At 38.4% G+C, this 510,472-nt stretch overlaps 5 protein-coding genes, 1 long non-coding RNA gene and 1 pseudogene across 21 annotated transcripts; 3 read left to right on the top strand and 4 right to left on the bottom strand.

Annotated features, from left to right (window-relative positions):
* Window positions 1-34,764: 34,764 nt before the first annotated feature.
* Window positions 34,765-87,907, bottom strand: MPHOSPH8 (M-phase phosphoprotein 8). Of its 2 annotated transcripts, XM_045978059.1 has the most exons (14): window positions 87,572-87,905; window positions 73,717-73,872; window positions 60,788-61,633; window positions 59,410-59,509; window positions 57,400-57,657; window positions 51,976-52,101; window positions 51,805-51,893; window positions 49,005-49,145; window positions 47,197-47,283; window positions 43,115-43,269; window positions 40,395-40,549; window positions 37,296-37,423; window positions 36,335-36,418; window positions 34,765-35,417 (listed from the first exon to the last, which is right to left on the bottom strand). In XM_045978059.1, the coding sequence occupies exons 1-14, from the start codon at window positions 87,803-87,805 to the stop codon at window positions 35,376-35,378; spliced, it is 2,601 nt and encodes an 866-aa protein (XP_045834015.1). In that variant the 5' UTR covers window positions 87,806-87,905; the 3' UTR covers window positions 34,765-35,375. The 2 variants fall into 2 exon arrangements, with proteins under 2 accessions (XP_045834015.1, XP_045834016.1); XM_045978060.1 differs by lacking the exons at window positions 34,765-35,417; window positions 73,717-73,872 and having other exon boundaries at window positions 36,132-36,418; window positions 87,572-87,907.
* On the top strand, window positions 37,419-47,670 carry LOC123924991. The gene is made up of 3 exons (XR_006814882.1): window positions 37,419-39,678; window positions 43,387-43,389; window positions 47,659-47,670. It is a non-coding gene; the product is annotated as an uncharacterized LOC123924991 (long non-coding RNA).
* A 4,048-nt stretch (window positions 87,908-91,955) lies between the features above and the next one.
* PARP4 (poly(ADP-ribose) polymerase family member 4) lies at window positions 91,956-235,696 on the bottom strand. 3 transcript variants are annotated; one of them, XR_006814881.1, is made up of 35 exons: window positions 235,541-235,696; window positions 230,321-230,453; window positions 221,626-221,827; window positions 221,021-221,087; window positions 219,356-219,431; window positions 211,474-211,587; window positions 208,779-208,925; window positions 208,095-208,232; window positions 206,868-207,041; window positions 196,910-197,070; window positions 192,385-192,522; window positions 188,984-189,079; window positions 179,787-179,970; window positions 179,440-179,596; window positions 177,969-178,093; window positions 164,819-164,950; window positions 163,932-164,018; window positions 160,366-160,530; window positions 159,382-159,428; window positions 159,164-159,242; window positions 154,873-155,010; window positions 139,352-139,547; window positions 138,278-138,345; window positions 137,420-137,607; window positions 134,805-134,904; window positions 132,817-132,987; window positions 132,477-132,557; window positions 130,578-130,658; window positions 128,955-129,050; window positions 128,223-128,345; window positions 114,042-115,067; window positions 111,729-111,828; window positions 97,307-97,439; window positions 92,721-93,113; window positions 91,956-91,988 (listed from the first exon to the last, which is right to left on the bottom strand). XR_006814881.1 is itself a non-coding variant. In XM_045978057.1 (34 exons), the coding sequence occupies exons 2-34, from the start codon at window positions 230,450-230,452 to the stop codon at window positions 92,939-92,941; spliced, it is 5,097 nt and encodes a 1,698-aa protein (XP_045834013.1). In that variant the 5' UTR covers window position 230,453; window positions 235,541-235,696; the 3' UTR covers window positions 92,105-92,938. The 3 variants fall into 3 exon arrangements, 2 of the variants coding, with proteins under 2 accessions (XP_045834013.1, XP_045834014.1); XM_045978057.1 differs by lacking the exon at window positions 91,956-91,988 and having other exon boundaries at window positions 92,105-93,113; XM_045978058.1 differs by lacking the exons at window positions 91,956-91,988; window positions 154,873-155,010 and having other exon boundaries at window positions 92,105-93,113.
* LOC123925319 lies at window positions 146,357-146,423 on the bottom strand (annotated as a pseudogene).
* Window positions 235,697-236,812: 1,116 nt separating the features above from the next.
* Window positions 236,813-324,743, top strand: CENPJ (centromere protein J). Of its 11 annotated transcripts, none has more exons than XM_045978218.1 (18): window positions 248,907-248,928; window positions 251,335-251,416; window positions 254,962-255,471; window positions 256,015-256,138; window positions 267,547-267,846; window positions 270,428-270,539; window positions 271,362-271,464; window positions 271,593-273,222; window positions 276,815-276,947; window positions 281,753-281,918; window positions 288,739-288,981; window positions 293,196-293,280; window positions 316,440-316,504; window positions 316,974-317,093; window positions 320,088-320,228; window positions 320,307-320,391; window positions 320,510-320,630; window positions 323,137-324,743. In XM_045978218.1, exons 3-18 carry the CDS (start codon window positions 255,028-255,030, stop codon window positions 323,327-323,329), a joined length of 4,065 nt encoding a protein of 1,354 aa, XP_045834174.1. In that variant the 5' UTR covers window positions 248,907-248,928; window positions 251,335-251,416; window positions 254,962-255,027; the 3' UTR covers window positions 323,330-324,743. The 11 variants fall into 11 exon arrangements, with proteins under 11 accessions (XP_045834180.1, XP_045834179.1, XP_045834174.1 ...); XM_045978219.1 differs by lacking the exon at window positions 248,907-248,928 and adding an exon at window positions 249,373-249,433; XM_045978225.1 differs by lacking the exon at window positions 248,907-248,928 and adding an exon at window positions 249,607-249,678 and having other exon boundaries at window positions 288,754-288,981.
* On the top strand, window positions 240,586-241,197 carry LOC123925089 (sterol carrier protein 2-like). Of its 2 annotated transcripts, XM_045978227.1 has the most exons (2): window positions 240,586-240,749; window positions 240,880-241,083. In XM_045978227.1, the coding sequence occupies exons 1-2, from the start codon at window positions 240,624-240,626 to the stop codon at window positions 240,931-240,933; spliced, it is 180 nt and encodes a 59-aa protein (XP_045834183.1). In that variant the 5' UTR covers window positions 240,586-240,623; the 3' UTR covers window positions 240,934-241,083. The 2 variants fall into 2 exon arrangements, with proteins under 2 accessions (XP_045834183.1, XP_045834182.1); XM_045978226.1 differs by having other exon boundaries at window positions 240,586-241,197.
* Window positions 324,744-324,889: 146 nt separating the features above from the next.
* Window positions 324,890-483,930, bottom strand: RNF17 (ring finger protein 17). Of its 2 annotated transcripts, XM_045978212.1 has the most exons (36): window positions 483,801-483,930; window positions 481,350-481,444; window positions 468,861-468,952; window positions 465,010-465,121; window positions 464,022-464,102; window positions 461,826-461,926; window positions 449,140-449,311; window positions 447,651-447,727; window positions 447,234-447,308; window positions 440,927-441,234; window positions 437,906-438,064; window positions 435,223-435,412; window positions 433,995-434,163; window positions 431,523-431,713; window positions 430,081-430,222; window positions 408,547-408,700; window positions 405,668-405,783; window positions 404,592-404,712; window positions 401,148-401,268; window positions 391,473-391,700; window positions 390,690-390,840; window positions 390,418-390,536; window positions 378,301-378,391; window positions 377,131-377,246; window positions 374,784-375,073; window positions 373,064-373,227; window positions 359,678-359,797; window positions 358,622-358,702; window positions 354,572-354,697; window positions 353,058-353,114; window positions 348,920-349,036; window positions 335,325-335,493; window positions 332,060-332,195; window positions 329,690-329,879; window positions 325,803-325,902; window positions 324,890-325,329 (listed from the first exon to the last, which is right to left on the bottom strand). In XM_045978212.1, exons 1-35 carry the CDS (start codon window positions 483,928-483,930, stop codon window positions 325,804-325,806), a joined length of 4,860 nt encoding a protein of 1,619 aa, XP_045834168.1. In that variant the 3' UTR covers window positions 324,890-325,329; window position 325,803. The 2 variants fall into 2 exon arrangements, with proteins under 2 accessions (XP_045834168.1, XP_045834169.1); XM_045978213.1 differs by lacking the exons at window positions 464,022-464,102; window positions 465,010-465,121; window positions 468,861-468,952 and having other exon boundaries at window positions 483,801-483,917.
* Window positions 483,931-510,472: the final 26,542 nt, after the last annotated feature.

The following is a 510,472-nucleotide window of genomic DNA, read 5'->3' as shown; positions in this document are numbered from 1 at the left end:
GTTTCCAAGGAATACAGTTCAAGTGGTGATTTAAAAAAAAAAATTAATTTGAGAATGGCTAAGGTCATTGGAATCAGATTAGTTCCTTCTGCTGTCAAATACATATTTTGAAGTTTGATTTTCAGTACTAGGAATAAACTGATTTTTATCTCATTATAATTGTTATTCTAAAACAAAGTCCTTGCTATATTTAAATTTTTGTATGTTAGCCATGTTTAATTTAAAATTATGTTTAAGGAACTATATATTTACATTAAGCCACAAATCTGATGCATCAGCTATTAATCATAACATAGTTATTTCTCACATTTCAGTGTGTTACTGTATCATGCTTTTAGCATTTTCATGAAAACTATTCTGTTTTGAAATGAACAGTATGTAAAAATTAACTTGTTTTTGCATGGTATTTGTTCATGCTGGAAGGCATACTTTGTAAAAAAAAGAAATTCAGTTAATTTAAAATCTTGCATAAAAGCAGTTGTAAAGCAAAATTGAGATGCATTCTTTTGTAACATTTTTCTTTTGTACTGTTTCACATATTTTTTAGACAGCTGTATGGATAGAATTATTTTCTAAAATTTGCAGTATTCATAGGCTTTTGTTTTTTGGTAAATACTTGAAAACATGATTTGGAAGTTGTAACTAATAGTCAAAAAAGATTGTTCTCATCACATTTTCCACATGTATGATGAGTTGGCAGGGAGTGGAATTTAATTAATTGCGGCATAGGGAGTTTTAACATTATAATTTTTAAATGATAGCTGTTGCACCTAAATACACCTTTCCTATCATCTATATTTTTATTCATATAATCCCAGGTAATTGCTAGCATTGTATTCATTGCCTTCAAAACTGAATTAAGACTGGGAAAAACTTGATCCTTTGATGTTAATACCAACCTGTCTTTGGCCAAGGCTGTGAAATTCTGTAACATTGATTCAAGAACATTTGAAAGCCAGTACACAAAGAGATGTCCTAATCTCCTGAAGGTTCTAGTGTCCGGCTCAACTCTGGCTCCAAGAATAGAATTCTACACAGCTTTTTCCCTGCATCAAGAAAATCTTTGTTCCAGTACTTACCAAGTTTACCCTGGGAACAGTCAGCTTCTGAGTGACAGTCAAGTGGAGCATCTGTGAACCCCCAGTTACTCAGTTTTTAGTGTTTTTGTATGAACAACTTTGTGGCTGGTTCAGCCAGTATTTTTTCTTGTGAATTAGTATACAAACTGAGGAAGATATTTGAATGTCATTTGCTTAAAAACAGTAGATATAAAAATAAATAATAGTATTAGCTTTTCTAAATAAGTGTGAACTTGTCATATGCTACCATAATTTTCCATAAAAAGGTAATATGAATCAATCTTAGAATTTCACAATATCATGTTTCTTTTTGTGTCATAATTTACTGAATTGAAAGTCTGTAGGATTTAGATTTCATATGCTATTATTATGTAATTAATGTATATAGAATAAAGAAACACCCATTTTCCTAATTATTTTGTCAAAATTTACCCGTTTTTGTTTGTTTTGAAGATAAATAAATTTTCTTCCTGCCAGATCTAGTTTTTTGTTTTGTTTGTTTTTTTACAGACCTAGTTTTTAAAGAACTTTTGGTTCATCCAAATTTCAGAAAACCCAATTTGTTATTCCTTGAAATTTTGGATTTTTCTTTTTAAAATGAGTACTGAGCACTCAGTGAAAGAAATTAAATATTTATTTAACCCAACATTATCCATAATATTAGAGGAAGAAATAACCTGTTTTCACCAGAATTGCCATTTAATATAAGAAATAGAAATTATCAATAAGGACATTAATGGAATGTTGGATCTTGTTTCTCAAGTACTAATTGAAGTTATATCTTTACATTTTTTTCAAAACATACTTGTTGAATATTTCAGTAACTTGGTATTTAAAAGTAAAGTCTATAATAATTACTAAGTATTAGTGTGAATGATCAATGGTCACTAATTAATATTTGGGGGTTTGGTTGCTAATTACAGCCTAGATTCTGAATTAGAAAAAGATACGTGTGTGATTGAATTAACTGTGTGATTGAAAAAAAAAAGTCCTGTGAATGTGATGTTTATGTTTAAACCTTTTTTAAAAGTTTTGAAATTTAGTGTCAAATGGGACTATCAGAAATAAAAGGGATACATTATTTTGCAAAAAAAGAGGAAATTTTCTGGGGAATATTGTATTTAAATGTTTTGTGTGTGTTGTGTTACAATATCTCATAATATGTTAAAATATGTTCCTGAAATATAAGAAAGTGCTAATGATTTGAAAGTCAAGACTATTTTCAAAAATAAGTTAGTGAACACCCACATATCTGACTCCTAAATTAAGCAGTTGTAAATCTGTTCCTGTGCTTACTTCATGGATAGATGCTTGTAGACATGGACTTATTTGGGACGGGGTGGAGGGAAGAGGTGGAAACTACTTCAAAGTAAGTAGCAAGTCCATCACTTAAGTTGAATAGACCCGTGTGGGTTTATTTCATCCTAAATAAATGATGATTAAATACATCGAGAGTAGTGTCATCCTTTCAAGAGCATTATTGCCTTTCCTGCACCCTTCAGAACTAAATTTCTAAAAATAGGAAACAATTTTTATGTGCTCACTTTACATAATTGTTGCTCACAGTTGTGTAAAATGAAACACACAAAGCTTCCTAGTTGAGTGTGGACTAGTAATTTTTAGAACATCACTCTGGGGAAATAGTGAAGAATTTTCATTATTTTTCTAGTATCTGATCTTAAATTTTTTTAATAGTGTCTGATTGAAGTCTGTTTATGTATTACATATTGTATTTTTATTTGTCAAAGGCACTGTCTTCTACATGTAGAAAAGCCATCTTAAAATTTTGTTTTCTTGATTACTGAAAAACAGTATTAATAGTCAAAGTTTGAATCTTAAAGGTTTGAATCTTAAAATCTTTAACATATTTAAAGGCAGAACCAGAATGCTGTTACCTTGGGAATACTAATTCTTGCCTTTTTCTATAAAACCATGTTTAGATTATAACTAACTTCAGGGATTCCTTTTGGTTGAAACTTATTATTTGATTCTTATTTTTTTTTATTTACCTGATGGGATCAGTGGAAAATACTTTGTTTTATGATGTACATTTTCCCTTTTCAATAAGAGAAGCCTATATTTTCTAGATGGAGTATAGTGCATTTCTTAAAGTAATCTTGCCAGTTTGTAGTTCACATTTTTTAAAAATTGTTTTTCAAATACATTGTTTTATGGTTTGAATCACTGTTACTCTTACCAGTTCTTCCCTCTGCAGTAGATACTAGATTTTGTTGACTGTGTTGATATAAAAATCTTAAGTTAGAATTAATGTTTGTCTTCTGAGTTAAAGAAATGGATTTTTAAAGGTGGTATTCTGCATATGTGTATATGTAAAATTTCAGTTCTGTTTTCTACAATGTAATCACCCAAATTTCATGCAAGGCACTTCTATCTCATAAAGACTAATTAGTATGATTAGGTAGAATTAAGAAGTGTACTTAGTAGGAATACATACTTTTTTAATTTTCAACTTATTTTTTTTTTTTAAGTATCAATTGGGACACCTAGGTGGCTCAGTCAGTTAAGCATCTGCCTTCTGCTCATGTCATGATCCCAGGTTCCTGGGATTGAGCCCCACATTGGGCTCTCTGCTCAGCGGGAGTCTGCTTCTCTCTCTCCCTCTGTTCCCCTTCCCCAGCTCGTGCTCCCTCTCTCTCTCACACTATCTCAAATAAATAAAATCTTTTAAAAATAAGAGTATTGTCAATTAATAAGAAATGGTTTTTATTAATTAAAAGCAAGGGTTCTGCATTGCATCAGTAGTAATGTGTGGACTTGAGTAGTGATGTAATGGACCCAGAGTTTCTTAAATTCTCTGTGTAAGTGTGTTGTTTGCAGCATCGAAGACTTCAGAATTGATACTTATATCTAAAATTTGTTTATAGCTCTGAAATTATTTCAGATATTTAAGGTAGGAAATAGATGGGTGTAAGTATCAAAACGTAAAGGAGTAGCCACACTAGTCCATTATGTTTCATGTTATATCTGTGACTGGATCTCTTAAGACATATTCATCCTTGTTTCATCTTCTTTATGCAGAATGTCATCCTACCAAACATTTGTGAATGTGAATGAGGGTTTATGTATGTTTGGGGGGTTTAGAAGAACTATGTAAATATAATCCTATCACAATTAACTTTGCCAAGTTTGGCCTATGAGTTACTCTCATTTTTATATGCTTATTTAATTTCTGCAAATTATTTATATTATTGTACATTTTGCCAGAATAATGGTAGTTAATTTTTCGTCAGGGTATTTTCAGATTATTAGGTAACATTAAATCAGCATCAAATGTGACACATTGCTTAGATTTACAAATGTTGCGTGGTGTTTTAAGTAATGAGAAAAAGTAAACAATCTCACACATAGTGATTGTCTTAATTTCTGACCTTCTTAAAAGTGTTGGAGGCAGTAGTAACTTGCTCAGTGGTTACTTAGTCTATAATGCTAATTCTTAAAATTGCTTAGAATATATGTTCATGGACTGGTTAGAATATTTTAAACATTAGGAATCAGCAGTTCAACAAAGTTGAACATGAAAATCAGAGTAATTGTCCACAAAATGATACTTTTGCAGTCATACAGAGTTTATGGGGGAGCCATGTCATTCATAATTGCACTATATCCATGTATCTATTGTACCAGTATGTATTGAGGGGTCCTTTTGTATACTGTACCCTTTCCTAAGGCGGAGATACAGGAGTGGAAAAAACAAAATCCCTACTCTTAATTAAAAACCAGCATCCATGTGAATATCCTTTCAGATTGGTAGTTCTCACACTTCAGTGTGCATTAGAGTCACCTGGAGGGTTCATTAAAACAGATTTCTGGGCTCTACCTCACAGTTTCTGATTCAGCAGGTCTCAGGTAGGGCTAAGTAATGTGCATTTCTAACAAGTTCCCTGATGAAGATAATGTTGGGTTTGGGGACTCTTTTGAGAATCTCTGTTCTGAAGAATCACAGTAACTTTTTTGGTTAGTTGGTTTTTTTGGTGGTGGCGTAGGTGATTGGCCTGGTACATGACATGTTATTGAGGATCTCTGGCCAGTCACTGAGACCATTTACAACTCCCCGATGTTTCCAGTTACTGCCAACTGACAAGTACTTTAATTTTAAGTAGGCTATTGAGTGCTAAGTCTTACACATAACTTTTTGAACTAGGATTTTTTGTGTGTCACAAGCCTAGTGAATTCAAGTGAAAAGAGAATACAGAAAAGTACAATTTGAAAATTTTGTAAAGGTTTCTCACTTAACTGATTTTCAATTACCTATACAGTATGAGAAATGGAACCCTGTAACAATGTTTTTGTATAAGTATATTTCAAGATGCCTGGGGTGCCTGGCCAGCTGTAGGACTCATGCTTGATCTTGCTGGGGTCATGAGTTTGAGCCCCATTTTGGGTGTCATGGTTATTTAAAAAAAAAAAAGAAAGAAAGAAAAGAAAAATCTTGAAGTGGTTGTGCCTGACAGATGAAGGTTTTAGAAAACACTCCCGGTCTTTGCTTACCATCTTGGTAAATATGAATATAGTGACACTATTTTGATGAATTAAAATGATGCCTCAACCCTTTTGTGAACTGGTCTTTTAGTTTACTAGATTGAAGGTACAGATTTGATAAATGCATTTTCCAAGACAATATATTTATTAAAATAATTTTCTCTTGGTTTGTAGCTTTAATTCTCATTACTTGTTTTAGAAAGTAATGCCACCAAGGAGTTCAGTAAATGGAAATTGTTAAGCAATTTTATGGTAAAGTTATAGCCTAGCTTATGAGACCTTACAAAGATTTAAGCTGCATATATGTATTATTCAAAGTCCCAATACATTAAATGCAGTACATTAAAACAATTAAATTGGGGCATCTGGGTGGCTCAGTGGGTTAAAGCCTCTGCCTTCGACTCAAGTCATGATCCCAGGGTCCTGGGATCGAGCCCCGCATGGGGCTCTCTGCTCAGCTAGGAGCCTGCTTCTCCCTCTCTCTCTCTGCCTCTCTGCCTACTTGTGATCTCTGTCTCTCAAATAAATAAATAAAAATCTTTTTAAAAAAAAGATTTAAAACAGTTAAATTGATCCATAATGAGAGCATATGGTTGTGATACTGATTACAGTTACTTTCAAAAATTTTGACTATATTAGTGCAAAGAAACAATCACCTGGTTTATAGCCTTTTAAATATTTTAACACGTAGTTTCTAGAACCTTGTGTATGTCTGCTAAAATCTGTGTATAGGAAACAGAGAGACTTGTTTGTTATTTCGATGTCACCTGGGTGCCTCTCTCTCTTGCTTCCCAAAGATTGCCATACTGTAATGTCCTCTCAGTTTTAGCAGGAAATCCACGTTGACCAAGCATTTTGTGGTTTTGTGAACTAGAAATGGGATTGACTCTGAGTGGTTACATACCTGTCCTCAAGGAAATCAACTCGTCTACCTTTTATCTTTCAACTTTGCATTAACCTAGCCCCCTCCTTTTTTTTTTTTTTTTTTTTTAAATTAAGAAGTCAGATTCCTTGCTCCATAGGAACCCAGAGCCCAATTCAAAGAGACTACTAGGTTTCTTCCCCAACATGGCTTATTAACCTATTTTCCTACTGCGAAATTCTCATGTAGTTTATTGAGAGTAAAAGTTTCTTGAATCTGTTTTTTAGAAATTACATGGATAGGTTTCTTACACATTTATTTTTCCTCTTCAGTTATTTATTACTAGTTTTCTTCAATCAATAAATGATTAACTCCTGTGGCAGTACTTGGACACTACAGTGAATTATATTTCTACAAGTCAGTGCTTTATTTTTAGGAACACAAATGCAGAAAAAAGGTAAAATTAGAAAAAGCAAGCTGTTGATCTACACCGAAGTTTTCTCTCTCTTTCCTTCCTTTCTTTTTCTTTCTTTCTTTTTTATTTTTTTTTTAAAGATTTTGCTTATTTATTTGACAGCACAAGTAGGCAGAGTGGCAGTCGGAGAGGGAGAAGCAGGGAGCCCCATGCGGGGCTCAATCCCAGGACCTGAGCCTAAGGCAGCTGCTTAACTGAGTGAGCCACCCAGGTGCCCCTATACTGAAGGTTTCTTTTTTTTTTTTTTTTTAAGATTTTATTTATTTATTTGATAGAAATCACAAGAGAGGCAGGCAGAGAGAGAGGAAGGGAAGCAGGCTCTCCACTGAGCAGAGAGCCCGATGCGGGACTCGATCCCAGGACCCTGAGATCATGACCTGAGCTGAAGGCAGCGGCTTAACCCACTGAGCCACCCAGGCGCCCCTACTGAAGGTTTCTGATTCATGTTATGGTTTCCCTATATAGCAATGTCCCCTTATCTGAGGAGAAAACATTCCAAGACCCCCAGTGGAAAAGCACAGAGTACCAAACCCTGTACATATCTTTTTCCCCTAATTAACAGGCATTTCTGCAGTAAATTTTAATTTATAAATTAGGCACAATAGTAGGAGATTAACAATGTCTAATCAAAAATACAATTATACTATAAATAAAAGTTATGTGAATGTGGCCTCTGTCTCAGAATATTGTACTGTATTCAATGCCTTTGATGTGAGATGATAGAATGCATTTGTGACGAGATAAAGTGAGGTGAATGTCATAGGCATTGTGATGTAGCATTACATCACAGAAGGTCATACTAGTGACCTGACTGTATGTCTGAAGAGTATTGTCTGCTTCCAGACTCTGGGTAACTGAAATGGTGGAAAGCAAACCCACAGATAAGGAAGACCTCTGTATTCCCTGCACACCTGATGCCATATTTAACTGCCCCAATTATTATCCTACTAGGCAGGTATAAAAACTTTAGATTTATACTGGCTCTGTTGATACTATTAGAATAACACATGATGATTAATTAGGGTACATTGACGTTGACCTGGAGCCATTAAATCTTTTAAAATATTAGAGGAGATCAGAAGGTTTTAGAAAACGACATGCTCCAAATTTGGGGGGATAGGAACTATAATATAGAAAACAAGTATTCAGATTGTTAATTTCTCCCTTACTATATAATATGCTTATATTTTTAGGAGGAATTCATTTATGTCCCAGTATTTGTGCCACAGTGTCAGAGCTGAGGTAAACTAAGATATAGTTAGGTTCATATTATGATCTTTTAGACCTCTGAATGGACAAGATATTCCCTAGGTTGACTGAAATTATAGATCTTAAAATTTAAATTATTTTGCAGCTATTTTAACCATATGGAAGACTGTCAGAGCAGTTTCTAGTCATTTTTTTTTTAGATCACATAAGTATGATGTACATGTTAAATAACTTAGCATTTAAAACATTCAGTACTGGTTTTCTACTGTTGCCATATTGACGGTTTCTTGCAGCTTGGGCACTGCAGATAATAGCTGTACGCAGAGTAGAACAACCCTCAGCTCCCATGGCACTAGTGTTCTAGACCTAGAGGAACAAACAGTTGAAATAATTTATGAGATCTTAAAGGGAGAGAAAGTGACAGCTGTTTTAGATAAGAGGACTAGAAAATGTCTGTCTCAGGAGAAAAGGGGACAACATTGTTTAATTTGGTCTGTGCTGATAAAAGACAACATTGTTGTGGGTCAGGTGGGTCCTTTAAATCTACTGTTGGAGCTGTGGTGTTCAATGTGGCCATAAGTGGGCTGTTGAATCTTTAGAATGGGACTAGTGAGACCGTAAGATTTTTAATTTTATTTTAATTACATTCAATTTTTCGGTACAGTGTTTAGCATATTTGGAAAAACTTGGGTATTCAAATCTTTTGCATCTTAAGTAATGAAATATACATACACATAAATATTGGAGAGAATTTGCCAGTTGAATTAGATGTGTAAAGTACAGAATTGGAAAGATTTGATAGAAGAAAAGAATGTAAACTATCTCAATTTTTAATATGGCCATATGTTGAAATGATAAAGTTTGTATATATTGGGTTAAATAAAATGTACTATTTAGCTAATTTCAACTGTTGCTTTTTTTCTCTTTAATGTACTTAGAAATTTAAAATTCCTTACATTGCATTATTTTTCTTCTGGTTAGTGCTGGTCTTGAACAGTAAGTTTGTCAAATTTCTCTTTTCCTTACATGGATATAATCCCAGAATCTCATTACATGGTGTAATTATGCAGTTATTTTTCTCTTTTAATAAATGAACAATTTGAGGTTGAACTTTAGAGTTTATGTATTCACCATTAGGTGTTAGATTGATTTCCTGGTAGTATAATTGCTTGGTATTTTTGCAGGAGTGCAAGAAAGAAATTTGAATACCAGATTTTAGGAAATAAATTGTACACATTAAGTTTACAGTTACTTCTTTCACTTTTGTTATTTTTTCTTTTGTGTTTATTATTTACTTGGTACTCCATAAAATTTTAAGTCCCCAAATTTTATTGTCCTACCGTATTTCTCTTAAAATCTTTGTGTGAATATTTTGTGTTCATTTATTTGTTTACTTGATTCTGTCCAGAGTGTCAGCTCTAGGAGAGTAGGGATCTTATCATTTAGTGATTTGTCTTCATTTTATATTACATCCTCATTAAACATTTGTTTAGTGAATGAATGACACCAACTGAGGGCAACACATGGTTGTTGACATGAGAATATACAACGAATAAAATATGGTCCTTGCCCTCTTGGGATTTAGAGTTCAGTGGTTTTACAGAAGCAAAGTGTTAAGACCAGTTGGTAGTAAGGAAGGGTATAGGAAATGTTCTGAAAACCTAGAAGCAAGTATTCACTTACACTGGGAAGACTGGGAAGAATTCGCTAAGATGATAACTTTTGAGCAGGTCATAAAGGTGAGTAAATACTTGCTAGCTGTAGGGTTTTTGGATGTAGAGGATAGGGAGGGTTGTGGGAAGATGGAATGGTGTCAGAAGGGCTAATAAGTGAACAGAGATCCTGAGCAGTTAGTAAGGAGCTGTCTAGGGGAGGAGGTAAGAGTAGAGAAGGTAAGAACTAATATTTAGATAAAACCAATCTAAGTAGAGTTTTGATCTTTGCCTTTTAGGTGACTGGGTGTTAGGACAAGAAGTAAATGGATCAGAAAATAGACCACTTAGATCATTGGTGCACTCTCTTATTCTCCGTCCCCCACATGATATTTGAAAGGATCTTTAGTGTCCATGATGATTGTTCCGATTCCTGATGGTAATTCAGAAGTAGAGTGAATTTAACAGACTAGTGTGTTGGTGGGAGAGGAGGAGATGAAAAGTGATCTAGGAGTTTTCTAGTTTGAATGATGGGTGATGATGGTGATAACCATTAACTGAAACACAGAAGGTAAGTGTGTTCAGGATCAGGGGTGGGGAGAGGAAGGTTTTGGATTTTTTAAATGTTTCAGTTTTGAGTATCTATGGTGGATTGTTGGGATTTTAAAACTCTACTGGTAAATATGTTCTCAAGGCACTGTCACTTGTTAACTTGTCATGCTTTTCTTTTGTTCTTGTAACTTAGTTTCCACATCATATCTAGTGCATCCTTTTAAAATGTGAATTAGATCATTGTAGGTCTCCTTTTTCAGATGCAATAGCTTTTCATTTTAATTGAAACCCAACTATAAGGGTACCTGGGCGCCTCAGTCGGTTGTACATCAGACTCTTGGTTTCGGCTTAGGTTGTGATTTTAGGCTTGTGGGATAGAGCCTGGCTCGTGCTCTCTCTGTCTCTTTCTCTGTCTCTCAAAAATAAAAACAAACAAAAAACCAACTATATATATATGTATTTTTAAAGTAATCTCTACGCCCAGCATGGGGTTCAAACCCACAACCACAAGATCAAGAGTTGCATACTCTACCAACTAAGCCAGCCAGGTGCCTCTAGGTCACAGGGCTTTTTATGATATGTTCTCAGTCTACCTTTCTAACCTCATCTACTTTCCACCCCTTGTGTACTAAACACTAAAATTGTTCCTCTGTCTCCTCAGATATTTTTGTAGGTTTCTTAAGAGTCTTATAGAATTTTCAGTCCCGTCACTTTGTCAGTATATCATGTTTACTTACTTGCTTGTGCTTGCATTTTATTCATCTCTTATTCGTGTTCCCCATATCATAGCACATTTGACATTCAGTATTTTTTGAACCAGTCTCAGGGAACATCATGGAGTAATGGCATAGATTTAAGTGTAGTTTTCAGAACCAACTAAAGTGTGTGGGTGAGAATCCCAGATTGCTTATTCATTTCCTAAACAGTTATTGAACATTTTTGTCTCAGCTCATTTGTATAATAGTGAAGAAAAGTCCAGTGGGTGGCAAGAGAAATCATGGGAAGAAATGATAAATTCTTAAATGATTTCATCATTGTATTGAGCATCAGAGAAAGAGCCAGTAGAGTGTATGAGTGAATAGTCCAGTTTTTAATAGAATTTAGGAAAATATGTACCCTTACATATGTCCATATAGAAATCTATCTAAAAAGAAGTACTAAGAGCAAGTGACAGGACATGTGAAGGTAGTAATGTGAAATGGATGGATGGAAGTCACACCTTAACTGAGGCTGGAGAGTTGTTGAGGTTGATGGCATGGAAGAAAGCAAATTTTTAACTCCTGGAACAATAAGGGTTCTTAAATTTTTCAATTAAAAAAGTCCCCCCCCCCAAAAAAAAAAAGTTCCCAAGTATATGTTTTGTGTATTGGGTGTCTCAAGTACAGTGGTGTTTTGGTGTTGGTGGAATCCTAAGCATTAAGGAGACCACAGGAATTGGAAGGAAATAGAAAAGCCTTCCTGAAGTGTCAGGGTCACCTGGGTGGCTCAGTCAGTTATGGGTCCAGCTCTTGATCAATTCTTGATTTTGGCTCAGGTCATAATCTCAGGGTTGTAAGACCAAGCCTGTGTCAGCCTCTGTGCTGTGCATGGAACCTGCTTAAGATTCTCTCCCTCCCGCTCTTGAAATAAATTGCCTCTTAAAGTGTCCAAATCCAATTTCTATTTCCAGAAAAAGAAGATCTGTTTTTCTAATTAGGTATAAAATGAAGGCTGTTGATTGTAAGTTTACATATTTGTTTCTCTGTTGCACCTTTTCTAATCATTGGTATATGTTGAAGAGAAGATTTGAAGCAGGAAAAGTAGGACCGATTGGCTGCAAAGAGCAACTCCACGGGAAATACTCAGAAGGGTCTCCTATTATGTGTAGCAACTTCAGCTCATTGTTGCTGTGATTATCCATATACACTTTTTAAAAATGTGATCATCAGATATATGTCTACAGACACTGAAGGTCTGATTATGGTAATTCTCTAGTAATTGAACTTTAAAATGACAGAGTGGTTAAGATTTATTTCCAGAGAACTCATTCAGTAAAACTTGGATGTTATGAAGGGAACGCCTAGTCCTCCTAGGAGATTTGAAAAATAACTTGGGTATTATATGAAAAAGAGCTTGAAAAACTATTCTGTACAAATACTGGGAGAGAAAAGCATATAATACAGAGTTTGAAGAAACTTTATTTCACTTGGTCTTTTATTAACAGTTCCTATTTAAGAGTGGGTAATTATTCCAATACCCTAAAGGGTTTCTTCAGGGCTACCGATTCCCTTCCATTCCTTTATCATTGTCTTTGAGTTAACGTTCATTACTGTTCATTTGGATGGATTATAGGGATTTTTAAAATGACCTGTAAAAGAGGCATTATTTGTTTTTCTGAATTGCCTTTATAATATGATTTGAAATATTTCTAAGAAGATTAACATTTGTTTCAAATAGTAGACATTACTAAGTTCCTGGATTTAGGTTTTTATCTTTCATGTGTTTTATAGTAAATACAAATTAATATAAGTTAGGAAGAAAGGGAATGCCACTTAGTTGGGACATAAACAAAACAATTTTCTGTTTTGCCATTTTTTTTTCCTCCTTGACAGCTATAAAGAGCTGTTGAGAAATTGGGAGATAAATGTCCAAGTGCAGTGTTTGTGAATGTTTTTTAAAATTTCCAGTTTACATTATGGTACAACTTTAGGTAATAATCAACATGTTAACAGTGGTACATGTCATCTAACATCTGCATGGAGGACAAATAAATTGAGTCAACTCAGGTTAGCCAAAGTTCTAATGTAATTTTTTCTTTATAGTTAATATGTACTATATGAAATAGAAGCGTGTGTGTGTATGTTTTTTGGTTTGGATTTTTTTTTAAAGCCCTGAGATCAATTCCTGAGCTGAGATCTAGAGTCATATTTTAACTGACTGAGCCACCCAGGCACCCTTAAGTGTATTTTAATATTTATTTGAACCATAGTTAAATTTTCTACATTTCAGTAGTGTGGAAAGAGAATTGGTTTAAGAACACTAATTGTGGGGCGCCTGGGTGGCTCAGTGGGTTAAGCCTCTGCCTTTGGCTCAGGTCATGATCCCAGGGTTCTGGGATCGAGCCCTGCATGGGGCTCTCTCTGCTCGGCAGGGAGCCTGCTTCCCTTCTCTCTCTCTCTGCCTACTTGTGATCTCTGTCCATCAATCAATAAATAAAATCTTAAAAAAAAAAAAGACCACTAATTGCTGTTTGAACTAATTTGTATAAGTTTTTCATAAAATTTTTCCCCCAGCATTCAGTATCTGTACCATTTCATTAATTTCCCATGCTCATCATCCTACTTCTAGTTCCCCTCCTCATCCCAGGATTCTTCCCCTGGAGGCTCACTTTTTTCTGCTCCAGTCTGAGCTGTTGCTGTATGGAACAGCTGCAGCAAAACGATACCTGGTAGAGTCTCAGTGCTTTTCGGGATTGTATGTGCTTTTGGTTGGATCATTATTAAATGAAAGCAACTGTTCCTTTCCTGTTTGTTCTTTAATAGTTCTTTTCTTTGGGGTAGTGCTTGAAAATACGCATACACAATAGCATGGGTGCTAGTACTACGATGACTTTTTTGTTTTCCAGAATTTTAATCACATCGTTAAAAATAACAGGTATTAGAATGCTGATTTCATGTATGTGCACTGTTGCTGTCATAATTGGATACATGCATGCATTTGGTCAATAAAAATGACTTTTTTTTTTTTAAATGGATAGGGCCTATGAATGAATTGTGAAGAATTATATCATTGTTATATTTGGAAAGAGCATAGGTGAGTATAAAATAGAAGTGGTCATTGATCATGAATCACTGATTCTATAGTAGGTACTGTTGACATGGAATATCAGTTTTATTTAAGTATTTGCTACATTTAAGACTTAGGGCAGCCAATATGGGGTAAATACAAGGTGCTCCTATTGTTGAGCAGTTGCAAACCCTGGTGGCAGAGGTTGAAAGGTAGTACAATAGTTACTATACAGTGGTGAAGAAAAGGCCTAAGGGAAAACAAGAGGATGGTAAACATAGTAGGGGCAGCACCTTTGAATAATTTGAGACTTGCATTACATTTACATGACTTGGGAGGCAGGGAGAAGAAAGGAAAAATTTAAGAAAGCACTTGTGAATATAAAATAAGTCTTAGAATCATCAATAAAAGTGTGTTTTGTAGTGTTTGACTTGGAGCATCATGTGCAATAGGTTATCACATTCCATTATCCACTGGGAAAAAAATAGTATGCTGTGTATTCAGCTCAGTGGCAGTGCTCAGTATATTAGGGTGACTTCACTTACTACATATGAGATCTCTTTGTCCAAAATTAAGTGTTACAGAGGAGAGAGAATTAATGAGTATATCCAAGGAATTGGGAAGGTAGAAGTGCCTGAGTATCATTTTCAAGATGAGTTATAGCTTGTCTTTGAGAGCAGGTATAATCAAAGAAGACCCATTATGAGCAAAGCCTGGGAGCTGATAGATGTGCACAAAGCTGGTAGTAATCCAAAAGGAGAATAGAAAACTAATGAGATCTTATTCCATGGCAAGATATATTGCAAGTTTTTGGCCAGAGAATGATGGTGGTCAGGTTTGTATTCGTAGAGTTAACTACATTTTGGGAAGGGTACATTTGTAGGAACTCAGACTGCAGGCAAGGAAACCAGTTTTTATGTTATTTGGATTGGAAAGGAAGAGTAGTCAAGACCCTAATTAACTATGAAATGGTCAGGGCTTAGTGGTTAATTGGATGTGGGGGGCCATCATGTGGGAAAACAAAGATGACTAGTTGTTAACCAAATGGCAGGTGACTTTGGTGCTACCAACTTTGAAGAATAGAGCAGCAGTCCGGATGGAAGGCTTCAGGTTCTTGTGACATCTACTAAGTGTTTTCAGCATGAAAAATTGTGATGCTTAGGAAAACGTCTTGGCTCAAGAATTTTGTTGTCAACAAAGTCAGCAATAATTAATAAAGAATGAGACCAATAGTTCATCAGTGCAAAACTTAGATAGATTAGGGGCTATGATACCTTCTAACCATCCATTTGGATGGGGTTTAGGTAGGTTTTAAAGGGCTTGGTGAACTACATTGATTCTGAAGGGCTTGAACTGAGTCTTATACTGGAGTACGTTTAATCCATGAATACTGTAGTTGTGTGCATTAGTTATAGAAATAAACTTGTTAAAGGAATGGACATTTACTCAAGATTCATTTCATTCATATTTGGTCAGTGGTCAGCACAAGGAAATACGGAAACCAGAGGTGGACTAACACCTGTTGCCTGACTCTTCAAACTTGTTTGGATTACCTGAGTAAGCCCTATAGTACAGCCATCATTCAAATACTTGTTTGAGATCTAGAAATAATCCTTAGCACACTGTTGTACTTTAGAAAGCATTAACACCCAATAAAAATCAACTAGCCTTCAAATACTATTGATACATAAACTACCCTATATTTTTTAATTACTTGAATAATAATATGCATCTGGTATGCAAACGTGAAAATACAATACACTATGTAGTGAAAGTAAATTTCTCTATGTCGTGTCTACCAGTTGCCCAGCTTCTCTGTCCAGGTGTATTCATTGTTACTAATTTCTTGTGTATCCTTCCAGAAGTTTCTGTGTACTCATAGAATATTTGTATTCTATATTTGTATACATTCTTAATATATATGACACTTTTGCCATTTACTTATTTCCTCACAATATTCTGTTTTGGAGGTTGTTTCAAGTAAATGCACATGTGAGAGGGAGAGAGATCCCTTGTTTTTACATCTTCTGCTTGGTCATTATTAGTTATGTTACGGATCTTTTTTGGCTGGTGATTAATGTATGTTCCCTCCTTCCTCCCAACCCAGCCCCCCACCGCCTTTCCCCTTTGTATGCTCTAAAGTATGTATTTGGGCATGTATTATGAAGCATGTATGTGGATGTATATACAGGATAAAATTTCTACCAGTTCAATTGTTTGGTCACTGGGTATGTATATTTTTAAAGGTTTTTTTTTTTTTTTTGGATGTTCCCTATCCTAACTAAAGACAGTGAGAATTTAACTTTATTCCCTGCAGTCCCCAACCAAATGTATAAAGTCAGTAAAGATCAGAAATTAATAAAAATTGATGGGACTGTTGCAGGTAATAGGTAGAAGTTTTAGAATAGAAGTTATGTGATTGAACTTGGAAGAGCTTTAAAGTCTAAAGTTGGCTAATAAGAATTCTGGGAATTAGAGACCTGCTAAAGTCTTGTGCTTTAAATATTTGATTACATTAAGTAGTTGCCTGTTTAATTAAACTATTAATGTCTTTAAGAGAGTTATCAATAGATTAGATTTTTTTTTTAAGTTTATTTTAGAGGGAGAGTGAGAGAGTGGTGTGAGGTGGGGAAGGGAAGTAAGGGCAGAAGGGGAGAGAGAATCTCAAGCAGATACCTTGCTGAACATGGAACCCAATATTGGGCTTAATCTCACAACCCTGAGATCATGACCTGAGCCCAGACTGAAAGTTGGATGAGCCACCCAGGTGCCCAGTGTGTTAGATTTTTTAAAATGACATGGTGAACATTAACAGTTTGCCTTGTGAGAGATATTACAGTGAATATAATAATGACTTTGTTTTTTTGTGATAGAGAAGGGGAGGACATTAGACTTGAATTCAGAAATTTTTCACTTAAAAAAATTTCTACGGTTCTCCAGTGATGGGAATGGGCATAAAGTTTTGGTGCTCAAATCCTGAACTTGGATTTCATTTCTTAAGTACCAAAAATAGGAAGAACCATAAACTTTTCTAGAAGAATTCCCATCTTTGGTGTTCATACTACAATATCACTTCGAATTTCAGATCTTGTATTATTTCGAAGTACTAGAGGGAGGTAGACACGTCATTCATAAACCAAAAAGGATGGAGGCTGTAAGCTGAATTTTAGATGAGCTCTACCTAGAATTAATAAAAAAAATTCAAAGACACTTGTATACATTCCCAAGGAACTGTGGTTTTCAAAATGAAATGATTTTTTTAATTAAAAAATTATATCTTCAGATAGTAACTTTAAACAGTTATGTATATTGTTTGCTCAAGGGCAGAACTGAAACCTCCTTGGTCAGAGGTCATTTATTCCAGCATTCATCATAATCGTGAAGTATTATCTTCCCAAGGTATGACTGGAGGATAAACATTATTTTGTTTCACCACATACTGTAGTTATTAGACTTCTTAAGAAATATTTATTGAGCACATACTGTAACAGTACTTAGGGCTATTCTGACTGACCTTTCTAATAAAACCTAGGGAATACAGCTGGGCTAGGGAAACAGATGTGTCCATTTTAGTTAGGATGGTCGGGGAGGTGTCTTTGAGGAGATGCTTGAGCTTAATGATATCTGAATAAGAAGGAAGGGACTTGCAGTGTTGGAGGTGTTGAAGGTGAACCCAGTTCAAACTGAGGAGTTTATCATTTAGAGCTTGGAATAGGAAAATGTCTTTTGTGGTGGGCATTAAGCGAACAAGGCAAGGGTGTTTCTTAACCTTTTTTTCCCCCCTAATTGCCACCCCATGGCCCTCATGAAATTTGACTCCCTCATGAAATTTTAACTCAGCTGTTTATGTACTATAAATATATCTGTTATATCTATGCTTTTATACATTAAAAGAAATTTTTGCCTTTCCCTAGTCCTACCTTCAACAACTTTTCTCCCTCTTGGGGGCAGTACTGCCCCATTGAGAAAGCAGGATGTACACCAGTGTATGCCCTAGTAAATAGTTGAGATTTTTTTCTTTTTCTTTTTCTTTTAAAAGATTTTATTTATTGGGGCGCCTGGGTGGCTCAGTGGGTTAAGCCTCTGCCTTCCGCTCAGGTCATGAGCTCAGGGTCCTGGGATCGAGCCCCACATCGGGCTCTCTGCTCTGCAGGGAGCCTGCTTCCCCCTCTCTCTCTGCCTGCCTCTGCCTACTTGTGATCTCTCTCTGTGTCAAATAAATAAATAAAATCTTAATAAAAAAGATTTTATTTATTTATCAGAGAGAGAGCACGTACAAGCAGGCAGAAGCGGAGAGAGAAGCACGCTCCCTGTCGAGCAAGGAGCCAGATTCGGGACTCGATCCCAGGACCCTGGAATCACGGCCTGAGCCCAAGGCAGCAGCTTAACCGACTGAGCCACCCAGGCATCCCGAGATTTTTTTTCTTGATGAGAAATCATCATGAAGGCTTGGGCCAGGTAGTGACATGATCTAGTTTATGTATTAGAAAAGAATTTTAGCAGGCGCCTGGGTGGCTCAGCAGGTTAGCCTCTGCCTTCGGCTCAGGTCATGATCACAGGGTCCTGGGATCGAGTCCTGCATGAGTCTTTCTGCTCAGCAGGGGGCCTGCTTCCCCTCTGTCTCTCTCTGCCTGCCTCTCTGCCTACTTGTGATCTCTCTCTGTCAAATAAATAAATAGATAAAAAGAATTTTAGCTACTCATGGAGACTTGACTGAAAGAACCAGAATAAAAAGCAGGCAAGCCAATTAGACCTGTAAGGAGAGGTGAAAGGTAACCGTGGCTTGGTCTTTAAAGATTATTGATAATATAAAGAGATAAGGAAGAGTAGAGAGAGCAAAAGAGGGGCGAGAGAATAAATGGGTGTAGCATTAATAGTCATAAAGTATGTCTACATGTGATGTTGATGAAAGCTTGGGGACCAGTGTGCCCTCCTAGTTACAAACCCACTGAAATGAAAGAAGGAAATGACCCTTGGGAAATGAGAAACTTGTCTGGTTTTTAACCTTGTTATCATTTGAAATTTATTTTTCATTAGAATATCACACAATTTAGAATGATAACTCCATTTTTTTTTTGAACTCCACATTTATTTCAACTTTGTTTTTTGCTTTTTTTGTCTTTTTTTTTTCTCAATAGGAATGCGCCCCCTATTTTGTGCCTTCCATTCCAGAATTTTTATTGGGAAGTCTCTTTAAAAGCCTGCTTATTCTTTTGTATTCTGCTACAGTAGTGGTGGTTATTAGTATGTGAACATTTTCATTTAAAATTTCTGTTAGAATTCAATGATTCTTACGTAACAGACAATTCTTGGGCCCTCTGACTTATGAGGGGTAGACTGTGAATCCTCCAAGGCCAAAGGACTCACACCACAGGTGCTTACTGCAGTTTGCTGAATCAGTGAGGAGGCTGTTTTTCCAAGTTCATACTGGAAGTTATTAGCAAAATCCAAGTAAGATTTTATGGCACACAGTTTTGTCTCAAAATTGAGTGTAACGAATGCAAAATTACTGGAAATGTTTAACAAAGCCTGGTGGTGACTGAAAATGGGAAATAGCGTAAGTAGCATTAATGGTTTTAAAAAGGGACTGCGGGGGGCGCCCTGAGTGGCTCAGTCAGTTTAAGCATCTGCCTTCAGCTCCGATCATGATCTGAGGGTCCTGGGATCGAGAGCCCTACATCTAGCTCCCTGCTTGGTGGGGAGTCCGCTTCTGCCTCTGCCTCTCCCCACTGCTTGTGCTTGCTTTCTCTCTCCGATTAATTAATTAAAAAATAAAAAGGACGTCAGGGAGGTCTGAGGTTCACACCATTCAGATCCTGCAACTCCTTGCCACGGGAAGGCATGAAGTCCTCTTGGGCTCTGATGAGATACAGTGCAGTCATCTGGAGCTTTTGCTGATTGGGAGTATGTTGCATTTACAAATGATGTGGAGGTGTAAAACATTTGAGAAGTGAGATTTATAACTTTTTTTTTAATGCTTTGTTTTTATGTTTTCTGTTGTTTCTACAATCTAATTTTCCAAATCCAATGGTAGTCAAACAGGAAATTTTTCACATTTTTAAAATGTGACCAAAAATTTTTTAAAGATTTTATTTATTCATTTAGTTAGAGAGTGTGCACGAATGGGGGCATGGGTGGAGGGAGAGGAAGAGACTCTCCAGCAGACTCTGCGCTGATCCTGACACAGGGCTCAATCTAGGACTCTGACATCATGACCTGAGCTGAAACCAAGAGTCAGAGGCTCAACCCACTGAGCCCCACAGTGACCAAAATATTTAACTCAAGACTTTTAGACTTTTCAATCCCTTTTGGCATCTTGTATCCAGGACAAAGTATTTTCATCACTGATTTAGTTTAGCACCTGTTTTCTACCCTATATTTAAATAAATGTAAATAGATAATCAACAGATAATATTGAGGATTATACTTGCATGATGCTTAATTTCTCCCTGATAATAACATTTCATAATATTTACTGCATGTGAACACATGCAGTGGATTCTTTTATATATATGTATATATACATATATATATATATATACACACACAGATTTTTAAAATTAGCATATAATGTATTATTTGTTTCAGGGGTACAGGTCTGTGATTTATCAGTCTTACGCAACACCCAGCAGGCACCACAGCACATACCTCCCCAGTGTCCATCACCCGGCCACCCCATCACTCCCACGCCCCTTCACTCCAGCAACCCTCAGTTTGTTTCCTAAGAGTCTCTTATGGTTTGTCTCCCTCTCTGGTTTCATCTTGTTTCATTTTTCCCTCCGTTCCCCTATGATCCTCTTCCTTGTTTCTTAAATTCCACATATCAGTGAGATCATTTGATAATTATCTTTCTCTGATTCACTTATTTCGCTTTGCGTAATACCCTCTAGTTCCATCCATGTCATTGCAAATGGCAAGATTCCATTTTTTTGATGGCTGAGTAATATTCCATTGTATATCTACACCACATCTTTGTCCGTTCATCTGTCAGTAGACATCTGGGCTCTTTCCATAGTTTGGCTCTTGTAGACATTTGGGGTACAGGTGCCCCTTCAGATCACTACGTTTGTAAGGATCACCTTACTCCATGCAGTGGATTCTGCAAGAAGTGTTTTTATTAAGTTGATTCATTTGTTCTCTTCAAAGTAGGGTAACAGTAGTTGTTATTTTAATGTGCTTCTTAAGTATATGGGGAAAAGTAAACTGTTCATTTCCAATGCTTTTTTCATTATATATGAACATGATTGATACATTAAATAATAATAATAATACTTGAAGTATTGAAGTTTTAAAGAAACTAGTAGTGGAAGCCATACAGGTAAGTTTTTTATAACGATCTTTTATCTTGAACCAAAAATGCAATTTATTGTTACTGTACTCCACCTTGTTTTAAAAATCTTAACCCTGGGGCACCTCAGACTCTTGGTCTTGGGTCATGAGTTCAGGTTCCACATTAGGCATAGAGGTTACGTTAAAAAAAAAAACAACAGCAACATAAAAAACTTAACCCTGATTAGGCAATGATCAAGAATATGTTTTCTTTGGCTTTTGGGGGAGGGGTGCTTGAGAAATCTTAGGTGATCACAAGAGGATAATGCTGCTGCTTTTTTTTTTCTTCCTTCCTTCCTTCCTTCCAAATGTCTTTGTTGGAATTGGGGACAAAATTAAGTTTGAAATTTTTCAGTGGTGTCTTTCAGTCACAAGCCATTGTTGACCTCATCACAATTGGCTTGCAAAATTGGGCCCCCCCGCAGTCCCTTTTTAAAACCATTAATGCTACTTACGCTATTTCCCATTTTCAGTCACCACCAGACTTTGTTAAACATTTCCAGTAATTTTGAATTCGTTACACTCAATTTTGAGACAAAACTGTGTGCCATAAAATCTTACTTGGATTTTGCTAATAACTTCCAGTATGAACTTGGAAAAACAGCCTCCTCACTGATTCAGCAAACTGCAGCAAGCACCTGTGGTGTGAGTCCTTTGGCCTTGGAGGATTCACAGTCTACCCCTCATAAGTCAGAGGGCCCAAGACTTGTCTGTTACGTAAGAATCATTGAATTCTACAAACAGGTCTGGGACCTTGAAATTGAGTTAGGTCTAACTTTTCTTAGAAGTCACTATTGATGTATCATATAAGTCATCAATTTGTACTTCATGAGATTTCATATGAGTGTTTGACCTTTGGAGAAAAAAAGACAGTATGTGTGTGTGTGTGTATTTATATGTACATCATATATATCAGTAAACTTTTCCTGAAAAACCTGGTTGTCATCAATAAAGCTGAAAAACCTAAATCTTTACTTTTTCTTTAGTATTTTCCAGATTTCAGTGTTATTTAATAGTATTTATAAATGATTCTTACCTATTTACTCAAACGAGACCTTATTTTATGTACTTAATTTTGAGTTGATCTTTCTCTGATTCTTGAATCTAATAAAACTTAAAATCCCGGGGTGCCTGGCTGGCTCTGTCTGGAATATGAGATTCTTGAACTCAGGGTCCTGAGTTTCGGCCCCATGGTGGGTGTAGAGCTGACTTAAATAATCTTGGGGGAAAATTAACCTTAACAATCCTGCTTTTTAAAATTTTGGAATAGGGGTGCCTGGGTGGCTCAGTGGGTTAGGGCCTCTGCCTTCGGCTCGGGTCATGATCCCAGGGTCCTGGGATCGAGCCCCGCATCAGGCTCTCTGCTCCATGGAGAGCCTGCTTCCTCCTCTCTCTCTGCCTGCCTCTCTGCCTACTTGTGGTCTCTGTCTGTCAAGTAAATAAATAAAATCTTTAAAAAAAATTTTTTTTGGAATAGCCTGTCACTTAAATTTGTGAGTTTTGTTTGGTTTGACAGCCTCATTTTTCATAAACCACCTATCTGAGGGGCTCCTTTCCAGTCAGTACATCCTGTATCAAAGCAACCTTTGTATTATTTTGGTCACCACAGATTAGTTTTGCCTGTTTTTGAAAAATGTGAATGGAATCATAGAATGTATACTCTTTGCCTCTGGCTTCTTTCATTCAACGTAGTGTTTTCGAGATTCATCTGTGTTGTTGCATGTCAGCAGTTGGTTCTCTCTTGTTGCTGCATAGTGTACCATTAAGTGAATATGCAACATTTTTTTTCCAGTGTCCTACTGATGTATTCTTGGGGTAGATTCCAATTTAGGGTTATTATGATTAAGCTGCTATGAACATTCTTGTATAAGTCATTCACACATTTCATTTTTCTTGGGGGAAAATATCTGGGAGTGAGATTGCTGAGTATAGGGGATATGTATGTTTCTCAGAAACTGCCAATTTTCCAAAATGTGTGTCCTACTTTATACTCCCATGAGCAGTGTACATGATTTCTCTTTTGCTCTGCATCCTTCCCAGCACTCAGTACTGTCAAGTCATTTTGTTTTCGCTGTTGTAATGAGTGTGTAGAGGTGTATCATTGTGGGTTTTAATACACATTTCCATAGTCACTTTTCATACACTTAGTGGCTCTTCGGATACCTTTTTATGTGAAGTATATTTGCCTTTCATACCCTCCTTGCTAGTCCTGCCCCCCCTTACCTGAGGGGGACACTTTGGAGAACCCTAGTGGATGCCTGAGCTGTGGATAGTACCAAACCTTATAAATATGTTTTTTCCTGCATGTACATAAATATGATAAACTTTAATTTATAAATTAGGCACAGGAGGAGATTAGTAGCAATAACTAACTATAGAACAATTATAACAGCATACAGTAATAAAAGTTATGTGAGTGTGGTGTCTCTCAAAATGTCTTACTGTTCTGTTACCTTTCTGGTGATATGCCTATGTGATAAAGTGTGATGAAGTGAGGTAAGCAATGTAGGCATGGTAAAGTAGCATTAGGCTATTATTGACCTGAGAAAGCATCAGAAGAGGATCTTCTGCCTCTGGACCACTGTTGACTGTGGGTAACTGAAACTACAGAAAGTGAAACCGTGGGTAAACGGGGGACAACTATCACTAACTAGGTTGTGTGGTTTCACTGCTAGCCATTGTAAAACTTACTTATCTGTGTATAACCTATTGATGTAAAAAAACATGGGTATCTTGATTTGAATTTTGGAAAGCCAGATGATGTTGGGAATGCAGAATTGAATGTTCATATTACGGACTTTTGCTTTTTGTAAAATATCAGCTAGAAAATAGAAATTATGTAATTGAACTTTTATTGTGATGTCTGGCATGCTAATGTGGGTAGAAGATACATGGGTTTGATTAAAAACATCAAAGCCCAGTTTGCTGTATTTAACTGACAGTTTGTTTTAAAGATTTTATTTATTTGAGAGAGAGAGCACAAGTCGGAGAAGAGTAGAGTGAGAGAGACAGACTCCACACTGAGCACAGAGCCCAATTCAGGGCTTCATCCTACAACCCTGAGATTATAACCCCAGCTGAAACCAAGAGTCAGACACCCAACAGACTGATCCACCCAGGTGCCCCTTATTGCCTATTTTTAATCCAAAAGAGGTGAAAACTTAAAATGTTGAATTTTTTTTATGTTTTTCTAACTTCCAACTAACTGGTCACTTAACTGGAAATGTAATCTGTTACACTGTCTTCAGTTGAAAATGCATTACATCAAAAAGAATGAACTTGGGGCGCCTGGGTGGCTCAGTGGGTTAAAGCCTCTGCCTTCAGCTCAGGTCATGTTCCCAGGGTCCTGGGATCGAGCCCCGCATCGGGCTCTCTGCTCCACAGGGAGCCTGCTTCCTCCTCTCTCTCTCTCTCTCTCTCTCTCTCTCTCTGCCTGCCACTTTGCCTACTTGTGATCTCTGTCAAATAAATAAATAAAATCTTAAAAAAAAAAAAAAAGAATGAACTTGTAGTATTGTCCATTGTTTTAGAGATCTGCTGCTTTCATGGGTGTTTACGCATTTCCTTGGGAGATGATGACTTTTGAATTTTTGGCCTAATTTCTTTGGATATATCATTCACTTAATCAGACACTATTTCCTTATACTCTTTGAAGATGTATTTTAATTTTTTAAAGATTTATTTTAGAGCAAGAGAGTGTGTGTTTTCACAAGCCAGGGGAAGGGCAGAGGGAGAGGGAGAGAATGCTCAAGCAGGCTTCCCTCTGAGAGAGCAGCCCAGTGTAGGGCTCCATCCCAGGACCCGGAGATCATGACCTGAGCTGAAATCAAGAGCTGGATGCCTAACTGACTGAGCCATCCAGACACCCCAAAGATATATTCTTTGTTGCTTAAAGAGAATCTTTAGTTAACATTGAAATAAAATTACTTCACTAAGGAGTGTGTTACATATTTTCACTGTTGTGAATTCCCTGTAATAATAGTGTTCGGTTTATTCATTGCTTTAGCGGTCGGTAGTGTGGTCTTTGCCTTTGTCATGAAATCAAAGGATCATATTAGATTGTGAGCTCTATTCTATATATGGTGTCTCTGATGGTAATGTTTGATAATATGGATATCCTCCCACCTCAAAGTTCAGAACATATGCTCCTCAGAAGGTAAACCCCACTGCAGAGCATGCCAATAGAAGAATGTGGCTCCTTTATGGTTTGATATCATCGTAATCTACTTCAGAAGAAATATAATCTTTTACATTGATTTCCGGCAAAGCCTTTTCAGCATGAGCCATTGCTAAATTCCTGTTTCATAGATATTTACAATTTATTTTAAACAAATTTTTGTAAATTACTGTAAAACTAATTTGAACACCTTTATAGACTATTTTGAGCCTCCTTGCTTGCTCAAGTATCTATATTTTATACATTCCTTTCTTAGAATGTACTTCTATTGTAATTAAATATAATTTATATACTTCTATTGTAATTTATATATTGTAACTTATTATATATTATGTAATACAAATTATGTGTAATGTAAGGATTGTGTACTCGGTGGAAAAGGATACCTTCTCTAACTCAAAGAGGGGAGAATGTTAGGTGCATTGTTAGTAATTGTTAAGAATGGCCTTCCATGGGGGCCTGGGTGGCTCAGTTGGTTGAGGAACAACCTTCGGCTCAGGTCGTGATCCCGGACTTCTGGGATCAAGTCCCACATCGGGCTCCCAGCTCTTAGGGAGTCTGCTTCTCCCTCTGACCTTCTCCTCTCTCATGCTCTCTCTCATGCATTCTCCCTCAAATAAATAAATAAAATCTTTAAAAAAAAAAAGAATGGCCTTCCATATCTTCAATGTTTTGTTTTAAGAAAAGTCATTAGAAAATATATGTTTCTGACAAGTAGGGTACGGTTAGTCATTTTTCACTCTTAACAATTCATATGTTTTGGCATGGGAAGGTAAAATCAAACATGAACTTGCATGCAACATTTATTGAGCCAGTTTTATCGTAAAATTAAAAAATGGACCAATTTCTTTTTTTTTAAATGATTTTATTTATTTGACACAGAGAGACAGAGGGATCACAAGTAGGCAGAGTGGCAGGCAGAGAGAGAGAGAGAGAGAGAGGAGGAAGCAGGCTCCCCGCTAAGCAGAGAGCCTGATGTGGGGCTTGATCCCAGAACCCTGGGAACATGACCTGAGCCAAAGGTAGAGGCTTTAACCCACTGAGCCACCCAGGCGCCCCAAAATGGACCAGTTTCATCCAAAGTGCTATCATAGTCTTGTTACAGTTGTGCTTTAAGATTTAAGAATTTTTTTTTTAAGATTTTATTTATTTATTTGACAGATCACAAGTAGGCAGAGAGGCAGGCAGAGAGTGAGGGGGAAGCAGTCTCCCTGCTGAGCAGAGAGCCGGATGCGGGACTCGATCCCAGGACCCTGAGATCATGACTTGAGCCAAAGGCAGTGGCTTAATCCACTGAGCCGCCCAGGCGCCCCAAGATTTAAGAATTTTTTAAATGTAATTATTGGCTGGTGTCCCCTGCACCCAGTATTTAACAGTATCACTTTATAGAAGCAGCTGTTCTTCATCATCAGCTGTCTTTGTGTATCAACTTGCTAGGACTTCACAGACTTTAAATCCAAATTAGGAGTACCGTGGAATGGGTGTTCATGTGCAGTAGCTCACTGTAGTTGTTAGTGGTGATGACAGTGCAGTGTACCATAACCTCGTCACTTCTTTGTAAGACCACTTCAAACAATGCTAGTGATTTTGAGTGTTCATATATTAAGCCTCCCTTTTAAAGACTAAATATTGGCAACTAAACTTGGATAACTCTAGAGATTACCTAGGTTTCAATATAGGTAATGAATGCTTTGTCAATTGTGGGTTCACATTTTTGAAAAGTTGAGAAGATAGTATTTTGAATAGTTCAGTTGTGCAGTTTGGTTTATGCGTTCTTTTCTTCGTGTCTGCGGTAACTTTACTAAAAATGGTAAAATTCCAGGAGTACAAATATGTACTAAACCAACTTAAGAATGCCTTCATGACTTTACTGACAGATACCTAACAAGGATCCTGCGTAGTAGAATGCTGCTTGCGGGTGGAAATATAGAAAAGATAACTTTTTGTTGATTTTTGGCATGCCTTGTTTGAAAATATTAAAGTTTTATAACTGGGACCATGGGTCCTGTTGGATCACTTGGAATCCCCTTAAATTACATGTAGAATTTTGTGTTCATATTTTTTTACGTACAAATTTGGGGGAGGGGACTGTTCATACTCCATCCAATTTTCAGGTGTATTTGAGATCCAGATGGGTTTTGGAAACAATACTAATTTAGGGTAGTTGTTTCTAGTATTTGGGGGTCAAGTAAGTCTTTTTCTGATGGAATACAGGAAATGTATTTGTGTGCCCTGCCCTGGTACAAGTATAATAAAATGTTCCAGATTAGAGTAGGGATCAGGATCCTATGTAGAATTTTGGATTATAAGATTTCAAGCAGTGGTGTGCTGAGGCATCAGCAATGCAGAAAAGATGACCCGCCTATGGAAATAAAAACTAAGGATTTAGCAAAATAGGCTCTTAATATTTTAAAATTATTAGCAGACTTGGGAGACTCAACTTTTAGGATTTAGTGGTGTTTAAGCCAAAACATAAAATTGAACTGAATTTTAAGTCTGTTGATATTCTCCGAGAAAATGAATGCAAAGGAAAATCTTTCCTGAATGAAAACTGATTACTATTAAGAACTTTAATACTTCTGCCATTTTATTTATTGTGGAAACTGGCTAAATTTGACTTTTTTGTATTCATAGGAGGGTGAAAGAAAACATGGATGAAGCTTCCTGAATTTCAGCTTCTGGGATGAGTCAAGTTCAGAGACGAGGAATTGCTGGTGTGTCCGCATTTCCTCTCAGGTTAGTCAGTGTCTGTTAAAACATTGTTCCTTCCTTCTGTTTCCTTAACCATACGTCCCGATCCTGGCACTGCCGATTTCATGAATATATGTAGTAATGGTCCCCATGCTTTGAATTAGTGGAATGTTAGTGAAGAGTTTATAGTGGAAGCTGAAACCTCTGCTTCTCTGCCCCTATTCAGGGATACCCAGGGTCACTGCCCTTCTCCCTGAGCCAAGTTGGAGGCTATTTTTAGCTCCAGGTTGCCCTCATCTTTCCTTAGTTAGTATTTCTCCTCAGATAAAAATGAACTGAGAGTAAAAATGACCTATCAAACAGGTCTTTACTAAGAAAAGAAATTCCCTCTTGGTTTTTAGTAATCCCAAGCCTAGAAGCCTTTAGTTCCTTGGAAAGTGTATAATCTTAAAAATGGTTTCATGTCATAAATTCAGATCGATACTAGGGATACTAGTCCATGTCTTCCTCGCTGCTTTCTCCCTTTTGTAAAGGTAACAATTTTCCTATTATCTTGTTGTTAGATATAAACTTTTATAGGAACATTTACACGGTGCCCTTCATGACAGAATTCCCAGTGATGGGATATGGTCATCCTTATAGAACCACAAAGTATTATTTTAATACTTTATCTTGTAATGATTTACCATCTCTTCTGTTCTTGCTTCTACAAGTATGGTCCCAGGAACCAGGAGAATCAGCCTTTGGGGCTTTTGGCAGTGTACAATCTCAGAACACAGCTGACCAAATGAATCTGAACGCTCATTTTAACACAATCCCAGGGGATTTGAATAATGCGCATTGTGTTGAGAATCACTGACAAGAGAAATTTCACCTTTTTTCTTTTTTTTAAAGATTTTATTTATTTATTTGACAAAGATCGCAAGTAGGCAGGCAGGCAGAGAGAGAGGAAGGGAAGCAGGCTCCCTGCCGAGCAGAGAACCCGATGCGGGGCTCGATCCCAGGACCCTGGGATCATGACCTGAGCCGAAGGCAGAGGCTTTAACCCACTGAGCCACCCAGACTCCCCGAAATTTCACCCTTTTAAAGTATCTGATGCCAGTGCAGCACAATAACGTGAGAACTCTATTTTGTGTTCTATTATCCAGCTCTAGAAAATTAACTTTGGGTAGTAATTCTCAAAGCTGGTTCCTAGACCATCTAGGAGCTTAAGAATGCACATTCTCAGGTCCAGCTACTGAACAGAAACGTGGGGGTGGGATCCAGCAATGCACTATTTTATTTTTAAAAGGCCTCCAGGTAGGGGTGCCAGGCTGGCCCAGTCAGTAGAGCATGTGACTCTTGGTTTCTGGGTCAGGAGTTTAAGCCCCACATTGGGTTATAGAGGTTACTTGGCAGGGCGGTGGCTGGTGAGCGGCTCAGTCAGCTGAGTGTCCGAATCTTGACCTCAGCTCGGGTCTTGACCTCATGCTCACTGAGTTGGACCCCTGCATTTTTCATCTTAAAAAAGATAAAAAATAAAAGCTGTCCAGGTAAACTATTTCTGTTGGAGAGCCACCAACCTAGGGAATTAACTAAAAAATTAGAATTGCCTTTTGAAATTAGAAAATTACTTTGTAAATATTCTGTAGACCTTTTGTTGAATTTTCAAATTGCTTTATTTGTAAATCCTTTATTAAATAAAATTTGAAAAAATAATCTCAAAGTATGTGGGTAAGGGGAAACAAATTTAATGTGCATAGGCTAACTGCACCACAGATCAAAGCTGTAGCATTCATTATGTGGTTATCAGAGAGATCTTATAAGCTTGTCAAGTGGATCAGTCATTGGAACTTTAGGATTTTTAAGTTAATTTGGTAAGAGATGAATAGTATTTATTTAAAATAATTGCTTTTCATTATAGATTTTCTAGTCAATTGAAAAAGTCATTTCAGGAAGATACTTTTATTAAGTTTATAGCTGTTAATAAAGTGTAGAAGTCTTATTAAAAATAGCGTTTCCTCAGGTTATCCTTTGAAACAATGGTTCTCACATTTTCAAGGGGCAGCAGAACCCCCTCGAGGCTTGTTAGAACAAACACTGCAGATCCACCGTGTCTGATATAGAAGGCGTGAGAGGTCTCATTTCTAACAGCTGGTGTTGCTCTGGCGTGAGGACTGTATTTGTAGAACCACTGCTGTGTTTTGTTTTTTTTTCCTCAGCATTAACGTATTTAACTCTCCAGGCACTTAATCTCTATACGAGCTCACAACAAAATACTAATTACAGAGGTGGATTACTAAGAAAATTTTATAAATCCAGCGTATTAATTCAGTTCTTGAATATTTTTTAGGTCTGTTGCTCAGTGACTGTAGCCCGGCAAATTATTTCCTTTTAACTGAAACTTCTGTGTTTCCAATAGAAGATACCCAATAGATACTAATTTCTGTTTGCTAACGAATTTATCTTTTTTTCAGGTCATTTTGTGGGCGAAGTGCTTTTAAAGACATAGGAGAAACAGGCCAGAAAACAAACTCATTTCATTTGTGAATTTATTACTCCATATAAACAACTTAAGAATGTATGAGTAAACAACTTAAGGATGTATGAGTAACCCTAACATTTGACATTATGCCTCATGGAGTTTTCTTTGGTTAAAATAATCTGGGATAATGTAGACTTCCATTTTCATTCAGGTGGTTTTGTTGTTGTTGTTTATTAAGATGTATACCTACCCCTTCATGTGGTCTTGCTGAAATGTAGTGTGATGTAGTAACGCACAAATACAGAATAACCAACGTATTTCCTTTCAGCTCCCTATAAATGGGAACCATTAGAGGGATTTTTTTTTACCACCCCATGTGGCCTGCAATTTTGGGTCAGTCCCCAAGATAAGGAGCTCTTCATGGAGTTTGGCATTGTCTTGAGAAAGATCACGTTTTACTAAAGCCATATATTATATTTTTTAGCCCAAAGAAAGCAAAGAATGGCGGATATGAGCAAGGCAGAGTGTGTTGTACAGTAATGGAAAACTACTTTCTTCCAAGTTAAACTGATGCCCAGTATTAGGGTTAGGATTCCAGCTGGGATCCTGGGGAGCTCTGGGTGTTGGCAGAGGACTATTTCCCGATTTTAATTTGGACCTTATTTGATCGTTTACTCATTGTAATTACAATTTTCTACCTTACTAGTATTGCTCTTCTGTACTTAGAGGGAGATGTAAGGCGTAGAAATCCCAGATCTGGTCTTAAAGGAGCATTATCTGCAAGTCAGCACTGGATGGAGGAAAGCAGTGTGGGTTCTAATCAGTGGTTCTCTGCATTTACTTACCAACCAACTTGGTAACCAACTTTACTTACTTACCAACTTACTTTACTTACTTACTTACAAACACTTGGACCAATAAAACTTTAAAAACTGAAAACAATTTTAAGGGCTTATATAGTTTTAGGCTATGAAAATTAACTGCATAAAATATTAAGATTTTCCAAATTCTTATTTCATAAATCACTTTTTGATAGTGCTGGTGTGATATCCTCCTTTTCCTTGGTCTTTGCTTATCATCCTCCTTGCTTTAAAGACATTAGACTTGCATGGTAAATGCTTTATCGGGTCTTTTCATTAATATTCTGGATGCTAAGCCTTTTTCCACCACTAGTATTTTCTTACTTTGAAAGCTATCAGTGTAACACTGAGTCAATTCTAAAAACACCTGAGTTTCAAACTGCAGCCTCCTGACATTTCACTGAATAAGACAGGAATGAGTTGGGAAGACAGTATACACAAATGACCTCTTCTCAGAGCTAAACTGAACTCCCTAACTGAACCTGTTCAACATTTGAGTAGTTTGGATACTGGATGTTGCTCTTTGGTACTATTGCAATAAAAAAGCATGTATGGGGCGCCTGGGTGGCTCAGAGAGTTAAGCCTCTGCCTTCAGCTTAGGTCATGTTCTCAGGGTCCTGGGATTGAGCCCTGCATCGGGCTCTTTGCTCAGCAGGGAGCCTGCTTTCCCTCCGTCCCTCTGCCTGACTCTGCGTATTTGTGATCTCTCTCCATCAAATAAATAGAATCTTTAAAAAAAAAATGTATAATGTGCTTTCTACTACAGCCATACTCATTAGAGTGGACCAGATCTGAATGATATAGAACTTAAATTAATTTAATAACCCAGTTATGTTGTCCTTACTGCCATATGCACTGGAAAGGATTTTTTTTTTTTTTTTAATTTATTTGAGAGTGAGCGAGCAAGCGGTGGGTGGGGAGGGTTAGAGGGAGAGGGACAAGCAGACTCCCCCACCGTGAGCAGGGAGTCCTGCGTGGGGCTCAAACCCAGGAGCTTGAGATCACAACCTGAGCCAAAGGCAGATGCTTAACGAACTGAACCATCCAGGTGCTCCTGATTTTTTTTTTTAAGTCAATATAAAATTGAAATAAAAATGTGTACTATTTGGTTTTCTCTGAGTCTGGCTGAACAATGAATGATGCATCCTAGTTTTGACGATCTGCTTAATAAGACTGCCCATGGCCCAGATATAAAGCTCAGTTACATATTCTGTAATTTTTAATTTTCTAAGAAGACTGCTTTGGTTTTTTTTTTTTTTAAAGATTTTATTTATTTGATAGAGATCACAAGTAGATAGAGAGGCAAGTAGAGAGAGAGGGGGAAGCAGGCTCCCTGCTGAGCAGAGAGCCCCATGTGGGGCTCGATCCCAGGACCCTGAGATCATGACCTGAGCCGAAGGCAGAGGCTTAACCCACTGAGCCACCCAGGCGCCCCTGCTTGGTTTTGACCTATAGTATTAAGCAAATCTGTAAATCATCTGGTAAGGTGCTACTTGAGAAATGGAAGAAATCATGACTCACACTTTGTACAAATTTTATTTAAATGTCAAAGTAGCAGCATTATCAGTATATATGATATATACAGTATGATGGAATTAGCTGCCTAGTCAGAGAACCAACAAGAAACCACTCAAGTGTGGGTCTCTAAACGATTCAAGTCTTCTCCATCCTTAAGAAACCAGAACTTTCAGAGTGGACAGGTATGGTTTTCATCTGGCTATAGAGAAGGTATAGTTTAGAACAAAAGGTACTAAATTCTGTGGCTCTATTTTTCTATTCCTAGTAGATATAACTGTTTACATAACTTACTGCCACATGTGGCATAAATAAAACTGGTAGAAGTTGAGACGGACAACTCAAAGGTTGTGTTACCTCAGATAATCTCACACTTTTGTCTTCCTTCCCTGACCCTGCTTCTGTCAAAATTAACTTGCTCAGGGGCACCTGGGTGGCTCAGTGGGTTAAGCCTCTGCCTTTGGCTCAGGTCATGATCTCAGGGTCCTGTGATTGAGCCCCGCTTCGGGCTCTCTGCTCAGCGGGGAGCCTGCTTCTCTGTCTCTCTCTACGCCTGCCTCTCTTCCTACTTGTGATCTCTCTCTGTCAAATAAATAAATAAAATCTTTAAAAAAAAATTAACTTGCTCAGTTATTTTCTTCATGTTACACGTTTTTGATTTTTAAAGATTTTATTTATTTAATAAAGTTAAGGATTTTTATTTATTTATTTGACAGAGAGATCGTGAGAGAGGGAACAGAAGCAGGGTTCCCACAGAGCAGGGAGCCTGATGTGGGGCTCTGTCATGACCTGAGCCCAAGGCAGATGCTTAATGACTGAACCATCCAGGTGCCCCTGCTTTGGTTTTTTTGTTTTTTAATCCTTGCTGACTTCCCAGCTTTCATACTTCTGAACCTAAACTCCTAAGGAAATTATTCATCAGATTTCCTACTTTATTTCTATCCTGGGCTTGCCTCTTGCATTAACTTGCCTCTTGTAAAGCTAATACTATCTGAAGCATGATTCTGAGACATCTTTAAAAACCCATTTCTCCCTGACTGTTCCTGACCCATCCCACTGCTAACTCAAATCTCACAACTTTTTTCCTAGAAAGCTGTGAAGTCAGATACAGTGCTAGTCATACATGACTCAATGTAGATGAAAAAATTCCAATCCCAGCTGTCATTTAGCTAAAAAAATTACATTAGTATCCCCCTGGTTTTGAAGTCCTGAGACTTGAGATTGAAAGAAAATAGACCAACATTTGGTGTTTTATTGAGAACATTGTAGGAAAAGGCAGTATGTAAAGTAAAAATGGCTCTCTGAAATGTCCATTCAATGTATGTGGTCTGCTATATGACATTCTGAAAATTTTTAATTAAAATTATAAGACCAATCATGAACTAAATAATTTTATAATCTCCCAAGTCCAGACTAAGTTTGACTTTTTAGTTAGCCAAATATTTCTTAAGAGACTATGAGGGATCTGTGGGGAATCTCTAGAAGCAGTAACTCTTCACATGAGGCACAGTATGGCAAATAAACCTTGGCTGACCCTCCCAGTGTTTGTAATAAGGGCACAGGATCCAGCTTTTGAAAATTACTTGACAGATGAAAGAACAAGGATAAAAGTCCCCAAGTACTATGTTCTTTACGCCCCATAGTGTCCCGGCTTACATTTTTTTTTTCTTTTTTTTTTTTCCTGTGTCTTAGATTCTGATTTATCATCTTTTCAAAGAATAGAGGAAAACTGCAAATACACAAAGTTGTCACCACCAATTCAGGATCTGTGGCAACTGCATATTACAAACAGCTCAGACTTCCTCCCTCAAATCTGCCTACCAAGTAGGAAAGTCATCCTTTAAGGGGAGCAAACTGATCTTATTTAGTGCTTCAGTGACTTGAATATCACATCCGCACTTAATTGTTTTTAATGCAGAAATTCACCAGGGCTAGTAGAAAATTTCAAGTTAGAAAAAAGACGTTTAATTTTCTTAAATAATCCTCCCATGTACCTTTCCACATTGTGGAAACACTGAATTATGCAGTCTGGAGACAACATCAAAATTTCAGAACACTGGTACAAATATTGACATCTATATTTTATAATATATTAGAACTGCCATGTCCTGTGTTAGCGCCCGTAACAGGTAACAGGCCTGAAACTGCAAGAGGTTTACAGATGAAACTTCAACTCTGGAGGCGTTAGCTGTGCCAGAGTCCTGAAACAGGTCTGGAAACAACTCCATCCCAGCTCTCCGTTGCGTCACTGCAGCTGGACTCTGTACGCACCTATTAGCAGTTTAACCTTTTGAAAGAAAACAGGCGTAAGTATCAGTACAGATACCTCTATCAAGTTCTCTTTCTTCAAAGAGGGAAAACACACTCACAACCAAGATTTGTCTTATTTGGCATTGTTCTCAAATTGGTTATCAATTCAGGGTGTTAGGTTACCACTTTTAATAAAAAATCCAAGTGCTCATAACTTGATTTTTAGATTATTATAATAAATAACTGTACTATTTGTTACATAGACTTTTGGTCCAGCTTCAGTGTTCAGTGAACAGCCTACGGACGGACATACATAAAATGTTACACATTAAATAACAAAGGCAAGAACTACAGCTTCCACTGCTCAATACTGGAGAGATGCATCCTTACCATCAGTCCCTTTTTTTTTTTTTTTTAAGATTTTATTTATTTATTTGACGGAGAGAGATCACAAGTAGGCAGAGAGTCAGGCAGAGAGAGAGGGGAAGCAGGGTCCCAGCTGAGCAGAGAGCCCGATGCGGGGCTCGATCCCATGACCCTGGGACCATGACCCGAGCTAAAGGCAGAGGCCTTAACCCACTGAGCCACCCAGGTGCCCCTCTTTTTTTTTTTTAAGATTTTATTTATTTATTTGGCAGAGAGGCAGGCAGATAGAGAGGAGGAAGCAGGCTCCCTGCTGAGCAGAGAGCCTGATGCGGAATTCGATCCCAGGACCTGAGCCGAAGGCAGAGGCTTAACCCACTGAACCACCCAGGTGCCCCATCAGTCCCTTTCTTGACACACAATTTATGACTAACACATCTGTAGATTCTGGTGCACTGCTATCCCAGAAAGCACTGGTCTCCAGGACAGGCACACCAGCTACACAGCATTCTTGGAATTTTATTCTGCCGATAAAGTAATCTGAAGTAGCAGTATGAGGAGCCGCACTAAATGTAAGGGAAGGGTTTTCACCTTAGCAGAAGGCGCTTCCGTCAACCTTATGAAGAGTTTATTGAGGCCTGCAGCAGGGCTGAACGAGTAAACAAAATGACTGTCCTAGGGAGAGAGACCAACCAGTCAGTGTTCTCTCAAACTTCTACATCGAAGGACATCATTGTATCTTAAAACATTTCAGAATCCAAAGATGTAAAAGAGAACACAAATTTTATACTTTAGATCGATTTGCTGATTACTTTTCTCTTGATTTATTAAAAAAGATACAAATGACAAAAAGCTTGTAAGATTTATCCGCAAAAACAGCAACCAGATAAATCTTTAGGTTTGGATTAGCATGTATAATGTGTATGGATGTACAGCAAGTGTTAAAAATCTTCATAAACAGTTGATTTTGCTTAAGTTAGCCTACGGAAAGAATTCGAAGTATAGAAAAGGAAACATACAGGTTATTCAAGACCATTTTTTGGTTAAAATTATATAGGTGCTAGTATTTTATTATAAACCAAAATTACAGTATAATGGTTACCTAAAGCTACACACATTAAAACTAAGCATAAATACACCCATGTTCTAGGTATTTGAATCACAGAATGGGTATATTTTTAAAATTCTCTAATTTCCTTTAAAATTCTCTAAAATTCTCTAAATTCTCTAAATTTCCTGAGTGTTTGTAATTATAATGGTGGGGAAAGGCAGAATATTTTTAAAAATCAGACAGTATGTTTCTTATACCTTATATTCAGAATGTTCTAAGACAGTATGATAAATATAACTTAAGGCATATATATCAAACATGAGAAATCCAGACTCTTACAAAATTTAGGAAAATTTTACCTTATAATTATGGGTTATTATCTTATTTTCAGTTCGCTTAGTTGTATTAGCATATTTTATTAAAACACACCATTAAAAGTTACCTGTGCTTCTGGATTAGAAGAATGTATATTTTTCAGTAATGAACTACAGAAAATCTTACCAGAAAAACTGGAAGTTGAAATTTATCATTTAAAACTACAGCTTGTACACTACATGGTCCACAGAGCCGAGCAATAACTTCTTTACCCAAAAAGTTGGCATGGAAAATAAACAGCAGGATGCCAGAGCCTGAATAAGGGGGATGTAAACATAGATTTTAGTATCAACCCAACCATGGCCATCTTTCAACTGAAGAAGGCGCACCTGTACAAGTTGGGAGCGGACCCATCAGTAAGCCTGCTGGAACACACCCTGCCTGATGCCCACTCATACCGGACAGTCTGAGTCCCAATTTCAAAACTTGGTGTTACCTAGCATTTTTCAAACCACAGACCCTTTCTATTTTTTGTCCAAGTGATCCCTACTGACAGCTCAGGGAACAAGTTTTTTAAAATATGCTTTCTACATTAATTCTGGTCTTAAAGGGTATTTAAAAGTTGCTACTGAATATGTAAAATGTCCATGGATGTAAACTTCTGTGACGGTTTCTCTGGGTTTGGGTTTGAGTGACTGTCCATTTCCTTCTACACAGTATTTTGCTTTTTCCAAATTTTCTGATTAATACCAAACCTTATTTTGGTGGGGTAGGGTGGGGACTGTGAGATTTGAAGCTTTCACTGAATATCCAAAATATTCTGCATGACTCATTTTTCTGAACAAAGCTATACTTTTACTATAACAGAAAATAGATACATGAACTCTGTGACCTTTCTGATAAGCCGTTTTTTAAGATGAAAAAACACTGATCCAGCCCAATTATAAACAAGAGGAGACTTCATAAAAAAGACCCCCAAGGAACCATTGGCTTTATTTGTTCTGGTCCCAGGGAAAGGAGGACACATTGATTGACCCCTAGCTCGCTCTCTTCCCCTTTCGAAGCTATTTAAGGTTTGTCATACTGATTACTTAAAAAGCTATACCCACCCCACACCCGCCCCCAAAGTGCTGACGTTCAAAAGAAAAGGCCTACACGCAATATAGGGACTGTTTCTTCTCTTTTTCCCCCCAGCTCCACTATGAATGAGCATCTGATCTGGGACAGAGGTTGAATTGAGTATTTGTTACTCTCTCTACAGAGGAGAGTGGTGGTAACTCTTCAAAATGACCTGAATGGGAACTAGTGGTCTACAGTGGAAATCCCATTTGAAAATCCTTCATTCAGGTGCTGTTTACTCTAACCAAAAAGTTAGATCTAAGGAAGTTGTGTTCATTAGCTCTACTCTGACAAATACTTGAATTTCACAGACCTACTATGACATGAGGAACCCTAATTAATTTGCTAGCAATTGTTTCATGCTATCAGTATAAACGTTTTCTCCAGCCAAACTAGGTGTTAAACACAATCACAATCCCCTCAAGGAACCAAGGTCAGTGCTTCTCCAACTTGAGTGTGTTCATAAATCACCTGAGATGTTACCAAGCTGTCAACTGAGAGTCAGGTCTGGGAGGGCCCAAGAGTCTGCATCTCAGAGCAGTCTGAGACCACACTGACTAGCAAGGGTCAGGAAAACCTATCAGGATCTTGTATCAGGATGACAAGGCATCTTTGGTAAGATTTCAGACAGAGAAGATTTCTGTTAGCCACACTGTGTATGTGCAGAAAAAAAAAAATCTAGTAACCTTAAGACAGTCCAGATGCACTGAAGCCCGTAAGTTGTGAATGCTGGGAGACTGGCCCAGATCAGCTCAGCAACCCCTACCCTCTCTTCCCCAACCTTGTGCTCACTACCCAGCAATGCAAACTATCCACTTGGACCGTTGAAACCACAAATGATTCTTCAATGTTAAGTTCACTAAACACAGGTGTTATGTAATAGCTGTCTTTAAATTTTCATTAATGAATACATACATACATACATATATAAAAGATTTATTTGAGAGAGAATGAACCAAGGGCTGGTGGCCAGAGTCAGAGTGAAAAGGAGAAGCAGACTCCCTGCTAAAGCGCAGAGGCAGGACTCGATCCCAGGACCCTGAGATCATGACCTGAGCCAAAGGCAGAGGCTTAATCAACTGGGCCACCCAAGTACCCAATACATATTTTTTTAAATGGATGTTTTTGCTTAACAAAAAAGCCAGAACCCAGTCTCCTACTTTCATGAATGCAGTTTTCTTTCCACTTAAACAGTTTATGCTGTGTCCCCGTCCTAGAGAAGGGCCATGCCTGTGTCATGGTCTTGCCTGCAGAGCAGCTGTGAGGCAGCGGCTAAGGAACCAGAACTAAAGTTTCCACCTCCTCCTCTTCAACTTTCCTATGGGTCAAGACACTGGCTTTTTCTTTTAATAAAACTCAAGTTTAACAAAAGGTAGTACAATTATTAAGATCCAACTTCCATAACTTTTTTTTTCCTGGTGCAAAAAAGGTGTTTTTTGTTTTTGTTTTTGTTTTTTTTAATATTTATTTGACAGAGAGAAATCACAACCAGGCAGAGAGGCAGGCAGAGAGAGAGGAGGAAGCAGGCTCCCTGCTGAGCAGAGAGCCTGATGTGGGGCTCGATCCTAGGACCCTGGGATCATGACCTGAGCCGAAGGCAGAGGCTTTAACCCACTGAGCCACCCAGGTGCCCCGAAAAGGTGGTTTTATTAAAGCATAGGAGACAAGACCCAAGGCAGGAAGAACAGTTCCAACTTCCATGCTTTTTCATTTTTTAAAAAAAATTTAAGATTTATTTGAGGGGGGTGGAAGGACAGAGAGGAAAATCTCAAGCAGACTCCCTGCTGTGCACAGAGCCCAACTAGGCCTCAATCTCATGACTCTCGAGATCATGACCTGACCCAAAATGAGGAGTTGGATGCTGAGCCACGTAGGCACCCCTATGGTTTTTAAACAAGTGCTCACAGAGCTCCGTGGGTCCCTCAATGTCACCTGGCTTGGCAGGTATCAGCTGGGTCACCTTCTTCTGCCAGAGTAGCTCTGCTGTTAATTATTTTACATAATTATTATACATAATGGGATTCTGTGAAGATATGTTCACAGAGTTCTATTTAAAAATCCGCTGACAGTCTATGGCCATACCACCCTGAACACACCCACTCTCATCTGATTAGAAAATCAGCTGATATTTACAGTGTCACTTTTCAAACAAAAACATAGGCTTACCTTCTGGTATGTTCTGTGGGGGTTTGTAATTGAAGTCTGTTGAAAAATCTGGCCCCTCACAGAGACGATGACATGCTATTGGGAAAATTGGTTCTAATAGAGCAAGACGTGCTTCAAAGTAATCCCTTATTGTTTCTTCTGCTACTCTTGAAAGTCTAGGCAAAAAGTATAGTCAGAGTTGTTAATATTAATGTAGAAAATAACCATGAGTCATATTATCAAACTGCTGAATACATGAGGCCTTCCCAAATCAACCTTTAAAATAAATATAACTTCCTACTCATCCTGCTTCCCTGGTGTATTTTTCTTTAGCACTTAGCATGACACACTGTCTTACTGTCTATGTTGTCACAGGGAATTTCGGCTCTAAGAGGGCCAGTCTTTTCCCCGCCGCTCAATCTTCCCAGTCTTCTGAATAGTTCCTGGCATACAGGCAGCACTCAATACTTATTTGTCTAATGAAAATGAAAATTCTACTGACAATAAATTTGAGAGGTGCCCCCCTCACACACACTTTATAGTACTTAGTTTAGAAGACAGTTAAATAAAATGCTAATGCAGATTAGTGCTAATTCAGAAAATATTTTTAAACTATCTTGCTAGGAAGGTAACCAGCTCATTTGGTTTTCCCAAGATATTCAGGTTTTAGGAGTGGAAATTCACTGTGTTGGGTCATGGACACAGAGAAATTACGGGTTGGGTAAAGCTCCCAGCAAAGGCTGGACAGACTCACAACGTACATGCCATTTTGGTTTGTTTTTTGTCTCTTGTCTGAAATTTACCTTACTTTCTGCCTAGAATATAGATCCTGGAATTGGAGTAACTATCATGCAGGCATGAAGATCTAAGTCATACCTCTAAACTCCCAGTTATTTTGAACAATAAACATCTTACTCGTGTTAACTACTGTTTGTGATGTTTCTGTTACGTGTTGTCAAAATAATTTTTTAAAAATTAGTTTCAGAGGCAGAATTTAGTGTTTCATCAGTCGCATATAACACCCAGTGCTCATTCCATCAAGTGCCCTCCTTCATGCCTGTCACCTGATTGTCCCCCCACCCCCAGAGACCCATCTCCCTTCCAGCAACCCTCAGTTTGTTTCCTAGAGTTCAGCCTCTCTGGTAGTTTGCCTCCCTCTCAATATTCATCTTATTTTTTCCTTCCTTTTCCCTAAGTTCATCTGTTTTGTTTCTTAAATTCCACGAGTGAAATCATGTGTCTTTCTCTGACTGACTTATTTTGCTTAGCGTAATACCCTCTAGTTCCATCCACATCGTTGCAAATGGCAAGATTTCATTCTTTTTGATGGCAGAGTAAGCCAGAATAATTCTTAAGGAAAAAGCTGTTACTTGTGTGATTTTCAATTAAAATAAAATGATTTAGAATTCATCTAAAAAAGAATGAACTTGAACGGAAAAACTGTGGTACATCCAGACAATGGAATATTGTTCAGCATTAGAAATAAGCTAAGCCATGAAGACGTGGTGGACCACTATGTTTATACAGTATTATTTACAACAGCCAAATTACGGAAGCAGCCAAGTGTCCACCGATGGATGATAAATGGATAAAGAAGAGGTAGTATGTAAATTATTCAGCCATAAAAAATGAAATCTTGTCATTTGCAACAACATGGATGGATCAAGAGAATATAATATTAAGTGAAATAAGTCAGAGACAAAAACCATATGATTTCACTCATATGTGGAATTTAAGAAACAAATGAACAAAGGAAAAATAAAGAGACAAATCAAAAAACCAGACAACTATGGAGAATAAACTGATGGTTCCCACAGGGTAGGTGGGTGGGAGAATGGGGGATATCAGTGAAGGGGATTAAGAGTGATGAGCACTGAGTAATATAGAGAGTAGCTGAATCACTATATTGTACACCTGAAATATAACACTATGTTAACCAACTGGAATTAAAGCAAACAAAAATTAAAAAAAAAAAAAAAAAAGACATGGGGGAATCTTCAATGTATATTACTAAGTGAAAGATGCCAATCTGAAAAGGGCAAGTACTATGATTCCAGCTGCATGACATTCTAGAAGAAGCAAAACGATGGAGACAGCAAAAAGATCAGTGATTGCCATGGGTCAGGGTGGGCAGGGGCCGGAAGGGATGAACAGGCAGAGCACAGAGGATTTTTAGGGCAGTGCTATTCTGTACAACACTAATGGTGGGGACATGTCATTTTACCTTTGTCAAAACTCCAAAATGCGCAACACCAAGGTGAACCCTAATGTAAACCCATGGACTCTGGATGGCAACTGTCAACGCAGGTTCACTGTTTTAGCAAATGCACCACTCCGGTGGACAGATGTCAGCAGGGGAGGTTGTGCATGTACGGAAGCAGAGCATCTGCAGCAACTCTGTACTTTTAGCTCAACTGCACCGTGAACCTAAAACTGCTTGAAAAACTCATGTCTATTAAAAAAACCTACAGATTTGTTTTAAGAAAGCATGAGTCAAATTATGAGCATAATTAAAATTTTTAAGGAGATACTCCTATCTAGGAGTGTCATTATTAAATTTTAAAGTTTGAGACCTCAATAACTGTCAGAAAAATAATTCATATACCATTTATTAAATTTGTGATATTTTGAGAACAGAAACCTGTCATGACTTCCACTTAACAATCTTCATCTGAGCAATTATACACGTGATGTGTCCACACAGACTGTGACTGAGCCATGGCACACTCACTCACACTTACGTCTCTAAATGATTCTTCAGCAAGTCGTACACCAACACGTTGTTACACTGCTTTGCAAAATGCAGCGCGCTGTTTTGGTGCTTTGACAAAATATTGCAGTCAGCTCCGCATTCGATCACAAGTCGCACAATATCAGAATTTCCTCTTTTACAGGCCTACGACGGGGGAAAAAAGGAACGGTAATTACTTAGCTGTAAGATGAGTTAACTACCAATCTGTTTGCCCCTTTCTCCACACATGAGCTTGGGAATTTCTGTGAAGAGAAGGACGAGAATGTTGGAGAGGGGAAAAAAACTTGGCACAGGGTCTCACCAAGAGTTACAAACTGTTAAGTAAACAAACAGTGGTATGCCCCTTTTACTCAGTGAACAGTACCGAAATCTATGCTACAGTTTCATCCCTGACTCCTGGGGAAATGAGCAACTCTAAAAAAGATACTTCTGTTCCAAGATAGAAAAACACTAGGCCTTCCTAAGCTCTAGCATGCTCCATTCTTCAGATCAAGTCTCCCAGCACCACAAAGTAGTTTGAACATTTCCCTAGAAGACTGCTTTAAAGGAGACTAATTAAGCATAGATACAAATTTGAATTCAGCAAATTTAAGATGGACCTGGACACGGTTCAAAGACCATTTCCAGAGTAAAAAGACCTACATCTATGTTCTCTCCTGTCTGTTATTTACCGGCTAAGGGACGTCAAGTAAGTCCCTAATTCTGAGTCTCACTGTTTCCATTTGTTGAAAAGGGATCGTAGTACTTCCGCCTCACAACACTGAGGCTGAATTTAAATAACATATTGTAAAGGACCAGGGCAAGCCAGTAAGCTTTCCTACAAACACAAGGCCATCTGGTATGCTACCACTCCGGACAGTACTTCTACAGAGGAGGTTTTTAAGCTGCGCAAGTGCTAGGTCAAAGGGCATGCATCTCACGGAATAGCTGACAAGCCCTTCAAAAGGATGTAACTCAGTGGTTCCCACTGGGGTGGTTTTGCCCCCCAGGGGCACTCAGGCAAGGCATGGAGACATTTCTGGTTGTTACAGGGTGGGTACTTACGGCATCTGGTGCAGAAGTTAGGGGTGCTGTTATACGTGCTACAAATGATCTGGCCCCCAATGCCAGGAAGGAGAAGGTTGAGAAGCCCTGCTGAAACCATTATATGTCCCATATCGGTGGGTGAGAATGTGGTTTCTCCACACCTTCACACTCTGGTAACGACCATTTTATATATTATTTCTGAGATGAAAGGCTTTTTAAATTTTGTTTCAAAAATTTCTGAAAATCTCTCCCTGTGTTTATTTCTTCTAATTCTAAAAACCAATTTAATATACTAAATCCTTAAAGCTTAAGAAACCAGTACCAAAAAAACCCCAATACAAACAAAAACCAGACCGAAACCAAAAACAAAAACAAAATTTAAATACAGTTATAGGCAGTCTTATTTAGACAGCAGTTAAATATGCTTTAAGCACTTCTCTAGGAAGAAGGAACAAACAGTCCCTCGGTCCCTTCCCTTCTGGACGCTGCCTTCCTCCTTGTCAGATGAACTAAGTGCCTGGTACATCCAAGATCCACCTCCTCACCCTGTGCAAGCCCACACCCCTCAGAGCCAACAAATGAGGGCACCAACACCCTCTCCAGTGCAACTTCCCAATGAACTTCCAGCCTCTTTCTCTGGCATCTCTGCCTCGGCAGATGCTGCAGGCTTCCTTGAAACGCTCAGGATACTTCTCTCTCCTGATCTTCCTCCTCCTCCTCTGGTCTTCCCTATGTGGCTGCCTTCCATCTCTGGCTTTTCTTTCCCTTCCAACTCTCAGCAGTGACCTCGCTCTCACCACTGTGCTGTCTCCAGTGATGAACCGGAATCCGAACCTCCAGCCAGCCCCTCTCTCTCGAGCTAAAGAACACATGTGAAACATCATCTGAGCATTGCTAGCTCAAATGCAACGCCACTCTCATTGTATACTGCCTGAGTTCCCGAAATTAACAAACAGGATTACCAAGCATCACCTTCAATTACCAAATCCTGTGAGTTCTATCTTCTTAAACCACTGGTCAGTCTACCCAGTTTTATCTCCACGTCACTACCTAGGTACAGACTCTTATTTCACTTAATTTAATTTTATTTATTTTATTAGAGACTTTTTTTAAAAGATTTTATTTGTTTGACAGAGATCACAAATGGGGAGAGAGGCAGGCAGAGAGAGGAGGAAGCAGGCTCCCCGCCGAGCAGAGAGCCTGATGCAGGGCTCGATCCCAGGACCCTGGGATCATGACCTGAGCTGAAGGCTGAGGCTTTAACCCACTGAGCCACCCAGGCATCCCTATTTCACTTAATTTTTTTTTTAAAGATTTTATTTATTTGGGAGAGAGAGAGAATGAGACAGAGAGAGAGCATGAGTGGAGAAAGGTCACCAGGAGAAGCAGACTCCCCACCGAGCAGGGAGCCCGATGTGGGACTCGATCCTGGAACTCCAGGATTGTGATCCCAGCCGAAGGCAGTAGCTTAACCAACTAAGCCACCCAAAAGCCCTATTTCACTTAATTTTAAAAACATCCCTGTAAGTCTGCAAACTGTTTTTTTTTTCCAAACTGTTTTTTTTTTTAAGATTTTATTTATTTTACAAAGAAAGAGTAGGCAGAGAGGCAGGCGGAGAGAGAGAAAGGAGGAAGCAGGTTCCCTGCTGAGCAAAGAGCCTGATGTGCGCCTTGATCCCAGGACCCTGCGATCATGACCTGAGCAGAGGGCAGAGGCTTTAACACAATGAACCACCCAGGTGCCCCACTGCTTGTCTTTTTAACCAATTCGTTCCCCCTACTGAACTAAGTAAGGGACAACCACCTTTATTCTGATTATGTCTTTCTCTAGCTTAAGCTTTTTAGCAGCTCCCAACTACTCTCAGGACCAAGTTATCCTAATTCCTTGTTCCAGATGTAGACCATGTCCATGCTCACTGCCCTATGTGCACACCTTTATGCACCAGACTACTTAAGTATTTACTGTTTAGAATGTACCTGGTGATTTCTCAATAAGACAAAATTTTAATTCATATTTGATGTGCCAATTCTTCTCTAAGCATATGGCAACAGAAGACACAAAGGAAAATTAAAACTCAAAAGTAGGGCTCCTGAACAAAATAAGCATTTCCATAAACCAAAAATGATACGGCAACACAAGCAGTGAGCAAGGTCCACATCTTGGGCATGGAAGCAGGTTGAGGGGATAAGTGAACCGGGCTTGCTCTCTTACTGACTCAGGAAAGACGGCTGAAAAATAGGTACTATAGACAAACACCCACTTGAGTCAATTTCTTGCACAAAACTACATCTACAAACGCAGCAGTAAGACAGAGCCTCCATGCCAGGAACTAATGCACGGCTCGGTGTCAGGACCTGCTTTGTCCTAATGGCATTTTAGGCCAGGAACCTAAACTACCACGGTAGTTAGACTGGGGTTGGCCCCAGGAGAAGCAAAAACAAAACTGCTAAACAGGGAGAGGTCATTAAAGGAATAGTCATGGGGGAGGCTTTAACAACCTTCCACTCAAAATGGTCAGCAAACCACAATTCCAAATACGCATGAAGAAACTGGAGGCTGAGGAGATGAATTCACCAATGTAAAATAATAATGAAAGTACATCATGTTCTTTTCCACTCCCAGCTCTCTGCATATCCTATTCGAGTTCCTGCTTACACAGTTCATCCCTGCCAGCTTATGTATCATTTGTAGGATGCAGCTCAGCCAACCACCCTTTTTTTTTTTTTTAAAGTAATCTTTATGCTGAACATGGGGCTCAAAACTTATGACTCCAAGATCAAGAGTCATATGCTCTATCGACTGAGCCAGCCAGATGTTCTACCCTATCCCACCTTGAATCCACACTGCTCAGCCTGGTATCAACTTTTATGTAATCCCATGGCTCTCTGGGATATCACATGGCTCACATCAACTCTTAATTTTCCTGACCTGTTTCTCCTACACATTTGTGTCCTGTTCCCCATCATATTCCCAGCCCCCAGCGGAGTGCCTGGCAATCAGGGTACCAATAGGAACACCTGTCAAGACCGAAGTGAAATATTTACCTTCATTAGAGCAGTCTCACCATTGCTCTGCTGGACATTAACATAAGCTCCTGCTTCCAAAAGAATAGCCACTGTAGTTAAAAAGTTCTAGTAAAAAAAAAAAAAGGCAAATTTAATTCCCAGAATTCTTTAAAAGATAGTTTTTGATGACTTGAAATTTTTAGCCATCCAGAAAAATACTCAGATTCTATCCCAAGCAGGTCAGTGAACATGGGGGTCTTCACTGTGCCCCACCATTCAGGCCCCATGCATAGCCATACACAATCTGACAGCAACTTCAACCTGAAGTTTAACTACAGGTTTCAACATAAGAAACTCTGTATATCAATCCTTTAAAAAGATAATATGTGGAAACATTTTAATTACGTTCTTAATCAAAAGGAACACTTAATTTCAACTGGGAAAGATTTTTAAGATTTTTTTTAAAGGGTATTGTTCATGTTATTTTCTCTTTTTTTAAAGATTTTATTTGACAAAGAGAGAGATCACAAGTAGACAGAGAGGCAGGCAGAGAGAGAAGGGGAAGCAGGCTCCCCACTGAGCAGAGAGCCAGATGCAGAGCTTGATCCCAGGACCCTGAGATCATGACCTGAGCTGAAGGCAGAGGCTTAACCCACTGAGCCACCCAGGTGCCCCAGTTTTAAGAGTTTAAAAAAAATTTTTTATTTGACAGAGAGAGACACAGCCAGAGAGGGAACACAAGCATGGGGAGAGGGAGAAGCAGGTCTCCCGCCGAGCAGGGAGCCCGACACGGCTTGATTCCAGGACCCCGGGACCATGACTTGAGCCAAAGGCAGACACTTAACGATGAGCCACCCAGGTGCCCCAAATTGGAAAAGATTTTTAAAAGATTTAAGATTGAAACCAGAGACAAACCATAAATGACTCTTAATCTCACAAAACAAACAGGGGGTTGCTGGGGGGAGGTGGGATTGGGAGAGGGGGAGCGGGCTATGGACATTGGGGAGGGGAGGCGAACCATAAGAGACTATGGACTCTGAAAAACAACCTGAGGGTTTTGAAGGGTCAGGGGTGGGAGGTTGGGGCAACCTGAGGGTTTTGAAGGGTCAGGGGTGGGAGATTGGGGGAACAGGTGGTGGGTAATGGGGAGGGCACGTTTTGCATGGAGCACTGGGTGTTGTGCAAAAAGAATGAATACTGTTATGCTGAAAAAATAAATAAAATGGAAAAAAAAAAAAAAAAGATTGAAACCAGCATTAGTATATTAATCAGAGGCCCTTTTTCTTTTCTTTTTTTTTTTTAAGTACTTCTATGCCCAGTATGAATTCATAACCCTGAGATCAAGAGTCACATGCTCTACAGATTAAGCCAACCAGGTGCCCCTATGGTCCTTTTTCAATACGAATCACTTCCCACTAGATAAATCACATTTTGAAAATGCAATTATAAAGTACTACTATTGACAAAAAAAAAATCTATTCATGGTAAGTCCTAGATGAATTGAAATATGAGATTCTAAAGTTACATGACCAATGAGTTATATATCCCTACAGAAACAGACTCTGTTTTGGTCCACAGGCAGGAATTCCTACAGATTAAGAAACTGATGTCTTTTGGGACGCCTGGGTGGCTCAGTTGGTTAAGCGGCTGCCTTCGGCTCAGGTCATGATCCCAGCGTCCTGGGATCGAGTCTCACATCGGGCTCCGTGCTTGGCAGGGAGCCTGCTTCTCTCTCTGTCTCTGCCTGCCACTCTGCCTGTGCTCACTCTCGCTCTCTCTCTGATAAATAAATAAAAAAATCTTTAAAAAAAAAAAAGAAAGAAACTGATGTCTTTTGAGTTCCCAACCTTCTCAGCGGCATGAATGAGGGCAGTGGTCCCATTCTTCTGTCTGCCATTCACCTTAGCCCCCTTCTTGATGAGGAGCCTCAGCAGGTCGTCTTGCCCTCCCGCTGCAGCAAGCATCACCAGAGTCATCCCGCTTGAATCCTTCATTGGTTTTGTTGAGGAAAAAAACATGTCAGTGTCCATCAGAAAAATTTTAGAGCTAAGTCTTTTCATCTATGATGTTTCAATGTGAAATCACTTAAATACACGGATTTAAGCAGCTACTTAAGGTTTTTATGAAAATATCCTTACAATAATCAGAAATATCACAATTTCAGATGTAAATATAAAATTTTATAACTTCCATGTTTGTTTGTTTTTTCAAGATTTTATTTATTTATTTGAGAGAGAAAGAGAATGAGAGAGACCGAGCATGAGAAGGGGAAGGTCAGAGTTCTCCCCTGCTCAGCAGGAAGCCTGATGTGGGACTCCATCCAGGACTCCAGGATCATGACCTGAGCTGAAGGCAGTCGATCAATCAACTGAGCCACCCAGATGCCCTACAACTTCCATGTTTCAAAGGCCTATCATATCAACACTTGGCACGACATATGATGAACAGTATTTGTATCTTGATGCTATAAAAATGGCAAAGTATTTATTTATCACACATTTCAGACACAAAAATCTCCTTGTGTTCTAGGTAAAACAGGTGAAACTTACACATTCTTGATACTCACTTAGTTGGCCGAAAGACCTAAGGCTCAAAATGACTACTAGAAGTAACCTAAGTCCACTCTGTTGATGACGGGCTAAATGAATGCTGTCACCACAAACGGTGACCTATATGAATATAACTGTTGGGAAGTGACGGTTTGGCTACTCGAAGGATAAAGAAGAAAATTCAGAAGGAGGAAACTGATACGACTGGATTCTAAGATGCTATGACAACATAGAGAAATTAAAGTACTTTAAAGAGATAAAACTACATAAAGTTGACAAAAAATAAAAAGGTAATAGCTAAAATATTTTCAATCATTAACTGAAACAAACATTTATTAAATACCATTTGCTAAAACAAAGTTCTAATAGTTACTTTGTAGTTAATTGGCTATAATCTGAAAGCTCAACAAATTCACTTATATGAGCAATCTGAAGGAATACAAAAGTCTTCTGAAGTAAGAAAGTGCACTTCCTCTTATTTGTAAAGTATCCTATTACTACAAAACATGTTAAAGGGGAAAAAAACCTTCTTCTAATTTATTCATAAAGACCAAGCTACGTTAGTATTAAAGTAGGGGAAAAAAATCTGATAAAACTCAGCATCCATCCATCCCTGATTAAAAACTTAAGCAGGTAAACAAAGGAAGTCTAGAAAGAGAAAGACTACTGTCCACAAGAAACCCACGACAGTACAATAGAATGAGAAGCTTCACACACAGCCTAAGGGGAAATCCCCACTCAGATCAGAGGCAGAACATGATCACTTCCACTACTACTATTCTTCAAAATGTTACCAAGTTCACAACACCAGAAAAAGAAATATTACTGGGAAAAAAGGAAACAAAATAGTTACTTTTTAATAGATGATCATATTCTCTGCACAGAGAATCCCAGGCAAGTGACTTAAAAATTATTACAGTAAGAGAATTTCACAGTGATGGGAGACCACATGTGTGCACATGTGTGTACACGTGCACACACACACACACACACATCAATAGCTTCACCAAACATACAGAATAACCAGTTAGAAGACAAAATGTGGAAGGAAAAAGATCCTAATGATCACACTGAGATAATTTAAAAATTATCAAATATGTAGGAATACAACCAAAATAAATGTGCAAGAACCTTACAAAGGAAAAAAATTTTATAAAACTTTAAGAATAAATGAAGAGCTGAATGAATGTAGAGTTACCATGTCCTTATTTGGAGGACTAAAAATGTAAAAATGTCAATTCTCAGCCAAATTAATCTATAGAGTTCATGCAATTTTACCCAAAATCTCAGTAATTTTTTTGAACTGTAACTCCTAAGGAGTAAGCTTAAAAAAAAATCCACTACTAATGCAAAAATACTAAATAAGTATAAAAAACCTTTTGTAAACAAGACACCCAAAAGCCATAAAGGAAAGGATCGACAGATACGACTATCTAAAAATAAAAATCCTCTAAACAATAAAACACTCAAAAAAGAAAAACTAAAAACTAGGAAGAAAGGGTTAATGTGCTTTCATTAAAAGAAGAAACAACCCGGGGCACCTGGGTGGCTCAGTGGATTAAGCCACTGCCTTCGGCTCAGGTCCTGATCTCAGGGTCCTGGGATCGAGCCCCACGTCAGGCTCTCTGCTCCGCAGGGAGCCTGCTTCCTCCTCTCTCTCTGCCTGCCTCTCTGCCTAGTTGTGATTTCTCTCTGTTAAATAAATAAAATATTAAAAAAAAAAAAAAAAAAAAGAAGAAACAACCCTCCCCTATAAATCAAAATGAAAAACCTGCAGCAACAGAACCATGGGCAATTGCTGTGAAGAGGAGACTACGACCAAAGCACCAACAGAGACAAGGACACAGGAGTCATTTTATGCCTCTCAGAGCAGCAGAGGTTCAACAACACAAAAACCAGACAGGCCACAGCTAAACCAAATGGTAGCTCTTGGGGCTGGAATTACAAGGTCTATAATTTTCTACATTATACATTCCTACTGTGTTTTCAGTTTATAAAATGAACATTACTTTTTAAATTTTTAAAAAATGAAAAATAAAATAGAATTATATTAAAAGAGCTACTTTCTATCTTTATTTCATGAGATTTTACTAATTACCTCTTGGTCCAGGTTATAGTCTTCATTTGAATTAAGAGCAACTTTTACAGCAATATAATCCCCATTTTTCACAGCGTCCCTCAATAAATCTACAATGAAAGAATTAAGAAAAATTAGGCTTCACATATCTAGATACATGAAAAGGACCTCCAAAATTCCTTAACTACTCACTACTTGGAATTGCATTTGCTGTGGTAAAGTTCTCATCTTCCCCATCAAGATGCTTTTGAAAATCTTCTAGTTTCATCCATTCTAACTGCAAGTCCATGCCCAAACTCAAAATATGTTGTCTGCCATCTGGAACACAAAAGAGCCTTATAAATACACATTTTATTTTCCTGTAACAATACTGCTTTATTAACTTTTGGTGTCTTAACCAAAGTTTCATATACACTTGTAATATATTTCATTATGTAATTGAGTCTTTAATTAAATTTCTGCTTTTCTTGGTCAAGTAATACCAACTACCCACATTCAGATGTCACGGTACTTCAAAAGCATAAATACAAGATTAAGTAGCTCAAACAAAGAGAGATAAATCACAGGGATTCAGTAAGAGGAATCTCTTAACATTTTTATCTTTGGCCATTCTTCTTGGATATGCATTGCTTAACAATCATTTATGCAAGGAAAGCCATTCTAAATGTGTAAACCAGGGGCACCTGGGTGGCTCAATCATTCAGCATCTGCCTTTGGCTCAGATCATGATCCCAGGGTCCAGTGATTGAACCCCACATTGGGCTCCCTGCTTTGTGGGAAGCCTGCTTCTCCCTCTCTCAATCCCCCTGCTTGTATTCCCTCTCTATCTCTTTCTCTGTGTCAAATAAATTTTTAAAAATCTTTAAATGCGTAAATTAGACCTGTATGTAAGTAAGTCACTGATCTTTCAGACTCAGCTCCAGCTTCTCCTCTTGGAAGTCCTCTGTGCTTCCTCCTACCCACAAAGCAAGTACTAGTTTCCTCCCTCATCTGTCTGACCCAGGAGCTTTCCTAACATTAGGAAAGGACATGTTCATTCACTACTGGCAGTGCAACAAATAAGATTTGAGCATAACTTATTGGGGGAGTATTCAAAACAACTGTCTTATTTTATTTTTAAATATTTTATTTATGTATTTATTTGTGGGGGGCAGAGACGGGCAGTCTCCACACCCAGCACAGAGCCTGATGTAGAGCTTGATTCCGTGATTCTGAAATCATGACCTGACCTGAAACAAGAGTTGAGTGCCCAACTAACTGAACCACCCATCCAGACGCCCTTCAAAGTGCTATTTTTTTTTTAAAGATTTTATTTATTTATTTGACAGACAGAGATCACAAGTAGGCAGAGAGGCAGGCAGAGAGAGAGAGAGGAAGGGAAGCAGGCACCCTGTTGAGCAGAGAGCCCGATGTGGGGCTTGATCCCAGGACCCTGAGATCATGATCTGAGCTGAAGGCAGAGGCTTTAACCCACTGAGCCACCCAGGCACCCCTGTTTTTTTTAACCTTTTTAAATGGGAACTTTGATGAATACAACTGCTCTGCAACCAACTTTTTTTTTTAAAGATTTTTATTTATTTGACAGAGATCACAAGTAGGCAGAGAGGCAGGCAGAGAGAGAGGAGGAAGCAGGCTCCCCGCTGAGCAGAGAGCCCAAAGAGGGGGTGGATCCCAGGACCCTGAGATCATGACCTGAGCCAAAGGCAGAGGCCCCAAGCCACTGAGCCACCCAGGCGTCCCGCTTTGCAAACAACGTTATCACTCTTTTCTTTTATGGTACTTTTTTGTCTTGTTTCATAAATCCTTCCCTATCTTAAAGATACGATCCTTTGTCTTCCAAATATCTAATATCTAGCTGTCCTCTTTATATTTAAGGCCTTAATCCATCAGAATTTGGTTTTTGTGTATAGTTTCTTCCACGGATAACCAAGTATCCTCACACCATCTTTAAAGAGCTTATCTTTCCTCAGGGATCTGTTGCCACTTACCATCTATCCAGTTTCCACATCTGCAAGGGTCCTAGTCTGAAGACTACTCAATTAACTAATTTAACCCTCCCTGTGCCAAGTAAATATTGTATCTATACAATACAGCAGGTCTGGATTACTACTGGGATAACTGGTTTTGGCTTTTGGTTAGTCTTCCACATAAATTTTAGAATCGGTATTTATAAATTCCATATGTTGGGAAGCTGACTGGAACCAGAGTGACATTACAGACCAACTTAAAATATCAAATTTATATTGTTTATTAATAAAATGGTTTTAATTTTAATAACTTTCAAAAAGTTTTTATAATTTTCTCCATATAGGTCTTACGGATCTTCATACACAATATTCTTCGCAATCTTTTAAGTGTATTGCTATTGAAAATTAATTTTCTCATCCCCCTACCTTTTTTAATTGAAGTATCGTTGATACACAATGTTACACTAGTTTCAGGTGTACAACATAGTGATTCAACAACTCTATACCTTGTGCTATGTTCACCAGAAGTGGAGCTATCATCTGTCACCATACAATACTATTACATTATCACTGACTATATTCCCTTTCCTGTGTCTGTGTAGGCTCCATCATCATGTTGAATTTTGTCAACACTATAACTTCTTCAGGGACTTCTTAGATTAATATTCTCTCTATTATGGATGAATGCAGGTTGGATTCTTATGCGGAAATGGCTCAAAAACAGTGTTTCAGATCTTTGCATTTGTGACTAAATAGAATACTGTGTTTTATATTTGAAAAAAAAATATCCTTTTATCCTGGTAACTTATTCATTCCATAACTAGAAGCCTGTACCCACTCCCCTTCACCCATTTTTCCCTTTCTTCTTTTCCCTATCCTCTGGTAACCATCAGTTTGTTCCCTATATTTATGGATCTGTTTCTGCTTTTTGTTTATTCATGTTTTATTTTTTAGTTTCCACATATAAGTGGTATCAGATGAGGGGCTATTTGTCTTTCTTTGACTTATTTCACTTCGTATAATACCCTGTAGGTCCATCCATGCTGTTGCAAATCTCATTTTTTTTTAATGGTCGAGTAATATTCCACTGAGTGTGTAGGTATATGTATGTACACACACCCCACAGCTTCTTTATCCAGTCATCCATTGATGGGACGCTTGGGTTGCTTCCGTATCTTAGTATTATGAATAATGTTGCAATAAACAGAGATGTATATATCTTTTCGAATTCATGTTTTCCTTTTCTTTGGATATACTCAGCAGTGGAATTATGAGTCATATGGTATCTTTTTTGAGGAACTTCCATGCGGTTTTGACAGAGGCTGTACCAATTCACATTCCCCCAACAGTTCACAAAGGTTCCTTTTCCTCTACATCCTCTTGTTATTTTTTGATGAAAATTAACTTTTTATGATTACATTATTTACACAGAAATGTATGCAGAAATGTACACTGTATAGAAATAGAGAACTGTCACTAACTTTTGTATATTGGTTTTATATCCATCCAGTCACCTTTCTAAACATTAAACATTTCTAAATATTTGTGAATTGAGTTTTTCATATATATAACATCTGATAATGAAAATCTTCGCAGGGGGAGGCTTCCTTCCCAATACTTGTATCTTTTTGTTTCTTACTGTCTTACTCTACTGGGTAGACCTTAGAACACTGTTGAAAAACAGGGGTGACAGATGTCTGCCAAAGTTTTAATGTTCTTTATTAATTTGAGAAAGCTTCCTTTTATTCATAGTCTGCTAGGTTTTGTTTTTTAAAAATCAAGAATGTTCTTGGATCAGTTTCTCCCTTACACAGTGAATTCCTAGGGAACACCTAACTTGATCATAAGAGGCTTTTATATACAGCTAGATTCAATTTGCTAATGTTTTGTTTGGGATATTTACTTGGCCTGTCATTTTCCTTACTAATGAAGTTTTCGTCTCATTTTGTTTCTGAAATTATGATGGCCCATAGAATGAGTCAGCATTCTTTATTTTTAGGAAGGCCTTTTTATAAGTTTGGTAAGCTCTTGCATATGAAAACTATCTGTGCCTGGTGTTAAATTTTTAAGGTTACTTTAAATTACTATTTCACATTCTTTAACAGTTATAAAACTATTCAATTTTTGTATTTCTTCTTGGTTCAGTTTTGTTAAACTATATTTTTCCTTTTTTTTTTTTTAACTATATTTTTCCAAGAATTTTCCCATTCTGTTTTCAGATTTATTGGTAAAAAACTGCTCAAGAGAATTGTCTTTTTAATCTGGACCCAATCTATAATCATGTCTCTTTTTTCATTGGAAATATTGTTTAAGCATCCTTTATTCTCCCTAATCAATGTTGCTAGAAGCTTGTCTATTACTCTTACAATGAACCAACCTCTGGCTTTACTGATGCTTTTTACTATTGGAGGTCATCGAGAGGATGTGACTTTGGGTTGACCCACAGGCTGGACCTGAGCAACTGGAGGTTTCTCCTTAGAATGTACATGATACCCACCATTCCCATACTAGGAGCTATTTCAAGGACATAGCCTTGAGAATATAAGGTATTACTGAGACCATCTGGACTAAGTATGTGACTGAACCCAGTTAAAGCCTCTGTATAAACTTCTAAGATTCAGGAGGAGGGGTGTGTGTGTGTGTGCACATGCACAGACTGATCTACTCATCTTGTGGCCAACCAAGGTGAACCTCGTATATAAGTTCCCTTGCTTATTAAACTTGCCATCTGTCAATCTGGAATGGCTAGCTTCTTCCTTTGGTCATTTCCCACACTTCCCATACCCATGCTGGTTTCAGATCTCATCCAGGAAATTCTGAGTTTGCAAACCAATACCTACTATCTGTTCTTTGTTTAATATCCCAACAGGAGTGCTGCTTTTTGGCATTTGCCCTGTGGGTAATCTCTTTCCTCCCTCTTACCTACTCCTCTTAGACAGTGTATCAATTTCCTGCAAGCTCAGTAATGTATCAAAAACACTGTTTTTACACAGTGTTCAGAATCTAGTTGTTCTGCAGTATGGGAGCCACCCAGAGAATCTAGCCTGCCATATATTTGAAATATTTTAAAAATTCTCTTCAATTATTTTTCAAGATTCACAAGTAACAGTTTTATCAGGTTAACCTCTTTTGTTTATTCCATCCTAGTTTTACACACACAACTCTCTTTATTACTCTTCCCTATAGCTATTGTACTCTGTATTCCATATGATTCTACCCTCCTTGGCAGCCAATTCCAACATCCCCAGAATAGCATTTATAATACAGTCTTATTTACCAAGTGTTACTGCAAAGTTAAAAAGGCAGAATACAAGTAAGTCTGTATTTGATAATTTTCTGAAAAAAATCTAGTAAGATATAGAAACAGACTGCTTGGCAAGAGTAGGTAATGTAGAAAGCCGAAATCTTTCCAATTTCTAAATGTGTTGAGCACAGTACAGGAACTCAGAAAATATTTGTTTAATGAATTTAGAAATCATAGAAAGACTTAAGTCTTCAATATAAAAGTATAGTAAAAATGTCAGGAGATTCACTAAAATCTATGCCATTATTTTCTGATCAGAATTACACTGGAAGAGAAGAGTAAGGAGAACGAAATAATATGGTGCATTTACCCTGAAAAAATACTGCAAAATGACCACACACATACCAGAATTTTCATCTGCTTGGCACATACTGTCTAGAACCTCTTGATCACCTTCTGCAGCTATATATGCCCAAGTATCAGTTTCATCTCTTGTATTTCTCCTTTCTTTAAGTAACTGCTTGTTTTCCTTGGTTTTGTGATCTTCTGTGATTTTACAATCTAGTGATATTTCTTCTCTTTTCCGATTATTCTCAGGAAAATCATTTTTTTCTTCTGGAGTTAATTTAAATAAATCAAATGCATTTCTGATTTCCTTAAAGGCTGGTGAAAAAATAAAATTGAGAATAAATATGAGTCACAAATTTCTGTTGTAATCAAAAGAAAATCTGGGTGTTAAACAGTTATTTTTAAAATTTTTACTAATACTTGCCTTGGTTATAAAGCACGATCAAATTTACCATTCAAAGCCATGAAGTTATTTCAACTGGCCTTTCTGCTGGCTGCTCAATATTTAGAAAGGGTTTCTAAAGTGAATATCTGTTAAGTGTTTAGAATTACTCCCAGTTTTGACAAAAGCTTACTAAAGATGGTGAGTCTCAAAATAATCCTAGTCATGCCACCACCGTCCTGCTAAAACAACTGCCTACAACTGTATCTTGAGGTTAACCTTACACAAAAATGATTCCTGGTGGTGAATGGGAGAAACGGGTGCCAGCACACTGACCATGCACGAGTAAAATTATACCTGATGTCTGTGAAAACCCACTCAGCTTTTAGCTAAAGATAAAAGTGGAAAGAATAGGGGTGCTTGGGTGGCTCAGTGGGTTGAAGCCTCTCCCTTCAGCTCTGGTCATGATTCCAGGGTCCTGGGATAGAGCCCTGTGTCGGGCTCTCTGCTCAGCAGGGAGCCTGCTTCCTCCTCTCTCTCTGCCTGCCTCTCTGCCTACTTGTAATCTCTGTCTATCAAATAAATAAATAAATAAAATCTTAAAAAAAAAAAAGTGTAAAGAATATTGGCAAAACACTAGCTGTGAGAATATGACCTCTAAAAAGGGCAGAACAGAACAAAATTAGGAAGAACTCCATTATAAACTCTGGGTACATACCAGATAGGTTTTATTAGCAGGGATGTTGAGAACTGGACTCCCCAGTAAGTACCATTATAAATGGGATGAACAGCAGTTTAAGACTATATGTTGAAGGTAAAAGTGTATCAGAAATAGACAAATAAAGATACTAGGAGGAAGAAAAAAATTATCCAGCTTCAATTTCACAGTATTTTGAATCTCTACTTTTTGAAGAATAATGCATGTTTAAAACTACAGTACTCTGATAGCCTTTAAATTGTAATTACTTTATGCATAATCCATCAAAACAAGTGCTCCTTCCCAATACCTTCCAATACCCTACTAACTTACTACTAAATCACAGCTTAGGCTTATAACCAAAATCTACTTTGACTATTACCCTCAGCTTTTGAGAGAAAAACCAGGGGAAATTATCTATCTCTTAGAATCACCACTTCATTAGAACGTGTGTTCCAAGTACTTTTGGTACATGAACTAAAATATCCATTGGGGTTTTATTCAAATACTACAATGGTGAATGTTTTATAAAGTACTTGATTATATACTGACACGTCATGGATTCTCAATATGTTGTATCTTTCTGATCCGAAATTTATACTCAATATTTTATTTACACAAATGACTCATAGAACTCATACAACACATGTATTAACAGCAGTTTGTCTCATTCAGCATCCACTATAAACAGAGACATTGACTCTTCTGCCACAACTAATTTGTCTCTGTGATTCTAGTGTACTTCATCAAAAAGAGAAAAAACAAAGTAAACAGAAGAGAAAAAATTATAGAAACAATATGAACCGTTATATAATAAACTAAAGTAACTGTTTAAATAAAAGTAGCATAAAGTGCTAAATTTTCCAGCGAAATTTTCTAGTTCTATGACATTGCAGGTTAGAAATGAGAGACTGTCTTCACACTAAATTGAATTCTTTGTATAAAAGATGACAATGGTAAACGACAAAATGTTAGTATTCACACTCACTCTTTAATCCCTTTGGCTCTTTACGGCCTTTTTCTTCCTTGTCCAAATCATGCCTTTTCTGGTTTTTTTCTTTGGCTTCATTTTTTTTAGTCTCTTTCTCCTGAAAGAGACTTATGAAAGACTCAAAACAGGAAGAGAGGAAGAACTGATATTATATATTTGAAAACTGGAAAACACAGGTTCCTCGCATCAGTGGCTGCATTTTGGGTACTATGGCACATAACCTCTAATTATTAAATCTTTTTTCACATCAACTGCTTCCTCAGTCAGGATTATCTCTCCACCACCATGATTTACAAAATATCAAATTTGAAACCCAACACCTCACTTTAAATATTTTTCATTATTAAAAATTCAAGAAAAATTCTCCTGTAGTCCTACTAACAAAACATCACTATTTTTATTTCTCCATTCTCCCTTCTGATCTTTGTAAATTTACATAGATAATTTTGTTGTTTAAAATTCATTTTCCTTTATTTATACTGCATAGATATTTTTATGACTGAGTGTACATTTATAATTCTCTTCAGCGTAATATTTTACAAACTTTTCTATTTTTGCTACATTGACCTCATAATTAGTATTTCAATGGAGAGATAGCAGTCCCAAAGTTGATTCAACAAATTTTCTTAATCATTTCCCTCATGACCAGACAGTTAATTGGACTGGTATTAGGTTTAGTAAAACTACACTGCCATGAATATGTTTGTCTATCTAGCTTTTCCCTGAGTTAAAATGATCTCCTTAAGATAAATCCACAAAGAATAATGAATGAAAAAAAGATATTTTTGTACCTCTTGGTAAATACTGCATATATGAATACTTTCATAATGAGGAAAATACTTACATTTTGAAAAACCATACAAAATAACTTTTATAATAATGGGATAAAATCCTATTAAGCATTTTTTTAAGATTTAAAAGGCTTGTAAGTATTTGTGCATATTATTTAAGTAAAAAACAGTATAGTGAGACAGAAGGGATAAAATATCAAGCAAGGAAAAGCTAAGCTGAGGAAGCCTATTTTCAGCGTTAATACACAATGCCACATACCACCTGAGTACCCCTAAAAAAAATCCTTTTGTTCCCAAATTAGTCCTCAATTTTCTAGTTGTAATCTAAAAGAACCAAGTTTTAAGACTAAGAGATAAGCTTGGAAGGTCCAAAAGCTAGATGATCTTCAGTGTTTATAAGCGCTTTTTCTAGTCACATAGTAAGTAACTCAACCACTGAAAAACTATTCTTATAGTTTTGTTTCACGGTTTCCTCTGTTTTTGTGAAATTTATTGATCACTCAAAAAGAATGGCAGCTTGATCTGAATATTTCTGTATTCTGTAAGATTTTGACTGCCCTTCAGCCAATCCCCAGAGTACTTACCTCTCCATTGAAGTCAGGGGACCAGAGGCCTTTCTCTTCCACACCTGCTCTTGAACTCTTTTGTGTCTGGACAGGTAAAGGCGGCAGCTTATCTAGCTCTGTGGTGCTTCTGCCCTTGTCCTGATTCCTTTGCTTCTTATATATAGTTTTCTTCTCTAGGAAAAGATTACTGTTTTCTACTGTTTTGCTCTCTTTAAGTTCCTCGGTCTTTCTCAGTTTCTTTCTTTTTCTCTTTGCTCTGACATCTGCATCCTCATCAGCACTCACAGAATCATCTGGCTGTTTATCAAAATCGTCTTGAATTGCATCTTGCCCTGCTTTATCTTTTACACTTTTAATCTTCTGCTTCTCTTCTCTGTTGTCAGAATGTAAATCTTCACTGTCATCTTCTTGAAAAGGGGAGTCATTAAGTATACTTGATTCAGAATCCAACTGAGAGTCAACACATTTCTCTTTTTTTGTTTTTCTGTTTTCTCTGGAATCTTCTCTTAATTTATTCTTTAAATCTCTTATTTCACCCTTTTTAACTTTCTTTAATTCCTTTGTTTCTTTTGTATCCTCTTTCTTGGGCTTTTTGGATTCCTTTAATTCTTCTTTGGCTTCTGAAATTCTTTTCTTTGTTCTTAAATCAAAAACAAAACTTTCAGAGGAGCTTTCCAGGTCTGGTTTGGATTTATCTTTGAGTTTCCCAGTCTTTGCTTTTTTCTTTTTCATATCATCTGGGCTTTTCTCTTCTCTGTACCTTAATTTTTTCTTTTTCTTCTTTGGAGAAGTATCTTCTTTTGTCTCACTTTGCTGATCGCTATCAGAATTTGCCTCAAATATGTCATTATTTAAGGACAGTCTCTATAAAATATAAAAAGACTTAACTAGTCATTAACATAGCAATTTAAAGATTTTGAAAAGTAGTACTAATGAAATCTGGTAGAAATGTTTTTATTTTCAAGCAGTTTCTCAACTTCTTAAAATTATTTATCTAAATTGAAGTTGTATATTACTTATGTCTCTGATTTAGCAAATAGGTCTTGGTGATGATAGTGAGTCTCATTTTAAAAAAGCAGATAAACACAGTGCTAAAAAAAATGTTGGTGTCGCTGAAGGTCCCAAACTAAACTAAAACAGAAATGAACAATAAAAGCATTCAAATTTTCCTAAAACACCAAGAAAGTAATTTGTATAGACTTTCTTGGCTGACAAAAAAGTAGTTACCAATCTAAATGCAAGGTTTTTAAAGACTAGATCCTAGATATCTTTAAAGGTGCTGTTGCATTTCACAGTTACATATGGAATGGGCAAGACTGCACACAAATCTTACTTCTCCAATTGATCTGTGTTGGAACCTGAAATACCTCCTATGAAAAATAAATGTTTCACCGCTAAAAAAAAAACCAAAACCAAAACCAAAACCAAAAAAACAAAAACAAAACAAAAAACAAAACCAACCAAACAAAAAACCCCATACCTTAAAAATATTCATGATAGGCACAAAAACACTGCAAAGTATTTTCAGTTCTCATTCCCCAAAGTCTTTTCTTCTAAATGATGTGCAGATGGAAAGGGAGGGAAGATAGGTACACTTTAAAAACATTTTCCTGGGCACCTGGGTGGCTCAGTTGGTTAAGCATCTGCCTTCTGCTCAGGTCATGATCCCAGGATCCTGGGATCAAGACCCACACTGGGCTACTTGCTTAGCGGGAAGCCCGTTTCTCCCTCACCTTCTTGCCTGCTGCTCCCCCTGCTTCTGCTGTCTCTCACGAGCTCTCTCTGTCAAATACATAAAATCTTTAAATTAAAAAAATTTAAAAACCCACATTTTTCCTATAGTGTCTAAGAAATGAACATCATTGAGGTTAACAAGACAGTGATAGTATGGTGGAACTGGCATAACTTTTTGAATCTCCCTGAACTGCTTCATAAAAAGACAGAGCTGGGGCGCCTGGGTGGCTCAGTGGGTTAAAGCCTCTGTCTTCGGCTCAAGTCATGATCCCAGGGTCCTGGGATCGAGCCCCACATTGAGCCCTGCAGAGAACCCACATTGGGCTCTCTGCTCTGCAGGAAGCCTGCTTCCCTTCTTCTCTCTGCCTGCCTCTCTGCCTACTTGTGATCTCTGTCTGTCAAATAAATACATAAAATCTTAAAAAAAAAAAAAAAAAAAAAAGACTGACAGGTCAATCCGAGAGGAGTGGAAGGAAGGGGCAGAAGCTGTACATGTATAGGGTGATTGCAGGTGTCTATGGATATGTGAAGGGCTGGCCCAGGCCAGGTCCTGTGAACTCTCAAAAGTATTGTCAGTGGTCTCTTCCAGGACTTCCATGACAAAACCCCCAAATGAGGAGAAACTGCTGAGATTAGATTCCAAATAAAGTAGGACAGGAAAAACAGAGACAAAGAAAAGAGAAGATTCAGATTTTGGCAGGGGGAAGGTGAGATAGGGTAAAACCAAAGCCAGGAAAAAAATATCTCATTAAGTCTAAAACTAACCCTTCATAAAAATAATAAAGGACACGGCTCAGGAGCCCTTAAGTTAAAAAAAAAAAATCATCTTGTCCTCGTCTTTTGTTTTCCAAAACATCAGAAAAAGTAATCTCATATCAATATAAATAGCAGATAATTAGGGTAAAATATTTTACTGAGTTGTTATATGAAAAAAACAGACCAAGGAAGAGCGTACTCTAAAACAATAAAAGCATGCCAGAAAGACGTGCCTACAAAACAGTAGAGAAAATAAACAAAAATTTTGAGGCATCACACAAAAAAACCAAGTCACTCAGAAGAGAAGGAAATTCAGATTCATCTTTTTTTAAAAAAAGATTTTATCTATTTATCTGACAGACAGAGATCACAAGTAGGCAGAGAGGCAGGCAGAGAGAGAGAGAGAGAGGGAAGCAGGCTCCCTGCTTAGCAGAGAGCCGGTGAGGCTCCACCCCAGGACCCCGGGATCATGACCTGAGTCGAAGGCAGAGGCTTTAACCCACTGAGCCACTGTGGCGCCCCAGATTCATATTTAGAGAACAGTGTTTTACTCCAGATAACAATAGAATAACACATTAAGATATTCAACAAAAGAAACTGTGAGCCAAGGAATTTATATCTTGTCAAACTGGCTTTCAGATCTAAAGACTGCAAACAACTATTATGAAATACAAGAACTCTAGGAATATTTTTGTCATGAGCCCTTCCACCATGAGGTGGTTCTAAAACCTGAGCATGCATCAGAATACTGGAGGGCTTATCAAAACGCAGACATGGGGTGCCTGTGTGCTCAGTCACTTAAGCATACAACTCTTGATTCTGGCTCAGGCTGTGATCTCAGGGTCATAGGATGAGCCCTGTGTTGAGCTCTGTGCTCTCCTTCCCTCTACTCTCTCTTTCAATCTCTAAAATTAAATCTTAAAAAAAAAAAAACCAAAACACAACCCCAACCAAGAAACCCCAAAAACACGGGCAGCCAGTCCCTATCCAACAATGTGCAGCCCAGAGACTGCATTTTTAACACATTCCCAGATGAGGATAACTGATACTTCCAGCCTGGAGTCCACATTTTGAGAACCACTATGCTAAAGAATGAGCTTCAGATAACCAATAATTACTGGTTAGACATCAAAATAAAGACAGGTAAAAACTATTAAGTAGATAATTGCTTTTAGAATTAAGACTGAATGAGGGCTATAAGAGAGTACAGTATGTAACAGTAACTAAATACTCTTGAGTAGAGCAGTTATCAAAATAATGGGGAGAGAATGGTGAGAAAATATTAAACATAGTATTCTTGCTGACTGCCTTATAGTTCTAACCCAAGAGTAAAGGGACAGTCCTTCAAATCAGATATGGAGGTAGAGGGAACACAATAACAACCAAATGAAACTTGTTTATCAAATTGGTAACATAACCATCAGAAAGAAAAAAAATCGATCCAAAGAACTTTTTTTTTAAGAAAGATTTTATTTATTTTATAGAGACAGAGACATTATTTATTTGACAGAGACAGAGAGAATGGAACACAAGCTAGGGGCGGGGGGGGGGGCAGGCTCCCCAACGAGCAGGGAGCCTGAGGAGGGGGCTCAGGGTCTAAATCCCAGGACCCGGGAATCAAGACCAGAGCTGATGGGAAATGCTTAAGGACTGAGCCAGCCAGGCATCCCCAAAGAACTTTTGAATACTAAACATCCTCAGTGAATATGCTTATGTAGGGACAAAAAGAACTGCAAATAAATTTGGGAGTTTTACAACAGAATGGATGTAGTAACATCCATTTGTAGAACTGAGTAAATGAGTAATGTTGGTGGGAACCAGAGTTCTCTCAGTAGGAAAAGGGAAACAGACTATGGCCAGGCAGAATGAGTGGAAGACCCTGAGGTCATGGACTGAAATTACAGATACCAATAGAAATTTATGACTTAAACAAAATGACATGTATTTTTTCCTTTAGCTCTGTCTACTTAAAGGGCCTAGAAATAATTGTACCCCAGTAGTAATAAGTAGGTCCTTGTTTTTAATCCTATTCTCCTCTACAAAGAATCAGGACTCCTTAGAGAAATGATTGATACCAGGGATGGAATAAGAAAGTACATGGTAACACTGGAACAACTTGTCAGAAGCAACAACATGCTCAAAACAGAAAGGGAAATATCAAAAGGACACAGGAGCTGCCTTGAAGGGGCTCCTACTACCCAAATTTGGGACCATTTTAGCATCAACATGAGCAACAACAGCAAGGGAAGACTGATGAATAAAAAGATTCCATGAGTGTGTACTGATACTAAAAAATTTTCAGGGGGCGCCTGGGTGGCTCAGTGGGTTAAGGCCTCTGCCTTTCGCTCAGGTCATGATCCCAGGGTCCTGGGATCGAGTCCCGCATCGGGCTCTCTGCTTGGCAGGGAGCCTGCTTCCTCCTCTCTCTCTCTCTGCCTGCCTCTCTCCCTACTTGTGATCTCTATCTGTAAAATACATAAATAAAATCTTTAAAAAAAAAAAAATTTCAGGGAGGGAGGAGCTGTTCTTTATAAAATACAAACAAAAAATATACTATAACAGCATTAGAAAAATCAGTATTTTTAACCAACAAAGGAATAACTAATTGAGGCAAGAAGCATCAAGGTATTTTAAAATCATGGGGTGAGAGGCTGTGGGGGAACAGGAGATTCTCAGTCTCAAAGACTACTCATTATTACGTTATTATTATGTTATTATTTTAAAAGGAAAAGGGTACCTCTAAAAAGAAAAGGGAAAAAAATGGGCCTCACTTTGTCATACAGTTGTAATTTTTTTTTTTTTTAATTTACTTGACAGACAGAGATCACAAGTAGGCAGAGAGGCAGGCAGAGAGAGAGAGGGGGGAAGAGAAGCAGACCCCCCCCGCTGCGCAGAGAGCCCGATGCGGGGCTCGATCCCAGAACCCTGGGATCATGACCTGAGCCGAAAGCAGAGGCTTTAACCCACTGAGCGACCCAGGTGCCCCTATACAGTTGTAATTTAACACCAGCAATAATTGGGATAATTGACGTATCATATATTTCTTGCCATAATGTAATTACCTATATAACGCATTTGTCAGAATGTTCACACTGAATCTAATCATCAGGAAACAAACCATCTAATTCCAACTTAGAAAAAAACACTATTTGTGACTTAACACTAATTAGCATTCATCTAATACCAATGTGAAGAACTTCCTATGAAACAACTAGTCTGGATTTTATTTTATTTTATTATTTATCAGAGAGAGCACAAGCTGGGGGAGTGGCAGGCAGAGGGAGAAGCAGACTCTCCGCTGCGGAGGGGGCAGGATGTGGAGCTCCACCCCAGGATCCCGGGATCACAACCTCAGCTGAAAGCAGATGCTTAACTGAGCCACGCAGGTACCCCGAACTGGTTTGGATTCTTAAAGAAAGATCCACATCATGAAAGACGAAAAACGGAAAACAGCTTATGGAATTGTTCTAGATGAAAGGAAACCAGAAAGACATGAAACTAAATGCACTGCATGACAGAAAGCAACGAAGGACATCCCAAGACCAATGGGGAAAGCAGATGAATGTAGACGCATCTTAGCTGCACATTAGGTTAACATTACTGAGGTACTGCTACTGATGGGGCACACTGATAAATTTAAAGTTCCCTGACTGTTAACAGTGCAGGAGAATGTCTTTGTTGTCACTAAATACGAAACATACACAAAATACGAATATGCACTGAGGACTTAAAAAAGTCTGCAACCTGCTCTCAAGTACATCAGTTGTCATGCTCTCAGCCAAAAGCTACCCTTTGCTTCAAGCAATTTCTGTGAAAGAGTATTTAATGACTTGTAATATTTCAACTTTCCCTCCATCCTAAAAAGTTTACAACCGACTTCCTTCATCTTAAAAATAATTTTGCCTTATTTCACTTAGCATAATCCTCTCCAGTTCCATCCATGCCAATGCAAATCGTATGAGTAAAATAAGTCAAGCAAAGAAAGACAATTATCATATGGTTTCACTCATACGTGGAACATAAGGAATAGTGCAGAGGACCACAGGGGAAGGAAGGGAAAACTGAAGAAGAAATCAGAGAGAAAGACAAACCATGACAGACTCTGGGAAACAAACTGGGGGTTATGGGGGGGGGAAGAATGGGGGGATGGAGTAGCCAGGTGATGGGTATTAAGGAGAGCACATGTGGTGATGAGCACTGGGTATTACATACAACTAATGAGTCACTAAACACTGTATCAAAACTGAACAAAATTAAAAAAAAAAAAAGAACAGCAGATTTTAAAATAATTTTGATCCAAAATTAAATAAACACATTCACCTATTATTTAAAAAAAAAAAAAAGAAAGAAAAAAGAAAATCATTTTGCCAAAGATTGGTGTTGACCTCATTTCTAAACTACACAGCCTGTTTTTATTGAACTGTCCCTACTGATAAAAGGGAAAAAGGTGCAGGGTGTGGTATGGGGGTGAAGAGGAAGAACAAATTTCATTTTGCTAGGTATATGACTAACATTACTTCAAAAAAATTTCAAACAATTATTTTTTCAAAATACTTACAATCATATTATTACTTGGAACACGGGAATAAACATATCCTGTATTCTTCACAAATCACCAAATCTATACCTCCAGCCCAAATCTTTCTCTTCAACTCAGACCAGTATTTCCAATGAGAAACTGGACATCTTCACTTGGATGACAAATAACTAACTAAAATCTAAAGTGTTCAAAACTGCATCTGTTCCCTAAGTAATAACATCATTTGTCTGGGTCCCCAAATGAGTAACCTTAGTTATCTCTGACTCCACTTTCCCCTAGATCAGATCAGTTACTGAATCCTATGGAATGTACCATCAGTTCTCCCAACTATGCTACCTTAATTCAGTTTTCACCTCTCCCTGCCAGCAGTGTCTCCCCATCTCAGAACCGTGACCACAATATCTCCAGAACTCCTGTTAATAAACGCACAGGGATGAATGACAGAATTAGAAAATCACTATTTTCCACCCTCTAATGAGAGAATGGTCCTAGGCAATGAGCAATGGGCTCCTAAAACCTACACATGCAAAGTTGGGAGTTTTCTAATGAAGGATCAGACTGAAAACACCTAATTTCAAAAATCATATTAACCCCACTGTAAGGGAGTCAACTAAAGGAGTCAACTAAACATCATGTGCTTTTTTTTTTTCTTAATTTATTTATTTTTTTCAGCATAATAGTATTCATTGTTTTTGCACAACACCCCATCATGTGCTTTCTGATGTGCAGGAGGTGAACACCACTTACAACTATCCTTGCAAAAAAACCCAATTAAACCTGAATGTAAATATAATCATGCTTCCACATCTAGCTACCAGTTTACAAAAATATGGGGCTAGAGGAACGTGTTAAACACCACCATGCACTCAGCCAAACCCTACATATGAGAAATTCTACAGAAAATGATGTGATTTCTTCGTCAAATAAACAACATGGAGAAGGAACTGCTTAGAGTAAGATTATTAATGATACATGTTGTGTAGACCTTTTTCAAATCTCAATTTGCTTGAAAAGATTCTAGCAAATAGGGGTACCTGGGTGACTCGTTGGTTAAGCGTCCGACTCTTGATTTCAGCTCAGGTCATGATTTCGGGGTCATGGGCTTGAGCCCCACATCAGGTTCCATGGTTGTCTTGGAGCTTGCTTGGGATTCTCTCTCTCCCTCTAGTCCTCCCCCCAACCTCCTTCTCTCTCTAAAAAAAATAAATAAATAAAAAATAAATAAAATAAATAAAAAAACAATCCTAGCGAACAAAAAGGGAGAGAGGGAGCAGTGGACAGAAAAAGGAAGAATGGTGAAATACTGGTAACAACTGACAATGGTGACAAATGAGTCTCATGACACTGCCCTTTCCAGGTTTTGTGTGTTCAAATTTTCCATAATTGAATTCTTTAAAAATAAGAATCTGGACGGTATCAGACACTGTATTTATTAAAAATGCTATCCCTAAATAAAAGACTCAGAAAGGTATAAATAGTAAAGTGCTGATGAAGCAGAACAATGGTTCCCTTACTTGTAGATTATCTGTCCATTAAAAACAAAGGGCTAGACCATATCACACATATGTACGTTAAATACCACCTCAATTTTTAGTTTAAAATACTTGATGGTCAACAAAAAGATAAAAAGGGAACCATATGTTAAATGATGAAAAGTATTTTAATGAACAAATAACATTTCTACGTCATGTATATTTTCTAATTAATAGCATTAACCACAATTTTGGGGGATTATTTTATTTATTTAAAAACATGTATTTATTTTAGAGAGAGAAAGCAAGCATGAGCAGGAGGGACAGAGGGAAAGGGAGAATCTCAAGCAGACTCCTAGCTGTGCGCAGAGCCTGATGCAGGGCTTGATTTCAAAACCCTGAAATCATGAACTGAGCTGAAACCAAGAATCAGACACTTAATTGACAGCGCCATCCAGGTGCTCTTTTTTGGGTTATTTTAGAAAACCATTTCTAATTTCTGTGATGCTTACTAAGTCCTAAGCAAACAATGCTCTGAGATTTAAGCAGAAAAAATGACAAATCAAATATTCTTACAGATACTACTGTGGTGAAACCCCTACATAAGACAAAAATTTTGGTTACTGGGATAGATCACAATTTTCACAGACAACACATATTTGTTGCTTGCATGAACATGGACGATGAGATGAACAAAGCAATTTTCTCCTATATACTATTTCTATATCTACAGTGAAAAGAATCAAGAAAGCTTATCAATGGCAAAACTATTTTGCTAAAGAGGAAAAAGATCAATGACTAGTTGTATTTTTGCCATATTCCTATCCACTGATCTTACCTGAAAGAGTCACAGCAATATACTGAATACTTAACAAATGAGAGAATTCATGAGAAAGCTGCCCTCATATAGGAAATAGAAGTTTCAGTCTTTAAAATGTAAATTTTGAATTTTTGAATTTCAGATTCAAAATGTACCTAAAATTTTAAATTTTTTAAAAAATATTTTATTTATTTATTACAGAGAGAGAAACAGAGAGAGAGAGAGAGAGATCACCAGCAGGGTGGGGGCAGAGGTCGAAGCAAACTCCCCAATGAGCAGGGAGCCTGACACTCAATTCCAGGACCCTGGGATCATGACCTGAGCTGAAGGCAGACCCTTAATCAACTAAGCCACGCAGGCACTCCTAGAATTTTAAATTATTTATAAAATAGTAAGGAGAGCTTAGAAAAAAATACTTTTTACAAGTGGAGAACTGTATTCTTTTTTTTTTTTTTTAACACTATTTTTAAGTAATCTTTACACCCAATGTAGGGCTCATACTCACAACCCCAAGATCAAGTGTTGCATACTCTACTGACTGAGCCAGATAGACACCCCTCAGGTGGAGAAATATCTTTCTAAAATTAAGACAGGAGGGGCGCCTGGGTGGCTCAGTGGGTTAAAGCCTCTGCCTTCAGCTCAGGTCATGATCCCAGGGTCCTGGGATAGAGCCCCATATTGGGCTCTCTGCTCAGCGGGGAGCCTGCTTACTCCTCTCTCTCTGCCTGCCTCTCTGCCTACTTGTGATCTCTGTCTGTCAAATAAATAAATAAAATCTTAAAAAAAATAAAATAAAATTAAGACAGGATTCATAAATTTAAGAATACACCTTAAACACACCAGTCTATCAGGAATCATTCTCATTCAGACCATTATCAGTAATTCTAAATCAAGAAACAGAGCTGCGAGTAGGGTTTAACCAGAGGCTTGGTAAAGTAAAAGATACAATAAAGCTAGTATTCTGTAAGAAAACAACTTCTTGGGTAAGTTTTAGCAAACTTATCTTATTGCAGGAAATGTAGGAAAATGAGAAATACACTTCAGCAAGAATTCAATCAAAAAGTCTAATTTTTTTGAGTAATGAGAACATATCACTTAATAAAACAAGTTTATTTGTGTTTGTGGCAGTGTTTTTAGGGAAAGAAATAGGGAAGGAAACAAAAGGCACCCATTCCATAAGCGTGAAGTGTAAGTATAGCAAAAAAATTTGAGGAAAAGTCTTTACTTTAATGTGAACTCTTTTTGTAAAAGGTTTCCTTTTAAAAAAATTTAAAAGTAACGCAAATTTTGCTTAGTAATTTAAAAACTGTATTTATTAAAGACCTTGCCACTATAACGAAAATTTAAAAACCAGGTAAGTCCACTACTCTGAATGGATTTCAAGCGATAGCCCAAACTGGTTAAGAATACAGCTGCCTGGCTCTATCATTACTAACTGGTTAACTTGAGCTAAAGTTACTTATCTAAACCTCGGTTTCTCCTCTTAATCCACATAAAGTGGTGACCCAATGTTTGGCACATACACAGTATAAGTGTTCAGTAAATACAAGCTGCCTTGTTACAGCTATTATTATTAACAACCACTATATTCAGTCAAAATTGGTTCCTAATATTGTTTTGGTTGAAACTCCAATTGTATGAAAAGAAGATAAATATTCAGTCCTTAAAATCTAGGCTTCAGTAAAGTTAGAATCTATTTCTTGTGAAAAATTTTCACCATATAGTTCTAAGTCCAAGAAGCTCTGCCAGTATTCTAAAAAAATTACAATAATTTCTTTTTTTTTAAATTACAATAATTTCTAATGAAAAAGAAAACTAAAAGCAAGAAGTTGAGTAAGAGTTGGTTCAATTTGTAAACAGAAGCTATAAAGGAAATTTACATGAAAAAGTACAATGGGAATTGTACAAGAATGGAATTCTTACAAGAATTTATAAATAAGATAAAAATAAATAAATAAGATAAATAAGAATGGGAATATATAAGAATGGGAATTCTTACAAGATTTATAAATAAATCCAATTCAATTATTTGTGGAATAAGAGGACCAAAGATAAAACAATAGACAAATCCACAGAAGGAAACCCTTACTCCAAGTTTTTGCTTCTGTTTTAATAATATCCCACTCTCACCCATCATGAAATCTTTTTCCAAACTGCTGATGATAGAAGTTTTACTTATCTGGGGCACCTGGGTGGCCCAATCAGTTAAGCATCAGACACTTTTTTTTTTTTTTAAAGATTCTTTTATTTTTTATTTGACAGGCAGAGAGGTAGGCAGAGAGAGAAGGGGAAGCAGGCTCCCCGCTGAGCAGACAGCCTGATGCGGGGGCTCAATCCCAGGACCCTGGAATCATTACCTGAGCCGAAGGCAGAGGCTTTAACCCACTGAGCCACCCAGGCACCCCAAGCCTCAGACTCTTGATTTCAGTTCAAGTCACAATGCCAGGGTCGAGAGATGAAGCTGTGTCAATTTATTGTGCACATGGAGCCTGCTTGGGATTATCTGTCTTCCTTTCCTTTTGCCCCTCCCCCACTAGCACTCTCTCTAAGACAAATAAATAAATCTTAAAAAAAAAAAAAGTTTAAATTATCTGAGCTCCTTGACCTCTAAATCCTTCCTTACCATCAGCAAGAGTTTACTAAAAAGCAACATAGCTAAAAACCAAAATGGGAATAGAAAAGAAAAATAAAAATCAGATCTGTGAATAATCTCTAATAGATTAAAATTTATAGCTTTATAAAATGATTTAAGATTTATTTTAATTAGGAGAAAAATCAGACATAATACATTGATAATGCAGATAAAACATACAAATATGTACTATATCTATAGTAACAACATGAATAGTACAAAAAATATTCCTAAGGTACACAAAAACAAGATGCTCATACCATGGATGAACAAAGATTTTTTTTTTTTTTAAAGATTTTATTTATTTATTTGACAGAGAGAGATCACAAGTAGACAGAGAGGCAGGCAGAGAGAGAGAGAGGGAAGCAGGCTCGCCACTGAGCAGAAAGCCCGATGCGGGACTCGATCCCAGGACCCTGAGATCATGACCTGAGCCGAAGGCAGCGGCTTAACCCACTGAGCCACCCAGGCGCCCTGAACAAAGATTTTTGACCTATTTTTAATCTTCCCACTCTCACCTTACTCTTAACTAAAAGAACAATATTAATCGGCATGTACAAACTGTATTTATTTGTCAACTGTGATCATGGGTTGACTACAGAAGGAAGAGTTTGGCAAAATCAATTTAAACATTCTGTGAGAATCAATCGGCTATACAGAATTTATAATACATGGAACACTATATATTTTATTATTATTTGTAATTTTTAAAAAAGACTTTGAGAGAGCAAGAAAGAGAGAGAGCACAAGTAGGGGGTGAGGTGCGGGGAGGGACAAAGGGAGAGGGAGAAAGCTCCCCAGTGAGCAGGGAGCCAATGTGAGGCTGAATCCCAGGACACTGGGATCATGACCTGAGCCAAAGGCAAATACTTAAAAGACTGAGCCACCCAGGCACCCTATTTATAAATTCTTTACTGCACATTCCTTATGTTAGTAAAAATTATAGTAAGTTTATTATTCTGAAAAGAAGAAATATGAAATAAAACATGATACCTGAATATCCTTCTTAACTGGCTTAGCTTTGTTCTCCACAACTTTCTTCCTAAATTCAAGAAGAACTTCTTTACAGTCCTCAAGATGAATCTCAGGCTCCCAGGTATCATCATCTGATGTGTATCCTTTCCATCGAACTTTGTAAAGGATTTTACCCTGTTACAGAATTTAAAACAGCCAAATAAAGAACATTAAATTTGATAATTTAAATGATTAAATACATACATACATACAATCCTGAGAATATATGAATGAACTTGAAATGGAAATTAATATCATTATAAAGTATGTTCATCTCCTGAAGCAAGTGCATTTAAGAAAAAGTGTCACACCAAAAGTAAACAAATGAAACTCTATCAAATTAAAAAACTTCTTTACTACAAAGGAAACCAACAAAATTGAAAAAGCAACCTACTGTGCTGGAAAATATTTCCAAATCACGTATCTGATAATGAATTAATAATATCCAAAACACAGAAAGAACTCATACAATTCAGTAACAACAACAAAAAAATCTGATTAAAAAATGGGCAGATCGGGGTACCTGGGTGGCTCAGCTGGTTAAGCAACTGCCTTTGGCTCAGGTCTTAATCCTAGAGTCCTGGGATCAAGCCCCACATCAGGCTCCCAGCTCCATGGGGAGTCTGTTTTTCCCCTTGACCTTCTCCCCTCTCATGCTCTCTCTCACTGTCTCTCTCTCAAATAAATAAATAAATGGGCAGATCTTATTGGATATTTTTCCAAAGACAAACAAATGGCCAACATATATATGAAAAGATGTTCAGCATCACTCATCAGGGAAAGAAAATCAAAACCACAATGAGATCTTACCTCATACCTGTTATTAATGAAAAGAAATAACAGGTATTAGCAAGGACTAGGAAAAAAGGAAAACACCTGTGCACCACTGGTGAGAATGTAAACTACTGTAGCCACTACACAAAAACAGCAAAAAGCTTCCTCAGAAAATTAAAAACAAAAAAATCTACCAATGATCCAGCAATTCCACTTCTAGGTGTTTACCTGAAAAAAATAAAAACATTCACTCAAAAAGATATATGTACCCACATGTTCTGCATCATCACTTCAATAGCCAAAAAGTAGAAATAGCCCAAGTATCCTCAACAGATGAATGAAGAAAATGCACACACACACACACACACACACACACACACATTATTTGGCCATTAAAAAAAATGGAATCATGACACTGGCAACATGTTGGACCTCAAGAACATTACACTAAGTAAAGAAAGCAAGAGAGAGAAAGACAAATACTGCATGATCTCAATTATGTATGGAAGGAAACAAAATAAAACAAAAACCCAAGCTCACAGAAAAACAGAAAAGACTGGAAGTTGCCAGAGGCAAGGGTTTAGGGCAGAGGAAATGGATGAAGGGGGTCAAAAGTTACACATTTCCAATCATAAAATAAGTCATGGTGATATAATGTACAGCATGGTGACTACAGTTCATAATACTGTACTGCATACTGAGAAGTTGCTAAGAAAGCAGATCTTAAAAGTTTTCATAACAAGAAAAAAATTTTATAACTATGTAAGGTGATGGATATTAACTAGACTTATTGTTACGATTTTGCAATGCATAAAAATATCGAATCATTATGCTATATACCTGAAACTAATACTAATGGTATATGTCAATTATACCTCAATTTTTGAGAAAATAAATACACAATATTACAGATCTACTTTTCATAAATTGAAGATTGAGGTCTTTTCTCTGATTACATAAGCAATGTGTAATTTTGAAAATCAATAAAAAGCAGGAAAAAACAAAAATCACCCACAGGTGATAGAAGGAAGATACCCCAGTATCATAAAAGCCATATACAAAAAACCCAAAGCAAATATCATCCTCAACAGGGAAAAACTGAGATCTTTTCTCCAAAGATTGAGAACACAAGAGGGATGTCCACTCTCACCACTGTTGATCAACACAGTACAGCAGACAACAAAAAGAAATAAAAGGCATCCAAATCGGCAAAGACGAAATCAAGCTTTCACTCTTCTCAGATGACGTGATATTATACATTGAAAATCCAAAAGATTCCACCCCCAAAACTGCTAGAACTCATACAGCAATTCAACAAAGTGGTAGGATATAAAATCAATGCACAGAAGTCAGCTGCATTTCTATATACTAACAATGAGACAGAAGAGAAATCAAAGAATTGATCCCATTTACAACTGCACCAAAAACCATAAGATACCTAGGAATAAACCTAACCAACAAGGTAAAAGATCTGTATTCTGAAAACTTCCATAAGAACACTTATGAAAGAAACTTAGGAAGACAGGGAGAAATGGAAAAACATTCCGTGCTTATCGACTGGAAGAAAAATATTATTAAAATGTCTATGCTACCCAAAGCAATCTGCACATTCAATGCAATCCCTATCAAAATACCATCAACATCTTTCACAGAGCTGGAACAAACAATCCTAAAATTAACTAGAAAAGACCCCAAATCACCAGGGAATGTTGAAAAAAAAAAAACAAACAAACAATGCTAAGGGCATCACAATTCTGGCCATCAAGCTGTATTACAAAGCTGTAATCATCAAAACAGTTTTGTACTGATACAAAAACAGACACATAGAATCAATGGAATAGAATAGAGAACCCAGAAATGGACCCTCAACTCTATGGTCAACTAACCTTTGACAAAGCAGGAAACAATATCCAATTTAAAAAAAAATAAAATTAAAAAACAAAACAAAACAGTCTCTTCAGCAAATGGTGTTGGGAAACTGGACAGCCACATGCAGAAGAATGAAACTGGACCACATCTTCCACCATACACAAACAAAAATCTGAAATGGGTGAAAGATCTAAATGTGAGACAGGAATCCATCAGAATCCTAGAGGAGAACACAGACAGCAACCTCTCTGACCTCAGGTGCAGAAACTTCTTACTAGAGATGTCTCCAGAGGCAAGGGAAACAAAAGCAAAAATGAATTATCGGGACTTATTGGGACTTCATCAAATAAAAAACTTTCCTTTTGTAGAGCAAAGGAAACAATCAACAAAACTAAAAGCCTACAGAATGGGAGAATGTATCTGCAAATGTCTTATCAGATAAGGGGCTATAAAAATCTGTAAATACTTATCAAACTCACACCCAAAAAACAAATAATCCAATCAAGAAATGAGCAGAAGAGGCGAACAAACACTCCTCCAAAGAAGACATACAAATGGCCAACAGACACATGAAAAAATGCTCCACATCACTCAGCATCAGGGAAATACAAATCAAAATCACACTGAGATACCACCTCACACCAGTCAGAATGGCTAAAATTAACAGCTCAGGAAACAACAGATGTTGGCAAGGATGCAGAGAAAGGGGAACCCTCTTACATTTTTGGTGGGAATGCAAACTGGTGCAACTACTCTGGAAAACAGTATGAAACTTCCTCAAAAAGTTAAAAATAGAACTACCATATGACCCAGCAACTGCACTACTAGGCATTTACCCAAAGGATACAAACAGTGATTCAAAGGGGTCACCTGCACCCCAATGTTTATAGCAGCACTGTCCACAATAGCCAAACCATGGAAAGAGCCCAGGTGCCCATCAACAGATGAATGGATCACAAAGATAGATCTCTCTCTCTCTCTCACACACACACACACACACACACACACACCGACTATTAGTCAGTCATCAAAAAGAATGAAATCTTGCCATTTGCAATGATGTAAGGGAACTACAGGGTATTACGCTAAGTGAAATAAGTCAGTCAGAGAAAGACAATTATCATACAATTTTACTCATATATAGAATTTGACAGATGAACATAAGGGCAGGGAGGGAAAAATAAAGTAAGACAAAATCAGAGAGGGAGACAAATCATGAGAGGTTCTTAACAACAGGAAACAAACCAAGGGTTACTGGAGGGGACAGGATGTAGGTAGGCGGATGGGACAACTGGGTAATAGGCATTAAGGCGGGCACTTGATGTAATGAGCACTGGGTGTTCTATGTAACTGCTGAATCACTAAACTCTACCTCTAAAACTAATAATATACTATACGTTAAACTGATTTTAAATAAAATTTTTTAAAAAGTATAAAATTTTAAAAAGCTACCCACAGACATTGATAACAATTTGATCTACTTCCTTCACCTTTACATTTACAAATGTAATGACAAATATGTATTTTACATATATTGTTTAAAACACTGGTATAATACTATTATTTTACCTTGTTGTCTTCACTTAGATATGAAACAATTGTTTTAGTATTTTTCAAAAACATGATTTTTACTGATGATTCTAAATACAATAAAAAATACAATAAAAACTGTCCCTTGGAAACCAAAGATTGTTTTGTTTCTGATTTTTGTTTTCATAACCAAAGCTGTTACATACTTGTGCATCTTTGATCAGATTGCTAGAATAAATTCCCCAAAGAGAGATCAATGAGATCAAATAATAAAGCCACCTAAACACTGTTAAAACACACTGCCAGAAAACACATTTCCAGAAAAGATGCTCTAATTTATATTTCCTCCAGATAAAAGACCTCATCTCTGTGTATCAGAGGCCAGCCAACTATAGCAGGGCCTGCCACCTATTTTGGTTTGGTCATCCTGTGAGCTAAAAATGCTTTTACATTTGTAATTGGTGGAAAACAAATCAAAAGAATTATATTTGCATCAAGCGCTTTATAATGTCATGCATGGATTAAATCTTGGCAGTTATTAGCCCCTTTAATCTTTACAACAACCCGTGGAGTACTAATACTCATTGTATAAAGAAGGAAACTGAAGCTTCTAGATAAAGTAACTAGTAAAAATTATACAACTAAAGCGTAATTCAGCTGAAAGTAAAACCCAAGGGCACTTACCCAGCTTCTGCATATATGCAACACTGTGAGGACAGTGTGTAAAATGTCAAAGGTGGATGCAGGAGCCCCAGGAAGGAGTCCCACCCACATCAGGCTCCCTGCTCAGTGGGGAGTCTGCTTCTCCCTCTGACCTTCCCCCTTCTCATGCTCTCTCCTGCTCTTTCTCTCAAATAAATAAATAAAATCTTTTAAAATATAAAAAGTTAAGAATCTAAGTCCACTCTTCCCATTATTTCTTAGTTTCCAATCCTACTAGGTGCTGATGTTGGTCTTTCTATAAGTGACAGAATGATTGAAAGGCAGTATAGGCATGTTGAAGGGTAAAAGCGGAGGGAGTAGTGACTGGCTTTGGTTTGGAAAGTTACTGACTCAGTGGTTGTATGAATAAAATCAGGTAGGTGTTAAAGTATAAGCTAGAATGGTGCTCTGCAGTTTATGTGGAAAATTATTTCATATATTCTTGCTTCTCAGTCAGATTGGGTATTGAGCAGAAAACATAAACAAGAAATTTGGAGAAGCAAAAATGTGGAATATGTATGATTAAGATTTGATAGCCATAAAACATTAAAAAGAAAAATTCTTATAAATGAAAATGAGCAAAAGATAAATAGGTAATTTAAAAACTGTGTTTATTGTAGACTCATGTTTTTTGGTGTATGTATCTTGAATCTACCATTTTAACCATTTTTAAGGGTAAATTCATAGAGACAGAAATGACATTAAGTACATTCACAGAGACATGCAGTTATCATGACTGTCTATCTGTAGAACTTTTTCATCTTTCCAAATTGACTCTGTCCCTATTAAACAATAATTCCCCTTCCCCTGGACCCCCGTACATCATTCTACTTTCTGTCTCTGTGAATTTACTTATTCCGTGTACTTTATGTTAAGTGGACTCATATAATATATGTTTTTCTGCTTCTGGCTTATTTCATCTATCAGAATGTTTTCAGGGTTCATCCATGTTCTAAAATGTGTTAGAATTTCCTTCCCTTTTAAGACTGAAAAACATCTCATTGTGTATATACACCACATTTGTTTATCCATTCACCTGTTGATAAACACTTAGGTTGTTTCCATTTATTGGCTACTGTGAACAATGCTCTATTGGACATGGTTGAACAAATAACTGTTTGAATTCCTGTTTTCAGTTCTTTTGGGTATATATCAAACAAAGGCATGGAACTGCTGCACCATCAGGTAATTCTGTTGGACTTTTTGAAGAATAGTCAACTGCACAGTATCTTTACCATTTTACATTCCCGCCAGCGTAAGAAGGATCTACTCTCTCCACATTTTCAAAAACGCTTGTTTTCCATGTTTTTGTTTGTTTTATTATAGCCATCTAGTAACTGGTGTGAGGTAGTATCTCATGGTTTTGAGGTGCATTTCCCTAAGAACTAAGGATGTGGAGCATCTTTTCATACGCTTATTGGCCATTTGTGTATCTTTAGAGAAATTTTTAACAAATCCTTTGACCATTTTTAAGTAGGTTGTCTTGTTTTCGAATTATAGGGATTATTAATATATTATGGATATTAAACCCTGTCAGATGTGATTTGCAACATTTTCTTCAGTTCTGCGGGTTACCTTTTCACTATGCTGATACTGTTCTTCGATGCACAAAGTTTTTTACTTCGATGAAGCCCTTTTACCTATTTTGTGTGTGTGTGTGTTTCTGGAATTATATCCAAGGTTGCATTGTCAAATCCAAGGTCCTGAAAGATCTACCCGTTTCCTTCTAAAAATTTTACGGTTCTACCTCTTAAATTTAGGTCTTTCATTCAATTTCAGCTAATCTTTGTATAAGATGTGAGATGGGTCCAGATTTTCTTTTTTGCATGTGGAAATTCAGTCATTTCAGCACAATTTGTTTCACTATTGACTGGACTTGATACCCATTATGAAAAACCAACAGGCCATAGATGTTTGGATTCATTTTTGGATTTTCTATGTCTGTCCTTATGTCAGTACCATATTGCTTTGATTACTGAAACTTTGTAGTAAGTTTGCAAGTCTTTTACCCTATTGGTTAAATTTATTCTTAAGTATTTTGTTCTTTTAGGGGTATCTGGGTGGCTCAGTCAGTGAAGCATCTGCTTTCAGCTTTGGTCATGATCTCAGGGTTGTAGGATTGAGCCCCATGTCAGGCTCCCTCCTTAGTGGCAAGTCTGCTTCTCCCTCTCCCTCTGTGATCTCACTCTCTCTCAAATGAATAAATAAAATCTTTTTTCTTAAAGATTTTATTTATTTATTAGAGAGATAGAAAGCACAAATAGGCAGACCTAGGGAACTTAGGGACTCTATTAATCAACATTCATATTATAGGAGTCTCAGATAAAGAGAAAGAAAAAGGGGCAGAAAATTTATTTAATGAAATAATGTCTGAAAACTTCCCTGGTATGGAAAGGAAACTGATATCTAGATCAAGAAGGCACAAGGAATTCCAATCAAAATCAACAAAACAGATGCACAGCAAGACATATTGTAATTAAATCTGCAAAATACAGTGATAAAGAAAAAAAATCATAAAAGCAGCAAAACTTAAAAGGGAAAGCCCATAAGCCTAACGGGAGATTTTTCAGCAGAAACTTGGCAAGGAAAAGGAAAAGGAAAGGAGTAGCATGATATATTCAGTGTGCTGAATGGGAAAAATCTGCAGCCAAGAATACTCTATCCAACAAGGCTATCAATCAGAATAAACGGAGAGAAAGAGTTTCCCAGACAAACAAAAAATAAAGGCATTTGTGATCCTTAAACTAGCCCTGCAAGAAATATAAAAGAGGGAATCTTGGAGTAGAAAGGAGAGACCAAAAATGACAGTATAAAGGTATGAAATACAAAAGCAGTAAAAATGAATATTTCTGTAAAAAATCAGCTGGGGAAGTCACACACACACACACACACACACATAAAGGATATAAATATGCTAACATATACCTAAAAATGTGGAGAGAAGAATGGGTGCAAACTTAAACAACTACCACCTTAATACAGACTGCCATATGCAGAAGAGGCTATATATAAACCTAATGGCAAGTTAAAAACAGAACTTTCTTATGATCTAGCAATCACACTACAGGGTGCTTACCCAAAGAATACAAGAACGCTAATTCAAAGGGATGCATGCACCCCAATGTTTGCAGACTGCTGTGTCCATCAACTGAAGAATGGATAAAGAAGATGTGGCCTATATATGCAATGACGTATTATTCAGCCATATAGAGAATGAAATCTTGCCATTTGTGATGACACAGATGGAGTCAGAGAGAATAATGCTAAGCAAAATAAATTACAGAAAACAACTATCATCTGACTTCACCCATATGCAGAATTTAACAAAGAAAGCAAACAAGCAAAGGGAAAAAAATAAAAGAGAGAGATTGAGACAAATCAAGAAAGAGACTATTACAGAGAACAAACTGCTGATTACCAGAGGGGAGAATGGTGGGGGGACAGATTAAATAGGTGATAGGCATTAAGGAATGTACTGGTGATGAGCACAGTGAGGTGTATGGAAGTGTTAAATAACTATACTGTATGCCTGAAACAATATCAGACTGTATGCTGGAATTAAAATTAAAACTGGAGGGGAAAAAAGTCCTTTTTGGATTGTGCATTACATGTATATAGAAACACAACCTTTTCTTATGTTATTCTTGTACCCTTGAAGTTTGCTGAATTCATTTATTACATCTGGTCATTTTCTTGTGATTCTTTGGGATTTTCTATATAGAGAATCATGTCATCTGTGAATATAGTTTTACTTCTTCCTTTCTAACTTGAATGTGCTTTACATCTTTTTATCTAATTGCTCTGTCTAGAACTTACAGTACAGTACAGCGTTGAATAGCAGTGGTGAAACTGGGTGCATTACAGGTAATTTTTTAAAGAAAAAGTGTGAATGGCTTAATAATAATTCTGTAAGTGGTTACAGAGCCAAAGTCAGCAGACTTTGGTAAACTGCCATATAGCAAATATTTTTTTTTTTTTTTTTTTTTTTTTTTAAAGATTTTATTTATTTGACGGAGAGAGAGATCACAAGCAGGCAGAGAGGCAGGCAGAGAGAGAGGAGGAAGCAGGCTCCCTGTGGAGCAGAGAGCCCGATGCAGGGCTCGATCCCAGGACCCTGAGATCATGACCTGAGCCGAAGGCAGCGGCCTAATCCACTGAGCCACCCAGGCGCCCCTAGCAAATATTTTTATACTTCGTCAGTGGAGAGGCAAAATTAGGTTTCAAAGTTCATCCTAAAAGTCCTTCCTCTCTCAATGACAGTGATCTTCCCTCTTCCCCCACTTGGGGCCTGAATTCATGACCCTGAGATCAAGACCTGAGCTGAGATCCAGAGTCCAACTGCTTAACTGACTGGGCCACCCAGGCTTTAGTGTTGCTTTAAAAATTGACAGAGGTGCCTGGGTGGCTTAGTCAGTTAAGCATCTGCCTTCAGCTCAGGTCATGATCTCAGAGTCCTGGGATGAAGTCCCATCAGCTCCCTTCTCAGCAGGGAATCAGCTTCTCCCTCTCCCTCCGTACTCTCTCTAGCTCTCTCTCAAGTCAATAAATAAAATCTTTAAAAATAAATAAATTTAAAAATAAAATTGTCAAGGAACACATCATAAAAAATGCCGGTTACAATGATCAGTAATAGGGGTGCCTGGGTGGCGCAGTCATTAACCATCTGCCTTTGGCTCAGGTCATGATCCCAGAGTGCTGGGCTCAAGCCCCCCATCAGGCTCTCTGCTCAGCAGGAAGCCTGCTTATCCCTCTCCCACTCCCTCTGCTTGTGTTCCCTCTCTTGCTGTATCTCTCTCTGTCAAATAATAAATAAAATTTTTAAAAAAATCTAAAAACAGGGGGCCTGGGTGGCTCAGTGGGTTAAAGCCTCTGCCTTCGGTTCAGGTCATGATCCCAGGGTCCTAGGATTGAGTCCTCCATCAGGCTCTCTGCTCAGCGGGGAGCCTGCTTCCCCCTCTCTGCCTACCTCTCTGCCTACTTGTGATCTCTGTCTGTCAAATAAATAAATAAAATCTTAAAAAAAAAAAAACAAAAAAAACAATAATCCATAATATTAGGAGTATGAAATTGAGAACAGCTCATGCATGGAAATTATTCTCAAATTAGTTTCCCATATTTCCAGTTTCAACTTCCTAAGTAATGGCTGATTTGCTTGTTGGCAACTATATTATAGATTTTAAATAACTCAATTATTCAAACAAATATTCAGTGTGAAACAATATATGAATCATGTCAGTTTAAATAAAAAATTCTTTTAAAGCACATGAAATATTTACTAATATTCTCAATGTTTGGAAATTAAGCAATATATTTGCACATAATTTATAGAAATTGGAAAATATTTTTACCTGAATGAAAACACAGTATAAACATAATGTATGAGCTCTAGCTAACCTAAGATTAGAGGTATATGATTTGAGGGTGCCTGGCTGGCTCAGCTGGTGGAACAGTTGGTGGAACAGTAAAACTCCTGATCTCAGGATTTTAAGTTTAAACCCCAAGATGAATGCGGGAATTACTAAAAAAGAAGAAGAAGAAGAAGAGGAGGAGGAGGAAGAAAAGGAAAAAAAACCAGGCTGAAAACAACTATGCATCCACCTCAAGATGTTGGAAAAAGGCACACAAAGATTAAAGAAAGAAAACAAAGAAAAAGCCAAAATTGATTAAAAAAACAAGTATAAACATTAAAAAAGTAACATCACAACCAACTCTTGTTTATTCTGTGAACACAAAATTGATTTGACTTTAGAAAATCAATATAATTTACCACATTAATGGAATAAAAGAGAAAAATTACGTGATCATCTTGATGCAGAAAAAAATTTTAATAAAATTCAACATCTATTCAAAAAAGTATTTAGCAACTAGAATGCCTGGAAGGCTCAACTGGTTAAGTGTCCAACTCTTGATTTCGTCTCAGGTCATGATCACAGGGTGGTGAGATCAAGCCCTGTGTATGTATGGCTCCCCACTCAGCGTGGCATCTGCTTGTGAATCTCTCTTCCTATGCCTCTCCTCCCACCCTCCTACATCCCAGGACTCACTCTCCCTCTCTAAAATAATAAATAAATAAATCTTTTTAAAAAAATCTGACAAAAATATTGTTGAGGGGAAAAAAGCACACGCACAAAAAACAAATATTGTGAGACTCCGTTTGAACGAAAGAAAAAAATCTGGTAAGAAAGTTGAATCAAAAGAGGTTTCCAAGGGAGCTTGGGTGGCTCAGTGGGTTAAAGCCTCTATATCAGCTCAGGTCATGATCTCAGTGTCCCGGGATGGAACCCCACATCGGGCTCTCTGCTCAGCAGGGAGCCTGCTTCCCGACCCCCTGCCTCTCTGCCTACTTGTGATCTCTGACAAATAAATAAATAAAATCTTTAAAAACAAAACAAAACAAAAAACAAAAGAGGTTTCCAGGGCTGGCAGTCTAATATTTCCTGACTTGGATGGAGGTTACACAGGTGTTGGCTTTGTGATAATTTACTAAGTTTTATAATTAAAATATTTATTTGTACCCTTAAAAAAAGTCAAATCAAATTCCCATAAATAGTAAAAGTACTAGCTTTTTATTATGTAAAAATGACTCCAATTCAAAATTGAAGCCAAAACTTCAAGATCTGTCAGATTCATTTAATTGTTCTGAAAACATACAAAAAAAATATATTTAGCAATAAACCGAAAGAAAGAGCATGGCTAATATATAAATTTAGAATTAATGCTATTCTTCCAAGCCAACACTCATCATTATGATTATCTTAGTCAATAAGAGAATACCACAGTCTGGTGGCTTATGAACAACAGAAATACCAAAGACTTTAAGACTACAAGGAGGCCAAACAACCTCTATAAGACCCTTAAGTTTTTCAACTGGCTAGCTCATTTAGCAGTACTTAAAAAGTAACCGATATAGTTCTGTTCTGCTAAGCTAATACCTTTCATCTTATAAATCACTCATTCTCAAGAGCACCTAAAAATACAAGGCCCTGAGAACTAGAATTTTCACCCAACTTCACATCACTGAAGTGATATAAATAACCCTCCTTTATTGCTTTAAACACTTAAGCTTCATAGTTTTATCCGCTTTTGACTAGAACATATGAGACTTTGGGTACAGCGCCTACAATTTTTGGGACGAGGAATATTAAATATTGTATGAATTTAACTACATTGGAATTAAAATAAATTTATAAAAAAAAGTATACCAATAGATGAATCATCTTAATTCTAAACATATTACTCCTCTAACCAAATATTTTTCTAAATATTTTCTATGTGCCAAGCACTGTGTTAACTGCAGAGAATACAAAACAGTCCAAGATTGGCTCCACTCTCATCTCAAGATGTTTTTGTAATATATTTGGGAAAATTACACCAAATAAAGTTCCTATCTTTGCTGAATTGCAACAAATAATAATATTAATAGCCCTAGATTTCAATTATTTATTCCCCATAGACAGACTCTTCAGTATGAGCAACTGTGTAATGCTACAATTCATCTATATGCTCAGGACCTAACACTGCACATAGCACACAGCATGTGATTAAAACAAACAAAAAAAAGTTTGTTAAATAGACAAAAACATTAACACAAGGTAGCACATGACAAACAGAAAACAACAGACAATAAAAAGAATACAGAGGGGCACCTGGGTGGTTCAGTGGGTTAAGCATCTGCCTTCCGCTCAGATCACGATCTCAGGGTCCTGGGATCGAGTCCTCCATCAGGCTCTCTGCTCAGCGGGGAGCCTGCTTCCCTCTCTCTGCCCACCTCTCTGCCTACTTGTGATCTCTCTGTCAAATAAATAAAATCTTTACAAAAAAAATAAATAAAAAATAAACAAAACCCAAAACCCGAAAAAAGAATACAGAGATCTGCCTACCACGTGAGACCTTTGGTTATATCACACTTACCTACTGAAACAAAGTGTTTCCCTACTGTCCATCCTTCCACCCATTCTCCTTCACCCCAGCTTGCAGTCCATGATTCATTCACTCATTTAATAGTTTGATATACACAAACCACTTACTACATACTAGGCACTGGATTGCAAACCAGTGATACAAAAATTCATAAAGATATTCCCTTTATTACAGGAGCCTACAACCTAGCAGGGGAGACAAATATTTAAAGAATAGCGCTGGAAGTGCTGAAACAGAGGTGAACAAAGTGTTAACTAGGGTCTAGTTGAAGAAGCACCTCACTCTGCAGGGATCAGGGTCAAAAAAGGATTTCACTGAGAAACTGACGCTCAGAGAATAAAACCTGAAAGACTGCGAAAAGGAAGAGAGGAGTAAGCGCCAAGACAGTGTGAGGAAGAATTTCAAGTATTACCGTGTGGTTTCAATCCCATAGTAAACAAGAAGGGAAGATAATGGTCAGGTTTTTAAGACCTTTAAAAGCCACCCTCTTGGGCGAGGTTCTGAAGACGAAGAGGAATTCCAAAAGATTTTAAACCAGAAAATTGATCATGGCTTTGAAAAACACTGAAACGATGGCATGGTCGCTGGACTATGAAGAGAAGCACGATGTCAGAGTCACTCCTTTCTAACACGGAGCAGTGGCCCCAGTCAGGTACGTCAACATCGAAGACCATGACAAACCCTTCACCAACTGTCTGCACCCCTGACATTCACATGCCGCAACCGACACTGCTTCCTCTCCCGGCCACACAACCCTTTCAAACTTCTTGGAACGGACCCTCATAGCCACAGCCCAAGAGTCCGCTGAGGAACGTCAATGCACTGCTCCCATGATTCGCAGGCTTGCGGCGCCGCTGGCTGTCACGTTCCTTTCCCCCGCCTACGTCGTGTGTCTGCACAAGCTGGTCTTTTCCAGCTTGTGAATTCTGGGAGGGCTTTGCGTCCTCGCGCGGCAACCCTCCACAGACGTCCAACAGCTCCCCGCTTCACCACGTCAGGCCCTGCAGGCCCAGCCTCGCCTCCCCCGGCGCACACGTACCCCCTCGGTCTTCATGTCCAGGATCTTTTCCACCTCAAACACATCTTCTCCGTCCTCCTCGCTGTCTCCCACTGCCTCCGCTCCTTTCGTGGCGGCGTCCTTCTCTTCGCCCACTGCTCCAACATCTTCTTCGATTTCAGGAGGTTCACCATTGCTGTCGGCACCTGCAACAGGAACTGCACTCACGCTCTCTCCCTCGGCAGCGGCCGCCGCCGCCGCCACCACCTCCGCCATAATAGGAGACCCGCTAACCGCCGAGGGAGAGCGGCTGCGACACACACCCCGACAGTTCCTCGCGCTCCGCGCTTGGCCCTAATCCACTCTGGCAGCGTGACGCTGCGAGGGAAACTCGCCAATGGCGGGCTCACGACTCTAGAGCGACACACACTGAAACCAATCACTTCGAGGCTGGCGCGCTGGAGCCCCGCGAAGCCTACGGGAAGCGGGTGGGCGGGCCGAGGGGCGCCCCGGCGGAAGGGCGGGGCGGACGGGGCCGTGAGAGAGTGGTGGTGGGTTGTTTCTCGCGCTGGCGGTTGGAGGGCTAGGGCTGCTTTTGAGCCCTGGGGTTTGGGGCGGGAACGGCCAGTGGGGAGGGGAGGGGCTTGTCTGGGCGCGGGGGAGGAGGGAGTGAGGTTGACTGGGTTCCCCGGAGAGATTGGGCTTCGGCGCTGAGTGGTGAACGGGCCGCGGAGGCGGACTCGGCGCTTTCCGAGTTGGGACGAGGCGGCGGAAGAACCCCAGAGGCGCGGGAGTTCGACTGGAAGAGAAGCTCAAGCTCCTGAGGGAACCGGACGATGCGCGAGGTCTCTTCCTTCTTCCAGTTGCGCCTCACGGCCAAGGCGGGGGCCTCTGTAGGAATGCGCCCACCTCCTGCCAAGACCTGAGCGGGCCCGAACGGAAGGCCGGGCCGTCCGTGCAAGTGTGATTTTGATTCGTTTAATGCGTGGAGCGACACAATCAAACATAACTCATAGTGCTATTATATCTTAGTATATCGTATTGTTTAAGGTTAGGGGAAAATTTTTTTTAAGTAACAGGCCAAAACCAATTTTTATAAGTTCTTCGGATTTATTTTTCCCCATTGAAAATGTCAGAGGTTGTGATAATTTTGTCCACGATTGACAAAGCTAGTCATCCAAAGTTGCTAGGATAATCCACTTAATGGTAAAATATTTTTCTCGCTTTGAATCGTAAATAAAATATTGTAGGGAACTTTGAATTTTTAAAATTTCTTCTAAAGTTTGATTTATTTAAGTAATCTCTACACCCAGCATGGGGCTCAAACTCACCCTGGAGATCAAGAGTCACAAGCCTTTCTGACTGTGCAAACGAGGCGCGCCAAGGCGCAGTTTCTTTGAATGGTGGACTTAATTTATAAGATTAGCTCTTTTAAATTAACTCTGAGGTTAACTAAAGAATCATCTGTGATCCACCAGATCCATTTGGATGATGGAGGAAAGACATTAGGTTTCAAAGCATACAGCCAAGAAAGAATTTCTGAGACATCTTTGGTGCAAAAAGTCCGTTTTATTAAAGCATGGGGACGGGACCTGTGGACAGAGAGCTGCGCTGGGGTCATTATATACTTTCAAAAAGTTGGAAGGTGCTTGGGGATAGCTAGGTTTCTCACAAATTTAGAAGCAAGGTTTCCAGGACCCTGAGGGGGCTAGCTATTGTTGGGAAACGGTAATTTATTACTCTCTGGTAAAACCCCAGTCATGAGACCCTTCAGATGTATTTTGCAGGAATAGAGATGAAGTTTCCAAAGGAATTTTTATATGTCAAAGTAGACTTAAAGGATACTGGAGGGTCAGGCTAAGATTGCCTTTTGCCCTTAGCAAAGTATCAACATCAAGGCAGTTGAATCCCTAGAGGAATGTCACTCTGCCTGTTTCAGAGACTTGTCAATGGACTGTTAAGTAGTAGGAAATTTAATAATTTTTCTTTTACCTTTGTTTCCCACATCATGGGAGAGGCACATCAGATCTTGAGTGGGCTCATTGATTTATTATTTTTTTAGCTTACTAAATGCGTCCTGTGTACCATGACCGTACTAAGTATTAAAAACACAAAGAGCAATAGAGCATAGGATTAAAATTCAGCTGACTAAATCTGAAGATCTTACTGACTTTATTCAACAGTTGGGGCAGCATCCCATCTAGCAAATAGGAGCTCCAAAGAAATGCAGAAAAGGACAGGTTTTTCATGACAGAAAGGGGATAGGGCAAGGAAGTCATAAACAAAAAAGGATTATTTCAGGCAAATTCACTGTCCTTTGGGGAAGGCTGGAGTCTATTAAGAGGATTACCTCACTAGGACTAACGGGATATTCCAGACTACTAGTTAAGATTATATTCCTAGAAGAGCCTGAAACTGCAGTTAGGTTGGGTATCGAGTCTTGCTTTGCTGATGTGGGTGTTGACATAGATAACTCCGTTTTGGGCCTGTTGTCTCAACAGTCTCTGCCCTCCACAGACTCTTAGTCTATAAAGGAAGACACACAATTCTAATAATTAGATATCTTTTTAAAGTAAGTTTTAAAAAATACTATAATCAAATAACATTAGTTGATGGGGAAAGCTCTTTTTTTTTTTCAGAAGAATTTTGGTTAACAAGCATAGAAGAAAACATAGAGAATCATAATATTTCATGAAAATAATTCAGGCAACAAAACCATTAGATGAAAGATTGATGAGGAACTGGCTGCCAAAGTATCTCTTCAGACTGTTGGTTGGTTGTAGGAGAAACAAAACTTCACATTGGAAAACCCAGTGATCAATGTTAGCATTACTAGAAGTAGAACAACCAAACTATATGCCTCCTATTGATAGAAATATTGATCGTTAACCTATTCAGGGCCTTAGAATTTCCAGTTTACAAGAAATATGGGGAAAGAAAAAAATGGAAACAATTGGACAAATCCAGAATGTAGGACATTGTTTCTTTAATAAGTCAATAGCAAAAGAAGAGGGACGAGAAGACTATTCTAAATTTATAAAAACTTGGCAAAATATTTTAAATGATGGACTGTATGCTCATAATACTATTTTCTCTACTTTTACGTATTTTTTGAAATAAAGTATTTATATATATGTTAACTGTAAAAATTTTTAATTCAAATATATGAGATAGAAATAAAGTTCCTCTTCCTCAAAGGTAACGTTTAGAATATGACATGACAGACTTTTATCTCATACAAGTATAAATACCCATTTATATAATTTTTAAATGAGCTCTATTCCACTCCATGAGCTCTATTCCAGCTCCATTGTTCTGCAACTGTAATATATATATACACATATATATGCATACATAACACATGGATGTGCATGTGTCCATATTTTTGCAAGATGAATTACTAGAAGCAGAATTCCTACGAGTGAAATTTATACTTCAAGGAGGATAGTATTTTAAATTTGGATAAATGCTGCAAAACTTTGTTTTACTAGTATATAGTTCCAGTAACAACATAAGGAAGTCTGTTTACCCTCACACACTCTGCTACTAGGTATTATCAATTGCTGATCCCTTAATCTGATAAAACAAGAAAAGAGTTATTTTCTGTGATTATGTCAAACAAGCAGACAAGTTCAAGGGCAAGATATGATTGATTTAGCCAGTAAAAACATAACAAGCTATTTTAGATTTAGATGGGTTATTATTTATATAAACACCAAGAGGAAGAGTAGTCAAAGATGCCATCTCCTCTTGGTCCTTATCCTACACACCAAGAGGAGCTAGATAATTGCAATGTGAGTTGTGGGACACATGACTGTTGAGGAGCCAATTGTAGATGCAGCTAGGAAGATTTTTAGTCTGCAGCAGTATTTGGAGTTTATATTGCCTCAGAACTGGGAGGTGATGAGAAATAGTTTTATGTCTGCCTCTCAGGGGGATAGGCAGATGGGAAAAAGCCTCATGGTAGCTCCTCCCAAGCGTCCCATCCTTTGAGTATCACAAGATGTTCTGCCAAGACTCAATTATAGCTGTGGTTCAAGTCCAGGGAATTAGGAGGGGTCACACATCAGGATAATGGAAGTTACTCAAGACGTTACTCAAGGCAGGACGGGCAGTAAAAAGGGAAATCCTGAGCCATACATGAAGGAGGGTGGGTACTGGGCATTTGGCAGATCACAGTAATGAGGACAGGCTGGAGGATAGCTAAAAGACTTCATGAATCTCAAAGAAATTTGTTGTGATGAGCATTGTGTTGGCTAATTGAATTTTTTTTAAAGATTTTATTTATTTATTGACAGAGAGAGATCACAAGTAGGCAGAGAGGCAGGCAGAGGGAGAGGGGGGAAGCAGGCCCACCGCTGAGCAGAGAGCCCAATGCAGGGCTCCATCCCAGGACCCTGAGATCATGACCCGAGCTGAAGGCAGAGGCTTAATCCACTGACCCACCCAGGCGCCCCAGCTAATTGAATTTAAATTAAAAAAAAAAAAAAGTAAAAACAAAGAAACCAAGGTTTTTTTTTTTTTAAGATTTTATTTATTTGACAGAGATCACAAGTAGACAGAGGCAGGCAGAGAGAGAGAGGGAAGCAGGCTCCCTGCTGAGCAGAGAGCCCGATGCGGGACTCGATTCCAGGACCCTGAGATCATGACCTGAGCTGAAGGCAGCGGCTTAACCCACTGAGCCACCCAGGCACCCCGAAACCAAGGTTTTTACATAAAGGTAGAGAGGTAATGGTCTGGAAGTGGTAATGTGGAGGAAGGTAGATAGCGACCTTACAGCTTTCATGAAAAATAACTCAAAATGGATCACAAACCAAAATGTAAAGTGCAAAATTTATAAAACTTCTGTAAGATAACATAGGAAGAAACCTAGATGACTTAAGGATTATAGAGGCAACACCAAAAGCAAGGTCCATGAAAGACTTGCTTGGGATACCTAGTTTCTCTAAGTGACAAAAAATGTATCAAGGAATCTATAGACTAGGAACCACACCAGGGAGCATGCATAAACGAGGCAAAAGTCTGGATACTCAGGGCCCTGGAAACAGGCTTGCATGCCATGAACACTGACATCTTCCAGACCTTGTTTCTCCCCAGCTTACTAAGTCCAGCTGGGCCAGTTCTCCACTAGAGTCCCTAAAGGGGAGAAGGAAATGAGCCTCTAGGACCAGCCAGATGTGTCTTTTATCACCTCAAAATATTTAAACCCAAATCTGTAATATGCAATATTTTGTTCACTTGCTAGTTCATTAAAATAATCAATTCTGTTTCTCATTATTTTAAGTGAGTGCTAAACTGAATGAAATAATTAAACTTCATTATGGGTATCTATTGATATCTTACTATTTTATACGTGGAAGCATGAAAAGTGTTTAAAATACAACTTCAGTTGATTGAGCTTGACTGTAATTAAGAACTCTGTGAAGAGGAGGTGTGGGTAGTTTGGATCCCCAGTAGCTGTTTAGTGGCAGAGTCCCAATCTTGACCCAGTTCAAGCCGTTGGCAGATAGATGGATATTGTCCTTCAGTTCTTCTTACCCATTCACTTGCTTTCTTTATTTCTTCAAAAGCCCAGGGAATATTTCTAGATTAGAAATAAATGGTTCCATCAACATCAGAACATAATTATATATGAAATATAATATGATACCAAATCCAGCACATCATATCAGACAAGATAATTCTGTCAAAAATTGAGCTATGTAGGGGTATATGGGTGGCTCAACCATTAAGCTTCTGCCTTTGGCTCAGGTCATGATCCCGGCCTCCTGGGATCAACCCCCACATCAGGGTCCCTGCTCCGCGGGAAGCCTGTTCTCCCTCTCCCACTCCCCTCTGCTTGTGTTCCCTCTCTCACTGTCAAATAAATAAAATCTTTTTTAAAAATTGAGCTATGTAATAAAAGCAATTCTTTCTGACATTTTATGCAAGTTCTATCAGACTGAATCAACACATTTTAAAATATATTATTATACCCATCAAGTTCCAGCTTCCAATTGCTTCACAGACTTCCTTGCTGCCTCCAGGACAACTCAAGCTTTCTCTAGCCTTTATATATTGGGTTTTGTTTTTTTTTTGTCACCCCTTTCCATTCTTCTTGATCTAAATCCATCCATTCTTCAAGCAGAAACTCAATACTATTTTACAAATCAGGTTTCTATTTTTCTTTCCTGTTTACTGTACCAGGAATTCTTAATTTGATTAGTTAACAAAATACTTAACACTTGAAAGACCCGCGGATCCCCTTACCCAAGAATTCAACACTGCCACAGGATGCAAATATCAAGAGGATCTTTATTGTAACGCGGGCGCCTGCGGGTGGTCAGCAGCTCCTGCCAGCTGAGCACACCAGGCTGGAGTGGTGCAGGGTTTTTATAGACAGGTACAAACAAGTTTTGGATGAGACGGAGCTGATTGGCTGACAATTTGAACATTTGAAAAAGGCATACTTGGTGTATACGGATTGGCTTTGGGAGACCCGCGCGCGCAAAGAGAAAGGCGGGAAAGGGAAACAAAGAAGGGAGTTTAGGCCTTAGGATTCAGCAGAAAAGTATCCTATCTACGTGACTATGCGGCCCCCTGCCTACGTGATCAGGTATTAGGCCATATCTTACGAGAAAGCTGTTTGCACGGAGTGCCCTATCTTGCTAAGAAACAGCTGTTATGAGGAGAAAGCTGTTTGCAGGGAGTGCCCTATCTTGCTAAGAAACAGCTGTTATGAGGTTACCAACTAACATTGTATTGAGGGAGCCAAGCGGTTACAGAAAAGCAAAAGAGCAGTTAGTTAGGTACATCCTAAAAGCCAGGCAGTTACAGAAAAGCAAAAGAGCAGTTACATTGAATTCAACCCTGGGGGAAGGGTCTTTGCAGGCAGGGGTACTCTTCACATAACAAAGGAACTAATTAACTGCTCCTTTGCTATGCAAAGAGCACTCTTTCACACTCACCCATGAAACTGCCATGTATTCTGTCACACAAATCAGGAACGACACAGTACTAAACTGTGCATAACATAAAAACTTCAAGTTTGTGTACATAAAATGACATCAAGCATTCAGGACTGTCAATATTCAAAAGTCTATTCAAGATTCAGAAAAATTCCAAGATTTTTCATTAATATTAGTTAACTACTTCCTCATTTATCTTGTCACCTGCTAGTATTTATTAGCAAGCAAGTGGGAACATACTAAAATTAAAAAAAAATTCTATGGGAGGGGACTAAAAATTTGGAAAATTCTCTCCATCTTCCTGATTTTTTTCCCTGTAAACTGGGAAATGGCCATCAGTATAGTGTGGTGGCTAAGAGCTAGGTTCAAATCCTGACTCTGAAATTACACAATGTTGGTTGTGTGATATGGTGCTGAAAGACCCCCCGTCGCCAACTAATTAACTGCTCCTTTGTTGTGTAAAGAGTACCCCTGCCTGCAAAGACCCTTCCCCCAGGGTTGAATTCAATGTAACTGCTTCCCCCAGGGTTGAATTCAATCTAAGTGCTCTTTTGCCTTTCTGTAACTGCCTGGCTTTTAGGATGTAACTAACTAACTGCTCTTTTGCTTTTCTGTAACCGCTTGGCTCCCTCAATACAATGTTAGTTGGTAACTTCATAATAGCTGTTTCTTAGCAAGATAGGGCACTCCCTGCAAACAGCTTTCTCGTAAGATATGGCCTAATACCTGACCACATAGGCAGGGGGCCGCATAGTCACGTAGGCAGGGGGCTGCATAGTCACGTAGATAGGATACTTTTCGGCTGAATCACAAGGCCTAACTTCCCCTCTTTGTTTCCCTTTCCCGCCTTTTTCTTTGCGCGCGCGGGTCTCCCAAAGCCAATCCGTAAACACCAAGTATGCCTTTTTCAAATGTTCAAATTGTCAGCCAATCAGCTCCGTCTCATCCAAAATTTGTTTGTACCTGTCTATAAAAACCCTGCACCACTCCAGCCTGGTGTGCTCAGCTGGCAGGAGCTGCTGACTACCCGCAGGCACCCGCGCTGCAATAAAGAACCTCTTACTGTTTGCATCCTGTGGCAGTGTTGAATTCTTGGGTAAGGGGATCCGCGGGTCTTTCAGTGCATCTTTCATTCAACACTGGAAGTCTCCATTTCCTCAATTATGATAATATGAGATCCTTAGGGTTTGCTGTCGGGATTAGCAAAACACATAGATTTTACAGGCTTAACAGTTCCTGTCACAGAGTAGGTAATCAATAAATGTTAGCTGAATAATATGATGACACAAACATACTAAATAGGGAGCATGTCCAAAGTGGTTAAAAGACCTGTTTCCCAGTAATCATTAGTCCACTTGTAGTTATGAACTACTACAAGCAACGAAACTAGTTTTAAATATTTTCACTAATTCCATTGGTTTTCCTCTAGCTGACCTCTAAACTTTTGACTGACCTTCTCACTAGTGTGAAGGTTTTGTTCATATACCTTGATGCAATGTGCTACTGTAGTAATGTTATGTGCATCACGAAGCAGAAAAAGACAAAGAAAAGTTATAAATTATACATGCAATAAGCAGGAAATAAAAATTACTTAAAAGTTTGACTTTAATAAGTCAAATTTATTACTTACAAACCTTTTTGCTCTCACAATAACTCATACAGTAAGAGCAAGGTGATGGAATATACTTCATTATTTTTGAAAATCTTGGTAAAATACTTTGTGATATTGCAATTAAAAGTAGGTTCAAGTTATTAATATTTGTTTTAATGGCTATCATAGTTGTGATGCCAGACAGGCCAAGAGGGAAGGCTTTATGCCCCTCACCAAGACGGTTCTTGGCTCTTTGAGAGAAAGAATTTAAGAGCAAGCCATGTAGAGAAAGGGACAAGGATTTATTATGTATACAAGTAAGAAAGGAGCTACTTCACAGATAAAGTACTCATCTGGTCTTTATCATGCAAAATATTTACGTAGTTTTAAAGTTAAAAAAGTAAAAAGTAAAACAAAGTACATTAAACCTTGTCTCCTCTTCCTCCCCTATAAATAGTTTTTATTAGTTTTGCTAGTGTTCTCACTTATCTTGCCTTTTTGAAAAAACCATAAGCTAATTATATAGGTATGTATGTATACGTACATATATGTATATTGTGTGTATTTGCACACACATAAGGGGTGACAATTTGCATGAGGTATGGATGGAGTTTTTGTAAGTAAGGAGGGTATTCACATGTGCCTCAAGGCCTCTTATGTGCCAGAGGTCAGCTCAAGGACTAGGAGCCAGGGCCCCAGAACTGCCTCTCTCTACACTGTCACATTATGACATCAAAATTCAAGTGGTCACAGAATTCTAAATTTGAACCTGGTCTTCAAGAAGTTGTATTTGTCCAGGCAGGACTTTAAATGTGTTTATTTAAGTTTGTTAGTTTGATTTGTAACTTTTAAATGCTTAAGACATATAGTATGTGTGTTTCCATCTATATTCTTGTGCCAGGCCCTGCAATTTATTGGGAACAGACCTGGTCCTAACAATCACATTGTGGATTTTCCAAAAGCACACAGAATCAATATGCCATAGTGAAAAGAATACTAAACCGGGAGCCAAAGATCTGAGTTCCGGTGTAAGCTACACTTAAACACTCTGAGCCCTGATTTTTCACTGAACCAAGAGGCATAAATATTGTGTCTGCCCTGCCTGTGACATAAGAACATAGGTAAGATATTCCCTGTGAATAAATTATCTTTGTTCTTACAATTCCATGCTGCTTCTTACAAATTTTAATTAAGAAATGGTCAGAAATGTGAGTTGCTTAATACTATAATTAAAGCTACCTGGAAATGGAAGCATCATCCAATTTCATTAGTGATTTGAAGACTATTCCCTTTTGTTCCAACTTGGTGCGAAGAAACTGTAGTACCAGAAATGTGGCGATCAGGTCCAGGAGACGCTCTCTTCCTTTTATTCCTAAAAGTGGAAAACCCTTTTATATTTGTTGGAAACTCTGCATCTCAAACTGTGCCCATTTATAAAAATTCTATTAAAGAATTTCCATACTATTAAACCATAATACATTAGCAGATCATAAAACTCCATAATTCTCTTCAAGATCCTTACCTACCTTGTTATTTAAATAAAAAATGAGGACGGGGGCACCTGGGTGGCTCAGCGGGTTAAGGCCTCTGCCTTCGGCTCAGGTCATGATCCCAGGGTTCTGGGATCGAGCCCCACATCGGGCTCTCTGCTTAGCAGGGAGTCTGCTTCCCTCTCTGTCTCTGCCTGCCTCTCTGCGTACTTGTGATCTCTGTCTGTCAAATAAATAAATAAATAAAATCTAAAAAAAAAAAAATGAGGACAAATGAAACAAGTGCCATAGCACCCTGATGGTTGTTAGGAAGGAATACATCCACAGCTTCATTTCTTTGCCCTCTTTAATAAACAGATGCATGAAATTTGTGAAAGAAATTCAGTTTCTAGGCTCCCGCTACAAATAGCTTTGAGGAGTAAACCTAAATGTACAACAGATAAACAACTCAAACAGCTGGGTAGCTCAGCATAGCAAATTATTTCTAGCGATTTGTGCCATCAGAATAAATTTCTAGGCCCAGGACGCAGCCGCTACTACCTAGGGTGCCGTGTCAGCAAACCAAGACCCAGATGACTTTTATGTCCCTATAAATACTTTACCTGGTCAGAAACACCATGTATCCAGTCGGCCAATCCTCCAAAACCAAGCCAGCTCTGGGTGCTATACTCACTTCCCTGTTCCTTGACCTTTCTAAATACGGTCAGATATGCAACCCCAGCCACTGAACATAAACCAAGTACTTCTTCCTTGTTTCCTGCTTGCCTCTTTCTATAAGAGCTTGCAGCCCTGTCCCCTTACCTTGCAGTTCTTTGGACTCTTGAGGATCAACTAAATTGTCTTACTATTTTTAACAGTACCTACAGGTAACCAGTGTTATACACCTAAACCAAGATAAGATATTTTACTATATTATAAAATACCAAAATTGAAAATGAATGTTTATATATATATTGAGCCAGAAATTAACACAATTTAATTTTCTTAAATGAAAGTATGTATTTGAAATCACATCATATAAAAAATTAGACTTCAAGTATTGTTATTTTTCCAATCTCACACTTCATGAAACAAAACTTTTAACATCCATCTTTTTTTTTTTTTTAAGATTTTATTTATTTGTCAGAGAGAGCGAGCGAGGGTGAGCACAAGCAGGGAGAGCACCAGGCAGAGAGAGAGAGAAAAGCAAGCTTCCCACTGAGCAGAGAGCCCAGTGCGATCTGGGGCTCGATCCCACGAACCTAATCTGAGCTGAAGGGAGCCACTTAACTGACTGAGCCACCCAGGTGCCCCTTTTAACATCTATCTTAAGTGGATTAAGCCACCCAGAACATGCCACTTTCATTTTGAACTGAAGGCAATCAGGACCCAGAGGACTCATGAAAAGCATTTTACCTCTCCCTTAACTGTTTAAAAGAAATTAGAAAGGTGGCTTGTATTAGGAAGAGAACTATTACCAGAGATAACTTTTTCACCTGAGAAATATATCTGCATGGGAAGACAACATCCATTTACCAAGCATTTCCTCCACTCACCTTCCTGTGAATCGCCCCTGCCCCACCTCCACTTGAAGCCACAGACCTCTCTCCCTTTCCTTAGCTCAGTTGCCCAACTGCCCTTTGAGTCTCATATTTGGGGGGTTCCCTACAGTACAGGTATATATGTGTGTACAGAATTAAAATGGTTTGTTTTTCTATTGTTAATCTGTCTTTAATTATAGGGTGTCTCAGCCAAGAAACTAGAAGGGGGGGAAGGAAAATTACTTTCCTCCCCTGCAATCTTCATCATTGAGTCACAGAGAGTTGTCTGCTAGTTTCCCATGTAAATTATCTTTATTTCCATCTTAGATGTTTGATACATAGCATGGTTAGTATCACTACAACATAGCCATTTAGTGGGGTTTTTTTTTATTATGAAATATTATTAAGCACACAGAAAAGAAAAAATATGATAGCTGGTCATTTTTTAACATTCCCCTCATCTGCTTCAAATCTTTTTTATTGATTGATTGAAATTCCTCTCTTCTTTAGAAGAAACAATATATTGTAAAGTTGAAGCCATCTTGTATATGTCCTCTGATTCCCACCCCATCTCCCCAGCTTTTCCAAGGTAAACACCATCTGGATTTTGCAATTTACATTCCCATGATGTACTTTGCTTTTGTTTTTGTTTTGTAAGACATGTCCCACTCTTTTCCAGAGTTAGTCTCTACATGTCATGTGTTCTCCCTTGCTTAATCAATTAAATGTATTTTTCCTCTTTTCTATATACCTTACATATACATATTTTGTCCCTTTCTCTGTCTACATTTTTTAAAAAGTTTTTAATTCCAATTAGTTAACATACAATGTTGTATTAGTTTCAGGTATACAATATTGTGATTCAACACTTCCATGTAACACCTGGTTCTCCTCACAAGTACACTCCTTAATCCCCATGACCTATTTCCCCTATCCCCCCACCCACTTCCCCTCCGGTAACCAATAGTTTGTTCTCCATAATTAAGAGTCTGTTTCTAGGTTTCTCTCTCTCTCTGTTTTTTTCCCTTTGCCTGTTTGTTTTGTTTCTTAAATTCCACAAATGAGTGAAATCATATGGTATTTGTCTTTCTCTGACTTATTTCACTTAGCATTAATTGTTCCAGCTCCATACATGTCATTGCAAATGGCAAGATTTCATTCTTTTTTAATGGCTGAATAATATTCCATTGTGTTTATATATATCACATCTTCTTTATCTATTCATGTATGTTGCTTTTGAAAGTGATCTTCCATAGGCTCATTAAACAACATTTCAGTGCTTATAATTTTCTTTTTTTTTTTAAAGAGCAGCTTTTTTTTTTTTTAATTTATTTGACAAAGAGAGAGAGAGATCACAGTTAGGCAGAGAGAGAGAGGAGGAAGCAGGCCCCCCGCCGAGCAGAGAGCCCGATGTGGGGCTCGATCCCAGGACCCTGGGATCACGACCTGAGTGAGCCGAAGGCAGAGGCTTAACCCACTGAGCCACCCAGGTGCCCCGAGTGCTTATAATTTTCAATTCATATTCCAAGAAATAATTAATAAACCTGTGTTAAATTTCTTTTATTTACTTTTTAAGGATTTCTCTCAGGTAATTTCTCTAAGTATTTGAAATAAATACTAAGGCTATTTCAAGCTGAGTGCTCTCCTCAATTGATACTTTCTCTTTAAAAATAAAGTAATTTAGAGAACATAAAATATTTGTAAAGACTCAAATACACCTCTTTTTCTGGGAGACAATGGTTTTGGGGAAAAAAAAAAACCCACCAAAACCTTGCCTTGTAATAATACACAATTTTGTTTTATAAATACAAAAGGATCTGTGCATAATATTTATATATATATCTGCACACAAAGCATTCATTTTAGATCACTGAGATAGTCAAAACTACTTAAAAAATGACATCATTTTAGGGGTACCTGGGTGATTCAGTCAGTTAACCATCCAACTCTTGATTTTGGTTCAGGTCATGATCTCAGGGTCGTGAGATCAAACCCTGCATTGGGGTCTACGCTGGGTGTGGAGCCTGCTTAAGATTCTCCCTCCTTCTTTGTCCCTCCTACCACAACCCCACACCGCTGTGCGCTTTCTCTCTCAAAGAAAAAAAAAAGACATCATTTTCTTAATACAGGAAAAAAGAGTTAAATAAAATTTTAAAACGAAACGACGAAACCAATCCCTTATCCCACAAAGAAAATCAAAAGAGACAAAAGAAAATATGGGGACTATTTAATTTAATGGGTTCTTCTTCTTCTTCTTTTAGTATTGGATATAAAATCTTAGAGTAACTGGGGCACCTGGATGCCTCAGTGGGTTAAAGCCTCTGCCTTTGGCTCAGGTCATGATCCCAGGGTCCTGGGATCAAGCCCCACATCGGGCTCTCTGATCAGTGGGGGGTCTGCTTCTCCTTCTCCCTCTGCCTGCCTCTCTGCCTAGTTGTGATCTCTGTCAAATAAATAAAATCTTTAAAAAAAAAAAAATCTTAGGGGCGCCTGGGTGGCTCAGCGGGTTAAAGCCTCTGCATTCGGCTCAGGTCATGATCCCAGGGTCCTGGGATCAAGCCCCGCATCGGGCTCTCTGCTTGGCTGGGAGCCTGCTTCCTCCTCTCTCTCTCTCTCTGCCTGCCTCTCTGCCTACTTGTAATCTCTATCTGTCAAAAAAATAAATCTTTAAAAAAAAAAATCTTAGAGTAACTTTTAAATAATAAGCAACACACAATTCTGTTAAAAACAATATAAAAATAGAATTATAAAATGCCTAAATAGTGTATTAGAGTCACTTAAGAAGTCAGTTGACTGGGTTAGGAACATTGGGGAGGACATGCGCTATGGTGAGTGCTGCGAAGTATGTAAACCTGGCGATTCACAGACCTGTACCCCTCGGGCTAATAATACATTATATGTTAATAAAAAATAAAAAAACTAAAAAAGAAGTAAACTGAGAAGTGGAAGGAAAGATAAAAGGGAAATCGAGAAAAGGATAAAAGAGAAAATTGGGTAGAGAGATATAAAAATAAATCGGGGAGAAAATCAGACATCTTGCAACTTCAAGTAGAGGAAAATGGCAGAAAACGCACATACAGAAAAATAACATGGATAATATGGAGATATACAGAGCAGTATAGAGAAAATCCATGGGAAAGGCATATCCATAAAAAAAGCTCACCTGTTGGCACCTGTGATGCCGTACTCCCTAGCTTTCCTCTTATTTCTCTGGCCATTCCTTAAGTCTTTGCTGGCTCCTGCTCTGTCTAACCACTAAATATTGGCATGCCCAAGAATGGCCCTAAGCCCTCTTCTCTGTTTTGGCTACATTCTTTATTTAGGAGTTGTCATACATGCCCATAGTCCATGGCATTAAATAATGATAGTTCTCCCAAATCTTTCAATTCTGACCTCTTTCTGAGCTCTAGCCTCATAGAACCAACTAGGTATTTCTTTCCAATATCTGCTAGGAATCTCAAACTTTAAAGTCCAAAGCATAACACAGTTAGTATGTTTATAGGCTCAGTCTACCGTTGTTTTCCCTTCTCACGCTTAATGCTGAAAATTCCCCTTCTTCTTCGACTGCCCACATCTAATTCATCACCAAAGCCTGATGTTTCTTAAGAATGAATCTCAAGGGGCGCGTGGGTGGCTCAGTGGATTAAAGCCTCTGCCTTCAGCTTGGGTCATGATCCCAGGGTCCTGGGATTGAGCCCCGCATCAGGCTCTCTGCTTGGCGGGGAGCCTGCTTCCCCCTCTCTCTCTGCCTGCCTCTCTGCCTACTTGTGATCTCTCTCTGTCAAATAAATAAATATCTTTTTTAAAAAAAGAATGAATCTCAAATCTTCCCACGCATATACTTAAATTTTTTAAAAAATTAAATATTGAGTAGATTCAACAGACAACAATGTATCTGTAGGGTATAAATAATATAACAAACACCCAAGTATGAACAACCCACTACGTATTATTTTTGTTTTAAAGCCTATAGTAAAATACACATAAAACTGATCATTTTAACCATTTCAAAGTATACGGTTCAGTGCTAGTAAGTACATTCACATTGTTGTGCTCCTGCCACCGCCATCTGTCTCTGGAACCCTTTTCGTTTTGTTAAACAGAAACTCTGTCCCCATTACATACCAACTCCTACATTCCCCACTCCTCTCAGACCCAGGCAAAAACTATTCTACTTTCTGTCTCTATGAAATTGCCTGTTCTTGGTATCTCATAAAAGTGAAATCAAGCAGTATTTGTCTTTTTGTGACTGACTAGTTTCACTTAGCATCATGTTTTTGAGGCTCACCCATGTTGTGGTATGAATCATACTGAATGAATACTTCCATTTTAAGACTGAATAATACCAATTGTACGTATATATCACATTTTTAAAATATATTTTTTTAAATTTATTTATTTATTTGAGAGAGATAGAGAGATATACACAAGCCAGAGGAGGGGCAAAGGGAAAGGGAGAAGCAGACTCCCCGCTGAGCAGGGAGCTGGACGCAGGACTCAATCCCAGGACCCTGGAATCATGAAACGAGCTGAAGGCAAATGCTTAATCAACTGAGTCACCCAGGTGTCTTATATCATATTTTCTTTCTTTCTTTTTTCTCCTTTTAAAAGAGAGGGTTTTTTTTAAGGTTATTCATTTATTTATTTGACACAGAGAGAGAGAGAGAGAAAGCATAAAAAAGAGGAGCAGTTGGTAGAGGGAGAGGGAGAAGCAGGCTCCTCAGGGAGCAGGGAGCTTGACACGGAGCTTGATCCCAGGACCCCGGGGTCATGACCTGAGCCAAAGGCAGTTGCTTAACCAACTGAACCGCCCAGGTGCCCTATATCTCATTTTCTTTATTCATTCATCCAATAATGAACATTTGAGTTGCCTCCACTTTTTTACTACTTTTTGAATAATCCTGCTATGAACATGTATATACAAATATCTCCGAGTCCCTACTTTTAATTCTTTTGGTATTATACCCAGAAATGGAATTGCTGAGTTATATGGTAATCCTGTTTTTAATTTTTTTTAAAGATTTTATTTATTTATTTGACAGACAGACAGAGATCACAAGTAGGCAGAGAGGCAGGCTCCCCACTGAGCAGAGAGCCCGATGCGGGGCTCGATCCCAAGACCCTGGGATCATGACCTGAGCCAAAGGCAGAGGCTTTAACCCACTGAGCCACCCAGGCGCCCCTATTTTTAATTTTTTGATGAACCACTCTATTAATAGTTCTCCATAGCAGCTACCATTTTACATTGCCACCAACAGTGAACAGGGTTCCAATTTCTCCACATTCTCCCCAATACTTATTTTCTATTTTTTAAAAATATTTTATTTATTTATTTGACAGACAGAGATCACAAGTAGGCAGAGAGGCAGGCAGAGAGAGACAGAGAAGCAGGCTCCCCGCTGAGCAGAGAGCCCAATGTGGGACTCTATCCTAGGACCTGGGATCACGACCCGAGCCGAAGGCAGAGGCTTTAAACCACTGAGCCACCCAGGCGCCCTATTTTCTATTTTTTTTAATAGTAGTCATCCTAATGTGTATGAGGTGGTATCCAACTATCCATTTTAAGAAACAGAGTATGATCATTAGCTTGAAAGTGTCTGTGAGCTGTGTCCCAATTATATTCTTTCCTGCTCCCTTTTATTTATTTTTTGAATAAGCCTATTTATTTCTATTTTCTTATTTGAGTATAGATGATCCACAATGTTACATTAGTTTCAGCTACAAAACTTAGTGATTTGACAAATTTACATATTATGCTATGTACACCACAGATGTAGCTACCATCTGTCCTACTACATCGCTATTATAATATCATTGACTGTATTCCTTATGTTCTGTTTTTTTATTCCCATGACTTACTCTTTCTGTAAGTGAAGAGCTATATCTCCCCCTCCCCTTCATCCATTTTACTCAGCCCCACCCCTCCTTTGGTAACTATCGGTTTGTTTGTATTTGTAGGTCTCATTCTGCTTTTCTTTTATTCATTTTTAGGTTCCATATAAGTGGAATCATATGATATTTGACTAACATAACATAATAAAAAAAATAATAAAATAGACAAATGGATAAGGAGAAAGTAGAACACAACGGAATATTACACAGCCATTAAAAGATGAGATTGGGCCATTTAAGACAATATGAGTGGACCTAGAGAGTATTACGCTCCCTTTTAGAAACTACCACCATGCTGACTTTTGTGTTCATCACTCAGTTCTTCCACAAGTTTTGTACTTTGTTTATTTATTGTTTATATGTGCCTTTATCCTAGTATCCTTATAGTAGATCTTTTTCACATTTTATATTTTATTTATTTTTAATGAAGAAATATTGCTGATGTTGTGTATTTATCTTTTCCTTTATGACTTGTGCTTTTCTTGCATTAAGAAATTCCTCTCTGATAAATCAAATACTTCAAAATGTTAACATCTTTTAGGTACAGAATATATGAGAATTCTTTGTACAGTATTTGCAACTTTTCTGCAAGTATAAAATTACTTCAAAATAAGAAGTAAAGGGGGCGCCTGAGTGGCTCAGTGGGTTAAAGCCTCTGCCTTCAGCTCAGGTCATGATCCCAGGGTCCTGGGATCGAGCCCTGCATCGGGCTCTCTGCTCTGCGGGGGAGCCTGCTTCCTCCTCTCTCTCTGCCTTCCTCTCTGCCTAGTTATGATTTCTCTCTGTCAAATAAATAAAATATTTTTTTAAAAAATTAATTAATTAAAAAAAAGGTAAAAACAAACAAAATCTTTCTCATCCTAAAATCATAAAGATTTTTTCCAGTATTTTCTTCCAAAAGCGTTATTTTTGTCTTTCACACTTAAGTCTTCAATTTTTGAAGTATGGTATGAGGGAAAGGTTCAAACTGTACTTTTTCCCTTATTGTCTGATTGTCCTATCATCACTGACTGAAAAGTCTATCTTTTCACCATCATTTTTTAATCATCACTGATTGAAAACTCTATTTTTTCACCATTTTTAAAAAATTATAACCACCCTAATGGGTATGAAGTAGTACATCACTATTCCTAGTTCCTTGCAGTGTAAGGTTAGGTTATTTAGTGGAGATCTTTCGTTTATTGCTATAAACTTCCTCCTTTGAGTTACTTCTGCCACAGCCCATGTTTTGGTATACTATATTTCCATTTTCATTCACTCAAGTATTTTTTTAATTTCTCTTTTGATTTCTTCTTTGTTCAGTAACATGTTGTTTAACCTCCACATATTTGTAAATTTTCCAGTTTTCTTATATCCTCTAGGAGTATTATAGTTCTACATTTAGGTCTATGTTCCATCTCAAATTAATTTTTAAAAAATATTTTATTTGTTTATTTGACAGAGAGAGAGAGAGAAAGAGGGAGAGAGAGAGAACAAGCGGGGGGAGCAGCAGACAGAGGGAGAAGGAGAAGCAGGCCCCTCGCTGAGCAGGGAGCCTGACTTGGCGCTTGATTCCAGGACCCTGGGATCATGACCTGAGCTGAAGGTAGATGCTTAACTAAATAAGCCACCCAGGTGCCCCTCAAATGAATTTTTGAGTATGGCATGAAGGAAGGGTTGAGGTTCTTTTCCTTCCATTTGAAAATCCAATTTTTCTAAGATCAGTTTTGAAAAGTCTTCCTTTCCCATTAATTTCATTGGTTTCTTTGAAGAAAATCAATGGACTAAATATGCAGGTCTCTATCTGGACTTTCTATTGGGTTCCATTAGTCTACTTATCTATTTTTATGTCAATATCATACTGGCTAGTCTTACATTTGTGCACTTCTACTGTCTTCTTCTACCACAAGATTATCTTGATAATTCTAAGGGTTTTGCATTTTCATATAAATTCTAAAATCAGTTTGTCAGTTTGTATAAAAATGTCCCCTAGAATCGCAGTGAATCTCCTTCTGGGCTCTTCTGTCCCTTTGACCTATTTGTCTATATTGTTATCAATACCACACTCTCTTGATTACTGTAACTTTATAGTAAGTCTTGAAGTTGTGGGCGCCTGTGTGGCTCAGTTGGTTAAGCGACTGCCTTAAGCTCAGGTCATGATCCTGGAGTCCTGGGATTGAGTCCCACATCAGGCTTCCCGGCAGGAAGTCTGCTTCTCCTGCTGACCTCTCTCCTCTCAAGCTCTCTCTCAATCTCAAATAATAAATAAATAAATAAATAAAATCTTTAAAAAAAAAATCTTGAAGTTGCATAGCATCAGTCCTCCAACTTTCTTCTTCCATATTGTTTTGGCTAGTTGAGGTCATTTGCCTCTCCATAAAATTTGGGAATCAATTTGTCCATATCTATAAAATAACTTGCTGGGATTTTGATTGGTATTCCATTGAATCTGTAGCTCAATCTTGACAATACTGAGTTTTCCTATTTATGCACATGGAACATCAATCCATTTATTTAGCTTTTCTTTGATCAGATTTGTTGTTTTCTTCATATGGCTCTTATACATATTTTGTTATATTTACACCTACGTGTTTCATTTTTGAGAGTGCTAATATAAAGAATATTGTGTTTTTAATTTCAAATTCCATTTGTTCCTTGTTAGAATATAGGAAAGCAATTGGCTTTTTTATATTAACCTGTATCCTGTAACCTTGGTATAATTGTTCACTAGTTTCAAGAATTTTTTCTTTTACTTCATCTGCAAATCTTATTAAAACCTTTTTAAAGTTTTTATTTTAATTTCAGTTAAGTTTGAAGGGTTTTTTGTTGATTCTTTTGAATTTTCAACATAGACATTTATATCATCTCTAAACAAAGAAAATTTTAATTTCTTCCTTCCTGGTCTATATATCTTTTACTTCCTTTTCTTGCCTTACTGCATTAGCAAGGACTTCCAGTACAATATTAAAAATGAGTGGAGAGAGGGGCAATCTTTGCCTTGTACCTGATCTTCATGTAAAAGCTTCTAGTTTCTCACCAGTAAGTATAATATTAGCTATAGTTTTTTTTAATAGTCTTTATTAAGTTGAAGAGATTCTCCTCTATTCATTGTTTACTGAGAGTTTTTAGCATGTATGAGTGTTGGATCTTCGCAAATGCTTTTTTCTTAATCTATTGATATGATCATGTGATTTTTCATTCTTAGTTTGTTGATATACTGGATCACATTAATTGATTTCCTAATGTTGAACCAGACTTGTATACCTGTGATAAATCCCACTTGGTCGTGATGTATGGTCTTTTTATACTTTTTTGGATTCAAGTTCCTAATATTTTGTTGAGGATTTTTGCGTCTATGTTATGAGGGATAATGGTTCGTAGTTTTCTTCTCTTGTAATGACTTTGTCTGGTTTTGGTATTAGGGTAATGTTGCCCTTATAGAATGAGTTAGGAATTATTCTCTCTGCTTCTCTACTTCTGAAAGACATTATAGAGCTTTGGTATAATTCCTTCCTTAAATGTTTGGTAGAATTCACCAGTGAACTCACTGGGCCTGATGTTTTATGTTTTGGAAGTTTATTAACTATTGATTCAATTTCTTTAATAGATACAGGTCTATTCTTTTGTGAGTTTTGGCAGATACTGTCTTTCAAGGAATTGGTCCATTTTATCTAGATTATCAAATTTGTGGGCATGTATTCACAACACTGAATCTATAGATCAACTGGGGAGAACCAACATCTTCACATTTTTAGTTTTCTAAACCCATTACCTTAAAAATCTTCTCCATTTATTTTGATCTTTTAAGAATTCTCTCATTTGGGGTACCTGGGTGGCTCAGTTGGTTAAGCATCTGTCCTCGGCTCAGGTCATGATCCTAGGACTCCAGGATTACCACCTGAGCTGAAGGCAGATGCTTAATTGACTGAGCCGTGCAGGCATCCCTCTCCTTTATTTTTAAAGGCTCTTTTCTGCTGAATATAGAGTTCTTAGTTTGTAGGGCTTTTTTCTTTCATCACTTTAAATATATTATTCCATTATCTTTTAGCTTCCATTCTTTCTTCCTTTTTTTTTTTTTTAAAGATTTTATTATTTATTTGAGAGAGAGAGAGGGGGAAAAGCAGGTGGAGCAGGGCAGAGGGAGAGGAAGAAGCAGGCTCCTTGCTGAGCAGAGAGCTGGACATGGGGCTCTATCCCAGGAACCTGAGCTGAAGGTAGCCACTCAACCAACTGAGCCAGCTGGGTACTCCTAGCTTCCATTATTTCTGATGTGGGATAATTTAAAATTCTTATAGATGTTCTCCTGACTCTAATGTGTCCTTGTTTTCCGTTTGTTTTAAGATTTATCTGTGATTTTCAGCAGTTTGATTCTGGTTTACTTAAATGTGGTTCTAATTGTATTTATCCTTCCTGAAGTTCTGCTGAGTGTCTCAGATCTAGACGTTGATGTCTTTCAACAATTTAAGAAAAAATTCAGTTATTATTTATTCAAACATTTTCCTATCTACTCTCATTCCTTCTGGGATCCCAATTATACAAATGTAAATCTTTTGGTATCACTCCACATGTCCTGGTTCTCTTCTTTTTTCATTCTATTTTTTTTCTATGCTTCAGTTTGGATAATTTTTATTACCACTTTATATTATTATAATTTAAGTTACACGATTTCTTTGTTTTGTACATTCTGCTACTAAGCCCATCCAATGACGCTTCCATTGAAGATATTGTAATTTCCAGTTCTAGGGTTTTCATTTGATTTTTACAGTTTCCATCTATTTGCTGAGCTCCTCCCATTTGTTCACCCCTTCTGTTCTTCTTTTCTGATAAATCCTTTACTGTATTTTTAATAGCAGTTTTAAATCCTGTCTGCTAATTTCAACACAAGGGGCATCTGTAGGTCAGCATCTTTAGGCCATTTCCCCTAGATTTTAAGTCATATTTTTTTGCTTCTTTGTATATTATTAAATTTTCATTCTAGATTGTACCTTGAAAATTGTGGAGACTCTGGATTATACTATCTTATTCTAAAACGTGCTGAGTTTTGTTTTGGTATATCCTTTGAAAGCTTTGTTTTAGGTTTTGTTAGAGCCTATTTTGTATTTTTCCTTCATCCTGTGGAAGTCTTTGATCATGATTTATGGTCCTTTTGATATTGTTTGGGTTTTAGTGGAAAACTTGAGATTTTTATAAATTCTAATTTGCTATAATTCAAATGCCAAACTCTGTCTCCCCAACACTTGGCAGCAGCTGAAATCTCTGCTCTACACGTTTCCTTTCTATTTGTTGCTTTTTTCTGGATTCCTTAAAGTCACACCCTCGGTGTATATATGGGTTAGGGAGAACCAAGATGTGAGGGAATTTGTATACAGATTTCAGAGGTCCCTGCTCCATGGCTCACTCCTTTCTAGGATTTGCACCCTTAATTTCCAGCCACTCTGGCAGCCTTGAACTCTGATGCCAATATCATTATCCCATTAAGACTTTCTGTTTCAGTTCAACCTCTCCTGTGCCTCATGAACTGAGAAGTACTTTTGGGCAAAACAACAGCTGGATAAATGTGGAGCTCATTTCATTTTCTTCCACTTTTCAGGGATTTTGTATCCTTTGGTTTCTGCCTGTCTTTTATTGTATTCTAGGCCTTAAAAGAGTGGTTTTAAAATATTTTGTCTGGGGTTAAAAAGTGTTTTTGGTAGGAGAGTTAGTCTGATACAATCCCCTTTATCATTCCAGGAACTAGAATTCTCCTTATGCAGATATTCATCATTTCTTTTTAGTGTAGTGCAGGTCAAACAGACAAAGAACTGCTAACCATGGAATAAGCCTGAGTATGAAAACCCTGACATTTTGTGGGTAGTTAGACCTTGCTGTTCAATGAATACTGACTAGTTGTTTAATAATGTTTATTTTATTTAAAAAATCTCTTAACTTAGAGCCAGCATTTGACCTTTTATTTATTTATTTAATAAATAGATCACAAGTAGAGAGAGATCACAAGTAGGCAGAGAGGCAGGCAGAGAGGGAGGGGGAAGCAGGCTCCCTGCTGAGCAGAGAGCCCGACATGGGGCTCGATCCCAGGACCCTGAGATCATGACCTGAGCTGAAGGCAGAGGCTTAACCCACTGAGCCACCCAGGCGCTCCTAGCATTTCACCTTTAAACCAATTGCTCATCTATCCTCTTCATTATCATGACAAGAAACAGGTCCACAGAGGGTGAACTTGCTCTGGCAGAGACTGACTAAATGCTCATTAAAGCTGTTTTCTTTTAACACAAAGCTAAAGTACATTTCCCAGCCTTCTTGTATCTGGGTGGAGTTCTGTGACTTGATCCTGCCACATTTTCTCTTTCTCCTATCTACCAGGTAGGTGATGCCAGAGCAATTTTCTTCTTTTCTTTTCACTAGAGTAATTTTAAAGACACTTTTGATAATGGTAGAGCCACAATATGGAAGGAGCCTGGGTCCCTAAATGACAACCTGGAGGGGAATTTCCTGCTGACCACTATTTGACTGTGATATGGGCAAGAAAATAATCTTTATGTTAAGCTACTGAAATTTTGTAGTTTTTAAAACAGAAGTTACTGCTACTTATGCTAATTAATTAGGCAAAGCCTAATTAATGGTGAAGATATGACTAGAAACTAGTCCTCTGTTTTCTTTGATGGTTAACAAACATAATTCCAATCATATGTAACATATAATTATCATAATAGTACACTAGTTTACAACAAAATTTAACAATTAAGAGCATGCCATTTAATTAATAGAAAAATGGTGACTTACCCAGAGAGCGAATGCCTTTTTGTTCAAGAAAGCTGTTTAAAATAATTGTATTAAGGTTTAATATAAATCCCAGTTCTGGTGTAAGTTTCCAGAAGCCATCCTATGAAATAAAAAAAACAAATTTAAGCCACAGTACTAAAACTGATTCACATACATAAGAATGTAATATAATAAATAATATGTTTCCAATTATTTCAATTCAGTTTAAGACATTTCTAAAATTTTTATTATCAAAATTTTTAAATTACTATTTTTATTATTCTTAAAATTGAAATTCTTCATGTACTAGTGACACAGTATTGTTGGGAATCTCAAAAATACTATGGATGTTATGTACCAGGTGGCACTTATAAAAATTCTGGAAAGCAGGGCGCCTGGGTGGCTCAGGGGTTAAGCCTCTGCCTTCGACTCAGGTCATGATCCCAGGGTCCTGGGATCGAGTCCCACATCGGGCTCTCTGCTCAGTGGGGAGCCTGCTTACCTTCTCTCTCTGCTGTCTCTCTACCTGTCTCTCTACCTACTTGTGATCTCTCTCTCTCTGTCAAATAAATAAATAAAAATCTTAAAAAAAAAGTATGGAAAGCGGCTCATGTGTAAGAATTTTAAAAAATGGCGTTATGCATTTTTTTCTTCTAGTAATGCTTTGAACTGATGTTTCTCAAACTTTTCTTTTTCATGGTAACAAAACTTTAATTAAAATGCCAAGTGCAAAAGGACAGGATTTGGCTGACATATGTAAATGCAAATAAAAGACTGTAGGGAAAGTGAGACTTCATTGAAGGTGACATGATTGCAGAAAGAAGATGTGCTGAGCAAGCACCTCAGCAGAACAGGCAGTTTGGGGCAGTGCCATAAGCTACAGGCATTTCAGAAAAAATACACTGAAAATGTAATTGTGATGTTTCTCAGACTTTTAAGTAGCATGATTCCTTTTGATCAACATTAAAAATGTGTCTTTATGATGTCTAATGTGAAAACGACATTTTTTAAACTAAATATAAAATTGTTATCGTGAATATGTGCTTTAAAACTATCTTACTTATTCTCACTGTCCTCTGCCCACCTCAGCTAACTTTTAGGGCAGATGTTTCTTACATATTATGAGGTAGTTGTAAACCTGAACATGGGGATCTTGAACTTGAAGTAGATCAACTCCAGGTCTCAGGGGTACTAATCCAGGGAGCAGAAAGGAGGCTGAGGTCATAGGCAGATGCACAGACTCGACAGCAATAATTTGAAAAAAATAACAGCAATGATATATGCTAACTAGTGATGAACTAGTTCTAGGTGCCAGTTGTTGTTTTTTTTAATCTGTTTAGCCACTTGTCTGGAGGCTATTACTATACCTTTTGCAGATGAGAACTACTTTTCAGATGAGAATACTTGAGGCACAGAGAAGTTAAGCAACTTGTTCAAAGTCACACAGCTAATAAGCAGCAGAGGCACAATTTAAGTCCCGATAGTCTGGCTCCAGGGCCCATAAATGGCAGTATCTGCTATACTGTTTCCAACACTGTTTTCATGTACGTTCTTTCAGGTTTAAAAAAAAAAAAAAGCTGGACAGCTCTTATTATCTCATTTAAACCCAAAGCCACTCTAAGAGGCAGACACTATTATTATCCCCAGTATATGGGTGAAGAAACTAAGACTCAGAAAGGTTATTTGACTTGCGTTAAATCACAAAGAAGTAGGACTAAGGCTCAAATTTAGTCTCACACTAAATCAAATTACTTTTCTGCTTCACTAAACTACTTTACATTAAAACATATAATTATACATGTGTGACTGGGTCTTAGTACCAGTGAAGGAACTATATTTATTGAGTGTTTACTAGCTTCACAAATGGAATGATAAGCTCTAACACAGTCTAACATGTTGAGTAATATTCCCAAGACCATATGTGAAAACCATCAGAGTATACTTACAACACTTGTTCTTTACTTCACAAGGGAAGTTTACATAATTGTAATTCATCTATCTGTTCTAGAAACTAGCAAATCAAGGTGTTACCCCATGACCCACTCAGGGATACTAATTTTCAGCTGAGGAATATTAACATTCACGTGCATGACATTCTGGCCTAACAATTAAAAATAGATAAATACCATCATCAAGCACACTATATTATTCAATGACTTCTTTTAAGCAAGATTTTCTCAATGAAGGAAGCAGTGTGTTGATTTACATTCTTCTACTAGTTACTTTCCTCCCTAATGCACTGGTAAGTATTTCAACGAGCAGCTACTTTGAGTAGCTCTGTTCTGAACTATGAAGCTAATTAACCATAGACCTAAGGGTAAATAAGACTAATACCTCAGTTTGTAGACTGAAGAGTTCAGTCCAAGGCACAATATTCATCCAGCTCTGTTCATCTTTTTGTGCCTGGAAGCTTGCACTAAAATCACTTCCTGTTATCTCAGATATTGTCACTTCTTTTTTTTTTTTTTTAGATATTGTCACTTCTTGAAGAAAATAATTTGCCAGAAATTCTGGTGTTCCATTATTTTCTGTTTCAGAAAAACTTCCATTACTTGAAGCAGATAATGAAGTTCGGCCAGAAAGAGCTGTACAGAAAGAAGCCTCCAGTTCAGTGTTAGCAAACAGATCTGCTGGTGGCTTGTAACTGGCGCTGAAAGGAACTGCAGAATTTTGAAAATAAAGAGGAGAACAAGAAAGGGAATGAACTGCAAGCCCTCTGGATGGACCAGCAAAATTAAGTCCACGAGGAGACAAATGAATATTTGGCTGCACAGGAGAGTCCAACTCAGAGAAAATGTTAGAATTGTCGGTCTTATGGCCTTGGTAAGTTTCAGGTAGATTAACTTCACTGGAGTTAAATGAGACACCTTCACGAGCACAAAAAGCAAAGGATTTAAGACGTGGGGGAGGTAGTGTGTAAGGGGTATATGACAGAGGGGTAATGTCACCCAAATGGTCAGCTTGAAGGTCTTGGTCATTCTTAGATGGACCAAACTCTTTGAGACTCCTAGCAAACGTCTTAGGTTGTAAGTGGGGACGATGGAGGACACAAGCACCTTCAAAGGGCTCATCTCCCAAAAGTGCTGAACCAGGGGCAGCAGAAATGCTGCAACTAACCAGGTTTGGGAAAGGGGCATCTCTACATACTGGTTGTTTAAATAAATCCATCTGACTTAAACCCAATAGCTTTTCCACATCTTCACATTCAAAATTGAGTGTTAAAAGTTTTTCTGATAGTTGGGAACTATCTTCAAAATCTTCAGAATCTTCAGAATCTTCCAGATGATATAATCTAAACTTTCTGTTAGTCAAATGTGGTTGTTGCAGTTCTTCATTCCACTCAAAGAATGCTGAAAGAGGCTGTCGAAGAGGGAAAAATATAAAGTAAGGGAAAACACAAAATAAAATGAACAATCAAACATACTTCCTAGAATTGACTTCAGAGTAGACAAGAAATTGCTTATCGTAGAGCATTGAAAAAATTGGAGATATACAAGATAATTTAAATACAATGCCCTTGTTATATAGATACAAATCTGAGTTTGGAGAGAACAGCAGTAATAAACACATCAAAGTTCTTAGTTTCTCTTTGTTTTTAGCATTTGAAACTTCTAATAGCCCTCATTTGATACAAGAGGAAACGCAGGACCATAGAAGTGTCCTGTTCCAAATTTTATAATTAGCAGTATCATAGTGTGTAAATTAGCCCCAAAATAAGCTGATAATTTGAAATAAATTATTCTAGTCTTTTATTCTGCTTTACAGCAATATTAAGGAAATGTGACTACTGATAAAAAATTTCAAAAGCTTGGGGCGCCTGGGTGTCTCAGTGGGTTAAAGCCTCTGCCTTTGGCTCAGGTCATGATCCCAGGGTCCTGGGATCGAGCCCCACATCAGGCTCCATGCTCAGTGGGGAGCCTTCTTCCCCCCCTCTCTCTGCCTGCCTCTCTGCCTACTCGTCATCTCTGTTTGTCAAATAAATAAATAAAAAAAAAATTTCAAAAGCTTTATCTTAAAAAGTTGCAAGTAAATAAATGCAAAATTAAACTAATCTGATTATAAAAAAAAAAGTAAATAAAATCCAGTTTTATATGAATTACAAGTCTTTGAGATATTTTGGAAGTAAGCAGCCTGACAGCACCTGGCTGGCTGAGTGGGTAGAGTATGTGACTCTTGATCACAGAGTTATAAATCTGAGCCCTATGTTGGGAGCATAGACAGCTTAAAAGTAAAATCTTTTAAAAAAATAATTAGGGGCGCCTGGGTGGCTCAGTGGGTTAAAGCCTCTGCCTTTTGGCTCAGGTCATGATCTCAGGGTCCTGGGATCAAGCCCCACATCAGGCTCTCTGCTCAGCGGGGCACCTGCTTCCCTCTCTCTCTCTCTCTTCCTGCCTCTCTGCCTACTTGTGATTTGTCTGTCAAATAAATAAATAAAATCTTTTAAAAAATTAAAAAAATAATTAGCCTATAATTTTACCAATGTAAATCAGGTTTTTATTTTATTATTATTATTATTTTAAAGATTAACTTATTTGACAGAGAGATCACAAGCAGGCAGGGAGGCAGGCAGAGAGAGAGGAGGAAGCAGGCTCCCTGCTGAGCAGAGAGCCCGACGCAGGGCTCGATCCCAGGACCCTGAGATCATGACCTGAGCTGAAGGCAGAGGCTTAACCCACTGAGCCACCCAGGTGCCCCTCTTTTATTATTATTTTTTAAAATCAGCTATTTTAAAAAAAAGAGTAGTTCTTTCCCAACTCAGTCATTTCCAGTATACATTTAAATAATTACACTGCAGAACATATTACAAAACACATATTTGAAAATAATATTTAAAAACAATGTTTTTCTGGGTAAGTTTCTCTTAATTAGATAAGCAAACAGAAAAAGAAAATAATAGTGATATACTAGACCTATTAGTTATTAAAGTATTTTATAAAATTGCAATAATTAGACACATCAATGGAACAGAATAGATGGTCCAGCAATAGATCCTAAAATACATGGGAATTTAGTAGATGACAAAGATGACATTTTAAGTCAATGGGAGGAAAAAGAATTATCCAATAACTGGTGTTGGGGAAAGTGGGTAGCTATCTGGAAAAGAATAAAGTTAGTCCCATACTTCCTATCTTATACCAGGATAGATTCCAATTGGATCAAAAATTAAAGGTAAACAAGAAACCATAAAACTATTTAAAAAAATAAGAAAAAACCTTTAGGAAGCATAGCCTCTGAATAGGAAAGATATTTCTAAGAATGATAATAAAATAAAACAATATAAAACAAAAACGAGAAACCCAAAGATCAAAAAATTTGCCTGAATTAAGAAATCTGCATGACAAAAAGATGATGAATGACATCAAAATACAAATAGCAAACTGGATACAAATCTGTGCAGCTCAAAGTAAAAACAGCTAATTTCCCTAGTATGTATTTTTCCTGAAATAAATAAGAAAATGACTAGGGTGCCTGGGAGGCTCAGTTGGTTAAGCGACTGCCTTTGGCTAAGGTCATGATCCCAGGGTCCTGGGATGGAGCCACACATCAGGCTCCCTGCTCTGCAGAGAAGCCTATTTCTCCCTCTCCTTCTCCCTCTCCCTGCCACTCCCCCTGCTTGTGCTCTCTCTCTCTCTCTCTGTCAAATAAATAAAATCTGTTAAGAAGGGAAAAGAAAAAAATGACTAACATCACAATAATAAAGGTAAAAAAACATTAATAGATAACACATAGAAGATACTTAGAGCTCTCAAGAATATGAAAACATGCTATCTTCATTCACAAAGAAATGAAAATTAAAATATCTGCCCAATTTGCAAAGATCAAACATTTGAATGATAAACTGGGTTAAACACGGACAGAGTAAGACTCTCACATGCTACCGATGGGAGTGTAATTGACATAACCTACAAAGAGGGCAGTTTGGCTAGAGTTAATTAAAATTTTCAGAATAGATTTTCTTAGGTATAATTGATGTGCAATAAATTGCACATTTTAAGTGCATAATTTGAGGGTCACCTAGTTGGCTCAGTCAGTACAGCATGTGATTTCTGATCTCAGGGTTGTGGTGGAGCCCTACACTGGAGGTAGAGTTTAATTTAAAAAATAAGAAGGGGAACCTAGGTGGCTCACTTGGCTAAGCAGCTGCCTTTGGTTCAGCTCATGATCCTGGGGTCTTGGGATCAAGCCCCACATGGGGCTCCTTGCTCAGCAGAGAGCCTGCTTCTCCTTCCTCTGCCTGCTGCTCTGCCTACTTGTCCTCTTTCTGTCAAATAAATAAATAAAATCTTAAAAAAAATAAAGTGTATAATTTGGTGAGTTCTGACATAAGTATACATCATGAAGCCATTATCATAGTGAAGAGAATGAACATAACCATCACTCTCAAGATATTCCTGTGCCCTTTGTAATTCATCTCATTCTTCCCCTCACAGTTCCCAGCCAACCAGTTATTTATTTATTGAAATAAATATTTATTTCAATAAATAAATATTTATTTATTGAAATAAATAACCAGTTATTTATTTCAATAACTATATATTGATTTACAAGTGTTTTGTATCAATCAATATTTATTTATTGAAATAAATAACCAGTTATTTATTTCAATAACTATATATTGATTTACAAGTGTTTTGTATCAATGGAATCAAACAATTTCTATTCTTCTTTGTTTCACTTCTTCTACTCAGCATAACTGGTCTGATACATGAGCTTGCATGTATCCATCATAGGGCTCTATCAAGGTTTGCTTATTCATCTCCTGATGGTTGTTTCCAACTTCTGGCTACTACAAATAAAAGCCACAATGAGGGGGCACCTGGGTGGCTCAGTGGGTTAAAGCCTCTGCCTTCAGCTCAGGTCATGATCTCAGGGTCCTGGGATCAAGCCCCACATTGGGCTCTCTGCTCAGCAGGGAGCCTGCTTCCCCCTCTCTCTCTCTGCCTGCTTCCCTGTCTACTTGTGATCTCTCTCTCTATGTCAAATAAATAAATAAAATTTAAAAAAAAAGCCACAATGAATACTCATGCAGAAATCTTTGAACATACACCTTCATTTCATTTGGCTGAGTCAAATGGTAGGTGTATATTTTTAAAGAAACTGTCAAAAAGTTTCTAAAATGGTTGTGCCATTTTGCACTTCTACCAGCAGTGCATGAGAGTAACCGTTGTTCCACATCCTCACCACATGTAGTACTCTCAGTCCCCTTTACGCCATTCTAGTGGCTGTGTGAAAGTATCTCACTGGGCCTCCAATTTGCATATTCTCATGTGACTGATGATTTTGAGCATCTTTCCTGTATAACTTCTTTGGTGAAGTGTCTTTTCTCAAATCTGCTCATTATTTTATTGGATTTTCTCATTACTGAATTGTAAGATTGTTTTATATATTTTAGATGACTTTGTCAGATATGTTTTATGAATATTTTCTCACAAATGTGGCTGGTGCATTCATTTGTTTAATGGTGTCTTCTAAAGAGCAAAAGTTTTTGGAATTAATGAAGTCCAATTCATCAATTTTTTAAAAAGATTTATTTATTTGACAGAGAGAGAGCGATCACAAGTAGGCAGAGAGGCAGGCAGAGAGGGAGGGGGAAGCAGACTCCCCACTGAGCAGAGAGCACGATGTGGGGCTTGATCCCAAGACTCTGGGATCATGACCTGAGCCAAAGGTGAAGGCCCAACCCACTGAGCCACCCAGGCGACCCCAATTTATCAATTTTTTAAGATTTTATTTATTTATTTGAGAGAGAGAGAGGGAGAGTAAGAACAAGCACCAGCAGAGGGAGTGGGACAGAGAAGCAGACTCCCTCCAACGCAGAGCAGGGAGCCCGATGTGGGGCTCAATCCCAGGACCCTGAGACCATTACCTGAGCCAAAGGCAGCCACCTAATGACTGAGCCACCCAAGCGCCCCTCATCAATTTTTTATGGTTTTTTTAATTTAAAAAACCTCTGTCAACCCAAATTCATTAACATTTTCTCCTATGTTTTCTTCCAGATATTCTAGTTTCAGTTGTTATATTCAAGTCTATATTCCCAATCAATCTTTGCACATGGTGTGAGCTAAGGACAGAGGTTCATTTTTGTTTATTTGTTTGGCAAATGGCCATCCAATTGCTCCAGAACCATTTGTTGAAAAGATCATCCTTTCCACAATGAATTGCCTTGACACCTCTGTAGAAAAACCATTGACCCTGTATATGTGGATATATTTCTAGACTTTCTACTCTATTCCAACTGTTACATGTTTCAGTGGTGTTCTCATGGTGCAGATGTCTATTTTACACAACTATCACACTCTCCTAATTACTGTAGCCTTATATAAAGTCTTAAAATCAGACAGTGTAAGACCTCCAAACTTTTCTTCTTTTTCAAAGTTGTTTTGGCTAACATATACAATTTAGAATCAGTGTGTCAATTTCTAAACAAAAAACTTGCTGGGACTTTGAGTTGGATTGAACTGAATCTACAGATTAATCTGAGGAGAATCAGATTAAACGACTTTAATCCAAGAACATTTATTTAGGTCTTCTTCAATTGCAATTTTCTCAGCAATATTGTGTAATTTTCAGTGTACAGGTCCTGCTTATTTTGTCAAATTTGATTCTACATATTTTGTATTTTCTATGGTATTATAAGTGGTATTGTTTTTTAAATACCAATTTTTAATTGTTGCCAGCATACAGAAATTAAGTTGATTTCTTACATTTTTTAAAAGGATTTATTTATTTGACACAGAGAGAGCGCGCACGCGCGCGAGAGAGATCACAAGTAGGCAGAAAGGCAGGCAGAGAGAGAGGGAGAAGGAGGATCCCCGCTGAGCAAGGAGCCTGATATGGAGCTCAATCCCTGGACTCTGAGATCATGACCTAAGCCAAAGGCAGAGGCCCAACCCACTGAGCCATCCAGGTGCCCCTGGTTTCTTACATTGACCTTGCATCCTATAACCTTGTCAAATGCACTTACTTACTAATTCTACTAGTCCTTCCATAGAATCTTTAAGATTTTCTACAGCACCTGGGTGGCTCAGTGGGTTAAAGCCTCTGCCTTCAGCTCAGGTCATGATCCCAGGGTCCTGGGATCGAGCACCACATGGGGCTCTATGCCCAGCAGGGAGCCTGCTTCCATTCCTCTCTCTCTGCCTGCCTCTCTGCTTACTTGTGATCTTTGTCTGTCAAATAAATAAATAAAAAATCTTAAAAAAGATTTTCTACAGAGACAATTAGGTTGCTTATGAGTAAAGAAAGCTCTACTTCTTCTTTCCCAGTATGTATACTTTATATGTATTTACGTGTGTGTGTGTATATACATATTTTTAATTTTTTTAAATTTTCTTCTTCTTACAATTTTTTTTTTTTTTTTTTGCTTTAGGTACCAGTCTTCCATGCAACATTGAACAGAAGTGGTAAGGACAGACATCCTTTTTTTCTTTTTCAAATATATCTGTTAAATTATATTATAACCATTAACACAAATATGTCTCAATAATTTCATTCTGGTAATAAAAAATAATGGTATAATGATGGTTTAAAGCTGGCTCAATTGCAATTATAGAGGCTTAATTATCAAAAGTGAAAATAGAAGATTATTAAAATAGCTAAAAAAATAACGTCATGGTGTTAAATATTTCTATAACTATTGGTAAGGCTTACATCTAAATTTGATACAGAATTCCTTTTTAAAAATTTTTTATTTAAATTTAATTTAGTTAACATATATGATATTATTAGTTTCAGGGGTAGAATTTAGTGATTCATCATTTGCATATAACTCCCAGTGTTCATTACATCAAGTGCTCTCCTTAATGCCCATCACCCAATTATACTACCCCTCCCCCACCCATCTCCCCTCCAGCAACCCTCAATTTGTTTCCTAGAGTTCAGTATCTCTTACAGCTTGCCTCCCTCTTTATTTTTATCTTACTTTATTTTTCCTTCCCATCCCCTATGTTCATTTGTTTTGTTTCTTAAATTCCACATATGAGTGAAATCATATGGTATTTGTCTTTCTCTGACTGACTTATTTCATTTAGCGTAATACCCTCTAGTCCCATCCATGTCATTGCAAATGGCAAGATTTTATTCTTTTTGATGGCAGAGTAATATTCCTTTGTATGTGTGTGTGTGTGATCTTTGTGATCTATTCATCTGTCAATGGACATCTGGGCTCTTTTCATAGTTTGGTTATTGTGGACATTGCTGCTATAAACATTGGGGTGCAGGTGCCCCCTTCAAATCATTGTTTGTATCCTTTGCATAAATACCTAGTAGTGCAGTTGCTGGGTCATTGAGTAGTTCTATTTTTAACTTTTTGAGGCAGCTTCATACTGTTTTCCAGAGTAGTTGCACCAGTTTGCATTCCCATCAACAATGTAAGAGGGTTCCCCTTTCTCTGCATCCTTGCCAACACCTGTTGTTTCCTGAGCTGTTAATTTTAGCCATTCTGACTGGTATGAGGTGGTATCTCATCGTGGTTTTGATTTGTGTTTCCCTGATGCTAAGTTATGTGGAGCATTTTTTCATGTGTCTGTTTTATGTCTTCTTTGGAGAAATGTCTGTTCATGTCTTCTGCCCACTTCTTGGTTGGATTATTTGCTTTTTGGGTATTGAGTTTGATAAGGTGTTTTTTTTTTTTTTTTCTTATAGATTTTGGACATTAGCCCTTTACCTGATAAGACATTTGCAAATATATCCTCCCATTCTGTAGGCTTTTAGTTTTGTTGATTGTTTCCTTTGCTGTGCAAAAGGAAAGCTCTTTATCTTGATGAAGTCCCAATAATTAATTTTTGCTTTTGTTTCTCTTGCCTCTGGAGACATCTCTAGTAAGAAGTTTCTGCACCTGAGGTCAAAGAGGTTGCTGTCTGTGTTCTCCTCTAGGATTTTGATGGATTTCTCTCATATTTCTCCCTCATTTCACCCATTTCAAATTTTTTTTGTGTGTATGGTGTAAGATGTGGTCCAGTTTCATTCTTCTACATGTGGCTGTCCAGTTTTCCCAACACCATTTGTTGAAAAGACTGTTTTTTTTTCTCTTTTTTTAAATTGGATATTGTTTCCTGCTTTGTCAAAGGTTAGTTGACCATAGATTTGAGGGTACATTTCTGGGCTCTCTATTCTGTTCCATTGATCTATGTGTCTATTTTTGTGCCAGTACCATTCTGTCTTGATGATTATAGCTTTGTAATACAGCTTGAACTCCGGAGTTGTGATGCCTCCAGCTTTGGTTTTCTTTTTCAACATTACTTCAGCTATTTGGGGTCTTTTCTGATTCCATACAAATTTAGGATTGTTTGTTCCAGCTCTGTGAAAAATGCCGTGGTAGTTTTTTTATATTATTATTTGATTTTTTTTAAGTTTTATTCATTTACTTTGTAAGAGAGAGAGAGAGCATGACTGGAGGGGAGAGGAAGAGGAAGAAGCACATCCCTCACTGAGCAGGAGCCTGATGCAGGATTTGATCCCAGGACCCCGGGATCATGACCTGAGTTGAAGGCGGACGCTCAACTGACAGAGCCACCCAGGCATCCCTTTTAATTCAATGTAATTAGCATATAGTGTATTATCAGTTTCAGAGCTAATTTAGTGATTTATCAGTTTCATACAACACCCAGTGCTCACTACATCGAGGGGCCTCCTTAATGCCCATCACTCAGTTACCTCATCCCCCCATCCACCTCCTGTTGGTGGTAGTTTGATAGGGATTGCATTGAATGTGCAGATTGCTTTGGGTAGTATAGACATTTTAACAATATTTGTTCTTCCAATCCATGAACATGGAATGTTTTTTCCATTTCTTTGTGTTTTCCTCAATTTGTCTCATTAGTGTTCTACAGTTTTCAGAGTACAGATCTTCTACCTCTTTTGTTAGGTTTTTTTTTTTTTTTTTAAAGATTTTATTTATTTATTTGACAGAGAGAGATCACAAGTAGACAGAGAGGCAGGCAGAGAGAGAGAGAGGGAAGCAGGCTCACTGCTGAGCAGAGAGCCTGATGCAGGACTCGATCCCAGGACCCTGAGATCATGACCTGAGCCGAAGGCAGCGGCTTAACCCACTGAGCCACCCAGGCGCCCTTGGTTAGGTTTTTTTCCCCCAGGTATCTTATGGTTTTTTTTTTTTTTTTTTTTTTTAAAGTGCATGTGTGAACATGAGCCGGTGGAGAAGGGCAGAGGGAGAGAGAGAATCTTTTTTTTTTTTTTTAATTTTATTTATTTGACAGACAGAGATCACAAGCAGGCAGAGAGAGAGGAGAAAGCAGGCTTCCCGCGAAACAGAGAGCCCGATGTGGGGCTCGATCCCAAGACCCTGGGATCATGACCTGAGCTGAAGGCAGAGGCTTTAAACCACTGAGCCACCCAGGCGCCCTTATCTTATGGTTTTTGATGCAATTGTAAATGGAACCGATTCCTTGATTTCTCTTTCTGATACTTCATTATTGGTGTATAGAAATGCAATAGACTTCTGTGTGTTGATTTTATATCTTGCAACTTTGTTGAATTCCTGTATCAGCTCTAGCAATTTTTTGGTAGAGTCTTTCTGGTTGTTACTCTTTCCCTCAAATAAATAAATAAATAAATAAATAAATAAATAAAATCTTTAAAAAAAATAAATGTTTGGTAGAATTCCCCTGGGAAGCCATCTGACCCTGGACCCTTGTTTGTTGGGAGACTTTTGAGTCCTAATTCCATTTCTTTGCTGGTTTTGGGTCTGTTCAGACTTTCTATTTCTTCCTGTTTCAGATTTGGTAGTTTATATGTTTCTAGGAATTTATTCATTTCTTCCAGATTGCCTTATATGTTGGTATGTAATTGCTTATAATATTCTCTTATAATTGTTTGTATTTCTATGGTGTTGGTTATAACCTGTTTTTTTCATTCTTGGTTTTATTTATTTGGGTTCTTTTTCTTTCTTTTTTTTTTTGTTTTTTTGATAAGTCTGGCTGGGGGTTTGTCAATGTTGTTAACTCTTTCAAAGAACCAGCTCCTAGTTTTGTTGATTTGGGTTTTTTTAAATTTCTACATCATTTATTTCTGCTCTAATCTTTATTATTTCCCTTTTCCTGTTGGATTTAGGCTGTGTTTGCTCTTCCATTCCCAGCTCCTTTAGGTGTAAGTTTAGGTTGTGTATTTGAGATTTTCTTCCTTCTTGAGGAAGACCAATGTCTACTCAAGTCATGTGCCCTATTTTTAAAAATGTTTTTTTTTTAAAGATTTTATTTATTTATTTGACAGAGATCACAAGTAGACAGAGAGGCAGGCAGAGAAAGAGGAGGAAGCTGGCTCTCTGCTCTGCAGAGAGCCAGACATGGGGCTCGATCCCAGGACCTTGAGATCATGACCTGAGCCGAAGTCAGAGGCTTTAACGCACTGAGGCACCCAGGTGCCCCTTAAAAATGTTTTTAAAGATTTATTTATTGGGGCGCCTGGGTGGCTCAGTGGGTTAAAAGCCTCTGTCTTCAGCTCAGGTCATGATATCAGGGTCCTGGAATCAAGCCCCGCATCGGGCTCTCTGCTCAGCAGGGAGCCTGCTTCAGCCTTTCTCTCTCTGCCTGACTCTCTGCCTACTGGTGATCTGCCTACTTGTGATCTCTGTCTGTCAAATAAAAATAAAATAATATCTTTAAAAAAAAGACTTATTTATTCATTTAAGAGAGACAAAGAGAGAGTGAGGAAGAGGCAGAGGGAAAGAATCTTCAAGTGGACTCCCTGCTGAGCATGGAGCCTGACATAGGATTTGATCTCACAACACATGAGATCATGACCTGAGCCAAAACCAAGAGTCAGACGCCCAACTGATTGAGCCTACCCGCTACACTATTTTTGAATTGGGTTGCTTTGTTGTTATTGAGTTTTAGGAGTTGTATATGTTCTGGATATTAATCCCGTATCAGGTATATCTCTGTCAAAAATTTTCTCCCATTCTGTGGGTTATCTTTTTATTCTGTGGATAGTATCTTTTTTTTTTTTTTTAGTGTCTTTTGACGTACAAAATTTTCCTAAATTTTTATGAAGTCTGATTCCTCTATTTTTTTTTCTTTTGTTACTTCTGCCTTTGGTATCACATCCTGACAGATTACTGTTAAACCCAAAGGGTAAAGATTTGTCCTATGTTTCTTTTAGGAGTTATATTGTTTTAGGCCTTATATATAGGTCATAGATTCATTTTGAGTTAATTTCTGTATATGATAATAGGTAAGGATACAACATCATTCTTTTGCATGTGGATCTTCAGTATTTCCAGCACCATTTATGCTTTCCCCAATGAATAATCTTGGTACGTTTGTCAAAAATCACTTGACCATATATGCTAGGGTTTATTTCTGGACTCACTATTCTATTCTATTGGTTTATAAAAGTCTGTCTTTATACAAGTATCACACTGCTTTGATTACTTATCATTGGAGTAAATTTTGAAATCAGTAAGTGTGAGCCCTCCAATTCTTTTTCAAAATTGTTTTGGCTATTTTGGAGTACCTTGAGATTCCATATGAATTCCATGGTGGATTTTTCCATTTCTTTTTTTTTTTTAAGATTTTATTTATTTATTTGACAGAGACACAGCGAGAGAGGGAACACAAGCAGGGGGAATGCGAGAGGGAGAAGCAGGCTCCCTGCTGAGCAGGGAGCCCAATGTGGGGCTCGATCCCAGGATTCTGGGACCACGACCTGGGCTGAAGGCAGACACTTAACGACCAAGCCACCCAGGTGCCCTGATTTTTCTATTTCTGCAATAACATTGCTGAACTTTTGATAGAGATTGCATTGAATCTACAGATTGCTTTGGGTAATACTGACACTTTAATAATAATACTGACACTTGAAGAAGCAGAAGTCCAAGTTCATTGCTTCTTTCTTCTGCCTGCTCAAATCTGCCTTTGAATCCCTCTAGTGAATTTTTCATTTCAGGTATTGTACTTTTTAGCTCCAGAATTTCTTTTTGGTTTCTTTTTAACTCTTCTGTCTCTTCACAGATATTTCCATTTCATCTATTCATCATTTTCTTGACTTTCTCCTCATCTTCCTCTAGTTCTCTGAGCACCTTTTAGATCACTGTTTTAAAGTCTTTGTCTAATATATCTGCCACTTTGTCTTTTTCAGGGACAGTTTCTGGTTGTTTCATTTTGGGGGGGATCATACTTTCCTGTTTTTTTTGTATGCCTTGTGATTCTTTTCCCTTGAACACTAGGTATCTGAATCTAATAAATGTGGTAAATCTGGATATGAGATTCTCTCTCTTCCCCAGTGTTTGTTGTATTTTTGTTAATCTTTTTTCTTTCTTAATTGTTGCAGGCTGTCTCTGGGTGAGGATCAGCCTGAAGTATAAATTTAATGTCCTCTTATATCTTTTCTGAGGCTTTCCTTGGGTATGGGCCATAACTTTTTAATTACCCCCATATATGAGTTGTTTTGGAATGTTCTAGTCTTCAATGGCTGACTCCCAAAAGGGGAAGAGTGAAAAATGAGCAGGGAGAGTAAAGGTGCAGCTCTTTATATCCCCTGGAATTTGCTTCAGCCAAAAGAGGAGGGGCTTGAAACAACAGGGGAGGTGCACCAAAGGCTGCCTACCTCTTTATCTGCCAGCTGGGACACAGTCATTTTCCCAGCCCTGCCACTACCCATCTGTTCTGTGGAGGCTACAATTTCTCTTCTCTCTAGTGTGACCTACGTGACTAGAGAAGTGAACTCAGAAAAAGAGTAAAAACAGGATTTTCAAGTTATTATCCCTCTCTCCTTTCTTTAAAGACAACTGTAAGATAAAACAAACAAAAATTCTGAATGAAGGATTTGAGGAAACATTTATGGTTTTGTTTGGTTGTTGCCGTGTTGTTATTTACCATCTCAGATCATGATTTTTGAACAAAGTAAGCAAAGGATATCTAATGTGTTTTTATATTCTTAATTGACACAGTAACTTCAAAGTGGATCCAAGGAAATAAATGTTGCATATATTAAATTTTCCCAAAATTCCTCTCAAAATTATTCCTTAGATTCTAAATTTCTTAATTTTGGCAATTTTATTCTGCTAACCCAGATACCTAAGGGTTTTATTAGCACTGTTTTGTTCCTTTGGTTTTGAATATGCCTTTCAGTTTCTATGGGAATCACATTTTCCAATTCTATTTCTGGTCACAAAGGCCACAATATAACGTGTTACAAATTTTAAGAATTATTAGTGGTGAATTTAGATGATCAGATAGGACTTTTCTCACTACTTTCATGATGAACCTATTAATTACTTAGAGTAAGTGACTTTAGTTTCTTGTATGACAGTTTATTTGTCTATGAATGAAGTAAAATCACAGTTATTCCCCTTTGGTATTTTACAGCTACATTTATGTATGGTGACTCTCTTAGTCATATAACAGCTTTTTTATAAATGTGCAAATATTTTCCATTTTGAGGGCGACAATAGTTTCTGCAAATTCAAGCAGTAAGTGTGCTATTTGAAGCAAAGGGCTCCCCTCACAATCATACAAATATGAAAACATAATATTAATTTATTTGGTAATTAACATTTACCTGTGCCGCACTGGTATCTGGTTGCTCCTCCTGCCAGCTCATGTATGGTAGAAAATCAACATCTTCTTTGGCAATAATTTCCCAAATAATAGGAATATTAGGAGAAGGTAACTCCTTACCATCCTATATGGAATTAAAATTAGGTAAAAACAAAACAGACATTATCAAATTAAATGATTACTATTCATTCGAAAGCCTGGTGAATCCTTAGTTTGAAATATGTATGGGTGTCAGATTAGATTGTCCTGGGCCACATGGGAGGGAGAAAGAGTCTAAAAAGAAAATTATGCTCAGTTGAGTGGCTTTCCTCTTTATTGAGCTGAGTGTGGATGTAAGTGCCTTCTGTGGTCTTTTCCTCTTTTCCTCTTAAACTTACGAAAAAGAAAAGGCCTCGCAGAGGATGAGGGAAGCTCAAGCCTTTTCTGTTTTTTGAGGGTCTTGCATTAATAAAAGATGAGAAATGCCCAAATGTAGTAAAATTATAGTGTATCTCATAAATACACATATAACTAAGTAATAACTTATAACATCAAAAACATAACATATGTGACTCATTTAGAGAGATAATAATGAGCCCTTCATGAATGTGAGGCTCTGGTTTAATGGTCCTCCCTGCCTCTCCCCTCCCTGCTCTTCATAAGCCATGAATGTGGATATTGTCAGTAACAGAGCAAGAGTAATTTTCTTAATATGTAAACAGAAATGAAATAACCACAAATTAACAATACATACCCTCTTCTCAACTGCAACAAAACTTGTAAACTGCGTTATGAGACAGTTTTCTTTACTGAGTTTAATAATCAGAGATTTTAAGATTTGCTTCTTCATCTAAAAGAGAATCAAATGAAGTCAGGTCTTATTTTATTTTTCACTGTTTAGCTATGTGACCAAAAAAACAGGTATTAAACAAGTATTAAATAACAAACAAATGTATTTTTCTACAAAATAAACCATTTTATAATTAGTATTTCAAATTAAATTGAGTCAATGGCCCTGTCTAAATATCTAGAGTAGATGACTTAACATTCTCTGAAAAATAGGATCAAGTGACTGGTTAAGTCATAGAAAAATAATTCATATTTATATAGTTCTTTATGATTACAAAGAACTCTCACTCTCAAGTGTGGGGGGTTTCTGCATTCTTTTACAGACAGTCTCTTCCTCCCATTTTAAAGATGGGGAATCCAAGGTGTGGAGATGTGGAGTGACTTTTTCTTTTCTTTTTTTTTTTTCTTTTTTATATTTTATTTATTTGACAGAGAGAAATCACAACTAGGCAGAGAGGCAGGCAGAGAGAGAGGAGGAAGCAGGCTCCCTGCAGAGCAGAGAGCCCGATGTGGGGCTCGATCCCTGGACTCTGGGATCATGACCTGAGCCGAAGGCAGAGGCTTTCACCCACTGAGCCACCCAGGCACCCCCTGGAGTGACTTTTTCAAGACTATTTGGTGGAAGGGCTGGTCAGTTGCCCCCACAGATAAAAAGGCCTTAAGGAGGGCACCTGGGTGCCTCAATTGATTAAGAGTCTTGGCTTCAGCCCAGGTCATGGATCCAGGGTCCTGGGTTTGAGTCCCACATCAGGCTCCCTGCTTGGCATGGTGTCTGCTTCTCCCTCTACCCTTCCTCCTGTTCGTGATCTCTCTCTCTCTCTCTCTTCCTAAAATAAGTAAATAAAATCTAAAAAACAAAACAAAACGCAAAAAGGTCTTAAGTAAAACAGAACACAAGGCTGCTAATCCAAGGGTAGCAAGGGAGTACAGTGAAAACACAAGGCCATCTATTACCTGCCATGACTGCATTAACAGCCAGGGGAGGCCCTCTGGTTCCTTCTTTTTGGGAGGGCATTGAGCACCACTTCTCCTAAGCTCATTTAAGTTCACAGCTACCAAGGGACCAGGTCATCAGGTGGGCTGGCTGAGTGGTACCACCTGCTGGGGGCTTCATCAGGTCAGTGAAGAAGGCACAGGGTGGGCTTTGGCTCCGCTGTGTGTCTTTAGGCTGGTCACCTTTAGGCTGCTTCATCACTAAGATGAGAATACCAACGCCTACAGTATATGAGCTCTTAGGTGATATTTATGACAGGAGCTCAGCAAACATTCTCTGAGCCCTCCTCTGGCCTCTTCCTGATGAGGAAAATGACCAGAGAATTCTTAGGAAACCAATGACATCCGTTCTTTCATTAATTCATTCAACAACATTTACTGAGTGCCCTGCACCCCAGGTGCAGAAAATAGAGATACAATGATGAGTGCCCCCATACCACATGTCTCTCCATTCAGCTATCCTCGCTTTACAGTTCCAGGGATAGATCAATTTAAGAAGGATGGAGAAATCCATAGAACAATAAAAAGAGCAAACCTCATGGTTCGTTTCATTTTCGTGGAGAATGCCGTCTTCGTAATCTTGGATCAGAGCTCGTGCTGTCAGCTTGTGGATCATCTGTGTTTAAGCAGCAAAGGGGAAAAAAACATTCAGACAGCTTCTCACTAGAGTCTTTGTTTTTTTTTAAAGATTTTATTTATTTATTTGACAGACAGAGATCACAAGTAGGCAGAGAGGCAGCAGAGACAGAGAGGGGAGCAGGCTCCCTGCTGAGCAGAGAGCCCCATATGGGGCTCTATCCCAAGACGCTGAGACCATGACCCGAGCTGAAGGCAGAGGCTTAACCCACTGAGCCACCCAGGTGCCCCTCTCACTAGAGTCTTAACTTAGAAAACCACTTTTAAAATTGAGGTATAATAGTACATACAATAAAATTCACCCCTTTTAAGGGTACAGTTTGATGAGTTGTAACAAATGTATATAGTTGTGTGACTACCACTGAAAAAAAGATACAGAGTAGTTCCTTCAATTTCAAAAGTGAAGGGCACTCCTCATGGCCCTTGCTGTCCCCTCAAGACCCTGGCACCCACTCATCTGTTTTCTATGCCTACAGTTTTGTCTTTTCTATAAAAGGGCATTTTGCTAATTCAATTTATTTCTAAAATTTTAAACTGTTCTTCTACTGTAGGAAGAAGTCCGCTTAGAGCTATGATGCCTAACTGTGAATGTGACCTCCACTCTGAAGAGCAGGGGTGGCAAAACGTGCCCTGGGAAGTGCAAGGTGAAGGACTGCCCCCTTCCTTTCCAATAACTAAGAAACACAGCTGATTTTAATAGTAATGTCTGCTTACAATGATAATTCCAACTCTCGTAATTTTGTTATCAATAAGACCATAATTCACAAAGTACAACTATAAAAACTTCAATTTTATGGAAAGTGACCTCTTTCCAGGTAAAACCCTTTTAATTATTAATTCCCCCCTTATATTCAATTTTTTAAAACAATAGGGAGATTCCCTTAAGTTCTATATGTATATCACTGGCAAATAGTAAGTTATAATAATTGATTCAGGGCCAAAAAGTAAGCTATATTCTATTTTTTTTAAAGATTTTTTTAAAAAGATTTTATTTATTTATTTGACAGACAGAGATCTCAAGTAGGCAGAGAGGCAGGCAGAGAGAGAGGAGGAAGTAGGCTCCCCGCTGAGCCGAGAGCCCGATGCGGGGCTCAATCCCAGGACCCTGGGATCATGACCTGAGCCGAAGGCAGAGGATCTAACCCACTGAGCCACCCAGGCGCCCCTATTCTATTTTTTAAAAAAGACAAAATATCTGCAATGTCTTGGAAGTAGTTTACCTGGCTAGGCAAATAAATACTCCTATGAATAAAGCTACATATATATAGTATATATAGGTTAGGGATTTTCCAGGTCTGACTCTAATAGATTAAGTACTATGCAAATACTACAAACTCTCTGGTGATAATTCATTTGCTTTTAATCTGAAAGTAGAAAAAACAAACACATTTTCAATATATGTTTACTCTCAGTCCAGTACTGTTACACTTCATATTTCAAAAGAACACAGGTTGATCTGTGGTACTTAATTTTTATCATGTCATGAACAACTTCGAGAACCTCCTTAAAAAGTGTTCCTGTATAAAATACCAAATTTAATTGCAGTTAGTCATATCCACTGATGCCCATATGGATATACCTAGACTCAAGAACCCCAGAAAAAGAACTGCTGCATCAGGAACTGAAGGAAAGTGTCCTTGTTTGTACAGACAACGGTTCCCCATATCATACTGTGCACTGAAGGGTCAGAATAGAAAAACAAGAACAACAAGGGAAGTACATGGAGCATTAGGTATGAAAATATAAATCTATTACAACTTTCAAAGAGTGAGTTCATAGTTAAAGTTTTTAATCTTACAGTTCCAGTTGTCTTCTGAAGTTCACTAGTTGATACTATTGTAGAAAATTCTTTCTCTTGAATCAATGCACATAGAGTTGCCTGAAATGGGGGAGGAGAGTGGAATCCCTTATTAATTTTTCACTCCGTAGAGTCTCAGTTTCACCATGATTTCCTCTTTCCTTTTAATGGAAATTAAAAGGCTCCCCAGTACCCCTAGTTAACTACCCATTAGGTTTCCAGAAGGAGAAAATTTGCCAGCATGTTATGATACAAGGAGGGGGAAGAAGAAAAGAAAAAGAAAATTGTTGGCAACATACGTTGCTCTTCCCATAGTAGAATGAGCTGTGTGCTTCCTTACCTGTGTACAATGAGGAATAAATCCATAGACAAGGAGTCGCTCGTTGTGGAACAAGGACGGCACCTGGGCTGGAGCCTGCAGAGGCTCAGGCGCATCTGTACTTAGCTGCTGCCACTTGATGGAGACAGAGTGACAACTTGGAGAATGTAACCTAGCCATTTGGTCTTCTATCTATTTAGAAGAGATGAATTATTTCTCTTTCAATGTTACATCCAGAAAATAGTTACTTATCACTTAAAATGATTTTACATTCTCTCTTTCGGGATTTGTACTACTTTGGTTTTGTTTTTCTCCTTCCTGATCAGGGTACATTTTCAAAAAGATTTTCAATAGAATTCTTAATAATAGCATTAGCACATAATTTAAGTACGCAAGACATTCCCAAATTATTTCATTAGTTAATTACTAATATACAACTCTGGCAGGGAGTAGTTGCTAGTTATAAAAATTAATCCTACAAAGGACTTGAATAGACATTTCTCCAAAGAAAATATGGCCATTTAACACATGAAAAGATAGTCAATATTACTAGTTATTAGGAAAATGCAACTCCGAACCCCAATGGGATACAATGTCACACCCTAGGATGGTTAAAACAAAATCAAAACCAGGGGCCCTGGGTGGCTCAGTGGGTTAAAGCCTCTGCCTTAGGCTCAGGTCATGATACCAGGGTCCTGGGATTGAGCCCCACAGCAGGGAGCCCCTCAGCAGGGAGCCTGCTTCCCCCCACTCTCTCTGTCTGCCTCTCTGCCTACTTGTGATCTCTATCTGTCAAATAAAATCTTAAAAAAAAAAAAAACCAGAAAACAACAAGTGCTATCAATTATGTAGAAAAATTGGAATCCTAGTACATTATTCATGGGAATGTAAAATGGTGCAGCCACTGTGAGCAATAGTATAACAATTCCTAAAAAACAAAACACAGAATTACCATATGGTCCAGAAATTAACTTCTGTTATATACCTAAAATAACTGAAATCAGACCTGAACACTTGCTTATACGGCAATACTCAAAGCAGCATAATTCACAACCACTAAAAGGTAGAAACAACCCAAATATCTATCAACAAACAAATGGATAAACAAAATGTGGTATGTGAACACAATGAAATATTATTTAGCCTTTAAAGATAAAGAAAATTCTGACACTTGCCACACATGGATAGACCTTGAAAACATTATACCAAATGAAACAAGACAGGCACAAAAGGACACGTATTGTATGATTCTGCTTTCATGAATTATCTAAAGTAGTCAAAATCATAGAGACAGAAAGTAGAATGGTAGTTACCAGGGACTGGGGGAGGGTGGAATGGGGAGTGGTTTAATGAGTAGAGTTTCTGTCTGGGATGATGAAAAGTTCTGGAGATGGATGGTGGTGATGGCTGCACAACATTGTGAATGTGCCTTTAGAAAGGTTTTATTCATTTACTTGAGACAGGGAGAGAGAGTGGGAGAGAGAGCACAAGCAGGAGGCAGGAGCAGAGGGAGAGAGAGAAGCAGACTCCCCACCAAGCAGGGAACCCAATACAGGGCTCGATCCCAGGACCCTGGGATCCTGAGATCCCAGCCAAAGGCAGACATCAAACTGACTGAGCCACCCAGGCACCCCTAGTGTAACTTAATGCCACTGAATGCCACTTATGAATGGTTAAAATGGTGAAGTTTATGTACATTTTGCCAAAATAGCATATTAACTCTAGCAAAACATGTATAATACTTCGCTTTTGACAAAAACACCTCCATGACACTTTGTAAAGAAGATATCAAGCTATTAGCTAGGAGAATGAGCCAATTAAGGAGAATGCGTTCCTGCTAGGTGTCAGACCGACAGTAACTAAGTAATTGCTTTCAGTAACTTTGTCATTTTCCTAAGTCCCCTTTCCACGAATGAAAACACAGAAGTTACTGTCACTAGATTTACAAGATGATAATATTTCCATATGTTTAAGCATAAAACTAGAAATAAGATGTTTGAAAAACGTACCTGTTTTTTCCAACTATGTTTGGATTTTGAGTTAAAATACTCAAATACTCCAGCACCGTACTGGGACAAAGTCCTTAAGATATGGCGATTTGCTGTTGAACTGATCACATTTTACATGTTTTAATTTTCAAGAAATTTTAGACACATTTTGAATTTCATGTAATTAACAATGTTGACATAGCTCGAAACTCAGTAGAAGAGATATTGCATGCAGAAGAATTAGTCTCTGTAGTTGAGGTTAAAGAGATAAAACTCAGGACGGACAGTAGGAACATCTGAAGGTTTGGGTAACTTAAGCTCCCACATATCAGAGAACTTACTTCTTTTCCACAATAGGAAAAAAAAAAAAGAACAGAAATTCTTGACTCCTGGTTTACCAAAGAAGGGAGTAGATGATTCTGAAAAACCTTCAAAAAGTTATCAGAATACTAACAAAAACATCAGCCTCCTTTCAATAAATGTCAGTTACCTAAATTTGATCTCAAAGTCCAAGGACTGGAAGCATTAATAAAGTCTACATCTTAAAATATGAGGTGTATCTAGATAGCAAAAGGGATAAAGAAGTCTCTTTCTAGCAAAGATAAGCTTTGCTACTTCAATGGCAGCGTCCTATTGAATTTCTCTCAATAATAATTCCAAAACTATTAACCTTAGGGAGGTTCCTCCTGAAATAGTAAAGACACAATTACTTTTCAGGAGAAGAGCTTAAAAAAATTATTTCTGAAATATTTCTTAGCCTATTGATTGGATTTGTCTTTAGTCTTCAAAATTGGTGGTGATTACAACACCAATTAGATAATTCCCCTAAGCTGTAGTTTATTTGTATTTTATCGAATTCATAGCTACTGAAGCTTCTTGGAATCTTTTTTTGCTCCTGTTGTGTGGAGCTCAGAGGACAGTTTGTGACAACATGCAGGATGGAGAGTCTCTACTGGAGAGCTCAACATAATGCTAGAGTTTGTGAATACAAATGAGCATGTATAAAATGAGGCAGAAACATTTAGAAAGATCCTAAAACCTGACAGAAAATCAGTAAAAATTCCAGCTCCCTCAGACTGGGTCGTGTCAAAGCACACATCATTTCCCAAAAAGGTTCATGCCCACTTTCCCCATCACAGCAGCCCCTCCTTATTTCCTTCCTGGCACTTAGGAAAATCCATCTCCCCTTTCAGCTTATTGGATTACTTGCTGCTTATCTCCCTATACACAGCACTGTGGTCCAGCACCAAGGAGTGTCTGTCTCATGACTAGCTCTCAGCAAAGGAATCAACAGGGTCCAGTATCTTCTGCAATGAGCTCTGAGACATAACCCTGGCATAGCCTCTGATACCTGGTCAGGGGAGAAAGGGGGTGTTGCTGTGTCCGGGAAGATAGAACAGGGCACTGACTCAAGCAGGGAGGGGGACATGTCCCTGTAGCAGGGTAGGGCCAGCCACCTCATATCCACAAGTTAATCAGATAAAACCTATTTAGGAGCAATTCCTGGGGAGTCCACTGGTGGGGTGGATAAGTTTCCTGGTTGTTCTGCTCCTCAGATTAGAGAAGACTATTTGCTGTGACTGAGGAGGGGCAGAAAGAGAAAAAGAGTCCTCTGGGCAGACAGGTCTGGCTTGGGTACAGCAGGGAGGGCCCTGAAGGGGTGTGGATGGTCCCAGTTCCTGTAGCTCATAGCTGAGGCCTGAGGAGGACTCCATCCTAGGACAGCACAGTGGCTCCAGGAAACACCAACAGCCACCACTCCCACCTCCACCCCTACCCCCACGTTGAGGAGCAGTCCTGCTCCATGCACTGCCTCAGAATAGGGAGGCCTGGTTATCACTTGCCAGGCTGGTGACTATGTGGGGGAAAGTCCAGGGAGATGAGGGTGCAGGCATGCTCTTTACAAACATCAGTCTGGCCCCTTCTGTTTGGTGCTTTCCTTATGTTTACACCATATGCCTTGGTTCAATCCAAAAAAAGCTAACAATAACTGGGGAGGGGGTTCATTCCAACAATCATGAGGCCTAGTCTCCCAAGAGAAAGATCCTATTTCCATCACAGGGTTTGTAAATGCAGATGTGCCCAGCCACCAGAAAGGTGTGAAGGAGCAAAGAGTCTGGGTGGGGGCTTGCCCAAAGCAGTGGCCGTCAGCCCTGGTCAGGAACTGCCAGGGGAGGGTGTGCACCTGGCATTGCCAGGTCTTCAGGCTTCTCAGGATAGGTTGGAAATCTGGATTTTTATACAAAACAAAACAAAACTAACATTGACTTGGTGCTTGCCAGGTGTTCATAAGTACTTTTTTTTCCCCCAAGCAGTGCCAGCGTGTGGGTCTTCCTTACACCACATTTTTCTCACCCCACTGGAGGGCTGGGACGTAACTACTTTTTATATATGAGCTCATTAAATTCTCAGAGCAAACCTATTAAACCTATGACATTTTCACTATCATCTTCATTTTACAGATAAGAAGTTAAACAACTTGCCCAGAGCTCTGCAACTCTATGCTAAACTGCTTCCATATACTGTTAGCAACTTCAAAACCTCTAAAAATCATGTGCAGGCGAACAGAGAAAACCTACCCACAGGCTGCCTTTTCCCCCCAGTGCTCACTGTGTGACTAGATCTCTTGCACTTACCCGATACCACAGGAGAACAGCCTCGTGTGCTGGACATTTTTTTTCACAAGCTGCAATGTCAGACTCTCATTCTGGAGGTGCCCATCCGATATAAGGAGAATGCTCCGTAAGCCTTGAGAAGGGTACAGTAGATTTAAATATCGTAGTGTTTTCCAGAAGTCTGTATTTCCCATGGTAGGTGTAGCAGACTGGAGGAGAGGAAGTGAAAGGTTACTCATTCCACCATTAACTGTAATCATTTACTGAGGCATGTCTCAAAGATGGTTTGGAGATATCATCACTGAAAAGATATTTTTTTAAATTATACATTTGTGGAACAACTATGCTTATATCCTGTTAATTTATTTCGTATCACACAGTAACTACAATATTATTGGTTGACTTCTTTGATTTTGTTTTTATGGTTTTCCTGGGTTTGCTGGCCTGGACTGAGGTGGCAAGCAACTAGTCATTCTCAGCTTGTGTCATTTTAAGAAAAAGAAAAAAAAAAGGAATAGAGGAAAACATTCTAACACTGTTAATGCTGGTTATATTTAGGTGGTAGAACTGTGGGTGATTTTTTTTTCTTTCTACCTTTCTTAATTTCTAATTTTTTAAATGAGTCCATCTCATTAATATTATATTAATATTATAGTAACGCTCATATTATGTATTAATATATAATGTTAATTATATATTAATCACTATACAATATTATATTATTATTACTATAATAATAATAAAAGAGCCCCACTGACATACAAAAACTGAAGGACTAGGGGTGTTCTCTTATTGGTCTTGGAGGGAATAAGTCAAGATAGCACCATTAAAACTTGATAGGAAAAGACCCAAGAGATGAAGGACAGTTCTTTTACTTACCATAATGAACTCTGTTGGCATATTATTGCTTGTGATGGACTTAGGATATGAAAATAATTCCTTGTAACCTGTGTGATAAGATTGGCATTGAGGTTCACTATTAAATACTCACTTTACTGACCACGAAAAATCATGTTTGATAGTTTAACATATAAAAAAAATTCAAAAAAATAAAAAAAATTCACCACAGTATTCCTTCAAATAATTAACTCTACTGCGTTGAAACTATGCACTTTACTGTGTAAAATGTTCTGAGTAAAATCACATGTGTAGACCTCTGTTCTGTACAAGATGGCTCATGCAAAGAAAGATGTGGGGCATCCCAACAGCATAGGCCACCTGGCCGCGCCAGAGGGACACATTCTCCTTCCAGGCCCTCCTGCCCCAGCCTTACTTGATCTCTGGCCCCAGCAATAACAGATGCTAGCTCCTTCATAAAAGGGCTCAGTCTTCTCCTGAATGGCACAGAAGAATCAATAGGACATGGCTATCCCCTCACTCCACTCTGTGTTCCTTCTCTCTTTCCTAAAATACCTTCTTTTTTGGCTGAGATGTCCTCGGGCCCCCACCTGGAGGATGGTGTTACTTTTCCTCTAAAAGGGCTGATCTGATGCTTCCTGAAAGAGAGCTAGATTTTTCTGCTACTATGCTGACTTTAAGTGTTCTATCCATATCCTTGGGACCCTCATACATGTCAAACCAAGGGTCTTGCATTTGGTTCAGCTGGTGGTAACCTAGTAATATTTATACAGTGCTTGCTCTGTAACAGGAATTGTTTTAAATCCTTTACGTGCATCAGCTCAGTCCTTACAACAACATGCTTAAGCAGGAACTATTACTCTTATATTACAGATGAGGAAAAGTTCAAGTAATTTGCCCAAGGTGACATCTAGAGCTAGTAAGTGATAGAGCTGGAATCTGAATCTAGGGACCTAGCTCGAGTGTTCTGGTTCTTGAACTCCATGCTAGGCTACCTCTTACTCCACAGATGAGGTCAGGTACCAATAGCCAACAGCTCGCTCATGTCAATATTCGGGAGGAAGCACACTTTGACGGGGGCCAAAGAGCACTCACCTGTGCCAAACTTGACAATGTTTATCTTTTGCTTCTTACCCATCAAGGACAGTGCATATAAGGCAATTTGCTTGGCTTGCAAGAATGTTGCACCTTCCATAGAATTGGAACAATCAAGACAAATAATCACTTCACTGTTTTCAGCTAGGTCAGGGACTGTGATACTGAGATCTGGTTGAAAAACAAGCATGCAGGCCTAAAAAAAAAGAAAAAAGGTGCTGGGTTGATGTTTATCATAACTTAAACTGGTCTGGCTTGTTTATATTGGTATAGGCATGCCTAAGATACTGCCAGTTCAGTTCCAGACCACCAGAGTAGAACAAATATCATTAAAAAAAAGTGAGTTAAATAATTTTGGATTCCCAAAACAATAAAAGTTACGTTTAGGAGGAGTCAAGATGGCAGAGAAGTAGCAGGCTGAGATGACATCTGGTAGCCAGAGCTCAGCTAGATAGCTTATCAAACTGTTGCGAACACCTACAAATCCAACAGGAGATCGAAGAGAAGAAGAGCAACAATTCTAGAAACAGAAAATCGACCACTTTCTGAAAGGTAGGACCAGTGGAGAAGTGAATCCAAAGCGACGGGAAGATAGACCGCGTGGGGAGGGGCCGGCTCCCGGCTAGCAGCGGAACAATGGAGCACAAAATCAAGACTTTAAAAACTCTGCTCACTGAGGGACATCACTCCAGAGGCTAAACCAGGGTGAAGCCCACACGGGGTCAGCGTGGCCCCAGGTCCCGCAGGGTCACAGAAGGATCGGTGGTGTCGGAGTGTCACAGAGCTCGCAGGTATTAGAGTGGGGATATGGCTACAGAGACAAAGCTGAGGAGTGAGCTCTCAACTCGGGGTTACCTTGAACCATAATCTGTGGCACAGGCCACTGCTCTGTGAGTGAGGTCCCCACAAGATCCAGGGAGGCATCCCTGGGGGAGCTCAGGAATCTGCGGGGTTCGGAGACTCCAAGTGGAGCTGTGTGCCAGAGATAGAGACGCTTGGTCACAGGCTGGGTGAGCTCGGAGCACGCCGGAGGCCAGGGAGACGCGAGTGAGTGAGCGCTTTTCTCCCAGTGCGGCCAGAGGTCAGGGGGACGGGAGGGAGTGAGCACTTTTCTCTGAGGGGGCACTGAGGAGTGGGGCCCCGAGATCTCAGGTCCTCCGGGCCAGAGATTGGGAGGCTGCCATTTTCATTCCCGTCCTCCGGAACTCTACGGAAAGCGTTCAGGAAACAAAAGCTCCTGAAAGCGAACCCGAGCCGATTACTTAGTCTGGCCCCTGGTAAGGGCGGTGCAATTCCGCCTCGGGCAAAGACACTTGAGAATCACTACAACAGGCCCCTCCCCCAGAAGATCAACAAGAAATCCAGCCAAGCCCAAGTTCACTTATAAAGGAGAAGAGCAGAATTCCAGAGGAGGAGAAAGCAAAGAGAAGGCAAAGCATGGAATTCATGGTTTCTCCCATGATTCTTTAGACTTGCAGTTAATTTTTTTTAATTTTATATTTTATTCTTCTGCTAAATTTTAAAAATTTTATATTTTTTCTTCTGTTAAATTTTTTTAACTTTTACCCTTTGCTCTTTTAACGTTTTGTAACTAGTTTATCTTAACAATACCTTTCATTAAAATAATAATAATAATAATCTTTTTTGAACCATCATTATTATAGTCACATTTTATCCTTCATTGTATCTAACTTTACTTTTTGTATATACCGAGGGTTTTTTCTTCTAAAAAATTTGGGGTACAACTTCTAATAAATCAAAATATACCCTAAATCTAGCTTCAGGCTTGTTCTAGTCTCCAGCCTGAGAAAATTCTCTCCACTTTCTTTTTCTTTATTCTCCCAACCAACTTACTTTAGCAACTCCTTTTTAGAAATTAAAAAAATATATATTTTCATCTTTATAGGCATATTCCATCCCTTCATTGTGTTTACCCTTATATGTTTTTCATTCTTTAAAATTTTGGGAGGTAGTTTCTTCTAAGAGACCAAAATACTCCAAAAATTAAGTGGGTGACCCTGTTCTAGTCACCAATATATGTATATATATATTTTTTTCTTTTTATATTTTTTCTTTATTTGTTTTCTTTTTCTATTTTTTTTTCTTTTTCTGAACTTCTTTTTCTCCCCTTTCTCCCCCCACAATTTGGGGTCTCACTTTTTTTTTTTTAAGATTTTATTTATTTATTTGACAGAGATCACAAGTAGGCAGAGAGGCAGGCAGAGAGAGAAAGGAGGGGAAGCAGGTTCCCTGCTGAGCAGAGAGCCCGATGTGGGGTTCGATCCCAGGACCCTGGGATCATGACCTGAGCCAAAGGCAGAGGCTTTAACCCACTGAGCCACCCAGGCAAGGGGTCTCTTTTGATTTGGTTAAAGAACATTTTCCTGGGGTGTTTGCCACCTTTTTAGTATTTTATTTGCTCGTTCATATATTCTTATCTGGATAAAATGACAAGGTGGAAAAACTCACCACGTAAAAAAGAACAAGAGGCAGTACTGAAGACTAGGGACCTAATCAATATGGACATTGGTAATATGTCAGATCTAGAGTTCAGAAGGACCATCCTCAAGGTTCTAGCCAGAACCTTGAAAAAGACATGGAAGATATTAGATTCTCTACTAACCCTCTCCAGAGAGATAAAAGCCCTTTCTGGAGAAATGAAAAAACTAAAATCTAATCAAGTTGAAATCAAAAAAGCTATTAATGAGGTGCAATAAAAAATGGAGGCTCTTACTGCTAGGATAAATGAGGCAGAAGAAAGAATTAGTGATATAGAAGACCAAATGACAGAGAATAAAGAAGCTGAGCAAAAGAAAAACAAACAAATACTGGACGATGAGGGGAGAATTCGAGAGATAAGTGACACCATAAGATGAAACAATGTTAGAATAATTGGGATTCCAGAAAAAGAAGAAAGAGAGAGGGGAGCAGAAGGTATATTGGAGAGAATTATTGTAGAGAATTTCCCTAATATGGCAAAGAGAACAAGCATCAGAATCCAGGAGGTGCAGAGAATCCCCCTCAAAATCAAAATCAATAAGAATAGATCCACACCCCATCACCTAACAGTAAAATTTACAAGTCTTAGCGACAAAGAGAAAATCCTGAAAGCAGCCCAGGAAAAGAAGTCCGTAACATACAATGGTAAAAATATTAGAGCAGCAGTGGACTTATCTACAGAGACCTTGCAGGCCAGAAAGAACTGGCATGATATATTCAGAGCACTAAACAAGAAAAACATGCAGCCAAGAATACTATATCCAGCTAGGCTATCATTGAAAATAGAAGGAGAGATAAAAAGCTTCCAGGACAAACAAAAACTAAAAGAATTTGCAAACACCAAACCAGCTCTACAGGAAACATCGAAAGGGGTCCTCTAAGCAAAGAGAGACCCTAAAAGTAGTAGATCAGAAAGGAACAGAGACAATATACAGTAATAGTCACCTTACAGGCAATACAATGGCAGTAAATTCATATCTCTCAGTAGTTACCCTGAATGTAAATGGGTTAAATGCCCCAATCAAAAGACACAGGATATCAGAATGGATAAAAAAACAAAACCCAGGGCACCTGGGTGGCTCAGTGGGTTAAAGCCTCTGCCTTCTCTCAGGTCATGATTCCAGGGTCCTGGGATCGAGCCCAGCATGGGGCTCTCTGCTCGGCGGGGAGCCTGCTTCCTCCTCTCTCTCTGCCTGCCTCTCTGCCTACTTGTGATCTCTGTCAAATAAATAAATAAAATATTTTAAAAAAACCCATCAATATGCTGCCTACAAGAAACTCATTTTAGATCCGAAGACACCTCCAGATTTAAAGTGAGGGGGTAGAAAACAATTTACCATGCTAATGGACATCAGAAGAAAGCTGGGGTGGCAATCCTTGTATCAGATAAAGTAGATTTTAAGCCAAAGACTATAATAAGAGATGAGGAAGGACACTATATTATACTCAGAGGGTCTGTCCAACAAGAAGATCTAACAATTTTAAATATCTATGGCCCTAACATGGGAGCGGCCAACTATATAAACCAATTAATAACAAAATCAAAGAAACACATCAACAATAATATAAGAATAGTAGGGGACTTTCACACTCCCCTCACTGAAATGGACAGATCATCCAAGCAAAAGATCAACAAGGAAATAAAGGCCTTAAATGATACACTGGACCAGATGGACATCACAGATATATTCAGAACATTCCATCCCAAAGCAACAGAATACACATTCTTCTCTAGTGCACATGGAACATTCTCCAGAATAGATCCCATCCTGGGTCATAAATCAGGTCTCAACCGGTATCAAAAGATTGGGATCATTCCCTGCATATTTTCAGACCACAATGCCAATAGGATCCAACAGTACATTAAAAGGATTATTCACCACGACCAAGTGGGATTTACTCCAGGACTGCAAGGTTGGTTCAGCATCTGCAAATCAATGTTATTCAATACATTAATAAAAGAAAGAAAAAGAACCATATGATACTCTCAATAGATGCTGAAAAAGCATTTGACAAAGTACAGCATCCCTTCCTGATCAAAACTCTTCAAAGTGTAGGGATAGAGGGCACATACTTCAATATTATCAAAGCCATCTATGAAAAACCCACCGCAAATATCATTCTCAATGGAGAGAAACTGAAAGCTTTTCCGTTAAGGTCAGGAACACAGCAGGGATGTCCTTTATCACCACTGCTATTCAACATAGTACTAGAAGCCCTAGCCTCAGCAATCGGACAATAAAAAGAAATTGAAGGCATCCAAATTGGCAAAGAAGAAGTCAAACTATCACTCTTCGCAGATGATATGATACGATATGTGGAAAACCCAAAAGACTCCACTCCAAATCTGCTAGAACTGGTACAGGAATTCAGTAAAGTGTCAGGATATAAAATCAATGTGCAGAAATCAGTTGCATTTCTGTACACCAACAACAAGGCAGAAGAAAGAGAAATTAAGGAGTCAATCTCATTTACAATTGTACCCAAAACTATAAGATACCTAGGAATAAACCTAACCAAAGAGGCAAAGAATCTATACTCAGAAAGCTAAAAAGTACTCATGAAAGAAATTGAGGAAGACACAAAGAAACGGAAAAATGTTCCATGCTCATGGATTGGAAGAACAAATTTTGTGAAAATGTCTATGCTACCTAAAGCAATCTACACATTTAATGCAATCCCTATCAAAATACCATCCATTTTTTCAATGAAATGGAACAAATAATCCTAAAATTTATATGGAACCAGAAAAGGCCTCAAATAGCCAGAGGACTGTTGAAAAAGAAAGCCAAAGTTGGTGGCATCACAATTCCGGACTTCAAGCTCTATGACAAAGCTGTCATCATCAAGACAGTGGTACTGGCACAAAAACAGACACATAGATTAATGGAACAGAATAGAGAGTCCAGAAATAGACCCTCAACTCTGTGGTCAACTAATCTTCGATAAAGCAGGAAAGAATGTCCACTGGAAAAAAGACAGTCTCTTCAACAAATGGTGTTGGGAAAATTGGACAGCCACATGCAGAAATATGAAACTGCACCATTTCCTTACACCACACATGAAAATAGACTCCAAATGGATGAAGGACCTCAACGTGAGAAAGGAATCCATCAAAATCCTTGAGGAGAACATGGGCAGCAACCTCTTCGACCTCAGCCACAGCAACTTCTTCCTAGGAACATCGCCAAAACATGGGAAGCAAGGGCAAAAATGAACTATTGGGACTTCATCAAGATCAAAAGCTTTTGCACAGCAAAGGAAACAGTTAACAAAACCAAAAGACAACTGACAGAATGGGAGAAGATATTTGCAAATGACATATCAGATAAAGGGCTAGTATCCAAAATCTATAAAGAGCTTAGCAAACTCAACACCCAAAGAACAAACAATCCAATCAAGAGATGAGCAGAGGACATGAATGGACATTTCTGCAAAGAAGACATCCAGATGGCCAACAGACACATGAAAAAGTGCTCCACATCACTTGGCATCAGGAAAATACAAATCAAAACCACAATAAGATACCACCTCACACCAGTCAGAATGGCTAAAATTAACAAGTCAGGAAATGACAGATGCTGGTGAGAATGCAGAGAAAGGGGAACACTCCTACACTGTTGGTGGGAATGCAAGCTGGTGCAACCACTCTGGAAAACAGCATGGAGGTTCCTCAAAAAGTTGAAAATAGAGCTACCCTATGACCCAGCAATTGCACTACTGGGTATTTACCCTAAGTATACAAACGCAGTGATCTGAAGGGGCACGTGCAACCAAACGTTTATAGCGGCAATGTCCACAATAGCCAAACTATGGAACAGATGAATGGATAAAGAAGATGCGGTGTATATATACAATGGAATACTATGCAGCCATCAAAAGAAATGAAATCTTGCCATTCACGATGACGTGGGTTGAACTAGAGGGTATTATGCTTAGTGAAATAAGTCAATCGGAGAAATACAACTATCATATGATCTCCCTGATATGAAGAAGTGCAGATGCAATGTGGGGGGGTTGGGGTGTAGGAAAAGAATAAATGAAACGGAGACCTGGGTGGCTCAGTGGGTTAAAGCCTCTGCCTTTTGCTCAGGTCATGATCCCAGGGTCCTGGGATTGAGCCCCGCATCAGACTCTCTGCTCCGTGGGGAGCCTCCTTCCTCCTCTCTCTCTCTCTACCTGCCTCTCTCCCTACTTGTGATCTCTATCTGTCAAATAAATAAATAAAATCTTAAAAAAAAAGAATAAATGAAACAAGATGGGATCGGGAGGGAGACAAACCATAAGAGACTCTTAATCTCACAGAACAAACTGAGGGTTGCTGGGGGGAGAGGAGAGGATGGTGAGGTTATGGACATTGGGGGGTGGTGCTGTGTGCTGTGGTGAGTGCTGTGAAGTGTGTAAACCTGGCGATTCATAGACCTGTACCCCTGGGGAAAAAGAATACATTATATGTTTATAAAAAAATAAATTACTGTAGTTTAGTATATGTGCAATAGTATTATATCTTAAAAAACATTCATAGTTTAATTGAAAAAAAAACTATAGAAATGATCCCTGAAAGTATAGTCTTCATACTTTAATTTAAAAATACCTTATTGCTAAAAAAAAAATGCTAACCACCACCTGAACTTTCAGTAAGTCATAATTTTTTTTTCTGGTGGAGGGTCCTGCCTTGATGTTGGCTGCTGACTGACCAGAGTGGTGGTTGCTAAAGGCTGGGGTGGCTGTGGCAATTTCTTAAAATAACTATGCTGAAGTCTGCCACATCGACTGGCTCTTCCTTTCATGAACAATTTCTCTATAGCATGTGATGCTGTTTGATAGCACTTCACCCACAGTAGAGCTTCTTTCAAAATTGAAGTTGCTCCTCTCAAACCCTGCTGCTGCTTTGCCAAGTAAGTTTATGTAGCAGTCTTTAACAATCCTCTGTTGCCATTTCAATGGTCTTCACTTCACCAGGAGTAGATTCCATCTCAAGAAACCACTTTCTTTGCTCATCCTTAAGAAGCAACTCCTCATCTGTTCAAGTTTTATCATAAAACTGGAGCATTTCAAATATGATAATAATTAAAAAGTTTGAAATATTGAGAGAATTACCAAAACGGGACAGAGAGGCATGAAGTGACAAAATGCTGTTGGAAAAATGGCACCAAAGGACTTGCTCCACCAACTTTCAATTTGTTATAAAAATAGTATCTGTAAAGAATGAGACAGCACAGCATGATAAAACAAGGTATGCCTGTACTACTTTATGTGCCAAGAGACAACAGAATTTCAATCCAAAACCCCACCACACAACCTTTCTAAATGATGGACATGTAATTGGGCTAGATTAACAGAGAATAAAGAGTGACCCACTAAAAACTGGTGAAGCACCCCCCTGGCGAATATGTATGTGTGTTTCATTTAAAGTACACCCAATATATAAAAACCCGTGTTTACAGAAAAGATTAATTAAATCTTCTTTTTCCTGTTACTAAACGATCCATCAATTTACCACACTCTTTTATATGCCACGTTTATCTGTGGCATTTAAAAGGAGATATAGGTTATCTACAACTAAAATTACAGGCATCCCTGCAACGGATAGATAAACATATACACAGAGGTAAGATTTTCAGAGTTTGGCATAAATATATAATTTTTCTTGGAAAAGACCTCCTCGTAAAATTCAATTTTCTAGCCAGGTAATTTTATAAAGACAAAAAGAATAAGACTTATTCAACAATGAAAGGTCTGTAAGGGATCAAATAAAAACTAGAATGTCAGAGTTGGGGTTTCCAATGTGTAGGCTATAAACACCTGAGAGGTCCAAATTTAATACAGGATTAGTATCTGAAAATTCATATGGTATCAACAGTCTGAAGAATAATAGGTCTCTGTTTCTCACATATACACACACACTATTCTAAAAGGAATATAGATGCTATTGTGATGACTAAAATATGCAACCTTATCTTTTTAATCAACTAATACTTAAAGTATAACTACCATCATATAAGTTTCAATTTAAAAAATTTCCTCAGCTTTGAGATACAATTGATCTATTAACATTGTATAAATTTTAGGTGTACAATGTCACGATGTGATATTGGAAGTGATTACCACCATAGGGTTAATAGCACATTCATCACCTCACATAACTTCTAGTTTTGTTTTTATAGTGAGAACATTTAAAATTTACTCTTTGCACATTTCAAGTGCATCATACAGTATTGTTTGCTGTCGTCATCATGCAATACATTAGATCCCCCCAAATTATTGTCTTATGACTGGAAGTCAGTACTCTTTGACCAATAACTATCTGTCTATCACATGTTCTATAGCCATTCATACATTAGTGGACACTTAGGTTTTCTCATGTCTCCATTATTGTGAATAATGTTGCAATTAATACATTGGTGCAGATATCTATTTGAAAGAGTGATTTCATCTGTTTTGAATATATACTCAGAAGTGGGACCTGTTGGATTACATGGTAGTTCTATTTTTAATTTTTGGGGGAACCTCTGTATTCTTTGTCTATAGTGGTTGCACAATCTATAATCCCATCAACAGTGCACAAGTATTCCTTTTTTTCCACAATCGTGTCAATGCTTGTTATCTCTTGTCTTTTTTTTTTTTTTAAAGATTTTGTTTATTTATTTGACAAACAGAGGGAGATTCCAAGTAGGCAGAGAGGCAGGCAGAGAGAGAGGAGGAAGCAGGCTTCCTGCTGAGAGAGAGCCCAACGTGGGACTTGATCCCAGGACCCTGAGATCATGACCTGAGCGGAAGGCAGAGGCTTAACCCACTGAGCCACCCAGGCACCCATCTCTTGTCTTTTTGATAACAGCCATCCCAGTAGGTGTGAGGTGATACCTCACTATGATTCACATTTCCCTAATAGTGAGTGATATTGAGCAACTTTTCATGTACCTGTTGGATACCTGGGTGTCTTCTTTAGAAAAATGTTTAGGGGCGCCTGGGTGGCGCAGTGGGTTAAAGCCTCTGCCTTCAGCTCAGGACATAATCCCAGGGTCCTGGGATTGAGCCTCGCATCAGGCTCTCTGCTCCGCAGGGAGCCTGCTTCCTCCTCTCTCTCTGCCTGCCTCTCTGCCTAGTTGTGATTTCTCTCTGTCAAATAAAATATTAAAAACATGTCTATTCTGTTCCTCTGCCCATTTTTTCTACAGACTTTTGTTGTTGTTATTGAGCTACATGTTGTTTTTTTTTTTTTAAGATTTTATTTGTTTGAGAGAGAGAGACAGAATGAGCTAGGCAAGGAGGATCAGACAGCGAGGCAGGCTCCCTATTAAGCAGGAAGTCCCACATGGGGTTGATCCCAGGACCCTGAGATCATGACCTGACCTGAAGGCAGACACTTAACCAACTCAGTCACCCAGGCACCCCAAGTTACATGAGTTCTTTATATATTTGGCATATTAACCTCTTCTCTGATATATGGTTTGCAGAAGTTTTTTTTTTTTCAATTCCATAGGTTGCTTTTCCATTTTGTTTATGGTTTCCTATGTTATATAGAGGCTTTTAAGTTTGATGTAGTCCCACTTATTAATTTTGGCCTTTTGTTGCTTGTGCTTTTGGTGTCATATCCAAAAAACCACTGCCAAGGTCTATGTCAAGAAGGTTTTCCTCTGTTTTCTTCCATGAGTTTTATGGTTTCAAGTCTTAGACTTAAGTCTTTAACTCATTTTGAGTTAATTTTTATGAGCGGTTCAAGAGAGGGGCCTAATTTCATTTGTTTGCATGTAGGTATCCAGTTTCCCCAGCACCATTTTTAAAGGACCATCCTGCCCCATTGAATATTCTTCGCTCCCTTGTCAAATACTAGTTGACCATATACACATGGGTTAACTTTTGGGCTCCCAATCTGTTCCATGGGTCTGTGTGTCTGCCTTTATGACAGTACCACACTGTTTTCATTACTATAGTTTTGTACTATAGTTTGAAAAGAGGAAGTGTGATGCATCCAGATTTGTTCTTATTTCTCGAGATTGCCTTGGCTATTCAGGTTTTTTTGTGGTTCCATCATAAGATATCTTTCCATTCGTTTGTGTCTTCTTCAATTTCTTTCATCCGTGTCTTACAGTTTTCAATGTGTATATCTTTTACCTCTTTTGGTTGAATTTATTCCTAAGTATTTTATTTTATTTTCTGGTCCTATTATAAATGGGATTGTTTTTGCTTTTCTTTTCTTTTTTTTAAAAGATTTTAAAAATTTAGTAGAGAGAGAGAGAGAGAAGAGTAGAAGCAGGTGAGCAGCAGAGGAGAGAGAGACACAGACTCCCCACTGAGCAGGGAGCCTGATGCAGGGCTTAATGCCAGGCTCCTGGGATCATGACCTGACCTGAAGGCAAGCACTTAACCTAATGAGTGACCCGGGTGCCTGGGATTGTTTTTTTAATTTCTTTTTCAAACAATTTGTTGTTAGCTCATAGAAATGTAATTGATTTTTGTATGTTGATATTGATCATGGTGTGTGATCCTTTTGATGTGCTACTGAAATCAGTTTGCTATTATTATGTTAAGAATTTTTGCACCTATGTGAACCAGGAATATTGGCCTATAGTTTTCTTATAGTATCCTACAACTTGCCTAAATTTGTTTATTAGTTCTAACAGTTTTTTAGTGGAGACTCAGGGTTTTCTTTTCTTTCTTTTTTTTTTTTTAAGATTTTATTTATTTATTTGACAGACAGAGATCACAAGTAGGCAGAGAGAGAGGGGGAGGCAGGCTCCCCGCCGAGCAGAGAGCCCGATGTGGGGCTCAATCCGAGGACCCCGGGATCACAATCCCAGCCGAAGGCAGAGGCCCAATCCACTGAGCCACCCAGGTGCCCCGAGAATTAGGGTTTTCTATAGATGAAATGTTATCCACAAACGGAGATGATTTTACTTCTTCCTTTCCATTTGTATGCCTTTCCTTTCTTTCTCTTGCTTAATTGTTCTAGCTAGGCCTTCCAGTACTACAATGAATAGGAATGGTGAGAGTGGGTACTCTTATTTCTGATTTTAGAGAAAAAGCTCTATTTTTCACCACTGAGCATGACGTTAGCTATGGCTTTGTCATATATGGTCTTTATTATTTTGAGGTACGTTCCCTCTATACTTAGTTTGTTCAGAGTTTTCATCATGAAAGGGTTTTTTTTGTTTGTTTGTTTTTTGTTTTTTCAAGATTTTACCTATTTATTTGACCAAAAGAGACACAACGAGAGAGAAAACACATGCAGGGGGAAGGGGAGTGGAAGAGGAAGAAGCAGGCTTCCTGCTAAGCAGGCAGCCCAATATGGGGCTTGATCCCAGGACCCCAGGATCATAACCCAAGCTGAACGCAGATGCTTAATGACTAAGCCACCCAGGTGCCCCAAAGGTGTTGAAATTTTCAAACACTTTTTCTGCCTCTATTGATAGGATATTTTATTTTATTTTATTTTTTACTAATGTATACTTGACATACAATGTTATGTTAGTTTCCTGTGTACAGCATGGCAATTTGACAAGTTTGTTACGCTGTGCTCATCACAAGTATAGCTACATTCTGTCACCACATGCTATTACAATAGCATTGACTATACTCTCATGCTATACATTTTATTCCCATGGCTTATTCATTCCATAACTAGAAGCTTGTGTTTCTCTAGCGTTCTTTCATTTCAACAACTCCCTTTACCATTTCTCATAAGGCAATACCAGTGGTGATGAATTCCCTTAGTTTTTGTTTGGGAATGTGTCTCTCCTTAATTTCTGAAGGGTAGTTTTGCTAGGTTTATGTTATATTGTGATTTATAAGAAATATTTGATCAACTCATATATATTTGGTCTTTGTCCACTGTTCCTGCCTCACATCTTCCCAAACCCTTGGAATTTCCTAAGTGATGAGAGTGATAAAGGTATCTCTAAAAAGAGACACCTCATGTTAATGAGGCAACTTTTGGACCCCACCTAAGAAGGGGGGCCGGTTGCCAGGAAAATCAACCATGTGACCAGAGATTTAGAACTTTCAGTTCTACCCCCAGACTTCTGGAAGGGGAGTGAGGCTGGAGACTGAATCAATTGACAATGGCCAATGATTTTAATCAATCATGCCTGTGTAATGGAGTCATCATAAAAACCCCAAATCATGGGTTTTTAGAGAGCTTCCACACTGGTGAACACATGGAGATGTGGAAGAATGATGTGCCTGAGGAGGGAATGGAAGCTCTGCACCCTTTCCTCAGACTTTGTCCTATGCATCTCTTCCACCTGGCTATGCCTGAGCTATATGCTTTAGTAATAAGTTGGTAATCTAGTAAGTAAAATGTTTCGCTGAGTTCTATGGGCTGCTCTAGCAAGTTAATCAAAACTGAGGAGAGGCTTGTGGGAATCTGATTTATAGCTAGTTGGTCAGAAGTATGGTAACATCCTGGACTTCCGTGGTGGTGTGTAGGGTAACCCCCCAACTCCCCTTGGAATTGGTCCAGGAACCCATAAGAATAGTATTCTTGGTTGGCAGTTTTTCTTTTCAGCACTTTGAATAGATCATCCCACTCCCTCCTGACCTCATGGTTTCTGCAGAAAAATCTGCAGTTAGCCGTATTGGGGGGGGGGTTCCCTTATATGTGATGAGCCATTCTTCTCCTGCTGCTTTCAAGATTCTCTCCTTGTCCTTGATTTTTAATTTTTTTTAAAGATTTTTTTTATTTATTTGATAGACAGAGATCACAAGTAGGCAGAAAGGCAAGCAGAGAGAGAGGGGGAAGCAGGCTCCCCGCCGAGCAGAGCGCCCTGGGATCACGACCCGAGCCAAAAGCAGAAGCTTTAACCCAATGAGCCACCCCGGCGCCCTAATTTTTTGATGATAATGAGTTTTAGAGTAATCTTTCAACTGATTGTTTGAACTGCCTAGACCTGGATGTACATCTCTCTCTCAAGATTTTGGAAGATTTTAGCTATTATTTCTTTAAATAATCCTTAAATAATCCTTTTCTTTCCTTTCCTGGGATGCCTGTGATACAAATGCTCATCTGCTTAATGGTGCTCCATAATTCATGTAGGCTTTCTTCACTCTTTTTCATTCTTTTTCTTTTTGTTCCTCTAATTTCAAATGATTGGTCTTCAAGTTCATTGATTCTTCTGCATGATCAAGTCAGTTGCTCTGACAGTTGACCAAGTCAAGAAGCTCTGTCTTGAATTTTTCAGTCTGTCATTGTATTCTTTAGCTCCAGACCTTGTTTCATTCTGTTTTATGGTTTGTATTTATTTATTAAGCTTCTCATTTTGTTCACGTGTTGTTCTCCCGATTTCATTTAGTTGTTTATCTGTGTCCTCTTGTATTATATTGAGTTTCCTTAAAATGACTATTTTTTAATTTGTTGTCAGGCAAATCATAGCTCTCCATTTCTTGAGGATCCGTTACAGGAGTTTTATTAGTTTTCTTTGGTGGTGTCATGTTTGCCTAATTCTTCATGATCCACATAAACCTTGCATTGTTTTCTGTGCATCTCAAGGAGTAAAAACCTCTGTTTTTACAGACTAGTTTGGCAGGCTCCCTGGCTGATGGCATTACCTCTGACACTACAGTTATGCAGGACTGGAGTCAATTTCAAGGCTGTTGCTCAGTATATGGTGTGGTCTGCAGTTGACATTCTTGTTACCAGGGAGTCAGGTGTGGATTATGTCTGGTCCCTGGATGGCTGAGATAGCTCAGTACCTTGTTCGGTAGAGTAGCCTGGGACAAGAGGTCACTTTACAGTCCACAGCTCCTCAGTCAGCAGACCTATTACCAGGTGTGTGGATGGGTATAGCTTCCACTAGGTCCCTGGGAAGGCTCCTCCTTAGTTGCTGGATGAACCCCTGGGAGGGCAAGACTGACCCTGGACTACAGTTGAGAGGAGCTGGAACAAAGTCCCGGAACTGTTTCAGGTTTCACGGCCACAACTGAGATCTGCAGACCTGCCTCTGAAGGTGCAGGTGGATGTCTCCCATGAGGTCTCTGGGTAGGTTGACTGGTCCCTGATCAACCACTGGAGGGGCTGAAGCAGAATGTAGGGCCCTTTCTGATCTCCTAAAGTGCAGAAATGAGCATCCACCAGGTCCTATGGGACTACTCGTGGACTGTAGCTAGGAGGGCTAGAACTGAGAATAGGGCACTTTCAGAATCTTCAGGGTTGTAGATTAAAGTGCTTTCTGCTGAGTCCCTGGAAAATGTCTGAAGGCATATTTTGGTTTTGGTGGGTATTAAAGCAAAAACTACAGTCATAGAGAAACATACCACATGAGGGATTTGGTTGAAACCTTAGAAGTTTGTCAAGCCTGATTTCATAAATGTAAGGGCCTACTTAGCCAGAGGGAGCCATTTTGTTGTTTATGCAGTAAACTTAGATTGATTGACCCTGCCCCTCCCAGAGGAACTTACTTAAAAGCAAGTCCAGGAAACCAGTCCCAGGTAGCAAAGCTCAGATACAAGGGCGGGTCAGGCCAGGTGGAGACATCCAATCAGTGGGGTGTGCATACTGTCTCCCTAGCTACCAAGGAGAGTGGGGCCCACCTTTTGGGCGCCAATTCTGACCAAGGTGATAGGCTAGCTCAAATATCTACTACGGTAAATTGAAATTCAATTGGCCACCCGTGTGTGACCTAGCATGACTGTGCAGTTTTCTCTGTGTGTTGCGATCTCATTGGCCACCTGTGTGTGGCCAGGCTCAACCACATGGTCTTTGCTCTATAAAAGTTAGTCTATGAGACTGGGAGGGGTTGCCTCTTTGTAAGAGACGGCCCCAACCAGTCGGTTTGATTCTAGATGCTTGGCGCGAAATAAACCTTTGCTTGACCTTCGCTTTGTATCAGCCTCGCTCCTTTGATCATGGACCCATTATTGGGGGACCTATCAATAAGTATTTTCAGTTGTAAAATCTTGGGGTGGTGAGAGCACATTTTGTAATGCTAGTTTTTCAGGACTATCAGTAACTTCCAAATTTAAATAATCTATTCTGAAATATTTTTTCAATAGTGTCTCCCATTTTTAAGTAAGAAGGACTATACCTCACTTTCTTTTTCTGGATGTTTCTCAACCCACATTCTTGGGAGATATGCATCAGACAAACCAATGTGAAGAGAGAATCCATCAATGTCTAAGGAGCTACCTTCCATGGTGCTAATTACAGCTTTGCAGTCTGTGCGCTACAAAACAAACAACAAAGACAACAAAGTAAATATTTGAATAATAACATATGATAAATTTGCAGTTACCCATCAAGTGGCAAACCCTTGCATAATTTATCTAACTCCATCAAGAATCAACAAGGTAGGGGTGCCTGGGTGGCTCAGTGGGTTAAAGCCTCTGCCTTCGGCTCAGGTCATGATCTCAGGGTCCTAGGATCAAGCCCCGCATCGGGCTCTCTGCTTGGCAGGGAGCCTGCTTCCCCTTCTCTCTCTCTTCCTGCCTCTCTGCCTACTTGTGCTGTCTGTCAAATAAATAAAATCTTAAAAAAAAAAAAGAATCAACAAGGTAGTAATAAATTCCAAAATTATGAAATTTTTAGAAGTCCTGACCATTACTGTAAAAGTTACCCTCCTGAAATTCTTTTTTTTTTTTTTAAAGATTTTATTTATTTATTTGACGGAGAGAGAGATCACAAGCAGGCAGAGAGGCAGGCAGAGAGAGAGGAGGAAGCAGGCTCCCTGTGGAGCAGAGAGCCTGATGCGGGGCTCGATCCCAGGACCCTGAGATCATGACCTGAGCCGAAGGCAGCGGCTTAATCCACTGAGCCACCCAGGCGCCCCACCCTCCTGAAATTCTAAGGTTGATGTACACAGTCAAATTGAGAAGTCTGAGACAGTCCAAATCCTGGATCCAAAGATTACAGACCTATGTATTTAGGTAGAACTATATCTATATAGCATTATAGCATATAGTAGTACACTAGAACTCAGAATAGTAAAAATAGAAAATTCAACAGAAATCTTGTAATTATGCCTTATTTTTAAATTACATTTTCATAAATATAAAATAACTTTTGAAAATGTGGATGATGAGCTTTAAAACAATAAAGGCAATGGAATAGATTGTAAAATGGCCACAAAGTCTTTCCATTCCTGTGTGCTTGTTCCTTGTTCTCTTCCTATCAGAAGGTAACACCTATTTCTCTGCCCTTGAATCCAAAGTTGGACAATGTGACTTGCTTTCATGTGATGCAAGAGGCTTGGAAAACATTGGTGTAATGGGGCTTGCCTTCCTCTGTTGCTACTGAGAACTCTTCCACTAACTATATGAATGAACCTGAGGTAACCTGTTGGATAAAGAGAGACATGGTCATCACCCCAACTGACACCAGGCCGACTGCCAGGTATTAGAATAAGCCCATTCTAGACTATCCTGTCCCAGGCAAGCCAGTGCAGCCCATTAGAACTGCCCAGCCAATTCACAAAACTGTGAGAAATAACAAATGTTATTATTTTAAACCATAAGGTTTTGAGATTGTTACACAGCAGAAGCTATCTGATGCAGAGGGTTTCTTGTTCAGGATAAACTAAATATATATGTTTACCTCCATTCCTAGCAAAATCCTAAAATTCTCTACCATAAAAAGGAACCAATTAAAGGGTTTAAACCCGAAAAGATATTGAGGATAGGAACAAAGACAAGAGCAGCTGAGAAATGTCAAAAAATTTTTTAAAAAATGGAAAGTTGATAGAGGTATGGTAAGTGAATCAGCTAGAGTGGAGATAGCAACTACCTGGGTCTGGTGGGGGACTACAGCAACCTGGTAAGGCTCATACCCTGGTGGTACTGCAGAAAACAGTGGTAACTAGCAAGTAGACTATGCACGAAGTTCTTTTTTTTTTATATATATATTTATTTATTTAATTGACAGACCATAAGTAGGCAGAGAGGCAGGCAGAGAGGAAGGGAAGCAGGCTCCCTGCTGAGCAGGACCCTGGGATCAGGACCCGAGCCGAAAGCAGAGGCTTTAACCCACTGAGGTACCCAGGTGCCCTGCACTAAGTTCTTAATACAGGCCCCCTCCCTGTCCAAAGTAACCAAGCAGCTAGCACCAATAGCTAGTACTCTGTTCTCTCATTAAAGAAAACTGAAGATTCATTTCTTAGAAAAATTCAAGCAAACAGCATCCACATTGGGGAATTTTAGGCATAAAAAAGCAAAGGAATATAGGGCAGCAAACTGGGGAATGAAGTAAAAGTTGGCATCCTAATTTGTGGGCCCCTCAGTCACTCTCCCTAGTCATACTTGATGAGTAAGATAGAGGTGTTCTGAATAACCACAGAAGGGCTAAACCACCACCACGAGACTCACCACCCAACAGCCGACCAGTTGCCAGGGCCGCTAGTGCAGGATCTTTGGTCCACTAGCTCCACCCACCTCAGAGCACCTGACTAGCTTTCTTGTGTCTCAGTTACAGTTGAACACAGAGAGGTCACCCAGGCATTTGAGGAAAAGCCTCTAACCCAGAATATGGAAACCAAAAAAAGAAAAAGCCAGAAAAAGAAAAAGGAAACTTAAAAAAAAAAAATACAACCCAGGGAAGAGAAAGAAATATATATCATGTTTTTTTTTTAAAGATTTTATTCATTTATTTGAGAGAGAGAGAGATCACAAGTAGGCAGAGAAGCAGGCAGAGAGAGAGGGGGAAGCAGACTCCCCGCTGAGCAGAGAGCCCGATGTGGGGCTCGATCCCAGGACCCTGAGATCATGAACTGAGCCGAAGGCAGAGGCTTAACCCACTGAGCCACCCAGGCACCCCTATATATCATGTTTTCAGAGAAACAAGAAAGAGAAGATAATGTACCCATGAAACACAAAAGATGCTATAAAAACAAGTACTTATAGAACAGAAAAGAGTTCTTACAAATTAAAAATGAGAAGTTTTTAAACACAAATTTCAGTAGAATGGAATTTAAAATTGAGAATATCAGCCAGAAAATAGAACAAGGAAACAATACAAAGGTCAAAGGAGAGAAAAAGAAAGAAAACAAGAGGCTCAATCCAGGGGACAGCTGACTTAAAGGCAATGCAAAAGCTGAAGGAAAGAGGAACAATTTATTGTAAAAAAATGTAACAAAATTTCCCAGCACTAAAGTCTATGCATTACATACAATAAATGACTATCACATTCTTATGAAATTTCAGAATACCAGGGATAAAAAGAAGATCTGAAACTCTTATAAAATTTAAAACAAAACAAAACAGACTACATACAAAGAATGGGGGTAAGAAGAGTATTTAACTTCTCAAAAGTTAACACTGGAAGCTATAAGATAATGTTTTCAATATTCTGAGGAAGATGATTTTCAACCCAGGATTAAACATCTCAGCAAATGATCAGCATTCACAATGGATTAATGCTAGCGGCAGACATTGCTGCCCACATGCTGAGGAAATTAACAGAGGCTGTGCTCTGCCAAATGGAGGGGAAAAAAACAAGAAAGAGGATAAAGAGGAAAAGCCCTACCAAGGAGAATCATAAAGAAAGGCCCTGGGACAACAGATGTCCTGTGGTAACCAAGCTGCCTTGGGAGTGGAGAGACAGAAGGGAGGAAGGTCTCGGGGGAAAAACATTATCTGAATTATTAGGAGCATTCAACAGTGACCAATAGTATTCTGAAGAGTTTCAATCTATGTGTGAGTGAGGTTAGTGGAGAGATAAGAGAAGGACATTTTCATGTACCACAACAGGAAATCAAAAAAGAATTTTGAATCAGATGAATCAAGAACAAGCAGTTAAAAAAAAAGGAGCATTTATAATTTCGGAGGGCACCAGAAAGGAGGTAAAATATTTAAAGTGGTTCACTCTCTCTGGACGCTGGTCTGGAAGATGAAGGGCAGAACCAGGCTGCTGCTGCTGCTTCTTTTTTTTTTTTTTTTTTTTTAAGATTTATTTATTTAACAGACAGATTACAAGTAGGCAGAGAGGCAGGCAGACTGAGAGAGGAGGAAGCAGGCTCCCCGCCGAGCAGAGAACTCGATGTGGGGCTCGATCCTAGGACCCTGGGATCATGACCTGAGCCGAAGGCAGAGGCTTTAACCCCTGAGCCACCCAGGCGCCCCAGGCTGCTGCTTCTTGTGAGAAGTCATTGTTAGCATTATTTTCTTCTTAAGATTTTATTTTTTAAGTAATCTCTACACCCAACGTGGGGCTTGAACTGAAAACCCCAAGGTCAAGAGTTGTGTGCTCCACCGACTGAACGAGCCAGGCACCCCTGTTATTTAGCATTATTTTTTTAAATTTTTAAACCACTTGAATGAATTGCCTTTATAAAATAAAACTGATGCTAAAATAAAAGCTCCTAAAAAATAAAACAAAGATTTACTAACCTTTTGTCTCAGTTTATGTGTATCACTAGAAATGGATTCAATCACATATGGCATCTCAATGGACATACTTAAAGAGAAGCTACAAAAAAGAAGAAAAAGTCTATGATCTTAAATATTAAACAAATACTTGTCATTTTACAGAATTTTAAGTAATATTTGAAACCATAAAACTAATATCAATTGAATGTCTAAAGAGGTTTTAAATTTTTGGTACTAACCTTTGTTTTGTTCCTATTTTCTCTATATAAATCTTCTCTACTGTATCCTGTTAAAAGAAAAAAATATATGTATAACTAAGTATCTACTAAGTTTCACAATGAGAACTCTAAGCTGAATGTAATGTTACCAAGACTACAATCTATAGCAGCAACAAGACAACAGTCTCACTTCCCAGTACTGAGACACAGAACATTTGATCATGGAATGATAGTAACTTCTAAAATGCAACTGATATCAGGGATAATTTATTAACCAATTTAACAGAGATTTTCAACTATACATATGTCTATATGTCTGTACACACACACACACATATATACATCATACCTCTATATGCATACACACACACACACACACACACACAAACACAAAATTTATATAAATACACACAAAGTAGAAACAAACTGTTACCAGGTAGTTTTGTTCTACAATCTCTGGCAATGGAATTAAGGATTGTTGAAATTTTCCTCTTTGGTTTATTTGCATTCTTTATGCTTATCTAAATTCCTCATAATGAACATGTAGTACAGACACAAAATTTTTTTAATTGACTGAACAGAATAAAAATATTACACCTATTGAGCATAACTGTGTCTTTATTCTTTTCATTTTACAAACATCACATGTATCTAAATGCATAAATGGCATTAAATTGACTTCATGCCAGAAAGATTAGATTTTTTTCATGTATTATTATTACTATTTCTTTTTTTAGAGAGGGGGAGAGAGAGAGAGAAGCATGGGAGGAGCGAATGAGGGAAAGAGAGAATCTTAAGCAGGCTCCACACCCTGCATGGAGCCCAACTCAGGGCTTGATCTCACAACCCTGAGATCATGGACCTGGGCCCAAATCAAGAGTAAGATGCTTAACCAACTAAGCCACGCAGGTACCCCTGGAAAGATTAGCTTATTTTAGATATTTTTAAATTCCCTATCAATAAATGACCAAAAAAACTTCTTTAAAACTTTCTAAGCATACGAACCTGAATGTTTTCATTCAAAACTTTGTCCTGTTGCCAGGGTGCCACAGCAGCAGGCATGAAGAAGACAGCCCTGTTGCCTTGGATGCTGAGTTCTGTGATGTAGGTAACTTTGATAAGGACCTTAGCCTTAGGGGGTAGATTTCCAACACTAACAGTAAAAACATCCTGAAATAGAAACACATGACTCATCTTTCTCCTCAAAAGGACAACCATTCTAGGCTAGTTAATCCCTCCTATTACATGAGCCACTTAAATTATAATCTACCAGACCCTTCCTCAGAAAATAAGCATAGACCCTACAAGACGAATGGGCATGGGCAGCGCTAAAGGAGAATCCTGGAGCGGGTCAGCAGGGGTGGGGATGGCATGACGTCTACAGGGAGGTAGAAGGAAAGGAGGCCCTTTGGGAGCAGGACCTTGCCCTGACTGGTGAGTGTCACATCTGTCCTCTACACCAGAGGCCCTGCATGCAGGGCTCTGCTGCACAGACCGCCTCCACATAGCCCCTTCTTGAAGAAGCTGTAGCCTCTCTGACCTCCACAGCATCTAGCAGCAATTCTACCAGTGACTGTAAAGCTAGAACAGTTTCACTAACTTGTTCCTCACTTTATTCCTTTGCCCTGCAGTTTGTGTATCATTTTATCTTTTTTTTTTTTTTAAAGATTTTATTTGTTTATTTGACAGACAGAGATCATGAGTAAGCAGAGAGGCAGGAAGAGAGAGAGAGGGGGAAGCTGGCTCTCCAATGAGCAGAGAGCCCGATGCGGGTCTCGATCCCAGGACCCTGAGATCATGACCTGAGCCAAAGGCAGAGGCTTTAACCCACTGAGCCACCCAGGTGCCCCAATTATTTTATCTTTTAGAAAAAGTATTTCACTTCCTTTTAAAGAGGAATTATAAGCACTACATATAGGGATAAGCTCATGACTGGCTAGGGCAGAAAAAAAGAGAGGCTAGATCTATTTTTTCTGATACCTACACAGAGAAACTCTTAACACCCCATGCATATCTTCCTATCCAGTTGGCTGCAATGCCATGAAATTTAGTATGTTTGGGAACATATAATACAAATGATTAATTTAGATTTCAGGCATAAATGATTACTTTTGACATCAAGGACATCCATTTGCAAGAAGATCCAATAAAGAAATGGATTCCAGTGAAGGGATAAACAGTGAAGAGGTAATTATTGAATAGTTCACAGTGCTTGTCCTTATAAGAAGTGCATAATAGCCTGGGTCTTATTTGAGACACTGACACATAATAGTGTGGATTTGCAGTTCCATTTCTGTGTAGGACACAGATGCAAGATGTCACTTCTGTTCAAGCCGGATAATTCACAAAACTGTAACTTGCTTGACCTGCCAGAAAGCTGAGTTGCAAGGCAGCCAAGCGAACTCAATTCCAAAGGGTTAACAAGCCCCTCTGAGGAGAGGTGAGGCATAGGAGCTGTGGGGATTCCCCTATGGGCTCCCAGGGGGCTAGCATCTTGGCGCATATGTGGGGACTCATGTAGGTGAAGAGTGTGGGAAGCACCATTTGGTGCAAGACACTTTGTCCTCCTTTGTGATATAATGCGGTTTGAAACGTTAGGTGTCCCTACATAATTTTCAAACACAAATCATTTTCACCTCAGTCCCTTGGATGTCTAAAGCCACTTTGCTAGTCTTCTGAGAGTTGGGAACATCATATATATAATATATGTAACATATATACATTACATATATTATAAATTATAACAGTAATATACATTATGTTTTATATGCACAAAAATATAATGTTCCCAAGTATAGAATAATATTATTTTATATGTATATATATGAGTATGTGTGTGCATATATATATAAAATGTTCCCAACTATTAGAAGTCTAGCAAGTAGAGAATATATATTTATATATTAAATATATAACACATATGTAACAATATATAATATCTGTAATACATTATATAATTACATTATTAATATAATATATTTTAGAGTGAGGACATTATAGTTGCTGGATCGCAAAATACATTCTGGGGTACCTAAAGGCATTGGTTAGCAATGGTTCTGACCAGACTTTATCCACAGGTAATATCCTTTGTGAAGACTGTTTTCCTGTGGATCTTTTTCTTAGGGAAATATTATCAAGGAGGAAATATGCCAACCAATTCTTTTATGACGATAACCTCACACTGTTAAGTGTCAGCCTATGAAATAAACCTCAGACTTTTAAATATACACTTTGGCCAGGAGTAGCATTATTAACTGTTTAACAAGGACCTCTTCCTTGCTTACTTCCATTTTATCTTATATGTAAAAAGCAATCATTTGTCCTTTAACTCTGTATTAATCTTTCATAACCCCCCCCCAACATTAAGTTTTCACAATGCTATGGCAATGTGGCATTCTCAGAGGTAGTATCTGAGGCACGTGGACCTGTTCTCAAAAACAACTAAATGTCTATGCTGGAGACAATGATTACAAACAGCACACAATCTAGTATCTGCCAAAGGCATATTTAAAGCATCTTATATTTAAGAAAAGAAATCTAGTGGACATGATAGCTGTCCCTTCTTTCAGATTTTCCGTATTTTATCCCTATGAAAGCAATTAATCAGAAAGAAACGAATCTGGACCTACCTCAGGACCCTGTAGAAAACTCTTCCTGGGATATGACTTGGTGAAAACTGGATAAATTGTTAGTTAAGCCTAGTCCTAGGACAAATGTATATGTAGTGCACCCTTGAATGAGGTTGCTGATACCTGTGCAGCCAAAAATCCACTTATAACTTTTGACTCCCTAAAAATTTAACTATTAATAGCCTACTATTGACTGGATGCCTTACTGATAACATAAACAGTCAATTACCAATTACTTTTTATGTTAGATGTTATATACTAAAATCTTACAATGAAGTAAACAGGAGAAAAGAAAATCATAAGAAAGACAAAATACATTTACAGTGCTATATTGTATATTTAACAACAACAAAAAATCCCCTACAAGTGGATCTATGCAGTTCAAAACTGTGTTGCTCAAGGGTCAACTGTATATTATACTCTCTTATCAGAAGATGAAGATTAGGGGCACCTGGGTGGCTCAGTGGGTTAAAGCCTCTGCCTTCGGCTCAGGTCGTGATCCCAGGGTCCTGGGATTGAGCCCCACATTGGGCTCTCTGCTCTGCGGGGAGCCTGCTTCCTCCTCTCTCACTGCCTGCCTCTCTGCCTAGTTGTGATTTCTCTCTGTCAAATAAATAAAATATTAAAAAAAAAAAAGAAGATGAAGATTATGTACCCCCAAATGTTTTCTTTTTGTTGTCACTTCTGGGAAACTCAGTTCCCAAGGTCAGAAGTAGGTCTTCTTATTTGTTTGGCAATACCGACACCATTTCCTCCTACCTTTAGCTAAGTTGGATGGTTCTGACCAGGTAGACCTCTGCTTGCTAATAGTAAGTTAAACTCTAGGTCTAAAATAGCAGAAATTATCCAAGTTTCTACTGTGGACTTCATGTTTCAAGTCGTATTCCAACTCCTCCTCCCTACTGATAAGTGTGCTAGACTAAGGGATAAATCAAGCCATACAGGTGCATCCTGATCCATCAAGTACGCGCCATGGCCCTGAGTGATGGCTTCTCTGTATTCATGGTGGGCGGCTTCCTTCTCTTTAACCTGGAAAAGATTATTTTTATACCAGTCGTGGTATGAATAATGATTTCAGACTTTAACAAGAAAAACTGCAGCAATGTTTATTAAAACCTAGGTAAAACCCAGAAAACTAAGAGCCTAAGGTGAATGGAAACTTACATAAAGTATATTAAAATGTACTCATCTAGTAAGAATTTGAAACAGAAAAGGCCAACTAAAGAGAAATCTCTTTAATTTGTTGGGACCATATTTCAGAGTCAATAGTGAAAAAAAAAAAGTTTGATTGGGACTTTATGTTGAACAAAAATAGTAAGTTAAGTTTACCTTACATTTAACAAAATGCGTTATTATTGCAACTGTAGGCTAATCCTTAGAATAAACAAAGAATGTATCACTTGTTATTTCTTTTGGTACAAGTTTTCTTAAAAAGTTAACAATAGTAGTCATCGCATCAATTTGGCTGTTACAACAGGATGCAAAGGATCAGTTTTTTGCAAAATTATAGAAAGTCTTCACCAATTTTCCATGGTGCCTCTCTTAAACTTTTGATATTGAAATTGTTCTGTTTCAAAGTGCTAGGCAAAGAATTTAAAAGGCATTGACTGATGAACACTGGACAGGTAGGGACAGAAAATGGTTAATCAGGGAGGGATGTTTAAATGGAACCCAACTGTATAAATGCTTGGTTCTTCAAAGACTATTTCTGTTTTATGATAAGGCTGCTATTCAACCTTATAGCTATGGGAATTCAGGTGAGGAAGATCTGGTAAATGGGAAACTGACCTGAAACCAAAGAGCAGTCACAGTGCATTTTCTCCCCTTACCTCTCCTACTATGTGCTTCCCATTGATGAATGCTTCAAAGCCACACACAGCTGCCTTCTCATCCAAAGGAAAAATATATCTTGCCTCAATAGGCACAGAACTTTGATTGGTATATGTCTGAAAAACAATGACCTGAAGAAGAAAAAAAAAACACCATATACTTGATGAAACCATATGGAACAACATTTGTAAGAACAACTATTAATGAACATTATTATGCATATTTTCTTTAAATTCCTTGAATTTTTATCATGTCTCTCAAATTCCCAACCCTTAGGACTTAGAGCATTCTTTGACTGGTATGTAGAGTCCATGTCACATTATAAAGTGTACCAGCTACAGTTTCAGGTAATTCATACACCCTTGGCTGGAATAAAAGTCACTAGTATTACAATATTACAAACATTCCCTTAACAGAAGCAATGCAGCTTTCGTTAAGATGACAACAAGAAAGCCTCTTTATGTGTGGTCTTGAGCCCTCCTTGGTGTCACGTGACCGAACATTATTCCAGAATAGTTCTTTTTTTTTTTTAACATTTTATTTATTTATTTGACAGACAGAGACCACAACTAGGAAGAGAGACAAGCAGAGAGAGAGGAGGAAGCAGGCTCCCTGCGGACCAGAGAGCCCAATGTGGGGCTCGATCCCAGGACCATGGAATCATGACCTGAACTGAAGGCAGAGGCTTTAACCCAATGAGCCACCTAGGCACCCCCAGAATAGTTCTTTTTTTTTTTTTTAAAGATTTTATTTATTTATTTATGTGACAGAGAGAAATCACAAGCAGGCAGAGAGAGAAGGGGAAGCAGGCTCCCTGCCAAGCAGAGAGCCCAATGCAGGACTCCACCCCAGGACCCTGAGATCATGACCTGAGCCGAAGGCAGCAGCTTAACCCACTGAGCCCTCCAGGAGCCGCCCAGAATAGTTCTTATACCTGTTCTGTTTTCAGGTCTTGGCATTTCCCTCCTTTACCTCTCTGTATGTAGCCCTCCACAGCTCTTTCCATCTATCCTCACCTCTTCCTGTCTAGTCGGCTCCTGAATCAACTCTTTTCCACTCCTACCTGTTGTCTCTGTTCTTATCAGATTCATTTTACTAATGGACTGTGTTTATCACATCACTCACTTCCGTAAGAAAAGTCCAGTCTTTAAACAATTGAAAATTACAGGGGGAGGAGTCAAGATGGTGGAGAAGTAGCAGGCTGAGACTACATCAGGTAGCAGGAGATCATCTTGATAGCTTATCTAAACATTGTAAACACCTACAAATCCAACAGGAGAAGAAGAACAGCAATTCTAGAAACAGAAAATCAACCACTTTCTGAAAGGTAGGACTGGTAGAGAAGTGACTCTAAAACGACGAGAAGATAGACCGCGGGGGAGGGACCGGCTCCCGGCAAGCGGCGGAGCTACGGAGTGCAAAATCAGGACTTTTAAAAGTCTGTTCCACTGAGGGACATTGCTCCAGAGGCTAAACCGGGGTGAAGCCCACGCGGGGTCAGCGTGGCCCCAGGTCCCACAGGGTCACAGAAGGATCGGGGGTATCGGAGTGTCGCAGAGCTCGCAGAGCTCGCAGGTGTTAGAACGGAGAAGCAGGCTACAGAGACTGAACTCTCAGCTCGGTGTTACCTTGAACTGGTCGCGGGCTGGGTGAGCTCGGAGCGCGGCTGGAGGCTGGGGATATGGGAGTGATTGGGTGCTGTCCTCTGGGGGTGCAATGAGGAGTAGGGCCCCCGGCTCTCGGCTCCTCCGGGCCAGAGACTAGGAGGCCGCCATTTTCATTCCCGTCCTCCGGAACTCTACGGAAAGCGTTCAGGGAACAGAAGCTCCCAAAAGCAAACCCGAATGGATTACATAGTCCGGCCCCCGGTAAGGGCGGGGCAAAGACACTTGAGAGTCACTACAACAGGCCCCTCCCCCAGAAGATCAACAAAATATCCAGCAAGGATGAAGTTCATCTATCAAGGAAAGCAGGTTCAATACCTAAGACAGCAGCGGAATTCCAGAGGAGGAGAAAGCAAAGCACAAAACTCATGGCTTTCTCCCCATGATTCTTTAGTCTTTTTTTCAATTTTTTTTCTTTCTTTTTACTACTCCTGCTAAATTTTTAAAAACTTTTACCCTTTTCTTTTTTAACATTTTTTGACTATCTAAAATATATATTTTTTCTTTCTTTTTTATATTCTTTCTTGATTTGTTTTATTTTTTAAATTTTTTTCTTTTTTTTTTCTGAACCTCTTTTTATCCCCTTTCTCCCCCCCCCCAACAATTTGGGGTCTCTTCTGATTTGGTTACAGCACATTTTTCTGCGGTCTTTGCCACCCTTTTAGTATTTTATTTGATCCTTCATATCCTCTTATCTGGACAAAATGACAAAGCGGAAAAAATCACCGCAAACAAAAGAACAAGAGGCAATACCGAAGGCTAGGGACCTAATCAACACAGACATTGGTAATATGTCAGATCAAGAGTTCAGAATGACAATTCTGAACGTTCTAGCCAGGCTCGAAAAAGGCATGGAAGATATTAGAGAAACCCTCTCTGGAGATATAAAAGCCCTTTCTGGAGAAATTAAAGAACTAAAATCTAACCAAGTTGAAATCAAAAAAGCTATTAATGAGGTGCAATCAAAAATGGAGGCTCTCACTGCTAGGATCAATGAGGCAGAAGAAAGAATTAGTGATATAGAAGACCAAATGACAGAGAATAAAGAAGCCGAGCAAAAGAGGGACAAACAGCTACTGGACCACGAGGGGAGAATTCGAGAGATAAGTGACACCATAAGATGAAACAACATTAGAATAATTGGGATTCCAGAAGAAGAAGAGAGAGGGGAGCAGAAGGTCTATTGGAGAGAATTATTGGAGAGAATTTCCCTAATATGGCAAAGGGAACAAGCATCAAAATCCAGGAGATGCAGAGAACCCCCCTCAAAGTCAACAAGAATAGGGCCACACCCCGTCACCTAATAGTAAAATTTACAAGTCTTAGTGACAAAGAGAAAATCCTGAAAGCAGCCTGGGAAAAGAAGTCTATAACATACAATGGTAAAAATATTAGATTGGCAGCAGACTTATCCACAGAGACCTGGCAGGCCAGAAAGAGCTGGCATGATATATTCAGAGCACTAAATGAGAAAAACATGCAGCCAAGAATACTCTATCCAGCTAGGCTATCATTGAAAATAGAAGGAGAGATAAAAAGCTTCCAGGACAAACAAAAACTGAAAGAATTTGCAAACACCAAACCAGCTCTACAGGAAATATTGAAAGGGGTCCTCTAAGCAAAGAGAGAGCCTAAAAGTAGTAGCTCAGAAAGGAACAGAGACAATATACAGTAATAGTCACCTTACAAGCTAATAATGGCACTAAATTCATATTTCTTAATAGTTACCCTGAATGTTAATGGGCTAAATGCCCCAATCAAAAGACACAGGGTATCAGAATGGATGAAAAAACAAAACCCATCTATAATTTGCCTACAAGAAACTCATTTTAGATGCGAAGACACCTCCAGATTTAAAGTGAGGGGTGCAAAACAATTTACCATACTAATGGGCATCAGAAGAAAGCTGGGGTGGCAATCCTTATATCAGATCAATTAGATTTTAAGCCAAAGACTATAATAAGAGAGGAGGAAGGACACTATATCATACTCAAAGGGTCTGTCCAAAAAGAAGATCTAACAATTTTAAATATCTATGCCCCTAACATGGGAGCAGCCAACTATATAAACCAATTAATAACAAAATCAAAGAAACACATCAATAATAATACAATAATAGTAGGGGACTTTAACACTCCCGTCACTGAAATGGACAGATCATCCAAGCAAAAGATCAACAAGGAAATAAAGGTCTTAAATGACACACTGGACTAGATGGACATCACAGATATATTCAGAACATTTCATCCCAAAGCAATAGAATACACATTCTTCTCTAGTGCACATGGAACATTCTCCAGAATAGATCACATCCTGGGTCACAAATCAGGTCTCAATCGGTATCAAAAGATTGGGATCATTCCCTGCATATTTTCAGACCACAACGCTCTGAAGCTAGAACTCAATCACAAGAGGAAAGCTGGAAAGAACCCAAATACATGGAGACTAAACAGCATCCTTCTAAAGAATGAATGGGTCAACCAGGAAATTAAAGAAGAATTGAAAAAATTCATGGAAACAAATGATAATGAAAACACAACGGTTCAAAATCTGTGGGACACAGTAAAGGCAGTCCTGAGAGGAAAATATATAGCGGTACAAGACTTTCTCAAGAAAGAAGAAAGGTCTCAAGTACACAACCTAACCCTACACCTAAAGGAGCTGGAGAAAGAACAAGAAAGAAACTCTAAACCCAGCAGGAGAAGAGAAATCATAAAGATCAGAGCAGAAATCAATGAAATAGAAACCAAAAAAACAATAGAAAAAAGCAATGAAACTAGGAGCTGGTTCTTTGAAAGAATCAATATGATTGATAAACCCCTGGCCAGACCTCTCAAAAAGAAAAGAGAAAGGACCCAAATAAATTAAATCATGAATGAAAGAGGAGAGATCACAACTAACACCAAAGAAATACAGACAATTATAAGAACATACTATGAGCAACTCTACGCCAACAAATTGGACAATCTGGAAGAAATGGATGCATTCCTAGAGACATATAAACTACCACAACTGAACCAGGAAGAAATAGAAAACCTGAACAGGCCCATAACCAGTAAGGAGATTGAAACAGTCATCAAAAATCTCCAAACAAACAAAAGCCCAGGGCCAGACGGCTTCCCAGGGGAATTCTACCAAACATTTAAAGAAGAACTAATTCCTATTCTCCTGAAACTGTTCCAAAAAATAGAAATGGAAGGAAAACTTCCAAACTCATTTTATGAGGCCAGCATCACCTTGATCCCAAAACCAGACAAGGATCCCACCAAAAAAGAGAACTACAGACCAATATCCTTGATGAACACAGATGCAAAAATTCTCACCAAAATACTAGCCAATAGGATTCAACAGTACATTAAAAGGATTATTCACCACAATCAAGTGGGATTTATTCCAGGGCTGCAGGGTTGGTTCAACATCCGCAAATCAATCAATGTGATGGAACACATTAATAAAAGCAAGAACAAGAACCATATGATACTCTCAATAGATGCTGAAAAAGCATTTGACAAAGTACAGCATCTCTTCCTGATCAAAACTCTTCAAAGTGTAGGAATAGAGGGCACATACCTCAATATTATCAAAGCCATCTATGAAAAACCCACCGCAAATATCATTCTCAATGGAGAAAAACTGAAAGCTTTTCCTCTAAGGTCAGGAACACGGCAGGGATGTCCATTATCATCACTGCTATTCAAAATAGTACTAGAAGTCCTAGCCTCAGCAATCAGACAACAAAAAGAAATTAAAGGCATCTAAATTGGCAAATAAGTAGTCAAACTATCACTCTTCGCAGATGATATGATACGATATGTGGAAAACCCAAAAGACTCCACTCCAAAACTGCTAGAACTGGTACAGGAATTCAGTAAAGTGTCAGGATATAAAATCAATGCACAGAAATCAGTTGCATTTCTGTACACCAACAACAAGACAGAAGAAAGAGAAATTAAGGAGTCAATCCCATTTACAATTGCACCCAAAACTATAAGATACCTAGGAATAAACCTAACCAAAGAGGCTAAGAATCTATACGCAGAAAACTATAAAGTACTCATGAAAGAAACTGAGGAAGACACAAAGAAATGGAAAAATGTTCCATGCTCCTGGATTGGAAGAATAAATATTGTGAAAATGTCTATGCTACCTAAAGCAATCTACACATTTAATGCAATCCCTATCAAAATACCATCCATTTTTTTCAAAGAAATGGAACAAATAATCCTCAAATTTATATGGAACCAGAAGAGACCTCGAATTGCCAAAGGAGTATTGAAAAAGAAAGCCAAGGTTGGTGGCATCACAATTCCGGACTTCAAGCTCTATGACAAAGCTGTCATCATCAAGACAGCATGGTACTGGCACAAAAACAGACACATAGATCAATGGAACAGAATAGAGAGCCCAGAAATAGACCCTCAACTCTATGGTCAACTAATCTTCGACAAAGCAGGAAAGAATGTCCAATGGAAAAAAGACAGCCTCTTCAATAAATGGTGCTGGGAAAATTGGACAGCCACATGCAGAAAAATGAAATTGGACCACTTCCTTACACCACACATGAAAATAGACTCCAAATGGATGAAGGACCTCAATGTGAGAAAGGAATCCATCAAAATCCTTGAGGAGAACATGGGCAGCAACCTCTTCGACCTCAGCCACAGCAACTTCTTCCTAGGAACATCGCCAAAACATGGGAAGCAAGGGCAAAAATGAACTATTGGGACTTCATCAAGATCAAAAGCTTTTGCACAGCAAAGGAAACAGTTAACTAAACCAAAAGACAACTGACAGAATGGGAGAAGATATTTGCAAATGATATATCAGATAAAGGGCTAGTATCCAAAATTTATAAGGAACTTAGCAAGCTCAACACCCAAAGAACAAACAATCCAATCAAGAAATGGGCAGAGGACATGAACAGACATTTCTGCAAAGAAGACATCCAAATGGCCAACAGACACATGAAAAAGTGCTCCACGTCACTCAGCATCAGGGAAATACAAATCAAAACCACAATGAGATGTCACCTCACACCAGTCAGAATGGCTAAAATTAACAAGTCAGCAAATGACAGATGCTGGCGAGGATGCGGAGAAAGGGGAACCCTCCTCCACTGTTGGTGGGAATGCAAGCTGGTGCAACCATTCTGGAAAACAGTATGGAGGTTCCTCAAAGTGTTGAAAATAGAACTACCCTATGACCCAGCAATTGCACTACTGGGTATTTACCCTAAAGATACAGACGTAGTGATCCGAAGGGGCACGTGTACCCGAATGTTTATAGCAGCAATGTCTACAATAGCCAAACTATGGAAAGAACCTAGATGTCCATCAACAGATGAATGGATAAAGAAGATGTGGTATATATATACAATGGAATACTATGCAGCCATCAAAAGAAATGAAATCTTGCCATTTGCGACAACGTGGATGGAACTAGAGGGTATCATGCTTAGTGAAATAAGTCAATCGGAGAAAGACAACTATTATATGATCTCCCTGATATGAGGACCTGGAGATGCAACAAGGGGGGTTAGGGGGATAGGAGAAGAATAAATGAAACAAGATGGGATTGGGAGGGAGACAAACCATAAATGACTCTTAATCTCACAAAACAAACTGGGGGTTGCTGGGGGGAGGTGGGGTTGGGAGAGGGGGAGGGGGTTATGGACATTGGGGACGGTATGTGCTATCGTGAGTGCTGTGAAGTGTGTAAACCTGGCGATTCACAGACTTGTACCCCTGGGAATAAAAATACATTATATGTTTATTAAAAAAAAAATTGGAAGTGGAGGCGAACCATAAGAGACTATGGACTCTGAAGAACAACCTGAGGGTTTTGAAGGTGCGGGGGTGGGAGTTTGGGGGAACCAGGTGGTGGGTAATAGGGAGGGCACGTATTGCATGGAGCACTGGTGTTGTGCAAAAACAATGAATACTGTTACGCTGAAAAAAATAAATAAATGTATAAAAAAAAACAATTGAAAATTACAAAAAACCCCCACAAAAATGCAGGACATATAATAAACAATAACATTTTAAACATGTGGCACTAATAAGGAAAAAAAATTAGCTATTTGTCATCAATAATCTCTGGGAAGAGCCTGAAATGAAAAACAAAAGCTATAAAGAAAACAAACTTATTCCATAATGCTGTCTACAACTGGATTTATAGTAAGCTGCGTTGCCCTTAGTGTATGTGCTGCACCAGAGGAAAAAATTTTAAGGGGCATATATTTAAACAACTTGACTCTCTTCAAATCAGCAGGTCAGGGGCGCCTGGGTGGCTCAGTTGGTTAATCGACTGCCTTCAGCTCAGGTCATGATCCCAGAGTCCTGGGATTGAGTCCCGCATCGGGCTCCCTGCTCCTTGGAGAGTCTGCTTCTCCATCTGACTTTCTCCCGTCTCATGCTCTCTCTCAAATAAGTAAAAAATTAAAAAAAAAAAAAAAATCAGCAGGTCAGCACCTTTCAGGGGATCAAATCTCTCATAGTTCTGCAAACAAAGGCCTCATTGGCTGGTGCAGCCACCCACTCACCAGACTCACCCTGAAACTGGAGGCTGGCCATGGCCCTGAATTGATCCTGTAGGATCTTAGAGTTTCTTGGGTGTCTGGGTGATATGAGCCATCATAAAAGGTCAGAGAGCAACAGGCAAAGAGCCATGCAGATTGCTGACTAGGAGGATATCACGCATGTTCCCCGTGCATAGAACTCCCTTCATTTCTCTCTTGGATATTCAATTTTACCAAACCCCTCAAGGGCACGTATGCTTGACCTGTAACAGCCAGGTAGGGTCACTGTCTAATTGTCCTTTGGTTTGGGTTCATGTTTTCATTCTGCCCTGTGGATGCCCTGCCTACATCTAGTTAGCAGGTCTGTCTTTGCACAGGAGTTCCCAGGGGTCCGGTCTATGTCAGCTTCACTCTTTCTGTATATCACATGGTATGACTGGGCACTCAGAAAGCAAGACATTTTAGGTAATGATGATAGAAGTATTTTTATTAGAACTTAGAAGAGAAGCTAATATACTGTACTAATTTTGGATGTCTTTATTTTCCACCCTCAGATGAAACCACTATTTTAGTTTAGTTATTAAACTAAAAACACTAAACTCATTCCAAGAAAAGTCTAGTATGTGAGCTATGAATATACAAGTCCTTGTTGCTGGGCCTCTGTTTGGATTCTCAATGACAATCTCCAAGCCAGCTGTCTAATCACAAATTAGTGAAAAATTCACTGCTAAATCATGAGTTATTTTTCCAGAAAAGTTACCAATAGAAAAAGCTTCATCAGGTTTAAAATATCAAATGATGCAAGTTATCTAATCCAAAGTAATATACAGAGGATGTATGCTTCTCTTTGCAACACACTCATTCGTTTTTTATCTATATCTGTGAAAAAACGCCCTACATCATTTACATTCATTGTATTTAATAGCCACATGCTAACCGGCAGATATTATTGTTTCCATTTTACATTTAAGGAAACTGAGGCACAAAGAAGTTAAATGCTTTTTCCGAGGTCGCCGAGCTAGAAAAAAATGAGCAAGAATTCAAAGCTAAGCCTCCAAACTCTAAATTCTCTGCCTTATACAATGCATCCCAGGTTGCACTACTGCACAGTAGTTAAAGAGGCTGGACTTGAGAATCAGAATGATCAGGGTTCAAATCTCTGCTTTATCATGTTGTTCAATGTCCCCATACATCAGCTTCCTCATCTAAACAACGGGCATAATCACAGCATTCACCTCATAGGGTTTTAGGAGAATTAAATATAGCATGTGAAAAACTCAATCCATGGCCTGATTCATAAGAAGTGGTAACCGCTATGGTCACAGTTCCTAGGTGGCTCCAAAGAGATTAGCATGGGTTGAACATTTACTATGAGTCCACATAAGGGTCTTCCCAAAGTCTATGTTGTCTCCCTGAGCTATTCAGTGATGTGGGTATGGATCAGAGTGGGCCCGGAAGTGCAAACAGAGTGGGCCATATGCAAACTGATCAGATATCATGGCATGCCCTGTCCCACCCAGGATACCCCATTTCCCCAGTTCAAGGTGACCACTACAATTAATCTGATTTCCCTCTGAAGAGGGAGGAATATCACAATACTGGACTCAGATGTTCTTATTTTTCTAAGAGGTCTTTATAGTTGGTCATTGCAGTCTTCAGTGTTTAGGAACGAAAGATGAGGTTAAATCTTAGAAAACAGAGAGCCTTTACAGTACACTGGCAGCCTGCCTGCATGTGTGTCCATGAACTCTACTTTCTGTTCTGTGACCACAGCTGCACCAGCTGCATGCTTCTGGCTGAGGCCAAGCACTGCACTTGAGTATTGGCTCTCCCCATCTCCCCCTCACAGAACAGTGCATCTCAAGCAAGTCCCCTCTGTGATACTGTGATTTACAATAAATATTTATTTTGGTCTTTGCACCTGTTTCTGGCACAGAGCTCCCCAAACCCTCAGAATTTCCTAAGTGATAAGAACAATGTAGATTTCTTGGTGTTCATAACAGACCCCTTTCAACCATACCTGAGTTTATGTCAAAGAGGTGACTTTGACAAGTACCTAGGGATGGGGACTGGTTGCCACGGGGATTAAAGGTTGGAACTGCCAGCCCCTCCCTCAGACCTCAGAGGAAGGGAGAGAGGCTGGAGATTGAGTTCAATCACTGATGGCCAATGATTTAATAATCAACCATGCCTGTATTAACCCAAAAAGACAGGCTTCAGAGAGGTCCAGGCTGGTGAACACATGGAGAGTCAGGGCGAGTGGCATGCCTGAATCAGGCAGGGAAGCTCTGTGCCCCTTTCCACACACTTTGCCCTACACATTTCTTCAGGTGGCTTTTCCTCAGGTGTATTCTTCTGTAATAACTATTAATGTTGCAAATAAAATGTTTCCCTGAGTTCTTTGAGCCACTCCAGCAAATCAGTCTAACATGAGGAAGGGGTCTTTGGAACCTCCGATCTACAGTTAGTCAGCCAGAGCCCCTGCCACTGGCTTCTGAAGTGGTAGCAGGAAAGAAGAGGAGACAAAACCCCTGACCTCTAGGATCAGACACTATCTCCAGGTGGACAGTGTCAGAATTAGTTACCACTTCATGGTATGAACACACCCACTACCCATTCCCTCTACTGAATCCTGTTTTTCCCTCTTGTACTGGCTCACACACATGCTATGATTTCTTTCGTCTTAAAAGAAAAAAGAAATCTGATCCCACTTCTCTTCAGCTACTGCCTCATTTTCTCTCCTCTTTCCTCCCATTTTCTCTTGAACTTACTCTAATCAAACTTTTAACCCCACCACTGCATCAAAGTGGTAACCGTCAAGTCACCAGTGATCTCATTGCCAAATCCAATGGTCAGGTCTCTTATTTTATTCTACTTGATCTATCAGATGTCTTCAACAGAGTTATTCCTTCCAGAGACCCTGGCTTCCCGTGTGTGTCTCACTGCTGTAGCCACAGTGGCCTTCTTGATGTCCCTGACCATATCAGGCTTGCTCCACAGGCCTTTGCACATGCTGTTTTCTCCATCTGGAATAAGTGACACCTAGATTTAGTCTCCCTCTCCATCTCCTTCGCTGACCCAGCCTCCTTTGCCTGACCATTACATGTTGGCCTTGTCTTCTCTCTCTGCAAAATTCTCTTGGTGTTTCACAATTAAAGTTTCACACAACTTTAAATAATATCTAAGTGCTGGCAACTCCCCCATTTATGACTCCCATAAGGAGTTAACTCTTCCCTGGACTCTAGACTCAAATGCCTAATTGCCCACTTGGCTTTTGCTTCTGGACATCAGCATCTCACAAGATAGGGCCAAAGATGACCTCCTGATAGTCCTCCCAACCTAGCCCTCCTACCACTTCCCCATTCCAGGATGTGCAAACTTGATTGATTGTTCTAGATGCTCAGGCCAAAAACCTTGGTGTCATCCTTGATTCCTGATTTTCTCTTATGTTCCATATCCATCAGCAAATATTATTGATTTTACCTTCAATCCTTTGCCAGACCCAATCATTTCTTTCCACTCCCACTGCTAACATTTTGGTCCAAGTCACCATCATCCTTGACAGAATTACTTCAATAGTCATGTACATTTGGTGCTATACCATGCTCCCAGATGTCCTTTCAGGACCAAGGCTGCTGAGAGTGTCATCTGCTGAGTCTTTCCCCAGACTGTCCTTAGAAAAAGATGGACCACCTCACTCAAGGTTATGACCTCCCCCCACCCGAGGCAGTCACATCCAGTGACTGGTCCCTCCATAGACACAAAGCCTTGTGCCCTGGCCTCAAGTAAGAACATCTCTGAAGGGCCAGCCCAGCTTCAGAGCTCCTTCTGAGATCATCTCAGGACTCATATGCATCATATGTTAGATGTGTCATAGTTCAATCTCTCCTTTTGCCAGGTCCTGACTCCCTTGTTCTTATAGGTGTTGTTCCTGAGAGCAGTTCCCAACAAGCTTCCTAAAAGCAAATTTCCACCTAGAGTCTGTTTTCCAGACTTGACTTAAGATGTCTCCTAACTGATCCTCTTCAGACTGTTCTTGACATGGTGGCTGGTGTGATCCTGTTAAAACAGGTGAGATCATACCACTTCTCTGCCAAACATCTTCTAGAGGCTTCCATTTCACTCAGAATATAGGACAGTACGTCCCATGTCCTGATGTGAGTTGACCCCCAAACCATCTCTTTGATCTAATATCCTGCCATGCCTCTCCCTTCTATTCTGCTGTAGCCACAGTGGCCTTCTTGATGTCCCTGACCATATCAGGCTTGTTTCACAGGCCTTTGCAGATGCTGTTTTCTCCATCTAGAATAAGTGACACCTAAATTTAGTCTCCACTATTTCCTACGTATCTGTACTCAGATGTCACCTTTCAGTGAGGCCTTTTTGGCCGTCCTATTTAAAAGTTCAAACCCTTCCCCTTCTGTAAAGCTCCTTTCCTGCCTACTTAGATTTTCTTCTTTAGGACCTATCACCATCTAACATATGATACATTTCATTTAGTTATCATGTTTTTTGCCTAGTCCCTCAATAAAATGTATGTTCCATAAGGCAGGTTTTCTTTTGTTCATTGCTAAATGCCTAGAGCATAGAACAGTCCCTGGTATGTAGGAGGTGCTCAATGAATAAACAAATTTTAGAAATGCTATTTTGGGGACACCTGGGTGGCTCCGTGGGTTAAGCCTCTGCTTTTGGCTCAGATCATGATCTCAGGGTCCTGGGATCGAGCCCCGCATCAGGCCCTCTGCTCGGTGGGGAGCCTGCTTCCCCCACTCTCTCTGTCTGCCTGCTTGTGATCTCTCTCTGTCAAATAAATAAATAAAATCTTTAAAAATAAATAAATAAATAAATAAATAAATAAATAAATAAAATCTTAAAAAAAAAAGAAATGCATATTTTATTTAATTCATGCAACTATAATCAGATTGTCATGTATCTGTTCAAAGTATCGTAAAACCACAAAGAACATACCTGGGCTACGAAGTCTATTATTTTCCCCTTGATGTGAACATCCTCAAGGGGAACTGAATTGCCAGAGACATCCTGCAGACCAGACTTGATGTTACTGGAAGGTTTGGTGTCTGTTAACTGATAATCTACACATTAAAAAATTATAATGTTAGCTTTTAAAACCATCCCTGCACTGTTTTTGTTATCTTGTTATTCCTTCTCCTTTCCTTCATACATTATATTTTAGGAAAAATGGACAAGCAGCATTTTATGATTTTCAATAGCCAATGCTGTAAAGTAAGTGAACCCACGTGAGAAAAATGGGGGTAGCCTTCATAATAGACACTCTGCCTTTTTAATCTAGAGACTCTGAGGACTCATCTTGAAACTTTAGAGTTACACAATTACTTGAAAGACATACATTTAAGCATATGCATAAGTTCACACAAGTCTTTAAGAATTTATAAGTGTAGTTTATTCAAGAATCTAGATATCTCCATTCCCTGGCCTGTGATTTTGATTGGTCAGTCACTATTATTTATTGTGCCACAAAAGCATGTCAGACCAATATGAGATCCCTTAGACTTTCAGTCCAACGAACACTAAATCAAACTTCTAATACAGCATATCAAAAAAAAAGTTCCCCCTCTATACCAGGTGGTAGAAAATACACATATAATTAGATATGTAAATATATACTCTCTAGCCAGACATTTCATTTAATGCTCCCAGAGGAAAAAAAGGAGTCATTTTCTTATACATGAAAGTCATACATTTCTGACAAAAAATAATTTGATCACAGTTAAAAATGTTTATGTCTTTTTACAAGGCTATTTATATTTAATATTTATTTAATATTTAATAAATATTATTCATACTATTAAATATTAAACTATTTTAATATTTATCAAATACTATTTAATATTTAATAAATATTAAAATAGTTTGGGCTTACAATTTTCTGAGAATCTATCATCCTCTCATATATTTCTACTTACATATAAGCTGCATATTACAGTTTTGGGAGTATCTTTGCTTAATGCAGATACTGATCTCATTGGCAACACAGAGTAACTAAGGCCCAAAAAGCTTATGCAGTTTGTTTCATATTGCACAGCCTAGTAAGTGGCGAGTTGATACTCGAACCCGAGCTTCCTGATTCTAAAGCTGGGTCCTCTGTCCACTTCACCAATCCCCATTACACTTTTTGTGCTTTGACATCTTAAATTGCTTCAGTAGGTCTTAGCATCGGCTGTCCAGAGGGGCACGAGCTCAACTTAGGCATGTTAACAAAGTAATATGTGATTTTTGAGATCACTGAACCTCTCTCAAGTATCCTAGTTTTTATTTTTACAAAATAAAGAAGGGAATGGAATATCTATATATGAAGTCATAGATACAGTTCCTGAACATGAACATAAATTCATCTAAAAATAAAACGTTTGAGTTCTATAAATATCACATAAAATAGCATTCAAGAAAACTGTCTTACCTTCAACGTTTGAAAAATTTGAAAACTCAGGTCTGTATTCCTCCAATTCAGTAGTGTTACAAGGATGAAAGTCCTTTATTTCATCTCCAAATACACAAAATTTAATAATATATTTCATTTTAATCTGATTGGTTTTATATACAACAAATTCGTCATCCTAGAGCCAACAGAAATGAATAGGTGGGGGGGGGACCTTTATTGGCAAATGTTCTCATAAAAGCAGAATTGCAGGTTTGCTAATTTAGAAAATACTGAATTCAGAGAGTCACAGATATGCAATAATTACTTCAACTTCAGCATATTCAATAAAAACAGGAGCCTCTCTGCCTGTTTCCTGAAATCAATACCTCAAAGTCTGTGGTGACAGTGGCTGTTGCTCGCACCCCATGCACACTGTCATAACCTGGTGGTGCTTCTGACAAGGAGAAGTCTTTTTTGTTCAAGTCCATGCACTTCCCAAGGGCTACATCACAGACGACCAAGAGCCTTGTGCCATCTGTCTCTCCTGCGTGGGAGTACTTAATACTCGTGCTGCATTGGGAAAGGAAGGAATGTGTTTGTAATTTATGGTCATGGCAACAATATTTTATTACCTTTTATCCATCTCTATATGTGAAATACTGTCTAAATGACTGCACTGGCAGAATGTTCCAAATTTTACTGCTATTGAAATGTCTCTGAAGATTCAATTTAGAACTTTATTGCTTACTTATTTGTTTAAAACTTTAATGTGAAAAACACTTATGTTTCCCTTCTGTTGTGGTAGGCAGTGCTCAAAGTACTTTCTTCCAGAGAGGGATGAATTCTACTGTTTCCCCAAAACTTTATTAATTTCTAAAATACAAACATTTTGGTATGGTAAACACCAAAGTGATGAAAGAGACGGAAAATCCCCCACCTTTTTAATTAAGAAGAAGTAGATTACTTCTCTGCACTGAAGCTCAGAGAGAACATGATATACCAGGTAAACAAGAACTGCTCAAAGGGAAAGATGGGCACTGTATTCTCACAAAGGCTTCTGAATCCAAAAGGAGAAACAAAAATTTCAAATTTTCTCAAGAGGGCTTATCAGTTTAACACTACTACCAATACTGTCTGAGAATTCAGACTGTTCTAGAGACTTACCAAATACTTTTACATTTGGGTCTTGATATTTGGAAAAATAGAGATCTATCCCCCAAATGTTGTTCCCATCGATGTGCTAGCCTATGCTCCTTAATTGCAAAAGATGCTTTTTTAAAGCTGCTGAGTCCTGAAGAAAGTCAAAACAAAATCTCTCAAGGAGAGATTTTTTTTTTTTTTTGCTGACAGGTATAAAGTGTTATACTATAGTTTAATTTACATGTTGTTGATTACCAATCTTTTCAAATGTCATTGTCTATACCGTGATCAAAGGAAGGAGACTGATGCAAAGTGAAAGTCAAGCCAAGCTTTATTTCGCGCCAAGCATCAGAAACCAAACCGACCAGTAGGAGCCGTCTCTTATGAAGAGGTGATGACGACCACCCCGACAAGGCCACTCCCAACGAGGCTGCTTGCCAATGAGGCCACTCCCCAGACGAGGCTGCTCTGGATGAGGCCACATACCAATGAGGCCGCTCCCCGGAATGCCGCTCCCTGGAATGCTGCTCCCTGGAATGACACCGCTCCCGGTGAGGCCGCTCTGGTGGGGCCGCGGCTCGGGGCAGCGAGGCCGCTCGTGGCGGGGTTACAGCTCGGAGCAGTGAGGCTGTTTGTGGCGGTGTCCCGGCTCTGGGCAGTGAGGCCATTCGCGGCGGCGCTGCTCCCGAGGACTATTCCTCCGACTACCCTAACCGCTCCCAACGACTATCACTCCACTCATCCAGAGCGGCCTTGTCTTGGGTCTCTGAAGCTTGGCGTGAAATAAAGCTTTGCTTGACTTTCGCTTTTCATCAGTCTCATTCCTTTGATCATGGACCCTAACACTGGGGGCTCATCCAGAATCAAACGACGAGAACTGAGCCAGCATCAGAATTTCTGGAAAAAGCCTTTGGAGGTATTGGGATCTTGTCTGTCTGTCTGGTTGCAGAGCTCCAGGGAATAGCCCACCAGGGAGAAGCTGGACGCGGCCATGCTCCCCAGGGCTGGAGTGGATGCGGGGATGCCCCATCCCTCTGCTGGTAGATCGACAGGGGGTTCGAGTCCCCCTGGGCAGTTGGGGGGGACTGAGTTCCCCTAGACAGTGGGGGGTTTGAGTCCCGCTGGGCGGTCAGGGGGTTCAAGTCCCCCTGGGCGGTCGGGGGTTTCGAGTCCCCCTAGGCGGTCAGGGGATAAAGAAAGCCCCACCCGTGGCAGGTTCTGGGTAAGAATCGTTGGGCCTACAGTTGTCTTTGCCTGGTCCTTTTGTTGTCTGTTGTGTGGTTTGTTGTGTTTGCAGACCAAGAAAGTCCCTACCAGCAGCAGGCTCTGGATGGGGATCGCTGGGCCTGTGGTTGTCTTTGTCTTGTTTTTTTTTGTTGTCTGTTGTGTTGTTTGTTGTATTTGGAGAAATGGGACAAGCAGGGAGTAAGGGACCTGTGATACCCCTAGGTCTTGTTCTCAAACATTTCAAGGATTTTCAAGGTAAAGCCACCCAGTCGGGTGACAAGGTTTACCCGGGAAAACTAAAAACACTCTGCCAATTAGAGTGGCCCACCTTCTCCATAGGGTGGCCGCTGGAAGGAATGTTTGCCTTGGCTCAGATCTATTCTACTCTGAGTGAGGTCTTTGATCTACATCGAGACCAAATACCGTACATTGTGGCATGGCGATACCTTCCCCCTGCTAATGAAACCATCTCTCTCCCTCTAACACAGGTCAGAGCACCAAAACCAGAACAGACAGATGAGGGAGAACCAGGGAAGAAGACCATCATACCTCCATCAGATGTGGAGGATGTGGAATTCCCCCCTCCTTATCTGTCCCCTAAATCTGACTCTCAGTCCCAAGACGCCATTACCAGTCCACCTCATACGTGGTTGGGGTCCACCTATGGGACCACCAAGCAGAGAGACCACCCTGATCCTTCCCCTTTCCTCTATCCCTCTCTGCCTCCTTTTACCTCACCATTACTGTCCACGCCAATGCTGCCTCTCCGTGAGGTTGCTCTACCAGATGGGAAAGGGCGCCCCCATCTAAGCTATATCCCTTTCTCCTCTTCCGACATCTATAACTGGAAGACCCAACATAAATCCTTTTCTGCCTACCCTCAGGATTTAATTAGTCTCTTGGAGACTGTCTTTCTTACCCACCAACCTACCTGGGTGGATATTCAACAGCTCCTTATGGCTCTCTTTAACAGGGAAGAGAGGGATCCGTCATGCAAGAAACCCATAAGGTGATAAGCGAGAGACTTGGCAGGGACCTCAATCCCCACCAAATGGAGGGCTACTGCCCGAGGGAACCCCCAACTGGGATCCAAACTCCGATGAAGGTAAGGAGAGCTTACATTTCTACTGCCAGGCTCTACTGGGAGGCCTCCATGCAGCTGTAAGGAGACCCATAAATTTATCCAAAATTAGTACGGTGACTCAAGGTAAGAATGAGTCTCCAGGAGCTTTCCTAGAAAGGCTAATTGAAGCCTATAAAATGTATAGCCCGATCGACCCTGAGGCACCCAAAAATCAGAGAGCAATGAATTTTGCGTTTGTCAGTCAGTCCGCCCCAGATATAAGGAGGAAACTTCAGAAAATCGAAGGATTTGAAGGGAAGAATCTGACTGAATTAGTGGGAATAGCAGAAAAGGTGTTTAACAACAGGGATGCACAAGAGGATGAAAAACAAAGAAACTGGTTAAGGTTTTGGCATTACATGAGGTGGGGAGGAGACAGGTAGGGGATAGTAAATGGAAGGAAAAGCCTAAGCACAGAGAAGGCAGGCGGGAAGACTTAGATTCACATCAGTGCACTTACTGTAAGGAAAAAGGACATTGGGCCAGGGAGTGCCCCAAAAGGAAGACAGCAGTGCTCGCCACCAGAGACTGAAGGGGCCATGGTTCAGAGCCCCTCCCCGAACCTTGGGTAAAAATTGAAGTGGAGGGGAAATCAGCTGATTTTTTTGGTGGACACGGGAGCCCAATTTTCATCATTATTTAAACCTATGGGAAAACTATCTGGAGAGGAAGTCTGGGTACAAGGAGCAAATGGCACAGAGAGACATAAATGGACAACAGAAAGGACTTTAAATTTGGCCTTGGGAGTAGTTAAACATCGATTTTTGGTTCTCCCTAATGCCCCATATAACTTGATGGGAAGAGATCTCCTCCACAAGTTAAGAGCTGGCTTTCAGTTCTCGGAAGGAGACATGACTGTAACCTTGAGACAACCTACTCTACAGGTGCTTATGGCAGCAGTAGATGAATACCTCCTTTATGAGCCAGTTTCAAAACCAGAGGAGACAAAGGGGGGGAGCCTTCTCCAAATCCTATAGGTCAAGTTTCCCGAGGTCTGGGCAGAAGGGAAGCCCCCTGGCTTGGCCAAGGAACAACCTCCAGTGGTGGTACAATTAAAGGTGACAGCTATGGCTGTTCGCGTTCGGCAGCACCCCCTTCCCCGGGAAGCAAAGGAAGGGATCAGAAAACACATTAACCGCCTCCAAGGAGACGGGATCCTAGTTCCTTGCAAATCTCCATGGAAAACACCTTTGCTGCCCGTCAAAAAGGCCAAGACTGGGGAGTACCGACCCGTTCAGGACTTGCGGGAAGTTAATAAATGGGTTGAAGATATCCACCTGACGGTGCCTAACCCCTATACCCTACTCTCCCTCCTAGGCCCCAAAAGAACCGTCTTAGATCTCAAGGATGCATTTTTCTGCATATCTTTAGCAAGGGAGTCTCAGCCCCTTTTTGCTTTTGAGTGGTCCGACCCACAGGAAGGGTTCCAAGGCCAGCTCACCTGGACAAGACTTCCCCAAGGATTCAAGAATTCACCCACCATCTTTGACAAGGCCCTACATGAGGATTTGCGTGAGTATAGAACCTCCAACCCAGGAGTCACTCTGTTACAGTATGTTGACTTGCTGATAGCCACTGAGGACTATGAGTCATGCTTGCGGGGGACAAGAGCTCTCTTACAGACTCTGCAGGAAAAAGGGTATCAGGTGTCAGCAAGAAAAGCACAGCTCTGTCAGAGCCATGCCACTTATCTAGGCTTTCATCTCCACGAGGGAGTGCGTTCACTGTCTGAGTCTAGGAAACAGGTGATCACCTGATACCCCCGCCCCCCCAGGTCCTGACAAGTGAGGGAGTTTCTTGGGACGGTGGGCTACTGTAGGCTGTGGATACTGTGGTTTGCAGAGATTGCCCAACCTCTCTACGAACTGGCAAAAGGGGGGCTCACTATGATAGAGTGGACAGCTGAGGCCGAAGGAGCATTTCGGGAATTACAGCCTTACTGAGTCATCCCAGATGTTACCATCCCCTTCCACTTGTATGTGGATGAAAAAGTAGGGTGGCCAAAGGAGTTTTAAATCAGACTCTGGGGCCTTGGCAAAGGCCAGTAGCCTATCTTAGCAAGAAACTAGATTCTGTAGCAGCTGGCTTCCCCCCTTGCCTCTGCATAATTGCTGCCACGGCCCTCCTGGTCAAGGATGCAAGTAAATTGACTTTGGGTCAAAATCTCATCATAACCACTACACACGCTATCGAGGGCCTTCTCCGGACTCTACCAGACCGATGGATGATGAACGCCCGAGTGACGGGGTATCAGGCCCTCCTCCTCAATGAACCAAGAGTGACCTTCTGGCCCCGGCGGTGCTAAATCCAGCCACGCTGCTGCGAGAGGAGCTGGCTGACCACCCACATGACTGCCGGGAGGTCCTAACCCAAGTCGCAGGAATAAGGCCAGATCTCAGAGACATTCCCCTCCCGGATGCCGAGATAACTCTGTTGACAGATGGGAGTAGCTACATGGTCACGGATGGGAGTAGCTACATGGCCAATGGAAAGAAGTATGCGGGGGCTGCGGTGGTTTCTCCTGAGCAGAAACTCTGGACAGCAGCCTTGCCACATGGAACTTCGGCACAAAAAGCGGAGCTGATTGCACTCACTAAGGCACTGCAGATGGCCAAAGGTAAAACCGCCAACATCTATACGGACAGCAGGTACGCCTTTGCTACTCTCCATATACATGGGGCTATTTATAAAGAAAGGGGCCTATTAACAGCAGAAGAAAAAGGAATTAAAAAGAGAGGAGAAATATTGGCTCTCCTCCAGGCTATTTGGGACCCAAAAGAGGTGGCCCTTATGCATTGCCCGGGACACCAAAAGGGGACTGATCTGATTTCAAAAGGAAACTAATTACCACATCAAGCCACAAAGCAAGCAGCCGAGAAACAGTACAAGAACTGGTTACACTCCTGGCTCCAGCCCTACCAGAAAAACTGAACTATTCAGAAGATTTAAAGTATTTACAGAAATGTGTTAAATTGGACTATGAAAGGGACTGGGCTAAGACTAAAGCAGGAAAAATAATTCTTCCTCAAAGACTAGGTAAGAAGTTAGTAGACCAGATACATCAGGGTACTCATTTGGGGATACACAAACTCAAGGAGCTTATAGGCAAGCAGTTCCAGGAAGCCACAGCCCTGCCACAAGCAGCCTCGCTGCCCTGAGCTGTGGCCCCGCCACAAGCGGCCTCGTCTGGAGCAGCGGAGTAGCCTCGTCTTGGGAGTGGCCTCGTCGGTGTGTGGCCTCGTCCAGGGAGCGGCCTTGTCTGGGGAGCGGCCTCGTAGGGAGCGGCCTAGTCGGGAGCAGCCTTGTCAGGTAGTCAGCCTTGTCGTCTCTTGATAAGAGACAGCCCCTACCGGTAGGTTTGGTTTCTGATGCTTGGCACAAAATAAAGCTTGGCTTGACTTTCGCTTTGCATCAGTCTTGTTCCTTTGATCATGGACCCTAACATATACCTGTTTTGTCTTAGTTCCTATTCATGTCTTTTGTCCATTTGATTAGAACTCTTTATCTTTTTCTTATTGATTTGTAGGTGTTAGGGCCTGGTTGGCCAGAGGGAGTCATTCTGTGTTTATGTAGTGAACTTAGATTGATCCCACCCTTCCCAGAGGAACTTACTTGCAAAGCCTAGATAGAAGGGTGAGTCAGGCCAGGTGAAGACATCCAATCAGTGGGGAGCACATATATCTACTAGGGTAAATTGAAATTCAATTGGCCACCTCTGTGTTACCTAGCAGTTTTTTTCTGTGTGTGGCAGAACTAGCATGACTGTGCAGTTTCCTCTGTGTATTGCAATCCCATTGGCCACCTGTGTGTGGGCAGGGCTCAACCACCTCTATAAAAGCTGGTCTGTGAGGCTGCAGAGATATATAGTAGGAGGAGTCAGAGTAGCCTGTAGGGGAGCCATTGGGAGCAGCCTCATCAGCCTCACCGCCTCGAGGAGCAGCAGCAGCAGCAGCAGCAGCAGCAGCAGCAGCAGCAGCAGCAGCACCAGCAGCAGCAGCAGCGCTGCCGGGAGCAGCCCCGCCACCCCAAGCAGCAGCAGCACCAGCAGCAGCAGCGCCGCCACGAGCGGCCCCACCACCCTGAGCAGCAGCACGAGCAGCAGCAGCAGCAGCAGCAGCGCCGCCGTGAGCGGCCCCGCCGCCCCGCGCAGCAGCAGCAGCAGCAGCAGCAGCAGCAGCGCCGCAGCGCCGCAGCGAGCGGCCTCGCCACCTCGAGCAGTGCTGCCACTGGGACCAGCTTCTCAGGAGCCAGCGGTGCACCCTCGTCATCGGGAGTGGCCTCTCTGGGAGCAGCACTGCCCGAGCGTCATGAGCGTCGCCAGGCAGTGGCCTCACCAGCCAGGCAGTGGCCTCGCCAGGGAGCAACACTGCTGGAGTGTCATCATCGGGAAGCGGGAGTCGTCGGGTAGCGGGAGTCATTGGGTAAGGGAAGTAATCAGGGTCGGTGTCCTGGTCGTCGTCGCCTCTTTGTAAGAGACGGCCCGACTGGTTGATTTGATTTTAGATGCTTGGCATTGCTGGGAGCCTCACTGGCTGCAGCCTCGTCCAGGGAGCGGCCTGTGGAACAGTGAGGGTGGGGCAGGGAGCCTCCAGGAAGGACCCCAGGCCAGGGAGGCGGTGGCCCCCAGCAAGGCTCAGGCACCTATCGGTCAGTTTGGTTTCTAATGCATGGGGCTCGGGCACCTATCGGTTAGTTTAGTTTCTTTCTTTTTTTTTTTTTTAAAGATTTTATTTATTTATTTGACAGACAGAGATCACAAGTAGGCAGAGAGGCAGGCAGAGAGAGAGGAAGGGAAGCAGGCTCTCCACTGAGCAGAGAGCCAGATGCGGGGCTCGATCCCAGGACGCTGGGATCATGACCTGAGCCGAAGGCAGAGGCTTTAACCCACTGAGCCACCCAGGTGCCCCCGGTCAGTTTGGTTTCTAATGCATGGGGCTCGGGCACTTACCGGTCATTTAGTTTCTAATGCATGGGGCCCGGGCACCTATCAGTCAGTTTGGTTTCTAATGCATGGGGCTTGGGCACCTATTGGTCAGTTTGGTTTCTGATGCATGGCGCAAAATAAAACTTTGCTTGATTTTCGCTTTGTGTCAGTCTCGTTCCTTTGATCACGGACCCTAACAGTAGGAATTCTTTAAATATCCTGGATAATTATCTTTTGTCCTGGGCCCGAACCCAGGCTCCATCCTATAACTAGCTCTGTGACCTTATGCAAATTACTTAACTTCCATCAGTCTGTTCCCTTTTCAGAAAATGATGTCACAATATCACTTGTGAGGTTTATAGACAATGCACCTGAAGCACTTAGCCTGGTGCCTCATAGAGGGTGGGTGTTCAATATCTTTTTTCCTTGAAGATTTTACCTATTCACTTGTTAGAGAGAGAAAGAGAGAGAGACAGCACAAGTGACAGCACAAGCGGGGGGAGAAGCAGGCAGAGGGAGAAGCAGACTTCCCACTGAGCAAGGAGCCTGACACAGGACTCGATCCCAAGACCCAGGGAACAAGACCTGAGCCGAAGGCAGACGCCCAACTGACTGAGCCACCCAGGTGTCCCAAGGTGTTAAATACCTTGTGGCTATTATGAAAACAGATTTAAATATTAATAAGAATATTAAATATGAAATATTATGCTAGGCCTACAGAGTTTATTCACAATAGAGAAGTTGTTTGAGAAGAGGTCCTGTGCTGTAGAAATTAAGATCGCTCATCCCAGAGAAAGACAAAATGTTGTCTGATCTTAGTCAGGATATCCTCAGTGTCACTCAGTACTCTTTGTGATAGTGATAATAACAGAACTGACGTGAGAGGGTTGTTGTAAGGATTAAGTGGGTAAAAAAAATATAAAGACTCTCAGGATAGTAAAATCACTAAGATAATTTAAAATACAATTTTCCCAAATCTCTACCATAAAAGAAATGTTCCTATAGTATACTGAGAAAACCAGTTGCTTTCAATGATCTGTTTCTTGTGTGAGAAATCCCTCACAAAGGAAAGATGGAGGAAACCACTTGTAGTAAACCCTTCATGATAGGAGTAACAGGATTAAGGATAAAACATATAGTATAATACATAGTATATATAATACACTAACCTGATTGAATCACTGAAATATATTCCATTCCCAAGATTTCCAATGTCTGTTCTCTTTGTGCCACGATCTTCAACTACTTTGGGTAAAAGCAGCCCACTAAAAACGAAAAAGACATTACAATGATTTACTAGAAGAAAGGTATCTTTTATTATAGCCTCGTAATTCTAGCAGACATAGGTGCTACTTAAGGACATGCTCAGTGAAAAAAGCCAGGCACAGAAACGCAACTACTGCATGACCTCATATATATGTGGAATCTAGCAAAGTCCAACTCACATAACCAGAGTGCAGAATGGTGGTTTCTAGGACTGGGGGTTGGGGAAAATGGGGAGATGTTGGTTAAAGGGTATACAAACTTTCAATTTTAAGATAATATTATTTGCCAAGAGTAGATCTTATGTCCTTACCACAAGAAAAAAAAAAAAAAAAGATTAACTCTGTAGTGATAGATGTGTTAATTATCTTACTTGTGGGAATCATTTCAGAATGTACACATACATTAAATCATCACATTATACATCTTTAAAAAATCACCTGTACAACCTAAATATATATAATTCTTATTTGTTAATCATATCTTAATAAAGCTGGAAAAAATATACCAATTAGAAGACAATAAGTAAATAAAGAGCATGAAATGAAAAGCAAAATGTATTTCAGAGTACTCCCACAGGAGGGATTCCAGGTGCTGTTCAAATGTACCAAGCTATGGCTAGTTTCTCATTGCTATCTTGGTCAGCCCTGAGATGCTGATCATTTTTCTTACCTCAGGGCTCTGCCTCCTACCTGTTGAGGCTTCCAGCACACAGCAGAACCATATGTAAGCGCAGTGCTCACTGCATTTCTTCCTGGCTCAAGAACTTAAGCAGGTTTCCATTGGCCTTCTAGCACTGTTAAGAACTCTTTACAATCAAAGTTAAACCATGGTTATCTCTGGGAAGGTGGGTAAAGGGAGAATTCTGCCTTTATTACATAAACATCTACTGTTTGAATTTTGCATTATGAAATGTGATTAATTTTATAAAATGGTTTTTGGATTTTATTCCTACTTAAAATTTATTTAAAACAATTTTTTAAATTAAAACTATTTTTTGGGGCACCTGGGTGGCTCAGTGGGTTAAAGCCTCTATCTTCGGCTCAGGTTATGATCCCGGAGTCCTGGGATCGAGCCCCACACCAGGCTCTCTGCTTGGCGGGGAGCCTGTTCCCCCTCTCTCTGCCTGCCTCCTCTGCCTGCTTGTGATCTCTGTCTGTCAAATAAATAAATAAAATCTTTAAAAAAATAAAATAAAAAATAAATTATTTTTCTTTTTTTTCTTTTTTTTTTTAAAGATTTTATTTATTTATTTGACAGAGAGAGATCACAAGTAGATAGAGAGGCAGGCAGAGAGAGAGAGGGGGAAGCAGGCTCCCTGCTGAGCAGAGAGCCCGATGCGGGACTCGATCCCAGGACCCTGAGATCATGACCTGAGCCGAAGGCAGCGGCTTAACCCACTGAGCCACCCAGGCGCCCCAAAATAAATTATTTTTCAATGTTAGTACGTATAATTCTAGATTTTTAAAAAAGATTTATTTACTTATTTATTTTCTATGGGGTAAGGAGCAGAGGGAAGAGGACAAGCAGATTCCTTCCCCACCAAGCTCAGAGCCTGCTGTTTGTTGACCCTATCCCTGAAATTATGATGTGAGCTGAAATCAAGAGTTGGATGCTTAACTGACTGAGCCATCCAGGCATTCCTAGTTTTAAATGTTTAAATCTTTGTTCCATGTGGAGTTTATTTAAGTGTGAGGAATGAGGTAAGGGTCCAACTTTGTATTTTTTCCAGGTAGTAATCTCTCCTAATATATAATATTAAATTATCTTCCACAGAAATAAGAACTACTTTTATCATATATTAAACCCTCTATATCTTTACATTTGCTTTTGGATTCTTTATTCTGTGACTCATCTGTTCGGGTACAACCTCACTGTTTTAATTAACATAGCTTTATAAAATGTTTTTAGTGTCTGGTTAATTCTCCTTCATTAATTGTCTTTTTCTTAATTACCCTGGTAAAATCCAATTAAAAAATATGTACAGTAGTATCAGCTTTTTATTTAAAAAAATCTTGTTAGCACTTTTATTGTGATAGCTCTAAATTTATAGGTTAACTCAAGTAAAACTGGCATCCTTCTGATTAGTGCAATTATCTTTTGGGTCCTTCAATAGGAGTTTAAAATTTTTTCCAGCTGGATCTTGTATACTTCTGTTTCTTCTCAGGTATTTTTTCCTTAGGTATTTAAGTAAGGATCCAGATGTAATCATATCCTCTCAGGCTCCTTGTGACTGCAGTTCAGCTCTAACATTAAGTGGCTATTCGAAGCAATAGAAAATTAGTTATGTTTTATACAGGTAACTAACAGTATCTAGATACTCTAATTTCTAGATCTTTCTTCTTCTTTTTTTTTTTTAAGATTTTATTTATTTATTTGGCAGAGAGAGATCACAAGTAGGCAGAGAAGCAGGCAGAGAGAGAGAGAGAGAGAGAGAGGGAAGCAGGCTCCCTGCTGAGCAGAGAGCCCGACGCGGGACTCGATCCCAGGACCCCGAGCCCATGACCTGAGCCGAAGGCAGCGGCTTAACCCACTGAGCCACCCAGGCGCCCCTAGATCTTTCTTCTTAAGTATTAGATATTCCCTAAATTAGATACACATAGAAGAGCCATGAAATAGAGAATCCCCTTTCTGCATGAGATACAGTTTTCAAGAAGCAATTCACACCCATGTACTACACTCTAAAAATATGTAATAATAAGTACATAATTTAACTTATTACAATTTAAAGTGTTCAGTTTTGGGGCACCTGGGTGGCTCAGTGGGTTAAAGCCTCTGCCTTTGGCTCAGGTCATGATCCCAGGGTCCTGGGATTGAGCCCCGTATCGGGCTCTCTGCTCAGTGGGGAGCCTGCTTCCTCCTCTCTCTCTGCCTGCCTCTCTGCCTACTTGTGATCTCTGTCTATCAAATAAATAAATAAAATCTTTAAAAAAATAAAATAATGTGTTCAGTTTTCTCTGGAATACAATAAGCCGATTTTAACTAAAGAGGCCCGGGGAGCCTGGGTGGCTCAGTGGTTTAGGCCTCTGCCTTCGGCTCGGGTCATGATCTCAGGGTCCTGGGATCGGGCCCCGCGTCGGGCTCTCTGCTCAGCGGGGAGTCTGTTTCTCCCTCTCTCTCTGCCTGCCTCTCTGACTACTTGTGACCTCTCTCTCTGTCAAATAAATAAATAAAATATTAAAAAAAAAAAAGAAATCTAACTGAAGACGCCCATGTAGTATAGAAAAAAAAAATTAGGAAACCAAGGCAAAATACTTCATGTTCATGAGGCTGAAACATTTAGAAAATAAACATGGTATCCTCTTACCGTGACAGGATCCCAACAAAGCTTTGTACAGGCGATCCATGTAGTAAGGACTTCACATTGCCAAGTTTGTTCAAAAACTCTGTGGCTTCATTCACTCTGCCAACTCTAAATATCTGCAAGATATCCAATGGAACTTTGCTGTGAAAAGTAGAAGAAAAATCTTGAGATTGCATAATCAAAAGCAAAATAAAAAATCATTATCAGCAGAAAGCCCAAAATAGCCCAAATGGCCATTATTACGGAATTGATTCAGTGAATCACAACATAACATTTCTTAGAAATATTATGTAGTCATTAAAAAAATCATACTCCACATCACTCGGCATCAGGGAAATACAAATCAAAACCACAATGAGATATCACCTCACACCAGTCAGAATGGCTAAAATTAACAAGTCAGGAAATGACAGATGCTGGCGAGGATGTGGAGAAAGGGGAACCCTCCTCCACTGTTGGTGGGAATGCAAGCTGGTGCAACCACTCTGGAAAACAGCATGGAGGTTCCTCAAAATGTTGAAAATAGAACTACCCTATGACCCAGCAATTGCACTACTGGGTATTTACCCTAAAGATACAGACGTAGTGATCCGAAGGGGCACGTGTACCCGAATGTTTATAGCAGCAATGTCTACAATAGCCAAACTATGGAAAGAACCTAGATGTCCATCAACAGATGAATGGATAAAGAAGATGTGGTATATATACACAATGGAATACTATGCAGCCATCAAAAGAAATGAAATCTTGCCATTTGCGACGACATGGATGGAACTAGAGGGTATCATGCTTAGTGAAATAAGTCAATTGGAGAAAGACAACTATCATATGATCTCCCTGATATGAGGACATGGAGAAGCAACATGGGGGGTTAGGGGGATAGGAGAAGAATAAATGAAACAAGATGGGATTGGGAGGGAGACAAACCATAAATGACTCTTAATCTCACAAAACAAACTGGGGGTTGCTGGGGGGAGGTGGGATTGGGAGAGGGGAGGGGGCTATGGACATTGGGGAGAGGAGGCGAACCATAAGAGACTATGGACTCTGAAAAACAACCTGAGGGTTTTGAAGGGTCAGGGGTGGGAGGTTGGGGGAACAGGTGGTGGGTAATAGGGAGGGCACGTTTTGCATGGAGCACTGGGTGTTGTGCAAAAACAATGAATACTGTTATGCTGAAAAAAATAAATAAAATGGGAAAAAAATTAAGGATATGAAGTAAAATGTAGTAAAATAAATTTTAAAAATGTTATAAAACTTTATGCACAGCATGATCTCAAATTTTGTCAAATACATAATATATATAATACATATAATATATAGATGGAATTCATTCATGTATTTATTCATTCATTCAACAAATACACTCTGGGAGTGCCTGGGTGGCTCAGTTGGTTAAGCACCGGACTCTTGATTTCACTGGGGTCATGAGATCAAGCCCTGGGTCAGGCGACACACCAGGCATGGAGCCTGGTTGGGATTCTCTCTCTGCTCATCCCCACTTTCCGCTCCCACGTGCCTGTGCTTGTGCTCTGTTTCTCTCTCTCTAAAACAAACAAACAAACAAACAAACAAACAAACTATGTGCTGAGTATTCTGCTAGGCCCTGGAAGTGAGATAATATGGTCTCTGGCTTCACGGGGCTTGTATCCTAATGGAGAGAGACAAAAATTAAAAGTTAACAAATAACTGATTTTACATTCTACTCAGCAAGCTAACCAGGTTCAGAGAGAGGATGGTGAAGAAAGGCCTATCTTTGAAAGTGACATTGCAACATGACATAATACAGTATATATTTTAAGACCTAACTGGTTGTTTGGGGAAAATAAATTGGCTGGGGCAGAAGCAGAAAGAATGTCAGGAAGTAGGTGAGACAGCGGTATCTGGATTAAATGTGGCAGCAGTGTGAATGAAAGAAGCCAATGGGGGGGTGCTTGGGTGGCTCAGTGGGTTAAAGCCTCTGCCTTCGGCTCAGGTCATGATCCCAGAGTCCTGGGATCAAGCCCCACATCGGGCTCTCTGCTTAGTGGGGAGCCTGCTTCCTCCTCTCTCTGCCTGCCTCTCTGCCTACTTGTGATCTCTGTCAAATAAATAAAATCTTAAAACAAAAAAAAAGAAAGAAAGAAGCCAATGGATTAGAGACATTCTGGAGACAGAACTGACAGGGCACAGTGACATGGGGATGAAGGAGAGTTGACAATGGCTCTGGGTGGGTGACTAGGATGAGGAAGCATGGGAAAAGACTGGGGGACTATGGAGGAACAGCGTTGGGGGGTAGAAAATGTAAGAGAGCCTATCCAGCATGTCTCCCCAACTCCCCATTCTCTGGTGTCACACTGGTAGCTTAAAAGTAGCTATAGTAGGAGTATTTATATCACAGAAGCCAACAGTTATTATAAGTCAGGACTTCTATTTTAGGGAGCTGGCTTGCCAGCATACCAATAGATATGTAAAGAATCAATAATTGAGTTTGGGTTATATTCTTTTATTTTTAATATTTTATTTATTTATTTGACAGAGAGAGAGATCACAAGTAGGCAGAGAGGCAGGCAGAGAGAGAGAGAAGAGGAAGCAGGCTCCCTGCTGAGCAGAGAGCCCAATGCGGAACTCGATCCCAGGACCGTGAGATCACGACTCGAGCCAAAAGCAGAGGCTTAACCCACTGAGCCACCCAGGTGCCCCAGAGTTTGGGATATATTCTACACCAACAAGTAACAGTGGTCATATTATCTCTGGGTTATCTCTGGGTAGTGAGATTTAGGTGATCTTCAGTTTTCATCATGCTTTTACACATTGTCTAAACTTTCAGCAAAGAATATGAATTTTATAACTAGAAAAAATTAATATGAAAATCATCACTAGTGAAACAAAATGAAGAAAATCTAATTCTTCACAGCAGCAGAATCTCTCCATAGGGAAAGGTCCACTTTTGTCATATGAACAGTTCAACCTCATTTGGGTGTGAGGTGAGATCTCCAAGGACTTCATGAGTTATATTAGATGACTAAAAATGTACAACTGGCCTATGCAGTTGGTTCAAGGGGCTGCAGTTCACCACCTTTAGCTCTAAGTGTGTAAGGCTTATGATTAAAGTTAACCTGGCTCTTTATTACCTAATGAGAGCCAAGATGCCCGAAAGGTCCAGAAGAAAGACTTCAGGCAGAGGAGTGCTAGGAGTTTACATTAGTGGGAAGAATGACCAAACCGAGGAAGACAGTCACCCTTGAGAATAACCCATCAAATTAGTTTCTGAACCTTGAAGCTGGGTCCAGGCTTGTCAGAGCGGCTGATCCACATATGTCTGTTGTTACTGCTGCTGCCCTGTGTTGTAGAACACACAAGGGCACAAGAAACAGGGACTCTCACAGTCAATGAGGAAACAAATGTGACTGACCTTTAGGGGTGTCATATCTCTTGAAGTATTTTCCAGATTTTCAACTGAGTGTTTCCATGCCATGGAGTGGCCATTTTATTTTATTTTTTTTAAAGATTTTATTTATTTATTTAATTTATTTGACAGAGATCACAACTAGGCAGAGAGGCAGGCAGAAAGAGGAAGGAGGCTCCCCGCTGAGCAGATAGCCCGAAGCGAGGCCTGATCCCAGGACCCCGGGACCACGACCCAAGACAATGGCAGAGGCCCCAACCCACTGAGCCACCCCCTGGATGTGGCCATTTTAGAAGCTGCCACCCACATAGTCCTGCATCTTAAAAATCGTTTTTTTTTTTTTAAAGATTTTATTTATTTATTTGATAGAGAGAGATCACAAGTAGGCAGAGAGGTAGGCAGAGAGAGAGGAGGAAGCAGGCTCCTCGCGGAGCAGAGAGCCCGATGCGGGGCCCGATCCCAGGACCCTGACATCATGACCTGAGCCGAAGGCAGCGGCTTAATCCACTGAGCCACCCAGGCGCCCCTTAAAAATCTTAATTTAAGCAGATTTTGCTACATAATATCCTTCAAAACACAAAAATACCTTCTGATTTCAAGTTTTTAAATTTAATTCTCAGCAAGATTAGATAAACTTGAAATTTGAGTGGAATAGTAGGAAGTGTTTTCAAGCACAGAATACTGTCCCAAATCTATTATATACAGATATATATAGATATACTTAATATATCATATATATATATAATATACATACAAAGATATTATATATAGATATATAATATATATACACATATATAAATATATATACACATATATAAATATAAATATATACATTTTTTTAAAAGTAGGGTTTTTAAAGTAGATTCCATGTCCAGGATGGAACCCAATGTGGGACTTGAACTTAGGACCCTGAGATCAAGACCTGGGCTAAAATCAAGAGTTGAACACTTAACCCACTGAGCCACCCAGGCATCCCCCAAGTCCCATTATAAGCACAGAAGAAAGTAATCTGTCATCATAACATAGCTACCTTGTTATAGAGGATTAAATTACACAGGTAATTATGGAGACTAGCTCTTTAACAGAATCTGAAACAGTATTACATAATAACAGCTCCTAAGACATTTCCTTTATACATACCTATAATTATTCTGTAAAACCTCTTCTTTAACTCTGAAAAATTCTTCAGTGTTCTGTTCAACATGCTCAATTTTGCATCTCAAAGCTTGGTATTTGGCAAGAGATGGTGGGTTGGGTTTGAACAAATTAGTTTCACAGACATTAACCATGTCTCTTATTAGCTGTAGATAAAAATAATAAGAGTTGTCAGAATCACTCTGTATCAAAATATTTATAGCTCATTACACTTTCTCAAAAAGATTGGAAAAATAAGGGTTTTTCTTCCTAAAGTTTTTTTTTTAAAGGTTTTATTTATTTTTTTTATTTGTTTATTTACAGCATAACAGTGTTCATTGTTTTGGCATCACACCCAGTGCTCCATGGAGTACGTGCCCTCCCTATTACCCACCACCTGGTTCCTCAACCTCCCACCCCCCCCCCCCCCGCCCCTTCAAAACCCTCTGGTTGTTTTTCAGAGTTCATAGTCTCTCATGGTTCATCTCCCCTTCCAGTTTCCCTCAACTCCCTCTCCTCTCCATCTCCCCATGTCCTCCATGTTCTTTGTTATGCTCCACAAATAAGTGAGACCATATGATACTTGACTCTCTCTGTTTGACTTATTTCGCTCAGCATAATCTCTTCCAGTCCCGTCCATGTTGCTACAAAAGTTGGGTATTCATCCTTTCTGATGGAGGCATAATACTCCATTGTGTATATGGACCACATCTTCCTTATCCATTCATCCGTTGAAGGGCATCTTGGTTCTTTCCACAGTTTGGCGACCGTGGCCATTGCTGCAATAAACATTGGGGTACAGATGGCCCTTCTTTTCACTACATCTGTATCTTTGGGGTAAATACCCAGCAGTGCAATTGCAGGGTCATAGGGAAGCTCTAGTCTTAATTTCTTCAGGAATCTCCACACTGTTCTCCAAAGTGGCTGCACTAACTTGCATTCCCACCAACAGTGTAAGAAGGTTCCCCTTTCTCCACATCCTCTCCAACACACGTTGTTTCCTGTCTTGCTAATTTTGGCCATTCTAACTGGTGTCAGGTGGTATCTCAATGTAGTTTTAATTTGAATCTCCCTGATGGCTAGTGATGATGAACATTTTTTCATATGTCTGATAGCCATTTGTATGTCTTCATTGAAGAAGTGTCTGTTCATATCTTCTGCCCATTTTTTGATATGATTATCTGTTTTGTGTGTGTTGAGTTTGAGAAGTTCTTTATAGATCCTGGATATCAACCTTTTGTCTGTACTGTCATTTGCAAATATCTTCTCCCATTCCATGGGTAGCCTTTTTGTTTTGTTGACTGTTTCCTTTGCTGTGCAGAAGCTTTGGATCTTAATGAAGTCCCAAAAGTTCATTTTTGCTTTTGTTTCCTTGGCCTTTGGAGACATATCTTGAAAGAAGTTGCTGTGGCTGATATCGAAGAGGTTACTGCCTATGTTCTCCTCTAGGATTCTGATAGATTCCTGTCTCACGTTGAGGTCTTATATCCATTTCGAGTTTATCTTTGTGTACGGTGTAAGAGAATGGTCGAGTTTCATTCTTCTACATATTGCTGTCCAGTTTTCCCAGCACCATTTATTGAAGAGACTGTCTTTTTTCCATTGAATATTTTTTCCTATTTTGTCGAAGATTATTTAACCATAGAGTTGAGGGTCCATATCTGGGCTCTCCACTCTGTTCCACTGGTCTATGTGTCTGTTTTTATGCCAGTACCACGCTGTCTTGGTGATCACAGCTTTGTAGTAAAGCTTGAAATCGGGTAACGTGATGCCGCCAGTTTTGTTTTTGTTTTTCAACATTTCCTTAGCAATTCGGGGTCTCTTCTGATTCCATACAAATTTTAGGATTATTTGCTCCAGCTCTTTGAAAAATATTGGTGGAGTTTTGATTGGAATGGCATTAAAAGTATAGATTGCTCTAGGCAGTATAGACATTTTAACAATGTTTATTCTTCCAATCCAAGAGCATGGAACAGTCTTCCATCTTTTTGTGTCTTCTTCAATTTCTTTCATGAGCGTTCTGTAGTTCATCGAGTACAGGTCCTTTACCTCTTTGGTTAGGTTTATTCCCAGGTATCTTATGGTTCTTGGTGCTATAGTAAATGGAATCGATTCTCTAATTTCCCTTTCTGTATTTTCATTGTTGGTGTATAAGAAAGCCACTGATTTCTGTACATTGACTTTGTATCCTGCCACATTACTGAATTGCTGTATGAGTTCTAGTAGTTTGGGGGTGGAGTCTTTGGGGTTTTCCATATAAAGAATCATGTCATCTGCGAAGAGAGAGAGTTTGACTTCTTCCTTGCCAATTTGGATAACTTTTATTCCTCTTTGTTGTCTGATTGCCATTGCTAGAACTTCTAATACTATGTTGAACAAGAGTGGTGAGAGTGGGCATCCTTGTCGTGTTCCTGATCTCAACGGGAAGGCTGCAAGCTTTTTCCCATTGAGGATGATATTTGCTGTGGGTCTTTCATAGATAGATTTTATGAGTTCAGGAATGTTCCCTCTATCCCTATACTTTGAAGCGTTTTCATCAGGAACGGATGCTGGATTTTGTCAAATGCTTTTTCTGCATCAATTGAGAGGACCGTGTGGTTCTTCTCTCTTCTCTTATTGATTTGTTCTATCACATTGATTGATTTGCGAATGTTGAACCAACCTTGCAACCCAAGGATGAATCCCACCTGGTCATGGTGGATAATCTTTTGAATGTGCTGCTGGATCCTGTTTGCTAGGATCTTGTTGAGAATCTTTGCATCCATATTCATCAGTGATATTGGTCTGAAATTCTCCTTTTTGGTAGGGTCTTTGCCTGGTTTGGGGATCAGGGTAATGCTGGCTTCATAAAAAGAGTCTGGAAGTTTTCCTTCTGCTTCAATTTTTTGGAACAGCTTCAGGAGAATTGGTGTTATTTCTTCTTTGAAAGTTTGGTAGAATTCCCCAGGGAATCCGTCAGGTCCTGGGCTCTTGTTTTTTGGGAGGTTTTTGATCACTGCTTCAATCTCATTACTAGATATCGGTCTATTCAGGTTGTCAATTTCTTCCTGGTTCAATTTTGGGAGTTTGTAGCTTTCCAGGAATGCATCCATTTCATTAGGTTGCTTAGCTTATTGGCATATAACTGTTGGTAATAATTTCTGATGATTGTTTCTATTTTCTTGGTGTTAGTTGTGATCTCCCTTTTCATTCATAATTTTATTAATTTGGGCTTTCTCTCTTTTCTTTTGGATTAGTGTGGCCAATGGTTTATCGATCTTATTGATTCTTTCAAAAACCCAGCTTCTAGTTTCATTGATACATTCTACTGTATCTCTGGTTTCTCCCTCATTGATCTCTGCTCTAATCTTGATTATTTCCCTTCTTGCGTGTGGAGTTGGTTTGATTTGTTGTTGATTCTCCAGTTCTTTAAGGTGTAGAGACAGCTGGTGTATTCTGGATTTTTCAATGTTTTTGAGGGAGGCTTGGATGGCTATGTATTTCCCCCTTAGAACCGCCTTTGCTGTATCCCATAGGTTTTGGACCAAAGTGTCTTCATTCTCATTGGTTTCCATGAATTGTTTAAGTTCATCTTTGATCTCCTGGTTGATCCAAGCATTCTTAAGCAAGGTGGTCTTTAGCTTCCAGGTGTTTGAGTTCCTTCTGAACTTTTCCTTGTGATTGAGTTCCAGTTTCAAAGCATTGTGATCAGAGAATATGCAGGGAATAATGTCAGTCTTTTGGTATCAGTTGAGTCCTGCTTTGTGTCTGAGTATGTGGTCTATTCTGGAGAAGGTTCCATGTGCACTTGAGAAGAATGAGTATTCTGTTGTTTTAGGGTAGAATGTTCTGTATATGTTGATGAGGTCCATCTGGTCCAATGTTTCATTCAATGCTCTTATTTCTTTATTAATTTTCTGCTTCAATGATCTGTCTATTTCTGAGAGAGGCGTATTAAGATCTCCTACTATTCTTGTATTCATATCAATATGACTCTTTATCTTGATTAATAGTTTTCTTATGTAATTGGGTGCTCCCATATTGGGGGCATAGATATTCACAATTGTTAGATCATCTTGGCGGATAGTCCCTTTAAGAATTATGTAGTGTCCTTCTGTATCTCTGACTACAGTCTTTAGTTTAAAATCTAATTTATCTGATATGAGAATCGCTACACCGGCCTTCTTTTGAGGCCCATTGGCATGAAAGATGTTTCTCCATCCCTTCACTTTCAGTCTGGGTGTATCCTTAGGTTCAAAATGGGTCTCTTGTAGACAACATATGGGTGGGTCCTGTCGTTTTATCCAATCTGCAACCCTGTGTCGTTTTATGGGCGCATTTAGGCCATTCACATTGATAGTGATTATTCAGAGATAGGTTTTTATTAACATCGTGTTGCCTTTGAAGTCTTTCTGTCTGTAGATTGTTTCTATATTTCTGTTCAATGATATTCTTAGGATTTTTTCTCTTTTATAGGACCCCCGTTAATATTTCCTGCAGTGTCGACTTGGTGGTTGCATAGTCTTTTAAGCCTTGCTGGTCTTGGAAACTCTTTATCTCTCCATCCATTTTAAATGTCAGTCTTGCTGGATAGAGTATTCTTGGTTGCATGTTCTTCTCATTTAGTACTCTGAATATATTTTGCCAGCCCTTCCTGGCTTGCCAGGTCTCTGTGGAAAGGTCTGACGTTATTCTAATGGGTTTTCCTCTGTATGTAAGGAGCCTCTTTGTCCTAGCTGCTTTTAAGAGGGTCTCTCTTGAAACATAATTCCTCATTCTAACTATAAGGTGTTGTGAGGACTTTCGAGAATCTAAAATCTTGGGAGGAAATCTTTCTGCCTCTAGTACATGAACGTTGTTTCCATTTGTGAGATTGGGAAAATTTTCATAGACAACTTCTTCCACTATATCTTCTAGACTTCTTTCTTTTTCCTCCCCTTCAGGGATTCCAATAATTCTGACGTTGGAACGTTTCATGGCATCGTTTATTTCCCTGATTCTATTTTCGTGGCTTCTGAGCTGTTTGTTCCAGGCTTCCTCCTGATTCTTTCTCTCTATCTATTTGTCCTCCAGATCACTAATTCTATCTTCTGTCTCAGTTACCCTAGCTTTTAGAGAATTTAGATTGGATTGGAACTCATTGAGAGCATTTTGAACATCATCCCTGGTGGCTTTCAGTTCTGCCCTAACATTGTGAACATCATCCCTGGTGGCTTTCAGTTCTGCCCTAATCAATTCTGTTTGGTCATCCATGGCTTTCTCCAACTTAGCTATTGCCTGGATAATTGTTAGTCTGAATTCCTTTTCTGACATATTGTCTATGTCCATAGCCATTAGCTCTGTTGCAGAAGGCCCATCCTCTGTATTTTTCTTCTGTTGGGTATTCCTCCTCCTAGTCATTTTGGTAAGAGATGACTGAACAGATGCAGCTGGACTTCTCGATTGTGGTGTAGTCAATGTGCACCCTGGAATGCTTTTGTGCAATCAGGATTCCCCACCCAAATGAGAGAAAAAAGAAAAGAAAAAGAAATAGAGAAGAAAGAAAAAAAGGGGAAAGAAAAAAGGAAAAAAAAAAGAGAGAGAGAGATAGGAAAAAAAGGGAAGATAAAAGAGAAGGCTCAGCTCAAATGGGCCACAAGGTATGATTTGTGAAGTATACAAACAAAAGCAGACAAACAAAAAGAGTGATAAAAGTATATGACAAGAGAAAAAAATATGTATATATAAGCAAAAAAAAAAAAAAAAAAGGGAAGAACCTCATCAGAAAGAACCCCAAGTATAAGATTTATATATTATCAGGACAAACACAAATTCACAGAAACACTGACAGAAGGAAAAATTGGGAGAGTGGTTATCGATTCTCAGTGTGGGTGAGGAAGGTTATTTTGATTCTTCCTGAAGGTATCTTGATGTTTTTGTTAAGGGACTCAACTTTCCTAAGTTACAGGGGGATTAGAAACTGGTTTGCCTATAGGGGTAGCATTGATTGGGGAAAGGGGATTACCTTGAAGTTTAACTCTATATGTATAGTAGAAAATAAAAATTAAAAAAGAATAAACTAGACTAAACTAAGTTAAAATTAAAAAAGAATTAAAAAAATAGAAAAGCAAAAGAAAAACATGGGTGTATGTATCAAAAAGTTCAGGTTAGAAGGTTATTAAAGAATTTGATGTACTGGACATCTCAGTGTGATGGTAAATAGGTTAAAAAATTATCTGTATGTATAAAAAAAAAGAACCAGAATATTGGTAACGAGTTAAAAATAAAAGTTGTATTTATGAAGTAGTGGTGGTTGTTCTCTTGTAGTCTTTTTTTTTTTTTTTTCTTCCTTCCTGGTTGGTTTTCTGGGGGAGGGGCCTGCCACGTGGGTTTTCAGACAATGATGTTCCCTGAGTTAGGTCCTCCTGCTCCCCTCAAGGGGGTGAGCTCTGAGGAAACTGTTTTTTTCAGCCTTTTGTTCTCTGGGGGTTTTTATGTTCTTTCATCTGCTTTCTCTCGCCTTGACAGCTTTTGATGGTTTTTGGAGGTTTAGAGGAGAGCAAACTGCACCCCGACCTCCCTCTCAGAGAGAAGCCTCAGAATGTTTTGCAAAAGCTGCTGGCAGAGTCAGTTCTGAGTCACTGTCCCTGGGGATGCAGGAGCTCCTCGTTGTACCCAAAACCAGGGCAGCGGGGGCTGTCTAGGCAGCTCCAGACCGCCAGAGAGGTTCTGAGCAGAGATCGCATACTGAGATTTTCCCACTGTCCCGGGCTGGGAATGTCTGGTTTTTCCGGATGCCAGAGCTCCAGGCTAGTGCCTATGAGCACCTATCCCAAGGGAGGGTGTGGGACCCGCGCGTTTCAGGATTGCCCTCTGGCCAGGCTCCCAGCCCCTCACGGGAGCCAGACCCCACTCGTTCTTGGGCGAGCTGGTGTTCAGGCGCACTAGCGGCTCAGGGACAGAGACCTGATTTCTCTGCCGCACTCTCTCTGGCTCAGTGCCAGGGGAGGCTGTCCTGGGTCCGGGGACTTAGGTCCCTGACCCTAACCGCCCAGGTTCCCACTATTACCCCCCCCCCCACGATCCTTTGCTCTTTGTTTTTTGAGTGCTTTCAACCAGACTCCAAGATAATGCTGGTCCCCAGACGCAGAGCACTCTCGTGTTGGGGTATTACTTTCCAATCGGTCACCTCTGGTGGCTCCCTCCCTCTTTTGTTTATCTTCCGATATCAGTCCGACGTTCCCAGTCTGCTTTACCTGCCACTGGCGTCTTCTGCTCCTATAGAGATCCAGACATGTATAATTCTGATCTCAGGCTGATTTCATGGGTGGTCGGAGTTCTTTGGTAGGTAATCAGCTCACTTTAGGGTACAGGTTGAAACGGTGCCTCCTCCTACTTCCCCGCCATCTTGACTCCCCCCCTAAGGGTTTTATTTTTAAGTAATCTCTACACCCAATGTGGGACTTAAACTCACAACCCTGAGATCAAGAGTTGCATGCTCCACTGAAGGAGCCAGCCAGCACCCCTTCCCCAAAGCTTTTGATCAAAATGTAAGTTGCACATTAAAGGCAATACTCTTATTATATATTGTACCCTCAGTGATAGCATAATATACAGTAATAATAATAGTAAACATCAGGATAGCACATCATTGTTTATAAAGTGTTTCAGGTACATCATTCCTCTAATCCACACTATAGTACTGGTCTTATTAGATCTTATTATCCTCATTGTATAGATGGGGAAAGTGAGGCCCCGAGGAGCTGAAATAATTGCTCAAGATTCCACAGCAAAGAGGGGGAAATGACTAAATAGGAACTCAGATCATCAGAATTCAAGTCCAATTCAGTTAGCAAAACTTCATTAAGCATGTTCTGTATGCCAAGCATTGTATCAGGTTTGAAAGATACAAAAATGAGTAAGACATGGTTGTCTTCCCTGAGAGGGAACCTAAGTATACTTAGTATACTCATAGGTCATGGAGCTTGGAGGAAGGAACATAGCTCCTACATAATCTGAATTATGTTTATTTTAAGGATACCATCTTTTACATGAAAGAGACATTGACAGGGGGGCCCTATCTTGCCCTGCCACACATCTTTATGACCTCAATATAGGGATAGGCTAACTGTAACTAAATACAGCAGCCATAAAAGAAAAGATTGATACATTTTTCTTTATAAAAGTAAAAATTTTCTGTATGGTAAAATAGAAAAAGCCAACCAATGACCCACCACAAGCAAAGTAAAACAAAACAAAGCAAAACTAATAAACTAAAGAAAATATCTATAACTCATATCCCAGGCTAGGCTCCCTAACTTAAGAGGTCATAACAATCATGAAGAAAAATAGAAAGATCCAAAAGAAAAAGGGCCAAAGGAGATGAATAGACAGTTCAGAGGAAAAAAAAAAAAAAACCCGCATAAACTAAATATAAATCCTGTAACTGAGAGGTCATTTCTCATCCATAAAATTGGTAAAGTCTGAAAGTTTAACAAATATACTTTTGGTAAAACTATAGGAAATAGAAACTCTCATTCACTGATAGTGGGAGGGCAAATAGTAGAACATATATGAGGGAATAAGACAAAATCTATCACAATTACAGATGCACTGACCCCATAAGCCAGCACTTCTACTTCTGGGATAAATCTCAGAGACACTCCTGTGCAGTTATGAAATGACAAATACACAAGCATATTCACTTTGGCATTGTTTGTAGTAACAAAGTCTGGAAACAGTCCAAATGTCTGACATTAGGGGATGCCCATATAATGTGGGGAATGAGGACACTCTCTTTAAGTGGGAAAAATGGGTGTGGAACAGCAAAGATGGCATACAACTTTTTATGTAAAAGAATGGGAGAGGAATAAGTTTATAGGAGCCACAGAGATGAAAAGAAGTTGGGTCTTCATTGATAATTCTCCCTCTGAGGGACTGGACCAGCAGCCACTCTATAGCTGGCTTCTTGTTATACAGGGTAATAAGTATCTTCATTATTCAAGTCAATGCCAGCTTTCTGTTTCTTTTGCAAAAAGAATCATAACTCCTCTCCTTGAGACAGGGAAACTGAAGGACTCCATAAAAATCTGCTTTTGTTCCTTTTCCTGTTTCTATTCCTGCTAGACCTCTACTTCACACATGCCTATGAAGCAAATAGCATTATGTCCTCTAGATTTCTTGAGAACAGATAACATCTAAGGAAAGACCAGGTGAGAACAACCTGACGAAGTTATCTGACGAGCATTCCAGGCCACCAGAACCAGACATCTTCACAACAAGATGCACTGGCTCCAAGGAATAACACCTGGGCCCTGTCTTTATTCTAACCAGGTCCTGGGTGCCAGACCATGATCCTCAATAACAACCCCAGACCCCAAGCAAAGATAAGACCCCCTCCTTTCCTTCCCGAGTCTGTACCTGCTCTCTTTCTCTACCTTCAATATACTCTGCTTTTGCCTCCTGCTGGCCCACATTCCATATCTATCTTGTGAGTAGTCACGGATCCTCTCGGCTGGTCCTGCGGGACTCCCTCCGGGTCCTCAGGCCTGGCCTGCCAGCATCATCCTGATATAGAAAATTACTTAACAGTGTAGCAATTTTAAATATATCTGCCTTTGTATACTATTCCAACACATTCGTGTTTGGGAACATGCTTCAGGTAATCTCCATAAGAATCCAAAGCATTCTAAATTGGCTCAACATTCATTTTCAAGCCACCTTCTGTGATTCAGTGCTACCTTATTTTTTTTTTAAAGATTTTATTTATTTGACAGAGATCACAAGTAGGCAGAGAGGCAGGCAGAGAGAGAGAGGAAGGGAAGCAGCCTCCCCGCTGAGTGGAGAGCCCGATACGGGGCTCGATCCCAGGACTCTGAGATCATGACCTGAGCTGAAGGCAGAGGCTTTAACCCACTGAGCACCCTCAGTGCTACCTTATTAATCAGATTTGAAAAGACCCTTCCCCAACATATTTTAAATTAAATTCTGTATTTCAGAGATTTACCTGGCAGAGGTCCTCTTTCTTAGCTAATAGTCTCAGGTTCACTTTTTCAGTTGTTGTGCCTTTGTGAGGTATTAATCTGTAGAACTCAGTCATCATTTTTTGCAGTTGTTCTTCTGTTTCTCCATTTTTCAATGCGGCCTTTACTAGAAGGAGAACTCCCTCTGCCTTGCTCACCTTCAAATGGAGAATATATGCATCTTAAAGTTGAATCTTTACCATCAGAGAAAAGGTGAAGGAACATGCATAAAAGCATCTAAAATGGTTGTTAGTTATGTCACAACTAACGGTTTTCTATTGGACACCAGCCATAAAACAGGTGCCATGTTTACAGGAGATGTATATCAGTTGTGACGATGATGCCATGAGACATCTCCCAAAACCAGGCTCAGCTTAACTAGAGGAAAAAACCACAGCCTTAAATATCTATAGTGTGTATCTATATCTATATCTACATCTACGTCCGTATCTCTATTCACAACTGCATCTCCATCTCTTTCTATATCCGCAAGAGAGGAATACTAATGCGACCACAGGAGACTTGCTTTTCACACAAGAAGTTTAGAAAGATGTCAGAATCCCACTAGGCACAAAATCCAGCAGAACATGTTTCTAATTACACAAGTACTGTTTGGACTTTGACCCAGAAAACCTTTTTCTCCCTGAAATAAATTAGTTTAGTTCCACAGAGGGAAACTGTATTATTTTACTATGACAATGCAGTTGCACAAGTTGTACCATTGGGAATATTTTCTTTCATTTGCTTTTTCAATCACATAAAATTAAAAAGAGCATTTTTCTGGAGGACTGGGAGCATTCCTGCCTTTCCCTAAAATGGTCACAATTTATAAGACTGGGAAGCAGTGGCTCTGAAGTGGACGAAGGTCTGAGTGTCTAAGGACCAAGTGCAACCCTGTCCCTCAGGCCTGCTAAACACCTTGCAACATAAAGGAGCAGGCCTCCCAACGAGACGGCACCAAAAAGTGAAGCTTGGAGCAGCTCTTGGGTCTGATATCTTATAAAGATAAGAACATCTAGTTTTCTTCGAAGGTTGTTTTCCCCTCAGTGCTCTCAGTGTTCCCTTTTTCCAAGGTAAGAAAAAGCACATCAGGAATGCATCCAGAAACAGCTGGACCAGCACCAAACACACATAGTATTATTTAAGCTAGTAAACCAGAAAGCAGAAATTGTTATGATTGAGGTTCTCCTTCAAGGGCACACGTGACTCACGTCATTGAGACTAATCCTGTTCACAGGCTTGAGAAGCATGTGCTCCAGGTGGCCAAGAGCTTCCGCCCAAACCATTTCCACCAAATCGCTCACTTCTTTGCTCAGAGTGCTTGAATTTATTACCTCCTCCAAAAGCAACTGCAACAATAAAGTAAAAAACAAAAAACAAAAACCCCGCCAACAAAAGGTTTCATTAGTGGGCTGATTTAAGACAGAGACAAGAGAAGAAATCATCACAGCCAAGGAGAGAGTCATAGGCAGCCAAATGACTGAGAATTCTGTGTGCCTCCACTTCCTTCCTACACTTTCTATATTTCCCCTTTCTATCTTTTACTCCCACTTTATGTTTCCTTTTGCCTTTTCCTTCATTCTGTAAGCTTTAGGCCTGCCAGTGACATCAAAGTTTAAGTGGCATTAAGGGTTAAGGACCCCTGATTCTTGGCCTAGATTATAATGAAGTTTTTTGAAAGCCATGGGGGTTTGTTGCTGAAGCAAGCAAGAAGTTTTGTGGTTCATCCTAGAACTCACTTCTCACCTGGCTTCCACACTTGTCTATGAGTTTACTTTTCTTGTTCTTAACTCTGACTCCTTTCTCTTACCAGGTTTTTATTTGTTGTAAAGAAAATGTTTCTATTAAAAATATTCAACCACTCACACAAAATAGTACATAGAAATCAATCTTACTGCTTGCAGTTTTTCAGATGCTAACTGGGTTGCTTCGGGTGTAAAATGTTCTCTTAGCAGAAATCCTTTTTTCTTCAGCTCTTCAATGTAATTTTCATAGTATTCACTTGCATCTGCAGAGGTTTTCTTTACAGAGAACTTTCTAGTCTGTGAATTATAGTGTGGAGCAAAATGTTAGGATGTGAGGATACAGTCACTTATTAACCTATGATCTTTACTGAACACCTCCTATGCACCATGGGAAAATGGAATGTAAATAAGGCATTGGATCCGCACCATGAAGGTGTTAATTAGTTTTTTTCAAAGAATTACTTAAATCTTCAATTCTTCACAAAACTGCCTAACACCTGAAAGTAAAGGGAGAAAAGCCTGAGCAGTCACAACAGGCAGAAGGGATGCATATGATTCACAGGAGAGTCACTCAAACGTCTGTTCAAAGACTACATACTCTTACTTCACATACTAGTCTAATGAGCTTTGAAGTCTGGCATTCAAGCTTTTTGGAAATGAGCAAAATAGATCGGGGAGGGGCAGAAAAGAAAAAATACCTCAGAAATGAGGTACTATTAGGGAAAGCACATGGTCAAAATGAAATGATAGCTACCAGCAAGGAGAAAGCAGGAAAGCTCTTAGTCATGCAAATAATGTTAAAGGCATGGAGCAAGGTGTCTTCTGGATAGGCACAAACTGCCTGCTTCCTTCCAACCTGCCCATGGATGTGGCATTTGTCAGCTTTTCCTGGGAGTCCTTGCTCCTGTAGTGAGCGGTTGTCCCAAACTTATTAACCTCAGAGAACGTGGAATTCTAGCCCCAGCTGGGGCCTGTGGGTGTTGCCTAAGCCCCTGGCTCTGGAGTGTGTGCCCCCAGGGGAAGGGGGAGCCAGACCACCCATGACACCATAAACCACTCTCCTGAATTTGTGGCTAAAGGGCGCCTCCAAAACATGTAGAAAAGAAACATATCATGTTCGAGTTACCCCATTTAAGAAGATACAGTTTAACATAATTTTGGAATATGTCCACAAAATGTTTTTGTATGAGAGACAGGCAAGTTAGAAAAGTCTCTTCTAAAGAACAGCTCTTTGAGTGTTGGTTAAGCGAGGATAATTTCTATCGAAGTGAACAGACTCACCCAAGGAGCCCTCTACTTGCATCCTCAGACTTAGGTTTGCCGAGGGAGGAAGGCACCCAGGAAGAGCTCTCGGGATAGTAAGCAGGAGGGGACAGTGGCCTATTCAGCCTTATCATTTTCTTCTTCAGTAAAGAAAAACAATTATAATATGTTCTATCATAGTTTTCAACTTGATGTTTCCTTACTTTTTATCCATACAACTAAACCCGCCACAAAATACAGCACACATTTTTGGGTAAAAGGATAACAAAAGCCTTTCTCCTACTTAGACATATTTGAATTGGATTGGCTTTTTTTTATCTATTCCCATGGAAATCTGATATGGCAAAATTGCATGTGTAACAGTCACTGCTCATGAATAAATTACATCAGGACTGGGAGCTCAATGAACTAACCATAAATGGTGGGTGGGAAACCTGACCCTTGGGCTTCCCTGAGAGCAGCGACATAAGTAACGAGTGCCTCCCTTAAAGACATCTTGAACTTAGGCACATGTCATGACAGGTATGGGCTACTGTGGGTGGGCTTCTAAGTCAGGTGGATCCCGTACTGACCTGAGGTGAGTCTCCCTCCTGGCACCAGAGCTGACACCTCCGGTGGGGGCAAAGCCAGAAGCATCCAGAGCCTGAGTGCAATGCTGTGAGGACCACTCCCACTGAGGTAAGCCTGTGTGCCCTGAGAGTGCTATGTTTCCTGTCTGTAAATCTGTCTAGACAGAAGACACCCTGATAGTGTAGCAGCATTTGCTTTGAATTTTAGGTGTTAGTTCTGAATTTATTTTTGTTTCATAATTGTTTCAGGTTGGAACCATGCCCTTGATTTGACTGTGACCTAATGTAAAGGTCTGGGCCTCTGCAAAGCTCTCCTTGCCATTTCTGAGCCTATAATACTTTCTATCACATTTTAGTACCAGTTCTGTCCCAGTGGATTATAATCATCAATGTGTAGTTTCATCCCTGGCAGTGATCTCTGAGGGGCAGGGTTTGAAGTAATTTTTATCTTTGGGCTCCAGTAGATTGGTTGGTATGTAGTAGGTACTTAACTAAGTGCGTGAATGGATTGCTTTTAGCAGAGTATACATTAGTAAAGTTGCCATAAGTAATTCAGCATAGGCCTACACGCCCTGCACCCAGTGAATATTTCCCTCTGACAAGAAAGAACCCTGTACTGTTCTAGTCAGAGCACTTCTCTCACCTTCCTCCCCTCACCTGCCATATTCCAATGGAGAACATGTTTCTACCTTTCAAAATTATTTATCAGATAAAAAGTTAACAGTTTGGCTGGTTCATTGACCAATGTTAAGGAAAGTAGGTATGAACAGAGCAGATAAACAAACACACAGGATCAACATAAAGATCATTACCTTGTGGTGCCTGGGAGGCACAGCTGGTTAAGGGCCTGACTCTTGGTTTTGGCTCAGGTCATGATCTCAGGGTGGTGAGATCCAGCTCAGCATTAGGCTCTGCGCTCAGTGCAGAGTCTACTTAAGACTCCCTCTCTCCCTGCCCCTGACGCTTTCTCTATAAATTAATAAATAAATCTTAAAAAAAAAAAAGATCATTACCTTGAGGCCATTGGCCAAGAGGAAGTGTGCAGATATGAGAAAGGCAGGATCCCTGGGGTCCTGGGAGCTCTGTAGCTCTACCACTGCCACCTCCTTTCCTCCCTCTGCCCCGATCTGGAAAATAGGTCGTTCTTTCAGAAGCTGCATCCATTCAATAACAAGCCACACACACCATTTAAAAATTCTGATTATAAAACTAATACCAGTCATTTGGAGATATAATTTGGAAAATACAGAAAGTATGAAGAAAAAATAAAAATTACCTGAACTCATACTATAGATATAGAATTACTATTTATATTTTGGTATGTTTCTTACTACATGTGTTTAAACTATATATACAGTTTACAGGGGAGCAGTCAAGATGGCAGAGGAGTAGCAGGCTGAGACGACATCAGGTTGCAGGAGCTCAGCTAGATAGTTATCAAACCATTCCAAACACCTACAAATCCAACAGGAGATCGAAGAGAAGAGCAGCAATTCTAGAAACAAAATCGACCACTTTCTGAAAGGTAGGACGTGTGGAGAAGTAAATCTGAAGCAACAGGAAGATAGACTGCAGGGGGAGGGGCCGGCTCCCAGCAAGCAGCGGAGCAACGGAGCCAAAATCAGAACTTTTAAAGGTCTGCTCCACTGAGGGACATCGCTCCAGAGGCTAAGCCGGGGTGGAGCCCTCACGGCAACAGCGTGGTCTCAGGTCACGTGGGGTCACAGAAGGATCGGGGGTGTCTGAGTGTAGCAGAACTCACAGGTATTAGAGCGGGGAAACCAGATGTAGAGACAGAGCCGAAGAGTGAGCTCTCAGCTCGGGGTTATCCTAAACTGTGATCTGTGGCACAGTCAGAACACTGCTCTTTGAGCAGGGACCCCAAAAATGGCAGATCTGGGGAGTACCCCTGGAAGAGCAGAAATCTGCTGGATTTGGAATCCCCAAACAGGGCTGTGTGCCAGAGACAGAAACGCTTGGTCACAGGCCAGGTAAGCTTGGAGTACGGCTGGAGACCAGAGAGACGGGAGTGATTGAGCACTTTTCTCCAAGAGTGCACTGAGGAGTGGTTCCCCGAGATCTTGGCTCCTCCGGGCTGGAGACTGGGAGGCCACCATTTTCATTCCTGTCCTCCAGAACTCTATGGAAAGCAATCACGGAACAAAAGATCTCAAGAGCGAACCCAAGCAGATTACTTAGCCTGGCCCCTAGCAAGGGCAGCATATGAGCTCACTGATCAAGGAGAAGAGCGGAATTCCAGAGGAGGGGAAAGCAAAGCATGGAATTCATGGCTTCTTCCCCATTATTCTTTAGTCTTACAAAGTTAATTAAATTTTTTTAATTTTATTTTTTTCTTATTCTAATTTATTTTAAATTTTACTCTTTCCTCTTTTAACATTTTTAAACTAGCTTATCTTAACACTAACTTTCTTTAAAAACTTTTTTTCAATCTTCATTATTATAATCAAATTTTATCCTTCATTGTACCTAACTTTATCTTTTGTATACATATAGGGTTTTTTCTTCTAAAAAAATTTTGGAATACTTCTTCTAATAGATCAAAATACACCCTAAATCTAGCACAGGGCTTTCCAGTCTCCAGCCTGAGCAAATTCTCCACATTTTCTTTTTCTTTCTTTTCCCAACCAACTTATCCTTTTTAAGAATTTTTTTTAATCTTCATCTTTACAGTCATATTTCATCCCTTCATCGTGTTTACTCTTATTTTTGTATATATATAAGTTTTCCTTTCCTTAAAATTTTGGAAAGTAGTTTCTTCTAAGAGACCAAAATACACCCAAAATCAAGTGGGTGGCTCTATTCTATTCACCAGACTAATATATATATATATATATTTTTTTAACTTATTTGTACCCCTTTCTTCTCCCCACAATTTGGGGTCTCTTCTGATTTGGTTAATGGACATTGTTCTGGGGTCTTTGCCACCCTTTTAGTATTTTATTCTCTCCTCCATATATTCTTATCTGGATAAAATGACAAGGTGGAAAAACACACCACTAAAAAAAGAACAAGAGGCAGTACCAAAGGCTAGGGACCCAATCAATATGGACATTGGTAGTATGTCAGATCTGAAGTTCAGAATGATGATTCTCAGGGTGCTAGCTAGGCTCGAAAAAGGCATGGAAGATATCAGAGAAACCTGTCTGGAGAAATAAAAGCCCTTTATGGAGAAATAAAAGAAATAAAATCTAACCAAAGCTGAAATCAAAAAAGCTATTAATGAGGTGCAATAAAAAATGGAGGCTCTTACTGCTAGGATAAATGAGGCAGAAGAGAGAATTGGTGATATAGATGACCAAATGATGGAGAATAATGAAGCTGAGCAAAAGAGAGACAACTACTGGACCACTAGGGGAGAATTCAAGAGATAAGTGATAGCGTAAGACAAAACAGTATTAGAATAATTGGGATTCCAGAAGAAGAAAGAAAGAGGGGGGCAGAAGGTATATTGAAGCGAATTACTGTAGAGAATTTCCCTAATATGGCAAAGGGAACAAGCATCAAAATCGAGGAGGCACAGAGAAACCCCCTCAAAATCAATAAGAATAGGTCCACACCCCGTCATCTAGTAGTAAAACTTATAAGTCTTAGTGAAAGCAGCCTGGGACAAGAAGCCTGTAACATACAATGGTAAAAATAGTAGATTGGCAGCGGACTTATCCACAGAGAACTGGCAGGCCAGAAAGAACTGGCATGATATACTCAGAGCACTAAATGAGAAAAACATGCAGCCAAGAATACTATATCCAGCTAGGCTATCACTGAAAATAGAAGGAGAGAGAAAAAGCTTCTAAGACAAACAAAAACTAAAAGAATTTGTAAACACCAAAGCAGCTCTACAGGAAATACTAAAAGGGGTCCTCTAAACAAAAAAAGAACCTAAAAGTAGTAGACCAGAGGAACAGAGACAATATACAGTAACAGTCACCTTACAGGCAATACAATGGCACTAAATTCATATCTCTCAATAGTTACCCTGAATGTAAATGGGCTAAATGCCCCAATCAAAAGACACAGGGTATCAGAATGGATAAAAAAACAAAACCCATCATTATGCTGTCTACAAGAAACTCATTTTAGACCCAACGACACCTCCAGATTTAAAAGAGGAGGTGGAAAACAATTTACCATGCTAATGGACAGCAAAAGAAAGCTGGGGCAGCAATCCTTATATCAGAAAAATTAGATTTTAAGCCTAAGACTATAATGAGAGGTGAGAAAGGACACTATATCATACTCAAAGATCTGTCCAACAAGAAGATCTAACCATTTTAAATATCTGTGCTCCTAAAATGGGAGCAGAAAACTACATAAACAAATTAAAAACAAAATCAAGGAAACACATCGACAATAATACAATAATAGTAGGTGACTTTAACACCCCCCTCACTGAAATGGACAGACCATCCAAGCAAAAGATCAACAAAGAAATAAAGGCCTTAAATGATACACTGGAACAGATGGACATCATAGATATATTCAGAACATTCCATCCCAAAGCAAGAGAATACACATACTTCTCTAGTGCACATAGAACATTCTCCAGAATAGATCACATCTTGGGTCACAAATCAGGTCTCAACCTGTACCAAAATATTGGGATCATTCCCTGCATATTTTCAGACCACAATTCTCTGAAGCTAGAACTCAATCACAAGAGGAAATTTGGAAGGAACTCAAATATATGGAGCCTAAAGTACATTTTACTAAAGAAAGAATGGGTCAACCAGGAAATTAAAAAAGAATTGAAAAAATTCATGGAAGCAAATGAAAATGAAAACACAATGGTTCAAAATCTGTGGGACACAGCAAAGGCAGTCCTGAGAGGAAAATATATAGCGATACAGGCCTTTCTCAAGAAACAAGAAAGGTCTCAAATACACAACCTAATCCTACACCTAAAGGAGCTGGAGAAAGAACAGCAAAGACAGCCTAAACCCAGCAGAAGAGAAATAATAAAGATCAGAGCAGAAATCAATGAAATAGAGAAAAAAAACAAACAAACCAAAACCAATAGAACAAATGAAAAAAACTAGGAGCTTGTTCTTTGAATGAATTAATAAGATTGATAAACCTCTGACCAGACTTATCAAAAAGAAAAAAAGACCAAAATTAATAAAATCATGAATGAAAGAGGACAGACCACAACCAACACCACAGAAATACAATTATAAGAACATATTATGAGCATCTATATGCTAGAAAATTTGACAATCTGGAAGAAATGGATGCATTCCTAGAGACATATAAACTAACAAAACCTAAGCGGGAAGAAACAGAAAACCTGAACAGACCCACAACCAGCAAGGAGATTGAAACAGTCATCAAAAATCTCTCAACAAACAAGAGCCCAGGGCCAGACAGCTTCCCAGGGGAATGCTACCAAACCAATTCTTTAAAGAAGAATTAACACTTATTCTCCTGAAACTATTCTAAAAAATATAAATGGAAGGAAAACTGCCAGACTCATTTTATGAGGCCAGCATTACCTTGATCCCATAACCAGACACAGACCCAATCAAAAAAGAGAATTACATACCAATATTCTTGTGAACACAGATGCGAATATTCTCACCAAAACACTAGCCAATAGGATCCAACAGTACAAATTAAAAGGATTATTCACCATGACCAAGTGTGATTTATTCCAGGGCTACAAGATTGGTTCAACATCCGTAAACCAATCAATGTGATACAATACATCAATAAAAGGAAGAACAAGAACCATATGATACTCTCAATAGATGCTGAAAAAGCATTTGACAAAGTACAGCATCCTTTCTTGATCAAAACTCTTCAAAGTGTAGGGATACAGGGTACGTACCTCAATATCATCAAAGCCATTTATGAAAAACCCACAGCGAATACCATTCTCAATGGAGAAAAACTGAGAGCTTTTCCACTAAGGTCAGGAACACTGCAGGGATGTCCTTTATCACCACTGCTATTCAACATAGTACTAGAAGTCCTAGCCTCGGCAATCAGACAACAAAAAGAAATTAAAGGCATCCAAATCAGCAAAGAAGAAGTCAAACTATCACTCTTTGCAAATGATACGATACTATATGTGGAAAACCCAAAAGACTCCACTCCAAATCTGCTAGAACTTGTACAGGAATTCAGTAAAGTGTCAGGATATAAAATCAATGCACAGAAATCGGTTGCATTTCTTTACACCAACAACAAGACAGAAGAAAGAAATTAAAGAGTCAATCCCATTTACAATTGCACCCAAAACCGTAAGATACCTAGGAATAAACCTAACCAAAGAGGCAAAGAATCTGTACTCAGAAAACTATAAGTACTCATGAAAGAGACTGAGGAAGACACAAAGAAATAGAAAAATGTTCCATGCTCATGGATTGGAAGAACATATATTGTGAAAATGTCTAGGCTACCTAAAGCAATCTACACGTTTAATGCAATCCCTGTCAAAATACCATCCATTTTTTTTTTTCCTCGAAGAAATGGAATAGATAATCCTAAAATTTGTATGGAACCAGAAAAGACCTCGAATACCCAGAAGAATGTTGAAAAAGAAAGCCAAAGTTGGTGGCATCACAATTCCAGACTTCAAGCTCTATGACAAAGCAGTCATCCTCAAGACAGTATGCTACTGGCACAAAACAGACATATGGAACAGAATAGGAAGCCCAGAAATAGACCCTCAACTCTATGGTCAACTAATCTTCGACAAAGCAGGAAAGAATGTCCAGTGGAAAACAGACAGTCTCTTCAACAAATGGTGTTGGGAAAATTGGACAGCCGCAGGCAGAAAAATGAAACTGGACCATTTCCTTATGCCGCACACAAAAACAGAATCAAAATGGATGAAGGCCCTCAATGTGAGAAAGGAATCCATCAAAATCCTTGAGGAGAACACAGGCAGCAACCTCTTCGACCTCAGCCGCAGCAACTTCTTCCTAGGAACATCGCCAAAGGCAAGGGAAGCAAGGGCAAAAATGAACTACTGGGATTTCATCAAGATCAAAAGCTTTTGCACAGCAAAGGAGACAGTCAACAAAACCAAAAGACAACTGACAGAATGGGAGAAGAGATTCACAAATGACACATGAGATAAAGGGCTAGTATGCAAAATCTATAAAGAACTCATCAAACTCAACACCAAAGAACAAATAATCCAATCAAGAAATGGGCAGAAGACATGAACGGATATTTCTGCAAAGAAGACATCCAGATGGCCAACAGACACATGAAAAGTGCTCCACATCACTTGGCTTCAGGGAAATACGAATCAAAACCACAATGAGATACCACCTCACACCAGTCAGAATGGCTAAAATTAACAAGTCAGGAAAGGACAGATGCTGGTGAGAATGCAGAGAAAGGGGAACCCTCCTCCACTGTTGGTGGGAATGCAAGTTGGTGCAACCACTCTGGAAAACAGCATGGAGGTTCCTCAAAAAGTTGAAAATAGAGCTACCCTATGACCCAGCAATTGCACTACTGGGTATTTACCCCGAAGATACAATTGTAGTGATCCAAAGGGGCACATGTATCCAAATGTTTATATCAACAATGTCCACAATAGCCAAACTATGGAACAAACCTAGATGTCCATCAAGAGATGAATGGATAAAGAAGATGTGGTATATATATACAATGGAATACTATGCAGCCATCAAAAGAAATGAAATCTTGCCATTTGTGATGACGTGGATGGAACTAGTGGGTATTATGCTGAGCGAAATAAGTCAATTAGAGAAAGATAATTATCATATGATCTCCCTAATATGAGGAATTTGAGAGGCAACATGGGGGGGGATGGGTGATAGGGAATGAAAAAATGAAAGAAGATGGGATCGGGAGGGAGACAAACCGTAAGAGACTCTTAATATCATAAAACAAACTAAGGGTTGCTGGGGTGGGGGCGGGTAGGGAGAGGGTGGTTAGGTTATGGACATTGGGGAGAGTATGTGCTATGGTGAGTGCTGTGAAGTTTATAAACCTGGCGATTCACTGATCTGTACCCCTGGGGCTAATAATACATTATATGTTAATAAAAAATTTAAAAATTTAGAAAAAACTATTTATATAGTTTATAGCTATATCTGTATATGTTTAAACTGTACCACATTTTATATTTTCTTTATCAGAGAGGAAATGTTATTTTCAAGTTATATTTTATTAAAGTATCTAAAATATGTAAATCAGCATCATTTTGAATGCTAGGGTTTTCACTTATATGATATTGGAGAAATAATTTCCTCTTTTTCTTTTTAATGAATAGTCATGGAAATTCAACATAATGTAAATACTTGGTGTCAAATCTACTCTTAAAAAAAAAAAAAAAGAGGGGTGCCTGGGTGGCTCAGTCATTAAGTGGCTGCCTTCCGCTCAGGTCATGATCCTGGTGTCCTGGGATCAAGGTCCACGTCAGGCTCCCTGCTCAGCGGAAAGCCTGCTTTTCACTCTCCCACTCCCCCTGCTTCTGTTGCCTCTCACTGTCTCTCTCTCTGTCAAATAAATAAATAAAATCTTAAAAAAAAGTACAAGAAACTGTTAACAAACAGGGAAGAGGTCTTTACTTTTAAAGTTATGTTAGGGGCGCCTGGGTGGCTCCGTGGGTTAAAGCCTCTGCCTTCAGCTCAGGGTATGATCTCAGGGTCCTGGGATCGAGCCCCGCATCGGGAGCTGGGAGCCTGCTTCCCCCTCTCTCTCTGCCTGCCTCTCTGCCTGCTTGTGCTCTTTATCTCTCTGTCAAATAAATAAATAAAATCTTTAAAAAAATAAAGTTATGTTAATATTTTCTACTGTTTATATTTTTATTATGAGCATGTATTACTTTTATAATAAAAACACTAAAAAGTTAAATATTAAATTTTAAATATAAAATACAAATCAGACTCTTACTTTTTCTAAGGTGTTATATTTTGCAACTTCAAAGTCTTGTGGAAAATGAGGAATTCCAACATTCTTTTTACGAAACCTGAAATTTGTATAACAAAATTTTAACATTAAAATGGAATTTTAGATTAAACAGAATATTCATAAAATTTTTCTTACATATCCCCTAATTACATACAAAATACATTTTAAGTCCCTAATCCCTCCTAAGATACTCTGAAAATGGTTAAAAAGTCTTGTGTAATGAGCTGGATTCCTCCTTTGGACAACTCTAGAGCTCTGGTGCCGAAAACTAAGGATCTGCATTGGAAGGTGGGGTGGCAGGAAGCACAAGTGGAGGGGAAAGAGAAGTAGGCCAGTGCACTGGAGAAAGCACCAGTCCTAGCAGTGGCACGTGACCTGTGCTCTCTTGGGTTCTGGCCCTAAGGAGCCATGTCACTCAGGCAGGCTCACACCAGAGATTCTGTACTACAGTTAATCCCCACCCCCTTTAAAATAAAGGCATCAGATTTCTCATAGTCTGTACTTTTATTTTTTATATTTGTTCTGTCTTTTAACAGTACTATTAACAAATAAAATAAGGCTCAATGTGATGCTTAATTGATACTACAGTTGTGGGTGTGTTTTACAAAACCATATATAACAGTAGCTTTGGGGCACTTGGGTGGGTCAGTCCTTAAGCGTCTACCTTCACTCAGGTCATGATCCCAGGGTCCTGGGATAGAGCCTGAGTTGGGCTCCCTGCTGAGGTGGGGGTGGGGAAAACTGCTTCTCCCTCTCACACTCTTCCTGTTTGTATTCCCTCTCTCACTGTCTCTCTCTGTTAAATAAATAAGCAAGAAAAAAAAAAAAAAGAACTGTAGCCTCATAAACTCCATTTGCAGAAGGTTGTCACTATTTCTATTTTTTGACATATGAGGTAGGGAGTAAGGAACAGTCTCAACTCTAAAGGCTTCTCGGTAAGGTAGCAGGGTAAGCAGACTGCCCAGATCGCATCTCCAGTGCCTTTTCTTTTTAAAAATCAATCTAACAATTATGTCTACTCTTACATAATACTAAGATGGAAATAATTAGCACTATACTAGTTGAAGTAAAAAGTCTTAAATAAACAAAAGCCTAATTAGAGAAGCAAGATAAATGAAAATACTACAAAAACATGAGGTATTAATAGCATTTTAAAACTGTTTGAGCATCTTTCTTCAGTTCAGGTCATGATTTCAAGAGTCATCAGATCAAGCCTGCATCGGGCTCCCTACTTATTGCTTATTGGGGAGTCTGTTTGTCCTTCTCTCTCTCCCTCTGCTCCTTCCCTCCTGCTCACTCTGTCTCTCTCAAATAAATAAATAAATAGAATCTAAAAAAAACCCAAAAAAACAAAAAACAACAACCTGTGCTTGAGGTTTACAAAACATTTTGCAAACTGAATCTTAATGATCAGAAGTAGATTACTCTGGGGACACCTGTGTGACTCAGCCAGTTAAGCATCTGCCATCAGCTCAGGTCAGGATCCCAGAGTCCTGGGAATACCGCATCAGGCTCCTTGTTCAGTGGGGAGCCTGATTCTGCCTCTGTCTGCTGCTCCCCCTGCTTGTGCGTTCGCTCTCTTTCTCACACACACAAATAAATAAAAATAATAAATAAAATAAAATTTTTTTAAAAATAAAAGATTACTCTGTGAATTCCAAAATGTTTTCCTTCTCCATGGAGTTGTCCAGGGATGGATCATCTGTTGTCACTTCTAGAACAAAAACAAAAACACTTGCTTACTACTCAAAGATTTATTAAAATTATAAACAATAAAACCTGGAATTTTTAAGATTCTTGAATATAGGTCATACTTAACACACTACTCTTCTTTTTTTAAGATGTTCTTAAAGTAACTACAGTATTTGGTAATCTAAGGATAGTACAAATGGGACAAAAAGAAGGTAGATTAAAATAAAAGATAGTGAGAATATATCATGATTTTATTTTAATAGACATGTGAGGAGAATTCTAATATCTGTATTATTTGAAACTCATTGATGGATATACAATTTCAAATGAATTTTTCTTTTCTTAAGATTATGGTGAGTATAGTTATGAAATGCATTTCTAGTATGCTGCAGGGTCAGAGTGAGTTCCCCAGTGCCATCATGTCACAAATGAAGGACCTGAGGGTGTCTGATAATTTTTGTAATATGTCTAGATCATTCTTTGACTATACTGTCTTTGATAAACCAAAATGTTTACTATAGCACCTGTAATATATTAAGTGCTTGATATAAAATACTTACCAAAACTGCTTGCCTTTTGACAAGGAGGTGGTGTGATGTCCAGTGCCTTATTAGGATCATAATTCATTACGTCCAAGAGCCTCCTTTCTTTGATAGAGTCCCATATAAAGTCTGGGTTTATAATATGGATATGGTTCTTTTGGACAGACTTCAGTTGATACTGGCTCAGAACATCAGCATTGTCTAAGATTATATGTGTGCACTTAAAAAAAAAAAGAATCAATTCATTATGTACGTATAGGAACAAATCTAAATAATTTTTATCTGTTAATTTCACTCTTAAAAGTCTTTCTTTATTAAGTTCAATTAGCCAACATATTGTACATCATTAGTTTTTGATGTAGTGTTCAATGATTGATTAGTTGCATATAACACCCAGTGCTTATCAGATAATGTGCCCTCCTTAAGGCCACTCACTCTGTTACCCCATCCCCCCATCCTCTGCCTTCTGCAACCCTCAGTTTGTTTCCCAGAGTCTAGAGTCTCTCATGGTTTGTCTCCCTCTCTGATTTCTTTCCATTCAGTTTTCCCTCCCTTCCTCTATGGTCCTCTGCACTATTCCTTATGTTCCATCTATGAGTTCCATATGATAACTGTCTTTCTCTGCTTGACTTATTTCACTTAGCATAATACTTTGCAGTTCTATCTGTGTGGATGCAAATGGTAGGTATTCATCCTTTCTGATGGCTGAGTAATGTTCCATTGTATATATGAACCATATCTTCTTTACCTATTCATCTGTTGAAGGACATCTTGGCTCCTTCCACTGTTATGGCTATTGTGGAAATTGTTTCTATGAACGCTGGGGTGCATGTGTCCCTTCTTTTCACTACATCTGTATCTTTGGGGTAAATACCTAGTAGTGCAAATACTGGGTCATAGGGAAGCTCTATTTTTAACTTCTTGAGAACTTCCATACTGTTTTCCAGAGGGGCTGTACCAGCTTGATTCCACATCCTCGCCAACATTTGTTGTTCTCCTCTAGGATTTTGATGGATTCCTGTCTCACATTTAGGTCTTTCATCCATTTTGAGTTTATCTTTGTGTATGGTGTAAGAGAATAGTCCAGTTTCATTCTTCTGCATGTGGCTAGCCAATTTTCCCAGCACCATTTATTGAAGAGACTGTTTTATTTCTATTGGATATTCCTTCCCACTTTGTTGAACATTAAGTGACTACAGAGTTGAGAATCCATTTCTAGGCTTTCTAATCTCTTCCAGTGATTTCTGTGTCTGTTTTTGTGCCAGTACCATGCTGTCTTGATGATCACATCTTTGTTATACAGCTTAAAGTCAGGCATTGTGATGCCCCCAGCTTTGGTTTTCTTTTTCAACATTCTCCTTGTGACTGGTGTCTTTTTTGGTTCCATACAATTTTCGGATTGTTTATTCTAGTTCTGTGAAAAAGGTTGATAGATTGCATTGAGTGTGTAGATTTCTCTGGGTAGCATAAATATTTTAACAATGTTTATTCTTCCAATCCATGAGCATGGAATGCTTTTCCATCTCTGTGTCTTTCTCAATTTCTTTCATAAGTGTTCTGTAGTTTCTAGAGTACAAATCCTTTACCCCTTTCGTTAAGTTTATTCTTAGTTATCTTATGGTTTTTTGTGCAATTGCAAATGGGATCAATTCCTTAATTTCTCTCTTCAGACACATTGTCAGTGTATAGAAGTGCAACTGATTTTTGTACATTGATTTTGTATCCTGCCATGTTGCTGAATCACTGTATGAGTTCTAGCAGTTTTGGGGTGGAGTCTTTTGGGTTTCCCACATAAAGTATCATGTCATCTGCAAAGAGATTGAGTTTTACTTCTTCGTCAATTTGAAACCTTTTATTTCTCTTTGTTGTCTGATTGTTAAGGCTGAGACTTCTAGTACTATGCTGAACAGCAGTGGTGAGAGTAGGCATCCCTGTTGTGTTCCTGACCTTAGGGGGAAAGCTCTCAGTTTTTCCCCACTGAGAATATTTGCTGTGGGCTTTTCATAGATGGTTTTGATGATATTGAGGTATGTTCCCTCTATCCCTATCCTTCAAGAGTTTTAATCAAGAAATTACACTCTATTTTGTTGAATGCTTTCTCTGCATCGAGAGGATCATATGATTCTTGTCTTTTCTTTTGTTAATGTGCTCTGTCACATTGATTGATTTGTGAATGCTGAGCCATATGATTCTTGTCTTTTCTTTTGTTAATGTGCTCTGTCACATTGATTGATTTGTGAATGCTGAGCCACCCTTGCACCCCAGGAATAAACCCCACCTGGTAGTGGTGCATCATCCTTTTAATGTACTATTGGATTCTATTGGCTAGGATCTTGTTGAGTATTTTGGCATTCATGTTCATCAGGGATATTTGTAATTCTCCTTTTTGATGGGGGTTTTTGTCTGGTTATGGAATCAAGGTAATGCTGGCTTCATAGAAGGAGTTTGGGAGTTTTCCTTCCATTTCTATTTTCTGAAAGAGCTTCAGTAGAATAGGTATTATTTCTTCTTCTATTTTGTTTATTTTAAAGATTTTATTTATTTACTTGACAGAGAGAGAGAGACAGAAGAGCAGGAACACAAGCAGGAGGAGCGGGAGAGGGAGAAGCAGGCTTCCCACCGAACAGGGAGCCTGATGTGGGGCTCAATCCCAGGACCCTGGGATCATGACCTGAGCCAAAGGCAGATGCTTAATGACTGAGCCAGGTGCCCCTCTTCTTTAATGTTTGGTACAATTCCCCTGGGAAGTTATGTGGCTTTGGACTCTTGTTTTGGGAGGTTTTTGATTACTGCTTCAATTTCCTTGCTGGTTCTTGGTCTGTTCAGGTGTTTTACCTCTTCTTGTTTGCCTTGGTAGTTTATACATTTCTAGGAATGCATCCATTTTGTTGGCATATAGTTGCTCGTAATATATTCTAACAATTACTTTTATTTCCTTGGTATTAGTTGTGATCTCTCCCCTTTCATTTACGATTTTATTAACTTGGGTCCTTTCTCTTTTCTTTTGTATAAGTCTGGCCAGAGGTTTATCAATCTTATTAATTCTTTCAAAGAACCAGCTCCTAGTTTTATTGATCTGTTCTACTGTTCTTCTGGTTTCTATTTCATCGATTTGTGCTTTAATCTTCAGTATTTCTCTTCCTCTGCTTGGTTTAGGTTTCATATGCCATTCTTTCTCTAGGTCCTCTAGGTATAAGGTTATCTTGTGTATTGGGATTTTTCCGATTTTTTGAGAGTGGCTTTGACTACTATGTACTTCCCTCTTAGGACCACTTTTGCAGTACCCCATATGTTTTGAATTGATGTGTTTTCATTTTCATTAGTTTGCATGAATTGTTTAAGTTCTTCTTTAATTTCCTGATTGACCCATCATTCCTTAGCAAGATGTTCTTTAACCTCCAGGTGTTTGAGTTCCTTCCAAATTTCTTCTTGTTATGGAGTTCCAGTTTCGAAGCATGTGGTCTGAAAATATGCAGGGAATGACTCATTCTTAAGTATCAGTTCAGACCTGACTTGTGACTCAGTCAGTATGTGATCTATTCTGGAGAATGTTGCGTGTGCACTCAAGAAGAAGGAGTATTCTGTTGTTTTAGGATGGAGTGTTCTGTATGTATCTGTGAAGTCCATCTGGGCCAGTGTGTCATTCAAAGCCCTCATTTCTTTATTGATCTTCTGCTTAGATGATCTGTCCATTGCTGTGAGTGGGGTCTGCAAGCCCCCTACTAGTAATGCATTATTATCAATATGTTTCCTTACTTTGGATATTGTTTTATATAATTGGCTGCTCCCATATTGGGAGCATAGATATTTCCAATTGTTAGCTCTTCGTGTCAGATAGACTCTTTGAGTATGATATGGTGCTCCTCTACATCTCTTATGAAAGTCTTCTGTTTAAAATCTAATTTGTGTGATATGAGGACTGCTACTCCAGCTTTCTTTTGAGGTCCATTGGCATGGTAAATGGTTCTCCATCCCTTCACTTTTAATCTGGAGGTGTCTGAAGGTTCAAATTGTCTCTTGTAGACAGCATATGGATGGGTCCTTCTTTTTCAACCCAATCTAATACCTGTGTCTTTTGATTGGAGCATTCAGCCCATTTACATTCAGAGTAACTCCTGAAAGTTATGAATTTAGTGACATTGTATTGCTTGCAAAGTCTATAGTTTGTTCTGTAGATTGTTTGTTACTTTCTGGTCTGTGTTACTCTTGGGTTCTCTCTTTGCTTACAATATCCCCCTTAGTATTTCTTACAGGGCTGGCTTGGTGGTCACATATTCTTTCAGTTTCTGTCTGTCCTGGAAACTCCTTCCTAAGGAGTCCTGTCCTAATCTCTCCTTCCATTCTGAATGACAGCCTTGCTGGAGAAAGTATTCTTGGCTGCATGTTCTTCTCATTTAGTATTCTGAATATATCTTGCCAGCACTTTATGGCCTGCCAGGTTTCTGTGGATAGGTCTGATGTTATTCTGATGTTCCTCCCTCCAAATGTAAGGAATCTCCTCTCCCTAGCTTCCCTCAGCATAACTTCTTTGGCTCTAAGATTTGCAAGCTTCACTATTATAGGTCAGGGTGTTGATCTGTTTTTATTGATTTTGGGAGGATTCTTCTCTGCTTCTTGCACATGACTGCTTATTTTCTTTCTCAAATTAGGGAAGTTCTCAGGCATGATTTGCTCAAATATACCTTCTAGCCCTCTCTCTTTCCACCCTCTCTTGGATCCCGATGACTCTGACATTGGTTCTTTTCAATACATCATTAAATTCTCAAAGCCTTTCTTCATGGGCTATTAGTTGTTTTTCTCTCTTTTTTCCTCAGCCTCCTTCCTTTCCATTAGCCTGTCCTCTAGATCACTGATTTTCTCTCTGTCTCACTGACCCTAGTTGTTAAAGCATCCAATTTAGATGGCATCTCCTTCATAGCACTTTTAGATCATTAGCACTTTTAGGCCTGATTAGATCTCATTACCACCCTTAGAGATTCTGTATTGTCATTTATACTCTTTTCAAGTCTAGCTATTAACTTTATAATTGCTATCAGGTCATGATCTCAGGGTCCTGGGATCAAGCCCTGCATTGGGCTCTCTGCTTAGCAGGGAGCCTGCTTCTCTCTCTCTCTCTCTGCCTGCCTCTCTGCCTACTTGAGATCTCTGTCTGTCAAATAAATAAATAAAATCTTAAAAAAAAAAAAAAAGGAAAGAAAAAGTCTGAAGAGGTCAGACACCACCACATAAAAGCAAACAAGGCAAGATGAACCAAAACAATTAAAAAATGGGCATGGGAGAGACTATAATCTCACAGGGTGGACAAAGCAGGGTGATACTCTTGCTCCAGATTGAATTTTGGTTTCTGTGTTAGAAGACACTACATCCCAAAACTGCAAGGAAAGCAAAGTTTATATATATATATAAATATAGATATATATGCATATATATATAAATATATATATATGCACATATATATATATAATTGGATAAAGTGAAAAAAGGACAAGAATGAGGCATAAAATCTATAAAATGTAGATGTGAGAAAAAAAGTTAAAAAATAACTTAAACACGTAAGTTGGTAAAATAAGAATCTAGTTGAAATGGGGAAAAGGTTAAAAAAATGTAAAATTTTAGACTGAAGGATAAACCAATCATGAGTAACATCTGGAGCTCAATATATTATTGGCCGCTGGTTCTGGGGTTTTACCATCCTGTGGGATTTATAAGCTTGTTATCCACCTGTTCTTAGATCTGTCTTCTCAGGGAGGTGCCTGCTGTTCTACTTCTCAGGTGTCTTTCCCTAGGCAAGTTGCCCCACCCCTTGTCAGGGGGATGGGCTTGAGGTGAACTGGTTGTCTGTGTCGCTTTTGTTTCTTGGTGGCTTTCCACACCTCTTCAGAGGATCAGAGTGAAAACAGCCATGCCAGGATCTCTGGCCCAGAGGCACGAGATCACAGTTCCCCTTCTTCAATAAACCCTCCAGGTCAAATTATCTCCACATCTGTGTGTATCAAGCCCACAGACTTCTGCATTTCACCCCCACTACACTTCTCCTGGGGGGTGTCTCTGGTGCCCCTGAGTGACACTTCGCTTTGTGTCTTTGCAACTGCAAGTGGTTGTGAACTCACATACATCCTGCTCTGCTGCTCCCAGGTCACAGCTGGGTGCCATCCTACTCTCCTTTCTGGGGCCATCACTGCCTGAGAGCTGTTGGCTAGTCGTGGGCACAGCCTCTGTGTGCCACACTCCACAGACACTGGCAATTTGCACCCAATTCAGTTCTCCCAGGGGGTGCTTTAAGGGTCCACAAGCCTCACTGCACTTTGTGTCTTTGTGACTGTGAGTGGTTCTGGGGTCAGGCACAGACCCTGCTCCATTGCTCCCAGGTAACAGCTGGATGCCATATTACTCTCCTTTCTGGGGCCACTACTTCCCTGAGAGCTGTTGCTAGATTCATGGGAGCAGCTATTTTGTCTCTATCCAGGAGATGTTAAACAGCCCACATGTTCCAGTTGCCTGGACTCTTCCAGGCGAAGAGTAGTCTTCCTACCAGCCCATCTCATGGTTTATGGTGACTGGAGCTGAGAGTCCCTTCTGGGCTCTCTGACCATAACCAGTTTCCCACTTCACTGCTCGGGCACCCTATTGGATCAGGCACCCCCATTCTTTGTCTCCTGGGATCCTGAGATCACAATGATACACTTAGAATTCTGCTCTTTCCATCTCCTGTGCCCCTTTAAGAAATCTGTCCTAGTGAGCAATTTCTAAGAGTTCTGATTTCACACTCCAGTGTTATATCACTTTCTAGCAGCTGGCTTATGGAGGATCCCTCTCCACTCCATTTATCTTAAGATATTTCCCCACAGATTCACAATTCCACATCTCCTACCTTGCAAAAAGCAATTGTTTTTCTGCTTGTAGAGTTCCAAATATATTTTCTTACAACTTGGGCTGAATTTGTGTGTGTTCAGAATAGTTCCATAGACATCCAGCTAAATTCAAGGGACCAATAAAATGAGGTCCCCTACTCTGTCACCATCTTGCCCTAGAATGCTCACCCTTAAAAGTCTTGAGATAATTTATAGTGATCTTTCTCAGACTTCTAAAACTCTTACAAATTAAATAATTTTTATTTAAATAAAAGTTTAAAAAATTAATAGTTTTTAAAGAATAGGGATAGGGATATACCATAATTGATTAACCAATCCTAGAGGTTATTCTCAAGTTTTCACTCCTTTAAACAATGCTGTACCGAGTAACTTCATGTACACGTATTTGTACATTTGTTTAATTGTTTCTTAGGAGTGGAATGATAGATTCAAAAAGTATTCATTATTTATTTAATTTGTTAAGTTGTCATTTTATTAATTTATTATGGAATAAATAGTATAGGCACACTGTAGAATATCTACAAAGTAAAATAATAATAATAATAATAAATTAACATATATTTCATACCATTGTTCCCAGTTCATCTCCCCAGAGGCACCTGTTTTAACTTGTTTCTGGAGTATCCTTCTAAGCTATTCTATGCATAGGCAACACACATATAAGTACACAGCCCTAATTTTAGTCACAAATGGCAGCATACTAAACATGATGTTCTGAACCTGCTTTTCCACTTAATAATTCATCTTGGAGCTCATTCCTCAACAATACATAGTTGTCTCCTTCATTATAATACATGGTATGCACATTTCAAAAGTTTATATACATTGGCAACATAATTTCCAAAAAGTTTACACTATGTGGGAATTTCTGAAAATGAGAGACCATGTTGGCATTCTTTACCCAGAAGATAAACTGAGAAGGCATAACTGGCATGAATTATTCATCCATGCACAGAAATGGAAACAGGCAAGTGAGGAAAGCTGTATTAAAGGATGTATATACAGTTCTGCCTAAACTGGAGGTGAACAGGGACATTCCATTTCTGATAATCACAGGCATCTACTAAACGCCAGAGGGCACCGAGGATCTAGCTATGGTTGAATATACTTCACAGAACAAACTAGACTCATGGTCAACAAGCCCCAGGGATATGGTCCAGGAAGGGGCAGGACAAGCCACCAATCTTAAACTGTCAGGCCTACAATTCCATTTCAAGAGAGGGAAAGTAGCTTCCTTCAGACTTTAAATAAACAAAACAAGCAGTATAAGCTGTATAAGCAGTTCAAGATGAGTTTACGTGTTTTTCTTTGTCTTGAGTCACACTGTACAGGTGACACTCAGGAACGACATACTAGGGAGCGATTAGATGGAATGCTTTTTGCAAATGCTGTACACCATCACTTTTCTCCTTCAAGAATAGATTTGACTGGTCTGTAATTATTTCTATTTAGGTCTTTGGCTGTACTCTAATAACCTCGGATTCACAAGGTGGAATTTCTCTACAGCTCAAGGAAATGGAGAGAAGGTGGGATGCATGGTCTTTCCTCCTCTGTCTTTCTTCAGCCCAACTTCCCTGTTAACGATGTCATACTTTCACCTGCCTTCAGTGACTTTCTTCTGTGGCCAATTGTCTGTTTACCCTTCTAACCATGACCCATTCTCCCTTAAAAAAAATTATTAATTTATTATTTTTAGTAAGCACTATGCCCAACATGGGGCCTTAACTCAAGACCCCAAGATCAAGAGTCGCATGATCTTCCCACTGAGCCAGCCAAGCACCCTGACCTACCCTCCCTGAACGGACAGTATTTATCACACAGTTCTTACAAAGTTTACATACCTGAGGATTTAATAAAAAGGAAAAATTTCCACCATTCTCCTTAATGTCATTTTGTAGCTTTTTCTTCTGTTGACGAGCTAAGTGCTTGACTTTCAAACAGAAGTTACAATTTGCAAAGATCCTCACAGTCATCCTGTAGGGAAAAAAGTTTCAAGTCATAGTTTTAAAGGATTCTCAATGGAATATTATTCAGCCATCAAAAAGAATGAAATCTTGCAATTTGCAATGACATGACTAGAACTAGAGGGTATTATGCCAAGTGAAATAAGTCAGTCAGAAAAAGACAAATACCATATGATTTCACTCATATGTGGAGTTTAGAAACAAAACAGAAGAACACTGGAAAAGTGAAGGAAAAATAAGATAAACACAGAGAGGGGGCAAATCCTAAGGGACTTAAAAAAAAAAAGATTTTATTTCTTTATTTGAAAGAGAGGATCTCCAGCAGACTCCGTGTGGAGCACAGAGCCTGATGCGAGGCTCGATCCCAAGTCCCCAAGATCATGACCTGAACCAAAATCAAGAATCAGATGCTTAACTAACTGAGCCATCCAGGCACCCCAGCCATAAGATACTCTTAACCATAGGGAACAAACTGACAGTTGCTGGAGGGGAGGTGGGTGGGGAGATGGGGTGACTGGGTGATGGCCATTAAGGAGGGCACTTGATATAAGGAGCACTGGGTGTTAGATCAGTTAGATGCAACTGATAAATCACTAAATTGTACCTCTGAAACCAGTAATACAGTACATGTTAACAAAATTGAATTTAAATAATAAATAATAATTTATTTATTAAATTAAAATTTAAAAATAAATAATAAATAAATAAATAAACAAACCACAGTATAATAAAATTCGGGGGAGTCTGTGGAAAAAAATATAAAGGATTTTCTTTTCAATGAATATAAATGACAGTGCATCAGGAATTGTTCTACATGCAAACCATGTGAATGTGGGTATTATTTTAAAAAGACATATATATTGCAATCATTTTTAACTACAAAAACTGAACAGTGATCAAACTTGCAACAAGCATGTTGGTTTTAGAATCATTTCTAGTGGGGCACCTGGGTGGCTCAATGGGTTAAGCCGCTCCCTTCGGCTCAGGTCATGATCTCGGGGTCCTGGGATTGAGTACCGCATCGGGTTCTCTGCTCAGCAGGGAGCCTGCTTCCCTCTCTTTCTCTCTGCCTGCCTCTCTATCTACTTGTGATCTCTCTCTGTCAAATAAATAAATAAAATCTTTAAAAAAAAAAAAAGAATCATTTCTAGCTTTATGGCTGGTACTATGGCACTCCAAAATTCTTTGGTATAGGCTCATACTATACATCTTAATGAAAATGTACAGATTTCAGTTACAGATCAGGTGTGTGGTTTAAGAACACAAAGCACTTCTTTCTAAATTAAAAATTAGGGGCGCCTGGGTGGCTCAGTGGGTTAAAGCCTCTGCCTTCGGCTCAGGTCATGATCTCAGGGTCCTGGGATCGAGCCCCGCATCGTGCTCTCTGCTCGGCGGGGAGCCTGCTTCCTCTTCTCTCTCTGCCTGCCTCTCTGCCTACTTGTGATCTCTCTCTCTGTCAAATAAATAAATAAAAATTAAAAAAAATTTTTTTAAATTAATATATGTGATAGTGAAGCCACAGATTTTATACATAATTCTATAAAACTTTAAAGACCCTTAGTCCCATTAGTTATGTGGATGTCTGTTAGCCATTCTAGAGAAAAAACTGATCAATTAGTAATAAAAATATGCAACTTATGTTTAAATGGAAACATATTTGTGTTTTAATTTAATTTCTTTTACTGTCATACTTTCCTACATATGGAAAAGAATTACTTCTAGGAAAAATAGGCATATTTTGAATGGAAAGAAATGTATAGGTATTTAACAATAAACTTTGTCTTTTCTTCCAGGCTTTTTTTCTATGTGTATGTACTGTACTGGACTATGTTATTATCAAAATTGAAATCATACCATATTCACAATACCTATCTTGCATTTTGTTTCAGCATTTTGTCTTTAGTATCAAATCATTAATTATTCCTGGAAAACATTTTTAAGAGAGGCTATCTTAGATATATGTCATAAATGAAGTATTTCTATTGTTGGGCAATCAAATTACTTCTAAATTTTGGTATAAAAACAAAGCTATAGGGACACCTGGGTGGCTCAGGTGGATAAGTGTCTGCTTTCAGGTCAGGGATCCAGTCCCTCATCGGGTTCCTTGCTAGGTGAGGTAGCCTGCTTCTCCCTCTGCCTGCTGTTCCCCCTGCTAGTGCTTGCTCACACACTCTCTCTCTCTTTGACAAATAAATAAAATTTTAAGCAAACAAACAAACAAAACAAAACTTATGGGAAAGTCTGGGTGGCTCAATTGGTTAAGAGTCTGACTCTTGATTTTGGCTCTGGTCATAATCTTGGGTTCCAGGATCAGCTCAGTGGAGAGACTGCTGGAGACAGTTTCTCCCTCTGTGTCCCCTTCTCTCAAATAAATAAATCTTTTTAAAAAGATTTTAATTTATTTATTTGATATATAGAGAGAGATAGCAAGAGAGGGAACACAAGCAGGAGGAGTGGGAGAGGGAGAAGTGGGCTTCCCGCTGAACAGGGAGCCCGATGTGAGACTTGATCCCAGGACCATGGGATCATGACCTGAGCTGAAGGCAGACGCTTAACTACTGAGCCACCCAGGCGCCCTTCAAATAAATCAATCTTTAAGAAAAAAAACTATGATGCACACCCTTACATGTAAATCTTTGTTTGCAATTCCAATGGTTGTCTTAGAAAATAGTCCTGAAATCCTAAACAATACTGACTCAAAGAGCTTAAATAATTTTTATTCTTACTAAATTATATTACTTTTAGTTTTACCTTAAATTGTATTATTTTTTCAGTTTTGCTTAAATTTCCAAGGAAAGTACTATGAATTTGTCTTTCTAAAAATAACTTCTCCCCCAAAGTAGGTTAACCAGAATGGAGAAAAATAAAGAGCCTCTACAGTGCTGGAAACGTTCTAAACTAGATAATGGTGATGATGCACAACTCATTAAAAGTCTTTGAATCATACAATTAAAATGGGTGAATTTAATGGTATATAAAGTATATCTCAGTAAAGTTGTTTTTTAAAAAGCACTTATAGGGGCGCCTGGGTGGCTCAGTGGGTTAAGCTGCTGCCTTTTGCTTATCTCATGACCTCAGGGTCCTGGGATTGAGTCCCGCATCAGGATTCCTGTGCAGCATGGAGCCTGCTTCCTCCTCTTTCTCTGCCTGCCTCTCTGCCTACTTGTGATATGTCAAATAAATAAATAAAATCTTAAAAAAAAAAAAAGCACTTATGATCCCTCCATGAGGGATTTTGACATTTCTTTCAATATCTTTAGATATTATTCTTTCCTGTATCAATATACTTTATAAATTATTTTAATAAAAATGTTATTTGTGAATATTATTTATTGAATTTTATAGCCAGTTTCTTTTATCTAACTTTTAATGAGTATTTGCCCAATATCACTAAATAGTCTTTGAAAATATCTGTTGTGGCTATGTGTAGTTTAACTCTTTCCCAAGTCATCAGATATTTGGTTACTGAAAATTGTTCATTATTAAAAATACACTTTGAGGGAAATACTTTAAACATATATTTTTGGCCAAATTTCTGTCATTGTTTCCTTAGAATAGATGGCCAGAAGTGGAATTACTGAGTCAAACAGTACAGATATTTTTTACCCTTTATTTTGGTGGCAAAATGTACCTCACATAAAATTTGCCATTTTAACCATTTTTAAGTGTACAGTTCGTGGAACTATTTGTGAAACCAAAATATAAACAAACACTTTAAACAACTGTCTGGCCTCTTCTTCACAGCTGACCCTGTAGGGGGTAGTGAAACTAACACTCAAATACTGCGAAATCTCAAGTCAGGCCTTGACTTCTGTGTTCCTAGCATTGTAGGAAGTGAAACTAACACTACTAAATTCTGTGAAATCTGAAGTCAGGCCGTGACTTCTGCCTTCCTCCAGATTGTATATGGAGTCTCTCTTACATGTGTGGCCTCTCCTGGCTAGCAGTTTTCTTCACATGTGCCACCAGTCTCTCCCTTCTTTCCAAGCTTCTCCTAAACAGTCAGCGTTCATTCATGTGGGCATCAGAGCTTATTGTGTACAGAGGAGATTTTGGAGTGTCTTCCATCCATCAGTCTCTGTGTTAGGAGCACAGGATAAGAGCACACATCCCCAGCTCCGAAAAACAACCTGAGCTTCTCCTCACAAATTCCAGCTACTCTATCCACAACATGCGAATATGGAAAGTGATTTCCTCCTTTAACATTACACTCCACTTTAAATATTTTTATGTGTTTATTGTTATTTTGTAATCCAGAGTCAAAAGTTGGAACATTGAGGAGTGCCATGTTCCTCTGGACAAATGCCCAGCTCAGTTACTGGGCATTCCCCACAGGAAGTACTTAATGGATTTCCAAGTTTTCAACTTTGATCTTCAACATGCACATTAACTGTTTCTATCATGATGTTCCTAATTTCGAGGTCAGATTACATTCCCTGATTATTCACAAAAATACTGTATTTTTTTTTGAAACGTTTACTTTTCCAAACCTAAATTGAAGAATACCTCATTTTAAGAAGACAGGGTGTGGGGCGCCTGGGTGGCTCAGCTGGTTAAAGCCTCTGCATTCGGCTCAGGTCATGATCCCAGCGTCCTGGGATCGAGCCCCGCATCAGGCTCTCTGCTTGGCTGGGAGCCTGCTTCCTCCTCTCTCTCTCTCTCTGCCTGCCTCTCTGCCTACTTGTAATCTCTGTCTGTCAAAAAAATAAAATCTTAAAAAAAAAAAAAAAGAAGAAGACAGGGTGTCTGCCTACTAGAAGCAAGAAACAGAGTTTTGTTGCCATCTGCTCATCTTACCCGAGCCCAGAGCGCGCTCAGAGACCCGGCTCTGAGCACCGGCTCCCTTTGGCGGCCTCATTTGTGTCCTGTCACCTGGGCTGCCAACTCGCTGGAGAACACGCCAATGCCCCCGAAGGCTTGGGCTGCATGAGCGTGCCTGCAGTCCCGCGGCAACCAGCGCGGTAAAGCCAACCACGCAACCACGGTCAGCGGCGGCACGGAGCTGAGCTAGCCGCTCAGGCAGGGAGTCGACACGGCCATCTCTCGGCCAAGACTGCCCGAGCCGCCCACGGGGTCCGGCCAGCCGCGCCCACGCACCTGCCAGGGGCTATGGCCCACTCTCGACACTCGCTGCTCCTGGCGCTCCTGGCTCGGGACTCTCCTCGCGTCCGATGCTCCGGGCTCTCGAAGCTCCCCGCGGCCGACTCTCCCCACTCCCCGAGCTCCCTCACCGACTGCTTCCGGATTCCGGGCTCCACACTCCCCGCACTGACCCAAGGCGCGGTCCCGGCAGGCAGTGCCCCTGAGAGCGCTGCCGGAAGTCCGCCCCTGGCGGCCTCCAGAGGCCAAGTCCGGCGACCCACACAGCCTGCTCCTTAGGCGGAAGACAGGGGCTTCCCCGGGATTAAGGAGTAGGCTGGGCTCGGGTTTCTCTTCCAGGATCAGACTGAGGATTCAGGATTTTTTTTTCTTAAAGATTTTACTTTTTTGCGAGAGAAAGAGCACAGCAGGGGGAGGGGCAGAGGGAGAGAGAAAGAGAGAGAGAATCCTCAAGCTGACTCCCCGTTTAGCACAGAGCCCAGGGGGCCTTGAAGAGGGGTCAGTCCTAGGACCCTGAGATCATGATCTGAGCCAAAGTCGGAGGCTTAATCTACTGAGCCACCCAGGCACGTCAAGCGTTTAGGATTTTTTTCAGTTCCATCTTTGAGGCAGGATTTGGCCAATGAGGTTAACTCCAAAGTTGGAGTTTGGTTAAAAGTGGGTGAATGGTGCTGCCATTTAACTGAGAAGTGAGAGTAATTCCCGGAAGCAAGTAAGAAGCAAATTTCGGGAGGGTTTGAGAATGGAGAAGCAGGTTAAGATAATGAATTTAGTTTAGGAGTTCCTGAATTTGAAACTTGTGGTAGTGTTCTCAAGTAGTTATAAATATAGATCTACCATTCCAGAGAAGTGGGGCCTGAGATTCACGGGGGGGGGGGGGGGGGGGGGGAGATAATAGGAAACGGTAAAATTCTCCAGATAGTGAATTAAATGAGAATAGAAAAGATGTAGAGCAGATATGGACTTGAATTCTGATTCTACTATTTATTACTCAGGGGACTGTGGACAAGGTACTTTACCAAAGCGCCTGTTTCATCATTACCTTTTGGGTGGTGTAAGAATCAACTTAGGTGACAGCAGCAAAAATGGTATAGTAGGGAGCCTCAGGGTCCAACCCTGACCCCAAACATTTTTATTTATTTTTAAAAATGTTTTAAAAATATTTTTATTTTTTTATTTGAGAGCAAGTAAGTGAGAGAGAGAGAGCAGATGGGGGAGGGGGTGGGGAGCAGACTCCTGTTGAGCAGGGAGCCAGATGCTGGACTGGATCACAGGACACTGGGATCATAACCTGAGCAGAAGGCAGATGCTTAACCACCCGAACCACCCAGGCACCCCCCAAAACCCAGCGAAAACTGTCAGAAACCACCTTATCAATACAGAAGATAGTCAAAGTTTTAGAGCAAACAAGCAAATACGTAACCAGGAAAAAGGCCAGTGAAACAAGGTAGGAGATGTTTACATGTTTTCTCTTATACTAGCTTCACTCCCTTTGCCAGCCCTCATTCCCGGTTTGTATAATCTGGCTCTGGAAGGAGCAGAGACTTTGTCTTAAGGAATTATGTTTGTTTTGACCTGTGTGGGATTTCTGTGAAGGACTGATACTATGGGTTTACCTTTGTTTTTCCTAACTCAGATTTTCTCAGGGCAGAAAAACAGCTACTTAGGGAATGTAATGTTCAAGAACATCAAAAGGAAAATGAACAAACTCCTGCCTGGGCAACAAAACCCAAAAACCCAAAAAGCAAGGAATAGGCTGAAGGACTAGGAGGAAAAGTAAGGGAAGAATAGTCAGGAGTGAGATTTTTTGGAAGAATAAGGTCTTTGAAAAGATCCTGTGTATACTGGGGCATCTAGAAAGCAGCACATGTGCCCAGGACTCATGCTCAGAAAAGACTGGAGAACACATCATATTATAACTCTGGCTGATTTTTAGGCTATTGAAGCTCATGAGAGAGCAAAACGAAAGCTGAGAGCAAAACAGGAGCTGATACCTCACAATCCCCCTTAAGGTGGGATATGCTTAGCCTTCCTCAGGCACTGGTGACTGCCTAAGAACAAAGGCAGGAGAGAAACAAATGGTCAACTGGCAAATATCACAGTCATGTAGGAAATGAGACTCGACTATAATTTGTAACTGTCTTAATGATTTACAAGAAAAACACAATCTTAATAATTGACCTCCAGGAACATATTGACTCAATTTCCTGGAGACCTAATGTCACCTTCACCTCCTTAGGATAGAAAACCCTATATAATCAGTCCCTCCTTACAATCACAATACAGCTCTTTCTGCCTGTGGGTTCTGTCTCGATGCTCTAATAAAAACACTCTTTTGTAATATAACATATCTCAAGAATTATTTATTGTTGTACTTGACAATCCTGCGTAAAATGCAAAATGAACAAACCTTTTAGAATTTCTTAAAAAAAAAAAAAAGGGAAGACAGTTTTATTTCAGCCCAAATGAGGACAGCTGCCCCAGATACACAATCTTCACAAAGAAGAGAGTGCCCTGGAGAAAGAATGTTTAATACAGAGTTATATGTGTTTTTTTGTTAACCAAGATTATAAATCACCATGAGGAAGGACATTCCAGAAAATTATAAACTTTGTCTTATGCTTTTGGTAAGTGCAATATTGTAGGCTTTGGAGGTATGGGAAGGATGTAGGGAGATTTTTACTTCTTAGTTTGAAATGTTTCTTTTAGATTATTTGCTAATGAAGCAGGTGTATAACGTGTGCTGGGGCAGAAATAGGGCCCCTTCTTTGAAGTTTGGTTAAGTCATTCTGACCTTGGTAAAAATTAAAGTATGGCTTCCCTGGGAACCCAGGAGCAGGGCCCATAAACTTTAAAAGTTAAAACTTTCCTTGATCAAGGCTCAGCACAAGCAGTAACTGAAGGCAGATTTACAAATAGCCTTCCTAAACATAGAAGGAATGCCCCAACACAGAGCCAATCTCCAAAGACCTGAAGGCTATTTTTTTTAAACTTTTATAAAAATTTGTGAAGATTTTACTAATTTATTTGAGAGAGAGAGAGTGAGAGAGAGAGTGTGTGTGTGCACACGAGCAGGGGGAGCACACTCAGACTTCCTACTGAGCTTGGAGCCAAATGTGGGCTCCACCCAAGGCTCAGTTCCAGAGCCGGGAGATCACAACCTGAGCCAAAGTCCGATGCTTAACTAACTGAGCCATCCAGGTGCCCCTTTTAACTTTTCTCTTTTTCTTTTTTTCTTTCTTTCTCTCTCTCTTTTTTTACTCCAGGCATTTAAGAAAATTTCAAACCACTAGCTGAGCATTAAGCTAAAGGATAGAGACTTCAGAGATCACAGATAATAAAGAATACAGTCTTTACAAAAAACAGTTTTTAAAAGTCATTAACCATAGTTTGGCTGTTGTGGACATTGTTGTTGTAAACATTTGGATGCACGTGCCCCTTTGGATCACTACATTTGTATTTTTAGGGTAACTACCCAGTAGTGCGATTGCTGGGTTGTAGGGTAGCTCTATTTTCAACTTTTTGTGGAACCTCCATACTGTTTTCCAGAGTGGCTGTACCAGCTTGTATTCTCACTAACAGTGTAGGAGGGTTCCCCTTTCTCTGCATCCTTGCCAGCATCTGTCATTTCCTGACTTGTTAATTTTAGCCATTCTGACTGGTGTGAGGTGATATCTCATTGTGGTTTTGATTCGTATTTCCCTGAAGCCGAGTGATGTGGAGCACTTTTCATGTGTCTGTTGGCTATCTGGATGTCTTCTTTGCAGAAATATCCGTTCATGTCTTCTGCCCATTTCTTGATTGGATTATTTGTTCTTTGGTGTTGAGTTTGATGAGTTCTTTATAGATTTTGCATACTAGCCCTTTATCTCATGTGTCATTTGTGAATCTCTTCTCCCATTCTGTCAGTTGTCTTTTGGTTTTGTTGACTGTCTCCTTTGCTGTGCAAAAGCTTTTGATCTTGATGAAATCCCAATAGTTCATTTTTGCCCTTGTTTCCCTTGCCTTTCAATGGATGAGTGGATAAAGAAGATATGATTGATACACACACACACACACACACACACACACACACAATGGAATACTATGCAGCCATCAAAAAACCCCTGAAATCTTGCCATTTGCAATGATATAGATGTAACTAGAGGTTATTATGCTAAGTGAAATAAGTGAATCAGAGAAAGACAATTATCATATGATCTCTGGGGTGACATGAGGAATTTGAGAGGTAGGCCAGGGGGTCACAAGGGGAAGGGAGGGAAAAAAATGAAACAAGATGGGACGGTGGGGGGGCAAACCATGAGACTCTTAATCTCAGGAAACAAACTGAGGGTTGCTGAAGGGTGGGTGGGGGAGGGATAGGGTTGCTGGGTTATGGATATTGGGGAGGGTATGTGCTATGGTGAGTGCTGTGAATTGTTTAAGACTGATGATTCACAGACCTGTACCCCTGAAGCAAATAATACATTATATGTTAATAAAATAAAATAAAAAGCCATTAACCAACATCAGGCAACCCATAGCAAGCAATAACGAAATCCTGTGGAGGAGAGAGATTCTGATTTATTCCAGAGTTGCCACATTACAATCCTCAAAATGTTTAGACTTCAATAAGGTTGTGATGCATGCCAAGGAACATGAAAATAAGGCCCATTCAAAGGAAAAAAGAAATTAACAGAAACTGTGCACGAGGAAGCACAAACATAGGATTTATTACATAAATGCATTAAATGGCCTATCTTAGATATGCTGAAAGAGCTAAAGGAAACCAGAATAACAGTGTCTCAATAAACAGAATATCAATAAAGAGATAAAAATGATAAGAAACCAACTAGAGGGGCACTGGGTGGCTCAGTGGGTTGAGCCTCTGCCTTTGGCTCAGGTCATGGTCCCAGGGTCCTGGGATCAAGCCCCATATCAGGCTCAGCAGGGAGCCTGCTTCCTCCTCTCTCTCTGCCTGCCCCTCTGCCTACTTGCGATCTCTCTCTGTGTGTCCAATAAATAAATAAAATCTTTTTAAAAATTTTAAAAAAGGGATAATTTAGGCATCGGAGGAGCTGTGGTTGTGACTATCTACAGGATGGGTTTTCCTGAAGTTGCCAGTTCTTTTAGAACTCATCAAATTGAGGCTGTTCCAACCAGCTCTGCGGTTGATGGATTTAAGGCAAATTTTGTCTTTAAGGAGATTGAGAAGAAGCTTGAAGAGGCAGGGGAAGAGTTTGTGAAGAAAATCGGTGGTATTTTTGCCTTCAAGGTGAAGGATGGCCCTGAGGGTAAAGAAGCCACCTGGGTGGTGGATGTGAAGAGTGACAAAGGGTCAGTGCTTCCTAACTCAGATAAGAAGGCTGACTGCACAATCACAATGGCTGACTCCGACTTACTGGCTTTGATGACTGGTAAAATGAATCCTCAGTCGGCCTTCTTTCAAGGCAAATTGAAAATCACTGGCAACATGGGTCTGGCTATGAAGTTACAAAATCTTCAGCTTCAGCCGGGCAAAGCTAAGCTGTGGAGAACTTTTGCAAATTAAGATGAGATATATAGATATCTGCCCATATACTTCATTGTCAGAACTTAGACGGAAACTACACATTGGCAAATAGCGTGAGATTTGTTTTTAAATGGGTGTGACCAGTCCTATTTTCCGAAGCTCTGGGTGGACACAGCCTGATGAATACTGCTAGCTGAATTGCATACAACTGTGCATTACAAAGTTAATACGGTAGTTATGGTTTGGGGTAACTGAGTTTCAGAATAAAATTAGGAACAGAAAAATCTAAAAACTATGTAAACAAAAGCTCTCATTTTGCTTATAAAGTATATTTAAAGATCATTCTGCTGAAGATTCAACTTAAGTTTTCCTCTGGAGAACTAGGGAAGAAACCGAATGCCAGAAGCTAGCCAGTAATTAGTGTTGTGCACTTAATCTATTTTCCATTAATAGTTTTTAAAACTCTGTACTGAGATATTTTAAAGATTTTATTTATTTATTTGACAGAGAGAGACACAGCGCGAGAGGGAATACAAGCAGAGGGAGTGAGAGAGGGAGAAGCAGGCTCCCCGCCACGCAGGGAGCCCGATATGGGGCTCGATCCTATGACGCTGGGATCATGACCCGAGCCGAAGGCAGAGGCTTAACCCATTGAGCCACCCAGGCACCCCTGTACTGAGATATTTTTAAAAAGACTGAAATTTTGCATTTCATGCCACTGAATGGTATTTTTTCCCAAATCAAAATAAATCTGATCAGAGTTTGGGGGAAAAAAATCTACAACTGAATGCAGGCCTATTTTTAAAATAAAAACATTTTTAAAATGACTTTCCTTCTTGGAAAAAAAATTAGTGTATTGGTCATAAAATGCTGTTGTTAAAAATAATTGAACAAATAAAGCTCGCTTTGAGATGCACAGCTTTTTTTTTTTTTTTTTGAGATGCACAGCTTTTAAACTACCTGTAAAGTGCTCAGTCCTTTGTTCTCATTTTCCTATTTCATATAAATTTAGTTTAATTAATTATCCACATATAATTTATCTTCCTGCTTTTTCTTTTTTTTTTTCAAAGATTTTATTTATTTATTTGAGAGAGAAAGAGAGAGAGTGAGAGAGCATGAGAGAGGAGGTCAGAGGGAGAAGCAGGCTCCCCATGGAGCTGGGAGCCTGATGTGGGACTCGATCCCAGGACTCCGGGATCATGACCTGAGCTGAAAGCAGTCGCTTAACCGAGCCACCCAGGTGCCCCCTTCCTGCTTTTTCTAATGCTAATGTTATTTCTTATAACTTAGTAAGATACGGGGTAAAATAATGCTTTGAAAAATGTTTAATAGAAAATTAAAATAGCTCTTCCTGAAAAAAAAAAATTAAAAAAAAAGGAAAGGGGGAGGGATGGAGATATATAGGAGCATAGTTTCTACATACCATTGAATCTAATTTGGTTTTAATTCAAACCAGGTTTTTTAAGTTTAAGATGCTAATTATAATCTTAAAGGTAATCACAAAGAAAATAGATAAAAAATACACATAAAAGGTAATGGGAAGGAAATCAAAATGGCATATTAAAAAACGCAACTAGGGCGCCTGGGTGGCTCAGTGGGTTAAGCCGCTGCCTTTGGCTCAGGTCATGATCTCGGGGTCCTGGGATCGAGTCCCGCATCGGGCTCTCTGCTCAGCAGGGAGCCTGCTTCCCTCTCTCTCTCTCTGCCTGCCTCTCTATCTACTTATGATCTCTCTCTGTCAAATAAATAAATAAAATATTTTTAAAAAATAAAAAACACAACTAAACACAAAAGAAGACAACAATGGAGAAACAGAGGAATAAGAAAGAAGACAATAACAAAATGGCAGAAGTTCATCATTAGCAGAAACTCCTTCAACTCTTCAAATAAAAGGAAGAAATTGGCAGAACAAGCACATAAAAAGAAAAAAACCCAAAAACCTACTATGATCCACCCATATGTTGTCTACAAGAAATTCACTTTAGATCCAAAGACATAAATAGGTTGAAAGTGAAAGAATGAACAAAAGACATTCCATGCAAAAAGTAATCAAAAGATATCAGGGAAGGCTATACTAAGACAAAATAAGTTTTAAGTCAAAAACTGGTATAAGAGACAAAGGGGGACATTATCATTATATATTAATAAGAGTCATCACATCAGTAAGATACATCAATAACATAGAACGTTTATAAATAGGGGCATCTGGGTGGCTCAGTTGGTTAAGCATCCAACTCTTGATTTTGGCTCAGTTCATGATCGCAGGGTCCTGAGATCAAGCCCTGCATCAGACTCCTCACTCAGCAGGGAATAGGCTTGAGATTCTCTCTCTCCCTCCCTCTCTGCCCCACCCCTTGCTTCCTCTAAAATAAATAAAATTTTTAAAAGAACATTTATAAATATATACACATCTAAGAACAGAGCCCCAAAATATCTGAAGCAAACCTTGACAGAATTGAAAAGGAAAATAAGATAGTTCTACAATAATAGCTGGAGACCTCAATACCCAATTTCAATGTTTTTTTTTTACTTCATTTATTTGAGAGAGAGAGCAAGAGAGATCACAGAAAGAGAGAGAGTAGCAGACTCGCTGCTGAGCAGAGATTTGGTGTGGGGCGCTCAATCCCAGGATCTTAGCTGAAAGTAGATGCTTAACCAACTGAGCCACACCAGCGCCCCCCCATTTCAATATTTAATAAAAGTAGAAATAAGATTAATAAAGAAATAAACACCATAAACTAATAAGATCTAAAAGACGAATATAGAACATATAATAATTGCATAATACATATTCTTTTAAATGAACATGAAGCTACTCTTAGACCACATGTTATATCACAAATTTTCAGTAAATTTCCATAATTGAAAACATACAAAGTACTTTCTCTAACCTCAGTGGAATGAAGCTAGAAATCTGTAGCAGAGAAAAACTGGAAAAGTAGCAAATATGTGGAAATTAAACAAAACACACTTAACCCGTGGGTCAAAGAAAAAAATCACAAGGGTAACTAGAAAATACTTAGAGATGAATTGAAACAAAAATACATCATACCAAAACTTAGGGGATGCAGAGAAAGCTTTCAGAGGCAATTTATAGCTATAAATGCCTATATTAAAAAAGAAGGAAGATCCTAAATTAACAAACCCAAATATCATCCTAAAGAACTAGAAAAAGAAGAAGAAAGTAAACCCAAAGCCAGCAGAAAGAAATAATAATTATTAGAGCAGAGTATATGAAATAGCAAATAGAAAAACAGAATGAAATCAAATCTGATTTTTGAAAAGATCGACAAAGCTGATGAAATTTTAGATGGACTGACAAAGAAAACAGAAGGAAGGCTCAAATTACTGAAATCAGAAATGTAAATGGGGGCTTTATTACTGACCTTATAGAAATAAGGATTATGAGAGAATCTATGAATAATTGTATATCAACAAATTAGATAACCTAGATGAAATGGAGAAACTCCTCAGAAACACACAAACTACCACCACTTGCTTAGGAAAAAAATAGAAAATATGAATTGATAAAAGATACTGATTGAATTAGTAATCAAAACCACCCAACAAAGAAAAGCCCAGAATCAGCTGGCTTCACTGGTGAATTCTACCAAACATTCAAAGAAGAATGTGCCCAGCACAAAGGAACCACTCAATATTTTGGATATGGGTATTAGGATATGCAAACTGCTAATTTTCGTATTTGTGGAAAATAAATGGGCTGATTTAAAATTGTGTAAGAAAAGCAGGGGTGCCTTGTGGCTCAGTTCATTAAGCAGCTCTTTATTTCAGCTCACGTCATGATCTTGGAGTACTGGGATCATGCAGCACCTAGGCTCTGCACTCAATGCGGTGTTTGCTTAAGCATTCTCCCTCTCCCTCTGCCCCTCCCTGCTCGAGTGTGCATGCTCTTTCTCTGAAATTAAAAAAAAAACATCCTTTTTTAAAGATTTTATTTATTTGAGAGAGAAAATGAACAGGGGGTGGGGGTAGGAGCAGAGGGAGAGGGAGAAGCAGACTCCCCAGTGAGCAGGGAGCCCAATGATGCTTAATCCCAGGATCCCAAGACCACACTTGAGCCAAAGGCAGAGGCTCAACTGACTGAGCCACCAAGGCATTCTGATAAATAAATCTTTTTAAAAAATGTGTAATAGGGGCACCTGGGTGGCTCAGTTGGTTAAGCGATGGCCTTTGGCTCAGGTCATGATCCTGGAGTCCTGGGATCAAGTCCCACATCGGGCTCCCATGGGGAGTCTGCTTCTCTTTCTAACTCCATGAGGAGTCTGCTTCTCCCTCTGACCTTCTCCTCTCTCATGCTTTCTCTTACTCACTCTCTCTCTCTCAAATAAATAAAATCTTTTAAAAAATATGTAATGAAAATGTAGAGAATGCTTTGAAAACCATCAGGGAATTGCATTAAAGTCTCAATTAATATTCTAATATTCAATTATACAATTATTATTTTCAAGAGGAGGGTAACGATATATGTGTAACAAGTATCATAGCATTGTTCTGCTGTGATCATGGCAATGATTCAGGCTAGTTCTCCTTTATTGTGTATTCAGCATTATTGCTCATTCTAGAATGTAGTAGATGTGATAACGCCTTTTTTATTTAGACTAACAGGTTTCTGAGATATTTTGCTGCAAGTCCAATGCACCAGGAATATTTTTTTTCTTTATTAAAATAAGATTTTTGAAAAAGCTGTCATTCAGCATCTACATGGTTGGTAGAAACTACTGTGATAGAATTCCAGAAATCTGAGTTTGCAGACTTGGTGAGGAACCCTCTCTCTTCCTCAAAGGTTAAGTGGGCTATGGGTTTTCTTGCCCTTGCCTAGAGGCTGGGTACTTGAATCTCTCAGTATTACCTCCTTATCCTGCTACAGTCGTCCCTTCTAGCCTAGATGATACCAGCATGGGAATCATTCCTTGACCAGGCCTACAACTCTGTCTTCCCTTGACAGAGTAGTCACTACTACTACCAACCCAACAGTGAAAAGTTTTCAACTCTGAACATCTTTCATAGCCAGATCAACTATGTTCAAACAGTATTATTACCAAATAACTTGATAATAATATGGTTTTATTTTGTATCTTACAAAACCATTTGACATGACCTGTGGAGCTGGGCTTTGGCAGGCAAAGTGAGTTCATCAACAGTTGAAGTCATGACAAAAATGAACACACCTTGATGGATACACTCATGGTATAGATTATGGTGATGGTTTCATGGATTTATACTTATCTCCAAGCCTCATCAAGTTATATACATTAACTATATATTTCTTTTTGCATGTCAATCATACCTCAATAAAGTGGTTTTTTAAAAAAGTGAAAACACGGGCGCCTGGGTGGCTCAGTGGGTTAAGCCACTGCCTTCGGCTCAGGTCATGATCTCAGGGTCCTGGGATCGAGTCCCGCATCGGGCTCTCTGCTCGGCAGGGAGCCTGCTTCCCTCTCTCTCTCTCTGCCTGCCTCTCTGCCTACTTGTGATCTCTCTCTCTCTCTCTCTCTCTGTCAAATAAATAAATAAAATCTTTAAAAAAAAAAGTGAAAACACCTCTTATTCATTAAATTTTTACTACAAGGCAGGTTTTATGCTACTTTTTTTTTTTAAGATTTTTTTTATTTGACAGACAGATCACAAGTAGGCAGAGAGAGAGAGGAGGAAGCAGGCTCCCCACTGAGCAGAGAGCCCGATGTGGAGCTCAATCCCAGGACCCTGGGATCATGACCTGAGCCGAAGGCAGACTTTAACCCACTGAGACACCCAGGCGCCCCATGCTAAGTTTTTATATATCTTCTTTAATCTTTTTGACAATTCTATGGGGAGGTATTGTTATCATCCCCATTTTGCAAATGAGAGGACTGAGTTTCTGAGAAGTTGAGTGCTAAAGACTACAAAGTGCTTTGTAAGTCATCAAGGTAGGATTTGATCTCAGGAATGCCTGACTCCAAAGCAGGGGCTCTTAACCATTATAATATAGTACTGTCTTGCCTCCTATTACGGCATAAAGGATTGTATCAGAATGGATAATCTGTGGTTGAAATCCCTGGATGGGAACTCATAGTCTAATTTTTCTCTACAGTAATAGCTGAAGATGCAACAGGATAGGAGCAGCTGATGAAGCTCAATCTTTCATTGTCTGGCAGAGTAGAAGCTGGAAGCTCCCTCCTTCTACCCCTTCCACCTTGTGATGGATTTTGAGGACCCTTCAAACTTAAGGGGCAGTTTTGAGAATTCCCTGGGCTACAGTGAACCCTTATATATTAGAACCTTTATTTAACAACTGGTTAAGACTTGAGTGTGGCAAAAGACCCATTTATTCAATCAACAAGCAATATGGTAGTACATACTACATTAGAATAAAAATACAGTAATGAAATACAGGCACAAAATTTGAGGATATTGTGACTATCTGAAAAGATAAAACATTTTAAGAGAAATGATGAAACTTTTAGGCACGTTTTTTCAAGCCAAAGGGCCATTAAAAACGAAGAAGAGCATTTACATCCTCATAAGGCATCTTAAATTGTGTGATCTTGGAAGTCTTGGGCTTTGGTTTCCTCATCTAGAATGGAAAAAAAAAAGCAAATCCAAATCTTGCTTAGAGAGAGTCTGTTTTTGATAGCAAAACAATCTTGCGGCGGAGGCCAAATCTCTGTGAAAGTGTTTTTTAATGATCTTTAATCAATGGTAGTTTATTTCAGCGATTACACTGGTTGTTATAAATGGCACTATTTTATTTATTTATTTATTTTTAAAGAAATTTCACTTGGCAGGGGTGCCTGGGTGGCTCAGTGTGTTAAAGCCTCTGCCTTTGGCTTAGGTCATGATCTCAGGGTCCTGGGATCGAGCCCTGCGTCGGGCTCTCTACTCAGCGGGGAGCCTGCTTCCCCCTCTCTCTCTGCCTGCCTCTCTGCCTACTTGTAATCTCTGTCTGTCAAATAAATAAATAAAATCTTAAAAAAAAATTCACTTGGCATACTGGTAATTAAACAGACATGAAATCCGGGTATGTACACTATGGTAAGTTGCAGCTCAGTGTTCTCCAGCTACAGCCCTTTGTGGTGGCAATTAAGAAAACATTTGCTGAATTTTGCACTTTCAGTGCTTACAGACTTTTAACATCTAATGGACACACACAGCCAAATCATTTGTTTATTGGCTATTCGAGAAGCTGTTGGGTCTCCCAAAATTGGGTACCCCAATAATGGGTCCATTATTAAAGGAGCGAGACTGATACAAAGCGAAGGTCAAGCAAAGCTTTATTTCGCACCAAGCATCAGGAATCAACCTTGCTGGCCAGGGCCGCAACTCTTACAGAGAGGGCGACCCCTCCCTGCTTTCCAGACTAACTTTTGTAGAGCAAAGGCCATGTGGTTGGGCCTGGCCACACACAGGTGGCCAATGAAATTGTAACACACAGAGAAAGCTGCACAGTCATGCTAGGTGACCAACTGAATTACAATTTACCCTAGTAGACATTTGATTTAGCCTATCACACCTTGGTTAGGATTGGTGCTATAAAGGCTCCCAAAGGGCAGGGGCCCATACTCCTTGGTAGCTAGGAGACAGCGTGCGCCCCCAATGATTGAATACTGTCACCTGGCCTGATCCACCCTTGGACTTGGGCTTTATTACCTGGGACTGGTTTCCGGGACTTGTTTTTTTTTTTTTTTTTTTTAAGATTTTATTTATTTATTTGACAGACAGAGATCACAAGTAGGGAGAGAGGCAGGCAGAGAGAGAGAGAGGAGGAAGCAGGCTCCCTGCCAAGCAGAGAGCCTGATGCGGGGCTCGATCCCAGGATCCTGGGATCATGACCTGAGCGAAAGGCAGAGGCTTTAACCCACTGAGCCGCCCAGGCGCCCCCAGGACTTGTTTTCAAGTAAGTTCCCCTGGGGGGGAGCGAGGGCCAAAGTCAATTTAAATTTTACAACAAAATGGCAGTTCAACCGGGGTGGGGCTGCTCTGGCTGAATAGGCCCTTAACAAACCAATGAGGAATGACTATTTTGGAAGTGAATTCTCCCCTCACCCCCCCCCACCCCCCGCCCCGTTACTTCTGCCTGAACAGTGCCTGTGAGCAGAGTCACACCCAGCCAGATGGAAAAACGAGGTAGACGCACATGAAGTAAAAAGCCCCTGCCCTGCCCCCATCACCCCTAAGTGTCCATCTGTACACTGTTAGCTCTGAGTCCCCTACTTTGCTCTGAACACGGAGATTTCTCGCAAAGGCGCTCTCCTAAGTTTTCTAGGCGGGAGGGCAGGGTCGGGGGAAGCGGTTTGGTTTGTCTCGGAAGTTCACCCTAGGAACGGTTTTTCCCTCCCGCTCAGCCGCCCGCCCACTAGCGGGCGACCCAGGAGGAAGACGCCCTGCTGTGAATTCCTTAGGTAACGTCCGCCCCTGCGGTCCCCGCTGGGTATGGTAGTTTGCCTGGGTCTCCCAGTTCCCTCACGGAAGGGCAGAAGGGGCTTGCGGAAACTACATTTCCCAGGAGCCCTCGGATAAGGGGCGGAGCCGTCCTTGGGGGGCGGGGCTCAAACCGGAGGCGGCGATTGTGGCGCCTCATTCATAAATGCGGCGGAGATTCTTGCTGTAGTTTGAGTGGATTGAGAGGCCGGGGGGCTGCCGAGCGGTAATTTGTGGGTGAAAGCAACGGGGAAGCTGGTGTGTTTGTCGCCCTCCATCAGAGTGTTGGCGGGGCGCGGGAGGGACCTGCTCCGGGCCTCTGGGCTGGCTCAGCGGGGCGCGGAGGGAGCCGCGGTCGGGCGACCGCTAAGGCGGCGGCCAACATCAATTCTGTGGACGTCCCAGGTTAACGCTGTTTTGTGCGAAGCCTGCCTTTCAGGGACGCTCACCGCCTGTGGTTTTGGCTGCACTTCAAGCTGCTGTTTAGACGCGCAGGGGACACGGTTCGAAAAGAAAGTGTAAAGTGGCGTTGCTTTCTGTCCTCTTAAGGCGGATCATCATCGATGATCCATCCATCAGTCAGGAGCTGTCCTTTAAAGCTTTGCTGTGGATTCGTGGTTTTCCATGAACATGTTGTTTTGGGAGACTGATAAATCATCTCCCAAATCAACTAGTTATACGGTCGGGGGTGACTTTGAACTGTTTGTGTCCACTTTTCCCCGTCAGGAGGCAGAAAATTTATTCCCCCAAGCTGCTTCAAGTATGTTTGTATAGCACTCGGGAGGTTTCGAGGCCGTGAATTTGTTTCAAACAGATTTTGATATCCAAAAAAATCCTAGTCCACATGCTAATCCTTTCTAGACATTTTGCTATATATATGTTCTTTATAGTTTGCCTGAATAATAATAAATAGAAGATCAAGGTGAAACTGTTTTTATTCTTCATGCTGACAGTAAATACACTTTGAGGATCGTATTCATGAAATTAAAATGACGAAATAGAGGTGTTTAAGTGTGGTTTGTTTTAAGATGCATATGTCTTGAGTGCTGCAGCACCACCGCACTCGTCAGTGTAGTAGGGAACTTTTTTTAGTTTTTTGATATTAGAAAATAACCTTGTAACTTGTCTCCTTTCTAAATTTGGATTATAAATTTTCCTGCTAAAGTCTTTGAAATTTAACATAGATTACATGGTTGATTTTGATGAAAAGCTGTTACCTTTTAGATAGGTTTTCAACTCAAAAATAATTAGAATTAGTTTACTTAGAACAGATTTCTAAAAATTATTCAGGAATAACAGATATTCAATAAACTGCCCTAATCTTAAGTGTACTACCCAAATATATACACCGGTGTAATCACCACCAGGTAAGGATAAGCCTCCCTATCAACTCGGAGCGCAGAAGCCTCTATATCCGTGAGTCTGACTTCTGTACTTATAAATTTATTGTACCTGTTCTTGAACTTCATATTACATGGAAACAGTATGAATCTGTTGAGACTTGGACTCAGCATTACTCATCCATGTTGCTGTTTGTCGCAGCAGTTTTTTAAAATGTGTGACTAGCTAGCTGTTTTCCAGCTAATATCTGAGAAAAATCACACTGTCGCTTTGGTCTTTGCTTATTGAATAGTTTGCAAGCATTCCTTTTGTTGTATATTTCTTTGAACAGTTCTACAAACTGATGATTCATAGTATTTGTATATATGTTTTTACAGCTGTACCCATGACATTATTTCAGGATTCTGCTTCAGAAAATGGAGCATAAGTATTTTCAGTGTATGTTGTTACACTCAATTAAAGCAACGAGGGAAACAGCAGTCTCTTGTTTTAAAATTCCATTAAATCTTGTTTTAATAAAACGACCCCATCTGTCTTTCAGTTCTCCAGTCACATTAGCTACTTTCAAGTGCTAAATAGCCATATGTGATCAGTGGCTATCACAATGGACAGCACAGTTCTAGGTAATTGTGCTTTTTTGTCTTTATTTCTTATAAAGTGCTTTGCATTTTGCCTTTGTCAATTTAACAGTATATCTTGGATATATTCAGGACTCCCGTATTGGTACTTAATAAACTTACTTGGTTCTCTGTAACCATTGCATAATATGAATGATATAGTTAGCTGGTCCTCCCTTAATAGACATTTAAGACATTAATCTCAGTTTATTACAAATGTGAACTTGTGCCAGTATAGCACAAAATGCCTAGATGTGAAATTGCTGAGTCAAAGTTTCTGTACATTTACAGTTTGGATCAATATTGTCAAAGTGCTCTTCAAAAGGTTTTTACCAGTTTATATTCCCAAGTAACACTTTATGAAAGAGTTCTTTTCCACAGTGGGGTTTAGCAATTTTTAGCTTTTCCAACCTGGTATGTGAAAAATGGTATGTCGTTATTGTTTTAATTACTATTCAGTTGAGTGATGATGAACTTTTTTAATGTTTGGGCATCTATATTTCTTTTTCTGTTTATATCTTCTTTTTTCAGACACTGGTTACAAAGCTAAATACATGTTTGCCTCCAAATTGCCATTTTTCATTTCCTTTGGAGATATCTATCAGTTTGGCTGTCTATCTATCTATCTTAAAGTCTAGAATTGTATCTGAAAAATAGTGTGACATGTTATTTCACTTTGGTACTGAATTTTCTCATTTCTCCCCTCAAGGACAATGCTATAGTAATTCTCTACTTTCTTCATTCTCATCAAGCTACAGACATGCTTTTATTTCTCCTGTCTTAAAAAATCTTTCTTCACTCTGCACCCCTGTGCAGCTACTGTCCTATTTATTTCCTTCACTTTATAGCAAAACTCCTGGAAAGAGTTAGCCATCCTCAGTTTCTCGTTCTTTCATGTGTTCCTTCCATTCAAACTTTTGCAGCCTTCCTCTTCCTCAAGTTGCTCTTATCGAAGTTATCATGACCTTTACTTTGCTCAAGAAGGTCAGTTCTCAGTTCTTCTCACCTTTCATGTGTTAACAGCTTTTAACACATATCTTTCTTTCTTGAAATACTTTCTTCATTAAAAACAAAACAAAACAATAAAAAACCACTTTCTTCACTTGGTCTAAAGGACACTATACTTTCTACATCTTCTCTTTTTTCCTACTGTTAGTCACTTAGTGATCTCAACAGGGTCAAGGCTTTAAATATCATCTATATGCTAGGGATACTCACATTTATGCTTCACAGCCTTGGCTTCATCCATGAATCCTATTCTTCTGTGAATCCCATTCTTTTTTTTTTTTTTTTAACATTTTATTTATTTATTTGACAGACAGAGATCACAAGTAGGCAGAGAGGCAGACAGAGAGAGAGGAGGAAGCAGGCTCCCTGCCTGGGCAGAGAGCCCGATGCGGGGCTCGATCCCAGGACCCTGGGATCATGACCTGAGCCGAAGGCAGAGGCTTTAACCCACTGAGCCACCCAGGCACCCCCTGTGAATCCCATTCTTGTGTGTCCCACTGCTTATATGATGATGACTGGAATGTCTACTAGGCATCTTCAAGTGTTTGAAATTCACGGGCACCTGGGTGGCTTAGTCAAGTGTCTGCCTTTGGCTCAGGTCATGATCTCAGGGTCCTGGGATGGAGCCCTACATCGGGCTTCCTGCTCCGTGGGGAGTTGGCCTCTTCCTCTGTCCCTCCCTGTTGCTCATGCAGCCCCCCAAATAATAAAATCTTAAAAAAAAAAAGACTAAAAAAATGTTTGAAATTCCACTCTTGATTTCTCATTCCCTCAAACCTGTTTCATTCCCAGTTTTTCTCATTTCAGTTAATGGCAGCACTGTTCTTCCAGTTGCTCAGCCAGAAAATTTTAAGAAATGAAGGGGAGGACCCTGGTGACCTCTGGAGGTTTGGTAGACAATAAAGGAGGGAGTCATAAGTAATATAATAAAATCATATGAAATTCAGAATTTAGTGGTTTTTATGGTGGAGGAAGGGAGAATCATCTAGAAGCGAAAAAGGACAATACAAAAAACACATATTCTAACTCCTAGGCCCAGTGGTCCAGAGTATGGGCTGTGTAGGAAGAGGTGTTTTCAGGAAGGTGAGAGATGAGGTTGAGGATAATAGATTTTGCTAGTGATGGACTTTGGGGCTGCGTGGACATTGGAGATGGAATAAGGCATGTGCATGGATATCAGAGCACTGAAGATAAAGTTGCTTAGGAGCCAAGTGAATGACGTAATAAGTCTAAACACATACCGAAATTAATTCCAAAGAATTCAAGATAGATAGTGGTGATGGGACTGTAAGAATTGGTGGGGGGCATTCTGCAAGTGAAGATTTTCAGTATGAAGGCTGGGTCTTACTCCACCCCTCATAGCTGCACCACTTGTTCCTTGACCTCCACCAGGTCCTTGAGTTTATCTCCTAAAGGACTCCCTGTCTACCCTCTCTAAACTTGCAAATCTACTTCCCCCATATTGCTTTTATTTTTCTCCTCTTCATTTATTACTGTATAACATACAGTAATACTCTTAAAACTATAGTTTTCTTTTATATGTATGTATTTTCTTCACTAGACTCTGATTTATTAACTGCCGTATGCCCAGTGACTAAAATAGTATCTGGCACAGAGTAAGAACTCAATAAATATTAGGTGAGTGAAATCAGTCATACAGAGGAGGACAAGCTTATCTTCTATGTGATGTGCCATTTAAATTTATTGCATGGTGTCTGAATTACACTAGGAATTTGGTTATATTAGAGTATGATTCATACAAAGTAGCTGTCCTATTGTATGAACTAATGTAATTTTGTTGTTGAACATTGAATGAACACAAGTAATATTTTATAATATTGAATTTATTTTAAATAATAGAATCTTAGTTCTGATTTAATTTTACCTTAATTTTAGCAAACATTTATCAAGTTTCTCCTTCCCTAGCAGGAATGGATGGTGCTAGGCATGAGTGACTATATCTTCAAGGAACTTGGTAGATTATGAACACAAAGGCAGAGTACCACTAATATTGAGATGCATGCCAAAATAGTGATATCGGAGACCTCTAAGAATACAGATGAGGGTCTGCTTGGTGGGCGAGGGGCTAGAAGAGGGTTGAAGGAATAAGAGAAATGCCAGTGAAGCCATGGTGGTGACTCTTGTTCTGTAAATAGGGAGAACATGAGCTCCCCAGTTGGGCAGAGAAGCCATGTGGGATTAGGGCCAGAAGCGTGAAAGTATTTAATATGGGTAACATTTGATAGTTATAGTAATCAAATAACTTAGAAGATGCTCTAGCTCCTAGAGTTTTAGGTGAGCTGATTTAGCACTTGTATAAAATCCTCAGCAATCAAATGATTAGATCAGAGGGGAACTTAGGTTTTTGATTAACTCAATTTGGATTTTTTTAAGACTGAAAAGAAACCACATAGTTTAATGCCCAACTGCTTTGCTGGTTGAAATCTTTTGTATTTGAAATATTCAGTAGATTTTTGTGCTGGTTCGAGTTTTGGGTAGAATAGCTTTAACCAATGCTTTTTGTTGGCATCATCTTTCTACAGGTTTTGGAAATTAATAGCTCTTCTAACCTTTACATTATTTAAATATAATATTATCATTGGACTAAAATGTTCCTGATGCCAACCTCTTCTGAGTTAAACAATGGACAGAACTTCTTAACCCGGTGGATGACCAATCCTTCTCGGGCTGGGGTCATATTAAATCGTGGATTTCCTATTTTGGAAGCAGATGAAGAGAAGCGAGCAAATGTGAACATTTCTACCAGCTTTCCTGTTAAAGTCACACATTTTTCAAATAGCTTCAGCCTTATAAGTGAAGAAGATTCACTTCATGAAGAACAGAAGTTGGAGTCTAACAGCCCTTACAAACTACAATCAGATAAATCTGAAACACATACAGTGTTTCCTTTAACTAAAGAAGGACCACAAATAGTGGCATGTCAAGATGAGCCTGGATACCGGGAAGACAACAAAAATGACTTTATCTCAGATCTTTCCAGTGAATGCAAAGAAGTAGCTTATAAAGACCCACTTTTTAAAAAGCTTGAACAGGTACAAAAGTATTTGGCCCAATAATGTATTTATGTTATTGCAAGTTTCTGTTGATGATGAAAAGTCACCTGCTCAGGGCCTCTTGTTTCTTCCCCTTTACTGTGAAATCCTCAAAACACCAAATTTTGCCTTTTGTCTAATGTGAAACATTAACAAAGGTTTGGTATGTAAGATATAACACTTGAGGTAAAAATGTCTTTAAGGTTCTGTTTTACTTGGTAAAAACTAAATTAGAAATGGTTGATCAAATATTAGGGAGAAAATGTTGATCATAAATGTACTGATACCTATCCTATTTTAAGAACGCATGGATTCATATGACTTTTAATGTTTCTTGTTGGGACAGTCGGTATGGTACCCTTCATAAAAAGATAGGATTTTGGAGTATTGGTGGTAGGTGTAGTTACTTAGGAATCTCTATTTGGAACTCTTTATTAGAGGTGATATGGAAAGGGAGATGAGAGGCATTAGATAAGTATAAGGAGCAAAGATCCATAAAGAAAGGTAAAGTTAGTTTAATCAAATTAATTTTTGTTTAAAAAGCTGAAAGAAGTACAACAGAAGAAGCAGGAGCAGCTGAAGAGGCAGCAGTTAGAGCAACTACAAAGACTCATGGAAGAACAAAAGAAGCTGCTTACTATGGTGTCTGGACAACACACACTGCCAGGTATTTTTTTGCTTACATAGAACCTTCAGTTAGTACAACAGTGGATAGGTACATACATTTCTCACCTTTAGTTGTCTGACAGGTTACTTCTACCGTTTCTCTATCATATGTTGTAAACTCCAGTTTCCTTAGGGGCCTTGCAGAGAACTGTGAAATGGTGCTAGTGTTATGTAATTGGGGCAAGTGGGAGATGTGACATTCTGGAGCATGTGTGCCCTGCTTAAAGGCATTCATATTTATTTATAATAAAATTTTAAAAAGACGTAGCAGAATAAAATGTCTAGAGCCAAGTTTGGCCTGAAGCTACTGGCTTACAGTCTCTGCCTCAGGGTCATAAATGTAAATATGTGTAGAAGCCATTCTGTTCAGCAAAAGGACCATACCAAAAATGTTTTCTGTGGTGGGAGATGACAAAATTCTTTGTTGTAGGCTAGATCGATTAAAAGAAAGAATGATGTGCTTATCAGGAGAAAATTAACCTGTTAAAATGTGATCTGGAGCAGTGGTTTTGAAAGTTGTTTGACCATACTGCATTATAACCAAAACATTTAAACTCATAATTTCAAAGAGATTTCATAAATCAGATCTTATTGGTGCACCTGGCATGTAGCAAGGATATATTCTATTTATCTAATTCTATTAATGGTCATTAAAAAAAATGCCAGTCATGATTCTGATGACAAAATTACTAATGGATTGTGTCCCACAGTTTGTAAAATAGTGATGTGTAGTTGCTGTGCAGTTGCTTTTTGGTGCTCCCTTTTAAGAGACACTACTGATTCAGGAAGATGCCTGTTCTGTTCAGAGGTTGCACTGGGCATTGAGAATACAGAGAAGAAAAGACATTGGCAGATAACTATGCAGGGTGTAGCCAGATGGGATTTGGGGAGTGGTAGTGATAAGAAATATACCACATGAAGACTGGTTTAGGGAATAGGGTGCTTATCTTAGCAAATATAGAGAACATAGTGTGTGTCTTGAAATAGTTGAATGGTTCAGGGTTCCTTTATGGAATACATAAAGAAGATAATCAAGATCATTTAACTAACAGCCTGTGATACTTCTTAAGGTAGAAATAGCACTATGGTAGAGCAGTAGGGAAGCAGATTTCACATTTCTTAATATAAGAACTAGCCCCATTTATTTATGGAACATTGCTTTTAGGGCAGTGTTTTTCACTGTTTGGTCTTAGGATCTCTTAACACTCTTAAAATATTGAGGACCCCAGAGAGCATTTGTTACATGGGCATTTACTGTTGAATTTACTGTATCAGAAATGAAAATGGAGATATTTAAAAAAATTTTTAAAAAATTTTTTATTTTTTAAATTTCTTTTCAGTGTTCCAGAATTCATTGTTTATGCACCACACTCAGTGCTCCATGCAATACATGCCCTCCATAATATCCATCACCAGGCTCACCAACTTCCCACCCCCCGCCCCTTCAAAACCCTCAGATTGTTTTTCAGAGTCCATAGTCTCTCATGGTTCATCTCCCCCTCCAATTTCCCTCAATTCCTTTCTCCTCTCCATCTCCCCATGTCCTCCATGTTATTTCTTATGCTCCACAAATAAGTGAAACCATATGATAATTGACTCCCTCTGCTTGACTTATTTCGCTCAGCATAATCTCTTCCAGTCCCGTCCATGCTGATACAAAAGTTGGGTATTCATCCTTTCTGATGGAGGCATAATACTCCATAGTGTATATTGACCACATCTTCCTTATCCATTCGTCCGTTGAAGAGCATCTTGGTTCCTTCCACAGTTTGGCGACCATGGCCATTGCTGCTATGAACATTGGGGTACAGATGGGCTTTCTTTTCACTACATCTGTATCTTTGGGGTAAATACCCAGTAGTGCAATTGCAGGGTCATAGGGAAGCTCTATTTTTAATTTCTTGAGGAAATTCCACACTGTTCTCCAAAGTGACTGCATCAAATTGCATTCCCACAACAGTGTAAGAGGGTTCCCCTTTCTCCAAATCCTCTCCAACACACGTTGTTTCCTGTCTTGTTAATTTTGGCCATTCTAACTGGTGTAAGGTGGTATCTCAATGTGGTTTTGATTCGAATATCCCTGAAGGCTAGTGATGATGAACATTTTTTTCATGTGTCTGATAGCCATTTGTATGTCTTTTTTTTTTTAAATTTCATTTGTATGTCTTCATTGGAGAAGTGTCTGTTCATGTCTTCTGCCCATTTTTTGATATGATTATCTGTTTTGTGTGTATTGAGTTTGAGAAGTTTTTATAGATCCTGGATATCAGCCTTTTGTCTGTACTGTCATTTGCGAATATCTTTTCCCATTCTGTGAGCTGCCTCTTTGTTTTGTTGACTGTTTCCTTTGCTGTGCAGAAGATTTTGATTTTTTTTTTTTTTAAAGATTTTATTTATTTATTTGACAGAGAGAGATCACAAGTAGACAGAGAGGCAGAGAGAAAGGGGGAAGCAGTCTCCCTGCTGAGCAGAGAGCCCGATGCGGGGCTCGATCCCAGGACCCTGAGATCATGACCTGAGCCGAAGGCAGAGGCTTAATCCACTGAGCCACCAGGCGCCCCGAAGATTTTGATCTTGTTGAAGTCCCCAGAATGCACTTTCGCTTTTCTTTCCTTTGCCTTTGGAGACATACCTTGAAAGAAGTTGCTGTGGCTGATATCGAAGAGGTTACTGCCTCTGTGTTCTCCTCTATGATTCTGATGGATTCCTGCCTCACGTTGAGGTCTTTTATCCATTTTGAGTTTATCTTTGTGTATGGTGTAAGAGAATGTTCGAGTTTCATTCTTCTACATATAGCTGTCCAATTTTCCTAGCACCATTTATTGAAGAGACTGTCTTTTCCACTGGATATGTTTTCCTGCTTTGTTGAAGATTATTTGACCATAGAGTTTTGGGTCCATATCTGGGCTCTCTACTCTGTTCCACTGGTCTATGTGTCTGTTTTTATGCCAGTACCATGCTGACTTGGTGATCACAGCTTTGTACTAAAGTTTGAAATCAGGCAACGTGATGCCGCCAGTTTTGTTTTTCTTTTTCAACATTTCCTTAGCAATTCGGGGTTTCTTCTGATTCCATACAAATTTTAGGATTGTTTGCTCCAGCTCTTTGAAAAATGCTGGTGGAATTTTGATCGGAATGGCATTGAAAGTGTAGATTGCTCTAGGCAGTATAGACATTTTAACAATGTTTATTCTTCCGATCCACGAGCATGGAATTGTCTCCCATCTTTTTGTGTCTTCTTCAATTTCTTTTTTTTTTTTTTAAGATTTTAATTCATTTATTTATTTGACAGAGATCACAAGTAGGCAGAGAGGCAGGCAGAGAGAGAGAGGGGTGGGGGAAGCAGGCTCCCCTCTGAGCAGAAAGCCTAATGTGGGCCTTGATCCCAGGACCCTGGGATCATGACCTGAGCCAAAGGCATAGGCTTTAACCCACTGAGCCACCCAGGCACCCCCTTCTTCAATTTCTTTCAGGAGTGTTTTGTAGTTCCTCAAGTAGAGATCCTTTACCTCTTTGGTTAGGTTTATTCCCAGGTATCTTTTGCTTCTTGGTGCTATAGTAAATGGAATTGATTCTCTAATTTCCCTTTCTGTATTTTCATTGTTAGTGTATGAGAAAGCAGCTGATTGGGGCGCCTGGGTGGCTCAGTGAGTTAAATAAAGCCTCTGCCTTCAGCTTAGGTCATGATCCCAGGGTCCTGGGATTGAGCCCCGCATTGGGCGCTCTGCTCTGTGGGGAGCCTGCTTTCTCCTCTGTCTCTGCCTGCCTCTCTGCCTCCTTGTCTGTCAAATAAATAAATAAAATCTTTAAAAAAAAAAAAAGAAAGAAAGCAGCTGGTTTCTGTACATTGACTTTGTATCCTGCCACATTACTGGATTGCTGTATGAGTTCTAGTAGTTTGGGGGTGGAGTCCTTTAGGGTTTTCCATATAAAGTATCATGTCATCTGTAAAGAGAGAGTTTGATTTCTTCTTTGCAAATTTGAATACTTTTTATTTCTCTTTGTTGTCTGACTGCTGTAGTTAGGACTTCTAATACTATGTTGAACCAGAGTGGTGAGAGTGGGCATCCTTGTCGTGTTCCTGATCTCAACGGGAAGGCTGTCAGCTTTTTCCCATTGAGGATGATATTTGCTGTGGGTCTTTCACAGATAGATTTGATGAAGTTGAGAAATGTTCCCTCTATCCTTATACTTTGAAGCGTTTTAATCAGGAACGGATGCTGGATTTTGTCAAATACTTTTTCTGCATCAATTGAGAAGACCCTGTGGTTCTTCTCTTTTTTCTTACTGATTTGTTCTATCACATTGATTTGCGAATGTTGAACCATCCTGAAACCCAGGGATGAATCCCACCCGGACATGGTGGATAATCTTTTTAATGCACTGTTGCATCCTATTAGCAAGGATCTTGTTGAGAATCTTAGCATCCATATTCATCAGGGATATTGGTCTGAAATTCTCCTTTTTGATGGGGTCTTTGTCTGATTTGGGGATCAGGGTAATGCTGGCTTCATAAAAAGTCTGGAAGTTTGCCTTCTGCTTCAGTTTTTTGAAACTGCATCAGAAGGATAGGTGTTATTTCTTCTTTGAATGTTTGGTAAAATTCCCCAGGGACTCTGTCAGGACCTGGGCTCTTGTGTTTTGGGACGTTTTTGATCACTGCTTCAATCTCGTTACTAGATATCGGTCTATTCAGGTTGTCAATTTCTTCCTGGTTCAATTTTGGAAGTTAATAGTTTACCAGGAATGTATCCATTTCGTCTAGGTTGCTTAACTTACTGGCATGTAACTGTTGATAATAATTTCTTTTTTTTTTTTTTTTTAAGATTTTATTTATTTGAGAGAGAGAGCGCACGCGCGAGAGAGAGCATGAGAGGAGAGAGGTCAGTGGGAGAAGCAGACTCCCTGCTGAGCAAGGAGCCCCATGTGGGACTCGATCCTGAGAGTCCAGGATCATGACCTGAGCTGAAGGCAGTCGCTTAAGCAAATGAGCCTCCCAGACACCCGATAATAATTTCTGATAATTGTTTCTATTTCCTTGGTGTTAGTTGTGATCTCTCCCTTTTTATTCATAATTTTATTAATTTGGGCCTTCTCTCTTTTCTTTTGGATTAGTTTGGCCAATGGTTTATCGATCTTACTGATTCTTTAAAAAAAACCCACTTCTAGTTTCATTGATGCGTTCTACTATATCTCTAGTTTCTATCTCATTGATCTCTGCTCTAATCTTGATTATTTCCCTTCTTGTGTGTGGAGTTGGCTTAATTTGTTGTTGATTCTCCTGTTCTCTAAGGTGTAGAGACAGCTAGTGTATTCTGAATTTTTCAATTTTTTTGAGGGATGGCTATGTATTTCCCCCCAGGACTGCCTTTGCTGTATCCCATTAGGTTTTGGACCGAAGTATCTTCATTCTCATTGGTTTCCATGAATTGTTGAAGTTCTCTGATTTCCTGGTTGATCCAAGCATTCTTTTTTTTTTCTTTTTTTTTAAAGATTTTATTTATTTATTTGACAGACAGAAATCACAAGTAGACAGAGAGGCAGGCAGAGAGAGAGAGGGAAGCAGGCTCCCTGCTGAGCAGAGAGCCCGATGCGGGACTCGATCCCAGGACCCTGGGATCATGACCTGAGCCAAAGGCAGAGGCTTTAACCCACTGAGCCACCCAGGCGCCCCGAACCAAGCATTCTTAAGCAAGGTGGTCTTTAGCTTCCAGGTGTTTGAATTCCTTCCAAACTTTTCCTTGTGGTTGAGCTCCAGTTTCAAAGCATTGTGATCTGAGAATATGCAGGGAATAATCTCAGTCTTTTGGTATCGGTTGAGCCCTGATTTGTGATCCAGTATGTGGTCTATTCTGGAGAAGTTTCCAGGTACACTCGAGAAGAATGAGTATTCTGTTGTTTTAGGGTGGAATGTTCTGTATATATCTATGAGGTCCATCTGTTCCAATGTGTCATTCAATGCTCTTGTTTCGTTATTGATTTTCTGCTTGTATGATCTGTCTATTACTGAGCGTGGCATGTTAAGTTCTCCTCCTATTAATGTTTTCATATCAATATGACACTTTATATTGATTAATAGTTTTCTTATGTAATTGGCTGCTCCCATATTGGGGGCATAAATATTTACAGTTGTTAGATCTTCTCGGTGAATAGTCCCTTTAAGAATTACGTAGTGTCCTTCTGTATCTTTGACTACAGTCTTTAGTTTAAAATCTAATTTATCTGATATGAGAATCGCTACCCCAGCCTTCTTTTGAGGCCCATTGGCATGAAAGATGCTTCTCCATCCTTTCACTTTCAGTCTGGATGTATCCTTAGGTTCCAAATGGGTCTCTTGTTGACAACATATGGATGGGTCCTGTCGTTTTATCCAATCTGCAGCCCTGTGTTATTTTATGGGTGCATCTAGGCCATTCACGATGAGCGTGATTATTGAGAGATACGTTTTTATTGACATCGTGTTACCTGTAAAGTCTTTGTTTCTATAGATTGTCTCCATAAATTTCTGTTCAATGATATTCTTAGGTTTTTTCCTCTTTTATAGACCCCCCTTAATATTTCCTGCAGTGTCAGCTTGGTAGTCACATACTCTTTTAAACCTTGCTGGTCTTCGAAGCTCTTTATCTCTCCATCCATTTTAAATGTCAGTCTTGCTGGATAAAGTATTCTTGGCTGCATGTTCTTCTCATTTAGTGCCCTGAATGTGTCTTGCCAGCCCTTTCTGGCTTGCTAGGTTTCTGGGGACAGGTCTTACATTATGCTGATGGGCTTTCCTCTGTTTGTAAGGAATTTCTTCACCCTAGCTGCTTTCAGGAACTCCTGTCTACAATTATGATTCATCATTTTCACAGTCAGGTGTCTTGAGGTCTTTCTAGATTTTATGATCTTGGGGAGAGACGTTTATGCTTCTAGTACACAAACGCTGGTTCCATTCGTGAGACTCAGAAAATTTTCATGGGGAATTTGTTCAACTGTATCTTCTAGTCTTCTTTCTTTCTCCTCCCCCTCAGGGATTCCAATAATTCTGACGTTGGAACGTTTCATGGCGCCATTTATTTCCCTAATTCTGTTTTCATGGCTTCTAACCTATTTGTTCTAGGCTTCCTCCTGATCCTTTTTCTCTATCTATTTGTCGTCCATATCACTAATTCTATCTTCTGCCTCAGTTACCCTAGCTTTTAGAGAACTTAGATTGGATTGGAACTCATTGAGAACATTGTTAATATCATCCCTGGTGGCTTTCACTTCTGCCCTAATCAATTCCATTTTGTCATCAGAGGCTTTCTCCAACCTAGCTATTGCCTGGATAATTGTTAGCCTGAATTCCCTTTTTGACATACTGTCTATGTCCATATCCAATAGCTCTGATGGAGAGGGCCCATTCTTGAATTTTTCTTCTGTTGGGCATTCCTCCTCCTAGTCATTTTGGTGAGAGATGGATGAACGGATGTGTAGCTCAACGTATCAAAAGTCGTGCAGGCAAGGTGCACCCTGGAATGCTTCTGCCCGCTGGTGTCTTCTGCCCCCATAGAGATCCAGAACTGTATAATTCTTTTTTTTTTTTTTTTTTAATTTTATTTATTTATTTGACAGATAGAGATCACAAGTAGGGAGAGAGGCAAGCAGAGAGAGAGAGAGAGAGAGAGGAGGAGGAAGCAGGCCCCCTGCCAAGCAGAGAGCCCGATGCGGGGCTCGATCCCAGGATCCTGGGATCATGACCCGAGCAAAAGGCAGAGGCTTAACCCACTGAGCCACCCAGGCGCCCCAGAACTGTATAATTCTAATCTCAGGCTGATTTCATGGGTGATCAGAGTTCTTTGGTAGGTAATCAGCTCACTTTAGGGGACCGGTGGAAACGGTGCCTCCTCCTACTTCTCTGCCATCTTGTCTCCCTGTCAGAGATATTGAAAAATTAATTCACTTAAAATGATAACCAGTTACATGTTATCATAACTAACATTTTTTTAAATTATTTTTTTATTTTCAGCCTAACGGTATTCATTGTTTTTGCACCACACCCAGTGCTCCGTGCAATACGTGCCCTCCCTCTTACCTACCACCTGGTTCCCCAACCTCCCACCCCCTCCCCCTTCAAACCCTCAGGTTATTTTTCAGAGTCCATAGTCTCTCATGGTTCGTCTCCCCTTCCAATTTCCCTCAACTCCCTTCTCCTCTCCATCTCCCCATGTCCTCCATGTTCTTTGTTATGCTCCACAAATAAGTGAAACCATATGATATTTGATCTCTGCTTCACTTATTTCACTCAGCATAATCTCTTCCAGTCCCATCCATGTTGCTACAAAAGTTGGATATTCATCCTTTCTGATGGAGGCATAAAACTCCATTGTGTATATGGACCACATCTTCCTTATCCATTCGTCCGTTGAAGGGCATCTTGGTTCTTTCCACAGTTTGGCGACCGTGGCCATTGCTGCAATAAACATTGGGGTACAGATGGCTCTTCTTTTCACTACATCTGTATCTTTGGGGTAACTAACATTTTTTTTTAAATGAAAGGCTTTTCTAAAAAATTAGAAGAATGGCATAGTTTTATATTTTTGAAAATCTGAGTTAAAAGAGCTCAGCTGATTTTCCTATCTGCTTCTGCATTCAATCTCCTAAGTTATATTGTTTTGATTGAAGCATGTGAAAAAAATTCAGCTTCACATGGGTGTTTAATTGGAAAAAGGAAAGAGGAATACTATAATAGCTTTTTGAAATAATTGTGGCTCTTTCTTTCTTTCCTTTTTTTTTTTTCTTTCTTTGATATTGTATCCAAACCTAACTTAGTAGTGATTCACAGTACGGAGTCTGAAACCATATTCATGCACTTTTTTATACTCCGTTACATAAATTGTATTGGAATATCTTGACATTTTGAATGGCTCTTTTATCTTGCATGATCTGGTAAAATTGTGCATTGATTATTTGGGAAGGAGTGGTTCATAGAGTTACCTGGGTCTTTAAAATACTGACATTTCAATATGTAATATAAAAAAAATTATATCCATTAATACCACTACAGATTTCATCATGAAAGTCCTCAAGTATTGTGAAACTGTCAAGGTCTTGGTGCTAGACATGTTTAATAAGTCCTCATTTTTACTTGAAGGTTTGAATTTTACCATTCTTAGCAAATACTGTCAGTTATTTTCCTTGAAGTGACTGGTTCACTTGTTTCATTTTTGAGAAAATATCTGCCAAGTACCAAGTTTAAATCATGGTAGTTTGTCTTTTTTTTTTTTTTTTAAGATAAAAATGATTTTCTTTGAGAGAAGTGGCTAGTTGAGCTTACAACTCCAAAAAAAAAAAAAAAGACACAGCTATGTCTTGGTTTGCAGCAGAAATGATTTATGCATACTTTCTGTTTTGTCTAATAGAATGTTCAAAAGACAAGTACTCAGTTAAAATTCAATTAAAAATTAATAATTTTTGCAACTTTAGGACATTCTTAAGTAAAACAGGCTTTTTCTGTCTTTCTTTTTTAAACTGCAAGTGCTTGGTGGTAGCTCATATGGTGACCATTAGCACAGTGGGTGCTCCTGTCCTGCTTTCGAGTGAAGGCACCAGCAGTTTCCTTTCTTCTCTTGCACATCAGTGCAGGTGTTGTCAAAGTGGAAAAGGCAAATATTGTCGTAATATTTTATGAAAATAGATTTGGCCTGGGGGATGTCCTGAAAGGATTTTAGAGACCTTCAGGGGTTTGCAGACCACAGTTTTTGAGTTGTCACTTTGGGCTTTTGGACTTTTATCGAAGACATCTTCAGTCTGAAGTGGGATGACTATCAGTCAAAAATGTGGATGGGGAGAGAGTTGTTATAAAAGAAAGGATGTAGAACCTGATAATCAGAGAGGACCTACCTGTTTTTCAGTTTCATTTGTGGGCTGGAGGTGAGGCAGATGGGTATGAGAGATAGGTGGCCTGGTTCTTTTTATGTTTTATTAAACATTTCCCATTGTGTGTTTCTTCTTCTTCTTCTTTTTTTAAGATAAATTGCCTTTTTTTTTTTTTTTTAGATTTTTTATTAATTTGACAAAGAGAAACAGCTAGAGAGGAAACACAAGCAGGGGGGAGTGGAAGAGGGTGAAGCAGGCTTCCTGCTGAGCAGGGAGCCGGATGTGGGACTCGATCCCAGGACTCTGGGATCATGACCTGTGCCGAAGGCAGATGCTTAACCACTAAGCCAACCAGGTGCCCCCCCCCCTTTTTAAGATTTAAGAAAAGGATTTATTTATTTATTTTAGAGAGCGCATGTGCATGTGTACAAGAAGCGGGGCAAGGGGTAGGGAGGGCAGAGGGAGAGAATCTTCAATCAGACTCGTCATTGAGCACAGAGCCTGATGCAGGGTTTCATCCCATGATCCATGAGATCATGACCTGAGCTGAAACCAGGAGTTGAACCCTCAACTGACTGAGCCAGCCAGGTGCCCCTAAAGATTTTTTAATCTCTGCAACCCAGTGTGGGGCTTGAACTCACAGCCCCGAGACCAGAAGTCATATGCTTTACTGACTGAGCCAGCCTGATGCCCCTTTACTTCTAAATTTAGTTGAGACATTCTGGGAGAAGAGAAGGATAGTAGCAGGATTTCAAGGGGATGGTACAACAGCTAGGATGGAGTTTTGACATCTACCCTTCAAGAATTACAAATTAGAGATACACAGGAGGGGAATCTCTGTGTTTATTTCCAAACCAGAGACTCAAGAAGACAGTGAAAAGGTAATATAGGAAATTTAGAAACTACAGAAAAGTACAAAAGTCACCCATAATTCTACTGCCTGAAGATACCAAGATGTTAACAGTAATCTAGAGGAAAGAGGCTTTTATAGGCCATGACACAGGGGTGTTACTTGTTATTGGGTAACTATTAGAATCATTTATAGCTATCTGCTTTGGCACTGTCTGTGTTTGTCACGGGGCTGCAAAGTTGACAATTCCAGCCGTGCTTCTCACAGGTGGAACATGAATCGTGCCTTCCAGAATCAGGCAGTGCTGCAGCTCTGCAAGGTATACACTGTCTGCACAGGAATTGTAGTATAAATAAATTGTCAAGAGTCATTTTTAGATTTTAGATTTTTTTTTTAAAGATTTTATTTATTTATTTGACACACAGAGATCACAAGTAGGCAGAGAGGCAGGCAGAGAGAGGGAAGCAGGCTCCCTGCCGAGCAGAGAGCCCGACTCAGGGCTTGATCCCAGAACCCTGGGATCACGACCTGAGCCGAAGTTAGAGGCTTAACCCACTGAGCCACCCAGGTGCCCCTAGATTTTAGATTTTAAACAGAGTTTCCTAATATGGAAGAAAGAAATACTTTCATCACTTTAGAGAAAACCTGGTGGGTAGGGATCAATAACAGGAGAGAAAATGTTCTAAGAAGTCATTAGTTTTGGTGATGCTTTTAATTGCCAGGTTTAACCCCACTGCTTGATGATCAGAGCCAGAAGTACAGATCTCCGGCAAATTCAGCCACCATAGAGAAAACCACACCCTTCTTACCATCATATATCTACCAGAATCAAACCCAAGAGAAAACGCACACTTTCAGCATTTTATCTGATGAACAAAACAACTTTTGTAGAACTATTCATCCAGATTTAGTCTTAACTTCAAAAAGTGGTGCTTCTCTCAATTTGTTTGGTGAGGCACAATCTCAAGAAGCACTTGTGAAAAAAAGTGATTTGAAGGAAGAAAACCATAACCATTCTTTAGGTAAGTTACTTATATTTTTCTCTTCTGTACCTAATTAGTAGGGTTACCAAGCTGTGCTTAGATAAGAAAAGTCCTTTCTGCATTTTTTCTTGTCCTCTGTGGCTTTTATTATGAGCCCCTACATATTGCACAGCCACTGAGCCTGGATTGGATGTGGAACTGGACACAGAGTTTGTGACTTTCCAAGAACAATTGCAGTACTCATGCTGACTTTAGACCTTCCCTGGTCACATGGGGTCTTCAAAAAGGGAGGCAATGAGTTCCTTGTGTACCATTTCTCTTTGAGAGCTTAGAAATGATTTTTTGTTTTGTTTTGTTTTTTTTTTAAAGATTTTACTTATTTATTTGACAGAGAGAGACACAGTGAGAGAGGGAACACAGCAGAGGGTGTGGGAGAGGGAGAAGCAGGCTCCCCACAGAGCAGGGCGCCCGATGCAGGGCTTGTTCCCAGGGTCCTGGGATTTTGACCTGAGCTGAAGGCAGACGCTTAATGACTGAGCCACCCAGGCGCTCCAAGAGCTTATTAATAGCTTGAGGTTGATTTAAAACCTACATGGTGGTGGTGGTAGGGAAGTATGATAGAAGATGGAAAATGTGAGAAATAGGTTGGTGATGGCAGTTATTTTTCAGGAAAGAAATCTCCTGCAACCCCAGACATTCCATTTGTCCTCAGTGCATCTCTGTATTCCCAGTATCCAGCACGTTTCTGCCAGAGAACCAGCAGTGTCTGATGGTCTAAGCTCATGGAGCTCTCATGGCATTTTCTTCTGGTCTTTTTTTTTTCCTTTCCTTTTCTTCTTCTGGTCTTTTATTCTTAACACCTATTTCTGTGCCCCACTCCTCCCTCCACTTTTTTTTTTTCTAACATTTTGTAACCGTAGAATATTGTATAATTGTGTTCCTTGCCCTCTCAACATGGAAAATGCTTATAGGTACATTCCATAGTCTCCATAACCATAATTTTAATGGTTCTCATCATTATGCTAGTCATCAAAAATAATATCAGTATTTATGTTCTTTGAAGTAGGGCTGACTTGTTTCCAATATTTTGAATTTAAATTTAATTCTCAATTTTAATGGTGTTTTCATGAATATGTTCTTTGGGGTAAGTTATAAAAAATACAGATAATACTACTTAGGATTGGGCACTTTTGTGCACAATATTTTATTTCTAATTTAGAATAATTCCTTTGTATGGAAAGGTCTAATGTCTTTAAACATTTTTTAATTTTTTAAATTTTTAAATTTTTATTTATTTATTTATTTGAGAGAGAGAGAGAGAGAGATCACGAGTAGGCAGAGAGAGAGGGAGACAGGGAGGAAAGCAGGCTCCCTGCTGAGCAGGGAGCCCGATGCAGGGCTTATTCCCAGGAACCTGGGATCATGACCTGAGCCAAAGGTAGAGGCTTTAAACCACTGAGCCACCCAGACACCCCTTTAAACATTTTTTTAAATGGTATATTCTCTTAACCTTTTATTTTTGAAAATTTCAAACATCCAGAAAACTTGAAAGTCCATTGCAGTGATTAGCAGTAGATCTTAATTCAACAGTTAATTTTTGCCTTGTTTACTTTGTCTATATCTATTTGTATGTATATACAAATGTATATATAGACAAATGTATATACCTATATCTATATCTCTGTCTATATTTATGTATAATTTGTTCAGTCATTTCATTGCAAGTAATATGCAGACATTATGTTACATCATTTTAAAAATTTCAGCAGCATCAAGTAAAAAATTAGGACATTCTTCTGTATAATCCCAGTAATATTCTGTAATATTCAAATCCATTTTAGAATTCCTGCTGTTGTCCCAAAAATGTCCTTTGAAGTTTTTAAATTTGATTTGATTTAATTTGATTTAATTAAATTAATTTATTTGACAGAGAGAGACACAGTAAGAGAGGGAATACAAGCAGGGGGAGTGGGAGAGGGAGAAGCAGGCTTCCTACTGAGCAGAGAGCCTGATGTGTGGGGCTTGATCCCAGGACCCTGGGATCATGACCTGAGCCAAAGGCAGATGGTTAAGGAGTGAGCCACCCAAGTACCCCAAGAGTTGTTTTTTTTTTAAAACAGGATCCAGTCAAGTTCTCTATTACATTTTGTTGTTATATCTTTAGTAATTTTTAATTTAGAAAAGCCCACACTTTTTTTCATAACATTAACCTTTTGAAGAATGTAACTTTTAATTAGGGTTTTGTAGTTTATATCTGTGATAGTAAAGAAATCCTTGAGTGCTCTAAAATCTTCGGCATATGTTACTTTTTTTTTTTTTTTTTTAAAGATTTAATTTATTTCAGAGAGCGTGCGCTCAAAGGGTGGGTGGAAGGGGCAGAAAGGGGAGAGAAGCAGATTCCCTGCTGAGCACAGAACCCATCGCAGGGCTCCATCTCACAACTCTAAGACCATGACATGAGCTGAAATTAAGAGTTGGATGCCCAACTGACTGAGCCACCCAGGTGCCCCTGGCATATGTTATTTTTGATAAATATTTTTTTTTAGCATGGTAACTTGTAAAATTATCAAGTTTTAAGACTTTATTTTTTGCAACTAAGTTTTCCTAATTTTTATCCTAGGAGAAGGTGTTTTACCATGTTGGGAAAAGGTGACTGAACCGATTGAGGAAGGGAATGATGTGAATGTAAAAAAAATTGGTGATTCTTCAGAAGTGGCTAATATTGAAGAAAGGTATCATCCATGTTGAAAGGAATAAGAAGAGTGACAGTTTAATTTACTAGTCAGCTATTAAGATAGACCACTTTCTTTTTTTTTGAAAGATGCATGGTTTTCTTGTTTTTGCTTGAATATGCTTTTAAGTATGATGTCAAAGATGAAACTTAACACATATTGTCACTGATAGCACTTAGGGAGATATATCAGTTCAAGTAGGTTTGACATTGTTTTGGAAAAACTGAGCAAAGCTTTTTCACCAAAGAGAAAAAAATCTGGATAAAATTAATCTTCTCTCAAATAGTTAAGTAAATCCCATTTTGGCAAAGAGAAACAAATTAATATTGAGTCTCACATTTGGTGTTACCTCTAAACTATAATTGGGTAAGTCTGGTTACAGAATTTAAAAATCTCATGACAAAGATAAAATATCAATACTGAAGTTATTATTTTCTTAAATATTTGAAATATTTTAGTGTACGTTATGGAAAGGAAAATGACTTCTGATTATTGCTCTATTTACATTGTCAGTATTCTTTCTTAAAGATACATATTTGAAATTTTCAAAATGTATTTTAAAGTGATGCAATGAATATGATATTTCAAAAGTTAATCTATAGGCAATAGATGGACTTCAGAAGGGTTTTTTTCAAGTTGCGTGGAATGTTGCCTTCTCTGTATTTTGGGAGATGGGGTGGGATTATAGCTTTCATTGAATTTTCAAAGGGGGTCGGTGACTTTGAGAAAGGTTAGTTCTTAGTGTAGTCAGGGGTATCAGGCACACTAAGTGTCAAATACCACATCTTGATTTGCATGTTAAATAATGATTTTTATGATTAGACCTATTAAAGCTGCTATCAGAGAAAGGAAGCAGACATTTGAAGACTACTTAGAAGAACAAATTCGGCTGGAAGAACAAGAACTGAAACGAAGGCAACTAAGGGTAGGCATTTCCACTATTTTGATTAAGTTCATTAAGGCTTTAGAGATTTGTTTGTAATTTTCTTTAAAAATAACTTTGAGATAACTTGGATATACCAGAATTAATTCAAATATTGTTCTCTATTTAAGGAAGCCGAAGGATCGTTCCTAATCAAAGCAAAACCAAAACAACCATTCTTGAAACGAGGAGAAGGTTTAGCTAGATTTACTAATGCTAAATCTAAGTCTCAGAAAGGGAGAGAAAATAAACTAGTGACTAATCAGAGCACTCCAGAAGACCAACCTGTGTTTAAAATGGATAGACAACAATTCCAGCGGAAAACTGCTCTTATAAATAAAGACCTGTGTACAGAGAACCAGCCTGTTAAAAAGAACAATAAAGGTAGAGCCAAGAGTGATTTCGTCACACTCAGCCAGAAGCCAAAAGTGCTTAAGGGTAGTAACAGGAAAAGTCTTCCTCCAACAGGATTGAAAATACCTGGAGGGAAGAAATACGATGGGCAATTTAGAGACCAGATCAAATTAGAAAAAAAAGTTGAGACTAATAATAGAGAAAATGTACCTGAGTGTGCAAAACTTTGTGATACTGGTTGCAAAGTCTGGAATAAAACACAGGGTAAAGACAAACTTCCTTTTTCGGGAGGATCGGTCAGCTACCTGTCTTCCAATAGCCCAAAACATGAGACCTTGAAAAAGTCAGAATCTTCTCTTGACATTTCTCTTCAGAAAAAGTTAGAGAATTGGGAACGAGAAAAGGAAAAGGAAAATTTGGAGCTAGATGAATTTTTGTTTTTGGAACAAGCTGCTGATGAAATATCATTTTCCAGTAATTCCTCCTTTGTACTGAAGATCTTAGAGAGAGACCAGCAGATCTGCAAAGGCCACCGGCTGTCTTCCACCCCTGTCAAAGCTGTGCAGCCGCAGACAGAGACACTGGATCCTGTTACTCAGTGTGACCACAATGAGGCTTCAGGCTGTGCTGAACCCAAACATGAGGGTGAGTGTGAGGTCACACCCCACCAACCTGATTCAGTCTTCTCACCTGAAGCGTGTAGGGAACAGTCGTGTAAGGTCAGTAAGAAAGCACTCCAAATGAGCACTTCTGAAAATCAGACTCAGTGGAATGTAAGTGATGATGAAGGTGTCCCAGACAGTGACAGTAGCACTGACTCTGAGGAGCAACTTGATGTTACTATAAAACCATCAACTGAGGAGAAAGAGAGGGGTTTCAGCAGCAGAGAAGACAGTCCACAAGTCTGTGATGGTAAGGACCCTTTTAGGGACACTGGGATTCAAGAAGAAGATAAAAGGAGAGATGTTGATTTAGATCTGTCTGATAAAGATTACAGTGGCGATGAGTCTGTCACTGTAGAAAGCTTGAAAAACAAAGTTTCTGAGTCCTCAAGAAGCCCCTCATCTGTAAGTATGAGTAAAATTGACTTTGACGATGAAAGAACTTGGACTGACCTTGAAGAGAATTCATTTAAGCATGATGCTTTTCTGGGGAATGAGGCCATTTATGGGATTCCTCAAACAGCCTACCCTAAGAGTGAAATATGTGTGTCGGACAAAACTATAAAGAGGAAAGTTGCACCGGTCAAGAAGGGAGAAGACTTGAGCAAACCCAGTAGGAGCATAAGCCCTCCTCCTACATCAGATCTCATGATGAAGTTCTTCCCTGCTTTGAAACCAAAACCAAAATCAGATTCACACTTGGGAAATGAACCCAAGTTAAACCCAAGTCAAGACCAACCACTTGGTAAGTCAGCATTATAAAATAGGTATCAGAATGTTATAAATTTTACATTTACCTTATTTATTATTTTTTTAAAGATTTTATTTATTTATTTGTCAGAGAGAGAGAGAGCGAGAGAGCACAGGCAGATAGAGTGGCAGGCTGAGGCAGAGGGAGAAGCAGACTCCCTGCTGAGCAAGGAGCCCGACATGAGACTCGATCCCGGGATGCTGGGATCATGACCTGAGCCAAAGGCAGCCGCTCAACCAACTGAGCCTTCCAGGCGTCCCTCACATTTACTTTATTAGTCTTCTATCAGAATGCTTAAAAATCCTTACCTTTCTAGTTGCTCAGTATAAGTCTAATTAGGAGATTTGTTAAAATTTTATTTATTTTGTGGTCCTAAATAATAACCACTAGTATAAGACTCGGATGGATTGTGATTTCAGATTTTTCAAGTTTAAGCCTATGCCTTATTCTCAAGGCTTTAAAATTAATTTGTTATAAAGTGAGATAACACTTTTGTAACCAGAGAGTACCCTGTTTATGGTTTGTGTTGCTATAAGATGAACCTTTGTGCACTTTTAAAAATGATTATGTTTTTACTTAATTTTTTTACTACCTCATGCACTACCTTGCTAAATAGGACCAAGAAGAAATACAGTAAAACTGAATTTTCCTTTCTTTCCTGGACCTGCACTCCTCATTCCCTTTCCTAGTTTTGTAGGTTCCTAGAGGAACCTACATTCCCATTTCCTTTGTGTATTCTAAAAAGATTCTGTGTGTATGAAAGCATATGGGTGAGTGGGTATATAACCTTTCTATACAAATGACATGTTTTTTTATATACCATTTTTCACCTTTTTTTTAAAAAAGATTTTAGGAGAGAGAGTGCACATGAGCGTGTAGAGGGGGGGAAAAGAAGGGAAGGGACAGAGGGAGAGGGAGAAGCAGACTCCCCACTGAGGACAGAGCCCTCTGCCCATGCTCAATCCTAGGACCCTGAGATCATGACTTGAGCCGAAGGCAAATGCTTAATCAACTGAGCCACCCAGGCGCCTTCACCTTATTTATGATAAATTTTGCATATTGTTCTTTTCCACATATACATCTGCTTATTCCATTTAATGGCTTTATAGTACTCTGTTAATGTGATGGGCTTTTAAAATTATTGAAATAGTGAAATATTGAAAAACTCCTTTCTATTATATCATATTTAAATTCTGAATGACTAGCAAAGCATAGGTGCTTTAAAATATAAATTATAACTTATAACTTATAACTATTTTAAAAATACTCTGATTTTAAAAGTAGTACTTTTTGCAGAAAGTTTGGAAGCTTAAAAATATAGAATGAAAAATGTTTATAACTAAACTATCCAAAGGTAGGTGTGGTTTCAGTTTGGGGTTTCATTTTGGGGTATTTCCTTCTGGTCATTTTTCTTATGTATTTTTAATATGGTACAGTTATTTGTTAAAAGTTATCTTTTTTGACCAAGTGTATAATACATATTGGCTATATCTTGAAAACTCTTTGTGTATTTTTTAAAAAGATTTATTTATTTATTAGAGAGAGAGAGCACACCAGTTGAGCACTCCCTGTTGAGCAGGGAGCCCCATGCGGGGCTTAATCCGGGAACCCTGGGATCATGACCTAAGCCAGAAGCAGATGCTTACAATTGAGCCACCCAGGTGCCCTTTTTCGTGTATTTTTTTTTTTTAAAGATTTTATTTATTTATTTGACAGAGAGAGATCAACAAGTAGATAGAGAGGCAGGCAGAGAGAGAGAGAGAGGGAAGCAGGCTCCCGCTGAGCAGAGAGCCCGACGTGGGACTCGATCCCAGGACCCCGAGATCATGACCTGAGCCGAAGGCAGCGGCTTAACCCACTGAGCCACCCAGGCGCCCCTTTTTCGTGTGTTTTAAAAATGGTTGCAGAACACTGTATGACTGCAACATTATTTTATTCAATAATTTCCTTATTCCTTATTGCTAAATACTTAAATTATTTTTCACTATTAGAAATAACACTGTAATGTGTATTTTTGTGCAAAAATCAATTTTTCAAAGGGGTAATAGAAGGACAAAAGCATTGACTATTTTACTCTTTTATTTATTTATTTTTTATTCTATTTTATTTTTTTTTATTTTACTCTTTTAAATAGCAAATTTTGGGGCGCCTGGGTGGCTCAGTGGGTTAAAGCCTCTGCCTTCAGCTCAGGTCATGATCCCAGGGTCCTGGGATTGAGCCCCACGTCAGGCTCTCTGCTCAGCAGAAGGCCTGCTTCCTCCTCTCTCTCTGCCTGCCTCTCTGCCTGCTTGTGATCTCTGTCTGTCAAATAAATAAATAAATCTTTAAAAATAAAAAATAAATAAATAAATAGCAAATTTGGTATGGGAAAATTCTTAATTTATATTTCTGTGCCTAGTGGAGGTAAACTTTGATTTTGGTGTTGATTAATGCTTTAGATATCTTGTGAATTACTTATTAATGTTCTTAAGCTATTTATGTATGTGCATATATTTATTCATTTTTAAAAGATTTATTTATTTTTAAAGATTTATTTATTTTAGAGAGAGAGCACATGCAAGCATGTGTAAGTGGGGGGGAGGGGCAAAGGGAGAGGGAGAATCCTTGAACAGACTCTTCCCTGAGTGGGGGAGCCTGATGTAGGGCTTGAACCTAGGACCCCGAGATCATGACATTAGCAGAAACCAAGAGTTAGACACTCAACCAACTGAGCCACCCAGGTGTCTTTATTTATTTATTTGAGAGAGAGAGCATGTGAGCAGGGGGTGGGGGCTGGAGAGGGGAGAGGGAGAGAAGGGAACTCCCCACTGAACATGGAGCTCAACACATGGGCTCTTATGAACCCGAGGTCATGACCTGATCCAAAACCGAGAGTCAGTTGTTTAACTGGCTCTATAAAGAGTCCTAAATGTGCATATTTAAAATTGAAGTATAACTGAAGTATAATTGATGTACAATATCCTGTTAGTTTCAGGTGTACATCATAGTGATTTAATATATTTTTTTTAAAGATTTTATTTATTTATTTGACAGAGAGAGAGATCACAAGTAGGCAGAGAGGCAGGCAGAGAGAAGGAGGAGGAAGCAGGCTCCCCGCGGAGCAGAGAGCCGGATGCGGGGCTCGATCCCAGGACCCTGAGATCATGACCTGAGCTGAAGGCAGCGGCTTAATCCACTGAGCCACCCAGGCGCCCCGTGATTAAATATTTTTATACATTATAAAATGATCCCATGATAAGTCTAGTTACCATCTGTTACCCTACAAATGCCTTTCAATATTGACTGTTAACAAAAAATATATGTATTAGATGTTAAAAACATTTGAATTTCTTTTTATATGTAATGTTAATTCATTGTCCGATTGATACTCTTGAGGTTGAATAATGTTTTTCTTAAATTTAGATTGGTTTCATCTGGAAAGTTAGGCCAATATAATTTTTGTTGTTGTTATTAGAAGCATTGTTTCTTATGCATTGTAATAGTACCAATGTTTACAGTATTTTTGCCTCTTAGTGTTAAAAGCTAACTATTGTTCTTGCTGCTGAAGGCCTTTTGTGAAGTTCAATATATATGGCCTATGTTATAGGTGACAGTGCTCGATCTCAAGTTTTGAGAGAGAAAGTTATTGAATTGGAAACAGAAATAGAAAAATTTAAAGCTGAGAACACATCTTTAGCTAAACTTCGCATTGAACGGGAAAGTGCCTTGGAAAAACTTAGGTAAGTTTGCATCTATAAGTTGGGAAAAAAATATAATGATTCAGTTTTATCTTCAAGATGATATGTAAAGTATTTGAAATAATTTTTGTCAATCCAACAAAATAAAATAAAAAGAAGTGTAATATTTTTCTTTGAAATCTTAACCGCATAAAAATTTTTTAATTAAAATGACCCATTGTAGTCAGAAATGTGTTAAAAGGGGAATTCTCTTAGTTGAGGAGATTACAAATTGAATTTTAAAAAGCATTTTAAAAATATTTTATTTATTTATTTATTTGATAGAGATTGAGAGATCACAAGTGGGCAGAGAGGCAGGCAGAGAGAAAGGGGGAAGCAGGCTCCCTGCTGAGCGGAGACTTGAACCCTGATGCAGGGCTCGATCCCAGGACCTTGAGATCATGACCTGAGCCGAAGGCAGAGGCTTAACCCCCTGAGCCACCCAGGCACCCCTTGAAAAGCATTTTGAAGCTGTTAATTCAAGTGCTACCTTGGCCATTGCATAAATTTTCTAGGGCTACTGTAACAACGTATAGTTGATCCTGAACAATGTGGAAGTTAGGGGCTCCATCCCCCTGTACAGCCAAAAAGCCACATATAATTTTTGACTCCCTAAAAACTTTGCTACTAATGACATACTGCTGCCTGGAAGTCTTACCGATAGTGTACAGTTGATTAACACATGGTTTTTTACATGTGTTATATACATATACTTGTAATAAGGTAAAGAAAATGTTAATAAACTTGTAAGGAATAGAAAATACATTTATAGTACTGTACTATAAAAATTTGTATGTAAGTGGATCCATGTAGTTCAAACCCATGTCGTTCAAGGGTCAACTGTACACACAAACTAAGTGGCTTAAAACAACAGGAATTTACTCTGTCAATCCTTGGCATTTCTTGGCTTATCACTGGACATTTGGGTTGTTTCTACCTTTTGGTTATTGTGAATAATGCTATTAACGTTGGTATGTAAATATCTGTTCAGATTCTTAGTTCTTTTGGGTATAAACCCAGGGGTGGAATTGCTGGGTCATATGGCAACTATATACTTTTGAGGAACCACCATACTGAGTGCTTGTACCGGTTTACATCACATTAACTGATTTGATATGTTGAGCCAGCCTTCACTTCCAGGGATGAATCCCACTAGGTCATGGTGTAAATCCTTTTAAAGTGCTGTTGGATTTGGTTTGCTAGTATTTATTGAGGATTTTTATATATGTGTGCATCAGGGATTGTCCCATAGTTTTCTTGTGGTGTCATTGTCCGGCTTTGGTGTCCAAGTGACTGCCCTAATGAAATGCGTTTGAAAGTATTTCTTCTCTTTTTTGGAAGAGTTTAGGCAGGATGGGTATTAATTATTTTTTGAATATTTGCTGGAATTTACTTGTGAAGCTATCTGGTCCTGAACTATTCTTTCTTGGGAGGTTTTTGATTACTGATTCAATTTCCTAATTATTGTTCTGTTCAGACTTTCTGGTTCTTCTCGATTCAGTTTTGGTAGGTTGTATATTTCTAAGAATTTATCTGTTTCTTCTAGATTATCCAGTTTTGGAGATATTATTGCTCACAATATGGTCTTTATTTTATTTCTGGGGGCATCTGTTGTAAAGTGTCCTCTTTATGATTTTATTTGAGTTTTCTCTCTTTCTTAGGTCTAGTAGGGGTTTGTTGAGTTTGTGTATTTTCCTTCTGAGACTTCCACAATGAATGTATTGGATCTCATGGGCTTTCTTCATTCTTGTTCATTCTTTTTCTTGTTTTTCCTCTAACTGACCTCAAATTACCTGTCTTTGAGTCAGATTCTTTCTTCCGCTTGATTAAGTCTGTTATTGAAGCTCTCTATTGTATTTTTTCACTTTATTTTTTTTTTAAAGATTTTATTTATTTATTTGACAGAGATCACAAGTAGGCAGAGAGGCAGGCAGAGAGAGTGAGAGGGAAGCAGGCTCCCTGCTGAGCAGAGAGCTCGATGCGGGACTCGATCCCAGGACCCTGAGATCATGACCTGAGCCGAAGGCAGTGGCTTAAACCACTGAGCCACCCAGGCGCCCCCTTTTTTTCACTTTATTGATTGTATTCTTCAGCTCCAGAATTTCTGGTTTTTAAGTTTTATTTATTTTTAAGTAACCTCTACACCCCACATGGGGCTCACACTCGTGAAACCTGAGATCAAGAGTCACATGCTCCCCCAACTGAGCCAGTCAGGTGCCCCCTCTTTTTAAAGTTTTATTTATTTATTTAGTTTTTAATAACTGTGTTTTTTAAAATGATTTCTATCTCTTTGTTGAACATCTTGTTTTCTTTTATGTATTATTTGCTGATTTTGTTGAGTTGTTTATCTGTGTTCTCTTGTAGTTTGCTGAGCTGCTTTAAAATAGCTATTTTGAATTCTTTGTCAGGCAATTCTTAGATCTGCATTTCTTTGGGATTGATTGCTGAAACTTAATTAGTTTCCTTTGGTGGTGTCCTATTTGCTGATTCTAATGTAGCCTTGCCTTGACATTTTTGCATTTGAAAGGGCAGAAAACTTTCTTTACAGACCTGTTTTGGCAGGTAAAGACCTATTCCAACTGGATCCCTGGACTGGTGGCCAGATTCTAGGATCACAGTTGAATGGGATTGTAGTGTGGCTCTTGCTGGGTCCATACTGGAGTCCATAATTGACGGGTCTCTCTCTCTCTTTTTTTTTTTCTTTAAAATTTTATTTATTTATTTGAGAGAATGAGAGAGAGAGCATGAGACAGGGGAGGGTCAGAAGGAAAAGCAGACTCCCTACTGAGCAGGGAGGAACTCAATCCTGGGATTCTAGGATCATGACCTGAGTTGCTTAACCAACTGAGCCGCCCAGGCATATTGGCGGGTCTCATAACAGGGGCATGATGGATGTAGTTCCTGCTAGATCACCAGTTGGACAGGATTGCTTGTAGGACTACAGTCCAGCAGTGCTGAAGCTAGCCATGGGGCTGCTTCCAGGTCTGCTGGTGAGTGTGCAGACAGTGGGTCTGTTACCAGGGTGAGAATGGGTGTGACTCCTGCCAGGTTTTTGAGCATCCTCCTGCTGGGCCCTTAGGTGAGCAGGACTGCCTCCAGTACCATGATGCTCGTGGCTAGAGCCACGTTACAGGACTGTTTCACATTTTATAGTTACAACTGAGGTCTGTGGGCCTGTTACCAGGGACACAGATGGGTTTGGCAGATGGGCTTGGGATTTCTCAACCTCCTATCTGATGGTAGAGCTCCCACAAAGGTACTTTTATCTGTGATTGGCTGTCAGCTTGTTTTTTGTGTAAAGAGATGTGAGCTGTGACCTCTTGTTTCACCATCTTGATATGTCCCTCTCCCTGTGCTCTTAACAGAACATCAGAACACACCTGGGTTATGATAGTTCCTCTGATCAGTATTCTCCTAAGCTAAGACACCAAGTCCTCACACTGGTCTATTAGACCCTAATTCATTTGGCTCTCTGTTTTATTTTTTGATACTTTTTCCTACTTTTCTGTTTCAACTTTGTTTTATCCACCCTGGCCTCCTATAATCTTTGACCGCATCAGGCATATTCCTACCTCAGGGCTTTTGCATATGGTGTTCCCTCTTTCTGAACTGTTTTGTCCAGATATCCTTATGGCTGTTTTTTCAGTTCCTTCAGGTTTTACGTAAAATATTTTTTTTTTTTAGATTTTATTATTATTATTATTATTTTAAATTTATTTTCAGCGTAACAGTATTCATTGTTTTTGCACCACATCCAGTGCTCCATGCAATACGTGCCCTCTCTATTTACCCACCACCTGGTTCCCCAACCACCCATCCCCCGCCCCTTCAAAACCCTCAGGTTGTTTTTCAGAGTCCATAGTACTCATGGTTCATCTCCCCTTCCAATTTCCCTCAACTACCTTTTCCTCTCCATCTCCCCATGTCCTCCATGTTCTTTGTTATGCTCCACAAATAAGTGAAACCATATGATACTTGACTCTCTCTGCTTCACTTATTTCCCTCAGCATAATCTCTTCCAGTCCCATCCATGTTGCTACAAAAGTTGGGTATTCATCCTTTCTGATGGAGACATAATACTCCATCGTGTATGTGTACTACGTCTTCCTTATCCATTCGTCCGTTGAAGGGCATCTTGGTTCTTTCCACAGTTTGGCCACTGTGGCCATTGCTGCTATAAACATTGGGGTACAGATGGCTCTTCTTTTCACTACATCTGTATCTTTGGGGTAAATACCCAGCAGTGCAATTGCAGGGTCATAGGGAAGCTCTATTCTTAATTTCTTGAGGAATCTCCACACTGTTCTCCAAAGTGGCTACACCAACTTGCATTCCCACCAACAGTGTAAGAGGGTTCCCCTTTCTCCACAACCTCTCCAACACAAGGTTTTACGTAAAATATTATCTCAGCAAGATGACCTCATCCATAATTTCAATCTCCTTGATACTTCTTACTCTTATTCTTTGCATTATTTTTCTCCTTCTAATATGCCATATATTTTATCTTGTTTGTCTGTCTCTTCATTAGAATGAGAAGCTCCATGGGAGTAAGGGTGTTTATTTTTTCACTGGTTTCTCCAGTACCCAGGGTGGTGCTTGAGTCATAGTAGGTGCTCAGTGAATATTTGTTGGAGGAATGCTTTATGGAGTTAACTGACAGTTATTTCAGTACTATGGATTGAAGATGGATTCACCAAGCCCAGCAGCTCCTCCATTCCAGGCTGTCACTGATGTTCCATTTCATATGACATGTGGATTACTCCATTAAGATGGTCCCTTTAAATGATAATGTGGTTTGGTCATTTTAGGAAAGAAATTACTGACTTTGAACAACAGAAAGCAAAAGAATTGGCTCGAATAGAAGAGTTTAAAAAGGAGGAAATGAGGAAGCTACAAAAGGAACGCAAAGTTTTTGAAAAGTATACTACAGTTGCAAGAACTTTTCCTGATAAAAAAGAACGTGAAGAAATACAGGTATGCCTGTTCTTTATGTTAGACTTACGTGATATGTTTGTCCGAGTGTTGTGGGGCACACAGTAGGAGGGCTGTCCCTTCCTCTCCTCCCTTAGGCCCTGGAATATCAGAGTTTGTAGGAATATCAGAGTGATGTGTCAAAGAGAAATGGGGTGTCAGTTTTTTTAAACATTTTTTTAAAAAGATTTATTTATTTATTTGAGAGCAGGGAGAGGGGCAGAGGGATAGGAAGCAATTCCTTAAGCAGATTCCCTGCTGAGTGTGGAGCCCAACGTGGGGCTCAATTTCAGGACCCTGAGATCGTGATCTGATCTGAAATCCAGAGTCAGATGCTTAACCAGCTGAGCCACCCAGGGGACCCTGGGTATCACTTTATTAATCATCCATTGACTCAGTAAGTTATCGGTCTGAGACGGCATGAGGAACATTCTTTTGTAGTCTGACTTTTAAAGAACAAGATATATCAGTTCTTTTCTTAGTAGAGGCTTCCAAAAAAAAAAAAAAAAAGACTACAGTAATGCCATGGATGAATTAAGAAACCAAGAGTTGGAAATTCACCAGCATCATGTTGTGTCGATCTGACCAGTACCCCTTACACCAGTACTGTTATTGCCAGTCATTTATACACTAAGTAGGTGTTTAATTTTTAAACTTATCAACTGATAGGCCAGTGATCAGTCCTCTTCATTTCAAAGTTAGAATGGACATAATCAGAGGAATGTAGTAGTTAAAAATAACTACTGCAGGGGCACCTGGGTGGCTCAGTCGGTTAAGCATCCCGACTCTTGGTTTTGGCTCAGATCCTGAGATTGAGTTCCACATCAGGCTCCATACTTTGCGTGGAGTCCATTCTAGTTTCTCTCTTCATCTCTCTCTGTCCCTCCCCCCACGCTCTCTTTCACTCTCTCTCTAAAATAAAAGTAAATAAATCTTTAAAATAAATAAAAATAACTAAGTTCTAGCTAAAACTCAACTTTCTAGAAAAAAAAAAGGTGAATATATTTGTGACATTGGCGTATGCAAAAATTTCTAAGAGGGCACAAAGGGCTAAGTACAAAGAAAACACGAACATACTGAAATTTCATTACAAGTAATACTTTAGTGGCGCCTGGGTAGCTCAATCAGTTAAGCATCTGCCTTTGGCTCAGGTCATGATCCTGGAGTCCTGGGATTGAGCCCTCATCAGGCTCCCTGCTTCTCCCTCTGCCTCTGCCCCTTCTTGCTCTGCTCGCTCTTGCTTATTCTCTCTCTCTCAAATAAGTAAAATCTTAAAAAACAAACAAGTAAAACTTCAGTTTACCAAAGAAAAAATTTTAAAATTTTATTTTATTTATTTATTTTTTATTTGACAGAGATCACAAGTAGGCAGAGAGACAGGCAGAGAGAGAGGAGAAAGCAGGCTCCCAGCTGAGCAGAGAGCCCGATGTGGGCCTCGATCCCAGGACCCCGAGATCATGACCTGAGCCGAAGCAGAGGCTTAACCCACTGAGCCACCCAGGTGCCCCCCAAAGAAAAAAATTTTAAAAGACTCTCCATTGCTTATGGTATAAAGTACAAACTCTTCCATATTTTAGATACTAGTATTTTGGGGGCGCCTGGGTGGCTCAGTTGGTTAAGCGTCCAGCTGTTGATCTCAGCTCAGGTCTTGATCTCCATTGTGAGTTCAAAGCCCTGCATTGGGCTCCATACTAGGTATGGAGCCTACTTCAAAAAAATAAATAAATAAAAGTAAATACTAGAATTTTTGAGTTTCAGTCTCTGCTTTCTCCCCTCTCATGTAGTATACCTTCCTTGAGAAAGCTCATCTGCAAACCCAGACTTAAGTTGTGATAACTTGCCATGTCGACCAAGGTCTTTAAATCTATTTTTGTGGGAAGAAACATATGCTGTTACGTTTTTGTTTAATGCTTAGTTTATTGAATCTAGTATGTTAGACATTAACAATCTATTTCATAGTTTTGGAAGTCATTCCTGAATGCTCTTTGTACTTTGATAGTGTTGATTTAAGCATTAGACCCTTTTCAAACTTGATTATTGTGTGTGGCCATGGGTATTCATTATTTCTTTCTGTTTTTGTTACACTTCCTCTTTTTTTTACACTATGCAAGTATGACTTTAAGAAATATATATGTAATAAAAACAAACCTATATTTATTGCTGCTCTTCTACTTACTAAATCATTAAAAGAATAGAGATGGTATATTCAACCTTCTTTTATATTATAGTTTTTGAAAATATTAACTCTTTTCTTTTGGATGTTCATTCTTTCGGCTCATTGATTTGAGAACCCTTTATGATGAGCATTGGGGAATTGTTGTTGAAGAAGACATTTCTGCCCTCCTGGAATTTATATTCATCATTACTGATTTATGGCCTTTTACAGACTCAAGTTACTCTAATTTATTACAAAAATTTCCTTTTTGATAATCAAGTGGCCCCAATTTGGCCAGTGGGAGCCCTGTATGTACATCAGCTTCCTTGTCCTTCAGCTTTGCCCTTGCCCTTAGATGGTTGAAATTATCTCTGCTTTCTCTAACAACTGGTTATTTCAGATGACCTGGTTTTTGCTTTTGTTTTTCTTCAGCCTACCCCAGATCTGGAATCATCCACTGTCTAGGGAGCCCTATTGTCTTACTACTAGGAAGTCTTATGAGGATTGGTGGTCAATGGCAGTGGTATCCTTGCTCTTGGTGCCTGTCAGAGTACACAGCTGGGGAAGGGTGATGACTTCCTGAAGTCATGAGTTCACACTGATTCTTTCATCTCAATCATATAACATTATTCCAATTTTTATGCAGTGAATTTTCATTGACCATTTACACGTTGATGTTCAGTCAGATCTCTGCTGAGTTACCAACATGTGTATCTGTTTCTTCATTCAGAAGGTAATTGAGGGACCAGGATCTATGAGGTGCTATGTAGTGAACTGGTTAGCTCTGTTTGGATGTTTCCAATTTAACTTACCTTATTCCTACTAAATCTGCCTTTTCTTCTGACTTTTTACCATTCACACCTGTGATAAAAAGAGGTCTAGACCTTTTCCACCTTCAAATTCCATCAGTAATAGTTTCTTTTGACTTTATCTTCTGCATATCTTTTTTATACTGACCCCTTCTCTTTCTTTTCTTCACACATATTCCTTCTCGCGTTACTTTAAATCCTATTTTGTAGTCCTTTTGACCAAGTGTATTAATATGTGTCACTCCCTCTATAATTCTATTCTTTTGACCCCTTTAGGACCTTCCAATTCATTGGTTTCCTTCACCTCTTATGTCCTTAAACCCCAGGGACAGTTACTCTAGTCATTTCTATAAGTGTATCCTTTACTCCCTTTTTCTCAAGCCATCTTATTTTGTTGTCAAAACTATAAGCCTGGCATTTCCTACCTTTTTCATCTTTGTGCCCATAATACTTGGTTTAGTTGGATGAAAAATTTAATGGGGAGAAGGTCCATGCTTATGGGGAAGTCCTGCTTTTGTACCAGGTCTCACCCCTTCACCACCTACAGCCCTGCTCCAGCATTTCTTGTTTCTCTAATACCATCCATTTCCACCCTACTGAATCTTGCCATCACTGTACCCACTTGCTGTTACTTCTTAAAATCTCTCTTGCCCCATACTCCTTCGGTCACAACCATGTTTCTTTGTAGCAAAACTCCTTGAAAGTGTTGTCTGTTTCACTGTCTTTCATCTCAGCTCCTGTTTGGTCTACAACATGCTTCCCTCCACACCACTTCTTTGAAACTGCCCCTATTGCGGTTCCCAGTCTCTCCCTGATGGGGGAGCTCTTGGTCCTCGTGTGACTTGGCTGTCAGCAGCATGCGACTCCCCATCAGCACTTTCGTTCGTTTGACTCCGTTTGACTTTGACTCGCTGGATGGATACCTGATGCTCTGGGTTTTCCCCTTACCTGATTGATGCCTTGCCTTGTCCTCTTTGGCTTTTTCCTCCTCTTTAACTTAATGATGGAGGCCAGCCAGCAGGGAGGAGGTTCTGTCCTTCTTTGATGATCTTCTCTAGTTTCATGCGTTCAGTTGGGATTTACATGCTAAAGACTTACAGATTTAAATCCTGGCCTGGACCCGCTGGATGTGCTGATCTGGTCTGACTAGCTACTGGATATTTCACCTCCCTCTGTCTCCAAATGAACTTCTGAACTTCCCTTCCCTAGCCTTCTCCATCTCAGGTGGCAGTGTCCCTGACTTCCCACATGCTCAGGCCAGAAACCTGGGATTGTTCACTTCTCTTTCTCCCATACTACATGCTCATCTGTCAGAAACGTACCCAGACTTGAGCTGCCATCTCTGAGTTCAAGGACTGGCTGGCACAGCTCTGCTCCCGCCCTGTCTTTTCCATGGGTTGTTTACCAGGTAGCAGCCAGTGATTCTTCTGGAAAGACGCCAGGTCTCCTCTCTCTCTGCCGGTAGCCCTTTAATGGCTCCACTTTTTTCTTATAGTTAGAGCCACAGTCCTTACAGCCTCAAGTTCCTGTATGATCTGGTGTTCTTTCACCTTTTCCATGCCATCTCCTCCTCTGTGTCATGCATTCTGCCCCAGCTCACTAGCCTGCTTGCTGTTCTGCGACTGTACCCAGGCACTCTCCTCCCTGGTGTATCACTGCTGGTGCTCTTTCCCAGAAGAGCCACAGGGCTCATTCTGAGCCTCCTTCAGGTCTCGATTCAGTGAGATCTGCGGTGGTGTGTACTGCAGCCTCCCTTCCCCGCAACACTGCTTTCTTCTGCCTCCCTTGCCTTTTCTTCCCTAGGGCCTGGCACCTTCCACACAACTCTCCCTGCAATCTTTTTGTTCTTTGTATTCCAGGGACCCAGAACAGTACCTGATAGTAGGTGTTTTATAAATATTAATTGCTGTTGGATAACTTTTTTAACCTTGTTGAGGAATAATTGAAAAACAGACTATATATTTAAAATGGACAGTGTGATGATTTTATATATGTATATACATAGCAAGATCAAGATGGTAACATCCATCACCTGACATAGTTGACTCTGTGTGGGCGTGTGTGCTGAGAATGCTTAGGGATTGCTCTCGGCTGCATTTGCTGTCGGGGTATAGCGCTGTGCTGCGACTGTAGTCACCCTGTCATATGCTGCTCCTCGGAACTTACTCGGCTTATAACAGGGTTTCTATCTCCCCATTTCCCTATCCCCCAGCCCATGGCAAGCACCGTTCGGTTATTTCTATGAAATTGGCTTTTTTCTTATTTTCTCGATGATTTCACATGTAAGTGATACCATACAGTATTTGTCTTTCTCTGTTTGGCTTATTTGCTTTTGAATTCTTTTTTTTTTTTTTTTAAGATTTTATTTATTTATTTGACAGAGAGAGATCACAAGTAGATAGAGAGGCAGGCAGAGAGAGAGAGAGGGAAGCAGGCTCCCTGCTGAGCAGAGAGCCCGATGCGGGACTCGATCCCAGGACCCTGAGATCATGACCTGAGCCGAAGGCAGTGGCTTAACTCACTGAGCCACCCAGGCACCCCTGCTTTTGAATTCTTAACCGATTTAGACTTCTGTGTTACCATTTTGGTATTAATAAGTCTCTTTGCCACATGATGATAATGTTTACCAGTTAGAAATCGCTCATTTATTGGTTATACTCCACAATTTTATAAATAGGGAGGCTGGTGTTCAGGGAGGTTAATACCTTGTTTCAAGAGCTTTTAAGACACAGAACTGGGATTTGAGCCCTGATCTGTCACCCAAACCCAGAGTCCATGCTCCCTGTGATGTGACCACCACCCCAAGGGAGGTCCTTCGAGCCCTAGTCTCTTCCTGTCTCCTGGTTGCTTTTTGGCAGTCATGGGGCTTACGTGAGAATGGATGGATGTCAAGTTTTACATATGTATTAATGAGCTGCTTAGGGCTTCTCACTGCCTTTAGGCTCACATCAGGTCAGTTCTCAGGTGATGATTAATGAGGTCTTGCTTTCGCCCATGCCCCTTGCCTCTGCTCCCAGGCACTCCCCATATCTTGCACCCACATGAGCCATGTAGGTGACTAGTTTTTCCTTAGTTCTGACATTAATCTCAATTTTTGTGTAATTGGACATTGCTTCTAGACATTTCCGGGAGTTTCTTTCTTCACACTTCATTTAGTACGTCTGAAACAGAGCATTTTCTTTCTTTCTTTCTTTTTTTTCAAAGATTTATTTATTTATTTATTTGACAGAGAGAGAGAGAGATCACAAATAGGCAGAGAGGCGGACAGAGGGAATGGGGGAAGCAGACCCCCTGCCAAGCAGAGAGCCTGACGCAGAACTCTATCCCAGGACCCTGAGCCAAAGGCAGAGGCTCAACCCACTGAGCCACCTAGGCTCCCCGAAACAGATCATTTTCTTAAAACCAATTTCTTCTCATGAATTCTAAGTAGAATCTGTTTTCAGGACTGATAGTTTTGACTTTGAATCTTATTCATCCGTTTACCTAACTCTTCCTTTAATTAGTCATAAATTCCTCTTAATTTTTTCTTTACCAGATAATCCCCTATTTATCTCTCTTCTTCAGTTAATAGCTTAGTATAGACCTTTATTACCTCATGGCAGTGTTATTGCAGTGACTCCTAAGTGGTGCCTGCCTCCTTCTGGAATCAGTTTTGTTGATGGTATAAGGTGAGGCTCTAACCTGAACCCCAGTCCCTTTCATGAAAAACTTGTTATTTTTGAAATGTGATTGACCAAGCTTTCCCTTTTCTATTCTCTGTGCTAGGCCAGCACTTCTATTTTGTTGGTGTGTCTCTTTTCTACTATTGCATTGTTTTAATCCTAGTATTTCTTTTTTCTTTTTTTTTTTTTTTTGAGAGGCTTTGAAACAGCAGATAGCAGATTTACAGGAAGATTTGAAAAGAAAGGAAGCAAAATGGTCAAGTACACAAGGCCGTCTTAGAAGCCAGATAGAAATGTTGGTCAGAGAGAACACAGACCTCAGGGAAGAAATAAAAGTGATGGAAAGGTTCCGACTTGATGCCTGGAAGAAAGCAGAAGCTACTGAGAGCAGCATCAGGATGGGTCCCTGTGTGACTTCCACGAAAAGAGATGGGTCCATGGTAGGTTTGAAGCTGGTTTCGTCAAGTCAGTATGTTAAATATCTGAGTGCTCCAATTTATAGACCTGAAACCTAGAGGGTATTTGCTAGGGCTGGGGGTGGGGGGTGGGAATGGGGAGTTGCTGTTTAATGGGAACAGAGTTTCAGTTTTGCAAGAGGAAAAGAGTACTGGAGCTGGGTGGGTGTGAGGGTGCACCTCGTGTGTATGTGCCTCGTGTTGCTGATCTATACACTTAACAGTGGTTAGGACGGTGAACATTATGTATATTTTACCACAGTTGAACAATTCTTTTGAGCATTGCTTTGCAGTTTTCAAATTCATTTTTAGAATTCTTTTAAGAATAGGCAGATAATCTTAGTTAAAAGAGTGAAGTTTTTCTTGCAGTGAGTCACATGCATATGAACCTTTTAAATCAAATAATTAGTCTTTCATTCATCTATATTCACAATTATCATGTGCCAGACACTGATTTTGGGCACTGGGACTAAAGCAATTAACAAAATAGGTGAAATTCCTTGCCCTCTTGGAATTTTTATTCTAATGGTGGAAGATCTATAAAGAAGATAAATAATAAAATATATGGTGTGTTATATAGTGACAAAAACCAAGGAGAAAAAGCAGGAAAAGGGGATGATAACCGTTGGGGTGGGGGGTGTTGCTGTTTTAGATAGGATGGCCAAGGAAAGCCTTACTGAGAAAGTGACATTTGAGTAATGGCCCACAGTGTTAAATATATTGAATATATTAATTTAAATATATATAATTATTATGTTTTAAATATAAATATAATAAAGTGGTGCCTGGGTGAGAGTAGAGCCCGTAGAGGAGCCTGAGGCCCAGAGGCTGTCTGCCTCGTGGGCCTGTGCATGAGCATGGCTGAGGCTGGTGGAGCTGCAGGGTAGTAATGGGGAGAATGGTAGGGGATGCAATCGGAGATGGGACAGGAGAAATTGGGTGCCAGGTTCATTAGGCCTTCATCAGTTCCTGTAAGCCCTTGGGTGTTTCCTCTGAGAAGGGGACCCCCCCAAAGGGCTGTGATTGGAGTTGACTTAATCTTTTGTTTTAGTAAGCGTACCTTGTCTGCTGTCTACTGTAGACTGAACAGGGAGTGGAGGGGCATAGACACAATTGGGAACACCAATTAGGAGACCATTGGAGTAATTCACACCAGAGAGAATAGTGGCTTAAGACTAGGGGAGAAGCAGTGGAGGGCTGAGAAATGGACAGGATTTACTGATGAGCTGGATATGGGGTATGACAGCAAGGAAGGAGTCAGGATTACAGTTTCCAAGCGTAGTAGAGTGTTTTGGCATACTAGAGTTTCCATCTATCGTAAGACAGCAAGAAGAGAACATGTTTTTCTTGGGGGCACGGATATTAGGATCTCAGGTTTAGACAGGGTAAGTTTGAAATGCCTGCGGAGAAGTTTGAAAATGTGGAGACGTTACTTGGGCAGCTATGCACATATCAGGAGAAGGTTAGGTTGGAGCTAGAAGCTTGGGGTTCATCAGGATGTGTGGTAAAAGCTTTGGGCTGGCAGAGATCACCAATGCTGAAAGTGTGGGTAGTGAAGAGATCCACACACTGAGCCAGAGTGTGAGAAGACGGGGGATGAGGAGAATGGTTAACCAGAGAAGACAGAGTAAAGGAGGCCAGAGTGGTGTCCTGGAAGCCAAGAAAAGAAAGGACTTCTAGGAGAAGAGACTGGCCAGCGGTTTCAAAAGTTGCTGCTGAATTAGACGAGGGCTGAAAATTAGTCATTAGATTTACCAGGTAGGGATGTATAGAAGATAAAAGCCTGACTGGATGAAAGACAATGAGAAGTTTCAAATAGAGTTTAAGAACCTTGTGGAGGGGTTTTGCAGTAAATGTAAAGAGATGGGGTGTTGGCTCTAAGGAAAGTTTTTTTTTTTTTAATGTAAAAATTAAGTGTTTATGTATTGGTAGGATTGATTCAGTAAAGAGGAAAATACTGATGCAGGATAACGTGGGAGAATTGTTGAAGCAATGTTCATAAATGAGAGGGGAGGGGATTTAGGAACTGAAGGGAGGGGCTGGACTTGGCTGGACAGCACGTGTGGTGGCAGAATGTTGAAGGTGTGGACTCTGGGCTTGATGTGTGGTGCCTGCTGCTGGGAAGTTCCCTCCTAATGCCTTCACATTGTCAGTGAGGTAGGAAGCTTGGTCATCAGCTGAGAGAGGATAGAAAAGTGTAGGAGGTTCAAGTAGATGGGAGAAAGTGTGACATCGTCGTCTAAGGGAGTGGAAAGCAAAGGGACTGAGGAAGTGTAGCCTGATTCCTGGGCTGCTTTGGGGACCAGTGTAGGTTAGAGATCATATATTTCAAGTGAGAATGTTTATATCATTTTCTTGTTCAGCTTTTTGGTTGTAGGGTGGTGGAGAGTTATATTTTATAAGAGGTGTGGTCATCCAGGTGAATACCACAGAGTGAGTGAGGGGCAGGGAAGTCGACCGTATATGCAGCCAGAATGACGGCAGTGAACCATGGTTTAAGCTGCGGAAGAAGGGCGTGAGGCTCTAGGGTTTTGAGGGACATAGCAAATCTGTATGGATCAGTGAATTGTAGGACCTTGTAGGTTGTACACATTGTGGTGGAGTTAGGGTGTTAGATGAAGAAGTTAGAAGGACAAGATATGGCAGTCAGAAGAGAGTGGAATTCTTGCCTCTTCCCATTTTATTAAAACAGCTTCCCTAAACAGAGAAATTTGAAAGAATAATATGATGATGATCAGGTGACCTGAATAGTCACCTAGATATGACCACTGTTGACATTTTACCACTTGTGTATATGTGTTTTGCTGGCCCTAATTTGAAGCTAATTGCAGAAACCATGGCATCTTACTGCTAAATACTTGAGCATTTTATTAAATGGCCCTGGCTTTTTGAATAGACCAGGCTAATCATTTTGTAGAACACTGCACTTTCTGGCTTTGAGGGCTTAGAAATTGAGATCTTTGCAGCTACTGATAATTGCAGATATTGATAATGACTGCATGACTGATGTAGGATGGAGTAGGTCAGGAAACAGAAGCTAAGGCAGTGGAGTTATCTCCTGGCGAGGGGTACATGTGGCTGAATCATGGACGTGAGATGCAAAGCTGGGGCAGGGGTGGTGAGGGAGGAGAGGGATTTGTTAGAAGTGGTGACAGGGAGTAAGGAAGACCTCTACCCTACCCCAAACCTAGGGGTGTGAGTTCTGAGGGTGAGAAACTTCTGTCCCTGGAAGGGAGATATGGGGAGTCATCATCTCAGGAGGGAGCTAGGGCTCAAAGTGACAGCAAGATGGTAAGGGATGTGCTCACAGGAGAGGTTGAGATAAAGGGGTTTTGCTGATACTGATTCCCTGCCTTCTTCTTTGGCTAATCTCACAGAAGACTCTCTTATTTTATGTTGTCTGTTATCCCCTCACTTGAAGAATGAATATACAGTTGACCTTTGAACCACATGTGTTTGAACTGTGCAGGTCCACTTCTATGCAGATTTTTTTCAATACATAGAGTATAACACTGTAAATATATTTTCCCTTCCTTAAGATTTTTTTTTTTTTAAAGATTTTATTTATTTATTTGACAGACAGAGATTTCAAGTAGGCAGAGAGGCAGGCAGAGAGATAGGAGGAAGCAGGCTCCCTGCTGAGCAGAGAACTCGATGTGGGGCTCGATCCCAGGACCCTGGGATCATGACCCGAGCCGAAGGCAGAGGCTTTAACCCACTGAGCCACCCAGGCGCCCCTCCCTTCCTTAAGATTTTAATAACTTTTTTTTTTTCTTTTTTTGCTCTAGTGGACTTTATTGTAACAATACAATGTGTAATACATATGCCATATAGGGTATGTGTTAATACGCTGCTTATGTCGTTGGGATGTCTTCCAGACGACAGTAGGCTATTGGTAGTCACATTTTGGGGGAGTCAGAAGTTACACATGGATTTTCCAGTGTGTGGGGTGGTCATTGTCCCTAGTTCCCCCTCCCCCCAGTGTTTTTCAGGATCCGCTGTATATCTGAAGGTGGGGTGTGTGTGTAGTTCATTCCTAAATAACAGTTTGTTCCCTCTGACCTGTAGTGAAAAATAAAATGAAAATATAAATGAACAAACTTAACCCATTTTCATTGCAAGCTGAGTTTTACTTTCATTCATTGTACTAATGTGTAGACTAACACTAATTTTATATTCAAAATTATCTCATACTATAGAATTCATCGTTTCGATTACAAAAGAGTCAAATTTCTTCAGGAACCCAGGTAGAAAAATGTAAGAAAAATCATTTGCCGACACAAGGTAAGAAGTTGCATGATCTTTTTATAAAATACTTCAGGAATTTAAAGAATAGAGAATTTACACCCAGTTTAAGAAGTAAAACTTTGTAAATATCATTGTAGCCCTTGTATATTCTACTCCCCTACTTATTTCCACCCTGACAACATTCCTTTGTTTGTTTTTCATTCTTTTACTACATTGTATCCATAAATCAATATAGTATTGTTTCTATGTATCCCTCTACAATTTGTTTCTCTCAATATTTTGATACTCACATTAATACATATAAACTCTAGTTTACTGATTTTAATAGCTATACAGATTCCATGTGTATTTGTTACAGTTGAGTTTTCCTGTTGATGGACTTCATGTTTTTCCCCTAGTTTGTCAATAGAATGAATAGGGCTGCAGAACATAGCTATCCCGTGAGTTTCTCTAAGACACATATCAAGAGTGAGGATGCTGGGTCATACAAGGCTTATGGTGCTCTAGGAGGTTTTCTCTTTGTTCCACAAGGTGGTTTTGCCATTTTTTTTCTTTCCTACCATAGCAGAATATCCTCTTTGTGCTTATTCTTGACCTGGTCAGATTGAAATTGTGTCCAGTCAGATGGGTTCGTGAAATGGTGGGTTAGTATAACTTTAATATGCATTTCCCTGATTACTGGTAAGGTCATGTGAGCATCTTTTTGTATATTTAGTGGGCATTTGGGTTTCCTCTTTTGTGAATTGACTGTTCATTTCTTTTGCCTGTTTAAAACTTTTTAGTGGGGGGCACCTGGGTGTTTCAGTTGGTTAACTGACTGCTTCGGCTCAGGTCATGATCCCGGAGTCCTGGGATCGAGTCCCGCATTGGGCTCCCAGCTCCATGGGAAGTCTGCTTCTTCCTCTGACCTTCTCCCCCACCATGCTCTCTATCATGCTCTCTCTCTCTCAAATAAATAAATAATCTTAAAACTTTTTAGTGGGGTGGGGAGGTTTCTCCTTATTGAAGTTATTCTTCATACTAATCCTTTCTCATTTAGAAGCACTGCCAATATTTTGTCCCAGTTCTGGGTTTAGCTTTTCTGTTTGTGGTTTTTTTTTTTTTTAAAGATTTTATTTATTTATTCGACAGACAGAGATCACAAGCAGGCAGAGAGGCAGGCAAAGAGAGAGGAGAGAGCAGGCTCCCCACTGAGCAGAGAGCCTGATGCGGGGCTCGATCCCAGGACCCTGGGATCATGACCTGAGCCGAAGGCAGAGGCTTTAACCCACTGAGCCACCCAGGCGTCCCCTGTTTGTGTTTTTTATGTGCATTTTTTCCCTTTTTTTTTTTTTTAAGATTTTTTTGTTTTAGGGAGAGTATGCAAGGATCCCAGGAGGGGCAGAAGGAGAGGGAGAAGGGAAGCAGACTCCCTGCTGAGCAGGGAACCTGATGTGAGGCTCCATCTCAAGACCCTGAGTTGATGACCCGAGCAGAAACCAAGAGTCAGAGGCTTAACCCACTGAGCCACCCAGATGCCTCTGTTTTCCCTTTTATTATTGAATTTATCAATCTTTTTTCATGACTGTAAGAAATCTTTCTCAAGCCTTAGGTCACAAATAAACTATTTTCTCTTATGAACTTTTGTTTTCACATCTTTAATCTACCTGGAGTTTTTAGAAATTATTTTCATGAATTAAATTTAGAAAATTGGATATAACATATGCAGTTTGATAATTATAAAGGACATACTTAGATAACTACCAGCTAGATAAAGAAATAGAGTAGCAGCACCCCAGGGCTGTTCCCCCCTTGACTACTCTCATAGGTGCAGCCCTAAAAAAAGTTTTGTTTTTGAACTTTCTGAATAGTTATACTGTATGTATTCCATTGCCTTTTTTTTTTTTTACTGCACATTGTTTTTGAGAGTCATGTTGATCTGCAACTCTAGTTCACTAATTTTCAAAAACCGCAAGGTAGTTTGAATGTTTATGAATTCATTACAGTTACTATTGATAGTGTAATTTTTTTAAGATTTGGGATATTAAACAGTGATGCTCTGAACATTCTTCCTTTTTTTTTTTTTTAAAGATTTTATTTATTTATTTGACACAGATCACAGGTAGATAGAGAGGCAGGCAAAGAGAGAGAGAGAGAGAGGGAAGCAGGCTCCCTGCTGAGCAGAGAGCCAGATGCGGGACTCGATCCCAGGACCCCGAGATCATGACCTGAGCCGAAGGCAGCGGCTTAACCCACTGAGCCACCCAGGCACCCTGCTCTGAACATTCTTAAACATTTCTGGTCTACTCATTCATTTCTCTAAGGCATGTACTGGAATTACTGGATAATCAGTAAGATATTCTTTACCATTCGTAGATCTTGCCAAAATATTTTAAATATGATTTTACTGTCTAACCAGCCATATAATGTAAGCACTTGCATTGTTCCACACCTTGTTAATTAATACTTGGTATTGTCAGACTTAAATTGTTGCCAGTCTGGTAGGGATGCAACACTATCTCATTATAGTTTTGATATGGTTGAATACCTTTGACTATATTTATTACTATTTAGACTCCTCCTTTTGGGAAAAATTGATCAGGTCTTTTACTCATTCTGTGCCGTTGTTTTTTTCTTTATTGGTTGATGGGAGCATTCCATGGGAATTCCCATGGAATGCTCCCATCATAGTCTTTTGATGCCCCCATCATAGTCTTTTAACAGTTACACATTGCATATATCTTCTTACAGTCTGTGGCCCGCCTTTCTATTCTTTTATCTTTTGATGAACTAAAACTCTATCTTTTTTATGGAAATATATTTGATGTATAACATTGTGTAAATTTAAGGTGTATATGTTGATCTGACATATTTATATGTTATGATTGCCAATAGAATGATAATTAGCATCTCTCATATCACATCAGTATATCTTTTTAGTGGTTGGAGATTTAAGATCTAGATTCTTAGCAAATTTATTGATTGTAATACAGTATTGTCAATATTCACTATACTGTGCATTAGCTCCCTAGGACTTATTTACTACCTGTTGCAAGTTTCTACCCTAAAACAACATCTCTCCTTAGCCCTCAGACTCCCACCTCCTGGGATCTGCTGCTTCACTCGCTTTTTACAAGTTTGGCTACTTGAGATTCCACATCTAAGTGATATCATACAGTATTTGTCTTTGTCTGACTTACCTCACTTAGCTAATGGCCTCAAGTTCCATCTATGTTATTGCAAATTATGTCATTCTTTCTCATGGCAAAGTAATATTCCATTGTGTATGTGTGTATCAGATATTCTTTATCCATTCATACAGTAATGGACACTTAGGTTGTTTCCATATCGTAGCTATTGTGAGTAATGCTTCTGTAAACATGAGCTGCAATGTCCCTTTTTCATTTCCTTTGGGTGTGTACTCAGAAGTGGCATTGCTGGATCATATGGTAGATCTATTTTTAATTTTTTGAGGAACCTCTGTATTGTTTTCTATAGTGGATGAACCAGTTTACCATGCCCACCAACAGTGCACAAGGATTTCCTTTTCTCCAAATCCTTGCCAATACTTGTATCTCATGTTTTCTTCTTTTTTAAAATAATTTTTATTAACATATAATGTAGTATTTGCCCCAGGAGTACAGGTCTGTGAATCATCAGGCTTACACATTTCACAGCTCTCATCATAGCACATACCTTCCCCAGTGTCCATAACCCAACCAGCCTCTCCCTACCACCCCACCCCCCAGTAACCCTCAGTTTGTTGTGAGATTAAGAGTCTTACAGTTTATCTCCCTACCGATCCCATCTTGTTTGATTTTTCCTTCTCTACTCCCCAAACCACCCTCCCTGCCTTCAAATTCCTCATATCAGAGAGATCATATGATAATTGTCTTTCTCTAATTGACTTATTTCACTCAGCATAATACCCTCCAGTTCCATCCATGTCATTGCAAATGACAAAATTTCATTTGATTTCCATGAGCATAGTGTTCCATTGTGTATGTGTGTGTGTGTGTGTGTGTACCACATTTTTATCCATTCATTTGTTGATGGACATCTAGGTTCCTTCTATAGTTTGGCTATCATGGACATTGCTGCTATAAACATTCGGGTGCACGTGCCCCTTTGGATCACTACGTTTGTATCTTTAGGGTAAATACCCGGTAGTGCAATTGCTGGGTTGTAGGATAGCTCTATTTTCAACTTCTTGAGGAACCTACATACTGTTTTCCAGAGTGGCTGTACCAGCTTTCCCACCAACAGTGTAGGAGGGGAGGGTTCCCCTTTCTTTGTATCCTCGCCAACATCTGTCATTTCCTGACTTGTTAATTTTAGCCATTCTGACTGGTGTGAGGTGGTATCTCATTGTGGTTTTGATTCGTATTTCCCTGAAGCCGAGTGATGTGGAGCACTTTTCCTGTGTCTGTTGGCCACCTGGATGTCTTCTTTGCAGAAATATCCGTTCATGTCTTCTGCCCATTTCTGGATTGGATTATTTGTTCTTTGGGTGTTGAGTTTGATGAGTTCTTTATAGATTTTGCATGCTAGCTCTTTGTCTCATGTGTCATTTGTGAATCTCTTCTCCCATTCTGTCAGTTGTCTTTTGGTTTTGTTGACTGTCTCCTTTGCTGTGCAAAAGCTTTTGATCTTGATGAAATCCCAATAGTTCATTTTTGCCCTTGCTTCCCTTGCCTTTGGCGATGTTCCTAGGAAGAAGTTGCTGCGGCTGAGGTTGAAGAGGTTGCTGCCTGTGTTCTCCTCAAGGATTTTGATGGATTTCTTTCTCACATTGAGATTTTGATTTTGATTTTTGATTCTGTTTTGATTCTGTTTTTGTGTGCGGCATAAGGAAATGGTCTAGTTTCATTTTTCTGCCTGCGACTGTCCAATTTTCCCAACACCATTTGTTGAAGAGACTGTCTGTTTTCCACTGGACATTCTTTCCTGCTTTGTCGAAGATTAGTTGACCATAGAGTTGAGGGTCTATTTCTGGGCTTCCTATTCTGTTCCATATGTCTGTTTTGTGCCAGTAGCATACTGTCTTGAGGATGACCGCTTTGTCATAGAGCTTGAAGTCTGGAATTGTGATGCCACCAACTTTGGCTTTCTTTTTCAACATTCTTCTGGCTATTCGAGGTCTTTTCTGGTTCCATACAAATTTTAGGATTATCTATTCCATTTCTTCGAGGAAAAAAAAATGGATGGTATTTTGACAGGGATTGCATTAAACGTGTAGATTACTTTAGGTAGCCTAGACATTTTCACAATATATGTTCTTCCAATCCATGAGCATGGAACATTTTTCTATTTCTTTGTGTCTTCCTCAGTCTCTTTCATGAGTACTTATAGTTTTCTGAGTACAGATTCTTTGCCTCTTTGGTTAGGTTTATTCCTAGGTATCTTACAGTTTTGGGTGCAATTGTAAATGGGATTGACTCCTTAATTTCTCTTTCTTCTGTCTTGTTGTTGGTGTATAGAAATGCAACTGATTTCTGCACATTGATTTTATATCCTGACACTTTACTGAATTCCTGTACAAGTTCTAGCAGATTTGGAGTGGAGTCTTTTGGGTTTTCCACATATAATATCATATCATCTGCAAAGAGTGAGAGTTTGACTTCTTTGCCTATTTGGATGCCTTTAATTTCTTTTGTTGTCTGATTACTGAGGCTAGGACTTCTAGTACTATGTTGAATAGCAGTGGTGATAATGGACATTGCTGCTGTGTTCCTGACCTTAGTGGAAAAGCTCTCAGTTTTTCTTCATTGAGAATGGTATTCCCGTGCTCGCTTCAGCAGCACATATACTAAAATTGGAGAATGGTATTCGCTGTGGGTTTTTCATAAATGGCTTTGATGATATCCCTACACTTTGAAGAGTTTTGATCAAGAAAGGATGCTGTACTTTGTCAAATGCTTTTTCAGCATCTATTGAGAGTATCATATGGTTCTTGTTCTTTCTTTTATTAATGTATTGTATCACATTGATTGATTTGCGGATGTTGAACCAACCTTGCAGCCCACTTGCTCGTGGTGAATGATCCTTTTAACGGACTGTTGGATCCTATTGGCTAGTATTTTGGTGAGAATTTTCGCATCTGTGTTCAAGGATATTGGTCTGTAATTCTCCTTTTTTTTATATATATATATATATTTTTTATTTGACAGAGAGAAATCACAACTAGGCAGAGAGGCAGGCAGAGAGAGAGGAGGAAGCAGGCTCCCTGCAGAGCAGAAAGCCCGATGTGGGGCTCCAACCCAGGACCCTGGGATCATGACCTGAGCCGAAGGCAGAGGCTTTAACCCACTGAGCCACCCAGGCGCCCCTGTAATTCTCCTTTTTGATGGGTCTTTGTCTGGTTTGGAGATCAAGGTAATGCTGGCCTCATAAAATGAGTCTGGCAGTTTTCCTTCCATTTCTATTTTTTAGAACAGTTTCAGGAGAATAGCTGTTAATTCTTTAAATGTTCGGTAGAATTCCCCTGGGAAGCCATCTGGCCCTGGGCTCTTGTTTGTTGGGAGATTTTTTTTTTTTTTTAAAGATTTTATTTATTTATTTGTCAGAGAGAGAGAGAGCGAGAGTGAGCACAGGCAGACAGAGTGGCAGGCAGAGACGGAGAGAGAAGCAGGCTTCCCGCCGAGCAGGGAGCCCGATGTAGGACTCGATCCCAGGACATGGGACTCGATCCCAGAACGCTGGGATCATGACCTGAGCCGAAGGCAGCCGCTTAACCAACTGAGCCACCCAGGCGTCCCTGTTGGGAGATTTTTGATGACTGCTTCAATCTTGCTGGTTATGGGTCTGTGCAGGTTTTCTGTTTCTTCCTGGTTCGGTTTTGGTAGTTTGTATGTATCTAGGAATGCATCCATTTCTTCCAGATTGTCAAATTTGTTAGCGTATAGATGCTCATAATTTGTTCTTATAATTGTTTGTATTTCTGTGGTGTTGGTTGTGATCTCTCCTCTTTCATTCATGATTTTATTTATTTGGGTCCTTTCTGTTTTCTTTTTGAGAAGTCTGGCCAGGGGTTTATCAATCTGATTAATTCATTCAAAGAACAAGCTCCTAGTTTTGTTGATTTGTTCTGGTGTTCTTTTGGTTTCTATTTCATTGATTTCTGCTCTGATCTTTATGATTTCTCTTCTCCTGCTGGGTTTAGGGTTTCTTTCTTGTTCTTTCTCCAGCTCCTTTAGGTGTAGGGTTGGGTTGTGTATTTGAGACCTTTTTGTTTCTTGAGAAAGGCTTGTATCACTATATATTTTCCTCTCAGGACTGCCTTTGCTGTGTCCCACAGATTTTGAACCGTTGTATGTTCATTATCATTTGTTTCCCTGAAATTTTTTCAGTTCCTCTTTAATATCCTGGTTTACCCATTCATTCTTTCAAGGCTGTTCTTTAGCCTCCATGTATTTGGGTTCTTTCCAAATTTCCTCTTGTGACTAAGTTCTAGCTTCAGAGCATTGTGGTCTGAAAATACGCAGGCAATGATCCCAGTCTTTTGGTACTGGTTGAGACCTGATTTGTGACCCAGGATGTGATCTATTCCGGAGAATGTTCCTTGTGCACCAGTGAAGAATGTGTATTCTGTTGCTTTGGGATGGAATGTTCTGAATATGTCTGTGATGTCCATCTGGTCCAGTGTGTCATTTAAGGCCTTTATTTCCTTGTTGAGCTTTTGCTTGGATGGTCTGTCCATTTCAGTGAGGGGGGTGTTAAAGTCCCCTACTATTATTCTATTATTGTCGATGTGTTTCTTTGATTTTGTTATTAATTGGTCTATATAGCTGGCTGCTCCCATGTTAGGAGCATAGATATTTAAAATTGTTAGCTCTTCTTGTTGGACAGGCCCTTTGAGTATGATACAGTGTCCTTTCTCATCTCTTATTGTAGTCTTTGGCTTAAAATCTACTTTATCTGATATAAGGATTGCCACCCCAGCTTTCTTCTGATGCCCATTAGCATGGTAAATTGTTTTCCACCCCCTCACTTTAAATCTGGAGGTGTCGTTGGGTCTAAAATGAGTTTCTTGTAGACAGCATATCGATAGGTTTTGGTTTTTTATTCATTCTGATACCCTTTGTCTTTTGATTGGGGCATTTAGCCCATTTACGTTCAAGATAACTCCTGAAAGATGTGAATTTAGTGCCATTGTATTGCCTGTAAGGTGACTGTTACTGTATATTGTCTCTCTTCCTTTCTGCTCTACTGCTCTTAGACTCTCTCTTCGCTTAGAGGACCCCTTTCAATATTTCCTGTGTGGGTGGTTTGGTGTCGGCAAATTCTTTTAGTTTTTGTTTGTCCTGGAAGCTTTCGATCTCTCCTTCTATTTTCAATGACATCCTACTGGATATAGTATTCTTGGCTGCATATTTTTCTCATTTAGTGCTCTGAATATATCATGCCAGTTCTTTCTGGCCTGCCAGGTCTCTGTGGATAAGTCTGCTGCCAGTGTAATATTTCTACCATTGTATGTTACAGACTTCTTGTCCCAAGCTGCTTTCAGGATTTTCTCTTTGTCACTAAGACTTGTAAGTTTTACTGTAAGATGACAGGGTGTGGACCTATTTTTATTGATTTTCATGGGGAATCTCTGTGCCTCCTGGATTTTGATGCTTGTTCCCTTTGCCATATGAGGGAAATTCTCTACAATAATTATATCCAGGATACCTTCAGCCCCCTTCTCTCTTCTTCCTCTGGGATCCCAATTATTCTAATATTGTTTCGTCTTATGCTATCACTTGTCTCTCGAATTCTCCCCTCGCAGTCCAGTAGTTGTTTGTCTCTCTTTTGCTCAGCTTCTTTATTCTCTATGATTTTATCTTATATATCACTAATTCTCTCTTCTGCCTCATTTATCCTAGCAGTAAGAGCCTCCTTTTTTGATTGCACCTCATTAATAGCTTTTTTGATTTCAAGTTGATTAGATCTTAGTTCTTTTATTTCTCCAGAAATGGATTCTCTAATATCTTTCATACCTTTTTCGAGTCCAGCTATTACCTTGATAATTGTCATTCTGAGCTCTTAATTCTGTCATATTACCAATGTCCATATTGATTAAGTCCCTAGCCGTTGGTACTGCCTCTTGTTCTTTTTTTTTGTGGTGAGTTTTCCAGCTTGTCATTTTATCCAGATAAGAATATATGAATGAGAGAATCAAATACTAAAAGGATGGCAAAGACCCCAGAAAAATAAAAGCTAACGAAATCAGAAGAGACCGAAAACCGAGGGGAGAAGGAAGGGGGAAAATAAAAAATTATTAAATGAAAAATGAAAAATATCTATTACACTGGTGCATAGAACAGAGCCACCCACTTGATTTTGGGTGTATTCTGGTATCTTACAAGAAACTACCTACCAAAATTTTATAGAAAAAACCCATATATATACAAAAATAAGGGTAAACATGATGAAGGAGTACAATATGACCGTAAAGGTGAAAATTAAAAATGATTCTAGGGGCATCTGTTGGCTCAGTAGGTTAAGCCTCTGCCTTCAGCTCAGGTTTTTGGGATCTCAGGGTTTTGGGATCGAGTCCTACATCGGGCTCTCTGCTCAGCAGGGAGGCTGCTTCCCTCTCTCTCTCTGCCTGCCTCTCTGCCTACTTGTGCTATTTCTCTCTGTGTCAAATAAATAAAGTCTTTAAAAAAAAGATTCTAAAAAAGGAATTGATAAGATAAGTTGGTTGGAAAAAGAAAAAAGGAGGAAAAAAGAAGAGAGAATGTGATCAGGCTGGGGACTAGAACAAAGCCATGTGCTAGATTGAGGGTATATTTTGATATATTAGAAGTTGCATCCTACAATTTTAAAGAAAAAAAGCCTATATGTATACAAAAAATAAGGTTAAATACATGAAGGGATAAAATATGACTATAACAATGAAAATTTAAAAAGTTTTTTTTTAAAAAGGTATTGTTACAATAAAATAGTTTAAAAATTGTTACTAGAGGGGCGCCTGGGTGGCTCAGTGGGTTGAAGCCTCTGCCTTCAGCTCAGGTCATGATCCCAGGTTCTGGGATCGAGCCCTGCATCGGGCTCTCTGCTCTGCGGACAGCCTGTTTCCTCCTCTCTCTCTCTGCCTGCCTCTCTGCCTACTTGTGATCTCTGTCTGTCAAATAAATAAATAAAATCTTTAAAAAAAAAATTGTTACTAGAGGATAGAGGAACAGTTAAAAAAACAGAATAAGAAAAAATTTTTTAAAAATTTAACTTTGCAAGACTAAAGGATCATGGGAAGAGAACAATGAATTCTATGCACTGCTTTCCCCTAGCTCTGAATTTCTGACATTCTCGTTGATTGGCAAATTTGGTCTTGGCTGGATGTTCTTGCTGATATTCTGGGGGAGGGGCCTATTTCAGTGATTCTTAAATGCCTTTACCCGAGGTGGATCTGCAGTTCCCTTGCCAGGGGTCAGGCTAAGTAGTCTACTCAAGTTCGCTCTTGGTAGCTTTTGTTCCCTGAATGCTTTCTGTAGAGCTTTGGAGGACGGGAATGAAAATGGTGGCCTCCCAGTCTCCATCCCCGAGGAGAGGAGAGCTTGGGGCCCCACTCCTCACTGCGCCCTCAGAGAAAAGCAGTCAATCCCTCCCATCTCCCTGGTCTCCAGTTGCACTCTAAGCTCACCTGGACTGTGACCGATCATTTCTATCTGTGACCACGGCCCCATTTGGAGTCTCCAAATCCAGCAGATTCCTGCCGTGTACTCCCTCACCGCTCCTCCCGGAGGAGGAAGGAGGGGGTCTCTCCCGATCTGCAGCTCCACAAGCAGTGGCCTGACTGTGCCTTGGATCACGGTTTAAGGTAACCCTGAGCCGAGAACTCACTCCTTGGCTCCGTCTCTGTAGCCAGCTTCCCCTCTCTGATACCTGGCAGCTCTGCGGAGCTCAGACACCCTCGGTCTGTCTTTGACCCCGCGGGTCCTGAGACCACACTGTCCCTGTGAGGGCTCCACCCCTGCTTAGCCTCTGGAGTGACGTCCCTCAATGGAGCAGGCTTCTAAAAGTTCTGCTTTTGTGGTCCGCTGCTCCACTGTTTGCCGGGAGCCAGCCCCTCCCCCCATAGTCTATCTTCCCGTTGCTTTGGATTCACTTCTCTGCGCATCCTACCTTCCAGAAAGTGGTTGATTTTATGTTCCTAGAATTGCTGCTCTTCTTCTCTTCTATCTCTGGTTGAGTTTGTAGGTGTTCATAATAGTTTGATAACTATCTAGCTGAACTCCTGGGACCTAATGATATTTCAGTCTATTACTCCTCCACCAGCTTGCTTCCTCCCATTTCTCAGGTTTTCTTGATGACAGCCTTTCTGGCAGTGTCAAGTGATATCTTATAGTTTTGATTTGTATTTCCTGGATGCTTAATGATGTTGAGCATCTTTTCATGTACTGTTGGCCATTTGGATGTCTTCTTTGGAAAAATGTCTATTAAGTCCCTTTGCCCATTTTTCAGTCATAGGTTTTTTTTGTTTTGTTTTTGTTTGTTACTGAGTTATAGGAGTTCTTTCTGTATGTTGGACATTAATTCCTTATCTGATATATGGTCTGCAAAAGTTTTCCCATTTAGGTTGCCTTTTCATTTTGTTGATTGTTGCTTTTGTTTTATAAAAGTTTTTGATTTTTGATTTGTTGATTTTGCTTTTGTTGCTTGTGCTTTTGGAATAAAGAAAGTATTGCCAAGACCAGTGTCTAGGAGCTCCTTCCCTCTGTTTTCTTCTAGAATTTCTATGGTATCAGGTTTTTTATGAAAGTCTTTAGTCAAAAATAGAGATCCAATTTCGTTTTTCTGCATGTGTTCAGTTTTCACAGCATCATTTGTTGGAGAGACTATTGTTTCCTTGCTGAATATTCTTGGCTCCTTTGTTGAATACTAATTGATTGTACATGTGAGGATTTAATTCTGGGCTTTCTGTTCTGTTCCATGGGTCTATGCCAATACTATTTTTATGCCACTACCATACTGTTTTAATTACTATAGTTTTACAGTATAGTTTGAAATCAGGAATTACAATGCCTCCAGCTTTGTTCTTTTTTCTCAGGATTGCTTTGGCTTTTGGGGGTCCTTTGTGGTTCCATACAAATTTTAGGATTCTTTGTTCTAATTGAGTGAACACTCTCATTGGTATTTTGATGGCGATTGCACTAAATCTGTAGATTGCTTTGGGTATTATGGACATTTTAATTCTTCCCATGTACACAGTGTGTATTTAATTTTTCCCATCAGCACACATATATTTGTGTCATTTTTAGTTTCTTTTATCACTGTCTTATAGTTTTCAGGTACAGGTCTTTCACCTTCTTGGTTAAATTTATTTCCAGATACTTCATTCTTATTGATGTAATTGTAAAGGGATTTTTTTTCTTTTTTAATTAATTTATTTATTTTTTCAGCGTAACAGTATTCATTGTTTTTGCACAACACCCAGTGCTCCATGCAATACATGCCCTACCTATTACCCACCACCTGGTTCCCCCAGCCTCCCACCCCCACCATTCAAAACCCTCAGGTTGTTTTTCAGAGTCTATAGTCTCTTATGGTTCGCCTCCCCTTCCAATTTCCCTCCACTTCCTTCTCCTTCTCCTTCTCCCAATGTCCTCCATGACATTTGTTATGCTCCACAAATAAGTGAAACCATATGATACTTGACTCTCTCTGCTTGACTTATTTCACTCAGCATAATCACTTCCAGTCCCATCCATGTTGTTACAAAAGTTGGGTATTCATCCTTTCTTTTTTTTTTATAAACATATAATGGATTTTTATCCCCAGGGATACAGGTCTGTGAATCACCAGGTTTACACACTTCACAGCACTCACGATAGCACATACCCTCCCCAATGTCCATAACCCCCTCCCCCTCTCCCAATCGCACCTCCCCCCAGAAACCCCCAGTTTGTTTTGTGAGATTAAGAGTCATTTATGGTTTGTCTCCCTCCCCATCCCATCTTGTTTCATTTATTCTTCTCCTATCACCCTAGCCCCCCACGTTGCATCTCCACGTCCTCATATCAGGGAGATCATATGATAGTTGTCTTTCTCCGATTGACTTACTTCACTAAGCATGATACCCTCTAGTTCCATCCACGTCGTCGCAAATGGCAAGATTTCATTTCTTTTGATGGCTGCATAGTATTCCATTGTGTATATATACCACCTCTTCTTTATCCATTCATCTGTTGATGGACATCTAGGTTCTTTCCATAGTTTGGCCATTGTAGACATTGCTGCTATAAACATTCGGGTACACGTGCCCCTTCGGATCACTATGTTTGTATTTTTAGGGTAAATACACAGTAGTGCAATTGCTGGGTCATAGGGTAGTTCTATTTTCAACATTTTGAGGAACCTCCATGTTGTTTTCCAGAGTGGTTGCACCAGCTTGCATTCCCACCAACAGTGGAGGAGGGTTCCCCTTTCTCCGCATCTTTGCCAGCATCTCTCATTTCCTGACTTGTTAATTTTAGCCATTCTGACTGGTGTGAGGTGATATCTCATTGTGGGTTTAATTTGTATTTCCTGATGCCGAGTGATGTGGAGCACTTTTTCATGTGTCTGTTGGCCATCTGGATGTCTTCTTTGCAGAAATGTCTGTTCATGTCCTCTGCCCATTTCTTGATTGGATTGTTTGTTCTTTGGGTGTTGAGTTTGCTAAGTTCCTTATAGATTTTGGACGCTAGCCCTTTATCTGATATGTCCTTTGCAAATATCTTCTCCCATTCTGCCAGTTGTGTTTTGGTTTTGTTAACTGTTTCCTTTGCTGTGCAAAAGCTTTTGATCTTGATGAAATCCCAATAGTTCATTTTTGCCCTTGCTTCCCTTGCCTTTGGCGATGTTCCTAGGAAGATGTTGCTGCGGCTGAGGTCGAAGAGGTTGTTGCCTGCATTCTCCTCAAGGATTTTGATGGATTCCTTTCTCACATTGAGGTCCTTCATCCATTTTGAGTCTATTTTCGTGTATGGTTTAAGGAAGTGGTCCAATTTCATTTTTCTGCATGTGGCTGTCCAGTTTTCCCAGCACCATTTATTGAAGAGGCTGTCTTTTTTCCATTGGACATTCTTTCCTGCTTTGTCGAAGATTAGTTGACCATAGAGTTGCGGGTCTATTTCTGGGCTCTCTATTCCGTTCCATTGATCTATGTGTCTGTTTTTGTGCCAGTACCATGCTGTCTTGATGATGACAGCTTTGTCATAGAGCTTGAAGTCCGGAATTGTGATGCCACCCACTTTGGCTTTCTTTGACTTCTTATTTGCCAATTTGGATGCCTTTAATTTCTTTTTGTTGTCTGATTGCTGAGGCTAGGACTTCTAGTACTATGTTGAATAGCAGTGGTGATAATGGACATCCCTGCCGTGTTCCTGACCTTAGAGGAAAAGCTTTCAGTTTTTCTCCATTGAGAATGATATTTGCGGTGGGTTTTTCATAGATGGCTTTGATAATATTGAGGTATGTGCCCTCTATCCCTACACTTTGAAGAGTTTTGATCAGGAAGGGATGCTGTACTTTGTCAAATGCTTTTTCAGCATCTATTGAGAGTATCATATGGTTCTTGTTCTTTCTTTTATTAATGTGTTCTATCACATTGATTGATTTGCGGATGTTGAACCAACCCTGCATCCCTGGAATAAATCCCACTTGATCGTGGTGAATAATCCTTTTAATGTACTGTTGAATCCTGTTGGCTAGTATTTTGGTGAGAATTTTTGCATCTGTGTTCATCAAGGATATTGCTCTGTAGTTCTCTTTTTTGGTGGGATCCTTGTCTGGTTTTGGGATCAAGGTGATGCTGGCCTCGTAAAATGAGTTTGGAAGTTTTCCTTTCATTTCTATTTTTTGGAACAGTTTCAGGAGAGTAGGAATGAGTTCTTCTTTAAATGTTTGGTAGAATTCCCCTGGGAAGCCGTCTGGCCCTGGGCTTTTGTTTGTTTGGAGATTTTGGATGACTGTTTCAATCTCCTTACTGGTTATGGGCCTGTTCAGGTTTTCTATTTCTTCCTGGTTCAGTTGTGGTAGTTTATATGTCTCTAGGAATGCATCCATTTCTTCCAGATTGTCCAATTTGTTGGCGTAGAGTTGCTCATAGTATGTTCTTATAATTGTCTGTATTTCTTTGGTGTTAGTTGTGATCTCTCCTCTTTCATTCATGATTTAATTTATTTGGGTCCTTTCTCTTTTCTTTTTGAGAAGTCTCGCCAGGGGTTTATCAATCTTATTGATTCTTTCAAAGAACCAGCTCCTAGTTTTGTTGATTTGTTCTGTTGTTCTTTTGGTTTCTATTTCATTGATTTCTGCTCTGATCTTTATGATTTCTCTTCTCCTGCTGGGTTTAGGGTTTCTTTCTTGTTCTTTCTCCAGCTCCTTTAGGTGTAGGGTTAGGTTGTGTATTTGAGACCTTTCTTGTTTCTTGAGAAAGGCTTGTACCACTATATATTTTCCTCTCAGGACTGCCTTTGCTGTGTCCCACAGATTTTGAACCGTTGTGTTTTCATTATCATTTGCTTCCATGAATTTTTTCAATTCTTCTTTAATTTCCTGGTTGACCCATTCATTCTTTAGAAGGATGCTGTTTAGTCTCCATGTATTTGGGTTCTTTCCAAATTTCCTCTTGTGATTGAGTTCTAGCTTCAGAGCATTGTGGTCTAAAAATATGCAGGGAATGATCCCAATCTTTTGATACTGGTTGAGACCTGATTTGTGACCCAGGATATGCTCTATTCTGGAGAATGTTCTATGTGCACTAGAGAAGAATGTGTATTCTATTGCTTTGGGATGGAATGCTCTGAATATATCTGTGATGTCCATCTGGTCCAGTGTGTCATTTAAGGCCTTTATTTCCTTGTTGATCTTTGGCTTGGATGATCTGTTCATTTCAGTGAGGGTAGTGTTAAAGTCCCCTACTATTATTGTATTATTATTGATGTGTTTCTTTGGTTTTGTTATTAATTGGTTGATATAGTTGGCTGCTCCCACGTTAATATTTAAAATTGTTAGATCTTCTTGTTGGACAGACCGTTTGAGTAGGATATAGTGTCCTTCCTCCTCTCTTATTATAGTCTTTGGCTTAAATCTAATTGATCTGATATAAGGATTGCCACCCCAGCTTTCTTCTGATGCCCATTAGCATGGTAAATTGTTTTGCACCCCTCACTTTAAATCTGGAGGTGTCTTCGCATCTAAAATGTGTTTCTTGTAGGCAACATATAGATGGGTTTTGTTTTTTTATCCATTCTGATACCCTGTGTCTTTTGATTGGGGCATTTAGCCCATTAACATTCAGGGTAACTATTGAGAGATATGAATTTAGTGCCATTATTAGCCTATGAGGTGACTGTTACTGTATATTGTCTCTGTACCTTTCTGATCTACTACTTTTAGGCTCTCTCTTTGCTTAGAGGACCCCTTTCAATATTTCCCGTAGATCTGGTTTGGTGTTTGCAAATTCTTTCAGTTTTTGTTTGTCCTGGAAGCTTTTTATCTCTCCTTCTATTTTCAGTGATAGCCTAGCTGGATAGAGTATTCTTGGCTGCATGTTTTTCTCATTTAGTGCTCTGAATATATCATGCCAGCTCTTTCTGGCCTGCCAGGTCTCTGTGGATAAGTCTGCTGCCAATCTAATATTTTTACCATTGTATGTTATAGACTTCTTTTCCCAGGGTGCTTTCAGGATTTTCTCTTTGTTACTAAGACTTGTAAATTTTACTATTAGGTGACGGGGTGTGGCCCTATTCTTGTTGACTTTGAGGGGGGTTCTCTGCATCTCCTGGATTTTGATTCTTGTTCCCTTTGCCATATTAGGGAAATTCTCTCCAATAATTCTCTCCAATAGACCTTCTGCTCCCCTCTCTCTCTCTTCTTCTTCTGGAATCCCAATTATTCTAATGTTGTTTCGTCTTATGGTGTCACTTATCTCTCGAATTCTCCCCTCGTGGTCCAGTAGCTGTTTGTCCCTCTTTTGCTTGGCTTCTTTATTCTCTGTCATTTGGTCTTCTATATCACTAATTCTTTCTTCTGCCTCATTTATCCTAGCAGTGAGAGCCTCCATTTTTGATTGCACGTCATTAATAGGTTTTTTGATTTCAACTTGGTTAGATCTTAGTTCTTTAATTTCTCCAGAAAGGGCTTTTATATCTCCAGAGAGGGTTTCTCTAATATCTTCCATGCCTTTTTCGAGCCTGGCTAGAACGTTCAGAATTGTCTTCTGAACTCTTGATCTGACATATTACCAATGTCTGTGTTGATTAGGTCCCTAGCCTTCGGTATTGCCTCTTGTTCTTTTGTTTGTGGTGATTTTTTCCGCCTTGTCATTTTGTCCAGATAAGAGGATATGAAGGATCAAATAAAATACTAAAAGGGTGGCAAAGACCCCAGAAAAATGTGCTGTAACCAAATCAGAAGAGACCCCAAATTGTTGGGGGGGGGGAAAGGGGATAAAAAGAAGTTCAGAAAAAAAAAGAAAAAAAATTTAAAAAGTAAATCAAGAAAGAATATAAAAAAGAAAGAAAAAATATATATTTTAGATAAACTCGTCAAAAAACGTTAAAAAAGAAAAGGGTAAAAGTTTTAAAAAATTTAGCAGGAGAAGTAAAAAGAAAGAAAAAAAATTGAAAAAAAAAATTGAATTAACCGGAAGACTAAAGAATCATGGGGAGAAAGCCATGAGTTCCGTGCTTTGCTTTCTCCTCCTCTGGAATTGCGCTGCTGTCTTAGGTATTGAACCTGCTTTCCTTGATAGATGAACTTCGTCCTGGCTGGATATTTTGTTGATCTTCTCGGGGAAGGGCCTGTTGTAGTGACTCTCAAGTGTCTTTGCCCGAGGCGGAATTGCACCACCCTTACTGGGGTCCAGACTTATTAATCTGCTCGGGTTTGCTTTTGGGAGCTTCTGTTCCGTATAACGCTTTCCATAGAGTTCCGGAGGACGGGAATGAAAATGGCGGCCTCCTAGTCTTAGGCCCGGAGGAGCGGAGAGCCTGGGGCCCCACTCCTCAGTGCGCCCCCAGAGGACAGCACCCAATCACTCCCGTATCCCCAGCCTCCAGCCGCGCTCCGAGCTCACCCAGCCCGCGACCAGTTCAAGGTAACCCCGAGCTGAGAGTTCAGTCCTCGGCTCTGTCTCTGTAGCCGGCTTCTCCGTTCTAACACCTGCGAGCTCTGCGACACTCCGACACCCCCGATACTTCTGTGACCCTGTGGGACCTGGGGCCACGCTGACCCCATGTGGGCTTCACCCCGGTTTAGCCTCTGGAGCAATGTCCCTCAGTGGAACAGACTTTTAAAAGTCCCGATTTTGTGCTCCGTTGCTCCGCCGCTTGCCGGCAGCTGGCCCCTCCCCCCGCGGTCTATCTTCCCGTCGTTTTAGATTCACTTCTCTGCCAGTCATACCTTTCAGAAAGTGGTTGATTTTCTTTTTCTAGAATTGCTGTTCTTCTTCTTCTTCTCTTCGATCTCCTGTTGGATTTGTAGGTGTTTGCAATGTTTAGATAAGCTATCGAGCTGATCTCCTGCTACCTGATGTAGTCTCAGTCTGCTACTTCTCTGACATCTTGACTCCCGGGATTTTTTTTCTTAATTTCTCTTTCTGTTATTATTATCTGTTATCTGCTTGTTATTAGTGTATAGAAACGCAGCTGGTTTTGCTTTTTAGAGAGAGAGCACGAGCAGGGATGTGGCAAGGGGTAGGGAAGCGGGAGAAAGACTGTTAAGCAGATCCAGGCTCAGTGAGGAACCCAATTTGGGGCATGATCCCACAATCCTGAGATCATGACCTGAGCTGAAATCAATAGTTGGACACAACCAACTGAGCTACCCAGTTTCCCCTCAAGTTGTTCCTTTATGTTAATTTTCTATCCTATGTATTTAGTGAATTCATTTATTCTTACAGTTTTTAACCGTCTTTAACGGTGTCCTAAGTTGTCATGTCATTTGCAAATAGTGACACTTTCCTATCCAATTTGATGCCTTTTATTTCTTTTTCTTGCTTAATGGCTGTGGCTAGGACTTCCAATTTTATGTCGAATAAAAACGGCAAGAGTGGGCCTCTTTGCTTTGTTCTAATCCCAGAGGAAAAGCTTTCAGCTTTTTACCATTGAGTGACAGTTATTTTAATGTTCTTTTACTTTAAGCTTTATACTATAGTTGTGTTTAATACAGCATCCTATTGTAGAATGGAGTTTTCTATATTTGTCTATAAATTTTTCATCTTTACTATTGTGTTGTGTTCTTTTGTGCATTTTCATGTTGCTGATTAGCCTCTTTTTGTTTCATTATTTCTTGCAAGGCCGGTGATTAAACTCCCTCTGCTTTTGTTTATCTGAGAAAGCCTTTATTTCTTCTTCATATCTGAAGGATTACTAGATAAAAATATTTCTTGGCTGGCAATTTTTGTATTTTATCACTTTGAATATGTCATTCCACTGTCTCCTGGTCTGTGGAGTTTCTGCTGAGAAATCCAGCTAGTCCTATGGGTTTTTGGCTTTTTGTTTCATTTTCTTTTTGTAGGTCACTTATTTATTTATTTATTTTTTTCTGGCCTCCTTTTCTTTTTTTAAGATTTTATGTATTAGACAGCAAGAGTATGCATGAGCAGGGGGAGGGGCAGAGGGAGAGGGAGAAGCAGACTCCCCTCTGCGCAGGGAGCCCAACACAGGGCCTGATCCCACAACTCTGGGATCATTACCTGAGGGGCCTGAGCCAAAGGTAGACACTTAACTGACTGAGTCACCAGGCACCCCTTTAAGATTCTTTATGATTAATTTTTGAGTTTCATTATAATGTGTCTTAGAGAAGATCTTCTCACATGGAGATAATAGGGTATCCCATTAGTTTCATGGACTTGTTTGTTCAAATCCTTCCTCAGGTTTGGGAGTTTCTCAGCTGTGATTTCTTTTTTTTTTTTATTTTTTTATTTATTTATTTGACAGAGAGAGATCACAAGTAGGCAGAGAGGCAGGCAGAGAGAGAATGAGAGGGAAGCAGGCTCCCCGTGGAGCAGAGAGCCCGATGCGGGACTCGATCCCAGAACCCTGAGATCATGACCTGAGCCGAAGGTAGCAGCTTAAACCGCTGAGCCACCCAGGCGCCCTCAGCTGTGATTTCTTTAAACTCTCTGCTCCCTTCTCCTTTTCTTCTGGAGCCCCAGTTCTTCAAGTATTTGCCTTTCTGATGGAATCTCATACCTCTTGTTGGTATTCACCACTCTTTTTAAATCTCAGTTCCTGCTCCTCTTCTAACTATATTATTTCTGTATTCCTGTTCTCCAAGTCACTTTTTTTCTTCCATGTGATCTTGTCTGCTACAGATGCTCTCTGTTGCATTCTTCATCTCATTCTTTGAATTCTTCCCCTCCAGAATTTGGATCTTTTTAATAATTTTAGTCTCTTAAAAAGAACTGTTTATTAATTTATTCCTGATTTCATGAAATTGTCTTGGGTTTTCTTGAACTTGGTGAATTTTTTCATAAAAAACAATTTTGAGTTCTTTATCAGTTAGATTGCAGTATTTCATGCCTTTGAGTTTGGTTGCTAGAGAATTATTATTTTCTTTTTGTGATGCCATTTTTCCTTGATTTTTTTTTTAAGGTTTTATCCATTTATTTCACAGATAAAGATCACAAGCAGGCAGAGAGGCAGGCAGAGAGAGAGGAGGAAGCAATCTCCCTGCCGAGCAAAGAGCCCAATGTGGGGCTCGATCCCAGGACCCTGGGATCATGACCTGAGCCAAAGGCAGAGGCTTTAACCCACTGAGCCACCCAGGCACCCCCATCCTTGATTTTTTAATACTGTTTATAGCTATGGACTTCTGCTTTCACATTTGAAATAGCAGATCCTCCTTAGTTTTTATGACTTCTTTGGTTTTTACGGTTCACCAGGGTGGCTATTAGAAACCTTTCTTCTGTATTCCAGAAGGTGGTATGATAACTCAAATTTGTAACCCTGCCCACCAACTCTGGCCTATTTTCTGAGCATGCTCCCTCCCTCCCAGATCTTGCTTTCTTGGATGTAGTTGGGAGGACACACAAGGGGCTGGCAGCAGAGTTAGGAGAGGTGTGGGTTTAGCACTTGCACTTGGAGGGTACCCTTGGGCCTGAGGGAAGATGGGAAGATCCTTAAGTGGGGTTCTACCAGAGTCTTGTGGGTGGACTTCCTATTGAAATGCTGAAGCAGCTGGCAGGGACCATGTTCCTTTAATGCTCTTTGATATTCTAGTATGCTTCCTTCCCTTTCTCGTTCGTTCCCCAAGTCATGGGGGTCCTTCCTCAGAAATCTGGGTACTGCCAAGAGGTAGAGGTTTCTGTAGCCCAACCCACATAACTGAGCTAGCTGGGAAGTCACTCATTGCTTTTGCTTTCTACCACTTCCTTTGGGAAGGTTGTGACTGCCACTGCCAAACAGCTTAGCTGTGCAGTGTCACTCTGGGGAGGAGGGTAGCTCTGGCAAGTTCTTCCCTCTGTGTCTAAACTCATCTCTGGCCTGTTCCAGTGGTATGCTAGAATCTCCCCTCAGGCAGACTAGACTTCTTCATTTTCTCTCTTGCCTTTGGGTATCTGCCAATGTTTATGGCTCTCTGGGTTTCTTTTCCAGTTGTGGTGAGTGGGATGAGGTAGGTTCATCCACTCCTGGATCTACATCCCTAACTGAGGTCTTATTTTTGGATGCGCAGGTGGGCAAGAATCCTCCTAGATCTGTTGGTGTAAGGTGCTGGGGCACTTTTTTTCAGTTATGGAGGTCAAATAAGTTGTTTAAAACGGGGAGGAAACAAGGAATGACTTTTGCTGCCGTGATGCTTGATGGTACCTTAAAGTTCCCCAAAATTCCTCAAATTCTTACTCACTGTTGAATTTTAGTTTCTTTCCTTTGTGGGTAGTGCCTCTTAAGTCTTCCCTATCTTGAAATTATAAACATATCCTTCTGTATTATCTATAGCTATTCCTAAAGCTGTATTATCTATAGCTATATTTTCTATAGATATTCCTAATATCTATAGTTATTTAATCTTTCTTAAATTTATATTATATGTGATTTTATAAGGTATGTTTGTACAGTGCTCAGAATGGTAAACACAGCCGTAGGAGTCAGAGCTCCATGCTGCTTACCTTTCCTGGACCTCCCAGTGGGTGTTTAGCTTAGAGGCTTCAAGTTATGCCCATGAACAGCTTGAGAGCATTAAGCTTGATGGGATTGAATCCTGGTTTCCCTTTATTAGTTGACTACTCTGGCATGTTATTTAACCTTAGCCTTGGATTCCTCACCTGTAAAATGGGGATATTAGTCCCTTCTAGAGCTTACTTTGCACCTGGGATGTGGAGGCAGTTCTTCATTCATCATATCAAAACTGAACACTCCTTTCATCCCCAGAACCTGTCTCCTGTCCACCTAATTGGCCAAGCCAAAACACATTCCCAGGGATTTCTAAACTAAACCTCTGGGTGTTGATATTTTCTGAGTCAATGAAGTAGGTTGAACCATATAAAATTGCTGATAACTTGGCTCTTTGGGACCCGTCAGACCTATCAGTGATCTAACAAAGTGCAGTTAAAACTTTCTTTCTCACTGGGTGCCAAACAATCCACCTTAGATGCCTGCCAACCTCCTGAAGGGACTCTGCTTTTCTTCTTCTTTATGTGTTCTCCATGTAGCATCCAGTGGCACGTGCTTGAAAACTTTCAAATCAGGAATGTTCATAATAGGACTGTTGGTATATAGGAAGAAAATATAAGAACTTCAATGTATTTTTTAACATACACCTTAACTTGTTGTTGATTTGTGTGTATGCTTATTTTATAATAATGTATTACTAATACAGTATATGATTGGTGTGCTATTCAGTCTAAAAAGTTTAGACCACAGCAGTTAGGTCTAGATTTTAATGAAATATCCAGTTATTTTGTTAAGCCTCTAATTAAAGTTCTTATGATTATTTTCAAAATAACTTTGGCTTCATCTATTAGGTTAGATGAATCTTCCTCTAGATTGTAAACTCTCAAAAGTAGATATTGTCTTTGTCTTTCTTTGTCACACAGATTTAAGTGCCTAGTAAATATTTGAAGCTCATATAATAAACTCCTACAAATTGGTAAAGAAAAATATTAAGAATTCCTTACTTAATGGGTAAAGGACAATAGTTCTTAAGGGGATATGAACTAAGGAAATGTTTGACCATAATGCTAAGTAAACTTAAAACTTTCAATCAAATCTTAAAATTAACTCTTGACCACTCTATTCTAACAGGCAGTCTGTCTCGAAGAGCCAAGCCTGTGCCGCCTCGCGATTTAGGCAGTTCGGATAAGGGACAAGTAAATATCTTTATATTTTTATATATTTAAGCATAGATCACTCAGCCTTGAAATTGCTTAGTTATTTAACTTTCTAAACCATTTATAAAGGAGGATTTTCAAAAAGATTTTATTCATTTATTTGAGAGGTGTGGGGGGGAGGGGCAGAAGGAGAGGGAGAGATTGAATCTCAGGCTGATTCTGTGTGTCATGTGGAGCCTGACTCGGGGCTTGATCTCACAATCCGGAGATCATGACCTGAGCTGGAACCAGGAGTCAGACGCTTAACTGACGGACCCACCGAGGTATGCCTGTAAAGGATGTTTTTTCCTTAACACTGTGAATGTTTTTTGTAGAACACCAAATGCTAGTCATTGAATCCTGTAATAGTAGAATCTGGCATTTGGAAATAAATGTGAGTTTTAGCTGCTTGAAATGTGATTAACATGTTCTTTAGGACAGATGAAAAGAGAACATCTTGTCCTTACAGATTGCCTCACCCAGGAAGCCTCCCGAACCAGTGGACTTCCCAGATCCTGAATGTAAAAAGGACGACAAAAAAGAGGAAAAAGAAGAAATTCAGGGAGAAATCAGTCATCCTGATGGAAAGGTTAAAAAATTAAAAAAAAATAATGAGTACTGTAAGAAATATAGGTTAAACTAGAGTTGGAACACTTAGATTCTAAGTTAATTGGTCTTTAAGACTGTTGAGGACACTGAAGAACTGTAGTTCCTTGGAGTGTGACCTTAGTTTGAGCCTCTGGACTCTAAAAATGCTTGACACACATACATGCATTTAGTTGCCATTTTTAGTTTAGAGATACAGCAAAAGAAGGAATATACTTCCTTTGTTTAAACGCTGTTCTTCCTCTAAACATAGCCTAAAAGTATCATCCTTGGTACTTTTTCAAAGCCTCCGTTCAAGGTCTACCCTTCCTGCAGCTTTTCTGTCCACCTCCAGCTACACAGTGCTATTTTTGTGTTGAGGAGATGTTTGCGTAGAATACTGTCTGGCTGGGTGTTCCGGCTAGGAGAAAGACTGAAAAGGGAAGGGCCGTAAACAGGTTTGTTAGCAGGGAGGGGATGAGGTAATTTTCCTTCAGGTTTCTAGAAAATCTGCTTTTCCAAATACCCTAATTTGGCCTATTTTAATTGATATTTTAAGGCCAAAGTTCACTGCTCATCTTACTACTAGTCTTGAGGAGTGAAGGAAGGATAAAAGAACAGTCGAAGGAAGTAGTTATAGACTTTTCCTGTACAAAAAAAGTTATAGACTTTTCCTGCTTTCGTGTAACGGATTGTTGGTGGGAAAAGGTTTTCTTTTTGAGAATTCTGCTAATAAGTGGGAAAGGAATGAGAAATTTGAGAATCATCACTGTGCAGTCTCTGATAAGGGATCTAAGCAGCTGTAATGAATAAGCACTGAACTCCTAGATGAGAGGTTGTTGGGGTTCATGGCAGATCTAACTGATGTGACCCCGTCGGTCTTACAGTCATGAGGACAGTCACATCCTGCACTTCTGAATGTGTAGCCGTAAGAAGCTCTCTGCAGTTCGCAGAAAGTATTCTTGTTAGAATAATTCAACTAGACTTTATTCATGCCTCTAACTGGAACTACTAGTTTTTTCCCAGGAAGTACAGGGCATATGAGAACATGTTAAATGACACCATGATTGGAAAGCAGTCAACCAACTTCATAATGTGGGAAATTTTACATGTTCAGTGACCCAGTTCTTTCAATAAGTAATCATCATTAAAAAAGGGGCAGGGAGGGGAATGTTAAAGGTTGAGATTTAAGAGACATGTCATCAAGTGTTGTGTGTGGACCATATTTTGATCCTGATTCAAATAAACTGTAAAAAGTCTATTTCGTGAATATAGGGGAAACAACATGGAAGTTACAATATGATGAAGGAATAACAGTTTGTTAGGGACAGTAATGATTTGCTTATATTAAAACCTATCCTTAAGTCAGTTGAAGTGTTTTACATGTGATGTGATATCTGTGGTTTGCTTTAAAAAAAAAAAAAAAAAAAAACTCAGCAGAAAAGAAATTGAAGGTGATAGAATCAAATAGAAAGATTCTCTCCATGCTCATGGATTGGAAGAATGAACTACCCAAAACTGTCTACAGATTCAGTGCAATCCCTATCAAAATGGCAACAGCATTTTCCACAAAACTAGAATAATACTAAAATATGCATGGAATAAGAAAAAAAACCCTGAATACCAAAAGCAATTAAGAAAGAAAGAATCCGGGGTGCCTGGGTGGCTCAGTGGGTTAAACCTCTGCCTTCGGCTCAAGTCATGATCTCAGGGTCCTGGGATCGAGTCCCACGTCAGGTTCTCTGCTCTGAACGGAGCCTGCTTCCCTCTCACTCTCTCTGCCTGCCTCTCTGCCTACTTGTGGTCTCTCTCTGTCAAAATAAATAAAATCTTAAAAAAAAAAAAAAAAAAGATATACAGATGACCAGCAGACACATGAAAATTTCAACATCCCTAATCAGGAAAATGCAAATCAAAGCCACAATAAGCTATCGTGTCATACCTGTCAGAATGGCTAATAATCGAAAAGACAAATAACGAGTGTTAGAATGGGGGAGAAAGGGAACCCTTGTATACTGTTGATGGGAATGCAAACTGGTGTAGCCACTGTGGAAGACAGTAGAGAGGTTCCTCAGAAAGTTAAAAAAAAAAAAAAAGTAAAATAGAAATACCATGATTCAGTTATTCTACTACTGGGTATTTGCCAAAGGAAGCAAAAACAATAATTCAGAAAGATACATGTGCCCTTATGTTTATTGCAACATTATTTACAATAGTCAAGGTATGGAAGCAACCTATAGTTGTACATTGTACAATTGTACAATGTACATCCAAGTGTACATTGATAGACAAATGGATAAGGAAGATATGGTATGTGCACACACACACACACACACACACTGGAATATTACATAGCCATAAGAGGAGATCTTGCTGTTTGCTACAACATGATGTACCTAGATGGTATTATGCTAAGGGAATTAAGTCTAAGTACCATATGATTTCACTCACATGTGGAATCTAAAAAAATCAAATGAGTAAACCAAAAGCAGAATCAGACCTATACATAGAACAAACTGAGGTTACTTACCAGTAGGAGGAGAGTGGGGGTATGGACAAAATGGGTCAAAGTGAGTGGGAGATACAGGTTTCTAGTTACCGAATGAGTAAGTCATGGGGATGAGAGGAACAGCATAGGGAAGCTGGTCGATGATACCATAATAGCATTATCTGGTGGCAGATGGGAAAGCTACACTTGCGGTGAGCATAGCACAACATACAGACTTGTAAAGTCACTGTGTTGGACACCTGAAACGTGTATCAACTATACTTAATAAAAAAAGAAAACTCAGCAAAAAATGAGTTTGTTTTGCGGGAATAGGTGACATAAGAATGGTGATTTGTTGATACTCGGAGACAATGTTTTTGAGATGATGTTTTTGCCTTTTATTATGAAAGTTTCCAAAGTAGGCAGTTTGGAAGAGAATTAGGGATATTTTTGTCATGTGTCAAGAGGAAATCTATTGATAATCTTGGTTTTTGTGGTTTTTTTTGGTAGGTAGAAAAGGTTTATAAGAATGGGTGCCATGTTATATTGTTTCCAAATGGAACTCGCAAAGAAGTGAGTGCAGACGGAAAGACAGTCACTGTCACTTTCTTTAATGGTGATGTGAAACAGGTCATGCCAGATGAGAGAGTGGTAAGTGTCCCTAGGAATGTTTTCGCCATGGCTTAAACATCTCTAGAGAAAACACATACTGACTTTGTGTCTTTACAGATCTATTACTATGCATCTGCCCAGACCACTCACACTACTTATCCAGAAGGACTAGAAATCTTACATTTCTCAAGTGGACAAATAGGTAAAAACTTGCTCTGCCCTCTCCTCGTTAACTACTTTTCTTTAAAATGAAATACTTATAGTAAATGAGTATTAATTACTTATCAGTAAATACTTATAGTAAATACTTTTTAAAACAGAAAAACATTTCCCAGATGGGAGAAAAGAGATCACATTTCCTGACCAGACCATCAAAAACCTGTTTCCTGATGGACAAGAAGAAAGCATTTTTCCAGATGGTACAATTGTAAGAGTACAAAGGTATGATTTCTGTTAAATTTGCTTCTAGATTTGCCAAATTTCAACTTCTATTTCCAAGTGAATTTTTAACATCTTAAAACATTTATATGTCATTCAGAATTTCAGTAAGTTTAGCAGTGAGTACAGATACACACTTTGAGAGCATACTCCTACTAGAGCATATTCTTTTCTGTTCAGCATTTTGGAGTTTAGAACTAGAGACATAGAGGTTCTAATATATAGTCTCTAACCTAGAAACTTAAAGGAAATCTGTATAGCACTTCACAAAAGGGGAATGGCAAGTATTTGTACAGAAATGAATTTGGTGGCATGCCTGGGTGGCTCATGTGGTTTAAGTATCTGCCTTTGGCTCAGGTCATGATCCCACGGTCCTGGGAACAGAGCCCCACATGGAGCTCCATGATCAGGGGGGAGTCTCTTCTTCCTTTTCCTCTGCCCCTCACCATTGCTTGTGCGCTCTCTCTCTCTCGAATAAATAAAATCTTTAAAAAAGAAATTAATTTGATGAAATATGAAAACAGTAAATAAGACACAGAGAAGGAAAGCTGCCCTATCAGTTTTTAAGAACAATCGAACAATGATGGCAGTATTTGAATTAGACTGTATCTTTTCTGTCTTGTATTTTGATTTTCTGGATATCCCTGTCCCTGCCTGATTAGTATTTTAGTCCTCTGGCCTCCCCAACTCAATTCTTTAAAATAGCAACTTCTTTATCTTTCTGAGTGTTACGTTTCTTGAAATTAGAGACTTCTTAAGTCCACAATACAGAGCTTTTTGTAGTCACCATTTTAATTAAAACCATAGTGAAGGTCTGTCAAATCCACTGTCCTACTTCAGTTTGTACCCTCCTCTCCTAGAATGTGCATGCATTTCACTACTTGAGTTCAGTGATTGAAAGTTAGCAAAGAAAAAAAAAAAAGTAAATGGTAAAAACACTAATTCAAATAATGTAGGAACTTTGATGGTAGTGTTTTCCTTTAACATGGTTTGAAACTTTCTTTGGTGCTCAACTAAATAAATACCAATCTCTCCTAAAACTTGAGGAAAATCTTATGTGTAAATTATACTTTGAGCAATTTCAGAAACTTTTCCATCTTTTTTTAAACTCTTATGTTTGAAATTTTTTATAATAAAAAGTAGAGAAAATAATATGAAAAACTCCATGTACCCATCCGTCCATCCTCAACAAATATTAACTTGTGGCCAGTCTTTTTTCATCTACATTCAAGCAAATCCCAGATATCAGATCATTCAGGATTATTTTGGCATTTTTTATTTATAGTGGTTCTTCAACTTCACTGTGCATTAAAACCACCTGGAAGAATTGTTCAATTGCAGATTGCTGGGCCCCACCCCAATAATTTGCATTACTAATAATGTCTCAGATGATGCTGTCATCCCTGATCCTGGGGCTGCACTTGATAAAAGAGTGGCTCTCAAAACGGCTTTTTGGTCTAACACTTATATGTGGCATAAAGCCATTACATTCACATAAAATTTGAGAAATAACCAAAATAGAAAAAAACTACTGAGTTGAGAAATGGTGATTTACAATGTGTAGCCTAGCTTTGTGTTTCTAACGGCACATAAAGATTTAGACTCGGTCTGAGTGTCCTGCACGCACATCAAGCAGTCCACTTGGGATTACAGCTGCTTTGTTGCACTGTTTCAGAATAGGTCTTAAGTCTGATTTATGGCCCTTCCCAGGGATATAAATGCTCTTCCCCAACCTGATAAAGAGCAAGCAGTCAGACTGCTTATAACTTAATGAAAAGGATAAAGGTCAAAACTGAAAACCATTTATTTATAAGATTTTATTTATTTATTTGACAGAGACACAATGAGAAAGGGAACATAAGCAGGGAGAGTGGAGAGGGAGAAGTAGGCTTCCTGTCGAGTAGGGAGCCCGACATGGGGTTTGATCCCAGAACCCTGGGATCATGACCAGAGCCAAAGCCAGACGTTTAATGACTGAGCCACCCAAGCACCCCCATCTATATTTTTAAAAAGATTTTATTTATTTGAAAGCGTGAGAACACACAAGCAGGGGAAGTGGCAGACAGGGAGAAGCAGTCTCCCCACTGAGCAAGGAGCCCGACTGGAGGCTCAATCCCAGGACCCTGAGATCATGACCTGAGTCCAAAGGCAGCCACCTAATTGACTGAGCCATCCAGGCATCCCTGAAAGCCGTATTTTAATATAATGTCCAATTTTTCTTAGAGGCAGAATACATAAAAAGTTAAAAACCCAAGCATTTTGTAGTGAAAACATAAATTCATTAAAAACTTTTCATGGGCACATTTAAGTGCTAATCTGGTCAGTGGAACTATCAGCCTGAAGCAGAAACAGGGTGGAAAGAATTTTTAAAGAAGGTACTGTGCAGGGAGAGGACCAGTGGAGTTCTAGGAGAGGAGAGAACTGCCAGAATCAAAAGGCCACTTTTAGAGCATTTTCCTATTGTATATTTAATACTTTAAAGAAATTAAATTTTATTTTAAATTTACAGAGATGGCAACAAAATCATAGAGTTTAATAATGGCCAAAGAGAACTACACACTGCCCAGTTCAAGAGACGGGAATATCCAGATGGCACTGTTAAAACTGTATATACAAATGGTCATCAAGAAACAAAATATACATCTGGTCGAATAAGGGTTAAAGACAAGGATGGTAATGTTCTAATGGATACAAAATTGTAATGATCCTGTGCCTGACTAATCATGAAATAACACTAACTGATTTTCTTACAAAAAAATGTACATTTCTTGTGGTTACTGTGGTTTAACTTATATATGGTGTGTGTGTGTACATATATAAATGGAAAAGATTGGATTATAAAATAAAATGCCATAGCTTTTTACATTCTTTGAAATGTACAAGAACAGCTTTCATTTTTAATTCACCTGTCTTTCTACAGTTAAATGCACGACTAAGGAAAGCATTATTTGTTATAAACTGAATGGGCAAAAATAATGAGGCATTTCTTTTGAAGATGGTTATAAAATCCAAGAAGTACAAGAAATAAAACAGCACAGATATTCCATGAGCACATCAGCCATAAAACAAGGGCTTGCAGAAAAAGTTTACTTGAGGAGTAAGAGAATGTCTCCAGTCAGAATAATACTGTGTTCAATTAATACTAAGATTAAAGCATTTTATCTACTGAAGAGGTTCTTTAGTTGTAATAGAATGGGAAGTTAAAACACTGAATGAATACAGATAGATCAAACACCAAAAGAGGTAGAAGAATTCATTCTGTGAGTACAGATAAGCACAGGAGAAAACGTTTACTGTGTGTGGTGGTATGTAATGGTTAAAATGGGAGACTTGAAAATGGAGGGGGTGGGAAAAATCACTAGAGCTGGTGTTAAAGATCAGCCACAGGTACCTTGATGTTAAAACCTATAAAACTGTATAGGTTGACAGAAGCAAGATATCCTTGAAGGAAGGACAGGTTATCTACATATCAATTTACATAATAATTACAGGTTGTATAGTCACTTAAAGTGCAATATACAGTAATATTGGCAATGACTCCCACTTTTAAAAATAGCTAAATGTATCAATTCCAGGTGATTTTAGAAATGAATATGAAAAAAGTTACAAGCTTATCAAATAAGGAGTTATATATATTATTTCAGGATAAAGAAGGATTTTTAAATGAGACACATTGCAAACTTAAAAGGTTGACAAATGAATGAAAAGTATGCCCAAAGATACCACAAAAAAGAAAAGATGACCCACAGACTAGAAGATATATATATTTGACAAAGGATTAATATCCAGAATATATAAAGAATTCCTACAAATAAACAAGATAATTACAAACAACTCAATAGAAAAATGGACAAAGGATATGAACAAGCAAACAAGTAACTATTAAACCAGTGAATACATACTGAAATAATGAGATACTTTTTTTATATTAGAATCAATACTGGCAAATAACAGTGTGGCCCCACGACACATTGCCAAGGAACTCAGATTACTGATGGTAATAAATTGAGTAAATCCACTTTTTGGAAAGCAATTACCCCATGACCCAGTAAGTTTCACTACTAAGTATATATACTAGAAAACCCATAATGTGTACACAGGGGCCCTACAGAAGAATATTTGTAACTGAGAAAAAAACTGCTAACAACCTAAATATCAGCAGAATTATGTGCAGAGATGGATAGGAGAGTGAAAGTGAATTAAAAAAAAGTTCTGCATACCAACATGGATAAACAGCACAAATAGAAAATTAAAGGTGCAACAGCACACTCATTAAAAATATATATAGCATACCTTGTTTTATGGATGCATTCATATGCAGTAAAATAAGAATGTAAGGATAATAAACACCAAAGTCACAACAGTGTTCACCTCTGCAGGGAAGAGAATAATTGGGGAAGGGCACTACAGGACTCTTCAAATGTACTGAGAGGTCTGCTGTCTGAAAATATACATTCATAATAAAATGAACTACTTTTTTTCATGTGCCTAAAATATGAAATTATTATAAAGTAAATCCAGAAAATATTTGAAAGCAAGTATTTATTAACTCTTTCAAACAACGACTGACAGTTTAACATGTAAGGGAAAAAAAAAGGCCAGTACTATTGCAGAACAAGTCAAGAAAAATAAGCCTGAAATGGCTTATGCATAACAGAAAACTTTCTTTCAGGCTGCTGTATAGATGCTCTGCACTGTATACCTGAAAAAAACAAAATGCACGTTACTTTAAAACATTTGCTTAAGTAGATGTTCAGACTAGTTACTGAATCACTTGTTACATTTATGTGGATGAATAAACCGCTGGTTACCCAAGTATTTTAATAGCTTTGTTATTAGGTCATGGATTGTTCAATGTTGTTCTGTGCATACCATATACTAATATGCTTAAATTACTTAAAGTGTCCTCTTCCTTCTGCTCTTCTGCCCATCCCCAGCAACTATCTGTTACTATGATAGTCATTTCAAGCATTCTTACAGATGGAGATCCTCTTTGGTTCTGGTATTCGATAGGTGAAAAGGGCCTACGAAGAGGTTTAGAAGAGAGGTTCTTGTTGAGCTTTGTTGTCACTCTTTGAGAAATCAAGGAAAGTCTGAAGGTGCTTTTATGGGTAATTTAGCAGTAATCTCCACTGTATTAGTCACATGTAGGGAACAAGAAGTCATGTCACTTACATCATTCATCTTGGTCCGCCAGTCCCATTTCTACTAATGACATATGAACTGGATATTGTTCATCTTCATATAATGTAACTATTTGTTCTGGTGCCTGAGACTAAAAATAAAAGATAGTTGTCAAGAAAATACAGTAAGGTCTTTGCTGGTTTTCCCCTCCTACATCTGGCCTATATCACAAAGGAAGGAAAATGCACTCTCCAAATTTATTAATAATTTGTATCTTAAAAAGATCTTTGTGATGATTTCCTATTAAATCCATTCCTTCCATTCTTATACTTTACTTAAAATGTAACTCCAGGATGCCAGTGTGGCTCAGTTGGTTAAGCAACTGCTTTTGGCTCGGGTCATGATCCTGGAGTCCCAGGATCGTGTCCCACATCGGGCTTCCTGCTCTGTGGGGAGTCTGCTTCTCCCTCTGACACTCCCAGCTCTCATGCTCTCTTTCAAATAAATAAAATCTTAAAAAAAAAATGTAACTCCAACACAAAGTTTTTCTAGATTAAGCCAATGGGCTTTAACACTACCATCCCTGTTAAGCTTCATTTATATTCTATCTAGAAGGTCTTGTGCTTTTATGCATAAACTGCCCAAATTATGAGTTATTCATAGAGATGAATACATGTCTTTAAGAATACTTACTAGCCCTGTATTTTTACTGGCTCCTTGAGAGAAACTGTGTATAAGCTATTTACACTACTCTGACACACAAAAGCATGGTATGTACAGAGGTTTTCAAAAAGCACTTTCTAGTAAAAGCACTGTTACATTAAGAGTTCACTCTTGTCAGAACCAGTACATCAGGAATCTGCAAATCCTGGGTCCCAAAATCAGGGTAGGTTGGGCTGAAAACAACAGTGTTGAAGACTAAGGTGAATTAGAGTATATTTCCATTCAAAGGAGTTGTTACATGACTTCAGCTGACTGACATTTTGGAAAAGAGACCTAGGATTCCTAGAATTTATAATATTTAATCAGAAATCAGAAATACAGACTTATAAAATTTTTTAAAAAAGATTTTATTTGAGAGAGAGAGAGAGCATGAGAGTGGGGAGGGTCAGAGGGAGAAGTGGGCTTCCCAACAAGCAGGGAACCCGGTGTGGGACTTGATCCCAGTATGCTGGGATCATGACCTGAGCTGAAGGCAGATGCTTAATGACTGCACCACCCAGGTGCCCCCAAAATAGAGACTTTTTTGGGGGGTAAATTTTTCCAATTTTAAAACAGGTTCAGGCCAGATTCTGCCTATGGACGTCCCCTTTGTGACATGCTAAAGCTCTAACGAAAGCATATTTATATTAAACACAATATGAACATTTGAACATCTATTTTTAAATAAATGTATGTATGTGATACAGGGGTGTGTGTATGTGTAGTGTGTACATGGGTAAGTGTGTGCAGTATGTGTTGTATTTTTTTTTTAATGATTTATCAATTAGGGAGAGAGAGTACGTGTGCCTGAGCAGGGGGAGGGGGAGAAGGAGAAAGAATCTCAAGTAGATTCCCTGCTGAGTACAGAGCCCTACACAGGGCCTGTGTCAAATCACAAGTTGGTCACTTAATCAATTGAGCCACCCAGGCCCTCTGTGTATGTATATTCTATATGTGTTATGCATTTTGTCTTTTTCTGTGTGTTATGGGTGGTGTTGAGTAATATATGTGTGATGTGTGTTTTGTTTTGGTATTGTAGGTTTGTGAGGTACACGTGTAGTATTGGTATGTGTGGTGTATTTGTGGTGTTTGGTATTTCTGTAGTGTGTGGTATATTTTGGTGTATGGTTTTGTGTAGTGTTATGTGTGGTTTGTGTGTGCTGTATGGAGTGTATGATGTTTCATGCTGTATGTATGTAGTGTCTGGTGTATGAACAGTGTGAGTGTGGTTTTGACTGGTGCATGGTGTATCTGTGGTGTATGTGTTGTGTGTGTTTAGTATGTGTGCGTTATGTATATGCGTGAGATGTGGGTGCATGGTATGTCAAACATGTATGCATATATGTATGTATAGACTTGTGTGTATAACATAAGTGTGTTGTATTTGGTTTATGAGGGTGTGCATGATGTTTAAGTGTTGTCTGATGTATTTGATATATGTGTAGTGTGTGTGGTGAGTAAATAGTGTATTGATTTCATGTGTGCACAGTATGTGTTTGGTATATTTATGTTCCACGTGTTTTGTGTATTTGTGTGTGTGCTATCTTCATTAGTGTATAGTGTATGTTAGTATCTGTTGTGAGCGGTGTGTGTGTGTCCCAGTGTTGTGTGTTTGTGTGGTGGTGGTTATGTGTGGTGGTGTGTGAATGAAATTTCTACACTTTGCATTGTCTATTTTATGTGTGTGTGGTGTTTTTGTGGTGTATGTGTGATATGTGTGTACTCTGTTTAGTTAGTGTGTGTTGTGTATTTGGAATATGTATGATATGTGTTGTGTGTATGCTATATGTGTACTGAGTGTGGTTTTTATGTGTATGGTATGTCTGAGGTATATGTATGGTGTGTGTAAAACGTGTTCAGTATATGTGTGTGCATGGTGTGTGAGTATTGTGTGTCAGGTTATGTGTGTCAGGTGGTATCTGGGATTATGGTAAGTTCTATGTGGGGCATGTAAGTACTGAGTGATGTGATATAAGTGATGAATATGTGTTGTGTGTGTAGTTTGTAGTAGAGATGTGATGTAGGTGTATGAGGTCTGAATATTTTTTGAGTGATGTGTGTATGTTATGTTTGGTATGTGTTGAATGGTGAGTATATGGTGTTTGGGTGTTGTGGTTGCAGTTTATTTTGTATGTTCTGTGTGTGTAGTGTGTGTTATATGTTTCTCTATGTGCACGGTGTGAGTGCTGTATGTGTGGTGTTTTCAGTGGTGTGTATTTTTGAGCTGTTCATGTGGTGTTGGTTATATGTGGTGTCTGCAGTGAATATGTGGTATATGAATGGAACTTTTGTGGTTTTGTGGGGTTTGTATGGTGTCCATGCTATATGTAGTGTTTGTGTGTCTTGTATGTTTTGTTTAATTTTTGTTTTGTGTGTTCAGAGTGTGTAGTGTGTGTATTATGTGTGGTATATGTATGCTCTGAGTGTAGTTTTATGTGTGGTGTGCTTGTGGTATGTGTAGTGTGTGGGAAAGGTTTTCAGTGTGTGTGTGTTACGTGCTTTTTTGTGTGGCATACAGTATATGTTGTATGTGTGCTATGTGGTGTATGGGTGTCTGTGTGCCATATGTTTTGTGTGTTATATTCTATAAGTGTACTGTGCGTTGTATATTTCTTTGTGTGTGGTATGTGTGGAACATGAGTGTTGTATGTGTTTATTTGAACCTTTTGATGCAAGTTCTATTGCATTAAACAATTCAAAATTACTACAGTTCAGTCCTTTCCATGGCTTTGACCAGAATTCCCATTCTGGGAATGAAGTTTAATGTCACTTCGAGACCCACTCATTCACTTATCATTTGACTGTCTACTAAGGAGGAGCTCAAATACCATATCCTATCCTGATCTGCACAGAGGGAAGTAGTCCTTCTTGTACCTATACTTACAGAACGTATTTCATTCTACCTCATATTTACAAATGGTTTACAAATGTTTCATTTCTCTCACTGATTTATGAGTTCTTTGATTATAGGAGACTCATCTTGATCATTTTCATCTTATTCATTACATTAGTGATATTTTATGTCATTGTAGGGCTAATAAAAATTTGCTAAATATAAACTGAAGCATAATTTTAACAAGCCTTAAAAATTAATCTTGTAGTATTTATAGATTTATATGTTTTAAAGCATTTTTTTTTTCATCTAGAGTTGCATAGATAGAAAGCACTTTAGAAAGTGGCTAGGGACCCTAGAAATATCTTCAATAAGATTTTGGATAATTAAGATAGATAGTTACCATGGAAGAAGCATAAAGTTGTTTTCCTTGAAGACAGTCTATCATAGCCCACAGTGCTTCCATGCTCCATTTGGGACAATATGGTATTCTTGTCTTTCCTGGATCTCTTAAGGGAGGTTTAAACCCTGCCAAGAGAACCTTTATGGCGCGGGCTGGATACTGCATAAGGTGAAGAGGAATTTGACGCAGTCTGTCACAAAAGAAATTCTTAAAATGTTCAGAATGTCACAATTAAAATTCTCTAATAGCTAAAACAATGGGAAAAATTTATGACATTGGATTTGGCAATGAATTAGCTATGATATCAAAAGCATAAACAGCAGAAGAAAAAAATCTGACTACAGCAAAATTAAAAACTCTGCAAAGGACATAATCAACAGTGAAAAAGCAACCTACAGGATGAGAGAAAATATACACTAAAAAGTAGACATTTCTCCAAGGAAGATATATAAATGGCCAACAACCACATGACATGGTGCTCAATATCATTAATCATCAGGGAAATGCAAATCAAAGCCACAGTGAGATACAACCTCACACCCATTAAAGTGGCTACTACCAGGGTGCCTGGGTGGATCAGCTGGTTAAGTAACTGCCTTTGGCTCACGTCATGATCCTGAAGTCCCAAGATCAAGTCCTACATCAGGCTCCCTGCACAGCAAAGAAGTCTGCTTCTCCCTCTGGCCCTCCTGCTTCTCACACTCTCTCTCATTCTCTGTTTCTCAAAATTTTTTAAAAAGGTGGCTACTATCAAAACGCCACAAAATACAAAGTGTTTATGAGGATGTGGAGAGAGACTGGAATTCTTGGACACTTAGTGTACAGTGGTACAGCTGCTATGGAAAACAGTTTGCTGGTTTCTCCAAATACTAAAAATAGAATGAGTATGATCCAGCAATTCCAGTTCTCATATACCCCCAAAGAACTGAAAGCAGGGTCTTGAAGAAATATATGTACACTCATGTTCATACCAGCACTGTTCACAATAGCTACAAGGTGGAATCAACACAAATACCCAAATGTCCATTTATCCATGGATGAATGGAGAAAAAAAAGGTAGCGTACACCTATGATGGAATATTATTCAGCCTTAAAAAAGGAAGGAAATTCTGACACATGCTACAACACGGCGAACCTTAAGGAAACTATGCTAAGTGAAATGCTAAGTGAAATAAGCCAGTTACAAAAGGACAAATACTATATGAATACACTTATATGGGATACCTATAACAGTTAAGTTCACAGGGAAAGAAAGTAGAATGGTGGTTGCCGGCGGGGATGAGGGGAAAATGAATGGGGAATGTTGTTTAAAGGGTACAGAGTTGCAGTTTTGCAAAATGAAGAGTTCTGGAGGTTGGCCACATAACAATGTAAGTATAGTTAACTAATGTTAACTAATTTAATTGTTAATGTTAGTTAAATAGTTAATTAACATTAGTTAGTTATAGTTAATTAACATTGGTTAATAGTTAAATAGTTAATGTTAACTAATTTCAAATGGTTAAGATGGCAAATTTTATGATACATGTATTTTACCACAATATTACAAACAAAAAATGGAAAATAACTCGTGTTGGCAAGAATGTGGAGAAACTGGAATGCTTGTGTATTGCTGGTGGGAATGTAAAATGGTATAGACACTGCACAAAAGTTTAGCAGGTCTTCAAAAAGTTTAACAAAATTACCATATGCTTCAGCAACTCCACTTCTAGATATACATACCAAACAACTGAAAGCAGGGACTCAGACAGTACTTGCACAATTAATGTTCATAGCAGCATTATTCATAATAGCTGGAGGATGGACACAACTCAAGTGTCCATCAACATGTGAATAAATAAATGTAGTATAGACATACAAAAGAGTATTATTTAGCCATAAAAATACTGAAATACTGATACATGCTACAATTGAGTGTACCCTGAAAACTTTATCTTAATATAATAAACCAGATACAAAAGGGCAAATACTGTAGGACAGTACTTGTATAAGTTACCTAAAATAGGGCAAATTTAGCAACAGAAAGTAAAAAATGGTTACCAGGAGGTGAGGAAAAGGGAATGGAATGTTCCTGCTTAGTGAGTACAGAATTTCTGTTTGGGATTAGGAAAACATCCTGAAAATAGACAGTGGCAATAGCTGCACAATATCCTGAATATACTTAATGACAATTAAATGCATACTTAAAAATGGTTAAAATGGTAAACTCTATATTTTACCATAAGAAAAAGATAGATTTTTTTAAAAATCCTAATAAATAGCTTTAAAATAGTTTTTCTCTTAAAAGAAAAACCAAAACTTTCCCAATAATTACTATTTAATAAACCTCTAAGAATTCTAGTTCAACTAAGTTGACAAAAATAAAACAACCTGTTTATTGTCAGTTTTTCAGTTGATCCGTAATCAACAAATTGTACCAGGACAGCTAGAGGATTAAATTCTTTAACAGACACAATCTTTGCTCTATACCATAAGCCATCATCATATTCTGCAAGGCAGGGCATTTCTGGAAAGAAAGAAAAAGGAAAAAAAATCACATTACCTTGTATTTTCTTTAAAAAACAATTTTTTAAATACAGAAAAGTACAAAGAAAATGATCACCATAAACCCATCATTCAGATTTAAACAAACAATAGTCTGTCATATGTTGGATTCTGCTTTTTTCTGTTTATAATTTATATACCTTGTTTTTCCTAATTCCTAAGAATTAAGCTCTTAAGAAAGGTACTTCTCCCAGTCTCATAGTTTATAGTTCTGCCCATGGCTTCAACTATCCTTCAATGCCCGCATGTGTTAGATTCCCAAAATTTTTCATTTAAGCCATCATCTTCTACAGAAGATAATAAAATAGTTTCTGATATTCCTTTCAGTTTTGTCTCTAATCTATTCTCTATAAAACCACCAGAATTAAATTTAAAAAATTCAACTGCCCTTCTTTAAAATTCTTCAGTGGCATTATAACCATCTGCAATATCAAGTGCTTAGTACTGCAGTTATAGGGTTCTTCACAATTATTTCCAACCAACTCCTATCACATATTTCCAAGTGTTACCTAACTAGAATTACCTAAACTTCTACTTTAGTTCATGGCTGTTCCCCGTAATTAAAATGTTCCCCGTAATTAAAATGTTCCCCGTAATTAAAATGTTCCCTTATGCCCTTTTCTGGATAAATATCTCTTTCAAAGATCAGCTCCAACATGATTTTTATAAAAAGCCCTAACTACTCCTAGTCATAGTTTCTCTGTGACCCGATGATTCTGTGCATTCACCTTTGATATGAGCTGTTATTTTCATACTGAACCTTGTTTTCTTGTCCCATTAGTTCTTAGGTGCAGAACTGTATTTGTATTGCTAATATAGTACCTGTTACAAGCAATTGCTAATAAATGTGCTAATAAATGAATGCCAGGCTTGAGCAAAACTGTGGAAAAATTAGTATAATATGTATTCCCTACTCTACAGACACTTTCAGATTTGAGTAGATGGAACACACTTTGAGCTCTTGTCTTATCCAACTTCTATCCCTCTCTTTATATTATCATATTCTTTTCTACATAATCTCCACAGAAGTGTAGCTGTGGGCAAGTAATATTTAAATACTGCATGACTCTACAAAGATTTTTATCAAAGAGTTTTAAGTATTTTCTTGTGTTTATTTAAAAGATTATCAGGCGCCTGGGTGGCTCAGTGTGTTAAAGCCTCTGCCTTCGGCTCAGGTCATGATCCCAGAGTCCTGGGATCGAGCCCCGCATCGGGCTCTCTGCTCAGCAGGGAGCCTGCTTCCTCCTCTCTCTCTCTGCCTACTTGTAATTTCTGTCTTTCAAATAAATGAATAAAATCTTTAAAAAAAAAAAAGATTATCAATAGACTAGTAAAGAATGTTTTCTAATTGATCTGTCTGCACAGTTAGCAATTGCCTGAATCACTGTTAACAGTCTCAGCTTTTACCATTTCCATCCTTAAAAACATAGCTGAAAGTTCATCTCAAAACAGAACTAAAAAAATCAAAAGCCAAAAAACCCAGCCAACCTAGTTGTGTTATTTTAACCTACACAACTTTTTAATAGGCACTTGGTTATGAATCAACTTGTACATATGCATACTTTAAAAAACTTATTGAAGAATAAAAAAATACCTACAGAAAAAATAAAATGCCCACAGAAAATGGAGCTATATGTAACTCCATGAATGGTCACATTACACACAGAATGCTTCTGTGACTTCCCTTGAGACAAGAAGACAATGAGGAAGGAACTGCTTCTTCCAGACTATAAATCCGAGTTTATAAAAAGTAAAAATCATGAACTTACTCTTCCACTCAGTCAACAAATGTTTATGAGCACCTAACTTGTGCAAGGTACCCTTCTAACTGCTAGTGACACAGCAGTACAAAGAGTCCCTGTTCAGAGTGCTATTTAAAAAGGAACAGAAGCCATGGACAAAAATGGCACAGGAGAGGGTGGCAGGCAGTGCTACTCTATATGGGGAGGACAGGGAAGACCTGCAATATGGATATAGTTAAGCAGAGATCTAAACTGCTTACAGTCTGGGGGAAGAACATTCCAGGCAGAGGGAATAGCCAGTGCTGTTTATCACCAAAACATGAGTCACAGCTAATTAAAATCTCATTGAGTAAAATCAGGTAAGACTTTAGGCTGATGTTTTCCTTTGCTTTAGCATATCTCCTGATATGTACAAAATGCTATGAATAAATCTACTCTATATATTGCATACTGATAAAAATGTATAGACACACACACACAAAGACACACACACACAAAATGTAGACACCACTCTTGCTTTTCAGAAATTGTCAACACCAGTAATAAGATGCATTTTATTCATAGAAGAATCACATATATTTACTAAATATGGGTAGAAATGGATTAGAAGGAAAAAAACATGATTTGACCTATCCTGACAGGACAGGACAATCTGAGCTCCCCTACCCTACTTTAAATTATCAGTGTAGATAGTTTGTAATTAAAATTACTGCCATTCAGGTGTGAATGACAACTCTAACAATTTGAGCTAATGGCAAAACCTCAAACTTAGAAAAATCATCTTTATGCAATTTTTCAATGCAGCCTGAGTTTTAGAAAATGGAAGTGACCCAAGGCAGTTATTTCCCTTCTCTTACTTTACTCATCTAGAAAATGAGAAAGATAATCTAGAGTGTCTTGAGGAATCAAAGAGATCATGCATATAAAGTGTATAAAAATATCATATGACTTCACTCATATGTGGAATTTAAGAAAAAAAACATATATATAGGGGAAGGGAAGGAAAATAAGATAAAACAGAAAGGGAGACAAACTATAAGACACTTCTAACTCTAGGAAATAAACGGCCGCTGGAGGGGAGGCAGGTGCAGGGGATGGGGTAACTGGGTGATGGACATTATGGAGGACACTCGATGTATGCATACATACATACACTGGGTGTATGCAACTGATAAATCACTAAGTTCTACTTCTGACACTTATAATACACTATATGCTAATTAAATTGAATTTAAGTAAAAAATTTAAAAATACATCAGTTAACATTAGAAATAGCTGAAACTCAAAAGCCCTTAAAACAAAACAACAGTTTATTAAGAATCCCACTTTACTCAGAAGATTTAGTATACCTGTTCTAAAATCTGTCAGAGGAGGAAATGTCTCCACATTCTTATTAAACCTCCGCAGTGCTTCATTAAGGCTCTCAGACTCAGATTCCCAGCTGATTCCACTGTCTTCTGTATCACTATGCTGGTTAAACAGATTACAACTTTCTACAGAATCAAGGCAAATATACACCTAAGGGGGGGGGAAGGGAAGGAAAAAAAAACCTTTCAAATTCTGTAATGTTTAATATTCATTTATATGGAAAAATTACTGTGGTAGTTTCTAACAATGGCCCCATGATACCTGTACAGTTCCCCTCCCACATGATACCAGAGTTGATCTTTGTGACCAAAAGATAATGACATATGTGATGATATATGACTGCTGAGACCACATCATCAAAGACACATGGCCTCTGTCTTGGTGGTATGCTCTTTCTACAACTGTTCTCTCTCAGAGAAGCATGTAGCCATGTTCTTAGCAGACCGGGGGGAGGCCCACAGGGCCAAGAACTGAGCCTTCCAGGTAACGTCCATGGGAGTCTTTTTGGAAGTGGGTCTTGCAGCGTACCCCCCCCCCCGCCCCCCACTATCTTGGCTGAACACCTGTCAGTGAGAGATCCTAAGCCAGCACTTAATTAGCTAGCTCCTGGATTTCTGACTCTCTCATATGTGTTTTAAGCTGCTAAGTTTGGGGTAATTTGTTATGCAGTAATAAATAACTAATATGAAAAGAAATCATTATAAAAACCAACAGAGTTGTAAACTGCTATCTTCCTTAATGGAATTAGCAAATTTTCCTATGAAAGAATGGTCTAATATGTAAAACAGCTGAAGGAACTGCCTGTTCTACTTAATTTGCCACTTTATTCTTCTTTCTTGTTAGGCAAGGACATATAATTGAATTTTCTTTACGGCACTTATTTATTCAATCAATATTTATTGAGTGACTACTATATATTAGGCAATATTCTGGATCCTGGGGACACATGTGTGACCAAAAGGGGCAAAACTCCCAGTCTTCATGTGGTTACATTCTAATAGGGAGAAGCAGACAAACATGGTAAGAAAATGTATTAGAAGGTGATAAATGGCATGGAAAAACAGAGCAGAATAAAGAGTATCTAGAGTTCAGTGTAGGAAGAGGATAAGGAAATGAGATGTTTAACATTTCAAAGATGGAAACAGTTCTGCCTTAAAAATTTAATACTGACATAAATAGACTAAAGCAACACAAAACTTGAAACCCAGCAAGTGCTTAAGAAACACTTGCTTTATTAACAAATGTCTGAAGAGGAAATTGAACAGTTGGCACACTGGAGGTCAACTATTTAAAATCAGAAAGATGGGCGCCTGGGTGGCTCAGTGGGTTAAGCCACTGTCTTCGGCTCAGGTCATGATCTCAGGGTCCTGGGATCGAGTCCCGTATCGGGCTCTCTGCTCAGCAGGGAGCCTGCTTCCCTCTCTTTCTCTCTGCCTGTCTGTCTACTTGTGATCTCTCTCTCTGTCAAATAAATAAATAAATAATAAAATCTTAAAAAAAAAAAAAAGAATATTAAAGGGGACTCTTTGAGTGGGGAAAAAAAAGACCCAAAGCAACAAAGACTAGAAATGAAAGAAAACATCACCACAAACACCAACTTTACAGGTAACACAATGGCACTAAATTCCTATCAATCATTACTCCAAATGTAAATAGACTCAATGTTCCAATCAAAAGACTCAGGGCATCAGAACGGATTAAAAAACAAGACCCATCGATATGTTGCCTATAAGAGACTCATTTTAGACTTAAAGATACTTGTAGATGGAAAACGAGAGGATGAAGAAACATCTATCATAATAACACATGCCAAAAGAAAGCTGGAGTAACCATACTTATATTAGTCAAACTAGATTTTAAACCACAAACTGTAACAGATGTAAACGGGCACTATGTCATACTTAAGTGGTCTATCCAACAAGAAGACCTAACAATTACAAATATTTATGCCCTCACCTTGGGAGCACCCAAACATATAAATCAATTAACAATAAGCAAAGAAACTCATTGATGATAACACAATAATAGAAGAAGGCTTTAATACCACCACTTACTGCAATGGACAGATCATCTAAGCAGAAAATCAACAAGGAAACAAGGCTTTGAATGACACACTGGACCAGGTGGACTTAACAGACATATTCTGAATACATCAGCAGAATACACATTCTTTTTGAGTGCACATGGGACATTCTCCAGAATAGATCACCCACAGGGTCACAAATCACCCTTCGACAAGTACAAAAAGATCGAGGTCATACCATGCATAACAATATGAAACTTGAAGTTAACCACAAGAAAAAAATATGGGTGTTTATGCAAATAACGACTCATGGAACACTACATCAAAAACTAATGATGTACTGTATGGTGACTAACATAATGAAAAAAAAGGAAAAATATGGAAAGATCATAAATACATGGAGATTAAAGAACATCCTTCTGAAGAATAAACTGGTTAAACAGGAAATTAAAAAATAAAAAAATAAATGGAAGCAAATAAAATGAACACATGGTAGTCTAAAACCTTTGGGATGCAGCAAAAGTGATCTTAAAAGGAAGTACACTGCAATACGAATCTATATCAAGAAGCAAGAAAAATTTCAAATGAAAAACCTAACTTTACACCTCAGGGAGGGAGAAAAGGAACAGCAAATCTAAGGCCAATAGAAGAAGGGAAATAATTAAGATCAGAACAGAAATAAATGATATAGAAACAAAAAACCCAGTAGAACAGATCAACAAAACTAAGAGCTGGTTCACTGAAAGAATTAAAATTTATAAAAACCTGGTTCACTGAAAGAATTAAAATTTATAAAAACCTAGCCAGACTTATTAAAAAGGAAAGAGAAAGACCTAAATAAATAAAATAATGAATGAAAGAGGACACATCACAACTACAGAACTACAAATAATTATAAGAAGAATAATTATAAGAATACAAGAATATTATGAGGAAGAGGAGTCAAGATGGCAGAGGAGTAGCAGGCTGAGACGACATGAGGTCGCAGGAAACCAGCTAGATAGTTTATCAAACCATTCTGAAGACCTACAATCCAACAGGAGATCGAAGAGAAGAACAGCAATTCTAGAAACAGAAAATCGACCACTTTCTGAAAGGTAGGACCTGCAGAGAAGTGAATCCAAAGCGAAAAGAAGATAGACCGCAGGGAGAGGGCCAGCTCCTGGCAAGCAGCAGAGCAATGGAGCACAAAATTAGAACGTTTACAAGTCTGCTCCACTGAGGGACATCGTTCCAGAGGCTAAGCCAGGGTGGAGCCAGGGACAGCGTGGTCTCAGGTCTCGCGGGGTCACAGAAGGATCGGGGGTGTCAGTGTCATAGAGCTTGCAGGTACTAGAGCCGGGAAGCCAGCTACAGAGACAGAGCTAAGGAGTGAGCTCTCAACTCAGGGTTACCTTAAACTGTGATCTGTGGCACAGTTAGGCCACTGCCCTTTGAGCAGGGACCCCAAAAATGGCAGATCCCAGGAGATTCCCCCCAGGAAGAGCGGCCAGGATCTCCTGTGTTTGGAGATTCCAGGTGGGGCCGTGTGCCAGAGACAGACGATCACAGGCTGGGTGAGCTCAGAGTATGGCTGGAGACCAGGGAGATGGGAGTGATTGAGCGCTTTTCTCTGAGGGCGCTCTGAGGAGTGGGGCTCCGAGCTCTCGGCTCCTCTGCGCCGGAGACTGGGAGGCCGCCATTTTCATTCCCGTCCTTCAGAACTCTATGGAAAGTGTTCAAGGAACAAAAGCTCCGAGAGCAAACCAGAGCAGATTACTTAGCCTGGCCCCTGGCAAGCGTGATGCAATTCTGCCTCGGGCAAAGACATTTGAGAATAAGTACAAAAGGCCCCAACCCCAGAAGATGAGCAAGAAATCCAGCGAAGAACAAGTTCACTTATCATGGAGAACAGCAGAATTCCAGAGGAGAAGGCAAAGCATGGAATTCATGGCTTTCTCCCCATGATTCTCTAGTCTTGCAAAGATAACTAATTAAAAAAAATTTTTCTTATTCTAATTTTTTATACTTTTACTCTTTCCTCTTTTAATGTTTTTTAACTAGTTTATCTTAACAATACCTTTCATTAAAAAAAATCTTTTTGAACCTTCATTATTATAGTAATATTTTATCCTTCATTGTATCTAACTTTACTTTTTGTATACACATAGGGTTTTTTCCTTCTAAAAAATTTTAGGATACAACTTCTTCTAATAGATCAAAATATACCCTAAATCTAGCACAGGGCTTTTTCTAGGCTCCAGCCTCAGCAAATTCTCTACACTTTCCTTTGCTTTCTTTTCCCAACCAACTTATCAACTCTTTTAAGAATTTTAAAAAATTTTTCATCTTTATACTCATATTCCATCCCTTGATCATGTTTACCCTTATTTGTGTGTGTGTGTGTGTGTGTGTGTGTGTATGGTTTTTTTTTTTATTTCTTTAAAATTTTGAGAGGTAATTTCTTCTAAGAGACCAAAATACTCCCCAAATTAAGTGGGTGGCTCTGTTCTACTCACCAGTCTAATATATATATAATATATATATATATATTTTTCTTTTTATTTTAATTTTTCTTTGAACTTTTTACCCCCATTTCCCTCCCCCCATGATTTGGTTAACGCACATTTTCCTGGGGTCTTTGACACCCTTCTAGTATTTTATTCTCTCCTTCATATACTCTTATCTGGATAAAACGACAAGCCAGAAAAACTCACCACAAAAGAAAGAACAAGAGGCAGTACCGAAGACTAGGGACCTAATCAATAAGGACATTGGTAATATGTCAGATCGAGAGTTCAGAATGATAATTCCCAAGGTGCTAGCTGGGCTCAAAAAAGGCATGGAAGATATTAGAGAAACCCTGTCTGGAGAAATAAAAGCCCTTTCTGGAGAAATAAAAGAAATAAAATCTAATCAACTTGAAATAAAAATAGCTATTAATGAGGTGCAATAAAAAATGGAGGCTCTTACTGCTAGGATAAATGAGGCAGAAGAGAGAATTAGTGATATATAAGATAAAATCGTAGAGAATAAAGAAGCTGAGCAAAAGAGAGACAAACAACTACTGGACTGCGAGGGGAGAATTCGAGAGACAAGTGATAGCATAAGACGAAACAATATTAGAATAATTGGGATCCCAGAGGAAGAAGAGAGAAGGGGGCTGAAGGTATCCTGGATATAATTATTGTAGAGAATTTCCCTCATATGGCAAAGGGAACAAGCATCAAAATCCAGGAGGCACAGAGATTCCCCATGAAAATCAATAAAAATAGGTCCACACCCTGTCATCTTACAGTAAAACTTACAAGTCTTAGTGACAAAGAGAAAATCCTGAAAGCAGCTTGGGACAAGAAGTCTGTAACATACAATGGTAGAAATATTACACTGGCAGCAGACTTATCCACAGAGACCTGGCAGGCCAGAAAGAACTGGCATGATATATTCAGAGCACTAAATGAGAAAAATATGCAGCCAAGAATACTATATCCAGTAGGATGTCATTGAAAATAGAAGGAGAGATCGAAAGCTTCCAGGACAAACAAAAACTAAAAGAATTTGCCGACACCAAACCACCCACACAGGAAATATTGAAAGGGGTCCTCTAAGCGAAGAGAGAGTCTAAGAGCAGTAGAGCAGAAAGGAAGAGAGACAATATACAGTAACAGTCACCTTACAGGCAATACAATGGCACTAAATTCACATCTTTCAGGAGTTATCTTGAACGTAAATGGGCTAAATGCCCCAATCAAAAGACAAAGGGTATCAGAATGAATAAAAAACCAAAACCTATCGATATGCTGTCTACAAGAAACTCATTTTAGACCCAACGACACCTCCAGATTTAAAGTGAGGGGGTGGAAAACAATTTACCATGCTAATGGGCATCAGAAGAAAGCTGGGGTGGCAATCCTTATATCAGATAAAGTAGATTTTAAGCCAAAGACTACAATAAGAGATGAGAAAGGACACTGTATCATACTCAAAGGGCCTGTCCAACAAGAAGAGCTAACAATTTTAAATATCTATGCTCCTAACATGGGAGCAGCCAGCTATATAGACCAATTAATAACAAAATCAAAGAAACACATCGACAATAATAGAATAATAGTAGGGGACTTTAACACCCCCCTCACTGAAATGGACAGACCATCCAAGCAAAAGCTCAACAAGGAAATAAAGGCCTTAAATGACACACTGGACCAGATGGACATCACAGACATATTCAGAACATTCCATCCCAAAGCAACAGAATACACATTCTTCACTGGTGCACAAGGAACATTCTCCGGAATAGATCACATCCTGGGTCACAAATCAGGTCTCAACCAGTACCAAAAGACTGGGATCATTGCCTGCATATTTTCAGACCACAATGCTCTGAAGCTAGAACTTAGTCACAAGAGGAAATTTGGAAAGAACCCAAATACATGGAGGCTAAAGAACAGCCTTGAAAGAATGAATGGGTAAACCAGGATATTAAAGAGGAACTGAAAAAATTTCAGGGAAACAAATGATAATGAACATACAACGGTTCAAAATCTGTGGGACACAGCAAAGGCAGTCCTGAGAGGAAAATATATAGTGATACAAGCCTTTCTCAAGAAACAAGAAAGGTCTCGGGCACCTGGGTGGCTCAGTGGTTTAAGCCTCTGCCTTCGGCTCAGGTCATGATCCCAGGGTCCTGGGATCGAGTCCCGCATCGGGCTCTCTGCTTGGCGGGGAGCCTGCTTCCTCCTCTCTCTCTCTCTCTGCTTGCCTCTCTGCCTACTTGTGATCTCTCTCTGTCAAATAAATAAATAAAAAAAAAATCTTTAAAAAAAAAAAAGAAACAAGAAAGGTCTCAAATACACAACCCAACCCTACACCTAAAGGAGCTGGAGAAAGAACAAGAAAGAAACCCTAAACCCAGCAGGAGAAGAGAAATCATAAAGATCAGAGCAGAAATCAATGAAATAGAAACCAAAAGAACACCAGAACAAATCAACAAAACTAGGAGCTTGTTCTTTGAATGAATTAATCAGATTGATAAACCCCTGGCCAGACTTCTCAAAAAGAAAACAGAAAGGACCCAAATAAATAAAATCATGAATGAAAGAGGAGAGATCACAACCAACACCACAGAAATACAAACAATTATAAGAACAAATTATGAGCATCTATACGCTAACAAATTTGACAATCTGGAAGAAATGGATGCATTCCTAGATACATACAAACTACCAAAACCGAACCAGGAAGAAACAGAAAACCTGCACAGACCCATAACCAGCAAGATTGAAGCAGTCATCAAAAATCTCCCAACAGGGACGCCTGGGTGGCTCAGTTGGTTAAGCGGCTGCCTTCGGCTCAGGTCATGATCCCAGCGTTCTGGGATCGAGTCCCATGTCCTGGGATCGAGTCCTACATCGGGCTCCCTGCTCAGCGGGAAGCCTGCTTCTCTCTCCGTCTCTGCCTGCCACTCTGTCTGCCTGTGCTCACTCTCGCTCTCTCTCTCTCTGACAAATAAATAAATAAAATCTTTAAAAAAAAAAAAAATCTCCCAACAAACAAGAGCCCAGGGCCAGATGGCTTCCCAGGGGAATTCTACCGAACATTTAAAGAATTAACAGCTATTCTCCTGAAACTGTTCTAAAAAATAGAAATGGAAGGAAAACTGCCAGACTCATTTTATGAGGCCAGCATTACCTTGATCTCCAAACCAGACAAAGACCCATCAAAAAGGAGAATTACAGGGGCGCCTGGGTGGCTCAGTGGGTTAAAGCCTATGCCTTCGGCTCAGGTCATGATCCCAGGGTCCTGGGTTGGAGCCCCACATCGGGCTTTCTGCTCTGCAGGGAGCCTGCTTCCTCCTCTCTCTCTGCCTGCCTCTCTGCCTAGTTGTGATTTCTCTCTGTCAAATAAATAAAATATATATATATTAAAAAAAGGAGAATTACAGACCAATATCCTTGAACACAGATGCGAAAATTCTCACCAAAATACTAGCCAATAGGATCCAACAGTCCGTTAAAAGGATCATTCACCACGAGCAAGTGGGCTGCAAGGTTGGTTCAACATCCGCAAATCAATCAATGTGATACAATACATTAATAAAAGAAAGAACAAGAACCATATGATACTCTCAATAGATGCTGAAAAAGCATTTGACAAAGTACAGCATCCTTTCTTGATCAAAACTCTTCAAAGTGTAGGGATATCATCAAAGCCATTTATGAAAAACCCACGGTGAATACCATTCTCAATGGAGAAAAACTGAGAGCTTTTCCACTAAGGTCGGGAACACGGCATCGATGTCCATTATCACCACTGCTATTCAACATAGTACTAGAAGTCCTAGCCTCGGTAATCAGACAACAAAAGAAATTAAAGGCATCCAAATCAGCAAAGAAGAAGTCAAACTCTCACTCTTTGCAGATGATATGATACTATATGTGGAAAACCCAAAAGACTCCACTCCAAATCTGCTAGAACTTGTACGGGAATTGAGAATAGTGTCAGGATATAAAATCAATGTGCAGAAATCAGTTGCATTTCTATACACCAACAACAAGACAGAAGAAAGAGAAATTAAGGAGTCAATCCCATTTACAATTGCACCTAAAACCGTAAGATACCTAGGAATAAACCTAACCAACGAGGCAAAGAATCTGTACTCAGAAAACTATAAAGTACTCATGAAAGAGACTGAGGAAGACACAAAGAAACGAAAAAATGTTCCATGCTCATGGACTGGAAGAACATATATTGTGAAAATGTCTAGGCTACCTAAAGCAATCTACACGTTTAATGCAATCCCTGTCAAAATACCATCCATTTTTTTTTTCTCGAAGAAATGGAATAGATAATCCTAAAATTTGTATGGAACCAGAAAAGACCTCGAATAGCCAGAGGAATGTTGAAAAAGAAAGCCAAAGTTGGTGGCATCACAATTCCAGACTTCAAGCTCTATGACAAAGCGGTCATCCTCAAGACAGTATGCTACTGGCACAAAACAGACTTATGGAACAGAATAGGAAGCCCAGAAATAGACCCTCAACTCTATGGTCAACTAATCTTCGACAAAGCAGGAAAGAATGTCCAGTGGAAAACAGACAGTCTCTTCAACAAATGGTGTTGGGAAAATTGGACAGCCGCAGGCAGAAAAATGAAACTGGACCATTTCCTTACACTGCACACAAAAACAGAATCAAAATGGATGAAGACCCTCAATGTGAGAAAGGAATCCATCAAAATCCTTGAGGAGAACACAGGCAGCAACCTCTTCGACCTCAGCCGCAGCAACTTCCTCCTAGGAACATCGCCAAAGGCAAGGGAAGCAAGGGCAAAAATGAACTACTGGGATTTCATCAAGATCAAAAGCTTTTGCACAGCAAAGGAGACAGTCAACAAAACCAAAAGACAACTGACAGAATGGGAGAAGAGATTCACAAATGACACATGAGATAAAGGGCTAGTATGCAAAATCTATAAAGAACTCATCAACTCAACACCCAAAGAACAAATAATCCAATTCAGAAATGGGCAGAAGACATGAACGGATATTTCTGCAAAGAAGACATCCAGGTGGCCAACAGACAGAGGAAAGTGCTCCACATCACTCGGCTTCAGGGAAATACGAATCAAAACCACAATGAGATACCACCTCACACCAGTCAGAATGGCTAAAGTTAACAAGTCAGGAAATGACAGATGCTGTTGAGGATGCAGAGAAAGGCAGTTGGTGGGAATGCGAGCTGGTGCAACCACTCTGGAAAACAACATGGAGGTACCTCAAAAAGTTGATAATAGAGCTACCCTATGACTCAGCAATTGCACCACTGGGTATTTACCCTAAAGATACAAATGCAGTGATCCAAAGGGGCACATGCACCCGAATGTTTATAGCAGCAATGTCCACAATAGCCAAACTATGTTAAGAACCTAGATGTCCATCAACAGATGAATGGATAAAGAAGATGTGGTGTATATATACAACAGAATACTATGCAGCCATCAAAAGAAATGAAATCTTGCCATTTGTGACGATGTGGATGGAACTAGAGGGTATTATGATCAGTGAAATAAGTCAATAAGAAAAAGACAATTATCATATCATCTCCCTAATATGAGGAATTTGAGAGGCAATGTGGCGGGTTTGGGGGATAGGGAAGGAAAAAATGAAACAAGATGGGATCAGGAGGGAGACAAACTGTAAGAGACTCTTTATCTCACAAAACAAACTGAGGGTTGCTGGGAGGGGGGGGGATAGGGAGAAGGTGGTTGGTTTATAGATATTGGGGAATGTATGTGCTATGGTGAGTGCTGTAAAGTGCGTAAACCTGGCGATTCACTGTTCTTTACCCCTGGCGCTAATAATACATTATATGTTAATATAATAAAAAGAATATAAGATTATGAAAAATCATATGCTAAAAAACTGGGAATTCTGGAAGAAATGGATAAATTCCTATAAACATAGAAATGACCAATACTAAAAAAGGAAGAAATAAACAATTTGAATAAACCCATACCAGAAAAGAAATTAAATCAGTAATAAAAATTCCTCTAACAAAGCCAAGTCCAGGACCAGATGGTTTCACAGGGGAATTCTATCAGACATTTAAAGGAGAGTTGATAACTATTCTTCTCAAAGTGTTCCAAAACACAGAAGTGGAAGGAAAACTTCCAATCTTCTTTCACGAGTCCAGCATTACCTTGATTCTAAAACCAAAGATCCCACTAAACAGGAGAATTCAGGCCAATATCCCTGATGAACATGGATGCAGTAATTCTCAACAAGATACCAGCAAACTGAATCCAACATTACATTAAAATAATTATTCACCACAATCAAGTGGTATTTATTCCTGGGCTACAGGCATGGTTCAATATTTGCAAATCAATGTGATATACCACATAAAAGAAAGGATAAGAACCACATGATTCTCTCAAAAGAGGCAGCAAAAGCGTTTGACAAAATATAGCATAGTTTCTTGATGAAAACCCTCAAAAAGGATAGGTGGAACATACCTCAACATCATAAAGGCCATATACAAAGGAACCACAGCTAATTTCACCCTCAATGGGAGAAAACTGAGAGCTTTTCCTCTACTATCAGGAAAAAGACAGGGATGTCCACTCTCAGGATTACTATTTAACATAGTACTGGAAGTCTCAGCCTCAGGAATCAGACAACAAAAACAAATAAAATGCATCCAGGGTTGCCACCCTGATATGTCCATTAAGCATCTGTGTTTGACTCAGGCCATGATCCAGGGTCCTGGGACTGAGCCCCATGTCCTGTTCCCTGCTCATTGGGGAATCTCTTTCTCCCTCTCCCTCTGCCCATCCCCTCCTCTCGTGCTCCCTTTCTAATTATGCTCTCTCTCTCTAATAAATAAAAATTTATTAAAAAATAGAAAAATTAAAGAGGGCACATATTGCATGGAGCACTGGGTGTGGTACATAAACAATGAATCTTGGAACACTGAAAAAAAAGGCATCCAAACTGGCAAAGAAGTAGTCAGAGTTTCACAATTTGCAGACATGATCCTCTATGTAGAAAACCTTGAAAGAGTCCACCAAAAAATTGCTAAAACTAATATATGAATTCAGCAAAGCAGCAGGATATATAATCAATGTACAGAAATCTGTTTCATTTCCATACACCAATAATGAAGCAGCAGAAAAAGAAATCAATGAATCGATCCCATTTATAACTGCACCAACCCATAAGGTACCTAGGAATAACCCTAACCAAAGAAGTAAAAGAATTACTTTGAAAACTACAGAATGCTTATGGAAGAAACTGAAGTTGACACAAAGAAATGGGAAAAACATTCCATGCTCATGGATTGAAAGAGTAAATGTAGTTAAAATGTCTAAGCTACCCAAAGCAATCTACACATTCAACGCAGAATACCACCAGAATTTTTCAGAGCTAGAACAAACAGTCCTAAAATTTGTATGGAACCACAAGAGACCCCCAATAGCCAAAGCAATTCTGAAAAAGAAAACCAAAGCCTGAGGCATCATGTGTCCAGACTTCAAACTCTATTATAAAGCTGTAGTCATCAAGACAGTATGGTACTGGCACAAAAACAGACATGTAGGTCAATAGAACAGAACAGAAAACCCAGAAATGGACCCACAAGTGTATGGCCAACTAATACTTGACAAAGCAGGAGAGTATATCCAATGGAAAAAAGACAGTCTCTTCAACAAATGGTATTGGGAAAATTGGACACCCATATGCTGAAGAATGAAAGAGGCCCACTTTCTTACACCATACACAAGAATGAATTAAAAATGGATGAAAGGCCTAAATGTGAGACAGGAAACCATCAAGATCCTAGAGCATTACAAAGGCAGCAATCTCTCTGACCTTAGCCACAGCAAATTCTTAACTAGACACATATCTGGTGACAGGGGAACAAAAGCGAAAATGAACTACTGGGACTTCATCAAGATAAAAAGCTTCTGCACAGTGAAGGAAATGATCAACAAACCTAAAAGGCAGCCTACAGAATGGGAGAAGATATTTGTAAATGACATCTGACGAAGGGTTAGTATCTAAAATCTATAAAGAACTTATCAAACTCAACACTCCAAAAATAAATAATCCAGTTAAGAAATGGGCAGAGACATTAACAAGTATTTTTCCAAAGAAGACATCCAGATGGCTAACAGGAGCATGAAAAGAGGCTCAACATCACTCTTTATCAGGAAAATACAAATCAAAACCATGATGAGATATAACCTCATGCCTGTTAGAATGGGTAAAATTAACAACACAGGAAACAACAGATTTTGGCGAGGATGCAGAGAAAGGGGAAACCTCTTACTCTGCTGGTGAGAAGGCAAACTGGTGCAGCCACTCTGGAAAACAGTATGGATGTTTCTCACAAAGCTAAAAGTAGAACTACCTTAGGATCCAGCAATTGCACTGTTATTTATCCAAAGGATAAAAATACAGATTTGAGTATATGCACTCTGATGTTTACAGCAGCATTATCAACAACAGCCAAACTATGAAGAATGCCCAAATGTCCACTGACTGATGAATGGATAATAAGATATGGTATATATTTATAATGGAATATTACTCAGTCATCAAAAAGAATGAAATCTTGCCATTTGCAACAACATGGATGGAGCTAGAGTGTATTATGCTAAGTGAAATAAGTCAGTCAGAGAAAGACAAATACACGATTTCACTCAAATGTGGAATTTAAGAAACCAAACATATGAACATAGGGGAAGGGAAAAAATTGAGTGAGGCAAGCAAACTATAAGAGACTCTTAACTATAGAGAACAAACTGACAGTTGATGGCAGGGGATGGGATAAATGCGTGATGTAAGTATTAAGGAGGGTACTTGTTATGATGACCACTGGGTGTTATATCTAAGTGATGAATCACTAAATTCTAAATTCTACTCCCCGAACCAATATTATACTACATGTTAATTAATTAGAATTTAATGAAATTTGAAAAAAAGGAGGATGTAAGCATAAAGAGTCAAACCTAGAGTTTAAGATCAAGATTTCCTTTTATATTTTCAATCAGCAACTAATCATTTAGATTACATACTTCATTAGGTGAGACAACGTGCTTAACTTGAACAGCATAGAGTTCTTCTGGGGGAGGCAGAGATGAAGGCAAATATGGTGGTAAAATAGGAGTCTCTGTTTCAGACAAAAGCAATTCCTAAAGCACCACAAATAAATTCAAATTTCAGAATGACTATTACAGAAATCCAGTACATTATTAAAATTTAATAAAACTCATTATGTTGCCAATTTATTTTCAATTAGCAGAAAGCAAACTCTCTTAGATAATGGATACCACAAAATGATTCTGTTTCAGTAGGACCAAAATGTGACTAAAGACCTTTAACACTCTTTTGTTCCCCCCAAAAAATTTGTGTTAAAACACTCATATAAATATCTGTTTATGTATACATACTTACCTATACACATAAAACTCCAGAAGAATGGCTATCAAAGAGCTAACAGTAATTGCCACTCAATTATTTGAGGTATAGAAGGGGGTACATTTTTCTATTCACATCCATTTATTTTTAGAGTAAGTACATATTTTACAGTAAAGACTAAAGTAATATGGGGCATCTCGGTGGCTCAGTTGGTTAAGAAAATGCCTTCAGCTTGGGTTATGATCCCATGGGACCGAGTGCCACACTGGATTCCTTGCTCCCGCAAGAGCCTGCTTCCTCCTCTCCCTCAGTTTGTGTCTCCTTTTCCCTCTGCCTGCCACTACCCCTGCTTGTGCTCTGTCAAATAAATAAATAAAGCCTTAAAAAAAACTAAAATAATATAAGAAATGCCAAAAGAAGATTTAAGTTAAAATCATCAAAAAAATTGTGCTCTCTTTAAACTCTGAAAAAAAAATAATAAAAAGTTAGGTGATTCCCAAGAGGAATCTGGCAGTTAGCAGTTGTTAAAAACAAAAATATAAAAATGTGGGTGGTATTTAAGAAAGTTTTAAGAGCTTAAATATTGTAATTAGCATAAAAAGTAAAATGATCACATTCAAACTAGATTTATTACTATTTACATTTCCAAACTGGTGACAAAACAGAACAAAACCAGTAGCATTCAGTGAACACTGATTACCAACTCCTGTATTACTGATTTGTTACAAAGCACTTTATAATACATTTGTTATTTTTATAATCACAGAAATAAAATTCCACTTATAAATAATTGGAACTTTCATTAAAACTCTTACTGCCTGCACCAAAAAGCACAAGTGGAAAAAAGAAATCATATGACTAGACTTCACCAAGATTAAAAACTTTGGCGCTTTAGGGGCATCTGGCTGGCTCAGTTGGTTTTAAGTGTCTGCCTTTGGCTCAGGTCATGATCTCAGGGTCCTGTTCAGCCAGGAGTTCACTTCTCCCTCTCTCTTTGCCTCTCTGTCCCATTTGTGCTCACTCTTTCTCTTTCTCTAGTAAATAAATAAAATCTTAAAAAGAAAACCCTAGAACTTTGGTATTTTAAAGGATACTGATAACAAAGTATAAAGACAACTCATAGGGGGCGCCTGGGTGGTTCAGTGGGTTAAAGCCTCTGCCTTTCGCTCAGGTCATGATCCCAGGGTCCTGGGATCGAGCCCCGCATCGGGCTCTCTGCTTGGCGGGGAGCCTGCTTCCTCCTCTCTCTCTCTCTGCCTGCCTCTCTGCCTACTTGTGATCTCTATCTGTCAAATAAATAAAATCTTTAAAAAAAAAAAAGACAACTCATAGAATGGAAGAAAATATCTGCAAATATGTATCTGATAAGGGACTTATATATAGAATATGTAAAGAACTCTTACAGTTCCACAAAATCAACCCAACTAAAAATGGGCAGAGGAATTAATTATTTTTTACTTTTATTTTCCATTTTTTTCCTGGTATTATTGAGATATAATTCACACATAACATTGTATTAGTGCAAGGTATACAACATAATGATTTTAGTATATGTATATAACTGTAAAATGAACACCACAAGTTTAGCTAACATCAATCATTTTCTGATGAAAACATTTTCTGATGAAAACATTAAAGATCTACTCTCTTAGCAACTTTCAAATATACAATACAGTGTTAACTATAATCATCATGTTGTATATTACATCCCCAGGACTTTGGAAGTTTGCATCTTTTGATTGCCTTCACCCATTTCCCCCATCCCCTCATCCCTGGCAACCACCAATATTTTCTCTGTATTTGAGTTCAGTTTTTAAGATTCCACATATTACTGAGATCATATAGTATTTGACTTACTTCACTTTGCATAGTACTTTCAAGGTCCATCCATGTTGCCACAAAAGGCAGGATTTCCTTTTTATGGCTGAAAAGAACACTATTTCATTGTGTAAAGATATGTATATGTGTATGTGTATAACATACACCCACACCCCACATCTTTATCCATTCATCCACTGATGGACACAGGCTGTTTCCATGTCTTGCTATTGTAAATAATGCTGCAATAGACATATGGGTGCAGTTACTTCTTTAAGATAGTGATTTTGTTTCCTTTGGATATATACTTAGAAGTGAAATTGAGAAGGGTAATTCTAATTTTAATTTTTTGAGGAACCTCCATATTGTTTTCCATAATGGTTTACCAGTTTACATTCCCTCTACTGGTACACAATGGTTCCCTTTTCTCCACGTCCTTGCCAGCACTTCTTATCTCTCGTCTTTTTGATGACGGTCATTCTAATATATGTAAAGTGATACCACACTGTGCTTTTAAATGTCATTTACCTGATGATTGATGATGCTGAGCACCTTTTCATGTACCTGTTGGCTATCTGTATGTCTTCTTTGAAAAAATGTCTGTTTAGTTCTTCCGCTCACTTTTTAATCAGATTGTTTATTTTTTACTATTGAGCTATATAAGTTCTTTATATATTTTGGATAGTAATGCCTTATCAGATATATGATTTGCAAATATTTCCTCCCATCTGTAGGCCACCTTTTTATTTTGTTGTGCAAAAGCTTCTTGGTTTGAGGTAGTCCCACTTGTTAAATTTTGTTTCTGTTGGCTTTGCTTTTGGTGTCAAATCCTGGGCAAAGTACGTGAACAGAGATTTCTCCAAAGAAAATATATAAATGGACAAAGAGCATATGATATGATGCTCGCCATCACCAGTCATGAGAAAAGCACATCAAAACCACAATGAGGTACAACTCTATACCTATGGGTGAGAAACAAGTCAGATAACAAGTGTTGATAAGGATATGGGAAAAAAATGGAACCTTGTACATTCCTAGTATAAAAGTAAAATGGTGCATCACTTTCGGAGAACAGTCTTATAGTTCCTTAAAATGGTAAATAGCGTCACCATATGACTCAGCAATTCCACTAGTAGGAATTAGGTCCATACCAAAAGAGAAGGAAAAATAGATGTCTACATAAAAACGTGTATGCAGGGGCACCTGGGTGGCTCAGTGGGTTAAAGCCTCTGCCTTCAGCTCAGGTCATGATCTCAGGGTCCTGGGATGGAGCCCCGCATCGGGCTCTTGCTCAGCAGGGAGCCTGCTTCCTCCTCCTCTCTCTCCCTGCCTGCCTCTCTGCCTACTTGTGATCTCTGTCAAATAAATTAAAAAAACAAACAAACAAACAAACAAAAACCGTGTATGCAAATATTCACAGCTTTATTCACAGCTGCAAAAAGATAGAAACCCAACAGATTATCCATCAACAGAGGAATGCATAAATAAAATGTGGTATATCCATACAATGGAGTATTATTCAGCAATAAGAAGGATACATACTACACTACAACATGAATGAAACTTGAAAACATTATTCCAGTTAAAGAAGCCAGTTACAAAGGGCTATGTATTATTATATGATTCCCTTTATTTTATAAAATTTCCAAAATTGGCAAATCCAGAGAGACAGAAGATTAGTTTCCACTGGTTTCCAGGACAGTGGGAAAGGGAAAAATGGGAAGTGACTCCTGTTGGTAAGGAGCTTCTTTTGGGGATGATGAAATGTTGTGGAATTAAATAGCTGTGATAACTGCACAACTCTGACTATACAAAAAAACCACCGTATTGTACAGTTTAAAAAGGTAAATTTTATGTATGTAAATTATATCTCAATAAAGCCATAATAAAAGAAAATGATTACTTCCTGATCTTATATTAGATCCTTTGTACTGATGAAGTGTCCAAAGTTTCCAAAATATTTGGGTTGAAACTTACCTCAAATCTTATTTCCCATCTTTCATCCTCGTACTTTTTATTGTAATCTGCTAGCTTCTGAAATAATATAGTATTGTTAATAAATAAACCACTTCAACTATATAGTATTTTTAAGGCACTTTCATATTTCATCCCCACAAAAACTGGGTGCATGTTCTTGTTGGCATTCATTTAGTTATTTTGTGTTAACTATGGGAAAATCTACTGTTCTAGAGTAATCTTAATAGTGCAATAGTAAGAATCCTCAAATTATGTTAAACACATGTCAATAGTAATTACAGTTAACCTTTGAACACCATGAGGGTTAGGGGTGAAAATCCACATATAACTTTTGACTTCCTGAAAACTTAATTACTAGTAGCATACTGTTGACTGGAAGGCTTACCAATAACAAAAAGTTAATTAACACATATTTCATAAGTTATGTGTATTATATATGTATTCTTAGAATAAAGTAAGCTAGAGGGAAAAAAAGGGTTATTAAGAAAATCATAAGAGAAAATAAATTTACAGTCCTGTAAAAAATCCACATGTAAGTGGACCTAAGCAATTTAAAACTGTGTTGCTCAAGAACCAGCTTCAGTTTATTATGAGAGAGAAGGAATTCTTACGTATTTTTAAAAAATATTCAAACTAAAGAGTACAACTGGAAGGGAGGGAGTTAGTAATCTTTATAAAACCAGTTTAACAGATGGTATACCTTTATACAAATACACATGCATTGCACATCAACACACATACCACACACACCCTTCTGCTCATAAGAAAAAAACTGACAAGAATTACGTGTATAAAGTAATATCACAGTTTCTATGTGAAGAAGAAAGTTTTCTATATTGAACTGAAGATTCAGTGTTTGGTTGTGTACTGTTATGAACAAGAATACTTAAAAACCTAACAAGTAACTGTAAGTCTAGAAATAAAAATACCTTGCTATATAAAATGTTAATGGTATTATTTATGATGAATTCCCCATTTCCATTAAGTATTTATGGCATCTTGCAATGTGAAAACATATCTATAATAGGCTAGTTATGTTTTTAAAAATATTAAGAAACAGTAGCACTGGGAAACTGGAGAGGGCTATATATTGAAATTAAGCTTAAAATCCAGCTCTGAGTTTCCTGTAAAAAGGCAAAATGGAGGAAATGTTATAATGTTAAATAAAAGGAAAAAAGTTATCTCCTGAGAGAATCCTTTTCTGGCAGTGAATTCTATTAGCACTTTATAATTTAAATTTCTATATTCAAACAACATTGGATAACAGATGGCCTTTTCACTAAGTTTAAAGATATGAAACATTAATTGAATCTTAGTGCAACTGAAGTCTTTTAGGATGTTTATAAAGCATGATATATTGCTTTCTCAACAAATAATTTATAATTCTCTATACTTTCTTAATGTATCAGACACATAACTGTACTAAAGACTTGAAGTGTAAGGTGTTATATGACATTTTATCCAGAATTTGTTTTTCTATAGTTTAGATTTTTATAGAAAAATAGCTCACTTACTTCTTTCAATATCTCCTCAGAATGCTCAAAAGTACAATACTTATGGTATGCCATAAAATAAGAAAGTGACATTCCATCAAAATAGAGATGAATAGATAATTTCTCCCATGGGTTTTCAGGTAATTCCTATTTAAGTTCAACAAACAAGATTATTACTATAAAAATAAAGTCTGTTTGAAGATTAAAATTTTAGGGTAGACAAATAAGAAATTAGATTTCTAATGACCACAGTATTACCAGTTTGGCTAGTTGCTCATTTCATAAAATTTTCTTCCTAGTATTTTGGCAGGTTATAAAACAGCAATTCTACTACCATGGTTTCTTTAAAATATGCTTACATGTCCATAAGGTAGAGAGCTTTCTAGTTATTTATAAAAAAAATTACAGTAAGGCAGTGAATTAGGTACTAGAAGGAAGGTATAGATGAATTCAAAACTCACAGTGTTGAACACAAGTTGACAAGCCATAGTCTGTGGACCAAACCTGGCCTGCCACATGTTTTTGTATGGTGTGTGAGCTAAGAAGGATCTTTACATTTTTTTCTTTTACAGTAAACTTTTATTGTATGTATTTGCTTTAGATATGTCATGAATATTTAAACAAACTCAAATTTTAATTGGAGCAGTAAGAAAAATCTAATACAGTTTTGCACCGAGAACGACGTGTGGGCTTCATTTGATTTTCTTTTTTTTTTTCCATTTTATTTATTTTTTTCAGCATAACAGTATTCATTGTTTTTGCACAACACCCAGTACTCCATGCAAAACGTGCCCTCCCTATTACCCACCACCTGTTCCCCCAACCTCCCACCCCTGACCCTTCAAAACCCTCAGGTTGTTTTTCAGAGTCCATAGTCTCTTATGGTTCGCCTCCCCTCCCCAATGTCCATAGCCCCCTCCCCCCTCCCAATCCCACCTCCCCCCAGCAACCCCCAGTTTGTTCTGTGAAATTAAGAGTCATTTATGAAATCTTGCCATTTGCGACGACGTGGATGGAACTAAAGCGTATCATGATTAGTGAAATAAGTCAATCGGAGAAAGACAACTATCATATGATCTCCCTGATATGAGGACATGGAGAAGCAACATGGGGGGTTAGGGGGATAGGAGAAGAATAAATGAAACAAGATGGGATTGGGAGGGAGACAAACCAAGAATGGATCTTTACATTTTTAAATGGTTGAGAACAAAATAAAAAAATAATATTCTATTGCATGTGGAAATTATATGAAATTCAAATTTCAGTATTCATAAATAAAGTGTTATTGGAACAGAAAAAAATTACATTATCTTTAGATGATACTAATAATTTATACTAAGTAGAAGGAGAAAGAAAAGATATATCCAGAGGTAAAGAAATGAAGTTCTGCTAAAAATCCAGAAATGGCAGGAATCAGAAGAAATTCATGAGTATTTAGGAGTTATGATAATAGCTTTAAAATTCTTTTTTTTTGCAAGTTATGTAAATTTTTAAAATTAATTAATTTTTTTCAGAGCTTTAAAATTCTTAAGTCCACTTAACATTTACTAGGCACTGAACATGTACATAGCTTAGGTACCATATACTTGGTACCACCTTAGGCCTACTGTCTCTACTGAGTTATTGCCTTCCAGCCCATCTCCCTGCTCCCTAATCTTTTTTACTCTCCAGCAGCTCCACTACTACACTTAGCGTAGCAGACTGGAAATACTAGAATGCAAGGGTAGGTCGTGCCACTCCTTTGATCAAATCCTCACGTGGCTGCCTGGGTCAGCTTGAGAGCTAAAACTTTCACAAATCTCCCCCATCTGCAACTCTTCTGTCTTGCTCCTTCTGCTCCAGCCCTAGTGGCTTCTCTGCCAGTCCCTTTATCACTCCACTAGGAGTGTTCCTGCTTGGAACTCTCTGCACTGTTCTCTGGAGAGCTGCATGGTTTGTCCTCTCACCATTTTAAAGTCTTTACTTATCTCTCATTTTTTGCAGTGAGGTCTTCCCTGACCACTGTATTTAAAAAGTTACCTTCTCCCGGCCCCACCCTCCCCATCAGCCTTTCCTTCTTTATTTTCTTCCTAGCACTTACCACAATCTAATATACCTTATATTTTATGTTTTTAATTTTGTTTCCCACCACTAAAATGGAAACTCCATAAAGGCAGAAATTTGGTTCTTCAGTTCATTGTTGTACCTCCAGGCTAAGAAGAGAGCTCAGCTGATAAGTACTCAGTATTTCTTAGTAGTATATAAAGACACAGGAGCAAGTCTGGCTAATCTCTGGTATGGCAGTAAGGGCTGCAGGGCATGCATGTTCGTGCTTTCTGACAATTTAAGCAGCCTTAGGTATACTACAAATTGCTCTCCTGTGTTAAGATAAGCAGCAAAGAAAGCTACCTTGATAAACTAAAAAATTTCAACTGCCATGAATTTCCACAGAGGCTATAAGTAACCAGACAGGGGCTCATGGTACTAATATCAGCAACAGTAAAACTTCTCCCCTGTTTTATGTAAGTGGGTCTGTGGTTCTTGGTAAGTCTTTATCTTCCTATAATTACACCTTTCATACAGAAATACTTTCCTTACAGTTTTGTACCTTACCACTGGAATCCTCAGACACAGCTGCAGATTAAACTTATCACCTCACTGCTCAAAAAACTCCAATAGGGCTCCAATGATTGACTTTTTTGGTGGTTATTTATTTTTTATTGTGTTATGTTAGTCACCATACAATATATCACTAGTTCTTGATGTAGTGTGCCAATGGTTGACTTTTATCTCTCTTAAATCCTATTCACCACTATTTTTCCCCATAAAACCTCTATTAATCTAGCCGTTATAATTCTACTATTATTACATTCTATTATTCTAGCAACTAATTCCTCAACGTGCCATGCCCAGTTCTGTCTCTCTGTGTTTACTTGTGCATTCCATTTCCCTGGTCAGGAGAAATTTTCCATCTTTTCTTCCATCTCTGAATTCCTATCACACTTACTCTTTTTTTTTTAAACTTAATTTTACTTTTTCAGTGTTCCAAGATTCATCATTTATTTATCACACCCAGTGCTCCATGCAATACGGGCCCTCCTTAATACCCACCACCAAGCTCACCTATCCCAAAACCCTCAGTTTTGTTTCTCAGAGTCCACAATCTCTCATGGTTTGTCTCCCTCTCCAATTTCCCCCAAGTCACCTTTCCTTTCCTTCACCTAATGTCCTCCGTGTTATTCCTTATGCTCCACAAAGTAAGTGAAACCATATGATAATTGACTTTCTCTACTTGACTTATTTTGATCAGCATAACGTCCTCCAGTCCTGTCCATGCTGATACAAAAGTTGGGTATTCATCCTTTCTCATGGAGGCATAATATTCCATTGTATATATGGACCACATCTTTATCCATTTGTCTGTTGAAGGGAATCTCGGCTCTTTCCACACATTTACTCTTTTTATCACTTGGCTCTCGGTATGTTACTTTGTAGTGTGTAATTTTTAGGTTTTTGTCCCGTATCTAGTTGTTTCACTAACTAGATAATTACCTGCACCTAACACAGTGCTACATACATGATAACATCCTGAAAACTACTATATGTGTTTATAAACAATTCCAGTTCTTTGATGCTGCTCCCTGTTGCTGATAAAGAATCTTTCAGATTACTGACTTCAGTACTTATGGAAGTTCTCAGGAACTTGCTCAAAATTAGGTTTATTTAAAATAAGCCCAGAAACCTAACTGGTAACTTTTCCGTATTAATGAATAAATTATATTCACACAGGAACATGGCTCATCATAAAAATATCCCTCAGGGGCGCCTGGGTGGCTCAGTGGATTAAAGCCTCTGCCTTTGGCTCAGGTCATGATCCCAGGGTCCTGGGATTGAGCCCCACATCTGGCTCTCTGCTCAGCAGGGAGCCTGCTTTCCTTCCTCTCTCTCTCTGCCCACCTCTCTGCCTACTTGTGATCTCTCTGTCAAATAAATAAATAAATATTTTTTAAAAATATCCCTCAAATTATGTTACTGATAACACTTTATAGCAAATAATTTAAATCCACAATATATGCTGTAAATATACATTACCATAATGTGAATTTCCACCTCTCTCTTTGAAAGCAGTTCCTGAAGGAGTTCTATGGCATCTGGTTGCCACACATTCCCAACCTATTTGGGATTAATAAACTCAGATTCTTTCACACTTTCAAAATATAGGACAGAGCAGAAGGCAGATAAAGAAATACAGAAGTAGCCATACTCAGGTTAACAGTAGATAATAGTATAAAATGTACAAGTAGTTTTAAGAGAATATCATGGGTATATGATAAAAATGATCTGAAGAAACTAATAATTTGCCTGGAGTTCCACAATAGTTTTCTCTTGAAGCATTGAATGCTTTAAAAATATAAACCTACATTAAAAACAAAGCATCACAAAACCCTTTTTTTATTTTTTTATTTTTTTTTAAAACCCTTTTTTTAAACACCAATATGTCAACATGGTACTTTCCTAATGCCTATGATATGTATTTACTAAGGAGCAGTGATTGTTGTGTTTTTATGTTGAGGTTTACATGGCAAAGAATTGGGGCCTCCTGCCGCAAGCCACTGAAGAGCCTCAATCTGCCAATGCCACGTGAAAGCTATCGGTGGCTCCTCTATTCCAGCGAACCCTTAGATGTCTGAACCTCTCGTGGATATTCACTGCAGCATCACTAGGGAGCCGGAGCCACAAAAATTTTATAAGGGAAGGTAAGTTTATTGTTAATTTAGTCCACTAAGTTTTAGCTCAATTTGTTATGCAGCAAGAGATAATTAAAATGCCATTCCTTTACCTGATTTCCAGCTTCCAATCTGTTATGATTTTATTTGATGAAGAAATAGCTATATTTTAACAATTTACACTTTCCCATCTATGAAGATACTAGGTTTCCTCACTATATGATTTTTTATATCCTTCAGTACGATTTTGTAGTGCTCCTCATAAAGGCCCTTTAGTTGTCTTATTAAACTTATTTCTAAGTATTTTATTATTTTTGCTGCAACTGAAAGGGATATCATCTTACATTCTAATTTCTAGAAAATTGTTAATAAAAAAGACAGTATTTAAGATTAATCATCCCACAAATTACAATTTACTCACAGGTTTGGTATTATAGAGCTGACATGGAATACAAAACTGGGGTGTATCAGGGTACAGTAAAATGGGGTAAAGATGACATTGTGGAATTTTCTCGGTAAATCCATGATCCAAATATTGTACCTGAAACAGAATAAATAAAATGTATAATTTAAATTTACTATTAAAAACTAGGGGCCAGAAGGGTCTGAAATACCAGACATTCTAGAAAAATACCTAAATCTGGATTTGAATAATCTCCGGATAAAAAAAACCCACAGAACTCCCTCATTCCATAATGTATGTATTAAATTTCATTGTCAAAATTTCTTTATGCATAAACCAAAGTTTTTTTTTAAAGAGAGTTTTATTAGATTTATACATTCCTTAAGAATTTCTTTTTGAAGACAATTTAATTTTGTTTCTCTAAGTATTTTAGAAGCACTGATTTACATTTAATAAAGGAATAAAATGGTTTGCTTTCTTGTTGAATTTTAAGAGTCTTTTGTACACTTTGGATAATAGTCCTTTACCAGATATATCTTTTGCAAATATTTTCCCCCACTGTATGGCTTGTCTTCTCATTCTTTTGATGCTGGCTGTAACAGAGGGGAAGTTTTTAATTTAAATGAAGTCCAGCTTATCTCTTACTTCTTTTGTGGGACATGTCTTTGGTGCTATATCTAAAAAGTCATTACCATACCCAAGGTCACTGAGGGTTTCTCTGTTATCTTCTAGGAGTTTTATAGTTTTGTGTTTTACATTTAGGTGTGTGATCCATTTTGAGTTAATTTTTGTGAAGGGAGTAAGAGTGTAAAAGTCTAGATTCATGTGGATGTGGATGTACATGCGGATGTCCACCTGTTCCACCAGCATTTGTTGAAAAGACCATCTTTGCTTAGTTGTATTGCCTTTACTTCTTTGTCAAAGATGAGTTGACTACATTTACATGGGTCTATTTCGAGGCTCTCTATTCCATTCCACTGATGCATTTGTTGTTTTGCTAATACCACATTGTCTCCATTACTATAATTTTATAGTAAGTCTTGCAGTCAGGTGGCATCAGTCTTCTGACTTTGCTATTTTCCTTTAATATTCTGTCGACTATTCTGGGTCTTTTGCCGCTCTATATAAACTTTAAAATCAATTTGTTGATATCCACAAAATAACCTGCTGAGATTTTGATTGGGATTGCACTGAATCTACAAGTTAAGTTGGGAAGAACTGACATTTTGACAATAGTGAGTCTTCCAATTCATGAACATGGAATATCCCTCTGCTCATTTTTATTTTATTCATCAGAGTTTTGTAGTTTTCCTCATATAGATTTTCTACATATTCTGTTACAGTTATACTTAAGTATTTTGTTTTTTGGGTTGCTAATGTTAATAGTGTTGTATTCTTAATTTCAGTTTCTACATGTTCATTGCTGATCTACAGGAAATTGATACTTTTGTATGTTAACCTTATATCCTGAAACCTTGTTATAATTGTTTATAGTTCAGGAATTTTGTTGATTCTTTTGCCTTTTTTAGATAAACATGTCATCTGTGAACCAAGTTTTATTTCTCCCTTCCCAATCTGTTTATCTTTTATCTTATTGCATTACCTAGTACTCCTTGTATGATGTTGAAAAGGAGCTGTAAGAGGGAACATTCTTGCTCCTGACCTTAGTGGGAAAGTCTTGAGGTTCTCACCATTAAGTATGATGTTAGCTATAGGTTTTTCATTGTTAGTTTTTATCAAGAAAGAAGTTCCCCTCTGCTCCTATTACAGTTGTGTGGTTTGTTTTTTTTTTTAAGCATCAGTGGGTATTGGATCCTCTCAAAAGTTTCTACGTCTACTGATATGATCATATGATTTTTCTTTTTTAGCCTATTAATGTGTAGATTACATTAACTGATTTTCAAATGTTGAATCAGCCTTGAATACCTGGGGTAACGACCATCTGGTCATGACATATATATATATAATTATTTTTATACATTGTGGATTTGATTTACTAATATTTTGTTGAGGATTTTTGCATGTATATTCCTGAGACACTGGTGTGTAACCTTCTTTTCTTATAATGTCATTGCCTGGTTTTGGTATTACAGTAATGCTAGCCTCATAGAAGGAATAAGGAAGTTTTCCCTAGTCTTCTATCCCCTGAAAGAGATTGTAAAGAAGATGTAAAGTATCTTCCCTAAATATTTGGTTGAATTCACCAATGAATCCATATGGGCCATGTGTTCTTGTTTTAGAAGGTTATTACTGACTCAATTTCTTTATCAGATATAGGCCTATTTGGATTTTCTATTTCTTCTGGTGTGTTTTGGCAGATTGTATCATTTAAGGAATTTGTCCAGTTCATCTAGGTTATCAAATCCTTAGGCACAGAGCTATTCATAGTATTCCTTATCTTTTGACGTGCTTAAATTTGTTGATATCTCCTTTCATTTCTGATATTAGTAATTTGTGTCCCCTTTTTTCTTAGCCTGGCTGGAAGCTTATTCATCTTTTCAATGAAATGACTTTCAATCTCATAGCTTTTCTTTTTTGATTTCCTGTTTTCACTTTTATTGATTCCTGCTCAAATAATTTTTTTTCCAGTTTACTATGGATTTAATTTTTCTAAGGTGGAAACTTGGAAAATTGATTTTCCTTTTTTACTGTATTATGTAAGTCACCATACATCATTAGTTTTGGAGGTACTGTTCCAAGATTCATTGTTTACATATAAAACCCAGTGCTCCATGCAATATGTGCCTTCTTTAATATCTCCCACCAGGCTTATCCATTCCTCACCTCCCTCCCCCTCAGTTTGTTTCTCGGAGTCCAGAGTCTCTCATGGTTCATCTCCCCCTCCGATTTCCCACAATTCACTTTTCCTTTAATTCTCCTAATGTATTCCATGTTATTCCGTATGTTCCACAAGTAAGTGAAACCATATGATAATTGACTTTCTCTGCTTGACTTATTTCAATCAACATTATCTCCACCAGTCCCATCCATGTTGATGCAAAAGCTGGATAGTCATCCTTTCGGATGGCTGAGTAATATTCCATTGTATATATAGACCACATCTTCTTTATTCATTTGTCTGTTGAAGGGCATCTTGGTTCTTTCCATAGTTTAGCTATTGTGGACACTGCTGCTATGAATATTATTGGGGTACCTGTGGCCCTTCTCTTTACTACATCTGTATCTTTGGGGTAAATACCCAGTAGTGCAATTGCAGGGTCATAGGGTAGCTCAATTTTTAATTTTTTGAGGAATCTCCACACTGCTTTCTAAAGTGGCTGCACCAACTTGCATTTCCACCAACTGTGTAAGAGGGATCCCCTTTCTCTACATCCTCTCAAACACTTTTGTTTCTTGCCTTGTTAATTTTTGCCATTCTAACTGGTGTAAGGTTACAGTATCTTAATGTGGTTTTGATTTGAATTTCTCTGATGGCTAATGATGATGAACAATTTTCATATCTCTGCTAGCCATTTGTATGTCTTCACTGGAGAAGTTATCTGTTCATATCTTCTGCCCATTTTTTGACTTATCTGTTTGTTGGGTGTTGAGTTTGAATTTTTTATATAGACCAGGTGGGATTCATCCCTGGGTTGCAAGGTTGGTTCAACATTCGCAAATCAATCAATGTGATAGAACAAATCAATAAGAGAAGAGAGAAGAACCACATGGTCCTCTCAATTGATGCAGAAAAAGCATTTGACAAAATCCAGCATCCGTTCCTGATGAAAACGCTTCAAAGTATAGGGATAGAGGGAACATTCCTGAACTTCATAAAATCTATCTATGAAAGACCCACAGCAAATATCATCCTCAATGGGAAAAAGCTTGCAGCCTTCCCGTTGAGATCAGGAACACGACAAGGATGCCCACTCTCACCACTCTTGTTCAACATAGTATTAGAAGTCCTAGCAATGGCAATTGGACAACAAAAAGAAATAAAAGGTATCCAAATTGGCAAGGAAGAAGTCAAACTCTCTCTCTTCGCCGATGACATGATTCTTTATATGGAAAACCCCAAAGACTCCACCCCCAAACTACTAGAACTCATACAGCAATTCAGTAACATGGCAGGATACAAAGTCAATGTACAGAAATCAGTGGCTTTCTTATACACTAACAATGAAAATACGAAAGGGAAATTAGAGAATCGATTCCATTTACTATAGCACCAAGAACCATAAGATACCTGGGAATAAACCTAACCAAAGAGGTAAAGGATCTGTACTCGAGGAACTACAGAACACTCATGAAAGAAATTGAAGAAGACACATAAAGATGGAAGACCGTTCCATGCTCTTGGATTGAAAGAATAAACATTGTTAAAATGTCTACACTGCCTAGAGCAATCTATACTTTTAATGCCATTCCGATCAAAATTCCACCGGTATTTTTCAAAGAGCTGGAGCAAATAATCCTAAAATTTGTATGAAATCAGAAGAGACCCCGAATTTCTAAGGAAAGGTTGAAAAACAAAAACAAAACTGGTGGCATCACGTTACCTGATTTCAAGATTTACTACAAAGCTGTGATCACCAAGACAGCGTGGTACTGGCATAAAAACAGACACATAGACCAGTGGAACAGAGTAGAGAGCCCAGATATGGACGCTCAACTCTATGGTCAAATAATCTTCGACAAAACAGGAAAAAATATACAATGGAAAAAAGACAGTCTCTTCAATAAATGGTGCTGGGAAAACTGGACAGCGATATGTAGAAGAATGAAACTCGACCATTCTCTTACACCGTACACAAAGATAAACTCGAAATGGATGAAAGACCTCAACGTGAGACAGGAATCCATCAGAATACTAGAGGAGAACATAGGCAGTAACCTCTTCGATATCAGCCACAGCAACTTCTTTCAAGATATGTCTCCAAAGGCCAAGGAAACAAAAGCGAAACTTTTGGGACTTCCTCAAGATCAAAAGCTTCTGCACAGCAAAGGAAACAGTCAACAAAACAAAAAGGCAACCCACGGAATGGGAGAAGATATTTGCAAATGACAGTACAGACAAAAGGCTGATATCCAAGATCTATAAAGAACTCCTCAAACTCAACACACACAAAACAGATAATCATATCCAAAAATGGGCAGAAGATATGAACAGACACTTCTCCAATGAAGACATACAAATGGCTATGAGACACATGAAAAAATGTTCATCATCACTAGCCATCAAGGAGATTCAAATTAAAACTACATTGAGATACTACCTGACACCAGTTAGAATGGCCAAAATTAGCAAGACAGGAAACAACGTGTGTTGGAGAGGATGTGGAGAAAGGGGAACCCTCTTACACTGTTGGTGGGAATGCAAGTTGGTGCAGCCACTTTGGAGAACAGTGTGGAGATTCCTCAAGAAATTAAGAATAGAGCTTCCCTATGACCCTGCAATTGCACTGCTGGGTATTTACCCTAAAGATACAGATGTAGTGAAAAGAAGAGCCATCTGTACCCCAATGTTTATTGCAGCAATGGCCACGGTCGCCAAACTGTGGAAAGAACCAAGATGCCCTTCAACGGATGAATGGATAAGGAAGATGTGGTACATATACAAAATGATTCCATTTTCTGTTTGTGTTTGTTTAAAAGGTGTATCAATTATAGTTTTTAAAAAGCATTACATCAAAAACTAATTGTGTATTATATGCTTGCTAACTGAACTTACATTTACAAAAAAGAAAGTTGCATTCTCCCCTTTTTTCCACAAGGGGGGAAAAGCATTTTTAGTGGTTTCCATTCAGTTTGCTATTATACTGAATTATTATTATTATTAAACATTTTCATGAACCCAAGGATACTTTCAAATAACATTATGTCATTTTACAGGTATTATGAGTACATTACTCTCTTCCATTCATTGTACCATTGTCATTGATTATACTTTTAATTAAGCATGCATATATCTATGCATATGGTATATGTACATGGTATATACATATGTAGTTGAATACATTGCTCCTATTACTTTGAACTATTATGCTACATCAATTAAGAATAAGAAAACTACAAGTTTTATTTATTTATTTATTTTTTAGAGAGAAGCACAAGCAGAGAAGGGAAGAGGGAGATGGAAAGAGAAAATCTTTTAAGTACGCTGTGCACTTAGTGTGGAGCCTGATGTGAAGCTCAGTATCATGACTCTGAGATTATGACCTGAGCTGAAATTTAAAATCAGACACTTAACTGACTGAGCCACCCAGGCACCCCACTATAAGTTTTATTTTATCTTCACTATTCTTTCTTTAGTTCTCTTTATGTAGATCTGAGTTTCTGACCTTTATTATTTTCTTTCTTTTTAATGAATTTTTAAAAATATTTCTGCAAGGCAGGTCTACTAGCAACAAGTTCAATTTTTGCTTCTCAGTTTGAAAGGTAACTTCAGAGGGTACAGAATTCTAGGTTGTTGGGGTGTTTTTCTCAAGATTTTAAATATTTCAATCCACTTTCTTCTTTATATGGCTTTTGAGGAGAAGTTGGATGTAATTCTTATCTTTGTTCCTCTATATGTGAGGTGCTTTTTCCCCCTCTGGTTTATTTGTTTTTTCCTTTAACTTTGATTTTCTGTAGTTTGAAATGATATGCCCAGGTGTAGTTTTTTGCTTGCTTCTTTGCTTTGTTTTTGTTTTTGCATTTATCTTAGTTGGTATTCTTTTAGTTCCTGGATCTGTGGTTGAGTGACATTAATCTGGGGGGAATTCTCAGTCATAATTGTTTCAAATACTTCTTTATTCCTCTACTTTATTCTCCCAATATTTGGGTATTTGGTTGGGTCCTTGGGTATTTGGTTCTGTTTTCTTCGGTCATTGTTTTCTTTACTTTTCAATTTTAGAGGTCTCTATTGATATACATATCATGTGTCCAGTCTACAATAAGCCCATCAAATGCATTCTTCATTTTTCTTTGTATATTTTTGATCTCTACTTTTCTGTTTTTTATTTAAGTATTTTTCTCTCTCTGCTTACACTGTGCATTGTTCTTGCACATCCTACTATATCCATGAGAGGCCTTAGCATATTAATCACAGTTGTTTTAAATTCTCATTCTAATAATCCCATCATCCCTGTCAGGTCTTGTTCTGATATGTCTGTATCTCTTCCAGTCGTCTTTTTTGCCTTTTTAGTATGCCTTGTGATTTTTTTCCTTTTATAAAACTTAAAATTTATTTGGGTTTAATTGACATATAACATTATATTAGTTTCAGGGATACAGCACAAAGACTTGATTTTTATATACACTGTGAGATGATCACCACAATAAATTTAGTTAATATCCATTGCCTTACATAAATATTTTTTATTTTTCTATAACCATATAATGTATTTTTTGCCCCAGGGGTACAGGTCTGTGAATCGCCAGGTTTACACACTTCACAGCACTCACCATAGCACATACACTCCCAATGTCCATAACCCCACTACCCTCTCCCTACCCCACTCCTCCAGGCCCCCCTCAGTTTGTTTTGTGAGATTAAGAGTCTCTTAAGGCTTGTCTCCCTCCCGATTCCATCTTGTTTCATTTATTCTTTTCCTACCTCCCAAACCCCCACATTTCATCTCAAATTCCTCATATCGGGGAGATCATATGATAGTTGTCTTTCTCCGATTGATTATTTCGCTAAGCATAATACCCTCTAGTTCCATCCACGCCATTGCAAATGGCAAGATTTCATTTCTTTTGATGGCTGCATAGTATTCCATTGTATATATATACCACATCTTCTTTATCCATTCATCTGTTGATGGACATCTAGGGTCTTTCCATAGTTTGGCAATTGGATTGGCTATTGTGGACATTGCTGCTATAAACATTTGGGTGCACGTACCCCTTCGGGTCACTGCATTTATATCTTTAGGGTAAATACCCAGTGGTGCGATTGCTGGGTCATAGGGTAGCTCTATTTTCAACTTTTTGAGGAATCTCCATGCTGTTTGAGTGGTTGCACCAGCTTGCATTCCCACCAACAGTGGAGGAGGGTTCCCCTTTCTCCTCATCCTTGCCAGCATCTGTCATTTCCTGACTTGTTAACTTTAGCCATTCTGACTGCTGTGAGGTGATATCTCATTGTGGTTTTCATTTGTATTTCCCTGATGCCGAGTGACGTGGAGCACTTTTTCATGTGTCTGTTGGCCATCTGGATGTCTTCTTTGCAGAAATGTCTGTTCATTTCTTCTGCCCATTTCTCGATTGGATTATTTGTTCTTTGGGTGTTGAGTTTGCTAAGTTCCTTATAGATTTTGAACACTAGCCCTTTATCTGATATGTCATTTGCAAATATCTTCTCCCATTCTGTAAGTTGTCTTTGGTTTTGTTAACTGTTTCCTTTGCTGTGCAAAAGCTTTTGATCTTGATGAAATCCCAATAGTTCATTTTTGCCCTTGCTTCCCTTGCCTTTGGCGATGTTCCTAGAAAGAAATTGCTGTGGCTGATGTCAAAGAGGTTGCTGCCTGTGTTCTCCTCAAGGATTTTGATGGATTCCTTTCTCACATTGAGGTTCTTCATCCATTTTGAGTCTATTTTCATGTGTGGTGTAAGGAAATTACATAAATATTTTTGTGTGTGATGAAAATTTAGGATTTACTCTTAGCAACTTTCAAACATACATCATTAACTATGTTCACTATGCTGTACATTATATCACCATGATTTATTTTATAGCTTGAAGTTCATACTTGTTGATCCCTTCACCCACTGCATGCCGCCAGCTCTCCACCTCTGGCAACCACCAATCTGTTCTCTGTATCCTTGAACTTATTTTTTTATATTGATGATTTTTTTTATATTCCACAAGTGATATCTTATGGTATTTGTCTTTCTCGGACTTATTTCACTTAGCAAAATGACCTCAAGGTCCATTCATGTTGTAGTGAACAGCAAGATTTCCTTTTTAATGACTGAATAATATCCCACTTTATGGATGTATATATATGTATATGTATACATATCCCATTTTCCTTATCCATTCATTCATCAAGAGACACTTAGGTCCTTTCAATATCTTGGCTATTGTAAATAATGCTGCAATGAACGTAAGGGTGCACTTATCTTTTTTATTTAGTGTCTTCATTTCCTTCAGAAAAATACCCAGAAGTGGAATTTCTGGATATGACAGTTCTATTTTAATTTTTTGAGGACACTTCATAGTGTTTTCCATAGTGGCTGTACAAATTTACATTCTCAACAACAGTGCACAAGAGTTCTCTTTTCTCCACATTCTCATCAACACTTATTTCTTACCTTTTTGAGAAGTCATTCTAACAGGTGTGAGGTGATATTGTGGTTTCGGTTTGCATTTCCCTAAAGATTAATGATTTTGAGCACATCTTCATGCATGTGCTGGTCATCTGTATATCTTTTTTGGATAAATGTCTCTTCAGACTTTTAAATCAGATTTTTTGCTATTGCTTTGAATGGATTTTTTTTTTCAAAGATTTTATTTATTTGAGAGAGAGATAGATAGAGAGAGATCACAAGTAGGCAGAGAGGGGGAAGCAGACTCCCTGCTGAGCACAGAGCCCGATGCAGGGCTCCATCCCAGGACCCTGAGATCATGACCTGAGCTGGAGGCAGAGGCTTTAACCCACTGAGCCAGCCAGGTGCCCCGCTTTGTATGGATTCTTTATATATTTTGAATATTGGAACAATTTGTAAATATTTTCTCTTATTTGGTAATTTGCCTTTTCATTTTATTGATGGTTTCCTTTGCTGTGAAGGCTCTTTTTAGTTTGAGGTAGTCCTAGCAGTATATTTTTGCTTTGGCTACCTTTCTTTTTGGTGTGTACGAAAAATCACCAAGACCCATGTCAAAGAGTTATTGCTTGTGTTTTCTTCCAGGAGTTTTATGTTTTCAGGTCTTTATGTTTTTTAAATCTTTGATCCATTTTGAATTAAGTTTTGTATATGGTGTAAGATATAATGCAGTTTCATTCTTCTGCATGTGGCTGCCCAGTTTTTCCAATACCATTTATTGAAGAGACTTTCTTTTCCCCAGTATATATTCTTGGCTCCTTTGTCATAAATTAATTGACCATATATGCATAAGTTTATTTCCCGGCTTTCTATTCTGTTCCACTGATCTACATGTCTATTTTTATGCCAATACCATACTGTTCTGTCTGTAATTAATTTTTCTTGATAGTTGGATATGATGTACTATGTAAAAGAAACTGCTATAAACAGGCCTTTAGTAATGTGATAGTGAAGTGTGAAGGGAGGGGAAGTGTTTTGAAACTCTATGATTAGGTCTCAGTCTTTTAGTGACACTATGACTCTAGATTGCAAATTTCACAGTGTATCAGTTTTGTTCTTCTCTTTTAGGTATAAGAGGATGGATAAAGTGGGCTGGAGTTGGGTATTTCCTTTTTTCCATGTGGAAGGCCAGAGTTGACTGGAATTGGGTACATTTTTTTTTTCTTTTCAGCGTAACAGTATTCATTGTTTTTGCACCACACCCAGTGCTCCATGCAATATGTGCCCTCCCTATTACCCACCACCTGGTTTTCTTTTCTCCTAGGTCAGTCAGGTGGTAATCTATCTGGTTAAGCCCCGATTAACTAGTTTTCCTGAAAGCAGCCCTTATTACAAAAAGACAGAATGCTCTGGCATATTTTAAAAGCTCCTGATGACAGAAGTATGAGGGGATTTCTTTTTCTTTATATTTATTGTGAGAATCAGGTTGAGTACCTGAAGATAAATGACACAGAATTGTGGAGTGCCTTCTTAGGACTGGGTCTCTCTGAAGTTTTTAACTTTCAGAGCTGTCCACACTGAGTCTCCAGCAATACCTTAATTCCAGTTCCAGTTTTGAGTTTCTGCTCTTAAAAGCTGTGACTCCCTATGTTTGCCTGACTCTAATCTTTGGAGCAGTGGTTTACCTTGTATAGTCCCTCTGTTATAAATTTAAGAAGAGTTGTTGATTTTTCAGTTTGTTGAGCTTTTTACTTGTTAGAATGATGTGGCAACTTCCAAGCTCCTTACAAATGCAACCAGAACCCAGAACGCCAGTCTTTGAAATGCTTTATTTCTTTATGATAATTCAACTTTTAAATTTAGTAATAAGGAATATCAATAAGTTATTTCTTTTGCCCCAATGTAATGAAATTAACCTATCACTATATAATTGGGTTGGTTTGGCAATCAACATTTTAAAAAATGAAACAACTGAATGAAAGGTGTCTGAAGTACATCATAGGTAGTTAGGGTGAGTATATTTTAAGGCAATATATTTTTTAAGATTTTATTTTTAAGTAATCTCTACACCCAACATGGGCCTCAAACTCACAAACCTGAGATCAAGACTTGCATGCTTCACTGACTGAGCCAGCTGCCTCTAATGTAATATTTCTTAATGCAGATCATAGAATAAATTTTGAAAGATTATCATGTTAAGGAATGAAAAATTTATTGTGTATACTTGAAATGTAAAATGACCTTAGGAAAAAAAGTACTGATTAAAATATCAAAGTACTTTTAGGGACACCTGGGTGCCTCAGTCAGTTAAGTTTCTGCCTTTGGCTCAGGTCATGATCCTAGGGTCTGGGGATCAAGTCCTGCATTGGGCTCCTTGCTCAGAGTGGGAGCCTGTTTCTCCCTCTGCCGGCTTCTCTCTCTCTGACAAACAAAAATTTAAAAAATCTTAAAAAAAATATATCAAACTACTTTTAAATAAAATTTTAAAACAGAGATATTAGTGTGAGAAAAATAAGGTTCACCATTATCTTATTTACTTGGATCCCATATACGGAAAGTTTATGAATTATGATAACTTAATAAAAATTTGATTTTAGTTTACTTTTATATTAAAAAGAAAAGAGGTTACCTGAAAAATTCAAATATATGTGAAATGGGACTCATTTGCATATAGATACATGAATCTTTATCCTTATGCCTAAATACTGAAAATTTGAAACCATTTTACTTTTATTAAAATCAATTAAATCTTGTAATCCAGCAGAAGCAGCATGTCACTTAGATTGGAAATTTAGCAATCAGCTGCATGGATATGAATTCCAGCATCAATACCCACTGATATGGTGACCCTGGGCATGCCACTGAATCTAAATGTTAATTTTCTGGGGTGCCTGGGTGGCTCAGTGGATTAAGCCACTGCCTTCGGCTCAGGTCATGATCTCAGGGTCCTGGGATCGAGCCCCGCATCGGGCTCTCTGCTCCGCGGGGAGCCTGCTTCCTCCTCTCTCTCTGCCTGCCTCTCTGCCTACTTGTGATCTCTCTCTCTGTCAAATAAATAAAATAAAATCTTTAAAAAAAAAAATTAAAAAAAAATTAAAAAATTAAATGTTAATTTTCTAATTGGTAAAATGGGAATTATCTACTTCTGTGATTGTTGGAAACAAATCATAAAAATATGAATGCACACATGTGCAAGAAGCTTAACAACCTAACATGCTATGTAATTGTTAGGTATCATCAAGTAGATAATAAAATTCTTGTTCAAGTAGAAACAAAGCACTTTTCTTTTTTCCTCCTCTCCTAAAACAAAAAGTCTCAAGTGCTAAATGTCTTATGAAGTACTTTATCAATTTCATTGCTTTACTTAATTCACTGTAAATGGAGGTATTTTCATCTATATTTTTATATACAAAGTTTAAAAAAATAATTCTTTCTGACAGTTTTGGATGAAACTCAGGTAAGTACTATCTCACTATTCTGGAAAGGTAAATTAACTATTATTGTGAAAGGGTTAACTAGCTGAGCTGTAAACAAATTTACTAAGGAAATATACAACATATTGAAAAACAGGTTGTTTTACTTAATACTATGTGTACAAATAGGGCTGCCAATTACAAATAAGTGGACCATTAAAGTACCAGAGGCCAGGTCCCTACCTGAAAATGGCTTTTGGTTGTTCAAGTTAATAATACTAATAGTAAAAAAAAACCTTGAAGATAAAAACTATTTTTCAAAACATTACATTTTTAAAAAGATTTTATTTATCTGAGAGAGAGAGAGAGAGCAAACATGGGGTGGGGGTGCAAGGGGCAGAGAGAAAAGGAGAAGCAGACTCCCTATTGAACATGGAGCCCTGTTGCTGGTCCTTGGGATCATGACCCGAATGGAAGGCAGATGTTTAACCGACTCAGCCACCCAGGGCATCCCCCAAATTAGTATTTATTTATAAATAATCTCTGTACCAATGTGGGGCTCAAATCTACAACAATGAGATTAAGAGTTGTACACAATACTGAGCCAGCCAGGTGCCCCCAAAATAAAAATTCTTGTTATAAATAAGTGTGTAATGTATCTGATTGGTCTTCCTACAAAACTGATCTCATTAATACAGATTTTAATCAAACTTTCACGTATTAAGTTTTCATGTACTAAGACCACTTAACATTATAGCATTTAGCTTTGAATTAGTCACAAGAGTATCAGACTCACCTTGATTGTGCCACCAACAACTTCCATTACCTTGCCTCGATACCACATAGTATCTGATCCTCTTACTGCACAGGCTTCTCCCTTTTTCCAGAAATAAGGCTCCAAAAGACCAAGGCATTTTAAATTATTTTGAATTTCACTCATCATTTTTATTAGCTCGAGTTCTGAAGAAATTATTAAAAATAGAAAGCATTTAGGAAGAATTTACTATAGTTTTCATATTAAATCATCAATAAACTTTAATAATTTCACCACCTTGACAATAGCATAAGGAATCAATAGAGCTTTAATAAAGATCTAATTCAGTCAGGGCACATGCGTGGCTCAATCAGTTAAGCATCTGGCTCTTAGTTTAGGCTCAGGTCATGGCCTCATGGATCCTGAGATTGAGCCCTGCCACTATTAGCATGGAATCTCCCTGAGACTCTCTCTCTCTCTCCAACTCTGCCCCTCCCGCCATGTGCGGGCATGTGCCTTCTCTCTCCCTCCCTAAAATAAATAAATCTTTAAAAAAAAAATCTGATTCAGTCATAGCTTCTATATGTTTCAAAACATACTACTAACATGTAAATAACTATTCTGTTCTCTGGTTATAAATGCAAACATTATTTTGGGAGTAAATCATCATTAAAAGCTCTAAGCACATACTAGATAGCCTAATATAAAGGAACTACCACTTTAAGATAAGTCATTTTGCCAACATACCTAAGTAAAATAGAACACAAGTCAGGTGTTACTTGATGCTTAGATAGATACAGCATAATGCTGGGATATAAAATTAAAATTCTGATGTTGCTACTCACTGCTAATTGGATCATCAACTCCATAGTAAATACATAACCCCATATAGCACTGAAAGCAAAGTGTGGGGTCAATTCCTATTAAGAGTTCTACCACTTTAGTTGTGATTTTGGGGTTGTTCCTTTACCTCCATAAGCTTCAGTTTATTCTATAAACCTGGTATAATAGAACTTATCTCCATTATCAGTATTGTGCAGGATTAAATGTAAAACATCCAGAACACTTCCTGAAACATAGTAGTCAACCAGTTTTAGCTATGACTATATAAAAGTTAAGAAAAGTTTCTGGATTAAGTACTACTGCTAAAGGTCTCAAACACTATTCTCTTCTAGTATAGCCAACTGCACAGATTTTTGAGTTAAAAAACAGTATTTAGGAGGTCAACAAGTGAAACAAAAATTTCAACAAATTCACAGCCACCTATCCATAGGTGGACTTACTATGGATTTAATGGAACTTTAAGACCCATGAGTGTTAGAGTTATTGTCAGTTATATTCTGGACACACCTAGGTTGTAGTAAGGAAATACTTGTACACAAATCTCAGGAAGGACTTGAATATTCTCAAAGGGGCCCCAAACTCCAGTCATCCACTGTGATTTCTGTCCTTATTCTGAATAAATATAAACTTTTGTATCTTTTTTCTTAGAGAGCCTCCAAACTTGTGTAAGTGCCAGGTCTTACAAATCTGGAAACACCCCCCATGCTTAATTTAGGCCCAGTGTCTATTCCCAGTGTTTCAATAAAGGATTTTTATGTGGAAAGCACTTTGTTTGAGTTATTTCATTTAACCTCACAACAAACCTGTGAAAATGAGGTTAAATCTTGCCCAGGGTATTTCAGCTTATAACTTACTAGAGAATTGGAGCTGCTAGTTACTCCTTGTACTGATTAATTCCACATAACATAAAATATATTACCTGACAATTTAGGTACTACAAATATAGTTCCATCATCGCCAATACAGCTGACAATTGCCTCAAATACTTTCATGTTAGGAATAGCTGGTGGTTTATAGCATCCAGTGGTTCTTGGTTCCGGAATTTTCTGCTGAAATTCAGGTACCCTATACTCACTAATGACATCAGCATCTTTTTTGTCAGGGTCAAAGTTAATCTTAATACACTTAGTAACCATTGAGTCTTCTTGTTCCAAGGGGATTTCCGGAGACTTCTCAGATGATGAAAAGCTATTATTTAATTTTGTAATTCTGTAACATCCAAAAAAAAAATTATATCTAAACATGAGCAAATAAAAACATTCTGTGGAAAGCAATATAAAAAGAGTCCTTCAGATATACTGGGAATTTAAAGAATATATTTGCTCTAGTCTAGGACACATTAGTCTAATTTGTTACATAAAATGAGCATAATTTAGGTAATAATAAAAATTATTTTAAACTGTAAGTGAGCCTGATGAGAAGAAAATTAATAAATTGCACTTAAATGTTTTAAATTACTAATATTTACATGTTACTCTGTCTTAAAATTTCATATTAAGTATATCATCAGTATTATACAATTAACTAGATGTTAAAGGTAAATACAACTACTTCAGGTTGATTCTCTCTCTTTTTTTTAAAGATTTAATATATTTATTTCAGAGAGAGAGATCAGAAGTAGGTAGAGAGGCAGGCAGAGAGAGAGGGAGAAGCAGGCTCCCCGCCGAGCAGACAGACTGATGCTCTGCTCGATCCCAAGACCCTGAGATCATGACCTGAGCTGAAGGCAGAGGCTTAACCAAGTGAGCCATCCAGGCACCCCCTTCAGGTTGATTCTAATGTAGTCCACAGACAGAACATGCACATGTTCTATCAAAATAATACAAATATAAGTCCCTTAAAAAATACAGTACTAGGGAGAGAATGGTAATATGCTATATTCATTCATAATTTTCTTTTTACTTCCTATCATTCCCTTCCAGTTTTAAAAAAAAAAGTTACGTCTACTATTAAAAAAAATCCTAGAAGATAGGATTTTGTATTCTTCTTACATTTTCTTTCAAAAAGAGATAAACATTTATGAAATAGCCACATAATATTTCAATTAAGATCGTTCCCACTTAGTCCCTAGCTTTGAGATGGCTAGTAGTTTAGGGGCTGTAAAAGCAGTAGAGAATACCACAGTGGCAGATGTTAGTAGTATTAACTTGCCTAGTATTTTTCACTTTAACATTTATCAAGGAACTGCTTTAGCCTAAAGCCAGTGAACCCGAAAATAAAGCCAGTGAACCCGAAAAGAGACACATGCAGGACATCAATACACAGAGCCTGGCCGTATGCCAATACCTAGCTAGTTAAGTCAGCATCTACCATGCCTAGGCAACTACTTCATGTCCCATTTTATTTTGGGTTTCTTATTCTCCTTCCCTTCCATCAGAATTGGGGTCCTAGTCCATATAAGGTAATGTATAGTAATGCAAGATAAAAAAGAGATATCTGGCCATGTATGGTACGAAGTGGCTACCTGGAACATGTGTTTGCAATTCCAATATACCTTACGTCCAGAAGGAAAGAAATAAGAGGAAGCTAGGGCTATAGCAATATCTTAATCCTTTGCCCCTTGGACAAATGGTGCCTTAAACCACAAATTTAATACCTGAAAAGACTTTAAATGTAAATGTTCAATTACATTTGTGCTACCCATTTCTTTTTCACATAAACACATTTTGGTATATACCTACCACAATTTCCAAAATAAAGCTTAAAGATTTATGTCTAAGCAAATGGTGTCAGAGGGTCAGATCTGCTAATTGCTATGTAATTCTCTTTTCCTCCGGTTTAGAGTGTAAATGCCAAAGCAAAAAGCAAAATATAAAAAAAGCAAGGGCACGTGGGTGGCTCAATGGGTTAAGCCTCTGCCTTTGGCTCAAGTCATGATCTCAGGGTCCTGGGATTTGGGCTCTCTGCTCAGCAGGGAGCCTGCTTCCCTTCCCCCACCCCCCCACCCCGCCTCTGCCTGCCTCTCTGCCTACTTGTGATCTCTCTTTCTCCTTCAAATAAATAAATAAAATCTTAAAATAAATAAATATATATATAAAGCAAAAAAGGCAGCAGGGATTTAAATATGCAAGAACTAATGGGCCTGAATACAGAAATTAGTAATCTTGAATGAATTTATTTCTGAACTATCTCCAAAAGGTTAGTTTATAAATCATTAAGAGCATACAAGATGAAATTCATGTTTGAAAGCACACAGATATGAAGATGTACATAGGCAAATAAGAAGCCTTCATTATAAACTGATGTTAAAAAAAACAAGTCTATACCTCCTTTCTCTCAAAGCCAAACCCTTTTTAATCAAATATTTAGAAACATCGACACGCTCTCCTTTTTCATCTCTGCAGAAAATTTTCACAGGTAATGGCCATGTTGTATTGTTTTCCTACAGTGATTTAAGAAGCAGAGTAAATATGAAACACTAAAAGGAAAACTTCAACAACGTACTTCTTACAGGCATTTCCTTCTCGTTTATCCAAGCCAGAAAAATAAATTTCCAGTCACGTAAAGTTATTTTGATATCTTATCAGAGAGAAAAAACATGGGAGAGAGTCAAGGGTGACAGATAGTTGGTTTGTGAAATATGTCAGGAAGGCCTCCCTGCCAAGGAGAAACTTACCTAAGGGTGGGTGTGTGTAGGGGGAGCCCAACTAAAAACATTTTCAGCCCGCAGTGGGCTAGGGAAGTATCAGTTACAAATTTCTCTATTCTCCTAAACTCTTGGAAATTACAGAGCTGAAATGTATTCTCCCAGGTGTGTCTTGTGTGTGTATGAACAGGAAGGAAGGAACTGCAAGACCTATATTCTGCTTTGAATGGAATTATGAAAATAGAAAAGGTATACATAGAAAAAGTAACATGGACAAATTACTTATTCAAGAAAATTCTATCATTAATGCAATAAAAAGTACCAAATTAAAATAAAAGAAAGAATATTTCTAGGTGTTCTGAAAAAAATATATTCTCTTCTCAAACCCCTATTCCTACAAAAACATTTTTTTATGACATGCAATCAATATGATTTCACTAGAAGCCTAACTTTTCAGTTTGTAAAGAATAGTAAAAGGCTTCCACAACGCACTCTAGCATACATAGTTTTTTCCCCATACATTCTGGTTTTTTTTTTCCATTTTATTTCTTTTTTCAGCGTAACAGTATTCATTGTTTTTGCACAACACCGAGTGCTCCACCCATACATTCTGTTTTTTAACATGCAAATTATCAACTCAAGATTACTACTTTAGAAATGCTTTGATTAATTCATACAATCATTATGGGGCTTCTATTATCAAACAGGTGTTATAACGAAATAACAACAAAAAAGAGGGCTGCCAAAAAAATCCAAATAGTTTGCTATTATCTTCTCAACAATGAAATACAGAAAACATCAATGAAATAGTCATTACATATCTATTATAATTGCTTACCCCACTACACACCTGCAAGATTATAGTTGCTACAGCTCCAGTTAGGTACAATGAAAGACAGTCACAAGCTGTAGCTGTCCATTTGTCACTTCCACCAGCTGGTCTAAAGCAACAACAATAAAAGACAAGTTGTTTTCTTAATAAAGAGCATAACATATAGAAATATAAAAAAAACCCACATAATGTTCATATATATATGAAAAAACTACATAGTGAGAAATAAATTTAACTTTGTGTTAACATGTCTTTGTGCTGTTTTCACAATTTTCTTCCCTATTTTCATATCCTTTTGTTCATTCCTCTATTCTACTTAATGGACCATATCATATGCTAACATATGTATAACTGTTATATGCAGTTATATGTATATATGTGGCTATGCTAAGAAGACTTAAAAAGGTATATTTTAAGTATTTTTTAACATATTATATACATTTTATACATGCTGACTAGATTATAAATTCAGAGAGCAGGGGTAATATATTATGTGTTATGTCTACCATCAGATCTCTAATGCCTAGGATAGTGCCTGGCCCACAGGAGGAACTTCAAAATTATTTAACGTAAATTTAAAAAGAACAGTCCCTTTGCAATAATGATTCCACTGCATATTTTGGAATTTTTTCTGGAATTTAAATCTAGTATGAATTGCCACCCATGAACAGCAGGCTCATTAATTTATAGAAAATGTATTTTTTAATATTCATGGTAATGAAATCTTGCCATTTGCGACGACGTGGATGGAACTAGAGCGTATCATGCTTAGTGAAATAAGTCAATCGGAGAAAGACAACTATCATATGATCTCCCTGATGTGAGGACATGGAGAAGCAACATGGGGGGGTAGGGGGATAGGAGAAGAATAAATGAAACAAGATGGGATTGGGAGGGAGACAAACCATAAATGACTCTTAATCTCACAAAACAAACTGGGGGTTGCTGGGGGGAGGTGGGATTGGGAGAGGGGGAGCGGGCTATGGACATTGGGGAGGGGAGGCGAACCATAAGAGACTATGGACTCTGAAAAACAACCTGAGGGTTTTGAAGGGTCAGGGGTGGGAGGTTGGGGGAACAGGTGGAGGGTAATGGGGAGGGCACGTTTTGCATGGAGCATTGGGTGTTGTGCAAAAAGAATGAATACTGTTACGCTGAAAAAATAAATAAAATGGAAAAAAAAATCTTTAAAAAAAAAATCTTTAAAAAAAAAATGCTCAATAAATATGGACAGATCAACGAAAAGCAGAGTATTCAGCTTCATCATCTATTTTAGTTTACAGAATTGAAACTGAGTGACTTTCTAACCATCAAATCCACCTCCAAAGAATAAGAACTAATACCACTAAAGAGAATACAAGTATCATAAATGCAGGCTCTGAAGGCTCTTCTAGACATGGTTTCTAGATCTGGAATTTCACTGCAGCTGGCCCATTGAGTAAATAACCAATCTGGTCAATCTTTTCACATGTAAAAGGTTTATATGAATGAGCTAACAAAATCAACTGTGCATGTAGTTTGACCAAGTAGGATTTAGTAAATGTGCTACATTATTTATTAAGAATCCCTGTGTTCGGGGTGCCTGGGTGGCTCAGTGGGTTAAAGCCTCTGCCTTCAGCTCAGGTCATGATCCCAGGGTCCTGGGATTGAGCCCTGCATTGGGCTGTCTGCTCAGTGGGGAGCCTGCTTCCTCCTCTCTCTCTGCCTGCTTCTCTGCCTACTTGTGAGCTCTGTCTGTCAAATAAATAAATAAAATCTTAAAAAAAAAAAATCCCTGTGTTCTTATGAGTTAAGCTTAAATTGTCAGTGACTCCTAAATTGTTTTTATTATTATGATGGTATTCTGATAAAAATCAGTGTCAACATTAAGATTTTCCTATGATCTGTTATGAATTAATGTTTTATAAATATGAACTTTAAAATATATTTAAAAAAAGATTTTATTTATTTATTTGTCAGAGAGACAGCGAAAGCACAGTCATGGGGAGTGCAGGGAGGCCAATGCGGGACTTGATCCCAGGACCCTGGGATTATGACCTGAGCCAAAGGCAGACACCTAACCAACTGAGCCACCCAGGTGTCCCTTTTTCTAAATGTCTGAAAGTACTTACAACATTTAAAAAAAATCATTGGTCTGTATTCAGAAAACTGTACGTTTCAGTTGGGAAAAATGAAAATGGAAATGGATAGTGGTAAATGTTACACAATATTCTGAATGTATTTAATATCACTAAAATATACACTAAAAATGACAAATTATATGTTATATATATTTTCCTAAAATGAGAGATTTCTCAGAGGGGTGGTAAAACAGTGATTAGAGTTCCAATTTTCAATTCGGACCTAGTTTATAATCTTAGCTCAAAAGTTAATAGATCCATTACTCTGGATAATTACTTAACCTATTGAAGACTCAATTTCTTTACCTATAAATAACACCTTATCTATAGTTTTAAGGTTTATTAGAAGATTAACTAAAGTAATGCCAATAAGGTAATTAATATAAGGTCCGGAAGTAGTTAAGGTTAACTATTATCAGACTCTTGAAATAATGGTACTCCACTGGAGTTCAAAAGCTATTACCTAAGGTGTGTACGGGAACACATTCTCTACATTATTGGATACAATTAAAGGACTGATAGAATTCTGTTCAATTGTTCTGACTGAACCTTTCTAGGCATAAGTGAAAACTAGGTTAAGATTTTTATAGTATGTCAGCCTGAGATGTCCATTCCAGGGCAATAAATTCTTTCAACTGATAGAACAGATTTGTAGATATGGTCCCACAGTCACTATTAGTAATCATGAACAGTGGGAGAGGTACCTGTAAAATTAGAGAAATGTTCTGTACAAACAGGTGGATTATGGTAACTCCTAATATAAGTTCTTCAAGGACATTAAATAAATGGTTTATCAGCAATTAGAACAGAAAGGGGTCATTAGAACAAGGTATCCTACTGGGGAGATCAATTTTAATGTCATGTAAGGAAATATAGTGGCTGAACATGCCTCATAAAGAAACAACCTCCTTGGGCACCTGGGTGGCTCAGCTGGTTAAGCAACTGCCTTCAGCTCAGGTCATGATCCTAGAGTCCGGGGATTGAGTCCCACATTGGGGGTGGGGGGGGGGGTCCCTGCTCAGCAGGGAGTCTGCTTCCCCCTCCCCCTCCTCCCTGCCTCTCTGCCTACTCATGATCTCTTTCTCTGTCAAATAAAAAAATAAAATCTTAATAAAAGAAAAAGAAACAACCTCCTTTGAGAGAGATGCTTAACAGCACTGAAGTCAGGTTTTGAATGTTCATTTATTAGGGGTCGTATACAAAGAACTACTGTCATGATGCCTCTAATATCTTTGAGTTCCAAGTCTAAGATTCTATAAATCCTTTTATTTTTATAAAGTATAATTAACATACAATGTTGTACTAGTTTCAATTGTACAACATATTGATTCAATAATTCCATACAGGGTGTTTGTCACCATATAACATTATCATAACATTACTGACCATATTTCCTATGCTGACAACTTTTCGTTTCCTTGACTTATTTAGTTTATAATGGGACGTTTGTACTTCCTAATATAAAATTCTATAATTCTTGTTACAAAAAACTGGATTTATTTCCATGGATTTCTCAATGAAAAAAGGTCCCCTAGAAGCAGGAAACTGCCACTTCTGTATTTTTCAAACAGAAATCTGATTATAGTGAAAACCCATACTGAGTCTCCTAAGATCCATTATGAACAATTATACATCAACAAACGGGACAAATGGATAAGTTCTTAAAAACACAGAAACTTTTAAGACATTATCAGGAAGAAACAGATAATCTGAACATACCAAATGGTAGTAATAAAAGTGAAGCAATAATAATAATAATAATGATAAAAAACCTCCCAACAAACAAAAGTCCAGGACCAGATGGTCTCACAGGTGAATTATACCAAATATTTAAGGAAAAGATAATACTTACCCTCGAACTATTTTAAAAGTTAAAAAGGAAGCAATGTTTCCAAACTCATTCTATAAGGCCAGAATTACCCTGGTACAATGGAGTATCACCTCACACATCTTTATGCATTCATCTGTTGGCTGACAGTGAGCTTGCTTTCACATTTTGGCTATTGTAAATAATGCTGCAATGAACACAGGGGTGTATATGTCTTTTTGAACCAGTGTTTCTGTTTTTTGTTTTGTTTTGTTTTGTTTTTGATAAATACCTAGAGGTGGAACTGCTGGATCATATAGTGGTTTTATTTTAAATTTCTGAGGAACCTCTGTAGTGTTTTCCACAGGGACTGCACCACTTTATATTCCAACCAACAGTGCACTAGGTTTCCCTTTTTCCTACATCCTCACCAACATTTGTTATTTCTTGTCTTTTTGAGAATAGCTATTGTAACATGTGTGAGGTGATATCCTACTGTGGTTTGCCCATCTGTAGGTCTTTTTAGAAAAAATGAACTAAATGAGATGTGAACCATAAAAATCCTAAAAGAGAACACATGCAGTAATTTCTCTGACATTGGCCATAGCAATATTTTTCTAGGTACACCTCCTGAGGCAAAAGAAATAAAAGCAAAAATAAACTACTGGGAATACATCAAAATAAAAAGCTTTTGTGTGGCAAAGGAAACAACCAGCAAAACAAAAGGATAATCTACTGAATGGGAGAAGATATTTGCAAATGATATAGCCAATAAAGGGTTAGCATCCAAAATACATAAAGAATGTATACAACTCAACACCCCAAAAAACAAATAATCCAGTTAAAAGTGGGCAGAAAGATGACATGATTCTTTATATGGAAAACCCCAAAGACTCCACCCCCAAACTACTAGAACTCATACAGAAATTCAGTAACGTGGCAGGATACAAAGTCAATGTACAGAAATCAGTGGCTTTTTTATACACCAACAATGAAAATACAGAAAGGGAAATTAGAGAATCGATTCCATTTACTATAGCACCAAGAACCATAAGATACCTGGGCATAAACCTAACCAAAGAAGTAAAGGACCTATACTCGAGGAACTACAGAACACTCATGAAAGAAATTGAAGAAGACACAAAAAGATGGAAGACTGTTCCATGCTCTTGGATTGGAAGAATAAACATTGTTAAAATGTCTACACTGCCTAGAGCAATCTATACTTTTAATGCCATTCCGATCAAAATTCCACCGATATTTTTCAAAGAGCTGGAGCAAATAATCCTAAAATTTGTATGGAGCCAGAAGAGACCCCGAATTGCTAAGGAAATGTTGAAAAACAAAAACAAAACTGGAGGCATCACGTTACCCGATTTCAAGCTTTACTACAAAGCTGTGATCACCAAGACAGCGTGGTACTGGCATAAAAACAGACACATAGACCAGTGGAACAGAGTGGAGAGCCCAGATATGGACCCTCAACTCTATGGTCAAATAATCTTCGACAAAACAGGAAAAAATATTCAATGGAAAAAAGACAGTCTCTTCAATAAATGGTGCTGGGAAAACTGGACAGCGATATGTAGAAGAATGAAACTCGACCATTCTCTTACACCGTACACAAAGATAAACTCGAAATGGATAAAAGACCTCAACGTGAGACAGGAATCTATCAGAATACTAGAGGAGAACATAGGCAGTAACCTCTTCGATATCAGCCACAGCAACTTTTTTCAAGATATGTCTCCAAAGGCCAAGGAAACAAAAGCAAAAATGAACTTTTGGGACTTCCTCAAGATCAAAAGCTTCTGCACAGCAAAGGAAACAGTCAACAAAACAAAGAGGCAACCCATGGAATGGGAGAAGATATTTGCAAATGACAGTACAGACAAAAGGTTGATATCCAGGATCTATAAAGAACTTCTCAAACTCAACACACACAAAACAGATAATCATATCAAAAAATGGGCAGAAGATATGAACAGACACTTCTCCAACGAAGACATACAAATGGCTATCAGACACATGAAAAAATGTTCATCATCACTAGCCATCAGGGAGATTCAAATTAAAACAACATTGAGATACCACCTGACACCAGTTAGAATGGCCAAAATTAGCAAGACAGGAAACAACGTGTGTTGGAGAGGATGTGGAGAAAGAGGAACCCTCTTACACTGTTGGTGGGAATGCAAGTTAGTGCAGCTACTTTGGAGAACAGTGTGGAGATTCCTGAAGAAATTAAAAATAGAGCTTCCCTATGACCCTGCAATTGCACTGCTGGGTATTTACCCCAAAGATACAGATGTAGTGAAAAGAAGGGCCATTTGTACCCCAATGTTTATTGCAGCAATGGCTACAGTCGCCAAACTGTGGAAAGAACCAAGATGCCCTTCAACGGATGAATGGATAAGGAAGATGTGGTCCATATACACAATGGAGTATTATGCCTCCATCAGAAAGGACGAATACCCAACTTTTGTAGCAACATGGACGGGACTGGAAGAAATTATGCTGAGCGAAATAAGTCAAGCAGAGAGAGTCAAGTATCATATGGTCTCACTTATTTGTGGAGCATAACAAATAACATGGAGGACATGGGGAGATGGAGAGGAGAGGGAGTTGAGGGAAACTGGAAGGGGAGATGAACCATGAGAGACTATGGACTCTGAAAAACAACTAGAGGGTTATGAAGGGGCGGCGGGGGAGTGGGGGGGTTGGGAGGTTGAGGGACCAGGTGGTGGGTAATGAGGAGGGCACGTACTGCATGGAGCACTGGGTGTGATGCCAAAACAATGAACACTGTTATGCTGTAAATAAACAAAAATTAAAAAAAAAAAAAAAAAAACCACACCATAAAAAAAAAAAAAAAAGTGGGCAGAAGACATGAACAGACATTTCTCCAAAGAAGACTCCAGATGGTCAACAGACATGAAAAGATGGGCAACATTACTAGTCATCAGAGAAATGTAAATCAAAATCACAATGAGATATCACCTCACACCTGTCAGAATGGTTATAATAAAAAACACAAGCACTTGTGATGAGCACCAGGTGTTGAAATCACTATTTTGTACACCTGAAACTAATATTACACTGTTAACTATCCAGAACTTGAAAAAAAAAACAAAAATAAATGCATAAATAACATATAAAACATTCTATATAAAAGGAATAGCGTGTTGGTGAGAATGTGGAGAAAAAGGAACTTTTATGCACGGTTGGTGGGAATGCAAACTGGTACAGCTACTGTGGAAAACAGTATGGAGATTCCTTAATAAATTAAAGATAGAAGTACCATAAGATGCAATAATTCCACTACTAGGTCTTTACTTGAAGTATCCCAAAAACACTAATTCAAAAAGATATATGCAACCCTATGTTTATGGCAACATTATTTACAATAGCCAAAACATGAAAGTAACCCAAATATCCACTGACAGCTGAATGGATGAAGATTTGGCATACACACACTATGGAATATTACTCGGCCATAAAAAAGAATGAGATCTTGCCACCTGCAACAAGGGTAGACCTAGATGATATTATGCTAAGTGAAATAAGTCAGACAGAGAAAGACATACATCGTATGATTTCTCTTATATGTGGAGTCTAAACAACAAATGGATAAACAAACAGACTCAGATACAGAGAACAAACTGGTAGCTGCCAGAGGGGAGGGGTGAGGGGAAATGTATGAAATATGTGAAGGGGATGAAGAGGTATAATTTTCCAGTTATAAAATAAATAAGACAGGGGCTGTAACAACTTTGTATGGTAACAAATGGTACCAATAACAGATGACTTATTGTGGTGACTATTTTATAATGTATATAAATATCAAATCACTATATGGTACACCTGAAATGAATATTGTATTGTATAATAATTACGCTTCAATAAAAGTCTGTTTAAACAAACCAACCACAGTACATTAATACACTTAAAAAAATTCCTTAATATCAACCATTCAGATAGTGTTTATGTTTTCCTGAGGTTTCAAACCATTATTTTGAATTTTTTCCCTTATGATTTTTTGTTAAAGAAACTGAGTCATTTGTTCTACAGTTTCTATGATTGGATTTAGCTGATGGCATTTCCATGGTGTTTAATATGTTCCTCTGTCCCTTGAGTTTCCTTTAAAATCATAGTTAGGTATGCAGTATTGATCAGATTCAGGTTTCTACTTTTTCAGCAATAGTATTTATAGGCTATGCTGTGTATTTCCATCAGGAAGCACATAATGCCCAATTCTCATTTTGTTATGTTAACAGCCACTGACAATCATTGCCTAGACTCCTTGTCAGGGTTGTAAAATGGTACAAGTCTAGTGAAATCTTTCTTCTTTTGTTATTTGGAATACTTAAAAAGAACAACTTTCCCTTGCCAACTATTTGATTATAATGAGATACAGATAGTATAGGAAAAGCAAGACAAATTTTCATTTTCCTTATTCACCTGTTTTGGAATAGTGAGATAGTTCTCTAGAATACTGAGAAGATAACCAATAAGATTTCTTAAGATTTTTTAAGTCACTTTATGAACTTAATGATTTAAAATATGTCAATTGCTTTACTGCATTAGAATTATCCTACTGATGCTAAAGTCCCTTATTTGGTCAGTGGAAATTTATTCAGATTGGCTACTGAGTCTTTTTGTCATAACCTCAATTTTTTTATAGCTTTGTTTTTTGCTATGACAAGATATTCTAGGTTCACACTGTACGAAATTTCCCGTCCAAGATCTGGAATCAGAGAGTGTCCCAAAAAGCTCTAATTTCTTTTATCGGGAAACGGGATTTGGAGACTACAATTTACAAACCGGCACAGGCCATTGCTACTAGGTCCTTCAGACATGTATTTTTTACAATTAAAATACCAAATGAGTTTCTAGATATAATTCTGATTCAAAATCAGGAGTAAAAGGTAAATTAACCTTAATCTTACCATCTTTATTATGTATCAACCATACCAGGTCTCAATATTACATACATAATTATAATTTTGACTTATCCCACATACATTACACACAGAGTAGTTTCAGTAACACTACAACTAACTTTGGGATGAATGAAAAAATAGTTGATTTTTGGGGGGAAAAGTTATTTTTTTGTCCTTAGGATATATTCTGGTAGGGATGTACAGACAGCATTTTATGTTTCAAAGTCATTTGAAAAAAGGGCTCCTAGTTGGCTCAGTCAGTTAAGAGTCCGACTCTCAATTTCAGCTTAGGTCATGATCTCAGGGTTGTGAAATGTTGGTGTGTCAAGCTCTGCGCTGGGTGTGGAACCTGCTTGAGATTCTCTCTATCCCTCTGCCCTGCCCCATTCCCCTTTCTCCACCCCTCCCTTAAAAAAAAAAAAAAAGTCGTTTGAAGAAGTTTCTCTCTGAGAGACTAGAATTCAATTTTCCTTACTAGTTTTACTAATATGTGTTTATATGAAATATTTTGAAATATTTAACATATATAATATTTATATAAAATATTAACATAGTTCCCATGTTAAATAAACACTGTCAACAACTTTCCCTCAGTATCTTATTAGAAATCCTCACTCCTAGTTAATAAGGCAAAAGGCAAACTTACTCAACTTTCCATGAATACTTTACTTTGTATCTCCCTACATTTTTTTTTTTTTGAAATTGTGCCATATCTACTTTCCATTCTATACTGCTTCCCTAACAATGACCATTTTAGTCTCTGTTCTTTAGGTAAAAATAAATGTAACATTCACGACCAGTTCTTATGTCAAACTCTCTTGCTTACTGTTGATTAAATAAAGTTTGTTCTCGTACTGATTCCTCAGGAGTGGTTCCTAGTTTGTCTGTAAACTTTATACCTAAAGGTCAGTTTGGGTGAATATAAAACCCATACCTTGTCATTTTCTTTTAGTATTTAAAAAATGTTTCTCCAGTGGAATGCCATCTAACATTAAGGTTTGATCTTCTTCCTCTTATAAATTAATAATTTTACTAATCTCTGAGTGTCAGCTTTCCTGAATTACTTTTCCAAGACATGCAGTGTGCTCTTTTATATATAGTACTAAGTAATCTTTTATTTTGGGAACACTTTCTTGAATCATAGTTTTTGGTATTTATTTTGTTCTATTTCTTTTAATTTTCTTCTTTGAGATTCCTATTACACATATGTTGAGGCTTTTTAAAATCTATTTTAGAGATCTTTTGTTTTAAATCTTTTGGATTTTTGTTCTTTTTAATTTTAAAACTTTGTTCTCCTTTCTGTCTTCTATTTCTTTATTTGACACAGAGAGTGAGAGAGAGAGCGCACGCAAGCACGCACGCACAAGCAGAGGGGAGGGACAGGCAGAGGGAGAAGGAGAAGCAGGCTTCCTGCTGAGCAGGGAGCCTGGCTTGGGGCTAGATCCTACGACCTTGGGATCATGACCTGAGCAGAAGGTAGATGTTTAATCAGCTGAACCACTCAGGTACCCCTCTATCTCCTATTTCTCTTAAGGCATTATCTATTGTGCTTTTGTGCTTTTTTCTAGTTTAGTCTGTATTTCTGATATGATTTTTAAATTTTATTTCTCTTTCTTGAGTGTTGTCATTTCTCACTTCAAATTTACTTCTTCTGTAATCAATCTTATTTCTGAGTTTTTATAATTTTGTTTTATGCTGTTCTTCAGTGTCTGTTTCTAAATTTTTAAGGTCATTTTGAAATTTAGTTTTATTATTTTGTGAGCATGCCTTTTTAGTGGGTTTCCATTGCCTATAGGGTTATTATTTGGCTTTTTATTCTTTTTTCTTCTAATAGTTTGTATAGAATTTGACTATAATTCTTTCTTTTGCTCACGTTTTAAGTGAAATAAAATTTCCTGTGCTTGGGTGCCTGGGTGGCTCAGTTGGTTAACCAACTGGCTTCAGCTCAAGTCATGATCCTGGAGTCCCAGGATCAAGTTCCGCATTGGGCTCCCTTCTCAGTGGGGAGTCTGCTTCTCCCTCTGACCCTCTCCCCTCTCATACTCTCTCAAATAAATAAAATCTTTAAAAAAATTTCCTGTGCTTTTAGAAGGAAGAGGTGGATCACAATTGCTTTCCTAGCTTCATGGCTCTAGAATTCTCTGGTTGTTTTCCCCAAATGACAGAAAATTTTGTGTCATATTTTGGTATCTTGTTCCTCTCCCCTACTTTTGTCTGCATCTTTTCTTTCCTTTGCCCCATTGTCTGACTTGCTAAAATTAGGCTCTATTCCTAACAGTTTCTACTCAGTGTGAGGTCATGGAAGAGAACATCGGTTCACTTCCAAAGGTTATATGGCTACAGCTCCAGTACCATGAAATTGTGGCACATTATGTTTTAGCATCCAACTTTGAAGAGCATCTTGCATTACTCCCTTCTCAGTCTTGGTTGCTGTTCTCAGACTGGCTTGCATGCTCCAGTGAAATACTACTTTCAGTCAGCCTTCCTTCCCTCCTTCCATACAAATACTGGTAACCATAAGGGCCCATAAGGGCATGGTATGCCACACCTGTTTGTATCTGGAGGCTTACAGAGGGAAACCTAGTTGCTCACTTTTATTGTAGAGACTGACTGTGCAGTCTTCAGTTTCGCTATCCAAATTGCTCTGTGTTTATGGTAGAATTCTACCAGACTCAAAAACTAATTCATGCGACTTTCCCAGAATCTTTTTTTTTTTTTTTTTAAGATTTTTACTTATTTATTTGAAAGAGAGAGACATAGTGAGAGAAGGAACACAAGCAGGGGGAATGTGAGAGGGATGCTTCCTGCCAAGCAGGGAGCCTGATCTGATGCAGGGCTGGATCCCAGGACTCTGGGATCATGACCTGAGCCAAAGGCAGATGCTTAACAACTGAGCCACCCAGGTGCCCCACTTTCCCAGAATCTTAATTCATTTTTTGGTAATTTACACATTTTTGGCTTTCCATGAAATGCTAAGCTTATGAAATACATATTATTTCTATCTGCCTATGTCCCTCAAGTTTTTAAATATTTAACACTTTGAATTCTATCTAGATACCAATCATACTGACCTATCTCCATTCCTCAGTACCACTAAAATTTATGTGCTCCAAATTTTTATCTTTCCCTTTTCTTAAAACCTCAAAATTAACTAGATTTATGAAATTTCAGAATGTTAGTAATATGAAAAATGACAAGAACCCATCCAAAACCAAAAAGATATAAAATTATTCAATAGTAGAAAATTTATTCAGTAAATAACTACCTTATGTCAACAAGAGAGCATTCCAAAGATAATCTTCCCATTGTCCTTAGGTTTTCTTGAAGTTCTCGTAAACACGTAATATTCACGACTAGTTCAACACCCACATCATACAGCAAGACCTATGAAAGCAATAACTTTTGAGTCTGTGGAAAGACAATATTTCAAAATATATTTTGCCACTGAATAACATAATAAAAATCAGACTAAAAAGTTTCAGGATAAAAATATTGAATGCATTCACCTTCAGTTACTATTTTTAACTCTTCATTTACCTCTACCAGTGTGTCTGTAACCATTCTGATGATCTGGCCTCTTCGCCACTGATTTTTATCGGGGATCTTAACAGCACAGTGCATATCGTTTTCCCATTTAATAGGTTCCCACTTAGAGTTTTCATAAGCAGCTATCATCTTTTCTTCTAAACTATATAAAGAAAAAAATTTAACTTTTAAAACTTGTCTTACAACATATAATGCTCCAACCACATGTCTTCTACTGTCCCTCCTTGCCCAAACTGGGTATTTTGTTCTTCCTTGAATACCCAAGTATATTTCCACTGCAGGGTCTTTGAACTAGCTCTTCCCTCTGCCCGAGATTATTTTCCCCCAGATAGCCTCATGGCTTACTTACTCCCTTTCTTCAGGATCCATTACAATGTCAACTGTCTTCTTGAGGTCCTTCCTGATTATCCAAAATTGCCTTCCTCCCCAACTGCTTTTTCTCTATTGTCTTTATCATCATCTGCTACATTAACTATTTTATTTGTCCACTGTCTCTCCCTCTACTAGAATTTAAGCTTCATGACAGCAAAGACATGTAAATATTTTTACCACCATATCCCCAACACCTAGAATACTGGTTGTGCCCAATTAGGTATTCGTAGAATGACTAATTCTAATACCATGAAAATAACTAGTAAAGATACTACTTGTATACTTTTAACTAGTTTTAAAATAACTGTTTAACTGAAATAATTGTTTTTAAAATTCCACATTTATGATTTCTAGATCTTTGAAACAAAATATAGAATATGTTTATATGTTTTCCTTATATACCTATTAAGTAAGTTTTCTGTTAATAACCACTGAACATAAATCTTCTCAGGAGATATCACATTACAGATATGTACAGGCAGTTCCTTATTATAAAATGATTGGAGATTCTCATTAGGTAGAGATTTTACAGACACAGGATTTAAGCTGTTTACTTCATTTGAAATAATTTCTTCTGGAGAAGGATCCCATACTTCAATATGCTTTTTGCAATTATCCTTGAGGGTATATCTGGAAAATAACAAAACCTATTAGCAAAAAAAGCAGCTAAGAAAATATTTATATTTGTATTTGTTTAGATCTAGTGATGAACAAATTTTAGCTATGATTCACTGCTTCCCAGTTTTGATATTAATAGCAGTTTTAGAGCCTTTTTTTAAAAAAGGGTTAAATACTACCAATATAAGACTAAATCCCCCCAAAGCCAAATTTTCTATTTTAAATATAGTTTAAAATACCAAGTTTGCTTATAATTTCATCATTTCCCATTGGTATTTTGTACTCACAAAGAATACAAGAATTATTCATAATTTTCACAAAATCTGGCATTTCAAATGGTGGTTCATATATAGATAAAAAGTGTAATAAGAAAGTATTTTGAGATGACTCTGAATTTTGTAATGTTTGTAGTATTTGTCAACTTTTGAAAATCTGTTATTTGTTGCTTTTTCTTTTATCAGTCTATGTAAATATTACTTTTGCTTATTTAATTCTATAGTTAAAACTTTGTATTCCTTTTCTTAAAGGGGGGCTCTTCAGGCTCACCCATAAAACCTGGATCTGCCCTTGCTGAGCACAAAAGTGGGACCATTCAGAAGTGAGTAAACACGCCCCGCCTTTTCTTACCACTTGTGCAGCCTCATCCATTTCCTTAGCTACTGCTGTACCTGCTTCCCACTCTTTATCATGTGCTTCTGCTACTATGCAAATAAACCACTGCAGTGTGTGACTGACAGTCCTCTGGCCACTGCACAGTTGTTTGGCCCTTGAAGTTATCCCCCTTTGCTTTAACATGCCTCTGCTTTAATGTGCCAAAAGCACCTCAAGCACATGTCCAAAGCTATCACACCCATTTCCCCCCCAAACCTGCTCCCCACTCTACTGTTCCTTGTTCTCCAGGAACAGTATCACCAGATATTAGGTGGTTATGATTATTAGTTCTGAAAGTCAATCTTGACCCCTCCTCTTCCTTACCTACAATCAGTAGCAAGGTCTTGTAATATTCACTTCCATCATGGTTTCATAATCTACCCATTTTTCTATCACCAAGTAACTATAACTTCAATAGCCTACAGTACCCACTTATAGCCCAACACTTTATTTTTAAGACTTGCAGTCAGAGGGAGATTTCTAAAACCCAAATCTCCTCCCAGTCCTCTGCTTAAAATCAGTCAATAGCTGCTAATCCTCCTTCCTGAAGTGATAAAGTTCAAACACACAGAAGTGTTTGAAAAGTACTTTTCCTTCTCAGTGATCAAGGTTCTATAATTATCTGGTCTGTGCATTTCTCTCCAACTTGATCTCTTGTCTAACCTGCCACTACTACCTTTTTTCCTGTCTACCAGCTGTGTGAGTATACTAACAATACCTAAACACATCACATTTTCCCTGTGTATAGGCTTTCACTCCCAGTTGTACTACAGAGTTCAGTTTAGGTGAAATCTCCAGTGGCAAACCCTCCAGCAATCCCATAACACTGTGACTATCCTTAACAGAGTCCTTATCACACTGAAAGGTAAGCTTGACCATCTCTCCTTCCTACTACATACTCTAAGCTCCTTGAAGGCACAAACCATCCTTATTCATCACTGGATATACCATTTGCTACGATGTAATGTGTAGGCCTATAAATATCTCTTGCTTATATAATCAAACAATAGAAAAGGAAAACTAGCTAATGGACTTCTAAAAAATTTTTTTAAAGGTTTTATTTATTTATTTGACAGAGAGATAAACAGCACAAGTAAGCAGAGCAGCAGGGAGAGGGAAAAGCAGGCTCTCTGCAGAGCAGGGAGCCCAATGTGGGACTCGATCCCAGAACCCTGGGATCATGATCTGAGCTGAAGGCAGCCTCTTAACCGACTGAGCCACCCAGGCGCCCACTAATGGACTTTTTAAAAAAAATTTATTGAGGTAGATTTTCTACAAAAAAAGTTCACCCATTTCAAGTATATAGTTCAATGATATTTAGTTAACTTTACCAAATGGTGTAACCATAAGTCAGTTTTACAACATTCTTACCGCTCCCCAGGAAGATCCCCTTTGTCCATTTACCATGAATCCTCCTCACCCATAGCCCCAGGAACCTCCTAATAAATTTTTTGTATAGACTTGACTTTTCTGGGCATACCATATAGATGGAATCATATAATATACAATCTCTTGTGTCTGACTTCTTTTATATAGCTTAAAATATGAGGTTTTTCCATGATGTAGATGTGTCAGTAATTTGATACTTTTTATGGCTAAATAGTATTCCATTATACGAACATATAGTATTTTCTCTATTCACCACTCACTGGATATTTACAGAATTTCCAATTTTGGGCTATTCTGAATAATGCTATGAATACTGCTCATAAATCTGTGTATGAACATATGTTGTCATTTCTCCTGGATAGATACATAGGAGTGGACTTGTTGGGTTGTGTGATAATTTTATGTGTAACTTTTTGAGAAACTTACAAACCATTTTCCAAACAGGCTGTACAACTTACATCTATGACAGCAATAAAGGTTACTCCACATCCTCACCAACATCTGTAATTGTCTTATATAATAGCTATTCTCGTGGGTGAGAAATGGTATCTCATTATGGTTTTAATTTGCATTTCTGTAATGACTAATAATGTTAAACATATTTTCATGCACTTATTAGCCAGTTATACACTTCCTTTGGTAAATGTCTGCTTATATTCGGTGCCCATCTTTTGGGCCACTGAATTACTTGTTTTCTTAAGTTGTAGAAGTTCTATGAACCAGATACAAATTCTTTATGGGGAATGTCTGGCAAATATTTTCTCTCACTCTGTTATTTGTCTTAACAGTATTTTTCAACGTACACTAGTTTTGAATTTGATGAGGATCAACTTATGAATTTTCTTTTATGAATTGTGCTTCTGGTGTCATATCTAAGAAATCTTTGCCCAATCTACAGTCCTAAAGATTTCCTCCTGTTTTCTCGAAGTTTTGTTTTAGCTCTTAAAGAGTATAATCCCTTTTGAGTGAGCTTTGTGTATGGTGTGAGATAAGGGCTATGTTCATCTTTTTTTGCTAATGGATATCCAATTGCCATAGCACCATTTGTTGAATGGACTTTATTTTAATGAACTGCCTTTGTGCCTTTGTTTAAAAAGTATTAATTATAAATATAAGGATTTATTTCTCAACTGTCAATTCTATTTATTCTCCTATATATCTATCTTTATGTTAGTACCACACTGTCTTGGTAGTTATAGCTTTTTTTTGTTTTTTTGTTTGTTTCTTTTTAAGATTTTATTTATTTGACAGATCACAAGTAGGCAGAGAGGCAGGCGGGGGGGGGAAGCAAGCTCCCTGCTGAGTAGAGAGCCCGATGTGGGGCTCAATCCCAGGATTCTGGGATCATGACCTGAGCTGAAGGCAGAGGCTTTAACCCACTGAGTCACCCAGGTGCCCCGATAGTTGTAGTTTTATATTAAATTCTGAGTCTAGGAAGTGGAAGTCCTCCAACTTTGTCTTTGTCTTAAAAATTGTTCTATTTTATGCATTTTGCATTTTTATATGAAATTTGAGACCCCATCAATTTCTGCAGAAAGGTATGCTGGAACTTTCACATAGCTTGAGTTGAATCTATAGCTAACAAACTTAAAATTTTAAAAAATGAGGTGAGATTCACATAACAGAAAAGTATTTTAAAGTGAACAATCCAGTACATTCAGTGTTGCACAACCATTACACCTCTATCTAGTTCCAAAACATTTTTATCACTCCAAAATAAAATCCCCCTAAAGCAGTTGCTACCCATAATCCTCTCTCCTCAACTCCCATTAACCACCAATCAGTGTTCCATCGCTGTGGATTTAACTATTCTGGATATTTCACATAAATGGAATCATACTCTCCCCTTTTGTGTCTGGCTTACTTCACTTAGCATAAAGTTTTCAAGATGCATCAATATTATATCAAAATTTAATTCCTTTATTTTTTTGCAGGGGGAGGGACAAAGGGAGAAAGAGAGAAAGAATCTTAAGCAGGCGCCATGCCCAGGGCAGAGACCAACTCAGGGGATCATGACTTGAGCCAAAATCAAGAGTTAGACACTTAAGACTGAGCTACCCAGGCACCCCCAATTTAATTACTTTTTAATTAATTTATTTATTTACTTTTAAAAGGCTGAATAATATTCCATTGTATGTCTATCTACCACAATTTGTTTATCCAACTGCTGATAGACAAACAGGGTGGTTCCACCTATGAATATATATGTACATATATTTGAGTACCTGTTCTCAATTCTTTTGGATATATATCCAAGAAATAAAATTTCTGGGTCATGTTTAAGTTTTCAAGGAATCTTCAAGCTGTTTTCCACAGTGCTTCACTATTTATATTCCTCTCTCCACATTCTCACCAACACTTTTTTTTTTTTTTTAAATAACAGTCATCTTGGTCTGTGTGAAGTGGTACATTAATAGACTTTAAAAAAATAAATGTTACTGGGGTGCCTGGGTGGCTCAGTGGGTTAAAGCGTCTGCCTTCGGCTCAGGTCATGATCCCAGGCCTGGGATCGAGCCCCGCATGGGGCTCTCTGCTTGGCAGGGAGCCTGCTTCCCTCTCTCTCTGCCTGCCTCTCTGCCTACTTGTGCTGTCTGTCAAATAAATAAATAAAATCTTTAAAAAAAATAAATGTTACTAATTTTTGAGAAAGTAATATATGTACATGGTTCAAAATTTAAAATTTTGAATTTTATGACTCTTTCCAGAGAAACAGTACAATACATGTATTTAGTCTTTTTTGGTTAAAAAACTAAACAACCATCCTTGCTTATATGCCCAAATCTGATGTCTTATAAAATTAATGTTAACTGGAAAAAACTTAGTTAAAACTATATGACCCTGATTTTTTTTAAAAAAAGTTTGGTTAAATAAGAGGTAAGAAAATATTTCATATTTCATGATTTTAATTAAAACACAACTGCAGCAATGGAAAACTTCTGAATTTAGTCAACATTACCATGCCTAGCTTTAGTGCTCCAGACTGGCCAAAAGAGTCATTCAAAAGAAACACAAGTTTCTTTGTGCCAAGAACTGTACCTTTAACTTTTGGCTAGCAGGTGGATTATATGGGTTATATATCCTTGTAAAGATATTAACACTGATAAAAAATTCAGGGCATGCTCACAGTTTAACACGTGAATGTTATCTTCTACTTCATGCTGACCATACTTTACCACTAGATGGCCAATTAAAATAAATTTCAGCTTTGCTGGGGTATAACTGACATATAAAATTGTAAGATATTTAAAGTGTACACTGTGGTGAATTGATATAAGTACATATCATGAATGCTTCTTCTCTTCTAGTTAATTATTTATCTCACTTTTTTTTGGGTTAAGGCAGAGTTGTATCATACATGACTTCAATATTGCCTAAATTTATGTTTATAACTAGAAAATTCTCCCCTAATATTCAAATTTATATATATGGAGAGGTGCAAAAGACAGGGAAATTTTATTTTAAAAGCTAGTAAATCTCCCTGTGTATTTTATAGAACACTGCTCTTGCAAAAAGCTGCTACACCGTCACAAAGAGCTCTTCTTTCTAGAATCTATTTTGCTTTCTGTGGAATAGAGTTTTGTTTTAGCTTTAGTTCTCCCCTCCAACAGTGGCATATCAAAGTGAGCGGATGAGTGCTTGCTCTTCTCCTCTGATGCTCTTGATAGTAGTGATATTTTGGAATATTTATCTAATAAATGCCTTATTCTCCAAAGCTGCTTAAGACAAAGGTAAAAAATTCAAAGTTTAAAAATAGCTTTATTCCATGACTCATGAGACAAAGTACTTAGAAGTTGAATTTCACTGGAATTATAAACATCTGTTCTGTGAAAGACACTATCAAGAGGATGAAAAAAATGCCACACACTTGGAGAAAATATTTGCAAAAGACACATATCATAAAGTACTGTTATCCAAAATATAAAAAGAACACTTAAAATTGAACAATAAGAAAGCAACTCACCTAAAAAATGGTTCCAGAACATTAAGAGGAACCTCACCAATGAAAATATAAAGATAGCAAATAAGTATGGGAAAAGATGCTCCATATCACATGTCACCATGAAATCACAAATAAAAACAAAAAAATGAGATTCTACCACTACACATACAATTGAAGGACCAAATTCTAGAACACTGACAACACCAAGTGCTAATGAGGATGTGGGGCAACAGGAATCCCTCACTCATTGCTTGTGTGAATGCAAAATGGTACAGATGCTTTAGAAGACAGTTTGGCATTTTCTTTCACAACTAAACACTTCTTCTTACCATACAACCCAGCAATCACACTCCTTGGTATTTGCCCAAAGGAGGTGAAAACATGTCTACACAAAAACCTGAATGTCAATGTTTATAGCAGCTTTATTCATAATTATCAAACCTGATCGCAACCAAGATGTCCTTTAGTAGGTGAATGGATAGACAAACTGTTGTACATCCAGACAATGAGCTATTATTCAGTGTTAGAAGGAAAAAAGTTATTAAGACATGAAAAGACAATGGGTTAGCTTAAACGCACACTATTAAGTGAAATAAGCCAATCTGAAAAGGCTATATGCTGTATGACTCCAATTATATGATATTCCGTAAAAGGCAAAACTATGGAGACAGTAAAAAATATCAGTGGTTCCTAGGGATTCAAGGGAGGGAAGGATGAATAAACTAAACACAAGGGATTTTTAGGACAGTGAAAATACTCTGATATCCTAATGGTGGATTCGTGTCATCATACATTTAGTCAAAACCCACAGAATGTAAATTATGGACTTTGGATGATTATGTTAATGTAGTTTCACTGATGCTAACAAATGTACCATTTTGGTGGCTGACAGTGGGGGAGGCTGTGCCTGCTGGGGGGAGCCAGGAATATGTGGGAAATCCTTGTGCTTTCTGCTCAGTGTTGAGAACCCAAAACATAAAGCCTATTTAACAAAATAAAAAAATGACAGAACTTAATATGAAACATAAAACTATGGACATTGGGGAGGGGAGGCGAACCATAAGAGACTATGGACTCTGAAAAACAACCTGAGGGTTTTGAAGGGTCAGGGGTGGGAGGTTGGGGGAACAGGTGGTGGGTGATGGGGAGGGCACGTTTTGCATGGAGCACTGGGTGTTGTGCAAAAAGAATGAATACTGTTACGCTGAAAAAATTAATAAAAGGGGGAAAAAAAAAAACTATAAAACTTTGAAAGAATACATAGGAGAAAATCTTTATGACCTTGAGGTAGGTAAAGATTTCTTAATTACAGCACAAAGTACCTGAATTATGAAGGAAAAAAACTGTCAAAGTGGACTTTAAAACCAGAAACTTCTACTTGTTGAAAGACACTGTTAAGAAGTCACAGATTGGAAAAAAAATTTGCCATATTTGCAAAGCAAAGCACATTATCTTGATGAAGAACTTATATCTGGAATATATTAAAGTACTTTCACATTTCAAGAACAGTAAGCAAAAAGCACAAAACTTTTGAAAACTTCACCAAAGAAGAGACACAAATGGTAAATAAGAATATGAAAAGATCTTTAATATCATTAAGCTAAAATTAACACCACTATGAAAAACCACTATATTTCTATTAGAAGTGACAAAGTGATAAAATCAAGCACTGGCAAGGACAGAGAACAATAGAACTCACAAATTGTTGGTGGAAATGCAAGATGGTAGAGCCAATTTAGAAAATGTGTGGCAGTTTCTTATAAAGTTAAAAAAACCACACCTTTAAAAAAATCTTTTTCCTTTAGATATACATACCAAAATATTAGATGGATGAAGTTATATGATGTCTGAGATTTATGCCAAAATTATCAAGGCAATAATGTGGCCAGGACTCTAGATTAAATAAAGAACAAAAACCCACTTACCTTATAAGCAGCAACTCACTCCTGGGTATTTAATCAAGAGAAAATACATAAATATGTCTACATACAAAGACATGTCTGCAAATGCTTACAAGACCTTTTTCATAAAATCTCTCAAACTGGAAACAGTTCAAATGTTCATCAATTAGGAAATGTTTAATATTGTGGTACATCAAGACAACAGAATAATAATGAGCAATAAAAACTGATACATGCAACAATATGGATGAATCTCAGAAGCATTAAGCTAAATGAAAGATGCCAGACACAGAAGGCAAATACACTATGACTCCATTTGTAAGAAGTTATGGAAAAGTAAAAATTATAGAAACAAATTAGAACAGTAATTGCCAAGGTTTGGGTGTGGAGGAAGAGAAAGAACTATAAAGGTGCACAAGGAACTTTTTATCATGATAGAAATATTCTGTATTTTGAGTGTGATAATGGTTATATGACTGTATATGCAAAAGGTGAATTTTATTTTATGTTTCACCTCAATAACCCTGACTTTTTTTTATAAAAGAGAAATAATAATTTTTTTTTTTTTTTTGAGAGGAAGAGAGAGAGGGCAGGGTGGGAGAAGTAGGAGAGAGTATCTTAAGCAGGCTCCATGCCCAGCACAGAGCCCAAGTGGGGCTCTATCTCACAACCCTGAGATCACAACCTGAGCTAAAATCAAGTCAGACGCTTAACCAACTGAGTCACCCAGATGCTGCTCAGTCCAATACATTTTAAAACTTCCTCCCATTTCTTTCTCTCCCCTTACTTAGGGCTTACAGTGGAAAAAGGGCAGGTCCACTCCAGCTTCCAATCCCCCAGTGTTAGGGCAGGGAAGGAAGGCAAGACTACATACTAAGCACATTACTGCAGGTTTCTGCTTCTGGCTTACCCCGACAGACATTATGTGTGGGTGTTATCAAATATTTGCTTTCTTGAGAGTGATATGTGGGAATTCTTCAGAAGACCCTTCAGGAGCCACCCTACGGCACAAGTCTGTATTGTGAAATAATTGTTTTGTCTTGACTCCTAACCCTCCTAACTCCTAACCCTCCCACCCCTCCCCACTAACCCCTGTCCTTTTGCTTCAGGGTTGCTCAACCACTGGTCTATACTAGGCACAATGGCTCAAATCTGGTTCTTGTTCAAAGTATCCCCTTGAACCAAGGAAGAATGTACATTTCTCCAAATGGAAATGTGGGCTAACTCTACCACTAACTACCCTATCCTGCCATTTCTCTTCCTAATTATCTTTTCAAATAGGCACAAAGGGCTGCCAAAGCAGATGTTCCACCTAGAAATAAGATGCATTCTCCTTTTCTTAGAAGTACCTTCAATCCCAAAAGCCATTCTCTTGGTTTCAGGGTCCCTTAGGGAAAAGCTACTCTACTCCCCATTAGACTAATGACTCCAATTATTTTTCCTACTACTTTTCAAGAATGGGGAAACCTCCCAAAGCTACAGCCTAAGCAGATATCCTAAAGGGAAAGGTATGCTAGTTTTCCTCCTTGTGAATAAAATGTTATTTACAAACTAACAAACATTTACAGGTCCACTTACCCTACTTCATAAGATGCTAGGCCCTCTTTGACTAGCTGGTCATTTATACTAGTAGGAGTCATTCCAGGAGCACCAAGAGAATTGAAAAGCTCAACCAACAGCACATTATCTTCCAGAATTTCTGTAAAACATTAAGATGAGTTTGGGGAAAGAAATAAATATGTTGCAAAATATACTAAATGAAGCAATTTTTAATTTTTTTATTATTATTTTTTAAAGATTTTTATTTATTTGACAGAGAGAGATCACAAGTAGGCAGAGAGGCAGGCAGAGAGAGAGGAAGGGAAGCAGGCTCCCTGCTGAGCAGAGAGCCCTATGTGGGGCTCGATCCCAGGACCCTGGGAACATGCCCTGAGCTGAAAGCAGAGGCTTTAACCCACTGAGCCACCCAGGCGCCCCATGAAGCAATTTTTTAAAAAGCTATAAACAATTACATTTTGCATACATGTGTGTTTTTTGCTGAATAATACCAAAGTCTCTCTATAGGGGTAAAAGCAACATTTTGCAAACATAAAACAATTGTCCATGTTATCTGCAGCATATGCAAATTAATAAAATTTTCATTTTAGATTGTGTACTGTTCTAAACAGATCAAAGGCAGTTTAAAGCTTTTAAATTCAGAGGGGCACCTGGATGGCTCAGTGGGTTAAGCCACTGCCTTCAGTTCAGGTCATGATCTCAGGGTCCTGGGATTGAGTCCCGCATCGGGCTCTCTGCTTGGCAGGGAGCCTGCTTCCCCTTCTCTCTCTCTCTGCCTGTTTGTGATCTCTCTCTCTGTCAAATAAATAAATAAAGTCTTTTAAAAAAAGCTTTTAAATTCAGAAAAATATAATGTATATATATTTATATATATAATATATATATATAATATAATATATATGTTCTGATGTGTTTTTAAACTATTTTACTGTGTTCACCCAAGTTCCAGAGTACAAAAGAATGAAATTCAGGCTAGAGATTATCCACGAAGGTTTATAGCTTTTAAAAGAATGGCACAAAGTTTACAATGACAAAAAAAAAAAATCTAGAATCCTCAATTAGAGATTGAAATTTGGATTTTTTCCTGTGTTTTTAGGACAAACAATCTAATTTTTAATTTCTTTTAGAATACATAATGGTTACTTAAACACGTAGATCTATTTAGATCTATTTCTTAAACTAAACTGGGAGTTTAACTATGGATAAAGTTTACATCTCATATGCCTGTTTACTTACTTATGGTACATAGCACAGAGAACCTGCCTAATATGTATCTGAATAAACAATAGAGTAATTTCTTTAGGAAACACATACTTCAATGTATTAAAGTATACACTGCACACTTCAATACAGGTTATGCTTACACCTTCTACACAACAGCAGCTGGTAGCTGCAGGTCAGAATGATGATTCCAAAAAAAAAAAAATGATGATTCCAAATAACACAAAGTGTTACCACAATATACTTTATTATCTAGTCATAAAAATACATATATTAGAAAACCTTTCTCAAGAGCCTAAAAATGATTCCTGACTACTTTTCAATGGGCCAGATATATCATCTAAAAATAAAAGGCTAAGCAATGCTGAGCCTCAATTAATTTTCATCTTCTTACTTTCCATGTCTTGTGGTCCCATTAGTACTTTGTCTTCATATTTCCCATACATAGAGTTCTTCATTGCAACAGGGCCAACTTTCCGTATGTTCTGTACCTTTACCAACTTCCCTGCTCTGCTAATTAAAATTTAAATATCCCAGGGTGCCTGGGTGGCTCAGTTGGTTGCGCAGCTGCCTTCAGCTCAGGTCATGTTCCCAGGGTCCTGGGTTCGGGTCCTACATCGGGCTCCCCCTGCTCTGTGGGGAGCCTGCTTCACCTTCTCCCTCTGCCTGCTGCTCCCCCTGCTTGTGCGCGTGCTCTCTCTCTCTCTGTCAAATAAATAAATAAAATCTTTAAAAAATTTTAAATATCCCTTGCTTTATAAGGTAACAATGCTCCCCTTATCATCTATTATTGTCTTTAACTGTCAGTCTCATCATTGTGCAGGTTAATGGGGTAAGATCTTTTAGATTTAAGGAGTGCCAGAAGGCCCTGTTTAAATAAATTATCTAGCGTAATAAATTTGTTATGACTAGTGTTTGGATGTTATTGGTATAACAAGTAATTAAGTGAGTAAGAAAAAGAAGGAATCAAAAATCAGTGATTACTCAAGGACTAAGAAGACCTTAATTTACTGCTCACATCAGAGAAGCCAGATATAAAAATCTTACTAAGGATGCAATATCTGTAACCGCATTCTTCTTTAAACAAACCATTTCTTCAGAACAATTTCTCATATCAACAATGTGGATAAATTATCACTGATACGTCATCAGTTCCCAGTTATGTAACTTTGAACTGCTGATTGCTAAGCTTTAGTCTCCTTACTGTAACAGAGGCTAACACTCTTCTGGTGATTGGGTTCATTTAATGGTAGTATGACAAAAGTGAATAAACAGATATAGTCCTGCACTAGTACTTATTAAGACCAACTAAGCCAGAAAAATTACAGACTCCCACCACCCCCCAACCCCTGCATCCAAACCTCTTGGGGCCAGACAGGTTTCAGAACTTCAAATTGAGAAAAGCTACATAAAACATATACTGCCTATTTTATAATACCCCCAGCAAGATTCCAAGGCAGCAGCCTACAAACATACATTACTATCCTGAAATGGAATATATGAATATTCACTATAAAGAAGATAAAGACTATATATATATCTTCATGTCACTTTAGATCAGGTTTTGCTAGTCAACTTTTCATTTTCAGAACATGCTGGGTTACAAAATTGTGAGCTAGTGGTCAGCCTGCATCTTGGGCCCAAACTAGTCTAAAAAAGAAATGACTTTTTTTTAAAATATGGAGAGAGGCTACAGTTGAATTCACTTAAGTAAAATGAAATGAAAAAAACATATGAAAACTATTTAACAATTATGTCCCACCTCCCCTCACTTTCCTGCACATTAAACTTTAACATTCATCACGCCAAAATCAGGAAAGAACCACTGCAGAAATGTAAACCAAATAAGAGGAAAGAGAAGCTAATTCCTGGCTTTAGGGCGTTCAAGAGGCCATATCTAGGATGACTGATTTTTTTTTTTAAGATTTTATTTTTAAGTAATCTCTACACCCAATGTGGGGCTTGAACCTATAACTCGAAGATCAAGAGTCCCACACTCCACCAACTGAGCCATCCAGGCACCCCTAGGATAACTTATCTTTAATGGCAATTTTTGCCTTGTACTGATTTTATACTCTACAACCTGCAACTATATCCACTATACCTAGTTCTCAATAAATGTTCTCTCTTACTAGTCTCATTGATGACACACTGAATTTACTCTAAGATCAAGCAAATGTATTGTTATTCTTATTTAAAATTATATATAATTACATAGCAACAAATTAAAATGGAATAGCTTACTGATGACTGAACATGTCATAAATTTATCTTGAGTCTTTTCTTCAAATTTTTCCTTAGCTTTTTTGGACCACTGTATTGTCCCTATACATGGTTCAATATAGGCCAGCTTACATTTAATTGCCTGTGTCAAACAAAATTGCACCATTAAGAAAAAGTGAAATTTCTAGTTATTTTAGAATTAAAATTTTATATGTGTACAAACAACTCTGAATATATAATCTGAAAATAAATGTGCAAAAGGTATCTATAAAATATTTTATAAATGGCAATAACTGGAGTCAACAGATCATTTGGTTGAATCATTGCACATTCAGACACCAATAAAACAAGCATCTACTGAAAAAATTACAGATACTCATTATATACTGTTAAATGAGAAAAGTAGGTTACAGGACTATATTTCTAATCCTATAATTGTTAAGCAGAAGACACATCTTAGAATTATATTTATAAAAAATATTCAATAATTCTGAATGAGTCCTTTTTATTTATATTTTCAAGTTTTTCTTAGTTTACCCATTTTTAAAATGAAAAATATTGTTTAACAATAATTTAAATGCCTACATGTAAAGTGAGTTAGAAAATAAGCCCCATTAACCTTCTTTATCTCTGAGGAATAAGATTCCAAGAGAAAGATAATTTTTTACTTATTTTTCCAGACTTCTCTTTCTCTTGGACATGTTATATATACTTAAAACATAAATCGAATTGCAGTAAAAATACTTCAATGATGAGATTTTTGCACAAAATCTATCACTTTCCTACCACATTATACAGGTTTTCAAAATAACATTAAGATCTGGAGACCAGTAAATACCTATAAAGACACAAACATACATACAGGTATACATTTATAATTAATGCTTATTTGCATTAATCTTACATCTTAACAATTTATAGCTGCTATATAGGAAATTACAGTAATGACAGCAACTCTTCTATATTCCATGTATCAAATTATTTATAGACAAAAATGTTAGTTAACAGAGCATTTCTATGATAAAAATGATTTCTAAAAATACTGTCACAATTGTGTTAATATATTCTGACCCTATGACTCACAATAAGTAGATTACCTTCTCTGGGGGATTTAGAAACTCATCTTTTATTTTACGCATTTCTTTAAGTGTTATTTTTGCAGTATTGCCAAAGTCCACATATTTAACTTCAACTTCACGATGTCCAGGCAATCCTTCAAAAATTATTAAATTAGAAATCACAAACTTGGAAAGAAAACAGAGAGTTATCCAGCAAAATTTAGACAGGACGGTCAACTATGCTAGAATACTTCTATGATCAACATATAAACTTAATACTTTTTTATTTTATTTTATTTTTTATTTTTTTAATACTTTTTTAAATATAAAAAAATTCTAATATGTGGACCTAAAAAAAACCAACCATAATGCACAGTTGTTCAGACTTGAGAAATTAACAATTTTAAGATATCCAGAGGACAATCAAAACCAGGATAACAACACAGCTATCAAATGCTAGGTGTTGTGGCCTAAAAGTTAAAACTAGGCGTTAAGACTGACTGGATTAGAATCCAGTCAAATTCCATGTGACTTTAAGCAAGCTAATCACTCTTTCTAAAATATTAGCCCGAGCAAGTTCCTTTTTCTCTCTAAGCCTCACTATCTCATTCATAAAATGGGCATACCAGTAGAATCCAATCTCGTAAGACTTATGTTTTTTTGAGGATTCATCTATTTAAAATAATTTGCAAAGCACCATAGTAAGCATGGACTTAATAAATGTTTACTGTTAGTCAACACAGGTGACTAAAACAAAAGATTTAATAATTAAACTAAAGATTCATTCATATGATGATACCTAACTGAAATTTAAAAAAAAATATTTCAGGGAATATTGTGAACAATAAGACCTCCATGTCAATCTAGTCTCTATATTTTACAGGATACCAATGAGTCCCCTAAAATGTTCAAACATACAGAAGTCTGAATGAAAACTTATCACACCAACCCCTTTTGAAAACACTCAAAATATATGGCTGACTTAAATACAGTAAAGTAAAAATACAGGCATTCTCTGCTCCTTAGCAGAAATGGAAGCATATGGAATAACACTGGTATTCAAGAGGACACTTCAAACAACTTAAGCCCTGTGGTAATTGGTATCTGCAGTAATGGAGAAGACACATGTTATTTTAAGTATAATAATAAGGTGAGGGAATCCCTCCACACTTCCATGGGAATTCTCCTGCTAGAAGGATATTCTTAACTGTACTAGTGTCATTAGATTCTTATTATTCCTCAAGTCTCTGAATGGAGATATAGTTTTAGACAAAACAAACAGGAGATAAAATTAAAAGAACAGGAGATAAGACAAGAGATAAAATTTAAAGACAAGAGATAAAAAGAACACAGGAGAAAAAATTTAAAGAACATTTTTTTTTTACCCAAATTATCAATCAGTATGAGAGAGAGTCAGGAGACATGAAAGGCCTCAAAAAAAATTTTTTTTAAAGATTTTATTTATTTGAGAGAGAGAGAGAGAACGCAGAAGCAGGGGGAGTGGCAGGCAGAGGCAGGGGGAGTGGCAGGCAGAGGCAGAGGGAGAAGCAGGCTCCTCACCCAGCAGAGAGCCCTGTGTGTGTAACTGGATACCAGGACCCTGAGGATCATGACCTTAGCATAAGGCAGCTGCCTAATCCACTAAGCCACCCAAGCATCCCTGAAAGGTCTCAAAACTTACTTCCATTTATTCTGAGGAAACAATTAGAAGAGGCTCCTAAAAAACAGGGAAATAAACTGAAGAAGTAAACATGGGATCCATAAAACAAGGGATCCAATACAGGGAGAAAAAAAAAGTATATTGCAAAATGAAATAAATTCTCTGAATAACAAAAGTGTAATAAGCTTAGAGGACTAGCAGTCCAACTGGAGAAGACAGAAAGATGTTTTCACCACTAGAAAAAACAAAAAACAAAAACCAACTAACATTACCTGAAAAGTCAAACATGTGGAAAATTGTTAACAATTAGGAAAATGTAGCCATAAATTTTAAGAAAATAAAGTGAAAAATTGATGCATTAACTTAAAATAGAAATAAATTATTTTTTATGACTTAGTGAAAATATTTATGCAGAATATGGATTAACTAGAATTGTGATAGAACTATGGTGATGGGGTGGGGAAGGGATAAAAGAGCTAAAAGAAATCTAAAACTGCTACCTGCCTTAATAAGAATAGATACTCTCTGAGAGTAAAATATCAACAAAGTATTACATATTTAGAAGGAATACCACAAATAAATACCAAAAGAAACAGCTGAAAGAATTTAAAGTACTTTTTAAGTAATCTCTACACCCCACCCTGAGATCAAGAATTCCATGCTCTTCCAACTGAGCCAGCCAGGCAACCCTAAAATATTTTCCTTTGAGGGGTACAGTCTAAGTTGTTTAGCACCATTTAACTTTTTAAATAAGGCAGACATTAGAAAACAACAACAAAAAAATAGGTTAGGGGCGCCTGGGTGGCTCAGTGGGTTAAAGCCTCTGCCTTCGGCCCGGGTCATGATCTCAGGGTCCTGGGATCGAGTCCCGCGTCGGGCTCTCTGCTTGGCAGGGAGCCTGCTTCCTCCTCTCTCTTCTGCCTGCCTCTCTGCCTACTTGTAATTTCTCTCTGTCAAATAAATAAATTAATTAATTTAAAAAAATAGGTTAAGGGCTAGTCAAATAAAAATCTAAGGACTTAGAGAGTCACCTCCCAACATTACCACTAGTTTTTTTCCCCCCATTTTATTTCTTTTTTAAAAAAATTAATATATGATGTAGTATTAGCCCCAGGGGTACCACTAGCTTTTTAAAGATAACTGAGCAAAATGGGTAAGATCAAATAATATCACTTCTATGATTTAATTTGTACCAACTCAAATGGCTTCAGTTTTTAAGCATAACATTTCCCTGTAGAAATAATGTACAATTTCCTACCAATAACTTTTGCTCGGTACCAAACTCCATCTTCAAATTTAGCTACACAGACTTGACCTTGAACTGGACAGAGGATTTCCAGATTTTCTCCATCTTCACTTTTATAAAATTCCTCAATCGTTTTTAGTAAAAATAAAACATCCAGGCTCTCTATCTAAGAAATAAAAGGATTAAAACACTATAGTTTCAAAGAAACAAAATTTAAATGTAGCATGTATTATAAGTAATGCTTATAAAATTATTGGGATCAGACAAATCAATTGTTATGTAATTTATATTTGTAATATTTTATTACAGAAACGGTATATAAAATTAGCAAATATGGACATAACAAAATTTTTTTAAAAATCACATTTCTTCAGATATCTTAAGTGCATATCCTTCTAGATCCTTTTTTAAAAATTTAAATTCCATTAGCCAACATATAGTACATCATTAGTGCTCATCCCATTACATGCCCTCCTTAATGCCCATCACCCAATTATCCCACCTCTCTACCCTCCTGCCTTTTCACATCCCTGTTTGTATCCTATAGTTAAGAGTCTCTCATAGTTTGTCTCCTTGATTTCTTCTGATTCCGTTTTCCCTCCTCCCCATGATCCTCTTATATATATAAGATATATGCTATTTCTTATATGTCACGAGTGAAACCATATAATGGTCTCTCTCTGCTTGACTTGTTTCACTTAGCACAGTATACCCCCACTTTCATCATGTTGATGCAAATGGTAGGTACTCATCCTTTCTAAAGGCTGAGTAATAGTCCATTATATATATATGAACCACATCATCTTTATCCATTCATCTGTTGAAGAACACCTCAGCTCCTTCCACAGTTTGGCTACTGTGGATTGCTGCTATGAACATTGGGGTGCATGTGCCCCTTCTTTTCACTATAGCTATAAGTAAATTGGAGTAAATACCCAGTAGTGCAATTGCTGGGTCATAGGGTAGCTCTATTTTCAACTTCTTGAGGAACCTCCATACTGTTTCCCAGAGGGGCTACACCAGCTTGCATTCCCACCAACAGTATAAGAGGGTTCCCCCTCCTCTACATCTTTGCCAACATTTGTTGTTCCAGACTCCCTTCTTATACACACACAAACTTTCCATATTTTTAAAAACAAAAGTGAAATGATATCTTACATGCAGTTTGATTACAGTGTGATAATTTGCATTTTCCGTCAATTCTCACTTTTCTGTTTAAGTATTCCCATTAGTACTTTTTGGCCATGTTTAGATATCCTTAAATGACCCAAACCAGTATCAAATTCAAGACTACACATTGTATTTAGTTATCTCAATAAATATCTTAGAATCTAGTGTAGTCCTTTTTTTTTCTTTTAATGACTAGGTTTTGCTGAAGAAAGCCTGCTATTTTTCTGTAGAATGTTCCATCTTCTGGATTTATGTGGTTACATCCTCATACTATTATTTAGCTTGTTCCTCCATTAAGTGAGGTCTGTCTCCTGAAATTTCCCCAAAGCCAGAAGTTATATCTATAGGTTTGGTGGATTCAAGCCTTTTTTGGCCAGAATACATCTTAAGTATATGAAGGTTGCAATATACCAAAAGACATAATATTACTGACTCAGTAATAACAAGCTAAGATTCACCTACAGACTGGGGTGATGATTCTGATCCCTCTATTGTACAGTTATGTAATTCATTTAATAATACCTTGGCATTATATGAATGTTCAGTTTCCCATCAACCTTCCATCTCATGATTTTAAAGTGAATTGATCATTCTTTAAGTCAGTAGTTCCAGTAGGGTTTATAAAATGACTATATTGAGTAAACTAGAGATTTCTCTTATTAATAAGGCTACTTTGTTATTTAAGTTCTTAAAGTTCCTATAGTATCTAAAACATAGTTCTCCCACTTAAAAAAAACCCTCAAAATACCAAGGATAAATGTCTGTTTCTCTCTCCAAATACCAATTCTTTTTTTTTTTTTAAAGATTTTATTTCTTTATTTGACAGACAGAGATCACAAGTAGGCAGAGAGTCAGGCAGAGAGAGAGAGGAGGAAGCAGGCTGTCCGCAGAGCAGAGAGCCCGATGCGGGGCTCGATCCCAGAACCCTGGGATCATGACCTGAGCCGAAGGCAAAGGCTTTAACCCACTGAGCCACCCAGATGCCCCCAAATACCAATTCTTAAGGTTAAAAAATATTTTAAAATCTATATCAAATAGCAAAAAATGAAGATTTCCTCTTTTCTAAGTATTATAATGTAAATGGAAATTTTGTGAATCTGTCTTTTCTTATTTCATTTAAATTACTTCAAAAACCTTCAATTTTTTTTAACTTTTATTTCTAAGTAGGTTTTATTCATATTCTTCCAACCAAAGTGAACAGTGAAAAATTGCACAGAGGAGTGACATCAGCAAAACAGCAGACTAAGACGCTCTTAAGCTCTCATTCCCCCATAGAAACAATGGGGGAAAAAAAGGAGGGGGAGGGGAAAAAACCCTTATGAACTTTGTCAGAACTATGAAAAAGTCAAAGGTTTATAGCAACCAAGCAAACACCCAATCAAGCTTCTGGCATTCAAATAAATCTCTGTCACAAGCTAAAGGAACAGAGACTTCAGTGATCACATGCAGTGATCACATGCATTTTTTTTTTTTAAATAGTTTGAAATAGTCTCAAAACTAACCAACCACTGCAGTCTTCAACAATAAGAAAATCCAGCAAATCCCAGGAAGGTGGGGAATCTTATTTTCAAAGTTACCACATTCTAATAGTCAAATGTCCAATTTTCAGCAAAAAATCAGAAGAAATAGAAAGAAAAAAGATAACATGGTTCATTCATGGGAACAAAACAGAAACCAGCCTCAAAGAAGCCCAGAAAAAGGACATACTAAACAAAAACTTCAGAACAACTGTCTTAAATATGTTCAAAGAATAAAGGAACATATGGATAAAGAACTAGAGGAAACCAGGAAAATAATAAAGAACGAAAATGAAAATACCAACAAAGAGAAATTATAAAAAGGAATCAAACAAATTCTGGAGCTGAAAAGTGTAATAACTAAAGTGAAAAATACACCAGAGGAATTCAACAGCATATCTGAAACAAGCATAAGAAAGGATCAGTGGGGAAAAGTGTAAAGGGAAGAGAGGCTAAGGGACTTGAACAGAGGCCAAGGGTACCATTATACATATTAATACATACATTATGGGAATTCCAGAAGAAGAAAGGAGCAGAAAGATTATTTGAAGACATAATGACTGAAAACGTCCCAAATTTGATGACGGACATGAATCAATGTTATGGGTTGACTTCTATCTCCAGGATATGTTGGAGTCACAACCTGAGAATGTGACCTTATTTGGAGACAGAGTTAACAGATAATCAAGTTAAAATGAGGTCATTAGGATAGGGCTTTATTTTTTTTTTAAAGTTTTATATATTTATCTGACAGAGATCACAAATAGGCAGAGAGGCAGGCGTGGGTGGTGGGGGGAAGCAGGCTCCCTGCCGAGTAGAGAGTCCAATGTGGGGCTCGATCCCAGGACCCTGGGATCATGACCTGAGCTGAAGGCAGAGGCTTTAACCCACTGAGCCATCCAGGTGCCCCAGGATAGGCCCTAATACAATATGATTGATGTTATTAAAAGGGAAAGTTTTGGTACAGAGGCAAACAGAGGAGAATGCATGAGAAGATCAAGACAGAGATTAAGGTGATCCAGCAGAAGTCACAGACCACCAAAAATTTCCAACTAAGCTTTAGAAAGTAGGATAAAGGAATGGAATAATTTATCACTCACAACCCTAAGAAGGAACATACCCTACTGACACCTTGATCTCACACTTCTAAATTCCAGAACTATGGGACTATAAATTTATACTCTTTAAGCCACCTTATCTGTGTAACTTTGTTATTGCAGCCATAGGAAATGAATACAGATTTTGGTTTTGAGAAGTAGGGTGCTGCTATAACAAATACATAAAATGTGGGTGTGACTTTGGAATTAGGTAATGGTTATGAAGTGCTTGAATGAAAAAGTCCAGATTGCCTTGAAAAGAATTCTGGTAGAAATATGAATGTTAAGGGTGCTTCTGGTGAGATCTCAGACAGAAATGAGGAACATGCTATTGGAAACTGGAAGAAAGGAAATCGTTGATATAAAGTGGTAGAGAACTTGGCTGAATTGTGTTCTGTTGGACCGAAAGTAGAACATTAATATTTAGCTGAAGAGATCTCTAAGCAGAATTTTGAATGTGCAGTTTGGTTTCTCCTTGTTGCTTATGAAAAAACATGAGAAGAGACAGATAAAGAAAGAATTGCTAAACATAAAGAAACCAGAACTTGAAAGTATTTTAAAAATTCTCAGTCTATCCATATTGTAAACAATGAGAATGTATACTTAAGAGAGGACACCAAGGATGTGGCTAGACACTGCTGAAGAGATTATGGGCAAGTGACTTGTGGATCCAATCAGTCAATTCAGTAGAAACACTACCAGCTTGAACTTAAGGGGACAGAGACAGGAAGAGGAAAGCTGTTGGATTTGTATGATGTTATAGGCAGGAAGTGAGGTGACCAGGCTATCAGCCCTGAACATGTATTATGTTTTAAGAAAAAGGAATAATGACCCCAAAGGTGGTTCAGGTGCTGTCTTGTCTGCCAATGCCACCAGGAGCCCAGAGGGCACAGGCCTGAGAGGCAAGACAGTCTCATCCTCTGTTCCCGGAGGTTCAGCCTCCTGGGTTCCAGAGCATGAGGACAACACCTCAATTCCAATAAGTGAGGTGGTGGGGGCAAAACTACCACCCTAGTAGGACTGGAGGTGGAGCATCCAGCCAATGAAGTGGATTCTCAAGTCATAAGAATCTAATAGAATCTGTCCTGCTAGGTTTTAGATTTGTCTGGTCTCACATATTCAGAGATAGAGAAGAATTTTGCTCCAGCTTGAGTGATACCTAAGTCTTAACCTGTACTTGAATTAGACTATGAGATGTGAGACTTTTATTTGATGATATTTATATATAAGATTTTGGACTCAGAAGTGATACTGTAATGATTGGAATGGGGTGGATATATTTTGAATGTGGGAAGTACATGAATTTCTGATAGAGTAGGAGTACATTGCTTTGCAAACTGTGTCCTTCCCAAAACATATGTTGGAGTTCTAACCACAAAGTATCTCAGAATGTAACCTTATTTTGAAATTAGGGTTTACAGACGTTATCACGGTAAAAGAAAGTCTCGGGCAGGACTAAGACTTTATTCAATAGCACTGGTGTCCTTATTAAAAACCTGAGATAAACAAGTATATAATGCCAGGTGAGGAAAGCAGAAGAGACTGTGGTGATAAAACAGACATCAACAAATGGTAAAGACTGCCAGCATATCATATACCACCAAAATCTAGAGGAGACACATGGAGTATATTTTACCTCTAAGATCTCAGAAGGAATGAACCCTGCCAAAACCTTGATTTTAGACTTCTAGATTAGTCATCACTGTCAGACCATAAAGTTTTGTTGTTTAAGCTATCCAATTTAGGGTACCTTGTTACAATGGCCCTAAGAAGCTAATATGCTCAACAAAACACTAAGTAGGATAAGCCTAAAGAAACACACTCAAATACATTATAATCAAACAACAAAGACAAAGGAAGAATCTTGAAAGCAGCAAAAGAGAAGCGACTTGTCCTTTATGAGGGATCATCAAGATTACTTGCTGATTTCTCCTAAGAAAACTTTGAGGACAGAAGACAACAGGGAGATATATTTAAAGTGCTGAAAAAAAAACATATCAACTGAGAATTACAGATCCTGCAAAACTATCCTTCAAAGATGAGGGAGAAATTAAGCCATTCACAGAGAAACAAGAGGTGAGGGAGTTCATTGTCCCTAAAGGGAGTCCTTAAAGTAGAACTAAAAGGATTGTAGAATATAACTTTATAGTCACATGAAGATATGAAGATCTGTGCTTCAGGTAAACATAAGGACAAATATGAAAGCCAGTATTATTTTAATTTTGGTTTGAAACTCCACTTTTATTTATCTTTTTAAAAAATTTTTTTAAGATTTTATTTATTTATTTGACAGACAGAGATCACAAGTAGGCAGAGAGGCAGGCAGGGGTGGGGGGAGAAGCAGGCTGCCTGCTGAGCAGAGAGCCTGACGCAGGGCTTGATTCCAGGACCCTGGGATCATGACCTGAGCCAAAGGTAGAGGCTTTAGCCCACTTAGCTACCCAGGCACCCCAACTCCACTTTTATTTCTATTTATTTTTATAGAATAATATCTATTTCTACAGGATTTAAAAGATAAATGCAGAAAATTATAAATCTATGTTACTGAGCACACAATGTATAAAGATTGATTTGTGACATCAATAATATAAGAGGGGAATGAAGCTTCACAGGATTTTGTGTAATTAAAAGTTGATATAAATTTATATTAATTGTTTCAACTTTAGGATATATGTAATCCCTATGGTAATGATAAAAAGATTTATATATACACAAAAGGAAATAAGGTAATCAAAAGATGAAACTACAATATTTGCACACCCATGTTCCCTGCAGCACTATTCATAATAGTCAAGAGGTAGAAGCAAACCAAATGTCCACTGATGGATGAATGGACTAATAAAATTTGAAATATACATACAGTGGAATAATAACATTAAAGAAGGAAATCTTCTCGCACAATATGAACGAACCTTGAGGGCATTTGCTAATGAAGTAAGCCAGCCACACAAAAACAAACACTATATGATTCCATTTATATGAAGTATCACAATAGTGAAATTCATAGAATTATGGTTGTCAGTAGTTAGGGGTGGGCAAAATGGAGAGTGACTGTTCAAGAGCTGTAAAGTTTCAGTTCTACAAGATGAAAAGTTCTACAGATCTGCTGCACAACAATGTGAGTATAGTTAACACTAATGAACTGTACATTCAAAAATTTAAACTGTTTGATGGTAAATTTTATTTTTTTATGACAATGTCTTTCAAAAATATTAAAAAATGACATTACAAAAAAATGCAAACACAAAAGAGGGAATAGAGGAAATGAGACAAAAAAAGCTATAAGGGGCGCCTGGGTGGCTCAGTGGGTTAAAGCCTCTGCCTTCAGCTCAGGTCATGATCCCAGGGTCCTAGGATCGAGCCCCACATCGGACTCTCTGCTCTGCGGGGAGCCTGCTTCCTCCTCTTTCTCTCTCTGCCTGCCTCTCTGCCTAGTTGTGATTTCTCTCTGTCAAATAAATAAAATATTTAAAAAAAAAAAGAAAAAGCTATAAGATACATAGAAAATAACAAAATGGTGGAAGCCTTTCTGATTAATAGGTACTTTATTTTTATTTTACTTTTTTAAAAGATTAATTCATTTGAGAGAGATACAGAGCACAAGCAGGGAGAGCAGCAGGCAGAGGAAGGAGAAACAGGATCCCTGCTGAGCAAGGAGCAGCCTGCTGTGAGGCTGATCCCAGGGTCCAGGAATCATGACCTGAGTTGAAGGCAGATGCCTAACTGACTGAGCTACCCAGGCAGCCCTCATAGTACTTTAAATGGATTAAAAGCTCCAATTAAAAGGTACAATTGCCAGAATGGACTTTTTAAAATGGCCCAACTATATGCTATGTATAAGATACTCATTTTAGATCTCAAAACATACACAGGTTGAAAGTGAAAAACTGGAAAATGTATTCCATGCAAACAGCAACCAACAGAGAGCTGGAATGGCTAAATTAGACTTTAAATTAGACTTATTAGACTTACGCTAAAAATAGACTTTAAGTCAGATAATATTACAAGAAACAAAGAATGACATTATACATTGGCAAGAGAGTCAATTCACCAGTAAGACGTAACAATTACAAATACATATGCACCAAACATCAGCACCCCAAAATATATGAGGCAAGCATTGACAGAATCAAAGGGACATAGTTCTTCAATAAAAGGAGACTTCAGTGCTCCATTTTCAAAAACAGAACTACAAGGAACGTCAGGAAGAAAACAGATTACTTGAACAATAGTACAAACCAGTTACATGTAACAGAAATAGAACATTCAAGCCAAGAGCAGAATACACATTTTTTCCTCAAGTGCACACAGAACATTCTCAGGATAGACAATATGTTAGGCTACAAAACAATCCTCAGTAAATTTTAAAACACTGAAAACATACAAAGTATCTTTCGTAATCACAATGGAAGGAGACTAGAAATTAAGACAAAACTAAAAAATTCACAAGAAACTCATGGAATAAAGCAAAAGTAGTGTTAAAAGGGAACTTTATATCTTGAAAATGCATAGTGTGAAAAAAAAAGGAACGATCATAAATAACTATAAAAATTAAGGAAATAAAAAAGCAAAATAAGCAAAATAAACCCCAAACTAGCATAAGGAAGAAAATAATAAAAGAGTAAAACATTGATATAAAATACAAAATAGGGGCGCCTGGGTGGCTCACTGGATTAAAGCCTCTGCCTTCGGCTCGGGTCATGATCCTGGGGTCCTGGATTCGAGCCCCACGTCGGGCTCTCTGCTACACAGAGAGCCTGCTTCCTCCTCTCTCTCGCCTGCCTCTCTGCCTACTTGTGATCTCTGTCTGTCAAATAAATAAATAAAATCTTTAAAAAATAAATAAAAAAAATACAGAATAGAAAAACAATGGGTTAAAAAAACAAAGATTGGTTTTTGAAAAGATTAACAAAATGGACAAACAATTAGACTAAGGAAAAAGAGAAAACACAAATTACTAAAATTAGAAATTTAGTGAGTGAAATTCTTACTGATCTTAATAAATAAATAAAAAGGATTCTAATAGTCTACTATACCTAGAAACACAACCTACCAAGACTGAGTCATGAATAGCAAAATCTAAGCAGATCTTTGTCTAGCAAGGAGGCTGAATTAGTAATCAGAAACTTCCAAACAGGGGCACCTGGGTGCTCAGTGGGTTAAAGCCTCTGCCTTCGGCTCAGGTCATGATCTCAGGGGCCTGGGATTGAGTCCCACATCGGGCTTTCTGCTCAGTGGGGAGCCTGCTTCCCTGCTTTCTCTGCCTGCCTCTTTGCCTACTTGTGATCTCTGTCTGTCAAATAAATGAGTGAAATCTTAAAACAAAACAAAACAAACAAACAAACTTCCAAATAAAGAAAAGCCCTGGAGCACACAGCTTCACTGATGGAATTCTACCATACTGGTGGTCACTAGAAGGGAGGTGGGTGGGGGGATGGGTGAAATAAGTGATGGGGATTAAGGAGTGCACTCATGATGAACACTGGATGATTGATGTATGGAAACGCTGAATCGTCATATTGTACACCTGAAGCTAATATTATACTATATGTTAATTAACTGGAGTTTAAATAAAAACTTAAAAAAGAACACCACCCCTTCTTGGTCAAAAAACTGGGAGGAGAAACTCATCCCAACTCATTTTAAGAGATCAACATTACCTGAAACTAAAGCCATACAAAGACACGACAAGAAAACTAGACTAATACCACTTATGAACACTGAAGCAAAAATCCTCAATGAAATACTTACAAACCAAATTCAGTGTAATATTAGGAGGATTATTATATATCATGATCTAGGGGGACTGATTCCTGGGATGCAATGATGGTTCCAAATATAAAACAAAAACAATGCAGAATTGTTTTTGTCTATTTATCAATAGAATGAAGGAAAAATAAAAACCATGATCATCGCAAATGATGCAAAAACTGTATATGACAATACCAAACATTATTTTCATGACAAAAACACTCAATGAACTATTCCTAGGAACTTTCTTCAACATGATAAAGGCCATATGGGAAAAACCCACAGATACCATAGTCAATGGTAAAAGAGAAATGCTTTTTCTCCTCTAAGACAGAAGAAAAAGATGTCCACATATTCTTTTTTTTTTTTAAGATTTTATTTATTTGTTAGAGAGAGAGAGAGAGAGCACAGGCAGACAGAGCAGCAGGCAGAGGCAGTGGGAGAAGCAGGATCCCTACTGAGCAAGGAGCCAGATGTGGGACTCGATCCCAGGACACTGGGATCATGACCTGAGCCGAAGGCAACTGCTTAACCCACTGAGCCACCCAGGCGTCCCAAGATATCCACATTTTCTACTTGTATTCAACAAGATATTGGAACTTATAGCCAGAGCCATTAAATAAGAAAAAGAAACAAAAGGCATTCCAATTGTCAGAAATAAAATTAATCATTTTGTAGCTGACATAATTTTATAATGTATAAAACTCTAAAAAAACCTACCAAAAAAAAAAAACCTGTTAGTAAAGTTATAGAATCTAAAATCAAGACAGAAAAATCAGTTATGTTATACAAAGCAATAATGAACAATCTGAAATGGAAAGTAACAATTTGTTCTACAATACTGTAAGGAGAATATACTTGGGAATTAACTTAAACAAGGAGGGAACAGACTTGTATACTTAAACACCATATAAGACTGCTAAAAGAAATGAAAAAAGACACAAATAAAAGGAAAGATATCCCACATTCATGGACTGGAAAACCTAATATGTTGACAATACTACCCAAAACAATCTACAATTCAATGCAATCCCTATTAAAATTTCAGTGATGTTTCAGGCAGAATAGAAAAACCCATTCTCAAAGTCATATGAAATCTCAGGGGACCCCAAACTGCCAAAACAAACTTGAAAAAGAACAAGGTTGGAAGGCTCACACATCCTGATTTTAAAAACTTGCTACAAAGCTATAGTAATTAAAACAGTGTGCCACTGATAAAAGGACAGACAGACCAATGGAATAAATAGACATCCCAGATAGAAACCTTTACATATACGATTAACTGAGTATTGACAAACATGTCCAGACCATTCAATGGGGAAAAGACCATCTTTTCAACAAATTGTGCAGAGAAAAGTGGACATTCACAGGGAAAAGAATGAAAGTGGACCCTTCTCTTATACCATATACAAAAATTAACTCTAAATGAATCAAAGACCTAGGTGTAAGAGCTAAATCTGTAAAACTCTTAAAAGAAAACACAGGAGAAAACCTTCATAATGTTAGATTCAACAATAATTTCTTGGGTATGACTCAAAAGCACAGGCAACAAAAGAAAAAAATAAACTGGACTTTATCAAGGTAAAAACTTTTTGGATCAAAGAATGCTATCAAGAGAGTGAAAAGGCAACCCACAGGATGGGAGAAAATATATGACAATTATATATCTGATAAAGAATTGATATCCCTAATATATAAATAATGCCTACAACAAAATAATCCAATTTAAAATTGGTGAAAGGACTGGAATAGGTATTTCTCCTAAGGAATTTTATAAATGACTAATAAATACATACATGAAAAAATGTATTCAACAATACTAGCCATGTGGGAAATTCAAATCAAATCCATAATGAGATACAATTTCATATACTTAAAACGGTTATTTAAAAAAAAAAAAGTGTTGGTGAGGATGTGGAAAAACTACTCTCATTCATAACTAATGGAAATATAAAATGGTCTGGCACTGTGGAAAACAGTTTGGTAGCTCTTCAGAAAGTTAAACAGAATTATATTATCATCCAGCAATTCCAGAGCTAGATATATATCTAAAAAAATTGAAAGCAGAGACCCAAATGGACAGTTGTACCCCCATGCTTATAGAAGCATTATTCACAACAGCCAAAATGTTGAAACAATCCAAGTGTCCATCAGCAGATGAATGGTAAATAAAATACAGTATATACATACAAGGAAATACTAGTCATGAAAAAGAATGAAATTCTGATATATGCTGTGACATGTAAATATTACACTAAGTGAAATAAGGCAGACACAAAAGGAAAAATATTCTGTTTCTACTTGAGAGGTACCTAGAATAAATTCACCGAAAAAGAAAGTAGGGCAGGTTATGAGAGGTTGGGGGACAGGGGAAGGAAAAATGGGGAGTTCTTTAATGGTTACAGAGATGTTTGGGATGATGAAATAGTTCTAGAGATGAAAAGCGGCAGTGGATATACAACACTGAGTGTACTTAATAGTACTGAACTGTACATTTAATGGCTAAAATGGTATATTTTATATATGTTTTACTTCACTTTAAATAAAAGTAAAAAAAAATTCACTGAAAGAAATATGCAAGTCCTTACTTAGTGCTAAATAAGCAGACTTCCACAACTTAGTGGATCACTTACAGAGTGGTGCAATGGTTAAGAAGACAGGCTCTGAATGAAGATACACTGCCCAGTTCAGTCCTGGCTCTTCCCTTCTGTAGCTGTTTGACCTCAGGCAAGTTGCTTTATCCCTTTGGTTAGAGTCTCCAAACCTAAGTGAAAATACTAGTATCTTTTCATAGGATTGTTGTGAAGATTAATGAATTATTCACTCATTATGGCCTTTAGAAAGAGTTAATTCATACCAAGTACAGACACAGATCGATAAGGATAAGGATAACCACTGTTAGTAGCTATTTTTTTTAAAGATTTTATTTATTTATTTGACATAGAGATCACAAGTAGGCAAAGAGGCAGGCACAGAGGGAGGAGAAAGCAGGCTCCCCACTAAGTAAGGAGCCCGATGCAGGGCTCAATCCCAGGACCCAGGATCATGACCTGAGCCCAAGGCAGAGGCTTTAACACACTGAGCCACCCAGGCGCCCCTGTTAGTAGCTATCTAAACAAAGCCATCAGTCCACATCCAAAATTTAATATGAAATGCTTTGATCTGAATTTTGGTGTTCAAATTCAGAAATTATCCATTATAAACATGTAAATTCTCAGATGTCCATTGTCAGAAATAGGTTTTCCCACAGTATTTTTTTAAACATTTTTAAATTTAAATTCAATTAATTAACATATATTATTGGTTTCAGAGGTATAGGCCTGTGATTCATAAGTCTATTATACCCAGTTCTCATTACATTACATATCCTCTTTAATGTCCATCACCCAGTTACACCATCCACCCACAGCCATATCCTCCAGCAACCCTCAGTTTCCTTCCTATGATTAAGAGTCTCTTATGAGGGGGGAGGAGTCAAGATGGCAGAGAAGTAGCAGGCTGAGACTACATCAGGTAGCAGGAGATCAGCTCAATAGCTTATCTAAACATTGCAAACACCTACAAATCCAACAGGAGATCAAAGAGAAGAACATCAATTCTAGAAACAGAAAAGCAACCACTTTCTGAAAGGTAGGACTGGCAGAGAAGTCCATTCTCCGCCACAATGGACAATGGAATCTAAAACGACGGGAAGATAGACCGCGGGGGAGGGGCTGGCTCCTGGCAAGCGGCGGAGCAACGGAGCACAAAATCAGGACTTTTAAAAGTCTGTTCCACTGAGGGACATTGCTCCAGAGGCTAAACTGGGTGAAGCCCACACGGGGTCAGCATGGCCCCAGGTCCTCAGGGTCACAGAACGATCGGGGGTGTCAGAGTGTCGCAGAGCTCGCAGGTGTTAGAACGGAGAAGCCGGCTACAGAGACAGAGCCAAGGACTGAACTCTCAGCTCGGGGTTACCTTGAACTGGTTGCGGGCTGGGTGAGCTCGGAGCACGGCTAGAGCCTGGGGATACGGGAGTGATTGGGTGCTGTCCTCTGGGGGCGCACTGAGGAGTAGGGCCCCAGGCTCTCGGCTCCTCCGGGCCGGAGACTAGGAGGCTGCCATTTTCATTCCCGTCCTCCGGAACTCTACGGAAAGCGTTCAGGGAACAGAAGCTCCCAAAAGCGAACCCGAGCCGATTACTTAGTCCGGCCCCCGGTAAGGGTGGTGCAATTCCACCTCGGGCAAAGACACTTGAGAGTCACTACAACAGGCCCCTCCCCCAGAAGATCAACAAAATATCCAACCAGGACAAAGTTCATCTATCAAGGAAAGCAGGTTCAATTCCTAAGACAGCAGTGGAATTCCAGAGGAGGAGAAAGCAAAGCACGGAACTCATGGCTTTCTCCCCATGCTTCTTTAGTCTTCTGGTTAATTCAATTTTTTTTTCTTTTTTCAATTTTTTTTCTTTCTTTTTTCTTCTTCTGCTAAATTTTTTAAAACTTTTACCCTTTTCTTTTTTAACATTTTTTGACTACTTTATCTAAATATATATATATTTTTCTTTCTTTTTTATATTTTTTCTTTGTTTTATTTTTTAAATTTTTTTCTTTTTTTTTCTGAACCTCTTTTTATCCCCTTTCTCCCCCCCACAATTTGGGGTCTCTTCTGTTTTGGTTACAGCACATTTTTCTGGGGTCTTTGCCACCCTTTTAGTATTTTATTTGATCCTTCATATCCTCTTATCTGGACAAAATGACAAGGCGGAAAAAATCACCACAAACAAAAGAACAAGAGGCAGTACCGAAGGCTAGGGACCTAATCAACACAGACATTGGTAATATGTAAGATCAAGAATTCAGAATGACGGGGCGCCTGGGTGGCTCAGTGCGTCAAAGCCTCTGCCTTTCGCTCAGGTCATGATCCCAGGGTCCTGGGATTGAGCCCCGCGTCGGGCTCTCTGCTTGGCAGGGAGCCTGCTTCCTCCTCTATCTCTCTCTGCCTGCCTCTCTCCCTACTTATGGTCTCTATCTGTCAAATGAATAAAATCTTTAAAAAAAAAAAAAAAAAAGAATTCAGAATGACGATTCTGAACATTCTAGCCGGGCTCGAAAAAGGCATGGAAGATATTAGAGAAACCCTCTCTGGAGATATAAAAGCCCTTTCTGGAGAAATTAAAGAACTAAAATCTAACCAAGTTGAAATCAAGAAAGCTATTAATGAGGTGCAATCAAAAATGGAGGCTCTCACTGCTAGGATAAATGAGGCAGAAGAAAGAATTAGTGATATAGAAGACCAAATGACAGAGAATAAAGAAGCTGAGCAAAAGGGGACAAACAGCTACTGGACCACGAGGGGAGAATTCAAGAGATAAGTGACACCATAAGACGAAACAACATTAGAATAATTGGGATTCCTGAAGAAGAAGAAAGAGAGAGGGGAGCAGAAGGTCGATTGGAGAGAATTTTCCTAATATGGCAAAGGGAACAAGAATCAAAATTCAGGAGATGCAGAGAACCCCCCTCAAAGTCAACAAGAATAGGTCCACACCCCATCACCTAATAGTAAAATTTACAAGTATTAGTGACAAAGAGAAATCCTGAAAGCAGCCCGGGAAAAGAAGTCTATAACATACAATGGTAAAAATATTAGATTGGCAGCAGACTTATCCACAGAGACCTGGCAGGCCAGGAAGACCTGGCATGATATATTCAGAGCACTAAACGAGAAAAACATGCAGCCAAGAATACTCTATCCAGCTAGGCTATCATTGAAAATAGAAGGAGAGATCAAAAGCTTCCAGGACAAACAAAAACTGAAAGAATTTGCAAACACCAAACCAGCTCTACGGGAAATATTGAAAGGGGTCCTCTAAGCAAAGAGAGAGCCTAAAAGTAGTATATCAGAAAGGTACAGAGACAATATACAGTAACAGTCACCTTATAGGCTAATATAGGCACTAAATTCATATCTCTCAATAGTTACCCTGAATGTTAATGGGCTAAATGCCCCAATCAAAAGACACAGGGTATCAGAATGGATAAAAAAACAAAACCGGGGCGCCTGGGTGGCTCAGTGGGTTAAAGCCTCTGCCTTTCGCTCGGGTCATGATCCCAGGGTCCTGGGATCGAGCCCCGCATCGGGCTCTCTGCTTGGCAGGGAGCCTGCTTCCTCCTCTCTCTCTCTCTGCCTGCCTCTCTCCCTACTTGTGATCTCTGTCAAATAAATAAATAAAATCTTTAAAAAAAACAACAACAAAAAAAAAACAAAAAAACAAAACCCATCAGTATGATGCCTACAAGAAACTCATTTTAGACGCGAAGACACCTCCAGATTTAAAGTGAGGGGGTGGAAAACAATTTACCATGCTAATGGGCATCAGAAGAAAGCTGGGGTGGCAATCCTTATATCAGATCAATTCGATTTTAAGCCAAAGACTATAATAAGAGATAAGGAAGGACACTATATCCTACTCAAACGGTCTGTCCAACAAGAAGATCTAACAATTTTAAATATCTATGCCCCTAACGTGGGAGCAGCCAACTATATCAACCAATTAATAACAAAATCAAAGAAACACATCAATAATAATACAATAATAGTAGGGGACTTTAACACTCCCCTCACTGAAATGGACAGATCATCCAAGCAAAAGATCAACAAGGAAATAAAGGCCTTAAATGACACACTGGACCAGATGGACATCACAGATCTATTCAGAACATTTCATCCCAAAGCAGTAGAATACACATTCTTCTCTAGTGCACATGGAACATTCTCCAGAATAGAGCACATCCTGGGTCACAAATCAGGTCTCAACCAGTATCAAAAGATTGGGATCATTCCCTGCATATTTTTAGACCACAATGCTCTGAAGCTAGAACTCAATCACAAGAGGAAAGCTGGTAAGAACCCAAATACATGGAGACTAAACAGCATCCTTCTAAAGAATGAATGGGTCAACCAGGAAATTAAAGAAGAATTGAAAAAATTCATGGAAACAAATGATAATGAACATACAATGGTTCAAAATCTGTGGGACACAGCAAAGGCAGTCCTGAGAGGAAAATATATAGCAGTACAAGCCTTTCTCAAGAAACAAGAAAGGTCTCAAGTACACAACCTAACCCTACACGTAAAGGAGCTGGAGAAAGAACAAGAAAGAAACCCTAAACCCAGCAGAAGAGAAATCATAAAGATTAGAGAAGAAATCAATGAAATAGAAACCAAAAAAACAATGGAATAAATCAACGAAACTAGGAGCTGGTTCTTTGAAAGAATCAATAAGATTGATAAACCCCTGGCCAGACCTCTCAAAAAGAAAAGAGGAAGGACCCCAATAAATAAAATCATGAATGAAAGAGGAGAGATCACAACTAACACCAAAGAAATACAGACAATTAGAAGAACATACTATGAGCAACTCTACGCCAACAAATTGGACAATCTGGAAGAAATGGATGCATTCCTAGAGACATATAAACTACCACAACTGAACCAGGAAGAAATGGAAAACCTGAACAGGCCCATAACCAGTAAGGAGATTGAAACATTCATCAAAAATCTCCAAACAAACAAAAGTCCAGGGCCAGACGGCTTCCCAGGGGAATTCTACCAAACATTTAAAGAAGAACTCATTCCTACTCTCCTGAAACTGTTCCAAAAAATAGAAATGGAAGGAAAACTTCCAAACTCATTTTATGAGGCCAGCATCACCTTGATCCCAAAACCAGACAAGGATCCCACCAAAAAAGAGAACTACAGACCAATATCCTTGATGAACACAGAAGCAAAAATTCTCACCAAAATACTAGCCAATAGGATTCAACAGTACATTAAAAGGATTATTCACCATGATCAAGTGGGATCAAGGGCTGCAAGGTTGGTTCAACATCCGCAAATCAATCAATGTGATAGAACACATTAATAAAAGAGAGAACAAGAACCATATGATACTCTCAATAGATGCTGAAAAAGCATTTGACAAAGTACAGCATCCCTTCCTGATCAAAACTCTTCAAAGTGTAGGGATAGAGGGCACATACCTCAATATTATCAAAGCCATCTATGAAAAACCCACCGCAAATATCATTCTCAATGGAGAAAAACTGAAAGCTTTTCCGCTAAGGTCAGGAACACGGCAGGGATGCCCATTATCACCACTGCTATTCAACATAGTACTAGAAGTCCTAGCCTCAGCAATCAGACAACAAAAAGAAATTAAAGGCATCCAAATGAGCAAAGAAGAAGTCAAACTATCACTCTTTGCAGATGATATGATACGATATGTGGAAAACCCAAAAGACTCCACTCCAAAACTGCTAGAACTTGTACAGGAATTCAGTAAAGTGTCAGGATATAAAATCAATGCACAGAAATCAGCTGCATTTCTGTACACCAACAACAAGACAGAAGAAAGAAATTAAGGAGTCAATCCCATTTACAATTGCACCCAAAACTATAAGATACCTAGGAATAAACCTAACCAAAGAGGCTAAGAATCTATACGCAGAAAACTATAAAGTACTCATGAAAGAAATTGAGGAAGACACAAAGAAATGGAAAAATGTTCCATGCTCCTGGATTGGAAGAATAAATATTGTGAAAATGTCTATGCTACCTAAAGCAATCTACACATTTAATGCAATCCCTATCAAAATACCATCCATTTTTTTCAAAGAAATGGAACAAATAATCCTCAAATTTATATGGAACCAGAAGAGACCTCGAATTGCCAAAGGAATATTGAAAAAGAAAGCCAAGGTTGGTGGCATCACAATTCCGGACTTCAAGCTCTATTACAAAGCTGTCATCATCAAGACAGCATGGTACTGGCACAAAAACAGACACACAGATCAATGGAACAGAATAGAGAGCCCAGAAATAGACCCGCAACTCTATGGTCAACTAATCTTTGACAAAGCAGGAAAGAATGTCCAATGGAAAAAAGACAGCCTCTTCAATAAATGGTGCTGGGAAAATTGGACAGCCACATGCAGAAAAATGAAATTGGACCACTTCCTTACACCACACACGAAAACAGACTCAAAATGGATGAAGGACCTCAATGTGAGAAAGGAATCCATCAAAATCCTTGAGGAGAACGCAGGCAGCAACCTCTTCGACCTCAGCCGCAGCAACATCTTCCTAGGAACATCGCCAAAGGCAAGGGAAGCAAGGGCAAAAATGAACTATTGGGATTTCATCAAGATCAAAAGCTTTTGCACAGCAAAGGAAACAGTTAACAAAACCAAAAGACAACTGACAGAATGGGAGAAGATATTTGCAAACGACATATCAGATAAAGGGCTAGTGTCCAAAATCTATAAGGAACTTAGCAAACTCAACACCCAAAGAACAAACAATCCAATCAAGAAATGGGCAGAGGACATGAACAGACATTTCTGCAAAGAAGACATCCAGATGGCCAACAGACACATGAAAAAGTGCTCCACGTCACTCGGCATCAGGGAAATACAAATCAAAACCACAATGAGATATCACCTCACACCAGTCAGAATGGCTAAAATTAACAAGTCAGGAAATGACAGATGCTGGCGAGGATGCGGAGAAAGGGGAACCCTCCTCCACTGTTGGTGGGAATGCAAGCTGGTGCAACCACTCTGGAAAACAGCATGGAGGTTCTTCAAAATGTTGAAAATAGAACTACCCTATGACCCAGCAATTGCACTACTGGGTATTTACCATAAAGATACAAACGCAGTGATCTGAAGGGGCACGTGTACCCGAATGTTTATAGCAGCAATGTCCACAATAGCCAAACTATGGAAAGAACCTAGATGTCCATCAACAGATGAATGGATAAAGAAGATGTGGTATGTATACACTATGCAGCCATCAAAAGAAATGAAATCTTGCCATTTGTGATGACGTGGATGGAACTAGAGGGTATCATGCTTATTGATATAAGTCAATCGGAAAAAGACAACTATCATATGATCTCCCTGATATGAGGACGTGGAGATGCAACATGGGGGGTTAGGATGATAGAAGAAGAATAAATGAAACAAGATGGGAGTGGGAGGGAGACAAACCATAAATGACTCTTAATCCCACAAAACAAACTGGGGGTTGCTGGAGGGAGGTGGGGTTGGGAAAGGGGAAGGGGGTTATGGACACTGGGGAGGGTATGTGCTATCGTGAGTACTGTGAAGTGTGTAAACCTGGTGATTCACAGACCTGTACCCCTGGGGATAAAAATACATTATATGTTTATAAAAAAAAAAAATTGGAAGGGGAGGCAAACCATAAAAGACTATGGACTCTGAGAAACAACCTGAGGTTTTGAAGGGGCGGGGGTGGGAGGTTGGGGGAACCAGGTGGTAGGTAATAGGGAGGGCACGTATTGCATGGCGCACGGTGTGTTGTGCAAAAACAATGAATACTGTTATGCTGAAAAAAATAAATTAAAAAAAAAAAGAGTCTCTTATGATTTGTCTCCCTGATTTCATCTTGTTTTATTTTCCCCTCTCTTCCCCTATGCTCCTCTGATGCTCCTCTGTTTTGTTCTTAAACTCCACACATCAGTGAAATCATATGATACCTGTCTTTCTTTGATTGGTTTATTTCACTTAGCAAAATACCCTCTAGTTCCATCCACATCATTGCAAATGGCAAGATTTAATTTGATGCCTGAATAGTATTCCATCTTCTTTAACATCTTTATCAATTCAACTGTTGATGGACATTTGCGTTCTCTCCATAGTTTGGCTATTGTGAACGCTGCTGCTATAAACATTGGGATGCAGGTGCCCCTTTGGTTCACTACATTTGTATCCTTGCGGTAAATACCCAGTAGTGCAATTGCTGGGTCATAGGGTGGCTCTATTTTCAACTTTCTAAGGAACCTCAATACTGTTTTCCAAAGTGGCTGCACCAGCTTCCTCACGAGCATTCCCACCAACTGTGTAGGAGGGTTCCCCTTCCTCCGCCTCCTTGCCAACATCTGTTGTTTCCTGACTTGTTTAATTTTAGCCATTCTGACTGGTGTGAGATGGTCTATTACAAAGCTGTAATCATCAAGACAGTATCAAGACTGGCACAAAAACAGACACATAGATCAATGGAACAGAATAGAAAACCCAGAAATGGACCCTCAACTCTGTGGTCAACTAATCTTTGACAAAGCAGTGAACAATATCTAATGGGAAAAGGACAGTCTCTTGAACAAATGATGTTGGGAAAATTGGATAACAACATGCAGAAGAATGAAACTGGACCAATTCTTTATACTGCACACAAAAATAGACTCAAAATGGATGCAAGACCTAAATGTGAGACAGGAATCCATGAAAATCCTAGAGGAGAACACAGGCAGCAACCTCTTTGACCTTGGCTGTACAACTCTTGCTAGACACATCTCCAAAAGCAAGGGAAACAAAGGCAAAAATTAACTAGCGGGACTCCATCAAAATAAAAAGCTTTTGCACAGCAGAGGGAAGAGTCAGCAAGACCAAAAGACAACTGACAGAATGGGAGAAGATATTTTCAAATGACATCAGATAAAGGGCTAGCACCCAAAATCTATAAAGAACTTATCAAACTCAACACCCAAAGAATAATCCAATCAAGAAATGGACAGAAAACATGAATAGACAATTCTCCAAAGACATCCAAATGGCCAACAGATGCATGAAAAAATGCTCTACATCACTCGGCATCAAGGAAATACAAATCAAAACCACACTGAGATACCTTTGCCTAGTATTCTGATGTCAGGTCTATGTGCTTTCCTATACTATAGATATCATTAAGGTGACGAAAAACACATATATTAGTTATCCTTCACTGCCCTTTCCTTCCATATTTCATAATTTGCATGAAGAGTTCCTTCAACTTACTATGAATCACATGCATTTCTTTTATAATTGCAGCTAAGAATCTTAAACTTCCAGAAGGTTGACAGTGGTTTATTTTCTCTAAAATTCATTTTAGATACTCATTTCCATTATACATTTCAACTTAAAATTTGAAAAAATTTACTTTGTCTCAAAGGAATACTAAATACTTACCAACTGAAGATAGAAATCGGCAGGACTATTTATATGACAAACCATAACTGAAACATCTGTCATTTCCTTAGGCAAAATAGGTGGGTGATAGTGTAAAGTCATATTTTTTTCAGAGTGGCTTCTTGGCGATTGTGACCTAAACCTGATTAAAAACACAATCAAAAGCATAAGCAAGCCATTTTCTTAAAGTCTCTCTTCTCTTAGCAACTTGGTCTGAAGGAAGGACTTGTACATATACTGATTAATCTACGTAGTGTATTCTCTTTCCAATTTCTTTTCTAATACATTTCTTGGTATTGTCTTCAATTATCAAACCAAGTAAGATGTCAAACTTGAGATGTCAAGTCTTGAAAATCAATGAATGACCTTCGAATTTGTGTTGGGACATTTTTGAGCCAGGTCTGTGTCTTCTACTTGAAGTCTCTCCTCTTTGAGGAACTGACAACCACGGACTGTGGTAGCACTCAGTAGGCCACCTGAGGGGTGTCTGTGACCCCATCCAGCTCTAATTCTACTTTTATATTTCCACAATGAGATCTACTTGGGTCACTTCCAGAGTCATCTCATCACTCAGGACAAAAAGTTATATCTTTCACTATCCTATAGTTAGTTATCTTATTTTGTTCATCAGTGATGGGGGTGGAGGAAGTAACTTTAAGTATCTATTCTAAATTCCTACATTAAATACAGAATGGTGATTATGAACTTATTCCAATGGTTAGAAAATTTAAGCCAGGAACTTGATAATTCTTAAAACCCTAGTGAGATTAAGAGTCATTTATGGTTTGTCTCCCTCCCAGTCCCATCTTGTTTCATTTATTCTTCTCCTATCCCCCTACCCCCCCACGTTGCAAAATAAACTGGGGGTTGCTGGGGGGAGGTGGGATTGGGAGAGGGGGAGCGGGCTATGGACATTGGGGAGGCGAGGCGAACCATAAGAGACTATGGACTCTGAAAAACAACCTGAGGGTTTTGAAGGGTCAGGGGTGGGAGGTTGGGGGAACAGGTGGTGGGTAATGGGGAGGGCACGTTTTGCATGGAGCACTGGGTGTTGTGCAAAAAGAATGAATACTGTTACGCTGAAAAAATAAATAAAATGGAAAAAAAAAAAAAGAAACACTGACCTAACCCACCCTAAAATAAAGTAGAACATTGAAAAAAAAAAAAAAAAACCCTAGTGAAACTCTTTGTGAAATTATCAAGAATCTAAAAAAATGTTCAGTATCTACAAATAGTTTCCCTGGAGTTACCTTAATTTTTCAATTTACTTAAATTATCTGAATGCAGTTTTCAGATAACCGTACTTAGAGAGCCCTGGTACAAATATTTTTAACCTCTTAGATTATGCTCACTTTAGAGTCAGCCCATAGTTTTTAAAGGTAAGCTCTGTTATTCCAATTTATAACTACACCTCAATGTATTTGTTTTAATAAGTTACCTACCTTGCTAACTCCATAAAAACTAATGCATCTCTAAGAGACACAGGCATATCACTGCTTATTTTATTTGTTGGTGGTTTCTGCAGATCTACAATTAGCACACCATTTTCTTCTCTAAAAACTTTCATTAAAACAGCCTTGTTATTTACCATTTTCAAAAATTCTACTTTGGCTTCTTCTCCCCAGCCTTCATCCTGTGAAAAAAGTAGAATTCCAATGTACTTAATAATTACAATTAGCTCTAATAATACCATGCTCTGGATTTAGCTTTTATTTTGTTTTTCTTTGTAAATCCAAAATACAATCAAAGTCTGCAAACTTGAGCACAGGGACTCAAGCACAGATACTAAACAATACCTAGGGCCAGATCCAAGGTCAGTGTTTAGGTATGTACAATATATTAATTTTTTTTTAGTGAGTTCTATGCCCAGTGTGGGGTTTGAATTTATGATTCCGAGATCAAGAGTCACATGCTCTACCAAATGAGCCAGCCAGGTGGCCCTAGATCTTTGATTTTTATAACAGTCTCAAGGTGTCCATTAAGCTGTTGTATTTTAGAATTTAGTTTCACTTCTGAATATTAATATATATATAACATATTATATAACATTATATAAATTATAAATATTCTAAAATAAAACATATGATTTTTCCACTTAAATAACACAAATTCAAAAGGTAATTTTGGGGTGCTTGGGTGGCTCAGTCGGTTAAATGTCCGCCTCAGTTTAAGTCACAATCCCAGAATCCTGGGATTGAGCCCCACATTGGGCTCCCTGCTTGGCGGGGAGTCTGCTTCTCCCTCTTCCTCTCCCTTTCCCCACTGCTTGTGCTTTCTCTCCCTCTCTCTCTCTCAAATAAAGAAAAAGAAAAGGTAAATTTTAAAGTATAATGGAAGCCATGTAATGTAATCAAGATGTTTATAATCAGTTTCCATTTAACTGGGAATATATGAAGTATATGGTACTTAAACAGTGAGAAATATTCACCCATTAAAAAAATTTTTTTTTAAGTTGATCTTTGAAGCTTTAAGTTTCCATACCTAAAGAAAATATCAAGGGTTAAAACTACACATTCCTGGTGTTAAGTTCTTTATATATTTTGAATATTAACCCTTTATCAGATATATCATTTGTAATTATCTTCTCTCATTCAGTAGGTTGCCTTTTGTTTTGTTGAGGATTTCCTTCATTGAGCAAAAGTTTTTTATTTTGGTGTATTCCCAAATATGTTATTTTTGCTTTTGTTTCCTTTGCCTGAGGAGACATATCTATAAAAATATTGCTAAGGCTGATGTCAGAGAGATTGCTATCTATGTTTTATCTAGGACTTTTATGGTTTCAGGTCTCACATTTAGAAATTTAATTAATTTTCTGCTTCTTTTTGTTCATGGTATAATCAAGTGTTCCAGTTACATTCTTTTGCAATGTAGCTGTCCAGATTTCCCAGCACCATTTATTGAAGAGATGGTCTTTTCCCCGTTGTATATCCTTGCCTCCACTGTGATAGACTGATTGATCATATAAGCATGGTTTGATTTCTGGGCTCTCTATTCTGTTCCATTGATCTGTAAGTCCATTTTTGTACCAGTACCATACTGTTTTTTTTTACTTTGGTTTTGTAGTATATTTTGAAATCTGGAATTGTGGTATCTCCAGCAGAGTTGGTTAGTCACTATGCTGTATACCTGAGACTAATGTGACAGTGTGTGTCAACTATACTCAAACTTTTTAAAAACTACAAGTTGCATAAAAACAAAAAATAAAACCTCTTTCTAAAGATTATAAAGTTTATTCAGAAAATGCAAAGAAGTATAAAAGCCAAATTTAAACCAGTTTTACCATTTTAGGGAAAACAGCTAATACTTATGTTTCCTGTTATATTTTTTTTCATTTACTCATTTTTTTCAAATATCTGTCAAATGCCTTTTATGTGCTATGTAATTTGTTAAGCACTGGGAATACAATGATAGGCAGAGACACAGATTTCTGTTTTCAAAGCCTTCATAAAATAACCATATAACATATATTCTTACACACAATTCCTGTCTTGTAAGAGTTTTTAAGGCTTGCTGGGGAATAGATATTCATAAACAATACAAAGCAGAATACAACTAATGAACAAAGTGTCATGAAAATAGTGAAGAAATTTATAGAAACACATACCAGACCATATTTTAAAATTTATTTTTCTCTCCATATGTGACTCAAATTTAGTGGTTTATTTGGATTCATTCCAAGTATATGTTACTCATTTGTATATGTTTATTCTCTTCAACTTCCCATTAAGAATGTTTCTAATTATGGAAACTGAAGTTCATTTCCTTTTTTACTGCCACTGATAATTTATTATACAAAATGCACTTACCAAAAGAATTGGTGCCTTGAACCTACACTTCGCAATCTAACTGGCAATACATAGCTAAAATTGAGATATTTAGCCCACGGAAGAAGAAATAATTTAAGTCTCACTTACTGAATTCTGAGGAACAATGTCTTTCAATGAGCATGGCAGTGCTAGTGGCTGGATGTCTTTCAGTAGCCCTTCAATATATGATTCAGACTTCCTTAGAACTAGGCATAAGTCATTTAGTACTATATGCTGCTCAGCAATGCGTTCTGATCTTGCATGGGTATCACCAACCCTAAAAGAATTCAGGTAATATTTATTGAAAATAATACTTGAAACTCAAACTTGCTTTCCCTCCATAAAAGGTATACATTTCTAAGGATACTTTCTTTAAGCTAAATCTTACAGAAAGTTGTATTCTAATTCATATTTTCCTACTACATAGATTTAATCCATATTTTATAAGCACAGACAGTACTTTTATCTATAAAATAAAATCTCAGCTGACTTTATCTGACTTTATCTTTGTCTTTCACATATTTGTTCAAGTTTAGACTTAAAGGGGATAATGATAATGATGCCTCCAAACAGAAAACTATTTATTTATAAAGCTAGGACCATTAAATCGTGACCATTCTATATAGTTAATACTGGTTCTTACTACAGAAACATTTTCAGTTTTATTTTTTTAATTTATTATTATTGTTGTTTTATTTTCCTAGAAGACTGAGGGAAATATTTTTGAGTAGTACCTAGGGTTAGCTTTAATAATTATAGAAATCTGATTTAAAATTCTACTCAATCATCCTGCAGCTAACTGTAATACTTCATTTAAAAGAAATATTTTTGTGCATCGTTCCCTCTTTCGCAGGGGCCATGCTAATCTTCTCTAGGCACATTTTTTTTTCTTTTATTTTTTAAGATTTTTTTTTTAATTTTTACGTCATCTCTACACCCAACGTGGGGCTCGAACGCACAACCCTGAGATCAAGAGTTGCATACTCTACCAACTGAGCCAGCCAGGCGCCCCTCATTCCCTCTTTCGAATAAACAGAAAAGTACTTAAGTTTGGATACATCAAAAAGCTTCTTTTCCAAAATAACAGAAAAAAACCTACTCCTTTTCCAAGCTCCTCATGTAGTAACACTGATAAATGATAACACTTAACTAATTTAGTAGTCAGTAAAATAAATAAGAGAACAAAATAAAAAGTATATGCCTTAGAAGTAAAAAATGATAAATTACTCCTTTCTATTCTTTCCCAATTTCCTTTATTCTTCAATATTTCACACCCCCCCCCCCCGCCCCGGATAACCAATGTTTCCAAACAGGCCAGGAATATGTAATACCATACCCTGAAACAATTAGGACTTCAGAATTTCCAAAATCTACCATGAATATTTGTATTAGTGCAACTTCATGGACTGAGAATTTGGTTGGACTACAAAGTTTTCTAAGATGTTCACTTTCTATTGGAATTAATTCAGTGATAGTTCCTCGACACCACATTCCATTTTCAATACTGTTGACAAATATTCTTGCACCTAAATAATAAGGAAGACAAATCATTATCAGTGTTTATGGAGAAAAATACCTAATAAGCTCTAATTTATGAACATGTATATTAGTTCCACCACTAAGAAATTTTAATTTATTTCCTGATGACATAGAACATGTCGAGTGCTATGAAAAATATAAAGGTGGTATACTGTGATAGTTCCTATTATATAGGTAGCTGGGGAGGTAAATGCAAAGTTACTAGTCTCTTATTGAGGACTATATTTTATAAACTATAACAAAGATGAATGAGACTATCCTGCAATAAAGAAGCTCAAGAAACGGGGCACCTGTGTGACTCAGTGGGTTAAGCCTCTGCCTTCGGCTCAGGTCATGATATCAGGGTCCTGGGATCAAGTCCCGTATCGGGCTCTCTGCTTAGCAGGGAGCCTGCTTCCCCCTCTTTCTCTGCCTGCCTCTCTGCCTACTTAAAATCTTGCTCCTTCTGTCAAATAAAAAAAAAATCTCAAGAAATGAAAAAAGATAGGCAATTAAATGTACTTACAACAATAAAGATATTCTACCCCATGTATACATACACATACATGTATAGACATATACATGCTGAAATTTGTAAAATCCTTTGGTAGCATAAAGGAAGAAACAATTACCTTCTCTTGATAAAGAGGAATCAAAGTAAAGAAACAATGAAAGGCAATATTTGACATGCCAAAATTAAATTAATACACAGCAGAGTTCAGAGAAGGGGAAGATGAACCAAAGACCTAGCAGCAGAGAGATCAGATGAATTACAAATTAATTCGGGAAAAAAAGGTCAAGGAAGAAAGAGCCCTGAATTTGAATGCTTCCTATGAGCTCAGTGATGTTCTCAGTATTTTATGTTTGAATTTACTTACTCCCACAACAACCCTATGGAGATAGGGCTTCCATCACACAGGTAGGCAAAGAGGTATGAAGAGAATCTAGGCGGTCTTAGAGCCCATCCTCTTAACAACTAAGCTACCTATCAGAGATAAATTGACGGATCTCACCACTCATTATATACAGAGGGATGCTATATAAATCCCTTCTGTATATGCTAATTAAAACAGGATAGCTGAGAGGCACATTAGGGCAGCTTTTTAAGTTCTATGAAAATGTTTATGTGGCCTAAAGATTGTCATCAACCTTTCTCTTATGTTGAAATACCACATAACCAATATTCTGAGTTTTAACTATATGCTATGAGACCATTCTTTTTCACAATAGGTAAGATAAAAGCCTATTGAAGCCATTTGTTCTTTATAATGAAGAGCACAGGTAGAAGGGAACAAGAGGATATCCTCTTTTTTTTTTTTTTTTAAATATTTTATTTATTTGACAGAGAGAAATCACAACTAGGCAGAGAGGCAGGCAGAGAATGAGGAGGAAGCAGGCTCCATGTGAAGCAGAGAGCCCGATGCGGGGCCTGATCCCAGGACCCTGGGATCATGACCTGAGCCAAAGGCAGAGGCTTTAACCCACTGAGCCACCCAGGTGCCCCAAGGATATCCTCTTAAAGCATCTTAAAGTTCTTTCCTTGTCACTTTCTCAAAATATAAATGAGTATTCAAGTCATGTAAATTTATTTACCTGAAACAATAATTATCCTTAATTTAAAACAAAGGATGACTGTGGCTTTTTTGGAACATTTTCTCAATCTAAGTTGAACTCTTTTGGACATGTATTAAATTTTAAGAGAAATATTTGTAGCCATAAATGTTTAATACTATACTTCTCTTTTCTTAGATACTCATAATTTAATGTTCTCTAAAGTTTAAAATTACCATCAGTTTTTGTCAGAAGTGTATGATAAACCTAGTTTTTGGATATTCTGATAAGCCACACAGATGAGCTAAGAGTTAATCACATTCTTAAAGAATGACTATATAACCTTAAACACATAATAATTTTTGGTATTATGTATAGGCATTGATGGCTATTAAGAGAACAGTTTTCTCATCATGTTAATAAATCAAATCATAGTTTTACCTTATTACAGAGTATAATCAAATTTAGTCAATGAGTTATAAAGAAAATACTTGTTATAAAAGCCTAAATTATGGCAAATTACACATACCCTTAGAATTAAGATAGACTGTTTAAGTTTACCAACTACTCTCTGAGTGGCCCTAGGAAATAGACAACACTGTCCTCCTGAACCTCATTTAAGTGCTTAATGACATCCTCAATATTCACATGTGGGACAGCAAGGGACTGTAGTTATACTATAAGGAATCATCTTACGGGCCAGTTTTCCCTGGAGACAAGGAACCTGTGAATGGTTTTATAATTTAAAAAATAACTACTTTCACTCCATAATGATAGTTTTTGTATATACCTTACTAGCAGTCAATATTTACCTAACTTACCTAAATAAAATTACATTATATAATTATAAAACTTTTATTGTTGAAGCACAGATCTGTATTATAAAAGGTCTATGTGGGTTGGCCAAATACTATACATTTAAATGAACTTAATACGTAGCTTTTCATTACCTAGTTCCAAAATGTCTGAAGGATCAAGGTGTAAACTCTTATTGCAAAACTGATTCACCTTCTTTTCCAATACTGTTGCATCTTTAATTTGTGAATATTTCCGGATATAAAAGTGGCAAGGATGTATTACATGGCTTACAAAAACTAGCTCTGGAGAACCTAGATAAGAATATTAAAACCACATTAATAAATCATAGGAAAGAATTCATAAAAATTGAATGCAATATCCTCTAAAAGAATATTAAGTGTCTTGTGTCACTGAAAACTCTAGAATACTTAGGCCCCACAAGAGTCCATACCCAAAATAGTAACCAGACCACTAAAACAAATAGATCCCACTTTTAACATTAAATTCTTTAGCAACCTGAACTGCAAATATTTTACTTGCCAAGTATGTTAAGTGGAATTGCAGTTCATGTGATAATTAGATTCTAAAGTCAAGATATCTGTAACTCTACTGCATTATAACAAAACATCATAATTTATTTATAAACATTTTGGAACTCAGAACTCTATCCATAATAAGTAGGCCTCTTGCATATCACAAAACTCCTATATCATAATAAGTAGGTCTCTTGCATATCACAAAAACTTCCTACTATACCCAAAAAACCAAGAATAAGCCCATAGACACTCTGAATACAAATCTTATCTGGCTAGAGAAGTGAAAAAAATGTCTGTGCAAAGCGAATGTACTGAGCAACATTTAGGGGAAGATGTGTGTGTTTTGGTGGAGGTTACAGGGGTGGTGAGGGTAGAGTAAAAGAGAAAAATATTTGTATATAGCTGTAATGAAGCCAAATGCAGTTACTGAAAATATGTCCAGAATAAATGTTAAAAAAGCAATTAAAAGAACAGAACAGTGTGCATGGTATGCTATGTTTCATGTACAAAAACAGAAAAATTATATATATGTATATGCAAAGAAACTCTGGAAGGGAGGGGGAGACTGAATGAAATGGACAGGTTAGGGGAAAAATTCACAGTATTTTAATATATGATTTTTTAACAATGTAGATGTTTTATTTAGTAAAAATGTTTAAAACACAAATAGGAAGTGTGGAATTAGAGTAAATATAGATGATAAAAACTGAACAAATGGATCATTTTAACTGTCTGATACAGATCAAAAAGAATACCTATATTGAGGATGGAGTAAAGAAATTAATATGTGCAAGTACAGAGGCAGTTGAGAGAAGTGTTACAGATTTCAGAAATATTTTTGCCAGTAACAGCTAAAATTTTTAACATTAAAAGGAAGAAGTTTTAGTTAACAGTAAAATTCATTTAACTCACTGCCTTCACACTACATTAGAGTTACTTTACATAAAGCAAACTCCACAACATCAAGTTCAGAGTTGTTAAAATACTTGCTTTTGATCCAAAAGGGAAAGATGATTTTTTCTGAAAAGGTTTTTTTGGACCTCTAGGTGTTTCCACAAGATAATCTGTGAAGCATGTTTCATCAAAATAGGAAATAAAGGCAACTGTACTAGTTTTATTAGGTTGACAATGGCACACTATTGCTTAAAAAGCTGTACTAGAAGGGGCGGGGGGGGGGGGTTGGAGGTTGGGGAACCAGCTGAGGGTTTTGAAGGGTCAGGGGTGGGAGGTTGGGGGAACAGGTGGTGGGTAATAGGGAGGGCACGTTTTGCATGGAGCACTGGGTGTTGTGCAAAAACAATGAATACTGTTATGCTGAAAAAAAAAAAGTGAAAAAATACAATAAAAATATGTGAAAAACTTATTTGTGGAGCATAACAAATGACATGGAGGACATTGGGAGATGGAGAGGAGAAGGAAGTTGAGGGAAATTGGAAGGGGAGGCGAACCATAAGAGACTATGGACTCTGAAAAACAACCTGAGGGTTTTGAAGGGGCGGGGGTGGGAGGTTGGGGGAACCAGGTGGTGGGTAATAGGGAGGGCACGTATTGCATGGCGCACGGGGTGTTGTGCAAAAACAATGAATACTGTTATGCTGAAAAAATAAATAAATAAAGAGACAGAACTATCAAAAAAAAAAAAATACGTGAAAAAGATTAAAAAAAAAAAAAAGCTGTACTTGAGGGGCACCTGGGTGGCTCAGTCGCTTAAAGCCTCTGCCTTCCGCTCAGGTCATGATCCCAGGGTCCTGGGATCCAGCCCCGCATCGGGCTCTCTGCTCCATGGAGAGCCCGCTTCCTCCTCTCTCTCTGCCTGCCTCTCTGCCTACTTGTGATCTCTGTCAAATAAATAAATAAATCTTAAAAAAAGAAAGAAAGCTGTACCTGAATTGGCAAAACACTGGAATGATAAGACTACTTTTTATCAGTAGATATGGTCATGATAGGTTTCTTAATCACTGAGGTATCAGCAATAATAATACAATGGAAACAACCAAAAATGTGTGCTTTTTTTTTGCATTCAAAAGTTCTGGAGAATCAGCCAATGAAACAGATTGGGAAGTGGGGGGCAGAAGAGACCAAAAAGTGAACTTGAAAATGGTCTGAAAGAAGACTGGTAGTATACTAAATTCACAGTAGTAGTTCATGGGGAGAATACCAGCACTGTAAATCTAATCAAACTATTATGATACATTAAAATGTTACAAAATAGATGCTATTATATTCATGTCAACTTATAACAGACTATCTCTCAGAATGAAGATTTAAGAAAATCCGTTTTTGTTGTTTTTTTAATAAAAAATCTGTTCTTAAATTTAAGGACAAAGCCATGAGATTGCTCTACAAATATTTCTCTTATTTGTATTTTTGTCTTTTATACAGTTCATGTGTGGAACACCAGAAAGTCAAATACCTCAGTTAACCAAATATTAAATTTACATCTCAGAGGTTAGATTATTGCACTAAAAATAAAAAAATTTTCCTAACTTTGGAAAATGTGAAAGTAGGGGTAAGGAACCAACAGATGTTAACTCATAAAGAGGTATAAGATAACAGTAATGTGTTTTTGTTGAGTACAGGGACTAATTTGTTTCTAATTACAGACACATGTTTCCTTGCTTTTGAATTTTCACTCACTTTCCAGGTTTTCTTCAATAATTTCTTCAATTATCACATCTGGGCTAGATCCTATTTGAGGCAGAACTGCAATGGTTTTAGGGGATGGTGTTGCAATAATCTCTTTCTCTGGCTGGAAGTCTTTTGCTTCTAAATGCACATCACTGGCTTCCCGATGCAAAAAAGGTGATGACGTTTCATTACTTAGAATAGACATGTCAACCTTTTTCTTTTCTTGAAATGGGTATGTATCATGACAAGAAAATTCCTTTTTATGATTGTATTTCTTTTGAACATTCTGTCCCATTTCATTTTCTTGGGGATCACATCTGTTTAAAAAATAGAAGGTATTAAGGAGGGCACTTTTGATAAGCATTTGGTACTGTATGTAAGTGACGAATCACTAAATTCTACACCAGAACCCGATAGTACACTGCCATTTAACTGGAATTTAAATAAAAATTTGGAGAAAAAAAAATAGATAAGCATATGGCTACTTTAAGTTGTTTCATAAATTTTTTATATCTACCTTCAAGCCATTTCCTTCCCACATGACAGTTAATATTGCGAGACATATAAAGAGCTAAAGTTTTGTATAGGTGTCTCAGAAGTATTTTTTAAATAGCTTTATATTTTTTAAAGATTTGTTTATTTGAGAAAAAGAGAGAGAGAGAGAGAGAGAGAGAGAGAATGAGCAGGAGGGACAGAGGGAGAATGAGAGAGACTCTCAAGCAGACTTCATGCTGAATGTGGAGCCCAACATGTGGCTTGATCTCAGGACCCTGAGATCATGACCTGAGCCAAAACCAAGAGTTGGACACTCATCTGGGACTGTGCCACCCAAGTGCTCCAAATAGTTTTATGGATGTGTAATTTACACAGCATAAAATTCAGTTATTTTTACTAAATTTACAGTTGTGCAGCCATCACTACAATCTAATTTTAGAACATTTCCGTTACCCAGAAAGAAACTTTTGCTCATTCTCAGCCCTAAGCAAGCCTAAGGGTTTTAAAAGGTCAACAAGAGGTATAATCAATGAGAAGCTGAAGAAACATGATATAGTCATGACACAATCTTCTAGTCCTAAAGAACAGTGGATATAAATTTTCAAAAGAAATCATTTTGATTTGGCTTAGCTGTTTGATTTTAAATTACTTCTTTTTTAATTTACTGGCCTAAAAATAAAGTATAGGAAACAGTAAAGGGTATAATCCTGAGCAATCACCTGGCCTAAAAATCGCCATTAGTCTGAATCCTTTGGGTATTATTCAATAGCCATTAACCCACAGTTAATTTATGTGGTTTACTTCATTTTTTTTTTTAATCTTCTTCACATATCCACACAGATTTAGGCTATCCATCTACAAGTACAGAAATTCTATCAAAGAAATGAGACTAAGTCTCAAAAAGCTTGTCTTTTAATTAACCCATTATGGATTTAGCTTCATCGCAGATCATCATTTAAGAAGCATTTTAGAAGTAAGAACCAACAAAGCCAATTAGATTCAGCAATGATGCAAATTATTGGTCTCTTCCAAAAAAAATGTATGCTTTGAACATAAGTAAAATACATGCTGAATTCAAACACCTTATGAGGATACATATATGTACCTGATTTTGCAAACTAGATGTTTCTTTTTATAACAATTTTAATTTGACCGGGGACATTTAATACTGTCAGCCGACTCCAGTGTCATAAACTCCACTGACTTCTAGAACACCACTTTCTCCTGTTTGTTTTTCAACCTCTGCCTATTCCTTCTCAGTTTTGTTTTGTTTTGCAGGTTGCTCTTTCTTGGTCTTAAAATTTAATATTTTTCCAGGGCACTGTCATTGATTTACGTCAATACCTGTTCTTACTGGGAAAATCTGTTGTTTAATTACCACCTGTAATAAGTAGAAGCAGATTGTAATGATACATTCCCTTAGAACTAGGAAAAAATTTAAGACTACTCTGAATTAACTTTAAATCAAGACAAGATCAATGCAGAGTCTTAAAGGGAAAGAATAGCTTTTGACATTAAAAATATTCAATAGTAATCATTCATGTTATTAAAATATCTAAAAGACTGTATGCATTGGGAAGGCTGAGGATTATCCATGGAAGTGCAAAAGTCAAGTCACAAAGACAAATATGGCACAGGGCTCCATATCTGGGGAAAAATGACTTGAGCCAAAGGACTGGTACTCTAGTGCTCTGGCAAGGACTTTCCCCTGGTAGTAAAAAGCATACTAGGAATGTACTTTCTAGGCCTAATGCTATTAAGCTATTTGATTAACCTTATTTCCTTTATTGTAAACAACACTGCAAACAAAGCAATTTCTCATAATGTGACTTCTTAGGCCTGTTTAGATACTGGAAAAGAATGCCAACACAAGTATTCCAGTCCATGTGGCAATTATATTTGCCTGTAAGTTAATAGTCTGGCGTTCTATCTAAACTGGAATCCTGGTGTTCAGTTTTGTAAACTTGGCTTATAGGAGTTTACCTGGGTTGCAGCATATCTCTTCATGTCTGTTTCTGACTTTTAAGACTGTGGACGAAACTCATAATAACTGTGGATGCTTCCTGGGGATGATTTCCCCTGGAGACGTACCACCTACAACGTGAATGAACTTACTTTCTTTTTGGGGGTTTCTAAACCATCTATATTCTGACTACTCCTAAACCCAGAATAAGTATAAGACCTCCTCTTCAGTTTTAGTCCATACAGCTAATTGCTCTCTGTAGATTTCTCCCCAGATGTCTGGTAAACAACAATAACTCAACATGTCCACTATTTCTCCACTCCTAAATTTTCTCCTTACATTCCCAATTTTGGTAAATAATACCATAATTAATCAACTTAACCACCAAAGCCAGACCTGTAAATCATTGAGGATGCTTCCTTTTTCCTCATTCATAATCCTCAATTAATAAGCTTTATCAATTTTCCCTATTGAGCATTTGTTGTATCTATTGCTCTCCTGTGCTATTACCTATGTTTGGTTTCTCATCATTTACTGAGACTATTGACACAACAGCCCAACTAATCCTTCAGGCTCTAGTCTCATACTCTTCCAAATAATCCTCTAAATGGCCACCAGAGTTATCTTTTTAAAATGTAATCTAATTATTTTTATTTTCATGTTGAAAATCTTTTAGTGGTTTCTACTGTCTACAGCTGTACTGTCTAATACAACTTTCTGCAATAGTGAAAATGAGGGGCACTGTCTAATATGGTAGCTAAAAACCATATGTAGATACTGAACACTTTGAATGTGGCTAGTGCAACTGAAGAATCCAATTTTTCCTTTTTTTTAAAAGTAATCTCTATACCGAAATTAAGGAGTCAATCCCATTTACAATTGCACCAAAACTATAAGATACTTAGGAATAAACCTAACCAAAGAGGCTAAGAATCTATATACAGAAAACTATAAAGTACTCATGAAAGAAACTGAGGAAGACACAAAGAAATGGAAAAATGTTCCATGCTCCTGGATTGGAAGAATCGATATTGTGAAAATGTCCGTGCTACTTAAAGCAATCTACACATTTAATGCAATCCCTATCAAAATACCATCCATTTTTTTCAAAGAAATGGAACAAATAATCCTCAAATTTATATGGAACCAGAAGAGACCTCGAATTGCCAAAGGAATATTGAAAAAGAAAGCCAAGGTTGGTGGCATCACAATTCCGGACTTTAAGCTCTATTACAAAGCTGACATCATCAAGACAGCATGGTACTGGCACAAAAACAGACACATAGATCAATGGAACGGAATAGAGAGCCCAGAAATAGACCCTCAACTCTATGGTCAACTAATCTTCGACAAAGCAGGAAAGAATGTCCAATGGAAAAAAGACAGCCTCTTCAATAAATGGTGCTGGGAAAATTGGACAGCCACATGCAGAAAAATGAAATTGGACCACTTCCTTAAACCATACACGAAAATAGACTCAAAATGGATGAAGGACCTCAATGTGAGAAAGGAATCCATCAAAATCCTTGAGGAGAATGCAGGCAGCAACCTCTTCGACCTCAGCCGCAGCAACATCTTCCTAGGAACATCGCCAAAGGCAAGGGAAGCAAGGGCAAAAATGAACTATTGGGATTTCATCAAGATCAAAAGCTTTTGCACAGCAAAGGAAACAGTTAACAAAACCAAAAGACAACTGACAGAATGGGAGAAGATATTTGCAAACGACATATCAGATAAAGGGCTAGTGTCCAAAATCTATAAGGAACTTAGCAAACTCAACACCCAAAGAACAAACAATCCAATCAAGAAATGGGCAGAGGACATGAACAGACATTTCTGCAAAGAAGACATCCAGATGGCCAACAGACACATGAAAAAGTGCTCCACGTCACTCGGCATCAGGGAAATACAAATCAAAACCACAATGAGATATCACCTCACAGCAGCCAGAATGGCTAAAATTAACAAGTCAGGAAATGACAGATGCTGGCGAGGATGCGGAGAAAGGGGAACCCTCCTCCACTGTTGGTGGGAATGCAAGCTGGTGCAACCACTCTGGAAAACAGCATGGAGGTTCTTCAAAATGTTGAAAATAGAACTACCCTATGACCCAGCAATTGCACTACTGGGTATTTACCCTAAAGATACAAACGCAGTGATCCGAAGGGGCACGTGTACCCAAATGTTTATAGCAGCAATGTCCACAATAGCCAAACTATGGAAAGAACCTAGATGTCCATCAACAGATGAATGGATAAAGAAGATGTGGTATATATACACAATGGAATACTATGCAGCCATCAAAAGAAATGAAATCTTGCCATTTGCGATGACGTGGATGGAACTAGAGGATATCATGCTTAGTGAAATAAGTCAATCAGAGAAAGACAACTATCATATGATCTCCCTGATATGAGGATGTGGAGATGCAACATGGGGGGTTAGGGGGATAGGAGAAGAATAAATGAAACAAGATGGGATTGGGAGGGAGACAAACCATAAATGACTCTTAATCCCACAAAACAAACTGGGGGTTGCTGGAGGGAGGTGGGGTTGGGAGAGGCGGAGGGGGTTATGGACATTGGGGAGGGTATGTGCTATCGTGAGTGCTGTCAAGTGTGTAAACCTGGTGATTCACAGACCTGTACCCCTGGGGATAAAAATACATTATATGTTTATTAAAAAAAAAAGAAAGAAAGAAAAGAAAGGATGAATACCCAACTTTTGTTGCAACATGGACAGGACTGGAAGTGATTATGCTGAGTGAAATAAGTCAAGCAGAGAGAGTCAAGTATCATATGGTTTCACTTGTTTGTGGAGCGTAACAAATGACATGGAGGACATTGGGAGATGGAGAGGAGAAGGAAGTTGAGGGAAATTGGAAGGGGAGGCGAACCATAAGAGACTATGGACTCTGAAAAACAACCTGAGGGTTTTGAAGGGGCGGGGGTGGGAGGTTGGGGGAACCAGGTGGTGGGTAATGAGAGGACACGTATTGCATGGAGCACTGGGTGTTGTGCAAAAACAATGAATACTGTTATGCTGAAAAAAATAAATAAATTTAAAAAAAAAGAAAAAAAGAATGCTATTTTTTTTTTGGTTTTTAATTTATTTATTTGTATTTATATGTATCTTTTGCCAAGTGGAATTATATAAGCAATTCCCTGAACATAGGACATTATCTCACTGCCTCCATTTTGGCCTCCTTTCTAATTGCTACTCATTTTTCATAGATAAAATAAAATTCTCCTTTTTCCAAGTGTCCTGTTATCCCCAAAGGAATTGACTGTTCACTTCTTTTGCATCTCCACTAAATTCTGCATATATTACCATCATAGCAATTATTCACTTTATTGTTTACATGTCATCCTCTACTTACTGTAACTTCTCTGACATATATCTCAGTGTTTATGATAATGGTTCCTAGCACAAAAACCAGTGTTCAATGTGGCTGAATGAATGAATCTCAAAGATAACTTTCACACATATATCATTTAATACTGACCCCTTCTAGGTCTTTTCACTCTTAAATTAATTAGAATTTAACTGATAGAAACCTTTCCCCTTTATTTTATAGTATTTGAAATCACACATACTATACACTACACATCAATTTTTCTCTTACACCTTCTCAGAAATTAACGACACATTGCCATTTTTTAAAGATTTATTTATTTATTTGAGAGGGAGGGAGTGCGTGTGCAGAGAGAATCTTAAGCAGACTCCACCCTGAGTGTAGAACCCAGTTTGGGGCTTAATTCTGCAATCCTGAGATCAGGACCTGAGCCAAAACCATGAGCTGGATGCTTAATCCACTGTGTCACCTAAGCACCCGCATGTCGCCATTATTATACTTACTTTGTTAAGTCCTCAAATTCAATTTTTCCCATATTGTTGAACAAACAGATAATCTCATTGCAATTCATATTCAACCTAAAATAAAACATTAGCATATAAGTAAATATTCTAATACCAGTGTATTACTTTCTCTAAATAAAAGTCAGTTGCTAACATTAAAAACTCGAAAAGAACATTTTAAATGCTCTAATATAACTTCATTACTTTCTCTAAAAGTCAGTTGCTGACATTAAAAAACCTCAAGACAACATATTTTTCTAATTTATCATAAATTACTCTTATTTTACATATTTGCTAATTTGGGAAACATCTGTGACACAAATTTTCAATTTATAATTGCTTGCTATTTAATACATTTAGGCTCTAACACATTTTTATATTTAACCTTTAGGTTCTCCTGAATTATAATTTACTTACTTGGGAGAGTTCCTCAGTTTTAGAGAACTAACTTGTAACAATTCACTCTCAAATGTTAATTTCAAAGTATGGATAATCTAGAATCAAAAGAGAAGTGTTACTCAGAGGTGAATTTTAAAAATAAATATTACTGACACAAAGATTTTACAAGGAAAACTATAGCCTTTAAGCACCTCACTAATGTGTTTAAGATTTAATTTTAGGCACCCAAAGGAATGGATGCAAGCAAGTGTTTAAGATTTTTCCCCTAAAGAAATTTAAAATCTTTTAGAGATATAAATTAACAGATAACAACAAAAGATACTAGTTAACAAATGGCATATAGCTACATAAGCAGAGAAAATTCTGATCATACTCACTTTGCATCCACATTGCTATCCTCCAAAGTCTTTTTGCCTTATCTTCTTGATAAATCTAACTAGGGTGAATAACAAATCCTTTTTTCTTAAGATTTTATTTATTTGTTAGAGAGATTGCACATGTGCACATGCATAAGCAGGGAAAGCAGCAGGCAGAGGGAGAAGCAGGCTCCCTGCTGAGCAAGGAGGCCAATGTGGGCTCAGTTCTAGGACCGTGGAATCATGACCTGAGCCAAAGGCAGACATTGAACTGACTAAGCCACCCAGTGTCCCAGGTGAATACCAAATCTTACAGTTTTTTACACCTCCTAATAGCTCATTTGTAATACACAGGAAATGACTGTTTTTAGAACCATGGCTAGAGAGAGGTCTGACCAAGTTAAGATGATGGCAAATTCCTCTCCTTTCACTTAGAGACTTTGGAGGCAGATAAACAAATGCCTTCTATTTTATAATTCAATTCATCCCAAACACCTGATTATCTTTGGGAAAATGTCACGAGGAATCAAAGATTATAGAACAGGATCTATATCCCAAAGGAGCAAGGTAGAAACAGAAAAAAAGATGGTTAATCCTGTTTTGCCAAACGATCTCATCAGAAAACATGTTTTTGTTTTTGCCCACCTGTGCTCCCTCGGCATACTATTAGATGATAGATAGTGGAAGCACCCTGACTCTTGACCTGCACATTTAGGGAGGCAGGAAGGAAAGGAAAAAAAACCCTGAATGAGAACTTGAATTAAGTTTTTAAGTCAAGAATTGGCAGTCATATCTAAGTTGCTTATGAAAAAAGAGAATCCCATTTAGTTTTCTGCCCTTACATGCTCTCATTTTTTATTCAAATGTTCTAGGAACATTAATTTCCAACTCAATGTCACCCTACTTGCTTTCAGATCATGTGTTATAAAGACCTTATTACTGCGCCATTTCTCTAACTGGTAAATAACAGTAAAAGGCTAAACAAATTTATTAATATTTATCTTAGAATTCAAACTCTAAGAATTCTAAATTGAGGCCAAGGGAAGTTAGGATAATCTAAAAATAAATGCTTATGAAGTCTTAAATATCATATTCCAAAGCATGTCAAGTAATATACCTCAGAAATAAATTCATATTATGGTCAAAATTACCTGATTGAGGTCACAATAAGTCCTTAAAGAAGGTGCTGATTTTAACTCTCTTGCTATCTTCATAGCTGCAGCCAAATCATTTTTTTTGTCTTCAATGTAGCTTTTAGCCATTATTACATTTGAAAGATAATCATCTGTATTTCTTACTACTTCTTCACACAGGTTCTTCTTCCTTCATATAAGACCCCAAAATTGTATTACAGAATTTCATAAATGCTCATATGAAAGTGAGTTTATAAGGAACTGAGTGATATCAAAAGGATAAATTTCACTAGTTTATGAACATGGTTAAAAGAGGTATTCAATTCAACTGAAACATTATAATTGAAAACTATGTATGCATAACTAGAGAAAAAGTAGAAGGATATTATATCACAGATACAGCTGTCACAGAACTATAGAAGACATACCCTAGATGATCCCACCTAAAAGAGAAATCCTATGTTGTAATTACTTGTGCCGTTTCAAAAACAATTTTTATTCATTTCCCACAAAGATACACCTGCACATTTTAAAATTTCCACCAGTTGATATAAATTACATAAAAATAAAATGAGATTTTAAAATAAGACTTCACCAAACCAGAACACAAGTGTCGATTAACTACAATCTTCAAAGTAATCACTTAGAATGTCAATTAATGATTCCTCCATTATTTGTACCTCATTACTCAAAATCTTTTCTAGACCTATGATGGAATTACATTATTATGGCAATTAAAAAATTTTGTACCAAATATTGTAGTGTGTAATTTTCTCCTTTTATTACCAAACAAATGACTATTATTTCCTCAAAATCAAATCTGGCCCCCAAAAAAGGAGCATTTGCCACACTTAAGAGTAACAAGAATGTGATATAGACTCTGAAGGTGAAGAGGTATTCCAAAAACCATTTTGGTAATTGTATAAATAATCTGAAAATCATTTCTTTAGGGAAGAAAAACAGTTATTTTGGTAAGTTCTAGTATGGTTTCTAAAAACTCATGGCTAGGATTGATATTAGCAAAACAGCAGACTAGGTAACTCTAAGGCCTTATTACCCAGTGGAGATGTCAAAAAACAAACACAAACCCTAAGCAAAAACTGGTTAAAATAGTCTCCTAGAAACTCTGGAAAATAAACAAAAGGTATACAGCAACCAAGCAAATGCCCAATCAAGAAAAAGGCATATTCAAAACAGTAGGAAATTCCATGGTGTTTTTACTTGTTCTTGCCCAGCCCTCTCCTCAGCATGGTGTAGTCTTGGTCTAGCGGTAGCAGCACAGTTCCTAATTCCTTCCATCAAATCCAAGGGGCATAGTAGACTTCATCTGTAATGTTCTAACTTGTTTATGGAATGTCTGAGGAACTAATCTGTTTCACCTAACTTGGAGCTGAGGCAGTAAAGAGCAACAGGCAGTACTTGGGAAGGTTGTAGGAAGACTAAGAGCTATAGATTCCTGAGCAAGAAATTATAGGTAAAGACATATACTATGCCATCTGGGGCTTGCAAATTCTGGGGTGACACTCTTTGAGATATGAATACATTTAAAAGCAGCTGTGTATATAAAGGAATAAAAAAAATCATACTCAGGCCCAAGCAAGATGCATGCTCAGAAAAGACCTGAGAACACATTAAGCCTCTACCTGAGGCTGATTCTAAGGCTCAGAGCATGCTCACTCAGTGAAGGACTACTCCTGCAGAGAACAAGTTTGCAATGACTAGAAGAGGTGGCTGTGTTTTCAGATGCCCAATTTTCAACAAAATTGTTGAAGGGTGTATAAAGGGTGTATAAAGACATGGGAAAATACGATCCATTCAAAGGGAAAAAACAGAGTGACAGAAACCATTCCTGAAGAAGCAGAGACATAGGACTTATTAAAGACTTTAAAACAATAGTTTTAAATATGCTCAAAGAGCTAAAGGAAAATATTCACAAAGAACCTAGAGGAAATCAGGAAAAAATGAAAGACAAAATGTGAATATCAATAAAGAGACAGAAATTATAAAAAGGAAACAAATTCTCAAAAGTACAATAACTAAAGTAAAAAATTCACTAGAGGGATTCAACTGCAGATCTGGGCAGGAATAAGAAAGAATTAGCAAACCTGAAGATAGGACAACTGAAATTATAGAGTTTGAGGAACAGAAAGAAGAAAATAATGAAGAGAAGTAAAAAGAATCCAAGAGACTTAAAGGATTCTCTCAAGAAAAGCAACATATGCATTACATGAGTCCCAAAAGCAGGAGAGGAAGAAAAAGGTGCAGAGAAATTATTTGGAGACATGATCGCTAAAGACTTCCAAAATTAGATAAAATACATAAACTGACAAGTTCAAGAAACCAAAGATATAAATGTAGAAGAGACACAATATAATCAAACCGTTGGAAGACAAATAGAGAATCCTGAAAGCATTAAGAGAAATGCAATTTGTCACACACAAGGAATCCTCAGTAAGATTATCAGCCAATTTCTCAGCAGAAACCTTGGAGGCCAGGAGGTGATGGGATGACATATTGAAAGTGTGGAGGGGTGCCTGGATGGCTCAGTTAGTTCAGCACCCAACTCTTGATTTCAGTTCAGATCATGATCTTGGGGTCATGAGATCGAGCCCCATTTTGGGCTCTGCACTGGGTGTGGAGCCCACTTAGAATTATCCCTCTCCCACTCTTGCTGTCCCTTCCCTGAACTCTTTCTAAAAAAAAAAAAAAGTGTTGATAGGAAAAGCCTGCCAACTGAGACTTCTATAACTAGCAAAACTGTCCTTTAAAAGGTAAGGGAAAAGTTAAAATATTCCCAGCTAAAGAAAAGCATAGGGAGTTCAGGATCGATATACTTGTCTTCTAAGAAAGGCTAAACAAAGCTCTTCAGGTTAAAATAAAATGAGGAGAGACAGCAACTTGTACTTGGTAAAGGTAAATACACAGGCAAATATAAAATCTAGTATTATTTATATTTGACTTTATCAAATATAAAATCTAGTTTTGGCTTATAACTCCACATTTATTTTTTACAAGATTTAAAAGACAAATACATAAAATGACTAAAATCTATGTTAATGGGTAATGATGTATGAAGACGTAACTATGAAATGAAACAGAGGGGAAGTAGATGTAAAGGAGTTTTTACCTACAATTCAGTTAAGCTGATATCAATTCAAAATAGATCGTTATAGCTTTAATATGTTACATGTAATCCCCATGGTAACTACAATGTAACTATAGAATATGCAAAAAAATTAGAAGGGAATCAAAATATGTCACTACAAGTGACAAGTAAGTAAAAGTAAAGAGAAGAAGGTAGTAATAGAGGAAGTGAATGATAAAAGGCTTTAAAACATACTGAAAACAACATGACGAAAGTCCTTTATTGATAATTAACTTAAAAGTAAATGGATTACACTTCAGAATCAAAAGGCACAGAGTGGAGGACTAGAGTTCAAAAAATGGCAACATATTTAGGTCTACAAGATACTCATTTTAGATCTATAGATATATGTAGAATGAAGGTGAAAAGATGAAAAAAGGCATTCTCTATAAAGAGTAATCAAAAGAGAACTATGCTAATATTAGACAAAATAAACTAAGTCAAAAACTGTTACAAGATGGGGCGCCTGGGTGGCTCAGTGGGTTAAGCCTCTGCCTTCAGCTCAGGTCATGGTCTCAGGGTACTGGGATCGAGCCCCGCATGGGGCTCTCTGCTGTTGGGGAGCCTGCTTCCCCCTCTCTCTCTGACTACTTGTAATCTCTCTCTCTCTCAAATAAATAAAATCTTTAAAAGAAAAACTGTTACAAGAGAAAAAGGACATTATATATTAACAGAACATCAAGAATATACAATTATAACACATGTATGCACCAAATACAAGAGCTCTAAAATACATGACACAAATATTGACAATATCTAAGGGAGAAATAACACTACAATAATAGGTGAGACCTCAATATCCTACTTCCTACTTCAGATAACAAATGGGAAAAACATATAGAATATCAATAAAAAGTAGACCACTTAACATCACAGATCAACTGCAGCTAACTGACATAAAGAGAAAAATCCACCCAACAACAGAGAATACACACTTCTCTTAACCATACGTGGAATATCCTCCAGGTTAGATCATATGTTAGGTCAAAAATCAAGTCTTTTAAAAACCCAACTTAAAAACCGAAAGCATATAAAGCATCTTTTCTGGTCACAATGGAAAGAAACTAGAAAACATTAAGAGAAGGAAATGAAAAATATGTGGAAATTAAATAATGTACTCCTAAACACAAAGAGGTTAAACAAAAAATAACAGTAGGAAAATATCTTGAGACAAATGAAAAACAAAATTTTAAAAACTGAAATGGGAGAGGAGTTAAGATGGCAGAGGAGTAGGGGACACTTAGTTTCTCTATTTCCTTAAATATAGCTAGACAACTATTGAATCATTCTGAACACATGTGAAATTAATCAGAGATCTGAGAAAAGAAAGGCTGCAATTCTATAAATAGAAAAGCGACCACTTTCTGGAAGGTGCAGAGACTTGAATACGGGGTAATATACTGCAGGATATGGCGGAGGGGAGGGAGACAACTTAAGGAGGCTATTCCGAAATATTATAAGCAGTGGAGCACAAAATTAGAACTTACATCCCTGGCTCAAAGATGCTCAGGTAACAAAGTGGAGCAGAATCCCAGGTGGAACAGCATTGTCTCAGGATCCCTGGGATCCCAAGAAGAATGAGGGTGCCTGAGCATGGCAGCGATCCCAAGCATAGGAACAGGGAAGGCAGCTGAAAACAGTTGAGGTACCAGTTTTCTGCTCTGTTTTGCCATAAACTCTGACCCACTGCACAGTTCTGCTACCGCTTTCCTGGCAGGATTCTAGCAAAAGGCAGAAGAGTGGTGAGACACCCCCCCACCCACACACACACAGCAGAAACAGTGTGGGTTCACAACATAGGTGTCCAGAAAATTTGAATTTTGAAACTCAGTTACATGTCTGAGATAAAAATGTTCAAAGGCCAGAGGAACACAGAGTTCTGCTGAAAGTAAGGAGGACAAGAGTAACTGACTGCTTTTCTGTGAGAGCTCACTGAAAAGTGAAGAGCATGAACTTTCAGCTCCAGGGCTAGAGACTGGGGTGCCGCCATTTTCATCCCACCACTCAGTATTGAAAGCCTTCAGGGAGCAAAATAGCACCACATAGTGGAATCTGGAGCCACTTACACTGTACCTGGCCCCTTGACAAGTCAGGAGCATTTCGACTAGGGCAAGGGCATCTGAGAATCCATGCAATGGGCCTCTCTTACAGAAGACCAGATGGGACAAATGGCCTGCACCAAGTTTACTGACCATAGAGGGGTGAAAAGCTCTTGAGGAAAACAGTATGTAACATCCATGGGTTTTTTGTTTTTTTAAGTCTTTCATTATTTTTTTCAGTTATTTTCTTATTTTTCAATTCTATTTTTTTAAAATGTTTATATATACATTATATATAATTTTTTCATTTTTTTCTTTCATTGTATATTATTGTATGCATATACAGAAGTTTAAAAAAATAGGAAAATTTCTCTTATTTTGGGATCAAGTTTCTTTAAACATGCAGACCAAAACACACTGAACATCTAATTTTTGGGGGGGCAGGGGGGTGGTTCTTGCTTTTTTCTTGTTTTGTATTTTTTTTTCTTTTCTGTTGTCATTGTTATTGTCTTTTCTCTTTCTTCTGTTCTTTTTCTGGACAAAATGATGACATGGAGACATTCACTCCAAAAGATAGAACAGGATGTAGTATTCACTGCCAGGGATTTAACATGGATATAAGTAAGATATCTGAACTAGAGCTTAAAGCAACAATTTTATAGATACTGGGTTCTTTATTTTGATCCACTGATCCACGTGCCTGTTTTTGTGCCAGTACCATACGTCTTGATTACAGCTTTGTAATACAGCTTGAAGTCTGGAATTGTGATGCCTCCAATTTTAGTTTCCTTTTTTAGCATTCCATTGGCTATTTGGGGTCTTTTCTGGTACTGTACAAATTTTAGGATTATTTTTTCAGCTCTACAAAAAATGTTGACAGTAGTTTGATAGGGATTGCACTGAATGTGTAGATTTCTCTGAGTAGCATAGATATTTCAACAATATTTGTTCTTCCCATTCATGAGCATGGAATGTTTTTTCACTTCTTTGTATCTTCCTCAATTTTTTTCACAAGTATTCTGTAGTTTTGTTTTAATTTTTTTTTATTAACATGTATTATTTGTTTCAGTGGTACAGGTCTGTGAATCATCAGTCTTACACAATTCACAGCACTCACCATAGCACATAACTTACCCAATATCTATCAACAAGCCACCCCCTCCCTCCCACCCCCCTCCCCTCCAGCAACCAGTGTTCTGAAGTTTTTAGAGTACAGATCCTTTATCTCTTGGTTGGGTTTATTCCTAGGTATTTTATGGTTTTTAGTCCAACTGTAAATGGGATCAATTCCTTGATTTCTCTTTCTTCTGCCTCCTTGTTAGTATATAGAAATGCAACTGACTTCTGTGCATTAATTTTATATCCTGCCACAGACTCATGGTTCATCCCCCCCTCCGATTTTTCCCAACAACCTTCCCCTCTCCTTCTCCCAGTGTCCTCCCTGTTATTCCTTATGCTCCACAAGTAAGTGAAACCATATGATAATTTATTCTCTCTGCTTGACTTATTTCACTCAGCATAATCTCCTCCAGTTTCGTTCATGTTGTTACAAAAGTTGGGTATTCATCCTTTCTGATGGAGGCATAATATTCCACTGTATATATGAACCATATCTTCTTTATCCATTTGTCTGCTGAGGGCATCTTGGCTCTTTCCACAGTTTGGCAACCATGGCCATTGCTACTATGAACATTGGGGTACAGATGGACCTTCTTTTCACTACATCTGTATCTTTGGGGTAAATACCCAGTAGTGCAATTGCAGGGTCACAGGGTAGCTCTATTTTTAATTTCTTAAGGAACCTCCACACTGTTTTCCAAAGTGGCTGCACCAACTTGCATTCCCACTGACAGTGTAAGACGGTTCCCCTTTCTCCACATCCTCTCCAACACACGTTGTTTCCTGTCTTGCTAATTTTGGCCATTCTAACTGGTGAAAGGTGATATCTCAATGTGGTTTTACTTTGAATCTCCCTGATGGCTAGTGATGATGAACATTTTTTCATGTGTCTGATAGCCATTTGTATGTCTTCATGACATACAAATAAACATTGTTAAAATATCTATACTGCCTGCAGCAATCTATACTTTCAATGCCATCTGGATCAAAATTCCACCAGCATTTTTCAAAGTGCTGGGACAAATAATCCTAAAATTTGTATGGAACCTGAAGAGACCCCAAATTGTTAAGGAAACGTTGAAAAAGACAAACAAAACTGGGGGCATCACATTGCCTGATTTCAAGCTTTACTACAAAGCTGTAATCACCAAGACAGCATGATACTGGCACAAAAACAGACACACAAACCAGTGGAAGAGTGTAGAGAGCCCAGATGTGGACCCACAACTCTATGGTCAACTAATTTTCGACAAAGCAGGAAAAATATGCAGTGGAAAAAAGACAATCTTTTCAATAAATGGTGCTGGGAAAATTGGACAGCTATGTATAGAAGAATGAAGCTTAACCATTGTCTTACACCATAAACTCAAAATGGATAAAAGACCTCAACGTGAGGCAGAAATCTGTCAAAATCCTAGAGGACATAGGCAATAATCTCTTCAACTTAGGCCACAACTTCTTTCAAGACATGTCTCCAAAGGCATAGGAAACAAAAGCAAAAATGAACTTTTGGGACTTCATCAAGATCAAAAGTTTCTGCACAGCAAAGGAAACAGTCAACAAAACAAAGAGGCAACCCACTCAATGGGAGAAGATATTTGCAAATGACACTAAAAACAAAGGGCTGATATCCAAGATCTATAAAGAACTTCTCAAACTCAACACTCAAAAAACAGATAATCATGTCAAAAAATGGGTAGAAGATATGAACAGATACTTCTCCAAAGAAGACATACAAATGGCTAATAGACACATGAAAAAATGTTCATCATTAGCCACCAAGGAGATTCAAATCAAAACCACACTGAGATACCACCTTACACCTTAGAATGGCCAAAATTAACAAGACAGTGATAGCAGTGTTAAATAGAAATACATGGGGCGCCTGGGTGGCTCAGTGGGTTAAGCCTCTGCCTTCGGCTTAGGTCATGGTCCCAGGGTCCTGCGACGGAGCCCCGCATTGGGCTCTCTGCTCAGCGGGAAGCCTGCTTCCTCCTCTCTCTCTCTGCCTGCCTCTCCAACTACTTGAGATCTCTGTCTGTCAACTAAACAACAACAACAAAAAATTTAAATGGAAATACATATTTGTAAAGACATTAAAAAAGAAACGGCCAACCAACAATCTAACTTTATGCTTTAGGAACTAGAAAAATAAAAACTGGGGTGCCTGGGTGGCTCAGTGGGTTCAAGCCTCTGCCTTCAGCTCAGGTCGTGATCTCAGGGTCCTGGGATCGAGCCCCGCGTCGGGCTCTCTGCTCACCGGGGAGCCTGCTTCCTCCTCTCTCTGCCTGCCTCTCTGCCTACTTGTGATCTCTCTCTGTCAAATAAATAAATAAAATCTTTAAAAAAAAAAAAAGAAAAAGAAAAGAAAAAATAAAAACTAAACCGAACTCTATTACAAGGAAGGACTAATAAAGATTAGAGTGGTGATAAGGAACTAGAAAATTTTAAAAATGGAGGAAAAAAAGTCAATGAAAGCAAAAGTTTGTTTTTTGAAAGAACCATTTCCTGGTTTCAATGATGTACAATTGTTTTTTAAGTTCCTATATCATTTATTTCTGCTCTAATCTTTATTATTTCCTTCTTTCTGCTGTCTTTAGGCTTCATTTGTTCTTTTTCCAGGTCCTTTAATTGTGAGGTTAGGTTGTTTGGGATTTTTGTCAATTCTAAATTCATTTTTTAAAGATTTTATTTATTTATTTGGTGGGGGGAGACAGAGAGAGAGAGACGGAGTGCGCACACAAACAGGGGAAACAGCAAAGGGAGAGAGAGAGCAGGGAGCCCGATGGGGGGCTTGATCCCAGGACCCTGGGATTATGACCTGAACCAAAGGCACATGCTTAACCGACTGAGGCACCCGTGTGCCCCTAAGTTCATTTTTTTAAGATTTTTATGTAATCTCTATACCCAATGCGAGGATCGAACTTATAACCCCAAGTTCAAGAGTCACATGCTTCAATGACTGAGCCAACAGTGTTTTCTGGAGTTTTGTAGTAAAACTCAAAACTTAGGGCACCCTAAGATTTTTCTTGCTTCTTGAGGTAGGCCTGAATTGTTATATTCTTCCCTGTTAGTACTGTTTTTGCTATATCCCTAAGATTTTAGACCACTGTGTTTAATTTTCATTTGTTTCCCTATATTGTTTTATTTCCTCTTTGATTTGTTTAGTAACATATTTCTAACCTCTATACATTTGGAATCTTTCCAATTTTTTTCTTGTGGTTGATTTCTAGAAAGGTTGGTTCTTTTCAATTGAAATTGACAACTCTTTACATAAAGAAAAAGAGAAGAATCAACTTACTAAAATCAAAAAGGAAGTGGGAACATGATGACCAATTTTATAGGAGTCAAAAGGATTACAAGAAATTACTAAAGACAACAGCATGCCAAGAAATTGGATAATCTAGATGAAATGGACAAATTCCTAGAAACACACTATAAGACTGACTAAGGGAGAAATAGAAAATCTGAACAGATCAGTAACAAGTAAGGAAATTGAATCAGTAATCAAAAACCTTCCAAAAAGAAAATCCCTGGGCCAGATGGCTTCACTTGTGAATTTTACCAAAAATTTAATGATGAATTAATACCAACCTTCCTGAAACCCTTCCAAAAAATCGAAGGGATAGGAACAATTCCTAACTCATTCTATGATAATGCTTTCTAAGATAATGATAGATAGATAATGATAAATAAATGATAAGGATAGATAATGATAATTCTATGATAATGCTATCTAAGCATTATCAAAGCCATATGAAGACACTACAAGAAAACTCCAGACAACTATCTCTTATGAGCATCAATCAGTGCGAAATCCTCAACAAAGTATTAGCAAATCAAATTCAGCAGCATATTACAAGGATACTGCATCATGACCTAGTAGGATTTATTCCTAGAATATAAGGATGATTTTACACATGAAAATCAATTAATATTATATACCACAGCAAGAAGTAGTAAAAATTCCATATATGATCCCTTCAATCAATGTAGAAAAAGAATCTGACATATTTTAGCACCATTTCATTATAAAAACCCTCAATGTACTAAGAATTTAGGGAAACCACATCAACATAAAGGCCATATATGAAAACCCACAGCTAAGCAGGCAGAGGAAAAGCTGTTATTTCTTCACTAAGATTGGAAACAAGATCAGGATGTGTGCTTTTGCCACTGCTATTTAACAAATTATTATTAAGTTCTAGCTGGAGTATTAGGCAAGAAAAAGTAAGTAAAAGACATCCAAATTGAAAAGAAGTAATATCCATTTTTGCAGATAACATGATCTTATATGTACAAAATCCTAAGTAGGCCAAAAAATACTTGCAGGGCTAATAAATGAATTCAGAAAAAATGTAGGAACAAAATCAATACACAAAACCGCCATGCATTTCTATATTCTAACAGTCTAAAAAGGAAATTAAGAAAATAATTCCTTTAAAATAGAATACAAAAGAATATACTTAGGAATAAACTTAAGCAAGGAGGGAATAGACTTGTATGTTTATACGCCATACCAGAGTGATGAAAGAAATGAAAGAAATCACAAATAAGAGGAAATACATCCCACCTTCATGGACTGGAAGACCTAATATTATTGACAATGCTACTCAAAACAATCTACAATTCAATGCAATCTCTATTAAAATTTCAGTGATGTTTCAGGCAGAATAGAAAAACCCATTCTCAAAGTCATATGAAATCTCAGGGGACCCCATACTGCCAAAACAAACTTGAAAAAGAACAAAGTTGGAGGGCTCACACATCTTGATTTCCAAACTTGCTACAAAGCTAGCTATAATCAGAACAGTGTGCTACTGACATAAGGACAGACAGACTGATGGGATAAAATAGACATCTCAGATACAAACTTTCACATATATGGTTAACAGTATTAACATGTATGCCCAGACCATTCAATGGAGAAAAGACCATCTTTTCAATGAATGGTGCAGAGAAAAGTGGACATTCACATGGAAAAGAATGAAACTGGACCTTTATCTTATACCATATACAAAAATTAACTCTAAATGAGTCAAAGACCTAAATCTAAGAGCTAAAAACTGTAGAACTTAGAAGAAAATACAGGGGAAAAGCTTTAAAATGTTAGATTCAGCAATAATTTCTTGGCCATGACACAAAAGCACAGGCAACAACAACAAAAATAAACAGACTATCAGTAACTTTTGTGGGTCAAAGAAAGCTATCAAGAGAGTGAAAAGGCAACCCACAGAATGGGAAAAAATATCTGAAAATGACATATCTGATAAAGGATTAGTATCCCTAGTGTATGTAGAACTCTAAACCCGCAAGAAAATAATCCAACCCAAAACCCAAAAGAAAGGACTTGAAAGGCTTTTCTTCAAAGAGGATAGGTAAATAAGCAATAAGTTAGCACATGAAAAAATACTTAACATAAAATGCAAATCAAAATCACAAGATACTATTTCATACCCATTAGGATATGATTACTACAAAACTCCAGAAAACACTGTTGGTGAGAATATGAGAAAGTAAAATGTATAGCTACACTAGAAAACTCTGATGTTCCCTCAAAAAGTTAAACATAAAATTATCATATGCCACTAAACTGGACACTTAAAAAATGATTAAAAAGGTAATCTTTTTATGTACATTTTACCACTAAAAGAATGTTTAAAATACATGCACATGACTTATAACTTAAATGTTACAATTAAAGACCATATGTGAGATAGCATCAATAGGGAAGATTGAACAATATCAACCAATTCATTGACAGTATACTGCGCCTATGTCCTTGGCATCTTAATGGGATTAAAAAGAAAAAGAACTAAGGGTCAAATGGACAGGTACCATTATTAAAGATACTTCTTTTGTCATGTCAAAACTTTTATGATCCTATTTCTTGAAATGAAAAATGTGATTAAAAATTATTAAAGATCATATATATCAAAGAATTTTTAAAGTAATGGATATGCAACTATGTGGTATTTGTTTAGAAATGAATGTCGAAAAAAAAGAAATGAATGTCAGAAAGTATTAGAGTATTACTTGCTCTGATGCAAATAAACATGAAAAAATGGAGTAATGTGTGAGAAAAAGCATGTTTGCATTTTCCCAAGTAAGTGAAATTCTACAACATGCAGATTTTGAAAGTAATTTTCTGTGCTGCTTTAAGAAAGAAGCTTATTTATTTAACAGTTAGCTGTAGGACCAAATGGCAAATAGCCAAAAATTTTTAAAAATGTACTAATTGCTCTTCATTTTCAAGCTATAGACGTCAGTCTGTAGGGATCACCCAAACCTTCCAAACTTGCTTAAAAGTTACTCAGTACTTCAATCTATACAAAGAAACAAAGTGACAAGTTCATGTTAAAAACTTCAGTTTCACTGAATCTGTATTTTTAAGTTATTACCTGGAATCAAGAGAAGTAAAAAGTTGATCAAACTGTTTCTCCAGGACCTCTATAAGACTGACTGTTTCCTCTTTTGTTTGATTGTGTATATGTTCCAGCATCTGGGAAGAACATAATACAAAGATCTAATTTGGTATTTTTATTTTGTAGAAATTGTACGTTCAAATAATTTTAAAATTAAAAGGTACTTTTTGAACTTTTCAAAGTAGCCATACAAGAGAAGATTAGGTGATAAAAATGGAGTAAGTTACAAGGTTCTACTTTAAATCCTGGTACTTGTCAGCAAGATCACATTTTTTTTTTTTAATTTTTAAATTTATTTATTTTTTCAGCGTAACAGTATTCACTGTTTTTGCACAACACCCCGTGCGCCATGCAATACGTGCCCTCCCTATTACCCACCACCTGGTTCCCCCAACCTCCCACCCCCGCCCCTTCAAAACCCTCAGGTTGTTTTTCAGAATCCATAGTCTCTCATGGTTCACCTCCCCTTCCAATTTCCCTCAACTTCCTTCTCCTCTCCATCTCCCAATGTCCTCCATGTCATTTGTTATGCTCCACAAATAAGTGAAACCATATGATACTTGACTCCCTCTGCTTGACTTATTTCACTCAGCATAATCATTTCCAGTCCTGTCCATGTTGCTACAAAAGTTGGGTATTCATCCTTTCTTTTTTTTTTTAATAAACATATAATGTATTTTTATCCCCAGGGGTACAGGTCTGTGAATCACCAGGTTTACACACTTGACAGCACTCACGATAGCACATACCCTCCCCAATGTCCATAACCCCCCTCCCCCTCTCCCAACCCCACCTCCCCCCAGCAACCCCCAGTTTGTTTTGTGAGATTAAGAGTCATTTATGGGTTGTCTCCCTCCCAATCCCATCTTGTTTCATTTATTCTTCTCCTATCCCATCTTTGTTGGCACTGTGCACTGATAAACTGGAAAAAAGGCCTAGAAAATCCACTAAGTTTTCTAAACTTCTTAATCCTTTTTATCATTACAGGAAAAGTCATTCTGGATAGCTGAATTTCTCTCTGGCAGGATTCCTTAAATGAAAAAAACTTAATACATAATATTAAACATACTTGAAGTAAAATGTTAAGTATTCCACATGTTTGCATTTTTTTTTTTTTTTTTTTTTGAACAAAGAATTGTTACTTGAGATCTCTGGTCCTTTTTTTTTTCCCTTCCATTTTTCCCCTTCTAAAACAGGAATGTCTGTCTATCCTATACCTGTCCAACCAAAATATTTTAGAAGCAGATTAATTATCTAGTTTCACAGGTTCATGGTTGGCGCAGAATTTTACCCCCAAATGAATCATACCCTGAGTCTCAGCCATACCTGACTTAGAAGATATTTAGGTGAGATTTTGGACTTGATGCTGGAATAAATTTAAGACTACATTGGATGGGATCTAAGACTAGATAGGTGGATGTACTTTGCATTTGAGGAGGACATGAATCTGGGGGCGCTGGTTAGAGAGCAGACTATTACAGGTTGAATTTTGCCACCCCCCCCAACTCATGCTGAAGTCTTAAGTCCTGTATCAGCTATATATATATATTTTTAAAGATTTTGTTTATTTGACAAAGACAATGGGAGAAGAAACACAAGCAGGGGAGGAGGGAGAGAGAGAAGCAGACTCCACACTGGGTAGGGAACCCAATGCAGGGCTCGATCCCAGGACCCCGAAATCATGACCTCAGCCAAAGGCAGATGTTTAATGACTGAGCTACCCAGGCACCCCTCAGCTATATTCTTTGTTGCAAATTTGTTGTTGCTGGGTGCTTAGGAGCTTGTTCTTTGTGACCAAGTGAGTCTCTTTTGGGAATGATGGGGTAAAGGAGGACAGAAAATAAGATACTTTGTGTAAGGGTATACAGCCAACTAATGAGCAATGTTGGAAAGATGGTCTATAATACTTTTGAGACAAAATTCAGCTAAGAGCAAGAAAAAAAAATCATGGTTCCTTAACAGTGCTCCAATTTTAGTCCACTAACATAACAATGCCACAAGACCAATCCTAGCAGGCCATGGAAGTTTTCTATTCTTTTGTATGTTCATCTGTTACTGGATTATCATGCTCAGTAACTTCGTGCTAAACTTCAGTAATATACATCCAAATATACACACTTAAAGAGAATATGCCTTAAATTACTATAGAATTTAATCATTTAAAATGCTTACTTTTACAGCAACACTTAATTGCTCAAAACTATAGCCTGCTATCTTCAATGCTTCATCAATTTCTTCTGCAGTTTTAGTTTCCTAAGAAGGGGAAGAGGGTCCATATACAAATATAAAATAAAGAATATAAAAATAGATGCTTATATACATTGTATTAGCTGTAAACAGATCAAGCTACAATTTTGATTACAAATATAACACAGACATGAGAGAAACCAAGTAACAAAAATGACACTCTTAATCTTATATACGGAAATTTAAAAACTACTAGCATTTTGATTAGAGCTTATAGTATTCCAGACTATTTTTTAGAGAACTTTTTGAAAAAGTGGTATATTTTGTGTAATCTTTTTTCAACTTAAAACTATCTTGAAAAATGTGTCATGGTAATTAATGTACACACTAAAAAAAAGTTTTTAAAGATTATAATTTGGCTATGTTAAAACTTAAAAGATATCAAGATCAAGTGATTTCTCCCTTCCCCTAGTTCATTAAAGATCTCTTTAAAAATAGCATTTTGGAATTTGTTCTATTTCTGATCTTAAATTAAATACATTATTTAAAGTTATAGAAAAAGGTGAAATTCAGTCATCCAACAATAACATCGTCATCATCACAGTGAATTAATTAGGCTGCCATTAAAATGATTGGAAAAATTACATTGAGAATTTAGAAACCTATACTTTATACAAGTTTCATATTATCTAGATTCAATAACTAGGTGCAAAGGGAAGAAGCTACATATGGTTAAATATTAGGAACACTAATAGAATTGGTCAAAGGGAGAATGGCTTGCCTCAGGAAAAATGAGAATTGTTCAAGCATACTTAGAATAAGAGATTCAAGTAAAAAATGTAGGTTTACCTCACCTTTATGTTTCCAAAAAAAACCCTGTAATTATAGCAACCTTGAGAGAAGAGTAAAACTACCAGACACAAAGTAAAAATGTTTGGCTTCATCTTACTTCATGAGTAACATTTTTTCATACCGCTATTAGAGATGAGGAGTTCAAAATAGTCCTGTGTGTGGATGTTGAATGTTCTAAACCAATAGTTAGCTGATCAGAAGTCTTTTTAAAGTCCTGAGAACAAATCTTTATCCTGAAAAATGTCAAGTACATTATTTTAAATACCACATTAATATAACAATTTTAAACTTCTATTCTGTTACTATCAAAAATAATTCACGTGACAACTTTTAATAACAATTACAATGAGTTCTCAGTCATTGAGAACTGTCATCATCCATGATGTCTCAGTCATCATCCAAAGAGAGGGAAATCATGGCTAAATATGCTTCTATATAAAACTTAATTTTACCAAGGGGCATCTGGGTGGCTCAGTAATTAAGCATCTGCTTTGGCTCAGGTCATGATCCCGACAGGGTCCTGGGATGAAACCCCACACTAGGCTCCCTGCTCAGTGGGAAGCCTGCTTCTCCCTCTCCCACTACCCTTCCTTGTGTTCCTTCTCTTACTGTGTTTTCTCTCTCAGATAAATAATATCTTTAAAAATGAAATAATTTACCTAGAATTCAGCTTCTTAGCAAATCCCTAAAAAAAAAAATTTATTATTCCATAGTATAAACTGTGCTTTAATCTCCTAATTACCTCTCCTTAGCTGATGTTTTTTGGTAGAGTAATTGACAGTCACTGAACTATCTTTAAGCTCAATTACTTATACACAAATGCCTGCTATTAATATAACATCCTTATGGGTCTAGATAATTTGCAAAAAGGTAATAAATTTACTAGGTAAGTTAATTTGCAAAGAAAAAATTAGTTTTATTTCTTATCTAAACATGCTACAGTTTTTGCTTATTTTAAGGTTTTATTTAGTTGTCAGAGAGAGAGAGCTTAAGTACACAAGCAGAGAGAGCAGCAGGCAGAGGGAGAAGCAGACTCCCCACTGAGCAAAGAACCTGGTGTGGAACTCAATCCCAGGACCCTGGGATCATGACCTGAGCTAAAAACGGATGCTTAAATGACTGAACCACCCAGGCATCCTGAGTTTTTGCCTTTTTTTATCTTTATATTCCCATATTGGCTAACAGACAGTAAGCTCTTGATCAATGTTTGCTAAATAACTTAATCATAAGCCTATAATATTTTATAGAATAAAGTATGTTTAAACATTACCCTTATAGAGGAAAAAAACAGACTTTAATTTTTAAACATTCATTACTTTGAAAAGTGAGTATTCATGTTCTTGAAAACATGTGAATGTATAAGCCCTGAGGAGTCCATTATTCAATTCCTGTTTCAATATATTTTTTTAAAGATTTTATTTATTTATTTGACAGAGATCACAGAGAGGTGCAGAGGCAGGCAGAGAGAGAGGGGGAAGCAGGATCCCGCTGAGCAGAGAGCCCAATGGGGGGCTCAATCCCAGGACCCTGAGACCGTGACCTGAGCAGAAGGCCAGATGCTTAACCCACTGAGCCACCCAGGCATCCCCTTGTTTCAAAATATTAAATATAAATTAAAATATAAATCAGGAAGGAAATACATTATTTTTAAACAGACTTATTCCTCACCACATAAACAACTATCTTAAACCAAACTCTACTGAAATTAGGGAATAGGAGTTTCTAAAAAATTTGAGTATTTTAAAATGGATTCATTTACTTCTGAAAGTGAAATTTTACTTTATAACCACACTAGATATTATATATATTTAGACAAGAATATAATCAGATTTAACTTATATAAGGTTTAAAAAATAAAAAATTTCACAAAGAAGTCCAGATCTCTATCTTCTCTTGAGGGAATAAAAAGGAAGATTGGCAACACTGGTTTAGTCTTAACACACAGCAATAACTAGCTAGAGCTAAAAAGGGGCCACCTCCTTTGGAGAGGTAAACCTTTGTCCCTACAATTCATATCACTCATTGTTTAAAATCTACCTCACCCAGTAAGTCATTTGCTGGACTGCTGTAGGTACTCAAATTTGTTGTGGCCACTGACCCACATGGAGCCATAAAGATTCCTAATGATTTACTCTAACCATTTCATTCAGAACGTATGGAGGAAAAGGCCGGTGGAATACAAATATAGGAGTTGGCATTCAGTAAGCCTGAACTCCACTGGTTCTATCAATAACCAGTTGCCATACTTTAGCTAAGTGGCTTACTACCTAAAGAGATAACTATAACTATTTTGGTTTCTGTCTAAGCACCCATGTATGTCCGGACAGAGAAGCTGCATCAGTAATGTGAAAAGCCACTGAATGGTAGTCTAAAAAATTTTGGATTTTATTTAGGTAGGCAATGAAGAAGCATGGAGCAGGGAAGAGTAAGGAAGTGTTAAGGAGGTAGTCAAAAAAGAATAAGAATTAAATACGATAGTAAAAATGAAAGATAAATGATGGATATGAAAGTGAAAATTACAGTCTGCAGGAGGCAAAATGAAGAAGTTATGAGGAAATGGGGTGATTTACTGATGTTTGGTGCCATTAACAAAATTGAAATGTTTCAAATGAGGTTGTTCCTTGGAAGTTTCCTGTGTTTCTTTTATTTCCCACATAATTTATTACTATATTATATATGCTCTAAAAAGTCAAAATTATACAAAAATAAAATTGCCTTCTGAGTAGGTTCTCCATGAATTAACTGGAAGTCTCTTTAACTCTTATGAAGTTATAAAGTAAAACTTTACTATTTTTTCACCATAATCCATCCCATCCCATAGTCAACCCTAAATATAAATTTATCTAGTACTGAAACATGATTTCAGAAAAACTATAAAAATGTCAAAACATCATGGCATTTCATCTAACAAACATTTATTACATGTTTATTGTATCCAGCAGCAGGAAATGTAGAAAGCAGTACAATGTGGTCCATGCCCTTACAGGGGCTTATAGACTAGCAGAGGGAGACATAAGTAAGTGCAGGGGTGCCTGGGTGGCTCAGTGGGTTAAAGCCTCTGCCTTCTGCTCAGGTCATGGTCTCAGGGTCATGGTCTCAGGGTCCTGGGATCGAGCCCTGCATCCGGCTCTCTCTGCTCAGCAGGGATCCTGCTTCCCTCTCTCTCTCTGCCTGCCTCTCTGCCTACTTGTGATCTCTGTCAAATAAATAAATAAAATCTTTAAAAAAAAATAAGTAAGTACAATAAAAAATAACACAGGTGCTGGTCTCCAGCTGGGGTTTTGTTTTTAAAAAAATCTCTGCTTCACTAATTGAAAAAAGGACTTTATTAATATATATTAATTTAATTAATTATTAATTAATTATTACTCTTCCTTTTATCAATCATCTCTCAAACCACCTCTTTCCAAAGTCCTCTACTATATCACACTCATGATACTCTTAAGAATTAACACCTTTTGAAAGTCACAACTCTCAGCGAGCACCAGTAACTTTTGCTAGAATGACATTCTCAGCTTTTCTTGCATTCTCCCCCCCACCCACATTGAATAAGGACAAACTAATGCTTTTTTAGGAGCTGGAGTCTCCATTTCACTAATAGTTAAGACAAATTATAAAAGAGCACTCTATAATGGGAGATATAGACTTCCAGATGGAATGAAAAAGTCACTGGAATAAAAAGTACAACACAGGGAATGTAATCAATGATACCGTAATAGTGTAGGTGACAGATGGTAGCTACACTTGTGGTGAGCACAGCATAACATATAGAGAAGTTGAATTACTATGCTGTATACCTGAAAATAATGTAATAGTGTGTCAACTATATTTTAAAAAATTTATAAAGAGCACTCTATAAACAATGGGCTAGAAACACTTATCTAAAAATGATATTTTATCAGTGATACTACAATTATCCTTTCAGAAATACACTGAACTTCAAATACTAAAATAAGTACACATAAAACATACTTTTTAGGCTGTAGTTTTTCCATAAAAGAATCTTCTTTGATACATCCATCTGTTGGATGGTATCCTTGTCTCATATTTACAGTTGTAGCAATCTTAGGACAAAATAATAATAAAAATAAAAACTAGTCATTCATAAATTCTGTTTATCCAGAATTCAAACCAGTGTGCCATTCACAGATAAACTTCTCTTTCAAAGAAAAAATTATATATGTATGATGTTTTTACCCTATTTTAATATTTTAAGAAATCTACTCTGGCAGCTATTACTTAAATAGAACATTAAAACACTTCATTCTGCCACATTCTACAGAATATACTTGTAAAAAGACTTTAAAAAATCTACTGTAAAATTTTCACAATGACATTTCCGGTTATGTTCAAAACCTAAAATAATACTTAGGAATAAATTTAGTTAAGAAAAATGTAAGTTCTAAGAAAAGAAAACCAAGTAATTTATTGGGATCATACAACAAAAACAGAGTAAATGGAAAATCATTTCAAACTCCTAGACAGAAATTTAATATCCTAAATATAACTAATGTAAAATACAAAAAATTAACAAAATTCTACAGTTCATATGGAAAATACACTATCCAAGAATTACAAAAATTTTAACATACCATTCAGTAGAGATTTATCCCACCAGAGCATAAAGCTAATGTAATTAAAATGCTAGGGTACCAGCATAATAAATGAATAAAATACAGCCACATTTGTATGGGAACTTAATACAGAATACAAGGGGCATTTCAATGAAATAGGATTATTCAACAGTGTTCCTTCATTCTGAAGAAAAAAGTTATATGCCTATGTTACACCATATAAAATAGATTATAAATAAATAAATATATATATGAACACACAGTAGAAGTACAGAAAACACATTTATAATTCTAGGATGGGAAGGTCTGCCTAACCAAAGAAAACCTAGAAACCATGAAGGAGGGAAAAAAATGACTAAAAGAAACATTTCTGAATGGCTAAATGTAATAAAATTAAAAGTGAAAGACTGGGAGAAAATAGGATATACTGGACAAAGTATGAATATCCCTATCATATGAAGTATTCTTACAAGTTAGGAAAAAGACAATGCAAAAGGAAAATGTGCAAAGGATCTGAAGGGATCTATTAAAGACAGGGAAGCTGATAAATCAGCATATGAAAGTGATCAATTTCACTAATAATCAAGGAATTGAAGTGTAAAGTAAGGATATACCTACTTCGGGAGAAGTGGGGGACTCCATCTCAACTGGTCCCCTAAATTTAGCTAGAAACCTACAAAGCCACTTTGAAAACCCATGAAATCAGCCTGAGATAAAAGATTATATACATCTAGATCTCTATGGGGGCAGAGGATCATTGTACAAAGGATGGAGCTGGGATTGCAAAGACAGATACCTGAGAATACTCAGAAGAGGGAGCGAGCCACCAAAGGTAGTCACTGGAAAGTAATACCCCAGCGCAAATGTGTCCTGTGCTTGGGAACCAGCAATAGCTTGGAGACCCGTGGCAGCAAGACAGAAAGGGACTGATAACAGCGCTCAAACAGAACAAAGGGGCTTAAGAGACAATTGCCAGGCATCCACAGGCAAGGATCTAAGCCTTTGGTCCCCTGGACCAGCCATAGCTGCTCCCCTGCCTGCACCTAATAGGGTCTGGCCTGGTGTGGACTTGAATCACTGGTCCCTGAGGCTGGCTGCCACCTCTGCCACCACCCTGGCTGAGAGGACCTGGCTTGGACTGGAGGCCACGGTCCCAGAAAATGCAGGCACTGAGGCGCCGGGGCCAGGCTCATCCAGACCAGTATCGCTTGCAGTTTTGGTGGCACGGGGGTGCGGAAACAATTGGGGGCCTCCATCGACCACTGGGAGTGTCACCTGGGGAGTGTACCATCTGTGGGAGGCTGTGGTATTCAACTGTGCTGGCAGAGATGAAGTCTGTGTGTTCTGGAGGATTCAGAGAGGAGCAGACTGTGGCTTCTCTCTGAGGTGAAGGTCGGGTGCGGACAGTTTACTTTGCTCTGATACTCGGAAAAGGTGCAAAAAGCTGCCAGAGAACAAAAGCCTGAAAAACCTGTTTCCATGGAGCCCATCCCCGATAGGGGACAGGGGCAACTTCACCCAAGAAGCACTGACTGAAAAACAACGCAGCATGCTCTGTCCCCAAAAAACTGTAAAACCCCAACACCAGGGAGAAAACAGTATATTGCCTCACAGCCTATATATTGCTTAGATACAATTTCTCTCTTTTTAAATTCTTTCTCATGATTTTTTTTTTACCTACTTATCATTTCAACTAGATGTTTAACCTACTGAGCCACAATACAACATATTCAATCGTAACTTTTTAACTTGAACTTTTTCATATATATTTTTTTCCTCTTTTCTTAAATATACATAGATATAAGCTTCAGTGTAGTCCTTCTTTCCCTATTCAATTCTCTCTCCCTCTCTCTCTCTCTCTATACACACACACACACACACACACACACACACAGAGAGAGAGAGAGAGAGACATATATACACACCAGTTTTAATTTCCCTGTATCTCTGGGAAGTTGAATTCTCTAACAAAGATAAAATACACCCAGGAAGAACTGAAATATCCTTCCTCACCCACACTGAGGGATTATAACCACCCTCCTTTCACCCCTCCCCTTTTAAAATTTTGTTTTTCCCCCGGGTCTGTTTGTTTTTGTTTTTATACTTTATAAATCTTACTCTTGGGGCTCATTTTGGCTTTATTTTTATTTTTATTTTTGGTGGTTCCGATTGCTCTGAACCTTCCCAGAGTGCACTTGCCTGGATAATGGTTGATATATTTGGCTGTACATCCCCCAACCACAACCAACAGAATGAATAAGAGGAGGAACTCTCAACAAAGAAAAAACCTAGAGATAGTGGCCTCTCCATTTGTCAGAAAATAGACCCCAGGGTAGCAGTCATGAAGACAATGTACATAGATTCATTAAGGGTAGAAGTGAGAACAGATTGGTAGAACTTAAAAATGCTATCAGTGAGGTACATTCTAATCTAGGTACTCTAACAGGGTAAATAAGTCAGGAGAACAAATTAGTGATCTCGAAGACAAACTGACAGAAAAGAAGGAGCAGGAGGAGGTCTGGAACAAACAGGTTAAAATCCATGGAAACAGAATTAGAGAAATAAATGATGCCATGAAATGTTCCAATGTCATAATTAGTGGGATCCCTGAGGGGGTGGGGTGGAGAGAGAGAGAGAGAACTAGAAGATATATTTGACCAAATCATAGCCAAGAACTTCCCTAATCTGGGGAATGAAACAGACAATCGTGTCCTAGTGGCAAAGAGGACACCCCCCAAGATCAATGAGGGCAGACCAACACCCAGGCATGTAGTAGTAAAACTTGCAAATCTCAGAACCAAGGAAACCATTTTAAGGGTAGTTAGGAGGAAGAGATTCCTTATGTACAGAGGGAGGAACATCAGAATAATGTCAGACCTATCCACAGAGACCTAGCAAGCCAGAAAGGGCTTCCAAGACATATTCAGGGTACTAAATGAGAAGAACATGCAGCCAGGAATTCTTTATTTGGCAAGGCTGTCATTCAGAATGGATGGAAAGATAAGAAGCTTATAGGACCAGCAGAGACTGAAAGAATATGTGACCACTAAGACAACCCTGCAAGAAATATTAAGGGGGATCTATAAAAGGAGAAAGACCCCTAGAGTGATATAAAACGAAATATACAGAGACAATCCACAGAAACAAAGACTTCACAGGCAACATGATGACGATCAAATCTCACCTGTCAATAATCACTCTCAATGTGAACGGCCTAAATGTTCCCATAAAACAGCACAGGGTTGCAGATTGGATAAAAAGACAAGACCCGTCCACACGTTGTCTACAAGAGACTAATTTTGAAGCTAAAAATACATCCAGACAAAGTGAAGGGATGGAGAACTATCTTTCATGCCAATGGACCTTAAAAGAAAACTGGGGTAGCAATTCTTGTTATCAGAAAATTAGATTTAAGCTAAAAACTGTAGTTAGAGATACAGAAGGACACTGTATCATTCTTAAAGGTTCTATCCAACAAGAAGATCTAACAATTGTAAATATCTGTGCCCCTAACATGGGAGCAGTCAACTACATAAGCCAACTGTTAACCAAAACAGACATATTGATAATAATATATTAATTGTTGGAGACCTTGACACTCCACTCTCAGCAACAGACAGATCAAGTAAGCAGAAAATCAACAAAGAAACAAAAGCTTTGAATGACTCACTGGACCAGATGGACTTCATATATATACACAGAACATTTCACCCTAAAATAGCAGAATACTCATTCTTCTCAAGCATAAATGGAACTTTCTCCAGCATAGTCCACATACTGGGTCACAAATCAGGTCTCAACTGATATCAAAAGACTGAGATTATTCCCTGCATATTCTCAGACCACAATGTTTTGAAACTGGAACTCAATCACAAGAAAAAGTTTGGAAGAAATTCAAACACTTGGAAGCTGAAGACCATCCTGCTCAAGAAAGTTTGGGCCAAGCAGAAAATCAAAGAAGAACTTAATCAATTCATAGACACCAATGAGAACAAAGACACATCGGTTCAAAACCTATGGTATATGGCAAAGGAGGCCCTAAGAGGGAAATACATAGCTATCCAAGCCTCATTCAAAAAAAACAGAAAAATTCCAAATACACAAACTATCTTTACACCTTAAAGATTTGAAGAATCAACAACAAATTAAACCTAACCCAGCATGAGAATGGAAATAACTAAGAGCAGAGATCAATGAATTAGAAACCAAAAATATAGTAGAACACATTAATGAAACTAGAAGCCAGTTCCTTGAAGAATTAATAAGATTGATAAACCACTGGCCAGACTTATCCAAAAGAAAAGACAGGACTCAAATTAATAAAATTATGAATGAAAGGGGAGAGATCACAACTAACACCAAGGAAATAAATGTAATTATCAGAAAGTATTATCGACATCTCTATGAAAATAAATTAAGCAACCTGGAAGAAATGGGTGCATTCTTGGAAACCTATAAACCTACTGAGACTGAAACAGGAAGAAATTGATAACCTGAATAGACCTATAACCAGTAAGAAGATTGAAGCAGTGATCAAAAACCTCCCCAAAAACAAGAGCCCAGGACCTGACGGATTCCCTGGGGAACTCTACCAAACATTCAAAGAAATAATACCTATTCTCCTGAAGCTGTTTCAAAAAATAGAAACAGAAGGATTCCATTGTGTATATATACCACATCTTCTTGATCCATTCATCTGTTGATGGACATCTAGGTTCTTTCCATAGTCTGGCTATTGTAGACATTGCTGCTATAAACATTCGGGTACACGTGCCCCTTCGGATCACTATGTTTGTATCTTTAGGGTAAATACCCAGTAGAAACAGAAGGAAAATTTCCAGACTCCTTCTATGAGTATCAGCATTACCCTGATCCCCAAACCAGGCAAAGACCCCATCAAAAAGAATTTCAGACCAATATCCCTGATGAATATGGATGCCAAAATTCTCAGCAAGATCCTAGCTAATAGGATCCAAGAGTAATTAAAAGGATTATCTATCACAACCAGGTAGGATTTATCCCTGAGATGGAAGGTAGTTCAACATTTTGCAAATCAGTCAATATGACAGAATATATAAATAAGAGAAGAGACAAGAACCACATGGTTCTCTCAATTGATGCAGAAAAAGCATTTGACAAAATACAGCATCCTTTCCTAATTAAAACTCCTCAGAGTATAGGGATAGAGGAAACATGTCTCAACTTCATAAAATCAATCTATGAAAAACCCACAGCAAATATTATTCTCAATGGGGAAAAGCTGAAAGCCTTTGCACTGAGACCAGGAACACAACAAGGATGCACACTCTCACAACTACTATTCAACATAGTACTAGAAGCCCTAGCAACAGCAATCAGACAACAAAAAGAAATTAAAGGTATTCAAATTGGCAAATTCACTCACAAATTCACAAAGTGTCAAATTCACTCTTTGCAGATGACATGATACTCTATGTGGAAAAGCCAAAAGACTCCACCCCCGAACTACTAGAACTCATACAGCAATTCAGTAATGTGGCAGGTTACAAAATCAATGCACAGAAATCAGTTGCTTTCTTATACACTAGCTAAATATCTGTAGAAAGAGAAATTAGAGAATTGATTCCATTCACAATAGCACCAAAACCCATAAGATACCCAGGAATAGGGGCGCCTGGGTGGCTCAGTGGATTAAGCCGCTGCCTTCGGCTCAGGTCATGATCTCAGGGTCCTGGGATCGAGCCCCACATCGGGCTCTCTGCTCCGCAGGGAGCCTGCTTCCTCCTCTCTCTCTGCCACTTGTGATCTCTCTGTCAAATAAATAAATAAAATCTTAAAAAAAAAAAAAAAAAAGATACCCGGGAATAAACCTAACCAAAGAGGTAAAGTATCTATACTCAAGGAACTACAAAACACTCATGAAAGAAACCGAAGAAGACACAAAAAGATGGAAAAACATTCTATGCTCATGGATTGGAAGAATAAACATTGTTAAAATATCTACATTGCCCAGAGCAATCTATATGTTCAACGCCATCTGGATCAAAATTCCACCAGCATTTTTCAAAATGCTGGAACACACAATCCTAAAATTTGTATAGAACCAGAAAACCTGAATTGCCAAGAAAATGTTGAAAAAGAAAAACAAAGCTGGGGGCATCACATTGCCTGACTTCAGGCTTTACTACAAAGCTGTAAGCACCAAGACAGCATGATACTGGCACAAAGACAGACACATAGACCAATGGAACAGAATAGAGAGCCCAGATATGGACTCTAAACTCCATGATCAACTTATCTTCGACAAAGCAGGGGGAAATATCCAATGGAAAAAGACAGTCTCTTCAATAAATGGTGCTGGGAAAATTGGACAGCTATGTATGAAAGAATGAAACTTGACCATTCTCATACCATACACAAAGATAAACTCGAAATGGGTGAAAGACCTCCATGTGAGACATGAATCCATCAAAATCCTAGAGGAGAACATAGGCAGTAACCTCCTCAACCTGGCCACAGCAACTTCTTTCAAGACACATCTCCAAAGGCAAAGGAAGCAAAAAGCAAAAATGAACTTTTGGAACTTCATCAAGATAAAAATCTTCTGCAGAGCAATGGAAACAGTCAACAAAACAAAGAGGCAACCCAAGGAATGGGAGAAGGTATTTGCAAAAGACACTACAGACAAAGGGGTGACATCCAAGATCTATAAAGACTTCTCAAACTCAACACCTAAAAAAGAGATAATCACATAAAAAATGGGCAGAGGACATGAACGGACACTTCTCCGAAGAAGACATACAAATGGCTAGCAGACATGAAAACGTATTCATCATCATTAGCCATCAGGGAAATTCAAATCAAAACCACACTGAGATACCACCTTACACCAGTCAGAATGGCAAAAATCAACATGGCAAGAAACAATAAAAGTTGGAAAGGATGTGGAGAAAGGGGAACCCTCTTACACTGTTGGTGGGAATGCAAGTTAGTGAAGCCACTTTGGAAAACAGTGTGGAGGTTCCTCAAAAGATTAAAAGTAGAACTACCCTATGACCCAGCAATTGCACTACTGGGTATTTACCGCAAAGATACAAATGTAGTGAAACGAAGGGCATATGCACCTGTGTTCACAGCACCAATGTTCACAATAGCCAAACTGTGGAAAAAGTCAAGATGCCCTTCAAAAGAAGAATGGATAAAAAAGATGTGGTCCATATACACAAAGGAATATTACTCAGCCATCAGAAAGGATGAATGCCCAACTTTTGCATCAACACGGATGGGACTGGATGATATTATGCTGAGTGAAATAAGTCAAACACAGAACATAAAATATCATATGGTTTCACTTATTTGTGGAACATAAGGAATAAGCATGGAGGACATTAGGAGAAGGAAGGGAAAAATGAAAGGGGAGAAATCAGAGTGGGAGGTGAACCATGACAGACTATGGACTCTGAGAAACAAACTGAGGGTTTCAGAGGGGAGGGGGTTTGGGGAATGGGGGAGCCTGATGGTGGGTGTTAAGGAGAGCATGGATTGCATGGAGCACTGGGTGTTATACAAAAACAATGAATCATGGAACACTACATCAAAAACTAATGATGTACTGTGTGGTGACTAACATAATAATAACAATAATAATAAAGGACAGATCTACTTCTTGCCCATCAAATTGCAAAACATTAAGCATAAATATGACAAATTGAACATGGATTTGTTTTGGAGTTAGAAAGTCACAGAATTTGCTCATAGAATTTTTTTGTAGGAGTGGTTTTGAGATTATATAAAGACAAAGTGAGAAATTCTGAAAACCAACTATATGTTTATAATAATGGGATTGGTTAAGAATTATAGCACTTGCGGTGCCTGGGTGGCTCAGTCATTAAGCTCTGCCTTCAGCTCAGATCATGATCCCAGAATCCTGGGATAGAGCCCAGGGCATCAGGTTCCCTGCTCAGAGGGAAGCCTGTTTCTCCCCGTCCCACTGCTCCTGCTTGTGTTCCCTCTCTCGCTGTCTCTCTCTGTCAAATAAATAAATAAAATCTTAAAAAAAAATAATTATAGCACTTAAAGTGGTGCCTGGGTGGTTCAGTCAGTTAAGCATCTACCTTGGGCTCAGGTCATGATCCTGAGGTGTTGGGATATAGCCCTGCGTCAGGCTCCCTGCTCAGTGGGGAGCTGCTTCTCCCTCTCCCCCTAGCTTGTACTCTCTCTTGCTCAAAAAAATCTTTAAAAAAAAGAAAAAAGAATTATAGCACTTAATGTATAATGGTTTATTATGAAGCCATTAAAAGTAACTGTAGGATATTAGCCAATATTTTAAAATAAAGTTAAGGTCTATACATTAGGCATATCCATTATCTATTATTAAATGTGAACTCAATTTTGAGTTAAAATGCATATTTCCTTCTACATAGTACTACCTATTGATTTAATTTAAATTTGCACACATAAAACTTTTTAAAAAGTAACTGTAGGAGACTCATGAAAATAAGTTAACATTAATGTTGCTAAGAAAAATAAAGCAAACTTCTAAACGTTACAGCCTCTCACATATACTTTTTGGTGGGGGAGAGGATATTCTGTCGAGGTTTTAGGTATAACATACTAAAGATATCCAAGTTTTATTAGATATTTAGGGGTAAAGTGTTTCTTTTGACCATCACACTGACCAAAATGCTATTTTTAAGAATGCTCCCCCCCAAAATTGGGAGCTAAATCCTTAATTTCTGTATGTCGACTCATTTATCCCCCTTTGGTTTGACATTTCATAGTAAGAGATGAATGTTACTATGAACAGATTTAATATAGAAAACCTCTTCCAGATAATTTAAGAAAGTATTAAATACAATTGACTTAAAAAATTTCAGTTAAAATTGTATAAAGATTAACATGTAATTTACAAAATAGAGGTTCTCTTCCCACCCCCACAGCTTGTCATCTAGGTTTTATTTCTGGTGGGCTTTTCTTGTTTGTTTTTGTTAACTATAAATGAAAAGGTATGGTAAATTTAGCCAGTATTTTATGGTTCCTCATTTCAGTGATATGTTTAACAAGGCTTCCCCACCCAAGAAAATACAATTATATTTCTTCTAGTTTACATTTTTAATTTGCATATTACCAACATTTCCAATCCATATGGGATTTTAATATATATAATCTATTGATTAGATAACTTATCCTTACATCCTCATATAGTATATTTTTGGACTCAGGTCCAAAAAATCAATACAGTATTTCTGGGATGATACCTAAGTATGATCCTCTGAACAAAATCTGCCATCTTGCTGTGCAAAATGCAGAATGGTTATTATTAACAATTAATATCAATCAAAAGCACAGAACAGATGTTATAAAAAACTATACAACTATGAAAGATAAAGACAGATAAATCCATATTCACCCAAACTCAGAAATAAGAACAAAAGTATATCCATTATCCTGAATGGAATCAATTTAGGTTTAAATTTGAAATAAACAGCATTATGTAGGTCTTCAAAATTAAAGATAAATTATAAATACAAGCCTAATGTGAATACAGGTATTTGTATCTTACTTTCTTTTTTTTTAAGATTTTATTTACTTGAGAGCACAAGCAGGGGGAGCAGCAGAGAGAAAGAGGACAAAGCAGGCTCCCCATTGAGCAGGTAGCCTGATGCAGTTCTTAATCCCAAGGCCCTGGGATCATAACCTGCACCAAAGGTAGAAGCTTAACATACTGAGCCACCCAGGAGCCCCTAAATCTTACTTTTTAGAAAAGAGCACATAATACAAAAATAATAATCTACAGTACTGAAATATTCTATAAATTCATTTTTACTAATTTAGATTCTTCCATTCCTTCTTTTTCCAAATAAATATTAAATATCAGCAAAAATCCCAAATTTTGAAAACTAATAAAAGAGTAGTAACAATTTCAGAAAGGTTTCTTAAAGGGACTCCCTTAAGTGATCAGCTGGGGCACCTGGGTGGTTCAGTTGGTTAACCATCTGCTTTGGGCTCAAGTCATGATCCCAGGGGTCCTGGTATCAAGCTCCGCATCAGCGGGGAGGCTGCTTCTTCCTCCCCACACCCACTTGTGCTTTCTCTCTCTCTCGCTCGCAAATAAATAAAATTTTAAAAAGTAGTGACCAGCTTTAGTGCATCTGAAGAATCCAATTACAGTCCTTTGTCAATTCCCTGGGCTAACAGCACAAGGGAAATGGGAGAAAGGAGGGAAGGATAAGAAAAATCACAGATCTTCCAAAGTCAGACCTAGTCAAAATGATATAAAATAGATTTATCACAAACCTAAAATCAAAACCAGTATTTGTAAACATACCATAAACATTTGTATACATGTTTTCCAAAATAATAGAAGTATAATGATTTAAGACCATTGAACATGAAATCATTTGCCAAAAAAAGGGAAAAGTTACTGTTCTAATAAATTTGCCTGTTTTTTTGAATATAGAATAGGATGAGTATAAGCAGAGACAGTTCCATCTGCCTGCTTATTCCCCTTTCCTTATTCTTTATCCACCACAAGACTGAATTAGTCAGGGATGCTCCATTACGACCAAAGGTACAAGGCTCCCCTTTGCTTTAACTATGTAGTCAAACCACATCTGAGGAGCCCACTGACCAAAACAAAACAAAAACAAACAAACAGGAGAAGGATAGCACTCAATAAAGATCATTATTTGGAAAGTATATAATTCCTAAATAGACATTTTTAATATGTAAATGTTTCTGCTATAATTAAAACCTTCAGGGTCGCCTGGGTGGCTCAGTGGGTTAAAGCCTCTGCCTTCGGCTCAGGTCATGATCCCAGGTTCCTGGGATCGAGCCCGGCATCGGACTCTCTGCTCTGCGGGGAGCCTGCTTCCTCCTCTCTCTCTGCCTGCCTCTCTGCCTAGTTGTGATTTCTCTCTGTCAAATAAATAAAATATTTAAAAAAGAAAAAAACCTTCACAAATTTATATAAATGTATGTATGTGTATTTTTACCATGTTTAACCCATAAACCAATTAATCCACACCTAAATAATCACGGGTCGATTATAACACTTATTTTAATGGTTTTGAAACCTATATATATATACATATATACATATATATATATGAACTTCTATATAATCAAATTTGACTCTTATAATCCAAAGAAAAGGCTGTATTATTTCCATCTCACAAATAAGGAAATTCAGGCTTAGTGTGATAGAACTAGGACTGCATTCCAGGTCTCCTGTCTCTGTATTGTTTTTCTCATTGACCCAATGGATATAAACAAATCCTCAATATCTGGTTATCTCAAGGGGAACGTTAAGAATATAGAGATTAAGACAATTTTCTAGGGACATACCATATAAATTGAATACATCTGTATTTGTAGCAAATGCAAAGATGTTCACTAAATTTTACTTGAAATCCTGATTTGTTCTCATTATCATGGGTCTACAGTGTAACTATTTTTTTTAGTGTCTCTGAAGTTAACTTGAGGACACTATTTTGCTCTTTTTTAAACTATGGCATCTCTACAAATGCAGATTTGATGACACACAAAGATTGAGGGCCAGGGGAGTGCAAAATTTGATTGTGTGGTATTGGTGTGGTAAAGAAGGGTAGGAATTTGAAAGGAATGTACTTAAATAAAAATAAAGAAAAAGGCAATTCTCCACAGAGGTCTCCAAAGAGTCAAAAAATAAGTAGGCTGATTACTACAGAACTTTAACTGTGTATTCTTTTTGATCATTCTGAACAATTATAAAATGACTCAGAAAGGCTTTATCTTTTGTTAAGCTTCTTTAAGAGTCAGCAGCAAAAATGCAAGTTTTTAGGTTCCAACTAGAAGTATGTTTTCTATAACATCTTAACCTTTAACATTAGGTTGTAATGTATTGAAGATGAAAGATGATAAAACTTACCTCACAATCAGGGCATATAATTGTGCTGTATTCTTCAGTTATTAACAAGCATAGTTCACAAAAAGCATGTCCACATTGAAGTTCATGGTGGTGACCTATTGATGAAATTCTGTTGTTAAACTTTTAGCAATTTGTTAGCATTGAATGAATTGAATTAACGAATTGAATGATGCATTAATCAGAGGGGAAAGTTAAAGAGGACGCTCATTTACAAGAAAAGGTATCAAGTTTCATTCGAAATGTAGGAATTACTAAACAAAATTCAGGAGAAACTATGTAAGTCAGGAAACAAAACAAAACAAAACAACACCAGATCAAAAACCAGGCAGTACTATGTAATATATTTTGCACTAATTTAGATAGTTTTTGGTACTTATAATCTTTGAATTTGCCATATCTTATAATGATACAAAATATTCTGACATACTTTATTTGATCTTTGTAAATATCACAGCTAAGCACACTTGGGAACGTTATATTCAATTTAGAAATGGTAAATATTTTGGTGATCTGGCTAAGTAAATGGTATAATCCAGACTCCAGACTAGTTCTGTTTCCAAGTCCAATATTCTTTCTACTTGATACTACTGCCTCTATTAATTTATATTTCCAACCCTGTGAAGGGAGTAGGGAGGGCAGATGAGACACTGGAAATACTCACCTCTTATAATGATCTAAGATACTGGCAAGGACAGAAACCAGATGCTACTATTGTTACACATACACAACCCACATGAAGATCATTCTCACAAACCCAGAGTTTATGAGGGAAATACCATAATCTTGAGTGAAAATCTAATATCAAGATTTTAATGCTCTAAACAGAATTTGACGTTTATCATAATAAACATATTTGTTTTAGCTATGTAACCCAAAAAGTTGTCATTTTAAAACTTGCAAGAAAAAAGGAAAACTATTAATCAGTCATCTTTTACTGGCAAAAAAAATTAGTGTTCCTGATGATTTATAAGAATTATATTCTTTTGACTAAAAAAAGCTTTAGTTTTCAAGCCAAGTGAAATATATGAAACTTGATTATGACCAAGCTAAATTTAAAGTTCTATTTAAATTCCAGAGATACTACCAAAGAAATAAAATTTGTTTAACTGCTCTATCTTTATAAATTTTCTGATATTGTTCAAGTCTAATTTGTGGTGCATCACAGTTTACAAAGCACTTTCACAATTTTATATGCAGTAAACACCATCTGGAGTATTTCTGAGCATTGTAATACAAACATACGGAAGAACGAGTGATTTTAAAAAGTCCTGTTTTGAAGGGTCAGGGGTGGGAGGTTGGGGGAACAGGTGGTGGGTAATGGGGAGGGCACGTTTTGCATGGAGCACTGGGTGTTGTGCAAAAACAATGAATACTGTTACGCTGAAAAAATAAATAAAATAATAAAAAAAAAGAAACCTTCAGTAAAGGGAAAAAAAAAAAAAGTCCTGTTGTAAACAACTTATTTCTTTCAAACACTGGAGATTTTCTATGTAACAGCAGTGATTAAAAACAAAATAAAACAGAGTTTAAGAAGTTTGCCTCTCCACCCTAAAATACAACCAACTTTCTCTACAAAGGTCCATGTCCCTTAAACAGAGTCCATCTTGGAGGACTGAGAAAATTAACAACTTTCACTTTCAAAGTATAAACATTAAACAGTCATGTAATAAGACTTCATTCAGCAGCTGCAGTTGGAAATTCAACAACTCCTCTCCGTCAGAGACAGCGCTCTAAGTGCTTTAAATGTCTTTAAAATAAGACATTTTAAATTAAAGTAATTGAACATGTCTTCACTTGAGTAGATTCTAAATTAGATCAATACGAGTGCAGTGAATTTTTCCACTTGACGTACAAAGAAAAACACAAGATGCACAACAGGAACAAATCGTCTCCCAAACAGTGCCTCCCTCCCAATCCCAAACACCTGTTTTTTAATCCAGGAGAATTTTAAAGTGGTCTACCTGTTACTCCTACAAAAAAACTACACAGGAAAATTAAATTTCATTACTTCTAGATCATGAGACCATGGGCTAACTTTTTACATCTACTCTTCCATGAACTTGTGAACCTGGGGAAGTTTTCGAAATAGTGCTTGAGTTCACACACTATCCCCTAACAGAATCAGTGAAAAAAGAGGAGACGCAGATGCAAGGTGGGAAAGCTCTGGAGAGGCACGGCACCACTATCAACCGACCACAGAGGATTTCTCAGCTGCCCTGAGGGTGGGCCCGGGAGACAGTTTTCCCGGTCCATCTTGCAGCGGCAACTGAACAGCCGCCCCTCATCCCCCCGCCCCCCCCCACCACATTGCCCCCTCACTTGGCTTTCAGACCTCTGGGGGGGCCTCGCTTTCAGGTCTCCGCACTCAGCAGCCTGATTGGGATGGAGCCCTTGAAGGCCGGTGGCCAAGGCAGAGCAGGGCCCTAGGGGGACCACCCTCAATCTCCTCACCGGAAACTCTGGACACCCTTCTTCCACACTGAGTACACTGAATCTCAGCAGTACCCCGGGGCCGACTCTTCCTCCCCATCTGTTGATAAGAAGACAAGGTGAATCGAGCCGTAGAAGCTTCCGCCGCCATCTCTGTCCCCTTTTGGCTCCGAAGACCGGTACCACGTGCCAGTCCCGGCGTCCTTCGCGGCAGCTACCAATCATCAGAGGCAGGCGTCTCCAGATAGCCAATCAAAGTGAGGAAAGCCCGCCTCCTCAGCTTGCCTTGCTGGGGCGTTTTTCCAGGGGCCGGGGTGGCTGTTTGCGGTTTTGCTTTGGCGGCTCCGTCCTGAGAAAGGACACCGCAAGTGGGAACCTTTTTATTTACAAATCTTTGCTAAAAGCCCACCACTTTAGCACTCTTACTGCATGGAAATTCAGATTTCGCATATTGTTACTTTTATTATTATTATTTTATTATTATATTATTACAACAACAATTTTGTTGACCGTTGTTGTTGACACTCTTTTATACTGAAGTAATCCATCTTCCCTTGGGGTGTCAGGGCCAGAAGCCTAACGGGTGAGCGAGGCGTTTGAGGGTGTGGTTAATGGTAACCTTACTGGAGAACCTATCAAAAGCTGCCCGTGGGGAGAGTCCGTTTATGATTTCAAACTAAGGCCTGGTCGTGTTTAGCAGTTGTTGAGCGTAACGGTGCACAAGGCACTGCTGCGAGCAGTTGGGGTGGTAAGAATTTTATAAACTAACTTGTTCCTGCTTGAGAGGTATGTAGCCCTCTACCTAAAACGGTAACTTCTGGTAGGGTAGCGAGTGTTCAGTACCAGAGGAGGATTAGAGACAAAAACAATTACTGAAATCCGAGAGATGATGTCAGTGTGATTCTGCAGTGGTATGAAAAGCCTTCCTAGAGGACATAGGGGTTTGCTTTAGACCTTAAAACCTGGATAGGACTAGCTAGTAAACAGAAAATCCGGGATTCCGGAGAGAAAGAATGGCATAAACAAAGGAAAGTAGGTGGGAGATACAGTGGCCTCTTCATGACTTATTTTTCGGCCATTTGGTGGGAGCATTAATTTCCTTAAAGTAAATTTTTTGGAGACGTGTGTTGGGGTCAAATTTTGGAGAGTCCTAAACGTTGTACTAAGGAGTTTGGACTTTACCCTTCAGGCAGCAGAATGCTGGTGAAGTTGTACAAGCAAGGGCTGCAGTAATCTGGTAGGCATGCGGCAGGTATGTTGTGGAGGAAGCACCCAGCGATGGCAGGGTGCTTAAGAATAAAATATATTCCTATTTTCCCACTACATAAAAAAAAATAAATAAATATAAATATGTTCTAAAGCTCATCCCTGCTTAAAAATGTTTATACTTTGTTGGTCTCAGGAGAACATATTAACATATTATTTTATTAACATATTATTTTATTAACATATTAATTTCTTAATCTCTCCACATGCTATTCACCCAATGGTTTCTACTACTATTCCGTAACGGAATTTAAAGTACTGATCAAACCAGTATTCTCATGGAACATGCTTATTTTTTTTTTAAGATTTTATTTGAGAGAGATTATGTGCACCTGAGCCAAAGGGAGGGGCAGAAGGAGATGGAGAGAATCTCAGACTCCCCACTGAGCATGGGGGGGGGGTGCTGGATCACTTTGAGATTATGACTGGAACGGAAACCAAGAGTCAGGCGTTCAATATGCTGAGCCACCCAGGTTCCCCAGAACATGCTGATTCTTATGCAATTTTGTGAAAAATATTCCATATCCCCCTCATCTGGAATACCCAGTCCTGCCCTTTTGTTGACTTATATTCTCCTTATCCTCCATGAGTCATTTTTAGAACCACCTGCTTCTCCTTGAAACCTTTGCATTTCTCCCTGCATTCAATAATACTCCAGCATGTAGCAACAATCTTCTTTTCCACTAAGGATACTGCACTGTAATTTGAATAAAAATGATCTCATTGCATAGGGGTTCTTATTGGGTCATACAATGAATCTAATATGGTACAATACAGAGGAGTTATCTCTGAATGTTACCAGATGTGCTAGAGAGAATTTTGCCTTTGATAATCTCAGAAGTTGAATAAATCAGGACCAGTGGACAAATTAGGACCAGTGAGATATACAATAATATATGCTTGGGTCTTGATACTTACCATGACCTCTTAAATACAGCAGGCAAATCTTTTTAAATCTGTTAAAAATCTTTTTAACATTTAATTTAGATTGCTTAAATCATTTGTTTGGATTCTTTTAATGGCTTCCTATTGGCTAGGACAAATCCTTAACATGGTCTCTGAGGCCTTTGTGATTTGACTTCTGCTTACCTCTCTAGCTTCATTTTGTATCACTTCTCCTCACTGAGTCCCAGATACATTGGCCTTTTTCACTTTTTTTTTCTTTTTTTAAAGATTTTATCTACTTGACAGAGATCACAAGCAGGCAGAGAGGCAGGCAGAGAGAGAGAGGAAGGGAAGCAGGCTCCCCACTGAGCGGAGAGCCCGATGCGGGGCTCGATCCCAGGACCCTGAGATCATGACCTGAGCCGAAGGCAGAGGCACTAACCCACTGAGCCACCCAGGTGCCCTGGCCTTTTTCACTTCTATAAGTAGGTCAAACTCTTTCCACTCACAGGACCTTCACCTGGAACTATTAAAAAAATTGCTACAAAATATTTTAGTACCACAAAAGGAATAAAGAATAAAATTATGAATGTCCATGTATCCTCCAACCACTTTAACAATCTAATTTTATCCAGATAATCTAGTTTTATTATGTTATTTTGGCCATTTATTCTCATGTTGATCAATTCTTTAATTATTCCTCTTCTTACCTTCCTTCTAGGATAATTTTTCTTCTTCGGGGACACCCTGAAGAAATGTCTTTAGTGGGGATATGTAGTGGCAAATGCTTTCAGTTTTTATTTGGATGAAAATGTATTTTTATTTCCTCTTTATTCTTGAATAATCATTTAGTAACATAAAATCTTAAGTTGACAGTTATTTTTTTCTCAGACTTTGGAGATAACATACTGATTTCTGACTTCTCTTGTTGCTATTGAGAATTTTTCTGTAAATCTCTCATTTTTTATGGGTAAGTTGCTTTTCTTTGACATTCTATATTTATTTTTATTTTTACTTATTTTTAGTCAAGACCTATTCATCTATTTTAGAGAGAGAAAGAGAGGCAGCATGCGAGCTGAGGGAATGGGGGTGCTGGGGTGGAGGACCTCATGCTGACCCCTACCAAGAATGGAGCCAGATGCCGGGCTCAATCCCACAACCCTGAGATCATGACCTGTGTCAAAATCAAGAGTTGGATGCTCAACTGACTGAGCCCCCAAGATGCCTCTGGCATTTTATGTATTTATTATAATATCAAAGTGTAGATACATATTTTTTCTGTTTGGGGATTGATCACAGTTCCTCAGTCTGAGTATTCTTATCTTACTGGTCTGGAAAATTTTTGGCCATTTATCTCTTTGTATATTAGTTCTTCCTTGTTATTTTTTTCTGGAACTCCCATTACATAGTAAATAGGGCCTTTTCATTCTATACCTTTCTTAACTTCTCTTTCCTATTTTCCACTTCTTTATCTCTCTGTGCTGCATTCTGGGAACATTTTTCATATATCTCTCTCAGCTAAGCAATTCTCTCTTCATCTGGATCCAATCTGCTATTTTAACATGACTGCCAAGTTTTAAATTTTCACTATTTTATTCAATTCTAGATATTCTTTTTTATTTTTTAAATTTCAAAATATGCCTGATCTTTGTGGATAAAGTACTATTCCTTTCTATTGTTTTTTAGTCCATCTTTTATTACTTTAATATTTTAAGCACAATTATTTTGTTATATAACCCCAAAATTCTTTCTCTGATATTCTTGAGGGGTATAAATATGCAGTTTATTATTTTTACTGATTCTTATTCATGGTGATGTGTTTCCTCCTGTGTTTTGTAATTTTGAATTTTAAGTTCATGTTTGAAAGTGTTTATCTGTGGGACTCTTGTGAGGTCTGTATTAAGGATACATTTCTTCAGATTTCATTTTTGCCTCCTTTAGGTACCCCAAGGCATGATGAATCTAAGACCATTTTAATGTGTTGGCTTCCTAGACTACTCTGATAGCACACTTCTAATCCCTTGCCTACCTGAAAGCACATACGTATTTTATGTAACCTGGGGAGATAGTTTCTCCACACAAAGGTTTACAAGATAAACAAAATTCTTTGTCTTTTAACCTACCTGTTCACTCCGGCCATCAAAGTATGGACCTATTATGCAAATGCTTGGATTAGCAGTGTTTTGTTTTGTTTGCTAATTCAATAGCTGTATCATATATTTTGGTGGTCTTATTTTACATTTCTTTAATGACTAATGAGTTTTCATGTGTATTGGTTATTTAGACTTTCATATGCTCTTTTTGCTTTTTGGGTTGTCTCTTAATTGATTTATAGCAATTCTTTATTCTAGATTCCATTGCGAATATCCTTTTCTAGTTTATGACTTGTTTTGTTGTTGTTGTTTTGTTTTGTTTTTACTTTGTTTATGATATCTCTTATTGTCCAAAAGCATTTTGTTTTACTATGAAATGTTCATTAAGATATGTGGTTTTGAGATGGAGAGGAGAGGGAGTTGAGGGAAACTGGAAGGGGAGATGAACCATGAGAGACTATGGACTCTGAAAACAACCAGAGGGTTTTGAAGGGGTCGGGGGGGCGGAGGTTGAGGAACCAGGTGGTGGGTAATAGGGAGGGCCCTACTGCTTGGAGCACTGGGTGTGGTGCAAAAACAATGAACACTGTTACGCTGAAAATAAACAAATTTAAAAAAAGAAAGAAAGAAAAAAAAGATATGCAGTTTTGGAGTATTATTTTAAAAAAATCTTTCCTCAAACTAAACATTCATTTTATTCATTATCTTCCATAAGCTTTATTACCTTCTCTTCTATTTTAAAATTCAGCTCTGTTGTTGTTGGTATTTGCAGAGTGGGAGAAAGTGAGGTGCAAAGGAAATATGAGATCCCAGGAATTTGGATGGACAGGGTCATGAACCTTGATTAACTCTTTACATGTGTATCTCTAGGTATATACCATTGATAAAGTGCCATCTCAGAACACAGATATAGAGATAGATATTCCGCATCTTATTATGACTTATAAATTATCAAGTATATTTTAACTTTGATTCTACTTTTGTTTCAATAAAAGATTGGATTTAATATTTTTATTCTAGACTTTCTGAAAGTACCAAGTTGTCATTAAAATAATTTATTATGAAACATTCAGGCAATACTCTCAGGTCCCCTCCCTCTTTGGGAACTTTGTCCTATCACTTAACTGTTGCTCAATAAACTTTGCTTTGCTGCCCACCAAGGAAAAAAGGGGGGGGGCACCTGGGTGGCATCCACCTTTAGCTCAGGTCATGATCCCAGGGTGCTGGGATCAAGTCCTGCATTGGGTTCCCTGTTCAGCGGGGAGTCGCTTCTCCCTCTCTCTCAAATAACTCAAGTCTTTAAAAAGTAATTTATTATACAACATTCACAGAGCCTCATACACAGTCCGTGCTCAGTAGAAATGTAGTAGTAGTAAATGCTCATGCGGTATCAGAACACAAGATGGCTGTAAGCAGAACACACGAACATAGCAATAACCAGCTTGACATAATCTCAAAATGCACTAGATGGAGCCAGGCCCATAACAAACAGTATTCGCAATTTGGTTCCTTCATCACTTTTTGGAGGTAGTTTTCAGGTTGTCTGCAATGTTGCCTCTGACTTTTCTGTCCTAGATCACTGCTAGCAGAGGTGTGTAGTGAAAAAGTATGGTTGCCTTCTCTCTCTCTCTCTTTTTTTTAAGATTTTTATTTACTTATTTGAGAGAGAAAAGGGACAGAGATAGTGACAGAGAGAGAGCACAAGCAGGGTGGAAAGGGAGAAGCAGTCTCCCTGCTGAGCAAGGAGAGCAATGTGGGGCTTGATCCCAGAACCCCGAGATCATGGCCTGAGCCAAAGGCAGACACTTAATGACTGAGCCACCCAGGCACCCCATAAGTTGTCTTCTATATATTGTCTGGAGGAGGCAGAATACCCAGGTTTTCCAGGAGGTGCCTCTGGCTTTTTTCTTAGAAATTTCAGGGCAGGGGCGACTGGGTGGCTCAGTGGGTTAAAGCCTCTGCCTTCGGCTCAGGTCATGATCCCAGGGTCCTGGGTTGGAGCCCCACATCGGGCTCTCTGCTCGGCAGGGAGCCTGCTTCCTCCTCTCTCTCTGCCTGCCTCTCTGCCTAGTTGTGATTTCTCTCTGTCAAATAAATAAAATTAAAAAAAAAATTTTAGGGCAGCGGAGCAGGAAGGATTTTTAGAAATTGCTGCAGACCCCTCCTCATTCGGGATGGGGAAGCCAAGCCTCTGACCTTTGGGTTCAGGGTTTCTTGGGTAGTATTAGAGTCTTGGTGTTCTGATGTCTGGACTATGTGCCTATATTTTACTATACGCATTTCCACAACCACTTCCAGAAGACTTTACTTTGGGGAATTGTGGCAGAATGGACTTTTGGATAGGAAATTTTAGATTAATGGAGAGAGAACAGTTGTTGCTCCAGATCAGATTTGAGGACCTTTTGTAGGGATGAGCAAACTTCACCCTGGCTGTTAGTGGGCAAGATGGGGATTGCAGAAATAACCCCATTCTCGTGTCCTAAAAGTTGGGAGAGTAACCGGAAGGGCCTGAGGAAAGCTTGTGACCCTTGTGAACCTTCTTATAGGGCAGCAGGGTGTTAGCATTGCCTCTGTTCCTCCTATGCGCTATTCAAGACTCATTAATTAGGAGAATTCTCCATCTGCATTTGCCAGAGCAAGTGACTGCTTTTCTGACTGAGTTGGGTGTGGGCTAGACACCACTAACCCAAACTTAGCCAGCAGAAGCTACCTGGTAATTCTCAGACTTTTGTGTGCTTGAGAATCCCTTGGAGAGGTTATGGGAATGTAGAGGCTCAAGCCCTAGAGGTTCTGATTTAGGAGGTCTCGGTGAAGCTCACAGGTAGACTGCCTTACAGAGCTGAAGTTTCTTCTGACTTCTCAGTGTATGTACATTTCCCTAGTTTTTTCCATTCCAAGACTTACATTCCTTGCTGTCTACATCTATTTTTTTTTAATCTTGGAAACATAAAGCTATAGACACTGAGGGAGAAGCAACATCCATGTTCACAGAGATTTTGTTTGTTTACACTGATGTAAGTTTAACAACTTAGAAATTAGAAAATCTCCAAGGGACAGTCAGTCCAAGCTCAGACTCTGTGCCTACTCTGTGGTGAAGCAGATGAAAGGAACTGAGTTTGCAAATAACTTTCAGTAGAGAAATATGACCTGTTGTTTCAGAATCTTAATCTTAATAGTTGCTGATTGTGTATGCTATGCTGTTAGCTCTAATGCAGTCTTGCCCCTTGAGCCTTTCCTCAGGAACCCTGGCCAGAGGAGTGGGTTAGGCACATATCTCCACCTTTCCAAACCCTCACCTATCCATTTCTCATGGACAGAAGGCTCTCCATCCCTCCTCTCAGATATTGTAAAAGAATAAAACCATTTCATGCAAAGCTTGAGAAGGAGAGACACTCCTTCATGTTGTCTCATTGTGGTATTTTATGGCTGCCATTTTGTGTTCTAAATGTCATCCTTACTCTCCATATGCAAGTTAGATATGTCTTTAATGTGGTTCACAGCACTGGGTACAATTCTAATACCTGCTGTCAGTTTCAATGATGGCTTCAGAGAAGAGATAAAGGGATAAATGAAGGTGTGTTTAAGCTCGCTGTAGTAAGGGAGGATATGAGAATTATGAGGAATGGTGGCAGGAGTTGTGGTGGTGTAGCCTGAGACAATATAGTCACATTTATCACTCTTTTCTTGCCAGGAAATTTAATTCTCCTGTTTCCTCTTAGAGGTCCTCCTTTAACCTCCTCTAACCCCCTCACCTTTTATCTTAAGGGCAAATAAAACATTAGAATTGAAAGAAGTTTTTGGAAACCCTTCTTACAAGCCAGGTCACTGGATTAGCTCATTTTAGTGAAAACAGTTTATTTAATGTCACAGTTCATCATTGTGTTTTTACATAAAGCTGCACTCAAATCCTCAGTGCCTCCTTCAGACATTCCCCACCAAGGCTGAATCCGGGTGATGGATTCCCACCATCACCAAGTTCTCTGTACAGTGTTATTATATTAGTTTCAGGTGTACAATATGATTCAAAACTTCCATACATCACCTGGTGCTCATCACAAGTGTACTCCTTAATCCCCATTGTGTATTTAACCCATCCCCTCACCCAACTCCTCTCTGATAACCATCAGTTTGTTCTCTATAGTTAAGAGTCTCCTACTTTGTCTCTCTTTTTTCTTTTGCTCATTTGTTTTCTTTCCTAAATTCTACATATGAGTGATATCATATGGTATTTGTCTTTCTCTGGTTGACTTATTTATTTTGCTTAGCATTATACTCTCTAGCTCCATCCATGTTGTTGCAGATGGCAAGATCATTCTTTTTTATGGCTGAATAATATGCAATATTAATATGCAAAATAATATTAGTATTAATATGAAGCATATAATATGAATAATATGCAATTCCATTGCATACATGTATATCACATCTTCTTTATGCATTCATCAGTCAATAGACACTTGGGCTGCTTCCGTAATTCAGCTATCATAAACAATGCTGCTATGAAATGACATAGATGGAACTAGAGGGTATTATGCTAAGTGAAGTAAGTCAATTGGAGAAAGACAAATATCATACGATCTCTCTGAAATGAGAAATTTGAGAGGCAGGGCAGGGGGTCATGACGGGAAGGGAGGCAAAAAATGTTTCATTTTGTTTCATCTTGTTTCAAGATAGGAGGGGGAGGGAGACAAACCATTAGAGACTCTTAATCTCAGGAAACAAACTGAGGGCTGCTGGGGGGGTTGGAGGGAGGAATAGGGTGGCTGGGTTATGGACATTGGGGAGGGTATGGGCTATGGTGAGTGCTGTGAATTGTTTAAGACTGATGATTCACAGACCTGTACCCCTGAAGCAACTAATATGTTATATGTTAACAAGATTAAAAAAAAAATACTGCTATGAACATTAGGGTGCATGTATGCCTTTTTAAAATGATTTTATTTATTTGACAGAGCACACAAGCAGGGGGAGTGGCAGGCTGAGGGAGAAGCAGGCTCTCCACTGAATAGGGAGCCTGATGAGCTCAGGACCCTGAGATCATGAAGGCAGATGCTTAACCGACTGAGATACCTAGGTACCCCTAGTGTTGCTTTTCTGAGACAGATTGCATTTTCTTAACAATGGCTCCCATATTATCCCCTGCAAGGTGCTGTTGACACCCTTCCTGTTAGTGGTTGTAGGTGAAGAAGATGGTACAAAATGAAGCTGAAGAGGTGGGCAAGACAGATCAGTTAGAGCATATAGGCTATGCTAAAACTTTGAATTCTGTTAAGCAGGGGAATAATAGGATCCAGCTACTTTCTCTATCTTTTATTTTGTGGGGAGGAGTTGGTAACAATGGGTAGAAGAGATTCAGTTGTTATTTTTAGCTCCAGGATAAGGAGCTGTTACCCTCATAGCCTGGGGATTCTCCTACCCAGGGTATTATTTCCCAAGGAAATGGGCCTGTTATACCACACAGGCAGAGCAGTATAGTAGGAAGTCTTAGATTGGCTAAAGGGCTCTATGGATACTTATTATCCACGTAACCTTGGAGCAAGTTATGTTACCTTTCTAAGCTTCTTTCTCCTCATCTGCAAAATGGGCATGATAATAGTCCCTATAATGTAGAGCTGCTTACAGGGTTCACCAAGATAATAGTTGCAGAAGGCTCCCACAGTGCCTGACATACAGAGGGATCGGCACACGGATTAAGATGGATTCTCATTGACTCCCAGCCTGCTCAGAGTTTCTGTTTTAGTCCCTCCATTTTTCAAGAATTTTGAATGAGGAATTCACTGGGGTCATGAAAAATATTCCATACCAGAAGGCAGAAAAACTCCATTCTGTCACTGATTCTCTGTGCAACATAAGGCAAGGGAGTGTTTTTGAGATTCATTCCCCTTACCTGTAAAATGCCCAGGTCATTTCTCAGGTTTATGATGAGAATCAAGTGTGAAAGGGCTTTGTAAACAGTTCACTATTAACAAGTGCCAGACATTAATGTTCTTCTTAAATAACACTTGACCTCCCATGTTTCTGGAGATGTTAATGAGTGGAAAGAATCCAGGTCTGTGGCCAAGGGCATCATTTACTTGTAAAAATGAATTTGTGGTGGAAACTACAGCAGCCTTCTCATTACACTTTGTTTCCTAAAATTCCACGGCCAGACTGTGTTAGCATTCACATTGCATGAGTGAGACGTGGAAAATGGGATCTCCATCAATTCACAATTTTGCCAGTTCTGCTCTTTGTTTGAACCTGAAATTACCTTTCAGAGGGTGATCTAGGTGAAGCAAGAGGGGTCCTGGAAAGGTCTGGCTGCAGTGCTTTGAATGTAGTGCAGACCTAACTTCTCAGAGCCATGGTTCTCTTTCCTACAAAATAGAAACCTACACCCCCCACCCCATTTAATTCCCACTGATGCTACAAAACTAAATGGAATTGTAAAAATTATGTAAGTCTATTCATGTATTTTTGAGGTTTATTTTTTATGTTAATACATAAAAATCACTATGGAAAGTATTCCTAGAGAGTATATTCTCTTCAAGTAGAGGAAACTAAAATAAATATCTTCGGATTTCACAGGCATTGACTGATCCCTTATTTATGAGAGACAATATCACACAGTGGCTAATAGCATAGACTGTGGAATCAGACTGGATGTGTCTGACTCCCAGCTCTGCTACTTAAAGCTAACTATGTGTACCTGGGCAATGTACTTACCCTCTCTGCCTCAGTTTTCCCATCCAAAAAAGTGGGTTGATAATAGTACCTCTCTCTCAAGGTTGTTGTGAGGATTAACTGAGTTAGCATATATAAAAGTCCTTAGAACAGTGTCTGACAAAAAATAAGCACTAAAAAATGTCCTGTAGTCAGTGCCTAGCACAGTTTTCAGCACCATGTAGGTCTTGTAGAACTGTTATATCTCCAATATAGAGATTGCTTCTTCTCTTTTCTTTTTGAAAGTAGTTTTAAGTTTACAATAAAATTGAGAGAAAGAGAAAGATACTCCATGTACCACCCCCTCCCACACAGATATAGTTTCCTCCATTATCAACATCATTCACCAGAATGGCACATTTTTTCTTTTTAACCAAGAGTGAACCTACATTGACACATTACTCTCACCCAAAATCCATAGTTAACCATAGGATTCACTCTTGGTGTTATATATTCAATGGGTTTGGACAAATGTATAATGATATATATCCATCATTATATCATAAGATATTTTCACTGTCCTTAAAAATCCTCTGTACTTTGCCCATTTATCTCTTCTCACTCCTCATTCACTAGCAGCCACAGATCATTTTACTGTCTCTATAATTTTGCCTTTTCCAGAAAGTCATATATTTGGAATCATACAATATGTAATCTCAGATTGGCTTCTTTCACTTAATAACATGTACTTAAGTTTCTTCTATCTTTTCATGGCTTGGTAGCTCATCTCTTTCTTTCTTTTTGTTTTTTTTTTAGAACTCTGGGTATTCTTTTATTTTGTTAATAGATTTTAAAGTTTAAATTCAATTAATTAACATATAATGTATTATTAGTTTCAGAAGTAGAGTGAGTGATTCATCAGTCTTGTATAATATTCAATGCTCATTACATCATGTGCCCTCGTTAATGTCTATCACCCAGTTACCCCTTCCCTCAACACCCTTCCCCTCCAGCAACCCTCAGTTTGTTTCCTATGATTAAGAGTCTCTTATGGTTTTTCTCCCTCTCTGGTTTCATTTTGCTTTATTTTTTTCCTCTTCCATTATGATCCTCTCTTTTGTTTCTTAAATTCCACATGTCAGTGAAATCATATGATATCTATCTTTGTCTGATTGACTTATTTCGCTTAGCATAATACCCTCTAGTTCCATCCACATTGTTGTGAATGGCAAGATGTCATTTTTTATGGCTGAGTAGTATTCCATTGTGTGTGTGTGTGTATGTGTGTGTGTGTATGTATGTATGTATATGTGTATATATGTGTATGTATATATACATACATGTGTATATATGTATATATATGTATGTATATACATACATGTGTATGTATGTATATACATACATATATATATACATACAAATGTATAATGATATATACCCATCATTATATCATAAGATATTTTCACTGTCCTTAAAAATCCTCTGTACTTTGCCCCTACACACACACATACCACATCTTCTTTATCCATTCATCTGTCATTGGACATCTGGCTCTTTCCATAGTTTGGTTTTTGTGAACATTGCTGCTATAAACTTTGGGGTGCAGGTGTCCCTTTGGGTCACTACATTTGTATATTTGGGGTAAATACCCTGTAGTGCAATTGCTGGGTGGTAGGGTAGCCCTATTTTCAACTTTTTGAGGAATCTCTATACTGTTTTCCAGAGTGGCTGCATCAGCTTGCATTCCCACTAACAGGATAGGAGGATTCCCCTTTCTCTGCATTCTTGTCAACATCTGTTGTTTCCTGACTTGTTAATTTTAGCGTTCTGACTGGTATGAGGTGATATCTCATTGTGGCTTTGATTTGTATTTCAACCATTTTTTCATGTGTCTGTTGGCCATTTGTATGTCTTCTTTGGAGAAATGTCTGTGCCTATCTTCTGCCCATTTCTTGATTGGATTATTTGTTCTTTGGATGTTGTGTTTGATAAGTTCTTTATAGATGTTGGATACTAGGCCTTTATCTGATAAGACATTTGCAAATATCTTCTTCCATTCTGTCAGTTGTCTTGGTTTTGTTGACTGTTTCCTTTGCTCTGCAGAAGCTTTTGATCTTGATGAAGTCCCAATAGTTCATTTTTGCCTTTGTTTCCCCTGCCTTTGGCAACATGTCTAGCAAGAAGTTGCTGTGGCTGAGGTCGATGGCTCATTCCTTACTAGCACTGAATAATACTCAATTGTCTGAAGGTACCTCAGTATATTTATCCATTCATCTACTGAAGGACATCTTGGTTGCTTCCAAGTTTTGGCAATTATGAATAAAGCGGCTATAAACAGCCACATGCAGGTTTTTATGTGGACATAAGCTTTTACCTCCTTTGAGTAAATACCAAAAAGTATGATTGCTGAGTCATATAGAAAGGGTATGTTTAATTTTTGAGAAACTGCCAAACTGTCTTCCAAAGTGGCTGTAACATTTTGCATTCCCACCAGTAATGAATGAGAGTTCCTATTGCTCACATCCTCACTAGGATTTGGTGGTGTCAGTGTTTTGGAATTCAGCCTTTCTAATAGGTACGGAGTGGTTATCTTATTGTTGTTTTAATTTGCATTTCCCTGATGAGATCTTATATGGAGCATCTTTTCATGTGTTTATTTGGCATCAGTATATCTTCTTTGGTGAGGTGTCTGTTAAGGTTTTGTTTTGTTTTTAAAGATTTTATTTATTTGTCAGAGAGGGGGAGAGAGACACACACAGAGAGATAGAGAGGGAGAGAAGAGAGCACAAGCCAGGAGAGTGGCAGGCAGAGGGAGAAGCAGGGTCCCCTTGAGGAAGGAGCCTTATGTGAGACTTGATTCCAGGACTCTGGGATCATGACTTGAGCTGAAGCTAGATGCTTAATGGACTGAGCCACCCAGGTGTCCCTCTGTTAAGGTCTTTGGCCCATTTTTTAATTGGATTGCTTTCTTATTGTTGAGTTTTAAGAGTTCTTTGTTTACTCGGATAAGAGTCCTTGATCAGATGTGCCCTGTTGTTTCTTTCTTTTTTTTTCCCCCAAAGATTTTATTTATTTATTTGACAGACAGAGATCACAAGTAGGCAGAGAGGCAGGAAGAGAGAGAGGAGGAAGCAGGCTCCCTGCTGATCAGAGAGCCCATTGCAGGGCTCCATCCCAGGACCCTGGGATCATGACCTGAGCCAAAGGCAGAGGCTTTAACCCACTGAGCCACCCAGGCGCCCCCACCCCTGCCCTGTTATTTCTTTATGCTTGTCCTCCTTGTCCCACTGGGCTGACTTGACTCAGATATATCCCCTGTAGTAAGGAGTCAGACTCCTTTTTGACATTTGCTGACAGCTTTCAAGCATCACTCATCTCTTTTCTTTCTGTTCCATATTTGGAAAAGATAATAATAAAGCCTGGCTATTCTCTCCTTTGGAATCCTCAACCCACCCCCACCCCTACCACAGTACAAGCTCAAACCACTTTCCTTTCTCTGCTCTCACAGCCATTTTTGGACCTGCTTGGGAACAGAAAGTCTCATTACGTGAATAATAAACCTTTCTATACCCTCTTGGTGTGCGTATAGAATCAACAGTTTTGACATCACCAAATTTTGGGTGGGGTCCATTCTGTTAAATCAGAGTGGCTGCAACACCCTCTCTCTAATAATGCACTATGTGAAATAGTCAATTACTGCTTATGAAAGAGCTAACTGAATAATATATAAATAGAATGACTGCTACCTTCTGGAGAATGCAGATGAATCAAAAGGGCAAGACTGGGGCACCTGGGTGGCTCAGTCATTTGAGCAGCTGACTCTCGATTTCAGCTCAGGTCCTGATCTCAGGGTTGTGTGAGGCTCACACCCAGCTCAGGGTCTTATCTCTCCCCTCTGCCTCTCCCCCTGCTTACGCTCTTTCTCTGTCTGTCAAATAAATAAATAAATCTTATCTTTTTTAAAAAGGGCTAGACCATACAAATTTGCCGTTATCCCAAAGCTGTCACTTTTAGGTGGTAAAAACTGGACACATATTGAGGATCTGACCATTCTGGAGATAGTCTGAGTATTTGGTTTTAGTGTCTGAAGATTGGAACAGCTTTCTGGACTGGCTCCCAAGGAAGCTGTTTGAACAGTTGGTTGTTAAAGGAGGTACCTTTCTCCTGAGAAAGCCCTACATTCTGTCCTTATTTGATCCCAGCTGCTAAGTAGGGCAAGGTTGCTGGTTGTGAGCATAAGTCCTTTTTTTCAAGAATTTAAGAGACCAGATTCTTAGAACCCCTATATGTTTGATAACATTAGAAACATGTTATCACATACTTGATGAGATATGGTTTAAATAAGTATTAATATCTCTTTCCTCAAGTCATCCTTTTGAGATGAAGAGAGAGCATCATCATTGCTCCCTTACATTTAAAGGAATTGCAGTATAGAATGGTTAAGTGAGTTATCCATGACTATGTTTGATGCAGGGTCTGGCCCCAGACCTGTGCTTTTTCTGCCAGGTCACACCACCTATTGCACAGGTGACCATGTATCCCAGTTAACTGAGGACATCTCGGTTTATGGTTCTTATCCCAGCATACTTATTAATAGTGCTTCATTTTATTTTCATATGTGTCCCAATTTGAGTGATAAATTATATGGTTACCCTCTTAATACAGAAGGGGTATTTTTTGGTGTGATTTTTATTGTTCTTATTAGATGCAGATCACATTAATTTGGGGAAACTTGTACTTTGCAAAGATTGTTAGAGGATTTCAGGGCCCAGAAAGGCTTCCCTGGCCTTCTTTCCTTTGTTTCAGGGTTGAACTTTATATGTAATGTAACTCTTGTCAAGGTTGGTGAAGGACTTTCTTATTTAACAGATCTAAACCAACACTGCCTTTTTAGCAGCTTCTTGAGGGAATAGCATTGGAAAAATCCTGCCTCTGGTCATGTGTGTGTATGTGCATGCTCACACAAGTGATCATGCCAGCTTGGAAACATTTTCCTTCAGAAAAATCTTCTCTAAGCAATGGAAAGTTGTAATGATCATCATGAGAATGACATTGATAATAGTAGCTATTGATTCTTGAGTGCTTACTATGTGCAATGAACAATACTTATCACTTCATGTGTCTTAACTCTCTCAATCTTTACAACAATAATATTAGGTGAGGTAACTTTTACAGAGGAGGAAACAAAGTGCACAGAGAGAACGTTATTTGTACAGGCCTTTATAGCTAGATCAATTCAAACTGCGTAAGTAAGGAAACAGCTTTGGCAGCTGACAGGTCACAATGCTCCCAGTTGAGCAGGAACAATTTTCAGACTCTAACGAAGGCTCAGATAAATCCACTCTGTGGCTAGGGTGGAGCAGGATAGAAACACAACTGCTTCATTCATGTCTGATCCTAGAAAGAGACAAGGATGCTCTGCGACTGGAAAGAACTAAATATCCCGTTCTTCCAGCTAATGCGGGTTTCTTTATCCATGATGGCTTCAGCCCCCTCTAATTCTCCCACCTCCCAGATCAAAATTAACAACATACCCAAACACCAATTTGCCCTTGCTTCTTTTTTTTTAATTTTTCAATTTTTTTAAAAAATTTATTTGACACAGAGAGAGAGAGAGAGGTCACAAGCAGGCAGAGAGGCAGGCAGAGAGAGAGGAGGAAGCAGGCTCCCTGCTAAGCAGAGAGCCCGATATGGGGCTTGATCCCAGGACCCTGGGATCATGACCTGAGCCAACGGCAGAGGATCAACCCACTGATCCACCCAGGCAGCCACCCAGCCTGCCCTTGCTTCTTGATGGTGCCCAATCAAAACTGACTCTTGCTCCCCCAGACCCTCCTTAGAATCTCCCAGGATGAACCAGATCCTAAAATGAGACCCTCCAAGTTCTACCGCACTGAGAGCCCAATGATTTTCGTGGTGTGCTCTTTCCTTTGAAGCAGCAAGTTAACTCAACCTTGCTTGTTTGACTGCAGGTATTTTCCTGATGCTCTTTGATTGGTGGGCTTGATGATGCACAAGTAGGCTGACTCCGGGGTCTATATCTATTAAGACTATTACAAACTGCCTTTCTTTATGTTTTTCTGACTCCCAGTTGTATGTCGTAGCTGTTCAGTGATATCACATCAACATGTTCCCTTTCCATCCTGCTCAGGGAGGGTGCAGAGGCAGGGAATAAAAAAAGAATGTTTAGAATATGATTTGGGATGCTGCAAGAGACCAAGTGCAATGAGGATGGAGAAGGGGTCACCATACCTGGTGAGAGCTGTCCCGGTGGAGAAAAAAGTCAGACCTCAAGGAACTTAGGATAGGGCAAGCAGAAGCAATAAATGTGTGTCTTTCTTTTTTTCTTGTCACTATTGATTTTTTTTTTAGTATTTTCCTCTTTTTAGAAAACTGAAAATGAATAAACAATACACACACACTAAAGCAACCTAAACAGGAGATGCTATATTCTGTGACCTATTGTAGATCTATTTGTAAAACAAAATAAAACACACACTTGTCCATTTCCAGAAGGTATAAACATAATTAAATGCAAGGTAGCTACCTTTTAACAAAGGAAGCTGACTGAAATAGAGTGAAAGTCTAGGCAGATCATATTCAAATAATTACAAGGCACAGGTATTCCATGAAGACTGACCCCAGACTGCCTCCTCACTCTTTTATTGGAATTTCTGAAACCATTTCACTTGGAAGAGAAAGTAAGGTTTTAGCAGAGTGTGAAAAATATCAAACATTCACGGCAACTTAGAATTTTTCCACTTTCTTTACATATTCAATGTAAACTTTCGTAAAATTATAAATGAAAGGACACATTCTGAATACTTTCTTTGAAGGGAAAAAAGGGGTCTTACCTGGAAGTAAAATTTTGGAGTCTATATCCTTCTAAGGAAGACTACTTTTTACATAAAGTTTGAGAATGAAGAGGAGAGAGATTATTTCTTTGTGTGCTCAACTTACAAATTATAATAGCCATTAATGACTACTTATCACTCTATCAAACAATCAACACACCCTAGCTTGGACTCAGTCTGTTCTTTTTCTGATTTCTTCACTATTTGGTGAGTACTGAGAGCCTGTTATTCGTCTAAAAGTAGAATAAGCTCCATGAGGAATATAAAAGAACTAGAAGACAGTACACCTGACACTAATATAACAATGTATGTTAATTACAACAGATTTAAAATCCTACCTCTTTCCTTACCATCCCCCCCCCACTGATTGAGTAGTTGGTAAACCTATTTTCTGTTTTCTTTTTTTTTTAAATATTTTATTTATTTAACAGACAGAAATCACAACTAGGCAGAGAGAAAGGCAGAGAGAGAGGAGGAAGCAGGCTCCCTGCAGGGCAGAGAGCCTGACGTGGGGCTCGATCCCAGGACCCTGGGATCATGACTCGAGCCGAAGGCAGAGGCTTTAACCCACTGAGCCACCCAGGTGCCCCTGTTTTCTGTTTTCTTGAAGGAAAGCATGTGCAGATTGCCACCCCTGGGGTAGTGTTCTCAAAGGCCAAGAATTTGAGTGAATGCAGAAATTAGAGCATTACCTGTATTTGCTACTTTCTACATATTTGCAAGGTTAACTTTTACTCCATTCTGAGTGCTTTCAATTTAATGTTGTATTATTACTACCTTTTATTTCTTTATAGTTATATAAGCATGGATAAAAGTGAAGAAGACTTATTACCAGTTTGATAATATACGTTACCTGGAGTGGGGAAGGGAAAAGCAAGCAAAAAAGAAAAAAAGATTGCACACCATATACAAAAATAGACTCAAATGGATTAAAGATCTAATGTGAGATCATTAGATCTTTAGAATCATTAGATCATTAGAAGAAAACACAGGCAGTAATTTCTCTGACATCAGCCATAGCAACATTTTTCTAGATATGTCTCCTAAGGCAAGGGGAATGAAAGCAAAAATAAACTTTTACACAGCAAAGGAAACCATCAGCAAAACAAAAAGACAACCTCCTGAATGGGAGAAGATATTTGCAATGAGGTATCTGATAAGGCTTAATATCTAAAATATATAAAAAACGTACACAATTCAACACCAAACCCCCCCCAAACAATCAGATTAAAAAAGGGCAGAAGACCTGAGTAGACATTTTTCCAAAGAGAACACTTACAGATGGCTAACAGATACATGAAAGGATGCTCAGCATCACTTATTATCAGGGAAATGGAGATCAAAACCACAATGAGATATCGCCTTATGCCTGTTATAATGGTTAAAATAAAATCACATGAAACAATAAGTATTGGTGAGGATGTGGAAAAAAAGGAACTCTTGTGCACTGTTGGAATGTGAATTGGTGCGCCACTATAGAAAACAGTATGGAGGTTACTAACAAAATTAAAGACAGAAGTGCCATATGATCCAATAATTCCACTACTGGATACCCAGGGAAAATGAAAACACTAATTCAAAAAGATAAACGCTCCCCTGTGTTTATTGCAGCATTACTTACAATAGCCAAGACATGGAAGCAACCTAAGTATCAATAGACAAATTGATAAGGAAAATATGGTGTATAATATATATGCAATGATTCCAATCATTCCAATGATGAGATCTTGCCATATGAGACCACATGGGTATTATGCTAACTGAAGTAAGTCAGACCGAGAAAGACAAATATGAGTATCCACTCATAAATGGAATCTAAAAAAGAATAAACAAAAAGCAGAATCAGAACTATAAATATAGAGAACAAACTGATGGTTGCCAGAGGGAAGAGGGGAAGTGGGTTGGGCAAAATGAGTGAAGGAGCGTGGGAGATACAGGCCTCCAGTTATGGAAATGAGTAAGTCACAGGAATATGGTCAATGATGTAGTAATTATGTAATGAGGCAAAAGGTAGCTCTACTTGTGGTGAACACAGCATAGTGAATCAACTGGTCAAATCAATAAGTTGTACACCTGAAACTATGTACCATTGTGTGTCAACTATACTTAAAAAAATGGTTAAGATGAGAAAAAGAAAAATATATAAAGTATAATGTCTCCCTTTATTAAAATTATATGTGTATGTGAGTGTTTTTTTAAAAGATTTTATTTGACAGAGGGAGATAGAGAGAGAGAGAACACAAGCAGGGGAGCAGGAAGGCAGAGGGAGAGGGAGAAGCAGGCTCCCAGAAAAGCAGGGAGCCCAACGTGGGGCTCAGCCCCAGGACCCCGGCATCATGACATGAGCCAAAGGCAGACACTTAACCAACTGAGCCACCCAAGGACCCCATATGTATGTGAGTGTTAATGAAAAGATAGATCTACATATGGTGACTATAAAGTGAAAAAAGGAACAGAAACTGAAAGATATGGAGGACCTCATAGGTATGGTGCCCCATGAGGCAGGTGTAATTATCCCTATTCTAGAGATGACAAATGAAGACCCAGAGAATGCCACAGTAATGTAATAAATGGCAGAGTTTTTACACTAGCTCTATCTGACTCGGTAGCCCAGGATGCTTTTCCACTATGACCAATCCCCTTTCTGAATCCCCCTCCTTTTCCCCCTATCTTCTGAGTATAGGTCTTTTCATGCTTATGTTTCTAAGCCTGTTTTTTTGACTTATTCCCTTATTTATAGTCAGTTCCAAGCTCCTCCAATGATCATTCATCAAATATTTATTGAGCATGTACTATGTGCCAGCCACTCTTCTAGGCCTTAGCAGCAAACCAAGGAGACCAAAGTTGCAGCCCTCTAGGAGCTTACATCCCAGATCTTGTCCATGGAGAGATAGGCAATCAAACAGATCAGCATGTGAAACATGGAACATATCAGATGCTGAGGATTGCAATGGAGAAAGATGAAGCATGGAAAAGGGAGAGGAGTGTTGGGGTGAAGGAGTGTTGGGGTGTTTATTGTCATCAGGCAGATCTCAAAAGGGTGGGAGGGAAAGAAGCCTTGGGGTGTTTGGGAGAAGACATTTCCAGTAGAGTGAGCAGGTAGCACAAAGGCCCCAAGCCGGGTGACCACTTGGGACTCCTGATGGGGCCAGATCAAGGCCTGTATGAACAGCTCACACCGTAGAGGTTGAAGGCACACTGCATAGGGCCTTGTAGGCCAGTAAGGACTTGTGAAGTTTTGATGAGGATAACCAATACCATTTGAACTGCTAGTAGGTATTAGGAACTCTTCTAGGTGCTTTACACATATGGACTTGTTTAATACTGATGACCCCCAAGAGCTCAGCCTTCTTCATCCTTCATTGCTTGTTGAGTGAAGTCCTGACTCTTGAGCTAGGCACTCAAGAGCTCCACAGTCTGCCTACCTGACTTACCTTTCACTCTTCTCTAGGACCAGCTTTCCCACCCTTGACATTAAAGGGAATGATCAGAAACCTGTCAGGGGCAACAACCCTTTAGACTTCTCTGGGGAGATGATGGGTTTAGAGTCTCATTCCACTATGACTGATGGTGAGTATACTGAGGCTCAAGTATATAAACCAAGTGCTGGTTTAATGAATTTACATCATGAAGTGATGGTCTAGGGCATGAGGTCTTCATATTCACTAGCCAGGACTTCCTCTTCTGTTTGCATCAGAAGTCAGAAAGTCAACAGGTGAGTATTGAATTAGAGGATGCAGGGGCACCTGGGTGGCTCAGTGGGTTAGGCATCTGCCTTCAGCTCGGGGCATGATCTCAGGGTCCTGGGATAAAGCCCCACATCAGGCTCTCTGCTCAGCAGGGAGCCTGCTTCCCCCCTCTCTCTGCCTGCTTCTCTGCCGACTTGTGCGTGATCTCTTTCTGTCAAATACATAAATAAAATCTTAAAAAAAAACAACAGAGGAAGCAGATGTGCCTTTGTGACATGACGTGGGCCTGCATGCCCATTCCCACGTTAGGACTAGACCTGCCAGTGATGCCATCACATGGCTCAGTGAAACCAGGCTCCTTCCCCGTGACAGGCATGAGTGGACACGTCTACCAGCTTTAGTGTTGCTTTTCTCTGTCTCTGTCATGGACAAGTTTCTCTCTGACTGACAGTCTTTAACATGGGCCTTCTTATTTAAGGCAATTCAGCCATCTCTGCCTTGGCCGTGGATGTGTTCATTTGAGTTTTAGTCTCACAGGCAATCTTATTTCCGTCTCTTGGGGGTTTGGTCTCAGATATTGCAGCCGCGGGGTTGTGATCAGGCAGAATACTACACCCAGGCTTACAGGGTCCAGGAAGTATGTGTCTCTTCGCCCTCCACTTACTACACCCAGGCAGCTTAAAACCCACCTTCAAGGGAGCTGGCTTCTGGGACACACTGTGACGCACTGGGACACATCTCTTGCCTCTACCCCTTCCTTTCCCTCACTGTGATGCTTTCCCTCATTTCTGCCATTGAAGCCCACTTCCTAAAGGCTCAGGGGCCTGCTGAGGGTGGTCTCCTGCATACTTACCCCACTGTGCCTCTGCTGCCTGCGTCAAGCCCTGCCCTCCATTCATAGCTTATATACGAACATGCCCTTCCTGTTGTAGTATTTGCTCCTCTGAGACTAGCACCACACTGATCAATCCTAGTTTCCTCACATCGTTTAGTGGGCTGCTGTCTACCTAGCAGGTGCTTGATTTTGTTGAAAAATGAAAGCAAGAGGGAGAAATTCCATGTTATAACTAAAAAATGCAGAGAAGGAAAAACAACTCTGGTAACCTCTTGTACCTTCAGGCTTACAAAGTACTTTTCTTCACAGTATCTCAATTTATCTTTATAACAACTCTGTAGAGGGGAGCTTCTATCCCTTTAAAGTCAATCAGGCTTTTGTCTTAAATTTCCATTAAACTTTATCTTAGAGCCTCTGAACCAAGAAGATAAAATCCGGAGTCGGTTCTGGTATATCAGAGGGGAGGAAGGAACCTGCCCAGAGATCTGGTCTGAAGCAGAAAAAACAGCATCAATGAAGCAAAAGTGGAAAAGGAAGACAGGCCCTGGAGCTTGTTTGGGCAGCTGACTGGGTGAGATTAGCCCACGTGGAGTTGGTAGACGTCCAGCTGCACCAAAGCTAAGAGCCCCTGAAAGGAAAAAGTGGTTTTTTCCCTCTGTTTTCATTGTGAAAGGATATTTTTCAAAGAGAGGGTAAAATCATGGCTCTTCTACAACTAAAGAATGAACAAATGTTAAAGATTTTATTGGCTCATATAGATGAGGGAACTGGTTTTCAGAACCGGTTCAAAGGACAAAAAACACACGTTTATTTGTAGTCAAATGATTGTCAGAAGATTGTGCAAAACGAATAAACTGGCTTTTCCAGAGGAAGCGGGACTGTCCCTCATGGGATGGGATTCATTTACATATCTATAGACAAGGAATATTTTGAATTGCTGTCAGTTCTTGATAACTTTAGTAACACCTGAAGGGTGTTTTCCATGGAAGCACAAATTCTCCCATCACTTCACAGATTCTAAAATTGAGCTACTTAGTAGAGCAGAAGAAATCCATAGTGCTGGGCAAGTCACTTACCTGAATCTCAGTTTCTTTATTTGTAATATGAGGTTGACACTATTCACTGGTCTGGTCACTGTGAGCATTAATAAGATCATGCTTTTAGTTTATCACAGTGCCCAGACATAACAGGTATTTTTAGTAAGTATCAGCTGTTGTTACTGTCCTGTTAAGTGACCTTAAACTCCACAAGTAGAGTGATGATGGCAGAATGAATGAATGTGGAAAACTTATTTCCTTTATAAATGTAGAGTCAGAAGCAACTAGCATGTGTGCATTTAAATGTGTATCTTGTTCTACTTTAGAAGTGCCCTGGGAGGAAGATCCTTGCCTTAGTATCTCTTCTTTCCCCCATTTTGATAAACATGGAGTCAACCAGGGAAGTTGGAGGCCTTTCTAGTGGCTCGATTTGGATCATCTATAGGTAACCTCCCTTACAAAATTCTTCCAAGGAAGTCTGTTTATCGAGTTAAAGGTACACACACACTGACAGGGGCCGGGTGCTTCACATTCAGGTGCTCTCATACTTGTCACCACGGGCCTCGTCTAAATCATAGCTTTCCTTGCCTAACTCATCTCCTTGCATCCATCCTTGCCTGGCCCCCTCTTCCTGTCCTCCGTACAGAAGTCAAAGTGATCATAACATGTAAACTGGAGCAAGTCACTGCTTTTATTTAATAATCTTCAATAATATGACCCTGTATTTGTAATGAAATTCAACCTCATTCCCAGGGACTATGAGACCCTATGATTCCTGCCTATTTCTCCAATTGCCTGAGGACCCCGTCTTCCTGTTGCTATCCCTGTCCCTGCCACACCTCACTGTTGGTCATCCCGGAATTCTTTTCTCTCTGCTGGTGACAATGACTGCTTCTTCTCTTTCACCTCCACAAAAAGAACTTTCCTGACCACCCACTTAAAGTAGGATCACCACCCCTCCCCATCCTACAGCTTACTGTCTCAGCCTCATTATGTCTCTTAAAGCCTTTTTTCCATTTCCGTTTTTTTTCTGCTCCTCCACTCGAGTATTGGCTCCATGATTCTGTCTCATTCTCTGCTGTATGCTCACACTGTGCAGCAGTCACTCCGTACATCTTGGCTGAATGAAGAAAAATCTCTTATAGTCGACTGAGCCTTCATATCTTTTATGACAGGCAAAATAAATACTTTATTATTGCTGGCAGGAATGTAAACTGATACTGCTTATCTGAAAGGAAACTTGGAAATGTGTATCAAGACTCTTAAAAATGCTCTCAACTCTCCACTCCATTTGGAGGAATCAGTATAAAATAATCAGAGATGTAGTACAAGATTTAATGACAGGTTCAGCCTTTTAGAAAAAGATGAGTATTCAGACACAAATGAACCACCCAACAGTGGGGATATGATAAAAGTGTTCTTAATACAGAATACTGCACAATCATTAAATCACATCTTCAGTGGTAAATAAAAAGGTGGAATGGAAAACTTTATATTTCAATTTGGTTAAAAATAAACATATGTACAGAAAAGCCACAAAGAAATTACTCTTTTGTTTAGATGTATTGCTAGATAGTGAGATTTAGGGTGATTTTAATTTTCTTTTTATTCTTGGATATTCCAAATTATCTAAGACAAGCTGCAGTTTTATAAACAGAGTAAAACATATATTAGTTATGTTATTAGTTATTAGTTATTGGGGCACCTGGGTGGCTCAGTTGGTTAAGCATAGGTCATGACCCCAGGGTCCTGGGATTGAGACCCACATCAGGCTCCCTGCTCATAGGGGTGCCTACTTCTCTCTCCCACTAACACTGCTCATGCTCTCTCTATAATAAATAAAATCTTTTTAAAAAATTACAAAATATAAAAACAGATTCAATAAATCCAGCTTCATGCTTCCCCGAGTTACTGTGCCACACCAATGAAAGTTAACTCTATCGTTTCTAAAGCATATTTAGACCGTCCTTAGTGGGTCAGCGAAGTAGTCCCTCTGAAGAGCAAAATAAGACAAAACAAAACAATTCTTTGATATGGGACTTTATTGCCTTATTCTGTCTACCACTTAGCAAAGCTACTTGATATATGAGTCTCATTTCTGGGATTCCTTAAATTAGTTATGTTTGTAATATTTGAGATCAACTTTTTGTAAGAGTGCATATGTGTAATATGAGAGTTTTTCCAGACAGGACTCCTTCTGTGAAGAGACTTCTAGTTCAAATGTTACTCCTTTCAACCTCAAGTTAAAATCCCTTAGAGGTTTGTGTTGTATTTATAAAAGCCTTCTCTGGCTGGCTCTGGCAGGACCGAGAGCTGCCAACCGTCACAGCCAGGAGCACTCAGACAGTCTGGCAAGAAACAAAGTGAGGACAAATTATTCTTAGTTGAAGTTTAGAAAGCATTAGCTGCCTTGTCAAGACTGGAATGAGAAGCCCATGATGTTGCTGCCTGAAAAGTGTTTCCAGTTCACTGCTACTACTGATGTGAGATTAGCCCAGTGATAATTGTGGTTGAAAACAGAGATGAAAGACCTTGAGGACACCAACATCGTTCACTTATATATACACATACAATACACACTGTACATTGTAATCTAGTCACAAAAAGTTACAACCGTGGCCCCTGACCTCTTCATGCTTCTCAGTGTGACCCCTGAGAAAATGCCACAGAAGTGTGGCTCTGTGTCTCCCTCTTCCTGTCCCAGAGACACCAGCCTAGAGACATCAGCAGCAGAATGTCCTTGTCTAAATGAGTAATGGAGGAAAAGTGATAGGGTAGGCCGGGGAGTGGGAAAGTTTAACAAAATTGCAATTTTCAGGTTCTGCCAGGTCAAGTGCTGTGAAAACTGCTTTCCCCAGTGCTGCTGATGAAAGGTATATCCTCCCCCTGAAATCTTAACTTTAAAATGTAGGTAAATCAGACTCAGGATACAGAGCAGGGATGTTCGTTGAGGGGAGCTCAGAAGGTAAATCCTGTATTTTTAGACCTTCCATAGAAAAGCAAAATGATGAGACAAAAAAAAAAAAAATTGAAATCACATCTCATTTTTTTGTGCCCTATGCTCTGCATTCTAGAAAAACTCAAATTAATTAAAATACAACAATTAGACTGGGTTTTATAAAACATCTTTTACTTAAAAATGAGGCCTCCTGGGGGCTGTCAACATGGATGTACGTGTCACACATGAATAAAGTGAAGTTAAAGCATGAAACAACTGTATAAAATTAATGCCAGAGAGTGCTTCGCAACCGTTTTACGTGAAATAAATACTACTATTTTAAACCCCAGTGCTTCCCTATTGAGGCTGAATCATGGTAAATGAAAACCTCTTTGGGTTGGGAGAGCATCTGGAGCTGGGATGTGCAAAATGGACATGGAGCTCAGTTTTGGAG

This window comes from Meles meles, chromosome 14, assembly GCF_922984935.1.
Source record: "Meles meles chromosome 14, mMelMel3.1 paternal haplotype, whole genome shotgun sequence".
NCBI lineage: Eukaryota > Metazoa > Chordata > Mammalia > Carnivora > Mustelidae > Meles > Meles meles.
This window is presented reverse-complemented; position numbering and strand designations above follow the sequence as displayed.

What these genes read in the sequence shown, in the direction of transcription:
- PARP4 (XM_045978057.1), bottom strand. Translation starts at nt 230,452, where the DNA reads ATGACTGTGAGGATCTTTGCAAATTGTAACTTCTGTTTGAAAGTCAAG. An exon ending in GGAAGCACATAGTAGGAGAG is followed by an intron (nt 164,019 to 164,818) that starts GTAAGGGGAGAA and finishes AATCTTTTCCAG; the next exon opens with GTTAAAGAGAAGGAAGCCGC. An exon ending in AAAAGGCATTCGCTCTCTGG is followed by an intron (nt 97,440 to 111,728) that starts GTAAGTCACCAT and finishes TTCCACTTTTAG; the next exon opens with GAATAAAAGGAAGAGAGCGT.
- MPHOSPH8 (XM_045978059.1), bottom strand. Translation starts at nt 87,805, where the DNA reads ATGGCGGAGGTGGTGGCGGCGGCGGCGGCCGCTGCCGAGGGAGAGAGC. An exon ending in CAGTTAAGAAGGATATTCAG is followed by an intron (nt 61,634 to 73,716) that starts GTATCATGTTTT and finishes TATATTTTATAG; the next exon opens with AGACTGTCCTTAAATAATGA. An exon ending in ACTATAACCTGGACCAAGAG is followed by an intron (nt 49,146 to 51,804) that starts GTAATTAGTAAA and finishes AAACCAATGAAG; the next exon opens with GATTCAAGCGGGATGACTCT.
- LOC123925089 (XM_045978226.1), top strand. Translation starts at nt 240,624, where the DNA reads ATGGGTTTTCCTGAAGTTGCCAGTTCTTTTAGAACTCATCAAATTGAG.
- CENPJ (XM_045978224.1), top strand. Translation starts at nt 255,028, where the DNA reads ATGTTCCTGATGCCAACCTCTTCTGAGTTAAACAATGGACAGAACTTC. An exon ending in AGTGCCTTGGAAAAACTTAG is followed by an intron (nt 276,948 to 281,752) that starts GTAAGTTTGCAT and finishes TGGTCATTTTAG; the next exon opens with GAAAGAAATTACTGACTTTG. An exon ending in CGAAAAGAGATGGGTCCATG is followed by an intron (nt 288,982 to 293,195) that starts GTAGGTTTGAAG and finishes CTCATACTATAG; the next exon opens with AATTCATCGTTTCGATTACA.
- RNF17 (XM_045978212.1), bottom strand. Translation starts at nt 483,930, where the DNA reads ATGGCGGCGGAAGCTTCTACGGCTCGATTCACCTTGTCTTCTTATCAA. An exon ending in TTACAGACACACTGGTAGAG is followed by an intron (nt 390,537 to 390,689) that starts GTAAATGAAGAG and finishes TTGCTTTCATAG; the next exon opens with GTCTTGCTGTATGATGTGGG. An exon ending in GATGGGAAATAAGATTTGAG is followed by an intron (nt 349,037 to 353,057) that starts GTAAGTTTCAAC and finishes GTGGTGCTTTAG; the next exon opens with GAATTGCTTTTGTCTGAAAC.